General features: G+C 42.4%; 5 protein-coding genes and 1 long non-coding RNA gene across 18 annotated transcripts; 4 read left to right on the top strand and 2 right to left on the bottom strand.

The window, feature by feature from the left end:
- The first annotated feature begins 13,922 nt into the window (after positions 1-13,922).
- Positions 13,923-70,073, top strand: UBL3 (ubiquitin like 3). Of its 2 annotated transcripts, XM_065678443.1 has the most exons (6): positions 13,923-14,913; positions 15,872-15,999; positions 60,536-60,644; positions 64,357-64,443; positions 67,809-67,886; positions 68,293-70,073. In XM_065678443.1, the coding sequence occupies exons 2-6, from the start codon at positions 15,961-15,963 to the stop codon at positions 68,343-68,345; spliced, it is 366 nt and encodes a 121-aa protein (XP_065534515.1). In that variant the 5' UTR covers positions 13,923-14,913; positions 15,872-15,960; the 3' UTR covers positions 68,346-70,073. The 2 variants fall into 2 exon arrangements, with proteins under 2 accessions (XP_065534515.1, XP_065534516.1); XM_065678444.1 differs by lacking the exon at positions 15,872-15,999 and having other exon boundaries at positions 13,924-14,913.
- Positions 70,074-113,179: 43,106 nt separating this feature from the next.
- SLC7A1 (solute carrier family 7 member 1) lies at positions 113,180-170,337 on the top strand. Of its 5 annotated transcripts, XR_010612442.1 has the most exons (15): positions 113,180-113,238; positions 119,518-119,647; positions 130,113-130,496; positions 132,237-132,395; positions 134,670-134,844; positions 136,958-137,082; positions 138,657-138,879; positions 139,691-139,830; positions 141,149-141,251; positions 143,017-143,228; positions 143,595-143,743; positions 146,028-146,136; positions 146,862-146,963; positions 156,908-156,977; positions 158,029-158,045. XR_010612442.1 is itself a non-coding variant. In XM_065678451.1 (14 exons), exons 2-14 carry the CDS (start codon positions 119,566-119,568, stop codon positions 170,335-170,337), a joined length of 2,184 nt encoding a protein of 727 aa, XP_065534523.1. In that variant the 5' UTR covers positions 113,180-113,238; positions 119,518-119,565. The 5 variants fall into 5 exon arrangements, 4 of the variants coding, with proteins under 4 accessions (XP_065534523.1, XP_065534521.1, XP_065534522.1 ...); XM_065678451.1 differs by lacking the exons at positions 156,908-156,977; positions 158,029-158,045 and adding an exon at positions 170,117-170,337; XM_065678449.1 differs by lacking the exon at positions 158,029-158,045 and having other exon boundaries at positions 156,908-156,990.
- Positions 153,925-454,762, bottom strand: MTUS2 (microtubule associated scaffold protein 2). 2 transcript variants are annotated; one of them, XM_065678446.1, is made up of 17 exons: positions 454,571-454,758; positions 446,008-446,081; positions 442,195-442,244; positions 332,195-334,756; positions 325,765-326,005; positions 316,154-316,360; positions 228,075-228,236; positions 214,132-214,230; positions 208,887-209,095; positions 182,173-182,239; positions 175,344-175,558; positions 172,245-172,350; positions 170,329-170,402; positions 168,654-168,752; positions 167,105-167,224; positions 164,081-164,178; positions 153,925-158,128 (listed from the first exon to the last, which is right to left on the bottom strand). In XM_065678446.1, the coding sequence occupies exons 4-17, from the start codon at positions 334,463-334,465 to the stop codon at positions 157,912-157,914; spliced, it is 4,185 nt and encodes a 1,394-aa protein (XP_065534518.1). In that variant the 5' UTR covers positions 334,466-334,756; positions 442,195-442,244; positions 446,008-446,081; positions 454,571-454,758; the 3' UTR covers positions 153,925-157,911. The 2 variants fall into 2 exon arrangements, with proteins under 2 accessions (XP_065534518.1, XP_065534517.1); XM_065678445.1 differs by lacking the exon at positions 442,195-442,244 and having other exon boundaries at positions 454,702-454,762.
- A 42,320-nt stretch (positions 454,763-497,082) lies between these two features.
- SLC46A3 (solute carrier family 46 member 3) lies at positions 497,083-510,674 on the top strand. 7 transcript variants are annotated; one of them, XM_065678456.1, is made up of 6 exons: positions 497,083-497,262; positions 497,876-498,092; positions 502,997-503,870; positions 504,254-504,337; positions 505,750-505,906; positions 507,690-510,674. In XM_065678456.1, the coding sequence occupies exons 2-6, from the start codon at positions 497,901-497,903 to the stop codon at positions 507,775-507,777; spliced, it is 1,395 nt and encodes a 464-aa protein (XP_065534528.1). In that variant the 5' UTR covers positions 497,083-497,262; positions 497,876-497,900; the 3' UTR covers positions 507,778-510,674. The 7 variants fall into 7 exon arrangements, with proteins under 7 accessions (XP_065534528.1, XP_065534526.1, XP_065534525.1 ...); XM_065678454.1 differs by having other exon boundaries at positions 497,880-498,092; XM_065678453.1 differs by lacking the exon at positions 497,083-497,262 and adding an exon at positions 497,288-497,426.
- A 2,205-nt stretch (positions 510,675-512,879) lies between these two features.
- Positions 512,880-521,731, bottom strand: POMP (proteasome maturation protein). The gene is made up of 6 exons (XM_065678469.1): positions 521,632-521,731; positions 520,081-520,178; positions 519,136-519,196; positions 516,877-516,978; positions 515,031-515,124; positions 512,880-513,401 (listed from the first exon to the last, which is right to left on the bottom strand). The coding sequence occupies exons 1-6, from the start codon at positions 521,632-521,634 to the stop codon at positions 513,334-513,336; spliced, it is 426 nt and encodes a 141-aa protein (XP_065534541.1). The 5' UTR covers positions 521,635-521,731; the 3' UTR covers positions 512,880-513,333.
- A 16,290-nt stretch (positions 521,732-538,021) lies between these two features.
- On the top strand, positions 538,022-541,703 carry LOC136012809 (uncharacterized). The gene is made up of 3 exons (XR_010611973.1): positions 538,022-538,172; positions 538,965-539,057; positions 540,622-541,703. It is a non-coding gene; the product is annotated as an uncharacterized LOC136012809 (long non-coding RNA).
- The last annotated feature ends 7,374 nt before the right edge of the window (positions 541,704-549,077 follow it).

The following is a 549,077-nucleotide window of genomic DNA, read 5'->3' on the forward strand; positions in this document are numbered from 1 at the left end:
GCAACCACTTCTAAAATTTATCTGACATAAAGTTCTTGTTTTTTTGGAAAAGGGACAATAGCCTGTGTTGGTGGATCCGGAGCCACTCAGTTTATCTTAAGATTAAAATGTTAAGGTTGGGATTCCTATTACCTAAATTTAGCTTTTCAGGAGTCCAGCATCTAATCTAAGCTAGCCATGTTGGCTGCCTGTCTGGTCAGAGAAGAGGTGGCTTGCCAAAATGGGGTTCATCTATCCAAAGACAGCTGCCAGAGTACATGGAATGACTTGCCCTCTGCTCTTGCCTTTCTTTGTAGTTCATCTGAATTTTAAGGTAAACACCGACCTTTCAGGTGGCTTCTGAGGGGAATCCACTTCTAAGTGTTCAAAGCTGCTGTAGAAGACTTCTCTCTGAATTGGGGAACTGATACTTTTTACATGAGATTATGTTGTTGGGGTAGGTCTTTTCAATCAGCATGCTTGCAACAAATGTGAAACCTGTTAAGAAATTAACAGATGGGGCTTTTTTTCTGGCTTGGTTTATTGGTTTTGTTTTGTTTTGTTTTTAATGTATGTCAGTATTTTCCAAGGGAGGTGTTTGGTCTGCAACAGCCTCATATCTCATAACATGTTTATAAATGACCCCTCAGAAGAATAATTCTGGTTCCCCTTTTGGGGAGAGAGGTTGGTCACAGAGCTGAGAGCAGGAGGGTAAAAGAACACAGCTCTTGGCATCTCATCTCCCATTTGCTAACAAAACAAGTCTACCCAATATTTAATTTGGTAGATTAACAAAAGAAGCTATCCCTGCAGAGTTGGAAGCAAGCTTCATTATGCCATGTCTTTAAAATTGCCAACAAGTCTCTACAGGACCTAATTTAAAACATTCATTTGCTCACAAAAGTGCTTGAACAACAACAAACCCACCCTGTACAAGGACAAAGAAACTATTCTATTCTGAACCAATCATAAAAGCAACTGTATCCTTCTCCATTTTATTTGCACACATATCTGATTCTGTACAGCAAGTTAGAGCACCCATAAGAGTTCTCTGAGGCCCCAAAGTGCTTTGGACTCTTAACTAAAACACCCCAAATGCCCTTCACTACAAGATCCCACCAAACAAGTCAATTACTTCTCCAACAACCTGAACCACACAGAAGGCCAAGCACCAGGCAGGGAAATTGGGGAAAAAGAAACAACTGCCTTTACTCACATACACACACATATGGTTTTATAAATATATATTTTGATATCTATATTTTTTTCTGTTCACCTGTCTGATCAGCCCTTTTCTTTGGCCTCTCCAGGAGATGCTGTTCCCCAGCAAGGAAAAGCGGAAGCCCAGAATCTGTTGTAAGAATAATCTGATCAATATGAGACAAGAGCATCCATCACACATTGCTCCACCTTACACAAACTCTGTGACAATGAGAAAAGGTTACAAGCAGTAAGAGACTGTTCCCATGGGACTTCAGACTTCTGGTCACCTACTGTGTGAGAAAAGCACAAGGAGTAATTCAGAGTCCCTGATCTCCACAGCTTCAAAGCCAGGACTCAGTCTGGAAATGTGAGAGAAACAAATGCTGCCCCAGACTGCCACACTAGGGATCTTACAAGCAGAAGCCATGCTGAAACATCTGGGATGGACTTAAGCCAACCACTTGAGCTTGACATTTATACCAGACCACCTGAATAGCTCACTGATCTCCGGAATTTAGTTGCCAGAGCAGGTGCTTAAGCCTGGTCTCCAAGGTCACGGCATGCACAACCTGAGGGCTGCCTCATGCTCAGAGGGAAAGAACGTCTTCTCCCCATCCTTGGGCAGTGGAATTCATCCCCATGCACAATGTATATGGTATTACTTTCCCAGGAGACAGTGGATCATCTCATCGTTTCAGCACAGGCCAATAAAATACTGCAGGCTGGACTTAGTTTCCACACATAAACAGCCCCAGATTAGTGATGTTCATGGGATTAAGCATGTGAAAAAGTACTTTGCCAGAAGAAGCAAAGAAAGAGTATGAGAATGGATGCTGGTGATGAGGAGACAGATGCACACTCTGCTAGCTGCTTAATGCAAACAATAATGTCCAGGACAGGATTAAACACATGCTGCCCAAACTATTCAGCTACTTGTTTATCAACTTGTAAAACATCACATCAAATCCTATTAAACTAATTGGAAATATTTTTGCAGTGGGAAAAACAGTATCACCTTATTCATTTTTTCGATTAATTTCTGAGTCTATAGAGATCTTGTCTCTGCCATCACTTAAGTGCTTGTTCATATTATCTAGCATGTAAACCCATTTTAAGAAATCACCTGTCTCTAGATTAGAGGGTTGAATGAAAGGCTTAAATGGTGCAGAAATCAGCACATTCGTTTATTTGTTAACATTGCCTGATACAGAGATCCTGTGATGCATCACTCAGATGCTCATTACCGAGAAGGAATGGCACTGCAGTCAGTGAAATGAAACTGAACCTAATGATGCATGCCAGCAGCAAAATTAATTGCTTTGCAAGAATTTATAAGCAAACTGTTTAAGCTGTTTCCCCAAATGAGTACAGTGTTCACCGTAACCCACCTTTCCTTCTTGTTACTCTTGATACAAGTTGCTACAGGCTGTTGTTTAAGGGTTCAGCTGCAGAAAAGGACAAACAAACGTGGAAAGGAAAAAAGTTTACCTCTTTGCATATAAAGATTCAAGTTCTACAAAATATTGCCAATGGCTTAGAAAATACAAAAAATGCAGTGGTTGCTCTCACAGGTTCTTCTGTAATCTCAGGAGGGCACACACTGTTGTCACAGCTCACCAGGCAGGGAAGGGATGGTTCAGTGCTGGTCAGACTACAACGAACACAAGATGCTCAGCTCTGCACTCATCTTTCAACTCTGTACCTGTATTAGTACCTGGACAGTGCAAAAGGACTATGCCAAAACCAGATGTAAGAATGGGCAGGGCAGTGTTGGTAAATGGCTGTGGTTTAACGAGAATCCTGAGTTAGTCCGTGAGTTTACTAATTGCTTAGCTATGTGTTCCTCTTTATTGCTCTTCTCCATCCTACAGGCAGCAAGATACACTAACTTAATAGTCTTGCATTTGCTTGCTCACACTGTTTTTCTCAAGTCTTTTTTAACCTGACTCATATTTGCAGCATTTTAGGCTCATACGTGATTAGCAGTCACTAGATGGTACTACTGGAGATGGTTTTGCTGATCTTATTTAAACTGACTTACTTAAGACCAGTTCCTTCCTGAATAAATGTTTATGGCCAAGCATGATAGATTGCCAGTCTCTGTTGTGGAGAGGCTAATGAGTAAAATCTATTTTTCTAAATGAGGTGTTTTTTCAAGACTGATGTGTGGATTCTGCCTGTAGGTTACATCTATGCAAGCAAGCAGCCAGGAGCCTTGTAAATCCAAAATCAATCTATGGAGAAGTCTGCCTATATTATTAAGTTTGCTGGGATCCTAGAAAGAATTGTAAAGGTCTGATACACCAGGGAGCTGGAAAAGTCAAAGCAGCATGAGAGCTCTGCTGGATCACTGACAGCCTACAGAAATGTGCTGCTTTGAAAATCAGTTCTTCGCCAAAGGTTTGAGAGCATATATTGCCTGCGAAAGCTAAAATGGAAATGCATTTTTTATTTCATCATGCTACACACAGCAATCAGGGATAGAACAATTCAGTCTGATGACAGTTTTCATTCCCTTTCTTTTAGGGGAGAAAAAAAATACTGAATAGCTTTTTGTTTTTCAGTACTTGCCTTGTTCTTTCACTCTAATATGCAGCCTTTGCCTGCTTTTTCAACTGCCACTTATACACTTTCTAATTCACAGGAAAACCAGTTTTTCATACAAAAGGGAAGAGGTGTTTCATAAATAAGGAAAAGCAGGAGTTCACTTTTACTGCAGTCATTTGTCACAGAAAGGGCAGGGAAAGTGAACAAGATCTTTGTTAGGTGGCATTTTTAATATTCTTGAAAATACCCTCTAATATTCTGTGTAACTAGTCTGTTTAAGAACTACTTCTTGCTGCATCTACAGAGAAATCTGCAACAGTAATTTAGAATGAACAGTCATTTTACATGATATATTAAAGCTATGAAGAAAGAGATCTAGATGTGTTTTCTCCAAGCGTCCATGTGCTCTTCTTGTTGTTTCCGTAGAATCACAGAATCGTAGAATGGCTAGGGTTTGAAGGACCTTAAGATCACCTAGTTCCAACCCCCACTGCCGTAGGCAGGGACATCTCATACTAGACCAGATTTCTCAAGTCTCTGTCCAAACTGGTCTTAAACACCTCCAGGGATGGAGCATTTGCCACTTCTTTGGGCAACCCATTCCAGTGCCTCACCACCCTAACAGGAAAGAATTTCCTCCTTATATCCAATCTAAACTTCCACCCTGTTTAAGCTTTAACCCATTACCCCTTGTCCTGTCACTACAGTCCCTGATGAAGAGTCCCTCCCCAGCATCCCTGTAGCCCCCCTTCAGATACTGGAAGGCTGCTATGAAGTCTCCATGCAGCCTTCTCTTCTCCAGGCTGAACAGCCCCAACTTCCTCAGCCTATCTTCATACGGGAGGTGCTCCAGTCCCCTGATCGTCCTCATGGCCCTCCTCTGGACTTGTTCCAACAGCTCTGCATTCTTTTTATGTTCAGGACACCAGAACTGCACACAGTGCTCCAAGTGAGGTCTCAAGAGAGCAGAGTAGAAGGGGGAGAATCAACAAGCAGTTCAACAAGCCTTTAACGATCAGCTCCCTCACGTACCGTTGGTGTCCTATATAAGGATCCTTCTGGAAATATGAAAGGTTTTCAGACCTGATGCAACTCTAAGTCGCATTGTAGGACTCTGCCCATACAGTTTAATAGCAGTCATGCTGCGCTCCAACGACCTGACATTGCAGACTCTGGAGCACATGCTGTGATCACTGAGTAGCCTCATTTAGCAGAACAGCCAGCCCATAACCTTCTCACCTCTCTCAGGAGAGAACTGAGGTGTTTTATGTGATGCCATGATTGTAACACTTCCAAAGTTACTTCATCATTCATCAGTTTGAAAACCGAGTTAATTAAGTGACAATAGCAAGTTTTGTGTTGCAAAGGAAACAAAAGAAGAACATTTTCTTGCCTCGAGGTGATTATTATTTAAGCTTTGATCCTGCCAAAGTTTATGCACCTGCTTAAGTATGTAACTAGTTCTGCTTGCTGTTAAGTAACTCGTTCAGCTTGTGCCCACTGTCTCCAGCCATAGCAGTACTGATTTGATGCTGAAGGTCCTGCAATATTGTTTGCAGAAGTCATCGCATTTGATCTCAGCGCTGTGGTGTGAGATCTGTGCCAAAAAATGCCAGTGTCTAGGTGGGTTGGTGCAGTACAGCCCTGAGCAACAAATCATGGTTAACTTTCCTGCTAAGCAGTGTTTGGAGCTGAAAATCTGCCTTGATGGGGAGAAATAGAAGAAATTAGAGGGAGCTTCACCATGGTTATCTTCAACTGTATAAAAAGGAAGCATCTAGTCTAAACTAATTGTAAAGGCTTTTTCAATACTCAGTAGAGTGAAGTTAAGAGTCTCATCTAAGAGGTCAAGATGGAGGACATAGCTTGCTCCAGTATGTGGAGGGCAGATGGAAGCTGGACATGTAGCTTAGATAGGATGTCAAATATCTTTAGAAGACTAAATTTCGGTCAGTTGAATCCCACCCTTAGAGTCTGATAAAGGGAATCTGAACATGCGGCATGAGTTTTTGCACATGGGACAAACATTAACACTACTGCTTCTCATTCATTTGTTGTGCCCACAGCTGGCACCCAAGACACCAGCCCATTGGCAGTGATGAATGACTGGCAACATAAGTAAGTAGTGAAACAATTGTCTGACAAATTCTCCTTTCATTTACCTTTTAACTCAAGTAATTTTAATAAATCAACAAAACTAAAATTAATAAAAGCTAATAAAGCTCTTTAACAGCAGCTACACATACATAGAACAAACTCAAACATGGTAAAACTTGTCCAGGCTTTCAGACTCTTGCTCTCTTGCTGACAGTAAACCAATTAGATGATTTTTAATGCTGGCTATTTTGGGAGCAGTTGCCTATACTACACAAACACCTATTACTGTCCACATAAGCTTTGGGACTGGATTGAGAAAGGGAGGCTAGAATTAAATCAGGCCCTCTTGGGTTTTGAGGTCACGATGAGTGAAAGTGAAAATAGAGAAAAAAATCAATCCCAACACTGGCAGCATTCAGGACCCAGGTGACTGAGCTTGGAAGTAACATGGAATTCAGGCTCCTATTAATTTGCCCAGGCCCTCTCTCACTGTATTGTAAACCAGGAATTATTCAGATTACGTCAACAGACTCAAACTCATATAAAATTAGTGTAAGATCTCAATGCAGCCCAAAGTCTCTCTGTTAAACAAACTCCTGCATGCAAGACTCCATTCCCCAGAGCTATTTTTTTCTGTATTTTCCCTTTTAAAACTGAAAGAAAGAGGACCATTCAGCAAAACAAAAAGCAGTCATTCAGTGTTTCATATACTGACAACATTCATCCTCAGGAAGTCTTTGTCGATTGTGCCTCACATGTATAGTAATAAAGTAAAAGAAACACAAAACTCTGGTGTCTCCATATCCTATAGATGACATGAGACTATTGTCCTGCTATGTTTAAACAATGCGCCACCGCTCACGGAGAGTCTCCCTAACAACAGCAACCAGCTACCAGAGGTCAAGCAACCTCTTTAGCCAATTAAAAATAGCATTTCTAGACACTGCTTCATTCAGATATTGTTTCTGGTTTGGAGACTAATGAATGATAGAAAAGAGGGCAGATGAAATGGTATATTACATTGACATAATATATGTAAACAACAATTATCTCAGCGCAAATTCTGAGATGGGTTTTTGTTTCAGTTCAAGTGGCATACAATCAGATTTGAGTGTAATCTGTCTGAGTGCTACAGACAATTTAAAAAATGTTCAGAGAATTAATAAGCATGTGGGCATATAGACTTAGAGCTTATATAAACATATATTTATGAATATATACCCATCCATATAAATAACAGCCTTAAATAAGACATATGAACATCCTTAAATATAAAAACCTAAAGAGTTCTAATGTAGTGTAGATAACAGACACAAATATCAAACAAGCAAGAATGATTTCTTACTTCAATTTACTATTTTTAGTACTAATTTTATAAATGGTAAACATGAGCTATAATGGGAGACCACTAATGTTTAGCTGCCCACTGGAGACCTTTACAGTAAAAAAATATAAAAATAAATTAACCTAGCTGCCTGATAACGTAAAAAAGCATCCGGCTGTAGTCAGCAGGACAGAGCAATGATAAACTGCAGTCCATGCTCCAGGGTCCCCGCTGAGTTTGGCTCTGCACAGATAGTAGGCTACACTAAGCCTTGGGCTGCAGCAGCTCCTCTGAAGCATAAATGAAGGCCGGGATCCTGGTGGCACCAACAAGCAATATGAGCTTTAGCTCTCATGTTTAACAGTTTTACAAAGCCATTTTCCTTCTGCATCCTTGGTTGGACTGAGAGTAATTTCTGGTGCTCTTTTTCTGTCCTTCTTAAACATTAACTATGCATTTCTTCTTTAATTATTTTCTAGACAATTTCATTGGCAATGTTGAGTTTTGTAGCAGACATTCCCCAAAGTCACAGATTCTTGTTCCTTTTTCTGCAGAGCTGTCATTTAATTTGATATGGCTCTTTTGGGGGCCTTTGACTTCCCTCTTCTCTGAAAATTTTAGCAATTTGTACCACCACAACCCTTATGACCTTATGACAAATTATAGGAATAATAACCCTTATGCTATATTATAGGAATAATAATGCTTATGATAAATTATAGGCATTTATAATTTCCACATATTTTGATTTCATGATATTAAAGAGCATTTTACTGCTTTGTTTTGTAAATCCTTTGCTAAATCCAAGTTTCAAGTTAAGAGCTTGAGCATTATTTCAATATTTCCTTTTGTTACTCGTTGTCCTCAGGAAGCTGATCCAGGTTGGATGCTTTTGTGCTAAAAGCTCTCCCTCCTGTTTCTCATCTATTACACAATAAAGAACTTCTTCCAGTTGTTTTCAAGGTTATTTTTCAGTACAGATTGGACAGATGTATATGTTAATTTCTAGATGTACAGACAGTTAAGCCACCTCAAGAACAGTGGTGATTTGAGCCCTCTCCAAAAGAGGCCTGAGGACTTACTCAGTAAGGTTCTTACTCATGTTATTCTTTCTTTCTCCTTATTCCACCTTTGTACCCTCCTCTATCAGTTTTCACCCCTGCTCTTAGGAGTTCCCTGACATAATTAATGACATCAGTAACTGTAACACCACTACACCTATCTCTGCTACACCCCTTAGACTGGCAGAATTCCTGCCTGGTTCAGCTTTAACAAGAAGGTCAGGAATAACCTCTGGTACTCAGTAACACCTTGCTGTTTCCTGTTGTCTTCTATTTGTACAAGGGTACTGCAAATGTGAGAGGGGGAAATAAATCCTTAAATCACATTGGGACATTCAGGTGCATGATGTGAGTTGTTTTAAACAGGTTTGCATTTTTATTTTCCAGCTAAATTGGTCTGATGAACAACTTAAAAAGTAAATAAATAAACCATGATTCTGGCCAGCGGTGTGTATTATAAACTTTACAAAACCTCAGAGGTCCTTTTGTTGCCTTCCTGCTGGCTCTGAGGCAGGTGAGAACTGCTAAATGCTGTTCCCAGAAGCCTGCTGGCATCAACAGAGAGGCTGGTAGGACCCACATGCTGGTTTGACTTGACACAGAAGCAACAAACAGGCAAAAATCAATGTTCTTCCAAAAGGAAAGAAATTAGTTTAGTATGAAAAAATATCTGAAAGCACAAAATATGAGATTTCTCCAAAGGCCAGCACAAGAAACCAACAGTGCACAGAAGCAGACTACTGGTGGCAAGCACGCTGCAGGATCCAGCCCCCATTTTTAGTGCAACTTTTTGCCTGAACACTCCCTTGTAAGAGGCCTGAATTCAACAAGACTGAGTCATACCAGGTAAATTGAACACAAAGTTGGCTCTGTAAAACTTTATTAAAAATGCCCATATATTTATACAAAGACATTAAAAGTATCCTGTTAACTAACCTGGTGTGTTCCTTGCTGCCCTGGATATCTTGCTCTGTGGCTGCCAGAGAAGGAAAGAATCCTGATCTGTCCCATGGCCAAACTCCAAAGAATTAAACCCTTTGTCTCAGGAGCCTTCCACCTTCTCAGGCTGCTCTGAAAATCTGGAAAGAAATCAGAAACAATGGATGCTTTTGCCTTAAAAGAAATTTCACAGTGGTGTGTGTTCCTTCTCCTGAAGATGCTCCTGTTCACAGACTGCCTCAAAGGGAAAACACTGGAGCACAGGAGAGGGCTGAAAGTTTTAATTTTGGTCTTGGAGTGTAGGTTTGACATGGTCTCCAACCCCAATAGTAACAACTGTTGGGAGAGAGTGCTGCTCTTTTGAAAAATGGCAATTCCGCCATTAAGGCTATAAAAGACATAGGAGACGAAGTTTTATGCTTCAGGGCTCTCTAGCAGCCTTGGCAGCAGTGGAAACTTAGGAAATAAGAAGATTATAACACGATCGTCCATTGTGGGGGGTTTGTGTGTCTTTCTGTGAAGCATTTGATGCTGGCCACTGCTGGAGACAGGATATCACATGGGCTAGACTACTAATCTGATTTATAATAACAGACCTTTTATTCCTATTAAGCACATCCCAGTACAGAGTCAGGTTTCAACTAGTACATGAAATACTAAAGCTGCAGCCCAATCTGCTCATAGATACCTGGCACAATTCTTCTCAAAAGGAATAGAGCATGGCAAAATTCTACTTACTTACTCATGCCCTGTCATATTTTTCAAATGAGGAGCAAAATAGCAGTTGCATACTTCATCATTTTTTCTCATAAGTTGCCAAAGTAATGATGATGAATGATTCTGTATCTGGACAGCTAAATTCATGTAACAGTTCTGCAAGGAAGACTTAATGGAAATGAGATTTGTATATCTGAGTACAGGATTAGGTCCCAAAAAGCAGAATAGCCTTCTTGGTTTCTATGTTGCTAGCACTCCTCTCAAACAGCACTTCCCTGTTTTGCTTGCTCATTGGATGTGGGAAAGATTTGTTTTCAGATGTGTATGCCTGTAGCACTTGCCTGGGGGTTACCTGCAAGCTGATCCCTGGCTCAGCAGGCAGCTACACTTCTGCAGTTCTTCTTGTTCCTGCTGACTACTGCTGACCATAACTCATTTCCTCTCTGTGCAAATGTGAAATGAATACTGTCTTAACAGCCTTTCTTAATACATCCCAAAGAGAAAAGATCTTTTTCTGTTTGATGTTTGACCATGCTGCATTTCAAATACATGACCTCACCTCTATAAAACTGGTGGGATTTACCATATTGTCACATGTAGTACAATTTCTACCTAGATCACTGTGCAGCACCTCTTTTTATTAATTTGCCAAGCACACAATCAACCTAAAATGATCCCCAGCACATACCAGCTGTGTTGAACCCTTAATTTGTGTTGCGTCTTCATAGCTGACAGACAGGGGAAAAAAATGTCAACTGTTGAGTAAACCCAGCACTATGAACCTTCCAGGACAGAAACTAATGTATGCTTGTACTGTGCAGTACCTAACACAGTGGCATTCTGGCCTGCAGTCATAATGGTAGATTTAAATACGTAATTATAATTAATAAAGATATCAAATACGTAATGATAATTCATAAATATAAAGTTAACTCTTTATGCCATCTCTTGGACAGCACAACTGCACATCGTAGAGAGGAGCTGATCCTCATTTATACAACACTTGTCAGAAAAGTTGACCAACTTGCATGCCAACCAACTCCTGTACCCTACTGCTCCATCAACACAAGATGCATGATCCTTCTTTTTAATGGACTGTTAACTAGAGGCAAAGAAACAAAACCTATACAATCATGCTGGTTTAGGCTCTATGTCTTCTGTATTCTTCCCTATGGTTATGTCGTACGGATGTGCTTATCTCTGTGTGCCACAGATGAGCTCATCCTCCTAAAAAATTTAGAAGAGCCATCTCCAATGCAGCGGATGTGCCCTGCTGCTGCCTGCTTGACTTTTTGGCCCCTCATCCAGTTTGCCTGTGCTTGCTGATATCCTTACTTCTCTGACTTGCTTGGGCACATGGACTTCTTAATGCTCAGTCAAAGGGTATTTCCATACAACCTTTGGCAAGAAACAGTGTGAACTGGAAATAATTACAAAGCCCTGCTGTCTGCCCTGCCTCCTTGTAGCAGAGGTGGTGGGAGGGGCCATGCACCTCAGCAGTCACAGCGCAGCCAAAGACACAATTCCAAATTGCCACCAGTTTCATAGAATCATAGAATGGTTTGGGTTGGAAAGGACCTTAAGGTCATCTAGTTCCAACCCTCCTGCCATGGGCAGGGGCAGCTCACACTAAATCATGTCGCCAAAGGCTCTGTCCAACCTGGCCTAGACCACTGCCAGGGACGGAGCATTCACAACTTCCTTGGGCAACCCATTCCAGTGCCTCACCACCCTTACAGTAAATAACTTCCTCCTTATATCTAATCTAATCTTCCCCTGTTTAAGTTTTAACCCACTACCGCTTGTCCTGCCACTACAGTCCCTAATGAAGAGTCCCACCCCAGCATCCTTACAGGCCCCCTTCAGATCCTGGAAGGCTGCTAGGAGGTCTCCAGGCAGCCTTTCAGTTTACATGAGGAGAGAGCTGTGAGCTGCAGTGCCTGAAAAGCAGTTGTAGTGCTTATTCTCTTGTCCCTGTTGCAAGTGTGCTAGAGGGAAGGGCATGGGTAGGGAAACTCCTAAATTACCCTGAGATCATCTCAAGGTACCTGTACAGGGCTGCTGTCTGCATGGAGTGAAAGGATGGTCTGCGAGGTGGCCATGAGCAGATCTCAAGAGCCTGTTTAAACTTAAGCTGTTGTATGTAAGGGTTTTTAATTTTGGTGTGGTTTTTTTGGTTTGGTTTGTTTTTCTTTTGAAAAAAGTCAGCATTAATAACATTCTAAGTATAAACTCCATTCAGGGAGATCTATTTATAATTCTTCAGTCTGTCACTGATTTAACCAGAAAGTCATATGTGCCTGGCAATGTGTATTATTTGGGATAGAGATATATTCTTCAGGGCTTATCCCTTGGGCCATCATCTATGAGCATTTTTATTTAGATGCTTTATAAAAGTAAAAACCAAAACCAGATAACCAAGAATGGGGAAGCCCTGCGCATGATTTGTCCCTCAGGGACACCCAATTGGAGAAGAACTAAGCAATGTTTCGACATTTTGCTATTACTCCTATGAACACAAGCATTTTTATCCTGTTGGTGGCTAGAAGCCCTGACTGGCATTGGGGATGACGATATGAGGAACCATAAAAACATTTATCAGGGAAAAGTCACGGTTACAGCATCACTGGGCTTGGAAGGGACTGCTGGAGGCCATCTACACCAACCTCTTGCTTGAGTAGGGTCAGCCAGTGCAGGCTGCCCATGTCCAGTTCAGTTTTGAGTATTGCCACAGTTACAGGTTCCACAGCCTCTCTGGGCAACCTATGTCAACGTTCAGTCACCCCCCTAGGGAAACAAGTCTTTTCCCATGTTCAGATCGAATTTATTGGTTTTGATCTTGTCTCCATTGCTTTGCTCTGTCAGTAGGCACCACTGAGGAGAGCCTGGCTTCCTCGCCTTCCTTCCCTGCCACCAGGCACTTACACTGATGAGATCCCTCTGAGACCTCTCTTCCTGGGGTCCAACAGTCCCAGCTCTCATCCACTCCTCCTGTGAGAGATGCCTCAGCAACTGCCTCCCAAAAATGCACTGCCTAAGCACACTAGGCTGACAAGAGGGGGGATGACACAACGTGTGACCCTCACAGAGGCCTGCATGTAGGGTCACTTCTGCTGGCCTCCAGCTCTTCTCCCAGGCACTGAACACCGCTGCCTGTGGTAAATCCGTCTGCCCAGTCAGTTGCTTTGCGTTATTTTGGAGCAAAGTATAAAGAACGGACTTACAGCCTCAGCAAGCGACGGTGTCTTGCCAGAGGCTGCCTTTGCTGCACGAAGTCCCACGGAGGAAAGGCAGTCTGAAACTTTTAGTATTAAAAGGAACAACTCGGTCTTAATTTCCTGTGGTTTTACACGAGATCTGTCCCATAAGGAATGGGGCTGCCTCTGTCACATGCTCCATCTACTCGATTTTCCTGATGCTCACTTTTTCTCTTGGATAGCTTTACAGTCACAGGGAGCAGCCTGGAATGAGGAGTGAAACACCCATTACACACAGCATTTCAGATAATGTGTGGGAATCTCACAGGAGCTTTATATGTTAATAAAACTACGCAGTTTGGGGGAAAAAAGAGAAAATCAAGAGCCTTAATATTTCAAACTCTAAAAATAATGCGAGAAATGAGAAATACAAAAAAATGTAAGGGGCACACCCGCAGATATGGGGTGCAAAAAATTAAACCACTAACATAAACATTGATTTTTGCTTACTGGAAGTCGTACAAGGGCAGAGCTCGGGCCCACACGCTGGGGAGGGGAGCCCTGGGGGAAGGTCTGCAAGGGCAGCCCCAAACACCCCGAGGAGGCCGCAGCCGCCCTCGGTTACAGGCGCGTTGTTGTGGTACGTGCCCGGGTGACGGTGGCGCGGCCCGGTCTCTGCTGCCAGGCCCCGGCCCCGGCGCGCCGGGGCCCCACAGCACCCCAACAGCAGAGCGCGCGGCGCGGGGCCGCGGCCATGCCGACAGCCTACAAGCCCCATGATGCCGCGCGGTGCCGGTGCGTGCTGCGGCGGAGCGCGGGGGGGGAGGTGGAGACGGGGGGTGTCGGTTCGTCTCCGGCTGCCGTGTCCCCTTCCTCCGCTCGGCAGACGCCATGTTGGTTTGAGCCGAAGATGACAGGGGGCGGCTGCGGGCGAGGATCGCGCTGAGGAGCGGCACCTCCAGCTTGCAGCGGGGCCAGCGCGGCTCGCGGGGGACGAGGGGGCAGCCCGGAGCCGCCGGAGGACCGGACACGGGAGAGGGAGGGCGGGCGGGCTGAGGAGGCGGCGGCAGCGGCGGCGATGCGAGCGGAGACCTGAGGCTGCGGGAGGCGGCCGCCGTTGAACGCCCCCCGGCCCCCGCCGAGTGCTGTCGCCGCCGGAGCGCCGCGGGGGAGGGCTTTCCCCTTCGGCCGCCCCTCAGGCAGCCCTCCCCGGCCGACGCCGTTGAATGCCGCACAGCGCCTAGAGGGGGGCCACAGCCCGGCGTCCTCCCCAGCCGCCGCGGGCCCACCCCGGCCCTCCCGCACTCCTGCCCTGCCGAGGGCAGAGCGAGGTCCTGCCAGCCCGCCTGCCTGCGCGCACGGGTGGCTTGCGCCGGCTGAGGAGGTGACTTGGACGCACCATTATCCCGTGAATCATCCCGTCGTCACTTGTCAAGGCTGGGAGAAGGAAGAGGGAGCGAGGGGGGAAAAAGCCCGCACGCAGCTCATGTGGCGGGGTAGTCCTGCCTGGTCTACCTGGCACCGCTGCTGCCTCCGCCGCTGACAGGGATCTGCTGCCATCTCTGGTCTCCCGCTGGCTCCTCCGGTACAGCCCCGCGCCGCTTGCCCCTGGATATTTCTCTTCCTCAGCCGGCCGCATTCCCCGCTGCGCATCGGGCACCTTTGTTTCGTAGGGGACGTGGAAGTTGCTGCCTCGGAAGCTGACCCCCGTTTTGTTTCTTGAAGCTCTCCGGCAGCAGGCCGTTCTTGGTGCCTTTTTTTTTCTTTCCTTTTTTTTTTTTTTTTTTTAAGTTGTTTTTACGCCATTTAGGGTAATATCAAGATGTCCAGCAGCGTTCCAGCTGATATGGTAAGTCTCGCACTCCTTATATAATAATAACATTATGGAATAACGTTTATTTCGGCCTTTTTTTGCAGAGAAAATTGAAAGAAGAGGGGCGTGGGAAGAAAGAAAAAAACCCGTCTCAGTTACATATTTAAGGAACAAAAAGTTCCGAGTTAATAAACCCCCTTCCAGCTCCAGATGCTGGTTCTGCTTTGCTTTTTGGTAGCGGAGTGGGAAATATGCAGCGTTGCCTTCTGTGTGGCAAGGCTAGGGGGGATGTCTGCGTTCTCTTACCTATGGCAGCAAATACCTGACTGCCTGTGCTTATTTCGTGTAGCACTGCTGCTCACCTATGTTGAGCATTTTTTGGCGGAAGATAAATATGAAGTAAGAGTATTCAGAATTATTTACTCGCGCTATTGATTTATTTATTTTTTTTATCCCCTGTCTAAACCATCTGAAATTTAGTCTCAGCCTCCTTCCTTTTCCACTCTCAAACTTGGCTTGTTTCTTACCGACGCTTTGTCTTCCGATGTTGATGGGCAGTTAATCTCTTCACTTGCTGCCGGGTCAAGAGCGAGAGAGAAATGCTCATACACTCATTACATGGCCAGGTTCTTTGTGCACTAGCTGCAATCTGGACATTTTTCAAGGGCACTCCTCGTACTTGTATGGCGGACTGTACTTCAGCCTGGGTTGGACACTCGGTTGATTTAAAGTAGGAAGGTAGAGCAGGGCACGAGGAGGGAGGGTGGATCAGGTCTGATAAGTAATCCTCCGTTCAGTACGACTTTCCCGTTTTGTACGTATTTCCATAAATCACTTAATCGGGAAAAAAAAAGTTGTGGCTGCAGTTTAGTATGTTCGTTATTCTCACGGGACAGTATTTTCACGTATCTCCCCACTACTGTTCCCATTTAAAGGTACTGGTTTTTAACAAAGCAGCAGGCTTGTCCATGCTTTTTTTTTTTTTTTCTTTCAGGATGAAGTTCTGTTTTGCGAGTAAAACCTGCCCTGTAATGATAACAATAACCCCGAGTAGCCCTTGTTTCAGCCGTCGATATACAATTAATGGTGCATATGTATGGCAAACGGGCTGGTGAAACAATGGTATCCTTTAGTTGCTTACTTTCAGTGTTTCCTTCATAGCTTTTGTACTGCGGCCAAAATGAGTGAATTCTGCTAAAAAAGCAAGCAGAAGCAGTAAGAGGTAGAGGATGATCAAACATGGTTTTAAGCTCGCCTTTCCCCCCCCCCTTCTTTTCTTTCTTCCTCCCTTTCTGTCTTTCCCAAATACTATAGATAACTTCCACCCCTTGGATGAAAAGGGTGGTGAGGAGACTATTGCCTCAGATTTTAAACCCTTTCAAACTGTCATTTTAATATATTTCATTTTAGGGTCTGTCTGGCAGTTAAGAGTACTCTGAAGCCTCTTCTTGCTTTCTCGTGTCTGTCTCGCATAATATCACAGAAATCCTCTCCGTAGCTGTGGAGGGTTAGATGCAAATCTCTAGTGCCTCTTTTTACATTGCCTGGAGGAGTCCCTTGCCTGTGACACGAAGCAGTCCTCTTCCCTCTCACCTGGGCTGAACATGCTGCCACCTCCACATTACTTCTAGGTCTTGCCTGCCTGGGAATCATGATGCTGCCACTAGGCTTGTAGTGTTTGACATGTTAGACAAAATAGACACATTTTAAGACAGGTAAAGTACAATTTTGTTACTATGAAAACAATTTCCTTCTGTTGTTATGATGTCGTAAGAATACCACTGACAGAGATAGCTAGGCCTAGCAATGCTCTGTGTCTTCAAATCAGGAAGAGGCTTGTTATATACACAGTGATGTTTAAATACTGAGTCATTACAAAAACATTTGAATGAAGATGTTACCAATGTCGGTAGAAGGAGTTTGTTCAGGAAAGAAAATGGGATTGTTATTTGATTGCACTTTAAAGAAGAGCACTTACCAGGCTGTCACTTTGTTCATATATGTTTTTATTTAGTGCAGGATTTTTGCAGTTTGCATTTCTGTTATCCACCCACTGTGTAATCTGAATATACAAAAAAGATTGTTTCCCATTTCTGTAGGAGTTGGCATCAGTGTGATGGAGTGTCTATGAAGACTCCATCACACTTAGTAAATCTGCTATGAATTACTGGAACATTATAATGGTTATGTTTCAAACTGTTTATGTCAAGTTCACGAACTAACCCTCATAATAATAATAGTAAAGAACTATAACTGCTGATTCTTAAAAATGTGTTTTGTCTTCCTGTCCCACCTCTGAGAAGGATCTGCTACACAGAAATTCATAGTAAATTATCAAATCTTCAGTAAGCTTTCTACTTGTATGTAGGCATAATTTGATCCATCCTCCTTTTGTCTGACATTTAGTTGACTTCTTTGCAAAACTACAGCAGATTTTGCCAGCTAACCATTTCAACATCACTTCTTAAATAATTAATGCAGTACTTTATGATTTGCATTCCACTAATAAATTGGATAGTGACACACCACATTCTGGGTATTATAAGTTTGTGGTGCATTATTCCTTAGCAGCGTGTGCTACTTACAGGTTAAAACTCCACTCCTGGAATGAAATGTGCTAGTATATCTCTATTTGATTCATTAATTTAATTGGGACTAGATGGGGATGGACTCTTCATTAGGGACTGTAGTGACAGGACAAGCGGTAACGGGTTAAAACTTGAACAGGGGAAGTTTAGATTGGTTATAAGGAAGAAGTTCTTTACTGTAAGGGTGGTGAGGCACTGGAATGGGTTGCCCAGGGAGGCTGTGAATGCAATGTTAGAAGTTCACAGTAAGGGGCCAGTGTGTCTGAAAAGCATTATGGTCTCCATTGTTGCCTGTATCGGTGTGTTTTATATAGGCATGAAAAAACTCTTCCTGGGCATGCCCTCTAGGACATCAAATTATTTTTCTGTCGGAGCAGTAACTGAGCATGATGCTTTAGGCTCATGGTGGGTTTTTTTGTTTGTTTTGTTTGTTTTGGGGTTTTTTTGGTACTTGATAAACAGCAGAATGCTGAAATCTATCAAACAGGTTTTTCAATTTTATTATTTACAGCTATTGAATCCATATGCTATACTTAGGAGATATTGGTGGTATGGGAGAGATTATTTCTAGTAAAACAATGTTTGGTGTGAGACATCTGCAGACATGCAAGGGGATGGAGTCTATGGTCTCAAGTCCATACACAGACAATGTTAAAAGGGGGCAGTAGATGGAAGAAGAATAATAAATAGAAACCCTGATCAGTTCACCCTACGTTAGTGTCAGCATCTTTAGTGGAAATATCTGTGTGCATCCTCTTTTAGGAAATTTAGTACAGGATGGTGTTGAATAGCTTGTGGTATATGAGGACTTTCTTTTTAATGCGTATTAATGGCAGCTAGCAGGAAAAGAATGGATGCGTAACTGATGCTACCTCAGTGGGGGAATCCTGGCATCTGGGAATAAGGTTCAAACAGGAAGGATTCAAAAGAGTAGCTGGTTGCGTGGCAGCTGAATTTTGTTGTTCATCATTTAGTCTAAACAATTCTTTCATTTAAGAATAATAAGTGTGGCATCATTATAATAATCTTGGAACATTGAAAGAAAATACTTTGTTCACTCATAGCATTTTAATATATCAGAACAAAACATACTCTGTTTTAACTGCTTTTCCTTTTGCCTCAGTAGATCCTTTTCCCTAGTTTTAAAAATTACTGTATTTCTAGTAGCCTTTCTGCATAGTAGACATGAGTCCTGCAAGTTGTTTTTTGTTTTGTTTTTTTTTTCTAATAAAGGTCTAATTATTTGTCTGTATTTTTGTACCTCCCATGTTGAAAGTTATAATTCTTTACATTCCAAGATAGAAACAGCTTAACAGGTTTTTATGTACAGAAATTTTTTTCCTTTTTTTTTATTTTTTTCACTGTTATTTGCTGATTGTAACGGATACTCCTATCTTATCCTTTGTCATTATCAGTGTTTTGTGATTGTTGCCTCCTTTTTGGGAAGGAATTGGTGACATCTGCATTAGAACAAAGAGCTTGATAAATCTTCTTCCTGACTCCTTGTATATTGAGCCAGCCTTTGTAGCATATTGCAGTGTTTCTTGTAACCAGGTAAAGAGCATCCTCATCTGTTCCCTGCAGCAGTGGCTATGGATAAACTTGTCAAAGCTGATACTGTATGTCTATATTTAGCTGTACTTCAGTATAATTTACTGTTTCCCGTACCCACCCATCTTTTTGTTCCACAGATTAAAAAACATTTTACCTATTTATATAACGACCAAAAAGAAGTATCTTAGTAATGTCTGGCATTTTATGTATGACACTGTAGTGGAAGTTCCACAGCATCCTAACACATTAGACATACTCTGAAATTATGTTTGCATGTCCTTCATTTCATTTTATTTGGGGATGAACTGCTGTAACCTGTGGATGAGATATTAATTGATACTTATGCTGGGCCTTGGTGCAGCACTTCAGAGGGAAGTGTAGGCTGGCAGTGTAAATGGTTCCTTCCTTCCTGCCAACCCACCCTTGTTGTTGTTACCTGAATTGGTTTCTCTCTACTTTTGTTGTCTAACTCGATGAAATACTGGAGGGGATGTGCACTGAGGGACATTTAACTCCTCCCTTGTTGGGAATGCTGGGAAGCCAGTGGCTGACGGGTTCCTGAAGGTCTGAGATAAAACCCCAGTGTTAAGTTTCTAAGTGTAGCAAAATCATCACCTCTACAACAGGAACACTGAATTCTGCATTTTAAAAATTGCCAGATATTACCAGTGGGAACTGGAAAGGTCAGTGGGGATCTGAATAGGGATAAGTTGTACCTCTCGGGTGTGGAATTAGGGACAATTTCGGGTACTGGTAATCTGTATTTGACCTTGGAGCTTGTGAATGCTGTTTGTGTGCATCTTAGCTGAAAGTTTAGATCATTCAAGGCACATAACTCTCTGTTGGCTTGGCTTAAGGCAGTAATAGGAAATTAGGCTGTCTGAGTGTGGTTCTTGCAGCAGACTTTGTAAGCAATACTTTTATGGCACTGTAAACAAAATGACTAAGGGCATGGCATACTTTTCTGTTTTTAACTGAGTTCTTCCTAAGCACAACTTCTGTGAATGTTGAAAGCCATGGTCATGGTATATGATGTACCTGGGATTTACTTGTTTTATATTCCTGGGAAGGCAGCTTTGTTTCTCAGTAAAAGTTAGAATGTAAACTTTTGGTGATGTCTCTATGTCTGCTTATGCAATACTGAGCAGAATGGAGAGCTCAGTTCTGACTCAGCCTGTGAGTGCTACTCTAGCTTGCAGGAATCCAGAAATATCTGGAATGTGACTAATCATTATTGTGGTTTTATGTAAAAGAGATAGTACAGTTTATTTTCAGTCTTTTCCTTGTACAGTATTGGATCCACTAACTTGGTTATTTCTCAGTCTAACTGTGGTGAAAGGCAGAGCTGACCAATACTTTTTTTCCATGCTAAGACTGATTGTGCAGCAACTAATTGAGCCTACTGAAGTAGCAAACCTTCCCTGCCACAAACCTGCATGCGTAAACTTTAGCTCACCATAATTATTAAAGGGATATGCCTGAGCTTTCATTTTAGAAGCTGTTGGAAATAAGCGGAAAGTCAGTGAGAAATTTTAATGTATGAACTCTGAGACTCCAGATCTTCCTCAGTTCTAACATAATTTAGAGGTCTTTCTTTTGAAATTCAGTTTTTGTCAAAATGTAATTCTGTGAATTCTTCTAGAAGGACAGTTTTGAATTTTTGACAGCCTCTGTTATACATATGTTGCAGAACATCTTAAAGCAATGACTGGAACATTTTTTACTTTGTATACCTCCAGACAAAACAGATTCACAGATGTTCTGTTAAGTATTTCAAGCAGTGATAATGGGGAAATGTTGAGGGAAGAAAAGAATGAAAAATCAAAACCTTGCAAGAGTTGTTAAAAAGTTTGCTGAGACATCAGCTGAGGTTCTGCGAATAGCATTATGCACTTCAATACTATGGTTTTCTGTATCTGAAAGAAATGTGAAGGGGGAGAAAACTTGCTCAACAGGCTTTCTGGGAATGTAGGGAGAATTATTTAAGAGGTTTGTTTACATTTGAGAGCAACACATAAAAAGTTCAGGCCTACTTACTGGTAGGTCTGATGGGCCTTAGAAGTACAGTTCTGCAGAAATACTTAAATGTTGTTGCAGGCGAGTACTCTTACAGACTTGTGGAAATCTGGTGTATTTTGCGGTCACAAGCTGGGATTGAGTTTAGCTCCTTGACAGAGGATAAACTTGTTGCTGCTTGTAAATCACCCGCAGTGAAGGCTCTCTCTCAATTTGTAGTAAGACTCTGCAAGTATGTTGAAACCTGATTTAAAAAACTGTAGTGTGTATTTTCCACCAAATAGAAACTTTGCGTAAAAATGCAGATTTGGCAGATCACACGCTGTGCCACTGCCATCAGCATCTTGTATGTTTTTTTCTACTTTGTGTAAAGAAACTTGAAATTATCTTGCCAGTGACAGGATTACATTTGTGGGTTTGTTTTGGTTTGGTTTTCCATTTAAAATTATTTGGCAGATTCAGTTTAGAGTTAAATGGAATGCTTGTGGCAAAGTTTAGCTGGGACTTTATTTCATGGTACTGTTGTTATGGAGATAGAAACAAGCAAGAAATTCCTTGAGTTTTATGTATCCCTTATAAATCAACCAAATAAAACCAGAGGTTTTGCCTAAGAGTTTGGTAGGTTGGTTCCACTACCACAAAGTGAATCTCTGCCTTAGTGGGACATAGGTACCAAAATGGTACCTGGTGTTCAACAGCTCAGGGATGCAACTGGAAAATGTTTGTGTTGGTGTCTACCGACTGTGACGGTTTCTGTCTCTCCTGAGAGCTGGCACAGATTACAGGCTAATCTAATTTATGTCAATAGCTTGGACCACTGCTGAGGAATGAAGGTGGTCTTACCCTGGAGTGCTTTTTAGTGCAGCTGAGGAACTGGATGTTAATCTGAATATTGGCAGTTTTGCCACATTCACAGTATCATGTTGCATAAGAGATTCTCTCAAACATTTGATATAAGTGTAGTACCAATTTCAAAATAAGCACAAAGGAACTAAATATGTTTTTCTTTAAGAGATTGAAAAAAACCAATGTGTTTCATCTCCAAAATTTTAGTACTTCAAAGTCATACTGTAGCACTGGCTGGAAACTCCTCAGTGGAGTTACAATATGGTAATACTTCTTGGTCTGGCAGAGATCCACATCACTGTAATCTGCTTCTGATATTTAACGTGCATTCTAGTTAGCACTACTTAATCTGTCTCTGGAGTCTGACATATGTTTTTAATATAGAGAAATAATGGAATAGTGATAAAGCAGTGAAGTACAGTGTTAGTCAAAAATCTTTTATAGTTGGTGTAAATTTAGGATTCTCTTCTTAAAGGTAGATTAGTGTCAATCTAGATGTGAATATATGTGGCAAATGCTAGTAAGCCTCAGGAAAGGTATTATAAATCATATTACTGTAAAAATAATTCTTCTAAAATAGCAGTCTATTTCAGTATTTCTTTAAAGATTAAATACTGCCTTAACATTTTTCAGACACGCTTACCATTTATATACTGTAAGGAACTAAGTAGAGGCCTTTGTATGCTTTTAAAGCCTGAAATACCTGCTTTTGTACGCTTTTAAAGCCTGAAACACCTAATTGCAGTAATTTATAATTTTTTTTTTTTTTTTTAATTTCTAGAATTAGTATTTGTATGGGCAGTAACATGAACATTGAAATAAATTTAATTTTTGGAATAGTGTTCTGTGGTTGTATTTGATGCAGAACATGCTACTTAGGACATATTAAATCTGAATATGTCATTTTGCTTGTGAATGAATATACTTTTAATCTGTGCAAGCAAGTTGTGCATCATAACAGCTGTGTGGTGTGATTGAAAGTTTAGGTCTCACTTCTTAATCCAGGTTGTTGATCTGTGGTGGAAACAAACTTTATTGGGTTTGCATGTCTTAGTGATTTATACTTTGTACACTTGTGTAGCCATTTTTGGCAATAAAACCCAAACTTGCAGAAAACGTTATTAAAAAGATTTTAAGTGAAGGGAATAAATCCCCATTTACTAACTCCGTAAGATTTGGTAATAATAAAATTGACATGAAATCACATACAAAAGTATAATTTCCAATACCCATATCACAGCATGTAAGTGGTAGTGAGAATGTATTACTATATGCTTATAAGAATGATTAAAAAGGCGTTTTGTTGGTTTTTTTTTTCTTAGAATTGTGTGCTCTCACAAGGACTTACTAAGTTTTTACTTGTGTTAAAATTTCCTGGATTTGAACTGTTTAATTGCAATGCCTTCTATTAAACTGGACTAATAGTGGTGGAGCACTGTGTGCATGCTGTATCTGCCGCCTCCTGCAAGCTACTCAGCATGGGTAGTGTTGCAGGTAAATCCCAGCCTGAGGTCTGGTTAGTGTGGCTGGGACACTGGAATTCATGGTTTAGCTCTTGTGAATACCGAAGTAGCTGCATTGCCTTCCCTCTTACACAAAGGTTTCGGCAGTATTTCTTGGAGTCATTCTAGTTTGACTGTATCTCCAGTCAGGAACTCCAAGTTTGTAACATGGGGTTTCTCCGGCACATTATCTTCAGCCATAAAAAAGTATAGGGATTGATTTGAATAATCAAAGATTTTGTATCAGAATGTGCTGTAACATGTATTCTTCATGCCACGGGTTTCGAAGGAAGATACTTTAAATACCACCTTTATAATTTAAAGATGTGGTAAATATTTTCCATGAGGTCAGCTCTGTTCTAGTTCACTGCAAGCTCAAGTATGAATGAAGGGAAGCTTTTATCTCAAAAAGAAATTTAAAAAATGCTAGTGAGTGTTTCTAGTAATCTAGATGCACGAGCAGGGGTTTAAGGTACACTGTGTCAGATCTGGCAACAAGAGAACGGCTTGTTACTGAGAAATTTCACTTTGTCTTGAGGAACTCGTTTTTATTAACTAATGGCAAGAAGACTAAGAGCTGTTATTGAAAAGAAACTGCAACTGCGTTTTGTTTCTGTGTACTTATTGTCTCTGGCCAGTCTAGTTCCATACAAATCAGGATTTCTGGAAATGGGTAATTTTTTTTTTCTTTTTCCAAATTCCGTATGTTTAGAATCCATTGGAGGTTTAAGATCCCCACTGTTGTGTGTGGAATGCTGAGTAAACTGTAAGCAGGGTTGTGATGAGGGTTCCAGTGAAAGTGGTATTTGCAAAATTGTTTTAGCTTGGAGAGGGTTGCCTTTGAATTGCTTCTTCTCACTAAGAAGGCAATCCTGTAGAGGGTGGCTTGTGGGAAGAATGTAGGTTAGCAGAGGAGCCTAGGGATGGGCTTTAATGCTTCTTCCCTAGCAATGATCTCAAAAATTCAAATTTTTCAAATTTATTGTAAAAAGGAGGGTTGAAGCCTGAGATTTTGTAATGAATAAAATGTCATCACTCACCTCAGCTGGGGTGATGGGACTTAATAACTTCTCCTACATATGACAGTTTATGGGAAAGGCAATGGGCCCTGCATGCCCATTCCTTATACTTCGGGGATAACAAGGGAAATCCCTGTGGAGGGGTAGGGTGCAGTTGCAGAATGCTTCTTGTTCCACCACTCTTGTGCAGACACTTACTTGATGATGTTAGCATATGTGCTGCTTGTGCTTACTGCAGGAAGTAAGGAGGACTTCGAAACATTTTAATGGAGAATCTATAAAGTTTTGGTGGGGACTTGACTATGGAGGGTGGAAAAACTCCGTAAAAAGTGTCTGGTGTTCATAAGCTGAGGTTGTCTTCTTCAATACGGATTTGTGGTTTTTAAGCAAATACAGTTTATCTTGGACTTTTTTGCCACTTTGAGTATGGTGTATGCACCACAGCAGTATTTGTCATACATGGAACTCATGGTAAGAGAGAACTCTTTCTCTTGTAAAATGAAGCACAAACCCAGTCATAAATACCTGACTGTTCAGCAATATTTATTCATCCTGTGAAATGAGTACATAATTGTCTCTTCTTCCAGAACCATGTGCTGAATAAGGAGGAGGAAGAGCACCTCATCATTGTTCAGAGACAGGATGGTGCTTTATCTTCCTGTGCTGCTCAAACTTTTCCAGGAAGATAAGTCTTAATTAATCTTGAGCCTTCCTGTAATAGTAGACTCCTTAACAAGTACTTCATAAAAATCCATTTATCTGTGGAAGATCAGTGAGAGAAGAGGTTATTAATTCTCAACGATTATGGATATTGTGGAATGTAATTTCACTTAAATATAGTCTTATACCGGATAACACTGCACCAGAGTTTCAGGGAATGAAATCTCAGTTTGAACTGCAGTCAGAAACAAAATTCAAAGATGAGCCAAGATTATGGTTTTTGTTTGTTGTTGTTGTTGTTGTTTTTTGGTTGGTTTTTTTTTTTTTTTTTTAATGACATTGTCTATTTTAGCCAAACTTAGTTGAAATGTATCTGGCCAGCTCTGCTCTCGTGCATCATCAGTGCCCATGAGTCTTGGTTGTTCACAGTAGTCATATTGCGTGACTGAACCAACATTTAAGTGAAGCTGGTGTGCTCTTTGCTGATGTGAAGATTTTATTGCAGAGACTTCCTGTAAGACTGACAGTGAGTTAATTAAAATTATGCAAAAGTTAATATAATGTTTATACATGGATAGATGCTTCCAGGAGCATTTGGAGAAATGTTGTAAACTTACTTGTTAGTGGGTTGTAAAAAGCAAGCTTTGAGGCTAATGCTTTAGAGGAAGCTGATTTTCATACCAGTTTTGTTGTAGGTCTATGTTAGTGTTTCCTTCAACTGTTATTATTGATTGAGAATCACAAGATTTTGCTGAAGTGTTGGTCTTTCAAAGAAACTGAAACTTTGAGTACTGTATGATCAAGCATTGCCTTAATAAAACTGTCAATTTTCACGTTGCTTCTTTTCGAATAGCATGCTGTCAGTTGAAATCTGAAGCAATCTGAGGAGAAGGAAGCAAATCCATGTCAGTTTCCAGTATTCAAGGATGTGGGGATTTAGTTTTATTTTCAAATTATCACCCTTAAATTTATTTATGAAATTAAATGTAGGAAAGACAGCTTGCCTTATGGATAGAGCACAGAATGATTAGCAGTCAGTGCCTTTATCCGCAAATGTACTGCTTGGTTAATTTCAAACATGGTTTAATAAAAAAAAAAAAAGGCAAGCACCAAAGTGAACAATTTGGAGTGCTGACTAATGCCAGATAAGGCGGAGTAAAGGTAAACAGTTTCCTGCCTTTTATAGTTGATTCTGCTGCTGCATATCAGCCCTGACTTTGATGCTTAATCCTAGTTTATGAATTTTATTTATAATGGACATGTGGTTAGGAGGTCATTTTGTTCCCCTTTGTTCTCTTCCGAAAAAACAACCAACCAACTGAAAAACTTCTTGCTTTAGCTTGTAGATTTTAACATATAGAAATGATGACCAGAGGGAAACGAAAGTGGTGGTTAGTGCCTCTATTACTAGTTTTGATTTTTATTTTTTTCCCCCTTTTACTAGGTGTTGCTTTGCAGAAGATGGAAGATGGAGAATTATACTTGAATAAACACAGCATTTTCTGTAGTCTTTTGTATTTGATAGTTTTTCTTGTAAAATCAGATAGCAACATGTTCCAAAAGTTGGGATAGAGTATTTAGGAAGAACCATAGACCTTTGTTGTGGGAATTTGAAATTTCCCGTACAAGAATTACTTATTCAGAATCTTAAAATCTAGTAGTCCTGTATTTTTGTTCATTCTCTAACTTTGGGGTCAAGCCAAGAGTCATTTTGTCGTGCTCTGCTGGAAGCTGCATTTGCTAACTCTAGCATGTCTGTGGAGCTATTGGGGTAGGGAAGGGAGATTTTTGGAATTGTTTCAAAATAGTTGTTGCTGAGTTGCTGAAAAAGATGGTATTCACTTTCTGTTGTAGGCATCTTGGACTGCTGTTGCAGTCTGTAGAAGATGGGTGGTGGTAGCAACTGAAAGGAGTACAGGGAGAAGCCAAATCATGGTTGCACAAACATGGGTACAGGCACTGAGTGTAGTAGTGTCAAAGCCTTCAGGCTTGCTTATGGGCAACAATTTGTGGTACAAGCACAATGGGCAGCAAGCAACAATCAAGGAGTTGTCATAATTTTCTCTTACCATGCATAGGTTTTGTACTCTTAGTGATTAAATTCCATTTCATGAAGTTTTTAATATGTCAGATGATTCTGATGAAGGACATCCTCTGCCTGCCAGGTTTAGATGTATCTGAATCCATCCATTTTCAGAATTGGTGTTGAATGGAGATAGAAAAGCAGCGTGTTACTTCACTGGGTGAGAAACTGAGATGTGTCCGTGTAAACATTATCTCACCTTCTGGCTAAAGTAAATGTACATTACCAAATATAGGCTCTAAAGCAGTAAGGCTTCAAAGACTTTATTCAGTTGCCTAAACACATTTAGTACCAATTCCCACGTGCCAGTGTGTTCAGGATGGCCAGAGAGAGCAAGCACTGATGACCCATGAGTTAAATATGGGAGACCCATGCCCTTCAGGAGGAGCAGCTGTGGTGTATAGGGGGGATGCACAATGCCTAAGAATAGCACTAAATTTATATGGTTAAATAGTTCTTTTGAGCTGTTGGGGCTCTGTAAAACCTCATCTGCTACACTTCCATATTGTTAGGTTGCCTTTACCTATCTTAAATACATTAAGTAGTGCTTCAGAATCATTACATGTTGTAATTTGTTGAACATGCTGTAATGTGTTGAACGCCCTGGTGGTGTTCAAGGCCAGGTTGGATGGAGCCTTGTGTGGGATGGTTTAGTGTGAGGTGTCCCTGCCCATGGCAGGGGGGTTGGAACTAGATGATCTTGAGGTCCTTTCCAACCCTAACTATTCTATGATTCTGTGAATTTACTGTAAATCACAGTTCTACCACATTTATTTCCTACAGAAAATGTTCAGGTCTACAGTTGTGAAAGAAAAACACATTTTTTTCCTTTTACTGTAGCAGATCTTCCCCTAATTACAACTATATGGAAGATTGAATAGTTGTAGATGTGCTACTGCTTGTTATGGTGAAGTAGATATAGTGTGATTGCAGATCTTTGCCAAGCGTGATCCAGTATAAGCTGTTGCACACAACCTGTTTAAAAAGAAGAAAATGGAAGTTTATACATGTCCTCACAATAAATTTAAAAGTATTGGAAGTTACCAAACATGAAAATTTCTACACAACTGGGTTGATTTTGAAAATTATCTGAAGTCCTTGAAAGGGCATTACCAATCCTCTAAATTTCTTGTCTAAAGTTGGACTTGAATGGTCTATTCTAAACAGCACAGCAGAAATGTGGTGTGTTTTTGGCCAAGTATTTAATCATGCTTGTGGAGCAGGAGAGAAAAAATATTGTCCATATAAACGCTGTGGTTTTTTTTATGATGCTGAATTTTTTATAATAGAGTCTTGCAAAGTAAGTCTGATATGGGGGCTTTTATGTTAGATAAAAAGAAATAGCTTATTACTTGAAGCTTGACAGGTCTGTCTTGACTTTTGGCCTGAAATCTTTGCAAGATAATTCATATCCTCAGAGCAGAAATGAAAATGAGTGGGTTGAAAATTTATGCTTACATAATTAAATAATGAAGATTCTTTGGAATTACAGAAGATACGAATGCAGGGAAGCTTGTTATCATTACCCTAGCAAGGTTTCTGTTGTATGATGGAGTAAATTTCATATCTGTAATTTGATAAATACATTTTACATCTACATTTTGTAGGATGGCTTTTAATACTTTCGTATTGCCTAAGGTTGAGTTACGGACTGAATAAAACCCTTATGCCATGTTTCATATTAGTGCTTTTATCTTAGTTTAAGTTTTGAAAGGTTAGTGTTGTTTGTGTGGTGGGCTTGGGGTGTTTTTTGTTGTTGGTTTGTTAGGTCTTTTAAGTTTGAAGTACAAATCTAATGATTGTAAATTAAAGCTTTCAAGCATAAATTGTTGTAGTATTTGTAAAGAGGAAATAATATCCAAGCTACATCGTGCCTATGTTGAAAGTAAACATTTTTTGTCTCTGCATACTTTAAGGCTATGTTTTACTTTGCTTAAACACTTCATGTTTTGAGGAATTACATGTAGAGGAATCTGTATATGTTAACTGTGTAAATAGATGTATATCTAAATATAGTCTTCATTCCTTTGACAGGACTAATATTTGCATTGGTGCTTCTAGCAGACCTCTTTTGGATGCCTAGATTGCATTGCTGAGGGATCAGTCAAAACTTTGCAAAGAAGAATTGTTAAGTTGGAAACCCTGGATATAAAATTTGACCTGAAGAGTTAGACTTTTTATTTTTATTGCTTTTTATTTTTAAATATAAAGAAGCAAAAAACCAGCAGCCCACAAGTATGTTTATTCAACTCCAGCCATTTTCTGCTACAGATACATGGGCTTCTATTTGTGGATGAGTGTATCATGATTGTTGAATGCAGGCAGTTTATTCAAAAGACTTTTATTGTTCAAACTAAGCTGAAAATGATCTGCAGGATAAAGCTGTGACCTAGTTCTGGATTTCCATGCTTTGGACATTATTACATTGCCAAATCTGTGCACGTGTATGTCTTTTGTTTAATTCTCTTTCCTTCTTTTTGAAGATTAATGAATAATAAATTACTTTTAATAGTTATGTATCTATGAATAGAATGTGCAAAATATTCAGTGTTATATTTGTGGATTTAATATTTGTGGGAAGAGAATTTTTCACCCATGTATTAGAGTGAAGGTCAGCCTACCTAACTCATGCTGGCTCTGAAGTAAATATTGTGCCCATTTGTAGCATCTGCATGCTGTGGGAGAATTGATTGCCCAATCTGTAATGTTAGGTACTTGAATTTAATAATATTTATGTTTCCTTTTAGGAATTGTCAAGTCTCTGTAAATGAGCAAGTTTATTAAGATATGTACCAATATTATAGATTTTTACAATTAGAATGAAGACTTGCAGTTAAGCAGTTACATTCTGTGTAGCTGCTGTGCTACTTTCAATAATAACTTGACCCTGTACTGAGATTGATTTTTGTGGCATGGACTTCCTGGTTAAGAGTTCACATGGCTGACAAGTTTACTTGCAAGTGTAAGAAAAATCTCTAATATAAACCAGTGTTTTCTGAGAAGACACCTTCACTCTTCCCTATGCCATATGAAAAGGTTAAGCCTTTGATGAATAATGAAATAGAAGGGAATTATACTTGTAATTTAAAACATACAAGTCTTTCCCCCCCAAACCCTGTGATGTAAAACAAAGGTGATGGAATTACTCTTTTCTCTGTGAAGACTGGGTACAGTTGTATGGTATTACATGCCAAAGGAGTATATATAGAAGGCAGCTTTGTGGATATATGAACAAGAGGAAGGTTTTTTTCTTAGCAAGGACTGTAATACTCAGTCATGCCCCCAGCTTTTTTGCTTGGCATGGCTCTAACTTTTTTGCTTGAGGTTATTTTGCAAGAAAATAACCTGAAAACTCCTCAGTTTTCTAAGCATGAAGTCTTTTTCTCAGCAGAAATGTGGAATAGAATAAAATCTGGAAACATTTTTCGTTCTAAACATAAGTGTATGTACTACAATGAATGCTTAGTTTTGTTTCATTTGGGAAATATTTTAAGGCTGTTTAAATATTGTATCTCAGTTATGTTAAAAAATTCTATTTGGAGACTGAAGCACCAATTTCATAACCTGTGCCACCATCTGTTAAATACAGCAGCAGCTTATTTTTTTTTCTGGATGGGTTTAACCAGCTGTCCATTTTGCACTGTTGCCTGAATGGAGGCGTGCATTTAAGAATAACACAGTCGGCTTTCTGTGAGTTGACAAAAAAGCTTTTTTATTTTGGTTTGAGACTCCTTTAGCTTGTCTGATGCTTCCTCATATTTAGGCTCTGGCCGAGGAATGTATTTGAAACCTTTCCCCTGTTGCACTCCCCTAGTCTGTGCTTTCATCTTCTCCCACTTAGGCCTGGAGCTGCTACAGAGCGCAAGACATGGGCCTTCTCAGTGAGCTCTCTGCGGGACATGCGGATGTATTTGCTAGCAGCAACTCAAAGTCCATTCTAATCCTATTGACATCTAACCCAAGTGGCATTTAGTTAATCTGTCTGTCACTCTCCTTTCTTTATCTGACCCTGTGATACGACACAGCTTTTTGTAACTTTATTTTTGAGTGTTTCAGGATGGTAATACAGACCAGTGAAATAGTGTTTCCTTTTAAAATGTTGTCTTCCTGATATAGAAGAGCTATTCAATAATTGTGTCAGAGCAACCTGGCAGATTTTAGTGTTATGTTGTTATTATGCTTAGTTATGATTTATATGAGGGCTGATGAGGCAAGGAAAAAAATGGTATTTACGAAAGTCTGGAAAGAAAAATGTTGCGGGTCGATTCATTTTATTCTGCTGTTCAGTTTGCAGCAAAGCAACCTGTATTTAGAGAAAAATAATAAAATTACAGAAAATGGCTTAGGTTTAGAAACTAGCTCTTTGCTGACTGCAGTTTAGAGCTGTGTTTAACCCCAGAATATAGCTTTAGAAATTCAGTTTCTGACTTGCACAGGACTTTTGCCCAAGTAAAACCTAGCAGAAGTCAGTTGAAGTTACCTGAGGCAATGCGCTGTGTTTCCTAATTTGGATTTGCATGAAATACATTGTGTGCTGAGTCTGATCACTTGCACTTAGAATGGCAAAGCTCCTTTTGTTGGCTCACTCTGTTCTGTGAGGTTGAGACACTTGGGTTGGGAGAGGATTTGGCTTCACTTCATGTGGAAATACTTGTTTGTTTATTCTTCTCAACACCTTAGCTAGAGGTGTTTGCACCACTTAAAAGCATGAAACCCCTGAATGCAGTGTTGTGTATGAATACCCCAGTATATTCTTGTCCTGCCCAGCTTTGTTTTCTGATCTTCTGAGAACAGCAGCGCTCTGTGTTGGTGCAGCTTGATGGATTAGCATTTTGCTATGTCTCTAGAGTCTAGATAAGCATATGAAATGGGAACAAGAATTTGTCGCTATTGTATGGAGGACATCTGTGCTACTAATCAAGCTATGGTATCAAAATATTTGAAATGCTTTCTCTTCTTATATGCATGTGTCAGTTGGATAAACTGAACTGGAGAATTGATTGCATCCAGTCTCTGCTGTTTGTACGTGTTTTGCTTGGTTTAACTTTAGTGGCTCAGCTCATCAGAGGCTTATTTTATGAAGATCAAGGAACTCAAATCTATGCTTTTAAAATCTCCTTTGCCCAGCCCTTGTCTTCAAAGTCTCACTGGAAGCTTTGTAGCTAAAACCAGGGTATATAAGGTGATTGCAAGACAGTCCATTTACCTGTGTTTCTGGTAAGTGGACAGCCAAACCAAGCACTTAATGCCTTCATTCAAATGTTTTGATGAACCAGTTGACAGAATTGTGCTAAACTCTGTCCTGGTAATTCAGTTTCTCTCTCTACTTTGCCATCTAGTCATTATGTCTATACATGGCTAGCCATATAACACTTGCCCTCCCCTGGCCATGTTTTCGCCATGTTCTTACTGTGAGATTGAGTCAGTGGTCATGAAGCTGAAAGAGGAATTGGCCACTGAGTGATTTGATGGGAGGAGTAATGTACCAGAAATTCCCCCAAAGCTTTTCCATGCATCCAGCTTAAAACCATTCATCTGATGGTTCACTAGATCTGACCCCATGAAAGGGCAGAAAGTGGGAGCATCCCTTCCATCGATAGCCTGTTTTGACACAAGTTCAGATAGAACAGAAAATGCACTTTAAGAAAAGACAAGCTAGCTGAATGTTAACAATCCAAATGTGCTTACATTTATGTAACCACCATGAACTGAGACAATGCCAATCTCCAAGTAGGATCATAACAGTGAACATACCTTAAAGGATTAGTTGCTTCTTAGGCAAAGAAGAAACAGTCTTTTAATTGTTCTGTGTTTTTTGTGAATTGAAAAAGGCACATGAATACCTAAATAGCCATCATTAGTTACTACTGTTGTCAGCTTCAGATGGAATTGAATAACCAAGAATTAAGGAAATTACTTTCACTTTAATACCTTTCTGATGCAATCTTTACTCCTTTTTCATGTTGCTGGTGCCATATTTATCAGACATTAATTTCCCTACTGGTGCTGCTTTGTGCATATGTGGAAATAAATCCGAGGAACGATGAGAAATCCATAGCAATAAAAATCCTTTGGCCTGACAGAGGCCAGGATATAATGTGTGTGTGGGAGGTGTGGAAGGTGTTCACCTATTCCTGTAAAATCTGTTTTGTCCTGGTTTTGTGTAGCCCTTCAGCTATCAGTTGTAGTAATGAGATAATGGTATAATGTGTTGAGGTAAAATAGATTTTTTTCTTCTCTTTTTAACTCTTGGAGTCTCAGAAAATGTGCAAGTCAGAGGCAGTTATACAGATATATAGTTTTATACCCATCATAAATTATTCTTCCACAGTTTATTAATTGGGCTTAAACCTGTTGGTGGGGCTTCCAAATGTGGTCTTTGAAGCTATCTTAGTAGGCAGTGTCTTGATGTATGGAGTGTCTTTAATACAAACGAAACATAAAAGTAAGAAAATCCACGTTTATAGGTCATGGAGTCTTAACATTAGAAGAAAAACCTCTGAAGGCTGTGTAGTCCAAAGAAGAGCATGCTGTGATGGTGGCTCAAAGCAGGGCTAACCTCAACTTGAGTCACATTGCTCAAGCCTCGTCTGCTTGAGTTCTGACTGTGTCCCAAGATGCTGATTCCACTGCCTCTCAGGCCCAGAGCTTAAACTACCTTCACTGTGAGGGTTTACCTGCCTGTGCAGTGAGAATTTGCCTTCATGCAGTTTGAGACCATCAGGATGCTACAAAATGCTGTTTGATACTTCAGCTCTTTGAATAAAAACTTGCAATCAAACTACATCAGAATCTCTTGATTTTAAAGTCTGTGACCAACTCATTTGAAATTTGTAGCAAATGAGTTTGCCTTTGCATACGAGTTTGACGAGATCTGTGAGGTTCTTTCAAAATGACCTGTCATTCTGCATTCCTGATGCCCTTTCATCAGGGTATTTACCCTCATCTGTAGTTAGAATGGTTGTGGTTGTGTAGATTTCTGTTGAAAAAATGGGCTCACATAAAATAAATTAAAAAAAAGAAACAATCCATCTCTGTTATTTAGGTGAAAGTAGGAAAGAGAATTTAGTTGGGGGTTTTTGTGATGTTGAGGGACTTGAAAATAGTGAGACACTTCAATTAAAATTAGGTAGCTAAACAGGAATAAAGAAAAGAATTCTTCCTAAATGCAAACCAGGCTCTTGTATGTGTGAATCTTTGGAGAGGAGCAGTTGATAAGAACTTTTTGTAAGGCAAAACCCATAAACAAGGAAAAATTTGCTCTCTTCTTGTTGTTTGTAACAGGAAAAAGTACTTAAATGTATGCACATGTTCCTTGCATGTATAGTAATCTGTGTTTTGTTCACTCAGCCACTCTGTTTAATATGTTGGGTTTTTTTGTGTTTTGTGTAAGTATTCAGGCTATTGAGAGAAACAAGCAAAAAAAGGGGAAAAAGTCACTATCAAATTGTCTTATTTAATCTGAATCTCAGAATCACAGAATGGTTTTGGTTGGAAGGGACCTTGAAGATCATCTAGTTCCAACCCCCTGCCATGGGCAGGGATGCCTCACTCTAGACCATGTCACCCAAGGCTCTGTCCAACCTGGCCTTGAACACTGCCAGGATAGAGCATTTACCACTTCTTTGGGCAACCTGTTCCAGTGCCTCACCACCCTCAGTAAAGAACTTCTTCCTTATGTCTAACCTGAACTTCCTCTGTTCATCAATATCAAGAGATTGTGACTGACTACTTATACCCAGTGACTTTTTTGATCCTTTCAGATTTACAGGAAAAAATTATCCATGCCTGTTGCTCAGAGAAAGAATTTCAACACTGGAAATAAAACTGTGACATAAGAAAACAGCCAAACCACCTTTAAAGTGTGTAGGCTCAGCAAAGGGTTTGGGTAATACTCTAGGGAAATAAAGTTTCAGAAGATCTTTATTTTAATGAAAATGAGACTATGTTTTTTTCCCTCCCTTCAGATATAAGCTGTAAAGAGAAAAGTTCATGCTGTTTTAATGACTGTTAAAAATGACCTTTTTGTAATCTTAGTAGTTACAGGAAGAAATAATAAAAAAGCACAAAAAATACCTTCAAATCCCTAGTGCCCTTCTGAGCAGATATTTATTGCCTGCAATATGTTTGTATTTCTAAACAGATCCAAGAGTTGGTTTATTTAATGTACATTTAATTCTCTGTGCCAAGAGAAGATTACGAGTAAAAGGAAAATAATTTTTAAGTAGGTTTACATACCAACAATTGAAAATGTTCTGATAAGAAATGCATTTCCTCCCTGGACTTTTGCCTGGCTTAGAAGTCCTGAAACACTTGGTCTGGCTGTGGGAAAACCTGTGTTAGTTCAGGTATTATGTAGACAGCCATATGGTAGGAGAAGAAACAGAAGGATTATTTTTTTTTTTAACTATTTTTTTTTTTAATTAGATAATGGTGGAGATACTGGAGACTGCAGCATCCCACAGTGCCAGCTGGAAACTGTGCCGTGCCCCTTGCCAAACTGCTGAAGCATCCCTTTTCTGAGCTTTCTTCATCAGGGCTTTTTACAAGTTCCAGTTCCTCTAAGCACAGGGATAGTCCATGCCAGTAATTGAGAGAACAAGTCAGTGAGGAAGTTGACAGGCTTGGTTAAACAGGGAACTCAAGATTGGATCATTAAGCTCAAGAGGAAGTGCTCAGTGGTTGGTGCCCTACGTGCAGGGTGGTTACAAGCAGACCTGCAGGGGTCTGTTGTAGGACCTAGATTGTTTAATGTCTTTATCGGTGACCTGAAAGAGGTGACAAACTCATTTAGTTTGTGAACACCAAAATGTGGATGCAGTTGACCTGCTTTGGGGTGCTGAGGGACCTAGGCAGGCTAGGGACTGGACCAGCAGGAACTTCATAAGGTTCAGCAAGAACAAATGTCTTGCATCTGGGGTGGACTGACCTGCAGAAGTTACGTAGTCTGTGGAGCACAGTGGGCCAGGCACTCCTGCCGGCATGTCTTGGCAGGAGTGAAGGCAAACAGCATCGCAGGTGATATCAGGAGCATAAACCAGGGAATTAAGAGAAGTGATTTTTTTCCTTTTACTTGGCACTCAGTAGACTGCATCAGGAATAGAGTGTCCAGCTTTGGATGATTTTTCCTGTACCACAGGGGAAGAAGAAATGTATTGATCGGCTGCAGCATGTTCAGCAGAGGCCACTGAGATGGTCTGCGCTGGAGCACTTCCGTAAGGAGAGGCTGAGGGAATGGGACTTCTTCAGCCTGGAGGAGAGCTGGCAAGCACCAGCTTCCTAGTACTTACAGGAGGCTATTTAAAAGACAGAGTCAGGCTCTTCACTGAAGTAAAAAGATGGGAGAATGAAGGGCAGTGATCGTACATAGGAGCAGGAGAGATTTTGAATTAAGGGAGGGGAAATATTGTAAGAATAACAGATGGCAATTATGTTTATTTGCTCTTTCATTCATCTATATAACTTTTTTTTTTGACTCATTCATAAACTTGTTGCACATCTCTACCATGCAGGTTTACTTTCCTTTATCTTATTGCTTGCTGCAGAAGTCTTTTGGTATAACAGTTAGTAAAAGAGCTTTCTTTCTTTTCCTGATCCATGGTGAACCAAACCACCCTGTGCAACTTCTGAGGTTACATATTTTATCTTTATTGGATAGCCAGCAGAATACGCTGGGAGGTGAAGATGCTTGACCAAATCCTTGGGTTGAATAACTGCTTTGTTAATAAATTGCCTTGAAATATTTTTAATTAAATCTAGGTTAAGGTAAAATTAAGAAAGCATACTTTATTTATAATATTTCAAGTAGAAGATGTGAATGGTATAATGAGCACAAATACAGAAATGGAAGAGAAGGTTATAGCTAGTTGATTTACATTACGATTGAATTTGGAAGACCTCCCTCTTGTCTCCAGATGGTTTGCCATATTTTATTTCTGGAAACCCACCTTGACAGGTTGCTCTCTTTTTGTGTCATATTCCATATGTAATTCCTTCTCCTGGAAGCATTTTAATTTTTTATTTGATTTTTTTTTTTTTAAATCCCTGGCTTTTTAAAAATCCTGAAAGGCTGTGAAAATATTTAATCTCTCACTATAAATCATCTTAATTTATACTTCAGAGAATGTCTTCCGCTGTACTCATACAAGTACTGACTTGCTTTCTTAAAGATGGAACTGCAGTTTTGTTTTATCAGGTGTCATTTTCAATTGGTTTTGTCTTGCTAATAATGACTAAAGAAGACTTAAAACTTCTTTTTCTTCCCTCTGTGCCTGCTCCACTGCCTATAAATCTTTATGAGAAATGTAATTTTCAACTACATCATCTCTCTGTGTCCAACATTCATTAAATAACACACTTGTTACTAACATCTAAATGAGATAAATATATCTATCTCACTACTGGTTGTAGATTTGGGATGAGGCATGGCAATAAATGACAGCTTTGGAGTGGTAATGGATTTGAGGTAGTCCTTCAAGGTTGCTATAACATAATTTTATCTTTTTTTCCCTTTTTTTCCTTTTTTTCCTTTTTTTCCTTTTTTCCCCCTTTTTTTCCTTTTTTTTTTTTCCTTTTTTTTTCCCTGTGGTGTTTTTATTGCATCCTCTTCAGATGACTCTGAAAGTCTTACTCCAAGCTTTCCTGTAGAGATTTCACAACACTCTGTCCTTGTTACTTTGCTCAGTTGCATTTGTACATCCATCTCTCCCTGCTGTGGCTTTACCAAACACTCCCGTGTCCACAGACAGAACATCTGCTTCAGGCTTTGTACGAATACCTCTAGTCCAGACTTGTCTTCTGGTCCAGGTAAAATCTTTCTATCCCTCTGACACATCTTTGATTAGCTCAAGCAGAACCGGGCCTAACGCCATCTGCCTTGCCTGTGTTCTGTGTGGGCATTGCAAACTTTCTGATCATCACTTGGGCCTGGAATCTGGGTACCATTTTTGAATGGGTGTGACTGAAAGGCCTTAATGAGATCTTTATCTACATTTTTCAGATTCTTGTTTCATAGCAACTCTAAGTAACTTACATTCTCTTTACTTGTCCCTACAGCTAGAACTCGCTAGGTTCTTCTCATCTCATCTCTTCTTTTTTTTTTCTTTTTTCAGTTATGGCAGCATTCTTTTCTCTGACCCCTTTTATGTGCTTCCAGAATGATCTGCAAAGATATAAATGTAATGTTTGCATTCTGAATACATCCATCCATTATTTCTTCCCTAGTTTATGAAAAACGGATTGTTCATCTTTGTATCATTCTGTTTTCTATTGGGTCATTTGGTTCTCAATGGTAACTGCTCCTGCACGTGCACTTAATGACCCAGTGAGTGCATCTTGACCTTTATCCCATGCAGCTCGTTCTGTCTGGAGGGAATATTGTGTATGTCTACTGCAAAGTTAACATTTTCTATGGGGTTTTTCTCCTGATTTTTTGTGTAAATTTCTGCAAGAATTTTGACAACGTATATGTGATGTTCTAAGATCCCTGACCATAGTGATAGTCACCAGTGCTGTCTTTGTGATGTGTCTGTAGGGGTTTTGTATTTCCTTGCCAACCTTGAGTTACGAGAAACAGCTGCTTTATTCTGCTCACAGTTAACTGTGTTAGACTTTGGTTTCTCAGCTGTACTGTGATACAGATAAGTAGAGAAGAGGTGGATAGTGTCTATGTTAATAAGTGGGGGGAAAATGAGAATATTCAAGGCAGTCTGAAAACTGTAATGTGCAGCTGAATGATAAAAAGTCGTGGTCAGCACCCACTCACAGCAGTCAGAAAAATGGAACAATATTAGTAGGTAGAAGTGGGACAAGACTTGGAGGGTAAAACATAAGCTTACTGAGACTGAGGTACCTGCAGATGAAGTTAATTGTCACATATGCAGGAAACTAAATTGAGGGAAAGCGGTTTAATGTATAATGTCAAATAAATGTGTGAACACAAGTGAGTCACCTTGGGCTGGGTGCTGGTAAGTAAAAGTACTGGTAAGTAATGGTAAGTAAAAAACACTGCTGAAAGGTGGAAAAGTTAGGAAAATAGATAAGAAAATTGATAGGAAGCTGAAGTGTAAGAGGCAGGGAGGGCAAAGAGCACGGGATCACAGCAGTTCACAGGAGGCTAGGGATTAAACGAAGTCATCAGAGTGTTTTATTGCAGTTCTTGTTCACCTTTTGGAAATAAATGGGATTTTGGCTTCCTGACAAGTCACAGTCAAACAGGAAGGGTGATGCAATATGTGTTTTCTAGTGATTTGTGTTGGTTTTGTCCCAGGGAGCAAGAACTTACCCACCTAGAAAAACTCAAGTTAGTTATATAGGATGATTCATGAGGGAAGTGGAATATGATACATAATGCTTATACAAGAATTTCCTTAGTGTTGTATACTTGCCTGTATTGCTGCGGATGGTTGATTTTTTCAGTTGCATTTACTTTTTCATGTATTTGCATCTAATTCATTGTGAATTGAAGTAGGAAACAAACCTTATCTACAGACAATAACATGGGCCAGGGAATTACCAGAAAGCTGTCAGCTGATATGACATCCGCAAAGAATGACCTGTTGTGAAGCTCCCCTTTAAGCTGTTAACTCTTTCAGGAAGGAGTATGTGGTATGTTCTGATACGGTTTCAGAGGTAACTCTAAATAGCGGAATTTTCTTCTCTCAAAGGTAGTTACGTTAACATTAGTTAATGTTGAACATACAGTACATCACTCAAGCCTGGACCTTTACCACTGGACTTTTAAATTTATTTCCGTTTCTCTTGACACAGTTGTTTCAAACTCGTAACAGAGTTGCTTTTTAAAAAATGGGTGGAAGTTCTTCTTCTTTTGCTTGATAATTTCATTCTGGTCCTTGTTTTGTACAACTGAGCAAGCCCTATCTTAAGATTTTCTACCTGTGTAGAAAATTTCAGGCTCACAGTTGAAAATCTTGAAATATTATGTGGGATCAGTGGCAGAAGGCTTCAGTAGAAAACCTTGATCAGTATTAACCATCTCTTTCCTTCTAATACTGTATGTATTACTAATGCAGTGAATGTGAGTCTGTGTCTCAAAATGTTTTTCTGGATAAGTTGAAGGTAGATGTGCAACCTTCAGTTTTATAGCTCAAAAATATAATCTTACTATTTTAAGAGCAATTAAAATAATTGTGACTGTTTAAAACCCAAAACAACTCTACTAACCTTTTATTATACATAAAAAGACCTAATCTGTTAAAAGTTATTATTTATTTATAGTTCATGAACACTTAATGCTTGCTTTTATGGTAAGAGAAGTAACCAGTGTTATTTCAAGAAATTAAATATTTGTTCTGTGTTTTGTACTGCTGTTAGGCTTGAACATGTACAAAGGGAAAAACATTTTCATTAGTAATACAATTTGTATGTTACAGCACACTTCAAATGTTAACAAAATTAAAAGAAGCTAAAATAAAAATACATTAGTATTATTGAATAACTGAAGTTAGTTCTCCTTACTAAGCACTCTTGAGAAGAAGTTGTAAGGTCTTTGGCTGTGCCTGAACACAGAGCGCTTATTATAGTTCTGGTTTGGTTAGTGCTTAACATCAATTAAAGGAAAATCTGTTCATGTTGGAAGCTGATGGTTCAGTACTGTTAACTCTCTGCACAGTGAACCTGCCTGTGGAACATACTGGTGAAAAATACTCATTTTTTTTAATACCTTTTTTCCATTTAAGCTCAAACTAAGAGCATGTATTTAGAGCTGCTTTCCGCAGGTACAGCAAAGTTTCAAAATGGAAATGGGAGGCTTTCTTAGGTTGAGGCTTATGCCTTTAGCCAGTTGTCATGAACTGCTTCCAACTGTTAATCTTGCTGCTTTGTAATCTTGCTGTACGTATTTCTCAGTGTTTTGATCTGCACTGGCTTGTGTGCAGGAGAAAAATCGTATGGCAGCGTGTGTGTGTTTTTGGTGAGCCAAGAGGGGATAGAAGGGGGTCCATTTAGCAGCTTGTCATCATTAATATTTCTCTCTGGTTTTCTTTTTAATGCTTTTCTACAAAGCAGAAACAATTCTTTATGAGACTTTGCTTGGCTTCAGCCTGTAGTTACAAGGCAGCAGAAGCAGCAGCCTGGGAAACCCGCAAGTCAAACCTCCCGATCCCCTCCCAAGCACGTAGAAATGATGCAGAGGTCTCTCTTGTAGTCTGCTGTTGAATTGGTGTTAGTTGGGCACTCAGTATCCATTCAGAGGACTGCTTGGTTGGTTGAGAGAGGAGGGAAAAGAATTTAATTGCTATGACTTAAGTCTCTTCTGTTTTGCAGTGTAGGTTATACTTCCTTCCTAGATGAAATGAACTTGTATAATAACAAGGGAGTATTAATTAGCATTGTGTTTTCCTCTGGAAAGTTTGGAAGCCTGTAACTGAGGAGCATCTGTGAATGTAGCTTGTGAAGCAGAGAAGTAAGGTGAAGTACTCTTGATTCATGTCCCTCTACTCATTTAGCTTACATGTGAGTGCTGTTACCAAGCCACAAAAGAAATAGTAGGCAAGAAACATTTGGGTTTGTGTTGCAATTTGCAGAGTTCTGAAGAAATGTTTTCTGTATGTGTATGTGCATGTGTTTTGTGGTAATAATTAGCAGTATTTAAAGAAAGGCCAAAGTTGTGGGTTTTTTTAAACCTCCCCATGCAACTTAGACTTAGTGCAGTTGTGTTTGACTTCAGCTTTATCAGTACATGGAAATACCACATTGTGAATTACTTTCACTATTAAACATTAACTTAGAAAATTATGTGTTCTGAGTAGTTACGAATTGTTATTAGCCCTTAAATTCAAGGAGAAACATGAAATTCAGGTATACGCAAGGTTAAAAATACTGTTTCAGGGGTAAAAGGACACTTTTCTTGATTAAATAGTCTTTCAAAATACACCAAGCTTGACTGGGCCACATGATCAATTACTTTTTTGGACATGAAAAATACATTTAATCATTTGAGGTAAGAAAAAGGATGGGAAAGCACTGTAGGAGTTTATATGAATTGTCTTTGGACAGTGAGGCAGATGAATTGTAAGATTTGAAGAGCGTAAAGGTTGTGTGAGGTAAGTGTTCAGTAGAATTTACTAGTTTGTTTTAATGAGGCAGAAGATGTGCTTTAATAAGAATCACTGTGAAAATGATTGTTGTGACTTCTGTCAGGCAGAGCTGTTAATTTTCAAAAGCCAAAATCAGTCATTAAATGTAAGAAAACATCCTTCAGATGTGGCACTGTGGAGCTAAGACTCCCCGTAAAGACTTTACTCCTTTCTTTACTCCTTTTTCTGAGATATCCGGAGTAGGTCTGTGTCAGAATACGACTCTGGCCATATTAGATGCTTGGATTGATCTTTGATGGTTTTTTGTTTGGTTGTTTGTTTGGGGTTTGTTTTTTTTTTGGTTGTTTGTTTATTTATTTCTTTGCTTTAATCACAAGACCCAAGAAAAGTTCTAAACAACTTTTTAACCTTGCACACAGTTTTGTTGCTCTGTAACTTCCTCCTGTATTGCAAAGTGAAAGAGTATTCTTTATATCTCATTTCACTTTAACTTCTGCATTAATTGAAAAGTTTGGAAACTTCTCAATTTGGGGTAGGTTTAGTTGGGTTCACTTTGAGATTCTTATGCTGTAATGTAATAACTGATTACCTAGGACAGTTTGGCTGTGTACTGAAGTACACTGTGTGGAGATCCATCTGCAAGTTAGTGTTGGACTAGATGATCTCCAGAGGTCCTTTCCAACCCTAACAGTTTTGTATGTGTGTGTGTGATTCTCTGTAGGTAGTTTTTATACAGAGAAGTAATACTGTAATTAATAATTATGGAAGTGTTTGCTGTTATATGGACTCAATTCTTTTGTTTGTTGAGCAGAGGCTTTAACAGGGAAAGGTGGAGGTGTTGCAATAGGAAGTATCTGAGAATTTTAAGAGAAATTTAAGCTTGTGAGCTGACATGAGTCCTAGAATGTATGGTTGAAACACTCTCTAGGTGTTTTCATCTTTATGAAAGCACAAATTATTGTGTGTAGACTCATACTGCTAATAAAATTTAATTAATATGGGTAATGTATCTTAATTTTTCACAGCGGCGTTGAATGTGAGCTCAGTGCAACCAGGTTGACTCAGTATTCCAGATAAGACTTAAACCACTAATGTTTTTTAACAGCACTAGTCACTTTTTCACTACTTAATCTATTTTCTTCCATGCACTTGTGTTTAATCTGTAGTTTGAAGTGTCAGATAATTTTCCCTTCTCTTACACTGTTTCTTATAAAGCTTCTTTATGGAGGCTTATTTTTGTTTTGATATTTAATGTCTTGAAAATTGTTCTATTGTGTTAATCTGTGATATTATAGTATTAGTGGTGTTATGTACAATACAGTGTACATAAGTGTTCATAATGTAAGTAATACTGTATTTCTTACTATAAAGATTTTAGTTTATTATGGATAAAGTCCACTCTCTTCATATTTAAAGAAAGGAAAATGGATTATGGAGAATGGATGTGTTATCAGTTCCGGAGTTTGGATGGGTGTAAGACTGTGAGGTCCATGCTGCCTAATACGTGAGCACAGATGCAGTCTTTCCTACATTGTTTTAAGTACATGACATGGAGGCTTTTGAGATTTGACTGTTAGCAGGTAATCACAATAATGATTTCTTCTTCAGAGAGCAAACAGTACCCTGATGATTTTACTGACGCACTTGGGGCAGAAGGTGGATGTGATGAGCTAGTTCAGTACTTGCGTGAAAAGCTAATTAAACTTCTTAATCCTACCTTTGAGGCATGTATTGGAAAAGCCCAAAATACCATGGGTTTTGAAGAGCGTTTTGCTTACCGTCTGTTACAGTTCTGTGCTGCAGTTTTTAAAATGGGAAACTAGTTTTTGCCAGGATAGATTGTAATCTTTGCTATTTGATTAACAGAATCAAACACTTTGGCTCAGAGCTGCTTGGGTAAGCTTTTATTTGGGGCATAGCATGTTAGGTGTATCGAACTGGTATTTCTGTGAGTGGTTAGCACTTGGGATGTTCAGACCATTAGTGCTTTGGATTTACTTATTTTCAGCTGCTTGGCCATGAATATTTGTGGCCAGTTTCTTTTCATGACTTAGAGCCTCATAGACTTCACATAGCTTTGCAAAGTTCATAGCTGACAGCCATCAGTCTTATTCTGTCATGTTGATCACCACTGTACTTGATTTTCTTCCTTTTGCTGCTGTTCTGTCCTTGCTGATGTTATTTCTGTGCGCTTTGCAGTCTGGAACTGGGTTGGGTCTGGGTTTTGCCTTTTCTCTGTTGTCCCCCACCCCCACCCCACCATGCCTCTAGGGAGAGAGTTTCCAGGTTTTACAAGTTCTTGTAGCTGGTCACCATGTTGTGCTTCTACCAGTTTCCTTGTCGCTCTTCTCTGTGCTGCCTTGTTCAGTTGCTTTGTAGTGGCTTCAAATTTTTCATAAGGTCATAAATTAAGAAAGAAAAAAAATAATTTTGAGCATCATTTACACTTTTTAGGTCTAAATCAGAACTAAACACTTCCAGGTGGTACTCACATGTCAGTTAGCTGACACACTAACAAATACATTTCCAAGATGACAAGAATGAACTAACCTGTAACATGGTGATATGTAGATCCTAGACAGTATATCTGGCACAGCGTGCACTTACCCAGCTACTCAGTTCCTTGATTTGTAGTGTAAACACCAGGCAGTGTTCATGCAACACTTAGTTTGTGTAATTTGATAGGCTGTTTATTACAAGTAAACAGTCTTGCGTGCTGAAGTAATCAATGAAATAGTTATATGCACATGAGAATTCATTATGTTCTTTGAAAACTAATTTCTGAATGAGAATGTTAATATGAAAAGCAGATGATGCCACAGTTGTGTCTGGCACCGCTAAGCGACAGTATCACTAGCTGTAGGTTGATGCTGATTGACTCTCAGCTGAATAGTCACCCGAGCCATGGGTAGCTTAAGACAATAGTTTTCTTGATAGCTGTTTTGAATGACAAATGCACTTTTCTTTCTAAATGCCAGATCCTCCTTTCAGCTTTGTGTAATGATTTGTCTCTCAAACCATTGGGGAGAATGAAATAGTTCTGATTATGTGGACTTTCATTCTCTTCCTGTAGAGCAGCTGTATTTTCTGTACTGTCTTGTGAGTGTATGCTAGATCCTTTGTAAGAAATAGTTGTAGCTACAGTTCTACTCCTGTGCTGTATTTGTGTTTTTAGGAATTACCTAGAAAATCATTTGGCTGATAACTAAACTTTTGAACTATATCACGGTTAAAATTATGTTGTATACACACAACTGTCATTCAGTTGATTCATACTCATTTCCCCCCCCCCCAAAAAAAATCATAGTAATGGATGTTGTGGCTCCTGACGGAGAGCATGGTATACTTTTCTTTCCAAAAGCCTAGTTGCTTTAACTTTTATCATGTCATGACGCCAAGTGCAAAGATATGGCATATTTCTTTCCTGTCATGAAAGGATATTTTATTTTTTTATACTTACTTTTGTTAAAGATTGGTGATCCTTGCTGACATGGACGTGTGTTGAACATGTTGAATCCCCAGTAAGAAAGACCTGGCTTGTTTGGTTTTGGGAGAGAGTGTTTGCTATTTCTTGTAAAATCAAAGTAATGCTTCAGTTGAGATAATTACAAAAGTTTCATAATTGTCTGGGAAATAATTCTCCATTAACTACAGTTAGTCATAACCAGTGGTACCAGTAAGATTTTTCATAACATGGTCAGTCATTGATGCTATCTCTCAGGAGTATCGTGCCTTTTGCCTTAATGAAAGAGGGGATGAGAGGATTTTTAAACCATTTTAGAATACGTGGAACTATTAATAAAACACTCCTAGTTTTTAAACATCTGCTCTGTAAATGATCTATAGCCTAGAAGTTTGTAAATAAAGGAAACAAATCAACTATCCTAAAAAGCCAACATCTGAGTACATGAGAAATAAAAGGGAAAGAGAGAGCTAGGTCATCTCCTCATCTTAGGGAGCTTGGATGTGCAGAGGTGGTGAGTCGTATGTGATAGCTGTATTGGCCACGTGTGCTAAAAACATGAGGACAGGAAAGTTTAGTATTTCGAATATGACTTAAATCTAAAATGATTTTATTCTAGCAAAAGCCCATGGCATGGGGGGTTGGAACTAGATGATCTTTAAGATCCCTCCAAACCATAACCAGTATGAAAGTCACAATGTGTGAGGAGGGAAGCCTGTTAAAATTGTTTATTCTCCTGAGAATATACAAGAGAGAGATTCAAAAAACATTAGTTCAGGCAAGTAATATTAATTCTTTTCTGTTCTAAAGGCAAGAATTATAGATACTTTGGGGAGCTTTCAATAACATACCTCTGTAGTTATCCATACATAGTGATTTGTAAACCATAATTAAGATGCAAGCTAGAACACATGTTGGCTTCTGTGAATCTGGGGCAAACTTACTCACTATGACACAGAGCAGATGGCTTGTGAAAATGTAGTTGTTGATGCAGTAAGAAGTGAGAGCCATGACTGGTGTTGCCTGTAATCACTACCGACTAAAAGACTGTAATGCCTTCAAGAAGACATCACTATTCTCCCCTCCTGCTAAGTGTTTGGTGAGATCCTAGATCAAGATGGTATTTATACTTAGAAGATGCCTGAATATCGATTGGGTATTAAATTTGTGCTTTTTATATTTGTATGTAGATAGATTTTTCTGGAGGGCTAGGCTGAAACATTTGTATGTAAGTTAATGCTTTTTGTGTAGACCCTGGACATACGAGACAAATGAAGGAAAAAGGTATTAAACGTGGTAAATGTGTGCTCTCTGAAAAGCTTCCCTCCCACCCCTCCAATAAAATCTAATTTTTTTTGCGGAGAACACTTTTTCGTGGATGAAAACAATGAAGGTGCCTTGCCAGGCAGATGCAGTCTGCCTTGGAGCCACTGCTTGACTGCTGTGGTGGCAAGTACTTGACAAAACTGTGTGGTATACATAAGGGGATCAGGAGCTGGATCGTCTGGGGAAGTTGAGCTGTAAGCTAGCAACTGGTAAATTGTATGTTTCTGACTCTGCAGAAGGCTTAACAATACCAGAGAAGCTATTGTTAAGAGGCCAAAATGAAAGGGCAGCTTTAACTGTTTTAGTCACTAGTAGACAGGCGGGACGCACTAGTGCTTTTCATGATGGAAACAGGATGAGAATTACTCTTAGGCTGCCAGCTGGTTGGGAGAACACAAGCACTTGACGAGCATGCAATAACAGAAAGGTGGATAAGCTGTGCCTTTTAGTATTCAATAGTGATTGTAGAGCACAATAAATAACTGGATCAGACCTTACCTGCAATATCACTCCATTAACTTCAGTCAGTTAACTTCATCAGGCTTAGCCTGAGTGTCATAATGTTTAAATAGAACAAAACTATGTAAGCTTTCTATCAACATGTCTTACATTTTTGTTGAACATTAAGGGCAACTCATTGAGGAAAGGAAAAATGGAAGGTAAAGAGTGTTCATTATTCTGTTCTAAGAAGTACAGGCACAGGTCAGGGTCAAGCTGTTTGCTCTTCAAAAGTTGCATTCTGAATAAATTGGCATCCGCATCACAGCCCTTGATCTCATCACATAATTCAGTGTTTTCTCTGGGCTATTTTAGGAGGAAAACAATTAGAAAAGGTTGTGTTCTCATTCATATTCAAGCCGCTTGCTTTTGCTTGAGTAAACGAGATCTGTGGTTATTGAAACATCCATTTTGATTAAAATTTGAACTATCTTTTGCATCAGAGACAAAAATATATAATGCCCCATCTCTTGCCTTTAATTACCACAGCTCAGTGATTTAGATAGTACTTTGAAATGGCAAAATTCTGGCTGCCTGCCATGGTACACAGTAAGTGGAGAGAAGCTAGGAATCAGTAGCTAATGATAAAACATTAATTTTGTGATATTTCCACCCAAGTGAACTGAAATACATCTCTTAAGTCAAGGTGCAGCTCTTTGCCTCCTTCATGTTTTAAAAGATATTTAAGACTTTTTCCATTTTGTTTTTGACACCCTCTCTCAAGGGCTGAAAAATGTAGTGTTTTAGTGCTGACCAAGGTACAGAATCACACAAGGTGAAGGGCCTGTCAGCAGAGTACCCAAATGACTCTAGAGTGAGAAGATGCAAACTTGTGTCCTGTTGCTGAAGTTCCCAGTGGGATGTAGGTCCTGAAAATCTTGAATTTTTTTGTTTAATCTTACTATGTTCTTATTAATAGCTTAAAGCTGATATGAGGGGACATTCAGGGCACCACGTCCCGCTTGGTTTGTCTTTAGGTATAGTTTGAATTTTTCAAGCTGTGTCTAGTTTAAATGGTAAATAGTATTTACATTAGCTATAATCCTCTACTTAGTCACAGTGTGGTTTTTGAACTGCTAAGTAAACTGCATTAAAACAATGTAATGCAGCAGTTATTGCAAGAGAAAATGGAATAGAAGACAAAGGTGTATTCAGAAGGTTGTTTCCTTGTTCTTCCTTTCTTTCTTTTCTGCTCCAAGTCAGGCTATTTTTGTACTTTGTCACTGTCCCTTTCTGAGGACTGAGGAGTAGTAGCACATTTTTTAAATAGGCCTTGTGTTGGAGGTTAATTGTTCCTGAGGAGAAGTATCATCTCATGAATCTTTATGCTCTCATAAGGAACTAAGGGATGGACCTTTCCTTTCCAAGAAGGTGGTGAGGGCTTGCGGTTTGTTTTGGGTTTTTTTTACTTTTAAGATAAATGCATTTTTTCCTTACTTAAAGATTTTCCAAGGAGTTTTCTAAATTGGTTACTTGTGCCATTTTGGCAGGAACTGAAAAATGAATATATACACTAATATATACGCCTGCTTTGAAGTGCTCTTTAATTGCTCTTCTGTCTCGCATCATAGAAGGTTGGAGCAGGGGGAAGAGCAATTGGACTTCTCCAGTAAAGAGTAACTCGGGAATGCAGAGAGGCCAATAAAAGTTTCTTGTGTTTAAACAACTTAAAATGAGAAATCACTTTTTAAAACTCCATTTCCAGTGTTTCACTGCCCTTACAGTAAAGAATTTCTTCCTTACATCTAACCTTAACTTCTGGTGTTTAAAGCCATTACCCCTTGTCCTACTGCTACAGCCCCTGATGAAGAGTCCTTCTTGGCATTCTTGTAGGCCCCCTTCTCTTGGTGCCCAAAGAAGTGGTAAATGCTCCATTCCTGGCTGTGCTCAAGGTCAGGCTGGACAGAGCCTTGGGTGACATGGTCTACTGTCATGTAATCCCTCATGGCAGGGGGATTGGAACTAGTTGATTTTAAGGTCCTTTCCAACTAACCATTCTATGATTTCAAAATGGAAGAAGAATAATTAAAAACCCCAAACAAAACAAACCAAACCAACCAAAACCCAAAACTGACCATGCCATACTCCCCCCCCCCCCGCCCCCAAACCCCTGACTTGTTTCTCTGGAAAACTAGCACGTGGAGCTGGATGATATGCATGACCATGTGCTACTTGCCCCAAGTTAATAGCAGCTCTCTTGAAATGTCATTTTTTTCCTGTATTTTAATGTTTTCTTTGTCTTTATTTTGGTTTGGTTTGGTTTTTCCTCTCTGAATGTTATTTCTGGTCAAGTTGAAGCTGATGTTTGTTTTCATCCAGGCTATAACTGAAAGATCAGTTTCAGCTTTGTCTATGGTCTCACTGACCTGCTGTGGTTATAAAACTGTAATACCTCCCCGTCTTAGGTATAGTGTATGCAGGTTTTGAAATGTCTGTTAATGTAGCAGTAAACTCAGGTTTCTGCCTCTGTTTTCTCGTAGTGCACAAATAGAGTATTCAATATACTTCTCCATGCGTATCATTAGTTTTTCTTTATTCTTTGTAACCATGGAACATCTGCATCTGAAACTTCTAGGAATGTGGGTTAAATCAAATTGAGTCCCCCAAAATTGATTAAAGATAGGAAAAAATTATTGATTGGGGACTAAGAAGGGGTGGAGAGTGTTTGCTCCTTGGACTTACAAAAAGCAGCTATGTGAAACCAGTTCCTTGGAATTGTATTTTCTCTATTAGAAGCAGTAGTATTCATTTTCAAATCTGAGATGTTAGGCAGCTCACAAAATGAGTATTCACAAACCTGCAGGTGTTGCAGCTCCCTCTTTAAAGATTCTATAGAGCTGTCCTAAATAAAATTTTAAAATATTATGTAAATATTCTCTCTATAGAATACATTAGAATAAATGCTGAGTTATATCAGAATTAAATCCGAATTCAAATAAGTGCATAGCATTATCATTATTCATGTTTGTGTAGTGGATTTCTAAGCTTTAACTACCGCCTTGCTGTGACTGTACTCACCAGAGCTAACCTGTTCAGTCCACAAGCATGAGCCTCTCATGTCTACATTGATATTTGATGCAGTTTTATGATTATTTCCACTCTTGTGCTTTGAAATGACTGGTTCAGCATGCTGTACTGATGGCTAAATGATCTACCAAAATTTTGTCTTAACTGCACTGTATCTGTTTCTCTGTTTCATATTTTAGTCACTTTATTTCAAAGTAAAAAATGCACTTACTCCAACGCTGGGTTGAAAGGATCAACTTCAAAAGTAAGAAGCTTGAATGCCATGTGGTTAACTCTTTCTGCCATTTTTGCTACCTGTTTATTTTAAAGCTCAGTTCCAAACAGGGTCTACTGTATGTTGTAGTTTATGCATCGCAGTTATGATGGACTTAGTCAATTCTATCATAATGTAAGAGAAATGTATTTTGCATGTGCAGGGTGAGTAGGTCTTTCTCTGAATTTTCCTGAGTGGATTCACCTGGGGGCTAGTGGTAGACAGGTTAATTCTGTACCCTGTGATTAAAGCAAGCATCTGGGATACAGTAGGCAAAATGCCATTTGAGCTGGGAAGACCAGATACTTGAGTGGTCCCATTATTTCAGGTGATGGAGTGCCTCCATTATCTTGTCCTGCTGGGAGAGAAATGATTCCTGGGTGGGTACTTGTGTCTCTTATTTCATCAAATTATAGAAAAATCTGTTACAGATGGGATCTGTATGTTTCAAGAAAAGGTTTCTTTTATATTAAAATTGAATTTCAGTGAAGATCCTTCACTAGCTCCAGCTGATGCTTTGATGTGTTGTGTTCACCTTACCCCTCTCCCCTTGCAGCCTTGCCTCAGGATAGTAAAGGAAATAGTGTGTAAACTCCACTGAAATCCATCATGGTTTACTTGTACTTTATGATAATGTCTGCATTAATCTATTTTGAAGAACAGTGGGTTCTTCTTAAAAGATAACCTTGGAACTCGTAAGAGGATATTGAAGAATATACTGCCATTATTCCTGTGTTATTTGAACTGGTATGAGGGAATGGATGAAGTGTGACCAAGCAATATTATTTTAAGCTAAAGAATGTCATGGTTTCCACAGAGACAGCAAAGTCTAGTATAGCTGTCGAGTTAAATACTTACAGGAATTTGCTTTTTCTTCCTCTAAATAAAATTTGATAACACTTCCTATTGGTTTTGTCTTCCATCACTTCAAACTTCTCTGAAATTTGGTAACTTATTCTTTAGCAGTACAAAGCATCCTTAGCCATTACTGTTTGAGAAAGCGGATGTGCTGTGTGGTATGGAATACCCCTTTGGTTAGTTTGGGTCAGGTGTTTAGCAACAACTAAAAACATTGGTGTGTTACCAGCACTGTTCTCAGACTGAAGCCAAAACACAGCACTGCACCAGCTACTAAGAAGAAAATCAACTCTATCCGAGCCAAAACCAGGATGGAGGGTGTCATGTGGGATTGCCCTACTTCCACAAGTGGTGTGGCTTTGAATGAATGACACGGGTCTTTTAGCCAGCTAGTAATGAAGCCAGAGCTTTGTTCAGTCATGCTGACAATTTATGTAACTTCATGTTCAATGCCCATTTTTTTTTCCTGATAGGAACTGAATTTATTACAAGTGCAAGGGATTGTAAGGGTAGAACAAAGCCTTTTTTTGCACCTAAAGCTAAATTCAGTGGGTTTGAGTATAGCCAAATGTAAATTTTAGGTGTTCACTTCAGGGAGTGCAGTTACGTTACCTGTATTTGCCATAAAGTATCTGGTGACAGCACATGTCTAGAAGTGTGATTCCTAAGAACTAAGGTTTGTTTTGTTTTACTAGGTGACTCTTGAGCACGAGTCCAGAATCAAGGATCTCTTCTTTCTCATGAGAATGCTTGCATGTTTGAGCTACAGATTCATACTTCTTGCTCACTTCCTTTCTGAACTGCATCTCAGTCCCTCTACCAGCTAGTTTCTTGGCCAAGAAGGTGCTATTATTATTACTCTGGACATGTCTTAAAATCACAGAAAGCTCTGGAAATCTTCAGAAGGCTGCTTGAGAAAATGACATTGAATCCAATAATCACAAGCTGATACAGTTAAAATCAAATGGAAAACCAAACAAAATAGGCATGTATATAAGGACTTTGGATTTCAAGGGGGCAGATGCTGATTAAACTGAGTGTACCAGGTTAGTGTAAGGAGCTTATCTGAAGAATTTGCATCTTGGTGTTTCTTCAGGTCGATGACATTAAAGGTATAAAACGCATGATAGATGAGTGAAAGGTTGTAGAGAGAGACTTTGTATTTGACAAATTAATAAACACCTCAAGAAGGATATTGAGAAGGAGCGGAAGAATAGTGGAATAAAATTCGCAAGTTAGATTATGATAGATTCGCTGCCCAATTTGCTTTGAAAGGAAAGGGTTTTTCAAATGAGGGAAATGCAGAAGAGGCATAATCAGTCTGGACTTCAGTAAGCAGCTGATGTTGAGTAAGACAGCATTGGTTTTGGAAGGCAGGGTTTGATGGTGTGTGACTTGGGTGGGGAGGATGGTGAAATACAGCATTTGATGTGGAAGTGTCAGGACGGCAGTCATGCTTAGCGTAATTTTTTTAAGATTAATTTTGGGACTGTCTATCTTTCTGATGTTTCTGATGTAACACAAGGAAAATCAGTATGTTAATGAAATCTGATGATGAAAATTTGAAGCATAAATACTACAGAAGATCATGGTGTTTTATGGAAAAGATTGGATTATCTCAAAGACTGAATTAACAGGAGCAAAATTTATGGCATTATTATAAAAATATTCTGTACAACATGGTTAAAAGCAGTATTTTGTAACGCAAGCTTGAAGGCTTAAGTCATGGAAATGACTGGACTAAAGAAGAGCATTGCAAGATTACTGCATTATGAGTGTGATACAGTTGTGTTCTTTGTATGGAAAATGGAGAGGCATTTGCAGTCAATTTAAGGAGGCTCTAGTGTAAATTTATAAATCCCTGAAATAATGATTGTAATTCTACTCATGCATACTTACAAAGAATGAATCAAAACTAAAGCCGATGCACATTAAAGTGAATTGTAGGATCATTCACTTCGGAAGGGACCTTGAGAAATTTTCTAGTCCAGTGACCTGCTGGAAGCAGGGTCACCACTGAACTAGGGCTATGAGATGCTCTGAGGGCTGGAGCACCTCTCTCATGAAGACCGTCTGAAGTGAGTTTGGCTTGTTCAGCCTGGAGAAGAGAAGGCTCAGGGGAGATCTTAAAACAGCTTTCCGATACCTAAAGGTAACAAATTTGGAGAGGGACTTTTTACAAGGGCATGGAGTGACAGGACAAGGAGGAATGGCTTTGAACTGACAGAGGATAGATTTAGATTAGCTATAAGGAGAAGTTCTTCACTATGAGGGTGGTGAGACACTGGCACAGGTTGCCCAGACAAGTTGTGGTTGCCCGATCCCTGGCAGTGGTAAAGGCCAGGTTGAATGGGGCTTGGAGCAACCTGGTGTAGTGTGAAGTGTCCCTGCCCATGGCAGGGGGTTGGAACAAGATGATCTTTAAGGTTCCTTTCAACCCAACCATTCTATGAATTCAAACTTTCAATTGGGTCTCAAAAACACCTGAGGACTAAGCTTCTGAAGCGTCTCTGGATGACCTCTTCCACTGCTTTGATGTCATTGAACTGTGGTAAGGAAGAAAATTTTCACCCCCAAAGTATTTTGTTTCTATTTATGACTTGTGTCTCTCCTTCTTCTGTCTTGAATCTCAGCAAGATAATGACCTCTTTACTATTTCAGGCAGAGGAAGGCTGCTAATAGATGCCCACCAGGCTTCTAGGCTATACAAGTCCAATTTCCTTAACCTCTGTTGATGTGCTTCAGAGCTTTGAAGACAGTGATTACACCAAGGGGCAGCCTGTTAATGAGGACAACCTTTGCTTGTGTGTTTTAGCAAAGTGTGTCCTTGTCTGGAGATCTAGAAGAAAACCATCAAAACCCCAAGGGGGGAAAAAGCCTATTACAACTAGAGCCCGATGTAGGTCTGACGTCAGGGAAGGTAACCTGTCCAGTAATGAACTTACGCTAGGAATTAGAAGAAAGCTCCACTTAATGGGACGGTCTTCCAGGGGGTGTCAGAACCAAAGTTCTTTTTATGTTCTGGTGGATACATTTCCAGAATGGATTACATGGGATTATGTATCTACTTTAGGAGTGAACTGGACTCTAGAACCTGCAGGTCCCTGCTGTATTGCCTGTGTAATGTTTCACTTACGTTATTCAGGCTTGGTTCAACCACCCATGTGAATTTGGTGGAATTGAGTTGGTAAAATGTACTGCATGGTGCTGTGGGGTTCTCTTTGGCCTGGAATAGTTAGAAAGCTTTGATGCATCTTTGGAGAACAAACTTAATTCTCACACTTAAGAACTTGAACTAAATGCACTGCATCTTGAGAAGTGAAACTTTAGTCTGTGTTTCTGAATGCTCTTACCACTTTCTCTTCTGGTCCACTGTTAAGTTTTTAATTCAATTTCACATCTGGTAAGAAAAGGGGTGGGGGTGGAAATAGGATTGTATACGTGTTTTAAACAGCTGAAGAAAAGCAGTTAGTTTAAACTTGGGGTAGAATAACATGTGGTGATATGACACTTTCATCCTCTGCATTTTAATTGTAAGATGGAAGCTGCTACTGGAATATAAAATTGATAACAAAGTAACTTGTTTAGCTGAATAGATGGGAAGTCACCTAAACATCAAGAAACATCATGTAGGTTGTAAATGTCTCCTTTCTTGCATTTTTAAGTGACTTCTCACTTATTTAACTTCAGCTGTGAAATTAGAACTACTGTGGCACCAAGACAGTTTGTAGTTACACCTTAAAGAATGAACAAACTCTGTTGTGGATACCTATAGCAAAACACACTTTATTCTACATCTGCATATACGTCATCCAGATTTTTATTCCAAAAGTTGTGGTCACAGTTGTTACAGCAATCTTTGCATAGATATATATTTTTAATTTATGTAGGGTTTTTGTTTTACAGTATTTAATTACACTGACATTCTTTATTGTGTATACAGTGCACTGATGGGGTAGTTAGTGGAGCTTTAATGATGAGATTGGTGTTGGTTGGGGGGGCAAGGGTGAGGTTTGCATGCTTGAGAGCACAAACAGAGCATGCTATTATGCAACTGTGCAGAGGGGATGTGGTCCACACATTGTGTTGAGTCCTGCTGCTGATGCTGGGGCTGTTCTTCACTGCTTTCATCAGTAACCTTGCACTTGCTGTGATAATCCATAAACGTGAGGATGCATTTATTCCTTATCAGTTTGCTGTAGCAAAAGGCTGGAATTCCCTTTGGTAGTTTGAAAAAAAAAAAATCAGGATGGTCGTTGTTATGACCCCTGTGGAAGAACAGACTTGTCAGGGCCATGGGAATCACAACAGTGTCACAGCACCAAGGGTCTTCTGACAAGCATGGATGGAGGGGCCTTAGGCATACAGGGGAAACAGATATGACTGCCTTGCTAACTTTTAACATAAGAAATAGGATACAGGGTAGCTAAGACTACTAGGAATCCTTTCGTAATTTGAGAAAATTTGTGGCTTTTGTGTCAAAACTTCCCCATCTAAAGTTTTTGGGTTTTTTTTTCCCTGCACTTTTCTTTGAGTAAATGTGTATGCACATATGCCCCCCCCCTTTTAGATATGATCTTTCATCAGAGGCATTTTGCCAGAAAGGTTTGTTTCAGATCCCCTGTAGTCTGTTTGAAGTGGTGTTCTCAGGCTTGCAGAATAAGTAGTACAGCAGTTGCAAGCCATTAAATTTCCCAGTGCTCTTGAGGGAATGAGATTAGACCCTAAATTTAAAGGCAAGTTTTAAGATTCTTTGCTTCAAACCCTTTGAAGTAGTGCAACCTGCAACTCAAGACTAAGATTCATTCAGGCCAAAATTAAGAAATACAAAGAGATATATTTTATATATGTATGCACATATATGTGTGCATATATATAGGCAAACATGCAAACGAAATGTCAGTGGCATGCTGTACTATAAATAAGAAAATACTTTAACCTTTCATTAGAGCAGCTGTTTCCTTGCACTTGAAGCAACATCTGCTTGACTGATTTAAGGATTTATTTTGAGCTTCTGCTTGTATTTGGTGATTCAGTTTATTATTTTTAAAATGAAAATACTCTTCCTGCATTTTACACATACTTTGTCATATACTCATAAAATTATTAGTTTATCTTGATGTGCCTTTTATATATCATAGTAGGACTATAAGAAATGCTTCTCAGCAAGAAAAAAACATAGAACTATGAAGCTATCTTGGGGAGTTGGAGAGGGGGAAGAAGGAACTGACGCTTTTAACTTTTTATTTTTGCCTGTTGCTTATACTGTACATTAACTGCAGAAGTACAACTTAATCAAATTTTACAGGAAGCTGAGTTAGTTTTGTTTATTTCTCAGTGATATTCTTCTTTCTGTATTCACTAGTAATCTCAAAAGTCAGTAGTGAGGATAAAAAGGAATGTGTCTCCTTCGTATTATGCTATCTGAAGAATGACTTCAGTTCTATATTAATGCTGTGCCATAATCATATTTTAAGTGCTGAGCAGGACTAATCTTCTGGTTTTTTTTTTTAATCATCTCCTGGTAGGATCCAGATCACACAGTTCTAGGGAGCTGATGGTTTGGTGTTCTGTCTGCTGCCTGGGAAAGTGTTATGATCTTCAAAAGAGGTTATCCCAACCATGATAAGCTACACACAGATGAAGGATAAGAAATCCTTAGGTAGCCTGCATAAAATCAGAGTTGGGGTGACTACTTGGCCAGAGGGAGCAAGGTGAGGGGGCCAGTTAGAGTAGAGGAAGTGGATGCAGGGGGATTGAAGTGAGAGAGGCAGGTTGGCTGCTGGTGGTGAAGCTTCTCACTGCTACTGCCTACAGCAGGCACTGCTGCTGAATATTTGGGGTTGTTTGGTTTGTTTGTTTCTTAAACAGGCGGTCCATTCCCAAGTACAATAACAGTTTGTGGTGCAGTCTGAGCCTCTTGAATTTTTGGCACTGTGCTGGTTTTGTAATGAGATGCATTAATGCTTAAAGGATAATTAAAGATAATGAGGTATAGAGAAAGTGGAATGCAGTGCAGCCTCTGAAAGGCAGAGCTTGGCAAGCTGACTTTAGATGAAAAAACCCTTATTTTCTACATAGACATTTTTGTAGTTTCATCTGAATATGTACACAGTAAGTGATGTGGTGCTGTATTGCAAACTGCTGGCTAAATAGGAGAAATTACGATCTAGTAGAGAAATTGTTTGGAAGGTCCTAAGATAAAGGACCTAGCTGAGGGGAGGGAAACAAGCTCGGAGCTTCTTAGTGGAATCATTATGGATCAGTTGTCAGATCAGTCTTGTGTCTCCTGATTCATCTAATGACAAAGGTATATGTAAAGGGATCTTGCTGCTAGAATTTGATGACATGAAGATGAAAAGGTACTCTTAACATAAAAAAAAAGAAGTGTTACATTGAAATTCTGGAGGATTTCTTAGGGAATGGGCTGAGACATGGGGTGATCTCTGTGGTACAGAATACTTCTTTCCATCTCAGCTCTTTTCCCTGGGAGGGATGGAATAATAGGAGTGGTATGAAATTTGGAGCCTTGTGCTTCAGGGCATTACAGCCAAAATGTCAGTTACAAGAATGCAGGCTGAATTATTGAAAGGATCAAAGTAGAGAAGGGTACGAAGTAACTGAGCAAAAAGCATGGGGCATTTATGAAGGTATATGTGCTCTTGGGATATAGACACAGAAGGTATATCCAGTAGACAGAGGAAATTACTGGTGGTGTTATACAACCATCTGGTGACACATAGAATCGCAAAATCGGCTAGGTTGGAAAAGACCTTTAAGATCATCAAGTCCAACTGTTACCCCAGGACTGCCAAGTCCACCACTAAACCGTATCAGAAATAGTAATCTGTTTTGCGGAGAAAAGAGAAGAAGTTGAAGTATGCAGAGACAGACTCCTGGGATGAATGGGGAAATGGGTATCGCACTGGAGAAAGATTGAAGAGCTTGTCTGGGGCAGTCCAGCTACAGAAACCATATATGTAAGTGCTGTCCACGCATGTACAAGTGAAGACAACTAAAAGGGGGGGGGGAACTACTTAAACTGAAAGACAGTATAAGCAAAACAATAGGTAGACATGGTCTGGCCGTTGCTGAACTTAGGCATAACATTTTGAAGTTGTAATTCAATTACAGCAGCCAGGTTTTTGGAGTAAACAGGAATAGTGGAACTTGGTTTGCTTTTTCTGCTAAATCTTGTTGAGATTTAAAAATAATTCTTTAATCATTCTGGAAATATCAGAGAACAGAACTTTAATGCTTGTAGCCAGGTGTGTTCTGAATTTTATGAATAATTGTCTAAACAGCATTCCTGCAGCTTCTCCCCTTTAAGTTGTTTTATGATTTCATGGTATGCAGTGATTTGGACTTGATTTTAAAGGTATTTTCCAACCTAGTTGATTCTGTGATTCTGTGCAATACAATATTGTGGTGCTGTGGTGCTTTCTCAGAGACAGTTACCTCTTGGCTTTTGAAGGGCATTAATGGGAAACAGGGAGGGGAACCTGGCCTTTTTACATTAACTGTTTGAATCCTTGCTACGCTTTGAAATAGAGACTGAATTGCTTTTTGAAGGGGTCATTTTATTCATTGACCTTAAAGTGTGCAGGATGATAGAGACTGTAATTTGGCTGCCTACCTCCATTAGGTGCTTAAAGATGGGTAGGACGAACGCAAGCTAAAGCATTCAAGAGAGAATAAACAGTCTTTCTGGAGAGCTTTTGAAATAAGTAGTGGCAGGTAAGTGAGGCAAGGCTGTCGTGTTCACTGAACATGATTTGCTGAGATTCTTGAAGAAGTCTTGAAAATTTGGGCATCAGTGTGAATCTTTTTGTATCTGATCTAGAAAAAAAAGTTTACTGAATTCCAACCAGAAAAGTTTTGTTGCAGCTTCAAATGAGAGCCACAGTTTGTGAGTGTGATTTGGAAGAAAGTATCCAAGCAGTTAGGATACTGAAGTCTTGCTAATAGTTGATGCCATTTAGGCTTGTAGGCCAAGCCACAGAAGCAGCTAGACTTCTCCTTGCCATGGGCATTGGTAAGTGCTAGTTACCCAAACACATTTTGTGACCTTGCTAGCAGTTGCTTGAGGAGCCATAGACTCTTTTGCATTGTGAGTCACTATTGTCATAGTGAGCTCTTTGTACAGGTTTTTTTAATGCTATATGGAAAAGGCATTATACTCAGTAACTTGCAAATAAAAGAGGAAAATTATAGCTGAAGATGCTGACGGTTAGATAAAGGAAATCAGTGATAGAAAAACTGTGATACGGTGTTATTACTGTATTGCATATGGGTGTCAACTAATTTGCTTGGAGTGAAAGGCAGTGATGGAACAAAGTTTTGCGTTCAGAAGACTGGCAGAGGGATTCAAGTTCTGTGGCAGCTAGGAGCAAGGAAAGATGCTGTCTGACTCCCTGGTGTTTTGCAGGCAATGCAGTGGGTGAGATCAGGGCTGACAAGTACCATGCTGGAGGGAGGGTGCTAGGGCTTTTACTGTGGCTCACAGCCTACACGAATGCAGGTTTTGATATTTCCAGTGCTCTCTGTTTGGGTTATTTCAGGTTTGTATTTTCCCCCTTAATTCAAGAAGATACCATGTCACTGTGCCTTGGCTGGAATTTTTTTACACTCTGCTGAAAGCTTGTTTTAATGGCACAGCCTATCTGAATCTTCTGGCATTTATCATCAAAAATGCCAGCTGTTAGAATTTAATCTTTCTAGATTCTGTGTAAGCAACAACATTTTATTGACCTCTTTTGACACTATTTTCAACATAATCTTAAACCGTTTTCTTGAATCACTTTGGATCAGTCTTATTCTAAAACCAGTGGCACCTTTTTGTAACTTTAACTACTTTGTCTTCCCTGCATACTTCCCTAATAGTGCGTTTTTATTTATTCTTTTTACAGATAAATTTGCGCCTAATCTTGGTAAGTGGGAAAACAAAAGAGTTCCTATTTTCACCAAATGACTCTGCTGCAGATATTGCAAAACATGTGTATGACAACTGGCCGATGGGTGAGTAGCTCTGTGGCTTTGGCTTTTTAACTTGTGAGCTAGACGCTTCCCTGTATTGTCAGATTAAAGTGCCAGTAAGCTCATCTCTGTTTGCAACATTCAAATTAAGTATGTTTATTGTGTATCGGAGCACAGATTTCTATAGAAATGCAGTTGCTCTTCTTTTTCCCTGATTCTTCTGTTGGGGAGATTTTTAGATGTCAGGACTGTCTCCCACTTGATTTCTAAAATCTGCTTCCCCAAACTGCAGTACTTCTTTCCCTCTGTCTTCAGACACTTTTCTTGCATCGTCTTGTTAGAGGATCTAGTAAGTGTGAGTAAATGCTGGAGATATAAAACCTGTTATGTGAGGACAGCTAATATAAAACATGGCATGTCACAGGAGCGCATTAGTGCAGTTGAGACTGAATTACTTCTTCTGTACTGCCTTATCTTGGAAAAGATCTGTAATAACAGTATTCTTCCAGGAAAACAAAAAACAAACCAAAAACAAATACAAAAGAACATTTTAAGAGACATTAAAAGACCGAGGGAAACTGAGGTTGTCTGTCTGAATATATTTGGTATTAAGAAGGAATACTGGCTTCAGAAAATGGAATTGAAAACTTAAGATGTGTATTCACATATGTGAGTAGTTCCACTGAAAACAGAGTGTTTCTGTTCTCCCCAGCTATGATTTCATGGGAAAATAGCCAAAACACAGACATAGCATTACATATGATGAAAGAAAATGCTTCTTTTGGTACAGGACTTCATCTGGGTTACTGTTTCATGTTAAAAAAGACTACTGTTTACACAAACTAAAACATTGCAATATCTGTTTCTATGGTGCCTTTGTCAAAGATGCATGGTGGATGATAATTCCTGCCAAAAAGTTAGTGGTGATTATCCATATTTTATGCCTTAAATTGGTCTTTGAGGTCAGGAAGAACAGGGTTTCATTGGACTTGTTTGCTGTTTGTTTTGATAGCATTATGTATTTAATAAAATACGCAATGAAGGCGAAGGTTTTTAATCCTCTGAAATATTAGATATACATGTAAAACACTTCTACATTAGGAAATCCAGTTGATGCATCATAAAATCGTAGAATGGTTTGGGTTGGAAGGGACCTTAAAGCTTATCTAGTTCCAACCCCCTGGCATGGGCAGGGACACCTTCCACTAGACCACATTGCTCAAAGACCCATCCAACCTGGCCTTGAAATGCACATGCTTGAGATGAACAAAGATGTAGCATCTGTGTAGCTACTGAACATATTTTAATGTGTGCCTACAGCATAATTGTCATGATCAAGTGCTCTTTGTGTACTTTTATCTGAATTAGTAAAGGCAGAAAGGTTGTTATTCTTACTCAAGTTTATTCCTGAACATGTGGTCTCATGTTCCTAGTCTTGTGAAGAGCTTGAAGGTTGCAGATTCTGAGTTAAGAGGAAACCCAGATTTTAAAATCTCTTTTAAAGAAAAAGTAGAACTGGACATGGAAGCCTCAGTTCAAATAGCTGCTGCCCTGAGGGAGTTCTCTAAATCTTGGTGAATATTCAATTGCCTGTGTAAAGAAGAATAATGTCAATTTAAAAGACAGGAAAAAATCTACTTCAAAATAGTGACTAGGTTTTCACAAACATCAGCTCAGTAGCTGTTTTCAGGCTGAGAGTGCTCTTTGCTACAGGCCTGAGAAATCTTGGTGAGGACCAAATTTTCCTTGAAATAGACATGATATGATTGGTTTTAGCACCGTTTGACTTCTCATGATCTTGTGAGGGAAAGAGATTATGAAATATTCTTGGTTACATGCTGGCAGGATTAAGGCAAACTTCTCTTTTGGCAAGACAGTTGTTAATTAAGACTCTCTTGACTTGTAATGGAAAATACCAGATTTATATTAATGTGTATCATCTGAGTAGATTACCTGTTCTCTTCCTGCCCTCCCCATTTTCTTCTAAATAATACTAACATTTTAATTGCACAGCAATTATCTGCTGAACTCAAAAAAAAGGCCTAGGTAAATAACTTTTCTTTGGTTCATTTAGTCATGAGTGGAAATGGAAACCTGAAATCATGTCAGGAAGAAGTGTTTCAAACTGCCAGCCAAGGAGCAAAAATTAAAAGGATGGGTAAATTGGCAGTGAACCAGTGAGCAAATACCTGTGCCAAAATGTAGTCCATCTTCTGTTGGTTGCTGGTTTCTTTACAGCCATGATGTGGCAGAGTTCAGGCTAAAAAAGTAAAAATAAATAAATAAATGGGTTTTTTTTATATCTTCCAAAAAGTCATTCACCCCAGTAGTGTGATAATTCAGCTCCTTAACATAGCCCACTTGACAGCATAGCAAAAAGGGCATGCGCTTGAACTGCAAGACAGTTGAATCAGACCCTGAGTGGAAATACTTGAAATTCAAATAGCTTTAGTTGCCTAATTTGATCTAATCTTATAAACCAGACACATGGCAGCACTCGGTGATGCTGCAGCCACTGCTGTTGATACCAGCCCTGCTGCCACCATGTTCTGGGGCCACAATGGCTCCTGCTGCCCATCTCTGCCTGCTTGCTTTTTCACAACAGGTGCTTCTCCATACACTCCCTGCAGCCGTGGTTTTTATTTTAAATTCTTCCCCTTGTCCCCTTTTCAGTTTTTCTCCTTTTGTGGTGCCCGTTGCTGCTGCCTGTATGTTAATTGTATGTTCCCAGTGAACAGGTTGGTTTCTGTTGCTTGTCATGATCCCGTGCTGAATATTCATTTTGGCATATAAACGCTACAAAAGCAGAGAGAGAGAACATTTGTGAACAGCTGTTGCCAGAGATCTGGTCAGCTAAGAAACAGAGGACACTGTATTCCCAGAGAACCCGTTTAAATTCAGCGTTTCAAGGTTTTATGATATTTGTTCTGAAAGCAAAGTGCTTCTTTATTTGGTGTTCACATTGTGACAGGGAACATTGAAAGATTAGGAAAAGATCATTTAAGCTTGTAAATTATTTATGGTAGCTTAAGCGTTATAGGAAATGCATTACAGGGAAATGCATGCTCTCTTTCCCGAGTCACTGTTTGCCACAGAAAAACACCCACAGATTATCCTTTGAGAAGTTCTTCACAGTGTCAGTCGGCATCAGCTCTGAGGGAGGCCTCTGTTCAGGCTCTCTGCAGTGACTGCTGGGGGATGCTTAGGTCACTGCCCCCTCTGGACATTTAACTGGTTGGAACTGGCCATTGCGGAACGCTGCTGAGCAGCCTGCTGAGCCAATTCAGGGCTGTCATCTCAGAATCCCGTTTCAAATGACCCATCACATGGGCTTTCAATCTGTGTGGCTGCAGAGCAGCTCCAGTGTTGGCTAGTGAGGAGGCGATGGCTTCTGAATGGGAAGAAATTAAAGGCAATTTTATCCAAGTGGATATTAAACCTCAGGAAGCAACTTGCATTTATGAACTATTTAGTGTAGGACTTGTGTATGCGCTAAGTATCTCATGCAATCTGTAGAGTTAGTAATATTTATACTTGTAGACATAAAATTATGCGTTTCAATGCCCAATGTCGAATAACAGTTTTCAGGAGCACTAGCCTTGAATTATCTTTCTGTATCTTCAGCCTGTGCTCTCTCTTCAGTGTTCCCTGCAGGAGTCCTATTCTTAGTTTTCTTCCTGGGTAAAGGTGAGAGAAATAACAAAAGGTGTTTTTATTACAATGTAACCGTGAAAATTCTCTCTCTCCTTTTCAGATTGGGAAGAAGAACAAGTCAGCAGTCCAAATATCTTGCGGCTTATTTATCAAGGGAGGTTTCTTCATGGCAATGTGACATTAGGAGGTATGAAAATAATTTTCATTATGCATGTTACAGCCAGGCAAAGGTGGTATTTATTTACAGTGCAGTAAATGCCACTTTATTATTCAAGATCACAGTATGGCTTGCTATACAATATTTTTCCTCTGCATAGAGGAACATGTATCTTATTGTGTATTTTTCCATCTTGTTACTGCCAGTTGTTAAACTTCGGGGGGCACCACCTGCTAAGTCAAATTTCCTCTTGCATAAAGAAACAGTAATGCTGCTTTTGTTTCTTCTTTCTAAAATGGAATATTTTGTTCCACCTCTCTTACACTGCACTTGTCGTGTAATGTCTGAAGTATCTAAACACTATGATAATTGGTTAAACAATACTTTAAATCTTAGTGCAGTGAAGGAAGACACTGTATGAATGAGAATGAGGGGAAGCATTCTTGCTGTCCAGTGCTCTCTCAGGGATACAATTGCATAGTTATGTGAAAACAGAAGTAAATGGCTCCACTTCATATGCTAAGGAAATGCAATTCAACTATGCCCCCTTGTGGCAAGCTTTACCCGTAATTATGTATAGTTGATGGGTATTTTTGGTGGAGATATGACATAAAGTTGTAACAATAATCTTTGTAGAGAAAAGTTGCCAGTGTGAATATCAACTATGTCAATGACTAAACAAAATGAGATTCTCTTCTTTGTGGCAGTTGAGAAATAAATTAATACTTCCACTTTGTATGTTGAGGTTTTTCATGCATTTGGTACTTGAGTGCAATACAGAGAGGAGAAAAGAATACAGAATGAAATTTCACCAATTCTGAAGTTAAGATGAACTTGGAAAGAATATTTCTGAACTGCTTATGGTGATCTTTCCATGAAGTGACTGGAATGATATAGTCATTGATTCGCTTTCTATTGTTACTGATGTTAGCTAGTGGTGTACGTTTAGAATAGATTTACTCTCCATATAAACCAGTTTTTAACACTGCTATATAGACAGACAAGATCAATGTCAACTCAGCTGTGAGAACTCTGAAATTTTTATTCACTCTTTAATTTGTATGTTTACCAGGTGCCAGCTAATAGCAGTTGGAGTAGGGCTGAAAGACAAATGTGTTAAGTCTTGGATCATCTCTGCCATTAGAGTTGCTCTTCTTACCCTACCTTTTCCAGGCAAGGAGATAGCTAAACGGGATTTTCTTTGCCATTCATCTCTCTCTAGGTGTTGCTCTTGACCACCAGTGCTTGTTCCCTTTGGTGACATTTGTCTAAATCTGAAAGAACCTTGATCATTTATTTAATATATTTAATACATTGTTTAATGAGTTAGGCTGAAAAATAACAGCTGCATGCTGTTGACTCTTGAGTTAACCCAGGTCTATGAATTCTGAACACTTGGGTTCAGGGCATTTTAGTTCATTGCTAATCATTCATGCATGCAATTTAATCACTATGGTTTTACCCTAAGGACCTTACATGTATATTACTGTTCTTCAAAGATTTTTTCGCTGCTATATTGTTCTAAGGAAAAACACCATCCCTAAAACACTGTCTTACTTCATTGCTAATGAAGTTATCTAGAGCCAGATTATGCATCTGAAAGGGAAAAGCGGCAGTTTATGAAGCAGCCTGAAAAGACTACTACTTCAGGTTGTGGTGTTCATTAGATGTAACCTGAAGTGAACTGGTTATCTTTGAAAGAGAAGGGGGGAGTGAAGGTGGGGCCGGATTTCTTGCTAAATACAATATTTAGTTTCTTTAGCTGTTATAATGCAGTTCATTAAGCTGTTCTAGCTGCAGCTCTCTGTAACTGAGTTAGAGCACTTAGTGTTTTATTTGCTTTAGGTGATTAAAAAATATTGACCTGGATTTTGTACCTGCTGTGTACTGAACGTCAGGTTATCAATCACTGAAACAAAAGTTTCCAAGGAAACAGTTTGGTGTTTTCTTTAACGGGAGTCTGGTTTCGTTCACGTTTAAAAGTGACATTGTAATATTCCAGTTGTAATCTCACACATCTCTATCATCTCCTGAATTTGAGACTCCTAGATACAGAGAAGCCTCAAAAAAAAAAAAAAAAAAAGAAAAATTGATAGGAAAAACTGGCTTTTGAGTGAAAAGTTTTAAGAAACCATCTCTTTTGCCAGCTCCTCTGAATGGGCTGTCACTACAAAAACAGTAGAGCGGATGGCATTGGAAGTGGTAAAGGAAAACAGACCCCCTTTGTAAAACTGCTTGTGCCACTCTTGCCTGCCATTCTTGAGCCACACTATTTCATTGTGTGCTGCCTGTGTGAAGGGCTGGGGAGGTAGCTAGTGAGATAGAGTCTGTTCAGCTTCCAACAGGAAATTTCATCCTTTGGCTAAATATTTGGTCTGTACTTTGCTTTCGAAATAATACTAATTAGGGAGGTTCTCAGTTTCTTGTTAGATAATGGTAATCAGTGACTTCTACTTCCTTATTTATTGGGGAGGGGGGAAGGGAAGCCAACCCACCCTTGTGCCATACGCATACTAAAAGGGGGGAAGGGGGGGAGTAAATTCTGACGATAGAAAATCTGGAATAAAGGTGGAATTAAAGAGATGGGAAAGGAATTAAATAAAAGCTTAGTTTAGGTGAGAGAAAGGAGTGAGAGAATGAAGATAAGCAAGAAAAGGTTAGAGTGCTCAGGTTCTGTCACGGTGCTCTAAGCAAGAAGCTGGAAATTGCTAATAAGAACTTGAGTGAACTATGCGAACTACTGCTGAAATCAGTTAATCACAATATTAGTATACTTGTACTACTTTACTGTAAATAACTAACCTTCACAGCTCACTAATCAAGTCTCTTCATCTGTCGTGATATTGTGAGAGATGTCCCTAATGTGATTAGTTTGTAATATTTTGCTCTTTCTGTAATGGCTTCTTAAGCTGCTGATGTTACAGATCAATATTAAAAGGCAAGATGCAGATATTTTTTATTTTGGAAAATCTTTGCCAGGGATCAAAGTATGTTGTAGGAAAATCTGTTTTGCAGTAGTGGTTCTGTGTTTTGATGTCTCAGGAGTAACAGTTTAGTGGCTGAATTAGATGCTTTTTTGCACCATATCAATAAAGAATGTTTATCACCTGAGTCTTGGTCTGAATGCTCACTTCTGCTTTTACTCACAAGAGGAAGGCTAAGTTTCCTAACAGGGATATAATGTTTCTAAGAACACAGTGTTTTAAGTGATCATTATCAGGTTCCAAGACCTGATCTCTGAAATTTTTGCCAGAATTGCCTTTATATGTTTAGTAAGTAGTTCAAACCTCACAGTATGAACTTTTGAACAGATGCTTATCCAATTACAGCTAGGTTCAGTTGGGTTTTTGAAGAAAAAAGACTGTGTTAATAAATCTCCCTTTCTCCTTCTGCAGCGTTAAAACTCCCTTTTGGCAAAACAACAGTGATGCATTTGGTGGCTAGAGAGACATTGCCAGAGCCAAACTCTCAAGGTAAGCTGTGCACTAGAGATATTGCTTACTCAAGTATATGGCAAAGCAGTCAGATATTTTACAGGTTTTTGGGGTATTTCATAGCAGAGAAAAGTCAAGTCCTTGTGGTCTTTTGTGAAGCAAGTAATGGAATGCTTTTGTACATGTTGTTTATGGAAAGCTGAGAATGTAACTTTCTGGTTTAGCATTATTCTAGAATGCAGAAATTTACTCAGACCTTAACAGCTTTTATTTTTATTATTAAAAACTACTCCTGAGTTATTTTTCACTTATGTATGCATGTCTAGAATAATATATTTTTACTAAAAGTAATCAAAGGCAAACGTGTATCAAGCATCCTGACACACAAACCAACCAAATTGCTGTAGAAATGACATGTAAGCAAAACTTTCTTCTTTCTCCACAGGTCAAAGGAACCGTGAAAAAACTGGAGAAAGCAATTGCTGTGTAATTCTGTAAACCCTGTTAGCTTTATCTGCTAAGTGTGATGTAATATAGTCTTTGTCTTTCATGCTGCTGGAATAGAAGAGGCCCTACCTTGCTTCAGAGACCTGTAGGAAGAGCCTGTCTGTAAATCCATGGAACTGAAATATTACACGAACACTGTCTCATTAGTCGTTTTTGTTTTTTAAGAGAAAGATCTATGAACACTTTCATTGTTTGTTTTCTTTTTTAAATTCCTGCTTTTTGTTTGTTGAATAATCTTACAGTACATCAGTTCTTGAAAGAATTCAATCTTCAGAAAAGTTAAAGTGTTCTTTTCCATAGCAGGAATCATTTTGCTGCCACAAAAATCTCCATTAACTGGATCTAACCAGTCAAGCTTTCTAGATGCAATTTGCACTAAATATGGTTGACAGTATATTTCTCATCAACAATCTCTAACAAACAATATTGGAGACACCTAGTGATAACCCACAATGTATAATGCAACACTGGAAAGTAGTATATCTGTAATTAAAACAAATCTCACTTATGGCCAAATCAAAGGAAAAACTGTTAAGTCAATTCTAGCTAAGTCAACCTTGGTGGCCGAACTGGCACAGAATACTAACTAAAGCAAGTCTAACTCTATATATTTTCACTGCAACAAACAAACAAAACTATGTGCCTGTAATTTAAAAGCACTCTGTAGAGGGCTGATGAAACTGAGTTTTTCGTTACTGCGTGCACTCTGATCTAGTACATCAGTTGAGTGCTTATTCAGACAGCACAAACCAGTGCAGAGAGTGCATTTCCTAGCCTTAATATGGGAGGGGTAATTTCCTGTAGTTCATAGGCTTTTATTATTGTGCATAAATGTTAGAAAACATAATTTACTAATCAATTTTATGTATTTGAATATTGGCAATTGGTGTTTTTTCAGTCATTTTCTCATCTGTACCTTAGTGTCCAGTGTCATGCTTACTCATTAGAGACTTCAAAAGAATTATTAAAGTTTGAAAAAAGCAAAAAGAAAAACCTCTGCCATAGTACTAGTTTTGTTTCTTTAAGTAATCTGCATTTGGTATTGGTGCTTGCAATGGTATTAAAATCAGAAGCTGATTTTTGAAGGCATACATAATTAAAAAGGATGCCATTCTTTTATTTCATATCAATAATTTAAACGTTGATATGCTAAAGAAATTTGCACAGCACTAAAGCATGAGCTAGTTTCATCTTAAACCTGTAAAAACAATAAAAATAAATAAAAATAAAAAATATAAAAGATTTTATATTTTTTTCACTGGGGAGGAATTTCTTCCTGCGTGAAATTACAAATATGTGTAGAATATATTTAATAAAAATCTTATAAAATACATAACTATAGAAGTTAAATATAGATTGGCGTGTAGTATAATAGAACAATATTCCATATAAATAGCTTTAGCCTTTAAAAGAAATGAGTCACAGGTTGACATTGTGTTCTGTACTTAAGTGTCCACAACTCTTACCGATGTTCTGTGTAATTGTTTTTTGAATGATTGGCATCATTCAGATGTAATCAGGTTATTTTATTCATTGTTCCTGCTTTGATGAAATGCTTTATATGCAGTAGATTTACAAAAATATTGTTCATACTGATCAGAATTAAATTTGTATAGAGCAGAGTTTTAAAACAAATTGTAAATAGCACTAAACATTTTCTTTCTGCAACCTGTACTGATAGACTCTTCTGTAAACTAAATAAAAGACTATTGTAGTGCATTTTGGTGGTGTTTTAAGGGTTGTAGTTGGGTCTGTAACGACTTTTAATAATACTGATTAATCTGGAAACTAAGTAAAGACTCCATTTTGTTTATTAAAAAAAAAAAAAGGGGGAGAGGATGCAAAACCTGCTGAAAACTGCTGATGGGACTTATCACTTCAGTTTTGTTTTCCTTTGATGTCAAAAGAAGTACCCAAGAGGGTTTTTTAATGTTGGAGGAGAATGCAGGCATGGGCAGTCACAGCTGCAGATGCAGTGGTGTACCTCACTGCAGTTACATACTCATAGTGTAAGGCTTCGTGGCCTTCATTTGCTTAGGAAGAACATACAGACCTCTTTGGGTGTTGGGAACTAAGGTGACAGCATTATGTGCTCATTGCCTAAATAAATCTTGGGAGAGGGGGATTTCTTTGTACTCCGCAGTGTAGTTACTAAATAAGTACCTATGGGGACACAAATCTTCTCATTTAAGAAAATAAGAAAGTTTGATAAACGTCAGCTTGAGAAAGCTACTAGGAGCATGTTCTCTTCAACTATAAAATGAAGCTAACCTTTTCCAAAAAGCTGATCACATAAGTAACACAGACTCAGATGGGAAATGGCTATGACAGCACAAAAAGAAAGGGGCTGAGGCAGGACATGTTTTATTTGTTAAACAAGTCTTTCAGATGCATTGATTTTGAAAACGTAATGTTTGAAATGTAATCTTGGTTTGAAAAACCAGGAGAGGTACTTCATGCAGTATAAATACATGAAAACCCAGTAGCCTCTGGTTAAAATATTTGGCGACCTCAAATAGCAAAGTATGTGGAGTTCCCTTTTGTTAAGATGAGTAAGATGCATATATGCACATGTCCAAGCACATCCTTGAATGCTGCTTGGCATTTAAAGCATGAGCTTGCCAAAATAAACTCCTGCAGAAAGCAGATAGAACCTTTGCCTTTATTTTCCTGCAAATGCCCATTGCAGAGCATTTCTGTTGTGGTGTGAAGTGGGTGGAAAACTGGGGGAGAATGCCAAAAGGTTTGTGTTCTTTTTTTCCTTGGATGCTTTGTATTGTGAATGGTTTATTTGCCGGAACAAAAGCAGTAGCTGTTCATCCAGGTTCCCCAGCCTTGCTGAAGTCCATGCACATGCTTCTCCTCTAAGTTGATTGCAGTCTAGAGAGTACTTGCAGCCCCAAAAGATTAGAGCTAAGTCTTTGCAGGGTCAGGGTGTTGGACAGTCTGATAGCACATTGAAGGGTTTGGCATTTGATTTTCACTGTTTGGTAGAAATGATGTTTTCCATATGGATGAGTTAATAGATGTCATGAAGAAAGGGAAGGAGAGAATGAATTGGAGCCCTTCATACTATGAAATGTCCTGAAGGGACCGTATCTGTCTCCCATGCCATTGCATGTGTTACCAATCATAAATCAATATTCACATCTGAGTTATAATATCTGATGGCAGTGGATGTACTCTGTAACTTCTGTTTTCTTAAATGATAGCAAAAAATATGACTGTTGAAACAGTCTTAGGGATTAGCTCTGTTGCTGGAGGAAGAAAATGTGGCCAGGGTAGTGTTGAAGGCTTTGCTAAGGTGCTGCCTTGATAGGAATCCAGTGCAGATCTCCGATATCACTGAATACCTTTCCTTAGTACACTGCGCTTACAACAGGAGGAACAGATTTAATTTAGAAGGGAAATATACGGTGCTCTGGAAAAGCTTCCTCCTTCTCATGCAGGCAAGAAGGAAGGTGGCTGATTTTGGGCTGGCCGAAAGCTGGGAGTTTCTGTGGCTATTCTTTGGGAAAAATCATGCCTGTGGTTCCATGTGTGCTCTGACGATTTGTTACACAAATCTTGCCTCAAGAAGCAACTGACAATCTGGTTATACTTCATCTAAACCTCTCACTATATGCTAATTAAACACATAGGCAGAGTTGGAGTTCCATGTCCTGTGCAAATTGGCATTTAGACCATTAACAGCAGTGGCACCATTGAAACTGATTGGAATTCTGTACTTAAATCAGGAAGTATCTGTTCAGATTCTTAAAGGAGAGTTCCCACCCCTTTTATTTCTTCTGAAGCACTTAGATTCTTCCTAGATACTAGAACTTGGCCATAACTTGTCAGGATGAAGATTACTTTCAAAGCAAAATAAAAGGCATTTATTGTTATTTCAAGAGGCTGACAGCATGAAACATGGTTCATGATAGTAAGTTGTTTACAGGCCTCGTAAGGCGGTGGCATGTGTACATTATGCCACATGTACATACCTGTGAGGAGGTTTCCAATGTAATTGCCAAGTTGCTTAACAATTTATTCTACTGGAGTGTAAAATTACAAACCTCTCTCTATGCTCTGGGGTTTTCCAGTAGTTTTGATGGGTTTCTGCTGCTTTTATCTCGTAATTGTTAAGGGTTTGCTTTAATCTGGAAAAGGAATGACCAGTGAAACAGAAAGCGGTGCAGGTTATTAAAGTCAAGCTCACCAGAGATAATGAACATCTGATGGAATCTCATCAAGCTCATGGAACGGATCACAGTGAGAAATGAAGTTCAGTTTTTAATGTGAAGGGACAGCATAGAGAAAGCAAAGTACTTGCACAACTCTTAGTTTTAAAATGGCTTGGGTCCATCCAGGACTGAGTTCTGGGCATCAGGGGCAAACACTTTCTATTGCAAGTTCCTTATGGTTTTGAAAATACCAGTGAGACATCAGGAATGTTATAGAGAGATTGAAGAGAATTAAAAGTTAAATTGTCTACAGTTGCAACTAACTCAGAGAAAATGGATGGAGAACTCCTGGTTTTGGCTTGTAGCTTTATTGGCCCAGTTTTTACATTTGTCTCTAAAGCAAAGGTGACAAATTCAAATCCAATCGAAACATGTTTTTGTGAAATCAATGGCAATCACTTCCACCAGAAGTAATGCGAGGAAAAAGGCTGAGCAGGACGTAAAGGGGAAATCAACCACTGCATCGATGAAATCTGATGGAATTTCCAGAGGTCTTATAATTAGTGATGATGAACGTGTTCTCAACAAACTGAGGAGTAACTGTTGTCCTTCAGACGCCACCTTAGCTTTCAGTGAAGAGTCCAGCTCTTAGGGGAAAAGTACTTCTGACACGTTCCCACCTCCATGATGTACAAGCAGCTGCGTAGCATGAGCCCCAGCCTGTGCAGGACAAGCGTATCGTGTGCTGCATACAGACCTGCTGCATCGGGAGAACAACTTCTGGTCAGACTGAGGGTGATGTCTGTGCTTTCCTGCAGCAGGCTTGAGGGAGTAACTGGCTGTGTTTTAGCTGTGGAGAACATGAACTGCAGTTGCTTAGGGCAGAAGTTAATGCCTCTTGAGCAGTGCCAGGGGAAAGCACCCTGCTTTTATCAGTTCAGAGGATGCTGAATTTACAGGTAGTAAATGTTTTGACTCTTCTAGCAGAAAATACTCCTCAGCTGTTACTGTGTTTGGATAGGGGAAGGTAATGGGATGAAACAATTTTTTGTTCTTTTATCTGTTCTTTGAACTAAAGATCAGGAAAGAATAACAGGAGTAGTTTAAGGCACCTACTATAGGATCAACCGTCAAATGGCTGGTCAAAACTCACTTGCCAGCAGCTATCCATGGCACAAAGAGCAGCAATGGAAAAGAGGCGACCACTGCCCACAGCATGGCAGCTAACTGCCAGGATGAAGTAGCTCAGCGTGTGAATGAGGAGTCGATGGGGGTGATGCTTGGTCACTTCGTGAGGCTTTCAGCTGTTGCCTGACAAAAAGGGTGTTGGGATCTCGCACCAGTTATGAGGGGGCACAGTAACAAAGAACTGCCTGCAGAGGTTAGATCTGAAAACTCACAGTATTTAAAAACATCCATGATACCGAAAGTCAGCTCTTTGCTGGATGGGTGATGTTGGACTTCAGACCACAACAGGGAAGTAAGTAGCGGTGTCTGCGTTACCTGCGTCTGCCCGTTACCTGCACTGGCTAAATGAAGACTGGGCTTCAGCTCTTTAACTGGTGCAGCTCACGCGTGTCCCTCAGTGAGCAGCGTTAATCCCCGGTGCTGCCGAGGTTACAGCTCTGCTGTGGCAGGCAGCGGAGCTGGCAGGGAGCTGGCACCCTGCAGCCTCACCAAGGGAAGTCAGGAGCCTGTGCACACTGGTGTGAGATGAAGAGCACAGGGTCTGAGGTGGGATGGAATGTCAGTGTGGAGAGTCTGCAAGTGCCCGGCCAAGGGGACTCTACCTAGTCCACCCACTGCACAAGCCCTGTCTTCCAGCAAAGTGGATTCGGTGGGTATTCTTCTGGAAAGCAGATACGCAGGAGTCTTCTCTGGCATCCCCTAAGCAGTGTCAGCGAAATCTTTTGGTTCCTGCTCGTGCTGACTGCCAGCATCCCAGGGAGAGGCCTTCTCTCACCCAGCAGATACAAAGGCTGCCCCGGATTGTTTTTCTTGTCCTCTATGGAGTTACTGTCTCTGGCTTCAGCACCAAAGTCTTCAAGTCTTCATGGTTCTGATTCTCAGCTTGGTGCTTCCGGCTGCCGACGGCAGTGATCCCACTGGACATCTGCCTTACTGGACAGAGCCCATGGCAAGGACTGGAAAAAGACACAGCCAATGTGGATGCAGTGCGCTTCTGCGGCTGGCTGCTGAGCTGGGACAGGACTCCTCCATGGCTCTGGTGTTGCTGGGTAGCCTCAACTGCCCGGAGGAGTGGAACGCACTTTGAGCTTCCCAGCAAAGGGCAGACCCACTGTTCATGACATTGTGGCCAGGCCCCAGCTGCGTCTGCCTCTTCCAAGCTGGACAAAACTGAGTCTTGCAGCAAAGAAGCTCACTGGTGACCAAACTGGTAAGAGCTACCGCCCCTTCTGAGCAGGGAGGCCATAACCCCTGGGCGGACATGAGAGCAGACGTGAGTCGGGAGTATCCGTAAGACCAGCACTCGTGCCTGAGCTGGTAGCAGCTCTGGAGCAAGATGCTTCTGTGAGCTTCCCAGAGGTGTTCTCCCACCAGCGGGATGGGGGCACTTGAGCTTCCAGAAGGACTTAATGGGGACCAGGTCTAACCCCATGGCCTTCATTTGCCTCATTGGCTGCTGCCAGCCAGTGAAGGCATCCGCCTCCGCCGGGGTTTATCTGGGTGGGGATGGGAGGGTGGTGGGGGTGACACAGCTTGGTTGGTTGGCTCACTCGTCAAAGATGTCGTTTCCTCTGCCTGGTGCTTTAAAGCTCCGAAGAGGCTTTTGTTCATGTTGAATATCGTGTGTGCACTTCTGTTCCTGGCTGCTTGAATCAACTGAGCACTCATGGTTAAGCCCCAGAGACTGCGGCCAGGCCCTGAGCAGACTCGTTACCTCTGGCGATGAAGGCAGCTGGAAGGGGTGGTGACTTGTTGCCTGTGTAGGTGCCGAACACCCACCCTGCCTCTGAGCAGGGCTGTCTGGTCAGTGACGTCTGGCTGTGCTCCCTGCCGGGGCAGGAGGATGCTGCTGCGGTGAGGCTTGTGTGCGCAAGGTCATGGGCTAAGGAAACGTGGCCTTAAAGATGCTGGGTCGGTGTGGTGGTACCTGAGCCTTTACCTCCCCTCTGATTTAGCAAGGAGCTCCTCCCCTGTTCCTGGAGAGGGGAGCCGGCTTGTGCAGAAGTTACTCAACTCCTTTTTGTCAGACAAGAGCTCTGCCAGAAGCAGTTACCTGCAGGGCAGGTGTAGGCATTCCCCTGTGCTGCAGCAGGAAGAGTTTGCTGGCAGATAGCTTCTTCGCATCCTCCTTAGGGTGCTGCCAGGGAAAACCGGAACGGTTCCTCTGATCCCTGCAGGCTGATCCCAAGTCCCAGAGAGACACCTCTCCTTCCTAGGGTGGAGAAACGGAGACAAAACTCAGGTTGGTGGGTTAGAACTAACACAAGAGCCTGCAGATAAGGAAGCTCCCAAGAGCACTACATAATTGGTGTCCGATGCACAAATCACCTTTTCAACTGCTGAGAGGTGTTTAGATGTGAGCGGTTCAGTCCCTGCAGGTCGGGGATGAACAACCCTCACTTGCCAGACCTTTCTGTGAGGAAAGCCAGTGGGATCTGTGAAATCCCAGACTGAAGCTTATTATCTGCTGGGTGAGAAGATGAGGAAACAGGATAGCCCTCCAGCGCCCTGCTTCATGTTGGGCAGCTCTGGGTAGGGGGGGAGCAGGGGGCTCGGTGGTGGAGCTCTGTGCAGCCACGCTGGCCTGCATGAGGTTTAAATTAGAGGTCTGTAGTTCCCCAGTTGCACTGTGGGGCCCAAGGTGTCAAAAGGGTTTTCAGCCACATTAAAAGGGGGTATTTGTGGAACAATGAAAGGAGCACATGTTCAATGTCGCTGAAGCACTGCTGCCCTCAGGGATGCTGTTTCCAAGGCAAAAGGTAGCACTGTTAGTGGAGGAGGAGGACGAAAAAGGGCTGAGCACAGTTTGGCTGGGGAAGAAAGCAGGGTACCGCAGTGTCTGCATGTCAGCATCAGCAGGGAAGGGCTGGCTGTAAGTAACACTGCTCCTGGCACCTTGGGATTGCGCACGCTGTCATCCTGAGGCTGTATTGATCCCTAGGTGCAGGTGCTGAGTTTCGACATCTGATCGTCCTTTACGACTGCAGCTCTTGAGCCTGTTTCTTTATAGAAATACACTTTCTACTGGGGAAAAGAGCTTTGCGTGAAGCAACGCTCCAAGGGGAAATGGCCACTTTTGTTGGGAAAGGCAGAGTGACTGGTGTGGGCAGCAGAGGCCATGGCTTTTCGTCTGGTGTCTTTTCTGGGTCCTGACAAGGTGCTCACAGCAGAGATCAGGATTTGCCCTTCTGTACCTGCTGCCATTCCTGCACTGGGATATTTGTGCTTCCTGTGATCTTAAATGTGAAAATAAGGTCTCACCAAGCAATAAATGCCAAAGCAGGCACTTCCAGTCAGCTTCACAGTGCTGCAAGAGTAGCTTGGCTTTTCGTCCTAGTTTTGTCATTAGAACAGTATTTTTCTATTGAAAACTGGACAAACCCCCACCCTGTGTGGTACAGTAAAGATGCAGAAGCGTAGATGCTGTTACTCGTTTCTAGACTGAAAATCCAGCCACAATGTTTGACCGTGATTCAGCAAGCATTCACTTTTCCCCAGGTGTTGTCCCTTCTTTGCGCCTCTTCTAAGAACTGAATTCACTTCCTCAACGTGAAAATCACATTTCTGTGTAGCGGAGGCTCTTGGTAATGCTGCACCATCAGTCCTGCCGTGCCTGGAAGAGGAGTTCTATCTCCTCTACGTCTGCTCCCTTTTGGGACTGCTGGCCCAAGCGAGGACAGAGGCTGGTGACCCCTGGCCCCCCCGCCTGGGTCTGGATCAGACCAGGTTTTCAGGCGCTACCAGGTAACTATGAATGAACAGGTCTCTGAACTTCTTTTAGAAGATGCTACTGTAATCTCATCTTGTATCTCCGCGTGGATCCTCTACCACTGCTCTGTGCATTTATGTACTCCTTTTTTTATGCAGGAAATACGGAATTTGGTTAGCCAGGCTGCAGCAGCAGGAATCAATCTCCTCACATGAGAGATGCATCTTTTGGGATGTAGCTGTGTGGGGTAATAGCTGCTAGCTCTAATGCAGTCATTACTAAGCAATCACAGGAAAGGTTGAGAGAGAAGAGCTGAGAACCGCATCCCGTGAGGCACGTGGGGAAGGAGGAAATAAGACTGCTGTTCCCCAAGCCAATCCAGATTACAGCTGGGGAGGGGGGCTGATGTGCAGGTACGTCGTGTGATAGCTGAGTTGGGGCTGGTGTAAATGAGCACCTTCGAACATGGGGGACCCAACCGGAGGGCTGTTGTCTGCTCTCACCAGCAGCCATCTCACAGCCTTGCTCTTAGTTTCCTCTTCCAACGCATCGTCTCTTCTGGTCCTTCTGCTTTTGAGTTATGCCAAGCTGCAGGACAACATTCATACGCAACAATAAGGGGGAAGAGCGATACAAGTCTAAGCTGATATAATGTCCCCGTTAGGAAAAGGGCAGACGGGAAAGGAGGGTTGCACTGATTTTGCCCTATTCAGCTTCACCCCTCAGTACTTTTTCTTACCTCTGTCTTAACAGCTGAGGATCCACCTTGTATGCATCCATGAAGCTCGTGTGCTACACGCTGCTGTTGTGCAAACTGGTTTGTTAAATCTTTCAAACCTCACTGGCCTGAGGAACTGTTCAAGTGCTGTGGTGGCCTGATAGGTTTTGCTAGGTCTTCCCCAGCCCAGCCTACCCTGGGGTTTATCAGCACAGAGGAAATTGCTGTATAATTCCCTTTATTGCCTTTCAAAAGCTGCAGGTTGAGACTGTTGGGAACCATTCGGCAAATTGTGTTGCTCTGAGCAGGCATGTGCAAACACTTCGGAAATCGGAATGGCTGATCCCCGTTTCTGTGAAGCACCGCATGTGCCATGAGGGAGGTTTCAGCCTTAGCAGATGTGACATTTGCATGTGGATGGAGCCTCCCAGTGCCTTTGTGTTGACAGCAATGCAAAGGGCTCCCAGCCCACCGAATGCAGATGACACTTGCCTCATTCATATCCAAGTGATTCCTATTAATGGGTGCGGGATGGAGCATCCTGTCAGTAGCAACTGCAAAAGAACTAATCAAGGACCCAAGACCTTTTGGAGTCTCCTCCAGAAGAAGCTGTACAAAACAGCCTACAGAGTGCTGGAGACCCAGCAGCAATGCAGCTGTTCTTACAGTCTTTAATTAGCTGAAACTTCATTTTATCAAGCTATCCCCGTTGCAATGATAATGCACTAACAGTTGTAGCCAGTGCAAAGCTATTGATTTTTAGGTGCATGCTGATAAATGAGGAGCACAGGAAGCAGACTTGGCTGGTCTCCAGGGGTTGCTGATAGATAGGAGCAGCAGAAAGGAAAAGGTACTGAGAAACGTGGCCGCATCTGATTCCCACAGGAACTCATGGAAAGCTTCCTGTTGACCCCAGTGATGTACCTTTCTTTCCCCTGCACTTTGCCCATACCAGGCATGGTGAGAGCTCTGATGGAAGCTTCCCACTGAAAGCTTTTGTACCTCTTCTGAATTTGGAGAGCCTTTCTGAGGCCAGAGTAGGCACAGACAGACCCAGAGGCACCTCCACACTGGCAGGCAGGGCAAATGGGCCATATAGCTCAGCCCTAGCCCTTCCCCAACCATGGACCAGGTGTATGGACATGGGTTTGTCTTGGCACATCTCTCCTAGGGGTGAATTTCAGCCTTGATGCAGAAGGCTTCTTGAACCGTAGGGAGGCAAACGGTCCTTTTCCCCCCGATGGATGTGCTCTCTGAACTCAGGGCACCAAGGGCTTGTGGGCTTCAAGGGGCAGGAGGATGATGTGGTGCAGTGAGGAAGGGGTTTCCCGTTTGGACATACTATTTTGAATGGCGAATAGTGACTGTTGCCCCGTTTATCTTCTTTTCTGTTTTCTGATCCTTTAAACATATAGGCTTCTTTTTAAAAAAATAAATCTTCATAAGATTTTACCCTGAAATAACTCCAAATTTCATAAATTAAAGCTCACGGTGTATTCTATTTCCAAGCATCATAAGTCCCACGGTAAGGCTGTAGGGGGAAGAACACCTAGGTATTACCAGGGCTTGCTTTACCACATCACTGCTTTTAAGGAGATAACACTGTGCTGCAGACTGGGCTCCAAGAGCCCAGGGGGTAATACCTTTCACTTGCTCTACACTGTTATAATAACCTTTTTAACAGATCCTGGGTGAAAAGTAACCTTCCCCGACTCATAGATGCCATTTTGATGTATCCAAGCATCCAGCCAATATTTAGGTCCTTGCAAGCTATTTTCGTCTGAAGAGAAAACAACCCTGGTATTTCAAGGGTGTCTTCTGATTAATAAATGGTTAAAAGGGTGGCATCATAGTCAGGGTTTTGGGTGTCTTGAACACGGGACCCAAGTTTGTAGGCCAGGTCTACTCGGGGCTGGTGGAGCTGCTCTGGTAAAGAAGGGGAAGAGCAGTTTTGGTAGGAGGCTTGCCAGGCTGGTCAAGGATGCTTTAAACTAGATGTGTTGGGGGAGGGGGGCATCATTCCATCCCAACACACCCAGCCAGTTGCCAACACCTGTAATAAATGCTCAGAACAATGCAGATATATTCCAGCTGCTCCAGCCAACGAGCCGGCTTCATTTGGAGCTCAGCTCAGATGCCTCTATACAAACGCCCGTAGCATGGGGAACAAACAAGAGGAATTAGAGATGTGTACACATCTACGGGAGTATGATATAATAGGCATCACAGAAACATGGTGGGATGGCTCCTATGACTGGAGTGTTGGAATGGAAGGTTACAGGCTCTTTAGAAAAGACAGGCCCGGCATGCGGGGAGGGGGAGGTGCCCTTTATGTTAGGGATAGGCTGGAGAGCATGGAACTCTGTCTGGGGACAGGTGAGCAGTTAAGAGAGAGTTTGCGGGTCAGGGTTAAAGGGAGAACAGCGATGGGAGACATTACTGTGGGGATCTGTTACAGGCCGCCTGATCAAGAGGAATCTGTGGATGAAGCACTCTACAGACAGACAGGAAAAGCCTCACGCTCACAGGCCCTTGTTCTCATGGGGGACTTCAACCACCCTGACATCTGTTGGAACGATGGCACTGCACGGCACAAGCAATCCAGGAGGTTCCTCGATTGTGTGGAAGACAACTTCCTTCTGCAAGTAATAGAAGAGCCGACAAGGAGAGGTGCCATGCTTGACCTTGTGCTCACCAACAGGGAAGGGCTGGTTGAGAATGTGGTACTCCAGGGCAGCCTTGGATGCAGCGATCACAAGATGGTCGAATTTGAGATCCCCAGGACAGTGAGAAGAGCGTGCAGCAAGCTCACTGCCCTGGACTTCAAGAGAGCAGACTCTGGCCTCTTCAGGAGCCTGCTTAGTAAGGTTCCATGGGATATAGCCCTGGAGGGCAGGGGGGGCCCAAGAGTCCTGGTTGATATTCAAGGATCACCTGCTACAAGCTCAGGAGTGCTGCATCCCAACTAGAAGGAAGTGCGGCAGGAGGGCCAGGAGACCTCCTTGGATGGATAAGGAGCTGCTGAGGAAAATTCAAAGGAAAAAAGAGGCTTATAAAAAATGGAAGCAAGGACAGGCGGCCTGGGTAGAGTACAGGGATGTTGTCTGGGAAGCTAGGGACCAGGTTAGGAAGGCTAAGGCCCAGTTAGAATTGAACCTAGCCAGGGATGTTAAGGATAACAGGAAGGGATTCTGCAGGTACGTAGCAAACAAAAAACAGACTAGGGACAACATAGGCCCCCTAAGGAAGCTCTCAGGAGAACTGGCTCCACAGGATTTGGAGAAGGCTGAGGTTCTGAATGACTTCTGTGCCTCGGTCTTCACTGGCAAAGGCTCTGACCACATCACCCAAGTCTTGGAAGGCAGACACGGGGACTGTGAGAATGAAGACCTTGGGCCCACTGTAGGAGAGGATCTGGTTCAAGACCATCTTAAAAACCTGAACGTGCACAAGTCCATGGGACCTGATGGAATCCATCTGCAGGTCCTGAAGGAGCTGGCGAATGAAGTTGCTAAGCCACTGGCCATCATATTTGAAAAATCATGGCAGTCAGGTGAAGTTCCCGATGACTGGAAAAAGGGAAATATAACCCCCATTTTCAAGAAGGGGAAAATGGAAGACCCAGGGAATTACAGACCAGGCAGTCTCACCTCTGTGCCTGGTAAAATCTTGGAGCACATTCTCCTGGAAGGCATGCTAAGGCACATGAAAAACAACAAGGTGCTTGGTGACAGCCAGCATGGCTTCACTAAGGGGAAATCCTGCCTGACCAATCTGGTGGCCTTCTATGATGGGGCTACAGAATTGATGGACAGGGTTAAAGCAGTTGATGTCATCTACCTGGACTTGTGCAAAGCGTTTGACACTGTCCCGCATGACATCCTTCTCTCTAAATTGGAGAGACATCAATTTGATGGATGGACCACTCGGTGGATAAAGAACTGGCTGGATGGCTGCACACAAAGAGTTGTGGTCAATGGCTCAATGTCCGGCTGGAGACCAGTAACAAGTGGTGTCCCTCAGGGATTGGTGTTGGGACCGGTCTTGTTTAACATCTTCATCGCTGACATGGACAGTGGGATTGAGTGCGCCCTCAGCAAGTTTGCTGATGACACCAAGCTGTGATCCTGCCCCTCTACTCTGCTCTTGTGAGACCTCAGCTGCAGTACTGTGTGCAGTTCTGGTGTCCTCAACATAAAAAGAACATGGAACTGCTGGAACAAGTGCAGAGGAGGCCACGAGGATGATCAGGGGACTGGAGCACCTCCCGTATGAAGATAGGCTGAGAAAGCTGGGGCTATTCAGCCTGGGGAAGAGAAGGCTGCGTGGGGACCTAATAGCAGCCTTCCAGTACCTGAAGGGGGCCTATAGGGATGCTGGGGAGGGACTCTTCGTCAAGGACTGTAGTGACAACACAAGGGGTAACGAGTTAAAACTTAAACAGGGGAAGTTTAGATTGGATATAAGGAGGAAATTCTTTCCTGTTAGGGTGGTGAGGCACTGGAATGGGTTGCCCAGGGAGGTTGTGAGTGCTCCATCCCTGGCGGTGTTCAAGGCCAGGTTGGATGAAGCCTTGTGTGGGATGGTTTAGTGTGAGGTGTCCCTGCCCATGGCAGGGGGTTTGGAACTAGATGATCTTGAGGTCCTTTCCAACCCTAACTATTCTATGATTCTGTGATTGTATAAACCTCCTTCATTCTGCAGGGAACCACAGATAGCAACTGCATGGGCACAGGAGCTCCTAATTTGGTGGTCACTGGGCTGGAAAGAAAGGCATAACCTTGGAAGCTGTTCACAACACGTAGCCAAGCTACCACTCACGGTCCCTTGTGTCTATTGGGGTTACACAATTCATGGGTGGACCTGAGTATTTCATTGAAACCCATGCAATAACAGCCTTCAGACCATCTAGGCACCTGCACTCCATTGTAATCCTTGGAGTAGGGGATGGCACTGGAAGAAAACCATCCTTCCTTAGTTTTGTCTTACCACGGAGGAGCCATAGAGCATCTTGGCTGGGAACAGGGATGGTTTAGGAAGCTTTTCCATGGAGCTCTTTGATGGCTTTCTGAAATGCCTCTTTGCTTTGATTTACATTGAAATTTATATGCGCCTCACTCATGTTTTGGAGCTTTGAAGTGTACTTCAGGTAGCAGCAAAGGGGTGGCGGATATGAAATGAATAATTAAATGGGGAGAAGCAGTTAGTAGAGACACAAACCAGAAAGCTAGATGAAAAAATGATCCCATTGCTCTTCTCATAAAGACAAAACAGGTTCTTTATGCAGATCAGGATATCTGGCTTTCGGGAATTCAGATGGGATTGACTTAACTGAAATAACAAATATGGCCAAGAAAGAAGGCAAGAGCTTTGATTTACATTGTTAAGGAAGTGCGCTGTCAGGATGGCTTGTGCTGCAGTAGCCCTTGTGCCCACCAAAACTGGAGGGGGTCCGTGCCTCCGGGCACAGGTACCAGGGAAAACCAGGGTCAGATCAGTGCATCAAGTGAGAACGTGGCTGCCCGAAACTCAATAAATGAAAGCAGTGGTTTGCAAGCAGTGGTGCAGGCTGAGCACCCCATGCTATCAATTGCCTTCAGGGAGATACCCCAAAACCACGACCTTCCTCCCTTCCCATCACTAGTGAGGTGCAACCTGCGGTGTTAGCACTGGGGTTCACAGGATCTGCCCACCACAGGAAGATCGTGATCTATGGAAAACTGACAACTTGGATAAAGCATTTCTGTCTTCTTTTTACTGCTGAAAACCTGTAGCCACAAATGCATGTGCAGAGCTGGCCTGACTCACAGACCCATCGGGGTCTGCTCTTCTCCAGGATATAGCTGTCAGACTGTCAAAGGCAGCTGCTCGGAGGCTGAGCTTTGTTTCTGCTCCCACAGCCATCAAGTTTTCAGTCAGTCCCAGCCTGGATGGCGGCTGGAATCTTTCACCACATCGGATGCACCACCCTCTTTCCTGTTGGTGGGGGCCCTGGGATGGGAGGAGAGCTCAGGTGGGTTCCAGTCCTGCCACTAGGGCTTACCTCCAGCACCTCCTGGCACTGCCGGCACTCAAGAAAACATGGGAGAAAGGAAAAAGTGACTTTTTTATTTCCATAGGGCTGTTTTCAAGCATTCAGGAAGTGCTGGAGGTGCACTTGTGGCTGCAAAAGCAATGAGACTGCTTTGCTTTGCTAGCAGTAGCAAGGCAGCAGAAGGCATCATTTTAAGGGAAACTTTTAAGGGAACAGCTAGAGAAAAAGATTAAATAAAGTCCTAGAAGCAAGGAAGGAAGCATTGGACTGAAGTAATAAAATTACTTTGCCTCAACCCTTCCATGGTGAAATACTTGGCTTATTCTTTTGGGAGGCAATGTGTTGCTCCAAGATCCATTTAATGTAAAAAAAAGCCCTGTCAGTTGTTGAAATGACAACAAACGCTTTGACAGGCATCAAAGGATCTGCTCTTCTTTCTCAAGCTTAGTTTCATAGGAAATTCCAACACTCGCTGGTTTCGATCCAGCAGGGAATAAAAGCCTATTGCAAAACCAGGGAATTCCCCACAAAAATGGAAATTCCAGCTCCCACGCAGTGCTATTTACTCTCATTAGCTTCAGTTTCTTGCTTGCACACTCCCAGGTCTGCTTCCTGGGCCTCCCTAACGTAAACGCACAAAGGTGCAGAGCGCTGCCCTTTGTGCCACATGTGCCGCTCTCCTTCCCTGCTGCAGCCAGGTCCCCCAGGAACGGCACGAGCTCAGAACAGCAAGGAGGGACTGGGAGCTCACCCAGCATGGGAGAAGGTGCCCCATTCCTTTGTGGTTTTCCACCAAAAGCAGAATGGGGTTGGCAGCTTGGTTCAATGTAGTCACGAAGGCTGGGAGTGTGCACATACCATGGGCAGGGGACAGCTTGCTAGGAGGGAAAAGCTCTCCTCCAAACTTGCAGGCAAACAATTGTCTGCGCAAAGGGAAAACCAAAGCTCTGCAGGAGCTGCAGCATGGACCAAGCCTGGCTCCTCCTGGGCTTGTCCCTGCAGGAGTGTGCCCACATGGAACCCCTGCCCAGGCAGGAGGGAATTCTTCTTCCTACTTAGACACCTTTATCTACCAAATGAACAGAATTACCATGACTACAGCTTATATCTCTGCTCTGTAGTTAGATTATGTGTTGAGGGATGGACAGAAGGATGTGGCAGCACTTGTGGGAAAACTGCTTTTCTCTTTCCCCAGCATGACTGTGGCAGCTCATTCCCTTGAAAACCTGGCCAGAAGGGGTTTGAATGTAAAATGATTTAGCACTGGATGAAACAATCATGGGAAACTTTTCCCCACCCCTAGTGTTTTCTTCCTCTTTCTGACTTCCACACTTCAGCGTCACACAGAGAATTGCTTTCCACGGAAAAAAGCATACTCACCACCAGGAAAAACACCTTTCTGCTCTTACAAGCAGCAGAGCTGCTTGCCCAGGCCAGGAGGTTGCCATCCCAGATGCGCATTTGTATGGACTCATCCTGGCTGGACCCGGACTTGCAGCCACAGGGAGGCATGTGGCCGCAGACCCCCAGCAAAGCAGGTCCTGTGTGCACCTCAGTGTGCCTGTGCATTCATACTTGATTCTTTGGCAAATTCTGGGCCTTTTCAGCAAAGCATTTGGCATGAGAAGAGGTTTAGCAAGAGCTCTGACTGGGGCTCCGCACTGCAGTTCTTCAAAACAAGCCTGCATTGTGCATGCAACTTTTTCGTAGTCCTGGCAAACACTGCTGGGCACTGCTGCTGTGTGCACAAGAGCAAAGAGTATCACAGCCTTCAAGGGCATCCTCACTGGTCCCACATGCAGGTCACACCACTGAGTCCCATCACCCAGTGATGAGTGGAACATACTGGCACACAGAGCTGGGGCAGGACGTGCCTCCAGTCAGGGACAAGTAAATGACTATTATAAAGAAGAAAAGAAACGAGTTAGGAGAGGGAAGGGGAAAAGTAATGAACTGAAAGTATAAATTCATTTGATATGACAAAGAAATAGCTCTTTATTGTTAAGGAACAGAGTATGGTCTAGTTTGATTTCTAGTTGAATCTCTGGTGATTCACAGACTGATCATATCAAAGCAGTGCCAGTTATATTAAAAGGATGTATTCTTGAAGTTACGTGGTGGCCTGAAATTTTCATAATGAATAAAACTCAGACTGGGGCCTCTATCATTACATCACCCTGGCAGTGACATACGGTGGAACGAAGCAAGAACAGGCTGAAATAACACAAACCTGTTCTTAAAAGTTAGGATCTCACAAAGTTTGTCTCAGATAAGGGCTCCTCTGCAAGATACACTCAAAGCACTTGGGCACTGGCAGCTAGGTGACTAGTCAGGATTCAGGTGGGTATAAATAAGACTAGGCCTAATAAGCCCTATTTCTGATTCCTAATAGAAATGCCCAGGGAGATTGAGGGCTGTAGGATTGAGGATTCTTCTGGCTCATCAAACAGAATGTTCTTTTGCCCCCAGCACCTCACCACCCAGTCCTGCTTATAAAGTCACTGTGCTTTAGACCCAGGTGGATGTGGGGCTCCATATGTCTGGTCAGAGGCTGCTCTGAACCCACCGTGACCCTTGGTGAATGCCCAGCTCAAGTGCATACATAGCACACTGCTATCAGTTTGCTCTTGTGACAGTGTGGTTTGCAGTTCAAAAAGCTTCTTCAGCCTTCCCATGCTTGCCCTTGAGGGGCTCACAAAGCCCCTCTGAGCTCCTCTCATGAGGCTGGAAATGCCTGCTCCATTAGTGTCCTCTCCAGGCAGTGACAGGAGGAGTCACTCCCCCAGACATCCAGCATCCATCTCTGCTGACTCCAAATGGCTTTGTTTGCCTTGGGCATGGCTGAGCAGAGCAGGAAAGGGTTCATCAGGGCTTCAGTTGAGGTTTTCCATGCCCCATGTCAAACGTGGGGCATGCAGACCTGCCCCATGCTAGCACCACAGCAGAGACACACGGAGCTGTCAGGGCACCCCTTGCACACTGTGCTTTTGCAGTGCATCCCATTTCTTCTTCTGCTGTGGTCCTCAAGGTGAAATGATCAGGGGTTTGGCAGAAGATAACCTTTTGAAGGAGCTACATCAGCAAACTTTGCAAGTTGTTAGTGTTTCACACACAGGAATGGATATTCTCCACTGGTTGTGGACAGCCTAGCTCCAGTCCTGTGAAGCTTGGAAGCAAATGGACCCTCAAAGCCCTCATCCTGAGACATGGGCTTTCTCAGGGGAGATCAGGGCACAAGAAGGACCAAAGGACCTGTGGACTAATGAAACCTTAGTGCTAGACCAATACATCTGATTTGTAACGTCTTATGCTGATGTTACAGCTTGCTGTATGCTTGATGTGGCTTGCTGCTATGATCAGGGTTTCATATTTACGTTAAGTTTTTCATTATAAGAGCAGTTGCTTCATCTGTTTTTTTTTTTTTCATTTCATGCTTCCATTTGCAAGGCACAACTATTGTCAGCACCTGGGGTACTTAAAGCAAGCAATTAGGATAATTATTTTTATTAAGGTAACATCAGAAAGCCCTCAAGGAGGGTGATTTGAGAGTGCTATGATTTCATGTGTTATTCCAAGATAGGGCAGAGGCTGTTTCTGCTCTTCCTTGTAGTCTGTCTCTTGTTTGTTATTTATTAAGGCAAACAGAAGTCAATCTCCTAAATAAGCCCAGAACAGAGACTGAGCAAGAGTTGAGGATTTAGCTGATTGAGCAAGAGTTGAGGATGTTGCTGCAGAGTCTGAGCCAATGCCGTGGCGAGTTGTCCCCAGGAATGCAGCTTCCTTCCAGATGAAAAGCCTAGGGAGAACTGATGGGCTCTGCGGTGTCCCTCAGAGATTGCTGGGGAGCTGCCTTCTCTGGCTGTGGAAGTGTTGTGTCCAGCACCACCATAGTGGGATCCACCATGTGGATTCATATGGACTGAGCAGTGCCAAGTAGGATGCTGAGGTCCAGCAACCTCATGCCAATGCAGAGCTATCTTGGGCACCAACAGAGTGGGTTTTCCTCTGTGGAGAGGGCTGTGGCACTGCACTCCTGCTCTACATAGGCAGTAAAAATGAAACAACCTGCAATAAAAGCAACCTGGCTTGCTACTTATGAATAAACTTGCCCTATAAACGGTGGTATTAGGGGCTAAGCCTTCACATAACAGACAGTTGAGCCTTTTAGTGTCCTGCTCAAATGCCTCCTATGACATTGATATCCAAGAGAGTGGTTTAGACCTCTGATTTCCCAGTGTTGGCTCCATAAAACCTGGCTGAGGAGCAGGGCCTGTATTCAAACCATAATCTATAGGTACCTCCCTAGTGTGTTTGGATGGCTTCTCTTTTTTGACCACATAAGGAGGCGGGGTCTAGGAATGCTGGATAACTGCTGTTTGGGTTGCGCATTACTTTCTCAAACACAGACTCCACAGGAGGCACCAGTCATTGGTGTCACAGAAAATGCCCTGCATATCATCTTGGTTTCTTTCTGAGACGTCTTTCTAACCCAAGACACCATTGATCTGGAGAGAGGTTCTTAAATAATGATTTTCCCCAAATAGAACTCCTAATAAAATTCCACGATGAAAACCTTAATTATTGCCTAAACAACTTCAGCTTAATTGCCAGCTCCAGCTGAACAGACCATCGGGACGTTAGGGAATTGCAGCTAATGCAAAGAGAACTCTGATGCGTTTCTTCACAATACTGCGTTAAGGGCAATTCTTGAATAGTTCCAGTGTTATTTTAAAGAGCTGTATGTGATAAGTCAACTTGGTTACATGCTCTGTGTGAAAAATTGCCAAATATCCCACAGGGAAAACATGAAAAGGCAGCGGAGAAGACATTCTGAAGAAATGAGACTTTATTGATGTTTTTGTCCCACCTTCAAAGGCCATTGATCAAATACTGTTGCAGGCAGTGATTTCACAATTTCGTTGTGATTCCAGAGGGTGGGGAGTAAAGTGAATCTCATGTTGGCGTAGCATTCATCGCATGATTTTTCTTTTTCAAACCAAAAAAGAAACAAGCCAAGAGGGAACAGTGATGGAGAGCAAGGAAACAATGAGTCCTTGATTCAGTCCCTTCTGGTATCAGTGACAGCTGGTCTGGTCTCTCACAAGGATGGGGCTCATACAGAAGAGGAATAAGATGGGAAAGCAACATTCATCTTCAGGGAGATGACATCTGAGCAGACCAAGAAAATATGGATCCTATATTTGGGTTGTTTTGGGGTTTTTTGTAAGCAGAGAAATAATGAGTAGTGACACAGATATCTATTTAGTCTACAGCATATTTTTCTTGATCTTTTCTCTTTTGTGGTTGCCACATACTGCTATTCCAGCAGATCAAAACTGAATGAGGCCTTTTACTCTGTGCCGTATCATGTTTCTGTTTTGCAAGTGGTATGTCTTGAATAGAAACCCCAGCATATGATAAATCTATTAACTCAGGGAGGACCACCTACTGTCACAGCTGAAGTCCAGCAGTGAAGCTCCCAGCCACAAGTCAGTGCACACGAGCACAGCTGTCCTTCATGGGCCCTCACTCATGCAGAGCTGCACCAGCTTTCTCCGTCTACATAACCATGAAGGTTTAAGGTCTGCTCTACTATTGTTTCTGCACTCCTCTCCGAACCTTTCAAAGGCCCAAATCACACACTCTATTACCAGTGACCACCTTTTATTCTCTTTTATTATTCTCTTAGCCATATGTCTCATACTTCAAGGGCCAGAAGTTTTCTTTTTCCTCCTAACAGATTAGACTCCATATAGACTAACAACATCTTTTTGCCTATTTAGATCTATTTTTACCTATGGTGTAGTAGGTATCTCAAAGGTATAGTACCTATCTCAAAGAACTTATACAATACGCTTGAACATAGAGATCCGTATCCTCCAGTGCCTGGAGCTATTAATTTTCAAGGACTCCTGTGAATGACACCAGGTGAGGTTCAGACACTTGCAATTTACAGAAGCAATACATTTTAAATGCATTCTCCTAAGTGAGTTTGTGATGTGAGCAACAACAGAAGAGGAAGAACTGCAGAGAGCTGTGTGCTGAGGAAGCAACAAGGGATGCCGAGGATGAACAAAACTGCATGTGGAAGGGTAAAACTGAGAAGGGGCAGGGCAATGAACAATGAAGTAGCTTGTGCTAAATTATGGCACTCAGCTGTGGGTGAACTGCTTCCATGCAGTGGTGTCACACGTGAACCCAAAATGTGCAGGGGCCTTTAGGAGTTTTCCTGGGATCCTGTTTCCAGATGTTGCGTCTCAGGCTTTGGGTCCAGCTGGAGATGGGACAACACGAATTCAAATGCTGCCAGTCTTTGATGTTTCTTCCTGGAAGGCTGTGAAGAGCTGTTTTTCTTACCACGTCAAATGAAACGCCCTTGGAGTGTCAGTAAGTGTGACAGTGTGATGAAAAGGATTTACAGCAGAGCTTCCTGGCATGCGTATGAAGAGACAATGACAAGCATGTAAAGGGGAAAAAAATCAAGCAAAGCTGTAAATCAGTGAAAATATACCATTTCTTCATTAACACAAAATTTAGCATGCCCGTAACAATCCAGTTGTTCGCTGTTACACCAGAATAGGTGTTATATATCAGTGTCTCCTGCAAGGCTGTTTCTCTTAGCAGTGGGAGCCTTTCTTTCCTGTTAGACTTTGCATCTGATTTCCAGATTATCTTAATTACTTTCCAACTGAGTCAAGATACTGGAATGTTTCTTTTGGAATTGTCCAAAATGAGCTTTCTCTTCTTTTCTTGGAGATCCACTTCTATTCCAGTACAGAGTTCATGAAGTGCCCCGTCTTAAACTCTTCTAGAGCTGACTAGCTTCAGTGGCAGCTTTGCACACAAAAGGCTTTGTCCAAACAGACCCCTGGCACTGCTGCAGATAAAATGCATGAAATATCTATGTGAAACTGCCCATTTAGACCAGTATTTTCCAGTAAACTTAAAGGGAGGAGAGTACCAAAACTCCCTGGAAAACTGTGACCGATTTGGAGCTATTTCTGTGGTGTCAGTGGCTGACAAGAAAGGAAGTGAACGATGGGGTGATGCATTGAGCTGCTTATCTCTGTCATGTCTTGATTGATACAACTGAAAGTCAGAAGCTGTAGCTGAACATGGGGTCTCATACTGAAGTTACTAGCAAACACATGCTTTGATGGGAGGAGAGCAGGCAGGCCAAGCTGCACTTGGTATGCGAATATTGCCAAGTATTACATTCTGTTTACCTAAGTGTTAAGAAGAAAGAAAAGAAAAGAAGAAGAGAAAAGAAAAGAGAAGAAAAGAGAAAAGGAAAGGAAAAGGAAAAGAGAAAAGAAAAGAAAAGAAAAGAAAAGAAAAGAAAAGAAAAGAAAAGAAAAGAAAAGAAAAGAAAAGAAAAGAAAAGAAAAGAAAAGAAAAGAAAAGAAAAGAAAAGAAAAGAAAAGAAAAGAAAAGAAAAGAAAAGAAAGGAAAGGAAAAGAGAAAAGAAAAGAAAAGAAAAGAAAAGAAAAGAAAAGAAAAGAAAAGAAAAGAAAAGAAAAGAAAAGAAAGAAAAGAAAAGAAAAGAAAAAAAAGAAAAGAAAAGAAAAGAAAAGAAAAGAAAAGAAAAGAAAAGAAAAGAAAAGAAAAGAAAAGAAAAGAAAAGAAAAGAAAAGAAAAGAAAAGAAAAGGAGAAAAGAAAAGAAAAAGAGGCTTGTCTCTGGGTTTCAAATATTAATCAGAGGCTAATGATTGTTTCAGAGCTCTGAAAAGCCTGCTTACATGAATCACTGACAAAGTGAAGACATGAACCTTATTGAATGTATCAGGTCCTGGAATGGGACTTCAGGCTTTTTACTATGGAAAAATAATCCCTGAAAGTAACTGCTTTATCAGTGGGATTAATACCACTGAGAGTAACTCCCTACTGGTCACTCATGAGAGGTCCGGGAGAGTACTTGGCTCTTGTAAGTGGTTGTCCTTCCTTTCCTTAAAACAGGGAGAATGTAGCTGGGTGACACAGCTGTAGTTCACGGGACTGGATTTATCTGTATGCTGGGGAATGAGACGATTGCTCTACTTTTGCACAAGCTGATTTATTTTGTGCTCTTATTATGAATGCAGCTCCTTAAGGGGAAAGACTTCCTGACTGCAGTTATATTTGTTCTTATTACAGAGCCATCTCCCATCTCGTTATGCTTAATTTACTTTCCTAATGTTGTCAAGTTGCTCTCAAAATTAGAATCCAAGTTTTGATATACCAAAAATATCAAGCAGGTCTCTCCAAAGTACAAGTAGTCTGAAGCCTGTGTAGAATCACCACCCTGGAGACTAGTACACTGCTGGAGAAAATGTTTTAGAAAAAGATAAGGAATAATAGAGCTAATTTTGGATGTTCTTTTAAAATCAATAGCTGTTTAAGAACGGTAGCTTCCAGCACAGGCTGCACTGTAACTGGAAAATGGATCCATCCTTGGAGCTCAATCATACATCTATTACGCAGGCTGATAACTCACATTCTATTACCTTTAGTGCTGCATTTCTAAGTGATAATTATTTTAATGAGCAATTATTCTAGTTTTGAGCAGTTAAAGGAATTTCTGATATGGGAAAGCAGGTGTAACTGAAAAACCTTTGCTTCATATAAATTTGCCCTATAATTGATCTTGTAAGTCTCTATGATACAATCCCTAGAAAATTATCTGAGTAAGATCTATCATTTTCTCCCTTTTGAGATACTTAGACCCATTAGACAAGGTTCTCCATTCACTCTTTAATTATTTCTTTTCTGGCAATAAAACCTTTGGTGGCTGTTTAAGAAATAAGCTTGGAGTTCAAAAACTCCCAGTAGGAACTGTGGTGAATATAATTTCATTATACATAGCATAGAAAACATATTATTCTATTTGCTGAACCCTTTGTGGTCTACTGGGAGAGTTCTGGAACAGAGAGAGGAAAATGCCTCCTTCTATGAGCTGCAAATTGGATCATATCTAAGTTTTAATTTTGAGCTCAGAGACTCCAGTGCCAAAGGAGTCACTGGCCAAACGAAGAAACACAACAGGCTCCAGTTTTCTCTTCTGCTTGTCGGTCTTGCCCTGGCCCTGTTTTGGATACAGGACAGACAGATGCTTGTATGCGGCTTGTTGGGGCTGTTCAGCCTGGAGAAGAGAAGGCTGCGTGGGGACCTCATAGCAGCCTTCCAGTATCTGAAGGGGGCCTATAGGGATGCTGGGGAGGGACTCTTCGTCAGGGACTGTAGTGACAGGACAAGGGGTAACGGGTTAAAACTGAAACAGGGGAAGTTTAAATTGGATACAAGAAGGAAATTCTTTCCTGTTAGGGTGGTGAGGCACTGGAATGGGTTGCCCAGGGAGGTTGTGAGTGCTCCTTCCCTGGCGGTGTTCAAGGCCAGGTTGGATGAAGCCTTGTGTGGGATGGTTTAGTGTGAGGTGTCTTTGCCCATGGCAGGGGGTTTGGAACTAGATGATCTTGAGGTCCTTTCCAACCCTAACTATTCTATGATTCTGTGATTGTATAAACCTCCTTCATTCTGCAGGGAACCACAGATAGCAACTGCATGGGCACAGGAGCTCCTAATTTGGTGGTCACTGGGCTGGAAAGAAAGGCATAACCTTGGAAGCTGTTCACAACATGTCTGTCAGGAGAAAGACTCTTGTAATGGGAAATGTTCCTGCTAAGCAAACTGCAGCAAGTGGATACCCAAAGAAGGAGAACATCTGCTTTTCAAGAACCACCATTGCATGGGAAGGCTCTGGGGCTACTGATGCCTCTGCTATTCGTGGTGAAGACTGGGGCAGAGGTGGTTATATCTGTGTTGGGTGTTTTCCCACTTACTGTCATTACAAGTAGGGGATTACCCAAGGATTTTCCCTATTCTGAATGGTCACAGAGGCAGGTGTGCTAGTCAGTGATAAGCACACTGAGAAAGGGAAGCTGCTGCAAACCACTGTGTTGCGTCCTTATGGTCATGAAGGAGGGGGGCAGATGAGTCAGGATCTGGTCTTGCCCCATTTCTTACAAGCCAGAGATGGAGGCCAGGAGAAGGCAAGGCCAGGTGCGGCAAGGAGAGGAGTATATGATTTTCAGGTAGAAAATGAGACATGTGGGGTTTTGACATTTTCTTGACTTGTCACTGAATGTACATATCAGTCCCAAAGACTAAATTGTCCTATCTGGTATTCAATAGGCCTGTGTATCCATAATAGCTATATTTTTTTTTCCAATTCTGGTTACTTTCTTTTCCTTGATGAATATATATATATATATTTACCACAAATTTGTGATAAACTGGGACAAATGTATAAGAGAGGACAGCCTTCCCTGTCACAGCAGGACACAATAATTCAAAAATACCCTGTACGTGTTACTAGCTCCTGCTAGACAGACCCTCACAGTCTTCGTTACTGTTTCAACGTGGTCTGCAAACATGGAGGTTTCCAAGTGATGTGGCTAAAGCTGCGGCCTTTGTGAAAAGTCAGCTCTCCTCTGGCATGCTGTGTCTTGCAAAGATTGACATAACGTGATGAAAAACAGTATTAGGAAAAACCCCACCAAGTGTGGGAAGATAAGGGAAGAGCAACTGATGTCATCTATGTAGACAGTGGAAACATGCTTTGCATTTGACACTGTCCCACACAACACCCTTTTCTCTAAACTGGAGAGACATGGTTTTGATAGGTGGACCACTCGGTGGGTAAGGAATTGGCTGGAGGCTTGCATTCAAAGAGTTGTGGGCAAGGGCTCCATGTCCAAGTGGAGACCAGTGACGAGTGGCATTCCTCAGGGGTTAGTATTGGAACTGGTGCTGTTTAACAACTTTGTTGGTGACATGGACAGTGGGATTGATGCACCTTCAGCAAGTTTTCTGACAACAAAAGCTGTATGGTGTGGTTGACATGCTAGAGGGAAGGGATGCCACCCAGAGGGACTTTGACAGGCTCAAGCAGTGGGCTGGTACAAACCTCATCAAGTTCAACAGGCCAAGTGCAAGGTCCTGCACATGGGTTGGGGTAATCCTGACACAAAAATCTGGATACAGCTCAGAGAAAATATCTGGCCCTAACACAGTGTGTGGTTACAGATCAATCACTCTGCGGTGCCTGGACATCCCCCATGCAGCCCTGGGAATGTTTCAGCCTGTGTGGTTCTTGGATGAGCAAGAATTACATTTTTGTCAGCTCTCCAGAAGGATGGGTGATCTTTTGACTGCATTCCTAGATGAGACTCTTTCTGTGTCCTGAAGGGCAGAATTCCTTTGATCATGTTTCATCAGCTTGCTTTGCCAAGCAGATTTCAGCCACCTTGTGATCTGTGGCTGGTAATGCAGTCCTAATTAGCCAGCAGCCAATTCTCCAATCAGCCTCAGGCAATGGGCTTCTTGAGAGGGCACCTGCTGTGGCTGCCAGGACCACAACCTACTGCCTCGTCATACATACCTAGATTCAGTACACAACCAATGTGAGCAAGCTGGGACATCCAGACAGGAAGATCTGCTTGTGGTCAGCTGTGAGAGCTACGCAGAAGCCTGTGGTAAACTCTCAAAAGCAGCTACAACATCCAGTCAAATGCCATAATTGGTTTTCTCACTAGCAGATGTATTTTCTCTCTGTGGAATAGCATTCCCGAGGCACATGCCATCAGCCCAGTCTCATCATGTCCTTTTTTCTCAATAGATCTCCTCTTCCACGTCATGGCAACAGCACATTTGTGCTGGCGGAAAACTAGGGACCTCTAAGTAGAGCTAATGATCATCTTGTAACGTAATACCTCCAATGCCCACTCTCACGTCCATTTCTGCATGCGAGTCAGAGCACAGCAATTCAAAGATTGCAAGGTGTCAACCATTCTGAGACACTTTCTTTTCCCAGTAAGTTGGTCACACACAGATAATTGTTCAGCTCCATGATACTGACAGATCCACCTGCTCTGCAGATGGCTTCAAACGGCTCTTGCCAGGGGAGTACTGGACACAGAAAGGAGTGCCTTCTCTTGTAAGCCCACATCTGCTCATGTTTGGGTGAGTTCAGTTTCTTGAAACAGCCATGGCATTTTGATCTAACGATCACAAAGCATCTAGGCAATAAAGCCATGGACTAGGATGTGGTGAAGGCCACACCTGAAGATTACAGTGGGTGGTTAATTGTCTTTCTAAAGGTCTTGGATGCAAAAGAAATTTCAGAGAATAAATGCCTGAGCCCTGCACCTCTGAAGGCAGCTAGTAAGTATGAACAGCTCAGCCATGAGAGTGACACCCGCAGCCCCATAGAATGACAGAATGGTTGGGTTGGAAGGGACCTTAAAGATCATCCAGTTCCAGCCTCCCACTAGACCACGTTGCTTGAGGCCCTGTCCAACCTGGCCTTGAACACTGCCAGGGATGGGGCAGGGGGCAGCCATAGCTTCTCTCGGCAACCTGTGCCAGTGCCTCAGCACCCTCAAAGTGAAGAATTTCTCCTTCATATTTAATCTAAATCTACCCTCTTTCAGTTTAAAGCCATTCCTCTTGTCCAATCACTACCTGCCTTGCCATTAAGTTTCGCATCTTCTTTAGCATCTTCAGTTTTCCAATATCTGAAGGGGGCCTACAAGGCCAGAAGGAGACTCTTCATTAGGGACTGTAGCAACAGGACAAAGGGTAATGGGTTTAAATGGGGGAAGTTCAGGTTAGATGTAAGGAAGAAATTCTTTACTGTGGGGGTGATGAGGCACCGGAACGGGTTGCCCAAAGAAGTGGTAAATGCTCTATCCCTGACAGTGTTCAAGGCCAGGTTGGACAGAGCCTTGGGTGACATGCTGTAGTGTGAGGTGTCCCTGCCCATTGCAGGGGGGTTGGAACTAGATGAACTTAAGGTCCTTTCCAACCCAAACCATTCTGTGATTCTATGATTCTTGCCACTGAATTTTCCAGGTCAAATGCATGTCTGGCAGCTAGCCTGAGACAGAGGTTGTGTTCCAGCTTTTCCTGGTCTCCGTGTTGTCAGACATATCCAGAGGGCTCTGCCAGTGGGATAAGAGCACCAACCAGCCAAGAGGCACATAGCCAATACACCAGCTGGTATCATGCCATGGACCTGTCTCCTTGGCTGAAATTTATAGTGCAGGGTTCATTTTGAGGAATATCAGATAGGCTTTGGTAGTAAATAGACTACAAAAAAAGAGGATAATTTTCCCAATTGTTACCAAATGTCCTGGGTAGGAAGTGGGGGAAGGTGCAGAGAGGAGAATCTGGGTGTCACTGAGCCTGTCAGGCATGGCCATTTGCATTGGTATCACTGTTTTAAGTCTTGTGACAACACATCATGTTACAGCTCCGAATGGGGCTCTGCTGTAAGGCAGCTCTTCTGCATGAACTGAAGCTGCGTGGGGCCTGCTGGCCAGCCACGGCTTGTTTTTAGCCTCTCAGCTTGAGCTGGGATTCTCATTAAGCCTCTGTCATGCCTAGTTCTTCACTTAAATTATAGTTCAGCAGTGGTATTTAAAAGGTTTTAACCCAACAGATGTCTTCCCATGTAGACAACATCTTGAACCATGCTGGTGCCCTGGATACTGATCCTGGCCGCAGTTTCCTCTTTGATACATGTAATTGCCCCAATAGGGCAGGGCTTGTAGAGAGCCAGAAGAGATTTGTCCATCTTTTCAGGAGTATCTGTCCCTGTTGCAGTCTTGGAACAGACTGTCCTGTCTCAGTATGAAATCCCCCTGTTCCAGTGATTTATCCCCTCTTCTCCTAAGAGGCAGATGTGTGTCTAATGGTCTGTGTGTCCTTTATCACCTGAGCCATTGGATAAGGCAGCTACCACTGCCCTAGATGCACACAGAAGTCATTTGGTTTTGCCTTACCATCAGTGCAGACTGCTTCTGGCTTGTTTAAATAGCTGCTGCAGATGCAGGTTAATGCTGATATTTAACTGTTGGCATCAAGTAATAACATGGTTGATGTTGCCTAGGGGATTAGCTGGACTCTGCAATGTCTCCTGCTGCTTCTTGGTGCTCTTGGCTTGTGCATCTGCTGTAATTGCTTTCCCTGGCATCAAATCAGTGTCAAGCTACAGCCTCTCTGACACCCACATCTCTCTCACTGCAAAAAATACAAATAATTCCTGTAACATTTAATCATGAAACCTGCTGGTGAGCTCTCCAGACCATGCTGGGGTGCACGGGGCTCTGAAATCTTCAGTAGCATCAGCCTTGCACCAGGGAAAACAAATAAAATCCTCTCTCTCATGAAATATTAATTTGAGTTGCCAGCATCAGTATTCTAGGGTTTTGCTTTTTCAAAGTCATCATGTTGAAGGAAAACATATTCTCAGCCCTTGGCCCATCAAACAGAGAACAGAGTTATTCTGAGAGTTATTTGTCAGTCTATCCTTGCCTAAGCTGCTTGAATCTTATTTTCCATTTGGTCTAATCACCCCAGCCTTGAAATGAATTGTTCTGGAGCCAGTATCTGGCAGTGGAAGCACCCAGAACTCACAGCATTGTTAGAGCTGGGTTCCTAAGGAGACCATTCAGAGACCTCTCTCATTCTCTTCCCAACTTTGTTTCCCCACTGTCACCATATGACGTTTTCTCATTCAAACAAAAGCTGCCCATCTGGTCTGGGCTCCTCAGTGTGCTTCTGGTCAGCTTTTAGCAAACCAGCCTGAGGAAAAGAAACATTTTCTGGGAAAAATCCCAGCAACTCCCTCCCTCTCCACTAGCCAATAAATCAAAGCTCACACTCCAGCACCCTCTGGCAGGAGGGTGCAAAAATGGTATTGCTGCAAAGACAGAAGGAATCCCAGGAACACACAGAGAATAACAATAAGAGGAGACACGTGATTAACCATTCCTCAGCAATAACAGTGTTTTAGAAGCTCCTGCCAGAGCTGCTTAGGTCATGCTGCGGTGCTGTGCAGAGGCTCCTGCTACACACTGCTAAAAAGCTAATGATCATCCAACACTGAAGGGAGCAGCCTGTGTCAGCAGTCATAGCTCTGTGTGGTTACCGAGCACCACGTGGTATCACTTATGAGATGAAATGGAAAATACCCCCAGTGAAAGAGGGAAGCCGTTCAAGGAAAAGACACGGCACAAGGAGCTGCAGACTCTGCGGCAGACACCACGAACAGAGGTGACACTCGTCATTTGGAAGGAGATGCGAAACCTGCCGCAGCTCCATCGCTTTGAGGCATTGACAGAGGCTGCCAACAGCTCCAGAGCACACATGGGTGATCAGCCCCAAATAAAACTGGGTATTTGTTTATTTCAAATTGGATAAAACTGCCCAAATCAACATGGTGGCAGAAACATTATTATCAACACTGAAAGAGACACTGAGATAGCACAAAGCATGCCATAAACCCTAGGGACTACATAAACTAATCCTTACCAAGGAAGGGTGTGAAACGCAAGCTCAGATAAGAACCAAGGTGAATGTAAATTTGTTACATTCAGGAATGTATGTGCATGTGCAGGAAACTGAATCTCTATTATTTCAGAAATCTTACCTGCTGGATTTTGACAGAAAGGATGGGCACCAAAGAGAGGAGACTGAAAGAAGTGAGAGATCAGAACTGGGGAACATACAAAAACCTCTGCTGATGGAGAGATCTCAAAAGATCCCTGTGAACCTGTTGGAAGGGAGTGATTTCACTGCATGCAAAGGAAATGTCTTCTTAAGGGTGTACTTGATGCCAGATATTTTTCTACCCTTGACACTCCAGCATCAGCAGGTCTCTGGCAAGGCAGTGAAAAAACAGCATGTTTGTTCCCATTCAGCACTCTGGGAGATATTATTTTCTCCAACCACTGCTGAATTTGCATTCAGCAGCCCAGATGTTTCATTGGGCCAACCATCCATCTTTTGTTTCTCTTACTGCAGGGAAGGATGGGGATTGCCCTCACAGGTCTTTTAAAGAGCACATCAAGCAAACAGCTATCTGGTGCAATATTGGTAAAGCTGATGCAGCATTTGGGCTAAGAACTTGACACAAGGCCCCTTCATTCTGCATCTTTTCCCTATACTAAGACCTGGGAAAACACAGCAGAAGAGATTGTGCCAATACACCGAGCTGCTCTGACACCAGCTGGAGCACTTAGGCTAATGCAAAGTGATGGTAATGGCAGATAGCTGCAATATGCTTGTCCTACCAGCTAGAAAGATTTATGGAAAAATGTGCGTCTCATCTTCCTCAAGCAACACCTGGAGCTGCACAATGCAGAGACTGAAAAAAATGGGAGGTAAGTCTTATTCAGGTGGAGAAACTGAAGGAATCACTGAAGTCCTGCTGTAAAGGCAACAGTAGTGGTTGAGAGGGCTATGAGCAGAGGCAGAGGACAGGTTTGTCCAGGGTGCAGATATTTCAGCCCAAGTGCCAACACATGCACCTCAGAAGCTAACAGGACATTTTAAATCAGTGAGGTTGTTAACTTATACTGGAAGCTATGCATTATGATAATCTCAATTGTTACTTGCTATTCCAGTTGACTTAGGGAAAAAAAAAAGGCTTGGGGAGCTGCCTCTTTAAGGGTGCCTGGCAAGAGCCAGGCAGAAAGAGCTGTGTTTGCAGAGATGTGTCAGGCAGCCCAGAGCAGCTTTGAAAGGAGAGTGTCCCCACCACTGTCCTGTGCCAGGACTGACTGCAGACCATGTTTAGTGTTCTACCATTTAACTGTACAAATGACTGCTCTGTGACACAATTAGCAGCTCCAGTGCTCCTGGCCAGGCTCTCTCCCTTGAAGGGCAAAAGGCACTTCTCTGTGACTATTAACACTCCTGCAATGCTGCAGGCTTCTTCTGGGTTTCATGATGCATCACTCCAGACCCAGAGCTGATGCTGGCCTCCCAGCTGGCTCTCCTGGACCTGCCTACCCACTGTGCTCCCTCTGCCAGGCAGCATGTCATACATCCGCTTCCTCAGGGGCAGATGAAGAGCCAAACTCTTTTCTTTGTTGTGGAGGAAAATTGCTACCATTTATGAGGAAACTGAACCTACTAGGAATCAATTCATTAACTCTGACAAAAGGGGGGCACAGTAGACACCCATGTCCTCTCCAGGCAGTGGGCCCCACTCTTGACTTCTACAAGCAATTCTCTGCCACCCCACACTGAGTGACTTCAGGAACGATGTTTCTGGATGGTGTGTATTTTTTCTGGGGGAGAAGACAGGCATACATCAAATTTCAAACTCCACATGTCCTCTGGTATAATTAAGCAGGTTCAAGTAAAAGATGCAATACTGGCTTCTTTTGCAGGCAATACGTCATTACTTGGGAACCTTTGAATAGGGAGGAGGATGGTCTTCACTCAGAATCCATCCACAGGCCACATCCAGAGAAGTTGCTCTCATGACACCAAGATCCAGCCTTGGTACAGTCTGATTTCAGCAGATGCCCCACTGTGTGGCCCACACGGGAGGAGTGAGGAGGACCTCAGTGCTCAGCATCTGACCTGGCCAAGACCGGGGAGACCATATTAGCCTCCCCGTACCTTTCAAACTGTGTCTTGTTTAAGCCAACCAGAACACCTAGTCTCGCCAGAGCACAGGCTTTGGGTGGGCATGCTTTCCCCCTTACCTGTATAATGCATTGTGCCATGTGTGCAATACGATTTCTGGTTGAGAAATACAGCCACCACCTCCAAAGGATGCAAATGCTCAACACCTATGGGGGTTGGGGTTTTCTCTCTGCTTTATTTTCATGTCAATAAAAAGGAGTCTGTAGAGGCTTTACTGGGGAGTTTCTCCATCAGCCCAGTGGGGAATTCCACCTTGGCTGGAGAATGTGGAAAGAAATTAAGACCTACAAAGACATTTAGGTACCAACATCCCACTGACATCATGGGATTCAGGTGCCCAAATGGCTTTGGGGGTTGGTTCCTCCCTGAGGAGACGAAGATTTGAGGATGGAAAGTCAAGCCATGGAACTGAGGGGCTGCCCTCAATGACAGCAGTCACCCCTGTTAGAGGAGCCCTCCATAACCCCCAGAGGTCCGAGGAGAGCAGACACCTAGGCTCTAGGACAGGCTTTGAGGACGTGAGGCCCCAGCAGCACGATCGGTAGCCAAGGCCTGACCCCCCAGGGCAGCCGCGCATCCCGGGGCCAGGCAGGGGCTGCCTACGTGCGTCCAGTGCCGCCCGGCCAGGCGGGAGGCCGCGGGGGCAAGGCCGCCGCCCGGGCCCGGCCCCGCCGCAGGGAGGCGGCCAGACCCCGGCGGGCCGCACGGGGGCGCCGCAGGCCAGGGCTGTGGCCGCAGGGGCTTCTGCAGGCTCTGCCGGTGCCCGCTGCCCCGTGCGGGGGGCGGCCGCGGCCGGGCTGGGCCCACGGGACCTGCCGCCGGCTGCCGCCTCAGCCGTGCCGGGGGCTCAGGGAGGAAACATGGCCGTGGTCGCGACGTGGGCCAGTCGGGACCCAGTTCAGGGGTTTCTAAGGGCACTGTGCTTGGCACAGCGACGGTGGTCGCAGGCAGTCGCCTTGCCTGGCTTTTCTTCACAGGCCTTGGTCACATACCCAGAAAGTACCGCATAGATCAGTCGCAGAGGGACAGTAGGAATTTGGCTTCTCACAGGCTGCCTGGGTTACCAGGAGAGATGAGGAAATCAAGCAAGGCTGCTAGCTCCTCCCATGCAGAGAATGCACGTAGGGCATCAAAGTGTGACCCTGCTAAAGAAGAGACTGAATTTCATTCAGGTGGGAAGGCAGAAAAATAAAATCTGTGTATTACTGCAAGGACTGAGCGGGGGAAAATAGAGGAGCATCAGAAGAGCATGCGGGGACATGTATGAGCAAGCCAACAGGACCATGGAAACAAGAATATGCCACATAAAAGCATCATGGTGTGCTGGGTGAAGAACTGGCAGGAGGGCAGAGCTCAAAGGATTGTAGTGCTTGAGGCAACATCTGGCTGGCAGCTGGTCAGCGGTTCCATTCCAGGGCCAGTTCTGTTCAATGGATTTATCAACAATCTGGATGCAGGAGTTGAATGTGCCATTAGCAAATTTGCTGATGACACCAAACTGGAAGGCGCTGTTGACCCCCTTGAGTGACAAGAGGCCTTGAGGAAAGGACGTAGATAGATAGGAGCATGGGCAATGACTGGTGGGATGAAATACAGCAAGTCCAAATGTCGGCTCCTGCCCCCAGGACACAGTAACCAGGCACAAGTATGAAATGGGAGAGAAGTGGCTGGAGGGCAGCACAGCAGAAAGGGATCTGGGGGTGCTGGCTGACAGCAGACTCAACAGGAGTTAGCAGTGTGCCCTGGCACCCACAGGGGAAACCCCATCCTGGGATGCATCAAATACAGTATAACCAGCCGGTCAAGAGAGGTGGTTATCCCACTGTATCCAGTGCTGATGCAGCCTCACCTTTGCTCAGTTCTGGGACCCACAAACTGAGAAGGTTGTGAAGACACTCAAATGTGTCCAGAGGAGGGCACCAAAGCTGGTGAAAGGCCTGGAAGGTTCATCTAGCTCGGAGAAAAGGACACTGAGGGGCCCATTCATGTCTCTGTACAGCTTCTTGAGGAGCGGAGGTGGAGAGGGAGGTGCTGAGCTCTTCTCGCTGGCCTCCGGTGGCAGGATACATGGGAATAACTCAAAGCTGCCCCAGGGGAGGTTCAGACTGGACATTAGGAAGCATTTTTTTACCGAAAGGGTGGTCAAGAACTGGAACAGGCTTCCTAGACAGGTGGTTGATGTCCCAAGCCTGTCAGTGTTTAAGAGACATTTGGACAATACCCTTAGCAACATGTTTTAACTTTTAGTCATCCCTGAACTGGACAGACAGTTGGACTAGGTAATTGTTGCAGGTCCCTTCCAACTGAGAATAGTCTATTTTGTTCTGTCCCATTCCATTCCATTCTGTTCTATTCTATTCTAGTCTATTCTATTATGTTCTGGCTCAGACTGAGGATTTGTCTTCTGAAGTACTGTGCTTCCAGCAGCAGCTGTGAGGAGGTGCACAGTGAAAAACAGGAGCAGTGCAAGTGTATACATAAACATTTACTGTACTCTCAGAGCACTCTCCCAATCTCTGTTGCTTTTCAGCTCAGGGGATTTCCCAAGCCCAACATAGTTTTTCTATAGCTTTGATGGGTCCCTCTGCCAAGCACTTGTCCAGTGCCCCTGCACATGTTTTGCATCTCAAACACCATTTACATTTGACATCTCCCGGCTCTTGTTCTGGAAGAGAAGTGAACACCCTCTCTTTTGACTCATGGGATCCACCTTTCCCACCCATTATTTCACAGCTCTGTTAGCATATCTTCTGTCAGTCATCTCTTTTTGAAGCTGAACGATTCAAGCCTACTCAGACACTCCTTAATGTAAATCATTCTATACCTTTAATGTTCATCTGACTCTTCTCTGAATCTTTCAGGTTCTGACACATTCTTTTTGAGATGTGATACAATGACAGGTAATAAAGCTGAGACAAAGCAAGAAAAAAACAAAATTTGTTGAGTCAAAATCTTCTGGGAAAGGATGGTGAAGGGGAAAACCAAGAGGGTGTTAGAGCCCTCTTCTGTAAAACCCTAGATCTTTAATGTCTCTTTACTATGAAGAATAAACATCGCTGTGAATTGTCAATATGCAAGAGTTTAATGCTCCAGCTGCAAACTCAAGAATAAAGTGATGTGATGTTATACCTGTTCATCCCCACAAGCAAAAGGGGATGAATTTTGGATGTTGTTTCAGTACTGAACATATTATAGAAAAACTAGTTAGAGGTGCTTATGAGGAAATGACAAAGCCACCTGTCCAAAACTCTGTCTTGTCTCGTTCCAGATCTGTAACAAAGCTGCTCTGGCTACACCTGCGTTAGTAAATAAAGCATGGTGTGGGGCCAGGATGCTGTACCAGTCCATGACTGCCCATGGTGTTTAACAGTTCCTACTATAGGTATGATCTGTGCAAGACAGCCTTCTCCCGGACAATGCCTGGGCACACTTCACGGGACAACATGGGATTGCTCCTTCCAGTGAGCACTTTGGAGGTGGCCCGCTTGCTATGGACTTGTTTTGGAAAAGAGGGGTTTGCTGTGTGGATGCAAGCTGTGCTATTCAGGCTGCCTTCAAGGTCAGAGAACAGGATGCAGCCCATTTGAGTGATGTAAGTGTAGCCTCTGAGATCAGGGTGACCTAACCGACTGAGATCTTATCAAGAGACCTTGGATAAACTCAGTCATGTAGTGCCAAGAGACATCAACAACTGGATAACTGGTTTTTTTTTACAAACTGGTAGGCATCTCCTGCACAATATATTCCTGCACAATGTTATGTATATAACCTAATCTTACACCCTTCTTAACATGCTGGGAAAGACAGTAGGGTGCATGGCACTTTATATCCATCCATTTAAGCCAAGCCCCTAGGTTCGGAGGCATGCAAGATTCCCCTATGAAAAAGAAGAGCAAGAGAGAGGCAACATGGCACTTGCTCTGTGACAAGGACAGTGAGATTGGCAGAGGGATTCTTGGGGTTCAGTTGCTGCTTTGAAAACCCAGCCAGCACCATCAGAATTCAACACTCACATATTTAGTTCTCTGAGTGCTCCTGGTACTAATGGGAAGGTGGGAGTCACTTGATCAGATGGTGTCTGAGCTAATGAGCCTCCCTTACTATCCTTGTGGCCCTCTTCTGGACTTGTTCCAACAGTTTCATGTCCTTCTTATGTTGAGGATACCAGAACTGCACACAATACTCCAAGTGAGGTCTCACGAGAGCAGAGGAGAGGGGCAAAATCACCTCCTTCGACCTGCTGGTCACGCTCCTTTTGATGCAGCCCAGGATACAGTTGGCTTTCTGGGCTGTGAGCGCACACTGGAGCCGGCTCATGTTAAGTTACTTATCAACCAACACCCCCAAGTCCTTCTCCACAGGGCTGCTCTGAATCTCTTCTCTGCCCAACCTGTAGCTGTGCCTGGGATTGCTCCGACCCAGGTGTAGGACCTTGCACTTGGATTGGTTGAACTTCATGAGGCTGGCACTGACCCATCTCTCAAGCCTGTTAAGGTCCCTCTGGACAGCATCCCTTCCCTCCAGAGTGTTGACCACACCACAGAGCTTGGTGTCATAAGCAAACTGGGAAATAGAGATTTTTGTTACCTTTTTGGGTTTGTTTTTTTTTTTTAAATTAGAGGTGTTACCACACAACTGGATGAGTAGCAGCCATGGGGCTCTGACTGCAGTAGTACACAACATATTAAGAGCCATTTTGAAGTAAAGCTATACAAAGGTATGGATTTAAATGAAAAATGGATCACAAAGGCAGAAAGTGAACAGTTTGGAGTTTCTGATGACAGTTCTATTTATCTGACTGGGATCCTTCAATTCTACTGATTTGATTTCCTCCTATGAAGAAAGGGACTTAGTAGCCAGAATAGTGGTTGTTATTGCTACAGCACCAAGAGACTTAGCCATAGTTTGTGACATTGTGATGGATTTGAGGTGGAAATCAATATGTAAATACTTGTCCTGGGTTCACCAGTAGCTATTTTTCTCCTTCTTAGTAGCTGGTGCAGCACTGTGTTTTGACTTTTGGCCTGGGAACAGTGCTGATAATACTGATGTTTCTAGTTACCACTCAAATGTTTGGTCTGACCAAGGACTTTGTGAGCCTCATGCTCTGCCACGGAGGAGGGAAAGCCGAGAGGAAGCAGGGACAGGACACCTGACCCAAACTGACCAAAGAGGTATTCCATACCACAGCACGTCATGCCCAGGATGTAATGGAGAGTGCCCCGTAAGGGCTAGAGACTGCAGGGTTGGACAAGGTATGTGTTGGTGCTCAGTCAGGTGGGGTGGGGTGAGTTATTGGTCGGCTCGTGTTGAGGTGTGGTATTCTTTCCCCTTGTTATTTCCTTTAACATTATTATTATTGGTGGTAGCAGTACTGATTTGTGTTATACCTTAGTTACTAAACTGTTCTTGTCTCAACCCATGGGAGTTGCATCCTTTTTATTCTCTCCATCCCTCCGGGAGTAGGGGGAGGGAAAGAAGAGGGGGAGTGAGTGGACAAGCCATGTGGTTGGTTTAAACCATGACAATACTAGAAGGGGTATAAGGACCTGCAAAGTCCTGTGCAGTACAGACCAGCAGACACTGTTTGCTACAAGTTACAAAGAGAAGTAGTGAAGAGCTGTAAACAAAGAATTGTGAGGTCAATAGACCAGGCTAGAAGGCAGATGTTTCTGGAGCATTTTTGTTAGGTGTGAACAGGGCATGCCAGAGTTTGTCAAGGCACCAGAAAAGGCGTTACAACAATTGAGGAACCAGATAGGAAACTAAAAGAGTAAGAAATCACGTGTGACCGGCTTCAGTCCCTTCCAGTCACAAGAGCACCCAGCCAACACCTTCTGCCTTCACACACACTCACTGTAAACACTGACGCATACTTTAAACCACAAAGCACCCCTTCCTGCTGCTTCTGGTTTCCCAGATGAGAGTTTTACCTGTGGAGAGGAAGTGGGAAAACTGCAGGACTTGGGTTAGCCTGTGAGCTGAGAGCAAGCAAACTGCACTGTTTCTTCTCCAAATTCAGTTGAAATTTATCAGGTTACCACTGTAGGTGAGGAGGCAAACTGGAGCTTGAGGGACTTTCTGTGATCTGAATAATTTAGTTCATCCTAAACCACAGTTTTGGCCAACTTAAAATGCTTTCCTATGCATAATCCTGGGCTGAAATTGATGTACAGATATACAGAAGCAAACAAACAAACAAACAAATTACAATCTCCTTTTCACATGTAATTTATTCATTAATATATTTTTCTTTTTAGATACAGAAGATCCATAGATACATGTGAGGGTGACTTGAATCTTAAGGTTAGCCCTCACTGGAGAAATGCTTTATCTCTGAGGTTGAAGTCTGGGATGCTTCTTGTCTGGCCCTACTAATATTTACAACAAACAAACAAAACACACCAAAAAACCTCACCAAAAACTGTCAGCTTTTGGCTCCCCTTGAATCCTCACTTTAAAGAAATCATAGGAATTACATCTGCTCTTGTTTCCTTAGGAAACGATACTATAGGATTTAATTCTTCCCCACCCGTGGAGGAAGATGGTTTCCGCTAACAAGGAGCAGGACAAAGGCCTGGCCAAATGGAATGGAGAAATCCCCCAGCATATAATTTAATACTGAAATCCAGGTTGAAAACCACTCAATGGGTACTTTGCATTGAGTTCAGCAGTGTCAGAGGTGTCTCTTCAGGTGGTAAAACAAATGTTTTATTCACTTACCCATAAGTTAGGACTCTGACATGTTCCCAGGAGAGGTCATATGGCCCTTCTCAGTTATCTTTGTCTCCAGAACACAGAAGAAGAGTGTGACAAGGCAAGTACAGCAGCAGGTTGCAATGAGGGTCCTCCTGGGGTGAGGCTCCTTCTCCCATGAGGCATGGCTTGTCAGGAAGCAGCTGTACTTGGGGCAGGGGAAGAAAAACCTAGTCCTGTCCTGCCAATGAGTGAGCTATATACAGGCTCCGATATAGAAGAATGGAGCCCAAGAGGTGATCAGCTGGACCTTCTTGCTGTGTGTATGAAATGTGATTAATCTGCTAAGTGTAATATGATTTATAAGATGTCAACAGTAGGACTCTGATCAATTATGGTAAGACTATATAGGCTGTAGGTCTCAAATACTTTATTTCTGAGGATTTTTTTTTTTTAGGTTTTAAATATGCAATTCAAATTTCACTAAAAAAAAATCACCAAAATTCCCTGAAAATTACAACTAAATCACCTGTTCTGTAGCACATAGAAAGTCTATTTGCATCCAGCCTATTCCTCAATGTTTTAATAAATGTAGAAAGCCAAAAGGACAACATATGTCACAGACACTGTGGTTTTGCCTAGAAAATTGTCTTAGCATTTCTCAGTATTCTGGATGTAGCCTTTTCCGTGCTTCACCTGTGAGTAATATCATTTCACAGCTTGGAAAATGCTAAATGTCTTTGCCAGAAACAATGATCTTTCAAGAGCAGAAAGTACAAAGCGAAAAGTCTTTTTCATCTCTGGCGCTTTCAGAGAGCACAATCCACATGAGTTATACTAATAATTTCCAATAAAATCATGGTCTGCTTCCCTCCAAATAAACACAAGATCCTGAAGGAAGTCCACTACACCCATTAAATCCTAGTGGAAAAAAGGAAAAAAAAAAAAAAAAAGAAAAGGAGGGAGAAGATGAATGAGAAAACTAATACAAGCATATTAGCAGGTGAAAGGACAACTTTCTTAAGAACGGGACTAGCCCAAAGTGGTAACAGGATGTTAGCTCTGGTTATTTTAAGAAAAGATTACAGAGAAAAGGGTGGGATTGAGGGTGGTGGTTTCAGATAAAAATCGTCTGTAAATGAGTACAAAAAGTCTTGCGTTACACCACCACCTCCCACAGCTTTGGCCAAGCGTGTTCCAAGCCATCTCTTTAGATTTATAATAAACTATGAAAATGCACAGAGCACACTTCTCCTTGCCATTTCACTGTTGTAAGTCTGGAGCCACTCCATTCTTGGCAGCCACATCTCTCCTTGTTTTCAGCTTTGCGGGAATAAAATTTAGCTGAGAGGACTTTGAAATCCACCATCCAATTCAAAGGTGACCTCTTTGCCTAGCTCTTGTTGCATCCGTTTTGTCTGATGTACCTGCTTTGATTCCTGGGTCCCTGAACTAGTACTGAATTCCTCAGTGAACAAGCATTGAACATGGAATAAACCAGAAAGAATGAAACATGAGAGCATCAATGTGGCTAAAGTAGGAAAGAAGATCCTTCCACTGAAGTGGAGATCCCTGCTTGTAATTATCCTTCAATAATTTTATTTGCCAGCGGTTGGCATTGTAATGCTGAATAACTTGGAAAGGAGCAAGTCTCTCCCACAACCAAGCAAGAGAAAGAAAAAGAGATAAACAAACCATGAGGGTTCATTCGATTTATTCTTTATATTGCAGTAAGGTACATTTTAAAACTCCGTTAGAGACTTGCCTTCCCTGTCACTAGGATAACATCAGTGACCATCCTGTTAATTACAAAGGTAAGGGTGACTAACTGGGTTGAGAATCACATTTCTCAAACACAGCCTAGGTCCCCAGATGTGACTGCGATGTCCAAGGGTGGAATTCCACCCTCTAGCCCATGGGCTCTCTACTGCAATCAAGCCTGGAGGCTTCAGGACAGACGGTTCTGCCACATGTGGCGAACACTCACCTTACGCTGACTGAGTGGCACCAGGCAGGACTGGTGCCAGAGTCTATTGAGAAAGACATTTATGAGAGAGCATTTGCCAGCTCCCAGTGAGGCTGAAATGCTGCAGGGCACGGGAGGGACCACCTGGCCAGGAACATTCCACCAGCATTCTGGCTCTTTGAAAGGCAATGTCTCTTCGTTCCAATGTTCAACGTTCCTGACAGATTTAGTGCTAATTCGGAAAAAGGAAAATCTAACCTGTCACACTGCTCTTGAGAAGCAGGAGACCTCTGTTTCAGTCCCTAAGCACGGGAAATAGGTGTAGCTTCCAGACCCTCCCCTCCTGCTCAGACGCTTTACCTCTAGGCACACACTGCACACTACTTTGGAGGTTGTGCAGCCTTCTATGGGAGAGCAGAGCCCATTTCTCTTCCGACACCATGCAGAAGGCTGGTTTGCGTGTGCTCGTGGTAGGGAAGGCATTCAGTCATTGCCACCCACATGATTTGCCGATGTGAGTAGCTCCGGAGAGCAGCCAGCAGTCTGGTTCCTGAAGCCCCAGAGCCACCACGGGCGCCCCAGGCCCTCCCCGCGCCCTCCCCACGAACCAGCAGCGCCGCGGACGCCGCAGCGCACCCACGGGGGCGACGCAGCAGGGACGGCCCCGCCCCGAGCGGTAAACGCGGCCGGCAGCGCGGGAGCGGGCGCGGGCAGGCGAGGGGCAGGGCCCCGCACCCGGCAGCCCGCAGCGGGGAGCGCAGCCCGCGCTCACTCGGGCACCGCTGCGGGCCGGCAGCCTCGCGGCAGGGAGCAGCCGCAGTCCTCTCTGCTGGCCGGGGGACGTGGCGACACGCACCGGGGTCCCCCGCACACATGCGGCTGTCCCGGCGTCCGGCCGGGCCAGAGCCCGTCGGGGATGTCAGGTGGTGGCTGTGTAAGGTCTCAGCAGGTTGATGATTTGCTCAGAGCCGCGGGAACGGGTGGAACAGCCAAAGGAATAAGGGAACATGAGCAGGAGGCTGGCTGGTGGATGTGTACTCTACCGTCCCCAAGAGAAGCAAGCCTGTTCATCCCTGGAGAAGCCAGGAAGAAGGTCAGCAAAACCCCCACCATAGACTTCCAGAGGGCTGGCTCGGGCCTGTTTAGGACGCTGGTTGGTAGAATTCCTTGGGAAAACATTACTGAGGGACAAAGGGGTCCAGGAAGGCTGGACACTCTTCAAGAATTAAATCCTTAAGTCGCAGGAACAGGCGGTCCCTACGTGCTGACAGTCAGACCTGCAGGGAAGAGACTGGCCTGGCTGAACAGAGAGAGTGCTGGAACTCAGGGGAAAAGAGAATTTATCACCTGTGGAAGAAGGAGCCATCACCCCATGAAAAATACCAGGGTGTTGTTAGGTTATATAGGGAGGAAGGAAGAATAAAGGCACAGACGGAATGGAATCTGGCCATTGCCGTAAAAGATCATAAGAAATACTTTTACAAATATATTAGCAATAAAAGGAGGGCCAAGAAGAGCCTCCATCTTCTACTGAATGCTAGGGGAAACCTAGTGACTTCGGATGAGGAAAATGCCACCTTTGCCTCAGTCTTTGATACTCCAGTCATTCTCAGCCCACTCAGCTCCCTGAGTTGGATGACAGAGATGGGGAGCTGGTTGAAGTCCCCATAATTCAGGAAGCAATGGTTAGAGATCTCTTGCTCCACTTAGACGTATACAGGTCTATGGGGCCAGATGGGTTCCGCCCAAGAGTGCTGAAGGAGCTGGCAGAGGAGGTCGCTAAGCCACTCTCCATCATCTGTCAGCAGTCCTGCTCTGGTGGGCAGGTCCCAAAGGATTGGAGGTTGGCCAGTGTGGCACCTCTCTACAAAAAGGGCAGGGAGGAATACCCCAGAAATAAAAGTCCATCTTTATCTACTAGAGCTGTTTCATCCTGGCATTGCTTGGCCAGCCATGTTCTGCAGAAGTTCATCAGCTGCCAGAGCACGGTGAGCAGTTTGAATGGGAGGTTCAGTCCAACACAGCCTTTCAGTTCTCATTCCCTTAGGGACTGAGAGGAAATAATAAGCAGGTTTTCAGGCCAAGCTAAACTAATGGCACTCATTGAGAAACTGGCTGCTCATGGCCTGGATAGGTGTGTTTTAAACTGGGGAAAAAAAGCGTCTGGATCACCAAGCCCAAAGAGTGGTGGTAAATGGCATCACATCTACTTGGCGACCAGTCACTAGTGGTGTCCCTCAGGACTCAGTATTAGGTACAGCGTTGTTTAATAACTTCATTGATGACCTGGATAGGGGGTCATGTAACTTTGCAGACAACACCAGTTGGGTGGGAGTGTTGATCTGCTGGAGGGTGGGCAGGCTCTGCATAGGGATCTGGGCAGGCTGGATGGATGGGCTGTGGCCAATGGTATGATGTTCAACGAGGCAAAGTGGCGGGTCCTGCACTGGCTGGAAATCTGCATGGTGGAAAAAGACCTGGGGGTGCTGATTGATGGCCGCTGAACATGAGCCAGCTTGTGCCCAGGCAGCCAAGAAGGGCAACGACATTGTGGCCTGTATCAGCAACAGACTGGCCAGTAGGCCCAGGGAAACGATTGTCCCCTTGTACTGGGCACTGGTGAGGCAGCACCTCAAATCCCGAGTTCAGTACTGGGCCTCTCAGTGCAAGATAGACACCGAGGTGCTGGAGCGGGTTCAAGAAACGGGAAACAAAGGTGGCGGGGGGTCTGCAGGGTGAGCCTTGGGAGGAGCAGCGGCGGGAGCCGGGTTGTGGAGGGTGGGCAGTGCCCTCCTCCCCATCAGCATGGGTGGAGGGCGGAGCGGGCGTTGCGCGCCGGAGATGTAAAAGCGCTGCGCGGCGCTGCTGTGCCCGCGGCGCGCCCTCGCCTGCCCGCTGAGCCCGCGGGCGCCGGGCTCTCCCGTCGGCGCGGTGAGTGAGGGGCTCGGCGGCGGGCGGAGCGGGCCGGTGGCGGCCGGGCGGGCGGTGGCCGCAGCGGCCCCGCGCGGGGCGTCCATTTTGTGATGGAGCCGGGCGGGCGCGGAGGGCTCCCGGGGCCCGGCTGCCTTCTCTCCCGCCACAGCAGCCATCCCTCCATTTTATCTCCTTGGTGGCACGCTTGCTTGCGGCCACGCTCCGCGGCGGGTCCGTCCCCGAGCGCTGCTGGAGCCAGCCCTCGTCCCCCGCCTCTCCACATCCCACGCCGGCGGGGGGCTGTTCAGCTCCTCCGCTGAGGGTGCGATCCGTCAGGATGCTGGGGCTGCCCTGCCGGCGGGGAGGGCCGTAGCCTGGTTCGGGGATGGGACCTGCTGTCTTTGGCGCCCCGGCGCTCCTAGCACGTCCCTTGCGGTGAGCATTGCGGCCTCCAGCCACGCTTTCCCTCTTGCGGAGCAAGCAGTAAACCAGTGAGGCTGGGAGGCGCCTGTGCGTGCACGTTGCTCAGCTAACCCGCTTCTTGCTTAGCTTCGCTTTGCAGTGTGCGCAGTGCCGTGGAGGTGAAGGCCCAGGTGTCAAGGAGAAACCCTGGGCTGTTTCCCTGGCGGGCTTTCCATGTCCCAGATAGCCCGTGGGTGGCTGCCGTGCCGTGCTGTGCGTTGCTGTCCCTTAAACAATGCAACGGGGGTTGAGAATTCACCGAAAATGCAGGTATTGTTTGTGGCGTGGGAGTCAGCCCCGCACGCTGTGAGCTGCTGTGCTCTGCTCTTCTGAACCTGCTCTGTGATGAGGGCTGGGGCTTGTTTCCATGTTCTTTGTCAGCATTTTGCAGGCAGCTGGCCTGACTAACAGATGGATTCTTCCTTTTTGCATATGTACGTGTGAATGTTTGAGGCAGACAGAGTGGGGAACCCACTAAGAAGCCTCAGGTGGTATTTTATATGTAGCTATGGCTGGCAGAAAGATTGGAACTACTTACAGGCTATAAGCATAGCAGTTGCAGCTCTAAAAAGTTCACAGGCTGCAGATGGGGCAGAAAGGCTGAGGTGATCGTGGTGCTGCAGCTGTATGAGTTAAGTGTCTCTTGGCTGAGTGGGTTTGCCACTTGTATGTGGCTCACATGGTCATTCACAACTGTTAATGTTCATGCTTGAGCAACAGCCTCGTGGTGATCCCCAGCGTCAGGTGAACCGGTGGACACTCTGCCTGCTCTGTGGGCTCTGCTGAGCCTTGGGGGCAAGTGGGAAAGATGCGGTCACACACATAGGTGTTGTATGGGAACCTCTGCGGTGGAACAGCTCTGCCTCGTGAAGCTGTTCACTCAGTGTGGCTGCCGTCTGCAAGTCAGAGGGAAATAAAGGGAACACTTGGAGAGAACAGGTAGGAACTTACTTTTCTGGTCAGGTACCCTGTATATTTATGTTGCCATCAGCACTCAACTGAAATGGCTTTTAGACAGGATTTCCGTATAATGCAAAAGAGGACTGCACAGGCTGCATAGCTGCAAGTGTTGATCCTGACACAAAAGAGGAGCAAGCTTGTTGATTGCTGCAGCTCTCAGAAGTTATTTTTCTGTCAGGTATGTTAAGTATTGTGCATTTTGAATGATCTGAAGGAGACAGGCCTTGACTGTGCTCTACCACATGCATGCTCTAAGTAGTCAAATTAGCTTTGAAGTAAACCCATTTCCTGAGCAGAACTAAGTTTTATGCTGGTTTGATGGGATGCTTAAAGTTTGAATCTCACTGCTTGTACGCTTCTGCTTATCACTGAGGAGATGTGTTCAGAAGGCATTCCTCATTTCAGGTGGGCTGTAATGGAATCCTGAGGCTTCTCATTCAAGCAGTGAGACCTTTGCTCTGTCAAGTTCCTCAACAGCTTAATGAGACTTCAGTGGCCTTTTAGAAATGTCATTTCCAGTTACACTGCAGCTTTTGGAGAGTAGAAAACAAAGTTGTGACTTTAGTTCTCTTTGCTCTTAATCTGTGATGCTGTAAACATCAGTGTGGAGTGGGGCAGGGGGAAAAGAGGGTGACTTACTCTCCCTGCAGATGTGCCCAGTGGATACTCGCTTAATCCTGGTGAGGTTTATTAGCTGGGCCACTGTGGTGCTGAAGGGGAGCGAGGGATGTTGCAGAGCCCCTTAGCCTGTAGTGAAGGATGAGCTAAGAAGTCCTGCTGGCTTAACTGAGTATGTGGAGAAGCTAGTGGCACTGGCCAGCAGAACTGGGAGGCTGGGTGGCATGCAGAACTAGTTCAGTGGTTCTGGGTAGAGCTGGTTGGTGTCCAGTCAGTACTGACTTGGAGTTAGTAACCCAGGGTGGATCATTTCTGCTATGTACGTTGGTGTGTTTGGCAGTATCCTAGGATTTTTATTTTTTTTTTTTTCCATTACCTGTTAGATCCTCATCCTAGGATATATCCTATGGCCACGGTCTTTGCGAATCTCTCATTTACTGGATGGTGTTGATTCATCTCGCTAAATGCAGTCATATCCAAGGTAGCCAGCCCCTGCTCCTGTTAAGGTCAATCAGGGGGGAGTGGAGTTCCTGGAGTGTGATTCATCTCAGCCTTTCCACTGACTATAAAAGGAGGATTAGCCCGGATGTGTAAGCCTGTGCTATAAATGTTGTCAGTGTTTGTCTCAATGGACTTGTGAGCTTCTCTGATGCCTCAGTGACTTTGGGAAGCATTGTGGATGTTGGTACTATGTGGGGGTTTGTTCTGGTTTGAGCACTCCCTCCTTAGTGCTGTCATTGCAGTGTCACTAGCTACTTAAATCCACTTAAAAAAACAGAAGTGGGAGAGAAAAAGGTACAACTGAATCTGTTGGCCAAACAAAACATGGGGGCTGTCACCTGCCCTATGCCAGGATTCCTGACAACTGCCAGTGGTTCCTGGGCAGTTTGGGGTGTCAGGGGCTCCCACCCTCCTGCTGCAGTCTGTAGAAACCGAGGCCCTCCACTTGCTCTGGCAACACTGCCTGGAGCTGCCTTCCCTTGATGGTGGGTCAGCACCTGCTGCCCTTGCCGGGGTCCCTGACTCTGCTGGAGACCACCAAGGTGGTGGCTCATAAATCCTGTGAATGGTGCCTGGTACAGAAGTGCCTTATTTCAGAGTTTACAAAATAAAGTACTTTAAGAGTTTGGGTGCCAGGTGCAGTTTTGAGTTCCTGGGTTTCTTTTACTCTAGTGAAAAACAGTTCAGAAAACTTTATTTCACAGAGGTGCAGGTTTTGTCCGTTCAGGAGTTGCAGTGTAACTGCTATAGAAAAAAATGTGCTACTAGCTTCTGTGCCAAGCAGGATCCCTTGTGAAATTTTCCTGTTCATCTTGCCTGTTCCTTAGTGCCTCCCTGTTGTGTCTTGTCCCCTTTTCTGAGAAATACATGACTGCTATATTTACTAAACTACTAAATTTATTACTGTCTACGTAATATTTTGCTTAATATTTTCTTACACCCCTTCCTTCTGCCTTGCTCTGAGGTAAGGAATAACTCTTAGGTTCCTTTTTACCATCTGTCTTTCCCAAGCTGTACAGATTTTGCAATTCACTCTTGCCTCATCCTTGTCATGTCTTTCCTTGTAGATCTCATTGACCCATTTATTTTTCAGACTGCAAGGATGAGGATTTTACTCAGTATCCTGTTTCTGAGGACCTGCAATTAATAACTGCTAGGATTTACTGAGCGAGCTATGCTTGAAATTTAGTGGCTGTTTGACCACTCTATTGAGCCACGTCTGAAAATTTACTATAAGCCACTCTGGAGTTCTAACAACAAAAAAAAAAAAAAAAAAAAAAAAAAAAAAAAAGAAAAAGAAATTGAACAATGAGCTTTTTATTTTAGTGGGTTTGTCCCTGGTACTGATTCAGGCAGGCAGTTAAAACCCTCTGTACCATATAATTTATTTATTCCTGGAACCCATTCTGTCAAATAAGAAGGTGTTCTCAAAATTAACATCTGTGTGTGCTGTGACCCATATTGTTATTCCTGGCTGTGCGTAAGCCTGTCTTATTTTGCCAGGTCTAACCTGAGTTAGCAGCTAGGTTAAGTTGTTGAAGTTTCAGCTGGCAAAGTAAAATAGTATGGTGTGTCTAGCAAATATTCACTAATGAGTTGGCAGTGTTTGAGTGAGGTCATCTGAATGCTGCACAGACAGCTCAGTGCTCTGTGATGAGGTGATGGTGTCTGGGAGGTAGAAGGCAGTGGTGTCCCAAGCATTTGGGAACACCTCTGCAGCCAGTGCAGTTGGAACTGTAAGAAAACCAGTGTCTACACTGGTGCTGCTCTATGTGTCTACAGTGGACCACGTCAGTTCAGTGGTTTGATTAAACCAAAGGTGAATTTGCTTTGGCTGTGGGGTATTTGTGGGATGTAGTTTAGTGCCATGTTCCGTCGCAATAAAAGAAGTACCATGCAAAATCACCTTTTAATTTTATGGGTGAAGCATACTGAGATCAGGGCTTGGGAGGACATGCATCTAAGGGATCTGCTTCCCCAAACTGCTTCTGCAGTGGGGTTGGGAGGTGGTAACTCTGTGGATAGTGGACGAACAAGGCTCTGCTGTGAAATCTGGAGTCAGTAAACAAAATCCATTCTGCAAAATAGGAGGAAAAAAAGCAGAAGCTGTAAACAACAAAATCAGACTACTGGTAGTGCTAGTAGTAGTTTCATTTGGGAATGCCGATGTGGGAAGTTTATTTGGACGTGTATGTGGCAGGAGTAAACCTACTGTACAAAAGATTACTGTGATTTGATTAGGGAACTGTTTCTTTAAGCTGAGGAAAAGCTTGACTTCATCAGGTGAAATATTGTTAAACTAGTTGGAAACACTGTTGTTGAGGTTAGATAACTAGGTTATTTTGCTGAAGTGACTCTCTTATAAAGTAAAGTAGATGTGACATATCTTTAAAAGATATTCCAGAGGGGATTAGTTGGCTTGGGTAACCAGAATAGTCTTTCAGCCTTAGGTTGCTGGTTAAACTTCACTCAGAGTTGCCTACTGCCTGCCAGCTGCTTGATGACCCATATGAGATAATCCCAAGCAAAGGATGCTGCTGCATGCTGTGCTGCTTGTTTTTATCCTTACAAAAAGGTTCACAAAACAGGGTGACCTGTAGCATATGTGTAGTGAAGATACTTATTCTTTGTCTTGCTTTGCAGTGGCAGTCTGTACATCAGACTGGTTTGTGTGCTTAGAGCTTCTGAAAGCTGAGAGCGTGTCATAAAGAAAATCAAAACCAAAATCAACCTCTTCTCTTCCTTATTTCACCTACAGCAGCAACAGTGGTTTCTTTGCAGGCTATTTCCAAGAAGAACCATGTAGTGATTAAGAGATACAGACAATGAATGTAGAGTGGTCACTGTGGAAAAAAGACATGTAAGCGGTGTATTGAATAAAGGCATGTGGATGCTGTATAGAAAGGAAAGTATTCAAAGCAGGTATTTAAAAGTCTGTATTCCAATTACTAGCTGAACTTCGCTGATACAGGTTTGAAGTGAAAAGGTGCTGGTACCATTGCGTATCTGCCCATGCTGAATACAGGTGCATTAGGCAGGACCTTTCTGGCTGTGCAGTCTGCTGGAAGAAAAAAGCAAAATGTTCTGGCACCCTCAGCAAGAAGAAAGTGCAACACCCAGAATTCAAGCAGCTGAATTACGGATTAGGGTGGAAGTAACCCATCTTGGAGGAAAAAAACAGTAGGCATTTGTTGGGATTTTGGAAATGAGAAGCTCTGTGATATTAGAGTGGGAATTTGGCCTCTAGCATCTTTTCATTTCAGGAAAGGTACCAACACAAGCAATAGAATGAAAAACTTAACAGTTAAGCAACAGGAGAAAAGCAGAAGCAAAATGTTCATGATTTGCTCTGAAGGTACTAAGATTGGTGCTTGGGCAGTTTTGAAATCCAAAGCTTTGTCCAGAAAGTGCTCTTATTTTTGAGAAAGACACATGCAAGGGGGCATCATTGCTTTTGTGAGGGAAGTGGGTTTCTGAGTTGCTAAAGTCCCAAAGACCATTTGGAGACTTTCACAGCTTTCTACTAACTGCAGAAAGACAGGTCAGAATTCATTGAGGTGCCTTTCGCTTCTGCTGGCTCAAGGTTCAGTCTGTCTTCTGTCTTGAGGGGTGGTCTGGTGGGGTTTCATAGATGTCTGCTAGAGCCCTGCAGTAGAAAGGGAAGGTGGATGTCTCTGGAGGGTCATTCCTCCCATCTCTCCTCTGAAGGGGTAAATTTTTACGTGGAGGTGCCTGTCTTTGCTCTGTTGGTTACAGAGCGGGATGAGATGATACCCTAAACCCAAATGTCTGCTTTGGACTTGGATGAAGCTGGTCAAGAGCAATCCTACCCCTCATAACCTGATTGGCACAAGAAGAAATACAAGGATATCACCCAAGGAAACATGTAAGTGATGAAGCCACACTGTTCTGCTTTGGCTGCTCCAGATAAACCATCATAGATGTTGGAGTGCTTTTGAACCTCCTTTTTCCTTTGAAGGAAATACCTGGAGAGCAGAACAGCATGATGCAGGACACCATCAAAAGCACAACAGCTGCTCTTTGCTTTTCATGCTGCTGTTCAGACTCTTGGGGAGAAATGTTAATTACAATTTGTTTCAGTTATTTTCCTTTAAAACCACTAGTACTTTTTTCCAAGTCCCAGTACAATGGAGCTAAGCAGAATATTTACAACCAGTCTGTTTACTTCCTGCTGTCGCTTAAAAAGTCTAGTAGCAGCGGAGCTTACTATACTTTGAAGTTTCTTGTTCTAGGTAAATGACATGGGGAGAGAAGGTACTATACGTGCTCAGAGAAGTATGTTGAAATGTATAATGGCAATTGCCTTCAAGTCACTCTTCCCCAAGCGTGTAGCATTGCATGGGGTTGTTGTGACCCAAACGCAGGACCTGGCACTTTGCCTTGTTGAACCTCATACCACTGGCCACAGCCCATCCATCCAGCCTGTCCAGATCTCTCTGTAGAGCCTTCCTATCCTCCAGCAGATAAACACTCCCATCCAACTTGGTGGTGTTCATGAATTTACTGAGGGTGCACTCAATCCCCTCATACAGATCATCAGTGAAGATAATAAACAACACTAGCCCTCACACTGAGGCCTGAGGGACACCACTAGTGACTGGTCGCCAACCATATGTGATGCCATTTACCACCACTCTTTGGGCTCGGCAATCCAGCCAGTTTCCAGCCCAGCAAAGAATGTACCTATCCAGGCAATGAGAAGAAAATTTCCTAAGATAATGCTGTCAAAGACAGTGTCAAATAATTAAGGTCAATGACCACAGCCTTTGCCTCATCAACCAGGCGGGTCACCGTATCATAGGAGATCAGGTTGTTCAAGCAGGACCTGCCCTATATGACCCCATGCTGCCTGGGCCTGATCCTTCCATTTTCCTGCACATGCTTTATGACCTCACTTAGGATCATCTGCTCCACGTCCTTCCCCAGCGCTGAGCTCAGGCTGACAGGCGTGTGGTTTCCAGGGTCTTGTTTCCTGCCCTATTTGTAGAAGGGCATTACATTGGCCAACCTCCAGTCCTCTGGGACCTGCCCACTAGACCAGGATGCTGATAGATAACAGAGAGTGGCTTAGTGACCTCTTCTGCCAGCTCCTTCACCGTGCTTGGGTGGAACCCATCTGGCCCCATAGACTTGTATACATCTAAGTGGAGCAAGAGGTCGCTAACCATTGCTTCCTGAATTATGGGGACTTCAACCGGCTCCCCATCTCTGCCATCCAACTTAGGGAGCTGAGTAGGCCGAGAATGGCTGGCATGACTTAAAAGACTGAGGCAAAGGCAGCATTAAGTACCCCAGCTTTTTTCCTCATCCTCAGTCACTAGGTTTCCCCTGGTATCCAGTAGAGAGTGGAGGTTCTCCTTGGCCCTCCTTTTATTGCTAATATATTTGTAAAAGTATTTCTTATGATCTTTTATCTCTCTGTTCTGTCACAGTTCCATCTGTGCCTTTGTCTTCCTAACTTCCTCCCTATATAACCTAACAACACCCTGGTATTTTTCATGGGGTGATGGCTCCTTCTTCCACAGGTGATAAATTCTCTCTTTTCCCCTGAGTTCCAGCACTATCTCTGTTCAGCCAGGCCAGTCTCTTCCCTGCAGGTCTGACTGTCAGCACGTAGGGACCGCCTGTTCCTGCGACTTAAGGATTTAATTCTTGAAGAGTGTCCAGCCTTCCTGGACCCCTTTGTCCCTCAGTAATGTTTTCCCAAGGAATTCTACCAACCAGCGTCCTAAACAGGCCCGAGCCAGCCCTCTGGAAGTCTATGGTGGGGGTTTTGCTGACCTTCTTCCTGGCTTCTCCAGGGATGAACAGGCTTGCTTCTCTTGGGGATGGTAGAGTACACATCCACCAGCCAGCCTCCTGCTCATGTTCCCTTATTCCTTTGGCTGTTCCACCCGTTCCCGCGGCTCTGAGCAAATCATCAACCTGCTGAGACCTTACACAGCCACCACCTGACATCCCCGACCGGCTCTGGCCCGGCCGGACACCGGGACAGCCGCATGTGTGCGGGGGACCCCGGTGCGTGTCGCCACGTCCCCCCGGCCAGCAGAGAGGACTGCGGCTGCTCCCTGCCGCGAGGCTGCCGGCCCGCAGCGGTGCCCGAGTGAGCGCGGGCTGCGCTCCCCGCTGCGGGCTGCCGGGTGCGGGGCCCTGCCCCTCGCCTGCCCGCGCCCGCTCCCGCGCTGCCGGCCGCGTTTACCGCTCGGGGCGGGGCCGTCCCTGCTGCGTCGCCCCCGTGGGTGCGCTGCGGCGTCCGCGGCGCTGCTGGTTCCTGGGGAGGGCGCGGGGAGGGCCTGGGGCGCCCGTGGTGGCTCTGGGGCTTCAGGAACCAGACTGCTGGGCGTTGCGGTCTCCCCACGCTTCGGTGCTGGATGCGCCTCTCCGGAGATACCTTGGCTAATGCAGGTGTCCATTTGAATGAGAATGGCCATCCCACCTGAGGGATGGAAGTACCAAAATCAGCCCTCTGGAAAGGGCTTCCCAATGATTTTGTTATCGGAGTGGTGATCAAAAAGTTGGCATCACCACTATATGCTTTTTCAGTGAGATGACCCAGTTTTAAACTAAAAATAGGACAAGACCCATTCCGCATTGTTTGCCAACTTGCCAGCGTGGCATAAGTACGAGATTTTTGTTCTGCAAACTAATAGTGGTGATGGTACAGCTGTTTGGACAGTACATTTGTTGAAGACTGAAAGGATGCTGAGGAAAAATAAGACTGTCCAGAGGACATGGCCCTTCTATGAGAAGGGTACTGATGGCAGTAGGGATTTCAAAATGGATATAAGCATATATGGGACTATGTTGAGTGAGGATTTCTGCTCTTGCTTCCTCTGAGGTGGTGCCTGGGAGTTCATGGGGCTTGCAGCAGGGTCAGGCTTGGTTTTTCTCCTGTCCCTGGTAGAAAACTCCTTGTTCTGGCCTTAATTCTGCAAACAGAAGAAGAAAATTCTCAGAAGCAGCAAGGCCTTGAAATAGATAAGGAGTGGTTTTTCAGAAGCTGAAACAAGTTATAATTGTTTAGGAAGTGATAGTACTGCTTGTGTAAAATGGTGCCCTGTCAGCTTATTTTTACACATGGTGTTTTATGTTTAGCAGCACAGATGTTTGTTACAGTTTACATTTTGCTGCTAACCAGATGCAAGATTGCTTATTTTCTTACGGGATTGTTTTGGAGAATGTCCCTTTTTAGAATGTTGTTAATCGGGAAGGAAATCTATCAACCTGATATAATAGGTGTGTTAACCATTAGATAAGAGGAGGAAGAATATCTTATTTTATTTGAAAATACAATGCAGTCAAGGAACAAGAATTTGGACAGGGAACAAAAGTAACAAACATAAAATGCACTTTAAATAAAAGACAAGGACCAGTAGCAGTAGGTGGAATTTGGACCCTATTGAAGTTGGTGGGAGCTTTGCCATTGACTTCAGTGGGACAGGATTTCACCCAAGGATGTGGCCCCTGCTCCAGAGTACACCCTGCTAGGTTATCTAGGTGTGTCATTGCTTCCCGCTGGTCTCAAAGCCCTCAGCTCCTGCTGAAACCTGAAGGTGCCCAAAGTCTTGGGGTGAAGCCATTTCCTACCCAGGGCCTGAGCAGCCAGGGCTTGCAGTGTTTCTCATCAGAGAAACTGGAGCTAAAGCAGGGGTGAGAGCTAGGTGTGTGCAGAGCAAAGCTAATCTATAATTCAGATCAGTGTTTCTAGCATTCAGATCGAGTTTCCTCAGCTTGAAGGTGGTAATGTGCAATCTGGTAATGTTCCTGGAATAATTTATGTTGTTTTATGTGGTTAGGACTGTGTTATACTACAGCAATACTGACTGTACATTGAAAAAAAGGCTCATCATTTCAAGTATGGTTGGGAGTGGGAGTGAGAGGAACCAGCGCGGAACATATTTCCTTACTTCAAAGGCAAGAACGCCTGTTTCAGAAAGTGAGGTCACAGCCGGATCCAACTTCTAAGGAGGGAAAAATAATAATCTCTGTGAAAATCATCGTTTGATACAATTGCAAAGATAACAAATGATATCAGAGGAAAGGTTTTGGGCAGAGGTGTAATGAATGGCCCCTGTACTGCATCGTACTAAACCAAAAGATTGTTTTCCTGGCAAAAAATCCCACCTGTCTTTTATCGAAGGTCTCTTTGCCAAGCTATGGTGAAAATAATTGAAAGTGAAAGGTTGATTTGGTAGCTGCTGTTTCAAAAGCAACAAAAACATGTGAGAGACATTTAGGATGAAGATCAGTCACCTGTGAGATGAAGGACAGCGCTGTGTATAAGCAATGCAGAACATAGCTGCAGTGTGGGTACTGTGCCCTGTCTGTTATCTGCATGTTGTTAGGAGGTATTTTATTCACAACACAGATGCTCAGACTTTCTGAGCATGCTTTTGGGGCAGGACGAATTTGCTATCTAGATCTTGAGTGCAGCTCTCAACTGCGGGGAACCTTGATCCACCTCTACCTGGAGGTGCTTCCTATACAAGGATAATGTCACACTGCACAGCCTGACCTCTGCCTTTTGCTTCTGTTTCCCGCAGAGCATGTCGTCTGTGGTACTTTGTGTATATGGGGCAGTGGGTCACTTACACACTGCAAACAGCTGTATCATTAGTACTATCAGGCTCTTACGGCTAGCCCCATTCCCATTGTGTGGGCATGATAGAAACCCACACATTGATCACAGAACGGTTTGGGTTGGAAACGACATTAAGATCATCTAGTTCCAACCCCCCTGCTACAGGCAGGGACTCCTCACCCTAGACGATGTTGCCCAAGGCTCTGTTGAGCCTGGCCTTGAATACTGCCAGGGATGGAGCATTTACCACATCCTTGGGCAACCTGTTCCAGTTCCTTACCACCCTCACGGTAAAGAACTTCCTTATATCTAACCTGAGCTGCCCCCTTTAATTTTGAACCCATTACCCCTTGTCCTATCACTGCAGTTTCTAATGAAGAGTCCCTCCCCAGCATCCTTGTAGGCCCCCTTCAGATACTGGGAGGCTGCTATGAGGTCTCCACGCAGCCTTCTCTTCCCCAGGCTGAGCAGCCCCACCTTTCTCAGCCTATCTTCATATGGGAGGTGCTCCAGCCCCTTGATCCTCCTTGTGGCCCTCCTCTGGACTTGTTTGAACAGCTCCATGTCTTTATGCTGAGGACACCAGAACTGCACACAGTAGTCTAAGTGGGGTTTCATGAGAGCAGAGTAGAGGAGCAGGATCACCTCCTTTGACCTGCTGGTCATGCTGCTTTTGATGCAGCCCAGGACATGGTTGGTTTCTGGGCCGTGAGCACACACTGAAGCTGGCTCATGTTGAGTTTCTCATCAACCAACTTCTCCAAGTCCTTCTCCACAGCTGCTCTGAATCACTTCTCCCTCACCTGGATTTTCCATGTAAAAAATGCTCAGCACCTCACAGCATGAAACCCAGTATGCTCAGCAACATTGATGTCAGCTCAGAGGTGCAAACCCTGAGGAGCACAAAATAATGCATAAGTCACTGGGGTTTGGGGAGGCCTGGACCTTATGCATGGTGAAATGTCTGAAGAAGATCTCTTCTCTGGTGTTCTGTGGTTGGTCCAGCTCAGCCCCGGTGGTCCGTCTGGGCCTACCCAGGGACTCTGTGCAAAGGGCAGGCGAGCCCTGCCCATTGCACTGCATTCCTGCAGACCTCCCTGGATCTTGCTTCTTTCTGAGCTGGGGCATCTCTGTACCTCCTTTCCATTTTCCGTCTTTATTAATAGCCTCAGCTGGGACATCACTGTATTCTGTGTTGCTTCTAAGTCCTCTGTTCGGGCCATTGAATGTCTAAACCCTGCCATGAATATTGAGTTAGCAAGTAGTAAACTTTTTCACCAGTCTTGTGGCATTTCTTGATGTTTCTGTAGTGCAGAATAAACCCGTGTTTGTCCTGAAATCCAGAGTTTGATCTGAGTTAAACTGGTCTTGACTTTCACACTAACTTTGGAAAATAAATCCATTAACAAATTTCCTGTGGGTATCCTGTTCATAGTTGGCTGCAGTTTATGGCAAGGATTTCTTTGTTTTGTTTTGGAGGGCTTTTTTCTTGTATTTTCTGTAACATTTTTTCTTGCTGCACAGCACTGGGATCCTCCCTGTTTCCTGGAGCTCCAGACTGAATGTAAACCACCACCACTGCCAGGCAGTGGTGGATGAGTTAGCCCAATTACTGTGGTCTTCATAGGACACAGATATTAGTGGAACCTCTGCATCACTCACGTGGGAGTTAAGCAAAGCCTAGGACTTGTACTGTCCTAGAAAGCACTGAAATTCATAAGAGGTGCTCCAGTGCAGTGCTTTCCATGTCACCTTACCCCCAAAGTTCAGGACTACCTTGTCCCTGCTTTGGAGAGGGGGCAGGTGTCCAGTGAAAGCAATCCTGGCTGACAGGATTGGGTAGAGTTGAAGAGACAGGTTTAGGTAGAGTTGGAAGAGACTGCATGAGTGAACCGACATGAATTCACTTGGGTGAAGAGGTCTGTCTGCTTACTGGCGGGAGAAGATAGTTTACCTTCTCTGTGTGCACTGGGAGTTCCCATGGTTCATCAAATGAGATTTTACAAGGCTGGCCTGAAACCTGCCTTTCTTCATTAGTCTAAATCCATGTCTCTCAGGAGAATGTTTGAGAACTGTTGGTGGAGGAGAAAATTCCTTACATGGTGAGACTTGTAAATCCTTAGCCTTGTTTCTGCAGTTGTAATTACTTTCTCATAGTAGAGGAGTTAGCATAAGGCCAAGAGAAAGGGACTTAAGCTAGGGCTTATGATTGGTGTCTAGGAAAAGTGAAGAGGATTTTTTATTTTGTAGTTAATGCTGTTGTGACAAAGTTGAACCATTGGGTTTAAAGAGCTTACTCAATTAAGTTTCTTAGCGTGTATTTTGCCATCTTTACACTGGGTTTCAGCCAGAGCTGATGAAGTACCAGTCTCACTTGACCATACTATAAATTGCATTTAGTAATATTTTTGCCTAAGCATTATTCTCAGCATAGTATTGATGTTAGAGTGTGCTATATACTACTGGCCCGTTATTGGTATACAAGCACTATTCATTGGAAAGTGAAAGCCTCACTCCAACATTGCATCTAAATAAAAGAACCTTTCTCCTCTTCCATAATTAATGAAGAAACATTTTAAGGCCCTGCTGCCAAAGCTGGGCTAAATGCTGCAGTGTGAATATCAGGCTGAGGCTTCTTGGAGCTACAGGATGCAGTCTGAGATGGAAGATGGCATCTAGTCCTACTCAAGTAGTAATTTTGGTGCCTGGAGCCAAATCTGGTTTGTAAACGTATGGTAGGCTGCTGTCAGCACCAGCTCTGTTACTCTGGCTTCGGTTGCCTGTCATCTTTCGTTGGAGTGTGGCTCTGTAGGGACATTCAAAGCTTCTTGGTGCTTGTCACAAGTGTTGGGCTTGCTCCACTGGAGGCCCATTCAAGATGAAGAACATATTTTTCTGTGTATGTGAATTAGGAGTAATCCATCAGGTCCTATGGAAACATCCTACCTGTGGAGAGCATCGTATTATCCAATTGCCCAATTCTGAATGAGGATGATGATGCTGGGATGAAGGTGGGGTGGCAGAGTGTGGGCTGAGGAAAATGGCTGCAGTTAGTGGGAGCAGCACATAGGAGGGTTAGGGACAGGTAATCAGAAAGAACCGGGGCATGATCTGGTGATCCAGCAAAGTGAAACCTCTGTCATAGGAGGTGGTGCCCATTAACTGGAGAAGAGCCAAGAGATAAGTGAGTTTACTTATGAGAGATGGGCAGATTCACTTGACAATTTTATTTGATAAGAGGCACAGGGAAGCTATCAGACTATTGTTTTTTCTACTTTTAGGGTTAAAAGGAAGAGTGATAGCTCTCCTTTATCTTGAGTAAAACTCTTAATGCAGTGCCACACCCCAGGTTGTTTAAGATGAGGACTGGTAGGTGTCGTAGTTTAAGCCCAGCCGTAAATCAGAACCAGGCAGTCTCACTCCCCCCGTACCCCCTGCTCCCTGCTCCGGGAGAAATGGGGAGGAGAGTCGAAAGAATGTAACTCCCACGGGTTGAGATAAGAACAGCCCAGTAACTAAGGTATAACACAAATCACTACTGCTACCACCAATGGTAATAATGATAAGAGAAATAACAAGGGAAGATAATACAACTGCTCACCACCCACCAACCGATACCCAGCCCGACCGAGCAGTGATTTAGCCCTTCCAGGTAACTGCTCCAGTTTATATACTGGGCATGATGTGCTGTGGTATGGAATACCTCTTTGGCTAGTTTGGGTCAGGTGTCCTGTCTCTGCTTCCTCCCGGCTTCCCCTCCTCCCTGGCAGAGCATAAGACTCACAAAGTCCTTGGTCAGACTAAGCATTACTGAGCAGCAACTAAACACATAGGTGTTATCAGCGCTGTTCCCAGGCTGAAAGTCAAAAACACAGCCCTGCACAAGCTACTAGGAAGGAGAAAAATGGCTGCTACTGCTGAACCCAGGACAGCAGGAAACTGCACAGGGCACGAAGGATGGAGAGAGGACTTGGGGAGGAAAAAAGGCACCAATAAAAGACTGGGGCCCTTAGCAGTTGCTCTTGGGATGCTTTTGTTGCTTCTTCTGATGGTTCCTCTTGATGCAACAAGTACAAGGGTGCTGATGGGGTATACTGCTGCTCAGAGGGTGCTTCAGAGAACAGGTGCACACAGGGCAAGGGACTGTCCATGTCTTTGAGGCTTAGATCCCTTTCCTTTGTAATATGAAGGCTGAGGTTATGACTCATCTCTAAAGATACATTGGTGTAATGACCCAAGTGGGGAAAGGCCATTCTTGGCACAGGATCATGTGTGTAAATGCTCCCTAACAAAGCATTTGGCTGGAGAGTAGCAGAGTGTTGGTGGAGCTTTCCAACAGTGGAGTTAAGGCACCTGGAAATTTTGAAGGGAAGGTGTGATGTTACGCCATGGTTGCTGTGACAACTGGGGCTAGACTCGGCAATGTAAAAAGCAAAAAACTCCTCCTGCTGCGCTCATGGATTCAGGTGAGGAGGAGCTCTCTAGATGCTCTCGAAAGGCAAGGACAGTTTTGAAGCACCAAACTTAATTGTTTTCAGAAAGAGTAAGACAAAGCTTCTATACCTGTGCTGTGTGCAAGGACATAAATCTTAAAGGGACAGACTCCCTAACAGCACTGGTTCCACAGTTGTCTCTGAGGAGATGACCCCACTGCTGGCTGCCCTGGTTTGACTGACTGTAGCTTTTAACAGGTGCTGTTACTGTCTGTGTTAGGTGGACACCTGTGCAGATGGTCCAGTTTGTAGGCTTGATGAGTTGTATAGCAAAACCTTCCCTCGGTGTAGCACTGCAAGATATGTGTCTCATGGGAAGAGAGACTCCAGAAGGATTTCTTAAGGGATCCCTCCACACAGAGGGATTTGCTTTCCCTGCTGCTAATCGCATCATAAAGTCCCAAGCAGGTGAGCTGCATATCAACTGCACGTGTGCTGATGCCAGTACACATTGTTGCTTGGCCATGCCAGCAGGTCCATACCCAGGAACAGTGCAGTTCCTGAAGTGGGACCCTGAAACGGTGCTGTCCTGTGTGGGCCAGGGTTGTTCAGGGAGCCCTGCTGTGCTCTCACTTTAGTTGTTGCTTGAGCCTTTGCTTGGTGTAACAGAGTTAAAACTCGATTCTGCGTTTCCATTTTCCTGAATGATACCTGTTACAGCCTGCACAGTTGGAGGCCACAGCAGCCTGTGCTACTGCCTGTGGCTGGAGCTTGAAGAGGGGAAATGTCCTAGCAGGTCTGTTTGACAGCATGTGGCTGTCTTGTGTTCCAGGGACAGTAGTAGCACATATGATGCCTTATTCTGGGATGTAATACTTCGTTCACCTTGAGACTTAAAAAATGTATGTCTCTTTTTAAAAGTACATCTCTCTTTTTCTACTTCTTTACAAGTTCCAGTCCAGGAGAGCTGCTCTGAAATCCAGAAGATGGGATTTGTGTTCTTGGCTTGCCCACTTGTCTGTGGACTGGGTGGTACTGGAGCAGAGTGGGAGCTGGGGTGGAGTGCTGTGTCTCTCCTGGGATCACACAGGCTTTGAAGTGTGACAGGGAGCAGGAAGCAGAAAACACTGGTTTTGTTTTAATTCTCTGTGCAAAGCTTAGGTGAAAAGCCAAAGAAAACATTTTGCCATGTAAAAATGTGGAACTTGGGAAGCTTCATTTGTTGAAACAGAGCAGGGCTGTAGCAGTGTACCTGGGCAGTGATGCTGTTTTACGGTATCCTGGTCCAGGTAATGATGGCAGCATCTTTCTTGCAGGCCCAGACACGAAGATGGAGTGTCAGAAAATCATCAATTTTGGAAACCAGCTTCTTCGCAGGAAAAACGTGGACTGCACTCGAGAAGACAGTCGGCTCTCGCGATGCCTCAACACGTTTGACTTAGTGGCTCTGGGTGTAGGCAGCACTTTGGGTGCAGGTGTCTATGTACTGGCTGGAGCTGTGGCACGGGAAAATGCAGGACCTGCCATTGTTGTCTCCTTCTTGATTGCTGCCTTGGCTTCAGTGCTGGCTGGACTCTGCTACGGAGAATTCGGTGCTCGGGTTCCTAAGACAGGATCAGCTTATCTGTACAGCTACGTGACTGTGGGCGAGCTGTGGGCCTTCGTCACAGGGTGGAATTTAATCCTCTCCTATGTTATTGGTAAGTATAGTGGGTGTGCTGTGAGGCGTTAGCTTTCGTCCAGGATGGCAGCATAGTTTGTAAGATCAGCCTTCTTTGGGTGCCTGTGTTACTCTTATCCTGGTGTCTGCTATGTTGGAAAAATGTCAGATTCCCTTCACGCCCTCAAGGCTGTTGGTTACAGAGTGTTCGGGATAAAGAGCTTACAGTTACATGGAACTGGCATCCAAGGAACTGGCATCTGATATAATATGTGCAGGAGCTCATTGTTCCTGTCCTAGAACATGAAATATTAGAGCCAGGACAAAAAAAAAACAAGCCCGAACAGCACTAAAGAAATAGTCTGTCTACCATAACTTGTGGAGTTTTTCAAGATAAAATTAATGGCTCTGTTGTCCCACCTCTTTGAAAGAATTCACACTGTGCACTTTGTATGAACAGAAGTCTGTTCTGCAGCTTGTTTTCCCACCCTTGCAAAGCTGGATTAGGGTGGAGAGTGTTCCCAGCTTTGCTGCTGGCATTGCCTACCACTGCTGTAGAGGGTGTAGCTGTAGTTGAGCACAGAGACTGTCTGGTGTGATTGCCTGTGCTGGAGTTGAGACCTGAGCACCTGCCCGCAGGTGAGTGTGTCAGGACAAACTGTTCTAGATATAAGGGGGCCCCTGATGGCGTCCTCTGAGGAACTGCTCTGCAAACAAAACCAAACCAACCTCTTTTTTTAACTAGGTAATTACATACAGTAGTAATTATATCCTGCAATTAGATGCTGTTATATATAGTGTACTGTATTAGACATCAGGAGTAATCATAGCTATTTTCACGCAGAAGAGGGAGAAGTTGGCTATTACCCAAACCTACTTATTTTACACAGTGCTGTCACTCTCTGGTGGTAGCTCTTCGTTGTTACTATTTCAGTTCTCTGAAATGACTCTTCTGGCCCAGACAATGTCCCGGTCTTGGTCATCCTGAGACCCCAGGTTCAGTCCTCACCCTTGCAAGCTGTGCGTGGTTTGGTGCTCTCAGGAACCACAGCAAACAGCAGCCCCGGAGGGGTAAGTCTAAGCACTTGCTGCAGGCGGTTGTACCGCTTGCTGGGATCATCACCGCTGTGCTGCAGTGGGCTGACTTACACTCAACTAACCTGTAAATTACATCTTTATCCCGCTTGGATGCTCTAGCTCTGGAGGCTGGAGCAGACCTGCTGGAGTGCAGAGCTTGTAGAGCTTGGTGAGTGTTGTGATCCACACTCTGGTGGTGCTCCAGTGTTGTGCTTCTGGAGGCCAGCTGGCTTCTGCAAGGTCCCTCTGCCTGGACTGCAAGGACAGGCATCTGGGGTCCTGATCCAGAGTGCACAGGGCTGCCAGGGACTTCCGCCAGTGTGACAGCTGGACCTCTCTAGTAGCAGAAATTACCAGGCCTGGGGGAAGTTCAGGGTGCTGGGGGTGTAAGGAAGAGGTCAGTCTAGGCAGTAGCAAAAGCAAAGTTGGGGTTTACTAAGAAGCCAGACTGTAATGATTTTTTTTTTATCTTGTCAGCTGAGCGTGAGACCCATCACCTGTGTGTGTTACCACCAAAGCAGATGCCAGGCCTGAATATAGGCTGTGGGCTGGATCTGCAGAGAAAAGGTTGCTCCCAGCACCCAGGGAGCACATGCAAGGTTGCTTTGGGGCCCCCCATGGCAAAAAGCTTTGCAAGGTGACCCCAGTTTGGAACATGTGCCAACCACAAAGGGTGATCTGCATCCTTTCTGCCCTCTGGCAGGAACCTCGAGCGTGGCCAGAGCTTGGAGTGCGACGTTTGATGAGATCATAGGCCAGCACATTGAAGAGTTTTGCAAAAGATACATGAAGATGGATGCTCCTGGAGTGCTGGCAAAATACCCAGACATCTTTGCCGTGGTGATAATCACCATCCTAACAGGTAAAACCTCACAGGGGTCTGTGAGTCTTTGACCTCCTTCCTCTGTCATTTCATTGTTTGCTTTTGGACTTCACACAGGGTCCTCATTTTATTTTGGACAGAGTCCTCATTTATTTTGGACAACATATTGAAGACTTTTTCTTTGGTACATGCTTTGGATTGACCTATATAGTTGCTGTGAAGTTAACACAAGGCATAGCCTGTTTACAAGGCTTTTAATTAGAGGGGAGCATTCTCAATATTTTTTAAGCCACTTTTAAAACCCTCAGTCAAATTTTATCTAAGGAAGAAAAGAAAAGATGACTTGTTACCCTCAGTCAGGTATGGAAGTTTAATCCTTCCCTCCACAAATCCTATTACACAAGAATTCGTTCAAGGAACCTTATTCCCCATTTGATAATCCGCCAATTCGCAGAGCACTGAGCCAGGAAAGTAGGAGGGGAGGGGATGGGACTCAGTAACCATCTCGTACTGCTCTTTTGGTTCGGGTTCTTTTTTAAATATGTATAGGCTTCAGTTTGCAGCGTTGAATGCAAGATTCCAGTGAAACAAGCGTGTGACAAACACTCAGGTCCTCTTTTTTCCTCTAAAAATGTGCCAAGGCTTTGATCAGAATTAGGAAAAGTTTTGGAAAAAATTAAAATGAAAATCCTTCTGAACTGTTACCTCTGCTCCAACTGGATCTTGAAAAGCCAAATTTAGTCAAAGTTATTAGTTAAAGAAATTATATTTCTTGCGTATACCCGTGGTTTCCAGAGCACAGAAGCAGCGGTGTCACCCACACAAGGTTATCCCAGCATTTGCTACCCTGATCAAGATGAGCATCTCACAGCTGGGCTCGCAGGGACAGGCTTAATAAGCAAGGGACACTTTGGCATCTGGGTTTGCATTTGGATCTAGGACTATATAAAGGACTACTGAAGTCAACAGCAGCCCTCTGTTTTCAGGGCTACATCTGAATTGGAGAGATTTTCCTCTTTGTTCATTTGTATATAATAGGAATTGCTCTGGTTTCAAGTTAGAATCTGATCTTTCACCTCAGATACAATTTACAAAATTTAGGACTCCTTACTTTAGCACTACGTAAGCATAAAATTATACAGATTGCCAGTGGCTTTATTCCTCTGCATTGAGGAAATTCCCTGGATTTTAATAAAAAATGCAAACCATTCTTTTCTACAGAAGCTGCTGAATAAGCTTTAGTCCCAATAATAAGCACTACAAGTTTATTTCTGCTTGCACTGTCCTGAGCTTCAGATTTGTACAAGGTACTTTGAAAGTTTTCCTGGGCAGGTATACAGTTCAGTCGAACTCTTCCCTGATATGCCTGTCTCAGCTTATTTGCTACTTTAAAAGAAGGAAAGGTGAGTGCATAGGATGTTTGCCTCTCCTTGAAGTGCCTACTGGAGTAGCAGTAAGGACACCCTATTGTGCTTCTCTTCTCCCTCAGGCCAGCGTGAACTTTTTTTACCTTCTTCCTCAGCCACCTTCTTAGATTTGGATTAAAAGCTTGGGTTCTCAAAAATCAGATACCTGGAGAGCAAATACAAGTTACCAGAGCTGCTTGTTGTGAGAAGCCAACCTATCCATCAGTGAGTTGCTAGTTATCAAAGCCTGTAAACATGCTTTTCTTCACATGGATGCTCTTAAGATCACAAGCTGAAATCCTGCTCTTGCTGAACTCACTGACAAAGCTCCTGCTGGTTGGAGTGGGAGTAAGATTCCCAAGATGCCACCTTCTGCTGTATCTTCAGCACTAGTAGTAGCTGTCCTCCTGGATTCAGTCACTGCCCATACTTTCCCCTGCTTCTAGGGAAAGTGAACAGTGTTCATAACTTGTGCATTTGGCGAAGACCTTTACGATAATGTTCCTTCACAAAAAAACATCTGGGTTGCTTCCACCGGGTCTCTGGGCGGACTTGAGGCTGTGGCTATCTGGCACAGCATGGTGCCATGAGGTGACTAGCACTGGCATTGAAGGCACTGGAAGCAGCTTAGCTGTGTTTGCAAAGCACTTTACCAAGGGCATGTGCCACATAGGCATGCTGGGTGGGAAGGTGTGTTACATCCCACAGTAGTAATGTCAGGGCTGAAGTCCTTGTTCTGCTTCTGAGTGAATTAATCCCGACCTATCTGAACTACTTGGCTTTGTGGAGAAATGAGGTGTGGTAAGTTGGGCAGGCACAGCAGGAACAGCTCTGAGCTATTCTTCAAGTCCCCAGTGCCTGCTGCTGGTAGTGAAATACCTGACTGCTTATACCATTTTTTCCCCAGGGCTTTTAATTTTTGGCGTGAAGGAATCTGCCCTGGTGAACAAAGTGTTCACCTGCATCAACATCCTTGTTCTTGGCTTCGTCATGGTCTCTGGCTTCGTGAAAGGGTCTATTAAAAACTGGCAGCTGACTGAACAGGACATTTACAACACCAGCCATGGCACTTATGGAGACAAGTAGGTTGGATCTTTTGTTCTCAGCTCTGAAATTGATAGGTTTTCGAATGCCACTTTATAGGGGAGTTTGTGGAGTGATTTAGAAAACAAGTGAACAGGATGCTCCCTCCTTTGCCAAATGTCTTGGAAGCAAAGCTGGCTTCAGTGGGTGTTTGCTGAAAGCAGGCTGTGCTGATGGGCTGAAATTGGTGGGAGATAGGCTGTGTTAATGTGGGCCCTGCTGCAGGACTGACATTTCCAGCTTCATGACAAATACAGCATCCAAATTTGAGAGAAAAAGGTTTTTAGACAACGTCTTACCCAAGGCTACACCAGGCTGTCCTGGTGCCTCAGTGAAGCCGTGACTGGGTGTAGCTCTGTAGTTTCTTTGGACACCTGGGGAGTATCCTTGAGGCATTGTTAGACCTTTTTGAGACCTTGTTCCAGACGCTCCAGTAAAATCGTAAAATCACAGAATCAAAGAATAGTTTGTGTTGGAAGGGATCTTCAAAGATCATCTAGTCCAACCGCCCTGCAGTGAGCAGGGACATCTTCAACTAGATCAGGTTGCCCAGAACCACGTCCACCCTGGCCTTGCATGTCTCCAGGGTTGGTACATCCACCACCTCCCTGTGCAATCTGTGCCAGTGTTTCATCATCCTCCTTGTAAGGTATTTCTTCCTCATGTACAGCCTGAAGGGCAAGTTGCAAATTATTTTAATGCGTTGCAGAAAACGTATCACAAATCCAATTTAATGGTATTTTGCTACTTGGCCAAAATCCTGTCTTCTTATACAAGACCAAAATTAAGGAGCCTGCAGGGGTTGCCAGAGATGTAAGGCTGTTCATTTTTTTCTTGAGACTGTCCAACACAGAATGAGGGCTTTTAAATATCTCCATGTACATCAACTCAGTCTTGGCTCAGTATCTAAACCCTTTATGCTGGCCTGCAAGGAAGCACAGCTTAGCAAAAACTGAAGACATTTATAAATGTTGCATTGGTCAAATTTAGCTTGTGTGCAGGCTGCTTATTGAACCTCTCTGCAAAATTCAGCCTGCTGTGAACAAATTGCTTCTATAGGACAGGTCTCCCCTTCTTCTCTGCTATTCCCATGCAAGGAGCAATTAGTGCAGTAGCTTCAAAGTGTAACTGTAGCTCTTTCACCTGCAGCACTTACTATTTTTGTAAAACCCGTCTGGGGCTTACTTTATGTTATCATTATTTCCGGAGTAATCCACATTTGGGTTGTGCTATTTCTGCAAGCCAGTTTTCATCAAAGTCTCAACAGAGCTTCTATGGGAGAGTTCAGGTGCTTACACCTGATAAGACTTGCAGATTTGGGATTTACGTTAATTGCCTTTATTCATCTTTATGAAAGCTTTTCCCTGAAAAAGTGACCTAAGTACTTGAACTGAAGGGTATGTTATACATGACTCAGGACAGGCACATGGATCTGGGGTCCTGATCCAGAGTGCGCTGAGACCAGTATGTGTTTGCCTTTTGACTTTAGTGAACTTTGAATGAGGCTCAGCAAAGGATCAGGGATTTAGGCTTCTCTCTTCCCTCAGGGTCACCAGCATGGTTTGGGTATGAACTTGGCACAGGGAATTTTGAGGTTGAGAGTGGAGAATTGTGCACATTCTAGACAGTCATGGCACCCTGTGTTGCTCTCTGATATCCACTTACCTACACATTGTCTGGGTCCGTCCTAGGTGAAAAGGGCATGGTTTACATGTTTCTTAGTCTTTAGCTTTCAAAATTACATGTTGTGCTTTGTCAAAAGCTTATGTTTAAATGAGTGTATTACACACATGCAATGATATTAGGAGAGGAATTTTAATTTGCATGCTGTTTTCTCCTTGTTTTAGCTTTTTTTATACAGCCCCCAAACAGGTGGTGGGAACAAACCATGAAGCATTTTTATTCCATGCATCCCCCAGGCTGTTGCAGGCCAGTCCCAAGCTCGGCACTGTGTAGGGCTGTAGCATTTTGCATGGTATTTGTATGCAAGCATATGAAAGGGAGAGTGTATTCTGTTGGAGTCCGGATTTGGATTTTGTTATGAGATATATGAGTAGTTTTGTTACTCCCACCTAGACAGGATAACTTCTAACTCAGTGCCATGCCTTTTAGTCAAACACAGGAGGAAAAGCTCTACGGTGTTGGAGGGTTTATGCCCTATGGATTGAAAGGAGTCCTCTCAGGGGCAGCCACGTGTTTTTATGCTTTTGTGGGATTCGACTGTATTGCTACTACAGGTAAGAGGGAAGGTATCTTCATTCCAGTTTTGAACCTGGTTGGTGGTAGATCGGCTTTCAGTAATGTTGCACAGCACAGGTAATGAGTAATTCAGGGCATTGCTTTCATCATCCCTCTGAACCTCAGCCCAAAATAGACTTTTGGCTCAGCTGTTCCTAATAGTCAAAGAGCTGAGTGTGTCCAAGTCCCTGGGTGTCTGAGTGTTGACTTTCAGCTGCTCTGGCAGGCAGCTAGACCGTATAATCCACAAAATGAGCTTTCTCCCTTCTATGCCTGCAGGCTCCAATCTCGTGGGTGGTCACTGGTGACACTAACCAGAAACAGAAAACATGCCTGGCATTACCAGTTAGGCAAACAGGGAAGGCTCAGGTTCACATGCCTTCTATAACTGGTGGAGTTTGAATCTCTAACTCCAAGTGGTGCTTTAATCGACAGGTTATTCTTGAGTAGGGTTCTTCAGTGCCTTCAGGTGGAGAAGCTCTGCTGGCTTGGAGTATTTAAAGAGCCAGAGAAAGAGGGAGCCTCAGCCTAAAGCTGTGCCTCAAAGTTAGAAGGAGTTTTTATGTCCAAAGGCTCTCTTTCTGAGAGAGAAATCATCAGCATTGTCTTATTTTTCCTGGCTAAGAAGAATCTCAGTTCCCTGGAGAAAGGAAGGATTATCCTTAATTTCCCATTTGGCATGAACTGACTTGCTTTGAAGATGGAGAAGAGAGAGGAAGAGATTATCACAAAGACAGATAAAGCAGTACTGCCTCTTACTGCAAGGAGCTTGAGAAGTGCTGATTCCATTACTCCAGCCAGCCCTAGAGTCTCTCCTTTGAGGAGAAACTTGTTCATTTGTCTTTGACTTCTAGGTGTATGGGTCTCTGCTTAGTGGTTTTTTGTCCCGAAAAGCCAAACCTGAGCAGTTCTTGCTTTCAGAGAAGGGCAGCTCTGTTGAACAGGGAAGACTCAAATCTTAATTAATCAGTGCCTGAATTTTGATATTTTTTAAAAAACATTCATGCCAGCCTTGTTGGCAAAAAAATCTTCCTTAAAAAGTAAAGGAAGTCCTTTTTTAAGAGGGTTTTTCAAGGATCTGTATGATTTCCAGGTGCCGTGCAAAGTCTGCCTCTCTCTCGAACTGGACATCTGTGGTGTTGCGTTCACTGTGTAGCAGTTCTGGTGAAGATGCTGACTGAAATGGTCACCCATAGATTTGCCCTACAGTAATTTCCTGTCCCATCATTTGTGATCGTTGAATACTTGGGACTGCACCATCAGTGGAATAGCAGGAATAATTGGGGGTAAAAATAATCCTTTTGGGGGAAAAGTCTATTTTTAATCCAGATTGTTTCTGTGCCCAAGTTTACAAGGTCTCCACAAATACTTGTCGGAAGAAGTGACAGGAGCAGCAGAAGTAGGAGCAAACAGGCTGGTTTGCCAAGTGGTTGGGGCAGGCCATCAGCAGTGGCACAGTCAAAACAACACCTCGTTGCCTGTGAAGCCTTTGAAAGATGTGGTCAGCATGCCTTAGGCTGGAAAAAAAGTTCTTGCTCATTGTTTAGCTGATGTTTAAATTTCTTTCTTCTAGGTGAGGAGGTAAAAAACCCTCAGAAGGCCATTCCTATTGGCATTGTGGCATCTCTGCTCATCTGCTTTGTGGCTTATTTTGGCGTGTCAGCTGCCCTGACGCTCATGATGCCTTACTACCAGCTGGATACCAATAGCCCTTTACCCAATGCCTTTAAATATGTGGGTTGGGATGGAGCCAATTATGCTGTGGCTGTTGGTTCTTTGTGTGCACTTTCTACGAGGTGAGACTCTGCTCTTCTTTTGTGCATCTCTCAAGGAAAACATGTATCTCCAGCTCCTTTAAAATATGGGGCATGTCAGGGTTTTGCCTTCACTGTGTTCCTCTGCATCAAGAGAGCCATGACCAGGGATGAAATTCAAACCTATTGACTTCAAAAGGACCAGGATTTCACCCTGTGATAGATTTCAGAGTTGCACATGATCAGTGTCACTTCAGAAACTCCCACCTTAGCAGCAGACCCAGCAGGTGCATCTCTGGAATATAAATATGGATAGAGTAACTATATCATGGAGGAAGCTCCACAGTGCAACCACGGTTTGCCTGCAAGACATCCTGGCCTGCTGAGTAGAGAGCAGACTTGTGTCAGGTAGTGAAGGGTGCATCTTCTGGAGCGTATGGAGCTCACCATATCCAGGTTGTCTGTGGGACAGCTATCTGGGTGGGTGGCAGGGCAGGTTGGAGGCAGATACGTCATGTTCTGCACTCTGGAAGCTATTGTTTCAGGTAAATTTAGACATATTCAATTAGGTAAGCAACTCATAGAGGCTCACAGAAGTTACAGCTTTTTTGCTACCTGAAAGCCAGGCTGTTTCCATGCCCCACGGCTTGTTTAGGTATCCAAACTCTTAGAGCTGCGCCTCAGTTGCCAGCTATCAGTAATGGGTGTGCAGGGGGAGCCCTTGAAGAAGAAGCTTAAGTGAAGGAAAGCCACCTGTTCTGTATTTGTACTGCCATAAATTTGCTTTTGTTTGTGTGCCTGTGCTCCCCAGGAGGTGATGTAAGTAGATCATTTCACCTTTCTTTGTCCTTAGTCTCCTTGGCTCCATGTTTCCAATGCCTCGAATAATTTATGCTATGGCAGAAGATGGACTTCTCTTTAAATTTTTGGCTAAAGTCAGCGAGAAAAGAAAAACTCCAATAATTGCAACAGTGACTTCAGGAATCATTGCAGGTAATATCCAAAGACTTGTGCAAATGTGTGGAAAGGACACGTAAGCTCTTCACAGGGGCAGATTAGGTCTGCCTGACTCTAGCCCACTTATTAATCGGATGTATTGCACAGCATGACATCCCAGAGAGTGTCCTGTGTTTCCAGGGCCTGCTCTGGAGGGGCTAGATGAGCATGAATAGCTGTCCATCTTTCTCAGAGCTTATTGCTGCCATCCCATCTCATGCCAAGAATTGTTGTTATCTGCTCCCTGCATGCTTTGCTGGCCTTAAAAATAAACAACTCCCTGCAACATGGCAGCCAGGGATGCCCAGCATCCTTGTGGCTGCTGGCCTGGCATGGTTGAAGACACTGCACTGCCTGTGGGTAGCAGCTCGGCAGAAGATGCCAGAGCAGCCGGAGACAAGCAGATGGTCCCAGTGGCACTGGTATTTGTTAAATCAGTTAGTCTCTGCTGGCAGCCGTTCTGTTCTTCCCTTTCATCTCCCAGCTCCCAGGAATATGGGAATTAAATCTCCCAGATGGCAAGGATGAGCAGCTTACCCTCTTCTTACAGCTTCCTTGTGATGCCTGCAAATGCAGGATTAGACATTGGTATAAGAACTTGCCACCTTTGGAGAGGAATGCTGCTAGACTGCCGTTGTGGGCTCTGAGCTTGTATGACTGGTGGTGTCGCCTGAATGACTGTGGCGTCTGTCCTCCCCTCACTTGTTTCTCCTTCTGAAGGCCTTTGTACAAAGTTCTGTACTACCAGGGGTTGCCTGCTAAAGGTGTGTAAGCGCCTTAAGGTAATCCTCGAGGGATGGTAGCCTATACCTTTGTCTGGAAACTCCATAATAGTCATGGTACCTCAAGATTCCCTCCTTGATGCTTGTTCCCATTGCATGTACAAGCCTAGTTTTGTCCCAGCTGAGCTGAGACACTGGAGTGAGGTGCTGCCCGTCCCCTAGCTACTTCCAGGAGGTAACTGTCGCACTAGGGGTGCTGCAGCTCTGCCAGGGGACTCCAGCAACGAGTCTGTGGCTTAAAACACCTACTTATTGCTGGTAGTTAGGTCAACATATGCATATGAGACAAACAGGCTGGCATTTACTGTAGCAAATGATTCCTCTGGTTCCAGCTAGTGAGGTTTTGCTGCGTCCCTGCAAGGCTCAGGGTATTCATGTGCGAAGTTGTGCCTTTCCTCAGCTCAAGCGCTCCTATCCAAGTGCTGAGCAGGAGTCACATGTGTGCTGTGGTGTCATTAATGCTCCTGTGGTGCACATATTCTGCTGTGTTAACTGATTTTTCTTCCTTCTCTCACTTTCCTCTCCTCTTACAGCTGTAATGGCCTTTCTCTTTGACTTGAAAGATCTTGTGGATCTCATGTCCATCGGGACCCTCCTGGCTTATTCCTTGGTGGCAGCCTGCGTGTTGGTACTAAGGTATGGATGTAGAAATCACCTCTCTTGTACCACACAGACAGAAATCCTCACAGCAATCAGATGCCCTCATGGTTTCCATAGACCCAGTAAAACCAAGAACATTTATAGCTTCAAGCATGTGAAGAACTTGTTTCTTTAAGCTTATGGGAGATTGTGCTATTTGGATCTGCAAGGGGGTCATCTGAATTTGGTTAACGCTCAGTCCATGCTGCTCCTGCTATGGTCAACCCTGAATGCCCGGAGAGATATGCCAGTGGGTGGGGGTGAGATATGTGTGGTCCTGGATGCCTTCATTGTCACCACTCCTTCCCAATGGTGATACAGCTTTAGGTTGTCTTACTTTTAGAAAAAGATTCAAGATAAAGTCTAACAGCAGCAAAAAAACTGAGTATGTGTTTGCAGGATCATTACCCTAGTGAATGGCTTTTAGAAGTGCTGAGCTCCCACAGCTTCCCTAGCCTAAGCTGAAAATTGAGTATCTTCATTGCTTGGCACCTCACAGACAACTACTCTATGTAGTACTGTACCCATGATGACTGTACTTGAAGATCACGTTACTGAAAATGCCTTTATTTGTTCCGTGACTCATTCAGAGTCAGGTGAAGGCTTTTTACAAGCTCATAGCAAATGCATTGAACTAAGAACTGTCTTGCAGCAGGTGAAGGGCCAACACTGTACTGTAATACGGTTGCTGTGTGCTTGTGCTGTCCCCTCTGCCCCTTGAAAATCCTTGCTGAAAATTCCTTGTCCATCTTACTTTTCCTCTGACTTCCCAGCTCCCTCTTCTCCCTAGAGCTGGAAATGGCTTCTTAATTTGCTTTTGCAAGCTGCTGTACCTATCATGTAGCATTTTCCCCATTGCAAATTAGCAGAGCTAACAGCCTGTCCTGTAGTGGCCTGGGCAGCTGATATGGCTGCCCTCTTGGCTGCCTAATGAAGTAGCAGCTGAATTGTTTCCAAAGCTGTAAGGGCCACCACTAACACCCTGCTGTGGCTGGACCCGAGGATTTCACTGGGTTTCCCAATTCACTGTGTTTCACAAATGCCCTTGTTGCAAACACATCTCCACAGGAGCAATTTTAAGATATCTTTCAAAATGGCCTTTTCCTTCAGTCATGCTTGTGCTGGAGAGTCACGGAGAAAACCTATAAAAGAGAGCTGAGGCTGGAAGAGTGTTTTTTTTTTTTTTTCTTTATGGTTCCATGTGGTTTTTTGTCAGGGCCCTGTTGAGTGTGGTGCTGTCCGTTCTTTGTTCACCTCTTCCTTCCCTATGTGGCAGCAGATAAGCTAGCAGAAGAGACTGGGATGGAGAAGGACGGGGCACCAGGAATGTCACCACGATCAGCAGCTGCTGGGTGTGATAATCTGCTGAGCTGTTAGCCATCCCCATGCCAAAACACAAGAGCTGAACGGCCACAGATAACCCAACAGCCTGGTTACAACTGACTGGCTGTCCCTCTGCTGCTTCCTTCTCTAGTCCTGACTATTACTTGATCGTGTTTTGGTTACACAGTCAATAGGGTTTGTGGAAGAGAACACTGTCCAATTTAAAACCCTGACTACAACCAAGCTGTAGGTGCTAATAGCAGACCATATTTGCTTACATTGTGACCACGTTATTCTGAGAATTTCCCCACTGAAACAGAAGGGAGAAGACCTTCTGTAGGCCTGTTCTGGTGTTAGAGTCGTTTGGGGCATAGCCATGACTATCTGTAATACCCTGTGCCAAACCAATATGCTCTTTGTTTCATTTCCCTTTTCCTAGGTATCAGCCAGAGCAGCCTAATTTGGCATACCAGATGGCTAGGACAACAGAGGAGACAGATAACAATGAGTCTGTGAGCACCAGTGAGTCTCAGGCTGGATTTCTGCCAGAGGAAGAGGAGAAGTGTTCCCTCAAAGCCATATTGTGTCCCCCAAATTCGGACCCTTCCAAATTCTCTGGCTCGGTGGTGAATATCTCAACCTTCATCATTGGTAAGCACTGGGCAGTGCAGCTTGGGGGCAGTGAGCCAGCTTTTAGGTCCTTGTACTCACTGTGGGAGGAAAGCTCACCTCGTTGCCCTGGTTTTGATAAGCTCTTGTAACGGCCAAAATAACTGAATATCTACAGATTAAATTTATGACTTGAAATCCAGAGATGAGGGGGGTGGGTATATAGGGAGAAGGGCAGATCTCTTACAGTTAGTCTTTTCATGTGTTGCTGTTTTGTTTGCCGAGCTTTCAGACTCTGCTTTCCTCGCTTGTGGTTTTGGTTTTCTTGGTTTTGGGATTGTTTGTTTGGTTGTTGTTTTTCTGTTTCTAAAAAAAAAAGAATCGGTATGCTCTGATGTCTGTTCACAGGTTTCCTTATTGTGGGTAGCTGTATCTTGACTGCTCTTGAGCCAAGTGTTCTGATAAAGGCTATATGGATTATTGCTGCCGTCCTTGTTCTTGTTGTCAGCTTTGTTATATGGAAACAGCCTGAAAGCAAAACCAAGCTCTCCTTTAAGGTGAGTGTCCCGGGAGGTGTAGCTAGAGGTGGGAGGTGGTTGGAGGAGGAAGTACATATTGACCTGTGTCAGAAGAGAGGTGCTGGCCAAGTGGACATGCAGAGAATATAGGCATGATGTGCAGCGCTGTCCATAGAGCTGATGGTTTGAGCTCTCCAGCTATTGCATCTGTAACCTCTTGTAGTCTACGCTCCTTGCAAAAAGGGATGTCTTACCAGAGCCAAGCTAAGCCTCTGAGTGTGGTTTCCTCTTGGGATCTAACCTCAAGAGGTTAGCGTAGATGCTTTGCTGCAACATGCAAGTGTAGCAGAAGTAGCATTGTGGCAAGCCTACTACCTGGCAGTGCCCTGTGGGCAGAAGCAGATTTGGCACAGAATGACAGACTGAAGGGGTTAGCTGGGAGGTTGGAGGAGGGAATCAGGAGAGGAAGCCTTGGGTCAGATCAGAGGTGACAATAGAGGACTTGAAAAGAAATGTAAAATGGTGCTGAAGTCCAGAACAAGCTGGGAGGACAGAACTTGGTGCAGAGGTGTGTGCAGAAGGGAGGGGCAGGACAGTGCTTTTGAAAGTAGATGATTATAGAATATGGAAGAGACAGAGATCAGAAGAAGAAGGGATGGTTTGAAGGGCCATGTCAGATCGTGGGTACAGAGGGAAAGAGAAACCAAGAAGAAAGTTTTGTGTGAGTATCAAAGGGGTACTTGCTAAAAGGTTGTGAGAAAGTGCACTTTCATATCCTGTTTAGTCCCCAAGGAGATTAAGGGGTGTCCATTCTTTGTTTAACACTCTTAAGTAAGAGGAACTGTCATTTTGCTGCCTTTCCAAGCCCACCATCTTTTCTATATTAAACACTGGGAAGTTTGGGGGCTTTTTTGCCATTATAATCCTGCAAGTTGTATTTTGCCATTGATTTCAGGTTATTTCCTCAGTTTATGAAGTTAGTTTTGGATTCTAATGCCATCCTCCAAACTGCTCTCATTTTGACTGCTTTTCAATTACAGTTTTAATAATTTAATCCAGCCAGCATTGCCCAGGGTAGTGTTTGCAGCTCATTTTGTGGTTATGGTCCCAGAAGTGGGAACAGAAATGTCCAGGAGCAAAAAATTTAGGAACTGTCATCTAGACAGTTTCCTAACTCACTTCTAAGGAGATCTGTTTGCCTTACACTCCAGATATTTTATCTCCTTCTCCTCCCCTCAGCCACTGTCCTCTCAGAGTGGCTTAAAAAATGAGACCTGTCACTTCTAAATCTGTAGTAACTGTTTCTTATCTCCTTGTGGTGCTTTAGACGTTTACAACCTGACTGTCAAGGGACTTTTCTCTAAGGTCTCTCTGGGAATTCAAGGCTGACTGGTTTCCCAGTTGTTTTTCTGTATTTCTTTTTAATAGGTAATTTGTCTCCCTTCTGCACTCTTTAGAGACCTTACGGGTCTACCAAGAGCTCTGAGATGCCTATTAATGGCTCAGAGATCACTTCAGCAGTCTCTGGTTATATCACTCACCCACTGAGGGAAATCTCACTTGTCTCTCCTGACGTGACAAAGCCTGATTTAGAAAAATACTCTTCCTCTGCTTTCTAATTTGTGTGCCCATCCCCTTTCTCTAATGATGTCACCGTAAATGTTTCCTGCTCTTTTGCTGCGGTTTTTTTTGTGATGCTTAAGTCAAGAAAGCTACTGCAACACTTCAACCTGTTTCTTCTTGTAAAGCTCCTTTTTCCTTAGGAGTGAAGTTTACTTTTCTTTTAGCTTCCCCATGTTCACAAAGCTTTCTGTTGTTATAATTTGAATTTATTGTCTTACTCTTCTTTGATTCTCAGATCACTAAAGCGTTCCTAGTATAGCTGCAATATTTGCTGGTTTTCTTCTGCTCTGGGATTATTTGCATTATATTGCTTAATTACTGTGGTACCTGCTGGATGAAGTTCCTCAGACATTCCCCTTACCTTCTTCTGGTCTTCAGTAGGTGCCTGTCGTAATGAAGTCATTGGTTTTCCTCTTCTTTCCTTCTCCCCACAAATATTTAGCATTGCTGCTAAAATTTCCATCTTGCCTCCTTCCAGACCACAAAACAAGTACATTCTTACAACAGGTGAACAACGTAGTTCACATCCCTCTCCCACAGCGGACTGGTGTCCTCTGGTTTTGTCTAACCTTGCCTTTTCTCATATCTGCAGATGAAGAGTTGGTAACAGTCATCACTTCCTGTTTACAATGGATCTGGTATTCTTGCCTGCCTATTAATCATCCCTGTGGATGTAACATATCCCTCTTTTCTTTTTCAGGTACCTCTTTTGCCCCTTCTTCCTGTTGTGAGTATTTTTGTGAATGTTTACCTCATGATGCAGCTAGACCTGGGCACATGGATCCGGTTTGCAGTCTGGATGCTCATAGGTGAGTTAGAGAAAAAATGCTGTGTTCAACATTACTAGATTTTGTTAATCATAAATTCCTTGTAGCATTCTAAGGAGGGATTCTGCACTCTCACCATCCTTGGGCAAACTTGATGACTCAACTGAAGGCATTTAGGCAGCGTGCCTCAAGCTTGTTTTAAATTCAAGTGTCTTGAAGCCTTTATGAGGATAAAACAGCAACCCGTGAACCATCTTATGGGTCTTATTGCCAACAGGAAACCACAGAGAGTTTCTTGTTGGCTGGCCTTGAACTGCAGTCCAGGTGGTGGGCTTTGTGCTTCTGGAGCTGAGGGAACTGAGCTGCATCCCAAGATGCTCTCAATAGACACGTGGAGAAGGCTGAATTGCCTGAAACACCCAGGGAATTTATTATGATAGAAAAATAAGTTTGTAAGATCAGCATCAGTGCTGATGGGGTGGATGCTGTAGGTACCTAAATGGAGAAAGAAAGCTCTGGGCAGAATGGACTCACTGGAAACCACGAGAGATTTTTCTAATTGGGCCCCCTTTTGGGGCTGGGATAGATTGTCTTTAAAAGACTGGTGCCTGTGTTAATGGCTTTTTTCCCAAAGGAAGATAGTGGCTGTCCACTAGAAGCCAGCCATCGGGTTGGCTGAAGTTGCCCCTGGTGCAACCTGTATTGTAGTGAGTGTGGTTCTATTACCCTGCAGAGCTAACGGTGCCCTCTCCCCTTGGCTTCCACAGGTTTTATCATCTACTTTACTTATGGAATATGGCACAGCGTAGAAGCCACCTATGCTGCCTCAGCAGATGCGGAGAGAAACACGGACGCTGGCTCAGAGAGCTGTAAATGACTGCATGTTTGGCTATGGGCAACTGGGGAATGGCTGCAGTGAAGGAAGCTTTGCAGTGGGGGTCCTGAACCAGGTTATGTCTGGTTAATCAGTGATGCAGGAATAAGGAAGCATAATGCAGGACTCCCCAGCCCTGTTGCTGCAGCTTGCAGTCTGCTTAGTAGCCCAGTTAAAAGGGATCACAAGGAAAAAAGCCACACCTCTGGCATACTCCTGGCAGCACTCTCAGCTAATCTGGGGCTATGCGCTCCCCCTCCTTCTTCTGTGTTTTGTTTTTTTCCCAGTGTGTAGAAAGAAAACTGCTTCTGTGTGCCAGTTAACCTTAAATGCTGCTAAGAAACCAGGCCTCACCAAGGTCTTTCTTCCAGTAGCCCCAGGAATTACCTCCCCACAGATACTCTGCCTGGTTTTGCTGTGCTACTGTCAGGTTTAGAGCAGATCCATCCTTCACCTGATGTGAGCTGTACCCCATGTGTACGCACAAGAAAAGGTTCTCTCCAAACACCAGCTTTCACCTGGTTAAGAAAGCACCTGCAAGACTTGCATTCTTTAAAGTATCAGATCTCATAGTTCTTGTTGTATTTAACTTTTTCGTAACTGCATAGTCGTATGCTTTAAGGCACATTGCTGCTGTGAAATGCTGGGAAGGTTTTTGGTTGCTGCTTGTTGGGTGAATGGTCACTTGCAAGCACACAGGTAGTGCCAACAGATGTTTCTGCTTATATGTTCAGCAGAGGGATTGCCAGCTTTCGTTACAAAACTATGTAGTGCAAGAACTTGAATGGCTTGAAAAGAGCGGGTGTCTCCAAAGAGCTGTCCTACCTCTTTGCCTCGGAAGTCACCAGCGCTGTGACTGCAGTGGTGGGGTGGCTAGTAGAAGTGAGCCCAGCTCTGGTAACAAGCGTGACCCTGTTTTCCTCTCCTTGCAGCAGTTTTATGTGCTGGCCAGGTGGCATTAGCAAAGGATTTGGCCTTGAGACTTTGATTTGGCATTGGCAGGTGGAACATGTTTCACTCCTGAGAAGGGGAAGCATGGGAGAATCCTCAGTGGCTTGAACGTCTTCCATGAGCAATGCCTGGTGTCTGTCCCCTGCCCAGGGGAAGGCTGTGGGGGGGTGTGCAGGGGCTCCTTGGTCCTGGTAGAGTATGCAGCCCAGAAAACACTGCTAAGCTCTAGGGTCCAACTTGCTGAGAAGAGCTTTCCCTTTGTGGCTGGAGGTCATCTCCAGAGCTGGGCTGTTGTGAAAGGTGGGAAATGAGAGTTCAGACCAGGGTCTGTGTTTGGTTGACAATGCCTTGGATTTGCTGTAAGATGAAACATTTCCTTAATTTTCTGCATAATGGCTTTCCCAAGCCAGATTCAGTACCAAAAAAAAAAAGGCTTGTTACAAGTAAGATGGGCGTTGCCCCTGTCATGTCACCGATTTAAATTCAGACAAACATGGGAGGGAGATTTAGGTTAGCTATAAGGAAGAAATTCGTTACTGTGAAAGTGATGAGGCACTGGAATAGGCTGCCCAAGAAAGTTGTGGCTGCCCCATCCCTGGCAGTGTTCAAGGCCACGCTGGGCAGGGTGTTCCTGTCCGTGGCAGGGGGGTGGAACTAGATGATCTAAAGGACCTTTCCAGTCCAAACCAGTCTGTGACTCTGAATTCACACTTCAGCTTGTACTGAAAAACAAATCACAGAATGGTTTAGGTTGGAAGGGACCTTTGAAGACGGTCTGTTCCAGCTTCCCGTCTATGGCCAGGATCATTTTGACTAGATCAGGTTGCTCAAAGCCCCATCTAACATGACCTCAAACACTTCCGGTGGTGCATCATCCCAGATCACCTCTCCTGACCTGATTGGATGCCTTCCTAGGTGTCTGTCCTCCACACTACTGCCTCTGAACACTGGACAGTCTTTAAATCTGTTTGTCAGCATGGCTGTCGTTGACAAAGGGACAGGCTGTTGTCCCTGTTGTTCAGTTGGAGAACTAAAGAACCGACTCCTGCATGACTTAACCAGGGTCTCACTGGGCACCTGGTACAGCAGAAAGGGGAAACAGACCATCTCCTGGGTTACACGGCTGGACTGTGGTCTCTCACAGGTTTCTAGGAGACACTTGATACCCTTTCTGCCCACTGAGGAGTTTTAATTTTAGGAACCTCTTATTGCCAGGGTTGGAACTGGGGTGAGTGAAGGCATTGTGTTCATTGCCTTCCAGGATGTGTTTTGAGTGCAGTTCCCTCTACAAAATGAAGTCAGGGTCAGCTCCAGTCCCTGGATCTTGACCATCTGCCAAGCCTTTGCTCCCCCAGCAAATACAAAATCTTACTCAAGCAGGGAGAGAATAATACAGAAATTAAAAGTCGCTAGGTTGAGGTCTGTTTTGTTTAAATACAGGCAAGGTTGATACACTCCATAGCCTTCCAAAAAGCACTGAAGATATGGTGTGAGGGGAAGAAGACGAAAACTTGGAAGGGAGCAATGTTTCCTGTTTTACCAAAAATGTAAGGATATTTTTCCCTACCTTGGGTACCAGCTTCTGAGCGATTAAGACATTCAGAAGTGACCATATAGGGGTGAATTCTGACTGGAAGTGTGTCTCCAAAGAAAATTATTTCAGAATATGCAGATTTCTTGCTGTATGTAAACTTTTTCTTATTATTAATATTAATATTTTGTTATTAATATTAACTTATTTTTGTTATCTGCTTAGGGATCTGGTTTGGTATTTATATTCCATAACTTCATTTCAGCTTTTGTGGCATATAATAGCAGTATGTAGAAGAAGGGGAAGTCCTGATGGGGTCATTTTTCATCAGTTGCCTTTTCTCTGAGAAAATTAAAGGAAAAGCCTTCTGTGTCAGCAGATATGGTATTTAAATGTGCTATTACCTGTATCAGACCCAGAGCTAATGGAGGTGAGGATCCTTAGTCCCATCTCCTGCTGCTCCATCTTGGTGTGTTCAACCCATCAGTTCCCTTGTGGTTGGTGCTGCTGTCTCTCTGGCTCTTTGTTGCTGCTCACCAGATACAAGCACACAGAGGTAGCCTGCAGCCCTGCAGAGTGACAGGGCAGTGTAGGTGTCTCTCTGGCTCTCTTGTCTACCTGCTTCCCCTGTGTCCAGCTGTACCTGGGAACATTCTGGCCTCCTCTTCACATGACTTGACCCAGGAGGTGGACCAGTGAGGAGGCGGGGAATTAGAGCTGCATACCCCTGCCCCATCCCCTCCTCGCTGCATCCGTTTCTTGCTTGTATGTTTCATAAGCTGAAAGGCAAATTTGACTGCCTCCTTCTAGGACATCAAGGACTTTGCTGAATGGGTGGGGTTTTATTATTGTATTTTTTTTTTACCTCCCTGCTGATGTCTGTAACATAGATGAAGCCAGGTGTCTCTTGAAGACACACAACTGCTGCTATAACCTTGCTGTTGTGGGCAATATGCTTTCATTCATTTGAGCTTTTCTTTGTAAATAGTGCAGTTATTTTTTTATGGGAATGTTTTGTGCAGATGCAGAGCATTTTGCTATATGAAGGGGTGGGAATAGAGAAGCAATATGTTTGCTTGCCATGAGAATAGATCTGGTTTTGCCAAAGCTGAGAGACATAGTAAAAATGGCCTGCCTGATCTTTTGGAGACAGCTCTGGCCTGAACAACTGACCTTATTTTGGCATATTTAGTTGCTCCCAGTCTGCTCAGTAGAGAGGAGCCCTCCAGGCAGGCTGTTGGAAGGTCTTGCTGATGGCCAGCTCACGATGGGTTGAGGCGGGCAGCACCAAGGCTGCAGCTTCCAGTCAAACAGCAAATTCGGGTATGTAGACAGCCTTCCTCCATGAAAACTGCTGCCAAAACAGCTTTTCCCCCACCCCTCCCAAATGAATTGTTTGTGCAAAAATTACTAGCTTTTGCTTATTTGCTTACTGCTTTCTTTGATCACTAAAAATCATTACTGTCCGGGTTTCAGCTTCAATTTGCCCTTTTGCTATTCATCAGGGTGGAGTTTGCTCCTGGTCCGTGCAGCGAGCGCCTGTGCTGTGTGTCAGGCAGATATTTGTCAGCAGGAGGGGGTACAGGACTGCCCCCCTGCCCACCAGCCCCATCTGAGCATGGCAGGGACTGGGGTGTGCTGCAGGCGAAGTGCTGTGGTTTGGAGCCATTCGTGCTTGATTGCAGTAGGGTAAGGGGGCTGCAGGGCACCATGTTCCTGAAAGCACTGCCATGTGTTGCTGTTCATTGCCAGGTTTTAGAAGAGTAAAGTTTTAACTGGCAGTGCTTACTGTGGACACTCCCCCTTCGTCTATCCCAGATGAAAACAAATCCTATTCATAGTGTACAGAGGGTGCCTGTCACTGCCTGCTGCCCCCATTCCTACTAACTCAGAGACCAGAAAGCAATATGATAGGATATTATGTTTATATTTGTAAAATATGCTGCTTTGGTGATTGCATTTTATATACTAATGAATTCCAGTGGGATTTCTTAAATTCTCTCTCCCCCCACCCCCAAAAGCCATGTAAACTGAGCTTTGCTGTCATCTGCCCAAATGAATAAAGGATGATGTGCAGGTCGGGCAGGCTTGAGGGCTTGCTTTGGAGAGGAGGAGCAGGAGTGGTGCCAGTTTTCATGCAGCAGGCTCCCCTGCAGTCTCTCCCCCAGCTCAACACCTCCCCCTTTCAAAGGAAGCCTCTTGCCTCTGGGAGAAAAGCATCTCTCTTTAAACCCTTGAACAACCTTATGACATCCACTGGGCCCAACTTTACAGGCAGGTTCTGCTTCTTCCTCACTAAAAAGTTGCACTTCTTTAAGGCTCAATCTCTGTGTACACAGTGCACCATCAGTTACACCTCAGAGCCGCCTCCCCTTTCCACAGGTTCATGAGCCTGATTTGGGATGCCAGTATTCCAGCATCCCAGCATTGAGCTGAAGGCAAAGCTGCCTTGTCGGTGCCGCCGGTTGCTCTGCCTGCTGCTGCTCAGCTTGTGGTTTGTCACCCATTTCCCACTCCAGCAGTAAATCCTCCCCCATAGACTCCCCGGACTGCCTTACACTGTGTTACGGTTGCAGTGGGGTCCTGTGGGGTGTCTGACACCCAGCTGGAAACCAGATGATGCTGGAACGTCTCTGCCAGCAAGAGCCAGACCTCGGTTTCTCTCAGGGTATTTCTCTTGGCTCGCGCTCCAAGACGTGAGGTTCCTCTGAGGCCAGCCAGAGACACCTCTTCCTCTCCATGCCATGCGGGGCTTTGGCTTCAGCAGAGTGACTCATGGGCTTGAGACAACAGTGGGAAGCAAAGGGTTGGTTCCCTTGCAGCACAGTTGTGCCTTCCAGCAGTGCTGGGCACAGGGAGCAGGAGGAGCCGCTGGCAGCCCCGAGGCAATGTGCTGGCAAACCTAGTGTGAGCTTGGGGCACGTATATCAGCAAAGGGGTTGTTACTGACCGAAGCCATGGAAGAGTCTGTATATTTTTATTTTTTAATTATTAAGCAAAATGTAAATACCTTTCTGTTGTCTGATGGTCTATTTTCCTAATGATTTCTCGGAATTTCTTATGGGCATAATAAATAGTTTTAATGCTTGTTCTGCAAACAGGTCTGGTTTTTATCTTTTTCTAATCTTTCTTTGGGTTGGAGTTTTTGGTTTTGTTTTGCTTTTTACCACGTTCATGTAGCGATTAAAGCCTTAAGTTTTACAATGTGAACCTTGCCCCAGGGCACAGCACGGGTGTGCGGCTACTTTTTATCCTGGCGACACTGTAAATAACTTCTCCACGAGTGGTGCTTTTGGAATTTGGAAGTTCACTTGTGATTCTGTGGTACAGCATTAAAACGTATTTCTGAGTATCCAGATAAATGATGCCTATTGTTTGCCCTCCTTTGTAAGCCTGCCTGTTTTCCAGCTAGTTCCCACATCTTGCTGGCTGTCCCAGTCTCTGCAGGAGGGCACTTGCTCTGGGAGCTGCTCGTGTTAACTCTGCCCTGACTCAGATTTGCTGAGGCAGGTGGGACAATACGTGGTGTGGGGGACTTGCTGCAGGCTGGGGTGGATGCTCAGCACTGAGCAGCTTGTTGCTGCTGACACTGAGGAGAGTCTCCCCCTGTCTTATAGTACCAGTTGAGGTATTAGGTGGGACTTCCCAAACCTGCAGAGTTAGCCTAAAATTTACCCAGGTGGTGTGAACTTCATTGACATTGCAAAGGTCAGTTGTCCCGGGAACCTGGGGCTGTGTAATGAATGAAGAGTTCTGCTCTTTTCTGTGGGGTTTTCCAGGATAGGATGTGCAGGACAACACTGACACAACCAGGCAGAAGTCTTGTCTGCTCCCTGCCACCGCCTCCTCCTTTGCATCCTGCTTGTGTGTCCTGCTGTGAGTCAGTGGCCCCAGGAGCCCTGCTTTCCTTCTGCTCTCAGTCTTGGTCCTTCCCGTAGCTTCCTCTGTGCCAAGTGAGCCAGGGGCTGGTGAAAGACTTTCCAGGAGGATGTTACCAGGCACATTCCCGAGGTGGGGTGTGCCCTGGCTCCTCTTTAATCCTTGTGGCAAAGCCTGAGGAGCTCTGTGCTATCAGTGGAAGGGCAGGGCGAGGGGAGGGTGTGTTGAAACAGCAGCAGACAGGCACGTTAAGAGAGTACATGTTTGCTGCTGCGCCTGAGCCATGGGCAGAAATGTTCTCCTTACCACATGCTGAAGCATGGCACCTTAATAAAAACACTGCAGACAACAATACCTGGTCTCCCGGGAGCCCCAACCTCACAGGAAGCACCCTTAGAAAAGGAATTAATGGAATTTTTGATCTAATTTATAGCCTGTTATCCATAGTTGGGTAACTCAGCCAAGCCACCCTGCTGTCAGGAGGCTTATGTGGCTGACTAGCTTCAGTCTTTACTGTACTGGGGTAAACTTCAAAGGGGTTTCACATCTAATCCAGTTTCTGTGTGCACAGACATACAGAAAACACTGCAGTACATGCTGGTTCATATGCATCAGCCCATATATGTGCTGGCACATGTATTTATTATCAGGAATATATTACACTTATCTGTACATCATAACCGAAATAATACAAACTCTTCCTGTCATCATTAGCCACATCGTAAATGGGACCACAAAACTCCTGCTGCATGGGAAACTGTGCAGAGGCTCCTCAGCGTGTCCATGGGACACAACCACCATCAGTGCAGAGACATAAAATACCTGATTTTGCACTTGATAGTTTTTCCTCTCCTCCCCCTCCCTATCACCACCACAAGCCTTTGCTGCTGGGCATCACTGAGTCCTGTCCATGCCCTCAGCTATTTGAGGTGCCATTTGAATGGGACCAAATGGCACATTCCCACAGGAGAACGGAGCTATCCCAAAGCTCTCCATGCCCCCAGCTCAGGCCAGCTCTCCTGCTATCCCACGGCTGTTACCCACTCCCGGTGCCACGCTCTGGAGCTGCTCCAGAGCAGCAGCAGGCTGTTTTATTGCAGCCTTCTGCATCAAATAAAGATTAACCAAAGCAAACATCTTCTAAAGACATAGGGGCAATAAAACCCTTTTCTGCTTAGCGCTGGCTGCGGTCCCTCTCCTGCCAAAGGCCACGCTACCCTGCCAAACAGGAAAGCCCTTGCTGTGGCTACGGCATTCAGGAAGTCTCCAGCCCCCCAAAACTGAAAGCTTCTCCTTGCTTGCCTTTGAGCAGGGATGGCCAGGAAGCAAGGGTAGAGATGTGGCCTGCACACCGCTGGGAATGGCATGGTCACTTGGCATGGTCACAGCTCCCTGGCAAGAGCAGGGGTTCCCGGCTTGGCCATGCACTCTGGGGTTTTCATCCCCTGGGTGCGCCTGCCCCACTCCACAGCTACTCTGGCACACAGAGGCAATGGGGGACAGGACAGAGGGAGAACAGGAAAAAGGAATAACTTTTTCTGGGGAAAAAAGTCCATGTTTCTGAGCTTGCACCAGAAGGAACCACCCTTCACACCCCTGCAGGGATGGGTGGCTGCCTCCCTTCTGGTCAGGCAAAACTTCCTGCAGCTTTACTAGTGTTTGGGCAGGCCCTTGAGGCTGTGCCAAGGAAGAATCTAGTGAGAGGCAGGATTGGGAGGCAAAAGTTAGATGGGAAAAGGATTGGTAATTATACCAAATGAAGGTGGAGCTGGGATTGGTCCCAGTTTTCCCAACGTAAAGGCCCCACTCCCAATTCACTGCTGGAAGCATCTCTTGCATATGAATTTAAGCCAACAAAGGAAAGCACCAGAAATAGAGGGAAATAATGAACAGGCCAATAGTATGTTCTAGTGTGTTTAGCATGGGAAAGCTTAGATTCGCATCATGGTAACAACTCCAGTTGTATCATCTCACCCAACTGCATCCTGGGCTGCATCAAAAGCAGTGTGGGCAGCAGGTTGAGGGAGGTGATTCTACTTCTCTACTCCACTTTACTCCACCTGGAGTGCTGGAGCCCTCAGCACAGGAAAGATATGGACCTGTTGGAGAGGGTCCAGAGGAGAGCCACAGAAATTGTCAGAGGGCTGGAACATCTTCTGTATGAGGAAAGGCTGAGAGTGTTTGGGTCATTCAGCCTGGAGAAGACTCCAGGGGGACCTTATTGTGGCCTTTCAGTACTTAAAGGGGACTTAAAGACTGAAAGATTTTACCAGTGCCTGTAGTGACAGGACAAGGTGCAGCAGTTTTAAATTTAAAGAGTATAGATTTAGATTAGAGAATAGGCAGAAGTTCTTCCCTGTGAGGGTGCTGAGGCACTGGCACAGGTTGCCCAGAGAAGCTGTGGCTGCCCCATCCCTGGCAGTGTTCAAGTCCAGGCTGGACGGGGCTTTGAGCAGCCTGGTCTAGTGGAAGGTGTCCCTGACAGTGGCAAGGGGGTTGGAACTGGATGAGCTTTAATGTCTCTCCTAACCCACATCATCCTATGATCTTATGATCTCATTGTATCAGAATTGTATTGGCAGGATGAAACATGGCAATGCAGTATTGCAGATATCTGTGCATTTAGCAAGTATAAAAGTGATTAAAATTGTACTTAGCAAGAAGGGGCTTTTTGTGCATGTGTGTGCTAGGTATCTATCTTACTTTCATGTTGTACTTTGCTGGACACACTAAAATCTAGTAATGCGTTTCAACAGTGTTAGTGTGGCATGAGCTATTCTAACAGGATGCTCAGTTTACTCAGTATCACAGTATCATGCAAAAGCTGCTACAAAATATAGATTTCTCTAAAAAGGAGAAAAAAAACCCATTTTTTTTTTAACACTGTGGAACAGGCCACAGACACTGACAGTGATTGAAGCTGTCTAATCTGCAGTCTGTGAACCCTGAGCACTCCCCGGGAATGCTGAAGCACAGCTCCTACACCAGCGTATGGCAGCGCTGTGCAATGCACCCTGTGGGCACTCCCGCGCCACAGGGATTTGCTGCAGGGACCATCTCCCGCTTGCTTTGACCCTGGTGCTGGAAGCAGGCTCTTGGCCCCAGGCAGGATAGAAAAGCATCCCACAGGTCCCTTTTGTTTTAATAGCTATGCTCAGGGATGTCTTTTCCTAGCTAGCAGTTGCCCATGGGGGCCTGCAGCCTGTCCCACCCCAGCCTCTCATTGCCCTTGCCACCTCATTGTGTGGGGGTCACCCCAAGCATGGGTGGATGTCTTTACTTCTAGGTAGGAAGTTAAAGGTAGAAGTTAAAGGTAGTTTAGCCACTCTTTGCCATGAATGTTCAAGGTGCTCTGTAACTTTGGGTAAGCTTTAGCAATCTGAAATAACACATATGTGTGGAAGGAAAGTAATTCTGACCTCGTCTGCGCCCATGTATTCCGCTGTGCTGTGTTTGGTGTTTCAGCTGGGAGGAGGCTAGAGCTCTAGCAGGTGCCCATTATCTCATCGCCATACTGGAAACCTCTTGTCCAGCAAAGGTTGAGGATGAACAACCTATTTTCTCCTTCTTGCTTACAGGACTTGAAATAAATCAAAATGGACAGGAGCCTACAGCCAGAGGTTTTGATTGTATCCAAACCAGGACAAGGTAAACCAAGATAAGATCTAACTAGGATTTAAAGACATTAAAATTGAAACACGTTAACCAGTAACCTCTATCAAATTTGCTAAAAGCCTCATGTTTCTCACCTCTAGCCTATCTCCACTAACAATATCAATGCTAAGATTTAAAAGCGGCAAATGGTATGTGTATCTTGTCTGGTGTTCAATGCAAAGGTGATGGTTTCGAAGGCAGTACTGTCTCAGAATTTCAGAGTCGCTGGTGTTCATGTTACATAGAGTACCACTTGGTGGTCGTTTGGAAGGCGCTTCTACTTCTGTGTAACTTTCTTCTAGGTTGGGTATAAATATTCCTGGGAGGCTGAACAGAAATGCATTTCGTTTAGATGCAAGTCTTAGGCACGAGTTAGAAAACTGCTGACTAATGAAAATATATCAGCACTTAGTAGTATCCAATAATATAAAAAATGCAATTCAGAACATCTGCAACTACATATATATGTGTGTGCGTCTATATATAGGTATAAAGGTACAGTACGTACATGTATATAAACACAGACACATATACAGAAATATTCACAACTAGAACTGTATTTGTAACTAACCTGAAATACTGCAGCAAAAGGTCGTTCTGATGAACCATTAATAAAGTATTTTCCAACTCCTGGTCCTAACCATAGTTAAAACGTTAACACCTCAAACTAAACATTTTGCTATCCTAACTTTCTGCTGTCCTAGCTTTTCGCTATCTTTTCTTGCTACCCTAATCAACACAACAGAACCAAGAGCTCCTATATGGGGACTATAAGAGTACCCTGCCTAGTGTAAAGCTATGCAGCTACTGAGCATGCTTGCAGCCATGAGCCCTGGGTGCCTGCTGATGGCGATAGTTCCTTGGATGGTAACATTTAGCAGATCAGAAATGCATAAAAGGCAGGGAACCTCCGGCGCTGAGGGCTCAGTCATCGCCGCAAGGTTCTGACTTTTGCTGGAGAGGAGTTCCCTGATGAGCACCGATAAAAAGAAGTGGGTGATGAGGGGGGGAGCTTCACGGGGCTCACGGCATCTCCCTCCTGCAGCTTCCAGAGGAGCTCTTCATTAGTCCTGCTCAGCTTCTTCTTCTCCTCCACTTCTTTCTCAACGTACTCCTGAAGATTAGCATTCTCCTCTGACAATTGCCTGGAGAGGGAAGCAGGACAGCATGTAAGGCGCACCAGCATGAAGATGGTGGCATTGACGCAGCCAGCACTGCGCAAGAAGCAAGGCCCTGAGCACCTCCTTCCATCCCATCCCATCCCATCCCATCCCATCCCATCCCGTCCCATTCCATCCCATCCAATCCAGTCCCATCTCATCCCATCCATCATCTGCCCCTAGGGCTGCAACTGAGCTGCCCAAGTTAGACAGAGTTGCCCAAGTTAGACAGAGTTGCCCCATGTCTTTTCATTGCTGGGTGAGAAAGGCATCTCCACACGTGACAGCTGCACCCCAGTGTCTGACTCTGCGCCCAGGGGTGCCTGTGTCTTTGCTTTACACCTCTTTGGGGCCCCTCAACTGACAAAGTACATATGGGGTGAGTCCCAACCTCCCTCCATGGCCTCATGCAACTGTCAGCATCATGCAGGGCATGCAAAGGTGCCAAGGGCTTTGTGCATTGACCACATACTCCAGACGCTTTAGAAATGGCCATTTTCCCAGATAAACAACAAAATAAAATTTGGAAATTCCTAAAAGAAAAATTTAGCACATTTGTTTCGTTAATTATATACTTGAAAGTAGCAAAAATGCAGGAACAGGATTCTCCATTCATGGACAGAGGGGGTGGAGAGGGTAACTAGAAATTTAGGTTGACATAAGGCACTCGTGTACGCATCCTCCCTCAGAGCTGGCCTTCCCTGGGAGAGCATGAGTTTGTGAGTAGGGTGGGAGCTGAAGAGAATCCCATCTGCTCCCATAATGGGCAACCAGGACTGCAGAACACACCCGCTCCATGCCAGTCCCATGTGCACATCCAGCTTTGGCCGCTGTCAGCTGTAGAGACTTCAGAGCTGACCTCAGGTACTTAGCCTGGTATGTAGGTAAGCACAGTGGTTTCAGAGGTCCTCTTCCCATCAGTATTTGCTTCTGGCTGAGTTGGTTTTCCTCCTCCAAGAGCTGCCATGCAATGAAGCTGACTGGGGCATTATCTCTCCTTGTTCAGCGCATGGAGGAAGCAGGTGCCCAGCATAGGCTTCTGGCCTCTTTTTGCACAACCTCTTCACTGGCACAGCAGTTTCTATCCAGCAATGTGCCCATAAACCTCTCTGCAGCCAAACCCACACCTGATGGACCCGAGAGCCCTGGGTCAGCAGGCACTTGTGCTCCATGCACACGCACCCCTTGGTCTGGGCTTCTGCTCCTGCACCAAGAAGACCACAGTCTTCAGAGATCAACCCAGCATGGCCTGCCCCAGCCTGCAGATAGATAGCAAAGAAGCAGCACAAAGTGCAGGCGGGCTCCTTAAATACTGCCTTGCCCTGGCTTCAATGCCTGGTTCCAGACACCTTTACCCTGTGGCATTTCACAACCCAGACAGCCCACTGATGCTTGTAATGCTGCCCATTTTTTTCCGGAGCAGCGTAGCAGCTAGAGCAGTCCCCAGAGGGGGATGGTCCAGGGGTTTAGGCCTTCTTCTCTCTGACTGAAGATGAAAATCCAAAGTCCCAACTCTGTGGGACTCTCACCCTTGTTTCTCAACCCTTCCACCAAAGCTGTGCCATGAGCAAGACAGCATCTGTGGAGTGGCAGAGCAAGAGCAAAGAGGTGAGAGACAGCGGTTGCATCCCTGACTCTTAACCAGCTGCTACTGCATGCAAAAGGAAAGAACTCTGCACTCTCCATGTTCCTCATTTTAGACGATGTCCTGATGCAGGATGCAGCTCAGCTTCAAGGCCTTCCCTCCCCTCTGTCAATGGTTGTGAGGCTATGGGTCCTTTAGCAGCTCCTTCCTCCTTGGTCCCAATGAGCCCTCTATTCCTGACTGCCCAGGACAGGGAGGTGTTGTCCCCAGAGTGCCCTAACCCTGGGGAGCTGGGACATGGAGATGTCCTATGGGCACCACAGCCTCAGTGAGTTTGCTCTCACCTAACCAGGTGACTGGTTTTAAAAGAAATGGGGCAGGGCAGGCAGAGTGTGGGACCTGATCCAGATGTGTTCTGGGCATGTGCTGGCGACATCACCATCCCAGAGGATGCGTGTGGCAGCACCTTCCTTCTGCAGCCTATTACACTTGGGCAGGAGCCAGGTCCTGATGTGATCTGCCTGGGGCAGCTCTGGGCATGTACCTAGTGTGATTTACAGGCAGCTTAGGATGCTACAGGAATAAAGTGGGGAGGCACCCAACCTCGCCCCCAGCAGCTGGGTGTGGGTTTTGGATGCACACATGGAATTCTGCCCAGCTCCTTCTCTGGGTATAGCCTGAAGCCTATAGCAGATATCATGGACTGCTGGTCCACTCTCATGGCATCAGCAGTCTCGGGGGGGGGTGGGGGGGGTGGGGTGGGTGCATTTCTGACTTTGTTTAAAAAAGGTTTATGAAGAATTTCTGCTCTTTTAGCCTTGGGTCCTACAGAAATGAAGCTGAGGTGAGCACAAATAAATAGTCTATTCCTTTTCCGCCCCCCTGCCAGTTTTGAACCATGAAGCACTGGCGGGTAGAATCCAGGGATTAAAGGACATAAGTTGGCAGCAGTTTTCAGAAAGCTGCTTGCCTGGTAGAAGAGGAAAATCCTATTCACAGTCCCTTTGGGAACCAGCTGTGGCATGAGCTCATGGTCTAACAGGCACAACAAAGTCCACATGGGAGCTCACCCTGAAGAAACAACTCCATAGGAAACCTCTTGCTACACACGGAATTACTTTTTCTTTTGCAGTGTCTAACAAGACTGTCAATAAGTTATACACAAAGCCCCACTCCATCCTTTTCCAGCCAGCTTTCACGGAGTCATAGAACCTTAGAATCATAGACTGGCTTAGGTTAGAAGGAACCTTAAAGATCATCCCTGCCATGGGCAGAGACACCTTCCACTAGACCATGTTGCTCAAAGCGCCATCCAGCCTGGCTTTGAACACTGCCAGGGATGGGCACCCATCACTGGCACAGGGATGGGGTGCCAATGTCTTGCCACCCTCATACTGAAGAATTTTTTGCTAATGTCCAATCAAAATCTGCCCTCTTTCAGCTTAAAGCCATTTCCCTTGTCCCTATCACTGCAGTCAAGGAGAAAATAAAAGCACATGCCTTACCCGCCTTTGTGCCACTCTTAGTGTGTGACTGGCTGGTAAAGCTCACATGGGTATTGGGAACAGGCTTGTCATGCCAGCACAGACCTCGGAGCACAGTGAAGGGCTCAACTCCGTCTTCAGCTAAAGGCACTGCTTGGACAAAAGGCAAGGGCAATCCACAGCCCATCAGCATGTATCAGCTTTCTTTACAGTGGAGGGCTTCATGCTGCTTGCTAGAGGTTTGGTGGGATGCATGGCATCTGTCCTCTGGAGTGTCTCACACAGTAGACTTTGCAGCACCAATGAACACTGCAATTTGCCGGCAGAGGTAGGCTGCAAGTTATTCACATGATCTGCAGCTGAGTAGGGAGACATCTGAGCAGGAAAGAGCCATGCAGCCAAATGCCAGTGAGCACATCGTGCTGCATGCGGGCACGTCCCCCAGGGAGACCTGCTCTGGCACAGGGATGGAGGAAGTTTGTCACGCTGCTCATTTTAGCCTTGTGCACATTGCACTGGGAATTCACACTGTTTGACCTGACGTGATGTGAGTGGACACAGGCAGAGCCAGGTTCACACCACCCGGAGACACAGCCAGCTTGCACAGCCAGCAGTGCCAGCATCCTCCAGCAAAGCCTCTGCCTCCAGCTCAGCCAACCTGAGTCTGCTGCTGCTGCACCATGGGGAGGGGGACATGAGCAGATGCAGCATCTCTGCTTACATATAGATGTCCATTCAGCACCTCTTCATCATTCAGTGTAAAAGCAAACGTGTTCTCACTGTAAGTTTGTATCTTGAGATACATGTTCCAATTTTAGACCGAATCCATCTAGAGAAACCTTTATCCTGAGGCTTATGATTAGACATGTTCTTCTCCCAGCCTCCCCAAAATCTAAGCAGCTATAACAAATCACAGCCATAAAACCACAGAGGTCTGCAGGGGCACAACAACATGATAGTGATGCTGGAGAAGTGCTTGAGTCGTGTGCTCAACTCACTTTAAAGCCTCTCCCGAAAAGCCCAGAGGTCAGTAGGTGTCTGGGTTATGCTGTCAGAGACCAGACACCATCCTGCTCATCTTCATCTCTAGAGTGCTGGGAAATACCATTCCTCAAACATCCCAGCCCAAAGGACAAAAAAATTCTGGTTGATTTGGGGGGAGAATCTGAGATGTTGGGAAATCCGATGAATTATTCAAGTGCTTGGGGAAGTCCCTGTGGGGACCCTGTGGAGCTCCTGCGTCCAAAGCTGGTGCATGATCTATGTACAAGGTACTTCTCCCTTCCTTTGCACCTGCCCTTAGCTATGATTGGAAATCAGTCAGGGGTGCTTCCCTCAACCCCCCTCATTCCTCTGGGCCCCCACTTCTGTCTGTGCTGCAAACACTGGCTTTGCTCTGGCTCCCATCCCTCCTCCCACTGCTGCCGGGCTGCCTCAGCCACACAGGCACGCAAACTGCAGATCAGCAGAAATTGCTCTAATCCGCACTGTTCCACAGCGAGGGCAGCTCCCTGAGCTCTTCATGCTGCACTACAGGCAGTGCCAGTACAACAGAAATGAGCAGTCACGGTAGCTGCTGCTGCCAGGAAAACGCATGTTTTAATAACTGGCTTTAAAGCCCTGGCCAACGCTGTCCCTGTAGCTGTTCCCCAGAGCTGTACCCAAACTGTTACTGTGGAAAATCACTGTCCTCTGAACTGACTTCCCAGGCTGACCTCAAGAATTTCTCCCCAGGGATGTTCTTCAAAACCAGTATCTACATAGAGGCAAGAAGCAAAGCACTGCAGCCAGGCGCTGGCCATGGAGGGTGCTCTTCACCCAGCCAGACAGGCAGCTGCAATGCAGAGATGCCAAGCACTGACCCAGACACCCTGGCTGCTATCACAGGCGTGGAGAGAGACTGCCACTTCTAGACCACAACTCACTCAGCCCAAATCATCAAACTGGTCTGGGGAACCAGACATTTAAATCGCTGTTTTCCCTCCCCAAGCACAGCAAGGCTGCAGACATCCACCTCAGACAGTGACATGTGTGTTACAGGTATTTAAATCAGGTGAGAGGAAACATAATCCTCACCCAATCCGAATGCTGCTTCAAGCAGTGCTGCCTTTTTAAAACATTTACATGCAAGAGAGAGTTTTTAAAGGCTGAATCATTAATAAAGGAGACACTAGAAAGAAAAAAAAACCTAAAATTAAATCAGAGATGAGATGCTGAGGCTTTAAAATGTCAGCTAAAAATTAAATTGCGTTTGAGGCAAATAGCATTATATCTGGCAACAATGACAGCTACGCAGCTTGTGTGCTAGGACAAGTTCAGCTCCAGCATCAACCCCTGGTTCCCCTTCCTCCTGGCACTTACTGTGGTCTCTTGCCTTACGGCAGACTAAAATCTGTCCAGGACAGTGACTGTCCTACCCTTCTCTTTCTATACCACCTAACACAAGGAGCTTTGTCACCTTTGTCAAGTTGTGACAAGGGTCCAAACAGTGCAGATGAGAAAACCCACCAAAGGATAACTCGGCCTGGGTGACAGCGGCATCATTAGGATGTCTCTTCTGAAACTGTCCCATTTCCCATCCTCATTACTAACGGGTCTCAGGGCACTGATGCTGAGATCAGAAGCCACCGACAACTTTTCTTTCAGCATAATAATCATGGGAATACACAGAAAGATACATGGCCTTCCTTACGTTGAAGTAAGCAAACCCCAGTATGAAAGAGATTTGATAAAACAAGCAGAACAGGACACCGATCCACTTCCGGGAAGAAATAAGTTTTTACCCTTAGGAAATAAGTGTCAGCCTTGGGCAGCTAAGATCTGGAGTCTCCTTCCAAGCTCAGACAGATTGCAAATATCAGCACAAACCTTGTTATGACAGTATTTTGCTCAATCCTGGCTCTGAGTTCTTCATTCTGCTGTTGCAGCATGGTGATTCTTTCCTCCAGTTTTAGGTTTTTTTCTGCCTGCAATGAAGGGAGGTTTGTTCAGTCTGCAGAAAGCCCAACACCTGATCCCAGAGAATCTGTTCTTATCGTTATTTGTCCCTAAAGCAAATTCTAAATTTGAGAATAGTTGGAGGTGGTCATCTTAACTGCAGCTGAGACTTACAGGTCTGACTGGAGAAGTGGGCTCATCAGCAGAACACTGAGCAGGGGCAGAGCTGAACTGGATCTTACTGCTAACTGAGGAGGAGGAAGGTCTTAGTCTTGTCCAGCACAAATGAAACCTCTTCCTCAGTGGTTCCCCCCCCAGTTTTTATCCCTCGGGAGCCAGCGTTACCAGCTGTTGTTCTTGGACAAGGAGCTGGTGGCACTTGGGGATCATGGGATTGGAAATGGCACTGTGGTGCAAGTGGTCATCTAGTGATGAAGGAGGAGTGCACAGTGGTATGATGTGCATCATCCAGCTCAGGTAATCTCATCAGACATAAATGTCTGGCATCCAACCTCTAGGATTATAATTCCCTAGTTCTGGGGAGGAAAGAGTTACCGACTAGTGCAAATTACACCCAGCAGCAGCCTTAGACTGCTACTGCACTCACATGAGGTGGGCTGACCTTTGGAGACACTTCTCTCCACTGCTGACAGTGTCGACTTTAATGACAGGCTTAAACTAGACATTTAACTTTAAGCTACAGTTAAGTGAAATGAATCCTATCCCAAGTGTAGGCAGCTTCTACTCGGGACGTTTCAAGGACAGAGTCTGAGGGTGTCAATAGCAGTGTATTAAGACGTCAGTAAGATGTTTATAGACAGGTACCACAGCCTCAGATGCCCTGTTTTCCCCAAGTTTTGAATTTGACATACTTTATCACCTTAGCTCTTCATTTTCTAGCAGTTTGAATTTTGCTGAATTCAACATTTTTGCAAGAAAACAAGGTAGCACAGGGTAACCTTAGCTCTGTGTGAGCTCTGTTATTGAATTTCACAACCTTTTATAAAGAACCAAAATATGGTGCACTGGAGTTAGCAATAACTCACACATTATGTCACAGGCATCGGTTTTATGCAGTGGTTTCCAGCCTATGTAGGTAACCATGAAGGATGCTCCTGATTCTCAGATAATCTGGCCTATCCCAATACGTTTTGTTAAAGCAGAGCAAATATCTGGGCCCCATTTTGAAATGCTCTGGGAGCTATTTTTGCTCCCTCAATGGTTTTAAGAAGTAGTAGGTATGTCAGCATGAAGCATGGAAGAAGATGTGCATCTCCTACCCTCTCCACTGCAACCCACACCCTATACCATGCCTCTCCTGCCACCTTCATTTCCAGCCTCCCCTTCTACAGACAAGGAGCCAAGCCTGACCCTCTATTTGAAACACCTTCCTGCTCCTCTACAAGGCACCCCATCTTTCACAGCATCTGGAGATGCCCTAGATGTTCTGGCACTTATAAAGGTAGACCTCATAGTAGTCTCATAGACCTTATGGTGGCCTTCCAGTATCTGAAGGGGACCTACAAGGATGCTGGAGAGGGACTCTTCATCAGGGACTGTAGTAATAAGACAAGGGGCAATGGGTTAAAACTTAAACAGGAGAAGTTCAGGTTAGATATAAGGAGGAAATTCTTTCCTGTTAGGGTGGTGAGGCACTGGAATGGGTTGCCCAGGGAGGTTGTGAGTGCTCCATTCCTTGCAGTGTTTATGGCCAGGTTGGACAGAGCCTTGGGTGAGATGGTTTAGTGCGAGGTGTCCCTGCCCATGGCAGGGGGGTTGGAACTGAATGATCTTGAGGTCCTTTCCAACCCAAACCATTCTGTGATTCTGTATACAGAAAGCTTTTGTGCCACAGTAGCCCCAGTGTTACAAAGGGCAGGAGCAGGACTGTGTCTTGTATGTGGTTAATTAGCGAAAGCAGCTCAATGACCGGGAATTATGTAGGCTGTTGTCTGGTTTGTATTTTTTTCAGTAGAACACTACACAGCATGTTTTCAGATGCTGGCTTAGCTCTAGGGGCAGCGTGTTGGAAGGAGCACAGTTGACAAGCCTCAGCTGTAAAAAGGCATTTTTCTGTACATCCACTTCCTCAAGCATTTGTTCAGCAAAATAACCATCAGAGTTCTCAAATTTCCCTGCAAATGGAAACAAATCTTGCTGAATGCTGTGCTGAACCAGCTGCCCTGGCTCCCCAGCTGAGGCATTACCTCACCCTCCCACCACACTGTACACTTACTGTCACTGTAGGTTATGCCTTACAAAATGAACCTGCTCTCCAATGAAAATGGTAATTGATGGTGAACTGGGGAGTTCTGCATTAGGGACCGCCACAAGCAATGGGTGAGAAAACAGTGTAGACTGCAGAAAAGCATTACTTTGGGGATGAAGAGACCTTTCCTAGCATAAGCCTTGCTAGGGACTGCTTGCTGAATATTGCCAATTCATACTCATGGCCTGGAGCTCCCTAAATGCCTGCACAAGCATCAGCAAGACACATGTGGCTCAGTCTTCCTCTACTTGCCCTTTCCAGCCCTAAACAGTTACCTGGCTCCTGTGGTGCAGGTTGGGGTGCAAAATGAAGTCCTGGACTACCACAAAGTTCCACTTCTTGTGTTCTTCCTGCACCACTTCCCTCACTGGCTAATGTAACAGGCTGAGGAAGTGTTGCATGAAAAAGCAATACAGATCAATGGATGTGTGGGAGAAATCTAGAGTGTCATCGGTGGGTGAAGGGATGGGAAAAGGTCTCAATTTCTGAGTGAAAACCTGAGGCATGGTATAGTTATGTAGGTTGACAGTGGAACCACACAATATAGAGCCATTTATGAACCCTTTTGACTGTGTCTTGCCCCAACCTCATGTGTTTCCTCACCTTTTTAAAGTTCATCTGCTGTAAGCAAACTTCTACTTTATTATCTCTCTGATGTCTCCTCCAGAGGAAAAATGGTAACTCACCTGTTTTTCTAGGTCCATAATCATCTTCTCCTGTTGGTGAATCTGGTGGTTCTTCATTTCCAGAACATGTTTTAAGCTCTTCAGATCTTTCTCTAAATGCAGATATGGAGCTCGTACAATCTAGAAATATACCAGACATTCGGATATCTGTCAGCCAAAAACACATCTCCATAAGATAAAGTTTCCTCAATGCACCCAGTGGTTTGGGAGTCTCAGGGATGTGAAAACCACCTAGACCTGGGCCTCTGCAGCCCATCGGGACCTTGATATTCTCTCCTAGAGCACCCCTTTCATTGGATAACCAACACTACCTTTCTTTTGACCACCTTTATGGCTAGAAGGATGGGATGCCAGGTTGTTCAGAAACCTCATTCCTATTCCTAGCTTGGGAACATAGCAGGTCTTGACAACCGTGTTTTATGCTTGTGCAGGGATTTTGGCTTGGAAAAAGCACAAACATGAAACTGAGGAAACGAGACAAGGGGACTGGAGTTGTAAACCCCAGTGTTCTGTCTTGCCTGCCCCACAGCATCGCAGTGCCTGTTAACAAAGATCAGATCTAGTGAGAAAAGGTTCTTCTTTGGCTCAAGAAATTCAGATGCAGGGGATACTAGGGTTAAACCCATGGGGAAAGGATGTACTCTGAGTATACTCATGAAATATTGTCTCTGACTTAAGCTGCTCTGGATTTTTCTCAGTGTAACTCACTCCAGTGAGCTGCTTGGTGGTGCTTGGCATTAACATCACTGTGACACAGCAGAATTTGTCCTTTCATGTAAATTAAGTACTGCAGTGGAGGTGGAAAGGGACTGATGCTGCCTGTTTCCCATGGCCAAGCCTGGTCCAGACATTTTTGCTCCTTTCCTAAGGAGTTATCGAGCCCCTTCCTCACACCACTATTTTCATTCTATCCCTTCTGTTATCTTGATACAGCTGCCCATGGGGTTGTGCTGTGCACACACTGAAATGCCCCAAGGGTTCTTTCAGGGTTATTTCATTTCAGATTAATTGCAGCATTTATTTACACACTGTAAATAAACAGCAGTGCCCCAGCAGACATCAGTTGAATAAATACTTCATATGGCAGGACTGTCCCTTGCAAATCCAGGGAAAAAACAAAAAAAAAAAAAGGAAAAGAGGGAATGCAGAGGATATCAAAGAAGATGGTTCAGAAGGCACACACACACAAACCGCCAAAACCAAACCCCCCAAAATCCTAAGTGTGTGAAGACATTAAAGTAAAGAGAGGAAGAAGGGAAAGAGGACAGGCAGCAGTAAGGATATACTAGATGGAGTTAATGAAATGCTTTGGAAACAGAACTAAAAATGCCGGGTGAAAGAATAAAGAAAAACAAGTAAAATCAGAAAATGATGGACCTAGACTAAGGTTTCTGACTCCTCCTCAGAGCTCAGGATTTGGGGTCTTGTCTGGGGTCTGCTCCCCCAGTGCCTGGGATAAGGATCCCACTGCTATCCACTGAGCCATATAATGTGAGTCGTACTTAGAAACGTCTAACTTGATGACTGTATAGCTGTAGTGGCCATCTACCTTCAGTTGTTCCTCTGTGTTTTTCTTCAGAGCCTCTTCAAATCGGTCTGCTTTGGCCTTAAGAGATTGGTTCTGGAAGGTGAGGGTGTCTATCTGGTCCTGGAGGAGAGACACACCAATGAACACACCAGCCATGTTACCACCCCTCTTACATTCATACAAGTCAATTTGCTCTGTGGAACGACCAGGGCAGCAGGACGAGGCTTAGAAGGCCCTGCAAGGTAGGTTCTTTTACATAAGGCCACTTGAACACAGAGTGGGCTTTGTGATAACCCAGTGCCTCAGGGAATGCTGAAATCCCTGCAATGCCTGAGGCTGGCTGACACTGCCTGGCACTAGTTCATTAAATGTCTTTGATGCTAAATCACCCCATCACTTTGCGCTGGATGAGAACGAGCATGTCCTTCCTTAAGAGAGCTGGCATTTGCATCGCAGGCATGAAGGAGATCATTTGTACAGCCCCTAGAGTCCGAATGAGGTAGTAGATATCTCCTCCCTGCTTCTTTTCTCTTTCTAGCCTTAAAACAAGGTAAAAACCAAGGAGTTAGTGGTGTGGGCTTTAAATGACTGTCATTTCATCTCAGAGACTATAAATAGGAACAACATGCTATTTTATGTCATTTCTCTTAGCATCAAAGGCATTCCTGCTACCTCTCTCTATAAAACACCTGTAAAAGCCACAGTTGCTGTGAAACTGGTGTTCTTATCTTTCGTATATGTAATTGCTTGGCTGTAACATTAAATCAGTGCTTATTGCAAAACTGCTGACATGCCTCGAACTGTCAGAGCAGATGAGGAAGGCAGTGACAGTTGCTGCGTGCAACAGTATGTGCTAGTCAGGGGTTTTAAAAGCTGTAATTCATCTCTGCCTACAAAATCAACCAGAGCCTGCATTATTTGCTGTGGCATCTTTACTTGTTCAGACAGGATTTCCGAACTCAGTGTGAATCTCAGGGGCATGCTTCTGCCCTCCACTCCTTGGGATTTCTTCATCTAGAGAGTGAGAACAGCATAGAAATAGGACGATTGAAAAACCCGAGCTTGAGCGTGGTGTTAAACAGTTGGATGTGGGAGTTGTGCAGGACTGACCCCGGCTGGCCATAGCCTGGCTGTACCAGGGCCAACCCTGGTCCATCCCGCACCAGGAGCCGCATTGCCCTCCAGCAGGAATGAAGATGTGTCAACGCCGTGGGACCAGCTTCTGAGCGTTCAGCCAGGGGGAAAGAGTTTAACGCACAGGCACAGGGCCAGGCAGGGAATGGTCGGCGTTTCTGAGCGTGCCAGAGGGTACCATATAGACAAGGTGATGCTCGCAGCCACCTCAGGTGCTGAAGCCCTCCCCACCATGCAAGGAAGTGCTCAACTTCACAACTCATGCCAGGCCAGCAGGGTCAAAAAGACATTTCTTTGCTTTATCCAGCTGACTTATTGAACCTTCAGGTTTGCCCTCTCTTTTCTTTCAGATAGCGTTGTGTTGAACCAGACAAGAGGGAGGAGAAAACCTGAAGGGGCACCTTTTCTGCTAGATCCCAGTTTGGACAGGTGGAGGACAAGAGGAGCTATAGCTGGTAAGAAGCAACAGCCTGTTGTGCTGGCAGCCAGCAGTGGGGATGGGGCTGCCCTGTCGGCTGCTCCACAGCATCACTGCAGGGGTGGGAATAACAAAACAGCCAACCTGGAGTGAGAGCCGCAGTTTTTCAAAGTTCTCCTCCAGCTGTGCCTTTTCCAGTTTGTGAGCAGCACTGAGTTCTGGGGAGGAAACACAGACATGACATTGCTAAGTGCAGTCCAGCAAGCCAGGCTCTGGAAGCACAGACATCATTAGCCACGTGCAGTTCGGGATGCAGTTTTAGGACATGGATGTTGAGTAGGAAACTAGTAGTAAAACACTCCGAAACCTTAGGTAAATTGGTTTGGGGATCAGAATTTCCTGATCCTTCACTGGATCCTCTATTTCTACATGACCAGATTCTGATTCATCAGAACTGCTCAGAGTTCCCAGCTCCTGGGAGCTCTGATCTGAACAGAGTCAGTCTGACAATGGATCATTTACCATTCAGAGTGAATACCCCCACATCAATGATTTTTAAATTAGATATATTTAAAAGCTGGGGTTGCAATTTATTTGGGAAGATAGAGAGGCGGGTCAGTGACTCAGATGCAAAACTGCAAATGATTGTGATTTTCCAGGAGCTGTGACAGATGACCTGTGAGGTTTATTCCACTAGTGAGACTGACAGAGCCCAAAGACAAATAAGCCCCCTATTTATGCTACATAATTAAAGGTTTCATTACTAGAACAACTCACTCTGGACTTAATAATAACCAAAAGTTTAATAACCAAAGTAGAATAAAATGTAATGTCTATACCAATGGCATGAAACTGTCATTCAGTACAGTTCTTCCTTTTTAAACCTACCTTTTTAGTATATGGACACTCTATTTTTTGTGTCTTTACCCTCAACCCCATGGGGTTCTCCCGTCTGACCTTTGCTCACTAGCCACTATAACAGCAGCAATAATACTGATGCTCTGATGCCCTGTACAGCGCACTAGACTGCAGCTGCTGCAATGCCTTTTCCATGCACAGGAGGGCATTTCGTACCGCACCAAGGGTAGGGAGCACAAACTTGACCACAGCCAAATTTTATCATCAGGAAACACTGACAGAAATGGACAGATAAGAATATTCTTAAGCAAAGAACAGCTTTCTTTTTTATTTTTTATTTTCAAAATTGTATATGTTAATTTGAAAATAGTAGGTTAGATAGATACCATCTCTGCCTAGAGCAGAGGGGAATAGACTCTTCTCACATTATGCTCTAGGCTGTGTCTCTAATCAACACAGTGCAGAGCTAAGCAATATGGGTCTGTCTGGGGAAAGCTGTGGGAAAACCTGCTTAGAGCTATTTAAAAATTAGACTCTCATGCTTCTATGTAAAAAGATCTAAAAAAAAAAAAAAAAAAAGAAGAGGATTGTACAGATACCGTTACATATCAACTAAGGCATATGCAAAGACATGTATTTAGGTACTGAACTGTTAGGGAGGACACAGCTCTGTCAGCAGCATCAAATCGCATGGCAAACCCATAACACAAAATTCTTTATAACAGTGCTGAGGTGCTGATTTGCACCAGCATGTGGCTTTGGTCTGCTCAGCACGGCCACATCTTTTGCTACTGAAAATTGTGAGCATTGTTTTTAGAAGCAGTGTAGGCATTTAAACACCCAAATTCAGAGATGTTCAGTGAGCTCTGGCTTCCCAAGGATTAGGCTCTTGAGAGAACTCTCTGTGTGAAGTGAGGTGGAATTTCACCTCTGTGTTCAGTGACCCATGGAGAAAGCCTTATCTTTGGCCTGAAGACCCCTAAGACAGTCTCAGGTCCAAGTCAGATGCTGCACACATTGCACACAGCTCTCCCTAATGCCTAGCACAAACCTGGTGGTCCCCCCCACCATGAAAGCTCTAGACCCACACAAAGTTTCTGTATCCCCTGTTCTGGAGGAAGAAAATCCGGGCTTATATGTTCTCACTGCATTGCTAATCCTGCTCTGGAATAGCTCTGTAGCCAGAGTTGTCTTTGTCTTACCTTGGATTTTGCAGTCATTCTCATCCTGCAGCACTGTGATGGCAACTATGTGGTTATTTTCCAGCTGTAACATTGCAGCTTCATGTACAGCTGTAATATCTTCCACCTGCTCCAACGACAAGGAATGGAGACATAGAGGCAAGGTTAGACATGTTGTGGCCTGCCAAGAAGCCACTGATAGAGAGCTCCAGTGAGCTGGAAACAGGAGAGGCATCTACTGAGAGTGACACTTCCAGTACCTGAGACAGTTTTATTCATTACAAAACAGGCATGTTGACACCTTGAGTGGTAGTAGTCAATGCTGATAGTGGTTTTGTTCTTTTAACTTAATGGTGATAAAAGAGATACATAAGAAAGAAAAGGCAAAAAAGCTCTTAAGTGAAGAAGCCATTTATGAAATGTTCAGAAATCTCAACATCCATTAATCTAAATTGATGGCCTGACTCCCTCTGATGGTCAGAAATATGAACAGTACTGAGCTATCCTGGCTTTTGTCTTCACAGCACTTTGCTGCAATGATTTTTATTGTAAAGTCTTGAATTAACTTCCCTGGAAAGTGCCCATGAATTATTCACAGTTCTAAAATATTTATTTCTACAGAAACATTGAAATTATTATCAGTGGGCACGAAAAAGGAATTGCAATCTATCACACCTCCTGTTGAAAAAGAGTATCCTACAAAGTCATCGATACCCAAATCCCTATGTCCTCTTGAGTCACGTATTTTGAGTCCACATCAATAAACTGATGGGAGGTATGACAGCACCTTTTTCAGTGCAGACACACAAGTTCTCAGGTCGGTGTGGAAGTAAGCAAGACGTCAGTGAAGCCACAAATCTTCCTGGTGGATAGGAGGATGACCATGAGCCAGCAATGTGCTCTTGTGGCCAAGAAGGCAAATGGCATCTTAGGGTGCATTAGAAAGGGAGTGGTTAGTAGGTCAAGAGAGGTTCTCCTCCCCCTCTACTCAGCCTTGGTGAGGCCGCATCTGGAATATTGCGTCCAGTTCTGGGCCCCTCTGTTCAAGAAGGACAGGGAATTGCTTGAAGGAGTCCAGCGCAGAGCCACAAAGATGATTAAGGGAGTGGAACATCTCCCTTATGAGGAGAGGCTGAGGGAGCTGGGTCTCTTTAGCTTGCAAAAGAGGAGACTGAGGGGTGACCTCATCAATGTTTACAAATATGTGAAGGGTAGGTGTCAGGATGATGGAGCTAGGCTTTTTTCAGTGATATCCAGTGATAGGACAAGGGGCAATGGGTGTAAACTGGAACATAGGAAGTTTCACGTTAACATCAGGAAGAACTTCTTTACTGTAAGAGTGACAGAGCACTGGAACAGGTTGCCCAGGGGGGTTGTGGAGTCTCCTACACTGGAGATATTCAAGGCCCGCCTGGACAAGTTCCTGTGTGATGTACTGTAGGTTACCCTGCTCTTGCAGGGGGGTTGGACTAGATGATCTTTTTAGGTCCCTTCCAACCCTTGGGATTCTGTGATTCTGTGATTCCTTCCCAATCTCATACTGAGGCCAGAAAGAGGTCCCACTGCTTCAAGCTGCCCAACACACTGCACCACACACCACACTGCACCACACACCACACTGCACCACACACCACACTGCACAGAGCCATCACGGGAACAGGGATGCAGCTGGAAGAAAGCTGTGGGCAGCCTGTGTTCCTGTGCACCCACTGGGTTGAGACTCCTTCAGTAAATTGCTAATAGACTTGGGTAAAGGCAAAGTAAGCTCCCTAACGATGGTGTTTTGACATGCATCATTGAAGAAAATATAGTGAGAGCTGGTGATCAAGGTGCCGTCAGTGGTCCAGAGCAGTTTTGCATCAATCTGCTTTTTTTGGGTTTTGTAATCACGGGGATCTTATTCCCTTCATTTAACACATTATGTGTGATAACTAGCAATGCAGAGGATCAAACTAATTTGCTTTTACAATGAAACAGCTGTTCATTGCAAATTAACTTGACTTTAAACAGTTTTTTTGCTCACTGTCATGTGAAATAATGGCAGAAAGTTACTGCAGCTGAGCATGTCTTGAATGGAATAAATGTTATTTCAATGCACTTAACTGTCAAACACATGTGTTAGATTACCCCAAAGAAGCAAAATTTCCACCCATATTGGGAAAAGCGTGCTCTTAGAATGAAAGATAGGCCTTTAACATGGAATTTAAAAGTATCCAAACTAATTTTCATAATAGCGTGGGAGACAACTCGGTGGTGAAGAACTGTTTGCAAAACAATGAGGACTCAGCCTGCCGGAGACATTGCAGGGAGAATAAATAACGAGCAGAGAAAGAGAGGCTAGATGACTCAGTGAACTACTAATGGGATAGGGACTATCACTTCTCTTTTCCCAGATCACGGTGTCCTTGTACATGATGTCTGTGTGCTGAAACCTCGAGAGCATTGCCATGTTCTTTACTTTGCCCTTGCTTAAGTCTTTATTCATACTCTAATTGCTTCTTAGCTGAGCAGCACCCCATAGGAATGATTTGCTCAACTCCAACATCTTCAGAAGGTGAAGGATTCTCCTTTCACTGCCACCATCATTGGCAGGTTATTTATCTAGAAAAACAATTAAATAGGTTCCAGATGGTCTGCAGGGATTTATCTGTCTTCTGTGTGTTTCATATCCACATCCCAAATGACTCTGTTAATCTTGCAGTGTAACCTCCTGTCTGCAATTTTTCATAGCAGAGAGACTACTGGGAAGCAGCTCTTTTGGATGCTAATTCCAGCTTTGCCACTAACTGACTCTATAGGCTTGATTAACTCAGTTAACCCGTGTCATGGTTATTTCTGGCTATAAAAAGAAGCTCATGAGTTAAGTGCCTCTACTGTAATTCTGTCTGGAACCAGTGCCAGCTCAGCAGTGTCAGAGCTGAACGACTCTGGTCCCTCAAGTAGGCTTGCTCATTTTGGCATGCTCTGAGCTGGGTGCTTCTCTTCCTCTGAGCAGTGGAAGGAAGAACAAGTCATCAGTTTGGTACCTGTGTCTTCATGTTGGACTGTTCCATATATTTCATTAGCTGAACTCAGTACTGGCATAGTCTACTCTTCAAAGGGAACAGGCAAGAGACTGACCTGGTCCTGATGCTGCAATTTGACTTGCTCCAGCTGCAGCCTGTGCTGCTCCTGCAGGCTCTCCCTCTTGGTCTTGTACTCCTCCTGCAGCCGCTGCTCCAGCACCTGCAGCTCCTCCTGCTGCTGCTTGTGAAGCTGCTTCACCTCTTCCTCAAAGCGCCTCTCCAGCTCCTCCTTCTTGCTCTGTAGTTTCTTCCATCTTGCTGTGTTGAGAGCTGTAGAGACAAGACCATACAGTCAGGCTCTGAAGTCCATGGGAGCAAACAGTGGCATCAGATCTACTAATACAGCACTGAGCAGAGTTCTGACTCTGAGGTTCCTGTGATCCTCCAATAAGACACCAATAAGCTCTGGCTGTTGCTTCTTTCTCTGTCCCTTTCCCTCACGCACACACAAATACATATGTTTGATTGCAAAACTGATCAGATGAAGCATAATAATAATTAGAGGAAGCAGGGAACTCCATGGACCTGCAGGCTGACTGGATGTCCCCTCCTGGCCAGCACAGTCTTGGATGCACAAATCAAGGCTTTGGGGCTTTTACTTTGCCTTGGATACAAGAAACAGCGTGTGAGACAGTCATTTGACACAAAGCCTATCAACTGGGATACAAGACTTCTCTCAAACTGCGATCATGACTAAGGCCCCGACTCCCAGCCATGTGCCAGGAAGGCGGAAGCTGCCTGGGCTCTGAAGGCACATCCTGTGCACATGTTATGCAGGGGGTGTGATTGACCATTTGACCAGGAGAAGGGGATGTAACTCATATGTCCCATTTTCCAGCTGTTAGAAGCTGCTCACCCCATAAACCTGTCTTTCACACCAGCTCCACCTCTTGAATCCATTAATGCAGTCTTGCTTAACTTTTTTTTACATTCAAACCACTATCATAAGTGCTTTGTGGAATCAGCGCAAGTGAAAGGCTGGTACTGAAGGCAATCAGAAAATGTGACATTTTTCCTCTTGTGACTAACACAGTGACCATGTCTCTGAATTCACAACCATGTCCATAACTAGTTATAGAAGTGCTACTCCAACACTTCCATCAAGCTGAGGATATTCAGTCTATTTCCCATTTGGTTCCCTCCAGTATTGTTCCTTGGGTCCCTAGACAGCCGTGTCATGAACACTGTGTCCTCACCCTTTTGCTTTGCTGAAGAATGGTTGCAATCAATCCAGATATTGAAGACCTGAGACAAGATGGACAAGGTCAGACAGACTACATTTAGAGAGCAAGTTTGCTGATGCAAAGATCTAAAAGGTAGGAAGTGATTAAAATCATCATGACCATAACATTAAGAACAACACTGTCTTCTCAGAGATGCGTTTTTAAAGGCACTTCCAGACTTTTTTACTGATTTAGACCCAGTGCTGGTTTAGAAAAATGATCATGTTTTGAATATATCATCTGTATTAGCCACTCATCCTTCCTTTGGCATGCACGGACCTGCATGGCATTGTAAATCAGCGGACTGGAAGCAGCTGTCTGCCTGCATAGGCAATTTTCGAATGTTTCAAAACCATATGTATCCTATGACTATATATTTGCTCAGTGTGGGGCATGCCACCCCCCACCCCACCCCCTCCGTGTTTTGCTGTCTTTTTCTACTGTGGTATCAGACTGTGCTCATTTTTTTTCAGGATAGCAACAATTAATCAAAGTTACCTACCCCTGTGAGCACAGATCGTGCTAGGTTGCTGTGGTTGAAGCCTTAAGCGACAACATAGGTACACCTGTGCAAGGTGGTTTGGGTACTCAAGCTAGCCATCCCCTTCCCCATATTTTTCACCCTGTTTAGAGCTCTGCTTCCACACTTACTGGACACCAATATCTGGACAGATATCACTACTGGGGTCCTGTTCGGATCCTGATGTTTCCTGGATCACTAAGAAGGACTCTGTCTCTTTCAAGTTCTCTGCTCCTTACAGAGAAAAAGTGAGCATGAGCTAGTGAGCTTAGCACTGCACCAGCAGCACATAGGAAACTTCCCTACCTGCCTCATACCCAGAATGCAACAGCACAATGTATATGGTCATGAAACGTCTTGTCTCCTGGCAGTTTGGATTAGAGCTCTAAACCCTCTCTCTTGCTTTTTGCTTTTTGATTTTCTTTGGCATACAAAGTGATCCCAGAGCTGGGGGGCAAGGGGTAGTGCTTGATGCTCTGCATTCAGTAGAATTCACACTTACTCAAGCTTTTAATTGGAGCTGTAATGGACCCTGTCTCTCTCCAGCCTCTCTAATGAGATTACCAAGCACACAGGGAGGGCTGGCAATGAAATGACATGCTCTAACCGAAAGAAAGTCCATCTGAAAGGCTTTCTGTAACCTGAAACAAAACTATTCACAAATCAACCCTGATGCAGGTGCAAAACGGAGGGAAGGGGAAAGCAATGAAAGAGGGGCTGCAGGGCATGTTCACCAGGCACCCAAAAATGCTAATTGAAGCCATTGCCCAGGAAGCTTGCCCTATACCAGATACATCTGAATATATTGAATATACATCTCCAACATGAAGGAGTGACCCCTACCACAGTCTCCTAGAGACGTATGAGGCCAAGGACAGAAGTGGTGAGGAAAGACTGAATTTTTTCTTAGACAGGAGATGGACCTTTGGGCCTGGAACCACTGGGGCAGGAATAGCAGCAGGCAGCACCCATGCAGCCCTGCAGCCTCTTACCCAGCTGGGGAGCAGGACCCAGCATGGGAAAGCCTGCCTGGCCACAGGCAGTGTTTAAGCAGCTGTGGCTTTAGAGGGTGGTTCTGGTGAACCAGGCTGAGTTGCCTCCAGTTATATAAATGTATTACTGACATGGAAGAAGACAAACTGAGCTCAACTGCTATCAGCTGTTTTCCAGAAGAGTTACACTTGGGTTTTCTTTTTCTTTCTCTGTAGGTATTTCAGTTGCTGCTTAGAGGCTGGAAATGACTGACATAACACGGCATTTCCCAGGATGACAGCATGCTGGGTTAAATGAGAGCTAATGACATTGCTTCCCTGCTGCCTGAGCACCAAGTGGCTTTTACAGTGTTCAATAAATCAGCAAACCCCATTTCAGGGCCATGCTAGGAAGGTGATGGAAAGGGAGATGTAACTACTAGACTGAGTGTACCACACAAACGGGAGCAGGCTTCCCAGGGAAGTGGTGAAATTGCTGTCCCTGGAAGTGCTCAAAAACTGTGCAGTTGAGGCCCTTAGTGACATGGTTTAGTGGTGGACTTGGCAGTGCTGGGGTAATGGTTGGACTTGATGATCTTAAGGGTCTTTTCCAATATAGTCTATGATCCTAAACCCAGTCCGAGGCAGAGCCCAGCATCTTCAGCCCTGGCACTTTGTGTTTCAGGGAGCAGTTCTCATGGGAAGCTGGAGGCTGGTATCATGTACCCTTGCACAGGGACAGTTTGCTTCTGACATGAGGAATGGGCTCTTTGCCATGCAGACGCTACTCTTCCTCCTGACCCCTGGCCACAGAGTCACAGAAAAATCACAGCCACCTCACTCAGGGTAAAGGTCCTGACTGGGAAGCATACACAGGGGGAGGTGGTACGCAGGCTTTGGCTTTCAAACACAGATAACACAAATTTTAGACTTGACATCTGATGGTCTTTCATTCCTCAAGTACTTACACATCTGCATCCCGCCTCTTAACTCACTTCACATGTCATTTTTCTGGCAGCAAAGGAGCAGGTAATTCTGACATTTCATTTCCATCACTTTGAAGGAAAACAGCTGGAGTTCAAAACCTCTTTATTCCAGGAGTCTCAGTGTTGAATGTTGCAGCTGAAAAGTGCTTGTATTTATAATTTATAAAGATGGATGTCTTGAGCATGGAACAATTGCTTGTCATGTTTTCTGAGCCTTGGTATTTCTAGCAAAATACATGAGCAAATCTTATTGCATAAAATAACAAGTCCCTTAGCATTTATAGAGGCCACATTCCTCCTCAGGGCTGGGAAGGGAGAATCACTTTCCTATTTCACTGCACGCTGATTTCAGATGAAGTGCGATACTTCACAGCAGTGCTGGAGGTAAAGGTGGGTAATGTTATCCAAACCTAAATGTTTTGCCTGCCTCCAGAAGGTGCAGGTCTCCCTAGCCTATTTTACACAGGCTCTGTCACTGCTGTTGCTTAAATAGTGGTTTTACTTACCAAAAGAGATTTCATTAAAAATATGTTCTGACTTTGCTGAACAGCGGATTGTATCTTGCAGTTTCATTGCTTTGTATAGCAGAATCCTTCAGTTTCTGCTGAAGTTAATAAAGACTGTGTGCTTTCAAAACTGGTCACATTCAGCGCTTAAATCATAATTCTGAATTAGAGTTATTGCCTAAACAACTAACTGTTGGGCACATGACCTGTATCAACCCTGGCTAGTCCAGCCTTGCTTTACTGATTCATTCGTTAGAATCAGTGAGTCTCACATAGTGAAATTACACATAAGAAATCAGGAATTTCAGACCAACACCCATGATGTTTAACTGGACTGGTGGTTTTGAAATAAATGAAAGACTACTTGTCAAAGTGACTGAGACAAGTCAGAGCTACAACTTGCTTGCAGTCAAAACGTGCTCTGTAGGTTTTCCCTACACTTCCTCGTAGAATCACCTATGGTGGTTGTTGTCAAATAAATGTTTCATTCTTTATTTGCATAAAGCTTGTCAGAAGATGTGCAGTACTGTACAACATACAGATTCATCAGATAGCGAGACCGAAATAACTCTACTGTAGCACAGGTGGGCTGCAAGTCTCCCATAGCACCCACAGCCCCAGCTTACACTGCTTTAGAGACAGCAAAAACTGCACTGATGAAAACTGCTGTTATGCACATGATACTTGTCGTCTCACCTTGTCCACAGGTTTAAAACACTGGCTGTTTCACAAAATCAAATCTTATAGTTTTCATCCAAGGGAAAAGAAAGAGTCCAACAATCTTTGACTTACACTAAACCCCATAAACATTCACCTTCTGTATGTATGGATACTACCAGGATTTGTACTGCTAACTGAAGTTTTCACACCCTGCTGGAGTACAATACCTGCGTGTGTTCATTTTTTTGTCCATCCCTACTGGGCATGTTGCAGCTCAGGGCTGTATTGAGATGTCATCTTCAACAAGCAGGACAGATCACCAGGCACCCCTGTCACTCCTAAACAGCTTCTGCTCAGCATCTCATTGTCTGACAGAGTGGTGGCTTCCTCAGGAAGAGTGGCCTGTGATAGCTCCTCACCAGTGCACATGCCCACAGGACCACTGAGGAAAGGACTATCTCACACCATCTTTCCACTCTCTGAGAAAGAAAGCACATACACATCTACTGCTTATCTCCCTCCTGAAGCAGTACGGCTCAGATGAGACCTCACACTGCTTTTCCGGAGTATTCAGGGTTCTTACCAAAACCATCCCCATGTACTCCATCAGTTTTCAGTTTTGTGCAGAGGAGTTATCAGTTGCTGTATGCACAAGGGCAATGACAAGAGCAGACACTGCATTGATGCCCTGTTACTTTAACTCCGTGACTCCTTAACAGGCAGTCACTTATATACCTGACAAAGTTCTCCAGCAAAACCACTAGTGATATGTATTCACTTCAGCAGTACAAACTGAGAAAACCCAGCTTGCTAGAAAGAGGTAGGGTGTTTAATGGAGAGCCTAAAGAATGCACCCATGACAACAGCTCCACTGTGAGAGCTGTGGAGATGCAGAGGATGGATGAAGGCAGGCATCAGGGAATAACTGAAAATGCTGTTTTGCTGTTGCTGCAGTACCTTTTGGCCATGGGGACAATAAAGCTCTCTATGAAGCTACGATCAGCCAAGAAAATTCAGAGGGGCACAGCAGAGAGCACAATCTGTTGGGCACCAGCTTTTCTGCAGTGGGTTGTCATAGGCAAGGTGAAGATGAAGCACAGGGAGGACTTGCAGTTCTGCCCACCTCACAGGGGTAACTCGGTTGGCCCCCCTTTGCCAACCGAGTTACCCTCCCATAACATGGCCCAGTGTGTGACCCAGCAACTGGGCTCTCACATGCAGGCAAAGCTGAGAGGCCCCCACTGTTCACAGCTCCAGTCATCACTGGTTTCAACACCTTTTGGTACTTAGGGTGCCCCCTGCCCCAGTGGTCCTCCCTCCCTTCAGGTGCCCTTCACCGTCTCCATTTGCCCTGTGGTTGATGAACGTAATGTCACCTGGGGAGATCTAAGCCCAAAACAATTCAGCCTGTTGGCTCAAGCCAGGACAAAAGCACGTATTCTTCTCTCAATGTCTTTACACCCTGCCTGTCTCTCCTGTCTAGATCAGAAACCAAACAGGAAAAGTGGTGCATGCAGATACACGGGGAATATGCAGACTGTATGAGACAGGTTGCTTTTGCTTTCTTCGAACCAGGAAAAGACCTTAGAGATATTAGTAAGAAAGTTCTGAGCTTGGTGTCCTACAGCTTGTAGCTGAACAGCAAAATATAAGTAAACGATGCATTCCCAGTCACTGGGCACCACAATGGTCCTAGGTTCCCACTTCTCATCACAGCATGCTTTCTCCTTGGTGGTGGTGGTATGTAGTTTGAGAACAGAATCTATGGATCTATGAAGAACAGTTTGCTTAGTAAAAGTGATGCACAATGAGCTCCAGTGTGTGCGGTGATGGACCCGTCTCCACAAAAAAGAGGTAAAATCACAGTTCCCTGCAAAGCCACAAACCCCCTTGCCACTGGGCTTCAGAATACACTTTGTCACATGAATGCAGGTTTCCCAGGATCAGGTCACAGGGAATAACTACTTTTGTTTAAAGTGAGAAAATCACTTTGTTGTTATTTTGCTTGTACTACTTACCAACTTCATCCCTGATCTTTTCAAGCTCGACTCCTAACTCCTTTATTTTCACAAGGGCATTTTCATTCTGTTTAAGGAAAAAGAGAGAGAAATATGTAGTCCCCAGGTTTATCCCAGATAAGCACTTTCACATGTTCATGTAGTAAATAAGATTAGATTGATTCCTCAGATTTTATTTTTTTGGGGCGGTGAAGGGATTATAATGCACTCATTCAGTTTTTAAATCAGTCTTAGGAACCACAACTCACTGGCTACAAATACCTTGTATCTCTATGAATATGTGTACACACACCCACGTGCTCAGGACAGCACAGAATACTCCTGCGTTTCTTAAAATACATTTGTTTTCAATGGCTGGACTGCATGTATAAGTGTTTTTATTAGTTCTGTTAAAACACTTTATTTATGCCCACATTTAACTATCTGTAAGTATAGTAATGTGCTCCCACAGTCAAATTTGCAAAGCAGATTACTGTACTTATACCATTCCAGGTGTGGTGGGCATATCCATAGAGATGCTGCCAATAGACTGATGTTCGTGCCTGTTTCCACATTTAAATCTGGTATTTCATTGTCTGTAAAGAGCAAGAGCTTCTTTCCTCAGACTATCTCGAAAGACATCTGAATACTTAAGGAATTAAAACAAAAGAGCTGGCCAAAGGAAAAGTAAAGCATATTTACATTAACAGTGCTAAGGTGTTATTACTAAAATGCATGGACTTTGACAGCAAATATCCCATGAGTGCTGTGCAAACTGACAAGGAAAAGCCTCAGGAAGGTTTACTGGAGTTTGATTTAGTACAATAAACTCCAACATAGCGGTTCAAACTTAAGGGTATTTTAAATTTGAATGTACCTGAATCGCATTAGGAGAAGGCAAAGGAACACATCCTGCTGGGAAGATCACTAATGATTACGAAAACTAGAGCAGGCTACTATAAATATGTCCCAGGTTAGAAAAGGCCAAGAATCTTTAAAGAACACTACAGAAAAAAATATATTCAAGAGAAAAGGCAGAGTAGTAGCAAATGGAGTTTAAAGGAGTCCTAGAAAGTAAGTCTTTCCATAATAAGCAAGCAAGGCTAATAAAAATCTAGGGCACAGAAAGGATTAGCTCAGCAGCAGGATACATAGCAAATAGAATGGCAAATTAGTTCTGTCTTACCAAAATGAAGGTGGAAAAAAAGAGATTTCAGAGCTTAATGTTTCTGTTTATTTTTCCTGCATCTAATTTCTAACTCTGTGAAGAGAAATTGCACAGCAGCTTTATCGGAAGCTGGAATTTAAATCGATGCTTTACACGTTGCCCTTCTGGGATGATTTCTATCAGATCCATGGGGCACACTTTCTGGAAAGTTTTGCTGTAAACAGAGTAACTAACTGATCTGATTAGAGAGCCTTGGGTACCTGAGGACGCCCAGGCGATGTGGGCATCTTTCTTATGCAGTTATGGGAAGAAGCCAGGCACATGAGGCTGGGCACCTTCAAGCAGCCAGCTCCATACACTGCTGAGTAATGCACAGGGAACTGTGTGCCAGGACTGCAGAGTCCCCAGTCCTGACCAGTTGCATTAGGCTCAGAATAAAATGGAGTGTGTTCTTTGTTTGGTTTTTTTTTAATTAGTAAAAAAGCTGTGAAATAACCAAAAAGTCCTGGATAAATATTGCCTGGAATGTTAAAAAAACAGCCCTTCACTCCAACTCCCCAGCCAGCAGTCTTGCAGGGATAAAGTTTCCCCTTTTGGAGAATACTGCTGCATCTGCCCATACCTTCTGCTAACATCACTGGAGTCATTTTAAGAAGTGTTCTTGACAGATTGCCAGGACTGGTGCCCTTGAAGGTGTGTGTGCAGGGCTATACTGGATACAGGACTTGCCAATGGGAAGCACCCACTCAGATTACCAGCTCCCACTATTTGAAACAGAAGTCTTTTAAAGCTCTGTACAGATCATTACCAGCACCTACAGACTGGCAGAACTCAGTGGGATTGTTACTATTTTATTTACATGAACAAAATTAAAAAGCAAGTAAAAAATGACATACTTGTAAAAAAATAGTTAAAATTTTGATTAAACCGTAAAAAAATACTACACGCTCCTTTCTTTTACATTATGCTTATCTAAAGTTTGTCCTATCCTTGAGGACACATACTTGCTGGTGAGACCCTCTCCAAAAGAGCGGAGAATTGCCATGGTGCCAGCTTAAAAACACTATGCCATAACTTAAGCTCCAGTATGGACACCAGCCCACCTGGCCAGCAGACCCTTGGCTGCCTCCCACCAGAGCAGCCTCTGGGGCTATCTTGAGGAGCCCATGTTAACAGAGCTCAGGTACCTTGGCTGTCATTTTCCTCCCTTGCCAATACTCCTTACATTGCGCACTGTTTTGGTTAGACAATTCTGACTGCAATTTGGTCAGATGTGCAAGGGTTACCCTCAGTGCCAGGGTCTCAAGTAGTACATCTTTGTCAGAGGGTTCTTACAGAGAGCAACAGCATGAGTCCTTACCTTCATCTTCTGCAGGAGGCAAGGGGAAGTTTTGACTAATCATTGTTATCAGCCTCATGGTCTCCTAGGTGTGCAGTGAAATTACAAATCCCTGACATCTCCTGTTGCTATAACCTGTGTTGTCAGCATAACATGATAGGTTTGGACTGCACGTGTTCCTGCATCCAATGTAAACATGACATTAACACAAAATGAAAAAGCCCTGCCTTGTTATCACCAGTGTGGCTCTGCAGATAACCAGCACTCCATTGTCAGTGCAGCTGGGAACGGGGAATGCCGGCGCTTAGGAAATCAGATGTTACAGTAGAGCAAAACTGATCTGATGTGAGAATATAAAGCTGTCAGGTCCAGTACTGAGATTCATATAGGTCCAAAGTCAAAACATCAAAGCAATTAGAAAGTTCACAAGCATGTAAGGAAAAATTCCCGAAACAAATGTGTAAGAAACCTAATTAATGGGCTATCCCATTGATAATCAATCTTCATTAGTATTTATCTCAACAAAGTATTTGAGAGAGAAGACAATGTAAGCAGGATCCTTTGCTGCCCTCCCAAGTGTTTTGTGTCTAACAGGCTCAGCATATCAAAGGAGCTTTGTAGGTGTTCTTTACCAGGCTACCAGTTGGAGCTGAGCCATTGAGGGTAACTAAGGGCTAAATCCAGCCTAGGTTTAAAAAAGCTCAACAACCATACTAGTAAAAAACAACCATTTCCAGTGGGTGAAAAAGCCAGAATCACTATAAAGAGATTGTGCAAATATCCAGCATTTTAGTTTGGCAGTTCAGTGGCAAGGGAGAAAAAAAATGCTTCAGTGTTATTTGGGATTAGTTTTTTCTGGCCAGAATGTGAAACCAAAACAGTGGGGTTTGTATAAATTAAAATGTTGCATTTATTTTTCAGGTACTTTTAATGAATGATGGGTTTCATTATTGCTTGGAAAACTGATGAGAAAGGTTTCCATTGGCTGTGTCCCAAGAAATTACTCTAATACTGAAGTAATTTTCATAAAATAGAATTAAGATCATGATGGAGATGAAGGAAATCTTCTTCCTCATAGCTGTACTCCACAACACAATGGTTAAGCCTTGTGTCTGGAATATGTCCCATCTCGTCAGACAGAAAGAAAAATAGAACAGGTAGAATGATATGCTGCCTCCGTGCTTAACCTAATGCTCTGCTGAACAGAAGACACAGTAGCGGCTCTTCTTCCTGTCATCAGCTTTATAACATACAGACCTCCCAATATTTCTCCCTTGAAAGGCGCAATGTCTGACTGCATTTCAGCAAGTGAAACAGATGCAGAAAATGGCATTTATGTATTCTGCATTCAACTGAAAACTCCCTGAGGATAGACTGAGGTATGACTTATATTGGTGCCTCATCCAAGCAGCTCCAGAAAAACTGGTAGGCAGGCAGGCAGGCAGAGAGGTGGGAAGAAAGAAGGAATTCATCCAGTTAAATAACAGTGGTCAAAACTGGGTGGTGTCATTCAGAAAAGATGGGCAGGATTCACATGTAACTGTGTGTGAGGACCTGGAAAAATAATGTGATAAAAGACGCCATGAGGATGGGCAAGATGCTGGTGCTCTCCAAACAGACGGAGAAGGGAAGCAGTGATGAAGACTTGGGGAAAGAGCCTGAACAGGGCTCTGAACAACCTGACCCAGTTGAAGATGTCCTGCTCATTGCAGGGGAAGTGGACTAGATGACCTTTGAAGGTCCCTTCCAACCCAAAGTATTCTATGATTCTGTGCAAGGCTCTGCTTTAGTTGCAGGAAGCTTCAGTCAACAGCTGGATATCCTTGATGAGACATTGACAAGGATACAGGTCAAGATTTTACTTGCCACCAGGAATAATTGTGGGATGGGGAGGCAGAGTTGAGGTTTGCCTTAGAGTATATCTCCTCTGAGAATTGCAAACTACCTGAGAGATACTAATTCATTAGAAATGCTGATTAATTAAACCTCTGGGTACTTTTTAACAATAGGTAGGTAATAGTACATCTACTGCATAAATGGGTCAAACCAGGTGAGGAACATCATAGAACTTCATAGGACCCTCATAGGAATTCAACTGCAGCTAGGAAATAAATATGGGGAGTCTGGAGTTACCTCCCTAAAACAACATGTCTGTTGTCCCTGCCAACTTACATGCTTGTTTATATTCTGAGGCCCAAATATATGTACAGTATCTCCATGAACACTTCCCAGTTCTTTGTAATGTGCCCTGGGCAGAGATACTCTGTGACATTTGCTATTAAAACCTCTCCTTCAGACTAGCTTTTCTGTACCCCGTGCTTTCCTAATATTAAAGAACAAAGACTGACCTGCGAGTGGTGCTTAGTCACTGTTATGCTTTATTCAGAGTTCCCTGGGGCAAGGACTTAATGCTATCATTGGAAAGAGAAACACATACACTGGGAATTCTCCTGTGCCTATAAATATTTCAGACAATACTTGTAGAAGCAATAACTGACTCACGCTGCAGCTGATGGTCAAAATGATCTACAGGGTTCATTTAAGAAAAAGGTGTTTTAAGATTGCTGTTTCAATCGTGCTGGTTATCAGGTAATTCTGCCTTATAGTACTCTTTAGGTTAAAGTTTAGAAGAACCCAGATATCCCCTGTGACTGTAACAAGTTTTATATTAAGCTGTATATTTTTCCCTAACCTGGTTAGCATCATATTTAAAGCTGCATTCTAACGTGTTACTAGGTAAATGGGAGATACAATCAGCTTTTCATTAGACAAAGTATATGAGCATTTTAAAAAGCCAAACTAACAAAATATACTGCACAAGCATGTGTTTCTGCCAAGATATTTCCAATTAGGCAAATTAAATGCATATGTTCATTCACTCCTTCTTCTGTACCTGCTTAAAATCCAGGCAAATTTCCAGAACAGCAAGAAAAGCCGTGTGTTAGACATGTCCCACAACTTCTTCGACACATGCTATTCTCCTGCTACCTGTAGCTATGTACTTACCTCTGCACTGACGTTTGTCACGCGACCCATTCTGACTCCCGGGAATTTGTTTTAGATTCACCCTGACATAAGAAAATATGTAGTTTTGCCCCGTTTCACTTCTAACCTGGAGGATCAATCCTCTGTCAGAAAGGAGGTTCATTATAGAGGTAAAACCTTAGGACACCTAGAGGTTAAGTAATCTCTCTTCAAACTTTAGAACTCTGTGCAAGTTTCCTTTGTAACTTGTACTCCACGTGGTTATTAAAAATGCATGAAAAGCATAGCAAACCAGCAAGCCGACTGTTACTACAGAAGATGCCAGGAGTTCCTTCTCGTTTCACAAAAATCCAGCCCTTTCATTCAGACTGCAGGAGACAATTATGTAAGGCACTGCAGTGCAAGTGATAGCGGCATTAGTCTTGTCCCCGGTGAAGCAGGGTCCAGCACACTGTAAATAAGACGCGCATCGCTCCCCTCTCCACCACCCCGGGATGCGCTCACAGCACCGACGCCAGCGAGAAGCAGCAGCATCTGGGTCTCGGCTCACTAACCCTTTCCCTAGGGGATAGAAAGAGGCAAAAGTACCGTCTCGTCCTTGCACCGAGCGCGGTGAAAACACTTGGAGCAGCATTTGCCCATCCTGGCAGGATCGCCACCAGCCTCGCCCGGAGCCGGAGGATGAGCCCCGGGCAATGCCACTGCCAAAAGGGATGTGTCCCCCCGCCGTCCCCTTGGCTCCCTGTTGCCTCCCGGGGAGCCGGGGTGCCGGGGCAGGGGAAGGGAAAGGGGATCCTCGTATGCTGAAGCAGCTCAGAGAGTACGGAGCAGCAGAGCAAACACCGGTTTCGGCCCCCGCGGCGGGCTGCCCGCTCCGCTCCCTCCCCTCCTCCCTCCCTGCCTGCGCACCGATGCTCCGGCCTCTCCCGAAAAAGGGGGTCCGGTCGCTCTGGCTGGCAAACGCTCTCCGAGCGCAGGGCACGTCCGGCAGCGCCATCGCAGGGACGCGTCGGGGCGAGGGACGGCCGGGAAAAGCTTCGAAACTTCGCAACGAAAGCCCCAAACGCGCTGAAATCCGAGCGGGAGCCTGAGCTCTCCGCGGGAGGCGGCTCTGGCCGATTCTCATCTTCATGCTTCACTCACAGCTATTCACCACTCCAGACCCCGTCTTCCTCAACCGCTTGGGTGGTGCCTTTAACCCGAACGTCTCTTGTCTCGCTGCTCGCCCGTACAGATCCCAGATGCACCCCGGGGCGGGCAATGGACATTGCGGCCCCTGTGCCCCTGGAAGGCGGCTCTGCCACGTCGGAACCCTCCTTGGCTGCCATGCGGGGTCTGCTCTGGACAGAGCCGCTCTGTGGCTCTGTGCGGTTCCGCTGCCGCATCCCGGGGGCGAGCGCACCGTTGCGCGGCCCCGCGGCGGGTAATGGGCGCGGGCGCTGGTCGGGACGCGGGGACGGGACGGGGGTCTGCAGGTTGGGACCCTCCAGCCTGGGACACAGGCTGCCGGTTCGTCTGCAGGCTGTCAGGGGTGGACCCCCGCTCCCGGGTGGCTCCCAGCTCGGCCACTCTCATCTCTCCACAAAGACTTTCCCGAAGTCGCCTATTTAAATCCCAAGGAAGCTCACTGCCCTCTGGACCTCGGTGACTACCGGCGATTACAAAAGCGCAGACCTCTGCAATGTACCTAGAGACTTTAAGACTTGGGGATTTTTTTTGGCCATGTGAATATACCACCATATAACCTAACCCTGATCCTAATCCTAACCCTAACCTTAACCCTAACCATAGCCATAACCCTCATCTTAACCTGCATATACACATACATGCGGTGTGAATGTCTACTCTCTATGAATGTGCTCACTGGGAATACATTTCCTTCCTTGGACCTGGACTATAAAGCTGCGGCAGCCTCACTTCTACTGGGCTGTTGTTTCTGGCATGGTGTATTTCCCCCTAACAACTTACATTAAAGATAATGCTGGAAAAAAAGGCAAGCCAGTTCAATTATTTACAACTAAGGTGGTATTTGTGCTGTGAATGCCTACACTGGTTAAACCTTTAAAGTGTTATTTCCTGAAAGCCAAAACATACAGAAAAACTATATTGCCCTTAATGCTGAGCAGCTCTGCCTTCTGGTAGGAGAGATGTAATGCTCAGATCATTGCTGCTCTGGGTTGGCATTTTTTTATTTAATTGTATTTTCTATGGTAACTGGTGCACAAAGTGCGTTGGAAAATAGTAGGAATCAACAGGAAGCTCCAGCAAAACTTTGTTTTAAATCACATTTAATGCTCGAGTAATTTCCCAGTTTGTGTAAGCTTCTTATTCTCTGCTCTCCCTCAGGCCTTCCAGGACTTTAAATAGAGTTTCAGACTATCACAGACAGGTAACTAAAAAAAAACCCCAAATTCAAACCAACCAACCCACCAAACAGCAAAACAAATCAAAGAACAACCCCAAACTAAACCAAATAGAAAATCTCACTCAGCATACATGTGTTTTAATATGTGTGTTCAAGATCTAACTTTTCTTTACAGTGTGTGACAATTTGGTTGGCTGCTGAACAGCTGCAGAGTGGAATTAAAAAGAGACGTCCATCTATGGTGAAATCATTTCCTTCTCACTGTAGAAATGCCTCTTTTGCCACAGAACCTGAAGTCCATGATTTGAATCTTTTACAATCCAAAACCTGACTTAATTGCGATAGAAAAATAATTATTACTATATTCCTATTTGTAGAAAAAAATTGTCACAGCCATTTCTCTGAGCTGGCCATTAGAACTACAGTTCAACATAGCTGACTATTGTACAAGAAAAACAAAACCCTGTCATTACTCCTTTTGTTATGATGTTAAAGTGAAGCACCATCTTCTTCAGTCACTCTGATAATAATGGTAGATTTGCTGTTTGCATGTGGTGATAAATCTAAGATAGAGATTAGTCTATGCACCACGTTAGTACCACTTGAGCACTGAATTGGAAGATAACTTTTTTAAGTGGAAATTTAAGTAAGCAGAAATCATGTGTTGTCCTTCTGGCAAAGGTGAATTAGGCCCCCAGAAGCTGAGTTTGCTTGGGATGTAGCACTGATAAGGGATAAGGACAGGATGGGGGGAGCTGCTGGGCTCTTTGGTCAGTTAGGTCCTTTTGGAGAAAGTGAGACCAAACTCATTCAGTTTAAATTAGGCCTCTTCTTGCAGGTCAATGTGTGTAGCACTAAGGTGAGGAAAGACCCAAGCTGAGAAAGCAAAAGGAAAATGGAAACTATTTTAAAGAGCAGTTCCTCTGTCAAATACACAAAAAAAGAAGATGAAGAAAGAATTCAGGAGAGTTCTCCGTGATGGGAGCATGCTCCATGTTGGAGGTGGGTTACTATGTGGAGGACTTTTAACACTCACCTGAAGGTATCAATACCTATTGGATTATGAATATAGAAATGGAAATAAGCGTAACTGAGACAGGAGTAAAAAGCTTAGCAAAGCAGGCATGTCATGGGAGAGGACAACCCTTGTACCCAAATTCTGTGAGAACTGGCACCTTAAACAGCAGGTTCAGGTCAGTTTAAATTATCAGCTCGTATTTTAAAATGCTAGAGTCAACTGCCTGATTTCAGTGGCATGTGACACTTGGATCAAATACTGAAAGGAATAGTATATTAAAACAAAGGAAAGTGCCAAACACGACGAAGCACCAAAGGCAGATAGATCCATGCCAGTGTGGACTGCTGCCTTTGTACACCAGAAGTGTTGATATTTTTAGTTAAGGGTAATATGTAACTCCCATTTATTGAGGACCAGCTCCATCGTGCCAACCACAATATGGTTCGTTAGGCTGGGAAAGCCAAAGAGTCATTGAAGTGCTAATCAGGGAGGAATCATTTGGCTGAAGATGGCAAGGTGTTGCAGTAAATGGAACTACTGGGTTCAGTGGAGATAATGAATGGAGCTGTTTGAAGATCAGTCCTTGAGACAAATTATGTTCACTTATGACCCTGGTCAAAAATTAGGGGAATGCTAGAGATGCTGGATGCACTGTCCCTCAAGGGGGGAGTCAAAACACTGTGCTTATCAAGCGAGATATTGAGGGCTATAATAGTGGTCATGAGAAAAAACATAAAATACTGGGAAGTCCAAAGTCATAATCATAGAGACAAATAACAGGAATTTCAAGTAGAAGATGGAGATTCATCAGCTGGAAATAATAGCAAGAGTATTGATTATTCAATCATAGGATAACTAAGAATTATGTCTATGGTACAGCTCTGAATAAAGCAAATACAACCTTAGGCTGTAGGAAAGACTAAAAGGGAAGTGTAAAGCCTTTATGAAAAGCTCCAGAGACTTCACCTGGAAATTCATGGTTCTGGTCGCGTGTGTTTTGGGGACATCAGTTTTGACACAGAGAATATATAGCCTATATCACTGGAGGGATGCCATGTAAGTACATACCTGCTTGTACCTACAGAATCAGTAGAGTTGAAAAATGATAGCATTCTATAAATATATCAGTGAGGAGAGCATACAGAGATGGACAAGTACTTCCAAGTCAGAAGTGGTATTTACAAAACATAAAAGAGTGTGAACTTGGAAATACTTTATTTCAGTCACAAGAGGTTCTGAAACAGTCCTCTGGTAGAAACAGAGGAAAGATAACAACTTTTAAGCTGAATTTTGATCATTTTAGGATTTGGTTGTTGGCAATGGGAAGGAACCAGATTTGGTGACCCAGGATGAACTTTGCTAGCTTTACATTCCTATCCATTCAATACTGCTTGTCCATGCACTGTCACCAATATGTTGCTACACATCTTGTTGATGGTCCACACCAAAATGCGAGTGTGTTTCTGCCAAATTGCTTTGCATGGAGCTCTATCCAGCAGATCTGATTCACATTGCCTTTCAAGGCAGAAAGGAGAGGTCTGGTAAGACAGAAACCAGGGCCTGGGGAAACTTGTGCTGTTAGCTAAAAACCACCTTACATGTAAAGTGTAACTTTGTTTCCTTGGAAACAGAAAATACAGGTAAGCCCCACAAACAGAGGTGTTCCTTGTTATGTACAGGATTAGCAACAGGGATAACAAGAAGAATGGCTGTTAAAATTAGCTTTTTAAACATCAGAATAGTAGTATAGAACAAATGACTTAACAGGGTATGTTTCACAAGGTATTGAATTCTCTGACATTTATTGACTTCAGTGGAAATGCAATGTAGTAAGCATCTCACAGGGTAAAACTTCTGGGTAATTAGAGCCCAAGGAGGACATCTATATTTTCTTAAATGTCCATGGGGAGTTGCTTAGTCTATAAACAACCTATTCTAATGGTAAAAGGCAACATGGGCAGTAAATTTTCCTGCAGTGACAGAATCAATGCCTTCTCCCATGAGAGGCATAATACAATTCCTATTTGCTGTCCAAGAAATTCCAATATTTTGGATCTATCTGAACTAAACTGGGAGAGGTAGGGTTTAATTAACCATTTTTTATCATTTACTAAGTTCCCCCAGTGGAGCTTTTTTCTCTAAATTCCATACTGGTCTTTATGTATCAGTCCATAGACTCTGTTATGTAGAGGGTAAACAATAAATCAGGGCTCTAAACATATATTCTAGTGTACATAAAGCAGCTTTGAATTCTTTACCATTAGTATCTGATGTTTTCCCATTTTATGGAGGTTGGCTACCCTTCCTAGGAGAGACATAGTGTTTTCCTTGGATCAGAGTGCTGGTCTGCAAAGGTCTGGCAAGTGTGAAGACTGAGATCCATAGCTGAAGACAGGAAAATGAAAAACAGAGCCAAAGTCTTCGGAAAGCTCTGTGAGATAACGGTAGTAACAATGTACTATGTGTGTCACTGAGCAGGAGAATCCTTAAGTGAACTGCGTATTATTCATCCTTTATGAAGCTTGCTGAGAGGCATAGCATGCAAAGTATGTCAAACAAATACTTAGCTGGATAGATAACAGTCTGAGGGCAACAGCAGCAAAAGACAGTAAAGGGAACTTCAAGGGACACAAATCTGTTTGCAAGAGGACTGCCAGCTCTGGGAATAAGGTGATAGACAGTATTAGTGGTTATGGTAACAAACATAGGAAACTAGGAGAAAGCTGAAAGAGACAGTCATTAGAAGTGAGGATGAAGAAGATTGAACACCACACCATAGGGATATGGAGAGAGATAATGGGGAGAGAAGTCTGAGGTGGGGCATACCACATGTTGAAATATTACTTCATCTGGTAAGAAACAAAAGCATGGATTCAAAGAAGAGATGAAACAGGGTGAAAGGAAAAATCATTCTGAAGAGGGCATTTCAAAGGACAAAGGGCTATGTGGTGGAGAAGACAAGGAACAGGAGACTGCAGGAATGAGGAGATAAGGAGGGACTTGACGTTCAGATTCAGGTGACCTGGTGCATAACTGAGACATTGCAACTTCTGTGATGTCTGAGCTCTAGAGAGTGACCGACAAGTCAGGCTATCGGCAGCTGCCGCCTCCTGGCATTCTCTGCAGTCAACAGCAAGAGGTGATTGTGACATTGGCTTTAAGCACCTCAAAAGGATGATGTGAGGAGAAGCCTGGTTGGTGGCATTAGCAAGAGCCGGGCCTTTGTCTAAGGCAGTGACGAGGTAGGGTGGAAAAAGCTATTTCAGTAATGCATTTTGAACAGGAGGCTCTGAGTGATAGAGTGGCGTGCCATGAATTATCATTCACGACCAAGATGGGAGAAGAATCACATCCAGCACTGCCTATGTGATTACCACAACCTATTTCTTTGCACGTACTGCTTTCAGACACTGTTAATTGTACTTTGTGTGGCAGAACATGCAAGTGGACTTCCTCAGAATTTTGAAATCTACAAGAGAGGTCGAGTATACCTACAAGATATCTACAAGAGAGGTCAGAATTGCAGACAGCTAGGGAGACTGAATTTCTTTTTCAGTAAGCCAATCATAGGTCTCAAAGTCTGCTACCCATTGATAAAGGTATTATTGGTACTGTTGAGTTTTCAGCTCTGAAAGAAGTGTAACTTGGAAACAGGCTCAACTAGTCCTAAATTCTCTTTCCAAGTTTTGCTTATTGGAAGTGCTACTCATGTGTTTCTGTGAGCACTTAGAATCAATACAAGTGAATGTTGCTGTCAAAGCTGATGTCATCCTCCCTTCTCCTTGTCACTTGTTTTGGCCCTCTTTCCTTCCTTATGGTCATTACGAGTGTTTGAGCAATAAGTTAAAACTAAACCAGGGAGAGAGTGGCAAATCTGGGGAGATATAACCTCCATAGTGCAGGGCCAGCTTTCCTGGGCCAAATGCAATTGTGGAGTTTGCGTGGCAGCCTCCACACTCTGCTGCCAGCTGGGAGGAAAGTCCTGGCATGAGCCCCTGAACCCTTTAATCCTGTCAGACAAAAACCCACAGTGGCCCAAGGAAGTAAGAAAAGTAAATACATTCACTATTACATTTCATCTTCCCTGATGGAGTGCATTACAAATTTTCCCTGATGCAGCTCTATTCTCTGCACTGGTCCTTAGACATACACATGTAATACATTACTTTCCAGGTTGGGTCTTTTAATGTTTTCTTACCTAACATGAAAAAAAAAAAAAAACCCAATCCAGAAAATGTAATATAGTGATTTGGGGGTTTCTGAAGATATGAGCCGTCAGTCATGTGTTTTAGCTCGATGATTCAGCTGGAGCTGAAGGTCAAGCCAGAACGGCAATTTCTCCTAGATTTACAGTAAGCTTTCACATTTTGTGTGCTACTCAGTACCGTGAGGTTTTAATGATCCTCAGGCAACTTCTATGGAAGCAAACCTTTTTTAATATCGTTTGTGAATGATACAGTTACACTATTTTCTATCTGGATGAAGAGAAAGTTTACTCTAGAATTTCACAAATTAACATGGACTACATGCTCTCTGTTTCTCAAGTGAGAAAGCCCAGCCAGCTGACTCCATGTTTAATTCAGTTCTCATATGAAAAGAATGTGAGGATCTAAACAGAATTCCTTCAGACTTTTGTTATTTCTGCTAGTGTAGCCTTACATTTATTTTTATGTCAGTAGCTTGTAAGGCCTTGGATTACAATGCACCAGAGAACAATACTTTATTACCATGTTTTCTAGTTCTTGATGTCTGGAAAGGTACAAAGTAAGCATTTGAAGTGAATTCCAAATTAAGTAGCTCTTGCTGGCAAGGAATTTGCATTTCCCTGTAAGAAACATCATTTATACATCAAGATCAGAAGGAACTAAAACGAATGCATGTTTTCAGTGAACTCCTCACCTGCCCTCTACCCAGGAATACATCCCCTGCAGGGCTATTCCTAAATTCCAAACCTCTGAGTAGCTGGAAGCAGATGGCCATTTTCTTACATCAACTTTGCAGAGAAATGTTTCCTTCTTCCAACAAACAGGGAATCTCCTGTCTTCCACTTCTGAGTTATTCTGGCCCAAAGCCAATGACCACTTGAAGCTGCTGCATTTTGAGGCCAAGCAAAGCGAGGGACAAGTGCTGGTATCCTGCTGCAGCAACGTCAGTGGCAAAAAATTCCAGCAGCTTCACACGGACCGAGGTTTCTCCTATTGGGAAAACTCCTAGTGCTCTGCTGAGAGGAATAGCACATAATCATATTGATGAGAATCCAATCCCTCAGTTGTAGATTTGGGGTGCTTTTATGCAAAGAAAATCTAATGAAGTTGAATTTTAGAACTAATTTTAAAAATTCATCATGTATAGCTGGCTTCAAGAAGAAATCATAATAAACAGTTTTAAATCATTATATTACCTCCCCCCCTTCTGAAATTATTTCTCTAATGTGTGACAAATGATTGTAGGAAGCAGTATTTGAATCAGATCCCAGGGGTGAGAGCAAGGTCAGGGAATTCCAGGAGACTGCAGCTGAAACCTTTTAGAGTTCTTTTCTGGAACCAGAGAGCTCAGATGTGAAGAGGAAGTATGTTGACAGACAAGCTGTGTTTTTGGTATCTGATTCAAAAGCATAGCTACACATATTTGGATGGCTGTGAGGACACAGAAGTGATAGTGAGTGTATATACTTTCCACTTGAAAGGAGAGCAAATATATATTTCAAAGTCATTGGAACACAATAATTACCGTGCGTATGACTTTGAGTCATGGGCCATCTAACCCAGACCCTGCATCTAGCAGTGATTATTGCCTGAAACTTCAGAAGAAGGTGCAAGAAGCCCCATGTTAGAGAGTTTGATGAAAAGCTGTTCAGTGTGGCAACCTCATCTTAATATCTGAAAAAGGCTTCTTACTTTAAAATAGGTGCCTGCCTATTTAAGAACTGTCTTTAATAGCTGTCTAACAGCTACTGCATCACCAAATGTTACACATCCAGATATTCTTGTTGCCAACAGGTCTTTGTAGAACTCCAGGAAAAAGGGATAATTCAATCAAATAGCATGATTTCTGTATCATAGGACATTATACTTCATGCAGTTACTTTTCTGTAACTGTATTTGATGAAAGCATCCTCTTTACAAAAGCACATTTTGGTGAACTGCAGACATCAAGATGTGGAGCTGCTTCCTGTACTCACAGAGGTTTGCTCTAATAACTGATCATCTGTACTGCTGAAAGTCTGTGCTTCCTTCATGTGCTGAAGGTGCAAAGCTTCTATCTTCAGCCAGTGGTTTCTGCTAAAACTTCCCCCACTGGAGGAAAAAACCTTCTGTTACACAGCAGTACCTTCTTATGGTAATTCTTTTGTTCTGGACTCAAGCCACTTTGTCCCTTTTTACAAAGAAAATCAACTGTGCCCTGCAGTCTCTGACAGCAAAGGACCTGTACAGCCCTGACAGTTGCCTTACAGTCACTCTTCTCTTTCCTCCCCACTATTTAATTGTTTCCTGAAGAAGTGTGGGCACCAATGATAAATGTCGTATTCTAGTATCAGTTTCCCCAGTCCTGACCGTGCAGGTGTTATCACCCTCTTACTTCTACTTGCTACTTTTCTGCTTATTCACACACAGATCCTGACAGTTTTTCACAACCCATGTTCACAGTAGGAGTTCACATTGATCTGCTCTGATACCAGGAACTCTAATTACTGCTGGAGTTACTCCTTTTCAGCTGACTCCCAGACCACAGCTCCCGAGGCATGACCTGTATTCTGCATTTACTTTTATTCATTAACATCTAGTTGCATTACAACACATTCAGTTTCATGGGGCCCAGCTCACTTCATGATCCAGATCACTCCATCCTATTGCTAGGTCCAGATACCCTGAGTCAGGCTTCCCATGTGGTTCGTATCAGATAGTTGTGAGATGGTAGGGGTGAAAGGATGAAGTCTTGGGCTTTGCTTTGCACAGAGGCAAATTGGGATTGTACAAAAAGACAGCTCCATACAGACCTGGTTTCAGCCCGACTTTGCTGCATCACCTATTTTTCATCAAAAAATGAATCGGCAGGAATGTGAGCACATTGCTTTTATGTGCTCAAAAGTGTAGGCAGTTTGCAGTCCACAAATCAAATACATGGTTACCTAGCTGCAAAAATCTGTAACCACGGTCCATATGGAATGCAATGGGGATATGAAATTGTACCTGCAAAACAGAAGATCAAACCAGATCTTCCCTAATAAAAAAAGTGTTCCTTTTCTCTCAGCATCTCTCTATGAGAGGTTTTTGCAGACGTAGCACAGAGTCTTGAAAGGCTTACAGGTGGGAATTGTAGTCATGGTCTATCTGTATTTTCAAGCCTTATTTTACACTGGAGCAACCTCGTGAGTGCCAGCAATTTTCATCAACAGGAGAAGTTCCACTATATTTCTGCAAAATCGCTCTTGTATATCAGCTCAGAATACATCTGATGATGGATATACACAGAAGACTTAAGATGTTTACACTCCCACCTCTGGGACTGCAGCAGTAATTTTTGAGAGAGAGAGTTATATCAGCAGAACTTTCTAGCTTAGGAATATGCAGTGGTGAGGGAACACAGTAAATAACCTTCTGAAGTCTTTCTGCAAATGACATTTAAAAATGCCTTTGGGGCAGGAGAGAGAAGACAGAGCAGTTTTTTCATTGTGCCTAAAACTCAGTAACTTCTAGTACTTCATACTAACTAAAGGTAAGTGAAATACTGTTTTATGTGCAACAGAAGATATTCCAAGACTATGGGACAGAAGTTCGAACATTACACTCATTTCTATAGTACCTACACAAATATCTGGCATGTATTCAACTGTTCCATGCTTATTTCTAAATTAATCCTTGTGATGTATTTTGCCATTGCTTTATGTTATGCTCCTCTGTAATGTGTTTGCTTTTAAAAATACCAGTTAGAGAAAGATGAAAACACGATAATTAGGCCAAAGATCTGGAAGCTTGTGCCAAAGCTTATGCCAAAATGGAGATGATCTCTGTTTCTTTACAGTCAGAGCAGAAAGAAACTCTGAAACCTTTTTCTTCAGCAAGATCCAAGAGAAGAGGAAATAGCCTAAGGTTGTACCAAGGAGGGTTTAGACTGAGTATTAGGAAAAATTTCTTCCCAGAAAAGGCTGACAAGCACTGGAACAGGCTGCTCAGGGAAGTGGTGGAGTCACTGTTCCTAGAGGTGTTTGAATGGCATGTAGATGTGGTTCTCAGGGACATTGAGTGGTGGACTTGGCAGTGCTAGGTGGAACAGCTGGACTTGATGTTCCTAAAGGTCTTTTCCAACCTAAGCAATTCTATGATTCTAAGATTCTATGATTCTATTCAGTCTACTGTATATATATTTGTCTATAAACGTATTTGAGCTTTCCTTTACAACACTTAGTGATAGCCTCTTGTTAGCTTAATGGACAAGATGTTGATATTTGTATTTGTGATAAATATATACAATTTCAGTTTTACTTCAGCCTCCTTACTTTAGGGTAGCATTCAATATATATATAATTATACAACATGCAGTTTTTTAATGTCTCTCTGAACAGAATTCTCCACACTATATATACCAAGGTCCCTTTTCTTAGTATACTAAGCAAGAAATAAAAAAAGAAAGAAATATAGCTTGATTTTTCCCCACAGATGAAATCAGAGTGAAATAATAAGCATAGCTGTGCAGCTTGTTTGCCTCAGAGGCAGGCATCAGCCCAGTGGCGCTGCTGAGGACATGTACTGCTGCTCAGTTCTGCAGCAACCCAGAGGCACGTGTTGCACTGCAGGGAGCACTGCCAAAGGCAGGTGGGATGAACTTGTGTGGGATGTGAAATATTTATCGCACTCACTTGGCATAAATGAACATGAACGGGGGAATATCCTTCTCTGCAGAAGGGAAGCTACTCACTGGGCTCTCTTCTACAGCTCATACAGAACTGTGTACGCACACAGCAGCTACGCACCTCCTGATGTGTGTGGTTTTGCTTCTTGCCTGCCCTCACTATTGCTCTCAGTGACATACTGGCAGGACACGGCATTGTCCGGTCCTTATCCAGTGGTGCCTGTCACTGCTACCCTGTCAGTGATCCCAGGCCCTGTGATGCTCCAGCCCTGTCCCACATACATTCACTGGAAATTCCCATGGGATATTTGAGACAGCAGAACAGACTTAGATGTGTGCTTGTGTGCATGCAGGTGTGTGTGTCCGTGTACACAAACACTTGACTATCCAGATAAATCCACAATAAACTAGACATACGGTAATCTCCAAGGCTCAGTCACTTTGACTCCCCAGTTTTAATTGGTCTATTGACTATATGGATGTTAAGCACTCCAAGGCACCACATTTATACCGTCTGCAAAATGTCTAGAACTCTGCTGGGACAACTGTGGAATAACAAAAATGTTAATGTCTGAAATTCTAATGAGATAGTTACATAGAGGTCAAATATTATGTGAAAGGAATATATTAAGTCAGCCAAGTGCTTTCTGTTTTTTACAAACCTAATTCAATACAGACAACATCTTTCTGTTCCTTGTTCTGTGTAATTCAATTAAACACAACAAGCTAATGCTACTTAAACAGATTTTATTGCACTGGCAAATAAGATGATACAAACTGATTTTTCAAGTAAAGATAACCCAGGACAGACTCCCAAAGAAAGGATGGGATCCTTCTTACCCAGACAGGCCAGGCCTCATCCACCCAGCTGCTAACTACAACTAGGATTCTTTTTTGCTCCCTTTTAGTGAAAACTTTTTCCAGCTTCGCCAAATTCCTTGGAAGTTATGTATAAAATTACATATCTTAAATACTTCTGTTCTTTCATGGAAGCAGAATAATTCTTCAGTTTCTGCTGTGTTTAACACTTGCATATATGAACCTTGCACCTATTGTTCTGCAAGGAATTGCAAAGTCTTTGTTCTGCTACATTCTCACTAGAAATCTCTGTACAGAACCTGTGGATAGCAACCAAAGAACCCATCTAAGAAAATAAAGAAAAATAACGATGGCTGATGTGAGGAAATTGTTTTGCTCTGTCCCCTGCACAAGCAAAGGCTGCAATGCCACCGGAGCCTATTACTCATCACTGCTTTTTACACAACTGCCAGCGTGCTGCCAAATCCCTCAAACCCACCAGAAGCCATATACCCCATCTGGAGGCTGCCATCATCAGAAAAGCAATTCCTAACCCTTATTCTGGTTTTTCCATTACTCTTTTATTTTTTCAGTATTTATTCTATTCTTATTTCCATTATTTTTTTATTCTGTGTTTTTCCAAATGCAGTATAAAAGCGAGTCTGTCAAGCCAGTTGCTTACACAGAGATCAGTAATATAAACAAAAAGAGAAAATAAATTCACCTTTACCTGATACTTGGCACACAGCCTAAATATATTTCTCTTCAAGGTCAACATGTAAATAAAGAGATCTTTAATTTTTAATAGACATTTAAAACCTCTTCAAGGGGAACATCAGACTGCCTGGGGCTATTTCTTATTTATCTTGAAATCTGAAATATTTATGTGGAACTAACAAAATTCTTCTGCATCCAAGGGATACAAACCTACTGTCATCGGGGGTTGTTCCAAAACAAGGCCCTGTACCTACCTCAGCACTTCCCAAGGAACCATGCTCTTCCATTCCCCCAAACCAAAATTTGCACTATTTTCATAGCAATGTCTGTTAGAAAGCTAATGAGGAGAGCGGGGCAAGCCAAGAGGTTCCCTGCATTTTCTACTTTGTGTCTTGCAGGGACTGAAGCAGAGCAGACCATGCTGTATGGGACTAGTGTAGGGTATCTGCAGAAAATTAATGTTTGCTGCTGGTTGGGCTGCAAGGCTGGTAGGAGACCCTTCAGGTCTATCTGCACCTCAGGCTGCCCAAGGACACCTGTATTCACTGGTGGAAAGTCCTACCTGCTGGTGGAGTAGCAGCATTTCGTGTCTTACCTAAACAGACCTCGTTGAGTACAAGGTGCCTGAGGGTAGTGCTGTGCATTGGATGGCATCGTGACCTGCAGAGTAAAACACTGAAGGTGCAGCCAGGTGCAGAAATCAAAAGCAGTGGCATGTCTCTAGAGCTGCCTAGCATTAGTTATTGCTCCAAAAGGAGAGGTGAAGAGGTCAGGCAGGACCACTGGGCAGCTTTCCCACCTCTCCTAGCACTACATTTGCCAATGATTCTGTGACACAGCCCCATTTCAGCTACAGTTTGGGGCACTCCCAAGCCTGTGCTGCCTACAGGTTGCCACTCACTTGCCTCCCTGTCCCTCCCTGCTTCCAGAGTCAGGATTATTTCCATCAGGCTTAGCACAGCATAACCATGAACCCGTCTCCAAAGTGCTGGCCGTGATGTGCCACGGCCAGCCATACCAGGCAAAGCCAGGCAACACCTGCACAAATGGGTCCGGACAGGGCATGCACTGCAAAGGAAACAAGCTATGGGGAGAGGATAAAAATTTCTACTGACATCTCAGAAGCAGACTCCCTCAAACACTCCTTTTTATCACTTTTCCACTTTGCAGTCCCCAGTGGCCAGCTGCTGGGTGAAGATATTCTGTATGTATATGTGTGTGTGTGTGTATGTGTATACATATATATGTTTTGGGTGGGGTTTTTTTGCTTGTTCTACTTTAACTCCTACTCAACTGGAAATGTACAATTAGCATGTTTGGGGCATTTCCTCTGGACACAGCAGGAATAAGCATCATTTTTACTAAGCAATTGGTTCTTCACCTGCCATTTTTCTGGCTATGCTCGCACCTGAATTTACTCAAACATCAGCCTTCCGTGTTTCCCCTTAAAACTCTTTTGCAAAGCCTTTGTACCTGCTCTGCAGCCCCAGGATTCCAGGCAGGAAGAGGAGTTTACTGCTGCTCTCTTCCTGCCCCTCCAAATGCCCTTGCTCCTGCTGCTCACTTCCTGCTTCCCCTGCGGGTGGGTTACTCACCCCCCATTCCTTGCGCTGCAGGACAGAAGCTGAGAAAACCATTGTATTAGAGACAGGGTCAGCCCGGCGAGTTCCTGCCTCCTCTTTTTATTGTTTTCCTGATTCTTCTCTCTTTCTCAGGCACACGGCCTTAGGACACAAGCCCAGAGAACAGAAAGCAGGGAGACCAGCCAGACACAGGAGAAGGGGCTGTATCTCAGAGACAGAGGTTATCTAGTTGCCCCATTTGCAGTGAGGAACTCGTGCAAGTGGAAGGAGTTTTCACAGAGGAAATCCTGCTATACGACCTGTGCTGTCCAGGAACACACAGCTAAAATGTACGGAGCGGGAGGAGGCTGCTATCCTCCGCACTGACATCAGTGCTGATTTTCCTCACAGGCTGTTTTGTCCGCTCACCCCGGCAACAGAATTCATCACAAATACCAACTTTCTTCCTCCACGGCGCCCCCAGGTGATGGCAGTTCCCTGGTGTCCCCAACTAACTGCTGGGCACAGAAGCACAGGGAAACACCCCTTAGATCCAGCCCGAGAAGAGAGGTGGGTTTTGCTGACAGACCTCAAGGGTACAGTGCTGCGAGTGTCTGGCTTTGCAGTCACAGCAACGGAGCACTGAACACCAAGAGGTGATGCGTGAGCAGAAACTGAGTGACACGCTCTGGTACAGAGATGGAGAGCTTGGATAAAATGCTCTCCCTATAGGCCCTGTGTAGCATACTCTGGTAACATCCAGTTACCCAGAGGATGAGGATTGGAAAGATATTCAGCTGCTTCAAGATTTCTATTCCTACAGCACCTTACCTTCTCACTGCCTGTCTTGTAGCACCCACAGCAAATAAGCAGAGGGTCTGCAGAAGTGCCTTCTTCCTTCAGTTCACAGACCCTGCTTTGTTCCTTGGGCAGACTGACCATGGTGGGTGTCCTTCAGGTCCCATAGCAGCTGCATGATAGAGCTTGCAAGAAAAGGAGCACTTCCCAATTCTTACTGCTGTTTTATCATAACTAGTAGCCCTCAATTACAAATCTTGTGCATTTCTACTTTAAAAGCAGTTGAGAAAGCCCTAAATGATGGCAAAGCTTCTTTCTATTTTTTTTTTCTTCCAAGTAAACGGAGTGTTTTTTTGTCTGGCAATAAAATGTTTTTGATTCATATTCCTAAACTGCCAGGGCTTGATAAGTCCAAAATGGATTTTTTCCAGGATACAGAATGAAAATATTGAGTTGTTCTGACTGCTCTGGTCTCCAGCAGGAGCCAAGAAGAGACTGAACTTGCTCAATAAAGGGAATCTAGCCAAGTTGTAATAATGAGAGGGAGGGACGAGTGGCATCTTTCTAAAGACTATTCTTGGGCTAAATTCTAACCCATTTTGCAAATGTTGGGAAAGTAGTACCCCCAAAAACCAGAAGGTCAGTCTTTCTGATGTTTGCTGGCTTCTTACCACCAGACACAAACAATAGATATATTTCTCCTACACTCATTCTCTGGCAGTTGTGAAAACAAACCATTTTCATCTCAGCCTGAGATATGCACTCGTATTGTTAGCCCAAATTACTGGTTTGTAGGCAATGGTGAGAAGTGCAAGCAACTATAACTGCTGCAACCAGTTTTGCCTCTAACACAAGAGGTCATTATCATTTGGACAAGGTGGTTACATGACACTGGGTGGCATTTTGTCCATTCCCAGGACAGAAACATTACTCTGACAAACACCCACAAGCACACACATATCTCAGTTATTTGAATGGGGGAAAAGGTTTTCCTTGTCCATCCTGGATTTTGCAGGACATTGCTATGTGCCTTTCCTTGTCTGGAAGATGTGTTTTGTACATCCACCCAAAACTAACCCACACTCAGATATGGAGACAAACAGACAGGTTACTGGTGACATGTCTTTCCTAGTGTTGGTAGACACAAAGTGCTGGGATGCCATCAAGTTCTGCAGTGCTGTCCGAGCTCTCATTCAGGGCATCTCCGTGGTACCCCCATTCCAAGCTGATCTGACTGTGCCCATGTTCTGGGACCTGTCCTGAGGTTTTCGCCCCTGTAGTGAAAACCACAGTGCGAGGTAAGTCTGGAGACCCCTCCATGCCCAAGCAGAGTACAGAACAGACTATGCCAGCACAACCCTTGCTAACGGCAGTCCACTTTTCAGCTGTTTGGGCAGGCTGGACTGGCAGAAAGGCATTAGCCCGGTTTCCAGAGCCTGGCCAGAGTTTGGCCGCATCAGCCCTCAGCACAAACATTTCTGTTCTGAGTGTACTAGAGATACTAAAGAGGATTATTTTTTTATTCCCTTTTTATGCCCGTCAGGATTTACCTTCCAGAATTTGTCACTTTGGGCTGCTATCCTTTAGATGGCACTGTTACCACTTCCAAAAGGGACTGCTGCCCACCACTTTGCTGAACAGGGCTGAAACTGGGTCAGGGCTATCACTGTTACCGGCTAACGAGCCAGTCAGGAACGACCCAAGCCAGAGGGAGCCGTTCGTGATATTTGCTCTACAGAGTCTTCGTGGTATCATCTTCATGGCACCATTCCAGCTCCTACCAGCCTCTTGTTCACTTGGGAGTATCCCTCACAGCACAAGGATTTGTACCGACATGATGAACACCCAACATGAAGGACAAACTCGGTCTGCTCCTCTTCAGAATAAATTTGAAGTGGTTCCCAAATCCAACAGAAATAATGAGTGTGTATCTGAGAGTCTTAACTAATCCATCCGTTAATTAAATAATAATTAAAAGCCACACTGTCCACAGGCACTGCAATTGTTACTTTTAATAATTAGCTAAATGCTTATGTCAGAACCAGTGCTTTAATGCTATTTTGTCCATTGCCTCAGTAATCACCTGCTTTGACTGTATAGGCTTTTCCCCCAAGACAGTGAATTGGTTTAGCTGGCACTTAATGGGTCTGTAGTAAGTACTGCTTCATGTTCTGCACTCCTTGCTGCCTATTACATGAATCTCACTATTAAGAGCATTTTTAAGTGAGAGAGATGATTCCAGGATACCATTCCACAGTGGTCTGGAACAGCCTGAAAACAAATCCAGCAAAACTCAAAAAATGGTCATGTAACCTTAAGGTTGCTACAGCAAGTGCTTAAATTTGGAAAGAACTCAAACTGCTGGTGAGGGCCAACACTCTTTACCACATATCGACCATCTACTTCTTCAGCTAAGCATGTCTACTGGACCGCTTGCATTGGTGCTTTCCTCAACTTTGGAGAGAAAACATAAACAGTGTGAGCAAGACAAGAGAGCTGTGGGCATGGGGAGACTCCTACCTCTGTGTAAAACACTGGTCCTTGGACTGATTTTAACACAGTCCAAGCCTCACTGTCTGGGAATGCATTTTCCAACAGAATTAAGCTCTAATTCAGAGAAAAATCTATGTTTTGGACATTATTTTGGTGTGGTGTAAGGAGAGAGAGGTGTATATACCAAATCAGGCTATGGATGACTGTCAGCCCAAAGAGGCTCCCTAACACCATAGTAGGATTAGGCCCTCTGCTAAGCAGAGTATAACAGCCAGTTGGACAAGTCAACCCCAAACTTGTCTGGAATAAAGCCCTACCTTTTTCCTGAACAAGTATTATTGCCTCGCCAAACTGCAGCACTACTCAGACCTCAACCATTTTGCCCTCAGGCTTTTCAGGAACAAAGACACACAATTAGTATTATTTTTATAATGGGAAAAGATTCTTTTTCCATGCTGCCCTAACTCAGGGCCAGCCAATGCAATTCTGCTCAAGCTTTCAAACAACAATGCCATCTCAGAGAATGTCTACAGAATGTGTTTGTGAATGACACTCAAAACCTCAGAAGCTTGTGTTTATGTTGCAAGAAAAAAGACTGTCCAATTACTCAAGCAATTGAGTAGTCCCAGATCATCCCACTACATGCAGGTTCTCAAGTTAAGCATTGAATTTGAAAGTGTAGCAGCTTTAGGCCTCCCAGGAGGCCTCAGTCAAAACAGGCAAATACCTCAAGAGGGAACTCAGATCTTTGGTACTGTAAATAGGGTGATGGAAGCACTCACCTGCCTCTATTCACTAAAAATGGAGCCTACAGCAACCATACTCCTCATGTAGGTACCACATCCTCAGTTCCCAGTGGGTAACTTTTGGGCTGTCACTGATTGTGCAGCTCATCACCCAGGGAAGCCAGAAGTGTCTTTACCTGGCAGAGGCCCATGTTACACAAGTGTCTCGCACTGCACTGAATGGTCATATGCACATATATACACTTCAGGGCAACCAGGCCAGCCCAGAAGAGACTGACACTCAGGCTGAGCACAGGTAAGCAAGTCCAGCAGTGGGTCTGTTCCACTGGCATATTATTTTTTACCTCCAGGCACTCAAGAGGAGTATTACTGCTGGCCTGGTAGTAGATAGGAGCTGGGAACGTGAGGCACAGCTATGCCCAACCAGAACTTGGAGAGGATGCTATTAAATAAAGTCCCCTGAGGTGTTCAGCTTAGGAGGCATTCTCAGGTCAGATCTAACACGCACCAACAGGATGAGAGTCTCGTCTGCAGCAGCTGTTCTCATTTAAAACATACCCAGAGGAGACAGAAGAGATATGCCCAAGCTTCCAGAATTCCTCCAGCAAATTGTAACGAGGCATGAGATGAAAAATCTCTCCCCAGTGGACAATGCATAGGCAGAGCTGAGCAGACACTGCTTTGCCCTTTTTTGTTTTCCTCTGCTTTAATCAAGGACACTCCACAGTCAGCTCAAAAAAAAACCCAAACAAAACAACAAAAAACAAAAGAAAAATGCCCATCAAGCCCAAAAATGTCAAAAGTGAAGAAAAACAGAGGGGAAAATCCCCTGGGAATGTATTTAAAATACTTAGTATGTTTTAAAAATTTCCTGTTTTTTCAGCTCAGTGAAGCTCCCCTTGGCAAGATCAGCTCCTACACAGGGAAAAGTGTGAGCTACGGTCATTTGCTCAAAGTAACCTTTGTCACTAATATAAAAAAAGCCCTAAAAGATGAATAAAGTATTTCAAAATTTGTAAAGACTGTTTGAATCTGTGTTTTGGTTTTTGTTTTTCTTTCTCCCACTTAATACTGAAAGCTTACACTTCTGTCTTCCAAAAGTAGACCAACAGGCAACCAAAAATATCCAAACCTTGGGTCCTTCTGCTGGTGATTGCCTGTTCTAAAAAGTAGTTGGGACACCAGCTTAACCTGGGATGGTACAAAAAGTATGGGCATCAGGTCTTGTCCTCAGAGCCCTGCTAGATCACTGAACAGCTTTTGAAACAAGCAATGCCTACAGATCCTTCATTTTATCTCTGGTTTAGCAAATAAATAAGCTTCTGCAATTATTAACCACATTTTATTTATGTTTTCTGTACCTGCTGAATGGAATCTCCTAAATGCTGAGATAATGTTATTCTAACCCTTCAGGACTGGCACCTCAGAAAAAGGGACACTGCCTGATCCATGGTGAACAGGAAGAGCAAGTAAGTACTGTGAGAAAGCAAATCTTTTCTTTCATCCAACACCTTTAGTTGACTAAATGCATAGATTGTTTTTGCATTTGTTCACAAGTACCAATGTCTCAGTTACACTTTCCATTCCAACTGTAGCAGCCAGGGAGTGGGACTTCCAAGTTTTTGCATCTGCTTCATTCCTGTAAACATCCTGAAACCCCTCTGTGCTTGTGACAAATATTTCAGTCACTGTTCTTCCTCTTCCAAGTTCCTGACCTTTGATTTTCAAATATATGGCACCAAATTAGAATATGGTCCTCATAACACCTGTTGCAAAGAAGTTACATTTTCTTTGTTCCAATAACAAATTTTCAACGACTGTGGAATAAATATGGGCAACTGACTGATATAAACGCAAGGAACCTTTGTAAAGCAGGTAAATGTCCCCAGCACTTACCTGCCTGTAAAAGTGCTGTGTTGTTATAGCAAAGACGTCAAAGCCACAGGTGGCCCTTCTAAGTTCATCTCGAATAATGGTTAATTGTCGGGACTGCTCATCACACTTTTCCTTCAATCTCTGAATGAACTGCTTTTCAGCATCTCGACTCTCTCCTGGTTTGGGGGAGAATCCATTCTTTGGGGTCGTTGGCCTTTGCTTGGGATGTCCTAGAGAGTAAAAAGAAAAGACCATCAGAGTCACTTACTTCGTATGTATAGACATGACCTTTATGTGTTTCTGGGGCCTTTGGGCTCAATCTTATAAAAGAGAAAAGAGGTCTGTAACATTCACACAGATATGTAATGACTTTCCAAAAAAGCAAGAGCACAGTGAAATATATTACCCTAGGGGCAAAAGCTCAAAGCTTTGTAACAGTCATCTTGCCCCAGGATCTGAGCCTGAAGGTCTGCTAGGAGTTGAGAAGAGCTCTCCTAAGTGTCTTACTGACAGCTGAGACTGTTAGAGGAAGGCTTCATCTCACCTGTGTTAGAAATCTACAAGAATAGAGGTCTGCATCTCAATGCGTGACGCTGCTCTTGAACAACAGTGAGAGAAATGGGCACTTCCAGGTTGAGATTCACTTTATCCTATGGTAGATATGGAAAACAATTGGATGACATTTACACTCGATATATGATTTCTTTGGCCACCTGAACACCAAGCTTGGTGACTTGACAGAGGTGCCAGATTTTATTTGCCTTTGCAGATTTCTTTTTGCCTCCAAATGCGACAATGTGGGGCTGGAGCTGTCCTCTGCATGCAAACACAGCATGGATCTCTTGCTATTAGGATATCACTATTTTTTTTTAATCAACAATAATGCAGTCTACCCTGCCAGTTCCCCTTTCTCTCCCCTATACAACACTTCTGAAGTTGCAGTGTGAAACAGATACATACAGAAATGCCGCCAGGTACCGCATAAGGCTGACTGGTTACCCCACTGGCTCTGTGTGGCTGCTCTCTCTGCACCATAGGTCACACAAGAATTGCTATATAGTTTGCCCGCAGAAATGGGTCCAGAAAGACTTTGGCTCCTCTGACATGCTCCAAGTTGGCTTGGAGCAACTCTGATCCTGTGTGAAGATGTGAAACCACTAGTGTAGCTTGTGTTTAGGATATCAGCTCAAATACAATGCCATTATTCACATGGATGGCACAATAACTAAAATTTACTCATGGTAAGCCACCTCAGGAAAGTGAGGTTTTTATTCTATGTTAAGCTCATATCCTGCTTCATTTCTCTGGATAAACTCAGTTATGAAGATGAAGCAAGAAGGGGTAATGTTCCGGTAGCGTGTGGTTGCTCAAGCCACTGCTTGGACAATCTGTTTTGTCTGTATCTTAGCTTTCTGTGAACTCTCTCTGCAAACATGGTCAGCTGGGCAACACCTTTGCAGAGCTTACTTATTCTTTTTGTTACCCTCAGTTCTCCTCAGCTCATGCTGTTTAGCTCATTTCCAAGTGTGGGCCAAGAATCTCTGGTTCTTTTCCTCAGCTCCTCCCACTAGTCTCAGGCTTTTAGCTTAGGAACTGGAAGAAGGATAAAATAGACACTTGTCCCCATGTGTTAGTAGAGATGGTGGACATTGGTCTGAATACAGATGAAAAATGAATGCTTCTGTGTTAGCAAAAAGTGTTGGATATGCAAAAATCTGAAAAAAAAAAAAAGAAAAAGGCTATCTTGTTTTTTGTGTTATAATATACATTTCCTGAAAAACAGTGCAGAAACAATGTCTTCAACCAGTTCTCAACAATGAATGTAACAGGGGACAGTCTTCTGCCATGGATACTACTTATCCCTTTCCTAAAAAAGACAGAAGAATCCTTCCACAGAGATGGATATGATGGTATGAGTGAAGGAGAGCATTGTTCCAGGGGTAATTTTGTCAGATGGACTTTTGATACTTTAGATCTTTATGACTATGGCATGGATGTGCAAATGGATCCTTAGGACAATTTTACTAGTTCAGGCAGGGAAAGCAGTATGGCTTTGCCAGAGCAATACCCCAGGAGCATATTCCTGCTTGTTCAGATCCCAAGCTCGCGTGAAGCCACTGGGAGCATATCTTCCAATTTGTTCGACTATGTTCTGGCTCCAGGTTAAGGTCCAGCAGAGATGCTCCCTCATGTTTCCAGGAATCTCATATTGCAACTGCAAATAGCCACAAGTGGAAAACAGCCTCTGAAAGTCTTTGTGAACATGACTTGGGTTTACAAAGAGGAATACCAGCTTTTGCAAAACTAACTTCATGATGTTGCAAGACCTGAATAATACAATATGGGATATTAGAGAGGACTTTCTTGTTAAGAAAGTTCAACCAGCGCAGCTATTGCCTCTATCCATTTTCAGGTCACTTAAAGCCAGTTACACCTTTTCGTGAAGGAACAACGGTTTCTTACAGATTTTTTCTTTCATGTAAAGGGGCTCTTAATGGGACAGTAGGTATTACCACAAAATAAGAAATCCAGTAAAGCAAGAGACATGAATGTGCGTCTTCCTAGTCAGACATTTGGGTTCAAGTCTTGGGTTGTTAAGAAAGCATGGTGAGGTTACAAGAGAAAGCATATCAAGAAGGGGGTGTAGGCTCTTGAAATACAGTTTTAATTAAAATAGAAACCTTTCAGGTTTCTTTTTCTTATGTCTTTCTACCTTTCCTGTTCACTGGAACATTTGAAGTGTACATCTCTATGTTGTCCTTGGTAGTATTATAAGCTGTCCTTGTAAATTAAACTGTTCTATTCTCCTCGGGGATAAATCTGAATTTCTCGGTTCATTTGTGTCTGAAAAGCAGCTTACTAAGCTTATTCTGCCATTGATGTCTCTCTTCTGTTGCTCTGCACAAACCAGGGTATATATTAATGATGCTGGCCCTGATCCTGAATGTCCTTTTTGCTGATGGTGGAACCAGAGGGGCAAACCTAGCACACATTGAAATCACTAAACACCTTTGATCCTATTCAAAACTCCCAGGTCTTTTTCATCTATTAGTGTTTGAACTAAAGAGACATAACAAGTGTATACTCCTAATTAACACTGTCCGTGAGGATTTGTGTGGGAATGCAATTTATTTGCCTTTTAGCTGTCCAGTTTCTGAGATTTTGGTGGGGAAAGTGAAACTGCTTTGAAAGGGTTGGTAACAAGCAATCTGTAGAGTGACAGATGTCACCATCCTAAGATGGAGTGGAAGGAGAGCACCCGCTTCTAGGTATTCCTGCTCCTATACAAAGATTTCAAGAATGGTATTGAATCAATAGATACAATTAAGACCCTTACAAGACTCTGCATCTGTTGCAAGTCTTCAGAAGGACTGATCCAAATTCTAAAGATCAGATTCAAGGTTAATAAATATTTGCATGACAGTCAAAACCCAGCACTGATTAAAAGAAGCTGTATGTGAGGAGGCCAGTAACAGAGGGAAAACAACCTGGAAACAGCACTCGGAAATTTTAGAACCACATCTCGCTGTGGTGGAGTTACCTGTGGACACATGCTCTTCTATCACAAAGTGTAAATGCTGCATGAGTTTGTGGTGATCCTGATGGAGGAAACCCTATGCTACTGCTCCCTGGTCCCTGCTGCACCCACTCCTTGTCTGTTTAATGACTGCTTTGATTATTTTTTGAAATATTAAATGGGTGAAAAATTGTCTGTCTTTATCACCTCGTTATTGCTGTTGTTATTTCAAAGAATGCTAAAGGCTACTCTAAAAAAATAAATGAAGATGAGATTTATTTTCCTATTTGATCTTTACAGAGACAAACAGTTTTAGGCTGCCAGAATTTCAGACAACCAAGCTTAAGTAATCCTAAATCAATCTGACGGAGAGAGGGTGGGTACTCAACCTCTTATGAGAAAGAGGAAACCTTTGAGGCCTCATAAATTGGATATGCCAAAAATTTAAGCCTTGAAAATCATGAAGTCACCCGTGGAAATGCTTGCCTCCTTAAGACAACACAAATACATGGTACAAATATGCCTGTTCCATTTTGCTTTCTAATTCTAGTGGAAGTATATCAGCTGTGCTGTTACATGCTGCTACAGCCAGTCAGTGGTGATGCTTAAACCAGACTCCCACCATCATAAACCCTGATGAGCTGCTGGTCTGGCACTCTCCACAACAAATTTTAATTTGTATCTTTCTTGGTGATCTCACCACATGCAAAATAGATTGAACACAATAAAATTCAGAGGACAGTATTAAGTTCATCTTTTTAACCTCCTATCTGTAAAAGGAGAAGAATTTTAAGTCCTGTTGGTCCTTGGAAAGATTGAATTTAACCTTCCATTTTCTTGATTTTGCTGTTTGTGAAGGAGAAGAATAGGGATTGGAATTAGCAAGCACGAAGAGACTCTTGATGCAAGCCATAGGATCTAAAGAGCTGCTCTGCATGTTTTATACTTCACCATCAAATGAAGAAATATGAGCTTTTACCCACCATGACCAAACACCTTAGAGCTGTAGAGATGACAGTTGAAGTATTTGAGTCTGAAAAACTAGGTAACAGAACAGAAGAAAACTGCAAGCACAATGAAATCAATGGGACCATGCCCACTCATTTGAAAAATGTTTAGGTCAGCCAAAAGACAGCCTTACAGAAGCCTTTAGGTACCTTATACATTTGTTAATGTACACTTTGCAGACATAAATAGAAATAAGTTCTCTTCATTTGAGTAACTAAACAAAGGAAATGTGTTTGTGCTCAGTATTGAGGAGTAAGTTGACAATGCCCCAATAGCATTCTGAAGGTTATTTCCATAGATAATACTTTTTCCAGTTATACATATAAATAGCCCAGGGAATTTAGTGCCTCTGCCCAATAGTAAAAGATGATTCTGAGTAATATACTATCACTCCAGGTAATTGTCTGAGGTTTCTTTTATTTCACTGTATCTATCTGTTCTCTTTTTCTATAAGAAATTTGTAAAGATGAAAAAAATGTTCCTGTGCCCTTAAACATGTAATAGCAACAAATCTTTGTTTTGAAGGGGAGATGATTGCACAGTTGTTACAAAGAAAACAGAAGTCTATTCAGCTCATGCATTGGTATGATAAAGCCTGCTGTACTCACAGCTTAATGAACCTTGGACACAATCAACCTTCACTTGACAATAGTAGGTCTCAGAATTTAGTATGTTAACAAGAGCTGCAAAGTCAACAAGTTTAAATCTTGCCTGAAACAGTGCTTTTAGGTTCATAAATACCTGGTGAATGGAGCTTGGTGGCTGTTACTGCTGATTTCTTAGGGGATGAAACAGCTGGTCTGTTAGCATCCTGATCTTTTTGTACTTCTTTCTTCAGACCTGTTTTAGAAAAAACGAAGGTAGAAAGAAATCAGTTTTATAATTCTGTTTGCAATTGTACAGAACTATGTCACTAACATACACACCAGAATGGCAAAATATAATTATTTCACCTATACACACCCTGGGCTTCGTGCAGAATGATTCTACACAGTACTATGTTGAATGACAACCTGCCATTTCCGCAAGCATGACTGCATGCATGTGGCTGAGCTGACATACACAGCACAAAAGAAGGTCAGAAGAAGGCCTTAACACTCACTTGGTTCTCCAGCCATCAGCATAGTGACAAATGCCGTTAAAGCACAAAGAGTTACACAGCAGTCCATCCTATCTGTTCTGAACTCTGTGTTCCCTTCACCTTGCTGTGCATCCTCATCCTGGGCTGGAGGAGAAGCTGAGTAGGACTGCAAAAAGATGACTTATATGGGGATCAAAATCTTCAGGGACGCTTGCTGGATGACTGGCTTTCTGCTCTCTCCAAAGCCTCAGCTAGTCACAGTTGCAGTATTAGGCTTACTTTTGATGCATCATTCACCTTCACCTTGTCTGCATGAGGACTTGCAACCAGTGAGCTGTGGACACAGCACTCGCCACATGCCAGAAGCCAAGCTTCATATTCTCTAGCACTGTTTCTCAGCACTCAGAATGCCTTCTAGCTTGAAGAGTGCCTCTGTGAGGAGCACATGCACACACACAAGCTCTGAGGCCAACTATTTGAGGGGGGATGGCACAGGAGACCGTCTAAGAACCTCTTTGACTCCCTTCCACTGTTCTTAGGCAAATTGCACCATCAGTCATCAGGGGCTGATAAAGACTGCATTCTTGATACTTTTCCTTTGGTCCATCTCAATTTTCTCTGCTGTTTATAAATTTGACATGTTGAGGATACAGTTCTTATTTGTGATTAATCCTTTTCACAGTGACATGACTGGGGATATAAATTTCCTGTGTCTGCCATCTACTACACTGTATTTTACTGAAAAGTAGGACATAAAATAAGTTTGTGGTGCCATTTCATTACTAAGGAGCAAGTGAAAGCAACCTGAGATGGGAGCTCTGAGACAAAACCAGAGCTTGTTTAAGAAGCTATAATTTATAGAGTTACAAATTCAAGCATCACTTTTTCATGGCAATGAGGCCTTATTTTTAATGTGGTTTTCAAAATAAAAATATGATGTGCAAATGTGCCACATACCAAGCTCCTCCATGAATTTTGCTGTGCAAATGTTGAAGAGACAATGGTAGGGAAAGCGAGTTTTCCTTATCCTTTCAGTGGTAACAAGAGGCATATAAATACTTTTGTTTTCAGACATTTTCAGTGAGGAATACCTGGGGAATTAGTTCAGACTCTTAGCCTTAAGCACAAAATGAGGAACAATTCCCCAGTTAGAACTCAGTTAAAGAAAACAAAGCAAAGAAGCAAAGAAGCCAGCAATCACCACCATTCTGCAGCGGGCAAGGTGAGGTCTGCAGAGAGCAGTGAGACTTGCATGTGGGTGCAGATGGTGCCGCCTGGGAGAGGTGGCTGCATGGAGACATCAGCCCTGGGAAGTCGGACATCAGCAGAGCAAAGGTGCAAATAGATACTTTGGCAAGGACAGAAGAGTAGGATTAATAACAAGGGCAGAAAATGAGGATAGCTGCCCTTCTTCAGTTTACAAGACTAGGAGAGCTCCTGAGGCCTGGTAGGGGCAGCACTGCAGCAGCTGGGGAAATGAGGAAGGGTTGCATAGCAAGAGAAAAGCCAATGCACAGTACATCCCTCCCGGGAAGGGGCTGGAGAGAATTGCATGTGGAACTAGTGGTTATTCAGCTTCTCCTTCATGTGTAGAAAGGTCCTGGTGGCCTCTTTGTGGCCTTCCTTAGCAGAGAGGGATTTAGGAAGCATGCAGCAGGCAAAAGACAGTCCACAGGAGCAAACCATTATTGTTCTGCTAAGCTCATCACCCACAGGGATGTCTTAAGGGAAGAGCCATCCCTGGCATCAGACCTCAAATAAGGCTTGTTCCGAATGTTTTTTCTAAAAGGTGGGTTTATTCTTTCCCTTCTCTTTTGAAACAACTGTTGGTTGGTTAAAAGAGAAACATTCAGAGAACATGCTGATTTCAAGAGAAGTTCCTGTAGGGAAAATTAATTTTTAAATGAGAGGAGTTTGGGCTCCAAATTTGTCATTTCACAGAATTCTAGAATTTTAGGTTTAAAAAGATCTGTAAGGGAGCACTGGCATGGCGATCAGCATAATGCTGTACCACAGGGTATGCACAGCAGGAGATTATGTAGTTCAATCTTTTCTACCTTGAGGTTGTACTAGGAGTAACTCAAAGGTTATAGTGTACATACAAAGTTTGATGCTCCACTGTAACTCAGGAAACAAGACAGACATTTCAGCTGTTATTACAACTGAATGTGTCAAATAATACTTTGACTGTCATATGTATTTTGCAATATTAAAAGGTGTTGTGCATGCCATCATAAAACCATAAAAAATATAAAATGAGATTATGGAAAGAAATCAGGCAAAACAGGTGTATATTTCTTGAACCTGCAAACTGTTTTAATTTTGTTTTAGATTTGTCTTTTAAAAGGTACATTAACTCTAACCTGGAAAATAATTTACTTGGAACTCTTAGTGTTATTGCCCAAAGGCTGGAAATGTGGAATTCCAGTTAGCTCTGTGCTAAATACCCATATATCAGTTTTATACCTGCTGGCTGTGTAATCAATGCTCTTAGCACTGAGCCTCTCCACAAAAGGCTCCTGGCAGAGCAGGAAGAACTACTAACTTCCAGGCTTTCAGAAACAGCTTCCAAGATCCTGCCAATGCCTTCCACTACTGGAGCTCATGGAGCAAGGAGAAATCTTTCTAGTAGCCAAGAATAAAAGCCACAAACTACTAACTTTCATATGAATTTGCATTCCATCTAAGGTTACAAATCTCCCAAAGTTTCCTCTTTTAAAAGCTGTACTTGTATATAGTAATGGATATTTCAGGCCATAAGATAGCTGCGAGCATCAATAATTGCTCTCATTTCTACTAGAGTGGTTACAGCAATTGCTTTAGAAAATACATCCAAATGCACAGTTCTGTAAAGGCATTTACATTTCCTAACCAACACGCATAGCCTGCTTCAAACCAAATAGAAGGAGCAAAGTCAAAATCAGTAGAAATACAGGCAAAACACTCCAGGCGTGTTAAATTCGTCACTTGGAGGAACAGCGGACAAACAAAACCACTTCTTCATTCCCCCACTGTTGCTGAATGGTAGCCTAAGGACCAGAGCTAAAGATGCCTTATCTGAAACATCTTCTCAAGAGCTGCTGCAGAATGAGCAGTATTTGCCTTCACCTCTCTTTAAAAGCCTTTAAAAGGCAGGACAGTGGGGTAGACTTCAATTTGGTTTCACACTTCAGACTGAAAACATGCTAACAAATTACATGTTGAGTATTTACTCCAAAACAAATCCCAATATGTCGTAGACATCATTAACAATTCAGTGGGACTGGCTGCATTCAGCTGGATTCCAGCTGTTCTCAAGCGTATTTTCGAAGTTAACTAATGCAGTCTGCAAGTTTAAATAAACCCAAGGAAGTGTTTTCAGTCACTCACAGATACAAAGAACCAATTCGGGCTTTCTTCTGCCTTTCTCCTTGATACCCACAACTAGTCCGTTCTTGGTGAGTAATGACACATTCATGCACACATTGTTTGAGACAAGATGAGCAAAGCTGACAATACGGATTCTGTAGAGTAAGAGCAGTCCAATTCTCTCTAGAGACTCTCCACTGCCTGTGATCTGTAAGACACTGAAAGACTTTGAATAAATACGTAGATGTAGAAGAAAGACCACGTATTTGTTGAAGTAGAAACTGCTAACTCTTGTGCTTTCCCCTTTGTGCTTGTTGTAAATTCAAAATCAATTTGATAAGAAAAAAAGAAGGACAAGGACTATTCGATTGACTCTTCTGAAAGTGATTGCTTTCTTTCTGTGTTAGAAAGGAAAGTCTCTTTATCTGGTTTAAAAAAAAAAAAGCAAAGGCAAAAATAAACCTGACAAAACATTCTTTGGACTGAATAAAAAATCTCAGGGCAATTCAGAACATCCAACATTAGATGCAGACTTAAAACAACCTCTTCATGCCATTTCACATGTATCCAATGGCATTTTATTGTTGCTTCCTCACACAGGTGTGCTACAGCATGTTTTAGACTGGTTCCCAGGACAGAGTAGTACTACACATCCCTATGTTCAGTACAGGAACAACCTGTGTGTAACCCACTGCATAGTCACTATTCTTTTGATGAAAAACTTTTACAAAGGGTAATAAAGTGGCTGGAGGATCTTCTCCCTTCATCCCTGCAAGAGCACTGGTGCTCGCTTTTCCTCTCTCAGCTGACCTTAGCTCATCCCTCTGCCTCTGAGGTTGTGTTGTCTGGATTTTGCAGAAGCTGATTAAAAGAAATACATTTTACATTGTAAACTTGCTAGCGAGAACTGTAATAACACCGACTTCATTTTTCAGCTTGACTGATTGCATTTAACAGCCTTCCTTGTTACTTATGATCTACTGGTACATGTAAAAGCACAAGAATTGACTGGGTTAGTTTTTTTGAACAATGCTTTTGATTGTCTTTAATTTAATGGGCCAAGTAAAATTAAGCTGAGCAAATGAATTCATTATTGCTATTGTCATTGCGCTCAAATTAGGAGATTTCTAACAGGGAAAAACAGTCACATGTATATGAGGTAAATATCGAATAAGAGTAACAACCAAGCTGAGATAAGTATGCTGTAACACACACCCCTCAAACCCCACAACAAAACAGAAAATCCTTTCTTTAGCTCTCTAATTTCATAGACCATTGGGTGACCAATCCAGCCTGGTGAACAGAGCTGAGGTCTGAAACAAGCAACAACCTGATGCTCAGGAATTTGGATGAGGACTGCAGGCACAAACGAGGGAGTGTACAGGAGCCTCTAGTATGCTGACAGTGAGCCAAAGTTTCAAGACAGGAGGGTTTAGAGATACCAGGCTGCATTTTCAGTGGGTTTCTATGTTGTGAGAGAAGGATGTGGCTGAACAAAACCAGAGATGAGACCATAGAGGAAGGTGTATTACTTGAACAGAATAAAATCATACAGAGCTGGTCAGATGTAAACCACTTCTCAAATATTTAAATACAGTGATTGAACCATACTTTATTTTCTCTTCCTGAGCTGCATGTAAGTTCTGTTGACTTTGTGGGAGCATTGCACTCAGCTCCCCAGCACAGACCTATCTTTTAGCTAGACATTTTTGCTCATGAGTCACTCCTCGTGAATGTGCAAGAGAGTCCACAGCACTAGAAAACAACACACTGGTTGCTGTGCCTTTGGTGGCACATTTATTCACCTGTGGGCCTAAGATGCTTGTAGCACACTGAATTACACAGTCACCAGCTTTGTCAGAAGGACTTCTGAAATCCTGTGATCCAGCCTCCTGCTCAAAGCAGGTTGTACTAGAGCAGGTTGGGAAGGGCTTTGTCCAGCTAAGTTATAGGTATCTGTAGCAATGGAGGATTCACCTCCATTCTAAGCAATCAGCTGTAGTGTTGACTGCTTTCAGAGGTGATCAGATGATGACCTTCCTCACAGGTGGTTAAACACTGAGAATTTCCTGTTTTCCAACTTGCGCTTGATGTCACTTGCCATGTCACTGTGCACCTCTGAGAAGTGTCTCATTTTTTTCTCTCGCTACCTTCCAGTTAGATAACTGAACACTGCAATAAGATCTCTCTTTGCCTCCTCTGAACAAACCCAGATCTCCCAATCTCCTCTCCTGACCTGTCCTGTTGTGTGCCCCAGTTCCTTGACCATCTTGGTGGCCCTCTACTACTCTAATTCCAGTATGTTACACTGTTCTTGTCCTAGTATTCCCCAAAATGAACAGAGTTGTGAGTAGCCACATGTGAATAAGGGTAGGACCACTGTTGCTGCAGGCCACACTTTCTCTAGTGCAGCCCAGTATGCAGCTAGTCTTTCTTCTACAAGGGCACATTGTAGACTTAGGTTCAACTTGCTGTCTAGGAAGTTGTCTTTTCAGAAGTGGATCTTAACTGCAAAGTTCCCAGTGGAAAGCTGTGTTCACCTTTAAATAAAACGTAAAAAAATAATAGATATGGTAGATATTACTTACGTTATTACTGTATTTCTCAGGGCAAGTAATATGATTAAGTGAAATTAAAGGACCTGACTCACTTTTTCTAGTCAAGTATGCTATTTTTTTTTATTTTTTATATGTTGACAGGTATGTAAACATGAAAGGGGTCTAATAACAAACTAAAAAGGGCTGTGCAACACACTGAAACCTGATCAAGTGCATTCTTTTCGTAGACTAGTTGAAAGGCAACCAGTTCATGTCTTCAAAACAATCTGCATGACAACGTTCTTCCACTGCTATTGTCCCATGCCAGAATTTTTTTAATCATCAGAATCACTGCACAGCAGCAGCTGTAGGAGTCCATTTTCATTAATCAAACATGTTCTATTCCCTGTAGTCCAATCCATTTGTCAAGTACTTTCCTGTGAAACGTCAGGAGTATAATCTCTCTTGAGCAGTCTTCTCTTTTTTTTATAATGAGAATTTACAGCATAAGTGATCTTCTCAGGTAACATCTAGCACATGAAAGATTTAATGTGATTTTTGTTGGTTATTTTCCACTCATTAATAGAGGTAGATATGCTCCTTTGTGAATTAATTTACTGTTCATGCATGGTTAAAGTTATGTGCATATCTGGAATGCAAATGTAATTCTTACATCACCTGATAATCCACTCTTTCACAAATATTATTAAGATTGAAATCACTGCCATTCTTTTTGTAAGATACTTTTTCCTTCTTTACTGCTGTAAAATATGCTGTATAGAACACAGAGTGTCCGCGCATTTTAGCTGTAACTGTGGAGTACACTAAGCACTTTAGTAACTGCAATGTCTCTCACAGGAGCTTGGGCAGATGCAGTATGTGTTTATATGCACATATGAAACCTCAAGCCCTATAGCAATTACCACTAGGTGATTGCTAGGAGTATTGTACATAGAATATCTATCATATCTTTCTACAAATACACAGAACATACAGAAAGAATCATTGTGGTTCCCCTACTTTTCAAAAGCTTTATTACGTGGCTGATTTAAGCTCTGCCATTGGGGCAGCCTGGCCTTCTGACTTTGACTGAATGAGACTGATGACTTCTTCAAATGCGGAATTCATCCCTAAGTTATAGAATCATAGAATAGTTAGGGTTGGAAAGGACCTAAAGATCATCTAGTTCCAACCCCCCTTCCATGGGCAGGGATACCTCACACTAAAATGTTCATGTTATTGATCCACTTTTTCTTACGGGAAAATGTATCCCACTTTCAAGGTAGTGTTGGTTTGTGTTGTAAGTCCTTTCTGCACAGGGTCTTACCCCCATCCACAAGGAGGGGTATGTAGTACGAAGATACATAGTTAAAAGCTTCCATCCATTGTGGAAACCACCTGTGTCTCCTTGGTCACAGCCTTTGTGCAGTCTCCTGCCCTGAGGCAAAAAAGGAACAGGAAATTGTGGTGGTTTAGCTCCTTCCAACCATGACTCCATGGTGAGACTGGGCCTCTGCCAGTTCAGCCGTGGAGAAACTGGGCTGAGACGGAAGATAAACGTGGCACACTAACCACCCCTTTGCAAATGTTTTCCTCATGATCCAGCTGCAAATTAGAGGTAAGCAACAAGCAGCCTTACCAGGCTGAAGCCATCCTTTCCAGGAAGGGGCTGTAAGATGAGCCACTTCTTCCCAGGCTACCCTGGCAACCTGGAGCTGGATATCTTAATACACATTAAAAAACTGGTGATGCTGCTAACCAGGAACATGATGAAACATGGCAAGGATAAATCCAAGTCCACTTAAGACTTTCTGAGATGTATTGTTGACACTCTGAGTCTTCCCTTAAACATTCCTTTATCCAGCACATAAACTCAAGCACTGGGAAGATTGCTCTCTACATCCATGCAAGAAAAACTTGCATCTGGATATCTTTTAACTGCATTCCCTTTGAGAACAAAGACTACCTTCAATACAAGGGCATCCAAAATGGTCACTGGATATAAAATAATTCCTATGATTCATGCAAGAGCATTTTAAGTGATTTGTCTTTTCTATTGTTCTGTTTTCCTACATCATGGTTGTTCTTCTCTTGTTCGGATTCTCTGTGCAAGCAATTACCATTATGGGATAGTTTGGAAGAATATTGGGGTTTTATTCATTCCACTGTTTTCAAGACATTTCATCTCTTCAGTCCACAGCACTGGTGAAGGTGCTGCTGTTGCAGTGATGAGGTTGGCTGCCTTACTAAGCATGATATTCATCATCTTTATTACGTGTTAGTGTCAGTGACCCAAGGGGGGGGGGGTGTGGTGGGTTAATTTTTAGCATATCTTCACACATATTTGAAACATTGATTTTACCTCTCTCCTGCCCTATGATGTCCAGCAATGATGACAGAGTTGCCCAGTATGGACTTGTAGCCTGTGCCAGTGATTGTTCTTTCCATTTTACAATGGCACTAAAGAGTCCTTTTACAGTGTACTGTACACACAGACTTTTAACCTTTACATCCTCTATCTGCTGCAGGACATTCTTTTGGCGACTGGCCTTTGCAGCACACCCATGAACTTTTCCTGCCATGTTTAAAATATGGCATCTGACACAATTGTAAAGAGATTTTGTTAGATGCTTTTGTTTGCCTGTGATCAGAAAGCCCAAAGCAATATGAACACTTTGCTGCCCTTTCTCCACTTGCTTCATTTGATCTGTAGCATCTTCCTCCCAATTTAATAGAGTTCAATTTTTAAGAAGATGGGTTTGTGCTTCATCATTTAAAAGATGTGCAAAACTGTCCAAAAGTTACCAAACCAGAAGATTTTATATTCTATATGGCTCTCTATCATATTAGGATATACAGACAGCATTCAAATATTATTGCAAGTGAGGCAGTATCAGACTTGCTAAAACCCCTTGTCTTTATCACTGCTTTGATTTATTATGGCTTTTGCTTCCAACAGATACTGAGCATTATGAGGAACCATAGTTTTAAAAAAGTCATGATTTGACCACAGATACATCTGCTGCTACCTTGGTTCATATAAAAATTAAATCAGAGCACTGGACTAACATAGTTTCTTTTGCTTTTGTTGGTTGTATATAACAGCAACTTCCTAAACCTGCATGCTCTGGATCTGCTTCTGACTGTATAACAGAGCCAGGTACCCCTACTTTACATGTTTAGATTCCTTCCAGAATAAAGCAAGCAAGTTTTAATTCACCTGACTGAGTCTCCCTATCAAGACTAGACTATAAGTTCAATGAGGTGGTGGAAATGGGCTTCATACACTGTTACATCCAGTCTTTGCCAGTACAAAGAGGTGCCTTGCTGGGAGGAGGCTGGGCAGGTGACTGGTGCCCCTCAGAGTGGTAGAGAGTAATTTCAACTCTTTTCCAGTTCTGATGGATCTAACATGCTCTAGCAGCATCCCTCCTGTCTCTCTGCTACTCTGGCTTGCATAAAAGCAAGCATGTGTAGTAAATCACATGGTGTGGAAAGTCCATGGTGGGCTGCTGAATTGAAACCTGTCTCCTGTTTTGCACTTGGCTGTAACAAAGATAAGGAAACATGAGCAGAGTCAGACTAACAGCCTTCCAATGAGAAGAACAAATCTGACTGCTCTCCAGTGTGAGCCTGAACACAGCACTTCCTGCATCAGGCATACCTATGTGTACTCATGCACCCACAGAGACAAGGACTGAACACCACACTCTACACCGCCTAGCAGGAAGTAAATCCAATTCAGAAGCCATACTGCTTTGTCTCTAACAGGCCTATAAACTCAGACACAGCATGATATTAACTGCACTTTACAGTTCCTCACCTACAAGCTCACTTTTGGCCAACTTGAGTCATGGGCAAAGAGTTTTCCTTTGTGTGCGCCCACAGAAGCAGACATGGTTACTGGAGGGTCATACAAAGACAATAACAAATGCTCTGAAGTAAACTACACTGAGACTAAGTGATGAAACAGAAAACATCTATTGGCAACCTCAGGACAATGAGAAATTAAGGTTATTTAACAGGAAGTAAGTTGGAGAACTTCTCACAATTCTTTATGGCCTTTTATTGTTCAGCTTTGTCCCCAGAGGTAGTAAAATCCAGCAAAAACTAGTCTTTTATTTAAAAAAATAAACAATTTTGTAGATTAAAATTCCAAATTAGAAGTTAACTTTAGCTTTCTGCCAGCCTCAGTAATTATTTTTCCCTTCAGTATTTATGCCCTGATGTAATGACAAACACTCTTTCTCGATACCTACTGCCTGATCAGTATTGTTCTGCATTAAGTTGTGATTTCTGCTCTTCCGTGTGTGTCTGAGATTTGGAGCATGTGGAAAATCAGAGGTGACAGCCTGAACCATTTGATTAGTCTTGCCTATGATGGATCTTGTGCTACACATTATCATGATTGCATATCAAACACCATGGTTCCAGCTCATTTGAGTGCTCCAAAATGGAAACCTCCATGGCATAGGACTCGCTCCTGTGAGGCTGCACAAGTAGTAAAAGACCCAGATCTTCTTGCCTGTGACAAAAGAAGCCCAGAGGCCAGAACTGCTCCTCTGCAGAAACTTAAAATAGACCTTTGAAGCTTATCATGCCAGTGCTAGTAGCTGGGGAAAAAAAAAGGCTTTTGCTGGAGATGTCTAGGGGCAAATTTGATACTAATCAAATAGTGCTGTAGCCTGAAATGGCATAACTTAGCTAGGGACCAGAAGAGAAAAAAGGAAGCTCAAAAGGAAAGGAAAAAAAATTGAAAAAGAAAGAAACAAACAAAAACTTATCACCTTTTATCAATATTTTCTCTTCATAGATAGGGTCTGTTTCACCAAGTGAGTACAGATGATAGAAGTAAACAGTTTTCTGACAGTAAGAGACACTCACTCCTGACTGTGTTGGACAAAAAAACACATCCTCCTCCTCCCTTGTCTTTCACTTAGTTGGACCACATAAGAAGAACAGTGCCAGGTTCATCTTCCCTGCCAGATTCTCTAAGGCACTGATTATAGCAGTAACTGGTTTTCTGCATATGGTAAGTTAACCAGGTGTGTTTGGTTTGTGTGGCAAGATTTGAGTAGCAGGGGGCTACTGTGGTGGCTTGTGTGAGAAGCTGCTGAAAGCTTCCCCCATGTCTGAGAGAGCCAATGCTAGCCAGCCCCAAAGACAGCTGGCCAAGGTTGAGCCCATCAGTGATGCTGGTAGGGCCTCTGGGATAACATACTTAAGAAGGGAGAAAACTGCTGTGCAGGAGCAGCTGGGAGAGAGTGAGAATGTGAGACAAACAACACTGTACTTATAGCAACCAGCCAGCCTTGCATTGTATTGTTCTCCCCCTGTCCAGCTAGGGAGTGATAGAGAAGCTTGGAGGGCACCTGGTGTCCAGCCAAGGTCATCCCACCACACCAGGTTAAACTGTCTTGAAACTGGGTGTCCAGAATTAATAATGCATAAAGTCTTTGTCTCTTATTTTGTACTGTTTTTTTCCTTCCCTGATTCATTTTCAGTGTGTCATCAAAGCCAGCTGAAACACTCTGATGAATTAGAGCCAGACTGGATAAGAATGGTGACTTATGCAAAATTCTTTATTTTGAAATCTAAATGTTAGATCTAATCTGATGGAATTTCTGTACTCTTACTGAAGCACTCTCTTTTTTAAATCCTTACTATTCTGTACAGACATACACAACTCTTTACTGAAGACCATGAAGAGGCCTATCCGAACTGTCTTTATAAACAAAAACGCTGAATCAAAAAGTCTGATTTGTCTTTCTGGATAATGTTCCCTCTAAAAAGGCAGACATGAAGCTACAGTATTTTAGGGACAGAAGTAGAAAAGCATTTAAAAATCCTAAAGGAGAATCTTAGGAGAGAGGGGACAATAGAAATGGGAAACAATAAGGCCGTGGAAAAGCAAGGAAAGATTCATGAAAGTGGAACTAGAAGTTGTTTCTAAGAGAAAATATGTAGAGCCATGAAAACCACAGGAGTGAAGAAAGATTCAGGCCCATTCATGCCCTCACAGCTCCAAGGTTCCTGCTTACTAGGAGCAATAAAAAAGCTCTCTGAAAAACATGCTGGCTTTGAAGAATCACTTTGTGTCAGATCACTTGTGGAACAAATCCCGGTACTGTTCACATTTCAGCACTGTTACACAAACACAGTGGAGTGTGTTCCACTCACTGAAATATGTTACACCTCATGCACCCCATTTTCTTAGTGATCTATGAAGTGCTTTCTAGGAATATACATTTTGAAACCGCATTATTCCTTCCCCTCCACATGGAAAGATGCAATACTGACTTCGGCAGCCACATGCAAGAGTTCAATGACCAGTTCAGGCATAGGCTTCTCTCCAGTAAGCTCCTCCAATTATGTTTTTAAAAATTACTGTTGTTTTTATATTATTGATAATGTTCCTTTCCCTTGAGGGCCTTGAAGAATCTCTTGAGGCATGGGGAAGCAAGAATGAGCACAGAGATACATAGAGACTGTAGTGTGCGAGAGCTTGCTGTGGGTACAGCATACCTCTTGGGCCCTGAAGAACTTCCATGCCTTTCATGAGGGCCCTCAGGGAACTCTGAGATCTTGGCTGATGGACATCCAGGGGCCATGCAGCCCAGAAAGATAAGCCTGGGTCCATATTAGACAGAAAGGCGACGGGACAAACAGGAGCTAGAGCAGGGTAGGGGAACACTGTCCACTAGTTGTAAGGAAAGTGCTTGAAGCCATGTGAGGTGAGGACATGACATCTGCTACCAGGTGAGAGAGTATCTACAGCCATGCTTTTAAACTTCTCATTATGACCACTAATCTTATTGACCCTGCTTGCAAGTCACAATGATTGAACCGCCTCAGCTCGTTCATTACACCCAAACTAGTCTCCACATTGCCAGTGCTGAGTGTGTAATAGATGTTCACTGTCACAGGCACCCTCATCCCACTGAATGGGCAGGCAGATGGGCCAGTGTTAGCAGCCCTCAAGGACAGGTAACATGAACTGCTCTTTACTCTCTCTAAAGTGGTGAGTCCTACCCAAGAAGATACACCCCTACATCATTGACGAGGGGAACCTTGAGTTCATACACTATGTCCAAGTGCCAGACTATGCAAGGGGCAGCTTTAAACAAGTGTGAGCAGGAGATGGTGGAGAGATACACAGGTATTTCAACAAAAAATCCTGCCTTTGGCCGAAAAATGTAAACTTTCTTGTGTGAGATGCTATGAATTACTGCTGGCTGATTTGAGACATAGCTGGATTGAGCTGAAGGAGGGCTTTGGCAAGGAAACAATTTTGAAACAAGACCTGGAGTATTTTTTCTTCATTTATTTGTCTCCTTTTCCCTCTCTGAGTGGAAACACCACAAATTGCTTAAATTTAGGGCACAGTATTCCAATCCTTGCAAGCATACCTAGCAATGAATTGTCTGCTCAATGGAATGCTTTGGTCTCTAGAGCAGTGCAATGTTTTCGAAAGCTGTTTGGTGAGAACCAATAATATATACACTAAATCTCTGACACTAAATGCCTTCACCTCCAAACAGTTCACAAAATGAGGTTATAGCTGTGTTGTTGAATGTGTTTGAAAGACAATACAGCAAAGAGAGCCTAAACCAGCACATGGGCAATGTGCCCAAGAATAAAATTTAAGCAGTAAAATGGCATCATAATGAGTTTTCTGCATTTCTTGGCAGGTGGTGTTTCAAGTTTGGAGCACTTACCAGCAGGTGCTGTGGCAGTTTTTGGTGCTGGAAGTAAGCTCCTGCGTGGAGTGGCTGTGTTGCTCGATACCTGTGTCATGCTCTTGCTGCTTCCCTTGGGGACATCTTTAGAAGGTGCAGGTGCCTTAGGAGTGGTTTGCTCTTCATTTCCAAAGCTGGAACCTGCAGGAAACCAAAATTGCTCTAATTATAAGTTCATAAAAAATGTATGTGAACTGTGGCACACAACTGAGCTTGTATCAGCAATTATAATCTACAAAGCCAGATTCTCATTGCAGCTTGGGCTGAGTTACATGAACTTTCTCCAGTACAGATGATTATGTACAAATAATGAGTTCCTAGCAACTTAAACATTGAGTCTTGGCAGCTGTAGGAGTCTGTCTCTAGCAGGAGCTTAATACCTGCTTTTGTTCTAGCTCCATAAAAGTATCTGGCTGCAAGGCTCATAAGGAAACCAAGACATTTCAAGTACCTGAGTGGACAAGTTGTTTTTGGCTTTGCAGCTGCTACAGGAGTCACCCTGCACAGTTACCCTAACACTTGAGAGTTGCCGGTTGTTAAGTAATGGGCAACAGACGGGCTCAGTGGTGCAAGGCACCAAATTCTCCTACCCAGAAGGGATTTCCCGCAAACAGCCCTCAGACAACACTCGGACACTGGAACAGTAAAATGCAAAATGAACAAACAACACATCTGCCTTAACTCTCACATACACTTTAATCATATTCTCATAATGAACCTCAGGTTGCCAAGGTTTCCAGTTCATAATGACCTCTTTCAAAACCTCTAATGGGTTTGGTTTCCTCCTGCATTTGCTATGGGGGAATAATGACATGTAGGCTACTTGTAGATATAAAGAAACCAATCTTTTTTTAGCATTGGGAAAAAGCAAAGATGGACTGTCTTCTTTATCTATCGAGTAGGAAGCCTAAGAGGAGCAAAAGATTATAGTGTCTGGACTTGAACATTTGCAGAAGGATGAACATTTTTTTTTTTTTTAAAAAGTGAGTGGAGATAGTGGCAAGAAATACATAGGATTTTATTTTAAAGGGCTATAATTTATATAAAATTTATAATTTATATAAAAAGATACAATCCAATACTATTTAGGTATTGCCTGCAGGAAAATGATAACCTTATTTTAACAATTGGGTTGTCCAAGTCTTCAGTATTTTTAAGATGTAGGCTTCTTAAATGTGTGCAAGTAAAGCAGAGATTTTGTTTTGCCTTTCTTACCCAAAAGCCATTAGAAAAAAAGTGTAAGCTGGAAAAGAAAATCCTCTTTTCTGATAAAAGAAGAATATACCTTTTGGCTCTGACAAAACAGCTTCAAGTTTTGCTGTGTATTTAAGGCTGCTTGCATATAAGTTTCAATTTAAAGAACGTATCTGCAGTACACATGGACTTCTACAAATACATTTGACCTTTATCAAGTGACATTAAAAATTCAAACTTCAGAGTGCACTATACTCTACACAGGAACAGAAAAACCTGAAGCATTCGTCATGTTTACACTGCTCTGCACACAGCTCCCCATTGTTTTATATCTGAAGTACACATTTTTTTTCACCCATATATCAAGCATTCAAGATTATGCTCTGAATTATCTACTAACAAAACTCTGCTGACTTCAGTAAAGTCACATCAGCAGAAAATACAGCCCCGCCTGACCCAGTCTCCTCTGCAGTGGTACAGGAGGACACCTCTACTAGGTGCCAGGGAGAAGTTACAGCATGTGTATTCACCTCAGCCTGTCTGCGTTGTACTCCTGAAGTTACTCCTGAAGTGGTCTCAAATATGTGCCTACCCAGTTGGTTTGGGTAGCACTGCTTGTAGAAAACTCTTTTCTTTCCTCAGCTTAGAAGTTTAAATTGCAGGCACTAACCTTGATGAGCAAATTATTCCTATTTTTCACAGATAAATGTCATTCGAGCGCTCTTTAAAGGAAACCCTTTATTCTCTATTGTGAAATCTATTATTTAGAGAACGTTTCAACTTACAAATCTGACTAAATGGAAGCAGTTTCTGTGTTGAAGAACAAGGTGTCCAGGGGAGTTATATAACCTCTTATTAAAAAAAGAAGATAAAAAGCTTTTCTAGGTATTGAAGATGAAGTGCTGCCAGCTACGAACACTTTTGCTGTCTGAAACACAAGGATAAGAGGTCTGCTAATAGAGAAATGAGTGTGTGTGGAGGGAAAGCTGACAAACATGGCCTCATCAAATTTCCTGAATCAGAAGTGCCTGGAAAGCTGGTCATGCACCTCATGCTGTGGCTGGACAAACCCCTTCAAAAATGAAGAAAAAAAGGTGATTCAGCTTTTGATCTTTCAGTATAAAATGGACTTGAGGGGACAAGGTGTATAGCTGTATGGGTGTGTATGGCAAGGTGTTGGGGGCTGCAGGGGAGTCCTGCATCAGGAGAAAATGCTGCCTCAGGGCAAAACTGCCCTGCAGTGAGGAGTGAGCAAAACAGTGTGAGAAACACCCCTGCAAGCACCAGGGTCAAAGAAGAAGGAGGGGAAGGAGGTGCTCCTGCAGTCCCCAGGGAAGACCATGATAAAGCAGGCATTTCCCTGCAGCTTGTGGAGAGGACAATGGTGGAGCAGATATTCACACTGCAGCCCATGGGGGACCCCACATGAGAGCAAGTGGACATGTCCTGAAGGAAGCTGCAGCCTGTGGAAAGCTCTCTCAGGAGCAGGCTCCTGGCAGAAGCTATGTCCTCTGGAGAGGATCCCATGAGGGACTGCAGCCTGTGGTAAAGACCCGTGCTGGAGCAGGGAATAGTGTGAGAATGAAGAAAAGTGGCGAAGAGGAACTATTATGAACTGACTGTGACTGCACTTCCCCATGTCCCCTGCACTGCTCAGTGGGGGGGGTGTGGAGGAACTGGGAAAGAAGAAGTGAAGTTGAACCTGGGAAAAACGGGTGGATGGGAAGCTGGTTTAGTTGTTCAGGTTTGCTTTTTTTTTTTTTCTCTGTTTCTCACCATTCAACTCTATTTTAATTTGAAATAAATATTTTTCACCAAAGTGAGTCTGTTCTGCCTGTGACAGCAGCCGGTGAAGGATTTCCTTGTTTTTCTCTCTAGCCAAGAGCTTTTTTACCTCATTTTCTTCCCCATCCTGCTGAGGAAGGGTAGTAAGAGCTGCTGGGTCGGTGTTTGGCAGCTATCCATAGCAATATCAGTATCTCCAGGATTTGCTGAGATAAGTCAATATTTAACATACAAGTCAGTATCTCCCGCTTTCTTCTTCACTCAGAGATGCAGTTTAGAAAGAGACAGTGGGGTACAACACATGCATATATAACATACCCAAAACCCCATATGTTTGCTGCTTCCATGGATATCACTAGGACAACATCTAGTTCCCCAGAAGCAGGGCAAGGTGATCTTCACCTTGCTATGCGTAGTGCTGTATTGCACTTTTCTTTACAAATAGCATTCAAAGAAGAAAGTAAATTAAAGATCCAGGAAAATGCATATTCCTCATGATTGAAGAGGAAAATAAAGGTTTTCATTTACTTGGAGGAATTAATTTAGATTATTCATTAAATAAGATTATTCGTCAGATGGTACTTGTTATCCGTTATGAGATAATGCCTTCCACTCTTATCTGCAGCAGGTGAATCAGTATCATCTGCCCTCCCAGAATACCTGTTCTCATTTTTCAGTAAAAGCTTGTACCAAAACACCAGATGGGCAGTGTGTGAACAGTTTCCATCTCTGTACGACAGACATCCTCTGTCGTACTGTACCTCCTCCCTCCTACTCCTCTACTTTTGCATTCTATCTAGGGGAGAGTCCTTGCTTGCCTTTGAAACACCTGGCAAGTCATTTGGGTGCTCCTACATAAAACACCCTGTATCTTTGCAGACTGTGCTCTACGAGCAGCAGCACTGCTGACTTTGCAGTGGAGTTTTTAACAGACTATTAACAATCCACTGGAGCTAAAGGCTTTCAGCCTCACTTTTATCATCTTCTCACTATGAGCCCCAAGGAATCCTACTCTTCTACTTGCGAAAAAAAATACAAGGAAGAAGAAAGCTGTTTGAAGACTTGCAATTACCTTGAAGAGTCCCAGCTGCACACACTCATCCCCTATGCTGTTCTGCCAGTGAAGACATGCAGTAGTCAGGGCTGGCAATGTATGGTAGGCTATGTTTCCAAAGAAAACCATGACCAAAATCCCACTAGTTCCCAAATGGCTCAAGCCATCTTCTCTCCGTATCTTCTACCATCTTCTTTACCCTCTGTCCCTGCCCTGCAGCAGCTGACTTCATGGGCTCCTTGCTCTCAGAAAAGGAAGGCTCTCTTCTATGTGTCATTAGGAGTTTGTGTCTTTTGTATGTGTCCCTTTTCTGGAATTATTTACGTGATTTATAAAAAGGCATGGAAATATGGTCAGACATTACATATTACTGTAAAACCAGCAGGAGTATGGGTAGGGCAATTCTGCATTTAACAAGAAATTAATTAAGCCATGTTGTATGTCAGGTCTTGATCTGGGGGGAGGCAGCAGTAGGAAGGGCTGCCTTCTGGAGCCTCACAGCCACAGATTTCCCTGCCTGCACCCAAGGGCAACAAAATCTCCTTCTGTTGGAGAACTTGCTTCTAGAAAAAACAGCATGTCTGACAATGCCAGGGGTCTCTGTTCTGCTGAGAAACAGGCCCCAAAAGAATATTAAAGCACAAGTGCAACTGCTTCTGCAGCTCTGTGTCTCGTGGGCTGCTCCATGAAGCCTATTGAAACGAAGTGTTTCCAGCTCTTCAGAGCAGGTCAAGCATTCACTGTGCTGGCAGCAGGCTTGGAGCAGGCAGCTCCCTGCCTCAGCTGTAATCACACCCGACACACTGGAAACATGCTGGTATCATGAATGATCACTGAAGCATAAACATTAACCCAGGGTAATAGCAAGCCCTTTCCATCTTAAGGATCCTTAGACACTACTTGACACCAAGTTTAATGGCAATGAAGGTACGTCTAGTTGTTGCAGCAGAGATCCCACTTCACACTTCTAAAGCACTTTCAAGTCACAAAACTCAACAAGCTGTAGAAATAACGAAGGAGTTGAGCCGCTTTCCAAACTCATGCAGCAAAGGAATAGCAGAGACAGAGAGAGAAAGCAAGCAGGAAAGTCTGATGATGAATGACACTGGAAGGACTCTTTTTCACCTGCAAAACATTGGGACGTATTATTCCTCTGAGTTTGATGAGGCTGTGCTTCTGTGCCTCAGTTTTCAAGCACAAATACAAACACAAAATGAAACTTAAAATCACTGCCATGGGTAATGATCTGATAAAGAAAACATCTAAACTCTTGTGAATAACTAGGTGATGCTCAAAACAAAAAACACAAGACACACTTTTCACTAAATTGGAGCATTTGCCCATCCTTCAGTTAATGTCCACTCTTTATTTCTGATTTTTACTTACAAAGTGGTAATTTTTCTAGATTGATTACAAGATATGCAACTGTCAGCTGAGTTTTTTTATTTCACAATTTTAAGGGTTACTGTTTTAAAGTTCAACACTATATATTTCAGTGTAACATCTCACAGTGTAATTATCAAGAGACACAACTGAATGTACAGCTCTGTAGCTCTAGCTGACCATGTGGCACAACATGATCATTAGAACTGAGGGGTTACTATGCTATTACGATGTTATGATGGTAGACAAGATTACTAGCCAGCTAATTTGTTGGGAGTTTTTTTGGTTTTGCTGAGAGCAAGTACCTGGTATTTCCTGATACAACAAGCTAAATATGGAACATATCAAGGACAAACTGATGGCAGGTTTCTGTCCAAAACAAAATGAGGTTTAAGGATTGATGTTCATACAATTCTTAAACCTAGCTTAATTACCCTATAGTATTTTTTCCTATTGCATTTTTTTGGCTCAGACAGAAGTGTTTGAGCAATAGTGCCCTGTATGATATCTATTTTAAAGGAGTTTTGGGCATGCCCACATGCTTTTATAGAAGCTGATTTTTTGTAAGTCTTAGCATCTTAAACTGGAACCTGAATTTTGAATTTTGAGCTTAGTAACTTCTGCCAAATCAGGAGCCAATCTGAAGCATCTTTTAGCACAGTAGCCAGCTCGCTGAGTTTAGAAGGCTTTGGGTCACTGCACTGTAGATAATTACCTCTGAAACAGCCCTTTCATTGCTAGGGGGGAGTTTGGTGCCGTCAGTGATGATTAATGACAGTTATGTGATCAGTCATGGCTTTCGTACACTACCATGTGTACCTCCTTCCTGTGCCCTCCAATTGTAAAGCCAAGAATCCTTCTCCTGTAACACCTGCTGTCAGATGGTTTTGGCCCCTCAGATCTGGCCATGAAGACAGTTGTTAGAGCACTGGAAGGATGGGAACCATGCAAAATCCACCACCACTATAAGAGCTGCAAAAGCACCACTGCTCAGTGGTGCTAGCAGGCTCCTTCTTCACCTCCAGCTGCCCATGACTGCTTCTGCAGCCATAGGATGGGTCCTGCACTTCTAGGTAATCCAGGCAAGCAAAACACAGAGGTAGAGGGAGGCATCACCTGTTCAGGCTGTGCTTTCCTAAGTCAGCTGGCAGGTGCACTTCCAGCATTGGCAGCAGTAGGGCATTCCAGTAAGGCAGCATTGGAAACCCTGTTCAAGGCAGGATGCCCTTGCAGACACAGCTTTTGGCTTAGGCTTGGTCTATCAGGCTGTGCCTACATTGCTAAATAAAAGCTGGACAAGTGATGTAGGCTGGTTCATCCTGGCACCGCTCAGGCTAGCTGTAGCAGTTTTTCTTGAGAGAGTGACAACAGTAAACCACAGCCATGGTGTGAAGAGCAGGGTGAGGCATCAGGAGACTGGGCTTAGTCTGGCTTCCAGGCTCTCCCCAGCTCATCAGCACAACTGGTACCCCCAGCCCATGGCAAAGGAGGCCATTCAGCTTAGCTTCACCTGCAACAAAGTGGATGTAAAAGAGGTGGAGATGTTTTGCCTCTGCCAAGCAGAATTGAAACTCCTTCCTTTACATGTTTTGGGATTTTTGAAGTGTGAATTAATTTTTGTGGCACAGACCCATGTTCATTGTCCTTCATACATAATAGGTACTAGAAATAAACCCTTCTGCTGATGCACCTCTTTGTATCAACGCTAACTTACTAATTTCACCTCACCAGTTAGAATACACATTTTAGGATGCATCTAAATGGTTTTCTTACTTGAGTGGAGTTACATGTTGCTCCTTACTGAGGTGTTACAACCCTCATTGGTCAAGATGAAAATTTAACACAAAAGTAAAATATCTGTATGTGTTAGTGGGAGTTGCAGACAACTTGCTGACAATGCCACACTTTGGAATGATGCAACACATTGCATTTGAGCTCTTGTGAAAGTTTACATCTCTACCATGCAAGGTGAGCATGTTATTATGTAGTAAAATCCCACCATATGTTGGTGGTGGCTTTGCCTACCACTGGTGGATTGCACAGCTGCTTGGCTAGCTGAGCTTGTTTGTATAGCTGGCTAATTAAAGCCCCATAGGGTATAGGGTGAAGACAGAGTAGTATTTTGCTGATCAATCATAATGTTGTCAGGAAGGATAACATATGGTTATTGAAGTCTTGCCAAAGATATCCGAACTATGCAGACATTTTGAAATGGGCCTGAGACATCACTGTGTATCTGCCTTCTGAAAGGGCCACCTCCTGACACCACTTGGAGCTGTATTGTCCAAAGATCATTCATGACCAAATCTGCACAGTTTTACTTTAGGTATTCAGCAGTCATACACTCTCTCATGGAGGAGATAGATAAATGCAAGTCCAAGAGCCAGTTCTTCCTCTTGTTGCCCAGCATAGTAGTTATCTGTACTGCAATTCCCAGGCACTGTAGAGCTGTCAAAGTGACACCGAGCATTGATGGCATTTTTGAAAAGGACACATCTACATTCCAGTGAACTCAGCTGCCAGAACGGCCCCTGGAATCACCAGTGGTTGCCTGACAACCAGAAGGAAGATACAGATAACATCCATTTTCTAACACCACTAAAGCATTAATGACAAGTATCAAGATAGTTGGGCGGAATTTTCCTCATTAGGAAGATTTAGATGTTCCTGGGTAGTAGTACTTCAGTTCCAGCATCCACATTTCTAGAAACACCAGTGTTGTAACATGGTGTGTGCTCATGACCATCTGCTCTGATGGCACCATGCCTGCTTCTGAAGTGGCATGCCAGTTTTAACAGGGCACAGGCACCCATGAAAGATAGGATCTGAAGTGGCATCTGCTCTGCAAGAAGTTCCTCCTGATGGCAAGAAGTGCCAAATTAGAGCTACATGCCTTATTATAAGAAATGACATCTGTTGACACTTTTAGCTTTATATCATCCACAAATGCCTCTTTCCTGGAATTGCTACTTCTAATTTGCTTGAGCACTGGCTTGGAGTGCTGTATTGGGACACTTAAAGGGAAGTAATCCTTAGTAAATGTGTTAATGACATTCCAATAGTGTTAATGAATTTCCATCAGCCTTAGCAATCCATACTGGTTGCCACAGCTCACCAGACTAGGAGAGATTAAGCAGTGCCCTAACAATTTTCAGCACTTAAGTTCTGGTAGCATTCAGTCCTGCTCCTCCCTTCCAAGACACAGTAAGGTGTGTGCTACAGTTTACGTGGAATTATGCTACATCAAAGAGCTGGTAAATACGTCTGCTTCCCTCCTTGGCATAATGATGACTTCAGAGCATGCGGTATGGGCTAAGGGGATGTCATACTGAAACCTCAAGGATGGAAGAGCCCTAGAGAATCTCCAGTTAGTCACTAATTAATTGCATTTTATGAGCTCAGGCACAGATCCTCAAAGCTGTTTAGAAATTTAACTCCTATTCATTTCACATTCAAATTCAACTCACACTACTTATTCTTAACCACCATCCCAGCCCTGAAGGAGTTTTAAACCAACAGATGTCTCCATTTCAGAGTATGAAGGATGGAAGAAGCTGAGCAGAACATGCCATGAATGCTGAGCAGTGCTTTGCTTGGAGGAGAAAGGTGGTGAGAGGCACCAAAGCTGCACTGTGCTTCAGAGATGGGCAAGGAGGCATCTAAGCAGTTCGGAGCACCCATTTGGTGTGCTCAGCTCATGTCCAGAAAAGCATTTGCCCACCTTCTATAGAACAGCTGAGGTCAGCATGGCTGACTGGGAGATATCTGAGCTTCTTTCTCCCACACCCCTGGAGTACATCCCACGCAGCAGGTCCAACCATCTGTCCTGCTGGAGCTGAGACACTGTGCAGTAGTGGACAAGGAAAGAGGCAGGAGTGCCCTCGTTACTCATGTCCAGACACAGAGTCACTCCTGCATCTTTTAGAAAATGAAACGTAACACGTTTGCCAACCCCAGTGCCTAGAATAGCAAGAATTTCCACAGTGGGAACGTATTCCTGCCTCTTCCCCCCGGAGTGTATCTCCTACAATGAGGATAAGTGCAAATGAGAGTTTCAGGGCCATTAAAGCTTTCCAACCTTTTTGATCTGTTTGAATTTTCCAACTGGAAATTTTCCTAGTGGTGATATAGACCTTCTGAGAAATGTCACATGTATTTCTGTATGAGAACCTGCTCTTCCCAGCTAACTTTCACAAACCCCTTTGTAAGTAATGCACAGCATGCTCTGTGCTGTTCTGTGCTGGATCCTGTCTAGATTTGTCTTTTGTGGCTATTTTAGACATCCTACAGAAAAATAAATAAAATCTATATCAAAATAAAACTCTGATAAAAATTGATGCGTAGTCCAGAGTTTCAACAGTCAGAAAATGTGGAAAGCTTTGTATTTTCATATGCATTGCGTATACTGTCTTTTAAGGCTCCAAAACCAAGCTTGACTTGTGGAATTCTGCTGATTAAATGAGGTTTTCCTCACAAAACATCCAAACAATTTGATCAAACCAGGTTTTGTTTTAGTAAATACTGTTAGTTATGAGGAGCCTGGAAATAAAACTGCAATTCAAAAACACCTGGAGAGAGAAACCCACAGGCAAAACAGGTGTCTTATAAATGGCATTATCCATGGAGAGTAAGCATAAATTTTCAATTATGCAACCTGTTAAAAATTTTCCTCACCTCTTGCTTTCTATAAACATGGCCTTCAGCGGATGATTTTGATCAAAATTCAGTTATTTTACACTAAGCTGATTTTACAATTAGTAATACTAACGCTGTGACCCAGTGATCCAGTTAAATAAGTTTTACAAAGTGTTTTAGCTATGGTGGTATTCCTATGAACAGAAATAATCGAAACCAGTTGGCCTATGGTATTTTGCAGGGAACAGATGTTTAATTGCATTTATTTCACATAATGACAGCTCTTAAATGTATATAAAACCAACATCCTGTTGAAACCCACAGAGCTTAAATAGAGGAGGTAGGTTCTTAAAAAGTGACAGTGCCTTTGTAGAACAAAGATCCTCAGGACTCTATTGTAGATGTTTATTATAAATGTCTATTATAAATGGCATATGCCACAGAGAGAAAGCATAAATCTTCAGAAGCCGTTTGGCTTACTCAGTGAATCATGCTTTGAACTAATGCACTTGGAGGGTAGGGACCACAACTGCAACACCTATATATCCATAAGTAACAGGGTGACTGAGTGCTGAACCCAGGACATAGACATAGAGAGGGATTATTTTTTTTATAGTGAAAACAATCAATCACTGGAAGAACATCCCCAGAGACATGCCAGAGTCCCCATTGCTTGAGATTTTCAAGCTGTGATTGCGCAGGGTGCTAGATAACCTCATCTAGGCTCCCTTCCCACAGAAGGTTGGACCAGATGATCTTTCAAGTCTCCTTCCAACCTGGGCTATTCTATGATTCTATGAAAGGTGAATAATAAACAAAGAACCCCAATTTTCAGTGCCAGGCTTAAAATAAAGCCCATACACCACTACTTGCTCAGACAGTTGTAATATAAATGGTAATATTATAATAGCATTTACAGTCTAGATATATACTTCTTGCTGGGGCTGTAAATGTGAAAGATGCCAGCCTTCTTACTGAGAAGATAGAAATCTTCACTTCAGAGAACAAACACAACATGCACAGCCAAGCATGAAATTCTTCATCCAATTTCAGCACCCCAATGCTCTTGCCACATGCCCTAGCACTTGCCACACGCCCTGGCATCAGGGATTCTTCTCTGAGCAAGTGGCTTTCATGGGCAGGAGCCATCTTACACCATGTCAGCATGTTGCATCTGCTACTTTTATGCAGATGCTACAGTTATCTGTCACAGTTTGATTGGACTGAACCCATGTTCCTCTAAAACTGTTCCAGCTTCATCAAGAGGACATGCAATGCCCCTTGGAGCTGGCTGTTTTAATGTAACTTACACATATCTCTGTTTAAACGTATCTGAATCCAGAAAGCATTGAAGCTTTGCCATGATCAATACCCCCAACCAATGTTTTTTAAGCCAACTGGGAAGTCCTCCTGTGCTTTTAAGCAACCCACAGGAGAGCTGGAAACCCTGAGGGTCCCTGCCTACAGAACCCATGGCCTGTATGTGAAGGACCCAGGTAATTTCAGATTAGGCAATAAAACAGAAAGTATCATGGTTGTTAATTGTGACTCTTCACATCTTCCGTCACAGCCAAATCCATGAGGGCCTCCTGGGACCATTCAGTGCTTCCAGGCCAAGGTCTTTTAAGATTTTGTGTATTTGGTTGGATTTTGGACTTAGATTGAGGAAGAAAGAGGTTATTTTGTTTCACAAAAGTCTCTGTTTACAAGAGCATGTTTCTAAATACATAACTTCTGAAAAGCAAGGTCCTGATGTTACAAAGAGGCATAATCACCTGCACCCTTGCCATTGCTCTAGTTTTAGTTAGGACCTTTGACGATAAATTCACTTGCCCATCTCTGACATGTGAAAACTGAAGTGCAGGATTAACCAGAAATATACGATTAATTTCACCACTGTATGAATCATCCCGTAGTTAAGACTTGTAAGGGACTACTTAAACGAAAGCTTTTTAATCATACATTTAGTATATGAGTTACTGAAATAGGAGAGCTTCTCATTTTGTACTATTTTAAATCCTAGAACATTAAGACACCTGAAATTATTAACAGGATGAAGAAGGGGGATGTGTATGTGGGGAGCGGAGTGGAGGGTGAATGAATGTGAAAGGGTTGTATTATTTTAAGGAGGCATAAAGTACATCTATAAGTATGATCTGTAATGTTTTATACTGAGGAAAATTCAAAGAAAAAAAGAGGCTTATAAAAAATGGAAGCAAGGACAGGCGGCCTGGGTAGAGTACAGGGATGTTGTCCGGGAAGCTAGGGACCAGGTTAGGAAAGCTAAGGCCCAGTTAGAATTAAACATAGCCAGGGATGTTAAGGATAATAGGAAGGGATTCTACAGGTACATAGCAAACAAAAAACAGACTAGGGACAAAATAGGCCCCCTGAGGAAGCTTTCAGGAGAACTGGCTACACAGGATTTGGAGAAGGCTGAGGTTCTGAATGACTTCTTTGCCTCGGTCTTCACTGGCAAAGGCTCTGACAGCACCATCCAGGTCTTAGAAAGCAGATGCAGGGACTGTGAGAATGAAGTCCTTGGGCCCACTGTAGGAGAGGATCTGGTTCGAGACCATCTTTAAAATCTGAACGCGCACAAGTCCGTGGGACCTGATGGAATCCATCCGTGGGTCCTGAAGGAGCTGGCGAATGAAGTTGCTAAGCCACTGGCCATGGTATTTGAAAAATCATGGCAGTCAGGTGAAGTTCCCCTCAACTGGAAAAAGGGAAATATAACCCCCATTTTCAAGAAGGGGAAAATGGAAGACCCGGGGAATTACAGAGCAGTCAGTCTCACCTCTGTGCCTGGTAAAATCTTGGAGCACATTCTCCTGGAAGGCATGCTAAGGCACATGAAAAACAACAAGGTGCTTGGTGACAGCCAGCATGGCTTCACTAAGGGGAAATCCTGCCTGACCAATCTGGTGGCCTTCTATGATGGGGCTACGGAACTGATGGACAGGGGTAGAGCAGTTGATGTCATCTACCTGGACTTGTGCAAAGCGTTTGACACAGAATCACAGAATCACAGAATCCCAAGGGTTGGAAGGGACCTCAAAAGATCATCTAGTCCAACCCCCCTGCAAGAGCAGGGTAACCTACAGTACATCACACAGGAACTTGTCCAGGCGGGCCTTGAATATCTCCAGTGTAGGAGACTCCACAACCCCCCTGGGCAACCTGTTCCAGTGCTCTGTCACTCTTACAGTAAAGAAGTTCTTCCTGATGTTAACGTGGAACTTCCTATGCTCCAGTTTACACCCATTGCCCCTTGTCCTATCACTGGACATCACTGAAAAAAGCCTAGCTCCATCATCCTGACACCTACCCTTCACATATTTGTAAACATTGATGAGGTCACCCCTCAGTCTCCTCTTTTGCAAGCTAAAGAGACCCAGCTCCCTCAGCCTCTCCTCATAAGGGAGATGTTCCACTCCCCTAATCATCTTTGTGGCTCTGCGCTGGACTCCTTCAAGCAATTCCCTGTCCTTCTTGAACAGAGGGGCCCAGAACTGGATGCAATATTCCAGATGCGGCCTCACCAAGGCTGAGTAGAGGGGGAGGAGAACCTCTCTTGACCTACTAACCACTCCCTTTCTAATGCACCCTAAGATGCCATTTGCCTTCTTGGCCACAAGAGCACATTGCTGGCTCATGGTCATCCTCCTATCCACCAGGACCCCCAGGTCCCTTTCCCCTTCACTACTTTCCAGCAGGTCAACCCCCAGCCTGTACTGGTACATGGGGTTGTTCTTCCCCAGATGCAAGACTCTACACTTGCCCTTGTTAAATTTCATCAAGTTTCTCCCCGCCCAACTCTCCAGCCTGTCCAGGTCTCGCTGAATGGCAGCACAGTCCTCTGGTGTGTCAGCCACTCCTCCCAGTTTTGTGTCATCAGCGAACTTGCTGAGGGTGCACTCAGTTCCCTCATCCAGGTCATTGATGAAAATACTAAACAGCACCGGTCCCAGCACCGACCCCTGAGGAACTCCACTAGTCACAGACCTCCAGCTAGATTCTGCGCCATTGACCACAACTCTCTGCCTTCTTCCTTTCAACCAGTTCTCGATCCACCTCACTACTTGATCGTCTGTCCCACACCACATCCTTGTCTCTAAATTGGAGCAACATCAATTTGATGGATGGACCACTCGGTGGATAAAGAACTGACTGGATGGCCGCACACAAAGAGTTGTGGTCAATGGCTCGATGTCCGGCTGGAGACCGGTAACGAGTGGTGTCCCTCAGGGATCAGTGTTGGGACCGGTCTTGTTTAACATCTTTGTTGCTGACATGGACAGTGGGATTGAGTGCACCCTCAGCGAGTTTGCCGATGACACCAAGCTGTGTGGTCCGGTTGATACGCTGGAGGGAAGGGATGCCATCCAGAGGGACCTTGACATGCTTGTGAGGTGGGCTGATGCCAGACTTATGGAGTTCAACCACAACAAGTGCAAGGTCCTACACCTGGGTCAGAGCAATCCCAGGCATGGCTACAGACTGGGCAAAGAAGAGATTCAGAGCGGCCCTGCAGAGAAGGACTTGGGGGTGTTGGTCAATGAGAAAATGAACATGAGCCGGCTTCAGTGTGCGCTCGCAGCCCAGAAAGCCAACCATATCCTGGGCTGCATCAAAAGGAGCGTGACCAGCAGGTCGAAGGAGGTGATCCTGCCCCTCTACTCTGCTCTTGTGAGACCTCACCTGGAGTATTGTGTGCAGTTCTGGTGTCCTCAACATAAAAAGGACATGGAACTGCTGGAACAAGTCCAGAGGAGGGCCACGAGGATGATCAGGGGACTGGAGCACCTCCTGTATGAAGACAGGCTGAGAAAGTTGGGGCTGTTCAGCCTGGAGAAGAGAAGGCTGCTTGGAGACCTCATAGCAGCCTTCCAGTACCTGAAAGGGGCCTATAAGGATGCTGGGGAGGGACTCTTCGTCAGGGACTGTAGTGAAAGGACAAGGGGTAACAGGTTAAAACTTAAACAGGGGAAGTTTCGATTGGATGTAAGGAAGAAATTCTTTCCTGTTAGGGTGGTGAGGCACTGGAATGAGTTGCCCAGGGAGGTTGTGAGTGCTCCATCCCTGGCAGTGTTCAAGGCCAGGTTGGATGGAGCCTTGTGTGGGATGATTTAGTGTGAGGTGTCCCTGCCCATGGCAGGGGGGTTGGAACTGGATGATCTTGAGGTCCTTTCCAACCCTAAATATTCTATGATTCTATGATTCTATACCAACACAAATAATGTGCTGCAGGTACATTTAATTAACTGCGTGGGTATTGTATAAGTGCAAAAATATTAAACCAGAGTTGTTGTCTACTGGAAAACTGTAACTCAAGTGATTTCTACAGTACTTCAGTTGCAGGAAAATTACTCAGAGCTCCTGTGGTCTTGAAGAGCAGTTGAATAGCTCTTAGCACTGCTAACAATGTCAGAGGCCTCAGGAGAGTTGAAGTGGCATATCTGCCTTGGAGAGTCTCCTGTACTGCTTCACTGGCTCTGCAGTTTTATTCTCCTCCACTGTGGCACAATCTGACGGAGCCACCACATGCCCTTGGTGTTTCTCTTACATTCCTGGGCCCTGAAGGCAGGTGGTTATGTGAAATTCACAACTGCTATAACTGTAAAAGAAACTTCTACTCCTTTTTTTCCCCTCCTTCTTCAGCACAGAATGATGCCTGAGATGCATCTCCATGATCTTCCCTTTAAAGAAATATCCTGGGGCTTTTTGCAAGTTCATGAGCACTGATACCGCATTACATTACTGTGATAACATGCAAGTTAAAGGTGCATTTGCTCTGAGGAGCACTTAAAAAGCTCCTCCTTCTCTCAGTTAAACATGATAAACATGATAAACAAAGATCTCAGGCCATTTGAGTCCTAGTCTCTGACATTTAAACATGTGGGTAGTAGAACAGCTCTGGAGCACTGATATTGAAGGTAAAGAAGGGGGCTTTTAGAGGAGACAGAGCAGGTTTCCTACTGCAGAAAGGTCAATATTGATTAAAACTCCACGTATTTTCTTTGTAAACTCCTTAGGATCATGGAGACAAGAATATCCACCAAACCTGTCTGTGTCTTTATACAAAATTCCTAAGTGCCATGGTTGCAGGAGGAAGATATTGCTGAGGCTGTTTACAGAAAAGGTATTACTCCTTTCTACACTGAGATTAGAAAATGTATATATGAGAACTGATTCCACTAGGACCTAGACAGAATACAGGCTTTTATTTTTTTACCTTTTACTTTACCTGTTGAAATCTTGGTTGTCAGTAGAGAGTCACACAAGTGAGCACAAATGTTATACAAGCTGGTGGAGAAAAACGGGAGCGAGTTGCTGTTCTCTACCTGAATTCTCCAAAGAGCCTTCAAGGAAGAATAGCCCAGACTGTCCCAGATATACACTCCATATCCCCAACTCTGCTTGCAAGTGAGGGAAGGATGCAGGCTCACAACAAGGAAGTGTAGTTGGAAGAGTGAACTATAACTATTGACCAAAAATTAGACAGATCCTCTCCTCATCTTTTGTCGCCTTCGTCGTCTTTTCTTTGTGACCTAAATGACAGCAGATCACGAATTTGACATACCTGATGATGCTGCAAGTTTCAGCTGCTGTCTTCTATTCAGATTCTTTCCCTACAAAGGAAGCAGAGAGCCTGCAGTATGACCCTGTAGTCAGTGTCCTGTGGTCACCATTACAAGATATCTTCCGCAGAGATTCAGACCTCATTCTATTTGCTGTCAAGATTTTTCTTCACACCAAAATATGGAATTAAGTATGTGATGTATGAGAAAGACAGTATTTTGTCTGTGTTAGAGACAAATCCTGGGCAGTCAGCCTAGCTTCTCCAGTACCATTTTGACAACGCTGTTATATTAGCAAGACAGCTATGAAGATGGATTAATTGTAAATTGCTTGAAATTAAAGTATTAGGCAAGTATGAGATACAGTTATAAAGAAAAAAGCTGATCTGCAGATGAGGTGAGGTTTATCTGCTTTCATTTGTGCCCATGCAGTCCTGGTAAATGTGACAAATCTTTGTTAAAAGCCACCCCTAACCAAGCTTCCAGTGCCTGCAGTGCAACATCACAGCAGTCATTCATTAATGAACCCCACGTTTATCTTGACAGCTTCCATTTTAAAACTGTGGCAACCACTGCTGTTTGCCTACAGAAGGAAAGATGTGCTAAGTAATGAGTGATTCAAGGGTGTAAATAGGAAGAGAATAAATTGTGCTTTAAAATATTTATAAAATGCCACTAGGGGTCTTATGAATTTTCAGGGCAAAACAACTAGCAAGTTATATTAACACTAAAAGTGGTTTCAAAATAAATTCTATTACATAAACACACACACACATATATAGATATAAACCATACACACACTCCTTACACACTCCTTTATTTAAAAGAATGGGAAATTTTGAAAATTAAAATTATTTGCATAAGGGATTTAAGAAAAAATATATGACACAAACCAGGAGTTTGGTCTGGATCTGGTAGCAATACCTCTCCATATATTTAACCCTTTAATAAACAATCCTGAGCTTATTCCAGTATTATTTTAGCAGGAAGACAGGAAGAGAGATAATCTGGGAGCCCCCACAGTAGGCTTTCTGGTGGAGTTTGAAACCTGAGACACCTGGCAGAGCACCAATGGGAGCTGTATTTGAATAATCCATCTAGAACCCAAACTATGAAATCCCTGTTTCCTGACCTGTATTTCCTGTATAGCCACATGCTGTTTCCCTTAAAGTGAAGCTATTAATGGACATCTGGCAAGTGTGTGTGTTAACATTTACACTACACATAGGATATATTTCACATTACAAAAAGCAGATGCTCAAACACTTGATATTTGATATGGTAAGCATGAACATTCACATGTTACAGGTCCTTGCAAAGGGCTGGGTGTGAAAGTAACCAAGAATGACCTCCTTCTGCCAAGACTGGGTTGACTTTGGGCTAATGGGTCTGCTAGTGCTGCTAATTGGAGAGTTCACTTTCTTCCTTCTTTAAAAGCAAGAAGTAATTTGGGGTTATATTCTCTTGGAAACCTTGTAGTCCCATAGTGTGAGAAACTATTCTTGTCTAGATATGAGGTGGGCTCACATTATTCACTATCAGCTGTTCAGGCTGCTGTAAAAGGGCAGATTTTGTTGGTGCTGGTTTCAAACTGGATTGTGCCTGAATACTTGTGTCTCACAGCATGCACTGAGAAGCCACTGTAACTGACATCCTTCCCTACATACAGCCTTACAGTCTGCTGGAGTTAATGAACAATGAAAAAATAGTGGAATAGGGAGGAAAAGAAGACACACCCTTTGGGAATACTTCTGATACTCCGCGTGATGGACAGTACTGCTTTATCTGCTCACTGCTTAGTGTGCACTTCATGCACAATAATTAGCTATAGTTAGGCAGCAAAGAAGATGGCTGCTGTTGACCTGGGAGAGGGAGAAGTGATCTTCATGTGAAAGAAGGGTCATGTCTATGGAGAGGCAGGAAAGGAAGAGTGACAATGTGTCCTTGGAGACACTGGGAGACTCCTGAGGAAACAAACCAGCGGGGAGCAAGACTGCCAGGGCTTGCAGATGGCAATGTCCCCAGGCTGCCAGGGGCTGGCACAGCACAGGGAGTCACCAAAACCATGTGGACCAACTATGTGGAGGCAAGGGCCCGTCTGCAAGGAAGTGAACAAGGTGATGTACTGAAACTAGATGATCTTCAGGTCTTTTCCAGCCCTAACTGTTCTATGGTTCTATGTATCTATTCATGCTCTGTATAAACCTCTCTCAAATGGTTTTATTCCTAGTTGTGTTCTGACAAGCCTAGTTTAAGGATCCAACACCCTTCAAATGGCTCATTCTGAAAAAGTTTGGGGCAACACACTGTCAAACCAATGGCCTTGTTGGGCACTGCCAGGTCCATCAGTGTGACCTGAATTCACCAAGCACTTGCCAAACCCAAGATGAAGAGTGAGCTAGTATAATACAATGCATGGATCACCATACCAATCTGAGATATTCTGCATATAATCTAATACTGTGAGCAAGCATTTAGAGACGTTCAATACCCTGTGGTCAGCCACACAACTTTAGATATTTTTAATTTTTCATGATTAGGAATTATAAAGAATTTTGTGTGAGAACAAGAAACAATACTAGCCCTGCAGGACACACATAGAGATATTTTATATTTTAGAACATACATCTACTAAGTGAAGTGTAGCCAAGATTAGAAATCAAGATCCATTCCACCAGAATCCTGCCTTCAAAATTAGTCAGCGTGGCTTGTCAGTAGCTGGGAAAAAAACCCAAACAGCTTCAACTTTTGTAAGTGGTAACAAATTTTTCTTCTGGATTTACATGACACAGTTTTGTGAACTTCCTTTGGAGTTTGTTTTGGGTCTTGTTTTCTTATTTATACAGTGAAAAGACAATGGGAAGCTCAAAAACCATACTGACTTTTCCAGATCAGACAACACACCAGATGTTGCTGGTTTCTCTGGAAGATTTGTGATTTTGTTCAAATTCATAATGAAATTTTAATTGCTACACCCCAGACAGCGTTTTTATCCACTTTGTATTCTTCAGAATTGAGGAAAAAAAAGTTTTAGCAAAGGGTTCCTTTAAGCTTGGAAGTGTAACAGATCTGCTGAAAAACCTCTAAATGGAATTCATTTTGGGGGAGAGGGTTGTTCTTTATGAGTATTTCACCTGGTTCTTGTTACCAAATGCAGGGAATTGTAACAAATCCTAGAAGTTTTGCTTTTTCGGTGATCTGGAATATCATTTCCATTAACAATGCCAGTATCACCGCCAAATTCTACCCATCTATTTATTTTTTCAGCAAGCTGTTTCATGAATGGGACTAATGAAATCTGGTCTCCTTTGAATTTGTGTGCTGTGTGCGTTTATACATCTCCACTGCAGTGATGATGACAGAACACCCAAGTTATTCCCACCACAATGCTTCCAGCTCCCCATCAGATACAGCATAGGCCCCTCCTACAGTACCCTTAGATACTCCTCGTGTTTGCAGCTCCAGTGTTCCACTCCTGAAAAGGCTTCAGAAATAACACAGAGGATCTTCACTGCTCCTCCGCAACCTCTAACTACTTAAACAGGCTCTGGTGCTGTGGTAGGCTTTGTTACAGCAAGTCAAACAGGAACTGCACCACTGAGATCACAAGATAGGATTTTTTTAGTGGAAAGCTCTACTTTGAATCTTCAATCTTTAGCAATCTGCCAATTCTTATGAAACTTGAAGGTTTAGGATATCGAGAGGCTCCTGCCCTCAGAACAGTTCAAAATGCAGCAGAGATGGAGAAACTGCAATTTATTAATACAGGACTAATCCCACTGGAATATATACATTTTGTTTCCTCAGGAAATAATGGTTTTTTTTTTTTAAAGAGAGAGAACACTTAATCCATTCTAATAACATTTTAAAGTGGAACATCTCCTGGAACCGCAAGGACAGCTTTTGGGACCCAGGGGAAGGTGGAAAAGTCCTTCGCAGTCTCTGTCAAAATGACCGCAGTTACACTGGGAAGAAAGCCTGGGTCTGGGCTTTCCAGGTGGTGAGCTGTGGGAAGCTGTCCTGGGTCAGCAGTAGCAGTCATTTTTCTCCTTAGTAGCTAGTGCAGTGCTATGTTTTGATATTTTGGCCTGTGAACAGTGGTGATAACGCCGATGTTTTCAGTTGCTGCTCAAATGTTCGGTCTGGCCAAGGACTTTCTGAGCCTCTTGCTCTGCCAGGGAGGAGGGGAGGCTGGGAGGAAGCAGACACAGGACACCTGACCCAAACTGACCAAAGAGGTATTCCATACCACAGCACGTCATGCCCAGGATGTAACAGGAGTGACCCCGGAAGGGTGGGGACTGCAGGGTTGGAGGAGGTATCGGTCGGTGCTTGGCTGTTGGGAATGGGGCAAGTTATTGGTCGGCTGGCATTGAGGTGTTGTATTCTCTTCCCTTGTTATTTCCTTTATCATTATTATCGTTGGTGGTAGCAGTAGTGATTTGTGTTATACCTTAGTTACTAAACTGTTCTTATCTCAACCTGTGGGAGTTGCACTCTTTTCAATTCTCCTCTCCGTCCCTCCAGGAGCAGGGGGAGGGCAAGAAGTGGGGGGAGTGAGTGGACGAGGTTTGTGGTTGGGTTTAAACCACGACAGAAGCCTCTCTAATGTTACACAGCCACTCCAATTCAAGCAGGAGTACAGTCTTAAATTAGGTTTGACAATAAATTCAGCTGTCATACGTTCTCTACTAAAAAAACTATTTTTAAGAAATACCTTATTAACTCAAACACTACATGTATCCCTCAAGAGCTGAAACTCTGACTGGATTACCAAAGCATGAGTGCTTTCAGGCTATTCTTTATACATGTCTTATTAATTTAAACCTCATGATTACCTTCAATGTGATTATGACTCCAAATCAACCTCCATTGTATTTGTCAAAGTTGTTGTTAGACTCCTTATGCCATGGAACAATCACTCTGGAAAGCCTGACTGTTTTTCTGAAGGTAAATAAAAGTCTCCTACTTGGGTTACTTAAGCCTGAAGGCCTGGACTCCCCAGGGGCTCACTCCACAAAACCAGGACCACCCAGCATCCCACATTACATATAAACAAACACACTCTTCCATACAAAGAACTTGTACAGTCATGTTTTTCATTTGTTACCCAGAAGCAGAAAGCATTCAATTAAGGGATGGGAAGATCCGCTGACAGGTTCTCCTTCCTGGGTCTTTCCAAAGTGCCAGTGGATGAAGAGCATTTGGGTCCCCTAGTATTGGGTAAATCACCACTGGGTTTACAGCATGGGAAGCTAACATCCCAGCTGTCAGCAGCCCGGATAGCAGTGGATGGTTATCTGCAGCACAAAGCATTACTGGGCTGCCCAAGGGGTAGATAACCCCATAAGAACTGCTCTCAGCTAGCAAGGGTTAGAGCCACAAGCTGGGTACTGTGGAGTGCTGCTTGGCCTTGGCTTAGCTAAGCAATCACAGCAGCAGACTGGTTCGTGAACGCTTTCCTTCCCACAGACCAGATCAGATAAGATAGTATGTCACCTATTAATTATATGAACAAGTACTATCAGACTACATTTAACACCAAGTCAGCATCTGACAACTGCTACTAGCCTTCAAGATAAAAATCACCTGTATTTATTGCTTTCTTTCTGTAAGCATTTAATTGTTTGCACAGCAAGCACCTTTGAAAATATAGCAGTCTATATAAGTCTTTAAAGTATTTATAAAAGGTTTCTTCTGGCAGGGCTTATGTACAATTCAGGATGCCTTGAAATAATTTGGAGTCACAATATGAAACAGAGATAGAAAATAATCATAATTAGAAAGATACCTGATATCTAGCACCAACTATGACAATAACAACTCTTAGAAAAATGTGTGTAGGTGTATCTATGTCATAGTTTTAAATGGGAAAACTCAAAGGCAAACCCCTCACTAGGAAACAAAGAACTGTGAGAGCTCTTGAGTTTCTACAGCCAGGCACAATGAAGCCTGAAACTGATAGTGTTCCTTTTTCACCGCTCCAGTATGGGTGCAGGGCAGTAACAGATAACTGAATCTCTTTAGACCGTCAAGCCCCAGCTTTGGGGAGGTCACTTAAGAACAAAACACCAGCTCTATTGTCAGACAACACCTCCAGCTAACGCGGTTTTCTGTTTTCACTCATGATCAGCAGTAGAGACTGAGGAAAAAGCACAGAAATAAGGAAGAACAGAGTGAAACCTCCAGTCCTCCCATGGCTTTTCCGACCTTGACAGTGCAGTGGTTTGGGGGCTTCTGGGTTCAAGGTGCTTTTTGTTTGAAAAGTAGCTCTTGGTGGTTTTCTCATGTATGGACTTCTTTGGTCCTTGCTTGTGCCTGTGTAAGGTTTGGGTGGCAGCAGTGCCACACTTAAGCCTCTAGTTGTTTTTTGGTTTTGCTCCATACCCATATTTTTGCATTTCTGAAGATCTTGCCATTTCAATGTACCATCAGCATGACTCTGAGGAGGCATGTGAGCGGGTTCAACAGAACATTGCTGCAAGTGGGGGCAGTCTGGCAGCCACTGTGCAAGCCCACCCAGGCAGTTCTGCTGCTGGAGCCACCACGCTCTGCCCTGACTGTCAGCTGCACAAGCTTGGTGCTGCTTCGCCTGCTACCCCTTCTGCTGCTGCCCAGTCCCACAGCTTGCCCTTCCCAGGCCTTGCTGCCTCGCCACCTTCCTGCTCCCCACCTTTCAGCAATGGGTGTATTTTACTGACACTGAAGTTGGTCCAAATGCTTCAGTTTGGAGCATGGGATGCAGCTGGTTCCTCAGAAGGTAATCAGCTACTTTTGGAAAACAAATAATGGAACAATACCCCAAACAAATAGCTAAACTGCATGTAGACATTTCCAAAGATCTCCGCCAAAGTCAAGTGCACACATGATGCAGAAGTATTTGGTTTATACAGTCAACTTCTACTCACACGTTAGTCCTCTTGCACTGTTTCTTCTCCAAGAAAAAGATGCTTGGCTCCCAGTCATTTGGAGCAAGTCTGATATAAAGACTAAACCTTAATGACCAGGAAGCACTTTGGATAGAAGGTGGGTGGTCTCCCCCAACTTCCTTTTTTCCTTTCTCTTCTCCATCTTTCTTGGTGTGAAAGCATATGTATGTCTTGGAGGGGTGCTGAGTGCAAGGTATGAGTAATGTTCTCTCTACACTGAGCACTGTTCTGTGCTTTCAGTCACAGAGAAGAAAAACAGACCTTTGCATTGGAAATAGCCTGGGAACAAACCAGCCTGAGCAGAACCACACGAATCATCTGGATACATGGAGCCCATTGCAGAGAAATTTATTTCTTGCATGTCACAAGTTCCTTATTGCTTTGACACACATCAATGTTCATCAGCAATTGACATCAAAAGTTCTATTGCAAGCCTCTGCCTCCAAGAAAATCTGTTTGCAAAGGTAATTAAATTCAGGCTTGGCCGTATATTCCTTTTTAATACATTTTCCATAGCATTAATTGATTTTAATTTTTCAATAATGACGCATATTTTGCGTTTGCAAATCGCTCGGTTCCCCGGAGAACCCGACGCGGTCCCTTAGCAAGTTACGCCTATTGCCACTAGAGGTCAGCCACTATCCTGACAACGTAGCGTGAAGGGTTGTAAAACCCGCGGTTACATCCTTCGAGATTACATCTTCCCATAAACCAAATCAAGCCTAAAAAACAGCTTGAGATCTCAGTTTACCTGAGCTGGAGCTCAGCCTAGGAACAAACACAGGATTGTTTGTTTTCCTGCAGGGCAGTCAAATCCTGCTTTCTTTTACTGCTTTCATCTGTCTGTGTATCTGCAGTTCTGTGAAATTAATTATTGATAACATTGGGAAAACATTTAGATGAAAATTCAGTCTATCCAGTCTGCTTGCCTAGATAATGGGATAAGAAAAGAATAAACATGGCAAAAACGCTAAGGGTAAACTTCTCAGTGAAGTTTTGAAGTTCTCAGTGAAGTGCTGAATTCAGCATGTGATGAAGTAGGAGAGTCCTGCAAGTATGATGAAAATTGTTTAGTTACAAGGTACAATGTAAATTCATAATTTTGTGGAGAAAACAGGAGTCATTTAATGAATTATATCAGCTGTCTGATATGAACAATAGGGTTAAAAGAAAAACCTTTCTGTAGATAAAAACTCAAAACATTCATCTTCTCAGTCTCTCTGATCCACTGATCTGGGAAATTATCAGCCTGACTGTGATAGTTCTGGCTGGGGTAGCTACTTTTCTTGACAGTAGCTGGTGTGGGGCTGTGTTTTGTATTTGTGCTGGAAACAGTGCTGATAATTCAGGGATGTTTTAGGTACTGCTGAGCAGTGCTTACACAGAGCCAAGGCCTTTTCTGCTTCTCACCCCTCCAGTGAGTGCACTGGAGGTGCTCAAGGAATTGGGAGAGGACACAGCCAGGACACATGATCCCAACTGATCAAAGGGATAGCCCAGACCATACGATGTCATGATCAGCGTGTAAACCTGGCAGAAGAAGAAGGAAGTGAAGGAGGACTGAACATGTTCAGGGTGATGCCATTTGTATTCCCAAGCAACCGTTACGTGTGATGGAGCCTTGCTGTCCTGGGGATGAATGAACACCTGCCTGATAATGAGTAAATGCATTCCTTGCTTTGCTTTGCTTTGCTTTGCTTGTGTGAGCAGCTTCTGCTTTACCTATTAAACTGTCTCAGGATTTTCTCACTTTTACTCTTCCAAGTCTGTCTCCCATCCCAGGAGAGGGAAGTGAGGGAGCAGCTCTGTGAGGTTCAGTTGCCAGGTGGAGTTAAACCATGACACTGACCCAGCTTTGTGGATTTCTGCAGGGCTCCTTCTTTGTGTTCCAGCATGAAACGCTCCTGTGAGAGCTGACACCACAGCCCAGTGCAACACAATGCAGTGAAGGAAAAAGTGTGTTGCCATGGATCAGTGACTGGCTTTTATTTTTGGAAATCAATACTGTCAAGAAGCTACATGCTTTGTTTTGTTGCTAGACAGTGATCAAAGCCTTAGACTAGAACAACAACATGTGTAGCAACACCATAAAATACAAATGTGACCTATTATGTAGTTGGTGGGAAGTGCAGCAATGCCTGGAGTGAGGTTGTGATGAGCACACTGACTCTTTTCTTGCTTCATAGATCTGTAACAGCTTCATTGCTGCCCTTGTCCATGCACAGGCCAGTAGCCAGTCAACATTTCCTGTCTCTTGTCTCACATCTCAGGAGAATCTGAGCAAAATACACAGAGACCTTCTTCACTTGTTACTCCTAGCATCATGTTATAACTAAAAAGAGCATTTCCCTATGACCCTGGAAGCAGGAAAGAAAAGAAGAAAAGGAGAAAAACTAAGTGACATCCACTGATTTCTCTCTCTTCAGCCGCTACTTGAATAAGGAAGAAGTGATGATACAAAAAATCAGCCATGACAGGAGGCAAGAGTCAGGAGACACAGTAATGATGTTGCCTCTATAATGACGTGATGGGACTCGGTATTAGGGCACTGAAACAGCTTTTCCAGAGAAGTTGTGGATGCTCTATCCCTGGAAGTTTTCAAGGCCAGGTTTGATGGGGTTAGTGGAATGTACCGCAACCCAAACCATTCTGTGATTCTGTGATAAATGAACAGCCCTAAAGAGAAGCCAACTATTAGGGTGAACTGCCTTAAGCATCGAAAGTCTATGTCATGATATAAAGCGGCTTCTGGGGACAGCAGTTGTCATACAGTCGTGTAGGAGAAATCCATAACCACAAACTCAGTCTCTTCACCATCATTTTGTCATGTGGGAAAACCCATTTTGGCAGCTCCACTAGATACATCAGTGTCTCCAGTGGGGAAGAGACCACTGAAGGGTGATGTTTAGTTTTTTTTCTGGTTCTGCTCATCAGAAAAAATAAGTTTAATAGAGATGAAACACAGAAATGAGAACAAAACAAAGCACCAGAGCAGCAAACACCATGGAATCATAGAATCAACTAGGTTGGAAAATCATCACTTCCTTTACCCCAGCACTCCCAAGTCCACCACTAAACCATGTCACTACATGGCCTCATCTACATGGTTTTGGACACTTCCAGGGACAGTGATTCCACCAGTTCCCTGGGAAGCCTGTTTCAATGCCTGATCACTTGTGTTCATTTTTCACACTTGCCACTGACACTTTTTTGATCACAATTAACTCCCAAATTAATGGGATTCATTTGCTCTAAAAATATGAATTTGAACCAGTGACTCTACAATGTCCTTATAATCAGCAGAAAAGAAGGGACATCTGAAGAGTCTCTCTTCTAGAAAAACCTGAACAGCTTTCAGGAGGTGACTATTTGTCTTTGCTCATCAGAAAAGAAGCCTATGGTGAGTACTGCAGGCTGAGGAAGTCTAACTTTGGGATATCTAATTAGGGTAGATAAATCCCAAATCTAATCTGTTTGGGCCTTGAATTTCCCATTTGCAAAATAATGCAATAGGCCATAATAATAGAAACAATGATGATGCTATTCATGCAGAGATGACAAAACTTAGCGCTCTATTCAATTGTAAAATGCCATATGATCCTGCAGTGCATGAAGTATGATATTTGATTTCGTAGTTTTGCTAAGCAACAAAGAAACTAAAAGGTAGTCAAGTGCCACTGAAAAAGAATAAACGCTTGCTGCTGATACAGCTGTTTGAACCTGAGTTGACTAAGTACCATTTACCACCAGAAGGCCCTCTTCCAATAGAAGACAATCTTAACTTTCTAGCATATGCACAGATACAAATGCCCCCACAAGTTATTGATTTAAATGGGACTTCTCAGGTACTGATTCTTACAATAAGTGTTGCCTTATGTGCTCTGCTGCATTGCAGCCTGAGAATAGGCATTCAAATTACTACACTTCCATGAGAATATAGGATATGTCACAGTGGGCCATATCGGTACTCCAGGTGGATTTATGTGCAACTATAATAATGCACAATTTCAGGGTAAGAAAAATTAGGATAACCCATTTATTCTGGACATTTTCTGACAATTTTATCATTGTAGATCTATTTACTTCTATTTGTGCATGTGTACTATGGATTCAGAGAAAATGTCACATCTCCAGAAGATATTGGCCTAACATAACTGGATAGGAGAAATTTAGAGGAACTTACTGTCCGTAAAAATAAAAATCTTTCATCTGTAATTGCCTGACCAAAGTCTGCTTGTTCCATGCAAGAAAGCTTCTGAAGCAGAAGTTTTAGCAAGCTTTCTAAGTCCCTGATGTTATCAAACATAATTCGCAAGAGTTGAGCTTTACCCTAAAGAGAAAATCTTCCCTAAATCTGGAATATTTCATGGGTTAATTCTTTTAAAGCATGGAGACATTAGATGAAATCGCAGCATGCAGTTTCATTTAACAAGTCTGTTCTTCTAACAATAAAACATTAAATAAGCAACCTGAAGCTATAAAAGTCTCAAAATTGAAGATTATGAAAGTAAGCGCAGTGTACAGAACAGGCCACTGGTGGCCGACCAGTTTTACTGGTATGTTAATTGGGAGATATACAGTTGTTGATCAAAAGCACTATTTTGGGGGGGTGGGGGGTGGGCTAGAAAGGTTAGAATGTAATGACCAACCAATTATTTCAATATTTTTATAAAGCATAATTTACTTTCCACTCATGAGGAAGATACATTGCATGATTAGATATAAGAGATTAAACTAAATTAATTGGATATTATGGGATTAAGAAATAGAAAAAAAAACTATGCTTTTGCAATATCTGATTGATCAAGGGCATCTAATTTTTGAAGGATGAAATAAGCAACTTCTCTTCTTACCTTCCTGTAGTAGTCTCACTGTAATGAGTATGTATTATCTGCTCCCAAACTGAGAAATGAGTAAATATTAATAAAACACAAAGCTTCTAGCTTGTCAGAAGAAATATTCTATATGCAAGATGAAACTACAGTTATCACAACTGTGATTACAGTTACAATATTTGCTACTTTTGTGAGCAAAGGAGAGGATGACTTTTTCCTCTGGATCTCAATTTCTACAAAATAATGGACGAAATTACAAAGGTTTCTCACAGCTGGGATATTTATTAAAAACCCTACTCCATGCAGTTCCTTTGGTGCCTAACAGTATGTGAGCTCATGCTTTTGTCTTTCTCTCTGTCCAAGCACTTAAAAGGGTAGCTCTTCCTCTACACAGATGTTTACTTTCAGGAAATTCCTCGGGATATAATAGCTCTGAACTCCCTGTCAAATTCATTACTCAAAGGAACTAGGAAAAGTGCAGATAAAGACAACTGCCTGAGCTACAGTATCCATAGGAAGCCAGGCCAACAAGAATGTATGTGACCTCAGGTATTCTTTCCGTCCTCAGCACCTCTACCATCTCAGGTGCATGTCCTCTTTCCATCCACAGAAACAGCAAGTGTCTCTCCTCTCTAGTGGCATGGAGGACTCATAAAAATGAGAAAAAAATCATTAAATGAACTATGATACAAACTAACATAATGTTAGCCACACATAAAAATGAGCCAAAAATTAAGTATTTTGCTTTATATTTCAGTGAGGTTGTTATACTCTATTTTTTTTTTAAATAGAAGCAGTTCATAATTTCAAAGTTATACGTGTTTATGATTAAGCACCAATTAAAACTATGATATTAGAAATACAAATTGCTGGAAGGGCCAGGACATTTAGAATGACCCTTTGGGTTTGTATGAGTGCATAGACATGCTTACATTTACTAAATGCTACATAAACAGCTAATGTTGCAGCATGGATGTGACATAGGAAAGAAAATGTCAGGTCACTGTAAGCTGAATTCATTAATTGCATCATATCTTCTGAAACACAGGAACCTAAACAAATCTTTAAAAACTTACAGTGAAAGGCACTAATTTTGTGGAAAGGAAAAAAGTTGAATTTAATAAATTGGGCCATTGAATAAGCAAATGAATGCTTCCAAAAAGGGGGCATTTTTTGCAAAGTGATGAAATTAATGATGGTATTCTGACTAGCATGAATATCAGGCAGTATGTATTCAATTTAATAAAAAAATTTAGCAACTTTCCTATCTTGAGGAATAAAGACTTCACTGTTAGAAAACTGTAACAGAAGTGAGTGTGAATTATTTTAAAATAAGTAATATTTCAGAAGCGGCATTTAAGGCAGACAACATGTAAACCATGCTCAGTGAAAAAAACACTATATTAGGAAACCCAAGATGATTTAAAAGGTTAGTTGAGGCAATCACTCTTCATGCAATCAGAAATACATTGTTCTGAAAAAATTGCCATCAAATGCATTTGTTGTGAACTAGAGCTAAAGAAAGTTGGGGCCGCTCGGCCTGAAGAAGAAAAGGCTGCATGGAGAGCTCATAGCAGCCTTCCAGTATCTGAAAGGGGCCTATAAGGATGCTGGGGAGGGACTTTTCATTAGGAACTGTAGTGATAGGACAAGGGCTAATGGGTTCAAACTTAAACAGGGGAAGTTCTGGTTGGATATAAGGAAGAAGTTATCTACTGTGAGGTTGGTGAGGCACTGGAATGGGTTGCCCAAGGAAGTTGTGAATGCTTTATCCCTGGCAGTGTTCAAGGCCAAGATGGACAGAGCATTGAGTGAGACGGTTTAGTGTGAGGTGTCCCTGCCCATGGCAGAGGGATTGTAACTAGATGATCTTAATGTCCTTTCCAACCCTAACAGAATGACAGAAATAAAATGAAAGGAGATGCTGTTTTACAGTTCAGTTCAGTTCTTACTACAGGGCCTCTAGCATACCATATTACTTGAACCCAGTTTGCAGAAAAAATCCTATGATGGAAAATTCAACACCAAATTCTGCAGGACCAGGGATTCACCCTGCCACAGCCTTTAGGTCCTTATAGACTTAATTACATATTTTTTACTTGTTTATATTAGCTTAGTTTGATAGCTGTGAAGTCAGCACTATTCTCTGCCTGTCTTTTTAAAAAATGCCTTAGCAAAAATGACTCTCCATTCCAAAGAACTGTATTTTCAAATGGTTTTACAGGTGACCTTGAAGAGTCCTCTTTGGCATTGCAAGTTTTCCTCCCCAAACCCAAGAACAATGCAGGTCATACATTTCATAGTCACTATTTTCTCTTTACTGCATATTTTACTCCCTTTCTTTTCCTCCATTGCCCCAAAGAAATCTCACAGCTAAGACTTTTGACATTACCTGTTTCCCACTTCTGGCATCTACAGTATCTAATTTGTTTGTTGGTTTGAATAATTTACACATCTGCACAGCCAGGATCTAGGAGCGAGGTGTTTATGTAAGGTTGCAGGAGGAAAGAAGAAGATGAGACATCCTCTTTGATCCAGTGGCTCATTGCCATGACTCTTTTGCTCTTGTTTGATTTCTTAAATTGCATGCATGGTTCAAAGCAGTGACAATCTTTCCAGAGCACGAAGTCAGGAGCTCAGCGGCTTCCAAACTCTGCAAATATCTGTGCAGACATCATCAATATTTAGCAACCTAAAACCTCAGAACAAGCAGATTTCAGACAAAAGCTAATGTTGTGACAATGGAGAAACAAAGGAAACAAATCTTCTCTGGAGTTACTGCCAGTGAACCTAGCACTCCTTCCCTGCCACAGCACTGCAGCTTCACTCAAGCAGCAGAAGGAGAGCATAAAACTATCACCCATTTAGTTTTCAAGGAGTCTGGAAAGCTCAGAGCAAAGACAAGGCGAAAGCAGGACTTCCAAAATGTTCTAAGGCTATAACTCATTCAAGTCACCATCTGACAGTGTGCTCTTGTGCTGACTTGGCCCTGTGATTCCCACAGCTGTGGGCTATGGGGCTCTATGTGCACATGAACAGGCAAAACCAACACATTCCTGCAAAAAAGATGCTGCTTAGACAACCCCAGAAAATCCCATTCTGACCGCTGGGGCTGAAGTGCAAGGTTGCAGATTGAATGCACCCGCCTGTTCCCATCGTCTGGTATGTCTTGCTGAGCAGTGGGTGCTGGGGGCAGGAGGGTGGCTGAGGGCCCTGCTGTGATGTGCCTGTGTCGTGGTGACTGGAGAACACCGGCACTGCTGCAAGTGCCACCACAGACTGCCCTAAGCACATCAAACACATGCAATCTGCTTCTTGCAGGGATATTTGTGTTCCCCAGGTACTTGCAGGGAATGAGAAGAGTGGCTATGGCAGGATCCATGCCTCCTCTGCAGGGTAGCATGCTGCTGTGTACTCCAAATGGACTTCCTGCGTTTTCCTACCTGTGCTTTCCTCCTTGTCCTCTTGAGTACACCCCAGGCAGCCATCTCTGTGGCAGCACTGACTGTCTCACTGCTGCTGCCCATGACTCTAGCAGTTCAATTCCCTTGGCCCTGGTAAGTACCCCTGCATTTTCCCTTTTGCCCAAGAGAAGAGCTCAGCTGTGACACCTTTGCTTGCACTGAGCAGCCATGGTGAACTCAAGGAGTGAAGAAGTGTGGGAAGCAGTGCAGTGAGAGCACCAGGAACAAATTCATTATTTGCTGCAGGCTCTGGTCAGCTAAGGTTGCTGCCTTGAACTTATCAATAGGCTAATAGGTTGGTTCAATCTTCACCGTGCAATAACATTCCAGAATGTCACTAAAACCTTCAGATACTGCATTTGATTCATACTGGCACTGTACTCCTCAGTATGCCTGCTGTACATTTTTGTAATTAAAGCATGGGTGTTATTAGGAAGGCAATCTGTCTATGAAAAAACATTTAAAAAAATACCAGTAAAAAATACACAGCCAAAAAAGTGTATTTATCTATGAGCAAAGTCTTTGGAATTAAAATGAGGATCAAGTCATAATCCTTCATTTAACCAAGAACCTGTCCAACACACACATGTAAGGTGTGTGTTTCCAAAGTGAGGTGTATTCCTCTTGAGGATACAACATAAAATATTTGACTGCACTCTACTCCTGAAATTAGAAGACAATGGTTCATCTTCTACTGAGGAAAGTTAGTCTAAGGCTTAGAAAATGTGCATTTTGTTTGATTAGTCCAGAATGGACTACAAAGTCATTGCTCTGAAGAGTGAGTGAACCAGAGCTGACTCCAGGCTGACAGATGTCCACACCTCAAAGGTAACACTCCTCCCTTCAGCAGGTTCATTTCAAACAACATTTAAGATGAAGGCACATGCAATGCAAAACTTCTCTGTGACAGTAGAGTACTGAGGAAAATAAACAGCCGCCAGGCTTGCACCGTGACTTGGGGGAGGACCCAAGCTGGCCAGGGCAATGCTGAGCAGGGAGGAAAGGGCTCCTTGTCCCTTCTGCTCTCTCAAGTCCAACAAGGCTCCTCCCTGCTCTCCACATACCCTCACCCACTTCCACTGCCTGTCTCTTCCCTGCAGCATTTAACTGACTTGATTTTAACCCCTTTTAACTCTGGAAGGCCTCAGAAATTTTATTTAAATTCACACATTTAAGGAAAAAAGATCAAAATCCTTGCAGAGGTGGAAAGCAAAATCAAACAGAAGTTCACAACATATTCATTGTACCCATACGAACCAGTTGGGTTTGTACACTTTAAAATGTATTTGTGAATATAGTAGATAAATAGTGAACACTGCATTGACACAAACATAGAATGATCTGGGTATAAAGAAGATGAAGCATTTTACAGAGTAAAATAAATTATTTGCAAAAGATTTTTTTTTTAAATAGAGGACTTTTGGTGATGCTGCTGCTGTTGGATGCTCTCATATATACCATACCAGTAACACAGCTTTGGCTAGCACCCCTAGCCAAGGGTGTGAGTGACTTCTGCATTTGTATTGCTCTTGTCATAATTTAAAGTAAATCTGTAGGACTGGGAAAGGTAAATTTAAAGAAAGGTGAGAATACAGCGTATTACTGAAGTGGAACACTGACACTGAATTTAAATTGCATCCAAAATGTCTCATCAAGTAACAGGAAATTCATCATATCAAAATTTCCTCAACTAAAAATCTTCGTAATTAGGCAAAGGCTGTTAGCACACTATAAGAGAAAGTGTATTGCTTTTGTAAATACCATCTTTGCTTATGCTAACAATAATGCCAGTAGCTATATTTAGTACTGCTTCTGACATGTATTTAAATTTCAGGACATGATATACAGCGAGAAGTTGGCTCATTTCAGTTAGAGGCAATCCCCAACAATAGCTCTTTCCCAATTATGAGGCATTCAAGCCATCCCCAAATGGTGTATCTCAGGTCTACTGAGATTCCATTAGTTGATAACTTAAGGTAATAGAATATCTTGGTTTTCAGCTATTACCTCTTTAAGCTTAAATGAATCATGGAAGAAATTTTGGTTAGGACGCCACTAGCTTTGGGTAATCTTCATCTAGAAGCAGGATCTGCGTCAGCTTCTCCTGAGCTGCCACAGGCTCACACAGCAGAAGACAGTGAGTGGCTGGAGGAAGCAAGAGGCAAAGGTATTCCAGAAAAAAATTACAGTGGAATTGCTTCTTTCTGAGACAGCAGAGGCTGTGCCACATATAAGGGATAGGCAGACAGCTGAGTGGTAGGTCACTGTGGCTTTGATGGGACAGCACCAATTGAAGGTCTGGCCCCATATCACTGCAGAGGAGATGCTGCAGAAATCCAGGACACACTTTTTCTCCGGTGATTATCCTTAAATGTGACCCTGCCAAAACAGATCCCTCTATTTCACCTTGAAACATATTTAGCTTACATTTCTTACGTCTTTGTGCAATCTTACAGGCAGAGCTGAATGCTGTAATCTTAAGTGACAACTATACTCTTCACAATTGTATTCAATCCACTTCTGGTCTTCAGTTCATGAAGAAACCCGCAGAAAACACAGCCCTCATGAGAATAAAGCTGTCCTGAAAAGTGACTGAACTGTAAGAATGGGCTAAAAACCAAACATAGCCTTTTATAAAGGAGGCAAAGAAACAGATGACTTAAATCTTCAGGTATGATTTGACCAATACTGCACTCCCAAACCTCAACATAACTTCATTTGTTGTTTTTTTTGTCTCCACTAATATAGAGTAGAACAAGGCTCTTTTCCAGTTATTTCTTAGGCTTTCTTATGTTGTTATTTGCAAGTACTGTAGGTGAGGCTGCTCTTCTGAATTTACTTTCTGCTCCTTTCTAATCCAGCTATGGAAACAGTTTTGCATCTGTGTCAGTTTTACCACGGTGTCAAATGTCTGAACATGTTCAACCACCACGGAGCACCAATCCACTCCCCACAAATCCAAGTGGCATTGGAAACATACAAAAAAGGTTATGGTTATATCATCCTTGATGTGCCCTGGGGACACCGACAACACCTACATCAACCTAAATTTGCCAAAGAGAGCTGCCTCTACCCACAACAAGGACTTGCGTTCAGGGGCCTGAACAGTGCATACACTTAACAGATTACAAAATGAAAACCCCAATGGTTATGTACTTCTGTTCATCACAAACCATACTATATGGAAATGGGGGGGGGGGGAAATCCACAAACAATTTGGATCATCATTATTTAAAGTAACTTTCCCTACTACTTTCTTGGTGATCAGCCAACTTGGACAACTTGTTACTGTTAATGTCAGAAGCAAAAGTCTGGCAGACCAAAATGCAGTGACCCCTAAATCCAAAATCTGGTCAGCCCCATTCAGTAACTGCTTCCCACATCACACACATCACAGTCTGGGCATCCTACAGCCCTGGACTTGCTACTTTCTACCTGATGCTCTGGATACCATTCAAAACATGAACTGCTTTACACTGGGATGAGGACGCCTCTGATAATCAACAGAGGAGAGAAATACCCAGTTGTCATTGGGAAGTCTGTTTTCACAGAGCAGCTGCACCACCCCTGACTTCTCAGCCCTTGGCCCAACAAGTCTTAAAAATATCTTCAAATGCTGAGTCTGCGAACTGATTTTGTAACTCATGTGGACACTCAAAATTATGGACTCGGAGGGGAAGGTGGCTTTACGGCACATGACAATTTTTCTCACTCTTAGCTAGACACTTGCTGTTTCACAGCTGGTTATTACTTGTCTTTCCTTGCCCTAGAAGAACTAGTGCCTTTTTTACCTCTCCATTTCCTAAAATCTACCTTGAGTCTTGAAGAGCCAAGAACGTTTTCTTTTACATCATCTAACTATTAACATGATCAATTTAAGTTCAAAGTAGTTTATACCAGACGCAAGAAATACCTCATATGTCTGAAACCTTACTTATTTTTTTCCAATTCTGTTAGTCTAATAAAATTACCTTTGCCTGTATTTTTCCTTTTTACATCCTCATAACAGCCCAGCTACAAAAACACAGCTACGAAGATATTTCAGCTTGCAAAAACACCAAATAATTTGTTTCTAAAACAATATTCACTTAAATTTTCAGAAACACTGATGTTTTTTAACATCTACATTTACAAAACATAGAATCATGCAAGTGAGAATGATTCTACATCCACTCATATCTGGCAAAGCTTAGGGAATACATGTTTAAATTTGAGAAATTATAAAACCTCCATGCAGGCAGTGCTAACCTTTCAAGGCTGGATTTGTTTTACAGTAGTCTGCTTATCTGAAGCAGAATATGCAACTCCTGGGTGAAGTTAAACATAAGAGCACTTTGCTTCCGTGCAAGCAGTAGGAAAGTCTTACAGGTGACTGGACTACAAGGTCTGAGACCATGAAAGCTTTTCTTGCCTCCTCAGTGCAAGCTGTGACCTGCTAACTCTCACTCCCCTTTCAGTTTCGTTCTTGGGGGCATTTCATACTCTTAACATGGGACCTGCACTGTAGCCACTGGCTTGGTGACCAGCATTCTTTATGGGTCCTGGCACCATCCTCCCATCCAGGAGTTATTTTTCCTTTTTATACTGATCTCACCATTGTCAGGGATCCTGCACAGGCATAGCTGGATAAACAGGTATCACCCAGGGGGTCTTTCAAAACACTTGTGTTCTTTTGTGATTTAACTGGGAAGGCTTAGCCACAGGATATTTCCAGGGTTTTCCTTTCTGCCTTTAAATTGCACTTCTTCCCTCAGCCTGCCAGATCTCTCACTGAACAGCATTTTATAGCTTTCAGGACACAGTGTGAGAACTTGTCATTTTCCAAGTTTTGAGACCAGAGAAGAGGAGGGATCCCTGCAGAGCCCAAAGAATGCTGAGGATGGTGTTCTGGAAGTTGACACCACATAGGAACATTGGTGTAAAGCTAAACAATGCTGCTTGGGCAGCAAATAAATTACTAATGTAATTTTTCTTTCTGGGTTGGATCAGATTCTTACTCCATCATTTTTCATGCTGCATCTATATCATTTTGCACAACAAGTGAAAATAGATAATGGAGAATGGAGATGGTTTTACAAAATGATGTTAGCAGGGGCATTGCAACCTATAAGCACAATAATTAACTTACTGTCATTTTGTCAAAGATAATGTTATTTTCTGTCTTGGCTTTGAGAGTTATTTTTTTCTCACTGCTGCACAATTCTTTCTATTTACTGTCTTTACAGCCTTGTGTGAGAAGACTCCATTTACATTGGCTTTCTGTACAGCTAAATACTGTAGTCATTCTGTGGGAAGATATTAAACCTCCCTTCATGAACCGCAGTGATTGAACAGATCTGTCTGCTCTTCCCAGGGCACAATGGATGTGTTCAGGGGAGGTCCCCATTAGTGACTGCCTTGGGATTCTCTCAAGAACGTATACTTCTTTAAAAACATTCTTCCTATATAAGCAATGCAATTAGAAAAAAAATACACGTTTAATTCTGATATTGGTGCATTGCTGAGAAAGCCACATTTAGTTTTCTGAATTTAATATAACAGAAGAAGATACCACTGTTTAACCACAGCAATTCCCTAGTGACGACCCTTTAATATTTAAAGAACAATTTCAGTCTTAGTCTTTACCAGGCTCTGAAAACCTTCCAGGATTAGCTGCGTTATGTGGGCACAGGTCTGGCATGCCACAGTATTATTCAGCAATCTTTTCACGTCACGTAGACACTCTCATACTCTGTATAGGTAGGACTTTTAGGGAGTGTCTGTTACATTGCCACAATTCTTCCGTGCCTCCTTTCAATGTTTCTGCAGTTTTGCTAAAAAACGCCACAAAACAACACTGTAGCATTCTGCAGATGCATGCTGTGAGGTTACTTAAGCTCACCTGCAGCATGATGAGAATCAGTTTCATGGAGGTTTTGAAACCTGGGAAGCACAAGTCTTACTCAAGCCTCACATACTGCAATGCTTACTGACATAAGTACCAGTTGTTAGAGCAGCACAAGGTCTGCCCCACCAGACGGATCTTCTCTAAGATTTCAAAGCATTTACTTAATTATCAGTTCCAAATGAACTGCTTCTTGTAACTAAGCATACGTGGACTAGTGAATCCAAAGCCATGAACAAGAGAGGGAATAATTGCCTAGCTCAGATTGCCATTGATTCAGCAATTAACTTGTTTTTCAGTCAAATGCGATGCTTGCAAAGTGGATGAATAACACAGCACACTAGATTGAATAAAATTCTCTGAAATTTAAATATGCTTCAGTCCATCAGAAAAGAGTATTTCATTTTTTTCAGGCTTTTGATCACTTACAGCGAAATACAATGTAGGACCCATTATATCATTATGCTTTTAAAAATATTACCTGCTTAACTAAACCAAAACAGCACGATCATTCTGAGTCTATTTCACCAGGGCTTCCAGAAAATAAAGACAATTTATTTTTTATATAAATAAATCCTATCAGCTATGTCCATGGCTTGGCTAAACTATTCAAGATGCTTCTTTCGTAATAATCTTTTCTGAAGTAATCTTGCAGCTGGTGGCTCATGATATGATTCAGGGGACGAATGTCAGGAGTAATTTCGTAAACATGTGATGACAGAGCAAAAGGTAAGACTGAAAGATTACACTGTCGCGCAGCACTGCTGTTACTCAGAAGTTAATAAAGCACATCTGTGACTTCACTTAATATCAGCAACAGTCAGTGGATATTACTAGAGATTTTGAGCCACTTACTGCTCAATAAATTTCATATAACCACTCTGATTTTCACAGCACAATCTATAGTTCAGATAGAATTTGAAGATTATACGTTGTCCTATGGTTTTTTGAAAGTCAAGTCACTGGTTTTATGTTGACACACAGTGTTTGCCTTAAATTAGGTTAACGTGAGAAGCAGTCAGGGAGCATTAGAAACACAGCAAACACAGATCAGGCACTCAGGCACTCCCCAAGGATGTACACAGCCGGGTTGCAAGCTGGGAGCATGCACGGAAAGCCAGTGAGGGCACGCAAACAAGACAAGATGCCAGATGGATGGATCACAGAAATATCCCCCACTGAAGGATATGCCCAACCAGAAAAAAAGTGTCAAGTGGTGTCGATGAGAATGTACACTCCTCAGCTCTGAAAGAAATAAACTGTTGCTGCTGTGATGAAAGGGAGATGTCAGGAGTCATCATGAAGCTGGCATGCCACAATATTGCTCAGAAATCTTTCCACCTCACATAGCCACTCTTGTGCACTTTATATGTAGGACTTAAGAGGCTGTTTGTTACATTGCCATTATTGTTCCAGTTATCCTTTCATTAGTCGCACAGTACTAGGGAATACTGGGTTATTATGGGCAGAATTCCCTAATTATCAACTTGATATGTTGCAGGAGGAGTTCATTTTTTGCATATTTTCAGCGAATGTATTTCTAATGCTGACACAACCTTCCAGACCAGCGTTTAATCAAAGCCACACGTCTTAGCTGTGTTCTTTTTTTCCTTGCACCCATGACTTTTTCCCTCCATGATTTTTTCTATTTCCCATTTTTTCTGTTTGTAAGGAAGGTGCATATTGCTAGATGGTGAATATTACACAGATGGGTGATATGGGATGTATGCATGAAACCTCTTATAAATTACAAATGGCTGATATTTAAGAAGTCAGTCTTATCTTTGGTGGATTATGAGTTTTTCTTCCTTTCCTCTCTCAAGCTGAAGAGATTAAACTCATTTTTTCATAAAACCTCACAGAATCTAAAATAATTACAATTTTTACTCATCATCCTTTAAATTTAAACCAGAACTTTGTGTCTTTTCAGGTCTGATCCTTGCATGTCCAAAATGCCACAGTCATTTTGTTACTGTGACTCCCAGTGACTTGTAGATGGGTCATGCTGCTAACATGCAAATTATTACATTGAGAAATTACCAAAAGTCACATTTCTGCATCTCTGGAGACTGTGAAGAATAGTCTATTTGGAGCTTGTGGTTGAAAAACTATAAACCTGCTTGATTTCCAAAAGAGTTGCTGAAAACTCTAACAAATACAATATAGATCACGGGTTAAATTCTTCAGATTTTTATTGTTCACTCCACGACAAGCTACGAGTCATAATTTCCAAAGACAATATGCACATCCCTGTGGGATGACATTAATTCTTATGAAGGAAAATCCATGAGTGTCCACTGAGTTATGAAAGTATATTGAGTAACCAAGATATATCCCTGCAAATTACCAAGGGTAAGAGGCATAGAGGTCACTTCTGTAGTTTCTGCTTAATCATTACTCCCAGCTGCACGAAACCCTTACTCTAAATTAGATTCCCACAGTGTCCATTAGAAACTGTTCAAACACTGCAAAAGAAATGTGTTTATATAAATAATTGCACTTTGAAAAATTAATGCAACTTGAAAGATGGGAATTTTAACCAGCAAACAAGGCACTGAAGTCAAAATTAAGGTTTCTATAGCAACCTGAACTACCTTTTTCATTCTGAGCCACTGAGGGAGAGGAGTCCTTCTGGAAGAAGGATGCAGCAATGAAAGACTAAAGCCAAGACACAGGGGAGATGGGAGCTGTGCCCCATGCTTGAACCTCCAGCACACTGGCATAGATTACAAGCTCCATGACATATAGACATGTAAAAATTAGAAGCTTCACATAAATATTATGGCATACTAAATAATTAAAGATGAGAGATTTAGTTTATCACTGCGGTTTTGTCTGTTCCCTTCAATTCTTTCAGTTCAGAGCAATAATTCTTCCGGTTAGAAGATGAACTGCTTTAGTAGTTTAACTAAAGTAATGACAGGTTTATAGTTTTAGCATTACGTGAAGTCCGATAGTGGACATCTCCATGTATTATACCACTGGGTTCGCTTTGCTCTCTCTGTTTAAAACAGAAAAACATTTCTATTTTTTTAAAAAAGACCACAGTTATTATTTTGTTTTAATGCAACAAATTTCTGCTTCCTTCCCTTACAGTTTCTTTAAAAGGCTATCATCAATAAACTCTCATTCCCTCTGTTGTTACCAGTAAGACATGTGGAGCATTCCCTGAAAAACACCAGCAAGCGTAAGTCTCACAGGCAGCAATAACAAAACCAAACTCAAACATCCAGGGGAAAACAAGCCTGAAAGAACAGAAGAGTAACACAAGAGGCCTGTGGGCAGTGTATATATCATCCCTAGTCTTTGGGAAGGAGTACTGGGTTTTGTTGCCTTTGACTTTTTCTTCTGAAATGCCTTACAGGAGACTGGTCACTATGGGAGTATAACGCTCTGCTGCTTTGAGAACAGTGAAAATACAGTTCACAAAAATGTGATATTCATTCTCGCTTTAGCAGTAGGTTAAAAGAATTGCTGTCTTTTCAAGTGTTTATTCTCTGTGCTCCAAAACACAGCTAGATGAAATATACGGTATCAGGGACTAATCAATTATTTACTACATAATCTTGAGCAAATCCCATCAAAATTTTCTGAGCACAGAAATAACTCATGTGTGATAAAATCAAACTGGGGTCCCTAAGATGTACAGGAAAAGAAAGTATAACAAGAGAAATGACATTTCCCAAGCAGGGATTTCAAACTCATCAGGTTTTACAGTACTCACAGACCAGGGACTGCTAGGAAAAGACGTTCTTTTAATAGCTGTGTTTTTTCAGCTCTCAGATGTTTCATTATGCTCTGAAATCTCTTTTCTGTCTTTTATGGAGAGAAAAACATCCCAGTTCAACACATGGGACTCCTTGTAGTGTCTGTATTGTTCTTGCATGGCAACAGCCTGGGTTTGAAATCATACTTGTCCCACATGCCACATGTAAACTATACCCAGAAACTGAACCAGGTCCCCTGTGGGCTGTCCTTCTGAGCTTAAAACCAGGGAGAAAAACACAGAAAAGCAATCTGTGTCAAACCACAAAGCAAGGCTAGTGCAATATGTGTTAGAGGTGGTCTGTGTTTCAAGGCAGCAGATACAGTGGGTTACAAGGCAGGCAGGCCCCCTTCAATCTGCGAAATGAGAGAAGCTGTCCTGCTCAAAGGCCAGCACAATCTGGGGAGGAAAACACATTTTCTCAACAACTATTTTCTTCTTACCACTGTAGCCGTTTGAAGCTCTCCAGAGGATCTGGATGCTAGCGTGTAAGTCTCATGTATCTGGGATTGATGGGCACGAGGTTATGAGACACCACTGTAGCCTAATTGTGTGTGTCTAGGCATGGTTATATCCATACCAGGGGCAATCCATCAGAGGGACAGCCACCTCCCCCTGCAACCACCCCTCAACTAGAAAAGTGCATACATAAGTCAAGATGGCAGCGCTACTGAGGATGAAATCCCTGTTTTCAAAAATCTATCACTTACATCAGCTTTAATAACTTGGAATATGTTTTTCCACCACTTTATTAGGTTTCTTTGTCTATTTCAAGTGTTCAGTGTTTCTCTTTACTGCAGCAGTGGTGTCTTCCTTAGCCCACAGGCTGGATTACGCACAGGGAATAAATCCAGGCTGAGCACTGAGAAACAGCTCTTTGCAGCCTGCTGTTCTGTGCAGAACCCTAAGGTTTTGCTGCAGATGCTGGGAAACACATTTCTACTGGTACTCAGCAGGATGAGAAGGTTGGCCAACGCTACTGGGAGTCAATATGTCAGGGCATTAAAGAAAGAGAAAGAACAGCACTTATATGGCTGAGGCAACTCACTGCCACACTGTAGAGTGACCTAGCCTTCAGGACCACATCCCTACAGGAGAGCAGTACATCACCCAAACCAAAATGTTTCACAGGCAGTTGCAACTTGCATGTTCCCCCTCCTCTGAGCATCTGACCCAAGACCTTCTCATGTGATTTCTGGAAGGGCTGTCAGTCTCTATGAAGAAGTCAGTGAGGAATGTCCTTCCAGCAAGTAATGAGAAGATGAGTCATAAAATGAAGTTCTCCTGCATTTGTATTTGGAGCTGACTACAGCTATTCGTTATGTACCCGTAACAGGGTTGGAGAGCAGACAGTGAATAAGGACTGAGGCCACACTTTACACAAGGAAACTGCCATTAAATTGTGAAGAACTCTTTTGTCTTTGATTAAAGTTTTTTTACTGATGGGGGGTGCTGGTGTTGTGCACAGCTATAAGTATCCTTTATCTGTAATTTGTGCGCTGATACACAGTCACACGACTGGAGAAGCAAGCATGTAGTCTGCATAAAAAATGAAGAAAGATATGCATCTTTTAAAAATTGCCTCTACTTCAAACTGTTCTCATCTCTTGAAATGAGATTTTCATTAAGAGATGGCAGCTGGATTAAATGTTGCGTTCTCAGTTTTTCTTCTGGAGTACCAAATATGAAGCATATTTAATGTGACAAAAATTTCACATCTTTATCAATATTTTATTAGTAGTGGAATGTGTCTTCCTCAATGCCTTTTGGCAATATTAATTTACTGTACCCTTCGTAGTTAAAGGAAATCACCTGCTGTTTCATTTCAATGCAAAGAGGAAAACAGAAGTCTTCAAATATTCATTATCAGATTCACTTCATAAAGGACATCTTGTTTGTTTGATTCTCTTATTAGATTGCACTTTTCTTTGTTAGACAGGAAAAAGCAGCCAGCAAGAACAGTAAGTCTAGTTAATTGTGAGAAAGGCTTTCAAGTACTTTTTGTATGTACAGGAACAGAAAGGTCTTGTTCCTTTCAGTGTTTTTCTCATTTAAGTACATTAATATTTTCAAAGGCAATAAGTAAAACCTTGATTTAATTGATTTGAAAGCCTCATGGTTGAAATACTAGTTTAATTTGAAAGATTAAAAAAGAAGATTGAGAGGGAGCTGCAGAACTAAAGAAGCAGTTTACTAAATATGTCTGATGTTGGAGATCCTGTTAGTGCACAGCAGGATCTACACATATTTTGTGATCTTGCCTTGTGACTAGTTTGGTAACTATTTGGTAGAGGATATCACTGTAGTAATTACATATGGGTTTCCTGCTGCCATAGTTATCCATGGTGGTGTGCGGCTCAGAGGAGCAGTGCTTCAGTGTGATGGATTGCTATGGAAAATTGCCCGTGCTAGAAAGCAAGCAGTCTGATAAAAAGAGGCAATCATACAATTGCTTCCTTGAGCACAACCGCAGCTTAGGGATGAGGTTCACTATTACAAAGCACATTTAGTAACTGGAAAATAATCTTTCACACAAAACTGTTTCACCCTCATTCTCATCAGCCACTTTGTTTTGTTCGAATGACAAGTTGCTCAGAACTGAGGGATTAAGATATAAATAAATAATGCTATTTTACAAAACCAGTGCGTCTTTCTCTTTTGAGAATATCAGACAACCCCGGAGGTCAGCCAGTCTTTGGTACCTGCAGCAGAAATGGGGTGCTAAACACGATCAGCCTTCTACAGTCACCCCAGAACTGACTGCTTCCCATGCATGGCAAGAAAGGCTTCCTAACGATGAGGAAACAGGTAATTCCCTTTTATTTTCAGCTCATTACAGACATGCAGCTAAACCACCATAGTAAGTGCATTTTAATTTTCTAACACCACTTTCCTTAGAAAGACAATGATTATTCTTTCACAACAGACTGCATGTAGTGAGCAATATCTTTTTTTCTTAGTACTTAGTTTTTATTGTGAGCTCAGCTTCTTTCTACTTTACAAAGGGACAGTCAATTTACAGTCAAGTTGCTGAATATCAACATGAACCTATTTTTCATCAGAAATATTTTGTTGAAAACAAACAATTATTTGTTTTCCTGTTCCAGTAGCTTACAAATGCCATGTAAGTATTGTGGTTTAGTTCAAAATCCCATGTGGATCAAGATATATTAAAGAAAGCTTAATTCTAAATTAAAATGTTTACGTATTTTTTAAGTACAAAAAAACAAGACTTTGGAAAAACGAATGCATTTGCAGAAAGTAACTGCAACACCAAGGGAATATCAACTCTATACTCCTGTGCAAACGCATTATGACATAATCTTTAATTACACAGCCACATCCCGGTTTTCCCCTGGTCCTTTCAGATCCCAGTTTCAGCAGCATGCCAGAAACAATCCTGGAGGGGTGGTGACTGAGCAGTGAGGACCCAGTAATAATTCATCTCCTGCCTTAATTGACTGTCGTAATGCAGGCTGCCCACCAAATGACAACAACTGTAAATTGTTAAAGAGATATCCTTTTAGATGCTGCTCACCTAAAAATATTGTGCCTTGCTATACCTGGGTTCTTCCTGTTCATAGAACCACCTGGAGGCCACCAGCCAAAGGACTAGGAGTGTCTGTAGAGATTTCTGGAACAGCCAGCCTATTAGCTCATGCTGGCAGGCATGGTTTAATGTTTCAGCCCTTAAAGTTGAGCCTGAAGGACATATCCACAGCCAGTAGAGCAAGAAAACTGGAATGTCCAAAGTTTATGGAGAAGTCTCAAGTTTTCCTTCAGATTTTTCTTAGCTGGATTTATCAGAAATGGGCTATATGGAATACTGTGCAGAAAGACTGCTGCACAAATGCCTGGAGTTGGAAACCCTTAATCCAGCAATTCAGAGTTAAGAAAATATACATATGGATAATGCAGATTGTGAATTTATAGGAGTGTTTGCACAAGAAGAAGGCAATATCTCATTAGGGACTGGGAATCTTCACAAGAAACACAAGGAATAGCTGGAAGGAACAAGTTTAATATGAAAGTAATTTCTTTGGGAAGTAACTAGAGTCAGTTCAACAGAAATAATTAAAATGAAGATTAATGGCAAGAATAAACAAGGAAGTACCCTAAGCAGAAACCAGATAATTTATTTGTGATATGAATTAAGCCAGTCAGAGCTTTCTCTAAGAGCTATACAAACACAGCCAATGCTTGTCCAGCATGTAAGCATGCATTTAGGAAAGTCATTAGCAGGAAAGTAACAGGAAGATTTGCTAAAACTCTCAGCCAAAAAGGTAAATTAATAACTGAGGGACAGTTTGGTATATTTATTTGTGTGTGCATGTGAGTTGTGTCTGTATGTATGTACCCGATATACAGCAGATTAGACATATATGCATATAAATAAGCACCACAATTTGAATGTTACTAGAAAACAAGTTAGAACTAAAAGCCAATATGGAAAATTACTTTGAAAAGAAGTAGTAGAGAAAAACGAACAAATTCTTCAGCAAATAGAGATTCACATGAAAACTGCTGAAACCAAGGAAATTTGTAAAACAATACATCATGGCCAATTAGACGTAACATGAAAATCTTCAGCCAGTACAAGTATTCATGTGTAATGCTTTTTTGTTGAATGGATTTTATTCCTTTGTGTATTTACTTCTTTCCTATAGTCAATGAAAATTATGCCCAGGAGAAATTAGACACTAGTATTGCTACATTAAGATGGTACAGATCAAAATATCTTCTCCATAAATCAGGATTATGCCTACTCAAAAGAGGTACAGCAAGAGTTTCCTAACAATTCTAGAGATTTTTTTGCCCTATAAACCTACCTGCTTTACTAAAAAGTCATATAAACCAGCTTGGGGCAGCTCAAAGCATTGTCATATGGATGTAATTTCTTTTTTTTTGTTCCTTTGAGCCATTTAAGATGTCCTGGGATATCATTTCATTTGTCCATGACTCCATACAGACACACACGTGTCTTAGCAAAATCAATGTGCACATAACAGTATATAATTTAGGTTCTTTATAGCTCTTAATCAGATTCATATTTGTGATCCAAATGATGTGCCACACATTTTCAGTATTTCTTATTGCAGATAAGCCACAACTCCTCTGAGCAACCTCTGCCAGTGCCTCACCACCCTCAGAGTAAATTATTTCTTCCTAATATCTAATCTAAATTTCCCCGCTTTCAGTTTAAAGCCATTCTCACTTGTCCTGTCACTACATGCCCTTGTAAAAAGTCCCTCTCCATATTTCTTGTAGGCCCTCTTTAGGCACTGAAAGCTGCTCTAAGGTCTACCTGGAGCCTTCTCTTCTCCAGGCTGAACAAGCCCAACTTTCTCATTGTCTTCACAGGAGAGGTGCTCCAGTCCCCTGATCATCTTTGAGGCCTCCCCTGGGCTCCAATAGGTCCACATCCTTCTTAATACTGGGGATTCCAGAGCTGAATTCAGTATTGCAGGTAAGATCTCACAAGAGCTGCCATAATGGTTGAGAACAGCTAAAGGAGCCTTCTGATAAGACTGTCTAGAAGACCATCTATTCACACTGAACTGACAAAAAGAAACATTAGGACTTCTGAAAGAAATCATGCTTGGAGTAAAACCACTTGGGAAGCATTAGGAAGTACAAACCTGCTTTCTCTGTTTTATGCAGTGTCTTTAGTAATCAAACGGTGATGGATATGACTGGTGTGGCCAGTTACCATAATTACCGTAACTATGCAAGAGAAAGAAAGAGGAGAATGAGGAAATGCATGCTGAGGTCGTTGGAAAGATCTCCATCTATGTAGTTTTAAAATGTACCAGAGCACAGTGAGATCTCTGGTTGCGTGCTTCATGAAGGCTTCTTGGTGTGTGCAGACAACCCATTTAAGCACAAAAAATGCCAGGGAATGCTGGCCTTGAAGGAATAGCTCACCACTCCAATATTATACATGTGTAAATTATTTAGCTCGCCCTTTACACATATTTTCAGTTAAGGATAAAGCAATGAAAAATCATCAGCAACTGGTTGGTCACCATTACATTATTTATAGGTAATCCTAAAACCTGAATGTAATTGAAGAAGACGTAAGGAATATTCTTTGCTTTGCCTAATACTCTGTGTGTGTTGTGTTACTAGTACTGATATCATTGTGTGTCTCTAAATATTTCCATAGTAAATTTGAGAAACGTAGATACAGCTCAGGTCTCAAATGATCTCCTTAGGCCACATCCAGGTACATAACCTTATTCTAGGAAGAAACACCAACCTTTTGACCCACATATGTACTGGAAAAAGCCAGTATAAAGCAGAGTTTCCATACACTGCCTAATGATCCTTTACCTTAAATGCAGTTGTGTTATGAACACAATTTTTCTTTATCTCAATGACTCATGGTGTGGGCTGAGGTGGGTGGAGGGGGAGCCTGGAGGCCCACCACCGTCCTATCTTATCCTGCTGCCCAGGGTGAAGAAGGGTAAGAAGTGAGTACAGCCTGCGTTAGAGACCAGGGCAAGGGCTGCCATCAGCGTAATGGTATGTTGAGACAAATACACAGAGGAGGTCTCCAGTGGCACTGGCAGAAGAAGAGCACAAGCCACAGGGAGGAAAATGGACAGATGTGAATTATGATGATTATCCAGATTAGCAGGGTTTTTTTTTTGCTGGCCTATCTATGGTAGATCCTGTAGTAGTTCAAAAATGTCTATCAGAGGAATTGTAGCTATTTAGTAACATAAATTCTCTAAGTCTTTGTATATACCATATATATAGATATTTATATAAAAAATTCCAAGGCTAGAAACCAAATCCCCCCATTAGTACTCTGGCTTCGTATATAAAATGTTGGCTCAAACCCTACTCTTTTTTCTCTTTTTTTGTAATCTGGGAAGATTTAACATAGTGTAACAATCTCTTTTGACTAATAATTTAATTGCCTATAGAAAGTCACTGCTAATAAAGATTCCTAATGCCTTTTCAGTTCAGCCCACTCCCTGTGTGACCAGTTTTGTTGATCTTAACTATTAGTGCTCAACCAGTTTCAGGTTCCAATTACATTGACTTGTGTCTTTGACTCAGAAGATGCAGATGTGTTGAACTTTGTCAGTCTCCCTCCTTAAATTGTTCCCTGTCAACCCTTTTGTGTTTGCACTTGCACTGCTTTGAATTCTACTACATTTACTTTTCAAGAGAGAGAGAGGGGAGGACAAGAACAGCAATTACTACCAAAAAGGAGCTCAGAATTGCACAATCTGCTTTGCATGTTGCTTGAAAGATATTGTTTTAAAAAGGGATAGCTGTTGCGCTTATTGAACTCTGTAGTGATAACTTGTTCTTCAGTTGTAGAGAAGAGCAGTCCTTTCTTTTTCAAAGCCATAACATTATCAGTTTATGCATTTTTGACATTTCTGACCTTTACTCTCTTCTCTTAGCTCCCATAGCCATGAAGCTTCCCCCAGGTCAGTCCTGCCCTTCTTGGGGAGATGAAAGGCACTGGAGTATTTAGGTTCATTAAGGGTCATCCAGCCTTGCCCCCGCTGGAGAAGACAGTGAGAACAGGTCAGCTGTGGGTTCAGAGGGCAGGTCTCTAGTCTGAGGATGCTGAGTTCCACAGGCTTTCGGTGGGAACCTGAGGAGAGATGTTTCAGCAGCGGACAGTGCTGACCCCTTCTTCCAGCTGCCCTGGGAGTCAGCAGGATCCTCAGGAAATGCACAGTGATCCAGTGCAGCCTGGTGGTGCAGGTGGTTTATGTGCCATGGGATGAACCTGAGTTACAAGATAAGACTGAAAAACTGAAATGCTTGGAGGAAGACATTTCCTCCTCTGCCAGGAGAATTGCCTAAACAGATTTTCTTCTGTCCTTACTTGAGCTTCCTTCTTTTATTCCTTGAGAATTTTTCTGAATGTTATGTCATTTTTCTCTCCTTATTTTCCCAGCTTTCCACTTTTTATCTTCAGGTCAACCTCTTGGCTTTCAGTCACACAGAGTTGATCTGTTTTGCCACCGTCATGCGTGTATTTCTCCAGCTTGGTAACTAATCATCTCAGCATGCTCTGTTCTTGCTGCTGTGACCCACATTTTGAGGTTCACAGCTAAGGTCTCATCACTAGAAGCAGGCGACTAATCAGGTTGCTCAAAACCACATCCAGCCTGGACTTGAATGTCTCCAGGGATGGCGCATCTACCACCTCTTTGGGCAACCTGTGCCAGTGTTCCATCACCCTCATTGTAAATAATGTCTTCCTTATATGAAGTCTGAAAGTACCCTGTTTTAGCTTAAAACCATTACCCCTTGTCCTATCACAACAGGCCCTGCTGTAAAGCTTGTCCCCATCTTTCTTGTAGGTCCCTTTGTGGTAAGCATTCAGTGGCTCTAGTGGCAAAGTCAGGGTTTACACGTAAGAATCGCAAAGCCATTACATGCCATGAAAGGTGACTTTACAAGGCTGGGAAAACTGAGGTATTTGTTTAATTTTTCTATTAGGATTACTCCTGCTGGCAGCAAAGTAAAACATAGGTTAATGTCTGAAGGATCACAGCTGATCTTCCTTATACACTTTGATTCCCTGCGGTTAGGTGCAGATTATTAAATTCAAAGACAAGTTAAAATCCTTTTAAAATACCTTTATGTTTGCAAATAGAATAAATGAAAAATGGAAATGGGAAGGACTTGGTGAGGTCATGTGGTCCATTTCCCCATGGAAAGACAGAATCAGCTGCATCTGCGTCACTCCTCAAGACCTGCCTTGGATGGCAACGCTTCCCCAACCTCCAGCATGACCTTCCCTGCTTACAACACCCCATATTAAAAAAGAGGTTTTGTAATGTCTCGGGTGATCTGCAATTTTCACCTATTACTACTCGTTTTATCAACTCTGAGCACTGAGAACAGAATATTACTTTTTTCAACACCTTTTTATGATTTGAAGACTTACTGTATCTGACCAGACTTTTCCTCCTTAAGCTGAAGAACCCTGTTCTTGTCAAACTGACAGGAGTATTTCACTACAAGTAACATTTTTTTTTCCTGCCTTTCTGTCGTAGTTTAAGCCCAGCTGGTAACTCAGAACCATGCAGCCATTTGCTTACCCCACCTTTCTCCCCTCCTCTCCATCTGGGTGGCATGGGAAGGAGAGTTGAAAGAATGTAAACCCCACAGGTTGACATAAGAACAGTCCAATAACTAAAGTATAATATAAAACTACTACTACTACTACTGGTAAGGAAAATAACAAGGAGAGGGAATACAAAACTAAAATGGGAAAGGGAAAATAACAATAAACACAAGTGATGCACAATACAATTGCTCACCACCCACTGACCAATATCCAGCCTGACCTGAGCAGTGATCGGTCCCTTTCAGGTGACTCCCCACAGTTTATATATGGGGCATGATGTGCTGTGGTATGGAACACCCCTTTGGCTACTTTGGGTCAGGTGTCCTGGCTCTGCTTTCTTGTGGCTTCTTGTGCCTCTCCTCACTGGCAGAGCATGAGACTGTAAAGTCCTTCATCAGGATAAGCGCTATTGAGCAACAACTGAAACATCAGTGTGTTATCAGCATTGTTCTCAGAATAAAGCCCAAACACAGCACTGCACCAGCTACTGGGAAGGAGAAAAATCACTGTTACAGCCAAACCCAGGACGCTCCTCCACATTTTTCTGCAGAACACAACTTCTGCTATTCAAGCCATTACACTAACCTTGTTGGGTTTTTTCCTCCTTCTGCCTACTTCCTATTTTCCTTTTACCTTCTCTTTCAGTGAAAATAATACTGATGAAATAAAAACACAAGGAGTCAGAAAGTCAAAAGCCTAGAAGGAAAAGGCTGAAAATTTCTGTCAAAATGAAGTCTTTCTTTTTTTTTTTTTTTTTGAAAATGTGACACTAGAACTATGTTCAGATAACAGCAGCAATATTCTGCCATCTTAACACTCAAGTTGGACATATGCAACAGCATCTCTAAAAAATGCTTATGAATGTGCTACTATTTCTACTCAATACAAAAATATGACAGGGAATACAGCTACAATTATGATGACACATTTGTAATTCTGAAAAGAATATTGTGTAAGTGTAGGCAGCTTCCCTTATACTTGAGAAAGTTGAGATGAATGAAAGCACTGATGAAATAATCTTGGCTATTATAATATGTGCAAAAATCAAAGCAGGAGAATCTCTGTTCTCTCACTGCTGCTGAGATGTTCCTATGATGCTTAAAAATATTCCAGCCTATGTGTCTTGTACCTTAATACAACAATACAGCAGAATACAGTGACTGACTGGAGAATCTGTGTACTGAAATCCACTGTCCTGATACAGCAGCACATAGTTCTGTTCACAGGCTGAACAACCCCCATGTTGTGGGGCTTTTTTAGCTGCTTCTACATAGAAATTCTTCCTGAGCCTCTTTCCTCCTCTAATACGTTTAGAAATCAGAAGGTCATGTTATCGATGACCTTCTGATTTCTAAATGTATTAAAACTTTAGGTCTAAATTTCTTCATAGCCATATGTACCCAGATGTTTTCATGCCAACACGGTCCTTTCTTTTAAGGTATTCTTTTTCCTCACTTGTATTCCCCTATGACAATATTTACACACAAGACTCTGTAATGCTAAACAAGCCAAATCTTTGAAGTATCATCTTATATGTCAGGTTTTTCATTACCCTGATCACTTTAGTAGCCCTTTTTCTGCATCTCAAGGGTGAAGCACACATTCATGCTTGAAGCCAGGGAAAAGAAAAACAAGCCCAGAGAGGACTGGTGGACACTTCTGTCCAGCCACCAGCTCACATGCTCAGCTGTAACTGCGATGCTCTCTTACACTGTTTGCTAACAGTTCTCACACAGATGATGGTGAGATTAAGTAGACAGATTATAATGAATAAACCATCACTGATCACTAAGTGGGCACCTGTATGTATTTATAGGCTACATCTCCTCTGGGCTTTCACTTTGCCAAACTAAATATGACTAAGAAATTTCACCTTACTTACTGCAACAGACTGTATTTACTGGGATTATTTCTGATATATTCAGAGCCATGTGCCTTTGATTATATTAGTGGTGACAGAGCAGCAAATACAACCAGATCTTCCTGTGGAGTGTTTTTCAGCTGATGACCTTTTAGCTTGTAGTAAAAATTCCTCTAATTTGTTTCTGAGTGCGGGAACTTGTACTTTTGTACTATTGAATTTCACCTCTCTTCTATAACTAGAGATTTCAAGGTCATCTGATTCTCTTTGCATAATAACCAAATCTCTACTTCATTGATGCAGGTTTCACACTTGAGATTGCCAGCAAATTTCATTAGCATAGTCCTACCAGGGTCAGAAATTAAAATACTAAATAAGATTAGCCCCCAAATCAGTTTTGGAGTGACTCTATTTATATCTTCACCTTAGCCTGACACTTCTCTTTTCAGTAGCACCTGATCTTGTCTTTCCTCTGGCCGGTTCCTCACCAATAATGCAATTCCTATAATAATCCCACTTTCTCCAGATAAAGGATTACTTTCCTCAGTGACACTGTATCAGAGATGTACTGCAGTTCAGGGACTTGGCGTCTCCCGTGCCTATAGACCCTGTTGTCTTACTAAAGAGCCAACTGACTCCCTTGAAACGAAGGGCCAGGAACTAGAACTTGACCCTCCTGGACATCCAACTGCATTCCTGTCAAGCGAACCACATAGTAAAATATCACCCCATCTTAGTCAATGTGGAAGCAAGAGAAGCAGCTTCTCACAGATGTCAATTAGCGCAGTGCCCATAGCAGATGGCTGCGCCTCATCCTGCTCCCATCGCAAGTCTGTGTGCAGGGACAAAGGTTGCTCTTCGCTTGGGAGACAGAGCCTTGAACAGGAGATGGGAATATAAATCCTACCCTTGCTTGCTGTACCTAAACGACTCCCTCAGGGATGTTTCTCTACCTACCCTTGCAAGTGACCCTGATCCCTTGATTCCTCTTTTTCTTCTTGGCAGTAAGACAGAACACTCTGCCACCACACACATGCTCACTCACCCTGGCTCTTTCATCTTTAATTCATTATTTTCTTTTTTCCTTTTTTTTTTTTTTTCTTTTCCTGACAGAGAAGATTGATTCAAACAAGAATCATTTGGGTACCAGCTGATAACTTTCTTTAAACAAGGAGCCAGACTAGAGGATCACAACTGTCCCTACAAGCTAATCTAAGTTATCTTAACCTAAATGAGGCTTGCTCAGGAAGCCTGGAGTGCCTTCACCTCCTATATTATGCAATAAAGACCATACGGAAACTCACTTAAAAGGAAGGAAGTGCACTAACCTTCTGTTGTATTGCAATGCTTACAAAGATCATCAAAAACCAGTACAAAGCTGTCATGAGAGATATATGGAGCACTGTTTTCCCTTTATTGTTACCAACTGAAAGCAATTTTTATCAATTACGCACACATCAAGCACAGATTACACATTGGCTACAAGTTATTGCTGTGCTTATTAGTATTATTGCCAGTATTTTGCTGTGTTGGAGCTGACAATATATTTGAGCAGAAATAAAAATTTAAGCATAGAGGGATAACAACTGCAGTTAGTGCATACAAGCAATTAAGTGAATTAAGCCTGCATTATGCTTATTGACATAATTTATTTAAATTTTATTTCTTTCAGTGTGAAAGATGTGGACAGACTCCAACCCTGACGACACTGCAGAGTGACTGCAGTGTGTGCCAGAAGTACAGCATGAAGGCATGAACAGTTTCCACTGTGATGGCTAATAACCAAAGAAAAACACAGATGATTATAAACATCAATAAAACCCCAACCTTATTGGACATTTTTGTGAGCCACAGAAAGATATTGTACAGCCTCCAAGACATTTCAATTTTTTAATAAATGCTTTTAAGGTGTCAACTTAGTTTCACAAGATGTTCAATAGTTGATTTACTTGAAAACAAAAAATACTCTCAAATACATGTAACATTTTACTGATGAGGTATGGGGGAAGAGAGAATGGGAGCAGGTCTGTGAGTGTCTTGGATCATGCACTGGAAATTTTAGCATATTTTGGGTTCTATGCTTGAAGCAGCTATTACATTATTTCCTCAAGGCTGAGTTAATGTAATGGCAAAAGAGTCTAAAACAATGTCAAATTAAGCATTTTTAAACAACCCTGGGTATTCATGATGCATCACACAAATTTGATTTATCTTTTGCTGGTACAGTCAAGATTTAGCATCAAGACCAGAATTCATCCTTTACTTCTTCAGTTTAAAATATTTAATGTTTCCTAAACCAACACGGAGATTTGGGAGACAAAAATAAATGGAGCGCACTACTTGCTGCTCTATTTTTGATAGCTCGCTGATTTGGGTTTTTTCTGACACTACTGTTTAAAGCGTGTGAAGGATTCCTCAATGATAGAAATATGCAAACTACAACTGGGGCCTTCTTTTGTTATCACTAAATTGGTCTCCAATAATCTCAGAGGTAAAGAAAATGCAAAAGAAGCATACACACCAACATGCTGCATGAGAAAAATAAAACACGTTATGCAAAGTAAATTGTGCATGCCTCTTGTGATTAAAAGGATGCAGGAAAACGTGGACCCAGTGAAGCTCGTCTTACAAAAATGGAGACAATGAAGTGACTACAGGGGAACAAAACAAAGAAAAGATAGACATGTGTGCACAGATTTCCCTCAAAATTAACGAATTCTACTATGATAGCAATTGCAGTGACAGCAGCAGTGGCTGCCAGCTCCCCAGTGCAGGCAGACCTTCGCCAGCAGACCAGCACCTGAGAACAAAAGCTGTAACACTAAGCATGACATTGGCTTGATGGAGGAGAGCTCATTTCAATAATACTCCAGTTAATCTTGCGTTTTCAAGAGAGATTTAATCTAGTATTGCTGCAGACATGATGGTATCTAGCCACCTTGAGCATATCAATGTGTGACAACCACACAACCAATGGTACTATTGCTGGAATCACAAGCAAGAAATATGCCCTCCTTAAAAGAAAATCCCAGTATGCTTGACCAGCAATTGGAAGTGAATGCAAAAATAGACATGACCTGATCTATTCCACAAGAGAGAGAAGCATTGGATTTAGCTCCAGATAAGACATCTACACATAGGTACAGCAATACAGGTGTCTGTGTGAGCTGGCTATGCTTCCAATATGTCATTGACAGCCTAGACAACATAGGTGGAGGTGTTTAGTGGGCTATCCATCTGAGTCTCAGAGATATCTACAGATGATCAGCTAAGCAGATTTCTAGACTGTCCCCAGTTGTGGTCTGTATGATCTATTTTAACTGGTTAGAGGACATGTTTTCAGATGACAGTGTACCCTGATATAGAAAGCATTTACTTTTTCTCTGATCCTCTGAGTGTTGTTGTCTTGCACCAGGATTTGAGAGCAATATCTGGAGATGGAGCTCCCTCATGCTGCGCTGAGACGTTACATGGAGAGGCCATTCTGCATAAATCAGAACTAAATCACCCTCTTGACTGTGTGAGAGGCATCCCAAACTATCTGGGTGGATGACATCTCTCTCCAAAGAAGCAAGAACGAGAGTTCTAGGAGTAGTCCAAATAGAGAAGGTAGTGGTGTTTTCTTAAAAGATCTTTCACTTCACCATTGGATAGACCTGGCCTACGCACTATACCTGGGTCCTAGGCAGTGTCTTTATACAATAAAATGAAAGAGTACCAAGGACCAAACTCAAGCACTGGGTCCCTGATTGCCCTTAATGATTAGCTGAATTTACTCTATTTTTTGCTCTTCTAATGAGTTTTCTCCAACACAGACCTGCTATGGAGGGAGCTAGTCCCCAGTAGCAAATTGCCAGTTCGCACTACTTGACTTCTGAGACAGGAATCAGTGCCTACCTCCATTTTACTTACAATTGTGTCAAACTCCCAGACCCCTACAGCTGACTAAATCTACAGCTGGAGATGATGGCTGCCCAGTGATGAAACACCAGGGCCTTGGCCACAAAAATCACATCTGAGCAGCACTTGAGCCATGAGCATTTAAGAACTAGCTGCAAACCATGGTGGTGTTGAATCTGTGAAAGATGAAGTAATCGTTGCTTAAGCATGTTCAAATGCTGCATCATCTTTTAATTCACTGTAGTATATTATCAGCATTTTCTTTCTCCACTGAAAAAACACATGGTGTGTCACACTGAATTGTAAATTCTCCCATGAAAAGGGAAAGAAATGCATTACATACACTGTGATATATCACCCAGCCTGCATGTATTTCTCGATTACAGAGCAGTTCTAAAGAATTGCTAAGACAAAGTAAGAATGATATATCTGTGACATTCTGAGTTAAATCATCAAGAGCATGGAGAATAATTAAGGCTGAATAAGCATTTAAAGCTTTCAAAAGCTTTTCAAAGCTTTTAAAATTTTCCTATCTCACTATAGATGCACATGCACACAACCATAAAGTCTCAGAAGGAGAATTTATGAAGGGATATGGAAGTTTTCCTAGTTCTGCTTTTATTAGGAATACCTACTGCTTAGCTTATTCATTTGCACAGAATATAACAGGTGCAGAGGCAAAATACACAGCAGGGGCAAAGTGGCAAGACAGATGCCCAAAGTAATTAATAGAAAAGCTCTGCAAGTATGAGGGCATAGTCACCTTATGTCATCTCCAGTAGCATCTCTGAAAAGAAAGAACCTCACAGAACAATCTGCACATTTTCACTGGAGTGTACAGTTGTGTTAGTAAAATATTCTGGATCAACAGCATCAGCTGTGTCAGGCAGATGCAAAATGGTCATTATCACAGACACTTGAACTTCATTTTTTGCCAGAAAGACATCATCAGCTAACATAATCAGTACAGTTGTATTTCTTTGATTTGACTGAACTACGTAGCTCTAAAACTTGGTTTTTTTTGCTTCACACAGAAGCTAGAGCTCATGATGGGAAAACTCAGTATTTAGAATAGCATTTGTCTCCACCACAGCAGAAAGATCACTCAGATGTGAAAGATTTTTGTCCCCAAAGGAACACAGCAATTATTCACAGGCAGAAGGTAGTGTAAGCAGTGAGAACAACCCCCCAACCCCCCCCACCCCGCTGGCAATATTGTGAGAATAAGTGAAGAATCCTTCCACTTCTTTCTGTCTAGTCACAGTTTGAGACCTTCTTATGAAAACGCTCATGCTTTTGTATTAAAAACATTCTTGATAATGAAAAGCTACACCACTGATTTCACTTTACAGATAACAAACTGGAACACAGAAAGTTTATTTTTATAAAAGGAGCCACCAGGTGCCTTGACTTTCAATGCATTGCAACCCAATGCACCTCAGTGTTCCTACTTTACCACAGGAAGTTCATCAGGTAATAAAGAGTCCTTCTGCGTCAGCAGGAGGAAGGTCAGGTAAATAGGTACGTATCTGATTGCTGGTCAGATGCAAATGGGAAGTTTAAATTAGTCAATGACGATAATAATAGATGTTGACAGTGAATAAGCAGAAAAATGGAAGGCTGAACTGAAAACATAATATCTGTCCTACTCAGACATTGCCACCAGACTACATTAGATATTAGGAAGAAATTCTGTACTGTGAGGGTGGTGAGGCTCTGCCACAGGTTGCCCAAAAAAGCTGTGGCAGCCCCATCCCTGGTAGTGTTCAAGGCCAGGTTGGACTGGGCTTTGAGGAACCTGGTCTAGTGGAAGGTGCCCCACCCGTGATGGGGGTATTGGAACTAGATGGGCTTTATGGTCTCTTCCAACCCAAGCCAGTCTATGATTCTATGATACACCTTTTATTAACACAGAGTTATACAGGACTATGGTATTTCTTAAACATGAACCAATTATTGTCTTTGAGACTTGAGAGTAAAAAAAAATAAAATAATAAAAAAAGTAATAATAATAATATAATAATGATAATAAAACCAGGTGTTAATTAGTCTCACCCAATGACTCTTGTACACAGGTTTCAAGTTGGACTCACTTGCACCTTATGCTAATCTGAAAATTATGAAGAGCCCTCTTCCATACATCTGTCGGCTCATTAACTAAGTAAGACTTTCTATTGTCACTGTCTTATCTTTGGAATACATGGCTGTACATTGAACAAAATACAAGAAATGATGTTACTAATTTTAATGTAACTGGGAGAAGAAGAGATAAAAATATCTCTTCACAGATGTTCTCAAATAGCAGACATAAGAATGATTCCTTCTTTCAGTTAGCTTCCATTAGCTACTGACTCTGGAAACTAATAGGAGGCTGTACACAGCGGAAACATTTTTCAAGCCCCAGCAGTATTTCATAAGGATCCTTCTCATAGTTCTTCAATGCTAAAAAAAGTTTTGAACTGTCTGGCAGAAAATCAGAAATTATTGTCCAGAGTTCTAGCAAAGGAGCAAATGGCGAGAGGATACAGTCAGTTGTGGACTTCTTAGGAGAGGAGGTAGAAGGCTTCAGTGAGGCCACTTGAAAATGTCCTGAACCACAGACTTTCACTACCTCCTTCATAAATAGCTACGTCTCAGTCTTGGATATTTTAACTGTTCTGAATGACACCTTTATTTTTTTCTATAATGAATGACACCTTTATTTTTTTCTATAATGTTGCTTACATCCCTTAGAGAAGTTATGTCTTTGTGCTGTCCTGACACAGTACTTGTTCTTTTTTCTCATACTTGTGAACTGTGACTATTGCCCTTATGTGCTTTGATTTTGTTTTCACATCATCCAGCTACAAACATTTAGTTTAATTCTCTGATGTACAGCAAATCCACCTTCTCAGTCCTATTTTTTCTGTCTGTTCCTCTGGACTCACAACTGATGAGGGTTGCTCTGAGAAATGGCTGGAGGAAGCCTGTGCAAGGGCTTCCCTCCTCTTGTGAACTGTCTTCAAGCTGGGGCTATCACCCTCCATCCCTATATGAGCTACATGGCAGTGGCATCAGAACTATACCCATCCCTGTGCACGGATACAGCTGGTTCAGACCAGGACACTGATCAACAGGCTAACTTAAGGCTTGACCCAGACCTGCCTCATCACTATGGGCTTTGTCTCATGATCACTGAGCTGGGCCTCTGCGTGGTTGTGTTTTCCGAAGCTGATCCTGACCCTGACTCACTCATGTGAGCTCCTGCCTTGAGCTCTGGTCTGCCTCATCACCATGGACTTGTCTTTAGACCTTCCTAATTATATTCACTGCACAGTAATAAGGAATGGTTGGAAAGATAGATAAGGATTATATGTCAAAATTTTATGAATTTCTACTTAATATTTTGACCTATATGCAGGCCGAGTACACTTTAAATGTAAACTATCAGCATAATTTCTGCGTAACTAAGCTGCTCAATTTTCTCAGCTCTGAAATTAAACTAATAGTTATAGCACTCCTGTGGTTTCCTACAATCACTACAGGAAGTCTAGAAAAACTGCAACATTTGGGGGGAAATTAATCTCTTCAGAAAAAGAAGATAAATGAAAATCATTGCAGTAAGCATGGCAGCTTTTAAAAAACAATGCTTTACTTACTAATCAACTTAAATACACATGCAGAGTTCTTTAGTGGGTGCAAACTATATCTAGGAGGAGGTGGGAAAAAAGGGTACAGCTTGGACTTAATTTTGTTTCATGGAACAGCATTATGCTTCTATTATTTCTGTATGCCAGTATACAGGAGGAGTTATTGGGAAGCTATTTCATGATAATAGTTGCTTGGAAGCTGAGAGATGCTCTGATGAAGCTGCTGAGAGGAAAGCAACAGTAGAGCTCCTCTTAGATTAACATCCGAGCAATTCAAAACCAAGATGTGCCTCAGTCTTATGATTAGAAATCCTAACATAAAGCAGTACTTTCAAAGTCCAAATTTCTCAGGTACTGTGAAATTCTATCATGGACATCCATACATGTTTCCTATTCATTTTTCAACAGCTTGATCTTACTGGCATTACAAGCATGGCTTGCTAATTGTTTAAATGTTTTCAGTTATTGTGATTCAGTTCCTGGTATGGGAACAGGTAGAAATGTTTCAGAATTAATCTAAACAAATCATAACAGCACTAACAAACCATTCCAAAGAATACCATAATTTATCATAAACAGTTAGACCATTAGAACTTCCTCCGTCAGAAATGAAAAATTACTTTCAATCTATTAAGACATCAGGAAAACTTTGAAACCTTGCTGCAATCTACCCCACAAAACACTGCACAAAGAAGGCTGGGACACCAGTACCAACTCAAAAGAATTTTATAGCTTTTTTTTTCTTTCAAAAAAGAGGCTTTCCACATTCAAGTATTACAAGCAAGCATTGATCGCTAATCCCCCTTTATTTGTTATTACAGAGAGGCTATCACAGATCCATTTGCTGGGTACTCTGTCTTTGGCAGGTGCAGAATGCTTAGCCTACAAGCAAAGCAGGTAGCAATATTTCAGACTGTGATTCTTTTTTCATGATTGTCAAGACAGTTTTTGCTGTTAGATCTCAATGGTAGCTGTTTGAGCAGCTGTGAGTATGAACTGTGCTGAAGTGGCATATTCCAAAGCCAGCAAGGAATAATTTGTGGTTAAATCTCAAAAATGGTCCAGTAAACAAATTTCAAGAGGTAATTTCCTCAGAGATGAATATAGAGAGGAAAATGTATTACAGTGCTCCCTTGAACATGTAACAGCAAAAAAGAACCTACTAAAGAAGTGGTTGTAACCATCTTAAGTATTGGTATCTTTATGGCTTTTGAGGAAGACTAAGCAGCGGTTGGCAGTCAGCACTTTCTCCAAATTAATCTTTCTGAGCTGTGATGTTTAAAAGAATGCCAGGGACAGGATGATTTTTTCTGGCTGAAGAGCTCACTCATGAACACCACACACCCTAGGCAGTGGGGTGATTCAGTTCACTAGCCATTTATTTCTACCAGCTGAGAGAGAATTAGGAAAATACAAAAATTTATCATGAAACAGGTTTTTGAATTCTCTCAAATTTGGATTAGAAGTTTTCCTTCTGCTGTGGAACACTTGGGGAACTACTGCTCTGACAGCTCCATCTTTAGGATACCAAGATTATCTCCTTTTTCATTTTGGAAATCCAAAAAGTGCCTTTGATGCCTTTCATGAAACATTGCAAATTCACCACAGCAGAACAGGTCACACCAACAGCTTTGAAAGCCAGCACAGAGCAAAAGCACCTGTATTAATCTGCCTTTCATACAGCTGGCAATTAGCCCATCCGTGTTTCTACAGTTCTTCCACCTAAAATGGTTATTTACCATTTGATTTTCTAATTCTGAAGTACAGCTTCTAAAATAACCACATATGCAGAGAGAAAATCTTATCTAACCATTGTTGGGTATCCCCAGACAGGCATGGCCAGTTTCCTTTAATAGCACGTAAGCTGAATATGCACCCTCTTAATACTCATTAATCATGTCACGAAAGAAACAACTAAATGCTAGGTGACAAATTACAGATAGATAGTCTTCAAAAAGAGCAAAGACACAAAGACAGTATTGTTAGTGAGAGTATCTGGGATTTTTATTAATTGGATTTGCAGCAATGCATGGATACGCCACATTCATTTACAGAAATAATTGTGAGGATCACAAACACTGTGGTTTTGTCTTTTTAATATTTCTATTGTGAGGTACATATAGGAATCTCTTTGTTTTGCAATACACTTTTTCTCACTCTGCACTGTAAAATACAAGCACTCACCTATGATCATAAACAGAAATAGCAGCACAATTTCTGTCAGACTACATAGTCTGCAATACACCTCTAAAGCAACATGAAGCTGTAAAGCTACTAAGCCGCACGTTTACTAAGTTTTACCCAAGTCTATTGGGAAAGTCATCAGTGGAGGAATATCAATGGAAGTTTGCAATCCTATGAGAAAATGCAAGATTTTTGAAAAGGAGAAAAGAGTAGATAAGGAAGAGTAAATAGTTACTTTGCCAAGTTGAACATGTACGAGTTCTCAGTATCTCTTCAACTTGACAACTTTAGGTATAATCTTGAGAAGGAAGCAGTATGCAAGGTAGTGAATTTGTTGAGGACACAGAATTATTTAAGTTAAACAAAATGACTGAGAATGAAGAGGAATTACAGAAGGATGTAATCAAAGTAGGTGATTGGGCAACATGACAGTAGATAAATTTTAATGAAAGTAGGCATGAGGCAATGCTTAGTAGGCAAAACTTTCACTTCAACTTTATATTTACTGATCCGCCAGCACATCGTGGGGATATACACGCTCACTGATGATTATATTGTCTACCTTCTCAGTGTGATTAGAAAAAGTCATTGAAGAAACAGTTTTTCTGTGTGAGTATAGTTTATTTTTCTCTCCTCGCAATGTCTGCTGTCAATTTGTTCAGTGTCTATGGCTCATGTGAAGCAGTAGTTCAGCATTTCGTGGAGGAGAGCAAGAAAGAATGAAACTCCTAACAATGCAAAAAGTGTAAGAGACATCCCTTTTTTATTCAGTTTTCTAAAATGTGTGGAAAGAACAAGATTGTGGAGAATAAAGCCCTAGCTGGTGGCAGTTAGTTGATTCCAAACTCATGTGAAAGAGAAAACGACATATCAGCAAGGGAACTCATGCAACCTAGTGCCTTGTGTCTTCTGGCTGGACACTCTGGCATCTAAGAGGGCTAGTGTTTTTAATGAGGTTTCTGCTGACTGAGGGATTTTTCCTGACATTCTCCCATGAGGATTTCCCGCTATTAAAGTTTATAAGTACATTTTGCCTTCTTTCCTTCAATAAGAGCACCAGTAAAATCTTGCCTTCCAGATGCAGTAAATTCCTCAAAACTCGTAGCATTTTCTGTTTGACAGTTCTGTGGCTCTGATAAATTTGGTTGGATCAGGCCAACAGCGGTGCCACTGGTTTTGGCAATGGGACACACAGAGGCAAGAATAAACATACTGCATGATCAGAGTAGACCCTTCCCAGGCCTAAACAATGCTTGTTCCTCAAAACTAGAATATGTTACCCATCAAAACGTGGGTCAGACCAGCCAGCAATAACAGCCATTTTCTATGGGGAAACTGGCTACAGGTGTATCCCCCGGGCTACCTGTAATGGCAAGATTGACCAATTTACTTGAAGAATGATATGCAATAATGTCACCCTTTCTGGGGCCAGACACGGGCTGCTGTATGTAAGGGCATGCATGACTGCAGTAGAGTAGGCAGTTCCATAGATAGTCCTGCTGACAAAGGTAATAGATACCAGAAAACCTACTAAGGCTCATCCTGCTTTCACTCTCCAAACCCAACAATTTAGTCACTGGTATATTGATTTCAGCTGTACAAAGTCCATGCCCTACTTCAGCTGGATATGCTGCAGTTCAGGTACAAATGAGAAATCCTCCCTTTAGGAAATTGGAAGTGGCCTTTGGGTGTGCACTGTTAACTGTACCACCTCTGAAGCATCAGGAGCCATGCTCTGCTGCTCCCAAACTGCAGAGAACAAGCAGCTACAGGAAGCAACAGCACCTGAGTGTGCATTTTGTGTAGAGGAAAGTGGAGGGTATATGATAAGACCATCAGTTCCTCTACTGAGAAGTGGAAAAAAGCTGCCCACCAGGAACACCCCAAGAGGTATTGTCAACCGAAAAGAAGCAAGGAGGAAATTATGCTGTGGCTCTGCCTGCCCCACAAGTGCCCTTTTGCTGGACTGATTTGTGGAGCAGGATGAGGTGCGGATCTGAATTCAGCACATCCGGTCTCCTTTCCTGCAGTTTCCCCTCCAAGGACAACCAAGCTATTATCAGCCCTATCAAAAAAGGGCCTTGCAAGGGTCCAGTGTGTTCAGTGAGAAGCTCCTAATTTTTAGAAACACAACAAAAAAATGTGTGTTTACTCCAAACTTCCGTGGTGATTGGAGCACATTCTCCTGGACAGCATGCTAAGGCACATGAATAACAACAAGGTGCTTGGTGACAGCCAGCATGGCTTCACTAAGGGGAAATCCTGCCTGACCAATTTGGTGGCTTTCTATGATGGGGCTACAGAACTGATGGACAAGGGTAAAGCAGTTATCTACCTGGACTTGTGCAAAGCGTTTGACACTGTCCCACACCACATCCTTGTCTCTAAATTGGAGAGATATCAATTTGATGGATGGACCACTTGGTGGATAAAGAACTGGCTGGATGGCTGCACACAAAGAGTTGTGGTCAATGGCTCGATGTCCGGCTGGAGACCAGTAATGAGTGGTGTCCCTCAGAGATCGGTGTTGGGACCGGTCTTGTTTAACATCTTCATCGCTGACATGGATAGGGGGATTGAGTGCACCCTCAGCAAGTTTATTGATGCCACCAAGCTGTGTGGCCCGGTTGTTATGCTGGAGGGAAGGGATGCCATCCAGAGGGACCTTGACACGCTTGTAAGGTGGGCTGATGCCAACCTTATGAAGTTCAACCATGACAAGTGCAAGGTCCTACACCTGGGTCGGAGCAATCCCAGGCACAGCTACAGGTTGGGCAAAGAAGAGATTCAGAGCGGCCCTGCAGAGAAGGACTTGGGGGTGTTGGTCGATGAGAAAATGAACATGAGCCAGCTTCAGTGTGTGCTCGCAGCCCAGAAAGCCAACTGTATCCTGGGCTGCATCAAAAGGAGCGTGACCAGCAGGTCGAAAGAGGTGATCCTGCCCCTCTACTCTGCTCTTGTGACACCTCATCTGGAGTATTGTGTGCAGTTCTGGTGTCCTCATAAAAAGGACATGGAACTGCTGGAACAAGTCCAGAGGAGGCCACGAGGATGATCAGGGGACTGGAGCACCTCCTGTATGAAGACAGGCTGAGGAAGTTGGGGCTGTTCAGCCTGGAGAAGAGAAGGCTGCGTGGAGACCTCATAGCAGCCTTCCAGTATCTGAAGGGGGCCTATAGGGATGCTGGGGAGGGACTCTTCATCAGGGACTGTAGTGACAGGACAAGGGGTAATGGGTTAAAACTTAAACAGGGGAAGTTTCGATTGGATATAAGCAGGAAGTTCTTTCCTGTTAGGGTGGTGAGACACTGGAATCGGTTGCCCAGGGGGGTTGTGAGTGCTCCATCCCCGGCAGTGTTCAAGACCAGGTTGGATGAAGCCTTGTGTGGGATGGCTTAGTGTGAGGTGTCCCTGCCTATGGCAGGGGGGTTGGAACTAGATGATCTTGAGGTCCTTTCCAACCCTAACTATTCTATGATTCTATGATTTGTACGGCTCTGTGGGTGTTAGTTAGGCTGAAGCTCCTGGTGTGCTGGAAAAAGTATGTCTTCTAGCATAAAAGGGGTATTATCTGTTATTAACTATTTTCAACCAGAGCCCAACTGCGTGTTAAAAAAAAGGGGGGGGGGGGGGGGAGGGGTGAAGAAAGAAACCAACAAAATATTCAGCACTCAAACTATGTGGCCTTGATGTAAAGTCCTGCAGTTTTTTTCTCAGGTAGAGCCTCAAACCAGCTTCAAGCAGTGAGATTAGCCTAAGAATACTGTTTACCTGATTTCCTCTTGCCCCAGGATATACATCTTATAGAAGCTCTGTAGACTAGGAAGCTGTAATCAGTATAATCATGTTATTATACTGAATGGTACAAATGGGAAATGATATGATCAGGATTCATTTTGCTTAGAGAACATGATAATTCCTCAGTAGAGTAGCCTATACACCTGAAGGCATTTGTAAAGAAAGGGTTACACAAAGAGGGTAAACACAACCACACAGGAGCCAATAGGATTTTGACAAAAAGGTATTGGAGAGAAATAGTAAAGCTTTCAAAACCCATTTCATAACAGTTCTTACATTACTTACATTTTCTCAGCTGAAATTTCTTGCTGCCTGTGCAAACTTTTCCAGCCATTAACGGAAGCAAAGACACCACATGAAATACAGCAAATATCAGAATCTCAAGGATCTCATGCATAAAGAATCCATCCCAAGGAGCAGCAGAAATCATCGTTCTAGTCCCTTATTTACTGTTTCCTAACTCAAAAATACTACGCTGCTATCCAGAAACTCCAAACACTGCTACCATTTTCATTCTTATTAAACATGCAGCTAGGAAATAAACTGCTTAGCAACCAGCACAAACACTGCACCCAGAGAAAAGGAAGGTTACCTGACATGCAAATTTGGCTAGAAGCCAGCTAAAATACCCTAAGGCACCTCAGTCAAATGTCTGCGTTTTCTGAATAAACCATAAATTAATAAAAAGAACAGCAGGGACAGACTAAGTCAACAGTGATGCGGGGGACATGCAGGTAAGCAATTGCCCATGCATGGTGTTATTATGGCTTATAGACAGAATAAATGAGAAATAATTGGTTCCTCATGCAAATTTTCCACTGTGTAATTTATGTAGCTGAAACATAGCTTGGCCTCCTGGCTCCCCCAAGCCACCAGAGCACTGTCACCACAGCAGCAGTGCTAGCTGCTGAGTGCCCTTACCTAGAAGGTACCAGGTTAGCCTGGCATTGCCGGGTACAAGTGGCATGTGCTAAATGAGATTAATCATTTCTGGCTTTCCCACTCCCATGGGTGTGTGAATAAACAAATGCCATTTCTCTTGGGGCATTCTGAATAAAAACAATGCAACAGAAGTGAAGTACTAGGTTTAGGCATCTTTTTACAGAGCCAGATAGAGGAAAAGGAGAAGAGACTGATGGTACTGATGAAGCTTCTTGTTCCTTCGAACCGAACTATGTGCTACCTCAGCATACTCTCACGATGAGCTTGTAGCCTGTGCACAGGAGGAACATGGCAAGACACCCTAAAATATCTCCCCATCAAACAGCTGTTCTAACCAAGCATGTCCCTCCATCCCACCAGATGATGTTGTTAAGCTCAGAGAGAAATCATGGCATTGTGAATGTTTTCATAGAATCACAGAATGGTTTGGGTTAGAAAGGACCTTAAGATCATCTAGTTCCAAACTCCCCCTTGTCATCGGCAGGGATGACTCACCCTAGACCATGTTGCCCAAGGCTCTGTCCAACCTAGCCTTGAACAGTGTCAGGGATGGAGCATTTACTACTTCTATGGGCAACCCATTCCAGTGCCTTACCACCCTCACAGTAAAGAATTTCTTCCTCATATCTAACCTAAACTTCCCCTGTCTAAGTTTAAACCCATTACCCCGTTTTCTATCACTATAGTGCCTGATGAAAATTCACTCTCTGGTATCACTGTAGGCCTGCTTGAGATAAAGGTTGCTATGAGGACTCCATGCAGCCTTCAGGCTGCATGTTCAGCCTCCAGGCTGAACAGCCCAAACTTTCTCAGCCTGTCTTCACACGGGAGGTGTTCCAGTCCCCTGATCATCCTCGTGGCCCTGCTCTGGACTTGCTCCAACAGCTCCATGTCCGTCGTATGTTGAGGACGCCAGAACTGTACACAATACTCCAAGTGAGGTCTCACAAGAGCATAGCAGGAGGATCACCTCCCTCGACCTGCTGGTCACACTCCTTTTGATGCAGCCCTGGACACCATTGGTTTCTAGGCTGCGAGCATACACTGAAGCCGGCTCATGTTCATTTTCTCATTGACCAAGACCCCCAAGTCCTTCTCCACATGGGTGCTCTGAATCTCTTCTCTGTTCAGCCTGTAGCTGTGCCCGGGATTGACCTGACCTATGTGCGGGATCTTGCACTTGGTTTGGTTGAAGTTCATGAGGTTGGCATTGGCCCACCTCAGAAACATGTCAAGGTCCCACTGGATGGCATCCCTTCCCTCCAGTTTGTTGACTACAGAGCGTAACTCAGTGTCATCAGCAAATTGCTGAGGGCTCACTCCATCCCACTGTAAATGTTGCAACAAAGATGTTGAACAGGATCAGTCCAACACTGACCCCTCCGGGACACCACTCATTACTGGTCTCCGACTGGACATTGAGCAGTTGACCACAACTCTTTGCGTGAAGCCATCCAGTCAACTGTTTATCCACCATCCACCAAATGGATGTCTCTCCAGTTTAGAGACAAGGATCAGTGTCAAATGTTTTGCACAAGTCCAGGTAGGCAACTTCAACTGCTTTGCTCCTATCCATGGCCCCATCACAGAAGGCCACCAAATTGGTCAGGAATGATTTCCCACCAGATCCATGTCCAGGACTAATGAGGACTTGGTCATTTTCTGTTGCCTGTCTTCTAGGGGAGGAGGCAACAGAAGAAAACATGTAGGAACCCTTCACTGCAGCAGGGAGGGCTGTGAGGAGATCTGCCAGCTACTTCTCAGGCCAGGCAGCAATAACGTACTCTCAGGCTTTTCATCACTATATGTTGGAAGACCTAAGGGATTATGTAGCACCAATTTGGGACATAAATGCATGAAAACTCCCCTGAGAAATGACAACATTCACACTCACACTGCAAAAAAAGGCTAAAACTTTAGGAGTCTGGGATACCCCTGTTTTGGAGGTAATTGGCAGTAATGCAGCATACTCAGAATGAAGAAAATCTTTTCTATTTCATTCTGAGGGAAGTCCAAGACAATAATGACTCTAATGAGGCAGAAAAATCTAAGAATTCACTGAGACAGGCTCTGATGGATCAATAGCATGTGAGGCAGATCATATACCCTGTATGAATAAAATCTTGCTGTAAAGGACAAATGACTCATGAAGAATTGGTTAATCAGGATACATTGTGTGCAGGTACAGAATTGGGGGATGCTGATACTACAAGCAAATGTCTGGGGAAAGATCACAGCCCAGTATCATCATCTGTACATGGGGAAAAAAAGAGAACAAAAAATAGCAGAGTTGAGGGTGGCAGAACTGTGATCCAGTTTCTGAATATGTTAAAATAGAAAATGCTGTATTCCAGGAGCAATTTGTATTCACAGAAATAATCTTTCCATTAATCTGCACTTAACTACAGTGACTGTTTTCATAACATGAATAGCTGCATCTGTGATGTGACAGGTAGCACAAGAAATGAAAGATTCAGCCTTTAAGCACACCCAGTTAATAAGGACAACTTTTGGAGAGAACTACACTTCATCCATGATTACAAACAGAAAGTTAACAGTGACAGAGTGGGAAGCAGCCAGATCAAAAGCAACCAATGTCCGTAGCTCGTGTTCAAAGATAAGAGGTGGCATCAGAATTTAAGATGTGAATGGATCACAGCTGACTCAATACGGAGTAATAGTTCAGTAAATATATCTGTACTAGTCACTTTCTTTGTACAAGATAAAAGAAAAAAGGAATCAAACCCCTCCAATTATAGAGACATCTTACTGGGCAAAAATGTTTTTTTCTGTTCAAAGCCAGCCAGAGACCAGCACCAGGAAGTCTTTCACACTCTCCTACTAGAAAGAAGGCACACAAGTTATTTCGAATACATTTAATTTTTCAAATGATTCTGGCAAAGATTTCATAGTCATTGCTTAAAGCAGACACGCAAACATGGATGTGAAGTAACAGTAAATCCTACCTATTATATCACAGAGGTGGAAGACAGCACTGGGGCAGACTGACATGGCTTTCCTGGGTTTGGCGTATATGGACCCATGGCAGATGTAACATGACTGTGTAGGCTGCCACACTGCCAATTCTTTGGGAGTAAATACACCTCTGTTGTTTCAGGCGAGTTAATTGCTAGGCATTATATTGTTTCATACATAATAATTTCTTCCTCCCCTCCTGGAAGAGAAATAATTCATAGGTAAGAGTATTATGAGCTCATACCAGGGCGTCCTAGCTAGTGCTACATAATAAAGCATTCAGAGACTGCAAGTACCCTGAAATGTAGTTTAAATCATGTTAAGACCACCTCATTGTACCTCAAAGGAAGGAAAAGCATTTAATTTCTCCTGTATTATAGAGATTTACATTTAAAGAAACTATTGTTTGAGTTCTAAACTTCCAGGCACTCTGCAGTCTGTTTCTTCACCACAGTAGCTGAAATCGCTGAAAGTTTCAGCACACACATTTCCCAGTAACTATGATAGATTTAAAAGATGTTTTAAGGAAAGAGCTCACCACTGCAGTGTGCAATATGCAAGGCTGTGTACTCGCCTCAGAGTTTGTGGCTGGAGAACACCGTTTGATTAGGTCACAGTCATTGCTTATTAGCACTTGCAAAGTCCTGGGTAAGTTTATAGAGTTCAAAAATTATTTGGATTAATAAAACCCAAATCAACTCCGTCACATAGGAGAGGCAGAGCAGAGCACAACTGGGTCACTAGATCTCTAGCATGTGGATTCTTAAGTCATTATAAGAGGATGTTTAAGAGATTAAGTAGCACTATCTAAGGATCTTTAAGGATTTTAAATGCTGAAGTATTTATCAGGTTAAAAATATATACACATATGTATATATATGTGTATATATATGTGTGTGTGTCAATTGTTTTCAGTGATTAAGCACATACAAAAGCCTTCCCTAATGTAGCTTCAGTTAATGTTCAAAATGAGATAGTCTAACAAATGTATTTAGGGCAATGAAAGAAAAAAAAACCATGTGTGGAAATGGGACCAAAGGCTTTATTCAGAATCCTTTGAAGAAATGCCTCCAGTGTTTTTTAATCAGCAGTGTGCTGGTACAAGTGCTGCATGTTCATAAAGCTATATTAGTACGGCCTTTCTTGCAATAGGGTCCCTCTGGCATTGGATAGGTTAAGCAATTGCTAGTATTAAATTAGCACACTGATTTCCACTGGTAAGAAAGTTCCTGAATCTGAAATTACAGATAAACTATTCCAATAGAGTCAAGGGGAAAATGAACAGACATACTCTTACAAAAAAAAGAAAAAAAAGACCCAAACCAACAAAAAGTAAACATGTCTGAACAATTGCAAGGATAAGATGTATAGATCAGCTGAATAATGATGGGAATATTTTTAAACTGGAGAGATAGGTGTGTGTTTACTCAACCTAGCTGTGCTGACTCTTTCAGCAAACAGCATACAGCTAAGGAGAAGGCTGAACATTTTAATGTACTTACTACTGCACAATAATTGAGGAGAAATACATTTGCTGCAATTGCAGTTCATGCTGGGCAACTTATCCCACAACCTCATTTTAGAACTACTTGTATTTTTACTTTATTGGGTTGGTAAAGTCAGCCTGCCTGGAGCAAGCAGAATATGCCAGCTCTTCTTTATTAAAATGTTCTGTTTTTCTTCACTAATCCATCAGTAAAAGGCAACAAGCAAACTTACTCTGAATACAGCTTAAAGAGAACTTGGATGCACATGTCCATTTATGGGAAGTTTTGAAGGTGACAGGGAAGAAGATAAAGCACACTTTAAAGTTCCATGCCCTCATCCTGCGAGAGACTGGAGCCTGTCAGAGTTCAGATGGGTTAAAGCCATACCAAGAGGAGCCAGCACATAAATACAAGAGGCATAACTACCCCTCACCCTTAGCAATAAAAAAGGATCACTTCCTGGGGTAGTATAGACTTTTTTAGTGATGCTACGAGGTAGATTTCATTAATGACAGGCTTGCTTATAGTGCATTTGCCAAGGGAGACCAGAGTTCACAGGAACGCAGGAACTGGCCAGGGAGATGTGGTCTTGGGTCCTCTTCCTGGCTCTGCTGTGTCCCTCATGAGTATCCTTGGACAAGTCATGTATGCTCTGAGAGGTTTAATTTCACTGTCCTTGCAGAGGACTGGTGATTGACTACCTTATGAGAAGTTCTACAAAGTGGGGTTTATATCAGCTCTCTATAACTAGTCCAAGTATGGGAAACACAGGCAAAGTAGAAGTCCAAAGATGAGGAATATAAAATATCAGAGGTCTTCGAAAGTATGGCCTGGGAAAAAAGCTGAAACACTTGGATTGATTAATTTCTACAGAAGGGAAATGAGATGAGACATGACAACAATCTTCAAATATGTATCAGGCAGAAACAGTTCTCCGCATGTGTATTGGGCAGAAAAAATTCTCCCCGTCCTTTGCCCATAGAGTAAGAGAAAGGTATAAACTCCTGTGAGAGAAATATAGGTTAGACATTATGAATTATTTTCAAGAAGTAAAAAAGGAATAAGCTTCCTAGGCAAGGTCAATATCTTAAACAATTTATAAGCAACAGCAGAGAAAATTCTGTCCCATATCATGCAAGTATAGCTGATCGTGCTTCAGGACAAGCACACCTCATGGTGCTACCCTGTTTTCAATGACCCCATATCTCTGATCCCCCTGACAAAACTTTGGGAAATGTCTTTTATATATTCATTATAATTTCTTAGTTGTAAAAGTATCTGTTATCAAATACAGTATTTTCTGGCTGCTTTCTGACTGTATAGACTTTTACTTGGGCACCAGAATATAATACATATTAGGGCCACATTTCTAATTCTATTTTTTGTGGTCCATATGAAAGTTCCTTTAATGTCTGTCTTTCCTCTTCACTGTTCCTTGATTAGCTCTTTCTAATTTCCATGCAGTTCACAGGACGCAGTTCTCTCTTTTCCCTACCCAGTGCTAACAGTGAGGCAGCTCAGCTTCTGGCTCTGTAAAAGAATCACCCATGGGATTAACTGAGCTCCAAGAAACTGCTTCATAAATTTGAATACTTTGATATGATAAATGCCAAAGCCAACTTTACAGAGATGAAGGACTGTAAGTACTTCACTGCTGAGGCACTTCCGTGCAAGTTCTCCCTCAGCTCAGGAAGTATGGAGGGGACAAAGCTGCATCACATGGAGGCACAAATGTTCCTAAAACTTTCCCCAAGGAAGCAGAGCTTTCTTCCACTGGAAATAAGAACAAGTGGTTAAATGTTGAAGTGTTTTGACACCACAGTCCTGAAGCATTACTGTGCTCCCCCCATCATGGTCTAGGGAAACTATCTCTTCCAGCACATTGTTCCCAGCGCTGGTGGTCATTTTCCCTATTGTACTTCCAGGAAGCTCATCTTTGGGTCTCTCAGACCAACTATCCTGGCACAGAGCAGGCCCAGTGGGCTGGAAGCACCTGTGCTTCAAATACCCCACATAAGCCTTCCAGTATGCACGTGTGAAATGTGTCACATTCACACATTTCTCAGTTCTCCTGTCCACAAGGCAGTGATAGCAACACTTGCATGACTCCCAACTGAGCTTGCTTTCTTCCAAAAGAAAACCAACTGATTCACACAATATTCACCAATACCTTTCAATAAAAACTTATTTAGAAGTATTAATATATCAATCTGTACTCACAGCCAATAGTTCACTGAACAGGATTTCCCACTGATGATTAAGGTTTCTACGTCTAGCTATGTTATGTGACACAGGAAAGATGAAATCTCTCACCACACTCCATCACCTCAGCAAACCATAAGGTACAGGGCAATTTCTACAGAATCATCAGAGCTGGCACTAATGACACCTTGCCAAGAAACTTTCCACATTTCAGACAACTGGAGTTCTTTAGGCAGCTGTAAATACATTACCCTTCAAGTGGCTACTATTCTATGGGGAAAGCGGAACAAAAGTGAGATACTGGCAAATGTAGGTTGTTTATTATCTGCTATTGCTGGAACTCCCACTTGCAATCATAGTGGAAACACCTTGTTCCCAAGCCCCCTGAATGATACGGATTCCCAGCTGGTGCTGCAGCACAGACTGCTAAAGACCTCTCCTTCTAAGGTATATGGCACTGAGCAGTCCCCATGAAGCCAATTAAGGAAATTATTCATGCTAATATGAGTACAAGTGATCCTTAAATCCTTAATTACTCCCTATACGTTTACTGTTTAACTCCTATGCACCACTCTGAGATCTTGCAGAGTTTGCCGTGACACCCTGTCCTAACAACCACCATGCCTGATGATTAGCTTAGGACTCCTGATGCGGCGTGAGTGCCAGTGCCATCCCCAGCTAAGCCATCTTTCAGCACCTGCAGGTTGCTCTGAAACTTTGGATACCCTTTTATCCATTTCCTTTAAATTAGTACCAGAAAACCTGCTTAATCACCAGCGCAATACTGCAGAGATAGAATGAAAGTGTAAAACCTAAAGCCCTCCAGCCCTTAGCAGATGAACAGCAATTTATATAAGGTGATTTGTTGCTGTATCTTTGCTAAAATCTTGCCAGACTTGAATAGTTTGAAAACTGCTAAGCAGAATTTATATTGTTAAGCAATAAAAGTCCAGTGTCAACTGTGGCTTATTTATCTCCAGGTCTGCGAGCTAATGATAAAGAGAAGTTAAATTAAAAAAAAAATATCCTAAGTCTAACCAGAAAGCTGTAAATAACAAATCATTTAAAATGCAGGAATATTCATTGCATAACATGGAACATAAAACACACTAAGTGCTGTACCAGCCTAGCTTTCAGGGGGTTATTTTACTGCATTATGTATCCGCATCTCAGCTCTCACTCTCGAGGCATATTTGTATTAATATCATCAGGTCCCATACCAAGCCAAAGACAGGGATAGAGAAAGTTGAAAGCATTCATTTCAGAGCTGTGCTCCTGCTTGCAGTGGAGCCCCCCAGTTTCCAAGGACCGCAGCTGCACAAGATGAAAGGTCAGAAGGTACCAGAAGTCAGTGAACATGGCTTCTCGCCCCCCATTCCACCCCCAATCACAGGCAGAGGAAGGGCATTAGTAGCATCAGCAGCTTGTTAGTCACGGACAGAATTTATTCACACTCAGAGACCATGGGGTTAATTTGATTGAGCAAGTTATCTGCAGCAATGAGTTCATTCAGCCCTAGCTGCCAATGTGAGATGCCAGCACACCTAGCCTGGCTCCAAGGTGAACCAGGGCATTATTTCAAGCAGTGGGAGGACCTTCTGATGGAGATGGAATCTGCAAAAAGTTCAGAAAGCCAAGTCTGGAGAAAGCTCTGACTTCAAAATCCACACAGTGGAAAGCATTTAAAAGCTTCAAGGAGCTTCCTTTGCCACAAAACCTCCCTCTGATATACCTGTACAATGAGGTAAACTTTCATGCAAGCATGCAGTTGTTTTCCAGAAGCATTATCAAAGCTGATTACATATGCATTTCAGTAGTTAATTACAAACTGTAAATGAGCAGGATGGAGCTTTGTAGTGGAAGCACATGGTATCACAGTTCTTATTTAGTGTCCTTCTTCCAAACCACATGCATCACCAGGAGCGTACATGGTGCTGTACGAGTGGTGAATAGCACCAATAAGACAAGGAGTCCCTTGTCTAAAGGCATAAGACAAAACAGATGTCAGCAAAACAGAAATAGTTTCAGGCATTTTGGAATGAAACACTGATTGAATGACCATGTTTTTAAAACTGTTTTTAAGATAGGGAACATGGTGCATTTTAACAGAGTGATTACTCCAAATATATTGTCATATAGGAAGGGAAGAAGACATAATGGATGACTGCAGAGATCAGAGGAGCACTGTTGATGATCACAGAGAAAAAGTGGATGGAGAGGCTCTCTGCAGACAAGTATCAGAATATGAGAAGCATTAAGAAGTGAAACTAGTGCCTAAATGGTTCTTCTGATATAAAAATATTTCTCACATGAAAACAATAATAGTAGTTAGGAAGCCAACTATTGTGTATTGCCCAAATCAGAAGCATGTAAATACAAACAAGAGGTGTTTACCCTCTATTACCACATGGCTTCTGTCCTATCAAGCTGCCAGAGACAATTGTCCTTCCACGGGCCAAGGACCTGCCGTGTTTTGTCCTCACCCGTACCAGGGCTGGGCATAATCTTGCTGCTTTGCTTCACTCTGCCCAGATAGCAGCGGAGTGCCCCCAGCTACGGGCAGAAACCAGCTTACAATAGCTTGTGAGATACCACTTGGGGAAAGGTTTGCCATCTATTCAAACCAATTAAAAGGAAAAGAAAACCAAAACGACATGGTTACCAAGCTGTGGGCTCCATGAAAAAACCAGTCTGCTTTAAAATGTACCAATCTTTGATGTTTTAGACTACTTTTACTGTTTGTTTTTTTTTTTAACACAGTAGCTGGCATACCCTGGAGTGTGGAATACCGAATTAATCCTAGCTGCAAATTGTTCAGCCCAACAGTCCATAGTTTGATCTTCCAGCCACTACTGATGGCAAGCTGGTATCATTCAGCAAGCTGCTCTGGGGCTTAGTTCAATTAATCTGGATTTTTTTATCTGCGGATACTTTTGATTAGCACAACAGATGCATGGCAGTTCAGGAGTGTGCGCATTCCCCAAAGCCATCACAACTGAGCTCCAGTGCAGGATTACTGGTAAGCGATGCACACCTCAGTACATCTTTTAGAGCAGCTATCACTTTGTTGAAGAAGTGGGATTGACTTGTGCACAGAAGAGAGAGTTTCGTCACATCAGCTTCTTTCTTCTGCATTTTCATGCATCTTACTTTCAGGTTTCAGCTTTTTTAAACTACATCTTCTCCATTTTTATAACATACTATTAATGTGTTTGGAAGGCATACAGAGACCATGACGCTACCTCTTATTCCTCTTGCTTTCCCACACAGCTTGACAGTGTACAGGCCTGTTCTGTATCTAAATTTACGAGCTGTGACAAGTGATAAATATCCTAATTCTAAAAAGCTATTGTGTACCTCTGAGACAATTAAAATTCCTTAGATACCTAGATGCAGTACATAATACATTTAGTCAACATTAGAACATGTCAGAGAAGGAAAGTTTTATCCCAGGACACATCCAAGCATCTAAAAATAGGCCTTCAGCTTAAATAAAAGTATTGTAATAATGTTCATTGGGAAATCCCCTTTCTTCAGATTACAAAAATAATATTAATTCCTAGCTCATGTCACGCTGGGCAGCAAGAACTGAGCAGAAGGGTTTATAAAAAGTGCTAAATGAATTATAGATCCTTTTTGGTTTAGGAGAAAAGCATTGGTGAACAGTGATGCATTTTTAGTTCTTTCATCTAGCCCAAGAGAGTCATGCCACACACTTCAGGCCATAAACCGAGTTCTGGCCTGCCCTAATCCATACAGCCTTGTAGCAGGAGAAGATAATACAAGGCTTTCCCAAGTCTGATCGTATGATGTTTTGATCAAGACACACCATTTTATTCAAAACATATAATTCCTCACTCAATTGTATTTAGTTTTGTATGGAAGATATATATACCTTTCCAGGAATGGCTGGCAAGAAGGCAGAATAACTGCAATGTGTGATAGAAAGGAAGTTAACAACTGAAGAAATACAAACACTAAGCTATCGCGGCACCTGAAATGAACACTATTTTTCAGATGAAAGCAGTGGTACAACTCATACAACTCATTCCTTTTTTTACTATATTCCTTTTCTACTTTTAGGGGTGAAGTAGAAGGGTGTCTCCCAATTCTTTGTCAATTAAAAGCTGTTTTCTTTCTTTCCTTGTGGTAGTTTAATTAAGGAACATCATGGAATTTTTCTTCTTTGAGAAGGTTGCTTTAAAGAAGAAAACTGAAAGAGAAGACTGATATCATATTCAGCTACAGAAAGGTTCATGACATGCAAGAACTAGCTGATCTAGGTTAGCATTATGTTACCAAGGCCCACTGTGAAGAGTTAGTGTTGCTGATGGTTGTTGCTGGCATCAGTCCATCAGCTGGCCAGCGTAGGCACCCTCTCCATTGTATTCTGGTTAGCAGTATCTACCCATTGCATTCTGGTTAGCAATGTCTACCACTTTACACAGAAAGACACACCATGCAACCCTAACAGCCCAATTCAGACAGTGTATACTAAAATAACACAGTAACCCTACGACTGCTTGATGAATCCGCACACAGTGAGAGATGTGCCCCATTCTGAGACAGACCTCATCAATGCAGTCAGATGTAGAGGTTTGTATGGGAATGCTGCCATCTATCCTGGCAAGGTCAAGCTCCCATTTGTGAACCAGAGCACTTTATTTTCTTATCCTAAATGCTCTTATATCTGCATAAGTATTTCTGACTGCGTAGCCTGCTATGGACACAGCGATGGGAACTTATACTGTGTGAAAACATATCAGCAGTTCCTGAAGCAAGAAATGGCAGAAACTGAATATTTACACTATGTAGCCCAGCTTAATTGACTCTTTACCACAAGGAACAGAGAGTCAAGGCATGTTTGCAAATCACAACCTGAACAGCAGCAACTTTCTCCTCCAGCCACACAAACACTGCAGGTGAACCCTTAGAGCTGCCACATGGGAGGCATGCTACCACTTCTTAAGCTCATGGCTAAGGGACTGAATGTTTGCTAGTTGCTGATGGTGCAGTCGCTGAGGTCTAGTGTTCCAACAGCCTATGGTTTGTGATAACTCCCATCTGGGAGGAAATAGTGTGCAATTGTTTCCATTTTATTCAGCTTAGTGTTCTTGGTTGGAGGGTCTCAGTTTGTCATTTTTCTGCCATTGCTGATTTTACTTATTCCAGAGCTCAGATAGCTTTCTTTTAGTATTTAAATTAACTTTGGAAATCCCAAATAGAAAGCCTGCGGTCTCGCACCTGTCACAAGACAAAGAACCACAATATTCTGGGCTGTTTACAGCTTCATGTAATCTTGCCCAGGCCTCTAGAGACTGTCAAGCAACAAGCTGGAAGGAAAGGCTGTTTAAGCTGCAATTTTCAAGTTCTTCGATCACAGCTAACAGACTTGTGCCAACACTGAAAGCCGCAAAAGACGCGGTTTTTTTCTTTTTATTACAGATACTTTCAAGAACACCCAGAAGACTTACATAAATGACCTCAATTTTAACCTGATTGGACTGGATTAGTGTGATGGAAAAAATGTCATGGGTGAGATTCCATCCCAACCTCTACATGGGAGAAGTTTTCCCACTATAAATAGTGTCATGCCCTACAGGCTGTAACACTTCTCTCACTATGAAATTAGAATTCACAACTCTTCTGCAGGATTCATAATAGGATCAAAGATTAACAACTTCTTTGAAGTTTGTCTTCCTTTGCTCCACTGTTAATACATACCTGCACTAATCCACCATGGTTCTCCTAAACTAATCAGTCACTCTCCCTCCCCAAAAGGGACAAGTATACAGGCTTTTTTCAAATCCCTATTTATTTGTGTTCATTATCCACACTTCATTTTGCAAGCGCATAACATTTTGTTAATTGATTTTTCATGTACTGTAAATAGGCCAGCTCTGTTTTCTGAAACCTTTCTGTCTAAATGCGATTTGCTGGTAATATTTACAGTACTTATAGCTTTGGCCTTGTTTATTGCTGGTAAGGCCACAGTGGATTGAACTGTGTGCATGACAGATTCATAATATTTCACCTTTAACAACAGCTATTAATAATATGATTGCAATGAGATCATCTCACTCTCACTTTTTTAATTTGGTTGTTCTTGAAAAAGATCAAAGAAACACAACCTCAAGGTTATTTGCCTCTTGCTTAGGAAAACAAGCCAACAGCCTCACCGACCTTAAGCAGAAGTTACACAAGGGAAAACATAATTTCAAAAATACTCTCAAAATTTACACAATTCAAAACTGTGCCATTGGTATTTCTTTGTCTCTCTGTGACTCAGATTTGGCTCATAACTACCATAGTAAACTTCTGATAAGTTGAAATTAATGCTTATTTTTGGAAAAAGGCCTGTGATCACAGAGTTTGTGATGATTTTTGTCACTGACAGTAACTGGCTCAATTGCACACCTGCTTTTTCAAGCCGGAGTCCCTCACTGTGCTGACCAGCTCCAACCTCACAGACAATACAAAATGCAGAATTGAGCCAGAAGCAGTATGCAGTGCTTTTAGGAGATAGACCTTTATGGATTTGAATACATCGTGATTTCCACAAGCCTGAATTTCAGAAAGCACAAAAACTGCTGATGAATTCAACGAAATACCCCAGTGATGAACCCCATAGCTGGACATCCAGAATTAACACTTTCTAAATATTGATTTGCAAACTGTAATGAAATGATAAGAGGGACGTGCTGAAGAGGAGATTTTCTCAAAAGTCCTGCTGGTTGTACTTAATTAGTGGAGACAACGAAGGTCGAAACTGCGGTTTCTTTAGAAGGCAAATTAGTCCAGAAGGGAGAAAATGGGATGAAGAAAAAAAAAAAAAACGAAAAAGAAAAAGAAGAAAGAGAGAGAGAAATGGAGGAGTTCTCACTTCTTCAAAGCTTTATTTCTTAATTTTTCTTTGGGCTAAATTAAGAGATTAATCCATTCTGATGAATGCCCATAGGGTTCACTTTTAAAAGAGTCCTTCCCCCTTCATCAGGTAGAATAGGCAGATTAGAGTATGAAAAGCAGCCAATTTATAGTGAATTTTCTGTTCTTCAGATGATAGGTTTTAATTCAGATGTGACAGATGATAGGTTCCAGCTGCTGCTTGCCTTTTTATTTTCAATAGGAAATTTTAAGTGCTACTGTTCTGAGTGTTGCGTGTCCCTAGAAAGACACATGCTGTGCTCTGGACTGACCATGGCTTTATCCCAGACTTTAGAAGTTTTACTCCAACAGCAGCAATCTTCTAACTCTGCCTACAGAGGGGACCAGCCTTCTGTTCTCCTCACATCCGTATCCACTAGACTAGGTTGCTCCAAGCCCCATCCAACTTAGCCTTGAACACTTCCAGGGATGGGGCATCCACAGCTTCTCTGGGCAACCTGCACCAGCACCTCACCACCCTCGCAGTGAAGAATTTCTTCATAATATCTAACCTAAATCTCCATTTCATCAGTTTAAAGCCATTCCCTTTGTCCTATCACTACACGCCTTTGCGAAAAATCCCTTTCCAGCTTTCTTGTAGGCCCCCTTTAGATACTGGAAGGCTGCTCTAAGGTCTCCCCAGAGCCTTCTCCAGGCTGAACAATCCTAACTCCCAGCCTGTCTCCATAGGAGAAATGCTCCAGCACCCTGAACATTTTTGTGGCCCTCCTCCAGACTCACTCAAGCAGGTCCATGTCCCTTTTGCACTGGGGGCCCTAGAACTGAACACAGGGGCTGATAATATAGCCCAATATAGGGATACCTAAGCAGGCTGCCGCAGTACCTACATTATGAGACTAGCCACTGAACCAACATCTGCCCAGAGAGTCAAAGGAGAGACATAGTTTAGGTGCCTGTGATGAGATTAATATAATCTCGGGGTGATGCGCTACCTTCTCCAGTGAAACTGGTGTCTGGCAGCCTGGTGTGTGAGTTGTTTGAACTGCTTTTTATCCTCTGCAGATTAAGCAGTAAGAGTCACAATGACTAAATTAGGCACTCGTAATCAGTCAAATAATCCTTTGTGGAAATAGTCCAGGAAAGAGGATTTGTTACTATCTGTTTCTTCCTTATTGCATCATTACGCAGTACCTGTGCAAACATTTGTACTCTCCCACCCCATTTTTGCTGATGGGAAAATGAGGTGGATAATTTAAATCACTTTTTAAAAGCCAGACAGAAATAAGTGCCAAAAACTGGAAGTGGGGCTGCCAGGTCTGTGCCAGGACAATTTTAGCACAGACACAGCATCTCCCAGACTGGCCTTCTTACACCTAAACTCACAAATTTTATATGGCAGTTTACAACAATAACAAATATGATGATTAAGTACTCTGTTGAAGTTAAGCTGGCACAAAAGCTTGGCAAAACTCTTTCAACTGTTCTTTGCTCAGAAAAAGCAGGCTTTGCAGAATTGAGAGTTTCATGAGTGTTTTCAGTTTCGACAAACTTCAGCCTAATAAATTTACAACCCCTCCAAATGTTTCAGTTTGGCGTTTTCATATAAAAGTAGTTCTGCATTTGCAAACCTGCTTAATCTTCTTACCTCTACTTGCTCATTGCAGGGAGTTATACAGACCCTCCCACTGTGGTACTGCTTCCCTCTTCTGTGTGCTCTGGTTGGCAGAAGAAGTTGTAACAGTGTAGACCATAAAAACATTATCTAAGCTATTAAAATACTATCACATTTAAAATACTACCACAAACATCGTATCTAAACTTAATGAAAGTAATGGACAACTTCTGCTTCAGCCCTGTTGTTTCAATCTCAGCAAACAGAGAGACACCACTGTGCCCACAGCTCCAAGTCATTCTTTGAATGGTGCTTTTTTCCCAGCTGTAACAACTAGACTATGAAAAGAAAATGGCAAGATTCTGGAAAGCAGCTAAACTCTCTTTTCAACCCTTGCTTTTCCTGGCAGACAGCTTTGCCCCACAAAGCTGAAAATCCTAACTCAATAATTCTATTTTAGTCCTATTCAGAGTGAAGTGATGGCATAAAGTGATTCTTCCATCAAGATACTAATATCAGAACAAGACCAGAAGGGGAAAAAATTGGATATGCCATGTAGAAAAATGAACAGAAAATCAGTCATAGAAATAGGACTGGAATGTATTTTCATATAGGAAAATCTTTGTATTTAAGAACTATTGGTATTTCTGTCCACCATGTGGCAGTTTTGAATGTTCTACCTATTTTGAAGGCAATTAGCCATCTATTTAAGGTTTCTGGGCTCACTTTAGTTTTCCTATTTCTTCACCCACCTGAATCTGAAACTTTGGCATCTTTGTTTATTGGAGTGGAAATTCAGCATTTAGCAAAGCCAGGCAATGCAAGGTCAATAAACAGGATGAAATAGATACATTGAAGAAGGAATTGTGGAAGTTTGCATAAAACATGCAATTTCATATTTTTATAATTTTAAACAAAACAATAGTTGTCATGAGATATACTAAAAAAAGTTTTGTAATATTCATTGTCATTTTCTTGCTTAGTCTGAAAAGTAATTTCTTCACCACTCAGAGCTGTAGGAAGATACTGAATAGCATTGTCTTTTAGTCTTGCCAGAGAAGAATTGCCTCTAACACTATGCTATTATTCTATTTTAAGAATCTTAAGCAACAGGGATTTCATCACTTGAGATGGAACATTATTTAACAGACTAGTAGACCTTATGACTACAAAGTATTTCCTGATATTTTATCTACATTCTTCCATTCCCTAAACTCATAGCAGTTATTACACCTCAACTCATCCTATACAATCCATCCTTCTTCCAATCCTCCACACATCAAACTGTTTCATGGTGTTTAATAAATTATTTCCCATGTGATACTTGCAGCATATTAAACTCTTATTCTGAAGTACACAGAACTCCATGAGGAGGACATTCAGCTGATCACTGGAAATGCAGGTACAAGCAAGTGAGAGAACTCTAAGGTCCTTAAACTAGCAAACTACTAAACCAGAAACTACAGTATGGACATCATGTTACTGCACTGCAGAATCACAAGATAATCTTGAGAACCACATCCCACAAGCGTGGGCCTTTGTTGTATGACATGAACCTCTTAGGCAAATTTTACTGGGGCAAACACAGGAGCAGCTTCAATATAATGTATTTTAAAATCCAAAGGAAAATACGCAGTTGGGTATTTAGTTATAAGTTAGCAATTTAGGAGTTTTGCTTGATGTTTGCACAACTGTTTCACTCCACTCCTGATTGCACTGGTTTCAACCTTAACATGATTTTGCTAGTTGTTTGCTTTTTCTCATATTTAGCAGAGAATCCAAGTATCTGCATTTTTCGGTTCTAGTCAATTTAGAGTGTGAACAAATTCAGCAAGTTTTTTGACATACAAACCTCCTTCTGTCTAAATAAAGAAAAATGGTTTAGAATATTATTAATTTTAAACCTCAAAGCAGTAGGCCAGAGAGGGGGGCACGTAATCTTGAACGAAATTGTTACTGGAAAAAAACTATCTGTGACATGGAATAAATCTGGGGAGGGCTGATAACAGGACCTAGACCTGAGCCTCAGCCTGGGGTTGCCCAGGTGTCAGGCCATGTGTCTTTGCTCCAGCAGGAGGCCTCACGTGGGCCTTGGTGCACTGTGGTATAGAGCTGCTCTGATGTGGGAAACTGTGAGTGAGAGGTGTGAAAGTGTCAGGGAGAGTTGCACACTCCCCACTGAATGGAGATGAACATTAGCAGCAACAAAGGATGGACCCCGTCTGCTGGGACACTGAGCTCTCACTGCTTCCACTTCTCGGACTTGTTTCATTCAACCACAACTGCCCTTGTTCTCCCTATGGAAAAAAGAGCTCACCCTGAACCATTTTAACCACTTTATTTTGAGCACGGCAGGACAGGCAGTGGTGAGCTGTGGTGAGCTCTCCTGACCCTTCTTTCAACAAGGTGAGAAGCTGCCACCGTCATGAAAGAGCTTCACAGACCTTTGCTCCCCTGTGTGCAAACCACAGGTTACACATGAGCATCAAAAAGTGGATTTTAAATGGCCAAAACAGACTGGTGACCTGGCTTGTGGGTCAGTTCTCTGGCACAGAAGCTGGTGAGATGCTGAGCAGTTTGGTTGCCAGCCTCATCAGGCAGGACCCCATAGGAGCAGACCCCCTTACGACTGATCCTGATTAGCAGCTGGTGGAACGGCTGCCCCAGATGGTGTGTTATCAATGAACAACAGCCTGGCTTATACCCACACTCAAGGGACAGGATTCCAGGAAAGACCAGAGGACAAGCAGGCAAGTGCTGCACAGCCTGCCCTGTCCCTACCGTGGGAAAAGAGTATAGTCCCACCGCTGAAAATCTATTTAATTGAGTCAATCAGAATATGTAAAGCTATTGCCAGAAAGACAACTGAGGAGCATAGCACAGGCTCCATGCACATCCAAGCTTACTGCTTTCAGAGAGGTCACAGGAAGGGGAGAAATCTGATGAAGAAAAAAGCTGCCACGTCACAGCTCCATTAACAAATTTCTCCACAACACGAACAACATGTCTCCTTACTCTAAACAAGTGCAGTTGTACTCCCTAGACAGTATTCAATCAGTATTAGTGTGCCAAAATGAGACAGCAGTCGGGATTTTTGAAAAGAAATGTAACCATCAGGAGTTTGGGAAGAGCTAGCACAACACCACATCTGGCAGGGGAGAGAAAAACAGTAACAGGATCTCACTAGGACCCCATCAAGAATCACTGTTTTCTTTAAAACACTCTATCTCTAAAATAAATCTGTGTTTTTCCTTCTCACATCCATAGTCACCTGCTTTTTATGGAAGATACAAGATCTTGAGGTGAGCCCCTCTATTTACAATAGTAGCAGCCCCTCTATTTATAACATATGCACATTTCTAAGATGTTTTCAATTAAGTCTGCCTCCCTGACATGCAGAGATGCTGCTTAAATCGGAAATTGTGTTATCATATGTGTTTGAAGATTCCTAAAGCTTTTTTTTTTTTTTTTTTTTTTTCATTTTCTACCCTACTGAGCGACAAAATTAACGGTAAATTTTCACGCTGCCCTCTAGGAAGTCTGATTTAGTCAAAGATACAGTCTCAGGTGGTAACTACAGAATCAGCTATTTATTTAATTTAAATAAAACTACTCTTCCAGCAGAAGTGAAAGATATAATATGTCATGCTAAGATGGCTGAGCCAATGCGTCTCCTCTACATCCACTCTTGGCGTTACTCTGTGCACGTTGAAGTGCACTGCTGATCTGTGTTAAATAAACTGTGGTTGAAAAAAGCAATTTGTGTTTCTTGGGTGTTGGGCAACTAATTTAACACTTGCTGGCACATAGACTAGAAATAGAAAAAGATGATACAGTTTTACACTAATAACATTTCTATGACAGTTAATACAACAATAAGGAAACATCTGCCTTATCAAGAGTGATGAAGAGGAGCTGTGTTGCCTTTAATCCAAAGAAAGCGGGTGATGTTAGGTGTCTTCCTGCGCAATGACTTACCCGAGGGCTGATGCCCTAAACACAGGGTGTGCTCTCACCCACTTGGCAGCACACCTTTGTCTCTCACCCACTTACAGGAGGAAGCATTATCCATTCGTAATGAAAGACAAACAAGAGATTTCTGGGCTGGACATCTGTGTGTGTCACAGGAATCATCTCAGAGAGATGATCCTTGGAAAGTGCTCATTCTGTTGCTTTCCCATGGAATTGGAGGGAAACTGCTTAGATGAGCTATCTAACTTGTCCACAAAAGCAGAAATGATAGGTCCTACAGACTGAGCTTGTGTCTACACGAATTTGTACAAGCAGAACTCTTCCCCTGGGTAATTTTTGTATCTGTCAGAAACATGCACATGCTGGTCACAACATTCTAATCGCAACATTAAAGATGGTTACTATGATCAACAAAGTCAGCTGGAACAAAATGTGTGCACTAAATAGTTCCACATCCATGGATTCTACAACTAAAGAATATGGTTTCAGATTTTATAGGCTTAATATGCAAATATAATATAAAAAACCCCAGAATATATAAATGAAATCAACTTCTTTTAAGACAAATGAAGAGTTAGATGTAACTTTCTGGATCTGAGGTTACTAATGCTTCTCCAAACAGTTTTTTGAATGGATATCAATTGATTCAAATTCCACAGTCTGAGGCAATTTCCTGTTAAAGAATTCTCAATTGTATGAACTTGGATATTTCCACTGTGTTCAAGGATAGTGCTGTACCTACAGATGGAATTTTTTTCAGATTCACCCTTGAAATTGGTAGACAACAACACTTCTTACGAAGAAGTAAGCTGAGGTCTAAGCAGAAATCAGGTAATTCTGTCCCTATCAAAGGTTATAAGTAACCAAACACACAAAAAAATACAAGGATAAAAGGAAAAGTTGTGTGTAAAAAGCACAAAGCAAAATAGGTTGACTATCCTCAAAGTAAACTTTATTAGGAAATAAACAGAAATGAGTGGTCAGTCCAACCTTAAACCAAAATGCAAGTGCATGTTTGGGATGACTGGCAAAGTCCTGGGAAATATTAGTCTGTCATTTCACTTACGCAATCTAAAATGGGACAGAGAAAACCCTTAGATTTTTTAACTATTTTCACTTTATTTTAATTCATTTCAAATGAATACAAACACTGAAAGGTTTAGGGGTCCGCAGCACCTTGGCTTCTCTGTTGTTTCATATCACCTGGTTCCACTGTCTGCACCCCTCCTGGCCTGATCCCACTTGCTCTAATACTGGAAGAGTTTGGGCTGAACTCAGTCTTCACAGAAAAATGGTGATGAAAAGCCCTCAATCCCCATTCCTGTTCTGGGCCCAGGACATGCACACACTTTCCAAGAACTGCACAAACCATCAGGTGTTATTTTGTACTTGATAAAATTAGCAGTCTTGATAGAAAATAGGATTTGAAATTACATTCCAGCCATGGAATTCTTCCAAGTGTGTAGAAGATACAACAGCTACAGTACCAGTTCTGATACTTTTCACATCTCTGACATTATTTGATTAACTTTTCTAAACTGACTTTATTACAGTCAGTTAAGTGGAAGACTATGTTGCTCATTTTAGATTATCTTTGTCCTAAACTGTTCTTCATGGCTGCAGTATACCTACCAAACACAGTTTACTGTAACTATTTCCTTCAGCTTGTAAAAAGGGATATTCTGAATAAAAATAAAATAAAAAAATGCCTCAGATTCACTCTTAATGCGGTTTTCTCTAGAGCAGGGAAACCAGCCCCTTCTACATGCAATGTACATTCAGCACCTATTCATCTATTATTAATAATATTTTTAAAAATCACACTAGGAAGTCAAGATACCAAACCTACACCTCAGTGGCACAGAAAAGATTAGTGAGAGCTGCACAGATTACATTAGTCCTAAATTATACACAAACTCCGGCCTGGGCCATCCTGGAATACATCTATTTAGTATCCCTCCAGAAAGAAGGACTCTTTTTGAACTTACGGTTGGTTGTTCTGCTTTGATCACTCTGAGCACTGTCGTTTGACTGGTTGCTGGAGACAGAGGATACGCTTGAGCTCCTGACAAAACCAAATGTGGCCAGTTTAGCTGCTGGTAACCGTGAATAACCTGGAGGACGAAGTCCAGGCTGGCAGGGCTTGGGGAGATTTGATTTTGCAGCACTTGGACATGAGCCTTTCTTAAGATCAACTGAAAGAAGGAAAAAGAAAGAAATTTTTATTAAATAAACTGAACTGGGATACACTGATCATTACCTGTACCACCCAACTACATAAAGTCAGTAAAAAGACTGAATTCAAGTTTCAACAGCTGCTCAAACTCAAGTGATGTCTTATTCTCACTCCACTAAGGAGTTCTGGGGAACAATTACAAGTCATAATAATTCTTGAAACATGAAATGCAGCAAGGACCCATGAGGAATAACTCAGACTTCCAGCAAAGTAACATAGTTCAAGTCTGCTAAGATTTTTTTTTTCTATGTTATATTCTTTGATGCTGTATCACTTTCTAATTTTACATTTGTTCTATGACAGTTAAAAGAAATTCATACACACCCTACTCATAGCCTCCAATTTTGGAAACTATTGTAGAATGCCTACAATCCACTTCAAGGACACAGGACTTCTTTGTATTCCATCAAAGAAAACACTTCTTTGAAGTTTTTCTTTTACATTTCCCTAAAAGAAAATGCCTTTTTCTTGCACCAAGCCTGGAAACAAGGACATGACTGGCAAAATTGTACTTTTTTAATATACCAGTAGCCATTTCCACTGATGGACTTCTCACTACAAACCACCAGCCTATGTGAATGACATCTAACAAGTCCCAGACAACTGCCAATAGCAGGCTTATAACAGATGAAGTTAGACAACAGTAGTAGTTCAGCTACTATGTCTCTGTGGTAACTGCTAACTAGTCATTTGTCTCCAGTTTGTGTCCTAACTCGCATTCTGCTGCTCTTGGCTAGTTGAAATTTTCTAGGCAAATCCAAACACAAGCCCATAAATGTTCCAAATTGTCTTCATGGATCAAAGGTCCATGAACACAGCAGGATCATCTTCAAGCACCAAAGATTAGAGTTTCCTTCTAATTGGAATGTCTGGATACCAAATGAATCTGAACCTCAGGTGTACATAAAATTTGGGCCGAGATTTTCTGTCTAGGTTTGACAATGTCAGATTCCTCTTCCTTTTGGAATACCAAGCCGCAAAATCATATATTCAAAACAAGCAAACAAAGCTCTCCAAAAGCTGGTGCCAAAGTGTTTAATCAGTCATCAGTTTTGGTGGGTTAGGAAGCAAGGCTGCACTAAAACAATCAACATATTCTACCAGAAAAAGCCACAAAGTCACCCTTTTTCCATTCTTTTTCAGTGAGCACTATTTGTGCATTAGCCTGACATATACTTCAAAGGAAGAAGTGAACATTCATAATACAAAGCGAAACTGGAAATTAACTGCACAGTAAGAATGCAATCTTCATATTACAGTATTTAATTCTTTTGTAAACTATGTAGGTCACAGCCTTATTAATTTTAATGAAGCATTACACTTTGAGGAGACTTTATAGAAAACAAGACTAACTCCTTTAAACAGAAAAATGTTACATTGATTTTGAAAGACAGATGTGTACCTCATCGCAGTAATAATACTAAGTTTTGTTCAACAAAACTAAGGCTTTTTTCTTGAAATAGAAATACATGCAACATCAAACTAAGAAGAATTTTGTTACCCTGTAAAACACATTCCTTTAAAAGACTCTGATCCTGAATCTGCCTTCATTTAGATGATGTGAAGATGAGCTCAGAAATGCCTGTAGGGTCCAAGTGCAGGTGAAGAGCAGTGCAGGCACATTAGCATGGAGAACAGGTAAGCAGTGATGTTTATCGTCAGTCTACTGCTAGGCTTGTGCAGCACTGCTTTGACAGTGGTCTGTTACAGCTATTTATTTCAAGGCTATCTGCAAAGTACCACCAAACCAGACTTATCTCCTCACTGCTGGTGACCTTCACACCACAACTAGATGATCTTATGGCAAGGCACTAAGGAGCCTGATCTCAATTCTACCAGCAGAGCTTGCAATTAGCGTGAATCATGTAAATTGATTTTCATGCAGGAACAATAAAAAGTGTCCAGTGAAAGGATTTAAGAGTCCCAAATGTTAAAAATGACATGTTAATCATCTTCTAGACAGAATCTCTCTGTTCGAGAGGACTATTTCTGCATTGACAACTGCTGCATAGCAGGACTCAGACTGGCTATGCCACTTCAACAGTATTTTGGGTATCTTGCTTACCCAGCTGACTGTGCATTCACACACTTGTTTGTGGCTGGGAATGGCCAAACATCATCTTTGCCAGCTAACTATTGGGTACATAAGGGCAACTGCATGTGATAAAAGGCACACAACTCAGTCACAGTGTGCAAAATATTACAGGTGTTGTTTCAGTGACAGGACCAAGACCAGGGAGCATCCAGATTTGAAGCACAGAAGAGTATCTGTGCAAAGTGGCTGCAGGAGCAAGGAACCTGCCCAAGTCAGTGGCAACAGGAAGAAGGTATGGGATGGTCAGTTGCAGGTTTTATAGTTCCCAAAAAATGTACCAACAGGCCTGTGCTATGCAAGCTGAGAGCTGAGATTGCTTTTTCCTAATCGTCTCTGAAAACTGAGGTGGAAAGAGAAATTTTTCCATTTTACAGCAAAAAGCTATAAATATGACTGATTTCCTGCAGCAGAATAGGGGAAATTCCACAGGGTCAGGGGGGAGGTGAGGGGAGGAAGTGGTTAGAAATGGTTTTATTTAAAAAGGGTTTTATTTAAAAAGCACTTGAGTTGTGCTTGCCATAGGGCAGGGAGGTTCACCTGGGACTCCCATGTCCCCAGCTCAAGCATAGGGGTGCCCACACCTAGTCCCCAGGCTTCCAGTTCTCTGCACTGCCATACAGCCAAGCACTACAGCTGTCACTGAAGAAGAATAATTTCCCTAAAACCAGAAGGGTTCAGGTGACAAATTGCCCAGCCATCTCTACCTTTTCTTCAAGATCATTCTCCCATACTGGGGCAGAGGATTCAGTGTTTTTTCTCACACTTCTGTGTCTGTTTCAGTTTATGATTTCAATTCAATTTCTCCCTGAACTAACAATATTTGGTATTTTGAACTCATCATCATCCTTAAATTATTTTTCATTTCTATTCTTTTTAATCCAGCTCTTCTGTACCATGAATGTCCTGGGGGCAGGACATTATCCTCATTAAGGATGCATTCAAATCCTTAAAACTAAGTAATTTTGTGTCTTCTTTCTCATTAAAATACATGAGACATCAGCTTATTGTATATATATTCTGTTCTAAGTATCATCGAGTTTTATGATGCATGTTCTTTCTTTGTTTCTGTTTCTTAGAAGTATAGAAGCACTCCTGCAAACAAGGTCTGGGTGTTCAAACCTAAAGTTATTTTAATGAGCACTTTTCATTTTAATAAAAATCTGCCAAAATAAGCTTTAAAAATTGGCAAAAATTCATTCCAGTTGTCTCACTGCCTGAAGCTAATTATAGAATTAAGTATTGTTGTCTGCATGGCACACAAGTAATTTTCTATGACACTTCAAGCTGTTTCCATCTAGAAACATGAAAACATTTTGAGGTAGGGACTGATTGACACAAACCAGATGTGCCTGGGGAGCCTTAAGAAAAGACTGAGCTAGACTTCTTATGCATCCTCACCACACATGAATCACATCTCCATGCACAAGTATTAGGAACTTTCATGTGACTTCTTTGTGAAATCTGAAATTGAAAGAAGAGATTTACACAGGTATGTTCTTTTGAAAAGAACAGTAGTGGCTCAAGACTTCACTTGAGACTCAGGGATCCTTGTCAAGCCTTTGTGTTCTTGTGGTGGGTTGGTTTGTTCTTTTTTGACAAGCATGTCTTTTAAAACTTTAATCATTAGGTGTCATTTCCTCTCAGAAATCTCACTTTGTTTTATAGGATGCTCTGAACATCATTATTCTCATTTCATATTCAGGAATCTGAGTCAAAGAAGTTACCTGCAAGGTCACTGAATTAATCAGAGATAATAGAAGCAGAGTTAACTTCCCGCACAGTTAATCCACCTCAGAGTTAACCCAGTCATTGATATCTTTGCAGATTAAAAACAAATAGCACAAATAAGCAACCTATACTGTTGCTGCTGTCTTTGTGGTTTCTCTGTCATAGGCATGATGACTTCTCTCTGAACAAGAACTGAGGAAAGGGGCTTTAAAACAGAGGCTTTAATGATTTACACTCCAAGAGCAGTGAGTGGGTTGTGCCCAGCTCCCCTGAGGATCTCTTACCCAAATGTCAAGCCTGGGACAGTTCAGTTACAAAGGAAAAACAGTTGTCACTGCTGAACATCAATTAATTTCTGACCAGCCAGTAAACCATCTACAGTAGGCAGTGCTCATCTCCTCCTGATTCAGATTAAAAAACCCCAAAAAGCCGCTCTGTGCCTTCCTAACTCCCAGGTAATGAAAGGTTGTTCAGCAGGTTCTCACCACCCTAAGAATTTGTCAGCTTCCTTTTGTCCATGTTTGCTCAGAATGTGTCCTTGCTCATTTTGCCATGCAGAGCAGCAGCATTCCACAGAAACTTCTAGCACAGGAACTGTCAGTGCCTGACCCACACTTACTGCATTTTCCAGTGAAAGCCCAGAGCAGCAAGAACTCTTCTCTGCGCACCAAAGCCATGGCTCATCTGCTCAGCTGCTGCTACTCAGCTGCTCAGGAGGGCTGTAGGTGCCCAGCCAGCAGTGATGCTTGGGTTTTGCAGGGAGGAGGCAGGGTATGAAGCACTTGCTGCTGTTTCATCCAGCATTGTCATGACTGGCAATTTGGCACAACGTTTATATAGATAACCCTTCTCATATGATGCATTTTGGTTCTCTGAAGACACAGTAATTGGGGCGAGCAGAGAGGTGGTATATGGCTAAGTCCTTATATAATGGCAATGTCCTTAGCAAAACTCATAAAAAAGTGCTTCTCTTCCTTTGAGCACTTAATTTTTCTTTACAAAATACAGATTGCTGTCCTAAGGAAAGCAGAGAATGCCAACTGAAAACACTGCAGTTCAGTAGAGGACACAGAATATTTTCCTCTCTGAATTCTCCCCTTGTCACCTATTTCCTTAAACAATTAAGAAGTTTGTCAGCTCAAATCCAAGTAACTGAAAACCTATAAAATGAGCACACAGCTGGAGTAGCAGTAAGGCAATATTTCAGGAGGTAACCTCAAAATCCCTTTTCTATTATCAAATCTCATTTACTTGTTCAAGTATTAGGTATTCTTGAGAATAAATGTGAAAGCAAAGCTTTCCTACCAAGAGAAAGCTGTAAACATATTGTAGTATTCATGATGAAATACATTATACGTATACAAAGGTACAAATAAATGCATATATCTGTGTGTGCCTGAGTAATCAGGAACATTGCTGTCCTGATTTATATATAAATTGTACCTTTAATAAGAGCTGGCTTGCTTAGAAATGAGATGAACTGCTAGACCCTCTGGACTGGCAAATTTAATACACAAAGAGGTGATAAGGAAACATCATTTCATTAACTCACTCTTTGAGAAAAAAATACCATAAATACTACTGAAAAATGGAGAATTAAGTGAAGTTTTAATTATGAAAGCTCTGTAATACTTTTCAAAATCAGACATTAATTCCATCACAATAATCAGCTAATTAATGCAAATCCTAATACGCTTGCTCCAAGAAGTCTTTATAACCAAGAAAACACATTCATAATTTATGTGTTATAGGCACAGTATCCTTCAATGCTTGTTTTGAATTACAAATTTCCCATAGAAGGAGCAGAGTCAATTTACATAAAATAATCAAACTTTTGCAGACACTATTGCACCTTTAAACACATCGTGATTCAATTACTTTCTATCTTACATACAGTATAGAATGCTGTTTCGTACAGGCAGACTGCTTGCCTGACCCATATGAGGCAAAGCATCACCTAAGAAGCAGCACTGCTGAACAAGGAACTCACAGCAAATGCCAACACATTTGTACTTTGTCCTACAGATGAAGAAGGATCACTGCTCTGGTCATATTTTAGGCATCACACTCGGACATAAGACTTGTGGGATCATTCGTTATTATTTTACTTTCTACTTGTGTCTTGAAACTAATGAAACCCTTAATGTACTTGTAGTACTTGGAGTCCATCAGGGCAGTTCAGGGATTTAATTATCAATTACTTTAGAGTCAGTTTTATGAGTATTAGTATTATACACAGACCAAACCACTCAGCTTATCAGTGCTGCTTAAACAGACCGCTACATTATGAATGGAATGGCAAAGGGGAATAAAATCCTCATTATGAGGCACTGCTTCTGTCCTCAATACTGTGCCATGGCGATTTCAGTTTAAAAGCCTTCCTGCGATACCTCACACTTTGTCATGGGATGGCAACTGGCTAGATCCTTCTGCTTCCATTACCCCAGGGCAGGACTGAAATCACTAGGATTAGAAACTGGATTAAAAGCTCAGAAATGAGCTTCAAGAGTTGCTGATTGCAGTCTTGAAGGCAGAACTGGCATTCTTGAGAGAAAAATACCCTCTAGACTTGAGCTGCTTTTGCTGCGGTCAGCCAAGATCTCACACCCCACAAGACCCCTGGGCAAAGGTCTTACCAGCTCCCCTGCCAGTAAGCATATATTTATGCATTTCATTTGCTTATATTTATAAATATGACTATTAATCAAAACTGTGCTTAATCCTGTTTCTCAAATATTGCATCAAAACCAATAATGCAGTTTTAAGTTTAATACCACTGCTAACTGCAAGTTAAGGAAAAGTGGTTGAAAATGGTGTTGGGAACCTTAAAACTATTGGCTGATGGTGCCTGCCCTATTCTGAGCCCCTCCAGTAAGCCTCACACCAGCTCTGGCATGCCAGGGGCTGCTGTCCCATCCAGCCCGCCCAGCAGCCAGGGACCCATGTCTGGTCTGTATTTGTGCATCAGCCTGGACACGGCCATAGGAACCAGTTCTCTGTTGCCTTTCCACTCCTATATCAATCTTCTCCTGTCTGCTGTCACTCCAGTCTCTTTCATGAGCAATTTATTCTACTCAGATGGAATTATGAAAGATGAAAAGACTGGTGGGCTGACCTATGAAGTTATATGTTGCTAAGAGAAAGATTAAGTCACTTGAGGTATACGAGGAAAAAGGCTTTGGACAGCCGATCTTGAATGGATAATTGGAAAATCAAATGCCGAAATTAAGAGAATGCAAAAAGTCTAATATAAGGTAACAGAAATGCATGAAAGGTAATAAAAGAAATCAACAAAGAGCAATGGGAAGTACTTTGCAAGAGAATAAGATGTTGCAGAAAAAATAAGCATATTCTTCATCTCACAAGGGAATTGGAAGGTAAGATGCCGGAAGTGAAAACTATGTATCCTGGGCTGGACAGTGAAAAACCAGAGACATTAACAACCTCTCCAGAACAAGTCTTGGGTAATCTAACATCAATAAATCAGTCAGAGCCCAAAGACCAGATGAGACACACTTTGGGATCCTGAAAGAGATGGTAGACAGATTATTGGACTACCATGAGTTATCTTGAATAGCATCACTGAAACAGTGATGTATTAATAGAGAGTAAAGAAACAAACAAAATAACAGTTGTAAGAAGGAAATTATGGAGACCTGTGAATTAAATTTTACCTTATTTGTGGAATAGGAATTGCTCTAACAGCTACTGCAATTTCCTCATGTATACTTCTCATGCACTGACATTTTTAAAGGAAGTATTACTGGCAATAAATAGGCGGATACTGCTTAGATTTTAGAATGTCACATAATATAGGAAGACTGTAAATTGATACAAGACGTTCCAATTTGGATTGAAAATTGTTACAAAAAAGTCACATGTGCAGTCATCAGTGATGCAGGATAATATAAAGAATGGGTGGATGGATTATGAATAAATAAAAATCAAGGCAACATTCATTTCCAAGGATGAGAAAAGATGGTGGATTTGATAATAGGTCCTGTTCATATATTTCTCTCATATCTATCTGCCAGACTGGTTCCTGTTACAGAATGGCTTACTCTACCTAATGGCTTATCCTGAACTTGCAGCCTCTTGCAGTTTCACTTCAATGGAAAATATGATCCAATTGCTCTCTGCACCTGCATTCCTGTGTTCAATGCTGACTGAACTCAATTCACCGAGCTGAATTGGTATTTACTACCCAGTGTGCAATCTTGGAGTGTCTCAGAAGTCACATACAACTGAGCTTGGTCAGCATCAATATAGATAAACTCCAGATGCAGGGTCAAATAGCAAAGGATAGTGTCAAGAGACACTGTGTTATGGACAAGCTTGATTTTCTAACAAACCCCAAATCTTGGCAACCTGTATGACTGTCTGATGCTGACCTCTCGGGTAAGATGCTCTGGCCCAATACCATCCTGATTTAATTTTCCTCTAAATTTCTTCTGATGCTTAGTATGGGGAAATGGACACTGGGGAAAAAGAGTAATGGTTTTCAAATACCTACAAAGGGGAGAAGGCCCCATGTCCACTCCAGATAGAAGAGGAAGTAAATTGCAGCAATGGGGATTAAGCAAAACAGTACAGAAAACTTTTAAATTGAAAGCAGGTAATGCATTGGAGCAGCCTGCTTTCAAAGGCTGCAGGATCTCATATTGACAATTTTTATAAATAGATTTTCATGAGCAGGTTAAATAGACATCAATCAGAAGGAATCCTGTCCTGGGCAAGAGGAGGGACCATACAATCCTAAGTCATTACTTAACTTTATTCCTTATGACTTTAAAAAAATCTCTGCACACTTATAGCCCACAGCTGCTGTGCTCACTTTGGCAGTGACTGATTTTCAGTTGCCTCTGAACGTGCTGCTGTTTAAATATACACTGTTAAAACCTCCAAGCTTTTCCAGGCTAACAAGGCCTTTTACAACAGGCCTTGTAGAATTAATATTTATCGCGGTCTTGTGGCACCATACACTTCTCCTTCTGATTCTTCTCTTGCTTTTCCCCCCCACCCCAGTAATTCTGCCCAGGGTCATGCTGAGCTGGGGAGTACGAAAAAGGTACTGGATATGTCTCCAAAGAGGTGTATACCAGGGCTTCAGAGAATCAAGATCTCTGCTGGCAATTCTGGACACTGCCCAGGCTTTCAGAGCACAACACTGGGGGGAATGCCATATTCGGATGGAATGATGGGGTGTTCATGATGGCAGAAAATGTCCCACTAACTTCCGCAGGGCAAAACAAAGATTTTTCAGGCATTGCAAAGAGGAGGAAGATAAAAAAAGAGCACAATGAAAATTATTACTGAAGTTGATTCTTCGTTGGAAATGACCTGTTAAGCAACCTTTCTGCAAGTCCCAGACTCCCTAGTCAGCCTTGCTGCAGGATAAAAAGACACACCTCAAAGAGTGCTGTTGGAGCTTTGTAGTATCAGGTCAAGATGTCACTTATTTTGTGATATTTCTGTCTGAAAAAAACCTGTATCTTATTGGTGGCTACAATTAGAGGAAGGAAAGAAAGTTCATACTTTACCTGAAGCATCAGGATGATAGAGGCTGGGAGCACTCGTTATTTCTCCTTGCTGATGGAGACAGCTACCTGAGGATCTTTGACTTGCAATGAGAATCCTGCTCTTTGCAGATGGTAACCTGGACACTGCACCCAGTCCTAACTGTGGCTTGAGTATCATGGCAGATCGATAAAAACTTGGTGGGACCTCATAGTGTGTATATGGTGGAGAACAAAATTCATCTTTTGCAGGCCTGTCCCCAACCTACAGAAAAATCATTAACACAGATATTTATGCAAGAAATCAATAAATCCAGAAAATATGGAGCTCTAAGTTGCTTATAAAGGCTAGTTCCCCCTCCTTGTGAATCTGGGCTTCAGAGCACTGCAGACTGATCATCACTTTCAAAAGGTGATGGTGTTACCATATGAATCACTCTCCAAAAATACGTACACAAACACATTAGTCTCAATACAGAACTAAACCCAAATAAAGAATTGATGACTTCCCCAAAAGGAAATAGACAAATAGAAGATCTTAAATTAGTGAAAATAAAGTTACTGTTAAGTCCTGAAAGGTGATTGATAGTATTTATAGAGGTAGCTACACCAAGAGAGTGTGTAAGTGAAATTTTTGTTAGAAGTTATTTAAAGCACTGTGAAATACAATTTTGTGAGAAGTCTCTTTTAACTTAGTTAAAAATGAAGCTGAAGGTATTTTGAGTTCATTTAATGAAAGAAATGGTATTGTCAACTCATTTGTGTGAGAAAAAAGCCCCCTGTACATGTTCTTAATGCAAAATGTTCACTGTAATCTGTGCTCCTGAAGTTCCTGAAAAAAGACCTGGCTGTGGAGGTGGGCATGTTTTACAGTTGAATATTCCAAACCAGAGCTATAAAAGCCAGCTGTCCATTTGAATTGGAGAAAAAAAGAAAATTTGCAGATGTGAAATATTTAGTGTTTATCACAAATAGATGCTGCCTTGCTAAAATCAGAGACAAATCTCTCAGTATTCTAATGGGTGTATACTGTGAGGACCGAAGTTAAGTACCAAGCTGAAAATATCTCCATCAAACTGGCTGTTACGAGGGAATTTGTAGTCATGGAATGACATGGCTTCTTGATTCAGGCCTTGCATCTTTCTATACTCAAGCTGGGCTCTGATGCCCACCTCACTGTTTTGCTTCCTGATTCAGGACAAGGGTGCAGAGCAATGTCAGTAGTTTTCATCTTTCTCACCTGCAAAGAGCCATTTATATTTCTGGGTAGAGCCCAGCTTCTTCATCATTATCTAATAAAATGCAATATCAACATAGTGCAGACAGGACCCATGGATATTTTTTTCAGTGCATCAGATTTAGACCACAGGAAAAAAAAGAAAACAAACCCGAAACAGCTTAGGAAATAGGAAATCTGAAATAAATTTGTTTTAAAGTCAATCAAAAAGTGCCATAGGCTATCTAAGAAGAAATGTAACTGAAAATTAATTAATTGTGCTGTAAGTTATGAAGCATATAATATGCCAGATCAATTTCTATTTAGCAATTATAAGCATTTAGAACATGTGCTTCAATATTAGCTATAAAAGCTTTGATCCTTGTTGCTTCAAGAGCTTTAAGACTAATTTAGCAATCTTCAATATGCTAAAAGAAACAGGATTGATCTTAAACTATTAAATATAGAATCTTTGAGGTCTTTATACAGACATTAAGAGGGCAGATTGAACGAACACTGATCATTGTATTTTCACTCTATATTTTCCCTTTGCTTGCAGTTTTATTTCCTGCCATTAAATCTTCCTGTTTCCTTTTTTGTTGTACTTCTTTTGTTGTACTTCTATGACATATTTCTACAAGTTAGGATGCATTTTTTTTACTGTATAGATGATTCTCTTGGCTTGGACCGCAGGACATATCTAGCTTTTTATTTTCAACTTCTAGATATGAGACTGGATAAGATTCAGTTATCTTTTTATTTATTTTATCTTTTTCTAAAGTTATCTTTTCTATTTATCTATTTTTTTTCTATATTTCAGCCAGATTCCCCTATACATTTCCTATCATTTCATATTTAACTGGCAGTGAACGCAACAATGCCAAGTATAAGTAACAGAGAAAATCTTTAATACAGAAACCATGCCTCTTTGATAAGCTGGGTCAGCTTATCCAAACCTTTAGTCACCTCATTTTTTCCGTTATTGACAGTATGCTAGGAGTAACACAGAAGGTCAACAAACATGCACACAAAAAGAATCACTCAATCACAAGCATAAAACGTATTCTCAAGCTGAGAGAACCAAGAAGGATTTAGAATAGAATCATTCAGGTTGGAAGACCATCAAGTCCAACTGTAATTTACCCAAATATCTCTCAAGAAATAGATGCTTTTTTAGAAAAAAATCCCATTTTTTGAGGGACACAAACATGTTACAAAGACAATATGTTTTCTTTTCTATTTAACAGTGAATTTATGAAGTGTAAAATTCAACTGGTCTCAATAGAATTGTATGCATTTGTTGATTATAAGACCATTTTAAGGCTTTTTAGAAAGATATGGATTAATATGAGAGCTGTTAACATGCTGTACTAGATTTTTTTGTGAGGGAATTTAAATAAAAGGTCTATTGAATCCTGTCAACTAAAAAGAAGCTCAGCTCAGAGTTTTATTGTGTGTCACTGTCTGTTCATTCCCTGCTTTCTCCATTTAATGAATTTGTTAGACTGGAAAGTCTGCAGCAAGCGCTTGGAGCATACAGGAATTTCCACAGGCTGGTTAATCCCTAGCAGAGCTGGCAGCACAGCCAGCAGGTAAGGATACCCAACACTTTACTTCATGTTACTTTGTTTAAACATTGTCAAACATTAATGCCTTAAGCAAGAATCATCTTGTCAAGCACCTGCTTCAGGCAACTATCTGGGAAAAGTGTTGGCAACATTGGTTCAGGCCCTTCAGACAATGAGATTTGGCGAGGAATTGCTGGTTTGACTATAAAACAATTCCGTTTACCCCCTTTTACCCTACAGGTGTTTTGTTTCAACAGGCTTTAGTCCATGCTTTCCAGTGCAGAGAGATGGGCAGCAGATGCAAAGAGGTGGTTGAACAGGGCAGGCACAGGCCTGGGGAGGCAGCTGGTGATCAGCAGACATCCTGATAGACCTCCTACCAGAAGCAGGGCTCTTGGCAGTGGCCCTAAAGTAGTGACTAAAGTGAGCCAATGACTACCCTCTGACAAGGCATGAGCCATATCCTTAAGGGTAAACTCTCACCTTGCAGCCTAGGCTATGTTTCTGTCATTTAGCTATCTGAGGGGTCTGACTGATAGCAGCTATTTACACTCCCTATCATAGTTATGTAAAGAGCTATAAAATAATACTCAAAGATCTCCAAAGCCCAAACTGGATGCGTGAAATAGGGCAATTTTTTTCTCTTATGAAGGCAGTAGCCATCCTTCCCCAGCATCTCCCTGTTTCGAAAGCTTCTGAGTCTTCTACTCTGCCCCTTCAAAAGGGTTATTTTGATCTATCTCAAAACATCCTAATTGATTTCTTTTTGATTACACATCAGTCACCTGCCATGAAGCTGAACTGTGCACAGCTGCTTTTCTAAACATCTGACCACTTCCATAGATCAATCATTTTCTTTTCTTTTGATCCATATGGGAGCCATATCAGTTCCCTTTGCATTTCTCTAACTAGCAGGAGGGTAGGTAATTGTTTTTAGGGTAGCAGCCCAAAGGAGAAAATATCACCTTATTCTGTCAGCTCCTGACTCCTGCGCTAATGCAAACTCACAGCACAAACTGCATTTTGATTGAGTTTTCCTTCCCAGCCTTTTCTCCAGGCAATACAGGTTCTCTGAAGTAGCAGCTTGCTTGGTTTCAAACTTTCCCTTGTTGAAATACCCACCCAAAGCCATATTTCTTAGAGGACTGGGGGAAAAAGGAGGATCATTGAGCAGATTCTCCTGGAAACCATGCTGGGGCACATGAAAAACAACAAGGTGGCTGGTGACAGCCAGCATGGCTTCACTAAGGGGAAATCCTGCCTGACGAATTTGGTGGCCTTCTATGATGGGGCTACGGAACTGACGGATGGGGTAGAGCAGTTGACATCATCTACCTGGACTTGTGCAAAGCGTTCGACACTCTCCCACATGACATCCTTCTCTCTAAATTGGAGAGACATCAATTTGATGGATGGACCACTCAGTGGATAAAGAACTGGCTGGACGGCTGCACACAAAGAGTTGTGGTCAGTGGCTCTAAGTCCAGCTTGAGACTAGTAGCGAGTGGTGTCCCTCAGGGATCGATGTTGGGACTGGTCTTGTTCAACATCTTTGTCGGTGATATGGACAGTGGGATTGAGTGCACCCTCAGCAAGTTTGCTGATGACACCAAGCTGTGTGGTTCGATTGATGTGCTGGAGGGAAGGGATGCCATCCAGAGGGACCTTGACACGCTTGTGAGGTGGGCTGATGCCAGCCTCATGAAGTTTAACCATGACAAGTGCAAGGTCCTGCACCTGGGTAGGAGCAATCCCAGGCATGGCTACAGGCTGGGCAAAGAAGAGATTCAGGGCAGCCCTGTGGAGAAGGACTTGGGGGTGTTGGTCGATGAGAAAATGAACATGAGCTGGCTTCAGTGTGCACTCATAGCCCAGAAACCAATCATGTCCTGGGCCACAGCAGAAGGGGCTCAACAAGCAGGTAGAAGGAGGTGATCCTGCCCCTCTGCTCTTATGAGAACTCACTTGGAGCGTTGTGTTCAGGTCTGGTGTCCTCTATATGAAAAGGACATGGAACTATTGGAACAAGTCCAGAGGAGGCCACGAGGTTGATCAGGGAACCAGAGCACCTCCCGTATGAAGACAGGCTGAGAAAGCTGGGGCTGTTCAGCCTGGAGAAGAGAAGGCTGCGTGGAGACCTCATAGCAGCCTTCCAGTACCTGAAGGGGGCCTACAAGGATGCAGGAGAGGAACTCTTCATCAGGGACTGTAGTGATAGAACAAGGGGTAATGGGTTCAAAATTAAATAGTAGAAGTTCAGGACAGATATAAGGGTAGATATACTGTGGTGGTGGTGAGGCACTGGAATGGGTTGCCCAGGGAAGCTGTGAATGCTCCATCCCTGGCAGTGTTCAAGGCCAGGTTGGACGAAGCCTTGGGTGACATGGCTTAGTGTGAGGTGTCCCTGCCCATGGCAGGGGGGTTGGAACTGGATGATCTTAAGGTCCTTTCCAACCCAAACTATACTGTGATTCTGTGATTCTATGATTCTATGAAAACATTTTTGGACCTTCTCCAGCCTATAAGTGCCCTCCTTCTAACCTTAGTCTAGAGTAAATCATGCTGCAGACTTGTTACAACCTGTCTCCTTATTATCTGAACCTGAACTGTATGAGCCATAGATACCTATGGTCTTTAGAGGATCACGTCAAACATGGCGAAACAGCTGCACATTCTGGATTATTTTTGCCTTAATTTCCATTGCCATATATGAAAGAGTAATAACCTATTAATTTTCCCTCAACTTACAAGGCAACGGTAAATATATACTACTAATGGCGGGCATAGACAAGCTTACAATAACTTGCATAATTCTAACTCCAGACACAAAATATCAGGGTTACAGCTGGAAACTGAAGGTATAGGGGGAAGGACAGCGAGGACTGTGCTTTCTGTGTTTGCAGGGAGATGCTGCTGTATGAAACCGTATAATCCACGACCACTTCAGTAGGTTTCCTGTCAACGTAAGGGCCAACCTACACACACAATATTTTAATTTGGGTGTTTGCCAACTTTTAATTGTTGACTGTCACCAAATTTGTTATTTCAATGCTGTTTCTTGGATAAATACTGTATGTAGAATGAGGCAGGCATTAAAATACCCTCAAATAACACCATGAGACACACAGCAAAAAAAACCGAGTAATTCTTTCTTTAAGACTTTTAAATCTTTCCCTGTATGAACTATATAATCTAACAAGAGCTCTGATAGTCCCTGGGTTTCAATGCAGGAGAGAATTAGTTTATACCTCTAGTGCTCTGTCTGCAAAAACCTGCCAACTTTCCCATTAAGGAGGAAAAGTCTCTGTGGGCAAATTACATTAATTTCCCAAAGCTATTTTATGAGGGGAGGAGGGGAAGAATCCATTTATGCATAAATTCAAGCAGCATGTCTTTTCTTTTCTAAACATCCTTATTTATACTACTAGCAGGTGACCAGTCTGCTGGAAAATACTGGAGAAATGCAATGACACCTTCCAGTCACAGATCAGACATCGCAACAGCGTCAGTGCCAGAAATGGCTAAGTAAGTTTATTTCTAATGATCACATGTTGCATTGATTTAGAATTTCTTTCTTATTTGAGATATGAGATCTAACTTCTGGCAGCAACAAGTAAGCGAATTACCACCACCTGGCATACAGAAGAGTCTCTCAAAGCTGCTTCCTTACCTCCTGCAGAAACTTCTCGCTCATCGGACCAAAGTGATGGCCTGGGGGTCTAATTCCTGACACCACCAATCCAGAACTGAAGAGTCTTGGTTTCTGGAGGTCAGGTTTAAATTTATCATACAGGATGCTGGCAGACTTTGTCTCCCCTCCATTGCATGCCTTCTGCTCTGTAGAGATGGGCATGCCGCATGCAGGGCTACCGAAGGGCAGCCCTGCTGGTGCAAACAAAGGGTCAAGCTGCTCTATTGAACGAGGGTTTCTCCTAATGTATGTGATGATTTTAGGTCTCACAGGTTTGGGCCTGGGTATGGCAGGTTTTATCTCAATGCTTTCTTCCAGCTTTTCACTGCAGTCACTGTCCGCATCTGTCTTATCTGCAAGAGAGCCCTTGGAGTGGACCAGGATAGGTTTTGGGATGGCGCTGCTGCAAGCAGTCTTGATAGGCACTTTAGGGGATATGCTTAACAACTGTGTACTGTCAGTGGGAGGTAGGACTGAGGAGGGTGACAGTTTGTCAACATGAAGTGAATAAAGGTCCTTCAAATTACTGTTTGATGGGATGGGCTGACTATTAACATCCAGCGCTGCCACTCTGTGCACAGGAGTTGGGACACATAAAAAGGCATCCTCCTTTCCTGAAACATTACAGCTCTCTGGTGCTTCCTCTGGAGGATGCTTCTGTGTATTAGCTGTCTTTTTACTTGGAACTGGAAAGTTCAAGGTTTCCACGTCACTGTCGTGGTTGTCAGGTTGTTGGTGTGACACTGTCTCTGCACTGTGTGCTCTGCGCTGATATGAGAAATCAGAAGCAGGCAGAGCAGCATCCTCAGTGCTTTCTTTGACTAGTGTCAGTTTGTTCTCATCAACTTCCAAGAGTTTGCTGTCAGGTAGATTAGTATTATGTGTAAAAGATATTTGCTCACCAACTGTTTCAGTGCAACCTGCATCAGCTTCATGTAAATTTTCACTTTTTCTAGGTGTCACTTTGCCACTGGATTTACTACTGCAGGTGAGTGAGAGTATTGTTTCCACTTCTTTGTCAGGATTTTCCTCACCATCCTGACTAGTTGCCCTGTTGTCACCATCGTTGCTTCCTCTCCCTTCCCCACCAATGCTGACATCACTTAACAACTTGTCATCGGGACTTGACAATGCATCCTCTACTTTATTACAGGTGTCTTGAAAATGGGATGCTTGAAATTTCGAAGCGTAAGACCCAGAGCATTTCTCTTCCTCCACTGATATATTTCCATCTTTTTGACATCCCAGGAACTCTACCAGCATAATTCTCTCAATCTTTTGTTGACATGTATTTTTATATTGTAGAGATGTTGCAGTCTTAAGCTCCATTTTTTTACTTTTATCACCCTGACCTAATTGTGCTTCTGATTTACTAACAATTTCATTGGGCTTCACAGCTGAATGTTGAGAATGAGAAGTATGCAGTGTGCTTTCAACGTTAACATTTGGTGCATTTTCCGGTTTACTTATTTTCTTGTTCCCTGAGGTAGATGGTTTGGAATAAAATACAATATTTTCCTCTGAGGTATTGTCAAGCGGATGAAACACCATCCCAACAAAATGATCTGTGGATGTTTTTTGTGATTTCTCTGTATTTCCTGTCAAATGGTGCGACGTGTCAATAGAGTCCAGTGATGCAGAAAGCAGGCGTTTACTCGACACACGGCCAACACAGTCTTTTGCAAGTGCTTCAGACTGAGGAGAGAATTTACTTGGTCTTCCTAAAGAAAGCCTTTTTATTCTCTCCACCTCCACAGTCCTAGACATTTTACCCTTAGAAAAGTTCTGGGTGAAGTCAACATCACCTTTGGAAATAACTTCTAGGTTGGCATCATTTGTGTTACTTTTTAAATTGGACAAACTTTGTCCTCGGCTAATCCTGGTATGCCTTGCTATGTCCTTAGCTTCTCTGGTCCTAAAGTCTTTCCCCATTTCCTTGCTTGTGGTGGAGGGCACCCTACTTTCCTGTACAGCAGTGTGACAGGTCCGAGAGTCTTTGAAGGTCAGAAGTTTATTCTGCTCTATATTCAGATGAGTAACTTTCTCTGACCCTCCAGAGTGTATATTCCCACTCTCATCCGTCAAATCACATTTCGTAACAGCTCCTTCAGGGGTTCTAACTTTTGTCACAATTTGATTGGCATTGGCATCCCCCACACTTTCTGTGCTTTCATTATTATTTTTCATTTCACTGTGGTTGTCCTGAAGCTGAGCATAACATGACTTGTTTGGGATTAACGGAGCACTCATTTTGAAGCTTCAGGTGACTGCTTCTTTAGCAGTCCTAATCAATAAGGAAGCTTTTTTTTCCCCTATCAGGTTAACTGTAACTCATGCTTCGGTTATACATTTAAATTATAAACTGATCAGTAGAAAACTCCTTGGCAGAAAGTTCGGAGTCTCTGTCAGAGTCACATTTTTGTGCTGCTCAGTTGTCTTTGATGCAGCCTCTGGACCTATGGTGTGCAGTAGAGAAGTTCAACGAAAGCGAAATAGATCTGTCAAGTTCCCTCTGAATGAGAGCCAGTTAATCCAGCCAACCTATGAGAAAAAAAAAACAAAACAACCCAGACAATGTTACACTGATGTCAGGAATCATGCTAGCTAAAACACAGTTAAAATCAACAGCACTGCCAAGTACATCCCCAGGATAGAGCATTTTCAAATACTTTAGATGTTGTTTCAATCACAGCTTTGCTCCCAGCAAAAATTCTTCATGTAGCACAGATCTCTGACTTGAGAAGTCACACGGTTAAAACTGGTAACTGGTTGCTGCTTAGAAGAGTGGTTGATACTGCTTTTAAGCCACATTGTTTTACAATTGGGAACAGGCATAAGTAGCTAGGGTAGGGTGGGATGCAACATTGAGGGTCTACTACACCAAGAGTGGTGTAACTGAAGTACCACTGTACAGACAAGTCACAAGCAATAAAATTCCAGCTCCATTAGGGGATTTTTGAGGGTTTCTCTCCTTGCCTTGTACAAACCACAGCCATACTTGTGCTGACACCCCATCACCTTTGACATTTCTTTGCCAGACCTATAGATGCCAAGAAAGCACAAACTATGGCTGGAGGCCTGCAAAGGAAAACTCTTTTTCTGAGACAGCTGCACATGTTCAAATATAGAGGATTACACACTAGACCTAATACAGTACAGCTCCTTTTGGCTCCTTCCCACCTGTGGCTTTGAAAGACCAGATTTTGTCCTCTCTTGCTTCCAACAAGGGGAATTGTCCATCTGTGCCATGCCTAAATTCACTCTCTGAGATATTTCTTGTACAATGCTCCCACCTGTGCTGGGTCTCTAATCAGGGGCTCACAGGGGCACTAATTTTAAGTCCTGATTGAGTCCACTGCTCAGTCTACAGCATCTGGGTGCAAGTTCTGGGTCCATGTTTCTAACACCCCTTATGAACAGGTCCTCCCATCCGTTGCATTCAGTTCAGCTCTGCTCACACCTGGCTCCCAGCTCAAAGCAGTTTCTTTATATGGCACACACACATGTTGGTTGAGTCTGGATTCAGACTCCTGGCATGGTTTTCAGCTCTTCAGCAAACAATAACTAATTAAATAAATTTATGAAACAGAACAATGTATTTAGAATTTCACTTCAACACCACAGAATTGTGCCGTTATAGAGTTTGCAAAGCATTATAGAACAAGACTTCTTAACTATTTCTCTGTTCTGTCCTTTGCCAGAGAAAAACAGAACTGAATACTTATTAAATATATGCATTACAGAGGGTTTTGGTTCATTTCTTATTGCTCCTTTCCCTTTTCTCTCCCCCCACAAAAAAAACCATATTACGAGATTTTACATATTCAACCTGAGAGCTGAACTCTACTTTTTGCTGAACCTCTGAGTTCTATGGCAGTATATATAAATAAATTGATAAATGACAATGGTCATGCACATTAGACCATAAATGCCATATCAGGCTGATGTATTTCAAATGTACAAGTAGAGCAATACATTAATTTGCCACTTATTTTCTTCTCTACATCTCTCACCTGGGTCTAGAGCAAAGTTAATTGAGGCATTTAAGGTTATGAACATGATGCTAAGAGGTTGCTGGTTTCTCTTCTTTACACTGCCCCTAATATGATTATTAGTAATGCAAATGAGGATAGTTTTGAATAAAAAAAAAAAAAAAACACCAAAAAAAAAACGTTGTGGAAAGAAGATGTAAGCATCTTCACACACACACTGCGTTGAGACAGACCATGCTTGTATGCTTCAGTGACCAGACCAAACAATTTGGTTTAATTTTGCTGGTACGAGCTGATCAACATGAGAGTCAAGAAAGATCTGTCCCCTTTCAAGTACAGGGCACTGCACAACCTCAGTACACTGTCAGTTGAGATTATCCTCTTAAAGCAGCCAATGCTGGCCAGAGACATGGACTTCAAATGTATGTGTGATTATAAATAAATATAATAAAATAAAATACTATCTAGGTAGATATAAAACACTATCTAGGCAGAGATTATTCTCACACAGTGTTGGCATTGCTCCTGTGCTTTCTCCAGAGTCAGTGAGAAGGGATGGTCGCTTTTGAGAGGTGGTTCATCTTGTGCTAAGATCTTTCAGGATGGATCCTATGCACCTGACCTTCCAAATTCATCTCTTCCAGTGACATTCAGTCTCAGATTAAGGATCTCATGGACTTGAACAATTGGTTACATCCTTACAAATAGCATCCATACAATTACCAAAAAATATTCTCTTTTTCCACAGTGTTTAGCTCTGTAATTTGTTTTACAATTGTCGTTACAATAAGCACACAGAATAATGATTCCATGTTTGAAATAATACAAGACTCCATTCTGCCATAAAACTAACTGACAGCACAGGACTCCTGTTAAATTAATATAAAAATAAAATCAAACAGATTAACCTGTTTATTAACCCTCTTTTCCCTGTTAAGGAATACAAGCTTTTGGTTTTGGTTCAATCAATATGATAAACACATACTGTAATAGGCACATTTGGGAGTAAGATGCATGGCTTTGTGTTACATTTGGGGCCTTAGAAGATTTGATCAGTCTTCTATTTAAACAGCTTCTATTTAAGAAGCTTTGGCTTGGATTTTCTGCAGGATAGTTTATTTTATGTGGCACTGTCCACACTCAACTTCACTATGCTCTTTGGAGTCAGTGAGATGAAAAGACTCAGCTGTGCTTGGGTTCTGCTAGCTTTTCTCTATTTTTTTATTACTCATCTCACTTGAGTGATGTTGGCTGACATACGCACATCTAAAGTCACTCCCTGATGTGCAGGAATGCTCTGAGATGAGAGAGATGTGAACCTCCCTAACTCTCCAGATGCCCTCTTCAGTGCAGGAGCTGGGGGTACGAGAAGACTTGATCGCAGCCGTTGCAACACCTCATCACTTAGCAGCGTCCCACTGGAGACCCTGCAGAAGAAATACGACTGCAAGTCTTAATGACTGAACTTGGTGTATGTACCAAGTTACCTTGATATGGGTAAATATTTCTTGATACTTTGTAGTGTAAAAGTGCTCCCTCTGAATTGCTGAGAGTGGAAAATGAGGTCATAGCTCTCCATGTCCCAGCATCTTCGCAGGATGCAATAACTATATTTGTGAAAAAAAAACATTATAAAGTGACATGAACATCCTAGACTGTAGAATAAAATTATATCTGCCAAGCTGTGGTTAGCTATGATCCCACAGGGAGAAGAAAAGTTCAAGGAGCCAGAAAAATAACTAAATACTTCTAACTTTAGTAGTATCAGTTTCTTTCTAAGTCTGTCTCCTAAGAGCCTTTCTTCTTAACCTGAACGCATTTAATGATGATCTAGGAAAGCAGTCTACAAGAGTTTCCTCCCATCTGCTATTACAGTTCCTCCACTACACTCTGGTCCATCCTAAGATGCATTTGGCCAGCAGATGCTCACCTGGAGACACCAGGGAAAAGGAAGCTGAGCTGGACGATTTCTGCTGCAAGGCACACAGCATAGACTGCATCAGCAGAGCTCAAGTTTGTAAAATGTAGCTGGCTGGGAAAAGAAAGCAGCAGCCTGCTTCTAAATAGTAACAGCAGCTTTTCTTGGTTAAACAAGCAGCGTAAAATACTGTTATCTTCAGTCGACACTGAATAAAAGAAAAATGGTAAAGCATTACCATGTTATTGGCTGACCCATTTGCTTTCAATTTCCTACAAAAATAGAACAGTAATAATTACGAGAAATGCAAGGGAATTATCAAAGCACATGGAGAAATAAAACTGGAAATAAAGAAATAAAATCTGAAACGTGTTGAGAAGTTTGGCTCCTTAAATATTTCCGAATGCAGGCTGTCACAGCTGCTTACCCATCCTGGTCCTGAAAGTCTAAAACCGGAATATTTACAGAAAGATATGCTAAAACTATCTGATTATACTGGTAATGCTGTGCACAGCTTAGGCTGATTGTTCTTTCAGTACAGGGGCAAATGCTCTCAACCCAGTGGGGTAGTGGGTTGTCCTGCCCAGGGATGAGGATCACACAGACATTCAGCTCCCTGTGGGGACTTGCAGACCAGCCACTTAGTCATGACTCAGAGAGGAGTCATGGGGTGTGATGGGGTGTTCATTCTCCCAGAAGGTAGCTACAACTGCTTGATCACAACTCAGCTGAAAACATGACGTGAGAAGCTTCCAGTCATTTCCTTTGAAGGCTATCCTGGTCATGAGCTCCAAGTTCACAAATCCCTGCAGCATCCAGGACAACAGCTGAGCACAGGCTCCAGATCTGCTGCCCTCCACACTAGCAGCACAGATTTGAACAGGACGAGCATCTTTGACTGCGTTACAGCACCCACAGATAAACTCCTGCAAAAAACAGACCCCAAGAAAGAAATCTTGCTCCACAGGAAAGACACTCCTAGTCTGACAAACGAAGTGATGGAGGGAGATGGATGAGCACACACGAGGAATATACTTGTATGAGGTGGGAAACAGATGCTGTTTTTACAGTTACTACAGAAAACTGGCATGAACAGCAGCCTCCTGAGATGCACAGTTGTCCTGAAAAATGCCGCTGGGGAGAACTGGCAAACCTGACACAGCCTTACTGAGGCCTTCTCTGGGAGACAAGATACCACTGCTTCTAATGCCAGGGCTACACGCTGCCAAGAACTGAGCCTCACTGCTGAAACACTTACAGAACTGGAAGGGAAGGAGGTGGGAATATTTTCTTGAGAAACCCAAATCATCACAAAGAACTACCTCTAACAGTGATGGAAGTGGAAAGACGATACTAGGGTGTTAAAAAAAGCCAATAAACCTCTTGGAGTGTGTAACATACAATTGGAATTAATTAAAACTGGTGGAGAAGCGCTCACTCAGGCATGTGATAATTTTGTTAATGTGATTTGGAAGGCTGAGAACTAAGATTTGGACACACTCCCCGATGGCTTCTATTCATAACGAAGCAGACCCAGCTGTTTGGGGAAATTACAGCATAATCTCATCATTGGCAGATCCTATGGAAACGTTGCTGTATGGCATGAAGAGAACAGTACTTAAGATAGACAGCTTTCTGCCTGATGAGCAATTGAAACATAGGCAGAGAAAAGAAATGGTGCAGAAAATGCTAAATTTTTACACACTGGAAAATGATAGGAAGGAGTTTCTTATTTGTAAAATTGAAAAAAATCTGAAAACATTAGAGGCTTTTGTACAGTTTGGTTCAGTAGCATTTCCAGAATCTTAGAGTTTTAGTGGGTTTAACACCTTTACAGTCAATAAATTTCATTATTTCTATATTTCTCTCTATATTTCTCTCTATATTATATATTATATATTATATATTATATATTATATATTATATATTATATATTATATATTATATATTATATATTATATATTATATATTATATATTATATATTATATATTATATATTATATATTATATATTATATATTATATATTATATATTATATATTATATATATTTATATATATTTCTAGTTATAGCTTTCATTATTTCTATACTTTCATTTTACCTATTTTATATCTATATAAATATAGTTATAAAAACTGGATAGAAAATAGCTAATGTTTTATTATGCCAAAACATTTTTTCAGTTATTTAATTTTTATTCAAAACCAACAAAGGTTTTAGTTTAGCCAAATAATTAATGAAATTATTTATTAATCAAACTTATTTTAGCAAAATGATTATAAACAAAACAGATTTTAAACATTTGCCATATTTAGCTTCAAAATTTTCTCAAACTTTTTCATTTTAAAGTTCCAAATAATATTTCAGATGAAACATACTTCATGTTGCCATTTAAAGCTTTTTAAATGGCAAGTCAGGTGACACAGAAAGGTTGCTGCTTCTACTCCACTGAGCATTTGATTTTCCTAAATAACAGAGAGATAAGAAGCTCAGTCAAGGACCCTGGTTCTTGCTTTGGTTAGGCCTATAAGGAGACATTTCTTTTTCACTTTTTTCTTTGGGACTAATTTACTTTCAGTTGCTATGTCACATGAAGGACATTGCACATGCCAAATGTGCCAGGTAAGGCCATATGCACACATGCCCGCTCACCATGCTCCTGAGCTCATGAAAACCAAGCCTCTGATGAAAGAGGTAGGAATGTAGCTGCAGGAGGATTGATGAGGATTCAGCCCAGGTCCTTCCCATCACCAGAATTGACCAGAAAGCACCCGAATCAGAGTACAGCCTCATCCCCTAGGTCCTGCGTGCTTGCTCTCTTCACTTTGTTTTCCCAGGGATTTTGGGGTGAAGGCTGCAGTAATTTCCTTATATGACATCCCTGAGAGATCCCTGGGAAGCATCACAATTCCCTGTTTGATGGAAATCACAGCCTCATACATCACTCCCAAAAGCACAGCCAAAACTGAAGGTGCTAAAGCAAGGTTGTCCACTGATTTTCCCAAAGAATGAGAAGTGGCAGCATCTCTCTATGACCTGAAGCAATAGGACTGGATAATCAGGTACCAGCATGAGACCCTAGCACTGGAATTTGCTGTAGCTCCTGGCAGTATCATGATGTGCAACTGGCTTAAAAGTGCAATTTTCCTTGCTGAATAAATGAAAAAAACCTGAAAAGATGATCCATATTAGAAGCATTTATATAAATCCTTAATTGCTACATATGGCAACTGGAGGACATCAACACAGCAGGGAGAACAAAGGGGTTGCACTGTTTTTCCTTTGGCTAAATAACACTTTCCAGCACCAGTGTTTTATCTCACTGTGCTGCATCTCACAGTAGGGTTTGTGGATGAGAAACATGGCATAGGAAACAGCTATGACCATGTGGAACTGCTGTTGTCCAAAGAAACCTGTGGCCACTTGGTTTCCCTGGGGAACAGAGCCACAACTTTTCCTGTGATGGCAGTGGTGATGGTAATGTAAAGAGCAGAAATCTTTGTACACCTCCTTAATTTACCTCCAGTTACACTGTGGGGATTAGTACATCTCCATGCAAAGAGATGAAAATCCTTCCTAGATAATGTGTATAAATGATTTCCTTTTCATAAGAAGCTTTTAAATGTCTGGGGTTTGGGGTTGTTTGGTTTTTTTTGGTGAAAACTGCAGTTTGTAACACAAATCTGCAGAGCTACCCTAATAATTTATTACCTGTTGAGGGCTGAATTCCCAAAGCACATTATGTAGAAAGGATCCTGCTGACTGCCATTTCAAAGAAGTACAGGATTTGGGATTAAAGATTCTCATTATCAAAACTGACAAATTATTTTAATTATTAACATCAATCAAGTCTCTACAAAGCACAAGCCTTAATAGTTTTTTCTCAAGACTTCTTTTTTAACATTTCTATTTGCTTTCAAATGTTCACTGTTGGATAAGACAACATACTTTGATATAAGCAATCCTATTAATCGGATCCCCCCTCAGAAGGCAGAAGTCTGAGATTGTCTTAGCAATGGCAACAAGGAAGCTGATTTGATAAACATGGCAAATTATCTTGAACAAATGCCTGGTTTTATTTGAATTCCAGGTAAATGCACCTGGCTAAACATATAGGAACAGCTCATACTTTCTGAGGCATGGTGCTATTTAATTCAGGACTTCAAAGTAAAACAACAGCAGAACCTCAGAGAAAGCCACTGTGAAGAGAAATGGTGTTAGAAGAGAGCATCCTGGCTGTTTAAGTAGTAAGAGCTAGTAAACCAAGCAAGGCAAGACCTCAGCCCAGGGTTCAGTCCACAGCTGCAAGCAAAACACAGGCAGTATGAGAAAACCTTCACTCAAAAGCCCAAAAGAGGGAAATTTATCACTGATAAGCTCAAGGCACCATAAAGCAAATGGAAATGGCAAGAAAGCAAGCAGTAAAGAAGTCTTCTCAGAGGAAAGTATAGTAAAGGCAAAAACTGATTCCTCCCAAACAAATGGAAACAAACAGAAGGAAAACAATGCCTCGAACCAAGTCCATGCTGCCACAACTCAGCCCACCTGTTCTGTATGGACACATGCTCCAGGGCTGACCCCAAACACAGAGAATGGGGACAGCCCTCCTCACTCTTCCTTTTGCCCCTGGATGCTAGCAGGGACACCACGAATGAATCACTTCACCACTTGGCACTCTTGGGCACAGTGCCGTTGATGGCTTGCCTTCATGAGTGAAGATTTGGGAAAGGCTTTACCCATGCTTACTACAAGCACGATGACTAAGGGCAATGTGGGATAGGCAAATCTGGCTGGAAAAGGCTGCTTAGGCATTCAGGATGTTTCTGAACAGGACTGTCATCTCCTGGGACAATCTCGAGCAACCCATGTCCTGAACCGCCCTCATGCAAGGTTGGATCTGCAGCATCCAGTGCACCTTGCACCCTACAGTGCCATTTATGTAAATAGGACATACTAGTGAAGGTGAGAGAGGACAATTAGCTCCTATTCTACTCGGTCAGATCAGAGACAGCAGCAAAGAGATCCTGCCCATCCTTTCTGAGCACCTTCATCCTGCAGAGCCCAGCCAGCATCTTACTATGTCCCTCTCTATCCAGAAACCTTTATCCAACTGCAATTTATCATAAAACCTACAACAGCTGGACAGTGAACGTGCTGGGCCCCAAAACACTACTTAATTTATTTCTGTACAGCACAAAGTCCTGATTGTGAAATGTTTCCAAAAAGATCATTGTCTTGATGGGTTTTTTTTCTGCCAAGACTGCTGAATCTTTCCTTCCTTCCAAAAAACATCTGGGAGACAGAAAAACAAATATATTTAGTTCTAACACTCAAACATGAAAAAGTTCATAAATTTGCTTCCTATTGAGAAAAACCCGGAAACTCAGAAGCTTTGTCTACTCCAGCAAATTTAACCACTGCTGATAAAGCAGTTACAAGTGGTGCTGAACTCAGTTTAACTTCAAGTGTAGCCAAGGGTAAACTGTCTTTCTACATCATTTTCTGAATTCTACTAAATTCAACAGCAGGTAAATGTGTCAGTTCTTAACTGGATACCTAAATATGAGTGCAAGACCCTAATTTTAGATTGCTAGGTTTGCTCCTTTCAGTTTGAACTACCATCAGCTCTGTAACGCTGTCAAAATTTAAAAAACATTACTGCAGTCAAACATTTAGAAACTTTACTGCACATTCTGATGGGGAAACCCATCAGAAAAACCAAAGCAAATATAAAGCATTTTCAGGAATTCTGCCCATTTGCCTTAACTCCAGTAAAAACCATCTTCCGCAACGTAGTCTACGTTCCTGAAATATTTTTTCTTCCAATTTGAGACCTAAGAGAGGGGGAAGACACTGTCAGTTTGCTTTAAAAAACAGTGGCAGGATGAAAACTGTGGCAAAACCTAGACTAGGCTCTGGACTAAATGACCCTGGTTACACCAGTTACAATGACCGACTGAAGGGCATAAATCTCAGTGTGATTTTATTCACAGCTGTACTTTCCTACCAGGCTCTGTACTGTACATGAAGCAGGACCCCAGGTGTAATTCTGGCTGTTAGGAAGGCAGCAGAACATGTACAATTATTCCACTCAAGCCACTTTGAGAATGCAGAAGTTCAGATGCCATGCTGACTGCCATTCACCACATGTCTGTGGTGGCTGGGGACTCACCAAGGACAAACTGACAAGGAAGCTCTCATTTAAAAGCACAGAAGGCAGAATGCAAAATCTTATTATACAGAAAGGTCAAGCACAACGACTAATACATTACTTGCCTGTGGCTACTGATTCTGAAAATGTACTACAAGTACCCCACAGCAACCGCTGCTCTGTACACAGTTACATTCGTTCTGCTTAAAAAATATTTGGATATAGTGCTCAAAACATTTGCAGCAACTGCCTGTTGAAGATTGCATCCCTATTTTCATAAATTAACAGAAATCTGATTCAGTTTTATCACTCTATCACCTTTCTGTTTACCATGCATTTTATCACTACACATTCCTTACAGGTATAAAGTAAAAAATACTTTTAATGTGAACTTCAGGAGGTTTTTCCCTATTGTATTTTGCAACAGCAAATTTACATACAATTAAAAAAAAAGGATTTAAGAGCTTTATGAGCATATCTTTTTACATATATTCTTTATTAGCACCCACAATTGTGCATCAGGCATCTTCTGTATGTATCAGATACAGATCAACTGGATGAAAACTATCAAGCACTCACCCCTTCAGCCCAAGGAGAAAGGGATGTTTCTTTCAAGTTGCATGTCCCAAATTAGAGTAGTCCCACTCACTGCTTAGCCCAGCTGTACAGTTGTCTTCCTTCCTTCTGAAGTTGGAAAGAGGTTCAGGTTTCACAGCATGGCCTGAAGACCAGTTGGGCTTTCAGGCAAAACACAGAAAGTAACTCCAAAGAATGGGGCACTGCAAGGGAAGCACCTGCACATTCCCTTCCTTCTTTCTCCAGTTTGACGGTGTCTTTAAAATGAAGGGAAAAGGATGTAGTCTCCTATGGGCCTCAAGACTTTCCAGCTTTGCTGGTGGAGCTGGTTGGAGGACAAACCCTAGTGGAGGACAAACTGAACATGAGTCAGCAGTGTGTCCTTGGAGCAGTGAAGGCTAACCATGTACTGGGCTGCATCAGCAGGAGAGTAGCCAGCAGGTTCAGGAAGTGACGCATTCCTCTGCTTGGCATGAATGAAGCATTTGAAATTGTCTCCAGGTGTGGGGTCTTATTATTCTGACACTGGAGAGGACCCCGAGAAGGGCCACCAACATGACTACAGATCTGGAGAACACGATGTACAAATGATAGCTGAGGGATCTGGCTTAGTCCAGCCTGGAGGAGAGAAGCATGGCGGAGATCTAGTAGCTGTTCTCAACTACCTATAAAGGTGATAGAGAAGATGGAGGCAGACTCATCTCATAGGTACCCAGCCAAACGAAAAGAAAAAGAGTAAGTTTTGAACATAAGGCAAAAAAAAAAAAAAAAAAAAAAAAGAAGTCAATGAAAGGTCTGAAGCAGTGGTACAGGTCACACAGAGGGATTATATGATTCCCCACCCCAGACATGTTCAAAATTTGGCTCAAAAAGACCCTGAGCAACCTGACCTAATGGGGAAATAGGTCCATCTGTGAGCAGGTCTTGGACTAGGTGTCCTCCAGAAAGCATTTCTCACCAAACTATTCATCAGCTTAGTATGACTGTAGTAACAACAGCTTCACAGGAAGAGAAACCAAGGACAACTTAATGACACACTGCCGGAAATGCCACTGAACAAGACAGAGTGCAGGCCTGAGAGCCTGAAATGACTATTTGTATCTCCAACACAGTGCATTTTACCTAAATTAGTACCCAGAAACCAAAGTAGTCATCATTTGCTCAGTGCTCCAAGAATGAAGTAAGAACCACCCATAATATCAAATTACTTTGTTAAGAGCTCTGCTCTTGGGTTAGGAGCAGGGATAATGCTGGAGCTGCCGTGGACATGGCAGAGACATGGTAGCTGAAATTTACCAGTGAGTTATGGTAGTTCAGGTTAAAAGTGGCAGGCACATGCCCTCAGCAAAGAGAAGGATTCAATTCATGCGACAATACTTATTTTTAGCTCTATTGAGGTGTAGGCTGTCTCCGTCTGTCCTGGCCAGGGCATATAACAGTGTGACCATAGTTAGATGACATAAAGAAACGATACAAAAGAAATGGGAACTGTCTAGAAATCTATTCAGTGCAGGTAAATTTGTGCCACACTGTTAGATAGCCAAAACTCAGAAGATCACTCAAACGCACATCTGCTGTATCTATATATTAACCTAACTATTTATTGTAAAAGCACTTAGGAATGGCTATCAGTCCCAGAATTCTGCTAACACCTCTGGGAAGAGAACTGGAGGTAAAAATGTCTCCTTACTCTAAATGTCAGCCTTCCAGAACCTGGTATGTGAATGCTACGCTAAGATCTTTCTTCATTAAGAAGTGTCAGAGAAGCAGGATAAGAAATTCCTTCCATTTCACATCTGTGACATTTTTGTCAGTGTATTATTCCTGATAGAAAATTATGGTGCCCATTTCCTTCAGTATGTTAAATAAATCATTCTCCTAGTGACCTACAGACAAGAGTAGACTCAATTGCCCACATTAACCTGTGCACAGCAAGTAAAACTTTAGACAAAATTATGTAAAATCTTCTTTTATTTTACCTGATTCAACAGCATATTGCTTTAACTAAACCCTAAATTCTAATTCTATTAGAATCACAAATTCCATATTATAAGGGAAATTACATGTTGCTGGAAGGGAAGTCATTTCTAGGAGCAAAACAAGCAGAAAATTAAAAAGAACTGAAGAAATAAATCAGACCATTTCAATCTGTAAGAAGGAGAAAAATTAATACTCCAACCATATCTACCACTTGCAACATGCATTTCTTAATCTGAATAAATATGTCATAATACAGTGAATAGTAGAACAATTACTAATACAGCAAGAGTACATAGCTGGAGATGGCCAGACTTTGTTGTAACCAGCAGCAGGACCATTTACACCGTATCTGCCCTTTTCCCCTTCACTTATTGTAATACCATTGAAACAACAGGACTGATCTTCATGACAAAGAACTTCCCAATAATGGCAATATAAAATCTATTTTCAGGAGGTCAATGAGACTGCTCCTTTTGTTTTCCCAAAAATAAAGTCGTCTCAATGATTCAGAGTTGCAGTTTGGTTCTTTGAGCCTCATGATCCATGGTGCACCAGGAGCCAAGTAGTAATATCCACTCATCATGACCAATTGGAAAGATACTGTAGACATTTGGAAGCAGTCATAAAAGGATTTGGCACTGGAAAACAATGGACACTAATTTATCTACGTGTTCTCAGACAGCTACAGAAGGAACATATAATCTATCCTATATGTTGTATTAACTGTATCTTTAAATACATTTTGAGTACTATTAATATGCATAAAAGCTGGTTTGAGTGTTAGCAGATTGTAATACAACTCCTGGAAATGGAAATGTTACACTAACAGGAAAAACAAAGGTTAGTTTTGTTAGAAACTGGAAAGATCTGCACCTCACATACAGCTCTGAGCATGCCAATGTTTGGAAGCTCAGTAAGAAATAAGAAAACATCAAGAAAAAAGCAAGATTAATGCTTAACAGGATAGCAGTGTCCCATAATTAACTGCTGCATACCAGTAAGGTACTTAATCAAACAATGAACTTAGATTTCATGAGGAGACATGGAACTATCATTGGATGTTTTAAAGAACATTTTAGACAACCTCCTCTTCAAAATGATGTGAGTCTAGACTATCTTGACTTGAAGAAGAGGAATGGATAATGTGACCTCCACCCCAGTCTTATTTTCAAAGTCATCTATGAAACTTTGCGAAAAAAACCAATAAAAGTAAGTAATATACACAACACAGATAAATAATGACTATGGGAGCTATAAACTCCTGTCCAGCAAACACTTCCATGCGTGCTGAACTTTATTATCTTCAGTCATCTTACAGATGTCAAAGGGATGACTCAGAACAGTAAAATTATGCACATGCCAAAGTGTTTGCACTATGAATGCAGTAACTCTCACTTCTGTTCAGCATGAGGAAAGACAACTGTTCACACTTTTATATTGCCTGCATGAGAGCTTCCAAAGCAAAATAATTGATGTCCAGAAACATCTGGCTAGTGAAGAACTTTGTTAGTTTTTACAAGAAACTCTTGTAGGCTTTTGGACATAGAAAAGGTGATTGGGCAATGAATCAGCAAGCTTTGTAATGCTTTTGTACATTCACTTGGAGTGTATGGAGATGAAATAATAAGGATGATTTAGTATCAGAAGCTCCCACTGGTGAAGTCAGGATGTCTTGACACCAAATGTTTTAGAATACTGGCACATTCTTACCATGGGCATCACCAGCAGAGATAGATGTTGTTATCGTGCTCTGTTCAGCTCTTGTCAGGCCACACCTGGAAGACTGTGTTCTTTTTTTGTCTCCACTATATAAAAAATATGCGGGCAGACTGCAGATGGCACAGAGAAGGGCCACAGAAATTATCAAAGGGCTGGGAAGCTTGCTGTATGAGGAAAGACTGAAAGAACTGGGTTTGATTAGCTTTGAGAAAAGAAGGTTCAGGGAAAACCTTATCACCAGTATTTAACGGGTGGCTAAAAAGAAGATGGAGACTCCCTTTTTACAAGGAGTCACAGGGAAAAGATAAAGGGTAATGCATCTAAGTTACTCCAGGGGAGATTCCAGCTGGGCACAAGAGGATAATTTTTCACAGTGAGAGCGGTCAGCCATTGGAATGATTGTCCCGGGGAAGTGGTGGATTCTCCAACACTGGACACTTCAAAGATTCAGCTGGACATGCTGCTAAGCCATCATTTCTAGACCATTCTTTCACCAGGAAAGGCTGATGATGATGAACCTTGAGGTCCCTTCCAACCTGGTATTCTATGATCTCTAAAGAGACAATGTTGTCAGTCTTGAAGTGTCCTTGTGCAGTATTACAGAATACATTTACATAGTTAACAAATGGATGGGTCAATGTGATGATTTGGGGCTATAAATCCAACTGTTTCCACATTTTTTTCTGGGGTTGTTTTCCAGGACGGGATCTCTGAGAGCTGTTCTCTCTTTTGCCAAAGCAAAGACAGTACATGTGCTGACAGAGTGATAGGAATCTTGTTGGAATGCTTACACAAAAGGAGAGATAAAGACTGTTATGTCACACCTGGTTTGTCTCTACCAGACTAATATGCATTATGTCAAATAACCATTTTAATAACCTTTATGTAATTGCTTAGAGGATTGAATGTGAAAAAAGAAATAGGAGTTAAATTGGCCTGTCTAACATACAGTACTCCTAAAGTAACATTATTAGTGGTAACAGAATGAAAATGAGAAAGGGAAAATTAAAGTTAAATGAACACTTCTCCTGCTGTGACTCAGTTCTGCACCATGAGGATTACTAGGGGCATTTTTAGTGCCTCAAAAGACAACAGAACCAAGCCTGGTGCTTTCATCATTAAAAATTGATTAAAATAGAGCACTGAAAAATAAACATTTGGAAACCATTGCCTTCACACTACAGAAAGGATTAGATACAGAAAAATTAGTGGCTTGTTCATTTAGTCTCATTGTTTACTTACAGTAACTCATATGAGGCAATAAGCAAACAAAAATATCCAAAAGCACAGTGAAAGAAAGAAAATATCCACTTGCCAGGAGTAACACTGAAGAAGCAGGGTGCCTCTTGGGTATTCTACCCTTCTGAAAATGAGTTATCTTTTGAGAAAGCTTCCAGTGGTTAACTGACAATGATGGCAGTAAATACCAAACAAAAACTGCAAGAGTGCATTTTAATAACTCTGTGGTTTGTCTTCTTTTACTTGGCAAACTATCTAAATACCATTGTGGCATTATATTAAACTATCTCACAAGGACTTAATCTGTTAATGTATTATTGCTGGCCTTGAAAAAAACACAAAGAAGACCTATTTATAAATAGCTTCTCTGTGTTCAGTTTATTACTATTTTATTCTTCCAAGGAAGGCTGTTGCCAAAAACCATATGCCAGTATCATTTGGTAAACTTTCTGTAGTGTTATCTGATCTGCAGAGACATTAAATCTGCACTGCAAATACATATTCAACAACTTATTAGAAGGTGGAATCTGTTACCTATTACACAAATACATATACAGCTGATAAGACATATTATGATAGTTGTTGAGGAGCTATTTTCCCATAATTCACTCAATGCAAGCAACATAAATGCAGCTGACATATTCCTAGTGAAAAATCTTGTAAAACCTGCTAACAGAAGTCACTGCACACAATCATGAGCCATGCTGTTATATTGAAATACATTTTCCCCCCTTTACCTTCATCACACCAAATCTGCATCGTACACTATGGGCTGCATTTTAAAAAGGGACTGCTTATGTAAGAATTTTAGCACGCGAATTGCTATACACCTGGTAATTTCAGAAGCAAGGAATAGTCACGTCAAAGGTTTTATTCCCGTGTTTGTACAAAATGTTAAGTTTAAGCGGCTAAAATGCATTTTCAGGAATGACGCCCTATATGGTAAATTTCAACCAGAGTTATTTTTTTTTAATGAAAAGATAGAGATAGACCCTTCACTGGGCAATGGCTGTGGGCATTGTCATAATGCAAAAGCAGGATATTACAAGCTGTGGGAACACTTCTGGAGATCTTAAATCCTTGCAAAACCTATCCAAGGCCTTCATTGCTTCCTCTGTAATACGTGCATACCTAATCGTGTTTCAACTTTCATCTCGTTTCCTTCCTCTCCCATAGTCTTGACATCTAACATTCTGTTAAAAGCACAAGCAAGCAGAAAAAGTGCAAAGCATCATCCAGAGGTAACAAGCCCCTTCAACATCTGTCCTCTTTTACACTGAGAAATACCATTCAGTTTCCATTTTTTGCAGGAGTGGGTAAAAATCCAGTGGTGTGAGTGCATAAGAATCAGATGGTGTCTCCGATCCAATCCATGCTACCTGATGTGAAGCTCACACCCTTATCATAGACATGAAAGCAAAGATCATACAACTGCTGGCAGCAATTGAAATGTAATTGAAGTTTTCTGCACTGTGGTCTTACTGTACATACTTACATTTTTAGGATGTTCTTTATGGTTATATGCTTTATCAAGAACTTTTTCTATTAAAACACAAGGCTCACTTTAAACCAGCTTGCAAAAACAATGACAAACCTCAGCATACAGATTTCAGAATTGACAGGTTATATGTGTTAGGGTGTATGTGATTTAGATTCTGTGAATTGATTTTAAGGATAAAGGGAATACTAGATCACAGAGTCCATAGCATTTGATCATACAGTTGAATCTCATCTATACAAAAACATTATGTGTTGATGCCAAGAATGTGGATAACTTACAGCATTTCAGTCTCTGGGAAACCAGGCAGAGACATGTGAAATGAAAGTATAAGAATGCCTGAGGTCCATGCAAAGCAGGGAGTTGATGTGCTGCCTGCACAGGCAATGCTCCTGGCAGGCGATGGTGCTCCCTGACACAGTGAAAAATGATGAATTCTCTTGTCTTTGCTAATCTGACTTTGCTAATTTCTTCCTAGTCCAAAATCTGGTCAGGATTTGGAAGCTGAGCATCTGAACGAAGACTCACCAGCCAAGTAATTAAGAAATATGACTGTTTGTACCTCCTGTCTATTACTTGTGTCCCATCTCCACCAGCATTTCACCTGTTTCGAGAATACAAAAAGCCTGTAAGCCAAAGCAAGCCTGCATTCCTCCTTCCCCACTCCCCGTCAAATACAAACAAATTCAGAAGTCATTTGCTAAATTGCGGGTTACAGCAAAAATACCACCAGATCAATGACGTATATTAGCAGAAGTCCTACATCGTAATCACATCAAGGGATTTTAAATTCTAAGATATTATACTCCTCTACTTGTGTACTGCTACTTGGGAATAACTAAATATCTCTGTGCTCAGAGATCACTTGGAAATTACCTAATTTTATCTTGCTTAGACTTTAAATATTGCTGTGAGGATGGTAGAAGAAGCTACATGTGAGCAGTTTTGACTTAGAAACACAACAGCTATAAGCCCTGGGTAAGGAAGACAGGGCTCACTTGAAGTGCAAACCCTCCTTGTTCAGACCCTGTGCACTGGAGAAAATTTAATGAGTAGTCTACTAAGGATCTGTAGACAGAAATGCATCCAAATCAAGCACTGAAATAATTTCAAGTGACGGATGAATACATACAAAGCAGAGTCTCTTAAGTTCTCTGGGGAGAAAATGCTACATTTATTAACCAGATAGCTTGCTAAACATAAACTGTCCTGCTTTATCTGAAAGACTACACTGCGTTCCTGCTGGAAGTGTACATGAGATCTCTGCGACAGCTCTCACAAAAAAATGGTATCTTTGGATCAGGTTTGCATATAAAAAGAAATTATCTGTGAAAATTATCCTACGTGAACTGTGTTCCTTTGTTTACACAGAATGTCCTATTTAATTTTTTTATAACTAATGGTATTTCAAATTCATCATGTCAGACAAAGATACAACAATTATAACTTTGTGTTGCAATTACTGCTATTTATGCAAATGTTTTCCACCCCTTTATTTTAGCTTTATTGTTTTATATGTTACATTGGCAAGAATTTTTCCAAACAACAAAAATGCACTTGACAACTAACTTTTGATGAAATACAACTATTGGTGTTCTCACAGCACATCTCTCATGGTGAAATTACATACTTCTAATAAAAAAGAATAGTAAGCCTTAAAAAATAAAGGAAGAAGAAAGTGGTATGGTAGTATTTCGAGCCCACACCTAGACTAACAAAGTAAACATGGTTGGCAATGTTCCTGGGCAGTAGGGCCAGCTGGCCTGGAATGGCCCATTGACCCATTTTTTACCTTCCATGCATTTTCATCCTCCAAAAGAAGATAGATAATTGTAACTGCATCCCTGAAAGTTCAAATTTTGGAGGTACTCTAAAGAGTTTGGGAGACTATTAACCCTTGCTGACCAAAGATGCACCAGCTGCCACTCTGTTTAACCAGGTGGAGATCAAGTCTGAGTGCTCAGGAAAGCTCCCCATTTAGTTTACCTGCATAGATGTGGCTGGAAAAAATATATGAAAATATAGTCAATAAAACTGTAACTTCATGGAATCCTGTGAAAAACCTCACTGTATTCCTGGGCTCCTAAACCAAATTAAATAAGCCCAAAATGCTGGAATCAACCATGAATAGTAACGGCCTGATCCTGCAATCTGAAATTATTTCTCTTTTCCAGCCTCTTCACCCTGGAAAACAGTTTATGTAAGAAACACTCCAGTATATACATATACACGGCATTTGTGGTTTCAGCTTTTAAAAACCAGATACTGCTAGTGGAATCCCCCAAGCGCAGCTGTGAGTCTTCTGCCCCATTTCTTGTATTGTACTAAAGCCAGAGCCAAGCTCTGTAGGGAGGTGCCTGGAGCACCCCATTACCTTCTGCATCAAAATGTCTTTTCCTTCCCAAATGCCTAGAGCACTACGCAGCACAGGCTTTCATCCTCCAGATGCACCTAAGCCTTGCAGAAGTACCTGGCAAGAAATGTTCACAGCAAAACATCTGCTGCCTGTAAAAAAAAACAGGTTTTCACTCCTGGGGGGTTACTAAAGCAGGTTAATTTTTTGGTCAGAACAATCATATCATCCTATTAATATTCTATAGAGTATTTGTGGGAAAGTTTCTGGCTTTGAGTTTTCTGATTAGTGAAGAGAAGAAGGCAACAACGACGATAATTAGTCTGTTTTAAAAAGATTAATTCTGAAAAAGCATTTAAGAATCATAGAATAGTTAGGGTCGGAAAGGACCTCAAGATCATCTAGTTCCAACCCCCCTGCCATGGGCAGGGACACCTCACACTAAACCATCTCACACAAGGCTTCATCCAACCTGGCCTTGAACACCGCCAGGGATGGAGCACTCACAGCCTCCCTGGGCAACCAGTTCCAGTGCCTAACCACCTTAACAGGAAAGAATTTCCTCCTTACATCCAATCTAAACTTCCCCTGTTTAAGTTTTAACCCATTACCCCTTGCCCTGTCACTACAGTCCCTGACAGAGTCCCTCCCCAGCATCCCTATAGGCCCCCTTCAGATACCAGAAGGCTGCTATGAGGTCGCCACGCAGCCTTCCCTTCTCCAGGCTGAACAGCCCCAACTTTCTCAGCCTGTCTTCATACGGGAGGTGCTCCAGTCCCCTGATCAACCTCGTGGCCCTCCTCTGGACTTGTTCCAACAGTTCCATGTCCTTTTCATATAGAGGACACCAGACCTGAACACAGCTCTCCAAGTGAGTTCTCATAAGAGCAGAGGGGCAGGATCACCTCCTTCGACCTGCAGGTCACGCTCCTTTTGATGCAGCCCACGATACGGTTGGCTTTCTGGGCTGTGAGCGCACAATGAAGCTGGCTCATGTTCATTTTCTCATCGACCAACACCCCCAAGTCCTTCTCCACAGGGCTGCTCTGAATCTCTTCTTTGCCCAATCTGTAGCTGTGCCTGGGATTGCTCTGACCCAGGTGTAGGACCTTGCGCTTATGGTTAAACTTCATGAGGTTGTCATCAGCCCACCTCACAAGCATGTCAAGGTCCCTCTGGATGGCACCCCTTCCCTCCAGCGTATCAACCAAACCACACAGCTTGGTGTCATCTGCAAACTTACTGAGGGCGCACTCAATCCCACTGTCCATGTCAGCGATGAAGATGTTAAACAAGACCGGTCCCAACATCGATCCCTGAGGGACACCACTCGTTACCGATCTCCAGCCGGACATCGAGCCGTTGACCACAACTCTTTGTGTGCGGCCATCCAGCCAGTTCTTTATCCACCGAGTGGTCCATCCATCAAACCGATGTCTCTCCAATTTAGAGAGAAGGATGCCGTGTGGGACAGTGTCGAACGCTTTGCACAAGTCCAGCTAGATGACATCAACTGCTCTACCCCTGTCCATCAGTTCCTTAGCCCCATCATAGAAGGGGCATCATTTTCATGGACAGATTAAAAATTCTCAAGACCTTTTTTGTAAGTTTTTACCTAATATAGTGAATAGTTTTTGACCAGCTGTTTTTTATTTTACATTTAGGACAAGAGGGTCTGAGTCAGCTGGCATGAAGCCACACCATGACCTACAAAGAAAGTGCAAAGCCTGTATTAATTAGCCACAATGGACATGAGGACAATATCAGAGTGCTGAAGAGTATTTGCACAGACAGCAGAAGGAAAGCTAAGGGAAAGCAGGAAGGCAGGAAACAGTTTATCAGTCTTAATGGATAACAAGATTATTTGTAAAAAAAAAAAAAGAAAAAAAAAGAAAATGTTGAGAAATCAGTTATTTGAAAGGAAAAGGAAAATAAAATCAGTAGTGGAAGAAATTGGAATAGGCTGAAAACCAGAAAGACAGCAGAGAAGTGTAATCATAAAAGAGGAGGAAATTGCACCCACTTGCAAATAACAGCTATAACAGCTCTGGCCTTTCTGAGGCAGGACTGTTACTCACAGGAAACCCTTCAGATTTTGGAAAAGTTGAAAGATAATGAGAGATAAGCACAAGGTAAGCAATCAAGACTGAAGAAGTAAGTATGGAGTCAGGCTAAATAACTCCCTGTTACATCTTGTTTCCTGGTGCTTTGCAAAAAAAAGAACACTCAGGTCTAACTATATATCCCTTTCTCCTCTGAACAAGATCCTGAGAAATTCCTTCTTCTCTTTGTTCTCTTGCAGGCTTCTCTTGCTTTAATTTATTTCCTTTGCAGTGAGGCCCAGACTGTGCCCCTTGCATGTACCAGGAAACCTAAGAAAAGAGCTGCTCAGCTCAGGGAGCTCCTCCAGCTGGCTGAGGAACCTCTGCCTGCACTTCCACATAAATAAACAACCTTGGTGGTTTGCTCCACCAGCTCCCTCCAGCCTGGCCTAGCCCTGACCTCCTTGGCAAGGGGAATATTACGGTCAGCCAAGTCCTGGTTTAGCCCAATCCCTGTTTGATCAGCAGAAGATTATGCTAAGAGCTTTCCTATCTGAAAACGGCACATGAGCATTCAGGCTGGCTTCTGCCTTCCTGTTGTAATTACTTGATAGTCATCAGCAGCACACACACCTTCCACAGGCACCTTCTAAGCAAAGGGTCCAAAGCTCTCCTGTCAGCAGCTTTTTCCATGTGCCTGGAAAAGGGATTGCTGGGTGAGAAATTGTGGCATGAAGCCATTATCCTTATCGTATACTGTGGGGTATTTTTTGAGAAACACAAATGCAAGCAAAGTGATTAGCCATGGCTGTGCCCTACAGAAATAATACTGCTTCCTTCTGATAAGCAAAGTAACTGTTTTGAATGTGACTTCATCTTATTCTGTGCAGTTACACAAACCAGGGATGTTATCTTGGAGACAAGGACAATAATAAAAATAATGTATTCCCATGACTTTCATGGTATCAATGTTATCTTGCTCAAAACCAGAAAGTTTTCCAAAAAAAGTCTGATGTCACATCTGGCACTAGTGGGATCAGGCCATGTCCAGGTCTGTCTTCATTCCAGCACTTGCTTTCTGTGGAAGTCAGTAAGCTCGTATAATTTCTGTCTTGCCCTTATGGATTAACAACAGAAGTAGCAGCTAAAACCTGAATGCTCATCAGATGGAAATGAATCTCCTTCAGCTAAATTATCATAAAGCAACTGTGAGTTTGGGATGTGATGCAGCCAAATGGAAGGCACTTGCAATCTTACAGAAATATTTTCAACACAGATTCACAAATACAGGTGTCTCTGTATAAAACATTGGTGAGATATCAAGCAACCCAGCTGGCAAGCCACATTCAATGTAATATGCAGGTAATGGCATTTAAGGTGACTGAGGGAGATGAAAACCAGTTTTGGGAAAGGAGAAAAGAGAATTTGGCTTGTTTAGTCTAGTCAAACAAAAGCTGAGACAGACTGATCTCTCTCTCCAGGGGAGCATAAGGGGGCTAATCTAAAAATATACACTATGGGAATGGTACCTGAGAAAAGCTATGTAAATTTAGGTCACAAAAGCAAGTACAACCTAACAGCCAATATAGTATAAATATATATAGTATAAAGTAGAATATGATTCCCAGCCTTTACAAGAGAGCTTTTGCAAGCCCTGTTCTTCTAAAGTGGGAGATGGGAAAATTCTGAAAGGATTATAGGATGTGAAGCATCTGGCAAGTGAGGCAGGACTCATGGACTAGAAAATGCGCTCCAGGTAAGAGAATAAGTGTCATAGGGAAGCTCCATTAAGAAAAGGAATAGACAATTTGACCCTCCTATCAGGGGTCTTTGCTCCTCAACCATCAGCCTGCACATACAGCTCCTTATGGAAGCAGGGATCTTGGCATGGACGCATCCATTTGGGACCCCACCATCTTGCACAGCTCCCTTGAACAGTTAAATAAGGCTCAGATTTGGGTTTCATATCCACACAGAATCAATCTACAGCTAAGCAAACACAGTGTTATGATCCTTCCCTGCTTTCAGAAACAATTATTTGTTGCAAGACGTTACCACATTTTGTTTTCTGTCCTGTTTAGACACATATTTATGCACACACACACCAAATGGAATCAAAGCAACATGTTTAAACATGGCACATTTGGGAAAATCTCCTTACTTTTGTAAGGGGTTAGACCACAAAGCCACATGGTGAAGCACCTTGTACAAATGGGACTGCTCACGAAATAAGTATGGCTCAGTGTAAACCTTTCAGTATGTAACGTGCAGAGTTTTTAGTAAAAAGGGAGACAACACCATAGTGTGTATGGACTGTGGAACGCAACTGAATAGCATGCTTGGAAATATCCAGCATTAAAAAACGTCTAACCCCATTAATCTGAAGAGATCTTGGAGATCAGCTATGACACCAACCAACCTGGAACAGAAGAATACCCTATAATACATTACAGATATTTCATTGAGAAGTATAGCCTAGTGAGAAGGTATTATTTGAAATGGTGCAACGCAAAGCTAGGGTTTGGAGACACAAGAAGAGTTTGCTTAATTTGCTTAATTTGCTTAATTTTTAATTATACTGGCCTTGCTCACTTCTTGGCTCCACCTCAGCTTTTTTAAAAGGGGTAATTTGAAGGTGTGCTAAGTAATTTATAAGAACAGATCCATTATTGCTGCTGCACCTTTTAATTCATTGTCAGGATTTGACTCACACAATAGAGGTGTCTTTCACCTGCTTGACTAGCATAGGCCACTAAAGTCACCCAAAAAAAAGCTGATTGAAGCATTAAATCAAATTAATAAAAACAGTATAGATGACTACTCCACCTCTTTTCAATTCATGGTGGGTCCCCCACAGACTTTTCTCTCCCTATTGCTCCTTGTTTGACCTGTGTGTTTAGTTTGCATGCTTTTCTTTAGTTTGTTCAAGACTCACTAAAAGGCTTTGGTCAAAGATTTTATAAAGCTTATTTTATACTCCTTGTACTTAACATAGCAAGGAACTCTTCTCAGTTGGATGCTCTATGAGGTAATGTAGTAAAAATAGCAGCTGGAAAGTTAAGACAGGGCACTCAGACCTCACATCCAGCTTACTCCTCTTGTACATACATAGCTCCAGCACACAGAGCACTTCCACACTGTGAGAGAGCAGCAGATTTAAATCATCTCTGATGCTCAGGTTTATCCTGTCTAATGCTCTGTCATTCAGCTTTTCAGTAGGAATACATTTCAAATTATGCAACTCAGTTTTATTTCAATTTTTTCTACCCTTTCATATTGCTTAAACCAACCCAAGCTGCTGTGACAACAGGCTGGTCCTGTATTGATAAGAAAAAAGGGCATCAGGAGCAAGGGATATATGGGAGAAGGAGCCCTAGTACTGTAATACAGAGAAGAGGCAGCAGGTAGATGTTCATGTGAGAAAAGGGGTCTCCAGAGCACTGAGCAAGATGTGAGATGATAAAAGGAACTGTTGAAAATAGGGAGAATAGGGACCTTAAGTTTAAACAACCATTGCTACTAATGCTGTTTCTTACTACTTCATGCCCTAGCTGCAATAACAGGTGACAACCTATCATTTGCTTTTTTATTGGTGAAAGCAACTAGAATCAAGATTTAGAATTTTATTCACTAGTGATTCATCACTTACAACACACAGCAGCAGACTGGTATCAAGACTGAACTATCAATTCACAATCTTCCAACTAGCCCAGTCTGTTCCCTATACCAGTGCACAGATCCAACAGAAGCTGCAGTTTGCTGCAATTTGCTGTTTTTGTTAAAAGCTGCATTTGTAATGTAAGGGTTACAGTGAGAGGCTGGACTCACCTTTCTGCAAGTATCTACAGCTGAACTAATGTCCCAAAGTTCTTTTTACAAACAATAGAGAAAATAAGGTATTTTCAGGTCACAATTCATCTGACTCATTCTGTGGGAGAATGAAGAACTGAATGCTTCAGGAGATGATCAGATTCAAAAACATTTAAGGAACCTGGAGGTGGGACCTGATGAGATGCTTCCTCAGGTCCTGAGGGAACTGGCAGATGAAGTGGCTAAGCCACTATTTATCATGTTCAAGAAGTCATGGCAGTCTGGTGAAGTACTCACTAACTGTAAAGGGGAAACATAATCCCCATTTTTAGAAAGAGAAAAAAGGAAGAACTTGTGAACTACAAGCATGTCAGTCTCACTTCAATGCTTGGCAAGATCATGGAGCAGATCCTCCTGGAAACTATGCCAAGGCACATGGACAATGAGGAGATGGACATGGCTTTGCTAAGGGCAAAACATGACTGACAAATTTGATGGCCTTCCATGATGGGGTTATGGCATTGCTGGATAAGGGAAGAGAAACTGAGACCATCTACCTGGAATTGTGCAAAACATCTGACACTATCCTACATGACATCCTTGTCTCTAAACTGGAGAGGCATGGATTTGATGTATGGACCACTCAGTGGATAAGGAATTGGCTGGATGATTGCACTCAAAGAGTTGTGGCCACCAGCTCAATGTCCAGGTGAAGACAAGTGATTGGTAGTGTTCCTCAGGGATCAGTATTGGGACTGGCACTGTTTAACACCTGATCAACATGCTGGAGGGAAAGGATGCCATCCAAAGGGACCTTGACACTCTTGAGAGGTGGACCCATGTGAATTTCATGACGTTCAACAAGGCCAAGTTCAAGCTCTTGCACCTGGGTCAAGGGCAAGCCCCTGTATCAGTACAGACTGAGAAATTAAGGGGTTGAGAGCAGCCCTGAGGAGAAAGACTTGAGGATATTGGTTGACAAGAAGCTCAATATGACTCAGAAGTGTGAATTCACAGCCCAAAAAAGCCAACTGTATGCTTGGCTGAATCAAAAGAAGCATGACCAGCAAGTTGAGGGAGGTGACTCTCCCACTATACACTGTCCTTGTGAGACCCCACCTTAAGTACTGAATGTCGACCTGTTGGAGAGAGTTCAGAAGAGGGCCATGAAGATGGTCAGAAGGCTAGAACACCTTGGCTATGAAGACAGGCTGAGAGAGCTGGGCTTGTTCAGCCTGAAGAAGAGAAGGCTCAAGGGAGACCTTATAATAGCCTTCCTGTACCTGAAGGGAGCTTACAAGAAATCTGAAGAGGGACTTTCTACAAGGGCAGGTATGGATAGAACAAGGGGGAATGGCTTTAAACTGAAAAAACAAAGATTTAGATTAAATATTTAGAAGACATTCTTTACTGTGAGGGTGGTGAGAAACTGGAACAGGTTGCCTGGTGGCTGCCCCATCCCTGGAAGTGTTCAAGGCCAAGTTGGACGGGGCTTTGAGCAACCTGGTCTAGCCCCTGCCAATGGAATGGATGGGTGGAACAAGATGATATTAAAGTTCCCTTCCAACCCAAACCCTTCTATGATTCTAACTAGCTCAGACTGAGATGAGATGATTTTCTCTGCTGACCTGAATATGCCTAAGGGGTGGTTCAGACATAGACACCTACAATGTAATCTCTACATTTGACCAGAGCCTCTGCCTTGAAGGTCTGAACTCTGGTCTCTGGACTTTAGCCAATTCTAGTGGTGGTCAAATCACTTTATCTCTGCAGAGCAGGGTTTCTTTCCAACAAGAAAACTGTCTAAGAGGCAAGCACTGAATTTCGACAAGTCATGCAGATGTACTCAACCTGCTGAAAGAAAAAGGCACTTCTTAATGGAAATTCATGCTAGACTTGTGGCCTGAATCATCCTGACTCTTTTACGTAGTTAAAGTCAGGTAAATCTTGACTCGGTACTTTGCAATAGTATTTCATATAGAGTGGTGAATCCCATGGGCAGGGCTCTGGAAAAGCCTTTGAAAAACAGGTCTAACTCCTTCAAGAAAAACCACCACCTGGGCTTCTGGCAACTGAAAGTACAGTGCAGTCATACAACCTGTTTTGTAAAAACACTTGTCTTCATGCTCTTCAAGAGTTTGTCTTGTGCTGTCTTCTGACTCAGCTTCCTTATGTTACCTGCTCCAGAGTTAAAACCACAGAGAGGAACACAGACTTACTGCAAAACACTACTGGGAGCAGGGAGTTACTGCAAAAGGAGCAGAGCTACTTCTTTGGGTCATTACTAACAGTGATGTCAGTGGCACTCTGTCTTTAAGACACAGGTCCCCTTACTGGAGTATAAAGCACCTCTTCAGCTAGAGTCAGCATTAGGCAGACACTGCATTAAGAGCAAATTCTTGAGTTATGCTGTGCTAGATCTCTAAGAGGTTCATGCAAGTAAAGAAAATGCTTGTCAAATGCAAAGGTAACAAAACAGAGAGGATATTGGATTTATTTGGGCGTTCATAAGAAGTTTCTAGGTTGACTGCAGTAGTCCTTGTGACAAGAAACAGAAAGTGTATCCCTGAAGCAGTTTAATAATCTAAGCCACTGAGTTGTGTCTTCTCATCCTACCTGTTCCATTTTCAATGATCAGGGATTATTTTTTCCCCTTGAAAAGTTCATGTACTAGCTTTGGGATTTGGGTTGGGTGATATTTCTGAACACGGTTTGCAAAGCACAGAGGTTTCTCCCAAGCAAGAACACCCTTCTCCCTAAAGTCCGCATCCCTGCTTCATTAACAAGGTGCATCTTACTTCCACATCATAAATCTTACCTTTTCCATTTTATCTCCATTTTATCTCCCAACTGCCCTTGCACAAATTCCACCACGATCCTCTTTCCAGTCTAAAATGCCTTTTATTGTTCCACACAGTTATCCACCCTGAAAACACTTTTTTTTTTTTTTAATATATAAACTCCCCCGTGCTCTATAAAGTCTTTGATTTCTTCCATTTCTCTCTGAAGGGATAACATGATGCTTCTTCCCTCCACAAGGTTTCTCCAAAGATTTGCATTTTACCAATGAATATAGGTCAGTGAATTTAGAACATATGTGTTGCTCCACTGGGTGATTGTTCCACTTTATTGTAAATAAGGCAGGACATCTATTTTAACAACAGAAAAACCTAGAGAAGTTTGTCAGATCAGACTGGGTTTATACACCTTAAATGTTAAAAGACCTTAAAGCCACAGAAAGTAACACAGAAGGTCAAAGAGAAGCTATGGGCACTTTAATTTGAAATTAGTAAGAACTCTATAGATAAATCAATGAAAGCAACAGTTCTTTGCCAGATGTGAAACTGCATCTGATTTCTGTGTTGGGAAGAAAATTATCATGAATCAGAATCCAGTAAAGCCATGAAAGCAAAATTGGTTTAAACTTGTTAAAAATGTTTCTATTATTTTGAAACCATACAGAAATATGTCTCATTATTTCAATATTTCTGATGGTTACATTGACTATGTTACTATCTTTGACCAAATTATTGACATGCCTCCATGTGTAGCATAAATATTTTTAATATGTATAGCAAATACTGTATTTTTCATTTTTACAACATAATAAATATTGTAACTTAGTTACAATGTAGAAAATGTCACTATGTCACAGTCACTTAAAAAAAAACCAACAAACAAAACCAAACATGGAGAAGTCAAACAATGCATACTACTGTTAAATGCAGTTTAAACTGCAGTGCCTGGAGCAGTTAGACTGAGAGTACATCCCACTGAGCACACTGAGCATACTATTAGTAAGCAGATTTTGACAAGTTTTGAGAGGAAAATTGTGTTAAGAAGTTAGATTGTTTTAATGTCTGATATTAAAAATTACTTAATCCAGGCTCCTAAATCTGAAAATGGAAATATCTGCAGAAAGGTTTGAAATAAATACTATGGTATAGCCTGTGATACACACAGATGGCAATGTTGGGGCAGAACGCCAGCATACAGAAGTGAGTGTTTGGTGAATCACAGGCAAAATAATTAATGGCATTTCTAGTAGCATAACACCCTGCAAACATACACACTATCTCATGGAGTACTTGTCAGCAATATTAATCTAGGAAATAATTAGTCCTTGTAAAGTTCTTTCACACTCTTTCACCAGATGGCCAGGCAAGATTGTCAGCTAAAATCCTGCTGTTTCAGCACTGAAGAAAATGCCAAGGAGTTATGCTTTATGCTACCCTGTGCAACGTCTGGGCATGCTACACTGTGCTCATGGTTTCATTCTCTCAGGTATTGCATATGAGTACAGTATGTTTCACAAATCATATCAGATCATTTCCCAAGCATCACCGCCAAACACTTCACAGCCCAACATTTGCAAGCCACTCTGCAGAAAGTTTTGCCTTCTGCCAAAACATGGTACTTCAGCAAATGGAATGAGATCAGAATTCATATATTTAGAAGCAAAATAAACAATAAAAGAGACAGTATACTTGCTTAAAAAAATAAGAATATGTTAATAATATCTCACAATTAGAGTGGCCATCCAGTTGTGCAGCAGCTCCAGTTTCTCTTTCATCTAACTTTCACTTCACCTCACTTCACTTCATTATTAAGCAAACATTTAAGGAACTTTCCAGTCTTACATTGGCTGTTCCCACAAATAGCCAATACTGGTTTACAAATGCTGTATGATCTGATTTTTATGATCTGATTTTAATAAAGCCTGGTAAGACAGAAGCATACAGCTGGGGTAGGTTTATCCAGCAAAAATGCACACACTGGCCTAGAAATAACATGCAAACATTGGAATATGAAAACATACCTTCAGTTTTGTTTGTGTTTCCTGTATCCTAGATCTAGCTCAAAGGCTCTGGAATTCAGAGAAGAATAGCCTTTTCTTAGAAACTCAAGACCTGCTCAAAGACATAGAATACTGGATACAGCATTTGACATTTGACAGCGTCTGTAAGGCTCGCATGCAGCAGCACAGGGAATTCTGGAAAGTTAACACTTCTTCTTTGAACAAGGAGCAGTGAGCCTCATTTGGCTGACGATGGGAAAAAGGAAACAAAATAGGGCTCTGAACAGCACTGGTATGGCTGTAGCTGAGGCAAAATTTCCATTTCAAAGCCTGGTTTTCCATGGCCTACTTCTCTCTTATACATACAAGCTGCAAGTTAAAACTTGGCCCAAAGAAGTCACCTGTCACGTTTAGGAATTAAAGGCTGAATTGAGTTGGTAAAACAAATGGGAAAGGAAAAAAAAAATACTATTGTTAGTACAAAAATATTTATGAAAAAAAAAGCTTTTATTTTGAGAGGCTGTTGCGAAAGAGAAAGCCTTGTCTGCCTGGCTTCCATTGGATGTCAATAGCATGCCACGGCTGCAAACTCCTGCAGAGGCGGTGATTATAGAGCCCTAGATGGATCTTTAGACGTATATATCTTCAGTAGAAAATCATCCTGGGCCTGAACGTGGGAAAAGAACTTAGACTTTGCACGTTCAGTGTTGACAGACACTGAGTGCCTGGTACAAGAAAAAGATAGTTTTCAGCTGCGCACTGCTCCAGTCTCAGCCAGACTTAGTCTCAGTGGGTTGATGCGTTCCCAGTTTGACCTGAAGGATACAGTCTGGTCAGTCACTGACTGACTGACTGATACATCCAACCCTGCTTTGGGTAACAACCAAAGGCTTTCTAGGGAAAAGTAAGTCTTCAGAGAGGATTCAGCTATCTAGCCCTCAGTACAAATACAGAAGGTATTGATTTGCCAGGGTGTTCTCTCAGAATCCTACACTGTCCAACACAGTACTTTGATCACTTAGGATTAGTCTGAACTCAATGCTCCACCAGGAGCTGAGAACAAAGCAGCTGGGATTTTCTGTACTACTGCCTTCAGTCTGTTTGCAGGTCAGAAGTGCAGAAGCCTTCAAGACCAACATAACCGTGCTATTTATCTGTGAAAATAGGGAAGAAAACAAAAAGGCACATGGTGTGGGAAGAAAGCCAAGTGTTTTCCCTCCTATGCAGCTCCTTGTATTGGCTTACCCATAATAACACCCAAGCACCTTCCAATAGTCCACTAAGTGATGTGGCTAACATCTGTTATGTATGGTTCATTCACTCCTCCGTAATGTTTGATTAATCTATCAATATGTGGCAACTTTCCCACTTTTTATGTGTCTATGACCTTAGTTCTCTTTTGCACATTAATCAGTATGCAGCTTGCATTTTTCAATGGTACAAAGCTTTTTTCGTGAATAAAAACTGGCAAAGAGCACTCCCCACCACTTCACAGTCACTACTAAAACGTAACATAGTAATCACTAGTGAGCTTTGGGGAGCACTGAGACTGGGTCATGGGAGTGATCCTTTGAAGAGTCCGCACACTACAGCTGATATGAACAGTAACCATTAGGGAAATTCAGGGGTTTATTTTCTCCGCAAGAGCAATGAACAATTCAGGCAACAAAGCAGTCAAAGAGGAGATAATTAAAGAAGACTTACTGCATAATTTATTTTGTGAAAATGAAGCTTAGGGTTTGGAGTTTCTTATTTAAGGAAAATGTCAGCACTTCAGTGAAAGAAGTTGTTTTCTGAAGATACAGAGATGTGAAAAACACTAAAATATTAAGATGTGCATTAGAAAACAGTGATTACATATTAGGATTGGTAAAAAAGTCATGACAGCTCTGCTGTATTTTACACACATTCTGCCCAAGCCAAAATGTGTTTGTACATTAGCCTGGCTTGCACTGTTTTCTACAACATGCACAAACTTTAACAGCCTAATTTTAAAATCAGAATTGATTTGTCTAGAAAGCTGTAATTCAGACACTGTTGTTGTTTTCCTTCCATACGCTCAGCATTGCTCTCCGCAAAGATTTAGATTGTATATGACCATGGCTAAACTGTCAGACAACATCAGATTTTCCAATGATTAGTCACTAAGAAAGAAAAAGTAATACCCTGATGTTATTCTGCAATACTGTTATAAAGTTGCACTGATACTGTTATAAAGCTGTACTGCACATCAGAAACATGCACGGGAGTCAGCACACTAAGCAATTATCTGGCAGAAAGTAGGGCTATGATTTCCAAAGATCCCTTCAGTGCTGGCCCTGCTGTTCCAACTGAAATATGTATGTTGCAAGGGCCTTGGGCAAAGATACAGGAAGAACATTGTTAAAAACATTCCGCACCAGTTCTCTTCTGGAAATAGTTTCAATTGTAAAAAATAACTTAAATAATTCTACTAGGTTCTATTGCTCATGTTAAGACACGAGGATGGCCACTGGAATGAGAATCTGCCTACAGTCCACCTGTGGCCATGAGGCAGTATGAGGCACCAATGGGTGTGAGGGTCTGGAAGAGATAGCAGTCCCCAGAAAAGTGTTTCTCCTCACAGTTCAGTTCCATTGCTAGAGACAGTGGCTGCTGGAGCAGCTGACATTTAACCACTTTGCCTAAAGAAAGGATATGATTGTAAAATACATCAGCAGAGAGATCAATCTGACCTAAATTTCCATGCTTATACTGTAGACACTACACCTAAACTTTTGGCTTTTAGGCATTTAAGATTTGCATTTACATTTTCGTCACAAGCTATGGGCAGAAATAATCACTGCAAAAGTCTAAAATAAGTCTCATGAATTACACTTTAGAAATACCAATGTCTCTGCACCAACTGAATGGAAATATAAGCAACTGCTTCCATATGTGCCTGCAATTAAGTATGACAAATGTCAGCCAGGATGTGATGGGCTTTATTAGCTAGTCTCACTAGTAACAGATTTAATGCTTACTGGAGCTGAAGCCCAGAAGAATAGAAGGGGACTATACACATACATCACCCCTCAATGCCTAGTCATCAAGAACTGACATTTGTGTCAGTGTCAGATCTTGCTTATCTCCCTCAGCCCGGCAGAAGACCTGCAAAGTCTGACCAAGCAATTAACAGAATACCAAGCTGGTAACGACAAGCCACTGGCTGAAATGGAGCTGTTTTGGAGATGGAAGATAGGATAAGAAATTATTAGGGTAACATCAAAATAGTCTCAGTTCCAACCCAACAGGTAGCAAAAAGTCAGCAAAAAAAGGCGGCAGGGAGAGAAGCAAAGAGAGAGGGAAAAAGAAAGCTTCAGCTCCACCAGGCACTTTTTCTCTGATTAAAGGCAGCCTTCCCAGGCCACCAGGCAAAACAGTCTTTTGGCTACGTGAGCTCTTAACATTCCCCATGACACTGGGTAGGCAGAAACACTACTGTCAGTATGGTGAGATCAGGACCACAGGATATTTTCGGTCCTTCACTACTCCTTAGTCCTTCACTATCCTTTGTTGCTTGACCAGAGGACCGAGAGAGACTAAAGCTATATATCAGTTTTCAAAATGAGATACCACACCTCTGTGGTGAAGGGAGAGAACCTTTTATAGCAGCACAACAGCTGCAGATATGGCCTTGCACTGAATGATACTTTCAATGAAATGAGAGAAAAACAGGCCAGTTCAGGCTTATAAGCAGAAGATAAATACACTTTGTCCAATTAGAAACCGATTTTTCTCCTTTATATTCATAAATATCATGTTAATAGGGAAAGAAATGTGAGGTCATGGAATAAGGCGTTTTCCCATCATGTTTAATTATGCATCTCTAAAATAAGGCTCCTTAGTTTTGTTAGCTGGGAGAATTATCACACGAATTATCATTGCTTTTCACTCTGAAAATAGCAACTTACTAATTTCAACTGCAACTGACTATTAAAATGAAAATATGATAAAACCTGTAGTTCTTCTAAGATACACAGATTCCTTCAGCTGAAGAGACTTTTTTTTGTCTGGAACATCTAGCAGCAGTATCTGCAATAATTGTGGAATAAATTCAGAAGTGAATGGCATAAAATGAATGGAAGAGGCTAGTCGCAAAACATTCAGTCACACGGTTTACTCATTTATACAGTGTTTATCTTCTAGTATATGTCACAAGAAGTAATCATTTAAATAAACAACTTCTCTAGTAGGTAATAAAATGCTGTTGAGTTTCCAGACTCACAACATATGCTATGGCTATAAATCAGACTTATTCTAAACTTATACTAATTTGCAGCAGTGGGAGGCATCTTAGAAATGCCACATTTGAAAGGAAGGCACTGGAGTTTTGTTTCTCTATAGTCTCTGTCTCTGCAGCAATCCTAAGAAGGGCATGGGTGTTTGGAAATGTGCCCATGCCTTTTCAGCTACATCAGCTGTTACAGTATGCGATATTATCTCCCCTGATAACCTTGCCTTTTAAGTTGCCCAAGCTTTTAAATAAGTAAAATCCACTTTTAGATGTCAGTTATGGTTACTGCTAGAAGTGTTTTGCTGTAAATTACCAACCACAGTGCAGTGCGAAAATCTGCCAAGAGATGATACAAAAATGATTTTGATCAATATTGGCATCCCAAACACAAAAGAACAAAGTAATAAAAGAAGCATCTCTCATTGTCCTAACTTCCACAGTTCTGAGGTGCATTTGGCTTCCCAGCAACCTTCTAACTAGAGATGGTAGCCTAAAATTGGTTCTTGCACTCTCTGCTTATGAGCTCCCTGAGAAAGAAAACCTAGAATCCAACCATCCCTTTTTACTAGTCTTTTTTACTTGGATATTCTCTTCTGACAAAGATGATGGCATCTGTGAGGAAGGTAGGGATGCTCATGTTCCTGAATGATTAAGCTGCCCAGTAACTCCCTTTGGAAAATCTCTGTATCTGCTGCTCACATCCTTCACCCCACAGAGTGACTGCTGTCCCAGGAATTTGTGGGGGACTGGATGCCCTGAGGAAGGGATTTCACAGTGCTCTAGGATGCATGAAACCTATATGACAGCTCAGTGGATGCAGCAGGATGATTAACATTGCATACTGTCACCTGAGAACATCTGCAGGAAGCCAGGCAGATGCATGTTCTATCCCTCCCAGACAAGTATCATTTAGGCAAGAAGGAGGTTAGCATGCTTTGGAGGACTCCTTATGTCTTGGTGGTCTCACATGGGTCCTATAAAGACGTCTCTAGTAAAAGCTTTGCATTAAAAAAGTATATTAACTTCTCACTGACTCCAGCTCATAGCATGTCTGAGAATCTTATGTACCAGCAAGTGACGCAAGCAAGGAGGCCATAGCTACCATAGCTATGTACCAGTTCAAAGTAAAGTTGGACAAAGCAGTTTTGCAAAAAAAATAAATTCTCAGATCTGTACTGGGTAATGGATGATGAAAATCCTTTTCATTTCCTTGGGTTTTTTGGGGGGTTGGGGGTTTTGGGGGTTTGGGGGTGGGAGATACTTGAAATAAAGCATAACTACACAGTATTTTATGAAGTCCGAATTCTTTCTACACAAAAAAAACTTTTAAAACTCGGTTTCAAAACCTGACATGCACCTGTACATGCTCCCGTACATGCCCCTGTTTATGAAGATTTCTAATTTGGGGATGGAACTGTATAATCTTCTTCTAGTCCCACTTAAAACAAATAAGAAGTGCTACTTGGAAGCTCTTAGGACACAGTACTAAACTTGCTAAGAACTGGGCATCTCTGACCAGTGGCTGCTGCCCCGCAAGCTTATGGCTCTACCAGAGGGCTTGGGAAGGCATGGTTTGGAGGTATCTGTGCTGAACTGTCAAATTCAAACAAATTCAGCCCAGTGCACCTGGGGTATATATTCTCTTAAAGGTTGTTGGTAGAGATTTCTCCATGAATTTCTCAAGGTAAGGCTTCGTGTCGTACAGTTTAGTTTTAGGTAGTTCTGCGAGGAGCAGAGAGTTGGACTTGATGATCCTTATGGGTCCCTTCCAACTTGAGATATTCTATGATTCTATGTGGAATTGTCAAGGTTTAACACACTACTTATTATTGAACCCAACCTGATGCACCAGCTTGACACTGCATGGGGAAACACTCAGTCCAGGTCAGTATCTGCCAGAGGGATCTGAACAATGTGCTGTAGAACAGTTACAACTTCTGTTTCAATTTAAGAAAGAAATTAAGTGCTCAAAGTGATTAAGAGCCAAAAATGTTCTGCTTTCTACGTACTGGCCCTTGGCTGAGTTCAGCAAAGACTGGATCATAGGCCTCTTTGTGTAAAATCAGGGTTGCTCTGGGAACACAAACAGAAATCATGGAGCAGGAGTAAGACACACGATTTCAGAAAGAAAGACAAATAAGTACCAGTCAAATAAGACAAATGATTGAATGACATGTGGCAGATGTTGTCAGGTAGACTGATGGCGCCTGTAAAAGGTCAAGAGCAAAAAATTCTAACGCTAGCTCCATTAATCCAGCCGAATCACGGAAGACCCTCCCGTAAGGCCACCAGTCTTTGGAAAGTGCACATACATAGCTGGAAAGAGAAGAAAATAGACAGATAGGATTCACTGTCTTGAAGACTGTAAGTACTGGTTTGAGCACCTGCAAAAGCTTTATCATAATCTGTGGGGAAATCCCTGTCTTCTTCAACACAATTTAGATTAAAGCTTTAGCACCTGAGAAATTGCTTCTCCCTCTCAGACCAAGAATTTTTAGTAATGCCTTTTTTGTTGCTGTGCTGATGACACAGAAACTCTGCTTTTTTTAATTCCCATTTCATGTTATAATCCTTCTTTACTATTGTATTATCTTATTACTACTTATCTATGTCATTATTATTATAGTAGAAAGTGAAAAATTGCACGAAGAAAATTACAGTAATTAAACTTGTATATGAAATAGAAGACATTTAACAATTCACTGCACTTCCATACAGAATCTGTTGCCACAGTATGTATGGGCATCTAATTTTTCTGGAAATACTAGCCGTAAACTGCAAGCTACTCAAAATTTTCAGAGACCAGAAAGGGGAAGCCTGTCTTTTGTTGCACCTTAAGTACATTCAGCTCTTTCAGGGACACACTGTAACTCCTTTTTTTTTTTCTTTTTTCCAGTCTGAGCAGAGTCTCATATTTCAAGCATTTATTTCATTACATTTATTTATGGAGTAATGTACTGCTGAATGCACTGTTGGCAAGATCTGGCTCTGCGCAGATAAACAAGTTGCCCCATACAGCTTCAAATGTCATCATCATACAAAGGAAAATGTTAGATAGATGTATTATGACCAACACCTTCACAATTTTCACTCTCTTTCTACTGATTGACTGAAGAATTATATCCATTAATATGATTTATAGAATTGTGTTGCTCTTGGCTGGAATAAGCTTTTGCCAGCCAGATGCTCCTGAAGAATGGCTGCTTGCAGCATAAATCCAATGTAATTTGATACACAGCATGGCACACAATCAAGATGAAATGATCCTTAGATGAATCTTCCATGTGCAAATCATTTCAGGAAGACAATTTTAATAATGGTATTTTCTTTTTTAAGTTCTTCACACTATTTTCTTCAGATAAAGAGCAACTGCATCCCGGAGAAGTAACTGTTGTCAGGTTAATATTTTATCAATCCTTTACCTGGGGCCAATAACCTAAGAAACCAGAGGACCTAGCTGTCACTGAAATACTCAATATTGGGTCTTTTCCAGACTTGACCTCCACAATGCCTCCCTGTTATCATAAATATTTATCTCCCACTTTCAGCAATCCCAGCATGGTTATGCCAGGTTTTATTTGTTTGTTTCTCTGTTTTTCTTTCTCAGCCATGCCATTAGATTTTTGTTTATCTCTCAGACAACAACAGTAAAGGGAAAGTTTAGGATTTACGAGTATGATTATTAACAGATAGCACTGCGCTTGCCCAGCATTAGGGGTAACCACTGTGCAGGACTGAACTGAAGAGCTATCAGTGGGACCTATTCCACCCAGAGCAACCACCGCCTTCAGATTCCCCAGTAGTGATTAGGATGAAACAGTGCTGAGAAAATGCCTAGTCCTTTTGTTGTCAATGTACCAGGCTTCAAATGAGCTTGGCTTTTTGCTTCATGTCTAGGCTTTTCATCTGAAGGAAAGGCAAGTCCACACCAGTGTTGCCAAGAGTAAAAGCTTCCGTGTAACATTCAGAAACTAGTCCCCAAAAAATTTAATTTCATCTATTATGGCATGCTTCTGCCTAAAAGCTCTTCATGGAAGTGAGATTAGCGATTAAGAGACGTGGAGGGTGGAACACATATGACTGTGAAAACTGGAATTAATGTGATTATGCTAAGTAGAACATATTCTGGGCATCAGTGGTCTGCAAAGATTTAATGAAGTGTACCCAAGGCATGGAATTATCTCTCTGGAAAATAAAGTATGATATTAGGAGAAGTTTGGGATGAAAGGGTATTTTACGGGCAAGTAGAGGAAAATCAACTGTCACTTTATCTGAAACACCTTCCTGCTATTTTGCTCTTTCAATTTCTACCATAATCAAGCAATTATAATAAATAACCCTTTTCCTCATGAGCAATAAAAGAAAACAAAGTAAAATATACCACACAAGCAGATAATAAACTGATCAACTAATGAAAAAGATACTGGGAACAAATGTTTGTAGTTACTACTCCTTCTCATACTCCACTATCAGGTCTAGTTCTGTGAAGCGATTGTGCCTTGGAGGATATAGAAATCCTAAAATATTAACCCAAGCCCATGAAATGCCATTGTTTTCATGATACATTTTGACAAATTTCATGAAGCATGAACTTAACCAGAAGATCAAACAGCCCGTGATGCCAATAATTCTGATTGCTTTGGAAAACATATATATCTAGATCTGCGTGTAACAAATCTGGTCTTTTTTATTACACACAAGACCACAAAAGACTTTTAGGGTTTGCTTATGTTTGTTGCTCACCTTGTTCTCAACCACACCACGTCCTGCCACCACACCTTACATCCATACACACAGCACAGCTGATACAAGTTACAGTAGTTTAGTATCGCAGGATGACAGTACATTGTGACACATCAGCAGAGTAAAAAGCATGACAGGTTATTTGCAATGTAACGTGGCTTTCTAGAATCCAGGCTGTTGCTACTTTCTCACTTCATAGTGCCTCTAAATGCCACAGCCACCTTTCATGGCTTACGCAAATCCACTCACAGTGCTTCGAGGCATTTCTGCTCAGCGGAGAGTACTCCAAGCACAAAGCAAATGTTCAGTGATTCGTATTGGTATTTCTCTGGAAAACAAAACTATATCTGTTCACCTTGGTCACAGTATGACGAAGCAAAGACCTGGGTGAACTGAATCTATTGATTTGGTTTTAGAGCCATAGTCAAAGTAACTACAAGATACTCCCAAATGACAGAAATTTACATCTAGGTAACTAACAGCAAAGAGACGCCTGTTGAGTATGTATGTGGATAGGATTATTTTTGTTGTTTTCTGCCAGTATAGAATTTATAATATTCAAAACTGTGTTCCAGATGCATTTCTTTCTGAGAAGTGCATATACACCATTTCTGTCCATAGCAGAACTTACGGAACTGTTGCTCAGTTACACATAACTTCTCCAGGCTGAGTCAGACATGTAACGCAGCAATAACCTGCACTCTCTGCACTGCCAAGAGGTTACCTTCAGAAAAGTTACCCATGACCAAGCATTGTGCATAAGTATAGCAGACAGGAAAACAGAACTTCTTCCAAGTTATCATTGTACTCATAGGACAGTAAAACTAGACTGTGTAAATACTTATATGTGAAAAGATTAAAAACTTCAATTTCTGCTCTTTTCAACTGATTATGCTCCAAGTATCCTTATTCAGGGATATAGTGGGATCTTATTTACAGGCATTTGAAGTTCATAAACTGAGTAATAGCATATTTTTTTGAACAGCTCTTCTCATGAACTGAATTATTTCAAGGTACTGAACTCCTGAGCTTGGTTCTGCCCTCTAGGAACAGCTTGATAGGAGAACGTAAAAGTATTTCTGAATTCTTAACTTACTTTGTTATTTTTAATAAACTTCTGAAAAAATCCATTCCAGACTTTAGTAATTGCTTGGAGTCGTACTGAAGAACAAAATTAAAGGCAAAAGTGAAACATTACCTTCAATAGCCAAAACTCTGAAAATTTTTCCCAGAATATTCAGGCCTGTCTAAGTATGGAATACTCCTCTTAAGCAATCAAACCTGATAGAAAGATAGATAGATAAATAGATAGATAGAATTTACTAACATAGCAAATACCTTAACCATTCCTTAAAAATTTTTATATAACTTTCAAGAATGGGAAATGCAACTTGCCTGTATCGAGTATAAGAACAACTGCTTGTAATGTACTTACTATTTTTATTTTCCTATATCCCAAAAGACCCATAACAGTGCTCACAAAAGCTGGAGTACCAACTTAAAGCAATGAGTGAAATACAAATACAATGGCAAGGGACTGCAGTATAATAAATTAAGGTATAGTTTTTACATGAACTGTATAAATTCTTTGTAATTTCACCCATTTTTTTCACTTCTGTCCCTATATAATGCTATATAGGTGTTTGCAATCAAAACACCATGGTAATTTAATTTAATTACAAGGTTCTTGTTACAACAATGTACTTACTAGCTACTAGTTATTGTGTTGCATATTTAGAACTCTTCCTTGACCAAAAAATATCTGTGTTTTTTACATCAAGAATTACAAATATTGATATCCACTGGAGTTGTGGTACAATAGAGAACTCAATATTTTCTTTATTTAGAAGGTAAATTTAGACAATTAGACCAGTCTACACTAGCACAACTGAAAAGCTGAGTAATTTTCATAACACAATTGATTTCTTACCACATGGAACTATTTAAGGGATTATAACAACTTGCCATGGTTACATTATGCAATAACATCAAACTTGATTTGAAGCCAGGGGCCTGATTGTTATCTTCATTAAGCCAGCAAAAATCCCAACAAAATGTAATTGACACCAACAACTCTCAATTTGCAGCAGCATAACTAAAAGGAAAGTCAAGCATAGTATCTTTGATTAAGAAGCGGCTTTTCTTTTTTGCTTGGGTAAGTTATGTTCATATCTTTGAGTGATTAACTGTGATTATTTCAAAATCCCTTTGAAGATATCAAAGGGAGCATATTTGGTGTTTTCACTGCTACGTACACTGATACTACATGGGAAATGTCTTCATCTAAAGAAAATTTCACACGGCAAATGGAAGTAATTTCTTAGAATCATAGAATAGTTAGGGTTGGAAAGGACCTCAACATCATCTAGTTCCAACCCCCCTGCCATGGGCAGGGACACCTCACACTAAACCATCCCACACAAGGCTTAGTACAACCTGGCCTTGAACACCGCCAGGGATGGAGCACTCACAACTTCCCTGGGCAACCCATTCCAGTGCCTCACCACCCTAACAGGAAAGAATTTCCTCCTTATATCCAATCTAAACTTTCCCTGTTTAAGTTTTAACCCATTACCCCTTGTCCTGTCACTACAGTCCCTGATGAAGAGTCCCTCCCCAGCATTTCTATAGGCCCCCTTCAGGTACTGGAAGGCTGCTATGAGGTCTCCACGCAGCCTTCCCTTCTCCAGGCTGAACAGCCCCAACTTTCTCAGCCTATCTTCATACGGGAGGTGCTCCAGTCCCCTGATCAACCTCGTGGCCCTCCTCTGGACTTGTTCCAGCAGTTCCATGTCCTTTTTATGTTGAGGACACCAGAACTGCACACAATACTCCAGGTGAGGTCTCACAAGAGCAGAGCAGAGGGGCAGGATCACCTCCTTCAACCTGCAGGTCACGCTCCTTTTGATGCAACCCAGGATACGGTTGGCTTTCTGAGCTGCGAGCGCACACTGAAGCCAGCTCATTTTCATTTTCTCATTGACCAGCACCCCAAGTCCTTCTCTGCAGGGCTGCTCTGAATCTCTTCTTTGCCCAACCTGTAGCTGTACCTGAGATTGCTCTGACCCTCGTGTAGAACCTTGCACTTGCATGGTTAAACTTCGTAAGATTGGCATCAGCCCACCTCACAAGCATGTCAAGGTCCCTCTGGATGGCATCCCTTCCCTCCAGCACATCAACAGAACCACACAGCTTGGTGTCATCTGCAAACTTACTGAAGGCGCACTCAATCCCGCTGTCCATGTCAGCAACAAAGATGTTAAACAAGACCGGTCCCAACACCGATCCCTGAGGGGCACCACTCATTACCGGTCTCCAGCCGGACACTGAGCCACTGACCACAACTCTTCGCATGCGGCCATCCAGCCAGTTCTTTATCCACCGAGCGGTCTATCCATCAAATTGGTGTCTCTCCAATTTAGAGACAAGGATGTCGTGCGGGACAGTGTCGAACGCTTTGCACAAGTCCAGGTAGATGACATCAACTGCTCTACCCCTGTCCATCACTTCTGTAGCCCCATCATAGAAGGCCACCAAATTGGTCAGGCAGGATTTCCCCTTAGTGAAGCCATGCTGGCTGTCACCAAGCACCTTGTTGTTTTTCACGTGCCTTAGCATGCCTTCCAGGAGAATGTGCTCCAAGATTTTGCCAGGCACAGAGGTGAGACTGACTGCTCTGTAATTCCCCTGGTCATCCATTTTCCCCTTCTTGAAAATGGGGGTTATATTTCCCTTTTTCCAGTAGTCGGGATCTTCACCTGACTGCCATGATTTTTCAAATATGATGGCCTGTGGCTTAGCAACTTCATTCGCCAGCTCCTTCAGGACCCGTGAATGGATTTCATCAGGATTTCATCTTATGTTACCTTCTCTGATAGCAAGAAAACCTTTAACATGCTCAGCATGCCAAGCCCTGTGCCCCTCCACGAGTAAGCATCTGAGGATAACGGGCGGATTTTTCCACAGACATTGAGGTATATAAGGGTGAAATTAACATGTGGGAAGTTTTCAGAAACTCGCAAGCTAGGTGTCACAAAACACAACAAATATTTCAGGGCTGGATTCATCTGAACTCAGATGTTTACAGTGCAAGTAAATGTGCACAAGGTAGTCGGCTAAACTTTCTGTCCACAATGAGTTAAAACAGCAACTTCAATAACACTAGGATTCATATCATCCTAAATAAAATAGACCATACATGAATGTAGTCCCAAAATTGCTTGTTTCTCCTTATTGACCATAGAGTATGGGGACCACAGTTCAAGGTGACTAGCTCTGATACATATGTATTACACTTATTACCCATATACACATATATACAGATATTACATATATATACACATATATACACACATATTGCACTTATTACACATACATATTACACTTATTTTTAGTTCATAGAAATAAATCCCATGTTTTGTACCATTTGCTTCCATTTTGGCCCACTCCAACAGTGACTCTTTCTCACTGGCTCACTGCAGGGAGCACCAGTGCTGGGGATGAGGAAACATCGACTCCTGAGACTTTGGTCAAAGGGAATGGCCCCACGAGCTCTTTTATGCCATCCTACAGGTAACCCACTGAGGTTACATCTACACAGTTGTAAGTCACGTCATTTTTTATAAATTAAACATGCATGTGACCATTCTCTGGCATTGAAGCCAGCTGCCCTGGAATAGCCCCTGTCCATCTTACTAAACTCTAAGCATTCAAAAGGGAAGAAGTTAGTGTTAAGTGATGCCATTCATAAGTGTTAGAAGTGATCTTTAATAAGTTTATCTTCCTCATATACATGTGCTGTGTTAATTACATCTGGGTACAGTTTAGCTCCTAACATCATCCTTCTGTTATGAACAAAAACTGCTGCACTGCCTGGCTGAACACCCTACATGAGGCCAAGCGTGCACACCAAACAGATTCCAGTGTCTCGGCCTCTTCAGGCCCAAGCATCCCCTTGGCCTTATGGAACACCTATCTACAGAGCAGAGGGGACTCCCACCAGCAATGCCAGAACGATATTTAAGTTTGAAAACAAAAGACAGAATCAATTTAAATGTTGATGAGGTATATAAGCTGCGTTGAACATGAGGCAATCTAAGTTTTTTCACCTTTTATGGTGAGCTGCTGCAAAGGATCCTTGCAGCACAGATGCTCCCTGCAGAAAAAATGATTGTCCAGAGAAAAGCAAACAGCATGTCCTCACTTGTCAGCCTGTCTTCCAACTTTCTCTGCTCACCAGTAATATACCTGCCATCCTACCTTCTCCATTTTCCATCATTTTTTTTCTCTTTATTCTAGTTTATTTTTATGATCATTAGTGACAGGTGGATAACACATTCATCTACCTATATGAACATGCTTTTATAACTTCAAACACTGACAGATGCTTTGGTTAGAAGACACCCTCTTGTGGAAAACTTTGTCTAAATTTAGACTCCATAAGAGCAATACAAATGTTCATATGATTTTAATTGTATTTGAGTCAGAGCTTTCTCTAAACAAATAAACACAGTCCCTCAGTATTTACAATTCACACCTTGGAGAGGTTTGATACCACTTGAGAGACAGTAACTGACTGTAAACAAAAGCAAAACTGATTAGCCAATTTTCCTTCCCTGTGATGAGTTCCCAAAAGGAAAACCACCTGAACAGCAAATTCCAAATTACTCAGTTCTTGCAATGGGGAGTCCTGTGGGAAACAGCTCTTCTGTGCCAGTTAGGTTAAAGCCAGAAGCACTCAAGGGCTCAGCTGAGCCCAGGGCCTCCCTTGGAAGCAGGGGGGTTGGCAGGCTGGACTCCCTTCCCAAAGAGCAGACAAGCACAACCCCAGCTCTGGTCCTCCCCTGAATACATAGCAGGACCCTTTGACTGCTGAAGCTGAATTTCTCTGCAGCAGGTGCCTCCTTCAGGCAGAATCTTTACAGGAAATATTAACTGAAATGGGTTAAGCATTTCTAGGCTTCAACCTGGGAAAAACACACACTGAGACACTTTCTATTACAAGTTTTAGTGTCCTTGTAGTGTCCAAGTTTTAGTGTCTGCAGCTTACAGTTTGACAGAGGGTGGCTTGTGTCTTGCATGTAATTTTTGTCCTTCTAGGGTCAAATACAGCCAATTTATAAGCATCGATAAAAAAAGAAAAAACAAACAAAAAAACCAACCCACAATAAAAATCACGGCTCAGTCAAGATATTAGCAGCTAAAAAAGCTATTATAGCAGCTGGAAACCATGAAGATTTAATCTTCTCTGACCATAGCTCTGTCTCTCCACAACTCCTGCTGCTGATTAGACATCACAGGCACCATCTTCACAGAAAAACAGAAGAATTAATCCCTCAGGAAGACATACTGTTTCTCTTGTAAGAACAGGGAGAAATTTTCTCCAGACCCATGGCTTCCCACTGGCTAATTGCATCTGACTAGCAAGGTGCAATAGCCGTACTTTTAACTTGGTTTATGGCTCTGTCCTGGCTAGGCTGGCTCTGTACCAGGCTCTGAGGGCTGGCAGTGCTGGGAATCAGGAAGCGCAGACACTGTGGTGATCCTGGACCGAATGAGCCATCCCTGCCAAACTTCCAACACGTGCTATGACACCAAGAAGGTAATCTCCATGCTGGCACGACCAGGAGCAAAGCTCCTCGTTTTCTTAGCTGGTTTTCATTTCTGATGCCACACTGATGACTATGTTTAGTTCAAGCAGTGGTGCTTATGTCATGCACTGCTGTTGTTAGCATAGCACCTCACAGTTACTGTGAGGTTAGAAAAAACTACCGAACTGCACATTTCAACAAAACAGCAAGTGCTTTGAACACCATCTATAACCTTAAGTGAACAATTTCAGTAATGGTTTTGTCAGTCCTTCCTAGAAGCAGACCTAATGGGGAACAAATAACAAACTGAGGTTCAGCTGGCGAAAGAAAAGCAGGATGATACATTGAAAGAAGGGAAATGATTATCATAAAACATTTATATAGCCATGTGAATTCTGCACTACACTGTACAGGGATCACATCTCACTCCTGCTCTAAACTTCTTGCCATTGCTAAAGTGACAACATCAATTTAAGAGAAGCAATGCAGAGTCCAGTGGTGAGACCTCCTAGGGAAATAAATTGGCTACCAGGCTTTGCTAGAAGACAGAAAGGGCAGGATGGCTGCTCTGCCTGTGGAAGACTGCCTGACAGAGACACTCAACCAAGTGCAGAGGTGATGGGAATATAGTGGGAATATCCCGACATATAGGAAGGGCTCCTTGTTCCCAGAAATGTCACTGTTTTCTTAGCTGAGTCAGACTCTAGGGAACATCCCTGGGAGCTCCCAGGGCCACCATCAGGAGGTCCAGCAACACATCTCTTTAAGCCAACTACTCTTTCTCACTTCCGCCTGGCTTATTACAGGAGTAATATATATCTGCCTAACCTGGAGTTACTGAGCCTTTAGGGAAAGCTTTTCCTTCCAGAACTGGGCTGGAGGCCTTATCCCATGATAAGATGAAAACAATATGTATCAAGCATATATGGATAAAGGACATCACAAAGTACATTATATTATCAGCTTATGAAGTCTATGTAGGAAACACTTAGCAGAAGCAAACTCCTATGCTATTAAAGTACCTACATCACAGCTTCCCCTATCAGTTTATTCTAGACGTTTCAGACCATGTTTGTTTCTGTTCCAGAGATCTCTGTTGATGAACCTCTGTGGGAAAAGAAATCCAGCAGCAAATATAACTTCTAGCTGCTGCTACTGGTCTGTCACAATCAGAGTCACTCTCATTGAGATGACTGGTAGGTAGCTGGTGTGCTTGTCTGCATTATAACATCTCCTTGACAATGCCAACTTGCCCCTCCCTGAATTTCCTCATATTTTACTACAGCTCCTCTAATACAGCATCAAAAACACTTGCCCTAATACCAGGATTGGCCCATGACAGACACGTCCAGTTCATGTGTTCTGGGGTTTAAGAATTTTTATTCCACTCCCAGCTTACATATTTCGCACGACTCGAGTTCATTGAAACGCAGAATAGGATACTGCCAACTGCTTATTTCTCACTGAAACAGAGATAGCTATTTAAAGAATGTTGTTACACTAGCCAAATTTCATCACAAAGAGCGAATACCTATAATTATCCTTGATTATATAATGTCAAACATAGGAAAAATAAGCAGCCCCACATTTTGAGGAATAAATTGTAATCTGTATTATACACATTCAGGCTAAAAATGCTGGATCTTGTCCCAACCTCAGAAATAAAATATACCCAGCAGTAACTGAAAAACAAATCAATCTGATTATAATCTTACTATCCTCTAGCTTTTGCATTCCTCAGCTATGTAACAAACATGGAAAAATCACATTACATGCACCAGGAGACAAATTTTTAAGGTATCTCTGCAAACATCTGTTATCTTTACACTTATATATTTCTGACCTTGCAACTTGGGTCTTACCATGTTACATCTGTGAAATAGTTGGCTATGGGTTTATAACATATTTTGACACTGTCGGCAGACCCACTGTTCAAAACCACTACCGGGTTTGTGGATGTGCCTTTGCATTCAGACTGTGGGCAGCAAAGAACATGAAGACAATTAGAAGATACCAGGTTACTTTGTAGCTTCTGAATGTAGTGTCATTAAAGATAAATTTCAAATGCTAGGCCTCCGACGTTACCGGAAAAACTTGTTCAGAATGGCAAGGATTTTATTTTCACATCAATAAGGTGAAATTTATGGAGTTATTGCAGTGGGTGCATTCAGGGACAGGCAGAAGAGGAATGTCCCAGGCACTGACCAGGAGTTTTGCAGCAGGACTCAGCCTCTGCTGCAGGGATCTCTCAGGGCCACCTCCTGGACTACATCAGTGACAGCCCCAGTGTGTCATTTGTGAGGGTTCAGAAGCTCCTTCAAGAGGAGCAGAACAACCTCTAATGAACACTGTGAGGACCCACACCCAGAGTGAGCCAGAGCCTGGCTGGAGGCTAGTATATGATGCTGAAATTCTCTCTGACTCCTGCTCCTCAGAGCAGATGCCCTGAGGGATGACAGGCAAGAGGGGAGACACAAAAACACAGGACAGGGAGCACATGTTCGTGTCACCCATCCTATGACATTCCTGGTGCGAACACACTATGGCAGGACATGGGACACTTCAGCCATGACTGCACATGCCAATGGGAGGAGAGGGACCACAAGGCCGTGGCTGCTCAACCTCTCAGGCTGGGCTGTCCTACTTCCTCAGGCTGCCTCCCCTGCCCCAATACAGCCCTGTGACAGCAGTCAGGGGCAAGGGGTGGACATGGAGCTTCGTGGCATGGGGAAGCTCCTCATCAGCCAGTCTCTGTGCCCCAGGCACACTTATTTCATTAGCAGCACCATAGTCTGAGCTCACAAGCTAAATGGGTGTTTCACAGATGTTAGCCAGCACCCAGAAACCAGAAGGGCTTGTGTTGCCAGACACAAGGTTTTGAAAGTATAGGGGTGAACCTCAACTGATTTTTTTCTTGAGACTGGGGCATTCCCCATGCCCTCTCTGCTTTGATGCTGCTTGCAGTTCTACTGCTGATGCTCCCTCCTCAGGGCTCAGGGGCCTCATTATCACAGGCACCTCTATTTATCACAGCATTTGCAATCTCTAACACACAACCCTCACAATGCATAGAGCCTTTCTCTGGATACCTGCCATTCTAAATGCAGTGTCTATAATGCCTATATATGCATCTATAAGGTAATCTCACCTCAGCCTCCACGGGATTCCCTCCTGTGGCTAACAATCTGCAACCACACAGGAACAAAAGATGTTGCGACTCATTTCTCTGTGATATATCTTTAAGACTGCTTTAAAAAACTATAAAAACAAGTGTGCAAAGTATGGGCAAGAAGCAATATACAAAAACATAGCTGCGGTTCCATTACACACTTTGAAAAACATTTCCTTTTCCTAATTGCCTTTGGCTGATAACATCTTCAAAATAGGTAGAAAGTAAATATCCCTTCAATTTCAGTCCCGAAGTATCATCTTCCTCTTCCTCAACAACCTGAACAGTTAAACAGATATTTCGTGTTAAGCAGCTTTAGTGGATGACATCCAAAATAAGCACTAAATAAACTTGCTATAAAACAAACTTCTGCTCGTCTATCACAGAAAACTGTACCTGAAATACATCCTCGAATTGACGAATTTTCATACGGAAAAATGACACTGACATATATTTGATATTCTGCCAATATAATTCTTCTAGATGAGACTCAAAAATTAGTGTCTGTTACACAAACCAAATGAAATATTAACATGTCTTTCCCTCCTGCAAGGAGAGGGACCTTATACAAAAATCAGCCTCCACTGAAAACGCCTTCAAATTTCTACTGATTCAACAGAAGTTCACACTTGTGTTCATATAAAAAGACTGATCCTGCATATTCACTGTGGCCTGAAAAATATTAAGGCCAACAACTTACAAGTGACAGTCCCGTATTTTCTCCAGAGCTTGCTCTTTCTTCCTGCAGCTTGTTGGACTATGGCTATCCTCGATGAGCAGGTGTGCAATGCAGGGCACCAGAGAATCACACTACCATTTGCCCTCAACTAGAAACCAGAGGTTTTGCTTTCACTGAATGACATTCAACTCTGTCAATCAGCTCCTCATAAATAAGTTAGCAAGATGCCTTTATATTATTGTTTCTGCTTTGTATATAAGCCTTATAGATTTTTTCAGTACTTAAATGCTTTAAGAAAATCAATGTTTCAGCAAATAGAGTGGAGTAGAAGCATCATGGAATCCCTTTTGCTGTTCCAGTACCAGAGATCATGGTTAAATTAAAGTTACAGGTGGGACAATGAACTTAGAGAAAGATTAAAAAAGACATAGAAAATAGGTGAGTGGAGAGAAATGCTATTTAAAACAAAATAGCAAAAGAGAAAATTGAGATAAATGTAGTAGCTGTGGGTAAGACTTAGCTAATTTTAACAATGTGAAACTTAGGTGTCTAGTCCAAGCTAATCACCTTAATTCTCTCCACATAGTGAACAGAGAGCAGGAGCCACCTCCACAGGGGATTAAACCAGTCCTAAGATTTTCTAAGTCCTAAGGTTTTCTAAGACAGAACAATGCATCACACTTTCCCTTGACTATCCCAAAGTCTATATGATGGTCTCAGATGAAATGCGTAACTTCTGTGTTTTAACAGCAATGAAGTTGATACAGGATCGTACATCAATTTGAGTGTTTTACCTATTTAATAGATGGCCTTTCAATTCAACATTTTTAGCTTTGAAGATCAGATTCATTCGGCTTTCTTGGCAATAGCTGACATTTCTTGTGTCAGAGGAAAGATTTTCTTATAATTGCTCATCAGCAAGTCCTTGTCTGAACATTTAAATAATTTACAAGCACAAAACCTATTTATTGTGTTTTATTAAAAATGGGCCAGACTTGCCACTAGCACAATTGCATGTAGCGCCATTCACTTCAAAGCAGCTACATATGCTTACACAGCAGGGAATTAGCCCAGATACTGTCGAAATGCTTCATTACTAGTCAGGTCAGACAATAAATCTGGTCTTCTGTTTGTGAAGTACTGTGATTTATGTCTAATGAATAGAAGAATTGGTATATAAAGTAATTATCAAAACTGGAAAGCAATCATCTCCTAAATGTGGAAATCCTCATCTGTAATATGGATTTTACAAACAAAAAAAAAGTAATATGATGGCAGGCATAAAAAAAAAATCCTGCTTTCTTGCATATATAAGCAAGCACTTCCTCCTTTCCTTTTCTGCAAGGATTCTGCGTCTTTTAGCTCATTTAAAGTCCCATTGTCCTAGAATTATTGATCTTTTTCAGGCTGGAAGGCACAGGGACCTCTGGAAGTCTCTAGTCTAGAGTTAACACTGAATTCAAGACTGGCTTCTTCAGAGTTTTGTCCTGAAAACCTTCAAGGAAAGAGACTGCACAAGTTTCACTGTCCTCATGAGACAGTCCTGTTTTCCTTATGTCCAGTCTATACCTCTCTTTTTTCATCTTATGACCTCTTACTCTTGTCCACTTGTAGTAGACCACCATGAAGAGCCCAGTTCTGTTTCCTAAATGACCCTGAGACACTGGAGGCTGCTGTCAGGTCCTCCTGCACAGCTGTCTCTGCTCCAAGCTGAACAAACTCAGTTCTGTCAATCTGCTCTCGCATGATGAGGAGAGACCGCTATCTAAGGGGCCTCTGATGAACTCCCTCAAACATCAAAAATCTGTTAATGTCTTTACTGCATTTGAAGGACTAGGACTGGGTGCAGTTTAACTAGATACAGTGTAACAGGTGTAGAGTAGAAGGGATAATCCCTTCCCTCAATCTACTGGTTTTACTTTTCATAATAGAGCCCAAGATTCCATTGCTCAGTTTTCCTGCCAGTGCGCACTGCCATCTCATACCCAATTCACTGCCCCACAGACCTGATGCAGAGGTCTGTAGCACTGCAGTTTACATTTGTCCCTGTTTAATTTTATGAAGTTCCTGTTGAGCTGTTGCTCCAGCCTGTCCAGGTCCCTGTGGATGACAGCCCTGCGCTTCAGCACATCCTCTGGTTCCCCCAGTTTTGTGTCATCCACTGAGTTGTTGAGGGACACAATGACTCCTATTAGGTCACTGATAAAAGTAAAGAGGATATGTCCGCACACATAATTCAACTCATAACTGGCCTTCAGATAAGAGCGTGAACTGTTAATTATCAGTCTGTGGGCTCAACAAAACAGGCAGTTTTTCAAGTTTGTAGTTGGGATGCACTCTAGATTGGTAGACAAGTGGGATACTAGGATTAGGATTATGCTGCATCAAGCTATACTAAACAGCTTTCCTGTTATAACCCACCCTCAAACTGACCTACAGGAAGATGACAGACACTCCCTGTTGTTGTTGATGTGCCAGGCATCATCTCTTTCCCTCTCTCCTTATTGGGTCATGGCTGAAAACCAGCAGCCAAGCTGAAAAATTGAGAAGACAAGATGCACCTCAGTAAACTACAACCCTTACTCCTATTTAGGGAATAGGTTTCATGCCTAGCATGTTCTCACCCGTAGCAAGAGCTTTGGCATATTTTATCATTGAGGACATTGCTTTCACATAAGAACCTGAACACTTCCAACATCTACTGACAACTCTGAAATTCCCCAGTGACCTTGCTAACATTTCATACACAGCCAATTTGCCAAGTTATCACCCTTTTCACATTGCTCAGAACAGGTATTGTCAATAAGACAACGAATATGATAATATATACATCTTCTAATTAATACACAAGTATTCTAAATAATTTGCATAAAATGTCAGTCACAAAGTAGGACAAACCTTTACAGTTAAGTTTCAAAAAAATCTAATTAATCATTTCCCTTCTGCATTTTGGGTGACAAGTCTATTGTACTTCTCTGCAAGTGACCTATTTCCTACAAAGCATTCACAGCCCAAAGGAAGTCCCCAAAGACAGGCGAAGCAAAGCTCAAGTGGAATGCCTAGTCAGGCTCTTTCAGAGTAGAACAAAGACCCCAAACTGAGACTATGAAATTAGGTGAACTTTCACAAATTTACCTAAGTCTCTTTCACTAACATTCCTAGAAAACCCTTATTCACCAAGATTCAGCATGTGAACTTCCAGAAAGAATAGACTTCTGTGGTGGGAGATTTGGGATGGGATTAGAAATTGCTTTATAACAGGCACCTAGTTTCAGCTTCAATATGGCTGCTTGTTTCTCACAAGATAACTAAAATGAAACATCTAAAACCAGGCTGACTGTAAGGGTATAAGAACACTTAAGTTTGTACATCTGACAAAGACCAGATGACACAGAAAGCTAGCTGTGAAATATGGATTACTGGCCCACCAATGAAAGTCAAGAAGCTGTACATAAAAGCAGTTATCACATGCTACCTTCCAGTTACAAGTGAGTGTAATTTCTCGAGGCGTCTATTAGACTATGAGGAATCGAGCAGCTGTCTGCAATGTCTACCTTGCATGCCTAATGTATCACTGTTTACTGCTCAAGGTGTTCCTTGGGGAAGGCTCTTGCTCTCTGCTCATCAGAAACTTTGAAAAGATATCAAAATGAAAAAAAAAAAAAACCCCACTCTAATAGGGAAGTTCTTTGAATTATAGAATATTTATTAAAGTACCCAGTTCAGTTTTTTCACAAAAGCACCAGTCTTGATTGCATTTTGACTACCTTATCAAAGATTTTCTGTTCATTTCATTGCCTGAGCTTCAAGCTTTGGTCCTGAGCAGTGCTACGAAAACTGAACACACTGTGAGTGATCTTCAAATGTGAATGCAGCACTTTTTGTAGCAGGATGAAGACCTGGGTCTTAGAATTCAAAGACAGTAAAGTTTGCAGCTCCGAGGGTTAGTGACTCCAAAATGCTAAAGGATGCTGTCGTGGTTTAAGCCCAGCCGGCAACCCAGAATCTTTTGGGTAGTCACCTATCACCAGCTGAAGTGTGCTGGAAAGTGTAAGTAATACTTTCCTGTCAGAATTACTTTAATAAGATATTTGTACATACTTGAGAAATTCTAGTGGCCATGGAAATTATTGTATAAACTCTCCTAGGATAGTACTAAGAAAAAAACCTCAATGTTGGATTAATTACTAATAAAATATTCTGAGTACAGAAAAAAACCAACTTTTACTATATATTGAGTACACTCTTCTTTATTGTATGAGAAGTAAATTGACCACTTCTTCAAGAGCATCTTCTGCAAACTTAACAAATAGAAATGTTACAGAGAGGCTGCCTGCTCTAGTAAGTCCCACTGACTCTTACCCACTCCTAGTGATCCATATGGGTGCTAGGGATATAGATAGGAGTAGACTGGGGAACATAAGGAAAGACTACAGAGCCCTGGGAAAGGTGGTTAGTGGCTGTGGAGCTCAGATAGTCTTTTCATCAATTCTCCAGGATAAAGAGGAGAACCTAAAAAAAGCTAGGAGGATTAGCCAGGTTAATAAATGGTTAAAAGGGTGGTGTCATAGTCAGGGGTTTGGGTGTCTTGAACACAGGACAGAAGTTTGTAGGCCAGGTCTACCGCTGGCTGGTGGAGCTGGTCTGATAAAGAAGGGAAGAAGCAGTTTTGGTAGGAGGTTTGCTAGACTGGTCAAGGAGGCTTTAAACTAGATGTGTTGGGGGAGGGGGGCATCATTCCATCCCAACACACCCAGCCAGTTGACAACACCTATAATAAATGATCGGAGTGATGTATATATATTCCAGCCACTCCGGCCAATGAGCTGGCTTCATTTGGAGCTCGGCTCAGATGCCTCTATACAAATGCCCATAGCATGGGGAACGAACAAGAGGAACTAGAGGTGTGTGCATGTCTACAGGGGTGTGATATAATAGGCATCACAGAAACATGGTGGGATGGCTCCTATGACTGGAGTGTTGGAATGGAAGGTTACAGGCGCTCTAGAAAAGACAGGCCCGGCATGCGGGGAGAGGGAGTTGCTATTTATGCTAGGAATAGGCTGGAGAGTATGGAACTCTGTCTGGGGACAGGCAAGCAGTCAACAGAGAGTTTGTGGGTCAGGGTTAAAGGGAAAAGAGCGATGGGAGACACTGCTGTGGAGATCTGTTACAGATCACCTGATCAAGGAGAACCTGTGGATGAAGCACTCTACAGACAGGAAAAGCCTCACGCTCGCAGGCGCTTGTTCTCATGGGGAACTTCAACCACCCTGACATCTGTTGGAACGACGGCACTGCCCGGCACAAGCAATCCAGGAGGTTCCTCAATTGTGTGGAAGACAATTTCCTTCTGCAAGTAATAGAGGAGCTGACAAGGAGAGGTGCCATGCTTGACCTTGTGCTCACCAACAGGGAAGGGCTCGTTGAGAATGTGGTACTCCAGGGCAGCCTTGGATGCAGCGATCACGAGATGGTCGAATTTGAGATCCCCAGGACAGTGAGAAGAGCGTGCAGCAAGCTCACTGCCCTGGACTTCAAAAGAGCAGACTTTGGCCTCTTCAGGAGCCTGCTTAGAAAGGTTCAATGGGATATAGCCCTAGAGGGAAGGGGGGCCCAAGACTGTTGGTTGATATTCAAGGATCACCTGCTCCACGCTCAGGAGTGCTGCATCCCAACTAGAAGGAAGTGAGGCAGGAGGGCCAGGAGACCTCCTTGGATGGATAAGGAGCTGCTGAGGAAAATTCAAAGTTAAAAAGAGGCTTATAAAAAGTGGAAACAAGAACAGGAGGCCTGGGAAGAGTACATGGATGTTGTCCAGGAAGCTAGGGACCAGGTTAGGAAGGCTAAGGCCCAGTTAGAATTAAACTTGGCCAGGGATGTTAAGGATAACAGGAAAGGATTCTACAGGTACGTAGCAAATAAAAGACAGACTTGGGACAACATAGGCCCCCTGGGGAAGCTCTCGGGAGAAATGGCTACACAGGACTTAGAGAAGGCTGAGGTTCTGAATGAATTCTTCGCCTTAGTCTTCACTGGCAAAGGCTCTGACCATATCACCCAAGTCTTAGAAGGTAGACACAGGGACTGTGAGACTGAAGACCTTGGGCCCACTGTAGGAGAGGATCTGGTTCGAGGCCATCTTAAAAATCTGAACGTGCACAAGTGTGGGACCTGATGGAATCCATCCGCGGGTCCTGAAGGAGCTGGCGAATGAAGTTGCTAAGCCACTGGCCATCATATTTGAAAAATCATGGCAGTCAGGTGAAGATCCCGACTACTGGAAAAAGGGAAATATAACCCCCATTTTCAAGAAGGGGAAAATGGAAGACCTGGGGAATTACAGACCAGTCAGTCTCACCTCTGTGCCTGGCAAAATCTTGGAGCACATTCTCCTGGAAGGCATGCTAAGGCACATGAAAAACAACAAGGTGCTTGGTGACAGCCAGCATGGCTTCACTAAAGGGAAATCCTGCCTGACCAGTTTGGTGGCCTTCTATGATGGGCTACAGAAGTGATGGACAGGGGTAGAGCAGTTGATGTCATCTACCTGGACTTGTGCAAAGCGTTTGACACTGTCCCACACAACATCCTTGTCTCTAAATTGGAGAGATATCAATTTGATGGATGGACCGTTCGTGGATAAAGAACTGCCTGGATGGCTGCACACAAAGAGTTGTGGTCAATGGCTCAGTGTTCGGCTGGAGACCAGTAACGAGTGGTGTCCCTCAGGGGTCGGTGTTGGGACCGGTCTTGTTTAACATCTTCATCGCTGACATGGACAGTGGGATTGAGTGCGCCCTCAGCAAGTTTGCTGATGACACCAAGCTGTGTGGTTCTGTTGATGTGCTGGAGGGAAGGGATGCCATCCAGAGGGACCTTGACATGCTTGTGAGGTGGGCTGATGCCAACCTTATGAAGTTCAACCACGACAAGTGCAAGGTCCTACACCTGGGTCGGAGCAATCCCAGGCACGGCTACAGATTGGGCAAAGAAGAGATTCAGAGCGGCCCTGCAGAGAAGGACTTGGGGGTGCTGGTCGATGAGAAAATGAACATGAGCCGGCAGTGTGCGCTCGCAGCCCAGAAAGCCAACCATATCCTGGGCTGCCTGAAAAGGAGCGTGACCAGCAGGTCGAAGGAGGTGATCCTGCCCCTCTGCTCTGCTCTTGTGAGACCTCACCTGGAGTATTGTGTGCAGTTGTGTCCTCAACATAAAAAGGACATGGAACTGCTGGAACAAGTGCAGATGAGGCCACGAGGATGATCAGGGGACTGGAGCACCTCCCGTATGAAGACAGGCTGAGAAAGCTGGGGCTGTTCAGCCTGGGGAAGAGAAGGCTGCGTGGAGACCTAATAGCAGCCTTCCAGTACCTGAAGGGGGCCTATAGGGATGCTGGGGAGGGACTCTTCATCAGGGACTGTAGTGACAGGACAAGGGGTAATGGGCTAAAACTTAAACAGGGGAAGTTTCGATTGGATATAAGGAAGAAGTTCTTTACTGTTAGGGTGGTGAGACACTGGAATGTGTTGCCCAGGGAAGTTGTGAGTGCTCCATCCCTGGCAGTGTTCAAGGCCAGGCTGGATGAAGCCTTGTGTGGGATGGTTTAGTGTGAGGTGTCCCTGCCTATGGCAGGAGGGTTGGAACTAGATGATCTTGAGGCCCTTTCCAACCCTAACTATTCTATGATTTCATTATACAGGTAATTTTTTTTCTCTTTTCACTTTATCTTATTATTTGCAGTTGGATTCCTTTGCTACATAGTATTCCTGAATCTTTCTAGATAAGTATTCACACTTCAGACATGGGTGAGAAGATGCAAGTTGCTGACTCATGTCCCAGAAGAATGAGATTTTGGCTGTGAAAATAAGAAATGTGTAATGTGATTAGACTGATCTCTCTCCATCCAGAAAAAAAAATGCATTTATAAATCAAAGTTACTATATAATTTGGTTACAGGTATCCAATATACAAATGATCCTCTTTTCAGTTATATATTTCCATTTATATTTAAAAAAAATATTGATTCTGCAGAATAAGGAGGTTGTTTCATTATTCCAAGTGACACATGATAAATTAGGATTTTCTATGGACTTTCATATAGTCTCCTTCAGAGAAGACTCCTTTCTTTTCCTCGAGTGCTCAGCTATTAATCCATTCTTTTACTGGAAGAGATACTATGGCAGAAGATGAAAAATGTGCCTGTGAGCATGTTAATCATAGAGAGATTGATGCTGCAGTTACAAGGAAAGGCTAGACAATATGCTCAGCAGTTTTTACTGGTATTTACAACATGGTTCCAGTCATCCAAACTGATCAGTGTACAGACTTCAGATTAATTCAGTATGAGTCCTCTGATCCTAATGGCAGATCTGATAACATTCATCTATTTTCATCTCTCCTCCCTCTTTCAGCACATGGTTGAAGTCTGAAAAACATCTGAAATTCATGAGACTTTGACTGTCTGAATGCCAAAGCCAACTTGTTGCTTTGGGTCTCTGTGTACATCCTTTCTCATACCAGAATCAGCCCTTCCGAAACTCACCTAACTAACAAAGCAGAAAAGAGGTATTAGAGAAAATAGCAAACTGGAATAAAAAAAAATAAAAATTATCACTTCTATAATTCCTTGTGTGCAATAGAGTTTCACAGAATACTTGTGCCCTGCATTGCCAACATGACTTCATGTATTTGTATTGGAGAAGTTGTGACTTCTGGAATGTGGGTGCACTATTAATCCAAATACCATGATGTGAGTGTGAAAAGGCCAACTTTTTAAAACTTCAGTAAATGCACTTGTCTTCATAAAGTATTTGAAAATAAATATAATCATTGAATTAAAGAGCAAGCTTCTATCAGCAGGGATAAGTTCCAGCTGTGCAATTAATGCAAGCAGAGAGAAAAGCCAGCCTAGAAAACCCATGACCAGCTCCTTATGAAAGATAAGATAGATTACTTCTCTACAGTGTACTTTCTTCCATACATTTTCATTTCTATGTACCTTTCTTACTGCCAGTTGAAAAAAAAATAATCACACCTGTATATTCAGAAAGAGCCCAAACCAAAAAGTTGTCATTCTAATAAAATAACCTTCAGTTGTAAATCCAGGAATGCATCATTTATTTCCTTTATGCTCATTTATTCAGTAACTAGAAGGATCAGTATTAACTTGTCACTACTTTAATTCCTCTGAATGATTTCACTTATTTTACTAAGCACTGCTGCATTTCATGAAAGTATAGCAAAACTATTTCACAGCAGCGTAGATCTTAAGTATACCTGTGCAGTAGATGTTCCTTTCCATCTCCATTACTGATTTAATAAATACCAGTGTAATTTCTCTACAGTAATAGCCACGGCTACAAGTGTGAGTTGCCCCCAGTTTTGGGGCCTCCTGGGCAGCTTCTCTCTCTAGGTGATAATGTCCCTAACACATCCTGCTCTCCACTTTCAACTCTGTTCCAGGGGTTCCTCATTCTGTTCCTGGCACCAGAAGGTAACGCCAATCACTAGTCTTCCATTACATCACCAAAGAAATTCCATTCACAGTTCCCAGTAGTTCCTTAAGTGAATGTATCTGGCATGAAACACCTGTAATGCTTCACCTTTCCCATCTAACAGGTGAACTTAACTCCTTAGTCCATTGAATCACAGTGCAGAGAGAATGGAAAAGGTATCTCCTTAACATATTCAGCAAAAGTAATTTCCGCATTCTCCACCAGTTAACAGGAAGCTTTCTGGGGGAGACCTAGCTTGATTTTGCACAATAGATTGTGATGTTCTACATATAAAGTTTAAATGAAAAATGTTTAAAGGGAGACTAAGATAAAGACACCATACACTGCTGTCTCTTCCTTTTCATATTTACTACTACACATTATCCATTAAGTTAGAAACATTACTCCACTTGTCCTATCTTTTGCAGCAGAAGGCTGTACAAATCCTTTTATCAGACAAAATATGATAGGGTACTTCTTTAGCTTTCCAATTCTCAGTGCTCCTGCAATAAATCCCACAACATACTGCAGCCTTCCGTGCATGAGGTATAAGTATCACACAAAGAGAAACCGAAAACATAGCTGCGTGTTAGGGCCTCCTCATCTATATGCAGCAGATCAAGTTCCCACAAGTTTGTACCTAAATGTCAGTCTTAATCCATAGTTGCCACAGTCAGGTAGCCAAGATGATTTATCTTATACCATGAAGGCAAAAAAGTACTATGTTTCATTTGGAATACAACACATTTTGACCCACTTCTTCGTATTAGCTGAAATTATATATGTATATATATATATATATATATACGTGCGTGTGTGTATATTCAGCTGTTCTTTCATTTCAACAAGTTATGTATTGCTGCTAGGGCCACCAGGGCTCGTAAAAAAGGTTCTTTGGATATAGTCTCCTGGGAAAGCAGAACTTTTAAAACAGCAATTATTTTTTTGCTGTGAATGAGGAAATGCTTATAAATGGTTCATAAAATCTTTTTAAAAAATGAGGGCTGCAAATATTGTTTACGGGCAGTGGTGGACACCTAGATCTCAAGGTTTCAATGAAAAAAGGACCAAACAAATCCACAGGATTAGTTTGATAATTCTACCACACCCCCATAAATAATGGCCTTATCAAAATGTGAAGTCAATGGAAAGAAATGTCTTTACCCTTTGTACTGACTCCCTTCCTGTGGCCAAGGGACATTAAGTCACACCTCACAAAAATGTACCTCCAAGTATTAACTCAACCAGTATCTTCAAAACCCAAATGATTATAATAAAAACCCAAAGGAATAAAAAAAATCAAAAGGCTTTTCTATTGCTGTCCTGGGTTCAGCAGTTGCAGTCCTTTCTCTCCTTGTTAGTAGCTGGTGCAGCACTGTGCTTTTGACTTTCAGCATGGGAACAGCACTGATAACTTCGATGTTTTTAGTTGCTGCTCAGTAATGTTTACTCTGACCAAAGACTTTGTGAGTCTCATGCTCTGCCAGGGAGGAGGGAAAGCCGAGAGGAAGCAGAGACAGGACACCTGACCCAAACTAGCCAAAAGGGTATTCCATACCACAGCACATCATGCCCAGTATATAAACTGGCAGCAGTTACCCGAAAGGGCTAGATCAGTGCTCGGTAGGGCTGGGTATCGGTCGGTGGGTGGTGAGCGGTTGTATTCTCTTCCCTTGTTATTTCCCTTATCGTTATTATTATTGGTGGTAGCAGTGGTGGTTTGTGTTACACCTTAGTTACTGGACTGTCCTTATCTCAACCTGTGGCACTTACATTCTTTTGATTCTCCTTCCCATCCCTCCGGGAGCAGGGGGGGAGAAAGGGGGGGAGTGAGAGAGTGGCTGGGTGGTTCTGATTTACAGCTGGGCTTAAACCATAACAATTGCCTACTGAAACTGAGAACAATAATGAGAAAAAGTAAGGAAAAAAACTGAAGTTCTCTTGCAATTAAAGCGTTTTAGTAACATTCTCCAGTTTCACAGGAGCTGTACATAAACGCAGTATTCAGCAATATGCAGCCCCAAAATGTGTGTCCCAAAGCCCAAAATAAGCTTTCAAGAGAGGGATCATAACTTGACTGTTAGCAAGGGGCTTTAAACCCTCCATCTCATTCAAGAGAATGGCTCCCAGCAGGCAGGAAAACTTCCCCAAGTGAAGACAGTTTGGTTAACTTGACTGGAGGGAAAGACACAGTGTCATCACACAAGCTTTCTAATGATGGGAAAGGTAACCAGCACTGCTCACAGCCATGACCTCCCTCTGTTCACTTCCCTTCCTAGAGCTAAAATTGTCAGGTCTAAGCCAAAGCAAAGGGACGAAGATTCCAGTAATTCTATTTTTGTGGAGCATAAGCAGTGGCACTTCATTGTAACTAGAAAGGCTGTGGTCACTACCTAGACTTTGGAATAGGTCTTGGTTATAGCACTGCATCACTCACACCTTTATTTTACCTTTATAAATGCAGCTTAACTAGAAACAAAGTCAGCTCCTCTGGATCCAGTCTACAAGCTGTCCTGCTTGCCTATTGCTAATCAGCCATTGTGCTTTTTACATGCAAACTTACTAAAACCTATTTTCACAGAATTGGTCATACCTAAACAGTAGTTCAGCCTTTTAAACCCATGGTAAAAGAAATCAGTGTTTCAGACTCCAAAAGGCCACCATGATTCACGCGCAAAGTGTGCCTGTCTATTTCACTAGTCGTTTCCTAAGAATGGTTAATCAGCCAATTTACGCACAAATCCATCACCAACAGTGTAGTTCTCCACTATCTTTAGCTTAGATTTATAATAGAATTTTTGCAGATAAACACAGGTTAGCAAAACATTGGTCATAATGAAAAGAGTTTCATTTTCCTTAGGGGGAAGTGGATGCCAAATTGTGATAGAAGTCCAGGAGGCCACAAAGACTGAATTATAAGTCCCCAGATATTGTGTGGTAAGTGTACTAAATTTTTTTCCCTGTCAGGGGGATTACAGCTGAGTTGCTGCATCTGCAAAATCTGAAGTCCTTTGCTACGGAATTATTTTCTATTTGGGTCTAAGCTTTATGGTCGTTGGCTTCCCACTCATGGAATGCCATAAATTGCTTACAAATCTTTGAGTACAAGTCTGTTATGAATACATTAACTGCTCTCTTACCTTCAGAACTCATTAGCAACAGGAACAAGTATTCTAATGTTATTTTCTACTATATATCCACTGCATAGGCTGAACCTGCTTCTTTATGAACTCTGCCGAGACACAGGGATTTATTGTCAAAACATTGCAGGCTTGCTTCTAAAGAGATCGAGGCTTACACAATCATATTGTATATACATTTGTCAGTCCTTCCTTAGTGATATTTGAACCTGTTGGCCAGTTTTAAGCAAATCTGGCAGCTGAAGATAGGGAAGATAGACTATCTTCAAATAGGGTCTCAGAGACGGAAATCCTGACAGGTTTTGTGAAAATTAGAGGCCAGGTACAGAGAGCAGTGTTTTGCTCAGCCTGGGAGGCAACAACCTGCTGTCTGTCCCTGCACACTTAACTCCAATCAGTCCCAGAATGGGATGACATTTGCCCACCAGGCTGGAAATGCAGATCAAACCCAGTGATGCTGCAGGAGCTGAGGATTAGGGGGTGGAAGACACAAATCCACACAAACCTAAATTCTCCTACTGTGGCTGCTGAGTTTTTCCTATCACATTTCACAGACAGAATCAGTGAGGATAAAATGCAGTGTTTTAAATTGGAACGCAAACATGTATATATTTATGAAATATGTATACTGGTAGGCTGGTTACAAGAAATAGGCAGAGTCTGGTCATATGTGGCTAAATGATATAAACCAAGGTCATTGCATTGAGTTCACTGGAAAGATGGCAGTCTTGTGCCACAGCTTTCCTGTACTCCTTCTGCTTTGTTATTAAAAGGGTGGCTGTTGGTGTGCTCTGGAAAAGATAACTCTCCTCAGCCCTACAGAAATGGCAGTGGGAAGATAAGGGGCAGGTACACTTCTCCCCAAACCCTGAGTGCTACCTGCCAGTGTCTGGGGACTTATGCACAGCTCACAAACGTTCCTGTGTGTGCTGCCGAAACTCTCTCTATTTGCTGTGCATCCCATCAAATGTGTATTCATGGGGAAGCTCAGAAAAATGACTCCTACAAAGGGTACCTTGGCCTCTGCAGAGATTAATGGGAAGTCCCAGGGAACCAAAGAAGCACAGGTGGGAAGTGGGACCAAGCTGGGATGGAGGACTCCTTTTCCTGCAGATCCCAACCACATAACCCCTTGGCTTGCTTGCAAGCAAGCTGGATACCCTCCCTTTCCAGGCTCAGCAGTAACATATGCAAATCCCTCATCAGAGAGACCATCACTGGATTAAACTAGAGCAATTTAGATGAGGCCTGTATGGGTATTCTGAATGCTGTACTTTATCTCTGCCTTTCTGTTTTGTCAAGGATTGCACAGATAAGCAAACTTTTGTATTTAAGTAAATTATATATGTATATATATGCTTCTGTCTCCCAAATGGTAAATCCAGTCCTATGTACCACAAAAGCAGACTGCAGTGATTTGTTTTTGGCTAGTTAAGCAGTCTGAAGTGATCCAAGAAAGAGAACTCAAGGAAAATAGAACATTATTTCACACCCCAACCAGTGTGCTTAGTTACAAGACTCTCACCAAATACACACATACTATCTCTACTAAAATTAGGCTATTAGTTCTAATTACTGGGCACACAAAAGTCTCACAGTTCTGGAGCTGAACTGATAATGTTGCTATGGAAATAAGCTTAATTACTACAGACCAGCTAACAAACTTAATGTTGCTATCTTTACTAGCTACCTCTGCCCCCAAAAGTTTCTTCTTTTACTTTCTCAAATGGGATTAAACATCTCTAGTGTTAACAGAAATTAAATTCAGATGTTCAAAAGTCCAAGGCTGCTCTAAGAACAGCTTGACAGAGGATAATGCGAGGGAAGGAGCAGTGCTTCAGTGTAACCATTCCAAACAATTAAAACCACATTTTTATCAATATACCACTTCAAACACGAGGCAATGCAAATTCCCGTGTTCTTCCCACACTTTTTCTCCACCTCACACAGCAGGAAAATTTATGAGGAGAGCCATGCAGCAGAGGTTTTTCCTTCCCTCCCCAGACTTTGGTTACTGATTACTCCTCATGAATATATATGTGTGCATATGAGTACATACATGTACATGTGAATATGCGCATATATGCACACACAAATGAATATATGTATACAAAAAAGGACCATTCGTGAGGAGACTCTCTTGTTTTGCCTTGCCACAGTAGCAACCCCCATGCATGAACATGGGCACTGAGGAGCAGGAAAGTCACAGGGCAGAGGACAGGCATCAGGGCTCATTCTCCAGCATGACCATGGCTCCACATGCTGGATACTGTGGGGTAAGAGGTTCAGAGGGAATAAGCTGTTTTTTCTGGGGACAAAGGGGACAGAGGACAGGCAGGAGGCCCTGGTCCACTCCAGGAACCATCTGACTGCAAGGGATGAGACAGAGCTGGTGCTATGCATCTTGCATGCATTGGCATGGAGGATCCTTCTCCCCATCACTTCCTGAAGGGACTTCCCTTCACTGTATATGTATAACCATCCTCTTTAAACGATGTCAGTGCCTCAGCCAAGCTCGAATAATAACGCATGATCAACATGACCCACTGGCTACCAGCCCACAGGTAGCAAAATGCAGATAGTCCAGCGAACTCCACACCCAGTGACTGCAAATACTTCATTTCCAGCATTCAGAGGCAGTCTGGAAATTTTCACTGACAGAAAGATATTCAACTTTATCAGATGATTTATATCCCATGAATAATTCAGGCAGTCCTAATAAACAGCTGAAACCAGAAACCCCACAAGGAGCACATTTTACGAGGTTCTTTGTTGGGGGACTGCGCTACAAACTTGCTTACATCCAATCTGACAAATGTCACTCTGTTGACTTCAATTTAATTACTCCTAATTCATACCAGTCTGAAAGCAAAATCATTTAATTTCCCAAAGGATAAAAATACTGTTCAGTTCAGAAACATTCGTTTTTTAATGGATTCTTCAACCAATTATTTTCCAAATATTTCCTTAAATCTATTTAAAATCACTCACACTTGCCAAATTGCGCACAGGAATAATTCAGAGCTAATTGATCTCAGAACAAATTTGCCAAAACAAAACAGAGTGAAGAAAAAAATTCCTCTGAACTTCTAACACTCTGAAACTGCATTCGAGATTGTAGAAAACATTTTCGAGCTGGTTCAGACTTGCTGTTAGTTAATACATGTTTTTTGCCTTGATGAAACTGCAGAAGGTACACCAGTTCTTGGATTCATAGAACTGAAGCCCAGAGGAAAGAACCAATTATCTGTTTTGACCTCTGTCTATCGTGAATTATTATATTCCATTCATTAGTCCCTTTACTGAGAGACAGAACGGGTGACTTACTTCCAGCTGGAATTTCAATGGGATCAGCTTTCGGCTATTATTCCCTGGCAATCCTTTCTTCGCTACTCCTTTACTGTTAATGTCCCTTTACGGCCAAGTTTATATATGACATCAAGTCACCTCTCTGGCTTTGAGGTGTTCAGTGCCTGTCACTGTATTTTCTTCCTTTATTTCCATGGTTCCTTCCTGCACCTTCTTCAGTTTTTGTTGTTATTTTTAAAACCAAAATATAAATTTTTCAGAAAAAGGCAAAAAGCATCTATTTTTTGCTACCCTGTAGCTCATAGACCTAGAGACTGCAATCAGCTTTCGGCTATAGCCTCACTAGAGGCTTCAGGTTCACACCAGATCTTTGGAGGAAGCAAAAGTAGTGTTCACACAGAACTTTTTTCTGCAGCCAGGTGGATTGCTTCAAGCTAACTGGCTTCATTAAAAGTAAACAATGCCTCTTCCTCTAGCTAGGGCTTCCTAAAGGAAACTCAGTGTCTGTCTGATGCAGAAGATAAGTTCCACTGGAGCCAGTACTGAGTATCCTATACAGGTATGGGATCTGTATGATATAAACCAGCCTCTAAGTTTAACTTCCTATCACTTTTAACAGTAAAATTGTTGGCATCAATACAAACTGCGGGCACTGATTAAGGAGTTCAATAGCGTCAGCCCTCACCTGCACCGAGGTGCTTCCCTGTAGCAAATTCCGTCACGCAGCCCAGAAAGGCAGCATGTACACCACACAAAGGGAAGAGACAAAGCAAATGTGACCTGCATTACTTTACCTACTGCTCCTGGAGCAAGTCCTTGGGGTGTACACAGCTCCCTGCAGCTTGCTGCCTTGTGATAAATGGTCAGGGAGAAGACAGCTGGTGAACCAGCGCACCAAGTGTCATAAAAGACAGAAGGCAGATTTAACACACACCAAGTGTGATGCAGAGATCCTCAGGTTAACTGGTCTTAAGCTACTTCTGGAATTTCCTGAGGGATTTAGTAGCTTACTACTTACTAGCTTAGTACATATTAGTATGGTGCCCTGCTAATGCAGGTCTACTACCTGCGGGACTTGCTGTGGTGGGGATGTGCCAACATACCTGCAGCAGCAGCTAAGAAAAGGCGCAGCCCTCTCATAGGTCTCGCGGAAAACAAGTGCCCAAGTAGGCACGTGGCAGGAAAACCTGTCCCTGAAGGAAGGATCCTTCAGTTTCATTTCTAGTAATGCCGCCAGCCCTTGACTGCCAGGCAGACCTCCTGATGGCCTCTGCTCCCACAAGAGCAGCAGCTGCCCAGGGTCTGCTCTCACTCTGCCAGTCCTCACCATCACTGGGAGGCACAGCAGCTCCACCTGCTCCCTTCTCCTTAAAAACAACCAGGAGTGCCCAGCTCCCCACCATGCTACTCAATAAGCAATGGCACTACTCCAGGTCCATCCCAGGGTCGTCCCTGGGAACAGCACAAGAATGAACACTACTCACACTAGCTGCAGCTCTGCTTCCCCTGGGCACTCTCTTTTTCCAACCTAACTGTGCTTTCCCTGGAAAAAAAAACCAAAAAAACAACCAACACTGCAGTGAGGCAACTGCGAAGTTGTATGAATACAGGGTGGGAAGGAAATTGGGGAGGAGGGAGTAATGCTGTGTATTTAACCTTATTCTTGACATGTACTTGGCTTTGAGTGCTCCACTATGCAACTTTAATAGAGATTCCCTGCAGTGGGGTTACACGGATCCGTGCAAGCACCTGCACTGTCAGCAGGCTCCAGGTGGATGGAGCACGCCTGCTTGGAGACTTTTCCACAAAAAGTATCTGGGACTCTGGCATCCTCACTGAGATTACGGATGCCAGTCTTCAAAGGCTCCTCTGAACTCCCCGTCTGTAGCTGAGTTTATTTACTTTGAGGACATCAGTCCCCTCCAGCTAAGAGGGCACAGAAGGGCTCGTGCTGCTACAAGAAGGTCTGTCTGCCATGACCTTGCATTCCCTGAAATGCTTGGAAATCTTTCTGAGACAGCTCGGAGCAGTGCACTGGATCATGCGGCTAATTATAAAACTGTCTTTGCAAGCATACCTGATTCATATGGAGATGGACAGCAGTGCTCATGGGGTTTGTGCTGTGTACAAATATCAGCTGGTTTGCAAACGATCATTAATATAAGAGCTCCTCAAAATCTGTAGCACACTGAAAGCCCTGCTGCACAAGTACAGTCAGTCCATCAGGTTTAATGTTTCATATGACCCCCACCTTCCTAAGGTAACTTCAAAAATTACTTTAAATGCAAACATTTCCTATTGCATTTCCCCATTTCTCAAAAGTATTGTTAAGTGGATCTGTAAAACTTTTAATATCAAGCTGTCATCTTTGGACATAAGCCATGTTTGGGATATCTCCCTCAAAAAGGCAGATATTTCAGTAAGTTCTGGCCATCCAAATCCAGGAAACTGTAATGAAAAATATTTTGCAATCTTATCTATGGTTCTTGCCTCCTACATCCATTATAATAGACATATTTGTAATACACATGAATGTATAATATAGTAACCTAGATAGTAGTCAGACAAGAAAAAGAAGAACCAGAATGGCATAAATCCACAGTAGATTTTACCTTCTGCCTTTTCCAGAGAATAGCTGGCTGGCTGACTTTGCAAGTGATGCATTACGCACGCACGCACACCAAACACAGACACCTGAGTAAAATGAGTGGTTTGATTCTCTAAGAAAATGTGGGCATCACCTCAGGCTAATTTTTCCATCTGTCTGATTACTAAAGTCAGTACTAAGCAAAATATGCAGTACTGGAAACTATTGCATTTTGAATGACTGGTGTGGATGCATTTGAATCTTACCACAGCAACTGCGCATCCCCAAACCCAAGGTAAATTTCACTTAATGTGCAGTGAGTCCATTTCCCTGCAAAGATGGTTCCCAGATGTATTTGCACAGGGCCTTTAACACTAACATCATTCAGAGATTCCCTGGTTGCTGCCCAGTTCAGACTCATTACAGCACTTCTATTTCTGTTCAGTCGAAAAGGAGATAGTGTCTGCAAATGTTAATGGTACTATGACACCCTATCTGAAGAATAACCAAATATAATATGTCATAATTCATCCAACCCTGACAAATACCAACAAAACTTAAATGTCATCTATGTGCAAAGTACTTTCTAAGATTTCTTTTTATGTTGAGGTATACAGTGCAGTGGTTCAGAGTTGCAATCAGTGCTAGGATCCTTACCAGCTCAAGCAGCTCTGTGATTCTGGTAAGTGGACAGGTAAGGACTTGCCTGAGGAACCTGCAGTAACAGCACAGAGCACTGCTGCAGAAATGGAGGGGCTGATGTGGAAAGGGAAGAGACAGAGCTGAGATGGAAGCACGCCTTTCCTGGCCGGGGCTCATAACCCATGGCAGCAGAGGAGATGGAGCAGGGAGAATGGGTGTTTGATCCATTTTGACTAAAGGTGATACTCACAAAATCTGAACTGGTGGTTACTGGATGAAATTAAGATCTCCTCACAGACACCCAAAATCCCCAGGATGGATGTATGGGCACCTGCGCAACCCCTCCTGAGACCTTGGGTGGCAACAGCTTTTTGCAAACTGAGGCCGTATGAGACCATCTGTGAGCATTCGGTGTACCCTGAATGCCAAAGGACAAGAGGACATTCCTGGGCAAATCAAGACACATAGTGTACCAGATGAAATACAGTACTTGGATCTGTCTGGCTCTTTATAACGTACAAGGAGGGTCTCAAAGAGTAGGTTGCCACATTTCCTCTAAGTTCAGCCCTAGTCTGCCTTGTTTGCTTGGAAGACTCCTCTTGATGAGTGGGGAACAAGGAGAATTATGGCAACCATAACAGTGACCTATTATTTGAGGAAAATAAATCATTTTGATCAAAGGGGTTAAAACTCTTTTTCGGCAATGCTAACAACTATTTTGTATGGATACAATATAAATAGCTGGAAGAAAAGATAGGCTTATTAAAGATCAAAACTATCCACGCTTCCAATTAAGGGACAAAAAATCCCCAACCCTAGCTAGTCACATCTAAGTCCTCTGAAAAATTACAAAGAGGAGAGAAAAGATTTCCAATACTTTTTGGATGAAGGAATTCAGCAGAAAAAAAAAATCAAAATCTTTCAAGTGATCCTGAATAATCATGATGAACCAAAAAACAAGTTAATCTGTTGTCCTTCAGTTCCCCTAGTGACCACCTTGCTGTGCAAGCCAGCATTTACAGGAGCATGATGAGGACACAGAGCTTCCAGCTATTCCTAAGTTTGTCCCACATAGGGTAAGGAACATATCCTGTCTTCATACAGGAGGAAGCCTGTGCGTGCTTCCTCCTACTCTCCTCTATTGCTTCCCTGCTCTCTCGTGCAGCAAAGGAGGATACACTTGACCAAAAGGTCTGACTTTCACCGATGCCTGAGGTGGCCCCTCCGGTAGAGTAGCTGCTGTGTCAAGGCCCTTCAGATCAAAGCACAGCTCCTGCAGGAGGCCATTGCCACCACTCCATGGTCACCTCAGCCAAGCAGCATATCCAGACTGACTCTTTCCACTGCTTCCCTGTCCAAGAGCAGCCATGGTGCTCCTGGAAAGCAAAAGTATTTTCCTTATAGTTGCAATTGAAGAAGTCACCTGGCTTACCCAAGTAAAGCTAGAAGGATTTCTATGTATGCACCTTACATATTTTATTTTGCTGCTAGAGTTGCCTCAAAGAGTTTATTTTCTATGCAGAGATCAGAAATGCAAATAAAGGGAGAAATTAAGAGGAAATCTAGAAAATGTTGTAGCAAGTCTTGTCAAAACCAGATCACAAACCGCATCACTGGATCACTGCTTTCATTACAAATTCTTCATTCCAGGAGCTCACAACCTTCAATTATTCAGTGATAAGCTGCTAGAAGAGGACTGATGCCAAAGTACATTTTATTATCTCCACAAAGTCTTTTTCAAGAAGCTGCTCCGATACACCAGCACTGCAAGAGCAGAGATGTGCCTCCCTTCCCCCTCTCTTTCTTCCAGGTCTCCTGAGGCAGGGGCACTTGACTCTTCTGCTTTGCTCAGACCCTCCTTCAGGATGTCTAGCTACCACCACGACACATAAGCAGAACAGCCTCTGACACCTGTTTCGTTACTCAGGATGAGATCTTTCACCCTTCCAGAATGCAAATTACCAACTGTCAGTAGTGCATAATGACACCCAGCTCTACATTAAGAAAAAGCACTATAGAAATGGTAATCAATTCTAATCAATATCAGGTGCTATGTCTGAATCAAGCCACTGGTGGCAAAATGGCAGCAGCAGAGCCAAGATTCTCCAGCAGACACTGAGGGTACAATAGGAAAATCACTAGCCCCAAAATAACCTGCGCATTTATAAGTGGGCTAGCAGGACTGATGCTGGGGAGCTCTGGCATCAGGGGGTACCAATCTGAACCAGCTGGTGAAGAGAAAGGGTTTTGTTATCCAATACTACCCACACAATCATTTTCATTAAACTGGATCCTGTGTCAAGTTTTCCAACCTGTACCCACAAAACTGCTCACAACCACCATCAGCGCAGGTCTGCATGTGCTCTTCCTGTACCACCAGGACCCCACACACTGTATCCCAGGACAGTATCTCCTCATGCTCGTCACACTGCCAAAAACATGGAAAAAGCAGTACCTAGGTGGGTTTGAACCCTTGAAAAGCATTCATGGTTGTTTCATTTCAAGAAGGGAATAAAAAGGTTGTGAATAAAACTTAAAATTGAATTACAGAAGTGCATAGCCAATAAGATATGTATTTTAAAAAATTAGCTATTGCTAGCTGACAAAGTCCAAGAATTATTCAGGGAGGGAACATGCAGCAACCAGACACTTGTGATATGCTCCAAGCGGTACATTGAGGGACAATAAACCTGTCTTAACCAATACAACAAATTGGATATGGCTCCCTGCATCTTTCAGGGACCACCAGCTGCCATCTGTATGTTTCCATATTCATCTACCATTATCACATACTTACTATAACTGTCATAAGCTTCAGGGGGCCACTCCTCACAGTGGTCCCAGTCTGTCTTCCACATGAAAATCAATGGTAAAACTGGACTCCCAAAGGACTGAGGCTTTATTATTTCTAATTCTGGGGACAGAACTCTTTTTTTTCCCCAGGAGGTTAAGCAGCAAATGAACCTGATCCTAAAATGTTCAGAAAAGGATGGTAATATCTGCAGTACCTGGAACAATAAAATATTATTAATAGGACCAAAATATTGCTGGATTTCGCCATTTGTACTTATTTTGTGCATAACAATGACCTTACTTTAACACCCCCCCCCCAAATTTATAAATAAAACCAGATTATTTTGTTTTGAAAATGCAGGGACAGCTCATTCCAGTTTCAAAATATTTCTGACCGTTTCATAAAATGAAAAGTTCATTTCAACTTAACAGGTTTGAGCTTCATCCATCAGCATTTTCTGAGAAAAGAAAAGAAAAAAAAAAGAAAAAAGAAAAAAAAAAGCTATGCCAAAAAAATCTTGGTCAGCTCTCTTAAGATGTGCTTTTAAAGATTCCCAACTGAGCTGGCAGGAGCATGAAATATTAAATGTTTTTAAAAGGAAATAAGCTTAACTACTTTTCTGTGCATTCGCATAGAGAGACCCTCAATTTTTTGCCTTTCTTACCTCAAAAACCAGAGATATATAGACTGACAAATTACAGTTACTTACAAATTAACATGGAAATCCCACTAGGCAATCCAGTAGGATGCTTTAAAATCACAAATCTTTAACAAGTCAGTATTAGCTGCAAAGCACTATGAAACCTAAATTCCTGGTGATTTATAGCTTCAAACTATTAGATGAGATTAGATGTGGGGTTGTCTTGGGGTTTTTTGTTGGTTTTTTGGTTTGGCTTTGTGGGGGTTTGTTGGTTTGGGTTAGGGGGGTGGAGTTGTTGGTGGGTTGGGTTTTTTTTCTGTCTGCTCTTCTTGTGCATTTATGAAAGCAAATTTCTAGATCTCTAAAGGGTCCCATGTAAAATAATGTAGAAATTGAACACACAAAATATTACAGTAAAAAAAATACCAAAGCAAAAAAAGACAGAGCAGAGTCAGAGGTACACGTCTTCTGATAAACAGCATTTTTACTTGATTGTGCATCACAAACATGAATGAATGCAAATCAGTTTTCTTCTGTAAGATAGAATTTCACCCACTCCAGTGACCTGAACCACAGAATTGATTGTCAATATTTTACCCTGACACCCAGACATCAGTTACAGGATCCCACCCTGACACTCTTCTCCCAGGCAAGGAGCTCAGTTCTCCTGAATCAATTAATCTGTGTTTACTTACGTGCTTCCCTACCTATAATAGCACTGCACTGATTTAGTAAATCTCTTTGGAAATTAAATCTTGATATTAAAACCTGAACTTCAACATGTGAGCTGGCACAATTATCTGTGACACACGGATATTCCCCAGCTACTGGAAAGGGGAATTTATTCTGCTCAGGATTACTACTGGAAGTGTTTCCCTAGCACACAGGCAGCTCAGCTCTGCTGAAGTGTGTGGTGTGCACAGTACATATCAATAATAAAATGTACTCCTACAAACCAAAGTGTGTCAGTTCCTGGCTCTGGCAAGGAGTTACACACCTCACAGCTCGGTGGGGCTGGTCTGCTGTCTTCTGAAAGAAATATTTGCAACTGAGTGGAGCAAAAAGCTTAAGACATGCTCATTCAAAATCAACCTTCCCACCCCGTGGTTTGACTACAGAGAATACTGAACTAATGAGAAGTGGTCTAGCACAGAAATGAAAGTATTTTTATTGCCCCTATAAATGGGCTAAGGTAGGTATAGCACAAAGTAAGGACTCAGCACTCTGCTGCCTTGAAGTAGGAGCTGGGAGCTCAGCAAATCCCACTGATCTGCTGAAACAAGTGCAGCTCACTAATTTTGACTGAACAAAAAGGGGATGGGCAAGACCAATTCTGCCAAAAAAAAAAAACCATCCCTGAGGAGCACCAACAAATTGCTGAATTTCTTGTTAATGTTTCTCCTAAAGACTTGGCTCCAGGAGGCATGAGATTAACTAAAAATGAAAGCTTTCACTTAAAAGAAATAAGTTTCTGTCCTACATGTTGCAGAGAAAAGCTTCCCAGAGATTTGAAACCCTCTTGTTTCAGCATGTCACCATCCTATCAATAAAAACTGCTGATATCTCAGCCTAGTTTAAAAATTAGATGTTACTAATTTTCAATACTACACTTTGGGTCAGGATTTTTTTTTTAAACTACTTGTCAGGTGTCTGTGAATCATATTATAGATGTCTTTGCCACAAGGGCTAGACTTTTGGTTTCCGCTGTCTGTGAAAGTTGGGACTTTGGCTGCAAATGGGACCACACTAAACCCTGCAGGACTTGCAAAAAACTGCAAGATCTGCTTGAGTTACAACTGCCCAGGTAGAAGAAGATGGCAGGTCTTAACTATTCGTTGATTCAAGTGAGCTCTCAGCTGGCTTTTCTCATTTATTTGTGTTAAGAAAGTGTATTATGTCAAAATCTGAGAAGGACAAGAAATTATGGACTATTTCTTTAGCTCACTCAATGTATAGATCCTTCCAGAATCCAAAAGCAAATGCTAAAATCTCACTACAAGTAGAGCCAAGTTTCCCTTTAGCTGGAATTTCATAGAATCATAGAATAGTCAGGGTTGGAAAGGACCTCAAGATCATCCAATTCCAACCCCCCTGCCATTGGCAGGGACACTACACACTAGACCATGTCACCCAAGGGTCTGTCCAACCTGGCCTTGAACACTGCCAGGGATGGAGCATTTACCACTTGCTTGGGTAGCCTGTTCCAGTGCCTCCCCACCCTCACAGTAAAGAACTTCTTCCTTATATCCAACCTAAATCTCCCGTTTAAGTTTGAACCCATTGCCCCTGTTGAGACATAAGCATTAGTGGAGCAAACCTGTGACTGAAAACCACCACTTCCTTTAGAGGCAGCTTTAACAAGTTGGCAAAATCACCAAAAGAGCCATCAATGACAAAAAAAATGCATCTGGAGAGGTGGGAGAGGAGTAGGACACACTGAGGCACATCACCACCATTGCTGCCACCGCTGGTGGCAATAAAAATGTGGCAAAAAGGTTTAAAGACAGCATTAAACACATTACAGAGATTCTGGTAGCTGCTTCTGAGTATGTGACCTAGGTGGAAAATCTAAAAGCACAGTTTGAAAATGCATATGCAGATTAATGTCATTCTCTAGAATTTGGTTCGTGCTATCATCTTATTCAAATACACACACAGCACCTTAATTTGACACTATCCCATGACAAACCCCAACTTCACACTGAAATAACTTATCAGTAGCACTTGAGAAAGTAAAATATATTGAGCCACTCCAATTATTTTTAATAAAGTCTTTATGGTTTATTTTGGCAAATATTCCACTCTGTTTTCCATTCTGGCTAACAAATCTGAAATATTGCAAGACATTAACAAGCTCCTTGTAATTCTGTGGCAAAAGAAAAGACAATTTAAAAGCAGTTCATTTTGTTTAGAAACCCACTGTATGACCTGGAGGAGCATGTAGAGACACCCAAGTACTGTGTTAAGTGGAATTTACACCACTATTCAAGAGGACAGTGAACCAAGAAGCCCTGACAAACCCTGGTACAGGCAACAGCACACCATGCAACACTCAGGTTTGTGCTAACCATAACCCTGCCCTTTTGAGCACTGAGGATCTGCAACATGTATATACCTAACTCCCTCATAAGGCCAGTGGGACACAAACCTGACAGCTTCATAAGTCCTTCAGGGCCTCATTTAAGTCCCAAGGGCTTGATTTTCTATATTTGTGCAGCCCCTAACATCCCTATCTGTGTTTAAGGTTCAGCTTCAGAATTTGCTATGAGTTTAAGAATCTCTGCTGTGAGCCATCCCAGCCCTTGACTCAAGCCCTGAGATTAAACTTCTGTTTTCCAAACTAAAAATCTCCTAAACTTCAAGACAGCAGCTCTGAAAAACTTAGAAGCTCTATAGAAAGGCATGTACACCCTAATGTTTTCATGGGATCTGCTCTGCAGTGTGCTGTGAAGCACATGGAGGAAAGGAGCCCTGCATGCTGCCCCTCACCAAAGCATCATCATGAGGCCCATCAATGCCAGCCAGGTTGCTGCTGAAGATCTCCTACTTGCTCCCCTGTGAGGTGGGACATGCCAACAGGCCCCTGGAAAGTCAGACCTACACCCCATGGACACCAAGGCCACAGGGAGTCTCTGTGGGAGTAGGACCCAACCCTGCTGTGGCTGGGAAATAAGGATATGGGAGCAACCAACTGCACACCCTGGAAAGCAAGTTCTGCACACAGCTTCTGCCAGAGCTGCTTCTGTTTGCTGACACCCCTCCTCCAAAACAGGTTTTTCTTACAGAAGAAATCACAGGAGCAGCCTGGGCAGTTTCAAGCTCTGCAGCAGCCTCTTCTGTCTATGGTGTTAAATAGAAACACATAACATTTAACTTTTCTTCCTGCTTTATCACAGGGAAGGTCTCTGTGTTAACGCATTTCAGCCACCTCTCCTCAGCACAGTCACAAAAAAAAACCCATGTGATTGGATATTTCTAATTCCTCTACTTATACCTCTTTATTAATGTTCTACTTTGTGTGCAATAGACTAAAAACATACCTACTGAAAATCCTCCTGGCAAGCAATACAGGATCAAAGAGCAGAATAGAACTCTGAGTGACTTCTTGTTCCAAAATGAATGGTGAGGCTAAACAGCAAAGAGTAAGTATATATTCAAAACAACCCCCTATAAGCAGTACCCGTAATACTCCATCTAACAGCCTATAAGTGGGATGTAATAATCACTGTGATATCCAATTGCCCTGACATAAGCTCACCAAAAAAAAAAAAATAAAATAAATAAATCTTACCACTCTTTTGAGCCCAACACAGTCATGGAAAATAAATTTTAAGTAGCAATCATTTTAAGCTATTTATATTATAATATGTATATATATATATATATATATATAAAGGTCTACAGGCAATTGCCAAATAATATATGTATATTAGGACCAAACTCCTCATCACTAAGAAATACACACAAGAACCAGACCCTTCCTGCCCTTTGTTCACACAACCACAGCACTCCACTCTGGGATGTGATGCTTACCAGCTTCCAAGCAGGACTACGTATCTCCTTCAACAGCCTCCACATAAAAGAAGACTTTCTTTGGCAGCTGTGCAGGCTGGGAGAGAAAACTGAGCCATGTTTTCTTCAAGCAGCAATAGTAGTAAAAGGGTGCTAGGTGCCGCCAGCAGTAACTGCCACCAATCCCACTCTGCTCAGCTGTCTAACAGAACCGAAATGCAGAGTGCACATGTGTCCTGTGAAGGCAGAAATCTTTTCCTTCCTCATTAGCATCAGAGCCTCCTACCTGGGGAGGCACTAAACTGCACTGATCATGAAAAATTAAACATCTCCAGCTGAAACAGAAGCTCTCAGTGTCAAGCTTTGGTACCATAACAGATAAGAGACTCAGCATCAAAGAGTGAGTGCAAGAAACAATGAAGGCAAACTAGTCGCAAACCCCAGCTTAGCATGCAGAGTATTACACTGGTGACAAGTCAAGGATTTTGTTCTCAGATCTATTTGTTAGAAGCAGTTTTGTGCATTCAGCAAAGAAATTGGAAGGGAATAGCAATTGCAGAGAGCTGCTGCAGCTGAGCTTTTCAGACCATCACACCAGTGCAGCCCATTTCCCAGCAGGATGCTCCTACTGGGAAAACCTGATATCTGCTTGATATTACTGTTTTTCCCAGGGCAGTTCAAGCAGTAGGATGCTTCTGAGCAAAACTGTAATGATTCAATAGAGAAACGTTCTACCCACAGAGGGACAAGACGTTACCTCACCAGAGCCAGCAGCTTCAGTGGATTTATTGCATATTCTCCCACAGTGCTTATTTTTCCTCCCAGTTTTAATTTTGTAGTACATAGTGGTTCCTTGCTACAAGAATAATTTGCATAACCAAGCAGAGACTCATTTCGAAGCACACTTACAATAGCATCCAAATGCCATGCTGTAAAGTTCAATAGGGCTGGGAATGGCACATCAGGTTTCTGTCTTGCTATTAAATCTTATTACTTCCTGAGGGCTATGTAGTCTTAATTTTACTCAGTGTTTTTGCCACAGCACTGCTCCTACCGTCATTTTGGTTCAAATCAGATGAAAACCTGCACTGAGTCTCCTGATCTGTTCCTCCATTAAAGTTTCTGAATCCCGTTTTGCCCTGAAAACCTAGGTAAAGAAGAAAAGGCAAAATACAGAGAAGCAAAAGATTAAAACACATTGCTGTGGGTTTGCATTGTTACAAAAAGTGAAACAGCAGGGAAGAAAATAGTATAAAATGCTTGCTGTTCTCCCAAAGACACTGAATGATGGCTCTTGGCAACTAACACACAAATTTCAGTTTGCTTCCTCACAGCACCTCAAAATGCACTGCCTTTGTTTCCTTTTCCTTTGTTATTATTTAATTTCCCTAGGGAAATATGGTAGGACACTCCTGCATGCTTTATCTGTACAGATGGCATTTAAAAAAATCATTGTAAGAGGACATGCTGTCCCACATTTATCCCATTTTCTAGTGAAATGCAGGTTAATGATGCTGCTTTGCTATGTCAGCCTGTAACTCCACAACAAGTTCTGTAGTCAGAAGTACCAAAAAGCACTGGATGAGAGTATTGCAGTACTCATTTAAAAACACTGCATAACTAGGGATACAGATTCTGCATTATGTTGGCTTCTATGGTGCTTTTCATTTATCTTTGCAATCCACCCTATGGTCTGCATGCTTTCTTGTAAATATAGCTTCTGCGACTGTGATTTTCCTTGAGCTTCTTTTTTTTATTGGATTATTCAGTGTTGGAATTAATAAACGGCTTAGAAAATGAAAATGTCACAGCTTTGTGCAGAATGCATCAATTAATGAAGCAGGATGCAGGACAATTTAAAGGTACATTTCCCAGCGGCAGCAAAGCTGATCCTCTTCTAGCTGTAATCCAAAGCAAAAATATCCCATTGACTGCAACGAGAGCCAGCAGGCTTAAAAGATTCTTACGATTTTACAAATGAAGACAAGCTATTTTTCATTAACAGCAACAGAACTTGGAGTTTAAGCGTCGTTTAAAAGATATAAAGTGCTAAATGTGCTCAAAGGGATTAAATTTACTTTTAAAAAAAGCAATTTGCAGATCTCAAAAACATGTTATAACAGTCTGATGCAAATATGCGTGCCATCAAAATTACAAAAACTTCTATCTCTTCCCTGCGCTCAACCTGCCCTATAATGAAATATCCTAGGGAAAGAAACAGGCCAGAGGAATTAATTCATAGATTTTTTTAACTCTTTGAAGTACTTGGTCTAGACATAATCAGAAAGGTGGAAGGGTGCTTTGGAGATTTAAGGGTAGTTTGGGCTTTGCTTTATCAGCTGGATTGAGGAAATCACTGACACCTGATTGAAGCAAGATGCTCTTAGCAATGGGCCTCTACCATAGTTTTTTCCCATGCCCAAGAATGCAGTAATAATGCTTACAGAAGCATCCACAGGGTTCTGAAAAAACTACCACAATCTCACAAATCCTGATAGGACCTTTCCATAGGTAGAGAGAAGCAAAAGAAGGTAAAAATTGCCATCATGGTCTGTCAAAGCCTCTCCAGACTGGGTGCATAGGAGGCCCTTGTAGTTCTCAGATCTCTTTTCACTGTAGCTGCTTTCAGCCACCCAGCAGAGAAGAGGGATGGAGAAAGATTTCCAGAAGAGGTGCCCTGGTCCCACTTTGGGTCCAAAATGCATTTCCTTCCCAGGAACATCTGAAGCAACATACACTAACTGTACATATTAGAAAACCACTCTGGACTATGTCTAAAGTACTCCTGCTATTAGAAAAGAAAGTTGCCTTCAAGAAATAGACCAGACATTTTAGGCCCAACTGAACAAACATATTATTTTCCCATCTCAACTGCTATGTTTAACACCATGAGACACACATCTACTTTTTTTGTCATCCCCAAATATGCCTTCATTTTCAGCTGCTCACAGGCAGAGAGTCAAGTGCTGTAGGCTTTGTACAAACGCAGTAAGAAATAGAGACCACCTCAAAACCTTTACAATAAAATGAGATAAAACAAAGTAAGGGAAAAATCCAAAGTTGTGTGGAAGAAAGAGCAGTGAAATGTTTCATCCCAGGTCACCAGACAGATAAATAGTGTAATGAGGGAAGAGCAAATGACCTCCTGATGCTCAGTTTACTAGAAATTCTTCTTTTTCTTTTAAGCACACCATACTCCTACTATAAAAAAAAAACCCTCCAAACAAACCAAAAAGTATCTTATGTAGCTGAAGAGGAACTAGGCTGTAAGTTCACTTTAAAATATCTGGAATTTCAAACACAATGATTCACTAAATGCAGTTCCCCGGGGCATTTGTGGAAACCAATGCTCTTTGTGGCTGGGAAAGGAGGGGGAGAATGCATAAAAATACATGTGTTAGGTATGCACAAATTTTCCGAGAACACAAAATGTACGTCATGTTTTGACTGAGAAAGCTCAGAATCAAAGTGGAAATTACCATAAGGTACCCCTCACTCCAATCCTAATCAAGGACAGATAAATTAAATACAGAAATGTTAATCCTTGAAGGCATATAGATATTTGATTAGGCAAAGTGTATTGATTGGTAAAAATTAATTCCAGCGTCAAAACCTATATTGACTGTTTTCACTCTGCTTGCACAGTTTAACTAATGTGACCTCAGAGACACGTGTTTCTGTGAGGGTGGCTCTCTGTAGAGGGCTCTTTCCCTTTCCTTTTCTGCTGTTTGCTCCCCATCTATTGTAATGAGATTCCATGTTGGTACCCTTCTGCTCACAATCTCTGCTATGCACTGGGTTTTCTTTACACTGCAGCATCATGAAAAAAAAAAAAAAAAAAAAGAAGATTGTTAAAAAAAAACAACAAAACAAACCAGAAAATAAGCAAACAAACAAAAAGGTCTAAGCACTCTGGAAAACAAGGAGTCTGTTGTGCGCATCTTAAAACATGCCAGAAATAAGTTCCACTTAGTGTGCTATTTTGAACAAAATTTAGACCTTGTGAATGGCCATCACACCCCCCCCCAGGAGTGCCAGGCAACGAGGCAAATTTGGCATTTTTTTTCCCCCTTCCCTATGGCACATACCTATTAGTCATCTAAGAGTTAAACACTCCTTTTTATCGAGTGATTTTAATTCTATAACTGTCTCAGGTCTACAATCAGTGGAGAACTGCAGACACGTGCAGAGAACAATTCAACCCTTTGCTGCAGATACCCAACATGAAACAGGCTAGGACCTGTTTTGCAGAGGTGTATGCCTCTCTTCAGCTTCAGCCCCCACACACCATAGTTGTCCCACCCACTTTGCTTATATTTAATTCCCTTTTTATCCCTGTTGACCACCAGCAGGAGCTAAGACTAAACGCAGGGATGGGTATGAGGTGCAGAATGAGGTGAGGTGCTGCAGATAGAGGTAAATATGTCAGCTTGCTGTGGTGACAGGCCAGTCACTGCCCTTCACTGATATCTCAGTACCACCAGGGTTCTTGGGGCCTTCGTGCCAGGATGGAGGCAAGATTTTGACTGCTCCCTTCACAAGTGTCTTGAATGAGCAGAGCCATTTGTCGATGTCTGACTCAGTCCAGCACAGTCAAGGAGTTAATCCTTTCCAGTATTAAAAGACACTGCACTACAGGCTGACAACTTGAAATTCTTCTCTTTCCTAGCACTACCATTTACATATTTTCAGATCATTTTCCACAGATTCTTCTGTTTCCATTTGTCTTATTTGAGCCTTACAGATAGGCAATTTAGTATTTCTACTTCCCCACCTAATAACTCCTTCCTGTCCTCAGCAGAGCTTGCAATACCTCCCAGTCCAGTAGTACCTTCAAATTCAATCAGTTTTTGTCTTCACAGATCATTAGTTACGACCAGACTTAATGTGAATTTCTGTGGGAACCCAATGAACACTATGTCTCAATTTGAAGTAACACCATCTATCATTACTGTTCACGCCACATTCAGTATGTCTGACATCACTGGGTCCCAAGAAAATTTATTTAGTGTAGTAAGCAAGACTAGGAGGTTTTGTATATACATATATATATATATATATATATATGTATACATATATTTGACCCTCATATTTGCAGGTATATGCATCTCCAGCTGCTCCTTACTCTTGTCAGTGTAGCTGTTTATTTAGCATTTCACTTATCAGTTATCTGTGCATATTAGGGGATATCTTGTTTGGGTTTTTCCAGCATAAAAAGCATAGATGAACAAGGAGGAGTGGGAGAATGAAATCTACTACAGCGAAAAGGTTGAAAGGCAACACATTTTGAAGTCTTACTGCATTCATATCCTGCTACTCAGGATAAACGTAAATGACCTACATACCAAGCATATACACAAACTTATCAGTTGGGTTAGGGAGGTTACACCTACAGTGGCCCAGCTTCAAAGCAGTTCAAGAAGAGCCCTTGCAATCAAAATTCCAGCCTTTCAATTCCATGGTAAAACAGAGCAATTTTTCTTTATAATCCACTAGTGCTCCAGAGTTCACAATTCTCATATCTCTTGGTATTCGCTTCAGTACTGGAGCCAATGCTTGTTATACAAGGAAGGAAGGATCTCCACAGATATGGAATGCAAATGCAAGACTTCATAATACTTTTTGACTAGCATTTACATTTGAATGCTTTGTTAATGAGTGGTTTAATTCCAGTATGATAGCAACCCTGAAATCAGACTGCAAAGCTTTCTTCTGTCCGTAAGATTAGACTCATATTTCTCCTACTGGTCTTTCGTGTTACATAAAAATAAAACAGATCTGATGCTGCCACTACGCTTACCACAAGCACATAGAACATCATGCAAAGGCTAGACGTGCAGCAATGTAAAGCAAGGTGCATAATTACACAACAAGCCTGTGTAAACCTGTGAGCAGAATTTGGCCTGATGACTTGGAATAGGATTCAAACAGATGCCCACATTTCTCAAAAGGCTTAGACATGGCTTAATGTTAAAGGATAACATCACCTACATCCATACCACCATGACTCTGTAATATATTTTGTCTAGGATGTGCAGTTATAAAAAATACTGCTCCAGTGTCAACTCCCTTTTATTTCAAACCTGCTTTTGTTGTTACCTCCATTCCTGGGATCTGGCAGGACCATACTGAAAGAGCAGGTGTGTGGGTTCCCAAACCAGAAGACACTTGGGGAATGCAGATAATAAGGAAAAAGTGTACCCAGCACATAAAGGGTGTCATGTCTTTTGGGATTGCCCAAAAATTCCTGAATTGATTTTCAGGATTTAAATGTCTGCTTCCCACTCAAATACCAAAGATACATCTCCAGCTTTTCTCCTGGTACCGAGCAGAGTTCTGAGGTACTGAAAGAGGCCAAAAACCCAAGAATTAACAAAAATAAGCACCTAGCTTTAAATGAGGCTTTAAAAAGCCCTTTACTGGATTTAGCACAGCTCCCCTAAAGCTCTTCCACCAAAAGTGGCTTTGAAAATGGGACATGGCTACTTTGAAAATCTTAGACACTACTGAGGGCAGGAAGACTGCTCTAAGGGACACAGTAGCTCTACAAGGAAACCACAGAAGCACCGCGGAAAAGCACTTTAAAGGCACAGGCCAGGTTTTAGTCACCAGTGTGAGCATTCTTTTAGGGAGAACAAATAGTTTTCTTTGCAAGAGCTGTCCCAAACAGCCCGTTGCCTGCTCCAGCACTGACCTTCTCATGGGGCTAAGGGCACCTGCAGGATGTCTCCATCTGGCTCACAACCATCTCCTGCACTGCCAATGAAGAAGGCTCAGCTTTGGTGATCAACTGGACTAGGTAAACTCCAGCACTCCCTCCAGGCCAATGTTATGCCATGATCCTAGAAGGAGCTGGGAAAAAGCTTGTGCCTTCACCTGTGTGGCAAATGACACTGTCTTATTCACTACATAGGGAAGAAAAGGAGCTGGAGACAAGCCTCTGCAGTATGTGTACACAAACACACATATATTTATATATGTTCAACACTTACACCCACAACCTGCCCCACATTGAGAGGGCAGGATGGAGAAAGGGAACACTGATCTTCATATCAGATCCTGGGATCCATCAGATTCAAGGATGCAGAAACCTGGGCATGCTGGGTACCACACTGTTACCAAATAATAACAATGACCTTTTTAATGTGTTAAAACTTCAGCCAGAAAGGTGATAAAGGAGGTTGGGGTGGGGGAGGGAGGAAAGATCAAAATAATAATAGTTTCAAAGCACTGTACTTTTTTTAGACATTTTTACAGCATGTTTCCATAGGAACTGGAATGCAAGGGAGCACACTGCAGCAGCATTCACAAATGTTTTGTGGTTTAGTGACTTGTAAAGGACTGGTTAAGGCCACCATGACCACTCTGACAGTGCCAGGCACCTGCTGCCTTTGCTGCACAACAGGATCATAGCTATGACATTTTGCAAAATCTAGGAAAAGAACCATTTTTCCCTTGCTTTTTCCTCTCATCTAGTCCAGCTCAACAATTAGACAGTTCCCTGACCAAGAGAGGTTACCCTGCCAAAGGCACCCACCCCATAGACAGGTCTCTTGCCCCTAAAGCACCCATACAGCCACTTCTGTCTATACCCACCTAGTCGCATTCATACATTGAGCTCCTCAAAGTGCCATGTGGCAATTGACTGTTTGCTTATCTCAAAATCATCTGATGTAATGTGAGACCTAGGTTGCAGTTCATCAGAGCAGCATTTAACTGCATCAAGGGCGCATTGCCTGCCTTTGAGCAAGGCATAGGCATGTGTGTGCTTTTGGTAACCCTCCTGCTGGGACAGAACAGGAGGACTGTATATAACATGTAAAGCCAGGCTTTTTGTCATATCACCCTTAACTCCTCCAGAGTCAGCCCCTCAGTGAGCAGTCCTCAAAAGTAACATGGGTTTTGTCTCACAGGGAAATAATTTGTAGTTTTCAAAAGACAAGTATTTGAAGCAAAGAAACCCATCCCATCTGATCAAAGGAACCACGACCTGGATTGGAGCAGGAGAATTAAGCTATTTAACTGCATAAACATCACACCCTCAAAGAGAACAAAGGTCATCCAGAGTATGATGAACTGTGCACTTCTCCTTTTGAGGTGGTGTGAGCCTGAATGACTAGTTCAACTTTTGGATGGTAAAAGGGAGACAAAATTACTCCCATCTCCTGCGCTGTCATTCCTGAGTACGTGCAATGATGCAATGGCAACAATCCCATTTCTAAAGGATTTTCTCACCAACTTGTGGCAAGGGCTGCATAAAAAATAATTACCTGTACTTATGGACTGATAGAAAAATAGCACTCTCTTACTTAAAGATTTATAAAACCCTTAATATGCATCTATACTGAAATCTGCTGGACTCACTCCAAGGTTTCCAACAGCACGATAAAATACACTCTTCCTTGGACCTGCCAGTTCTGAATTTATAACCCAGTAGGAAACTAAGCCAAAAAGCTGGTAAAATGCCTCTGGACAGAAGCATCATGCAACCTAGAACCAGCAAGGTAAAGCAACCTCATCCCATGCTAGATCTGGACAGGAGCCAATTACAGATGTCTTCATACTATTGTGGAAGTGCTAAAAGCTTTGTTGGGTTTGTTTTCTTTTTTAAACAAAAGTGGGTTTTTTAAACAAAAGTATTTTGTAATTCAATGGACTCCTACACCATCTACTACTCTACAGAGGGATTTTACAAACTCTTATAGAAACTCTAAAGGAAACATATTAATTTGGATATTTAGATCCTCCACATACAGCAATGTTTCTTGCCCATCCAAACAACTTCTACTTTGCACAAAAATCCATATGTAAATTACAGAGTCAATAAAGAAATATTGATATAGGGTGCCTGAATCCAAATCTTACATCAAAAGTTACAATGGCAGTTTCAGTCAGTTGAAAGATAAATGAAGATATCTGTGGAGCCCTGAAAGCCTCATATTGAAACGCAGTTTGGTTATTAAAATCCCACCCAATCAAATCCTGTCTTTAGAACCTGATTATTTAAAAGAAAAATATTCTGATTATTCCATCTCTTTTCCTACCTCTCCAACAAAGTAACTGTGGTGAAGATGCTTTGAAACTGTATCCCACTGCGTCTACAACTTGTATTTCAAGGATCAGAAGCAGTATGTTACACATATACCTATTATCTATGCTTCAGTGCCTCTGAAGTCATACACTGAAGTGGCAGAAGACATGCTTTAATGCCAGTTTTCCAATCCAAGTGAAACTTACTGGCCCAAGCCAGTGCCATAACAGAGACTCAAAAGCAGGATGTAAATTTTGCGCGTCTGAATGTGTTTGTACAACTCCAGATGCAAACACTGAGCTTCCCAGCTGAGAACAAAGTCACAAATGACAGAGAGATGTGCTAAATGCAGAGATGTGCTAAACACAGAAAGCAGTCTGCTTCACAGCCCAAACTAAACAAAACAACACATATAGCAAAGAGGCAGCGTGTAGTATATAGATAGTACAAAGATGTTAGAATTTTTAATAGAAAATTCAGTGACAAGCTGGCTGCTGTGAACTCACCCAAGCACTCAGCTTTCTGTTGTAGGTCCCCTTGCAAGGAAGTCAGATCCAGGTCTTCTCTCTCGCATCCAGACTTCGGCTGTGCTTACCAGAGAGCACATCCCACTCCACAAAACCATCACTTTCAAAGAGAGCACCAATGCACAGGGCAGCAAGTGAGCCCAGCAAGGGCCAAGCAGCAGGACCTCCCTAGGGGCTAAGGACAAGTGGGAATCTGCTGAACTGGCCACCTGCTCCTGAAAGCATTTCTTCAGCTTAGCTTTCCCACCATAAATTCTTGATGCAAAGAAACAATTAAAAAAGAGCAATCCAGTCATTTATTCTCCAGGCTGGAGAGAAAGAAGGAGGCTGCCACAGCAGTGCCTGTTTTGAATGCTTGGCAGGTACACAGGCATAAGGGGGATGATGCTATAGATATACACAGACAGAAATAGCTAGAAGGATGAGCTGGCTCAGGGTGGTGGTGGTGAAAGGCAGCAATCTCCCTTCTCCTGTGATTGCACCAAACCCAGCAGCTGACCCGCAGACTCACCAAGCACGCTGGCAAGAGAAGGTGCCCCCAAGCTCAGAACCTCATGCTGGAAATATCCTTCTCACACAGACCTCCTTCCTCATCTCGGGTAGGTTCTTCGACAACTGCGTCTTCTCAGCCTACTTCTGACTCAGAGCACAAAACCTGCTCACTGCTTGTCGTGGGTTTTGGTACTATTCCCAGAATCCTGCCAGGAAAACACTGCTTGCAGATCCTCCTGTGCCAGCAGGGAAATCCAGCAATTATGGCTCAGGAAATACTGCCGAAGCACTGACCTGAAGTATCTGGGCAGCCACCTCACCCTTCCCCATGAGCAGCCACAAGCAGTTCTCCCTGCTGCTCTTACCAGCCTGCAAGGAGACAGGCACAGAGCTGTCACCTGTCACTTATGCAACATAGCTGCAAAAACACAGAACAGCTAAATGCGAGAGTTTTGCCCAGCTACCACCAGTCAACAATTCTTTGTTTCCCCCTCCTTCTCTGTGTGCAAAAATTCTACTTCTAAAATTAGAAAAGTCTCACCTGAATGTACCTGCGCTGGGAAGCAAGGAGGATTAAAAATCCTGCTTTTTAAAGCTGCTTGAGCAGGAATGATTAGCCAGCACCTCCTCTACTCTGTGCAGTATCAGTCTGCAGAAGCCAAGGTCCATGGCTGCCTGTACAATGGGACAACCCTGAGAATACCCACAGCTTGGACAGAGCTGAGACAGGCGAAGATGCTCTAAGCTCAGCTAGAGTTGGCAGTACGGGGAGGGAGGCAATCCTGCACACATCTGAGGAAAAAACAACAAACAGGAAGGGGGAGGAAGAGAGTGGTGGAGGGAAGCAAAGAGAGGAGAGAAGCATCAGCAGCACTGCTGTGGTTTCACTGATGGGGGAAGCAAACGTGCTGAGGGAATGTCCTGGGTTCAGCAGCAGCAGTCATTTTTTCTCGTTCTCAGTAGCTGGTGCAGTGCTGTGGTTTTGACTTTCAGCCTGGGAACAGAGCTGATAACACCGATGCTTTTAGCTACTGCTCAGATGTTTGGTCTGACCAAGGACTTTGTGAGTCTCATGCTTTGCCAGGGAGGAGGGGAAGCTGGGAGGAAGCAGAGACAGGACACCTGACCCAAACTGACCAAAGAGGTATTCCATACCACAGCACGTCATGCCCAGGATGTAACTGGGAGTTACCTGGAAGGGCACTCTCTCTGCTCAGTCAAGTTCGTTTCAGCGGGTGGCAATGTATTCTCTTCCCTATTTATTTCCCTTATCATTATTATCGTTGGTGGTAGCAGTAGTGATTTGTGTTATACCTTAGTTACTGGACTGTTCTTATCTCAACCTGTGGGAATTGCATTCTCTTGATTCTCCTCCCCATCCCTCCAGCATGGCGGGGGGGGGGGGGGGGAGGCAAGAAAGAGGAGGGGGTAGTAGGAACTGCTTGGCTGACTTGCTGACAGGGTTTAAACCACGACAGGGAATCATAGAATGATAGAATAGTTAGGGTTGGAAAGGACCTCAAGATCATCTAGTTCCAACCCCCCTGCCATAGGCAGGGACACCTCACACTAAACCATCCCACACAAGGCTTCATCCAACCTGGCCTTGAGCACTACCAGGGATGGAGCACTCACAACCTCCCTGGGCAACCGATTCCAGTGTCTCACCACCCTAACAGGAAAGAATTTCCTCCTTACATCCAATCTAAACTTCCCCTGTTTAAGCTTGAACCCGTTACCCCTTGTCCTGTCACTACACTCCCTGATGTAGAGACCCTCCACAGCATCCCTATAGGCCCCCTTCAGATACTGGGAAGCTGCTATTAGGTCCCCACGCAGCCTTCTCTTCTCCAGGCTGAACAGCCCCAACTTCCTCAGCCTGTCTTCATACGGGAGGTGCTCCAGTCCCCTGATCATCCTTGTGGCCCTCCTCTGGACTTGTTCCAGCAGTTCCATGTCCTTTTTATGTTGAGGACACCAGAACTGCACACAATACTCCAGGTGAGGTCTCACAAGAGCAGAGTAGAGGGGCAGGATCACCTCCTTCGACCTGCTGGTCACGCTCCTTTTGATGCAGCCCAGGATACGGTTGGCTTTCTGGGCTGCGAGCGCACACTGAAGCTGGCTCATGTTCATTTTCTCATCGACCAACACCCCCAAGTCCTTTTCCACAGGTCCGCTCTGAATCTCGTCTTTGCCCAATCTGTAGCTGTGCCTGGGATTGCTCCCACCCAGGTGTAGGACCTTGCACTTGTCATGGTTGAACTTCATAAGGTTGGCATCAGCCCACCTCACAAGCGTGTCAAGGTCCCTCTGGATGGCATCCCTTCCCTCCAGTGTATCAACCGAACCACACAGGTTGGTGTCATCAGCAAACTTGCTGAGGGCACACTCAATCCCACTGTCCATGTCAGCGATGAAGATGTTAAACAAGACTGGTCCCAACACCGATCCCTGAGGGGCACCACTCGTTACCGGTCTCCAGCCGGACATCGAGCCGTTGACCACAACTCTTTGTGTGCAGCCATCCAGCCAGTTCTTTATCCACCGAGTGGTCCATCCATCAAATTGATATCTCTCCAATTTAGAGAGAAGGATGTCGTGTGGGACAGTGTCAAATGCTTTGCACAAGTCCAGGTAGATGACATCAACTGCTTTACCCTTGTCCATCAATTCTGTAGCCCCATCATAGAAGGCCACCAAATTGGTCAGGCAGGATTTCCCCTTAGTGAAGCCATGCTGGCTGTCACCAAGCACCTCATTGTTTTTCATGTGCCTTAGCATGTTGTCCAGGAGAATGTGCTCCAAGATTTTGCCAGGTACAGAGGTGAGACTGACTGCTCTGTAGTCCCCTAGGTGATCCATTTTCCCCTTCTTGAAAATGGGGGTTATATTTCCCTTCTTCCAGAATGACAAAGCATGCACCAGAGAAGAGACAGACCACAGAAGACCAGGACTGGGGCACATACAAGTGAAATTAAACAGTAAAAGAATTCATGAGAGGGGCAGGCAGGCAGGGATATGGGAACACAACAGAAGGAAGGAACAGGCATGGGAAGAAAGAACCATAGGAAAAGGAAGGGGAATGATCTGAGTTAAAAATTCAGTGCTCAGAAAAACACTGCAAAAAAAATTAGGAAAAGTAAATCACAAATGAACCTCACCTCCATATTAAATCATTTCATTAATCTTCTGAGCCTTAAAATGTCACGTTCTGATATATGCTCTAACTACCTCACTGTTTGATCCCTTGCAACCACTGCAGAGCTGCTTGTGTGGAACACCACTTCCTCCACTGAGCCCTGCTTACATGCCCAGCATGGGGTGAGAGATACTCCTGAGAACAAGGGGACAGTGGGCCAAGAACACAGAGTCAGTGGCAGGGCAGAGAGGAGCCATGACCTGGGGGAAGAGGCACCTGCAGACTTAGGATCAAATACTGGTATTACAGGGGAGCTGCTGTCTTGACCACCAGCTGCCAGCAGTAGTTGTTACCTCAGGTTGCTCAGAGAAACCTCACGGGCTACATCCATAACACTAAATTAAACATGCCCAGCTGCTTCCCAGGGACGAGGCCACCTTCTAAGACAGGACTGAAATAGAAGACTGCATGCAGACTGCCTAATGGAGACACCTCCTGACACTCTAACTCCCAAAACAGGCCTGGGAAGCCACCAAAAAAAGGTTGGCTGGCAGGGGACAAATTCAGGCCATGGACTGTTTCAGCATTTCCCCCATGTAGAGAGACAACCTCTCCCTGGGGCCAGACAGTGCTCTTTGCTAACAGAGACAAACCCGCAGCATACCATTATACTGTAATTGTTCAGACAAAACCTGATTCTTTTATCCACTTTCATTTGTCTGTGCTACTCTGCAACATCAGTAAAAACAAAAAATAGTATGTTTGTCATGGCATGAAAGCTCAAGAACCTAAAATAAATGGGGTTTGAGATAGAGCTGAAAAAAACCTTCGGTTCAGAGAGATGAAACGCACAGAGTGACAGCAGAGATATAAAGGGAAACTTATACTTGATGCAAACAACTGCAACAGCAACGGCTAGCATTAAAAAATTGTGCTCCAAAACAGTGTTCAGGCACATTCAGCTGCTGTTCTCCAGGAAGGAAAAAATTACTTTTATAAAAATTACAACACGTTTTTCTGATTGTTGTCCTGTTAGACAGGAACCAATGTGCCGTGCCAGTGCTCGGGTGGTAGCATTGCAGCAACCAATTGTAGTTTAAACTAAAGCTTTTCAAACTCATTTAAAAAGTAGGCATGGACTACTAAAATTGAAAGGGCTTGAAAAATTTACTGTCTCTTTTTTAAACATTCATATCAGCTAGGGCAACCTCCTTTCATATCAATAGAGAAGTAAGGTTGAAAAGCAGGTAAATGTTACCAGAAGCCAGGTGGGAAATTTTCTAGAAGCTCATTGAAACAATTTTGTATAGAGCAGCCAACGTTTTCAGACCTGGATCTGTGTGTGGTTTATACCTTTTTCACAATAAGATGAAGAGTTACCACATTCTCTTTGTTAAAGGGGAGAACACAGTTGAAGTATTTTTATGATTTGATGTTTACCATTTAAACGACGGGTAAGAAAACAAGAACAGTAACAGATGGGCTTCTTTTAATTTAATTTATTATGAGCTATTTACAGTTAAAAAAACACCAAAAAGCAAACACAGTATGCCTCCCTGCTACATAATACTTCATGTGATATTTAACATCTAAATTCAGTGAAATAAAAGTGAACTGAGTCCAATTTTTAAGGTAGATGTTTAATACAACTTACTGAATGAGCTCTTAAGTGTAAGGTTTTGCTTTATAACTCCATGAGTATGTCCTAAACAGCTACAGCTTATATGTGTGACTATCGTTTGAAGTTCCTGACCAGTTTCAAGCTACTTCAATGGAAGAGTTGAGTTGCCACAAGTCTTGTAAAAGTCATGACCAGGGAGAAGAGCAAGAGTCCCTTAAAGAAAGGCTGAGAAAAGGGCGCAAAGTGACCTGCAACTTCATCTGACAACAGAAAGTCTTCATGGACAAGAGACTTTTCTTAATGATGGGAAACTGCAGCTGAAGTAAGTGTTTTATGGACACCAAGGAATTCATCTCTTTATCAAGGTTTGTTTCCCATGGTGACTGCCTGTTGCCTAATAGTGTGCAGCTGTCACTGATGTTTCCCCAGCAATTACATTATCACTGAGGACTCTCCTGACTGTGGCTGCTTTGAAACATACGGATTTAGTATAACTCAGTTAAAAAATTAACTAATCATGAGAGACAAACTCAATAGAAACCAAGCTTCCTTAGTTCTTCTGCTAGTTTTGTGATCACTAGCATAATTCTGAAGTCTTAAAACCCATAAAGTTGCCATTTTCTTTACTCATTTTTGCTGTACATTGCTTCATGTACACGTTACAGTTGATGAATGCTACAGTTCTAACTGTTATATGAGAGGAATATACTTCTCGCTTGAATTAATTTGGATTTGCCAACTTTGGATTTTAGAGGATGTCCCATTGCTTTTGTGCTAGAAAGTGGGGGGAAGTGGAGTTCCCAGTGCTCATAAACAAGTTCTCTAAAATTAACTGAACACAGTGGAGGCGTTCCCAGTCAGCTCAGAAACAGCTCATTTTTTCCAGCCCTTGTTTCTGCTGATACTCTTATTTGGACATGATAGCACATGCTGTGTATGAGAAAAGCTTTATAAATACTGGTAACTATGCATAAGAGCTCTCATATTTGCAGTCATCAGACTTCTTATTCTAGTTTCAGCTTTAAGAACCAATAACTCAAACATGGGGCAAGTAGGGAAAGAGAAGCACAGACATGTTCATCAACTTGTCAAAAGGTCCTGAATCACACCAGTAACAGATCTCTCATGAGAACAAAAACTTCTGAACACCAAGAGAGAGGATTTAATTACTAATGTTCTCCTCCAGCTACATTCCATTGCCTATTCTGCAGATGCTAAAAACCAAATTGTCCTTAAACAAAACCAACTTCAGTTCCTTTATATTGCTCTTGAAGATTAAATTATTCCCAGCAGCACAGATTTTTCTCTTGAGGGACTGGTCTTCCCATTCTAATACTGGTATTCGATGTACATACATGACTACTTACCAAGTTACTTGTAGGGAGGGGACTATTCCAGTACCTGGATTCAACCTCCGGTCATGCTTGGCATCAATTAAATATTTCCAGCTGCCTGAGCAGTGCCAGTCTAAGAGAGTACCCACACAATTAATGAGTGCCATGCATTCTCTTCAGTGCTCATGAAAGTAGGTCAGCAATATTTTAAAGTGTGCACATGATTCTGCCCTGGGGAAGAGAAGTATAAATGATGATGCCTCAAGATGCCTTCCAGCATTCGAACATACACCATTGGGATAAACTCTGTGTTGAGCAGTATGTGTTTCTAATGTACTATAGGCCATTTCAACTTCCTCTTTGAAAACTTTTGTTGGGTTCCTGGATTTCATTTTCTCCTCATCCCTCCCAGTTTTATTTCTGCCTATCCATCCTTTAGTCTCCTTCCAATTTTCTCACCCAATTGTTCTACTTAGTTTGTTTTTCTTGACCTCATTTTCATGCCTTCCTTCTACATTTTCACTCAATTTTAAACCATGCCTGCAGTCATACTGTTCCAACTGTTTCATTAAGTGACATACGAAAATTAGTGGTAAGTACCATCCTAAGAAACAGCTGAAGCTGACAAGGATTCTCTTGCACAGTTACGTAAATGAACTATGATAGACTTGCAACTTTGCTAGTAGATGTAATTTTACTCACTACACCTACTGTGCCTTGACATCATGCCCAAAGACACTTTGACACTAGTAGTTACCATAAAGAGGTTCAGTTCTCTATTTTTCAGCTTTATTGAGCCAGACACTTTTATTGTTATTTCTACACAATTCACAGCAGGCAGAGCCTGCTAATGATGTGTGTCACTGAGAGCATCCTCCTGCAATCTGCAGAGCCCAGGCACACCATCAGCTGGTCTGCTAAATGATAAGTTGGAAATGAGAATAAAGAGTTGAAGCTGTGTAAATAAGAAGCATTTATGTCATTGGGAAGGGAGACATTAGTCACTGTGCTAACAGAATATTCTGACTACAAAAAAGCCACAGTAAACACAGACCAAGGCTTGACTTTTCACTGATATCAAATAGAAGAATTACATATAGCATGTAACCAGAAACATTTTCTTGTCCACTCTTCTCCACGGCACAAGCAATCTCTCCAATTTAGAGACAAGGATGTTGTGTGGGACAGTGTCAAACGCTTTGCACAAGTCCAGGTAGATGACATCAACTGCTTTACCCCTGTCCATCAGTTCCGTAGCCCCATCATAGAAGGCCACCAAATTGGTCAGGCAGGATTTCCCCTTAGTGAAGCCATGCTGGCTGTCACCAAGCACCTTGTTGTTTTTCATGTGCCTTAGCATGCCTTCCAGGAGAATGTGCTCCAAGATTTTACCAGGCACAGAGGTGAGACTGACTGCTCTGCAGTCCCCTAGGTCATCCATTTTCCCCTTCTTGAAAATGGGGGTTACATTTCCCTTTTTCCAGTCGTCAGGAACTTCACCTGACTGCCATGATTTTTCAAATACCATGGCCAGTGGCTTAGCAACTTCATTCGCCAGCTCCTTCAGGACCCACGGATGGATTTCATCAGGTCCCACGGACTTGTGCACGTTCAGATTTTTAAGATGGTCTCGAACCAGATCCTCTCCTACAGTGGGCCCAAGGACTTCATTCTCACAGTCCCTGTGTCTACCTTCTAAGACTTGGGTGGTGTGGTCAGAGCCTTTGCCAGTGAAGACTGAGGCAAAGAAGTCATTCAGAACCTCAGCCTTCTCCAAATCCTGTGTAGCCATTTCTCCCGAGAGCTTCCTCAGGGGGCCTATGTTGTCCCAAGTCTGTCTTTTATTTGCTACGTACCTGTAGAATCCTTTCCTGTTATCCTTAACATCCCTAGCCAAGTTTAATTCTAACTGGGCCTTAGCCTTCCTAACCTGGTCCCTAGCTTCTCGGACAACATCCCTGTATTCTTCCCAGGCCTCCTGTCCTTGCTTCCATTTTTTATAAGCCTCTTTTTTCCTTTGAATTTTCCTCAGCAGCTCCTTATCCATCCAAGGAGGTCTCCTGGCCCTCCTGCTGCACTTCCTTCTAGTTGGGATGCAGCACTCCTGAGCTTGTAGCAGGTGATCCTTGAATATCAACCAACAGTCTTGGGCCCCCCTTCCCTCCAGGGCTATATCCCATTGAACCTTTCTAAGCAGGCTCCTGAAGAGGCCAAAGTCTGCTCTTTTGAAGTCCAGGGCAGTGAGCTTGCTGCATGCTCTTCTCACTGTCCTGGGGATCTCAAATTCGACCATCTCGTGATCGCTGCATCCAAGGCTGCCCTGGAGTACCACATTCTCAACAAGCCATTCCCTGTTGGTGAGCACGAGGTCAAGCATGGCACCTCTCCTTGTCGGCTCCGCTATTACTTGCAGAAGGAAGTTGTCTTCCACACAATCGAGGAACCTCCTGGACCGCTTGTGCCGTGCAGTGCCATCGTTCCAACAGATGTCAGGGTGGTTGAAGTTCCCCATGAGAACAACGGCCTGCGAGTGTGAGGCTTTTCCTGTCTGTCTATAGAGTGCTTCATCCACAGGTTCTCCTTGATCAGGCTAAGTGCATACACTTAATTTCTCTCACAAAAGAAAGATGGGCTTTTCCATTATTAATTGTGGGGCTGGATAAAGGAAATGGTGTCTGGAAAAAGGCTTGCAAATCCAAACTAGGAATGGAGAGCAATCACCTTCTCCAGTGAAGAGCAACTAATCCATTTCAGGCAATTAAAAGCAAAGAGGAACCTTTGCCTTGCTCTGTCCTTTTATATAAGTGTAGTCACTCTCCTGCAGTAAAGGTGACATGTTATCTCAGAAGGATGACTTCAGTGCACTTTAGGAGGTGCTCAGAAGTGGATCCTCCTTCTAATGTCATCAGATCATGTGTAAATGATCACACATTGTGCAGAGGGCAGCTCCAAATCCAACAGATCTTTCCACCTAATAGTCTAGATTCCAGGAATATAAATTGCACTATGTTCAGCAGAAATTTCTTCAGGATATTTTCCTATCAATGAAATACAGGTGCATTTTTTCCAGAATCATTGCAATTAATTCTTCTCTTAGATCAAGTGGTGATGGCAGTTTTTGTAATTCCAGCAGCTAAAACCCCTCTACTTCAAAACCATGGCATAAATCAGCTGGATTTTTACAGTAGCAGCACGTTTATTTCAGTGCAGTTTGCAGTACTATAAGCTAGAAACTTACGGCAAAATCCAAACTCCTTCAACAACATTTACAAAAATGAAATAAGATTTGGTGTATTATGAAATACTTCCTTGAGGTTGTTATAGTCAGGAGGCCACAGATTGTATTCTCAATACGACAAACCAGAGAAGACCCAATAGTCTCAACCCACTGAACTGAAATTTTAGTGGAACTTGTAAATACATGAAACCTGGATTCCTAAGGAATTCACACGGACTTTTGAAGCCAGTAAAAAAATGAAAAAGAGAAGTAAAAGCAATGTTTCTGAAGCAGTGACTGTAAGACCCAAGAATCATTTCTGTTCTCAGTGATGAAGACAGGACAACACCCATTACAACACCTTGCAGAGGATTTAAAAAGGCTAGCTGTTGCAGGATGTTCAACAGCCAGCTCTAAACATGCAAAATACATAACAAGTGCCAGAAAACCCTGTCAGATCCAGAAGCGTGGTCAGATTCTGCCGAACTATTAATGAAGCCTCTCAATAAGCCCCACTTCTCAGATGAATGTTATTATGTATCATTATTTTGCATTTTAAAGCCCCTCTGCTGCCAGCACACATTAAATCATACCATTTTAAAATGCCAAATAAAAAAAAAAACCCTGGTCTAATAAGTCAGATGTCCATAACTGCATACCTATAGTACGTCTTTATAAGACATTCAAGTCCCAAGTCACTTTCTTACTTATACGTGACCAAAATTGTTGTGATATGCTTAACTGTGAAAGTCCAAAACACTGAAGTTGGTCTATATAGTTCACTTAAATTGTTCATCTTTGAGAAGAGAATAGTTATTACCAGGAAAGACTTGTGTCAATGGGTAGAAAACTGAAATTTTAAACTTTCTTCCTAGTGATTTTCTGCAGAATTAGAAAAAATAAGGTTAGAACTGACCCAAAACTAGTGGTCAAGCACAAAACTTATTACACAGCAAAACTGGTTTTGCCAGTGTCCCCAGCCAGCTTCACAGCTGGCAATCTCTAAAGATAAAAGCAGTGAAATTCAACACAAACATAATCATTGAGATTGTTTGTATTTATCACTGAGAGGCACAGAGGAGTGATTTATAAGGAAGGGCAAAACTGGATAAGCATCAGGTGAAGATGTGAACAGCATTCAGGGCTCAGGATAAGCGCTTTCTACTGTCAGCAGAGAAAACCAGTGCAGAAGATGGATCAGACAGTGGTGCACACAGCTGTGATGGGAAAGCATTGGCATTAGAAGTGTGACACTGAATATTTAAGAGAAGTTATGGGAAAAGTGATGAGGAAGTCATGTATGACCAACCTTATAGCCTTCTATGAGGAAGTGACTAGGTGGAGGGATGATGGTAGAGCGGTAGATGTAGCTTTTCTTGATCTCAGTAAGGCATTTGATACTGTCTCCCACAGCATCCTCATAGATAAGCTAAGGAAGTGTGGGCTTGACGATCAAGTAGTGAGGTGGATCGAGAACTGGTTGAGAGGAAGAAGGCAGAGAGTTGTGGTCAATGGCGCAGATTCTAGCTGGAGGTCTGTGACTAGTGGAGTTCCTCAGGGGTCGGTGCTGGGACCGGTGCTGTTTAATATTTTCATCAATGACCTGGATGAGGGAACTGAGTGCACCCTCAGCAAGTTTGCTGATGACACAAAACTGGGAGGAGTGGCTGACACACCAGAGGACTGTGCTGCCATTCAGCGAGACCTGGACAGGCTGGAGAGTTGGGCGGGGAGAAACTTGATGAAATTTAACAAGGGCAAGTGTAGAGTCTTGCATCTGGGGAAGAACAACCCCATGTACCAGTACAGGTTGGGGGTTGACCTGCTGGAAAGTAGTGAACGAGAAAGGGACCTGGGGGTCCTGGTGGATAGGAGGATGACCATGAGCCAGCAATGTGCTCTTGTGGCCAAGAAGGCAAATGGCATCTTAGGGTGCATTAGAAAGGGAGTGGTCAGTAGGTCAAGAGAGGTTCTCCTCCCCCTCTACTCAGCCTTGGTGAGGCCGCATCTGGAATATTGTGTCCAGTTCTGGGCCCCTCAATTCAAGAAGGACAGGGAATTGCTTGAAGGAGTCCAGCGCAGAGCCACAAAGATGATTAAGGGAGTGGAGCATCTCCCTTATGAGGAGAGGCTGAGGGAGCTGGGTCTCTTTAGCTTGGAGGAGACTGAGGGGTGACCTCATCAATGTTTACAAATATGTAAAGGGTAGGTGTCAGGATGATGGAGCTAGGCTTTTTTCAGTGATATCCAGTGATAGGACAAGGGGCAATGGGTGTAAACTGGAGCATAGGAAGTTCCACATTAACATCAGGAAGAACTTCTTTACTGTAAGAGTGACAGAGCACTGGAACAGGTTGCCCAGGGGGGTTGTGGAGTCTCCTACACTGGAGATATTCAAGGCCCGCCTGGACAAGTTCCTGTGTGATGTACTGTAGGTTACCCTGCTCTTGCAGGGGGGTTGGACTAGATGATCTTTTTAGGTCCCTTCCAACCCTTGGGATTCTGTGATTCTGTGATTCTGTGATTCTGTGATAGGTAACTTCCTGCAGTGGGGCTGGGTAGCAAATATTCAGCTGTGCCCTCTGCACAAAAAAGTGTGCAGAGAAAAGGAAAATATCTGTTTTAACTATATACCTGAAATACTGATGGGCCATTCACAGAGTAGAACCAGAGATGGCCTGAGGTGTAGTATATCATAGCAGGAGACCAGGCAGGTAGTCTTGGAAAGAGCTGACCTAGCAGTGGTAACTGCAACCACAAAAGGCAGTGTTTTACTGGGTCAGTCCCAGTCAGGAACTGAAAACAAAACCAGGACCAACAGATGGGGAAGAGGGGACGAATTTATAAGCTGTGGCTGGGCAAAAACATCAGCACATTTCCAAATGAAATGTTTTTCATGTGAAGTGCAGTGTTTACAACAGAATCTGAAATCCAAGAATATTTAATTTTACCAAGCAAAAAAGCTGAAAAAGTTGAGGAAAAATGCGGCAGGTATGGCAAAGTTTGAAGAGACCCATCAACAATGGTAAAGAACATCCAGCAGAGGCATTTTCATGAAAGCCGTTCCCTTCTTCCTTTCTTCTTCCTTTATCAATAGATAAGCTTTACCTTCTCCCTCCTGCCTACATGCAGACTTTCATGGATATGATACCACTTGACACAATTTCAGGTCAATTGAGCAACACCAAAATTTTCTCTTAACTGAACCGAAGCATGTCCATCATAGAAGGGAACAAGGACAGAAGCTAACTAGAATATATCTAATTGCAGTATACTTCTTAACCCTCATTATAGTCTTTCCTTTTGCCCAGGTGAAGGAAGTTCCGGAATCAAAAAAACCCTAACAGATCCAGGAGATTTTTACTGATAGTAAAATAATTGAGAAGAAGGTTAAGGGAGTCAGGCCAGGTATTTATAGGAGAAGGTGAGGGAATAGGTAGATTAAGGGAGACCTGGAGGGAGACTTGCGAAGGAAAAACCTGACTTGTGTTGCAGGTGGTGGTGACAATCAACACCTATTTTCACTCATCACAGCAAGTTTATTCTCATTTATATGATCGAGGGAAAACATTTTTTGCAAAGAAATTCACATTTAGGGTCAACTTTGGTACAGGAAGAGAGCTCAAGCTCCTTCATCTGCTCCCACAAAAACTTTCTTCTACATCTCCATCACCACTTGCAGCGTAAGCAAAGCAATCCCTTTCATATCCTTCAAAGTTTCATCTTCACTGAACACTATCAGCTATCCCCAGAGTCCTAATTTATATCCTATTACAGTGTTACATGGGAATTAACTTAACAGATGCCAAGCCAAATGCCCTGGGAATTTTAGCAAAGTAGTCTTTGAAACTTAGTAAGAGTGGAACATGTATTCACAGCAAAAATAGAATAAAGCAGGTTTCTTTAAAAACTGTGGCAGGCTCAAAATTTCCTCTTCTCTAATCTAGAAGTAACATAGACCCTTAAATACATGAAATATTTATATTACACTTCTCAGTGAAAACTTAGAAGAACATACGCTCTAAAGCCAGCTACACACCTATACTCAGGCTGCCTCTGTTCAAAAAACCCTCAAGTGACAAATACCTAACAAATACATTCTTCAGGAGGATTTAGGAGAAAATTGCAATTTTTTTTTAAAGGAAGGCTTTTCATATATTCTTGATCTTTTCTTATATGCACAAGTGGAACAACTATTTACTTTTCTTCTACTTTGTATGGAACCAGCATGCAGAGCATACTTTTGACTCCATAGAAACAGCATTTTAATGCAAGTCAAATTAATAAACCCTTTAAATTTACAGGAACCAATTTTTAAGCAGCATCAGCAACAGAAAAATGGTTTTACAAGTCAGAAAATGGAGGACAGGCTCCAAGCTTCCTACATTTATTTTTTAAAAGGTTCATTATGCCAAAGACCTCCTCTTCCTTCAGAGTTAAATTCACTTCAGCAAGAAGCAACCTGAATCTCTCCTTCAGAGGCACCTTTATACGTAATAAATGGTTCATACCCAAAGTAATATTTGGGTGGACAAAAGGCTTAGAATAAAGTTCTGGGAATTATTATACTTTTTTCAGAGATTCAAAATTCATATGAAGGCTGTTTCCCAGTATTCAGTGATGTAATAAGAATGAAGATCTTGCAGAACATAATTAAAACCCTTCCCCCAGGAAAGGAAAAGGGGGATTATTGCCGATGTTTCTGGGAAACTTCCCGGCTACTATAGCAATAGGTCCCAGCAGTGGAACACACACAAATCTGTAACTGCAGCTCAAATTTAAACAGGTGGGATCTAAAAGAAATTATGTGAAGGCTAGCAAAATGTAAATGCCAGGCTACAACCCTATTTCCTTCCAGGAGAAAAAAATAAATGAGTCTATACTTATTTACCTGTAAGAGTCATTAAAGCAAACAAGAGAAGAATAAATACAATACTGGAAAAGCCTACAATTAAAAAAAAATGAGTCATGCCTCCAAAATCTCATCATTAAATATAAATTGCAATACATTTATTTGTCAATCGTTAGTTCAGCCTCTGAGAGCAGTTGCATTGCTTCTGGCTTTTTTTCCCTGTAGCCTGTAGGGATTAGAAAAAGCTTATACACACATGTATAAATAACATGTATGCTAATCAGGCACTTAAAAAATCAGGAAATATCAGGAGACCTTCAAGAAAAATTAGCAGGACTGAGATGAATATCGTTAAAATCTACTAGAAAAAACAAAGTGAGGAAGATTATTTCAGACTTGATCCTTACAGCACGCACAAACCATAGCAAACTCTCAATGAACACAAACTAGATGAAAATGTGCAGTTTTGAGAAGAACTGAGTCCCCAGGCCTGGAAGCTCACTCCCACTACTACTTCCCAACCCCAGCAGAGGAACAGATCTCCATGCTGTCCTACCCCTATCTTTCTCATCTGATAAAGAAACCCAGATGCAATGCAAGCAAAGAACCGCTGTAGATCCCAAAGTCCTTGAGCTGACTGAGGAAGGGTCATCCCTCCATTCTCTACTACTTGCCCAATTAAGCAGTCACAGCCACAGCAAGCAGAGAACAAGGATGGATGCAGAGAAAACCCCAAGAACATCTGGAGAGCCCTACAGACTTAGATGCAGGAGTTTTGAATATCTGGAGTGCTACCAGCTTCCAGACCAGCAGATAGTAAGGATGCTTTTGTGTTAACAAATCTCTTGTGCAACTCCAATTCTGAATGAGACACAGCGTTGCCTCAAAAATGCACATGCTAGCACATATCACTGAAGTTATTCATTCTCCAGAACTATCATACATATATTTTCACATCAGGCTTTGAACTTTTATCAGCAAGATCAATAATGCTGCCTTATACATCACAACTCTCCAGCTTCACAGTTACTACTTCAGCATATATGAAATATTAGCAGGATGTAAAGGGATCAGGTTCATCTCAATGCGTTAGGACACTAGAAAAATCAAACAGGCACATCTTTGACTCCAAAATACTTAACATCATCTGATCAGTATTGATACTTTAAAGCATTAAATCATCCACCTTGTTTCTTAACAGTCAATGGCAAATGCAAACCCAGCCTGCAACAGAGTTAGCACTATCACGGGTAGCAGTCACCAGCAGAGGACTGGAAGATCTTGTGACTTTCTGGAGCATCTTGTCAAGTTATTTGTCAGCTGAAAAGTTTTCATTGCCTAACATTAAATTGGAATTTGTACCTATCAAAATATGTAAGTTTCAAAGGGGCAGGATACTGCTTTGGTAGAGACTGCCTATTTCAGCCTACCTCTTGGCTCTCTTGCTACCACAGCCTCTTCACAAAGCAGTGGCTACCAGCTCTCTATCTGAAAAGAAGCTTTATGATTTCAGAAGAGGAGGCTTGTTTCCAGCTACAGAAATCTGACATCAGTTTGCAGACAGCCTATGGGCTGCAAGTGGAATAATTCAGAAGTCCATTCCCACCGAGAAATCATTTCCACTTTTAAAAAAAAACAGTTCCTCCTCAATACACTTGACCTTATTAAAAGTGTAATTCCCACTCCAGTCTTCCAGAGATGCACACTCTAGCACTCCCAAAGAAAGGGCTGTCATTTAAGTAAAGTAAGCCATTTTAAAATGGTCTAGCAATACCCCAGTGTGGCCTGGGGGACTACTCACACCAGGGACCACTCTCAGTAACAGCATAGACAAGCCCAAATCAAGTCTGGCACCCACACACCCACCAGCATAGTTTCCCATCACTAGCCTAGCAAGTTTTAGCACTCTCGACAGGCCTTCTTGCTGACCCCATGTGCCCACAGCACATACCCTATTCCACAACTTTTGGATCAAAAAAAAATGCTCAGAATAATAATTTTTTTGTACAGGGCACTGTGTGGGTTCCAGAAGAGGCCCTAAGCTGAGTGCTGGGTAGCGCAGAACAACTCTTAAGATAGAGCAGGCCGCACCAAACAGCACAAGTCACTTTCTGTGACATGCCCAGCTCTTCTTCAGCACTGCAAGAGGTCTAATGGTCTTGCCCAAATTTGCAGGCGGCAACATAATTCTGAGACTTCACAAGAAATTTGTTCAGTCAAAAATCCTTTGGAAGCCTGCAGGTATGACAGTAAGAACAGAACTAGAATTAGATTTAAAGTGAAACAGAGAAACTGCACCATTGCAGCTTACACTGGACAAGAACAGATCATAGATAAGCCATTTAGGCAGTGTGAATGGCACCTATTTCTCCATGCCACTTCTTGGTTTCATGAAATTGTGGAAAGACTCTTTCCCTTAGCAAGAATTCAGAATTCTTCCCAAAAACTAAATTCAATGGGACTCTCAAATACATTTCTCTGGCTCAACAAGTGATCTTAAGAAGCTCAGAGTGGTTACCTTCCAGATAGAGCCAAGGATCAACAGAAAATGAGTGTTTAACTTTTTTTGTGACAATAGCTTTTGGACTCCTTTAGGGCCCACGTATGGCCCCAGTTTGGAATATCTGCTCAAATGTGTAATTTGGCCAGGTAGGCATCCAGCTTCAAAAGACCTGAAGTACTGTGGGTGCTACAGTACCCACGCAGGTGCAACAGACATTGCATGGATAGCGTCCTGAGTGCATAACTAGTTTTTTTGTGTATTTTTTCTCTTTGAGACAGTAAGTTACATAAGCAGCAGTTCTGATGATACAGGCAGGCAGCTAGAAAGAACAGTCCTCAATTGCTTGCTTTTTAAAATGTGCACTTGTAAATTAAGAAGCATTTCAAGATTAGGCATCTGTCCAATTCTTTTTATCATTTAGTGTATTATGCTAATGAGGATGCTGTTTCTTTAATTATCATTTGAAATAAAAATTGCATTCAGTCCCTTGATCTTCCTTAAAACCATTCCCATGCTCGATTCCCCCATAGGCTTTTAATCACACTGCTTCAATGCGAAGCTCCGGTTTCAAGAAAAACTCTTCACAAAACTGGTTCACTAAGAAAGTTTAAATTGTTTTCCCTCATCTGAGCTGTATCCTCTACCACTTAGCAGCTTAGGAGGAAGGGCTATAAGGCTCAAACTAATAATAGATTATGCACTGAATGCAGCCTAATGCCAAAACCTATTATACTGCATATATAACAAATAGCAAATGCCAGGACTTAGAATAGATGAAAGTAGAGAGACAGCTGAAGTGAGCTATAAAATAATACTGTCCTGTGACACTTCACAGCAGAATTCAGTAAATCCTATTTAAAAAGCACTTAATACACACATTGTGAGCTGTTAAATTCATTACACAAAATTACCCATCTATGATGTTCATGGGTATCTGTTACTAGTCAAAATAGTTCTCCATTCTGTTTCAGTGTGGCTTACCGATTGTCCTGACAGAGGTTCCTGTAACAAAAGCCCTGGCTGGGTGGGAGCCTGAGTCTTACTGGATGCACAAAGTCACCTCCACTGCCTGTGACTCTTCTGCATCTCTGAGCTCACCCCACAGCATCTCCACATGCTTGTGTTGCGGGCACAGGCACAGCAAAGCTTGTCTGCTTGGCCCCCTGTCTCCATCCACACATCCTGGAAATAGGCCCATGGTGGAGGGACTTGCCATGGCACCCCACAAACACTTCCCCCTAGGATGAGGGTGGGAGGCTGCACTGCCCAAGCCTAACCTACCTCACCCCACATGTCAAACAAGAGTCATCATCAACGCATTTACTCTTCTTTGGAGATGCAAACATAGCTGTATAAGCTTGTCTTCTGAAGGGAGGAAAAGACCATCTCATGAGTTACCTCTGGGCTTCAGCCTCCAAGGCAGGCTCAGGCCACCCCCAGCATTCAGGGAGAAGTTACTGGCATTTCTTGGCTTGAGCAGCAGCCACCTTTGAACAAGCCTTTTGATGCTTGCCTCACTGCAGCCCTGAAACTCTTGATGCTTGCCAAGTTACTGTCTCATACAATCTGAGTTGCACACATATGATTGATAGAGATCCTGGAGACAAGTAGCACTCTCCTAGGCCACTACAAAAGATTTTTTCTTTTATGTTTTAGGGCACACACTACAGTAACCAAAGTTAAACTTCAGTTATGGTAAATCTATTTAGAGCTTAACTGCAGTATGTATTGCATGTTGTGCTTTCAATCCTTCAGTGAAACTGAAAGAAATACTTGATTTTTTAAAGCTAAGACCTAAACTGCACCAACATCTTGAAGCAAAGTATTTACAGGCAAATATTCTGACATCTCATTTATCTATTTTGCCATAAAATTGGCTTATACATGATTAATTATGAAAAATAAGAACAGCATGCTTTCATGCACTTCTACTTTGAAATCAAGGTCACACTTTGTTTTGCAATTCAGAAAAAAACAGTATGAATAATATAATTAACATATCAGAAGATTTTTTGCAAGTAACTATATTTAAGCAGGCTAAACCAGCAGCTTATGAAGTTGTTACTATTCTGTCATTACAGATGGATCATTTCTTAGCCCTTGTTTATAGCCTTTATTTTATTTGACTAATCCTTTATATTGAAAGGATGCTTGAAGAAGCATCCCTCATACTAAGCCATACAACATTGAATGAAAACAGTATTCTGACACAGAAATATTTACAAGCCAGTTCCTGCTCTGTGGACTCAATTTCAGCTGGAATACTGCTCCTTAGAAACAATTCAGTAATGGTGTGGTTATACATATGAAACCAGTAACTTAAAGTCATAGAATCATGCAATCATTTAGGTTGGAAAAGACTCTGAAGATCAAGTCCAACCATTAACCGTGATAACCATGTCCCTAAGTGACACATGTACACATCTTTTAAAGACCTTCAGGAATGGTAACTGCACCACTTCTATGGGCAGCCTGTTCCAATGATTGACCAACATTTTCAGTGTGAATGTAAGCCTCCTCTGGTGCAACTTGAGGCCATTTCCTCTTGACCTATCACTTGTTACTTGGAAGAACAGACTGACAGTCCCTCACTACAATCTCTTTTCAGTTAGTTGTAGAAAGTGATAAGGTCTCCCCTTTGGCCTCCTTTTCTCCAGACTAAACAACCCCAGTTCCCTCAGCTGCACTTCCCAGGATTTGTGCCCTAGACCCTTCATGAGCCTTGTTGCCCTTCTTTGGACATGCTTGAGCACCTCGATGTCTGTCTTGTCATGAAGGGTCCAAAACTGAACACAGTATTTGAGGTGCAACCCCACCAGTGCCAATACAGACTTCCATCACCCATCTGAATACATCCAGTAAGCCACTCTGCAAATTCTCTACTCAACATATTTAGCTGCCAAAATACTTCTGCGCTAAGCGCAGTATAGTAGGAGAAGATGTGGGTCTCAGGCATTTGGATGTAACCGCTTCATGTGAACTATCATCTGCCCATACAGCTCCTTACAAACCCTCACCGATCCTATATATGCAAGTCAGTTCTGGTGACAGAGCAAAAACACATGTTGACAAGTCCTTTGCTTCAAGTAGTGTGAAGTTCATTTCTAGATGCATGCTGTTTTCACTACTAAACATTTACCTAGTTATCTCAGTAGCTATCATCCATTTCTTAATACTGTACTTAATGCCTTCTCAAAGCATGAGAGAAGAGAAAAATATATCACCTTTTGACCTCAGCTACTGTTCTTTCCATGTGTCTCAGCTGCTGTGCAGAGCCAGCCCCAAAGCCAGCTGCGGGCTTGCAAAAGGACATGTGCATTGGGAGCTGCCTACTGTAAAGGTCTGACCAACAAATAAGAGTCTCTCTATGTCAACACAAATTGCCGAGAAACTTGTTATTCATGTGTCACAGAGCTGGACATAGAAAGCACCACTTTTACCGTATCGCTGATATTTTAATAACTTCTTTTTTAAAAAGGGCAATTTGTTCCCCTGAAATCTGGCTTTACAATGGCAATGACAGGGCTCAATTTCAATAGAAATTAGAATTGCCTTTTTCAAAAAGGAAGTTCAATTCTATTAAAGGTTAAGAAGGTAAGAGACAAACACAAGATAAAAATCAACACTCAAAAGCACTATACTTATTGAAGCCATGGACACTGCATGTGCAAAGAGAAATGCAAAATCTGGAATAATGGCAAATGACAAGCTGAGACAGAAGCTAAGGTCTGCTAGAAATGAGGTAAGGGAACAGAACGAAGCACTCCTCAAGCATATATCCTTGAAGTTATAAAAAAATGCGGTCATATTGAATTTTAATGTAGCAGAGAATCTGTGGGTTCTGTGTAAGAACACTGAAGCCTTACTAGTAAGGCTTTAGGAAAGCCTGAAAGTTCTAATTCACTACACAGATTAGTGAAGTCAGCACTAGCTGATGTTGTATTAGATATCTACTGGATACAGGTGAACTATTTAACTAGAAAGTAATGATTGATTACGGGCAAAGGGAAATGCTCAAGTTTCTTTTGCAATTTGAGAAGGATATGTAGTCTTAAACAATACCTAATTTACTTGTTTGGATATTTTAGAGCAACAGTTTCTCAAACCCAAAAAACAATCATGAGCAAAACTGAGCAGGGGGTAATAATGACACACAAAAACACAAAAAGGGTTTTCATCCCACCTGCTACAGAATGCTTTATTGCATGCCAAAAAGAAATAATCACTGTGATACAGCCATGAAAGAAAGCTTTTTTGGTTGAAGATTCCTGGCTAAGGAGAGTGACAGCAGCAGCAGAGAAACCTGTAAAACAAACTCACAGTACATAACAGATGGGGAAAAAAAGACACTGAATACAAATTAACATTGCAGAAACACTAGCAAATGATGGAAGAAAAAACCCCAACACATCAAAAAGCTATGGCAAGACTTACAACAGTACGAGCTCCTCCTTAACTAAAACAAGAATAACAGAATGCCAAGCAATGACTTCAATAACTGGTCATTCCAGACAAAAATTATCAAACAATTTAGAAAAAAAAGAAAGATGTATTTAAAAACAACTACTACTCTGCATTCAGAAAGAAGCTAGATGCTGCATTCACATCTTGTAATGATAATGACTTACCATGCCATCAGTAACCGGACAGAGTTTCAAATATCCACTCAGTTAATACCCTGCATTCAAGGGTAGAGGACAGATGAACCTGTAAGTTTTGATTCAGTGACTACTTTTAAGAAACATGGGAACCATAGAAGTTCCTGGTGACTGGAAAGAGTTAACCTCAAAGCAGTATTTAAAAAGGTGAAGTAGGATAACCTACGCACCTATTGAACAGTTAGGCTGGCATCAGTAGCAAGCAACAACAGGGAAAGATTATCATGGGACACAATCAATAAGTCATTGAAAGACAGTAGCATAATTAATACCAATCAGCACAGCTGTACAGAAAATAAGCCTGGTCATGTAAATCTGATCATTTGTATGCAGTTACATCATCATCTGGTAGTGTGCTGACAGGACATTTCTAGTACTAATTTCACACTACACAGCAATTTAAAGTCATGCTATACATAAAATCCTGAATTAAAAGATTCACCATACTACATCAGCATCACTCATAGTAAATGAATATCCAAAGTGGCTAACTAAATGGATATCTAAATGGAGAATCAGCATCCAGATAACAGATTCCTTGTCAGTCCAGCAAGGAAAAAAATGAGGTACAACACTTGGAAGCTAAAAAGAGCTACACTTTCTCTAAAGGTAAGGCTTATTATTCGCTGAAACAATTTACCTGTGACACAGCAGATTCATTACGACTGGTGTTCTCTAAATCAAGACCATGGTCTTTCAGGAAGATACACTAAATAAAGAAAAATTAAAGGACTACTGCTGATATATCCTGCATTTCTCTGACCTGCACTGAGCAGGCAGTAAGAATAGATATTCATATGATCCCCTCTGGTCTTTAAGTTTATAAGCCTAGGAAACAATGACCCAGCCATTATTAATCTTTCTGGAATTTAATGCAATAACTGAATCATGCTTAATCCATCTGATACAGCATAAAGTCTCTTGAGTATTTCTGTGGGATTTCAACTGTAATCCAGTGTTAAATTACTGAATAACTGTTAAAATATTACCAAGGCACTTCCTTGAATTTGATTTTTAGCTGAAAGCAGGAAAAACCTATCCCTTTTTGAAGCATCTCACTAGCCGCTTGCAAAAATACCATGGCATAGCATCGAACTCTTGATCCATAGCTTTCTATATAGACCAACTTGAAAAAGCATTTCCAAAGGAAAGTCAAAGTAATGCTATCAGAACAGTATTTGCATGGTGTGCCAGAAAGCCTCTCATCAGGTAGATCTGCAACTAACACTAACTTCACACAAATCTCTCTTAAATGGGGTTATGCTCTCATATATCCATCATCTTCCCAAGCAGTGCTCCAAGATCGGTACAAGAGGTGAAAGTCACATTATCTCTGCCAAACACAGTTATTTGGTCCTGTCTATTTGAAACAAAACACAAGGGCTTGAAAATGCCATTCTTGTAGACAGCTCTGGAATGGGCCAGGAATCTTCATTTTCCCAGGTCTGCAGCCAGTACTCAAATTGCAAAATAGGCTCCTATGTTTCTTGTTCTATTCAAGATCTACTTCTGGCACAATTTTCCCCTTCAAAAGCTGAACACCTCTAACAGTCATCACACAGCAGACTCATTTCAAAGATTCCCAGAGCTTTTGTCCAGCTGATGGTCTTTAATTTCCAGTCCTTCTAGCATAAGGAATCAACAACTTTTTAAGCTACTTTTCACAGGTCTTTCTTTGAACACCACCAACAACAGCTCAGATAGGAAGAAGATATGTTAGTGAAAAAAGTACTCAATACCTGTTTATAGTGAAACAAAGCATCTATGGAAGGGAATGCTTTAATATGACCTTCTGGAAAAAACTACCAAGAAATTACCTCCTCTGCTATTCTTTTGGTCGGGTTTTTTTTTTGTTTTTTTTTTTTTTTAATCTTCTCATTTAGATGCAATTACAGAATATTGAAACATTGTACAACTCCATTTTTGGGGGTATTGACATAGTTCTTTTTATGGCCATCATTCAAGCACTAAGGAGTCCTCCAGCAAGCTGGGAAATCCACACACAGTTATATATTGAAAATTAAGAATACTCAGAAGGATTCATCTGTATTTCTCACTTCAGCTTGTGCTCTTCTGGGGTCCAGCCTTTGACTTTGTCCAGTTAATGGTAGTGGGACAGCTGTACACAAGAACACTCTGTGAAGGGCCAAACAGCAACTCTTCCCACCTACTGAACTCATACAGCTTTAGCCTCACTGAGTTACAAGACTTAGAACCCCAGTAATGAGAAGGAAGAAACAGTTATAACTGGTTTTATACCAGAATTCATATTCATTTCGGTATATATATATATATATATATATATATTATAAAAGGCATTTTTTATATCTTTGCTTCACTCAGCACTACACTCTCCTGCAAATGTTCTCAAACAGATGATATGCATTGCACTATGCCTTCCCTTCTTTCATGTGAGGCAACAGAGTGCTGGAGCATTACATGCCACCTGTAAGACCACAAACATGGGATTTCCCCCATCTGGGGTTTAGCTGCCTGGCTGCTGCAGGATTATAACCAGGATGCATGTGCCACCCAGGAGACAGTGACACACCAGTCCACTCACCCATTTCCCAGCCAAAACCACATTATCTGTGACTGAGCATGACTGTTACCAGAGAAACAGCTTTTGGCTTGGGCAAAGGATGGGGTATTCCTCCCCAGGCACCTAGGAGCATACAGTTCCTGTCACACAGCACTGTCCCCAGAGGCATCTGCATATATGAAGAGTCACTTGAAAGCCAGGTATCATGACATGATGTCTGCTTTAGCTTTCTGGGCCTGCCAGTCCCTACTGGCTCTAAAGCTGGGGCTGGAGAGGGAAACAGACATGCTAAAGGATTTCCTACATTGAGGATTGACGTGGTGGGGATGTCCTTGACAATGGCCTGGGTTTGTTTACTCTTTGGTCCAGTCTGCTTTCTGCCCTCAGTCTGATTACCACAGAGACATCACCCCTTGGGTGCCTCCTCATCAGGTACAGTGCTGTGTGCTAGCCTCAGAACTCTGTTTTTATTTGGTCCATTTGAGATTAACCCTGGCTGGGCAAAAGCTAGAGATGCACCTAGCCAGCCTTCTCGGTGGTGGGCTGGGAAGAGGCAGCCTGTGGCCTCCCTCACCCCCTCCAGGGTTTGGCAGTAACCCCATAGTCAGCCTCCATCCAGATCCTACACCATCCTATCTCCATTTTCTTGAGTTATTTGAGGCTTTGGGAGCACTGCCAGCCTGTTACCGGTGGGCAGTCAGAGAGTCAACAATATCTTCAGCAGGTGCAAATATTGCCTCACAGTTTACCAGCATAGTTGTCATTTGGTTCCAGATAAAACATTGCTGACCTCCCAGAGACCTCAAGCATTGTTTTGTTGGGGACAACGTCATGTCACTTCAATACAACATGACTAGGATCCACGTTACAGCCATCTCCCAGTTATGCCTTCCCAAAAATTAAAGACTGTCTTCAAATACTCTTATCTTATCTCATGTTTCCTATATATACTGCCCATATCAGACAAATGAAAAAAGAAACCAAACAAACTAACAAACAAACCCCTTCACACTAGGAAAGCAAAGGTCTATTTTTGTTTGATAATTCTCCCAGTAAAAAACTCATTGTCTGCTTTGAAGTCACCTGTATCTCTGCTCATGCAATTGTTGGAGGGAGTTTTCTATTCATAAGATAGACTAGGAGTAATATCAATATCAAAAACGACTTGCAAAAGAGTTATTTGATGGCAAATACATTAAAAAGATCAAATCAGACATTAATAATACGGAAGACAAGCTTACCCAGAATACTAGAAAAACAAATGTTACTTCCATTAGTTATAGTTTGCCCTAGAAGATAGTCCCAGGGTGGAAACCTTTAAAGAAACAAATAAAAGACTCATTATAATTAGGGTAGTTAACAAGGGCAGACACCATCAAATCTTTTGTAACGCAGTGCTCAAGATTAAACATCCTGCTCTTCCGATTGTGATCCTGTCCAAGTTTCCTGGCATTAGCTCACAGATAAGCTGATCTGTGTTAGGAGTTAAATGAAGCAAGGCACCTACTTTCAGAAAGGGAAGAGGAAACAAAAGCTTCGTGAAACATAACCTACATATTTTCTGTTCCTCTTCCTCTGCAGTATCTTTAAAGTCAACACTCTCAAGTCAAATTTAGGTACACAAGCTGAAAAGGAAGCATACATTAAACCTAATCAGGTTTTAATGTATTTACAGAGATCATTGTTTTTAAAGGACTTGGTGCTATTTGACATCTTATTCCTATGCCACATTTTGATGGGATAACAGTGATGTATTGCTGTTCGGGGAGATATATCTGAATTTGCTTATAATGAGGTTACTTAGAAAAAGTACAGAAGGAATGAAGAAAATCATTCATCAGAGATGAGACTGACTGCTCTGTAATTGCCCAGGTCTTCCATTTTCCCCTTCTTGAAAATGGGGGTTATATTTCCCTTTTTCCAGTCGTCGGGAACTTCACCTGACTGCCATGATTTTTCAAATATGATGGCCAGTGGCTTAGCAACTTCATTCGCCAGCTCCTTCAGGACCCGCGGATGGATTCCATCAGGTCCCACGGACTTGTGCGCGTTCAGATTTTGAAGATGGTCTCGAACCAGATCCTCTCCTACAGTGGGCCCAAGGTCTTCATTCTCACAGTCCCTGTGTCTACTTTCTAAGACCTGGGTGATGCGGTCAGAGCCTTTGCCAGTGAAGACCGAGGCAAAGAAGTCATTCAGAACCTCAGCCTTCTCCAAATCCTGTGTAGCCAGTAAAGTCATAAGATGACAAAAAGCTGGAAAAGGTTTTGGGGTTTGGTTGCTGGGTTGTTTAGGGGTTTGGGGAGAGTGGGGGGAAAGTCGGGTTTTATTTGGTTGGTTTGGGGTTGTTTTTTTCTATATTACATCACTGATATGTATTGATTGTATTATGATGGGAAAGAGGCAGAAGACAGAGTGAACAGTTAAGAGGTACAAGTGCAAGGAAGAGCAAGAAGATTTATGTTACTGTGGGACAAGCAGAGCAGGTGGAGATCAGAAGAGACCTGAGGGTGTGACAAGGAAAAGGCAGAGTCAGACAAAGAATGGGGAAGAACAGCTGAGGGAAAAGGGAGAAGCCATATGACACTTTTTTCCTTGTGGTAAAGATAAAGTGGAGAAAAGTTAGATAAAAAGATTAGAAAATATTAGAAGATGGGAGAGCTCAGTGGGGTTTCAGGTAAGAGATTTAATTAAATGGGGGTTTAAAGCGTTTTATTCACATGCAGCTGTGGCCATTGTCAAACTTTCATCGTTGTTTATGATAAATTTCAAATTATCCCAAATCCAAATAACTGGTAGCAAAACATGCACTAATTACAATTAAATTTCTATTTTAATAAGAAAATCCAGGTATGTTCTGTTTCTGCCTTCCCCCTCCTCCTCCCCCCCACTTTCCGTTCCCCAGCAAGGCAGGTTGCTTCTTTTCAAACAACTCAGTTAAATGAAGTTGTGTGTTCAGCCTCATTAGCCACCATCCCCATTCCCCTGTGGCTTTAATTAGACAGATCTCTTTGTGTGATTGTTTAGGGGGAAGGTTTGAGGTAGCTGTGCACAAGGTGGGTTTTTTTATGTTATCATTCTTCAAATGCTCCTAATTACACTGGAGGCAGCCGAGGCAATAGGGGCAGATTGCTGCTCTCCCATGGAGAGGGCAAGGCAGCAGCTGCAGCCAGCAAGGCACACACACCCCTCTGGCATGGCTAAGATGCTCTTCCACAATGTTCTTCCCCCACTTTACTCAAGACAACCCATCATTAGGACAAGCTCAAGTGAACGGTCAGATTTTCTGCATAGACACTGAGCCCCAACCACATGGAGCTGACTTCTCCCAACAGCCTCCCTCCTGCTCCACAAGCACCCATGTTGGTTCACCACCTCCATACGCAGCACAGAAAATCACTAGGCAGGAACAAGGCCCCAACATACCACCAAATCTGGGGGATATAGGAAGCCCCCAAATGAAGGGCAGTACCTGGCTGCTGCTTTTCCCGTGAAACATCTACTCTACAAACCCAGCACATCCACTTGACATGAGGCCATGGCAGTGTCCCACGGGGCAGAAGAAAGGCTCAGGAAGACCTGCTCCAAAAGTCTGACCGAGCATTTAGTCAATTTTCTAAGTGAGCAGAAGTACCAAGATCATGAGATGACCTGTTTTCAGCTGGAAATGGGGTAAAGACTGATGTTTCAGGAAAAAAGAAAGTGGGGAAGGATCAGCTCTGCCCGTAAGGGGCTAGACAGGACTTCTTAAAGGCAGAATTTCTTCTTCAGACCCCATTTGCACTCTATTGGCAACAAGACTGCAGATCTGGCAAGCATGATTGGCAGAAAACCCCTAAAAGAAAAGGGCCTCTATTCCACAGCTACCCTGCCCCAGGGGAGAGCCTGGGGAGCACAGCACCACTCCTAGGCTATTCCTGGCTGCCAGGGTCAGCAGCAGTGCAGCAGGGATTAGAACAAGTTGGATTTGTTACATAAGGGGCATGTTGCTCATGGCTTCTCTCAAATCCCAACGACATTGCTGTTATGCAATAGGAACAATCAAACAGGGCAGCTTTCCCTTGATTTGATTTTTTGAAAGTGCTGAGCAGCTAAAAATGAACACCGTGGATCTGTCAGACTCACTGTTATGTTTTCCACTCTAATCAGTTTAACCTTAAAGCTGCTGTAGCTTATAGGGACAGTGACTCAGCTTTTACTTTGCATGAGGCCTTGGGATACAAAAAACTGAAATAAAACAACCTTTGCCCACCTCCCCACCTGGTTCTCAGTGCAAGGGAAAAACTTGTATCTTCTGAACCAAGCCTGCGGCCTTTCATTCCTTCAGCATCAGTATCTTGCTGGCTCTACTAACATTAACAGATTAGTCATCAATAAAGGCAGTGAATCTGGCCCTGAACTTTACTGCATGGGTGGGATGATGGCTGTGAGACACTGACACTTTCATCAGTGAAAAATGCGAATTCACCTGGTAGAGTCTCCAGAGATCCTTGCCTTCTCAAGTTATGACTGTAAATACTTCTGATGGCAATGCGCACAATTTTAAATGATATACCTATGCATACACATTATTTATAAGTGTACTAACAAAAATACATTGTTTCTGTAAGCCATTATATCTGGGCATGCTCCGGCAGTATCAAGGATAGGTAGGTGCAGATGTTTCAGGAAGTCCTAGCTGGAGTTTGATCAGGTTGCTGTCATATTAAGATTAGCACTTTGCCCAGTCTGGTTTTTAAAACCTTACTAATTTCTTTCCAGCTTAAAAACTATGCTTAAAGTTTTCCATTTGAGTCAAGCGGAATATAAAGTTTCCTTAGTTTAACATCTGATTACCCATTTCATGTAGATCACCAATTTCTTACCTATTCTCCTAGCCTTTCAAGACATTGAAAAAAAGAGCCCAGTTTTAGTGCTCATGATAAATATTTGGCTTTATATCATAGCATTAAACCCCAAACAGCACAGATAGTTACCATGGTCCAGCAACCCCATCTTACACACTTGCTCCTATCTGTAGTCTTGTGCATGCAGCCATTTGATTCAATCAAGGCTCATATAACTGGCCTCCAGAGATTGTTTTACTGTTTTTCTCATTTTAAAACCTCACTACTATATTGCACCAATAGCTAAACAACCTTTCGTCACAACAGCAAGAGAGGAATCTAAAAATCCCAGTGGCCTGGTAGACCAGAATAAATGCATTCATCCTGTGAGCATGGCTCTGCCCAGCACACTGAAGTGCTATTTACTTCTGAAAGTCTTATCTGTGCGCAGCATCTTGCCAACTTTCCCTGTGCATAGCACATCGTGATTCCTCTCAGCTTTCTGGCATGAACAAATTGCATCAAACTTGAACACTTAATACAAAGCTTTATTTTCCCCCCATCACAGTCCAATTCTGGTTCAGTAACACTAACATACCCTGTAGCATTGAAATATATTACTTGGGATTCATCTGGTGCCTCTGAATTTTTCTGGCAGTATAAAATTGAGAATTGCTATGAGGACTGCCTTGGACTGAAAAGCTCTCAGGAGGATTAAAGGGCTTTGTTTCATATGCCCCATGCAAAACCTGGCAGAGACAACACATGCCAGAGGGCAAAAGCACTACTGGAGCATCTCTGTTCTTCAGGTTACCCTTGCCTGCCAGACTGGCTGTTCGGCAGCCTTAGCATTTTGCTGTAACTTCTGAGCAGCCTGTGAGGATAATAAAGACAGAAGCCAAATCAATTAGGGTAAGCTATCCAATAGTTAAAATTCAAAAGTAAGACTTAATAGAGAAACTAATTAGCCCAGCATGTGTTTAGATGCTTGTTTACTTCTTAACTATGATTTTCAAGGGAAGTCGTTCTCTGTAAGTGTTGGTGATTATGCCCACGAAGTGAAAGTCACAGCTGTGCAAAGAGCAAGTTATGCTTTTCTTCCAGCCCCACATCCTATACAATAGCTGTTTCAAAGAAGTTTCTATCTGGGCAGAACAGTCCTCATGCTCATATAAGGAGCAGCAACCTGTGTTACACCATCATCTAAATTAAGAGTCATGATTGCAGGCTAGGAGGGGAATCCAAGGAATTTTTTCAGCTGACGCTTTTTCTAGTTTTGAGGATTGCATAAAAATCACTGATCTGCAAGTGATATCAGTAAAGCAAAAGCCTGGGAACTGCTGCTACACCAGATGCTTCTGAGGATTAAGTCACTTGCAGAGACTTTTAATGTGGATGCCCCTGCTGGAACAAAATGGGCTTCTCCTTCCACAGTCCCCAAATGCCCTGCAAGAGTGGGCCAGCCTACTCCTCTGACATTTTAGAGAGGAAGCTAAGGCACAGTCTTAAAACAACTTTACTGCAATTACGTGGGAGCACTACTTGGATCTCCTTCCTCTCCAGCCAGTGCACCCCTTGCCACCACTTTCTGTGCAGCACTACATGCTGTGCCTCACCACACCACAAAAGCAGCAATAACTTTTCCTTGAGCAGAAAACAGTTCCTGCCCTGCAATGTGAAGGTTCACTCTGGGGCTTGGAACCCATCTGCCAGCTTTGTAGTTGCTTAATTGAAAAAGAAAGTAGAATTCTTTAAAGAAGTTACCACAGTGGCTGCTTAAATAAAGTCTTTTAAACAGCCTGTCCTTGTCCTGGAGACCTGTTTTTCCGATGTTTTGAATCGTAGAATAGTTAGGTTTGGAATGGATCTTAAGATCATCTAGTTCCAACCCCCCTGCCATGGGCAGGGATGCCTCACCATAGACCATGTTGCTTTGTCTTCAAAATACAAATCTGTATCATAACAGGGTAGCATGGGACACTACAGATCACTTGGTTGTGAAGTTACAGCGATTTATAACAGCTAATCATCTCCCCTCTTGCTTCTCACCCTACAAGTACTCACTAAGTGGGACTTTCTCATGAAACCAATGACAGGGGAGAGACAGGTGGCTGCAGTGCTTGGCTGTACCCTGAAGATCTTTCTGGTGACTGTGGGTGAAGCGCTGGACCATATCCTCTTCCTAGTTTCCCCACTGTAAAATCCGGAATAGCAATAACATATAATGGCAGTGGACACGATAAACAAGGTTTTCGGAGAGCAAAGCATCAACTGCATATGCAGCAACAGAAAGTGACAGTGTTCCCAGGCTCATGAGGATGCTATTTATATTACAATAGTGCCAGAACAAGTTACATAAAAAAATCCATCACAATTATTTTCATGAAGAAAGACTGTTTCAATGGGTTTGAGTTTGCAACAACAAGCCCAGGTACAAATCAAAGTGTCCTGCACTGAAGTTTTGCTGCTCTTTGCTACTTTCTTTCCACTTTCTGCTACTTATCACTTCTGTAGCAAAACTGATTGCAGAGTGTTCCGCAAAAGTTGCATTTAAACAAGCCCAGTATAATTATAAATAACTTATGATAAATGCAATACTTGTGTAGGGAAAGTATTCGCTAAATCAGCTGTACCTCAGTAGTCTTTTTAGCAAACCTCAGCACCCAGCTTGGGGTGGAGGGGAGGAGATCCTCTTGCACTGCTTGTTGCTGGTGTTTCATCATCTATCTTAACCAATGTTGCCCATTATTATGCCTAGATCTTTTCTCCTCCAGAGCACTGAATCAAATATTAAACCATGCACTGTGTATGAGTCCCTGCTGTATCGTGCTTCATTTCATCTTCATTGTATGACTCTTCAGAGAGCACACTTCACTGGAGCCTACAATTCTGGCTGCAGTTCCCTGTCATACACTCGTTTCTGGTGCTTCCTGCATGAACTTAGGGATAAAGAATGCACACTGAAAGCTGAAAGTCTTGTTTCTCTTAACTTACTGTGAGGGAGGACTCTTTCATTGTTTGAGTTCCCTGCACAGCCTCTGATGGGCTGTTGTTCTTTACAGATGTGGAGAACTGTATTTCTGCAGTAGATGCGCTTCTAACACTCTTACCCCAACTGTTTTCCTAAATATTTAGCATTGCTTACTATATTCTAAAGGTATTTTGCATAGAAATGCACACTCCAAAAAATAAGACAGTTTTAAGCTGCTTTCTTGCTTATTACAGTCACTATCACTAACCCAACAGACAACAGCCTAGGAAACTTTACTATAGTAGCTTTGCTGTAAAGAAAAATAACTACTTATCTGACCCAAACCTACACCTTTGTAATATCAGTAGCCTTATACCTACCTCTGTCCTTAAAGAGATAAACATGGGAAAGATATGGTACCATATCAAAAGCTACTTCAAACTAACCTCATTGACTTAGCCTTGCAAGGTTCTTCTCAGTTCCTCCCCTCCCCCCACCCCATCTCAGGTAGTGATTTCCAAACTCACAGTGCTCAAAGGATCACTTAAAGAATCCCCATTTTGCACCTTAAAATGAGACTTTGCTGTGCAGAAATCAAGGTGATGATAAAAAAGCAGAATGGGAAGTTAAGCCTCCCTGCTTACTGCTGCCTCTCTCCTGCAGCACAGGCTGTACCACTTTCCACAACAGATTGCAGCAATAGGAGACAAGTAGCCGGGTATATTTAATTGCATTGGAAAAAGGCAGACTGGTAAAGAGTTTATGTAGCAGGGGATATAGAAAAGCCCACATCCCTGCCTGAAAATGAGGATGAGAAACAATAAGACCCATGAATATTACACTGAATGTAGAGCATAAAACAGTTCCTGCATGAAATTACACAAACCAAAACAAGGCATTTATGCATCACATTATAACCAGCTCAATTCCTGCCAAGTGCCTCCTTAATGCAGTCATCCATTGCAAAGTTAACCTGTACGCAAACACTTGACATTTAATTATTTTGTTACCCATGCTTTAATATAAGTAAATATTTCTGATGCTTGACCTGCTGAGAAATATTTACTCATTTTTTAATCCTTGCTGGTTTTAATCGTAGAAAAAAATGAATAAACTAGGTTAGAAAAAGACCTTTAAGATCAACAGTGCAATAATAAATGTCAAGGCTCCCACCAGCTTCTCTTTCGTATTTAGAGCTATCAGGGGTCATTGGTTCCTAGGGAGCACAGGCTGATGCAAAGGCAGAGTCCCTTCTCCACTGTTACCTTCTTGAGGCAGAGAGAGTGACCACGGGGGAAAGAACCAGGGGCAAAGGCAGCAAGGGAGGTGAAGCCAGAAAGAGGAAAAAGGTACCCAGACTCACTCAGAGTTGGAAACAACTGACCTAGATGAACAGCTCTTCAAGCAGAGACGTTTCATCTAAGAAGGGACACATGGACCCACTGCCCTACCTTCACGGATTTATCCCCCCCTCACTAGCAAAACACGACCTTATAACTCACGGTAGCTGCTTTACCTTTCCATCATTCATCGAAATAATGAGATGCTGTTTAATTCCGAAGAAGGGTCAGAGAGCAATCGCAGGTTTAGGTCTGCGAGCCGGTGCGCTGCTGTAACTCGGCACTTGCCCTGAGCCCTGCGCCGAGCGCAAGGTCCCGGCCGGAGGCACCCAGCTCGCCCCGGGACCCTGCTCCTCCTGCACCGTCCGGTCACGCCACTCTCACACCACCGGTATAAAGCGAGAAATTCCAGTTTTTGCCAGGTGCTGCACAGGGAGCAATGCCCACTTGATCCATACCATCTATTAGCATCCTCAAAACTTTCGGCTAAATAGATTTGGCAGCATATATTGTCCATATCAATAAGCTGGGCTCTCTCCCTTACCTCACCACCCACACCTGTCCCCGCAGGTAGTGAAGAGGAGCAGCCCACGAACCCCGCCACCCGCCTTTCCCCCGCGCAGGAGCCGTTCCCTGGCTCACACCGATTTTTGCCCACGTCCCGTACCGCAGTCACGGCTCTCCGGAGGGGCGGCGATGGGGCAGGGAGGGGACAGCCCCACGGAGCCCCACCGCGCGGAGGGGAGGGGAGCGGAGCCCGCGCTGCTCAGGCCGGGGCAGAGGATGCGCGTCGCTCACCTGCCCCTGTCCCGGCGCGCCGGTGGCGGTGCTGCCCCTCCTGCCGCCGGCAGGACGGAGCTGCGGCAGCGGCCGCGGCCCGCGGGCCGTGTTTATATAGCGGCGGGGCGCAGCCGCCCAGCAGCGCCCGCCGCGCCGAGCCCCGCCGCGCCGAGCCGCAGCGCCCCCTGCGGGATCGCGCCGCGCCCTGCGCCGCCGCCCCGGGAGGGGCACCCCGCCCCCCTCGGGACAGAGTCCCCCCCAGGAACCCACCGGGCAAGTACAGGTATCGCGATAGAGGTGGCAATGCAAGAGGAGACTTTTCCACAGTAGCCATTGGGATAATCCCCCCAGAAGTGGTGGATTCCCCGACACGGACACTCCTAAGATTCAGTTGAACAGAGTGCCGGGGTATCTTGCATACAACAGGCTTTTGCCAAGACAGGTTGGAACAGATGATCCCCGATGTCCCTTCCAACCTGGTGTTCTATAGGTGATTCTGCCCCTCTACTCTGCTATGGTGAGACCCCACTTGGAGTACTGTGTTGGAGATGGTCCAGAGAAGGGCCACAGAAAAGACTGGCGGGATGAAGTACCTCTCCTACGAGGAAAGGCTGAGAGAGTTGAGGTTTTTCAGCCTGGAGAAGAGTTTGAGAAGATCTTATTGTGGCCTTTCAGTACTTAAAAGGGGCCTATAGAAAGATGGGGAGAGACTTTAGCAGGGCCTGTTGTGCTAGGATGAGGGGTGCTGGTTTTGAACTAAAAGAGGAGAGATTCAGGTTGGACGTGAGGAAAAAGTTATTTTTTTCTTTACATGCTCCTTTACAATGAGGGTGGTGAAACACTGATATGGTTGCCCAGAGAGGTGGTGGATGCACCATCCCTGAAGACATTCAAGGCCAGGCTGGATGTAGTTTTGGATAACCTGATTTAGTTGAAGATGTCCCTTCTCATGTGAAGGGGGCTTGGACTAGATGACCTTTGAAGGTCCCTTCCAACCCAAACTATTCAGTGATACTATGGCTTTATGGTTCTATGATACAGATAACACAGAAAGTTTCTGTGCCTGCATTTGTGGGATGCTTCTGGCTCTGCCTGGTGGTCCTGGGAATTGCTGTGTGCAAATGAACACCCTGTAAGAAAACAGGTGGATTAATGAATGGAGATTTGCCTGGGAATATAGATACAGCTCAGTGTGTGCCAGGAAAGGCAGAATGGTGCCACAAGTGACATCAGACTGAAAGGGCCTTGATCACGGCAAGGCTTTCTGTTCCTTGCCCAGCTACTTCCCAGCTCTTCCTTGCTCCAAACTGATTTCATATTCACTTAAAAACGAGCAAGAAAATGAAGAAATAAATAAGCAGGCACACAGACCTGCTACCCAGCAAAACGTGTAGCTCAAACAATCGCCTCCATCACTTGCTATGCTTGAACTCTTGGCCAGGGATTCAGGAAGCAAGCTTCGTGATACAGGCGGAGACTCTGTATTATCTACACCCACCCGCCTGTATTGCAGCTCTCTCTGTGTGTATTGTTATATTCCTGACAAGCTAGCGCTCATTGTTCCAATCAGCTGTTAAAACCAGCAGCAGGCATGAGATCAGATGGGAGTTTTATGACCTGTGTCTAATGCTGGGCAACTCAATTAATTTTTATGAAGTCCTCCAGGCGAAAGCATAAAGGCCTATTCAGGAGGGAGTGGTGAAGGGGTTCTCAGTTTGTGAGGCCAGCCAGATGCTGCGCAGCATCCTCCTGCCAGGGAAACCCCACAACACCAGGAGAGGAGCCAGGAGCTCAGGACTAACACTTAGAGGCACAAGATGACAAGCGACTGGGAAGTGGGGTGACGAATGCAGAAATGTCCATGGTCTGCACCCCAGCTCCAGACTGGCACTTTGGCTGTGGGGATCTAGTATAGCATTGTGGAAAGACTTCACTCACCCAGTGCCTGTCTGATCAGGCTGATGTTAGAGCCTCTTGTGGCAGGACAGTCACAATTACAGGATATATCTGTATTTTCTAGGCATACATAACTTCCTTCTTTCTGCCTGTGCTCAAACACACTGTGCTTGCATCTGTCTGCAGTTTGAAGTGCCAAGTACCATCCCTGCAGCACCACAAGTGAGTCTCTTATCCTTAAAGGACCTTCCTGTAAGGTTTGGCTTCCCTGCTGAAAAATAAACTATGTTCCACACCCCCAGCCCTACCAGGCTGACTAAATGTTATGCTTGAATTACAAAGACAATGAACATAAAGCATCTAAGCTGGAGAAGTCAATGAGAACATCCCTTCATCTGACACAAAGGAGAAGGACCTGCATGAGCCAGGCACCGGCCAGTTTAGCTGTGGTTGTTTATGACATGAACCTGCCTGCCAGAGCTTTCCATCCGCCAGCAGAGCAGGCAGGACAGAAGATGTGTTGTTACCTCAGTTCACAATTCTGAATGTTATTTATGTTCAAACCCTGAGCTTTTCTATGGTTTAAATAAGAAACCATGGTTAAAATAAGGTTTTAACCATATTTTAAAATGGTTAAAATAAGGAGGAAGTGAACAAAACCATCCAGCACCTCAGACATTCATTTTCAGAAAGTAGCAATGACATTTGTCTTGTCCAAAGGTAACACTATGAAACCACTCCTGATGGGGACTTACAGGTTTCCACTGCCCCCCCTTTTTTTTTCACAATAGTACTTGAAAGGAGCTACTGGCTGTATTAAAACAGGGACAATAAAAGCCCAAATTCACACAAAATATTAATTGACCTGCCAAGATTTATTATATTTAAGAAACCAAAACCCAAACATGCCAGCATTGAGTTTCTTCCCTCAGTAGAACATTTTTGCTAACAATTATCACTCCCAGCACTTGACTTCTGATCACAGAGCTATTGCACTCTAACTCATGCTATTATCACACCTAATTAAAAGCTACTTAGCTGTAGAATGTGGGCTGTGCTTTATTTTTAGATTCTGTGCAGAAGTGAAATTATCTGCTGTAGATAATTCACATAAACTTGCTTTTCTTCACCATTTGGAAGAGAGATCTGTAGCCCATACAAGTGTACAGTGGAAGATTTCTTATGCGACTCCAACAGAAAGGATAACAAGAAAATGTTACTTATGCTGTAAAGAGTAAAAGAAAATTATGAGAAACTGAAGCAGTGGGTGGCTTTTATAAATGTAGGCAGAGCAGTTCCTAGCACAGTTTTAAGCCGACAAAACCACTTTGTTGATGTATTTAGAACAAGCTGCTGTAGCTACAGAGAGGTGGCAGAATAGCCTCACACATGGACCTGGAAATAGAAAGCAGTGAGGAACCCACGGCCCAGAGAAAGGGCAGCCTGCCTGTGAGCACACAGGGCTGGATATGACCCTGAATGGAACTGGAGAACAGAGCAAGCACATGCCTTGGTCATGGTTGACCCAGCGAGCCCCACAAAGCTTCCCACCCTGTCGTAAGGGCATGGATGGCTGGCACAGTGGAGGCACCTTTTACTGTGCATCCAGGCTTCCTCCCCCGTGTTTAAACCTGCACACAGTCTTGGCCAATGCCACATAGCCCAGCATAGCAAGACAATGCCAGGGCACAGCCTGGGAAGTAGCATACGGGAGGGACTGTTCCCAGCAGGCAGCAGAAATGGGACTGCCCTGCTTCCTAACTCCTTCAACCTACACAGTCTTACAGCTCTGTCTCAGGAGGTTTTGTACCTGCAGACTTCCCTCCTGCCCCATCCCAACTCATGCAATGCAAACCCCATTTCATGCAATAAGACGCCATTGCTGAGGGCTGCAGCACAGCTGTTGCATTAGTTCAGACAACGTAAGTTTAAAAAAAAAAAAAAAAAGAAGAAAGCAGAAGATAAATATCTCTTAGGCTACACCGGCACCAGATGGGAGACCAGGATTAAGCACTATGCAGCATGGATATAGCCAGTCTGTGTCGCTCGGCCTTGGGATCAAAAAGCAGCTCCCGACTCTGTTTGTCTTAGTGGTAAACACAAAGCTGGTGATCCTAGAAGGCTGTACAAGGCTTATTTCTTTGCAGAAATGAGAGGCAGAGGCACAGAAGCACAATCCCTATTCGGCTTGGCAGATTAGCTGGGAACAATGAAAGTCAGAGGAAAAGAAGATAGCCCCCCTCCTGCTTGTATAAAGCTGCATCATATTAAGACTATTAGCTGCAGAAGACTTTTAGAAGGGTTTTGTACCAGGGAGGATGGAGGGTCCACAGAGCAGCTCCTGGCCTGCATTCCGTGAGCACGAGCACTGCTGAGGGCACCCAGAAAGGAAAGCTGAGAGCTACCTGGCTGCCCCGCAGTAAGTCAGCAGGAAGGTGACAGCCAGAGCCTGCTGCAGGCAGGGAGAAGGGCTTGGGGCTGCTGCTGGGGCACAGACACACAGAGGCCCAGAGCTGGCAGCCTGCCTGCAGTCCAGTGCCTAGTTCTGGCTGGGAAAGATACTTAAGCTACTGTCTTCAAAGGAAAATTTTCCTTAGCCTTCCAGGTCTGGCCCACACACATTTTACCAGCAAAATAATTGCAGTTGAAAATATGTTGTGGGTTTTGTTTGTTTGTTTGTTTGTTTGTTAGGTTTTGTTTGAGGGTTTTGTTGTTTCTTGTTAGTTTGATTTTAATTTAGGTAATTACTGTAGTCTTACCAGCTATTTTTATTTAAGCACCATCTTAAACTTCAGTTACGTCAGCTAAAACTCAAGTGCTGGGACAAACTTGTCCCAGAATGAAGCTGTCTGATACTGACTTAAGCATCTTCTGGTCTTGAATAGCTGTAACAACATAAGCCTATTGTGTTAACAAGAGAGGTGACTGTCACTTAGACTGTTATCAGTGTAACTAAAGTGGGACAACTCTTGTGTCTCGATAAACACCGAGGAGCTGGATTTGACTCTGCTGCTCTTCTCATCAGGGGAGAAACTGGCTTATCACAAGCCCCCCCAAATAAACCTGAGGTGTAAAGATGCAGTGGAGCTCTATTTAAGTTACAGTTAAACGAATTTATTTTCTCATCTGCAAATCTTGGCTGGTTAATTTAATGAGCAATAAAAGGTTGTAGCCAGACAAATTTATCATTAAAACAAACAGTCTTGCCAGAATAATATCGACTTCATTTAGGAAATCGATTGCTCTTTCATTCAAAGTATGAGGACTATCTTGCACACTCAAATTACTAGTGACTGAAAATCCTGCAAAAACATATTGCATTAGGCATGCTAACAGCAATAACCAGCTCATTTTTGAGTAGAGTACAACCAAGTGGTGAGGATGACTTCAAATACTCTTTTCAAATGGCTTGGATTATTTTAAGCCATAAATTCAAAGCCTTCTGGGATCACAATGGTTGCATCTCTGAGCTGTGTTACTGCTAGATAACAGCAGTGAAACACTGCAGACAGATGATAAAGCAGTCTGATGTGAGCTCTTGTGAATGACACCATGGAAGAAATCTGTCCCATGAGACCCAAGGAATCCCAACCATGAAGAAGAGTAATTGTGGTCAGATAAAAATGGCAGCTTGCTCAACACATCGACTTCCTATCTGAATAAGTATAATGGAGCACATTTGCTTGGATGATAGGGACTTTTTGTGTGCATAATTTCTAATCATCATGAGAAAGGATTGCACAATATAAGTAATGTACAGACAGTTCTTTCATTTTTTTCCAATTTGTATTGAGGGAACATTACAGTTGAGGAAAATTCAGCTGTTGTGATAGCCTGAGCAGTGTGAGTCTGCATTTTATGAGTTCTCATGGATTTATGGAGTTACATACATGTATGTGTACACAACCATATATGCAAACGCATATATGTAGCCACCAATCTGTTTGCAGGCCTGCATCTAGTGTCTTTTGATCCACAGAAAGTGAAGAGTCCTTAGATTCAGATGATTCCTATTCTAATAGCAGTGTCTAAGACAACAGGATGGTCACATCCCAGGAGAACCATCAAGCGGTCTACCTTCTCCTGAGTTAGGGTATTGAGTTGCATTAGCAACAGGGCTGCAGCATACCACTGGGGATGGAGGGCAGAAGGCCAGACCCTCAGAGCCAGCAGTTGAGTGGGCTGAGGGCTGTCTCAACATCACAGCCAGCCTTTGGAAGGGGGAGCTTATTTTTTGACAGGTCAATAAATTGAACTACCCCATGAAGGGGCTCAGTGAGTGCCAGCATTGACACACGGGGTGGGGAGAGCAGGAATGGGAAAGAAGGACATGGAGTGAAGAGAAGGGCTTTGGCTTTTGGCAGAGACGTGTAGATTCACTCAGCTGTATCAAGCAGCCCTGCTTGCTAAAAGGCAGCTGGTTGCTCAGAAAACCTTCCCTACCCAATGTCCAGACCAACCCCTCTCCCTCCCTGTGTGCACAGCCAGAGGGCTACACAAGGAATGCCGGGGGAAGGGGCAGGCAGGGGGAAGGACGGCCAGTGGTAGCTCCTGCTCCATGCAGCATCAGTTGTGAAACCACAGCCTGAGTGTTAGAACTCACAGCCCACACTGCAGGCTGGCACAGAGAACAGAGATGTAATTCCTAATTTCAAATAAATGATTTTAGAACAAACGAATAAGGAAGCAGAAGCAGCAGAAGAGGCTGCAGACTCAGCCCCTGTGTAAGGTAACATTGCCAGCCATGTTGCCATTCTAGCTGTCTAGGAACACACAGAAACTAAAGGCAGAGAGAAAGGACGTGTAGTGGAGCTGTCCTGTATGATCAGCAAAGAGATAAGGGAACTACCTGTACAGAAAGCAGATATACCCCTGTTCAGAAACCATGGGTACGAAGAAGGACCTGGACCTAAATTTAACCATACGTTAAGTTAGAGATATGCATGCACCCAGCTCTCCTCCAGCAGCCCAGCAGCACCCCGTTGTCACATCCTTATTCATCACTTTGGAGATAGATAACACCACTCACTGATCGTTCAAGCTCCTGCTCTACCAAGTATCCTCACTACTGTGTTCCCCATCCTTCATGCTGATTGACTCTTGATTCATCTGAGGAGGAGGGAGAGAAGGAGGAAGATGTGACTATTAAAAAGCAGTAACAAGAATGATCTTATAAAATTTACATCAAGCATTTAGTCTCACTGCAGAACTGACTGAATTCACTGGGTGGTAAAGCAGTTTTCCCCTTAGAATTAATGAAACAGAGGAGGATGTGTCAGGGACTTAAGAAATACAGCTTGCATACACAAGAGCACTGTAAAATGATGTAAAAGATAAAGAGGCAGAAGCAGGATTATCATCACATGGGAGGGACACAGGCAGTCCACTGTCTTGGCTGTTTTATCCATGAGAATGAAGGCATCAGCTTCCTCAGATAAATTTAGGTCAGTCAAGTCGATTCAGTGTGAAGGACAGAAATGGAGGATAATGTTTGGGAGCTCAGTCTCTCAGACAAAGCAGCCAAGATCTTCTCAAACAATGATCTGCTCATTGATTCTGATGGGAAAAGATGCTTCATTATCCATTGCATGGCTAACATTCATGCTCTTCAGGAGCATGTTATTAGTGGGAAGGGGGAATATGATTGCATATGTTTTACTCACACTAGCCAAAATAAGGGCTGAAGATGCTACACAGCGCTGAATGTTCCTGTGTGGTGAAGAGGAAAACCCAAATGCATTCAAAACTGGAGTTTTGTATTTGAAAATGTTTATGCTGTTGGGCAGCCAGGACTGTTCTGGGGACTCAGGCAGGTCAGCTATGAGATGGTGTTGCTGTGAGGTGTTTTCAATGTTATAGACATTACCAGACCTGCTCGACTTTCACATTATATAGAATCATAGAATCATAGAATGGTTAGGGTTGGAAAGGACCTCAAGATCATCCAGTTCCAACCCCCCTGCCATGGACAGGGACACCTCTCACTAAACTATCCAACACAAGGCTTCATCCAGCCTGGCCTTGAACACTGCCAGGGATGGAGCACTCACAACCTCCCTGGGCAACCGATTCCAGTGTCTCACCACCCTAACGGGAAAGAATTTCCTCCTTATATCCAATCTAAACTTCCCCTGTTTAAGTTTTAACCCATTACCCCTTGTCCTGTCACTCCAGTCCCTGACAAAGAGTCCCTCGCCAGCATCCCTATAGGCCCCCTTCAGGTACTGGAAGGCTGCTATGAGGTCTCCACGCAGCCTTCTCTTCTCCAGGCGGAAAAGCCCCAACTTCCTCAGCCTGTCTTCATACGGGAGGTGCTCCAGTCCCCTTATCATCCTCGTGGCCCTCCTCTGGACTTGTTCCAGCAGTTCCATGTCCTTTTTGTGTTGAGGACACCAGAACTGCACACAATACTCCAGGTGAGGTCTCACAAGAGCAGAGTAGAGGGGCAGGATCACCTCCTTCGACCTGCTGGTCACGATCCTTTTGATGCAGCCCAGGATACGGTTGGCTTTCTGGGCTGCGAGCGCACACTGAAGCCGGCTCATGTTCATTTTCTCATCGACCAGCACCCCCAAGTCCTTCTCTGCAGGGCCGCTCTGAATCTCTTCTCTGCCCAACCTGTAGCTGTGCCTGGGATTGCTCCGACCCAGGTGTAGGACCTTGTACTTGTCGTGGTTGAACTTCATAAGGTTGGCATCAGCCCACCTCACAAGCGTGTCAAGGTCCCTCTGGATGGCATCCCTTCCCTCCAGCATATCAACCGGACCACACAGCTTGGTGTCATCAGCAAACTTGCTGAGGGCGCACTCAATCCCACTGTCCATGTCAGCGACGAAGATGTTAAACAAGACCGGTCCCAACACCGATCCCTGAGGGACACCACTCGTTACCGGTCTCCAGCCAGACATCGAGCCATTGACCACAACTCTTTGTGTGCGGCCGTCCAGCCAGTTCTTTATCCACCGAGTGGTCCATCCATCAAATAGATGTCTCTCCAATTTAGAGACAAGGATGTTGTGTGGGACAGTGTCAAACGCTTTGCACAAGTCCAGGTAGATGACGTCAACGGCTTTACCCTTATCCATCAATTCTGTAGCCTCATCATAGAAGGCCACCAAATTGGTCGGGCAGGATTTCCCCTTAGTGAAGCCATGCTGGCTGTCACCAAGCACCTTGTTGTTCTTCATGTGCCTTAGCATGTTGTCCAGGAGAATGTGCTCCAGGATTTTGCCAGGCACAGAGGTGAGACTGACTGGTCTGTATTTCCCTGGGTCTTCCATTTTCCCCTTCTTGAAAATGGGGGTTATATTTCCCTTTTTCCAGTTGTCAGGAACTTCACCTGACTGCCATGATTTTTCAAATATGATGGCCAGTGGCTTAGCAACTTCATTCGCCAGCTCCTTCAGGGCCCGCGGATGGATTCCATCAGGTCCCACGGACTTGTGTGCGTTCAGATTTTGAAGATGGTCACGAACCAGGTTGCTATCAACACGATGGTCAGAGTAGGTTGTAAAATCACACCCAAGGACAGCTGTTTCAGCTCCCACTTGCCTGATCTTCACCAGGGCTTTGCAAATCAGCAGTAAGAAACTACATCCCATCCTTTCCAGCTGCCACTTTAGACCTGGGATAAATCAGACAGAGGAGAAGAACAGAGTATTTTTTTAACAGAAAGTTGGTTTCTGCTATAATCACTTCTTTTGAGGTCTTACAGCCCAGGATGCACCGTAAATGGCAGCCAGGGAATACAGAGCATGGTCAAATCCTGGCTGAGTCAAGCCCGCATTGCTGGAGCAACTACAGGTATGCAAATGTTTTCCTCTGCATCTTCTCCTGGGAGAGCTGGGAACTGTCAAAATAGAATAAAAAGTATAAACAGAAAGCAGGCCCAGCTCAGCCTGGGTATCACCTAGCTTTCCTTGGAGTGCATATAGATAATAGCACTGACGAAATAGCAGTTGGTTTGCAGTAGAGCTGCTGCTGTTACCTGTGGCATTCAACTGCTGCAACAGCTGCAATGAGTAGTTTTCAGAGAAAACTCATTGCATATAAGTATGTGAGGGTGGAAAACTTAACCACAGATGATGACCAGCAGGAAAACAACAGCTGTGTGGTCACAGCCAGGAAAGTAAAGGGAACTGACACTCATGCAGATGCAGAATAATGAGGTTCATAGAGATATGATTGACAGTGGAGCTTATCAGCAGCCCTAAATGTCAGGTACTGTCCTCTAGAAAATGATATTGCAAATGAAGTGGAAGGAGGAAAAATTGTAACAGTGACTCTGACAAGCTCCAAGGCAGAATAATGTTTCAGCAAGTGCTTCAGCAGGCAAGTGAGCAGCAGCAACACAAGGGATGCAACTTCTTTCCCGAGGGAAACAGTCCAGCAGCCACAGAGAGAAGGAGCACTGAGAACAGGGCTCAGCCCTGACAGAGCTTTCTGCATATGGAGATGACTCAAAATCTGAGAAAAAGTACCACTATTTACATAGCACTTAAATTAATACCTGTGGCATCTTATGTGCCATCTTCTTGTCTTATCTACCAAGCTTCTCTAGCTTTGTGGTACCATCCAGAAACATCCCAGTGTTTAACTGTCACACTTTTGATTCTTACACTTTCCTGTACAAAGAGGTGCAGTGAGTGGGACCAGAGTCTGGGGCTGACTTCCCCATGGGGTTTCTGCCTTCCAAGAGCCAAGGGAAAAGGCTGCTCTAGGCTCCCTGCAAGCATCTGTTATAAAGCCTCTCCCAGGGCAGGCCAGCTAGCACCCTCCTTTGCCATTGACATTTCCCTTCAGATACTGCCTTTTGTGCTTGGCTTTGCTTTGTAAGGAGGCTACATGGGCTTCGAAGCAATTGAAAACAATCCCCATTTAAAAAGGTAGGATGCATTTGCTCTACTGTGAAAAGCACATTCACAGTTACGTCTCACAGGCAGGGTTGGAGGTCTGAAAAGGGATTTTATCCCTCTCTTGTTTCTTTACCCTCTTTCCTCTGCAGCACATATTTGTTTCACAAACTTTGCCACACTGACCAGAGACAGGGACACATTTTCTTTTGGGCACTTGACCTGTTGTCCTGGTTATTGTATTTAACCAAATTCAATTCTAAACCCCTCAGAATAAGGGGATTGCTCTCTCTCTATGAATTTTGTTAAAATGCTACAGGAAATGCCAGTTTCACAGTTTCCACAGTTTGTATTTAAGGAAAAAGGATTACTGTGCCAGGAAGGGAATTACCAGCTCCTGACCCCTGCAAAGGCTGAGACAGATGCAGATCTTATCCAATATCTGAGAAAAACTGGGACCAAATCTGTACCACTGCTGTCCAAGCACTGCCCTGTTTGCTCTGATGTCCTCTGCTCCCCTGTCCCAGTGGAGGCTACGCCCACAGTTACCCTTGGGCAGGACTTGCCCTGGGGGCACCCAGGGATGCTCCCCACACTGGAGGTGCCCTGCCTCAAAGAGACATCAGGACATGACTGATATCCTGCTGGAATACCTTGCAGCCTGCGGTACAGGGAAAACCCCTCATTCTTCTTCCAGTACACCCTGGTAAGACTGTTTTCCCCAGGCTTGGCGCTGCCTGCTTGGATTACCTGTGATAGGGTGAGGTGGCAGCTCTAAGAGCAGCTCCCATGAGAGACCACCTGTGTGGCTTCTCTGATGTCTAATAATACAAGTCGGCTCACTTACCTGTGCTTCTGGGGGAGGCACACAGGGTACTTGGCTGCTGCCTTTGTGAAACAAGTAGGTGCTACAGATGTATGAGATTTCCATTTCCTTGTCAAACTTGGATGAAAATGGCCAAAAGAAATTATGAATCCAAGAGATTCAAAACACAAATAATGTCTTATTAGCTTCCATCTGAAAATCATAGAATCATAGAATAGTTAGGGTTGGAAAGGACCTCAAGATCATCTAGTTCCAACCCCCCTGCCATGGGCAGGGACACCTCACACTAAACCATCCAACACAAGGCTTCATCCAACCTGGCCTTGAACACCGCCAGGGACGGAGCACTCACAACCTCCCTGGGCAACCCATTCCAGTGCCTCACCACCCTAACAGGAAAGAATTTCCTCCTTACATCCAATCTAAACTTCCCCTGTTTAAGTTTTAACCCGTTACCCCTTGTCCTGTCACTACAGTCCCTGACAAAGAGTCCCTCCCCACCATCCCTATAGGCCCCCTTCAGGTACTGGAAGGCTGCTATTAGGTCTCCACGCAGCCTTCTCTTCTCCAGGCTGAACAGCCCCAATTTCCTCAGCCTGTCTTCATACGGGAGGTGCTCCAGTCCCCTGATCAACCTTGTGGCCCTCCTCTGGACTTGTTCCAGCAGTTCCATGTCCTTTTTATGTTGAGGACACCAGAACTGCACACAATACTCCAGGTGAGGTCTCACAAGAGCAGAGTAGAGGGGCAGGATCACCTCCTTCGACCTGCTGGTCACGCTCCTTTTGATGCAGCCCAGGACACGGTTGGCTTTCTGGGCTGCGAGTGCACACTGCCGGCTCATGTTCATTTTCTCATCGACCAGCACCCCCAAGTCCTTCTCTGCAGGGCTGCTCTGAATCTCTTCTTTGCCCGATCTGTAGCCGTGCCTGGGATTGCTCCGACCCAGGTGTAGGACCTTGCACTTGTCGTGGTTGAACTTCCTAAGGTTGGCATCAGCCCACCTCACGAGCGTGTCAAGGTCCCTCTGGATGGCATCCCTTCCCTCCAGCGTATCAACCGAAACACACAGCTTGGTGTCATCGGCAAACTTGCTGAGGGAGCACTCAATCCCACTGTCCATGTCAGTTAAGATGTTAAACAAGACCGGTCCCAACACCGATCCCTGAGGGACACCACTCGTTACCGGTCTCCAGCCAGACATCGAGCCATTGACCACAACTCTTTGTGTGCGGCCATAAGCCACACACAAAGCCTCAACCAAAATTTTCCATGTTTCCTACGTTTCTCCTTAGCCAGTGCACCTAATTCTTCGCCACACTGAGTTCTGCCAAATTATTACTGAGCTCTGCCTCATCATTTACATCCAAAAGTGTGGAAGAAGTGTTATCACAGCTCTTCACAGGTGTTCTCCAGACTAGCTATATCTCCATTTGTCCTGGGTTTAGCAGTAGCAGTCAATTTTTCTCGTTCTCAGTAGCTGGTGCAGTGCTGTGGTTTTGACTTTCGGCCTGGGAACAATGCTGATAACACCGATGCTTTTGGTTACTGCTCAAATGTTTGGTCTGGCCAAGGACTTTCTGAGCCTCATGCTCTGCCAGGGAGGAGGGGAGGCCGGAAGGAAGCAGAGACAGGACACCTGACCCAAACTGACCAAAGAGGTATTCCATACCACAGCACGGCATGCCCAGGGAGGTAACTGGGGGTTACCCAGAAGGGCACAGGCTCTCTTTGGGGGTTGGGCTCGTTTCGGCGAGTGGTATTGTATTCTCTTCCCTTGTTATTTCCCTTATCATTATTACCATTGGTGGTAGCAGTAGTGATTTGTGTTATACCTTAGTTACTGGGCTGTTCTTATCTCAGCCCGTGGGAGTTACATTCTTTCAATTCTCCTCCCCATCCCTCAGGGAGGGGGAAGGGGGTGGGGGAGGAGAGGAAAGAAAGAGGGAGGAAGGTGGGGAGTGAGTGAATGAACTGTGTGGCTGGGTTTAAATCACAACAGCATTTCAGGCTGCTACCCACTCCTCTTACTATGCCCAGGTGCCTGGAAAGGGTGAGGGTGGTAGTATCTGGTGGAGCTTATGGCAGGTCTTCCTGGGGAGAAAGAAGGTGGAGGAGAACCAGACTAGGAGAGTGTGCTAACATAGGAGCATTATAGGACAATATAGTATGTATGGCAAAGAAAGAGGGGGCAAAAAAAAGAGAGGATCTCGGAAGAAAAGTCATGGAACAATCCAGAAACTATGAGGAAAACACAAGATCATAGAATCAGAGAATCATAGAATAGTTAGGTTTGGAAAGGACCTTAAGATCATCCAGTTCCAACCCCCCTGCCATGGACAGGGACACCTTTCACTAAACCATGTCACCCATGACATACAATAAATTCAGTATTAACCTGATGCTACTTTACTTGCAACCTCCTTGCATCATTTACTTAGAGACCACATACAGTAAAAAAGCTATATGTAGTGCTTGGAAATTCCTTCTCAAGTATTAATCACTTTCTGAGAGGAATACTGCTCATTTCCAGTAAGGTGTGTATTTATATTTATAAGAAAAAATCCCAAGGGCAGGACACGAGCGGACACCTGGTGGTGGCTCTTATCCTGTAAGTGTCCTTCAAGCTAGAAAACACATTCAAAGTAAACAAACAAACCTGAGCATGCTCATCTTGCTGCTCTTAAAAATGACCAGTACGTATAGCTGCTAATTACAGTGACAAATGCTTTGTCCTTAAGGAGTGACAATTGATAATGTCTCTTCCCTAAAACAACACTGACATTATCAACATTATCAGAAGTCATTCCAATAAGACATCCTGCATGTGGGGCAGGGCAAGCCCAAGCACAAATGCAGGCTGGGGGAAGAAGGGGCTGAGAGCAGTCCTGTGGAGGACTTGGGAGTGTTGGTTGATGAGAAACTGAACATGAGCTGGCTTCAGTGTGCTCTCAAAGCCCAGAAAGCCAACCGTATCCTTGTCTGCATCAAAAGGAGCGTGACCAGCAGGTCGAAGGAGGTGATCCTGCCCCTCTACTCTGTTCTCATGAGACCTCACTTGGAGTATTGCGTGCAGTTCTGGTGTCCTCAACATAAAAAGTCCACAGGAAGCCACAAAGATGATCAGAGGGCTGGACACCTCCCATATGAAGACAGGCTGAAAGAGTTGGTCTTGTTCAGCCTGGAGAAGACCTTAGAGCAGCTTCCAGTGCCTAAAGAAATCTGGAGAGGGGCTTTTGACAAGGATATGTAGTGGCAGGACAAGAGGAAAAACTGAAAGAGGGTAGGTTTAGATTAGGTATTAGGAAGAAATTCTTTACTGTGAGGGTGGTAAGGCACCGGAACAGGTTGCCCAGAGAAGCTCCGGCTGCCCTATCCATGTCAGTGCTCAAGGCCAGGTTGGACAGGGCTCTGAGCAACCTGGTCCGGTAGGAGGTGTCACTGTCCTGGCAATGGGTTGGAACTAGATGGTCTTTAAGGTCCCTTCCAACCCCAGCCTTTCAATGGTTCTATGACATGTGCAGGCAATTAGTGATAACCACATTTCAAATAAGAAGTATATCTGCCACAAGAGTCAGTATTCATCTAGCGAATATGAATCTTTGTGTCATATTTAGACAGGTTTCTTTAATTAAACTGACATGGAAATTTGTTCATATTTATGAAAGTACATCTCTTCCTCAGCCATCACAGGTTAAAGCAGTTCTCTGAAGCTCTCCTCTCTTCATTAAAAGCTTGTAGAATTGAACCAAGTCTGGTTTTTTTGCAGGCTTGCAGGTATCATTATATGTGGGCTCACCCACATTTTGGATGATAGACAGAGAAAGAACTCATGCTTTAGTAAGCTGTAGCACTGCTGAGCCTGATGTGAGCATGGAGAGATGGCAGCCTTGCCCTGCATTGGCTGGCTGTTTCCTGTCAGAGTATGATGTGACATTCAGCATTGCATGCGACAGTACAAATCTACCTTTAGATTTGTTTCTCCATTTGAAAATCAGATATAAAATTACATACGAAAATATAAAATCATGTATGAAGAGACAATACTGCTGTTAAGATGGGTTTCTATAGCATAGAATAGAACCATAGAGTCATAGAATAGTTAGGGTTGGAAAGGACCTTAAGATCATCTAGCTCCAGCCCCCCTGCCATAGGCAGGGACACCTCACACTAAAGCATGCCACCCAAGGCTCTGTCCAACCTGGCCTTGAACACCACCAGGGATGGAGCATTCACAACTTTTCTTGGCAACCCATTCCAGTGCCTCACCACCCTTATAGTAAAGAACTTCTTCCTTATATCCAATCTTAACTTCCCCTGTTTAAGTTTTAACCCGTTACCCCTTGTCCTATCACTACAGTGCCTAATGAAGGATCCCTCCCCGGCATCCTTGTATGCCCCCTTCAGATACTGGAAGGCTGCTATGAGGTCTCCACGCAGCCTTCTCTTCTCCAGGCTGAACAGCCCAAACTTTCTCAGCCTGTCTTTGTACAGGAGGTGCTCCAGTCCCCTGATCACCCTTGTGGCCCTCCTCTGGACTTGTTCCAACAGTTCCATGTCTTTTTTGTGTTGAGGAAACCAGAACTGCACACAATACTCCAAGCAAGGTCTCACAAAAGCAAAGTAGAGGGGTAGGATATAAAAATGAGCAACTTTTTATACAGTATATATAGAAAAGAGCAACTGAAAGTGCTCTGCAGCTGCACTTGCCTTTAGTTTCCATACTACAGTGCTTGTCATCAAGAACTATCCCATAACCAAATGAGAACGCAAATCCAACTGCCTAAACCTGAAAATGCAGGACTTTTCTGTACAACTTCATTAAATTGGAAGAGTGAATAGCACTGTATGAGGTAATAGTTTTTTCTGCAGGGATTTGACTTTCCTTTTAGTGTGTCTGAGATGTAGTGGTCCAGCTGAACTGATCTTACAGACTCAGCTCAGCCTGTCCTGAGCCTGGATGATTTAAAAAGGACTATAATCCAGGGTGAAATTGTGAGTCAGATCTAGGGCATCTGTGCCTGCAGATTGTTTCTGACTGTTGCATTGTCTACCAGCATTGTTCAATCTCACTTTTCTTCCTGCATTCAGTCCTTGCAGATAGATAGAGTCCTTGCATGGCCTCCAGCTTAGGCTCTACTTTTTAAATTGCAGGTCTCAAAGCTGACAACAAAAAGGAGGTAAGCGTTATTAACAAGAGTTTGCCGAAAGCTTGGTAGAGCTGTTCAAGGCAATTTTCATGTGAGAGATGTGCTTAAGATAAGAAACTGCCATGTCAAAGAGCAAGCTCGTCTTTCTGCATCTGACACAAATCTCTCCATTAACATTTTAATAAATGTCACTCCTCAGTCACCTCCTGGGAAAGGATCAGAGTCCAGCACAACTGCTCTTTTAGGGAGTGCAGGAGAGAGCACATTTTTACCAAGTAATAGGGTTTTCTTTCAGTTCTGAAGATGAGTCTGGAGTGGTTCATGCCCTGAGTACATAATCATCTCTGGCTTCAAATTTCCTGCTGGATTTCTCTCTCTGCACAGACTTGCATCTGTTTTCAAATAATTGCCATTTCCTTTTCCTGTCCTTAAAAACTAGCTCTTGTGTGAACCAATGTCAAATTCCATCCACCCTCCATACCAAGTGTCATGTCTCGCTTTTCTTAACCCAGCTGAAGAAAGGCATTCGACACTGTTCACAGGTGACAGAGCCTCTTTTAAAGCTTCTTCAGTTTAATTTTACTTGCTCTTTGGAATTAAAACTTCAATAAAACGTTAGCTAAGCTGAAAACATTAATGTAGGGGGATATTGTTCTCTTTGCTGAATTACTGGGGAGATCGTAACTGACTGCACAGCTATCCATAGAGAGAAGAGAAGCACTGTTGGCATCCCAGATCAAAAATATGTCCCTGAGCTGCTCTGCAGGGACCTTCGGGATCTTCCAAACTGTCACCAGTCAGCAGAGGGCAACACAAGCACAAAAACACGGAGAAGCTTCGCAGGCTCTTCACAGATGTGTAAACCCAAACCTACACGTGGCTCTGCTAATCTGAGCAGGATCAGGCTCCAATTTACTGCAGCCAAGGATGATGAAACATTTTGCATAATTAAATCTGCCTTTCTCCAAATACAGCTGATAAGCAGATGGAAAAAGAAAAGAAAAGAAAAAAAACAACACCCTTCTCCCCCTGCTCCCCTCTCCGGCATAAGCAAACCAAACACAGTTGTCAAGGTCCCAGTGGAATAATTCAGAATTTCCACATAATAAACCTGTAGCAACTGACTTCGACAAACCTGTAAGCTGGCTACATACATTTTAAATGTGAGTTCAGTACAGGAAAATGGGGTAGACTTTAAACCAGAGAACTAAACAAATGGTAATTCTGGTGTGGCCTGGAAAAGAAAGTTGTAAGAAAGCAATTTTCACTCTTGATGGCTATGGTACAAATACTGCACCAGACCCTGCGGGTGCATAATTCAGTGCAATATGCCTTACACCTGCATTTTACCCCAGCATCCGAGGGGCAGGTGGTATGGAGGGCCTTACTCCCACTCTACATCTTTCTTTCCCACAGAGGGTAGACTTTGTGTCAGATTGGGGTTCAGGTGAGAGCAGACACATCACAATGAGGATGCTCAGCAGAGCCACAGCCAAGGCAGAAACAATAAATAGGGAACATGGCAGGACAAGGCATCCACTGGGAATTTCTGGCCTTTTTAAAAAGATACTCACTGCTTGTTTGCCAAGTCTCTGAGAATATGAAAGCCACACCAGCTTGGATCAAATGCTATTTCTGCTCTTCTGATGATGACACAGAAGTAGATACCTAGAGAAACATTTAAGGCAGGAAAATTCCTTAAATGATGAAGATACTTAGAGATACTCCTGGGCTTAGAGATACTGCCCAGGACATCCTGCCAGCCATAACAATCTGCAGGGCAGGGACTGCCAGTATCACACAGGCTGTGTTTGTGTGCACCAGCACTTCACCAATTTCTCTGATGACTCTTTAAACTCATTGAGACCTTTATCACCCTGCACCTCCTTGAAGAAGGTGTTCCACAGAGCCCATAGCATTTGAAGAGCCACCTTTGGTTTTGCCATGAAACTTCTTACCCACTGGTTTCTTTCATGTGCTTGCACTGGAAGAGATGGTGAAAACCATCCCCTGTTCTCCATTAGCCTGGCACTCACAGTCTGCCTTCCTTTCTCCCCTGTCACCTCTTCTCCACCTAGAACTGTACTTTTTATTTCCTGTAGAGAAGCAATTCCATTCCTTTGACCACCTTTGAAATCCCTGACCACTTCTGAAATCCTGCTCTGAACCCTTTCCAGTCCTAATCTAGCTCTTTTGAGAGGGAGCTGAAATTTCCACTTGTGTATTGCAGGGAACAACTGTGAACTGTACTAAAATAAATTGAAGATCACCAAGTTACAACACTACTGCAGCTGCCTGTCTTGGAACAGTGCATCAGAGATGTACAATAATTATTATACTCCTATAACTTAAACTTCAGTGGTCAAATGAAACTAATGACAATCACAGGATGACAAAAAAATATTCCTCTTCTTCATTCCGCACCCTAGGAGGAAAAGCCTCATAAATGATTATCTCATCATCTCCTTCCCAACTCTGTTACACAGCAACCTGCATCTTACTCTGATAGCATTTGTTCTGATCTCATTCCCATAGTCAGAGTGGCAGTCTCAGGTTTCCAAACCATGCACAGCTTTCTTTCCTCATGAATTCTGTCTTTTCAGCATATCAGATATAATATGGTTGCTATGGAACTGAGTTTGCCTTTTGCTATTAAGATGACAGGCTTTCAAATTTAGCAGCATGCTGCTCCATGGCCAGGGCCTCGAAGTGCCTGTAGCATCTGGCAGACCAAAGGTACCTGCTGTTCCCCCTTCAGGTTTTTAAGACCCAATTTACATTTTCCATATGGGTTCTGACCAAACAACCACTTGCTGCTTTTATTTTTTCTTGTCTTTACTCAGCACAATCAGCCACTGAGCAACAGACTTTTCAATTTTTGGAATGGGAAGAAGCACACATGTGAAATCTGCAGCTTTGGTCGTTACTTGTCTGCCCACTCTGGCTGCAAGCACTTATGCAAAACCTGTGGCAGGGTCGTGATGTCCCCCTGCACACTGAGGCACAGCAGTCTGTTTCAAACAATGCCAATTTTTTGCACCAGCGTAGGAGGGATACATGCTGTTGCAGGTGGGTAAGTATTCCACAGGTTGCTTTCTTAGATCGGTATTACCAACTAGTATTATTTTGCACCCAGGAATGTGTGTGAATGTATTGCCAACACATGTAGCACGGAGACATGCAGGGGCTCACACAGTTTGCCAGAGCAAGTGCCGTGCTGTGAAACACACACGGGTCCAGCCCCTGAGTGCCGGGAGGAAATGAAAGCCTCTCCTCCACACGCGGAAGATGCCTATTCTTGCAGATAAGGAGCAGCCTGCACAGGACCTCTAGCACAGCGGGGATGCCCTGCGGAGCAGCGGCCGTGTCTGCGGACAGGCACGCTGCGCTTGCCGCGGCGCTCCCGGCACGCCGGCTGGACCCTGACTGCGCGCTGCTCCACACGTACGAGGGGACCGGAGGAAGGATTTCCTCTGCTTTGCTTCCCTGCAGCACTTGCACGCAGCCCAAGGACAAATCACGAGCCTACAATTGCAAGATAACAGAGGAGCGCTTTAGCTTCCTGGATGAAACCTACCTCAGCCCCAAAAGAAAGCACTGACTTACAGCTGTGCACTTTAAAGCTCTATAAAAAGTATAAATTGGCTGCATATTTTCTTTTGCTGTCTCTATATGGTGGGAGAAGTGAAGGCAGAAACAGGCAGAAATTCTATAAATATGATATGAAAAAGCTGGGAAAAAAATAGTACAAGTCAGAAATCTATTTTTTTCCAGCTGTTTGGTCATTGAACCCTGTCTCTGAGATCACACTGGATAGTTTCAAAAGTAATTCACCAGTTGACTGCTAGGAAAAAACATAGCATCCCACTGGATCAAAGGAACAGGCAGCATCATCAAAGAAAGACCAGACATAAAGGATTAACTTGTGCATGTCACTGGAAACCCAGCTATGAATTCAAATGAAAAACGGAGGTTGTCAGGGGCATATGCTCAAATTTTACCATCTTCCAGGATTGAAATATCAGACTCCAACCTAAACAGTGTGAAAGCACTACATTTTTCAGCTAGAAAAAGCTGCCAGCTGCTTTGCAGCCACTTGACAAGAGTACACTGATTTTTTGCCCTAGGACAAGTAGGAAACAGTTAAAGTAACTCTAGGTGCTTCTTCTTAAAAACTTAAATAATCTTTATCTTACAAAACAAGTTAAACTTGTTTGAGTGGTTAACAAGTAGGGAATCCAGGGTCAGGTGTTGTAATGCCTGCTCTCCTGATGCCCAGGGACTGGGTGGATTTGGGAGAGCGGAGCAGAAGCGTGTCCCCTGCTGCAGCAGAACCCTGAGCTCACAACACTGGAGGAGCCTGATACCTGGTGTAACACAGACTCTGAAAGGCAATTTTACATTAATACTCATGAATCAGCAATCTTAAATCCAGGATCTCCTTAGATATCAAAAACTGTTCAAGAAACTCAGCAGAACATTTTGGGATTTGCTTGTTGCAGCCTAAGTAGGTCAGATGTACTGAGTAGGTCAGTCATTTCTGCCTCTGTGAAATGTCAGAATAAGATACCTCTCAATCCATTCCATCAAACCCATACTGAAGAACAGAAATCCCTGTTCAGATGGACTCTGGCAAATGCTGGAGTCAAAAGTATATTCAGCATCTTCCCATCTCTGGGAAGATCTGTGGGGGAGGAAAAGGCTGTCCTAGGAAGGAGAGGCAAGCAGTTACACATCTGTAGTTGCCACAACAAATTAGGCAGCCTGCCAGGGAGCCAGGAAACCCCCCAGTTCAGAAAAACAAGTAACCCATAGTGAAACACTGTGTGGCTACAGGGCATGGCAAGCCTTTCTAGAAACCTGCTGGTACAGGAGGGTCCTTCCTCTCAACCTTTAGTTCGCTGTCAGCCTCAGGCTTTGGTGAATGAAATGCTGACAAAGGCACATTTTAAAATGTATGCATGCATTCTTATGCTTGGAAGTATCCAAAATACTGGCTAATTCAGGTGAAAAACAAACATCCCATGCATAGTCTAACAGTTTTTTGTTTGTATGTGAAAACTGTTGTCAGCAGTGTGGTGGATGGTCCGTGCCTGTGCTCTCCCAGGAGAAAGAGTGGTCTTTGATTAGAAAAAAACTAATGAACGCCCTCCTGTTGTGTCCCTGGGAGATTTTTAATTGGGTTGTCATCTCTCCCTGAAATCCCCACTCCACAAGGGTAGGTGGCATTTAAAGTGAGTGCTCTGAACATCACCAGCAGTGTTTAGAGTTTTGCTCAGCATAAGGACCTAGATATACCTGTGTGAACATGTAATCAACAGGGTGGGAAAAATATGTGAGAGGTCCCAGCATTCACTTATTGTGTCCTGTTCCCTTCCCACTTAAGCACCAGTGGGCTTATGCTGGCTGAAGTGTGGCCGAGGTATCAGCTTAGCAGGATACAGCAGTGGGAGGCAGTGTTGCATCACCTGTATCGAAGCCGCTCTCAATTTTCCCTTCATAAATCAAGGGAAAGCATCACTCTTAGAAGCAATTCAGAGCAAGAGACTATATTCAGTCGTCTTTATTTTACCACTGGGAGCTTTCAATTATCCTACCCTACTTGAAACGTGTGCCTTAATGCTTTAAAGTCATTTGAAAAGGAGAATGTGTGTATCAAGCTTTGTAACCTGAAGAATAAAGAGAGCCTGGGAATTGGTTTTTTGCATAGAGATGATGTTATTCAGCTCACGGGGAACTGTTACTGCCAGGCATCTTCAGGGATGGAAATGCCTTTGCTCTGGATTAGACAAATCTTATTGTTCCTGCTCCTAATCACATCAGCGTTGATGAACGGAAGGTTTGTTTTACAGTTGGGAAACCAATTAATCTAACTCCAGCCCTCTAGAAAGGACTCTGCTGTAAATCAGTTGTCAGCACTCCCTTGGTGATCAGTGGTGAGCACCATGCGCTGTCAGATGCGGTTTCGCTCACCGTGGTAGCAGACCCTGCCCTGAGACATCCACACAGCTGCTGTCATAGCAGCACTCAAAATCTGGCATTACTCAGCTGGGGAGTCTGCAGCCAAAGGAGCTGAGCTTGGCGAGCTCTCTGGAACCACTTCCTGAAAGTTTGACTAATTCCACTGATTTTTCAGTTATAGCTGGTGATCCTAAATGCTGCTTGAAGGACATTAGGGTCAAGCAGCTCACTGTGACACATCAGCTATATTTTGTTTTCCTGGAATTATTCAGCCTTTGTTTCTCTTGCAGTATCTGTCCTGTGTATCAGGACTGACATGTCAGACAGAGGAACCCCAGAGCCAAAGTCAGGCATGTTTGCTTTTTGTGTTCTTCTTTGGGGTTTCAGAGCAGAGAAAGGAGCTACCAAGATAAGAATCAGGCCTTTGGCTCATTAAATATGAATAATTCACAACTTACTGGAGTTTTTCTACAGTTTGGTTAATTTGTACTCATCAGATTAAAAATCACATTTTGCAAAAACAAATCACTTTAGGAACTTAGTGCCAGACCATGAAATAGGATGTGTAATAATCCATCTACTCCTTTATTCAGCTGGAGGATAAAAATAGTACAACAAAAAATGAAAGCACTGCAAAATGCATTGGGTTTATGCTTCATCTGTAGCACTGTTTGCTGGGGCTTGTTTACCTGCAGGCTCTAGAACTACAGTTTCAACTTTCTTGCTTAAATAAGCTTAAGTTTTGCCTGGGAGCAGGCAAACACTGCTCTTCTGACCCGTGAGTGCTCCACAGCAATTGTGAGCTGGGCTCTGCTCAGCAATGCTGACACAGTTATTGGGTCTTCAAAACACCTCCTTCCAGGCTCTGGCTGCCCATGTGCACTCCTCAGTGCTGTTAGGCTACAGCTGCCTGTGACAGCTGAAGTGACTTCCTTAAGTCAATGCTCCAGAGCCCCAAACCAGTCAGAAGGCAGAAGCTAAGGCAGCAAACGCAGACCATGAACTCCTGGATGTGCCTGCTGACAACCATTTTTGCATGTCCAGCTCTGTCACGGCTGCGTAGTCAGGGTGGTGTTGACTCTAGGATCGACAGAGAAGAGATGACAGTAGTGTAGCCTATAACAAGGTGTAGTATACCTTATAAAAGGATCAGCTCTGTTTGAACCTACAGTCAGATTATTTCTCCAGCTTTTCAAAGAATTATTTTGCACAGACATGAAATCCCTGACTCCTAAATACATCCCTTTCCCCTGTCACATGACCACAGTTGCTTTGTAATGTGGAAGCCCATCTGAATTTCATAACCAGTAATTTTGTCACTTATTATCATAATGGTTCACATAAATAGACTGCTTGAATATAAATGCAATCGTTGCTACCACCCTTCACCTTAAGTAGGCTCGATGAGCACCATGGTCTGCAGCAATCATCCACCATTTTCTCTCAGCCTTTACAAACCCTTTTTTCTCTGAGATAGGATCCTGCTGTAAGTAGCAGCATACTGTCCCAAAGAAGTTGCCATGCTAAAAAGATCTGACCCCTGCTTTTAGACAACAGTTTAGGATAAATCAACAGCCAGGTACTTTCCAAGTACAGGTGACTGAAAATGAATGTCTGACAAGTATAACAAAAGCGACTTATACCGTTCACCTTCACAACTTTATGTAAGGTCACTAGTAATGCACAGCATGAAAATTGGGATTCTTACATATTAATTCCCCTTCTGCTCCTGAGCATGTATTATTCCAGCTCCAGCCTTCAAATGCGCATCTTCACAGATTTGTTGTATCAAATGTGCCTCTGTACCATTAAATTACCAGCTGCAGGACTGAAACGCGTGCTCTGTCTGCCACTGGTCTCACATCCTTTCAATATGTATATGAAGGAGGCAACAAGAATAGTGCCAGATGGCAATGGCAATGGAAATGGCATGACGTACATATGTGATGCAATTTTCTTTTTTTTTTCCTTGTGAATAAAGCATTTTGTGAAAAGAGGAATTAGATGCAGTATTTATAACAGTCCTTCATAAACATCCCCAAATTCAAAGCAGAAGACAAAAGGCATGAATCACATCACAGCAGGCGCTATAGCTGGGGAAGTGGCCTTTATGAAGATTGCTTCCGTAATTTGGACTCCAGAATGAAAGAGAGCTGCTCTTAGGAGATCTGTAGGAAGTTGATAATGACTTATTTAATTGTAGTACCACTAATAAAATCTGGTTTTTCATCAAGAACATTTCCTTAACTAAAAATGCCATGATTCTTCAAGATGTAGTTTGATCCTGTTCATTTTGTCTTTATATGACATAAAGCCAAAAAAGCAGATTGGGACATTATAGTTTCCTTTAAAAGGAAACTCTTAGATTGTGGCTGCAATCCAAACTGTACAAGAAAATAAAACTCAGAGTCAGGGCACAAAAATAAAATATTTACTCATAAAACAGGGAAAATTATTCTCTATCCACTGTAGAGGAAATTAGACTATACTTCACTCTTCATGATTTGACAGCTTGTCAATTGAGAAGAATTAAAGGCATTCTCCTCTTGAATGATTCTACATCAGTTTTGGTAGCTGTTTTGTATTCTTAACCTAGAACAGCATTTGGCCCCATTGAACTTGCATTATATTCCTTGTACCAGAAAAATATTACTGCATTTGTATCATTCATGGAGAAAGCGTGAAAGAGGAAGGATGTCATCTAAAGCAGCCTCTCATATCTATGCTAAAAAGTATAAGACCCTTTAGATTCACAGCACTGATGAACACCAACACTTCAAATCAAATGGATCTATACATACCAGTCACTTACAGATGTATATGACTTCAGACATCCACAACCCAACATGGTAGATACAAATAAAGCTTATTACTAAAATTCAAATATAAAGTATTAACCTACCTGTTTTCCCCACTACTAAACAGCAAAAGTTTGGCAAAGATGACAGCAGATTTCAGATGATCCAGTAATGCCGGCTCTGATTTTTGCCTACATTTTTCCTTCTGAAAGCAGACAGGGATTTTGGGGAAACAAATACTTAGAAGCATTAATGAGTAGTACCTATTGCTGTACCCAGACAGCTGATGAATACGTTTCCTAGTACACCTACAACAGAAGAACAAAGGCTCCTGTAAATCATATATAGATGCTGGGCTGTGGTGGCAAGCTAATACCCAATTATTCAGTGCTGACAGCACCATGATTATCACTGTACCTGTGACTCTGGCATTGTGCCCTGTTTTGTGTGCCCTGCATGGCATAGTTTGGAGTTTCCTTACCTTTGTATCATCCATCCCCACCCATAGGCTGCAGCTAGATCCAGGAGATGCACAGAGAAAATGTGTGGATCAGAAGGTAAAGAAACTCTTCTTCCTGCACACAGACTTTTTGGCACAACCCACCTCACCTTGCTTAAGGTGTTCAGCAGCTGGGCATCACTTCATAGCATTTACCACAGGAGAAGTGCTGAAGGTCACAGACAGGCAAAATTAGTGAGGAATCCTGCACAGTAACACAGCCTTAGTGGCTAAGCATCAGGAAAACCAGGAGGAAGAGGATACAATGAGATGCTAATGGGAATATATGGCTTCCAGCTTGCTAAGGCTGCAGTCAAGCACTGGGAAGATAAGGCTGGAGCATTCGTTTGCACTTTCCCATCAATCCAAAGAACCACAAAAATGATGGCTGACAACAGCTTGAAGGAAAATACAGATAAAAGCAGAGCTTTCTCAACCAAAGGTTCAAAACATGAAAAGGCAGAAAATTCTCAGAGCTGTCAACTTGCAAGCAGCATCAGGCTGCCTGCAGATGACTCCAGACAATAAAAGCCACAAGGGGACAGGCAAGATAGGGTATTATGATATCTGTAAAATCAAATACTGCTAGCTACCACCATCCCCGTCCACTAATCATGCCATGGCTGAAACAATACCCAGCGCTGCCTAACAGCCATTTTATGGGTTGTATGAAGTGGCATGGCATTCAGGTAAGTTCATCAGCATGAAAATGACGGTAGGAGGGAGGAAGATTTACTGTGCAATCATGGCTGAAAGCTAAGTGCTGTTATTGCTTCTACACAAATTGGAGCAAATTTGATCACATTCAACATTGTATGCATTTTCATCAGCAGGGGAAAACGAGGAAGTCAAAGTACATCATAAAATAAAGACTGTCTGATAGTTTTTGCTACCTGAAGAAATTGTCAGTGTTCAGGAAAAAAAAAATGGCTTTGGGGAGTAATTATTACCTTGATTTCAGTTTTGTTGTAGCTGGTGGGACTCAGCAACTGAGACAGGCTTGCTCTGATAATGCTGGCAGTGTCACAGCACTCTGAGGATGACAGCTTATTTTCTCATGACTTCTTAAAATACAGAGGACTGACTAACTGATGATACCATCTCACAAGAGTCAGCAATGAGGGAGCTGAAGCCATTAATATGACAACGCTGCAGCTGCATCCATCAGATGTGTTCCCGAGGGATGGTAAAGCATCCGTTACTTTTCACCTTTCTGAAGTAACTGCAATTATTTTCTACCTGCAACCTCATTATCCTGCCGAGGTATTTCTACATCATGACCATTATTGAAGGGGAACGCATAACATACCATCAAGAAGCAAACTGCCACTCATTTTGTCTTCCTAAAATCCTTTATCACTACGGAGCACATTAATGTATTAGAACAGCTATACACTGTTACATGTTATGTTTATATGTATATATGCACATTTGTATATATGTATATATGTATATATGTATATACATATAACATATGCTATGTGTTACATGTGTATATATGTCCTAATCTACATCCATTTCATTTCTTCGATTATGTGCAGCAATGATACGGTTGTTGGACAGGCGGTATTGCTAACAGCCCTAAAACATCACAAAGTCTCTTTTTTTGGCATAAGATCAATAGAACTACAATTCCCACCTCGCTTGCTTTTTTTTTTTTCTATTGTAAATTCATCTTTGAAGAGAATGTTCAATGCATTTTAACAATTTTTTCCCATCTGCTGCTCAAAAATGATATTGCTGTTCAACAGCCTGGAGATTTTCCACCATTCAGTGAAGAATGGTGTGGATTTTTCTGTTGCTGCCTGGAGATGGTAAGGGATAGCTGGGGTGTAGCCACTGCAGTGGCAGGAGTGGTACCCGCTCAGTACCTGATGCCCTATGCCTGCATTAACAAGGTGAGTGGGGCTGTGGTAGAAATGTTCTGATTTCTATATGGTTTTCTTTGCTTTACTGTTATTGTATCTGCTTTAAGTGGGGAGAGAAAAATTTGACTTTCACACCAAGTTGAATACTCTTGCTCCTCTAAACTGTTAGTAAGTGGCATGTATGTGCTTTAAACTCCTAATTACAAATATTAAGTGGTACTCAAGTATTAAGCAAAATTTGTCTTCCGGAATCTCTCTTCTTTTTTTATTTCTGAAAGAAATCTTCACATAATATTTAGGTAAATGAGGTATTTATAGACAGTTGTTTTCAGCAGAGTGAATCTTTCACGTCCCATAGAAAGGGGGAACAAATAAAATTTAAGAATAATTTCATAGCATTGCTATAAGATTTAATAAAAAGACATCATTCAAGGAGAGGAGAGAGAGGAGAGGAAAGAGAGGAGGGGAAGGAAGAGAGGAAAGAGAAGAGAGGAGAGGCTCTGGGTCATGCTTTACTGATGAGCAGCTGCTTAATAAAATTGGATTTCCTTTGCTAGATCCCTTCCAGGCAGGACTCTTACACAAGCAAATAAGACCCATGCTTACCATGCCACTGTGTGGAGATGCAGGAGGCAGGTCTGCCTGGGAAAATGGGGTTTTGCCCACCTGCATGGGGTTCCACTAGTTTAGCCCCTGAAGGTGGCAAGTGGTGACACTTGGGGCTGTGCCTTCCTTCTGTTATTCCCAAGGAAGAACAGCTTTTCACTGTGGTTAGAGCCCACTGCAACCTTTTAGCCTTTCACAAGAATCAACGAAATGCATGTGGGCTTTTTTTTTGTGTCCCTTGGTACACCCCACCATCCCCTGGTATACAGCACTATCCCCTGGATACTGCACCAGTAACTTGAACTATTGAGTTTGAAAGAAACACCAGCAGAGGAACCTCTATCTCCACGGTTTCCTCTTCAGTTTGCTGGAATTGTCTTCAGTGTTCTGACCTTCCCTGCACCCTCTTAAAACCTGCTTCTTTCAACAGATCTGGTCACTGGAATTGATACAATCAATCAAGACATTTTGCAACTTTGCTCTCCTCTGTGTGAGAATGTGATTCTTTAATTTTCATTATAAATTTCTATCATAGGATTTCACACTTCTTGTTTCTGAAATTGGACTGAATTTGCTACTAGCATTGGAAAAAAATCTACTCTTCAGATGTTGAGAATAATATTATTCTCTCTTCATACAGTGTTCCCTGAACCCTGGACCCATTTCCTCAGTTGTGAAGTTAGTATAATGGGTTTCTAAGAGTCTGATGTGATTTCAGTTTTATGCTGAGGTCAGCATGAATGAACTGGACTTAGGCTGAAAAATTGCCCTAGGATGGAAAATTAAATCAGTCTTTAACCAGCAATTTCAGGATGATTACTTAGTTAAAAAAATGCATTTTGCTTCTCTAAATTGAAGTATGCTTGAGGCTATTTTGGTAGTTTTTCAAAGACAGGTGAATGACACCAGTCTTACTAAGAATGAAAACTCAAATGTAGTGCAAATTAGTTAAAATACTGGTAACAAATTTTCTTCAGAAAATGCAGAAAATGAATAAAGATAAGAAATAAAAGATGTCAGGGAAGCTGAGAGGAAGTAGGACTGCTTGCTCCAGGCCCAAACTGTGCAGGGGCCTCAAGCATCCACTGTAGCTCATGGAGGGAATAAGGAGGCCATTAACCCAGGAAGCTGGGAAACAGTAACACAAAATAAAAACAACAAAGAAAGAAGGAAAAGGACAATTAAAAGTAAGGGGCTTCCTCCTAAATCTGTTGTCCCCACCCAGTACCACTTTGCTGTCTTGCAAGGGACTAATGAGGAAACACACTCGCACCATGAACAACCAGTTGGTGCACTGGTAAAGAAGATCACTACTGGTGCTGCCAGGAAAAAGCAGTGGGTCGTAATAGTAGGGGTCTCTACTTTGAAAGGAGCAGAGGCACCCATCTGTTGGCCTGACCCACCCTCAAGGGAGGTGTGTTGCCTACCAGGGGCATGGATCAGGGATGCTGCAGAGAAGCTGCCTCCTCTAGTAAGCCCCACTGACTATTACCCACTTCTAGTGATCCACACGGGTGCTAGGGATATAGATAGCAGTAGCCCAGAGAACATAAAGAAGGACTACAGAGCCCTGGGAGAGGTGGTCAGGGGCTCTGGTGCTCAGATAGTCTTTTCATCAATTCTCCAGGATAAAGGGGAGGACCTTAAAAAGGCTAGCTGGATTTGGTGGGTTAATAAATGATTAGAACAGTGATGCCGTAGTCAGGGGTTTGGGTATCTAGAATATGGGATTCAGTTTGGGAGGCCAGGTGTACTGGAGGCTGGTGGAGCTGGTGTTACAGCAAAGGGGAAGAGAGGTTTTGGTAGGAGGCTTGCCAGGCTGGTCAAGAAAGCTTTATTGGGGGAGGAGGGCATCATTCCATCCCAACACACCCAGTCAGCTGCCAGCACCTATAATAAATGCTCGGAGCAATGTAGAGATATTCCAGCTGCTCCAGCCAATGAGCTGGCTTCATTTGGAGCTTGGCTCAGATGCCTCTATAAAAACGCCTGTAGCATGGGGAACAAACAAGAGGAATTAGAGGTGTGTCTATGGGGGTATGATACAATAGGCATCACAGAAACATGGTGGGATGGCTCCTACGACTGAAGTGTTGGAATGGAAGGTTACAGGCTCTTTAGAAAAGACAGGCCTGGCAGGCGGGGAGGGGGAGTTTCTATTTATGCTAGGGATAGGCTGGAGAGTATGGAACTCTGTCTGGGGACAGGTGAGCAGTTAACAGAGAGTTTGTGGGTCAGGGTTAAAGGGAGAACAGCGATGGGAGACACTGCTGTGGGGATCTGTTACAGGCCGCCTGATCAAGGAGAACCTGTGGATGAAGCACTCTACAGACAGATAGGAAAAGCCTCACGCTCGCAGGCCCTTGTTCTCATGGGGGTCTCCAACCACCCTGACATCTGTTGGAGGGACAGTACGGCCCAGCACAAGCAACCCAGGAGGTTCCTCGATTGTGTGGAAGACAACTTCCTTCTGCAAGTAATAGAGGAGCCGACAAGGAGAGGTGCCATGCTTGACCTTGTGCTCACCAACAGGGAAGGGCTCATTGGAAATGGGATGCTCCAGGGCAGCCTTGGAAGCAGCGATCACAAGATTGTAGAATTCAAGGTCCTCAGGACAATGAGAAGAGCGTGCAGCAAGCTCACTGCCCTGGACTTCAAAAGAGCAGACTTTGGCCTCTTCAGGAACCTGCTTAGTAAGGTTCCATGGGATATAGCCCTGGAGGTCAGGGGGGCCCAAGACTGTTGGTTGATATTCAAGGATCACCTGCTCCAAGCTCAGGAGTGCTGCATCCCAACTAGAAGGAAGTGCAGCAGGAGGGCCAGGAGACCTCCTTGGATGGATAAGGAGCTGCTGAGGAAAATTCAAAGTTAAAAAGAGGCTTATAAAAAGTGGAAGCAACGACAGGTGGCCTGGGAAGAATACAGGGATGTTGTCCGAGAAACTAGGGACCAGGTTAGGAAGGCTAAGGCCCAGTTAGAATTAAACTTGGCTAGGGATATGAAAGATAACAGGAAGGGATTCTATAGGTACGTAGTGAATAAAAGACAGACTCGGAACAACGTAGGCCCCCTCCGGAAGCTATCAAGAGAACTGGCTACATAGGATTTGGAGAAGGCTGAGGTTCTTAATGACTTTTTTGCCTCAGTCTTCACTGGCAAATGCTCTGACCACACCACACAAGTCTCAGAAGGCAGACACAGGGACTGTGAGAATGAAGACCTTGGGCCCACTGTAGGAGAGGATCTGGTTCGAGACCATCTTAGGAACCTGAACTTACACAAGTCCATGGGACCTGATGAAATCCATCCGTGGGTCCTGAACGAGCTGGCAAATGAAGTTGCAAAGCCACTGGCCATCATATTTGAAAAATCATGGCAGTCAGGTGAAGTTCCTGACAACTGGAAAAAGGGAAATATAACCCCCATTTTCAAGAAGGGGAAAATGGAAGACCCAGGGAATTACAGACCAGTCAGTCTCACCTCTGTGCCTGGTAAAATCTTGGAGCACATTCTCCTGGAAGGCATGCTAAGGCACATGGAAAACAACAAGGTGCTTGGTGACAGCCAGCATGGCTTCACTAAGGGGAAATCCTGCCTGACCAATTTGGTGGCCTTCTATGATGGGGCTACAGAACTGATGGACAGGGGTAGAGCAGTTGATGTCGTCTACCTGGACTTGTGCAAAGTGTTCCACACTGTCCCGCACAACATCCTTGTCTCTAAATTGGAGAGACATCAATTTGATGGATGGACCACTCGGTGGATAAAGAACTGGCTGGATGGCTGCACACAAAGAGTTGTGGTCAGTGGCTCAATGTCCAGCTGGAGACCAGTAACGAGTGGTGTCCATCAGGGGTGGGTGTTGGGACCGGTCTTGTTTAACATCTTTGTTGCTGACATAGACAGTGGGATTGAGTGCATCCTCAGCAAGTTTGCCGATGACACCAAGCTGTGTGGTCCGGTTGATATGCAGCAGGGAAGGGATGCCATCCAGAGGGACCTTGACATGCTTGCGAGGTGGGCTGATGCCAACCTTACGAATTTTAACCATGCCAAGTGCAAGGTCCTACACCTGGGTCAGAGCAATCCCAGGCACAGCTACAGGTTGGGCAGAGAAGAGATTCAGAGCGGCCCTGCGGAGAAGGACTTGGGGGTGTTGGTTGATGAGAAAATGAACATGAGCCAGCTTCAGTGTGCGCTCACAGCCCAGAAAGCCAACCGTATCCTGGGCTGCATCAAAAGGAGCGTGACCAGCAGGTCAAAGGAGATGATCCTGCCCCTCTACTCTGCTCTCGTGTGACATCACTTGGAGTATTGTGTGCAGTTCTGGTGTCCTCAACATGAAAAGGACATGGAACTGTTGGAACAAGTCCAGAGAAGGGCCACAAGGATGATCAGGGGACTGAAGCACCTCCTATATGAAGACAGGCTGAGAAAGCTGGGGCTGTTCAGCCTGGAGAAGAGAAGGCTGCGTGGAGACCTCATAGCAGCCTTCCAGTATCTGAAGGGGGCCTATAAGGATGTTGGGGAGGGACTCTTCGTCAGATACTGTAGTGATAGGACAAGGAGTAATGGGTAAAACCTAAACAGGGGAAGTTTAGATTGGATATAAGGAAGAAGTTCTTTACTGTAAGGGTGGTGAGGCACTGGAATGGGTTTCCTAGGGAAGCTGTGAATGCTCCATCCCTGGCAGTGTTTAAGGCCATGTTGAACAGAACCTTGTGTTGGATGGTTTAGTGTGAGGTGTCCCTGCCCATGGCAGCGGGGTTGGAACTAGATGATCTTAAGGTCCTTTCCAACCCTAACTATTCTACTATACTAAAATTGATGTTCTAATTACAGCTGCAAGTAATACAATCCAATGGACATGCACTGATAAATATGACTTATACCTATCAGGTTCAAATGCCCCATTTTCCTTGCTGTGCATTTGTCTGCCTACTATGGACTGACCAATATTTGTCAGCTGTTTCTTCTGACCAGTCTTTGTGTCCCCATTAGCTATGGGAGGTTGTGATTTGGCAGCAGAATATTCTATTTCTCATGGTAAATAGAAATATTTCAAAGACTTCAGGTTGGACCTTTATTGCAATCATTATAATCAAGTCTGTACTGTTTCATCCCCACAGCCTTTCTGGTTATGAACCTCACTTGCAGACCACATATGAGGATGAGTTCAATGCCATGTCACCACAACCATCCTGAAGTATAGGGAAAATTGAGACCTGGCTCAGCTTAGTACAACCACCAAAAAGTTGTGGGTTTAATTCACATGGGAAAGTAGTAGAGGTGCCTCTCATTTTTTGTTCCTCACAAGCAGTGAAGAGAGAATTGTGATGGCAACAACTCACTGATATGGGCTGCACCCCTGCTCCAGGTGTCCAAATGTGGGGAGGCAGCACATTTGGGCTGGGTCGCCTTGAGCTCAGCTTCATGGCTCTGTCACTGTGTCTGTGAGACATGGACTGCCAGATCATGTCACAGGACAAACTTGATCAAGATTAGCTGTAAGCATTATAGTCACATTTAAATGAAATTAAATCAAAATAGGGTTTCCTTAGGTTCACCTTTTCATACTGGTTTTACATGGTAAAGGAAGGTAGGCTCTGGCTGTCATGCAGGCAAAACATTGGAGTGGTTTTGTCAGACACTATCTGACCTGTGGTAAATCTTACCAGTGTAAAGTAGCATTAATAGTTTGGATCGAGGATAACGGATGCTAAAATTGGATTTCCTGTTTTACTAACTCAAGGCTTCAGGACAATAACACCACTAATCGGAAGTGCTACTCCTGATCACAGATTAAAAAGACATAGCTGAATGTGAAGATGAAAGATCATAAATTAATCTCTCCTTGATTGACACAGTAAATCAGTAATGATCTTTTAAAGAATTTTATTCATTGTTGATAACTTCTGAACACACCAGTAAGTCAGGCCAAAGAAACACAAGGCCCTGTCACCCTCACACTAACCCAAGTTTATATGTGGGTTGTAGACCTTCCAAGGTTTGTGCCTCCTGCACAGGCAAAGCTTTCCTGAAGCCTAAGAGAAGTGTCAGGCCCTCAAGAAACACAGAACTGGGCACAAAGTGGGGGGCCTTCTCTCAGTCCTTATACAATCACTTGAAGACTAAACAAAAGCTGTAGTCAGGAAATACACAACAGAAAAGACAAACTTCAAGCTGTGATACTTTTGAATGAGTGTGTCTCCATTTTCCTCTTAAAGCATTTTCATTTTTTTCTGTAAAATGGTAGTACTGTATCTAGTAATGTCGTAGCCCAATCCTCAGAGAGTTTTAAACATAAGAAGACTGGGAAAAAGAGGATATTTCAAGTACTCACTGTCTCATATGGCTGACTTTTCCTGATGTGAACATTATTCATGCTTCAATACAGTATGTGAGATTGCAAATAGATTTCATGATTCTCTTCAAATTATTGAAGACATTTAGCAATGTCTTTACTAATGTCTTCCTGTTTTAAAAATAACAGAAATGCTGAGTTTTTAAGGAGGAACTTTTCCTGTGTTGTCCTGGAGAATGAATACAAGTTCGTGTTCAAAATGTCATTCTTGTAAAAGAATTTTTCTCAACGTAGAACAAAGAGTTTATTTGATTTTAAAAAGAAAAAAAAAAAAGTATTATAAGGTATAACCACTTCAACACAGAGACTGGAGTGCCAACCTTGAAACATGAAGATGCAGTAGTACAGGCAAGAAAGCGAAACCTGTGAAAAGCGAAAGCAAAGGTAAAAGGCACTGGCTGGTTTCATGCAGAACAGCCATTCCTGCTGGTGACAGCTCATCTTCTTGGTTTCCAGCTCCTTTTCATGCTTCCAGGCTTCATATGCCTGATACGTCCACAAACAGCTGGAAACGATTATGGAAGGCAGCCCAGCTGCTTCTCTGAGGTGTCAGTGCTGAGGAATAATATATGGAAAAAACAGTGGGTATTCCCAGGCTGCAGGCATGCTGGGAGACTGGAGCTACCTGGGGCCAGCACAAGGCTTCAGCCAAAGAGAAGTGTCAGAGTAGAAGGGATGTAGGAAACTGGGCAGAAAATGTACCAAAGGAGGGCACAGGGTAGCAAGGAGCTTGGAGTAGCGAGGAAGAAAAGCATCATGACCTAGTCAACAAGAATGAGAATCAGCAGCAGACAACAGCCAACTGTGAAGTAAAGAAGAAAAAAAGACCTTCAAGTGCCAGACAATATTTTTTTTTCTGTTTACCAAATAAAATTTGCAATCAAGGCCCTAATTGCTTTATTAGAAAAGTCTTTTCCACATTAAGCAGTTTTAACAGCCATGGGCATGTCACACAAACACAGGCAGGAAGAGCAGACAGCATAGTTATGAACAAGAGGTTTCGCTGTCTGTAAGGCATGCTGTCACCATCAACTGCATTTTGCAAAAACACTTGATAAATGGTTTTCAGTTTCCCCACCACAAACCTCGTGTTAAAAACAGCTAGAAGGCAAAATTTGCTGCCCACAGAGAGGCAAGCTTGATGCTCAGCAACTTCTGATCAGGTTCAGAAAGTCACTAACAGAACTATCTGGAAAATACTTGTACCTTCTCATAGAAAGATACAATACACCCAGGCCCATGCAGAGAACTGAAAGTTTCTCCAGGATTTTATGGAACGTCCTGCATGTATACAGCTGAACAATTCAGGACAAGGCGGTTTGTAAGTAACTGTACATGTTATAACCCAAAGTGTGCATCTTCATGCAACCATATTTGAGTGTCTTCATTAATTTGTATATCCCATGTTATGCTCCCAGTTTTTTTGAAACCTTCTCAAGATGCTACCCCTATTCTTCTATCAGCACCAAAATCCTACTAAAATAAGCATGGCCCTATTGAGTAGACAAAAGCCCATCTGGTTCAAATTCCCCTCTGAGAGTGGCAAATAACAGATGCTCAGGAAACAGGATGAAGAACAAGCAAACATGATGACTGTTCTCAGTGTACCTTCCCTGCTTCCAGGAATCAGCAGTCCGGGAACTTTTTGAACCAGGAACTTCATCTGTCACGGTAAGGTTGTTGGGTGTAATAGGTCACTGAAGGACTTGTTTAAGGTGCTTAAACTGAGGCTTCATGCTCCTAATTAAATTGGATAAACTGTATACTTCCCCCTTAAATGTGGCCCAGTTTCCAAAGGAATGGAGCTGCTTAATTATTTACTTTCCCTGTAGGAGCAGTAAATAACATTCAGTACTATTCTAGAAGAGATTCATATATTGTGAGTCCTAAAGCTGTATCCAAGAGCCATACTTTTCTCAACAATATTAACCCATCTTTTTGTATAAGAAATCCTGCAAGGAACTTGTCTGAAAACAGTACATGGAAAAACAGCTTCAAGCATTATGATAATCTGAAGAACCCAGGGAATTTGCTGTGGCTGTTCAATGATACCTAGGAGACCATCAGCAAGTGCACTGTCTCCACAACTATTTTAAACAAAATGATAACTGTAACTGGCACAAATACCCAGTGATGTTTATGTGTACAAATACACTGTAGAATCATGCTGAGGAAGGAGATATTTCAGTTAAGGAAGTAGCAAGGCACAGTAAACATTACTTTGCAGATCTTTCTGAACAGATCTGGAGAGATGTCTGGAAAATGAGGAAAATGTTGTATTTTGGTATTTTCTGATGGATCAGAATAAGGGCTGATGATTGTGTCTGCTGCTTTGAATGTAAACAGCAATTTTGGTGGTCTATTGGTGAGGAAAAATGGCATTAGCACCTAAACCAAACTAGGGCAGGGTGGAATCCTGCTTCCACTGAAACCTTTCACAGGTTCTCCCTGTGATACCAGTTGGGTTTTTTCACTTAAAAAATCTAGAACTGGAAAGAACACATGAGATCAGCTATGCCCGTCTGGAGTACAGGCACAGTCCCACTCACCTTAATTCAACCTCCTTCAAGTGATGGAGCCATTGTCACCTGGCTCAGAGCTCATGTTGTGCTGCTCACCATCAGTCTGTGCATCTGCCTGATGCACAGTCCCCTGAAAGAACTGCAGCAAATCTCCCACTGGCTTTTGAAGATGAGAACAATTCATCTTCTCTCACCACCAGGATGTCTTCCGGATGGTACTCACTTACATACTTGTACCCTAAATACACTGCATTCTTCTTACTGGTCTTGGTAAAGCTCCCCAAAACACAGCTGCTTTTCTGAGTGTGATGGTAGATGATAAGGCCTTACCTCCAAAAAAGGAATGTAGGTGGCCAGTCCACCAACTTACTAGGAGTGAAAAGCACTTTTCTTTAGCAAACTGGAAAAGCACTTTTCTTCAGCAAAATTTTAAGAGCATGTAAAACTTAACAGCCTCCTGCAATAGAACAACATGTGACTCACACAGCCACCCCAGCCCTGCCTCAGCTGCTTACTTTCAGTTCCTCATTTTAAGGAGTTGTTTACATAAAATAAAAACATTAAAAAAAGGAAATGGTCCTAAAGTTTCAGATTAAAATATTCTTCTGTGCAGAAGGCTGCCTTTGTCCACTTCTGCAAATGGGTGAAGTGTAATACAAACCAGAAAGACAAGCACTTTGCTGACTCATGGCAACCAGGGATATCTCCAGCCTGCTGCTGATCATCCCCACCCAATAAGCAGCTTTGCAGGGAGAGGACAGAGAGCAACAGGCAGGACAGCATTACCAGTAGTTATTTTTCAAAGCAGTTTTGCAAAGTGAGACTAAGGTGCTAAACTGGAGTTGTAAAACAGCTCAGTAGAAATTCTGTCTTAAAGCAATGCAGTCAGAGTCATCATGTATCTACAGTGAGAAACTATCATCACGTCTAGTACATAAATGTAAATGAAAGCAAAACAGGAAGAAAAAACAAGAACTAAACAGCCGATAAAATAAATTTCAAGTCCTCAAGAACCCTGAAAGCCAGCCGCAGCAGGTCTAACATCTCCTGGTTGCTTTATTTTGAACTGGACAAAACTGCAACAAGCTGCCTGCATAAGCTGCACCTGAACCCAGCTCGGAGGGAGCTGCAAAATTCTCCTCCACTGAATCATCAAAGCAGAAAATCCACAGGATGAAGGGCTTTCGACAAAAACGTCTGAATCTGAGATACAAAACAATTAGAGATGAGCAATGCAGACTTGCAAATACATGAGTATGAAATAACTGAAAAGAAAAAATACAGAATAAATCACACCATTTGGAAATGGCTGCTGTCATGTGGCATGCAAGAGAGGCCAGTGAGAACATCGATTCTGTTAAGATTATCTAATTCAGAGAAAATAAATATATCCTGATGCCTTAACATGTCTGAGGTCTCATACAAGCATAGATTTTCAACACAGCACTTAACAGTAATAAGTACCATATGGCATGGAGACTACAGTCAGCATTTCTGCTCATGCTGAGAGGGAGTGGTTCAAAACAACACTCCATGTTCAGCTACACCGGACTGATGAATGCCCTTGCCCATACCTTTCAAACACCTTCTTCCATACGAGCTGAACTCAGTCACATTGTTTTAAATACTCTGGACTGCAAAACCAAAAAAAGTTAGTATTTATGATTATCTGTGTCTTTCAGTTACCCTGTGGGGCTAGAGACCAAATGCTATGCAGCTTGGGGGGGGGCCAGCAGGAGGGCACGGTGGTGAAGGTGGGAGCTGAGACAAGGAGGCCTCTCTGAGTTACTTGGGCTGCAGGTCAGCCACCACCCGCTGAGGCAGGTGCCTTTAGCTGTGTAAATAGTCAAAGATGAGAGATGCCATTTTAGGCCCTGAAAATCAGTGATTATCTGCAGTGAACGGAAATCAGCGATATTAACCCTGCACAGATTTCCTCTGGGTTGGATGATGGTTAACAGTCTCTCCTTGCCTCTTTTACAAAAGAGAGGCATTTAAAACTGTGTGGTGGGATTTGTTGCACAAATTTTCCTTAATCACTTTTTCTTTCAGTCTCATATTTAATCTTCATTACTACTGTCTGTTGTCAGGGTTTGCATCCAAGCTTCAGCAATCAACTCAGTTATAACAAAAACAAACCAAACAGTTGCATCTAAACCCTGGCATGCCCCTGAGGAATTACACAGTTTGTCCCTTTTTCCCTTCCCCCACAGTACCATTTGGAGAACTTCCTTCATGTATCTCCATTGGTTATGCTCATGGGCAAGACTCTGGGTACACAAGATTTCTGCAGAACTGCATTTTGTACAAAATCAGCTCTCTGCAGAAAGTGTGCTTCTCTCTTCTCTCTTCAGGTTTCTTTTTTTTTGTGTTAACCACTGTTATCAAGATAGCCCTCTACAAATTATTTGTGGATTACAACATAACATCAGGAAATGCTGTATCTACTGATATTCAACTCATATTTTCAAGGCTAAGTATTTCCATGATCTCAGTAGATTACTAATGTGGAAAATTAAAGTCACGCCAATTTTAAAAAATACTTGACTTCTTAGAAGGCAATTAAAATTGTGGTTTACATGACAATACTATTTATTAAAGTGCTACTCTTTCAGCAAAGAAATATGACTATCCAGATCTCCAAAATGTCTCCAACTTCATCTTCATCAAAATAATTTGCTAGAAAAGATGTTTTTAGTATTAATGATGTCCAAGAGTAGTGTTTGTATTTATATACATATATATAAAATTTAAAATTGATTTTTTTTTTCAACAACAAAGTTGTCTGAGAATGCAATAAGCAATCATTGAATGCCAGTATCTTGCCACATTCCTGGAATTGAAGGAGGTTTTGTCTGAAGATTTCTATCATTGAAGGTAATGTCTTTGCCTTTTGACCAGGGCTGGTGGGATCTCTCAAAAGCCTTCTAATGTTCTGGACTTCAAACTTCATTCTATGTCTCCTTTTTCCCATGTCCTGACACATAAGCATCATACCACCTTCAAAGACCAGTAATCTGTTTGGGTTTTAAGACTTTTTTGATTGGAAGTTTAGCAAGTGCTCACCAGAAGCTTGACCTCTACAGTGAATACATTCACTCCTTCAATTCTTCACACACTAAGGATGCTAATAAATATGGCAAACTGCAAAGCTGAAGACACCACATGCTTGTGACCTTTGTGAAGTCTGTTCACCAGCATGTAACTCAAATTTGGGACATGAATGTCGGTGATAGGGATAGCTAGTTTGCCATGTATTCTGTAACTTGGAAATGCACTTCTTCAAATGATAAGCATCACCCAGCTAAGTCTGATCTCAAAAGTTCAGTCACATCTATTGCTTTTAGTTCCTCTTGTAGGGGCAGACTGAAAAAGAGGGCCAAGTCTGTTCCAGTGCATCTGCATGGGGGGTGCATATCAGCACTAGAAGATACTCGTAAGCAGGCTCCAAGCTGTTGGACAAAGATGATCAGGTGCTTAGAGGGGCCAGCTCGTGCTGCAGTCTTGCCTTCAGCATTGATAAGGCCACAACTTCGCTGGAGCAACTTGGGTCTGCAAAGCCAAGCATAAAGTTAAACACAGTTACTGGAGGTAGGAAGGACAGAACCAGAGGACCCCTCCAAAGAGCACAGAGCCAGAGCTACGTTAGCACTGTGAAGGCTGTTCTGAAGTGACTATCAGCTAAAACAAGTTTTGCTCAGCAACCTAGGCTGTACTCAGAGGCTTGTGTTCACAAGCAATGTGCTCTTCAGAACAGCTGGATATAGCAGGAAACCTAATGGGGTTCTGAACAATATCCCTCTGTGGAACAACAGAAAGTTCTCACAGGCTTTAAGTCCTTTCTTCACCACATCCAAATAGACGTTAACAGCTGGCTGAGTGACCTGAACTGCCCTGCTTGTCTAGCAGCCCGTTTGTGTGTGCAATCCTCACATGACCACTTTTGCTTTACCTTGTGACAGACAAAATATTGTCACAGGGTGAATCAGACTTTGGACCTGGATAGGTCGAGGAGGACAATACTCTACAGTTGATCTCAGGGCAGAGTGGAGCTTTTTTTTGAATCACTCTCTGTGTGTCTCTGTGAGCAGGCCTACATGCCGGACCAAACCAGCTCACCATCTGGAATAAATTATCAAGCCCATTGAGCTTGTACGTTGGGTCAATCCTATGCTAAAAGACACACGACAGGCCAGTGTTGTCTCTAAGTTTGGGGCTGAATGTCATGTCACATGACAGTGAAACAAATTAAAGCTTTACTCAAGATCATACGATTCATGTTACAGTTAATCTGGCTTCAAATCAGTTTATGAAGGAAATGAATATCCATGAAGTTATTAAACTTCACTTCTTGTTTTAAGAGAAAAATAAGTATCAGGGAACCTCTAAGTTTTGATGTCCTTCTAGCAAAGACAATTTTTTGCAAGATTTAGAATTGAAAAACAGTATTTAAGACTGCGAGGTCCTTTGGGACTCTCCAACTATGTCACCTCTCATTGTATCACACATGTGAGGAGGCCAGAATCATTACTCAGTGTCTTAAGATGACAGTGCACCAAAGAGAACAAGGAGTATTGTGAGCACCCCACCCCGAAGCAGGGAGAAACCAGTATCTGTAACCCAACAAGCAGCCACCATCAGTGAGCTGACAAGGCTTCTGTAGTTTGCACAACAAAATACATCCTGAAGCTTTACAGCTCCAGTGCCAAGGTGTGCTCTCTCCCTTGGGTACATAAAGGCGGACAGAGGTCACACTTAAACAGTATGACTGTGGATCTGCGCCAGCATGACCTTTCCTGTAGAGCCAAAGCATGTGCCACAACAGCTGTTCCCACACAGAAACACACATCACACTTCTCCCGACACACAACAATGTCAGGCTCAGAGAGAATGAGATGTAGTAACCAGAGTCCAGTTGGAGGCTAACAAATGTTGGTTATATACACAGCCCGAAAAGAGGCGAGCATACGGAATGGGAGTATGTACAATAAACCCTCTAAACCACGTCAGGCAGCACGGAGCTGATACAGCCCACAGCTTCCTACTTGGCCAGAAGAGGGCCGCGCTGGCCCCCGGGCACGCTGCTCGCATCCCTCGGGCTGACCGTTCCCGTGCTGCGGGCGGCTGACCGCACCGGGCCAGGCCGAGCAGCGGGCAGCGGCCGAGGCAGCACGGGGCTCGCCAGCGCGGTGTGAAATGAGGGCACAGCCGCTGCTGACAGGAAAGAGCCTCGTTGCGTAAGTGGCTAAAACAAGCTCTGTGGCGCGGTGAACACTGCGCGGCGGCAGTGCCTGGCACTCCGCTGCTCGGGGCTGACATCACCGGACTGCTGAGCCGGCGCGACTTCCGCAGCAACCCCGCTCCTCCAGCACGGGTACAAACACCCTCCTCCGCCCGCCGGGTGAGCGCTGCCCCGGGGCCGCCACCGGGCCGGGGCTTCCCTCCGCGGCCCAGCCAGGCCCGCCCGCAGCAGCGCCCGGCCCGCAGGCCGCACGGGGCTAAAGGGCACCGCGGCGAGACGGTGACGGCCGGCTCCGTCCTGTCGGCTGCCGCGGGGGGCGGTGACAGGGCGCGGGGGACACTGGGGACACTCCTCCGCTGAGGGACGCGGCTGCCGTCCTCGTCCCGCCTCTCGGTGTCACGCACCGCCGGCACTGCGTGGCCTCCGCCCGGCGCCACTGTGGTGCGGGGCGGCGGAGAGCGGGGGGCAGGAGGGCAGTGCCGGTCAGGTACGCTGCGGAGGGGGCTCGTTGATGCGGTCTGCGGTCGGGTAGAGGCTGTCAGCGCAGCGTGCCGGCGGGTGCGTGGCCTTCCCCGTCCTGAGAGTAATTGCGTTTTGTTTTCTGATAGACAGGATTAAACACCAGGCCCAGAAATGAGGAAGGTTTTGTTTGTGGAGCCCGTCATTTTCATCTATGTGTTTGCCTCTTCCCTGACGAGCCCGCTGGTGCAGCAGTTCATCTACCGGCAGCTCTGGGAGGAAGAGTACAATTCCACTTTTGTAAGCAATAACAGCATCAGCCACTGCGAGCAGAATAAAAGTAGCCCGGGTTATATCAAGCAGAAGGTAAGAGGGGAAAAATAAGTAACAAACTTATGAATAAAATAAATAAACTTACAGCCAGGACATGCTCTCTCACTCACCTCCTTTTATATTACCTTACTTAACCTTTTATATACAGAAAAGCAGTGGTTTTGTAACCCGCTGTCACAGTGTCTCATTGTTCTTGTATTGCAGTGTAGGTAGTTGTGTGCTTTTAAGGCAATAATATGTCTCCAGACAGATACTGAGATAAATTTGTAGGAGTTGAAAATCATCTTAGAGGTCTGGGCCCAAACTGGCATTGGACTGACATTACAGTGGGTACAGCTGAGGCGTCCTCCTTCCGGATAACACTTGTGCATGTGTTCATGAGCCATCAGTCTGCCTTTTGTGACTTCTTCGTTCTTTGTAACTACGTAAAGTTTAGCAAATGCCCTGTAATTTTCAGGAATGAGGTCTAGTTTAGAATATATTTATTTCAGATGATTTTAAAGGATAAGGAAAGGGAGAGATTCAAATTAAAAAAAAATGTAATTTTAAAATGTGGAAAAAGATTTTAGCTGATCTTTGGACAACCAAATACAATTGGTGGTTTACCATTCAGAACCCTAGCCTGCGAAGACATCAAGGTGACAGCACTGCATGGTCAATTGCATTTTTAGCACTTTTTCATAGGATTCTGCATGTTGGATAGCTAACTGTTGGTTGGGATCTCCTCCGTTGCACTTCAGTGCAGTTTTAATGCTATATTTAAGCAGAGCTAACTATGGACAGCCAGAAGAAGAGATGATCATATGTGATTTTTCCTTTCCCCTTTTCCCCCGTTATTCCCCCCATGTGCTGTATATTGCAGTTCTGCAGTTACTGGTTATGATTTGGATTTAACTGGGGCGCTGACCCAACAGAAAGCTCATCTGGTTTTGTTTTTTTGTTGGGTTTTTTTTTAGTTCATTGCTTCTGGGGTGTTGCTTTTTTTCTGAAGCAGCCACTGCTCTGACACACTGTGTGGCCACATGGTTGCTGTTTCTAACAGGCAGATGGCAGAGGAAACACAAGTGGTGTTCAAAGAAATAATTCAGGATTTTTAACATGGAGTAGGTTCTTCCTTATGTGACAGAAGCCAGCCTTAGTGAAAGAATGTGCAAGGGAAAAGGTCGATAGAACTATAGTCCAGCATGCTTTCCTCAGCTGACCAATCAGCCATATGCCACCCACTGTAACTGATTTGGAGATAATAACCATTATTGTCTGAGAAATGCTTGCACATTACTTCTGAAAAGTGTTTGCTCTAGTAATGGCTCCACTTTTAGTGACGTCTGTGGGCATTTTGTCATGCAGAAGGAGCAGCTCTAAGAAAACCGCACGTGGTGCATACAGTTCTAATCACAGAGCCCATCAAGAAACCTACAGACATTTCTGCACTTTGCACTTGCCAGAAACCTCCCAAATTCAACATGATTTTCAAATTGTTACCACTTATGGTTCAGAATATAAGACTTTCATATTTCTTTTTGCAAAACACTCAAGCAGAGTACTTAATTTCAGCTGAAGTTTAGGTAGCTTCTCTGTGTAATATAGTAGTGAATTCACACATTGCAGGTTTTTTGAGATAAAGGTTACAAAGTATAATTAGCTTGGTATTTAACACAACTCTTTCAAGACAGCAGTTGAATAATGGCCAATAGAACCTCTTTGTTTCCCTTTTCTGCCAAATTTTGATTCCCTCTATTTCAATGATTGCCAGCAGTGCATAAGCCTTCCAACAAGTATGCTCTTGTCTGGATGTCTTGCCTGCATTTTGATACCACACTAGTTGCATAGTATAAGAATACAAACCAGTCAAAATCCCCATTAATTTCAGTGGAACCTCATCTCTGTGCTGGATAATTACTCCTGTGTAAAAGACTCTTTGACTCTTGAGTCAAAGTGTAGATTCAAGTAACTCGACCCCAATCCCTTTCCTGAGAATATATGAAGTATGTGTTCTGGATTTTCCAAGACCATGCTAACTAACTTATGTTTATGGATGTTGTAAATTTTGCTGCCAGGAGTGTTCCCAACAGGCTCTGTTTGGCATTAACATTTTGAAAAGCACCTCCCTCAGTAGCTGATTTAGTATAAATCCTTTCATTCTGAGAATGGAGAAGCTTTATATGAATTTCACCTATTTCAAAGTAAAATGTAAAAGGAAAATGAAGACAAAAATCACTTGGAGCCCACAAGAAAGTAGAATATAGTTCAAAATGGATAGTCTTTGCAGCATTTAGATTAATAATTTCCTACAATATGAAGGAAATTAGTCATTTTACAATAAAATGAGTTCAAAGGTAATTTGAATACAAGCTGAAGCAGTTTAATCACTGGCTTGGATAATTATTAATTTTTTTATTAGCTCAGAAAGAGCTATGTCATTAAACATTATATATCATCCATCTTATTTATGATCCAATCGATGCATTTTTAATTTTATGAGCCTGTTAATTTATCGTGTCCTGTACATTGTTCAGCCTTAGGCGCTACACTTCTCTCTTAATATAATCTTTAATAAGCAAATTGCTTATTCATTTTCATACTTCACATTTTGAAATCTGTGATTTTAAGAACTATTTCTGTTTACCATGAGTAGAACTTTTTCTCAAAGAAGAGTGCATTTGTAGATTTAAAATCCCTAGACATTTCTCTTCAAATTTATGTATTTCCACTGATTATTAAGTTACATGATTTTAAAGAAGCTGAAGTTTTGACCTATCATTTTCTATATTTCTTTCCATTGACTTCATAAAAAAACAAAGTAGACAGTTGAGTGCCTTACACTCTAAATGGAGTTTTCCTGTACTTCTGTCTTTCAGTCTGCTTGTCAGTAGACAAATTTATGTCAGCAACTTTATGGTCATTTGCGGTATCTGGGTGTGTAGCCATATTCCTTATGCTGCACAACTACTTCCAAAATAATGAAACCCAAGTCTTTGCTGCTTTATTCCTTCAGTTTTGCACTTCATTATGGTTTGGCAGTAATATTTGTATTGTATGGTTGAGATGTTACATAAGATTTAGTTTTATTTCTAATATATTAGCATTTGTTTGACACTCATGTCTTTGAACATGATGATCCTAGTAAAGAAGCAATGCCTGTAACTACATCGAGTGATCTTGTCAGCAGGGGAGCAGTTAAAGATCAGGATAGCATTTTCCATCTTGGTTTGTTCAGTCTTTATGGTTTTGACACTTTCAGGGTGACAACAGTGCTGGCCAGTAGACGAATCCATCACAAGTCCTAAGGTAGTCAGATAACATGAAGAGAGTAAAAGACTCCAGAGCGCTGGGGATCTTGAGTGCTTTCCTTGAGGGCCCTGGTATCAATTGAATTTTCATCTTGCAATAAAACTTGGTATCCTGTCAACAAAGGAAGAGATTTAACCAGAAACTCATGGTCTTTGCCCTTAAATTATGAATATGAATATATAAAGCATTCATCAGCTTTTAAAATTGCCCAAAGTACATTCCTGGCAATTCTACGTTTTTTTCATCTTTTAAATGCTACTCAGTGAGGATTATGTTTGCTGCAGAGGAAACACCTGAAATGTGGCATGTAGATGGCTTGAATACAGGCTGAGAATGACTTGAGAAGACTTACATGGCTGTACCTGCTGTGGACTGATGGGTGCAACCCCTGCCCAAGTCAGTGGGATACCTCAGAAAACTGCAGGAAAACTTCCAGAGTGACTTTACTCTCTGCATCTAAAAGTTTATCTTACAGAGAGTAAAGGGTTTGTGTGAATGAAGTTACTACCTTTTCCCCTGCTACTCTTCTGTCTGATCAGGTGGTTGTCTTTGAGAAGGCTGTCATGGCTCTGTCTGTCTAACCTGCATTCATGTGTTGAAAGCAAGATCTGAATTGGCCCGCTGAGCTGGCTTCATAACAAGATAGTGGGGTTTTTTATTATTATAATCTTTTCTTTAGTTCTTTTTTCTGCAGCCATTCCTGTTCCATTAACTGATTCTTTTTCAGCTACATTTGATTTTTATACTTCTGTTAAAAATAGATTTTTCCCATAATGGATGTTTACAGTTTATTTGAATACCAACTGTAACATATCTATAGAGACAACATTGATCTGGACAGTTTCTGAACCCAGAGCTTTCCAGTGTTTTAAAGAATACTTAATTTACATATCTGTGAGTCAGTACAATTTTTAATGCTGTGTTTCACATTTGTGGGTGTTGTTATTAATGTTGTACACTGGGATGTCAGAGCAATTGCTGATCTGTTTACTTGCACGATGTGCTAGTCAGTGGATTGTTTCTTGTAACCTCTCTCAGTACAATTATTTTGGAGGAAAAATGATCTCCTGTGAGTAGGGAGCATGGGGTGTGTTCCCTAATCAAAATCTGTTTTACAACCAATTTCCAAGGAATTAAAATAGACACATTGTCCTTTTGCCATACCTTGTACTGAAGGAGATACTTACCGTGTAAGCACCAGCACTGTTAGCGCTCTTGTAAATGCACGTTCAAAAGAATTGTTATCTTGCATCCATTGAAACTTCTCTGTCAAACTTCTCTGTCAAGTGTATTAGTAAGTCTGTATCTTAAGAAGCAAGTTCTGGCTTAAAATGTAACAGGGGAATATTGAAGGTAAAATTACAAAAGTAGGAGTCTTGAATATGCAATTCCCTTGTTTTAACAATTACTGTAATATGCATTCTCATAATGTACTGTATTTTATAACAGCATAATATGTCACATAATCTTATAAAATTATATTGTCTGTATTCTGTTTTATAATAATTTATAATCTATAAACAGGTACTGTGTTATTCATTGTATTGCATGCTAATCATTATGCAAGTCTAATATTATTATAGATTATATGATTTTTTTTCCAATGCATTATAGTATTTACAATGATTTTTGTTTTCTCTTTTCAGGTAGTTCAAGAAAAAGCCTCTGTTTTTAATATGCAGTTAGACTTAACTGGGGCAGTTCCAAGCCTTATAGTTGCCTTTGTCATTGTAGCTAATGGGGATCGCCAGGGACGCAAAAGGTCTTTAGTTTTACCATCAGTGGGAACTTTGGTTGCTAATATTTGTCTCGCTGTAATATCATATTTTTCCTTGTCACTCTCTATCCTGTTTGCGGTTGCGTTTATTAGTGGGCTGTTTGGGAGTATAGCAACTTTCCTTGGAGGAGGCTTTGCTTATATAGCAGATGTGTGTCAGGATGAGAAGCAGAAAACAACACAAATAGCTGTGGTGGATTTGATTTTTGGAATTGTGTCTGGATTGGCAGGACTGTCATCTGGCTATATTCTAAGAGGAATAGGCTTTACATGGACATTTGTGACAGCATCTCTGCTTCATGTTGTTAATATTATCTATATTATATTTTTTCTGGAAGAAACAGTAGATGTATCTGAATTCCAGCGTGAGGCACCAGGATCCTGTAAAGAACTTCTAAAAGAGACATTTTCTGGAGTGTACATGCTTTTTAAAACTGCCCCTTATAAGAAGAGAATTTTAATAATTGTGTTGCTTTTTACATTTATGATGTACTTGTTTACCGCAACCGGTGGGAGTTCACTTTTTACACTGTATGAACTAGATGAGCCACTCTGCTGGGATGAAGTATACATTGGATATGGAGCAGCTGCCTCCACTTCTATCTCTCTGACCAGTTTTTTTGGTGTTTACTTATTTTCTAAATGTCTCAAAGACATTTATATTGTCTTTATCGGGATATTTTCTTACATTGGAGGAATGGTCATGGCTGCCTTTGCCAGAACTACCCTGCTCATGTTTTTAGGTGAGTTTGGAATCAGTTCTTTCATGGTCAACAACATACATGAAAATACTGCTATGTTATCTGTAGTGAGTGCAACTGGTAGTCATAGAGAGATAAAATATACAAGGTTGGTCAGACTGATTTGGGATATAATTAAAATAATAAATGTGTAGAGAGAGAATGGAATTATTTGCTTATGATTTGGTTTAAGTCTATATGGATATATTAGATTTACTGATTTCTCTGCACTTGGATAATTGTGTCTCAGTGCACTTTGACTTTTCTATTGCCTTTTACTGTATGGGGAACTGAGCATTCAGAAGTATATGACATTCATTTGCAGTGTACTGGTAAAATACCATAGGTTTTTTTACTTCAATATCTTATGACTGACTGTCTTACAGTAAGAGTACCATCTTTGCTCTGCTTTATGCCTATTCCTGTTCTCCGAGCCATGCTGTCAAAAGTGGTTCTCACTGGTGAACAGGGTGAGTAGAATTTGGTTTTAAACAATATAATAATGTGCTATTTCAGAACAGAGATGCACCAAGATTATCTTTAAACAAACAGATATATATTGTTATTTTAAGACTGCTTTTCTTTCAAGTTGCATATACTATAACCCTGTGTCATGATATTCATAGATTTTGATTCTGGTTTTAATATAAACATGTTTTTAAACTACTGCAAGTTTCAACCTTTAAAGGAGATCTTGCTTTAAAAATAAAGACTATGAGGAACTTGAAGCAGAGGAGTGCTCAGGATTTATACCGCTGTGATTTTACAAGTGCTTTTACATTCACAAGATTTGGCATGCAGGGACAGAGATATTTCTGTTATTTGGTCAATGTCACACTTAACAATTTAGAAAGGTAAGCAGTAGGTGGTCAACCTTCAAAGCACTTGAAAACAATTAGATTTGGATCCTGAGCTATGTACCTGGCTTCACTGGTGCCTTCACATGACCTAAAAGATATAACATATTACTTATCAAAGTCCTTTCCTTATGAAACACAGAAAAAAAGCATGTTAGGGCTCAAAGTGTGGCTCTAGTATCCTGTATTTCACTTTTGAGGAGCATAAACTTTATAGAAGCATTCTCCTAATTTGTTTCATTTTATCTTTTAAAAGACATATCTTTACACACTAAAACAAAGATCTCTTTTGTATTTGACTATGCTAACATACACTTCTGGTTTTGCAGTTTCTTGGCACTCTTCAGGGTAGCTAGTTTGAGTAGTTTGATGCAGGAATCAGATTGCCTCTGGCCATCCTTTTCTGCTTAGCTATTGTGATTTTGCTTATGGTCCCATGAATATGAATGCATCTTGGGAAAATGTGTTTTTGAGAAGACACTGATGGGATAGGCTGCCACTCCAATGGTTAGTTCAGTGCAAAAAAATGTTGTTTCTTTCTTTTCAAAACTGTGGAGATGGTTATGTGCTGAGCCAGCAGTCTTTGTTGCATCAGAGCCTTTTCCACATATAAGAGTAAAGATTAGAGAAGGAAGAAACAGGAAAGAGTGAAAATTGAGGGGAGAATGGGAAAAGGTAAGGGATTAGATGTGTAGAACATGGTTAGCTGAGGTGAGCAGAGAGAGTGCGTAAGGTGATATAACAGTGGCGAAGAAAATTTGTTTTGATCAGGGAAATTGTTTTTTTTGGGTTTTGGAGTCTTTTTGTTTGCTTGGTTGGGGTTTTTATTATTCAAAAAAACAAGTCTTTGATAGGAGTCCCCACAGAAGATAGCCAAGACATATGATACTTGGGTGCTTGATACTTGCATACCAGCTAAAATACTGTGGCTAGATCTTTCAAAATAAGTTTTGAAACTTCAGTACTTTGAAGGGGGGTTGGCTTTATATTGTTTTGTTTGTAATTCATCCATTTGTTTTTGGCAGGTGCTGTGTTTGCTTGCATTGCCTGTTTAGAAGTTGTGGTCGGCACTATTTCACTTTCAGTTTTTAATATTCTCTATGCAGCTACTGTTGCATGGTTTTCAGGCTTTAGCTTTCTCCTGTCAGCAGGCCTTTGTCTAATTCCACTGGTTGCCCTATGGTAAGTATGGATTAAGAGGGTGCTTCTGACTGCTTTTGACAGTAATTTCTGTTTTAACATGTGTTGAAGCTCAATGATTTAGTGCAGCAGTTCTCAAACTTCAGTATTTGCTAGTGGGCTCTAGTTTCACTCTTTTTCTTTCAACACCTACACTTCTGCTGGAGATTTCCCACCACCAGTTCCATTCTGGCCCTGATCCAGAACTTGCAACCTAATTCCCCCAAACTGAAATCTACCCTGAATGTACTATGCTGTGCACTTGACTACATGTTGTATGTGTCCCTTGGTTTGAGATCTTTACATGGTCTTTCTTACAGGAAAGCCTTTCATGGAGAACAAAGATAACAGATCACTTGAAAGGCATGAGTTTAATTTTGCAATCTGAGCTATTCTAGGTGTTAATGAGAGTTATAAACATCACCAGTAATGCAGTGAATTTAACGGAAAGCTATCTGTCCTGATCCTTGGTTATGGGTACCTTGTGACCCAGTGCTATTAAAATCTATAAAAGATCTGCATTAATGTAAGGGCTCATACGAATAAACCTCTAGACAAGTTTAGAAAACATGCCTCTAGTTTTTGCATCTAGTCACACCTAATGACCATCTAGTAATACTGACAGTGAAATATCATTATTCATGAGTATTCACAATAGTGAAGTTCACTTTAAATTATATGCAATATAAATTGTCTTTTCAGGATGCTAAAACATAGATCTAAATGACAGGAGGATCACTTTTCATTAGATAGTTTTATACTCAGGAAAGGAAAGCTGTTTTTCTCAAGAGGGTAATACCCTTGCTTTCATCTTTTTTCCTAATGTTTAAGGTTTACCTCAATCACCTTTATCTTTACATCAGCTGCATTTTGAGTTTTAAATAGGCAATGATAATGCTGTAGATTTAGAACATTTCACATAATTTCAAGTCTGTGCCTATCTCACTACATTGTTTTGCACAGTCTATTCAGAGAAGCTGTCAGTGTACCCATGGTGGCCAGGAAGGCCAGGAGTGCCCTAGCTTGTATCAGAAATAGTGTGGCCAGCAGGCCCAGGGAAGTGGCTGTACCCTGTACTCAGCACTGGTGAGGCTGTACCTCGAATCCAGTGTTCAGTTTTGGGCCACTCCATTTAAAGGTCTTTTCCAACCTAAACCATTCTATGATTCTAAGTTGTACTAATGGTAACTTAAGACTGAGGTAGTGATGGGTCTGAGACCCAAGGGATTCTTGTGCGTGTGAATAATTTTCAGTAGAGTAAAAAAAAATGAGGACTTCAGTTATATTAACAAAGGTTTAGTTGAGTGCTGTATGGTAGAGCAAATTAAGAAAGCACTCTCTTCTGTGCAGAATGTAACAGGTATTTACCATCAGTTAGTCCATCCTGCAATCAGGACTGCATCCATCATCACTATGAATTCTTTAAAGTTATTTTTCATTTCTTTCTGCCATTAGTGTTTCAGATATTCTACGCTTTCAGTAACCTTTCTCTAAAATCTTTCTTTTGACACTGTAGTGCAATGTTACTGTCTAAGACCAGAAAGAGCAGTTGTTCCAGTCTAATAAATCAGTCATTTAGTGCTCATCAAAGATAGCAGTAATGATATTGTCTAACTGGTGTAATAGGGGCAAGCACTGTCATTGCTTTTGCTTACTAGGATACCTCAAAAGCTTTGTGCCACAGAAGATGGCCATAACAGAGCTATCAAGCATGTTTGTTGGTGCTGAATCAGCATGCTACCTTTCACTATCTCAGCTAAAGATATGTCTTATCTGTGTCTTACAGCTGGCTTCTGTGCACAAGCTGGAATGAGGAGGACTTGGCTCTGCTTGTATCTGAAGAAGTATCCAGCATAGAAAGCATTGATAGTTGAACAAAGGATTCATCTACTTGGGTTTTCTAATCTGACATGCAGTGGCAGAGACCATTATGTTGTACAGAGACCACAGAGAGAACACAACAGTTGCAGATGCAATCTCAAAGTGGCCCTGCAGCAATAAGCACTAAATAGGTAGCACTCTATATCCAGTCTCTTTTTAGCACTTTAATAAAGCTAGCTCTTATTCTTAACTAGGCAAATAGGCTGGCAATGGAGATTTTAATGCTGCTTTCAACTTGAATTAAAAAAAATAAGGTAGGATGATACTCTTTGCACTTACTTACACTTTCTCAAGTTTGAGGGTGTCACCTGTGGATTGTGATACATCTTGTATCATTTTAAGTGGGGTGACAGAGATAAGCTTATGGAGAGAGGAGGTGGGTGATCTCTTTTCCCAGGCAACAAGTGATAGGACAAGAGGTAACAGCCTCAAGCTGCACCAGGGGAAGTTTAGATTGGATATTAGGAAAAATTTCTTCACCAAGAAAGTGATCAGGTATGGAACAGGCTGCCCCAAAAAAATGGTGGAATCACTGTCCCTGGAAGTGTTCAAAAAACAGGTAGATGAAGCCCCTAGTGATATGGCAGTCCTGGGGTAAAGGTCGGACTTGATGATTTTAAAGGTCTTTTCCAACCCGGTTGATTCTATGGAAAACTAACACGGCGATGGCAATTCTGCTGCAGCCAGCACAGCTAATGCCAGCTGAGGATGCAGTCCACTGTGTACATCTTAATAGGCCTGTTTTAATGGTGAAGCCCCCAAACCTATCTGAAATGACTCAACTGAACGGCAGTTTTTTCAGAAAGCAACCCAGCTGGAGGCAGTACTTGCACCTGCTGTAAGTAGACTTACTGCTCTGCACTTAGCAGAGTGTCTGTGCAAGTTTAATGTATGATGTGTGGACCTTTCCTGTGACTTGACTTAGCTCTTAAAATGGATTTTCACAGAGAGATGTCCTACTTATTTCCAGCTTGCAAAGTGTGAAGTTAGGCCCATGCCTACAATTTGCAGAGGCCATATTACACATTTATTTTTATAGTTTTCTATTTATTAGGGTTTGGATACAGAGACCTATTTTTTTGTCCCATAGATTCTTCTTGTTTTCTAGTTAATTGGCTGTACTTGGCTTAAATGTTTCTTCTAGAGAAAAGTTGTAATAGCATTTCTTTGCAGTGGGTCTTTGATTATTTTTTTAACAACCCTGAAATGAGGTGACCAAATCTGAATCATGCATCTAATCATCTTGCAATGAATGCAGCATAATTTATGAGCACTTCAGCAACATTTCATCTTCGATGCATTTTATAAATGCTATTAAGAATCTCCTTCCACAATAGCTATTATCCTCACGGTTACAGGGAAAGAGAAATTAAGAGAGGACAAGTGACTTGCCCAGGGCCACACTGCAAACTGGTGAGGCTGCCAAACCTAGGAATTGGTTTCTGCATTGACTCTTCATGTTTTTGCTTGAGATCTTTAAGTAGAAATTATCCAGAGTATTAGCTTCTGGAACATACAGCAGAAGTGCAAATAAAACACCATGTTAAGGATCACTGCTATGTGGCTTTTTCTGTGACAGTTTGACAGCCAATACTGCTCCGATCCCTGAAAGCACAGGTGGGTTGTGTAAGCCTCTCATCCCCCAAAACAGATTAGGTAGAGAAGTTAAAATGATGTAAAGTGGTTGACATTCACATAAGGAAAACTCTAGGAAAGCAACTATGACGTGTGAACTGACTACACATGCACAGAGTGTAGCATAAAAATGAAGACAGACATAGCATATGCTGAATAATCAACGATCTGCTTACAGCCATTAATATCCATCATACGAACAGAGTACTTCTGCAGAACTTCTCAGTGGTACTCCACCAAAAATACCAGTACCACCTCATGATGATACTATTGTACATCCTTTTTGTTTAAATGATAGCATTTTTTTCTGAGCTATGTATTGTGATCATGGAGAAGCTCGATAAGGTAAAGAGGATTTAAATGGGCAGGGGGGTTGGAACTAGATGATCTTAAGGTCCTTTCTAACCCTAACTATTCTACGATTCCAAATTATGCAGGAGACCACTGCCTCCCTGTCACTGATGAAAACAGTGCTGTTTATCCAGGGCAGGGGAATGAATATTTACACAGCTAACAGCTATAGCCAACTCTTACAGTTTTTGAACTACCAAGGCTGATGTTGGCAATTAAAGTTTAGACACTAGCCAGTAAATAAAACTGCTTAATTCTCCTCCCTTGAGCTGCCCAAGTTGCTGCCAACTTGTTGGAGAAGCTAGTTGAGTTTTACAATAATCAGTGGGTCCAAAATATAATGAGTACTTGTTGAGAGATTAAGAGAACACTAGTATAGGATTTCAGGACAAAGATTACATTGTCTTCCTTGCCTCTTCATTATGCAGTTCTGTAAGGCTTTATGAAATTAACTATTTCACACAAAACTGCCTGAAAAAGTAAAGCTAACGAAGTAGGGGCGTGTGCCTTCATTTCCTCTGCTGCAGTGCACACCTCTGATAACATTCAGAAGGTTGGCAACAAAGCACACCAGCTCTGCAGTGGTGTTGTATTGGTGCAAATGAGAGCAAGCACGTATACTTCAGGAATGGCTTTACTGTGGTTTGATTTTTGGTGTACAAAGTACTTCCTATTTGCAAAGCATTTCTGGTAGGTGCAGTATTAAGAACTAGCTGTAAGTTTAGATCAAAACACATGAAGGACATGAACTGTGTTGTTAAAGCACCTAGCATGGTGCAAGCTGAAGAAACCAGGTACTAATGCATTTCAGATTATTAAAGTCTTTCAAGTTTATAATAGTTGCTCTATTTGTATATAAATGCAAATTATTTTGACATTAATAATTAAATTTGTTTTTCTAACACTTCTGTTGTATTTGTAGTTCTTGCTTAGTTTTTGGCAAATGGCCAATGGGATGGCTGGTGGAGGAATGTTTACATAAACAGAAGTATCAGCACCATGCTGATTTTTTGCACCATGGAAAATTTTCCACAGTGAGAGCACTCAGCCATTGGAATAACCTCCCTGGGGAAGTGTTGGATTCCCAGCATCGGATGCTTTTACAATTCAGCTGGGCAGGATGCTGAGCCATTTAGTCTATGTCATGCTTTGCCTAGAAAGGTTGGAGCAGATGATCCTTGAGGTCCTTTCCAACCTGGCATTCTAGGATCGTAACAGCAGTGCAGGAAAATGTGCTTCTGCCTTCCTCCTGCACTTTGAGGGAAGGATGCCTTCCAAAACACCAGCACCAAAGAGGTGGGGATTTGCAGAGCAGGGAGAGTACTGCTTGTGCAAGAAGTCAGCATGGAGGCTTGTGTTGCATCTGCATGGCCAGTGGATCTGCAAGTGCTGCCCTCACATGTCCTTTGCTCTTGGATGTCTCTTACACATATCATTTGCTTTCCAGCCTGGCTTACCCCTAAAATCAGCTTCCTTGCAGATATAATGGACAACGTAACCTCCTTGCTCTGAATTTGGCTTGATCTCACCCAAGATTATAATGAACAAAACTACCTAGAAATGACATCCAACCTCGTAATCTGTGAGAAACTCTATAGTTAAATCACTTGTCTTAATGTAGTTTTGCTCAGATACTATAGTATTCATCTTTTAACCAACACCAGGAAAGGCCAGTTAGCTGGACACTCTGAAGCAGGGAGCTACAAGGTACCAGTAACCGTACAACTTTGGGATGGCTCCTGGTCTTCTGTATCAGCTGTAACAGTGCTGACAGCAAGGCAGACCTAAAAATCCTCCTAAAATCCATGCCTGTACCTTAATTTATCCCAAAGGTGCCAAGGCAATCTCTCAGCCTTTCTGTGAGCCTACAGCAACACAAAGCCCACAGAACCTCAAGCTTGCTTTGTAAGAGTTTACTTTTGCTTTACAAAACTGCCAAGAAACTTGTCAATTATAAAATATCATAGGTAGTTCCATGCTTGCACATTCAATTTATTGGCCCTATATTTAACCTCAATAGGGCAAAAAATACAAATGAAATAACTTGTATTTCATAGCACAAAGCCTCTAATTCCTGCAACTCTCAAGTGAAGTAATTTTAGAAGCTTCACTTCTTACATGAAACAAGTCTAAACATAAAACCACTGGTAATGTGTCTCATACTGTGTCATCTCAGTGTTTTTAATTTGCTGCAGTGTTTGGCAACAGATGAACATAAAAGCATTGTAAAATTTACAGGACAAAAACTAGAGGTTTTGGCCCACAAGGATAGGGAATTTGTGGCAGCTTTAAGCACATGAGATGTTTGGGATTGTGAAAAGAGTTTTATAGCAACATTTCTGCTAAAATTACCTGCAACAGAACACTAAGTGCACTTGGCAGTTTAACCAATTCATTAAAGCCTGCTGAATAGACAGTTCCTGTCTTAAAAATATTGTTTAAAGCTCCCCACATGTGACAAGAGATGACATCTTTTGAACCAGACTTTTTTCTCCTCCTAACATGCATCACATTAGCTGCCTCACAGGATTTATGACATATACACATGTATGACATCAGGAAAGTGGTTACAATCCCAAATATAATTGCACATGACCCCCTCAACTAAAGCACACAAACCCTTTTCGGTGGCCTGCTCCTCTAAAAGCTGTATTTAAGTACGGGTCTCATTGGCTCTTACTTAAGATCAGATTTCGGTAAACCCAGAAAAAAAGGTTGTTTCTGTATCTGTAATCTACTACCACTGGATCTTCATTTTCCTCACTGTAGCAGCTTTATTAGGTACTGTCATAATTAGGCACTGTGCTCTTCCTTAACCTCCAAATACTAAAATACCATGTCTAAGAGTGCTCTTTGGTATTACATTCCCAAATGGATTTTAAAGCACCTTCTTTAAACTCCAAGCAGAGCTTGCTTCTGCTTTGAGAAACCAGGACATCCTCTCAGGGACATAGATAAAAAAAATCCAGACCTTTAGCTCCCTTTTTACAGTGGTAATTTCCAGTTCCACACAAAAGCTTAATGGCTCAGTCACACAGAACTGTCAACAGGGAAGGGATAAAGTGTACGTAGCAGGACTTATGATGAAATATATTTTTGAACACAAAAGTATTTATAGCAAACTTTTATTCAATAGTTTAAAAAGTGTACGGAAATTGCCATGAACAAAGAGTTACTCAATGGAAAACACCTTCTTCTCCCCCTTACAAAGTTCTTCTGCAAGAAGATCTGTTAAATGCATTTACCTATGGTAATCAGTTTTAAAATGCATGGGTATTTTTGGATTTCTTGTATGCATATACAGCATTTCCATAGTTAAGAAGCTATTGTCCTGAGCAGTGTATGAAAACAGATTATTTAAACTACCTAATTACAGGACACCTATATAAGTGACAACAAGCACAGAACAGTTTGTAGACTTTAAACATTTAATGTGCCTTTTCATCAAGGCAAATAATAACTGTAGGACTACTTAACACTGTGAGCGTCAGTGTGTTTAGGGTATCATGTATTTAGATTTGCAGTATAGAGACACATAAAACATTTTTGTGGAGTACATTTTGTTACAATAAACCAAGCTTATATTCCATCATCATGTGTGGCTCTCCCATAACCTCACTCTGTGAAGGATCTGGAAAAAAAAAAAGTTGAAAGAATGAGGCTTTTACAAAGTTACGAAGACCAGCAGTAACTATTAACATGACCTTTTTTCCCTCCACTTTAAAGTTTAGTGCAAGTTACTGATTAAGTGTTGCACAACAGGCCTGTAACTCACAGGTCTGTATCGAAAGCAATGATCAGACAACAATTACATCTGTAGTGGAACAGTGTTTCCTTAAGACCCACACACACACTTCAAGTAAAACCAACCAGCTCTACACCAGCACAGTCTCCCATAGCCTGAATCTCAAAGCTGAGTTTTGTGTGTAAGAAAATTCAAGTCTGAGTGAAGCTTTTCCCCACAGGTGTCCACATCTTTTTCCAGTGCAACTTCTCTGCACAACAGGAGATCCCACTCCTCCCTTCTATTAGTTGGGACATACTCATGGTTTCTCTTCTCCATCTAACTGCCTAGTTTCACAGAAATTCTGTCCTTAAATATCTCCAAGATTTCCTTCATTCTGTTAAGTACGGTTGACATTAGCCACTGTACAAGGTTATCAAGAAGTATGCAGAGGACACGAAAGATACTGACAGTATGAACTACGTTACCATACAGAAATTTAAGATAATACTACTGATAATAAACCAACCCACAAACGAAACACACACAACCCCCCCCCCCAAACAAGAGAAACCCACAATAAAAAGGTTGTGACTGCACTTTGGAAGAAATATACCTCTCCTTATGGGTGTATTGGTTTGTTTTCCTTCCATACATAAAGCATATTAATGCCTCAGATTACTCCAGACACACCAAAATTATCTAATCCAGCCCCAGATGATAAATAGAACCTTATCAATACCACTTTTAACTCACTCGCTCCTTAGAACTCTATAAATATGTGAGAGCTTGTTGCGAGCAATGAATGGTAAATAACCAAATTCCTATAAATTACGCCTGACATTGCTCTACCACAATAACCCACGATTCTTTCCTTGGCCTCTGTAAATCCATTTCAGAAAATACTCCCAGGTTTACCTCATGCCTCCAGATTCTCATTTATCACTCCATTATTTCCAGTTTCCTATCTCCCTGGCTTTTTCAGCTCCCTAATCCCACCTCAGTACACCCTCTGCCTCCTTCCAGCCATAAAGAAATGGCTGTTTTAAACCGTTTTTCCAGGTTTATTCTATTCCACACATACCAACCGCCAGTCAACAGCAGTCCACCATACAACTGCCAACTGCTCAGTTCATTTCAGGGAGAATACCCCTGCCACATCTCTGGGTCATTAGTTCAGGATCTCTCGTCTAGCTTTTCTTTAATTATAGAACTTATAAAAACTTTGTATCTTTTCAACCTCCACCTGTCAAAGTCTGCACAAGTAGTTCAAAAGTTTAAGGGGAAACAGGTATATAACATTAGTGCTTAATCTTCTACTCCTTTAGAAACCTAGCCTACAAGCAGATCCTGGCTTACTCACTATTTCAGAGACATTTCCCCACAACTAGCAGCTGAATAACATTTATTTCTCGTTAGGAACTCAATTTTTTTCTATTTTGTGTTTAATTCTCTTTTTCCATAGAGGCAAAGAACTTTAAAGGTAAAATTTGGGAACTGTGAATGTTTCTGTAACATTCAAAACAATATATTTACCATTAAGGATATCTTCAAAACTGATGGATCCATCATTTCCCCTCAGAGTATCCAGTGCTAAGTTTGAGCTGTGAAGAAATGGGAGGCGCTGGACCTGTAAAAATAAAAGAGTTCACATTTTCGCAAGTTTGAAATTCAGGGAAGTTTATATTTGGATTTATCAGACTGAAGAGACTGAGGAAATCAACAGACAAAGTCACTTCTTCCTTCAAAAGCAACAATGAAGTAAGAGAACTACTGACACACACAGATAGCAAAACCTAGAACACCACCAACTATCATTTTGAGAAGATCAACCTTTCACTAGATTTGTGGCTTTCACTGCAGTGTAGCTACTACAGCAAATAGCATAAAGATAAAAAAAGAGGGGTTTTGTCCTCCTCTGTTACCACGCAAAGCTGGGGAGGATCATTGCAACAAACACATCTACACCTTGAGGTCAGTATTGGGCAACTGACATATACTGCAGTGTTTGAAAACCACATTCCAAGTTTCCTACATCTCTGACACAAGTCAGGAATGTCAGTGGAAAAGCTGTATTTATTTTCACATCTAAACATAATCCTCCTTGCAGTTAATCTAAACCATAAAAGTTGGTGAGGATTGGGCAAATAATTAAGCTTCCAATCCACTCCCAGTTTCTTTAAACACTCTTCTATGTCCTTCAGTCACAGTATTACAAAAAGTTTAGTGGTACACATAGCATTCAGATCCTAAATATTCTGAGAATGATGTATCTACACTTACAATTTCATTTACTACTAATAGCGAATACTTCAGTTATATCATGTACATGTACTGTTACCATAAAACTATCATGTAGCTATCTCTTAACACAGAAAATAGGTGGAAGATTTCCATAGCATTACTGGTACAATTGTTAGAAGTTCAAACACACTATTCCAGTAAATATTTTATGAAAGTGAAATTAAAGCACAAGAGAACATGTTTCCTCCATTTATCCCCCAAGAATACCTGAAACAAATTAGCAGGCTACCCTCGCCTGCCTCATTTTCTGCCATGTGCTAACCTAAGTCACGAGACAGCTGAAATCAAAGAATGTCTCCATACATCCTGTCTGACTTTCACATCTTCAGGACCAGTAACTCTGCCAAGTTTAATGTAGCTCACTGTGGTTAAGTAGCACCTGATCCACTGGAAGGGAGCACAGAATTGCTCTAACTCATTTGGAAAAACAACCCCTAATAGTTTGACAACCTTCAAAAAGCCAGTAAAGCTAGGACTAGTGAGCTTTCTATGCTTCCTAAGAGACAAAGTCGGCCTCCCTCTGGTTACTCCCCATCCCAGGAGATAGGAAGGAAAAGGAGACAGACACAACTTCCCAGTTAAGAGTTAAAACCTTTGAACTTAATTTCCTTAGGCTTTCCCTGATTTACAAAAAGGCTGCAGAACAAAATAAGCACTGCTTCAGTTTTCATGTTACCTCTATACCTACTCCCAGACCACTGCTTGTTTCAGACTTCTAAATCTCTTTTCCCTACAGATGCAGAGATTCCCCCTTCCATGGAGGACAGTATTAAGTTTAGGAATTAATACTCAATTATTCCTACTTTTCTCTGAAGCCTTACAGAAAGCTAGTCAACAGAAAAGCTAGAGCACTTCACCAAGTAAATAATAAAAACAGCAGCTGAAAATCTGTAGCATATTGGCTGTTCTAGGGACTATTAATTGCAGAGTTTGCTTAGCTCATTTTAGTAAAGTGGTCCAATGAAAGTAATTTCATTCCGAAACATAAGGTTTTTCAACAAAGAAAGATGTCCCTCTGAAAGCATGTTCTGAGATAAACAAGGGGCTTAAGTTACACAAGTTGGACAAAATTGCCTACCTGTTTCACTGCTCTGAATTCCATCTGCAGCTTTAAAGGTGCATGGAGTCCTTGAATATTTCTCAGCGTGGCAAAGTTTGTTTTATCTTGATTTAACTGGAACTATCACAAACAACACTGATTTTAGAAAAAGTTACTTTCAAGTACAGCCATAGAAGAGATTTGTGACATCCTACTTATATTCATGTGCTCATTAAGGCTAAAATTCCATCATAAATTCCATCATAATGTTATGTGTGTCTCAAAGGTACACAAAAGATAGTGATACGATAGTATTTGTTTTATGAAGCAAAAATGAATTTTTACTGGATTTTATTACAAATCAATAGCAGCATTTTTATTTTATTTTAGACAAGCAGGACATATAACACCACCAAGTGGTGTAGTTTTGCACTGCTTTACTACAATATTGCCAGCACGAATTGCAAGCTGTCTGGTTAAAAGAACACAAACTTGAAAACCACAATTGACGTTATTGCTAGCTATAGAAGATTCTACTTGAAAACACTTGAAATACTTCTTTTCTGATCAAGTAGGGAAACAGAGCACCACATATACTCATGTGACTCTGAAAAGCTGAAGCAAGCTCATAATTTTAACAACTGCTCTAAAATGGATCGGTAAAACAAAGAAGATCTATTTAGCAGAGGGTTCTTTTAACCAAAAAGTGCTGGCTCATGAATCCAGAAAGACACAAAAGGAACTTATACTTAAGGTTAAACTTAAGACCGAGTAATCCAGTCCCAAATTTGGCTTTTACAGTAGCAACTACATGGCTGAGATGCTGACAAAATAAAATACTGTAAAGTAAAACAAACCCCACAAGCTTCTTATTTTAAAGCCTGCACTCAAACATCATGACAAAAGCCTACTAGAACATCACCTAGTTTACGCAATGGTATCTTAAAAACAGGAAAAGAGAAGTCACAGGCATAATACACGTTCTTCACAACATATTGAATGCCCTTCAAAAGTTACCAGAAAATACTATTTCTATACCTCATCCTAAACTTACAATTCTGGTCACATTATTTTTCCATTTCTTTTATTTTATAAAAGTAGGGGTCTTTATCTGGGTAACAAATATTTGGTTTCTGCTACTGCTATAAGAATAACCTACTATTCATGGCAGTAAGAATAACCGTTTACTACCTCAAGTCTTTTCTCATTCAAATGTACAAAAAAAATAATTTTTGGATAAACTTGCCTTACAGATAAACAAACCAAACAATATGTGGGAAAAGCAATTTGAGTTTCACATACTTCCTGCGTGTTTTAATTATTTTTCGTTGTTTTAACTATTTCTGTCCTTTTTTCTTCTCTAGCATGTAATCTTTTAGTTATGCAGGTTTTCATATGGCAAGAACAGAGTTAAAAACTAAGTTATAGCAGACAGCTATAAAAAGCAGTTAACAAATAGCTCTGAAACATTTATAGGCTTCATAAATAAGCCTGTGAAGTTGGTGTCACATTAACATCACCCTTTAACTCCAGATAACACTAGCACTGGTGAGAATTACAATGTATTAGACACTACACTGGACCTCACCATGTTGATGAACTTAGCAACTTGCAACATTCTATCCAAATACTGCCTTTACTTCAGGACAGTTTATTTCATCAACTCCTCTGTGCTGACAAAACAGGCACAAAACAGATTCAGTTCGATCAGATTTAGACAAGACAGTCAGTCTAGTCTGCCCTTACCTTCAACCTATGGCTCACAGTCCGCTCTTAAGCAGTCCACAAGTGATGACTAAGCCACCCAAGATAGTGTGTATACTTAGGACAAACTGTGTGTGTAAAATTTCTACATGGAATCAAGTAACTTAATGAAAATATTTTTGTGTTCACAGACTGAAAGTCTGAAAATGAAGATAAATGGTAAATCTAGACAAAATGGGAGGATTAGCCTTCCAGAAATGACAGATACGCCCACCACCTAACTACAGAGGCTGCACACAAAACTAGCTTAGTGACGTTTAGTCATCTACAAGTTATTACGTAAATCCCTACTTGGAAGCTCATTTACATACCTGAAGTGGAGAAAGTCACAAGCGGGAGGTTGACGTTAAACACATTTGCCAGCGATGTTATTTGTATAAATAAACTACTGTTCAACATCTTTACTTGACTTTAGTCAAGCAAGACCCTGCTCATGATTTGTTACCACACAGAGCAGTCCAGGTAATCACACTGCTAATTTAAACTTCATAATAAGCTCAGAGTAAAGATGGCTGTATTTGATATTATACTTACATTTTTTTCTATCAGTTCCAGTGGGTGGCTGGGCAGCAATTCACTTTTCACACTTGTAAAACTAGAAATACAAGTAGAAAAAAAAAAAAAAAAAAGACACTGAACTTCAAATTAACTGGGATATAGTTTTAAGTTACACTCCAAAACTAATTGCAGATACAAACATCAACCTAGAGACACACAATTAGCACAGTCTGAACTATTAAAAAACCCCAAAAAGCTTAGTAGTGAAACAGCAAATAAGACCTCAAACTACAGCACTACCAGAAGGAAAACCATTTACGTTTTACATTTCAGGCATCTTTTTTCCTTTATGTTTGACAAAAACAAGTTACAGGCTTTTTCCTTGACCCCCTTCAGAAATATAGAAGAGCATTAATAAATGAAAACTTCATACATTTGTTTTTGGTATCTAACTTCGGAAGTCCAAGCTTTTACAGCTGAATACTGCACATACCCACACACACACTCACAGCTATATTGTCCACATTTTAAACTCCATGAACTTATTTTATATTCATTATCCAAGACATGCAGTTTTGTACTCATGTAAAACTACAAAACCCAAGACCACTGTTTTTACTATATTTACTTTTTATACAGTGCTGAAATTAAGCATTTCCTACAGTGCTACAGCACTCATATACATGTATATTAAACTAGCATATATTTCATAATTATTAATACATTGACATCTCTCTCCTGAAGAGCAGTATCACACAGGTAAAAGTTCAATAAAGTTATCCACTTCTTGAAGTGATGTTTCATGGAAAATTCATGCTTGAAAGACAATCTGATTAAATACATGCACTTCAGGCTATCTCTCTTCTGACATGCCTTCCAAGAGCCTTCTTTAAAAAGCCAACATTTAACATATGCTTTTTCCACATATCTAAAGCTCAGCATCAGCTATGCCATGATTCAACAACAAAAAGCAAAGCATACCCTCTACGCAGAAGATCATAACCTTCAAATGATCCTGAAGCCGAAAAATCAATAATTGGGATAGTATCCTTCAACAGAGAAGCAGCGCCTCTGGAATCCTGGAACAAAAGAAAAAGTGAGGATTATTTTAACAGAACCAGATCCCTTTTGTTTGGGCCATCAGGCCAGGCAAATGAAACAAAGTGCTCAAACTCCTTAAACTACCTACATACTTTAGCCTCTTTAAAAAAAGAAAACACAAACCCCACCTAACAATTCTTTCTGATAACAGTTAAATATATTGATAACATAATTAAGGATCCGGCTGAAACAGTTAAGCTCAAAATTCCCCCTTGTTCATTCCTACCCTGCGCTGCACAGATGGAATGGGAAAAGGGAGGTTATGCTCAGCTGACAAAACAGAAAATTCTGAGAATTCACCCATTCACTTCACACAGACACAATCAAGAAGGATCAAATTGATTTTATCCATAGTTTAAGGCTGCTATAAAGAGGACAAGGCATATTCAAGCAGTCCAGTATGCCACTTAACTGAAAGGGCAAAGGAAAAACAGTGACTTGTAGCAGACCAGAAAAAAAAAACCACCACCTTCACAGAGTAAGCAAAGCCATCTTAACTAAGATAGATAAGTTCATACTAATCTACCCAATTTTACTGAAGGGATTTTAGGACTGTTCGCACAAATCGCTCCACCAATAGACCACTGTGTAATGAATTCTGGAAGGTGATAGCAATAACCTCTGGAAAGTGACAGTGATGAGCTGTTCAACACAGAAGTTCCCTCTAGCAGCACTGGCAGATCCAGCAGAAAAATCATGCTTAACGTCTTTTGTACTAACATCTTAACTGTTGATAACCTAACAGCTACTAGAAAAACATAAGATACCTGTTATTACATGCACATAAAGCATCAGCAAACTAATATACTCCACCCTAACCAGGCCTTTCCAAGATTGCTGCGAGAGCGTTACAGAGATACAGTACCTGGAAGATGTGAAAGCCAAACTTCGGGAGAAAACTATTAAATACTCCCTAAAAGTAACGCTCTCCAGTCTCGTCAGTGCCCAGTCCGTGTCAGGCGGCCACACCACTGTCGTGCACTACAGGGGATCGAGGCACAACCTCCCCGGCCGCAAGCGCTGCCGCGCTGGCTGCGGCACTAAAGCCCTGACACCTAAAGGCTGGGGATCACCAGGGCTCTCTGCCTCCCCGGTCCACCCCGCTCCCACATAAAGAGCTTTAACCGCCGCCACGCACCCTTCGCGCCTTCCCGGCCTCATGAGCTGCCCAGCGGAGACCGGGCGGCGCGGGCAGAGTCACCTCTTCCCAGTGAGAGCCGCGGCCCGGCCGGCAGCAGGAGCACACGCCCCGGCCGCGCCGGACCCCTATGACTCAGCACGGCCCCAGCGCCCCTCGACCGACAGCCACCGTCTCCGGGGACCCCGACGGCCGAGCAGCGAAGCAGGGACAGACAGACGCGCACCGATCCGCCCCAGCCCACAGCCATCCCCCGCTCAACAAACACCAACACCACCCCTACCAGCACTCACCATCTTAGCACCGCACACTCAACCACTTCCGCCCCTCAGTCGCTCACTTCCGTCCCGCCCCCACGCTCGACGTCAGACGCAAGGAGGGAGTGGCGGGGCCATGCAGGGGTGGGGCTTCGCTGGGTCGAGGTGGGTGGTGTGGGCCCTCTTCGCTGCTTTATGCCCGCCTTGGCCATGGCGTGCCCGCTTCCAACGCTGCGCCTCGCAGGCTGACCGCGCTGTTCCCACATGCCGGCAAAACCCAGCTGTTCTGGGGCAACCTTGGCTGGAGCTGAGCTGGACAGTGACTTCCCACAGTGGGCTGGGGCCATGTTGCGATGTTGGGTGAAGGGTGTGCGTCGGGGTCAAACCTGTCCCTGCCAGTGGGCTAAGGCAGCGAAAGCAGAGAGCTTGGATGGCCCCAGGAGTGTCACAGTGCTGACAGCCTGGGGCAGCAAAACAAGGCAGCAGTGCTTCCGGAGGTAAACGTGGGCTCAGTCGCTGGGTCAGCCATGGAGCCTCTCTGGGCAGCACTGTGTGAAGAGGAGGTGTAAGGGTGCACTGCGCTACCAGGGACCTTGGGCAGCCTTCAGGGCCCTGATCCTTTATCAGTGACTGACAAGGATGTGCCTGCTGCGGCTTAATCTTTGGAAATGAGTTTTGAGAATGGTGGATTAAAGCTGCTGTGTTAGTGGCAGGTATTGATAGCCACAGTATGATAATGGAATTCATATTAGCTTGCACTTAAATAACTCTGATTTCTCAACAGTCATGACAAAGTTTCCCACATATTTTTATGCATAGCTCCAGATACGTGTCTGGTGTATCTATCTGAGATATTTCTACTGAGACGTATACCTCTTTCTACCCTTTAAGATTTTGCTCTAAATTGCCCTGCTTCTACAAATTTCATATGTGGCAATTAAAAACCACATCTTGCACAAAAAGCAATATTTAAGTGGGAATTTTATATATGTTGTAATGGCACACTCAGCTTTGGAAAACATTATTGAAAAATCAACACACTTTATACTTGGATCTCCTCTTTCTTGGGCAAAATCAGTTCACCACTTAAAAAAACCCACATTCTCAACCAAAGTTCTGGCCCTTTGTGTTCAGATCTTAGGCTTAAAGCAAAGACTTCAAAAGAAAGAGAATGGGGGACTGGGGTTTTTAAATAATTTTTAGGAAAACGGGTGCCACAAAGGTTTCTCTGATCCTATAATGGGTACGCAGGTATTGTGGTGCTGAATTCATTATTATAGAATAGATGTGAATACAAAAAAACAAATCAAGTTCCTGTTTAACTGCAGCTTACAGAAAAAAAATAGGTTTGTCACTAAATGTATTTATTTACTGACTGACTTTGTTGATCAGGATATGACTGTAGAGATGAAACATCTAACTTTCAAAGTCACTCCTGTAGGACACAGACAGGATGCAATCACTCCGTGTACATTTTTGACATCACTGCAATCCACAGTCTAGGCTGCATAACATAAAAGAACATACATTGCAAAAAAGATCTGGTGTTCCTTTAAAGGCTTTCACGCTAGGGAAAGCTTCCAGACATAAACATAAATCACACATATTTTCTCATCAAATTACCAAGTATTTTGAATTGGAGCAAGGGTTGATTTCTTTCACAACCAGCTTTGGTTTAGCGATCTTACAGTTAGCATCTCAATGGTGGATGATTGGGGTAGTATCTCATTCCTCTCTGCAGCCCCACTGCAAGGTAATAGGAGTTACATGAGTAACTGTCAGACTGACCAAACCTTTGATCAGAAATGAGAGCATGAGGTGAGCAATGCCTTCTTCCACTGCCCAGAAGCAGTAGGTAATGTCTGCCTTCTTTACTGCAGATGATTTGAAGGCTACTTCCTCCAGCACTGGGCTCACCCAAGTGCAGACAGGAGCCTGCAGACACTGCACCAGGCACAGCAGCCTGAGCACACAGGGCCCTGTGCCTCCCAGGGAATGTTGCTGGTGTGTGGGTCTGGATAGTCTGAAGTCATCTTCCAAGCTGATGTATGGTAACAGGGTATAAAGTGAGATGCAGTGACTGTGATTGCTAAAGAGGTGATTCCTGTATGTGGACTCTCTTAAAAAAGTATGTGGACATACTCCAGATTATGCTAAGTTTAGTGTGAAAATAACTACCGCTCCTCTAAAATAATTACTTCCGTAAAGTTGGGCTGATGAATTTCACATGTTGCTTTCAAAGATAACCTGCAAATTATTACTTTCGTAAGAATGACTTTTTCATCATTTTGTGTAGAGAAGGTCTGAAATGTAAGAATGTTTTAAATATTTTCTGGATATTTCTTACCTCAGCATTTTTGGAATGTCATGTCTGGTCTTTTTGGTTTAGCTGGGAGACTTCCCTGAGGTTTCAAGTGATCTTTAGATCGTAGATTCTTTTATCTTTCAGAAATGAGGAAAGTGTTTAATCTTGAAAAACAACCCAACAAAAAAACCCAACATACTGTTTTAAGTGCTCTTTTAGCATTTAAACTGGTATTAACAAACCTCATAAAACAAAGTTTTAGACAGGCTGACTTAAAGAAAATGCCAATTTCATTTACTTAGCCATTTTTTTTAATTTTTTTTTTTTTTTTTTTTTTTTTCTCCTGGATGCCAGCCTGGTATCATTTCATAGAGGTCTGTGCATTTCCCATTGAATCCTTGGGGAGAGGATACAGTGAACTCAAAACTTGCCATGACAGAGGGACCACATGGCTGGTGGGGCAAAAGCTGCCACATACCAGTTTCCTCTGCTCATAGAAGAGGAGCTCTACAGAAGCCAGCTCTCTTCTGGGAACTCTACTGCTATGTTAAAGCAGTTTGTGAACTAATATATCTTACCTTTCCACTAACTTAAACTGTACTTTTCACCTTTCCTATTCCCAGACCTTTTCTGTATATCAAGGAGGAAGGATATGAAATACCCATTGCTTTACACCATCAGCCCTACTTAATAGTAGCAGAAGGAGTATGCTGTCAAAGGAAACTTGCCTTTGTAACCACATTTTATATTATCAATGCAACTTTGCTGCTTTTCAACATATAATTCCTTTGACATATCAGTGGGCAATCTGTTCTGAGTACGTGAATCTCTACCAGAAGAAAACCTTTATCCTGTGGGACTGGGAAGCTTTTTCGCTGGTTTCTGTCAACAGCCAGTTATAACCTGTTAAAGTGAAAGTACTTTTTGTTTTTAAGCTAATCAAATAAACACATTTTCTTTGATCTTTAAGAAGCCCTTTCTTGTTAACTTGCTTTATACTTTCATGTTTTGGCATTCATTGTAAATCTAATTATTTAAAAAGTTATTTTGTTTTACATTATTAAACCTTTTCTGAATTTAAGATAAACAGGGCATGTTTTGTTAAAGATTAAAAATAAATTTCACACAAAACTGCAAAACGTAGCAGAGATAATAATGTGTAGGCGTCAGAGTGTTCCAAAACAAGACTCTCTAGGGGCTCTTCTGAACACACGGCTACGTTAAAACCATGTTCTGAAAAGGCTCAGGAAACCCCTGACTCTAACCCACCCTTTCCTGAAGCTGGTGAAAGTATTTAGAAAAAAAGTTACTGCTGCAGGGAGGAAAAAAAAAAAAAAGAAGAATCCCACATATTGCCGAAGCAGATGATTTTTTCCTGTTTGTTTACCAGCAAACTCTGCAGCTCGCAGGGTTTTCTTGAGTCAAAGCTTGCCCATCCTCGTCATTCAAATGCAGCAAGGAGTCACATAGACAATCAAACCAAGTACATTTTTATCTCTCTATGAAATGTCAAATTTTTTAACATGCTGTGGCATCCAGTGGGGAACTATACAAACAATCCCTTGTTTCATTATTTATCATTAGTTTATTTTAAATGGAAAGATATTTTATCTGTAAAAGTGTCTTCGGTTCCTATTTTGGTAGGTCGAACAGGGGATGCCAGTTGTTTTTTAATCCAAAATACGTACTTGAATTAAAAAGAGGTCCTTGTTCTCTTGAAGCGGTGACTTATTTTGTAGCTTGTCAGTGCTCTCGTAAATCTTGTAGTAATCCGTTGTTCGCGTTCTGAGAAACTGGGCTTCTCTTCCCTGTGCTCCTTTCGCGGACTCGGAAAAGCGGGAGGCTGTAATGGGTAGAGCCAGTCACTAGGGGATGCTCAGTAGCCGAACACTCGAAGGATCCCTGCCTTCCTCAGCGTTTGCCAGCCGCATGTGTCCAGTTTAGCTGGGAGCTGGATGCTTGTGGCTTGTTTTGAGTACTTTTTCTCTTCACTCACAATGCTGTGAGAATTATGAAAAAACAAAAGATAAAAAGTGATGTGTATGCAGCAGCTGAAGCTACATGGGCAGGACCTGTGGGAATGCTCGTAAGTGTATTTCCCTATTAATGGCCAAGTAACTAATTTCAGTAAGCTCTATTACCTCCCTGTGACAATATTAATCTTCAGCCTGAGTCCAGTGTTTAACCTAGCCAGTGTTCACGTAGTCAGGACCTCATGGCTCTTTTTTTTTTTGGCACTGAAACAAAGTCCCTCATGGAAATTCACAGAAAAAATATTTTTGCTTTTCCCCGTAGGCTGGAGCGATTTGCCTCCCAGAAACACAACCACCCTGCACATATAGGTGAGACTAAGAGCACGTTTCCTGTGAGAGTGTCTTCCTAAGGGAAACCTTGAAAATAATTAATAGTAGTCACAGCTGAAAGAATTGAATGGAACCTTACTTCCCATTCCTGCTACTATGCAGGGAAAACAAAAGTCAGCCAAGAGTTTGCCAAAGTTCCTAGCAGCAAAAGGGGAGTCTGAGAGTTCTCTGACTCATAACCATAGCCATTAAGCAGCAAGATAATCTGAAGCCACCTTAATTTCCTCTTACAGCTGAAGACAATAAATGAGCCCATAATCACCAAACTGAAAAGTTGGCATTTTGCAGAAAACAGACGTTTTCAGCAACAACATATGTTTCTTTTCCCTGTGAGAAACCATCAACAGAAAAATTTCTCTGTGTGTTTTTCTGTCATTTTGAAAACAAAAGCGGGTCAGTGTTTCTGATCCAACCACAATGTGCTACTTAAGAATGCTGTCATCAGTCACATGCATGGCATGGTGGTGGCTGGTTTAGAGAGTTAAGGCTCAAATCTTTAAAGGCGATTTTGAACCCCTCAGGATATGAGCCAGCCCAGGTTTATCCAACGAAATCAAAAATGGGTTTAGAGTCTCCTGAGTTTTGGCAAAGCTTGGTCTTAGGTTTGGATCTGATGACTCATTTCTGATAGAAAACTGCAGTTTGCTCGCTTGTAAGTAAAGAGAAGTCATAGCTTACGGTAAGCAGCTCCTACGCAAACACTGACACTTGCAGAGATCTTGCTTGAATTTCAGAGAGTTCCACATGGATGAAATGATCCCACTGGATGGACTTCACTGAGCCAAGGCTGGAGCAAATCAGCAACTTCGGTTTTGTACAGTGTTTGTACAGTACATTGTTACAGTGCTTTTTCAGGAAAAGCTTTTATGAAGTTCAATGCTATTATATTGTTAAAAGTGTTGGCGACTAATTAATTGTTTCTATGGAGAAAGTAATGCATTACGAATTTTATTTTTGTTTGTTTTCTGGAAACTATGATTACACAGTTTCCATGGATGATTTTATTCATACTTCCTTACTGCAGGTTTTCCACACAATGGAATTAAGTTTTTTGCTCTTTGTATTGCATTTCTTAATTCTGAGCCTCTACTGCTACCTGTTTCATGACATTAATTACTTTTTTGTTATATGTGTCATACTAACAGCTTAAATCATGCTTCTGTGCCCAGTTTACTGTTGAAAGATGCTGAAGGTGTGTTGCTGGGACTATGTTTTACAATGAGATTTTTTATTCAGTTTATGTAGAAGCATTAGGAAATGCTTGTGACAGAAACTGTCAATGAACTCAAGGAGTGGCAGCTTTATACTTACTAAGTAAGGAATGTTGTGGCAGATAGCCAGCACAAGTTTATTTGCACAGTTATTGAAGCAGGTACCATTACAATGTTGTAGAGGATTTTTTATTTAGTATATTTAATTAAATCTAAAGGAAAAAAAAAAAACCTTAATGTAATACCATCAGGAAAATTCTCTATTTTTAGTTTCTGAAAAACTTAGGAATTCAATTTTTGTAAAGGAAGATTGGGAATTGGATTCAGAGTGATCTTCCAGGTTAAAAAAAGAAAAAGGGAAAAGAAATGCAAATGTTTTAAATAATTATATTTAGGCTGGAACAAAGAAGATGCAAATTAAGTGCAAAAACTTGTGTGGTTTCTTCTTCATAAGGACTTTTTTTTTTTTTTGAAATTGTAAAATTACCGGAAAAGAAAACCCCAAGCCATTTATTCAGAGGAGCAAACAGTCGTGAAAGGGTTTGGGAAATATATACAGTGGACATTTCAAGAGAGACTGTCATATCCTCCTTTGAGAGTCAATTTGTGAGAATACCTTTGTGATGAAGGATCAGAGTGGGCAGATCAAAGTACTATATGGGCTCAAGGGACACGAAGAGGGGGCAGGGAGGTCAGCATGGGATCACATTTGAATTCAAGGGCTCCTCTTGGCTTACTTCAGTCCTGTCCACTGCTGTCACAGTTGTGCTGTGTAATTGTTTTCATAACAGCTTGATAAACTTGCATATTAAGTTAACTTGATAGCATTCCTCTTCCTTCTTCTTTGACTGTTCTTATTCTGGAAGATTGTGCTGGAACCTCAATGATATGGTCATGAAAACTTCATCTCTGGGCAGAAATCATTCAAAGGTGGTTTATACCTGTTTGTTCTGGTGGCTTTTGGCTCACGTGGTTCTTCCTCCATGAAGAGGACATAAAGTCTTCAGGCCATCTCTTCCTCTGATAATCCCAGTAACCTTTCCCAGAACATGCTTCAGTTTTACATTTCTTGAATATGAGTATTCAGACTTATGTGGAGTGCTTCAGATGAGGTCACATCAGTGCCTAGACAGATATAATAATACAATTCTCCACATTCAGTTTAGGATCACATTTGGTTTTTTTTATAGTGGCATCACATTGGTGTTTCGTAGGCTACTCTCAGACTTCCTCTCCACCACAGATGTTTAACTGGCAAGCTCTTAGTATGCTGCAGAAAGTCTTGGTCTTAATCTCTAGTCAATGATCTTGGTTTATTCTGTCACATTTCTGTTATTCTAATGTAATCCATGTGTGATTAGTCTGATGTTCCTCTGGTTTGAGACCTCCTGGCTTCCTGGGCTACCATTAACTTTAATTAGCATGTTTATACTTCTTGTGGGACTGTCAGTTGTGGAAATATTACATAAGACTGATCTGTAAAACAGTCCCTGAATCATCCCATTTCAAGACACTTCATTATAGTCTCCTCTTTGAGTAATATTTTATTCAAAGTTCAATTCTACCATTAACATGCTTCTCCATCTTAAACAATATTTTTCCTTGTGACATTGTGTCAAGTACTAAACTAAAGTTATGCTAGACGAGAGCTGTACTTTATTATTTTCAAAACCTCCTTTGTGCAGTCAAGGAATGGCATTATATTGCTTTGATAGAGTCTCCTCTTAGAAAATTGATTTTTCAGTCTGTTGTTTGCCGATTACTCAATGCTTAATTATCCTCTCCTTCAAAGTTTACTGTAAAACTATGCATACTTTTATCATCAGGTTATTGACTCTACTGCTACCTGGCATACCCTTTCCTTCTTAAATATAACTCCTAGATGTACCACTAGCCAACAGAAAAAATACGAATTTGTAAGACTTATTGAAAATCCTTATTGTAAGATCTGTGATGGCTGTGCTGATTCTCTGAGTACTGAAAGGTGAAAGTTACCCAGATGATTAAATTTAGGCCATTCAGCTTTGAAAAATTTGTTGCCGCCTTGGAAGCAGACATTCTACAGATTTCTTTAAAATTACCATTCAAGCTTACTACCATGTTGAACCTGCTCATTCTGCTTGAAAACTGAGGCAGAGTAATCATTTTCAGAGGCTAGAAATGACATCTGCACAAAATTGCATGAATATTAAAAGTATGATAATTATTTTTTCCAAATTTGATTATCCCTCTAGATTCCTACTAAATCTGACTGTAGTAAAAGCCATACATTTTGGCTTCTGTTTGAGAATAGCATTCTGACCATCCTGAAATAATGAAAAAAGTCCTTTGAAAAAGAAGAGGAAGGAAGAGTGTCTGGAGCCTTCTCCACTGGGATATTTCTGTCTAAAGAGTGTAAATAAGGATCACGCTCTAAAAGGTGTGCTGTACTGTAGCTCCTCGGTGCACAAGATTTGGCTAAGGGATTCCAGAAATTTCTTTTTACAGTCAGGAAGTGATGAGTGGATCTGCTCTGTGCCCAAGAGAAACAACTGAATTTTCATTGTGTGTTGAGAAATAGCGTTGGGATTGGGTGGTAAGATGTTTCAACTATTCTCTCCCTCAGAATGGGTGATATTTCTGAATACGCTTATATTCTTTTTTATTTCAAACCCGTTTTTATGAACACAAGACTAAAGCACCTGACATGCAGCTACCATACAGAGGCAATAACTATGCAGTACCGGTGTTGGTCACAAAGTTCTTAAACCAAAATATATCCAGTGTGTTTCCAAAGCTCTATAGAACAGTATTTTCCACTCTTTAAATAAGGAAAATATCATAGATATAATGTGTACTTTATCATTCTACACTACCCATATTTAGCTATTCCTTCCAACATGTTTTGTTTATCATTTGAAGCAGCCCTCAGATCCAGCCTAAAACATGTGCTTCTCCACTTTTCCTGGGTGATTCAAAGACAGGCTATAAATCACATTCTGTCTTTGAGATATGTTCCTGGAAGTCTAGTAAGTGGAGACCATGAATTCATTCATTAGTGATCTCAGCCAGCTTCTTACTAGTCTGATAGTGAGAGGCAAATGCACTAACCTACTATTCTGTTTCAGTGCCACATTTCCCCATGCTTTTTCTGGCAGTTTTCCTTAAACCCTGTGAAGTTGTTCATCCTTTGTGTTGTACCCAATGTGCCGTGAGCTCATCGTTTCTTTAGTTGAATGACACATATTACAGAAAATATCTGCTGTTAGTTGATATCTTCATCTGCTCTGCTTCCAGCCACAACTCACACATGTTGTAAGGACTGATAACTTACTGAGTTTGCTATCGCAGTGGTTTCCAGAAGAGTTACCCCAGATTTCAGAAGAAGAAGAGAATTCCTCTGAATGAAGATTAGAGAGATAAGGAGCATGAAATGGTGTGTTTGGCCTTCATTCTAGATACACTTATCTATTATTAACCACTGTCTGGCATATTTGAGCATAATAAGAGGTGACTGGTTTAGGCGGTATGAAAGAGAAGAGTAGATTTTAGGATTATTTCTCTGTTCAAAGGATTTTACATCTGTCCTTCCCCCCACTTCCTTTTCTAGTGTTTTAAAACCACAAGCTACCAAGTTATGATAATACTCATAAGTATTCATAATATTGTTAAAATAATTCCATCTTTTGGAAAATGATGGAGAAAGCAGCTCAACTCAATGAATTTATTGAGAAGTTAAAAACCACAACAGGAATCATGGAAAATAATTCCTTAAACCTATATATGTGCTTATGCACAATAAAATATTTGAGAATATAGTCGTCTTATAGCAAAGGAAGGAAGTTACATGTTTACTTAGTAAAAAAAAAAAAAAACCAACCAGTTTTCCCTTGTCTTCCTCTCACGTATTTTTCTTGCTTTTTCTGAATTTTCCTGTAGCAAAATGTAACTTGCTGACTTTACAAAAGTAAGTTATTCGGAATTTGGAAAACATTTCTTATTTTCTATATAAATTCTGTAAAGATAACAGTGCCAGCTTTTCCTTGAAGTTTTGAGAGTCCAGGGAATTGGTGTCTAAGCCGGAGTCATGGCACCTCACTGGGAAATTCCACTGCACTATCAGGTTATCTCTATAGTCTCTTACTTTCGTTTTCTTTTCCTGACTGCAGAGCCTTCTCTTGCTATGCATATTCTGCCTTGACTTTCTTCCTTACTAACAGTGAAATCCATACTGCAGGTATACTTTACAAGGTTTTGGTTTGGTTTTTATTTTCATGCAAGAAAGAAGCAGAAGAGGAAAACAATAAAGACATAAAATAAAGAATTTGCTTCTTGTCATCTAGGTGAAAATTGTACAAGGACTCATTTATAACAGGCTATGGAACCTTAATTACAAAGTATATGGGCAAGTAATGTTTAGACCTCACACTGCAGCCTCTTCCTTCCTTTCTAGATCGCTGTTCCTTGGAGCTCACAATGTGTCTGCATTTTCTTAAAAAATCAGTGCATCTTCCTCTCCAGGAAGTGGCTTGTTCTTTTATAGCAAAGCCAAACTTTGTCCTTGTTAAAGGCCATATATCCTCTGCTGTCTAGGGACAACACCCCTGAACACATCTGTCTAGACATATTAGAGCCTGCCTTCCCTTTTTCTATACCTGAATAAATGACATTTGCTTAAAACAGACTTTACAGCAAACTTCATGTGTCCATGCAGATGAAGAACTGTGATTTTGGAGGATATTTGTCTTTACACAGAGTTGTTTTCATAAACATGACTGTAATATGAACCATAATTTTTCATAAGTAATTTTTCATGTTTGGATCACTTCTCATTCATCCTTTCCCATGCTATAAAACAAAACAAAATACACCATAGTATTTTTTGAGTGAGCTGGATCCTAACATTTCAAAAACAAAGGATTGCATGTTAGTTCCCTGTTGATTCTTTGTGGTCCACTGGTAAGGAATGTGGGGTGCCCTATAGATGTTATTTGATAAAAGCTGAGGCTAGGCACCCCGTTGTTTTTAAGGATCACACTGAGACAAACTGCTGGTAGGATATGCAAGACAGCAGATTTGTTTATGCTTATTTCTCTGCTCACATCCCTGAGCACACATGGTTGCTGGTTTTGTTTTGACTATTTTTATATTATTTTTTTTTAATGTGAGAAAAGTGGTTAAAATGATGTAATCCCCGTCTGAAGCGGGGACGCGTGTGAAAGAGTGGAAATGCTGACAGGCTGCTGGCTGGAGCAGCGTGAATAGCTGTCCTTCAGGGCTGGATGCTCCCCCGCCCTCCAAGTCCATTTCACTGCATTATACTCAGCAAGGAGGAAGTCAGGCAGTGGAGTAAGGAAGCACACACGCTTCATACTCACACTGGTTCAGTGGGATTGCCTAAGACCTTGTAGCAGCTCAGAATCTGATGAAAAGCTAGAATGATGTATTTGCTGTTCTTACCTTCTTGAATCTAAATGATGATTTTCCAGGGATCCAATTGGGGTAAAATGAAAGTATGGGTTTTAAGCATTTTAAATTACATCTGGTCATTAAGAACTGCCAGCCAGCAGTGAATGACAATGAATTTTGATCATTTTGTCTCCTGGATTTTACTTATGCTTGAATGCATAGGTTTTGATGGTTTCTGTAAACCAGAAGTCATTTACTTCCCATGAAGGTTTTCTCTGTCACATTTAAAAAAAAATAAAAAAAAAAAAATTCTCATTGATGTTAGTTATTTCAAAGCGTTTGACACTGTCCCACACGACATCCTTCTCTCTAAATTGGAGAGATATCAATTTGATGGATGGACCACTCGGTGGATAAAGAACTGGCTGGATGGCCGCACACAAAGAGTTGTGGTCAATGGCTCGATGTCCAGCTGGAGACCAGTAACGAGTGGTGTCCATCAGGGGTCGGTGTTGGGATCGGTCTTGTTTAACATCTTCATTGCTGACATGGACAGTGGGATTGAGTGCGCCCTCAGCAAGTTTGCTGATGACACCAAGCTGTGTGGTCTGGTTGATACGCTGGAGGGAAGGGATGCCATCCAGAGGGACCTTGACATGCTTGTGAGGTGGGCTGATGCCAACCTTATGAAGTTCAACCATGACAAGTGCAAGGTCCTACACCTGGGTCAGAGCAATCCCAGGCACAGCTACAGAATGGGCAGAGAAGAGATTCAGAGCAGCCCTGCAGAGAAGGAGTTGGGGGTGTTGGTCAATGAGAAAATGAACATGAGCCAGCAGTGTGCGCTCGCAGCCCAGAAAGCCAACCGTATCCTGGGCTGCATCAAAAGGAGCGTGACCAGCAGGTCGAAAGAAGTGATCCTGCCCCTCTGTTCTGCTCTTGTGAGACCTCACTTGGAGTATTGTGTGCAGTTCTGGTGTCCTCAACATGAAAAGGACATGGAACTGCTGGAACAAGTCCAGAGGAGGGCCACGAAGATGATCAGGGGACTGGAGCACCTCCGATATGAAGACAGGCTGAGGAAGCTGGGGCTGTTCAGCCTGGAGAAGAGAAGGCTGCGTGGGGACCTAATAGCAGCCTTCCAGTATCTGAAGGGGGCCTATAGGGATGCTGGGGAGGGACTCTTCGTCAGGGACTGTAGTGACAGGACAAGGGGTAACGGATTAAAACTTAAACAGGGGAAGTTTAGATTGGATATAAGGAAGAAATTCTTTCCTGTTAGGGTGGTGAGGCACTGGAATGGGTTGCCCAGGGAGGTTGTGAATGCTCCATCCCTGGCAGTGTTCAAGGCCAGGTTGGATGAAGCCTTGTGTGGGATGGTTTAGTGTGAGGTGTCCCTGCCCATGGCAGGGGGGTTGGAACTAGATGATCTTGAGGTCCTTTCCAACCCTAACTATTCTATGATTCTATGATTCTGTTAGTGTAAAATATGAAGGCATCCCAATACTGGACAAGGGTCGCATTCTGCTAGGTGATGTACATAAGGGGAATGAAAAGATCATTTTTACTGTAACAAGTTTACTGGCCTAGAAAAGTCAAGAGATTAAGTTTGCAGACCAGTCCTACAGCCTTTAATCTTTTTGTGTCATAGCTGAGTGATGTGAGTTTAAAATGCCCTGGACCTATACTGAGATGCCCTTGAGGATATAGACTCCTACTTATAAGAATGCAAGTAATACTGTGGTAGAACATGTGTACATCATGGGTAGGAGTGTTGATCTGCTGGAGGGCAGGAAGGCTCTACAAACGTATCTGAACAGGATGGACTGATGATCCTTACACTTATATCAATGATGAAGTAGTTGGGAGAAGTGCTCCACTCTAAGATGGACTATTTTTTCTTTTACTGAACTCAGGCTTGTCACAGAACTTCACTTTTGCTTCTTATATATTGCTTTACCTACTGCCTCACACCTAGAGAAGTAATACTTGTGTCAGGATGCATGGAAAGCACAGGCAGGCAGACCACCACTTGTCAACACAGGATGTAGTATCTACTAAACATCATGGAAGAAGTCATGTCTCATATTTGTGGTGATTTTGGCCTTCAAAGAACACAGTGGACATTGAAAATACAATGGTTTTGTGCTGGTAAAAGAGCTAGCAAAGATCTCTGTGTGTGTAAGTAGTCAATGTACTTGTCATAGGACAGTTCCGAAGATATTTTTCTCAACCATCATTCATATTTAACCTAAATTTAATTTGAAGCACCTGTTTCTCATCCAGAAGTTTTATTTCTTGGAAGTCACTGGGGAAGCTTTATGGTTGTAGTAATCTATTTTTTAAGCACATAGATTATTATGTGCTTTTATCAATGTACTACTGGCAACAGTACCAAAAAATAAAAAAGCCTAACCAAGGGCAATTATTGAGAGACTAAATAAAAGAAGCACACTATTTATTCCATTCTGATTAACACTACAGCTGAATGCTTCTGGCATGAGGAAGCAGTTTTGTGTCATAGCTTTCTGGGTGAGATTCTTCTAACCAAATGCAGATGTCTACAGGATAGATGTCTACCCTGGAGCTAAACCTCCTAGCTTTGCTGTCAATGATACTCTTACGGCAGGGTTTGTCTTACACTAAGACAGATGACTTGGAACATAAGGAGATGCATCCTTTCCATGCCATGATTTTTCAGATATGATGAACAGTGGCTTATCAACTTCATTCGCCAGCTCCTTCAGGACCCACGGATGGATTTCATCAGGTCCCATAGACTCGCGCACATGTCCTAGTAAGTTGTACTATGCTCCAAACTCTTACTGAATTCCTGTCTAAAATGTAAAAAGTTTTCCTAAATCAACCTGTGATGAAGTGTCGTGGAGCCCTACTGTACTCCAGTAAATTTCAACCACTGTTGTTTTCATCACTTGAGTGAAGTTCCTTCTCATCCAGATGATTTGGCAAATGTTTAAGGCTCTTTTAGGTGTGCAATATTTGATTTGTCTTTAAACACATTTGTCTTTAATTATTTGGTGGTGGGTTTAGTTATTGTTCATAGTCTTTTGTGGCCCCTGACTGACATTTCCTATTATTTGACCAGCTAATTAGTCTTGTTTTATTAGGTGTGAATGTGTTTCCATGCTTTGACTGGCAAACACTAATCTCTAAATTTCAGTAGCATGTAGGAATTTATTGCCTGTTAATTGTGCCCTAGGGTACAGTGACTTTTAAAAGTGAAATAGTGTCGTCATTCCTCCATAAATATATATATTACTGCAGTGCCTGTATTGTTGTTACATATGTCTAGTTGGCATTATCAGTCATTCAGAGGGCAGCCATTCAAAACTACACTGATTTTTCAAGCAAGGTGGAGTTTCATGTATTTATACTAATATAAAATACAAACCTATCTGGTTATTATGCTTCAGTCCACAAGTGATTGCTTTTAAATGGTTTTACTGGGGGGGTTTTTCTGTCAGTCCTGATGACAGCATGAGTGTCAGATTGGTTGGATGTTACCTTTTTTACTCTTTACATATAAAGATTTTAAAGCCTTTTACATTCTGCTGCTTCCGTAAGGGCTTGCTTGGCATTGTACTATGTTATTTTGATATTTTATGCATTCTGTGTCAACAGATGTGCTTCTCAGTGCGTGACTCAGTGATAACACACTGAGTTTTCCTTTCGCATGTCAATGCATTTGCCTTTATGTCATAAATGCTGAATGTTTTTCAGGATCTTATTCAGCCACCCACTCTTCCTTCTACAGGCCTTTTCTCAGAAACAATAAAATTAGTCAAGATTCCTTTTATTTGTTTTGAAATATATGCCTTAATGTGACAATGAAGTCATGCAAGGATTCATTATCACTTTAGGGTCAATATAATATCTATTCCCTTTATTTTCTGAGCTAGTAGGCATCCTTGAAAAATGTACGAGGTGGAGAACTGTGAAGGGACTGGAAGAACGATACTGTACTTGTAGTGCTGAATGTTTTGGTCAAGGACTTCCGATGCAGGTTTCTATAGTATCAAATTTATGCATTGCTTACACATTTTGGAATCCAAACGTGATTCCCTTAGAACTCCTAAGGAAATGACTCCATAACTGTGAGTGATTAGATACAATATAGAGAGTGTGTGTGTGATTGGAAGGGGAAGCAGTGTCCTTGATTGCATGGTTTTATTCTTTTTGGGCCCCATTCCCAAGCATCTAAAAATATGCTGTGCTGATGCTTTTTATTCTGAGGTTATATCCTACCTCTTACTTCAGCCGCCACTTCCTTTTGGCTTACCTTTTTTACATTCTGACCCTGCAAGATACACTGTTTAAAATTGCTTCAACCGTAGATATCTAAAACCAGACCACCAAGTGGGTAACTGTGTCCTGTTATTCCAAAGGAGGCTAGAACATTTGTACCTTCCATTAACTTCATTTAACTATGTCAATTCTTAGCACATTTAGAGTTAAGGAAATGTGTTTGCATGCTAAGACAAGAATCTCAGTATCAACTTTTTAACCTGTGTCACTCTTATAACACTTTGTCACAAGATCTACAGAGTGCGCAGGCAGAAAAAAAACCCTCTATATTAATCTCTCAATCAGACTACAAAGTAGATTGTGCTTTACTTTTTATTCAGAATTAAAAAGAAACAAACAAACAAACAACATAACCCAACAAAACATTTCAACGGTAAACTTGTGTTCCAAATAACAGTATACTGATACCTACCTATCGCACTGCTGCTCTGGAAGGCTTTTGATGGATGGATTTCAATTGAAAAATGAATGCAAAGAGAGATTTGCTAAAAGGTTCCCAAATTGTTCACAGAGGTGCCACACAATTTTATATATATTGCAAAGCAGACAGAAAGTCAGAATCGTCATAGGCAGATAGACTTTGAACAGTAAGTTACGTTACCTAGAGCAAAGGGGACTACGGAGTGAAGTCATACAGTACAGTAAATAATACAGTAAATCTGACAGCAAAAATGGTCAGGAGATACTGCAACTCTTCAAAAATATTTCCCCAATTTCGTTTCACAAGCGTGCTTTTGCATGTAATGGAAATGTTTCTGCTCTCCTTTTAGATCATCAGTAGAGAAGAAGAAAATATCAAAATGAATAAAGGTTTCAGGAGGGTTATAATAGTGTTGTGCTTTTGCAGCCATATTACAGGAAAGAAGACCACATCTTGCCTGTCCTGAAGGATAACTGCAGATGGAGCTTGGTGCAAGGAGCTTCTGCACTCAGTGGCCTGGAGCGTATCTCACACTGACACCAGACAAGGCTGACAAATGTGGGGTCAGTGGCTGAGTGTGGTGAGGCAACATACAATGTACCAAACAGTTAGTTAGGAAAACAAAACCCTCTAAGATCCCTTGATAAAGTGTGCACTCCATTTTCATTCTTAATTCTTATATTATTTTGTTTTGATTTATTCTCTTAATGGTCTGAAAGTCAAAGATCAAGAATGTACTGCTTTTAGTATCACGAATGGGAAGAGCAATTCTGCAGTTACTGCATGGGCTGGGATAGAGCAGTTTTTACACTTCTTCTCAAGTTTCTTCCTCATTAGCTTAACGGTTTCCCTGCTGTCACCAGTGCCTCTCTGGTTTACAGTCTTTCCCACTATTACAGTCTTTCCCACTATTGCAGTCTTATGTCCTGACATTACGGTCATCTCTGGCTTCCTGACACTGCTCCTGAAGGAGTGACGAAGTAACTACTCCATTTACTGATTGTGAGAGATTTTTTTGTTGCCTAATTTTGTGGGCAGCTTGCATGATCCATAAATCTTGGATTTCAGACCCTGTCGCGTTCTGAAAATCAGATCCACCTAATATAATTCTAGTTGGGCACTTCCAATTAGGAGTGTCCAACACCACTTCTTCACTGGTGGAAATTCTGGCTGCAGTGCACATATCCATTTCCTTCCCACATTGATGCTGTGCAGCAAAATGACACTTTTCTCTGCATCCTCACAGTGTTCTGACTGAGGTTTGGATTTGGGATCTCACCTTTCTCATGGTCCAAGTATGATTATGATACTGACCGTTATCACTGCATTAGTGACGTTTTCTCTCTTGTGCACAGGCACCCCATGATAATTTGAATCCCGCCTGCTTCCTGTCTTCTTGATGTTTGAAGCATATGAAGCCTAATAATAGCATTGATCTCCCCGAGAAGGTGGGTTTGGATCCATTGCTCTAACATTACTTATAATTGACAGCAAGTTTTACTGTACTTGTTTCTTTCCTGAATAAGCATTTGACATAGAGCAGCTTGGCCATTGCCAAGATCCTGCAAGGATAACGACTGATTTCTTCTCTATATAGCCACTTTTTGTGCTCTGTGGAGATTCTCCCAGCTCTTCCACTGAAGTCTGTGAACCCAGAGGAAAATCCACTGGTGATCCACTACTTAAACAAACTTTTGATTTATTACAATAGTGGGAGATAACTTGAATCAAGAAAAAAATCCAAGAAGCTAATACAAACATCAGTCAGACAGGTAATAAGATCCTATATGTGCCTTTCAGTTGAGATATGCTGGTAGCAGAGCAGGAGGGGTGAGTGAGTTCATACTTGTTTGTTATGAGTTTCTGTATTTACTGAAATCTGGATTTGACATAACTTGTTTTAGTTACAAAGCACAGGAGTTGTGTTTTGTCTTTCAAGAAAGGCTGTAGTTCTGGCCAGTTGAATAAAACCATGTTGAATAAGAAGGCCAGGTTAGGTTAGGAAAGATGATTCAACAGCAACATGAGTCTTTGGGTGTCTCCGGTCTTTTTTATTGGAAAGGGGTAAATAGCTTTTGTTCTTGACCTTTTTCTTAATATATATATATTAAAGATAAATTATTGCAGGTAAGCAGATATTTAAATAAACCATGTTTGTATACATTTTGGTAATATTTTTAAATTTTCTCTTGTCCTTTGCTGGCAATACATGTGCTGCAAGGTGTGCTCACAGTGTTCAGGGGTGCATTATTGACTGCTGTGGGCTAAATGAAATTCTGTGTTTTGGAGTAGGAAAATATGACTTCTTGCTTAGTTGTCTTTAGCAACTTCTCGTTGTCTGAGCAGAAGAGTGATTTGAATGTATATGTTCCAGATTTCTTCTTAAAAAAAAATAAACTGACAAATAGTTGTTTCGTCTGCCTGCTATTAACCATCAAATCACCAAACAGTTGATTTTTTGTGTGACTATTTTTCAAATCTCTCCTGTTTCTACAGCATTAGTTTCTCTTGTGTTCTTTGATTCTAGTGCTGGTCTTATCTGTCTTTCCCTATGACTAGTTAATGACTACTTCCACTTCTATAGCAACCATGTTACTATTGTTTTTATGTCTTTGAGCCCAGGGCCACTGCTGTCTGTCAACATACTTCATGTTTTCTTTTTTAATTAGTAGCTGGAAACACCTAGTAGAAAAGCATAAAATGGTGTATTGCTGAATTTTGGAGCAGTGACTGTGGCACAGCTTTGAGGAACTACACTATAAAGCTATTAAAAACATTTTAAAAGGCTTAAATATTTTAAACATTACCATTTAAAAGAGTGAAATGATTTATGACTTGGACATTTTTCTTCTGTAATTGCAGCAACTAAAAAGAGAGATTGAAGAAAAGATAAATGTGTTGTTATGATACTTTAGCCAGATGGTATGGGCGCTACTTTCTGTTCTATGACAGACGGTTTTTTTAATTGTATGGACAAATAATTAAATTTTCTTATTCTGCTACTTCTTTCAGAAAAAGATGGCAAGATGACAGATCCCTTTCAGCTGACACTCATAGCTTTGAACCTTCAATAACAATTCTTGATTTCCCAGCAAGTATAACTTCAGTCTAGATAAATCAGAACAGTACAAAAGGAGAACAGATGAAAGGAAGCAATGCCCCTTCTAGATAAAGAAAGAGTTGAAAGTCTACATTAAATGAAAAACAAAGCACTAACAAGAAGAGAGAAGAATAAATATATGGAAAATGTCACCAAAGATGTTGTGGTCAATTGTAAAGGACAGAAAAGTGAAATGGTCTTTGGTCTTTCAGATCAGCAGCCCTCTGAATTACAAATTCAGACCAAACAAGATGAGTCCTTGGAAATAGTGAAAAAAAACCACAACCCAACAAACAACCAAATAAAAAAACCCTAACAAAGCAAAACCAAACAAATACCCACAAACAAACAAACAAAACCTCACAAAAAAACAACCACAGAGATACTATAGGTAAAACACACTGTAAGAGTGCCAGCTGAAAATGAAACACTGTACTAGACCCTGTCACATTTCACAGCACAATAGGAGTGAAAGACACCAAAAAAAAAAAAAGCCCAAAGCAAACTGCAAACAAGAAAGGTGCAGGTGAGGATTAACTTATGGGGGAACACTTAAAGGTCCTGATGGTTGTGATGAGGAAATATCATTAAGCCTCTGTTCTCTGAAATAAAAGGAAGTTGTAAACACAATGACAAAGAAGGTGACCAAAGTGACTGTGGCATCTGAGTGTGTGCTATACTCTGTTCAGAGGTGGACAAGCCTTCTGCAATATTATCCAAAGCAGAATAAAGGAAACAACTGCTGACAAATAAGGGAAGCACAGACTCTATTTCAAAAAGGAAGATCGGTACTTCAACCACAGTTCCTCAAGCTACTGCCTGTGGGTTAATTCTCATTCTGGAAACAGTAAACCACAGAATAATTTTAATTTCTGTATCTCAGCCAGAAGAACACACACACACACATTCTTCACTCAAGCAGGCAAGCCAAATGAATCAGGGGGAAATAAATATAAAACCAGTTTAGCCAACTTTCCACTGAATTTAATAAAAAGCTCTGTAACAACCTTACTAGTGACTGTCTTTAGATTTTCTTTTCTCCTAAAAGGCTGAGTATTCATTGCATTAACAAAAGATTGACAAACCCTGGAACAGAGTGTTAAATGGGAAAAAAAAATCAGAAGCTGTACCTCATTCAGCTTATAGGTGTAAAGACAGCATTTAGGCAACCACCATCCCAATACATTTGGGAATATCTTAGGTGTTATGGTATGCCATTGTAACAAGGTACCTCATTAAGAGTTTATATAAGATTTTATGTAAAGAAATAGAAGTCATGTCCAATTTAGATTTCAGCAAGAGTAGAAATCAATATCAGTTACTTACCAGTTCTGGTTTGAATTGTTGCTGACTTCACTGAGACAAAAAGCATAGTTGAGTACAGACCAGACGTTGCTATAAAATCTTGATTGTGCTGGCAACACAGCATAATAAATTGACACAAGAAGGTTTTCAGCTCTGAAAAAAAGATAGGAGAACCAGTACCATAACAATTAAACTCATTTTCTCAGAAAGGAAAAAGGATCAGGAAGAATTTTGGTTTTCATGCCTTCCAGGTGGTACGTTCCTAGTTGAAAATGAAGCAACTGCATCCACCAACAAGGCTTGGTTGCTGAAACAGGCAACCCAAAGGCCTTCCACTGTAACTGATTCCACCTTTGCTTAGGAGAAAATACAAGGGGGAAAAAAAAGTTGTATCTCAAAAGAGATATAAAAAAGCCTGGAAGTTTGTCTTGTGGACACCAGGCAAAGTCTGTGGAATGGTTTGCAGTAGGGTGTCTTAGCTCAGAAATAGCTTCAACCAAACATGACGCTACTGTTTCCAGACTGGCTCTACTTAGTCAACTCATTCAACTCCTCAGTATTTCCAGTTCAAAGGTTAATGATACTGCCAGTATGAGTTGAGGTCTGTCTGCATCCACTTGTGTGGTTGTGGTTGTGTACCCACTTTGGTCCCTGTGGCTTCCGTTTCCTATTGGCTTGCTCTAGGCCTTCAAAGGTGTGCTGACAGTAGAAAACATCAATTACAAGGTCTTAGTCTAAATCTAGAGGACTAAATGCCTTTGAAAGTAAATTCCTTAGAAAATACCAGGTATTAAATTACAACACATTTCAAAAAAATTCAGCAGTGTCTTAGCTACAAGAGAAACTGGAAATTTCTGAGACATGTTAAGAAGGAAGCCTGAGGGACAATTCAGTTGTCCAGACATTGGCACCCACTCATCATACAGGCCAGGTGGAATCCCTCCTGGAGAATGGCCATTGCTCCTGAGAGGCCTGGGCATGTTGGACCTATGCCATCCCTCGGTGGATGACTTAGGTGCCCCAGATTACTGGAGGTGACATTAGACACCTGTGTTTGGCAACCAAATTGAGTCCTGTGTGTGGGCCAAAATGAGGGGCTGCTAAAGGAACATGAAGAAGTATCTGACTAAATGATTCCTCTCTTCAGCAGGGATCGAGGGAGAAATCATAGAATCACAGAATGATTTGAGTTGGAAAGGACCTTAAGTTCCAACCCACTGCCACAGGCAGGAACATCTTCCACTAGACCAGGTTTCTTAAGGCCCTATCCAACCTGGCCTTGAACACTGCAAAGGATGTAGCATCCACAACTTCCTTGGGCAACCTGTTCCTGTGCCTCACTACTCTCACAGTAAAGAACTTCTTCCTTATGTCTAACCTAAATCTCCTCTGTTAAATTTCAAACTCATTACCCCTCTTCCTATTGCTACAGTCCCTGAGGAAGAGTCACTCTCTGACATCCTTATAGGCCCATGTCCTACAGGATGTCATACAGTTCCGTGTCCTATCTATGTTGAGGACACCAGAACTGCACACAATACTCCAAGTGAGGTCTCACGAGAGCAGAGTAGAGGGGCAGGATCACCTCTTTCGACCTGCTGGTCATGCTCCTTTTGATGCAGCCCAGGATATGGTTGGCTTTCTGGGCTGCAGGTGCACACTGAAGCTGCCTCATGTTCAGTTTCTCTTTGACCAACACCCCCAAGTCCTTCTCCACAGGACTGCTCTCATATCATAGGTCTTCAAAGAGCACTCCGTCCTGGACAGGCAGGGCTGGTGAAGCCCTTCCATGCCCTCAGTGGCATGTGGTCACTGAGGAGTAGACTGGTTCAGAAAGGAAAATGTTTCTTATTTCCAAAATGTTCATCTCTTCATCTGCTGATTTTTTGAAAGAGCTTCAGGATTCTTACCTGAAGGAGAGGCAGAAATGCAAACAGGTACATTTCCTGTGAAGAACAGCAGCTAAGCATTCACTTTGCAGATTCATGCATTTGTTTTTCAATAGACTGGATTTTTGCAAGCACCTTTCTTTTTGTTTCAATTGTGCAGCTGTCTTCAGAAAAGGTATGCAGTTTTGGTGGTTGAAAACTCTTTCAGCTACATTTTTAGAGGCTTATCTCCTAGGATAGAAGTGTGTTTTCATTTGGTTGATCTTGCAGTATCCTGTTCTTTTCTGCAGACAGCATTCATCTCTTGTCAAGGGAAACTAGCTCTCACTCCTTATAGTTGCAAGTCTCACACTACAAGTTTCGGTGTACGTACCTATGAGAGAGCATAAAATCCCTATTTCAGATCGGAATTTTCTTACATGATGTTTAAAACAACTTGCCAAAATCTGTGAGTCAAGCTGTGCTCACAGCTTCATGAAACTAGGAAGGAAAATGGTTCAGTGAGCTCTGTTCTGAGTAAATTCCTTGAAAATATGTTCAAGAAAAATGAGCTAAAACTGGAATAGGTGTAGGGAATATCTACTAGAGCATTCGAGTCCTACGAGAGGGGGCAATTATAGTAAACATTAATTTGATTCTGTGTCTGACGTAAGTATTTATCAAGCAATAAATACATGTAAATAGAGATTACTTAAGCTAGAAAAGCAAAGTCACGGGGAAAATGTAGAGTCAGTCTGGAAATTCGAAGAGATTCTCTAAAGTCAGGAATAGGTTCTGCTGCAGCTTTTCTTTACAAAGAACTGGGACAGCAAAAAATCTAAGCAAATAGAATTGTTTTCTGATGAAGTTACAGTTTTAAGACCAAGCTGCATGTACCTACGTGTTTCCTAGCTCACCAAAAAGATTCCTCCTCTGTTTGGAATCTGTTGGCCAGTTTTAATTAAAGTTGATAGAAAATAATAGCTTTTAAAGGAAATTATATTCTTACAGTTTTCATGGGGCTAGGTAGGGTAGAGAGAATCTGTAGGCGAACCAATTGAGGGGAAGGCTTTAGTGTGAACTCTTACCTTATTAGTCACTAGCATGTCGCTGGGCTCATTAAGACATTTAAATGTCTTATGGATGCTCACTTATGGGAAAGGCATCAAGCAGAACTCACACTTTCTCAAACACAAAAACCTGACACTATGTAAGAAAACAGGTTTCCATAGCTCCTGGGGTCACAGCACTACATTTCTAGCACTGGAGCTTGATACCTAGTGAAAGGTATTGAACAAGGTGTCTGCCTGCAGGACTGGTTTTGATGACTTGACTGAGAGAATGTATTTTCTGACCCTACCACTTGTGCTGTGTGAAGTTGGGCACATCATTTCATCCTTGCACGACCTAAGATTGCAACATTTGTGCATATTTACCCCTCATAAAGCTTATAGACTGACACCTTCAGGTGGATCATATTTTGAAGTGTTTGAATTAGATCTGTTACTAACAGTGTTTGGGATTTTTTAAGTCATATTAATGATGAACAGTTATGAATTTGCCCCCATCTGGATGGATTATTTCAAACACACTGACATTTTTTCAAAGTTTGAACTGTTCTAAGAAATTACAGGTACAGGAGAGATTACCTCTTGGGTGTTTTTCTGTTTCACAATTATGAAATATTTCTGTAACAACCTCAACAATAGTTTTCATGGAACAGGAAAAACAAAGAGTTTATTTTTAGGCACTCATTTGGTATATCCTATCCCTTAGGGCTGTGCCTATTTCCTCTCTTAATAAGCCTCATCCATCTCACCAAAATGATGGACATCTTAACTTTGTTGCTGGCTGAATCCAGTGCAAAGCCTAAATTTACAAGTGTGATTTGTATTTTGCCACGAGGATGCTGGGCACATACAGACATAGGTGGCAAGGAAGGGATCCGTCGTATTTCCAACCCATTCCCAACAGAGGTCCAAGAAGCTTGGCTAACTTGTTTTTCCATGGCTTGGTGACAAATGTCTCAGTAAGCATTGTCTGATACCCAGTGACCAGCTGTCATCAGAAAGCCAGGAGAAACATACTTGTAACCTTACAAATTGACTTATGGTGTCAAGCCTGAAAACTCTTTGAAAGGTGGCTGGTGTGTTGAGTGCACTCTTGTGCTTGGACAGCTTGTGACAGCCTTGCCTCTGTTACCACCTTGTTTCAGACATACTTGCTGTTTCTCAGTGTACTCTATAGCTGTGATGTCTCATAAGCAGAACCTTTTCTCTTTGTGGTCCTCTCCCAGTGGACTACTAACTCCCAACCTGGACTTGTGAGTACACCCTGGCAGGGATGTTGAATAACAGCAGTAACAACGGCAGTAGTAATAATAAAGGAAACTACTTAGCACTTTGCCTGTGTTAGACTGTAGGCAGGTACTTACGTGATCTCTGTTATACAAATCGTGAGCAACTTTGTAGATTATCAGCGGTATTTAGACAACTACATCCCTCATTCTGATGGGAGTTAGGCACTTCAATGCCTTTAAGGATTTGTGCCTCTGGGGCTTATTCCAGATAACAGGAGTCTGTGGCAGAGTCTCTGGGAGATAAACTTGAATTGTCCGCATCTAAGGGCTGGGGGAAGGGCAGGCAGTACCACAGGGAGAAAGAGTGCAGCTTTTCCTGCCTGCAGTATGCCTGGCCTCCATAGAAAGCCTGTAAAGAGCCTAAAAAACTGGCATGCTGACAGCGTTCCAAGCGACTGTATCTGAGGTTAGATGGGAGCTGAGGACCATGGACCAGAGTTGGGCACGGTGTTAAAAACTGCAGACCCAAACCTGTACCTCTGTGGAAGGAAGCAAGGATGCGGGGGCAGAGCTGTAGGATTGGAAGGCCACCAGTGAAACTCACCATCGTTCACAACCAGCTGTAGTCAGGAGGGAGCACCTTGCAAGCTACTGGAAGCCCGGGTGACCTGGTTTACTTTGGGGGTTCCCTTTTGTTTTCACAGACAGAAAAGAAGACACAAAAATTGGGCAAGATTTAGGACTTTTAAAAAGAATCCTGCTCTTGAACATGGAAAATCCTGCCCTGTTTTATATGGAAAAGATTCATAAACATTCTTGAAGGTTCCCCATATCCTCTTTCCTTAAAATGCCTTTAAATCAGCCTATCTACACATCTGAAGAGGAATATTAGGTTGCCTTTTTGATGGCAAGTAGGCACATTGAAAGAAAATGGTTTGCATTTTCTCATAATGAGCCACTTTCAGTCATTAGTCGGCCAAAGTGATTCCAACCTGCAGCCAAGACAGCTGCCAGAAAAAACAGTCAAAGCAAGAGCCTGACCCTTGCAGCTCCTGTTGGACAGAGACTTCCCTTGAAAATGGGGTTTGTATCCCACTAAGAAAGGCAGGAACTCGCCTTTAATATGACCTAATAAGAAAGTTTATAAGAACTATTTTGAGAATAAGAATTGTTCTTTTAAAACCTCTTTTTGAGGAGAGATTAAATCTTTAAGAACTATTTAACAAAGGATAGCATCAGCAATATTGAATGAACCTATGTTCAAGGATCCAAACACCCTCTTTTGGACTGACATCCGTCTAGAGTAGGAATAAAGTGTTTTCAGACTTTATTACTGATTTCAGGGAAAGAAAGCCATTATATTTTTAAAACTCCAGACAGGAAAGCATGTCTCCCAAACTGCTTTTGGAAACACCGCTCCTCTTCTTCAGATGTTACTTATCTTTTCCTGCTAAGAAACTGCTGGGACGTGCAGCTCGCCCTAGCACCCTGTGCTCTGGGCCGCTTCCCATCAGGGAGCACTGGTACCGCCGTGCAGCCGTCTCCCAGGGGCTGGGGTCGGGGCCGGCGGCGGGGAGCCGGGGCAGCCTCAGCGCCGACGGGGGACGTATTAGCTCCCGGTGACCGAGCCTTTCTAAGTCATCTGCATCAAACCGGGGGTGAGGGGGCAGGAAGAGGCTCTTAATCCCTGGTGTCTTTGTTCCGCCTTGCACACATCGGAAGCGGGGCTGAAGCTGTGTGATCGCTTTTTATGGAAGAGGAAAGACATTTGCAGGCACTTGGGCGCATCCTGGACTCCTGAGCTGGGCTGAAGGGACGGTGAGGGGCACCCCTGTACCGGCTGGGGCCGGCCGCTCCCCTGCCCCTCCCGGTGCATCCCTCCCACCCCCAGCGCACACCCGCTTCTTTTCCCCCCACCCCCAAGATCAAAAGCTCCTTGGTTTTGCAAAAGGACTATTTTCTCAGGCGTCCTTCCCCACCACGGCTTTGTGTAAAGGACAATAGACTCCTGTGTCAGTGCTGTTGGCACCAGCCTTGCATAATACAGGAAGCAGCATTTCCTTTCGGGGGTGGAAAATTAACTTGGATCGTGCGTTTCTCTTTTTATTGCTGACCGTACACACCCCGGGAAATTCGGCTCGGCGGTTCTCGGGAAGGGAAGCGGCAGCAGCCTCCTCTCCGCATCCTCCGCGGGGCAGGGGAAGACCCGAGCGCGCCTCCGCTGCCCGCGGGCAGGATCGCCGCCGCGCAAGGACCGCGGCCCGATCCGTTCTGGCCGACGCGGGGAGAGGCGGCCGGGGGGGCTCCCCGCGCCGCCCCGGTGCCCCCCGTGTGCTGCCCATCCCTGCCGGTGCCCCCGGGGGCTCAGGAGGGTGGCTTCGCGGCTCCTGCTCTGCCTGCCGTGGGCTGGCCCCGCTCTCCCTCCGTCTGCCTTGGAGTGACGGCGGCACCGGCGGCAGCAGCGGCAACAGCGTCTCCGGGATCTTTGGGAAAATAAACGTCAAAAAGGGTCTGTTTCTAGCTGGGAGAGTTAAAAAACAGCCAACAAACGGAGAGCCCTGTGCTTTGGCAGCTCTGTGCTACCTGTGAAGCCCAGCTACATGAAATAACTTTCAACCAATTTCTTCTAACGATATTAGCCCTGCTCAATGCTTGCATTAGAAGGGGTTGGACCGGATGATGTCCAGAGGTCCTTTCAAACCCTAACAATTCTGTGTGTAGACATAGACCTTTGGGGCAAGTTTGACCTCAGAAAGACTGTGTGTGTATAAAGTAGGATACACATTCCACAGTCATTCTTCAAATCATTTTGTGCTCTTCATTTCCTGGTGGTGCTCAGGCAAATGGGGTTTAGATTCAGTGACTGCAGCCCAGTCCTGGCTTCTCCATCCTCCCT

Source organism: Lathamus discolor, chromosome 4 (genome assembly GCF_037157495.1).
Source record: "Lathamus discolor isolate bLatDis1 chromosome 4, bLatDis1.hap1, whole genome shotgun sequence".
NCBI classification, from domain to species: Eukaryota; Metazoa; Chordata; class Aves; order Psittaciformes; family Psittacidae; genus Lathamus; species Lathamus discolor.

What these genes read in the sequence shown, in the direction of transcription:
- UBL3 (XM_065678443.1), top strand. Translation starts at nt 15,961, where the DNA reads ATGGTGCATATGTATGGCAAACGGGCTGGTGAAACAATG. An exon ending in AACGGGCTGGTGAAACAATG is followed by an intron (nt 16,000 to 60,535) that starts GTATCCTTTAGT and finishes TTCTTTTTACAG; the next exon opens with ATAAATTTGCGCCTAATCTT. An exon ending in GCCAGAGCCAAACTCTCAAG is followed by an intron (nt 67,887 to 68,292) that starts GTAAGCTGTGCA and finishes CTTTCTCCACAG; the next exon opens with GTCAAAGGAACCGTGAAAAA.
- SLC7A1 (XM_065678451.1), top strand. Translation starts at nt 119,566, where the DNA reads ATGAAGCTGGTCAAGAGCAATCCTACCCCTCATAACCTGATTGGCACA. An exon ending in AATCCTCTCCTATGTTATTG is followed by an intron (nt 130,497 to 132,236) that starts GTAAGTATAGTG and finishes GCCCTCTGGCAG; the next exon opens with GAACCTCGAGCGTGGCCAGA. An exon ending in GATAATCACCATCCTAACAG is followed by an intron (nt 132,396 to 134,669) that starts GTAAAACCTCAC and finishes TTTTTTCCCCAG; the next exon opens with GGCTTTTAATTTTTGGCGTG.
- MTUS2 (XM_065678445.1), bottom strand. Translation starts at nt 334,465, where the DNA reads ATGAGTGCTCCGTTAATCCCAAACAAGTCATGTTATGCTCAGCTTCAG. An exon ending in AATTGCAGCATCAGGACCAG is followed by an intron (nt 172,351 to 175,343) that starts GTCAGTCTCTTG and finishes TCGTTGGAGCAG; the next exon opens with GTGGAAGATATTACAGCTGT. An exon ending in CAAAATACTGTCATAACAAG is followed by an intron (nt 158,129 to 164,080) that starts GTTTGTGCTGAT and finishes TTCCCTCTCCAG; the next exon opens with GCAATTGTCAGAGGAGAATG.
- SLC46A3 (XM_065678456.1), top strand. Translation starts at nt 497,901, where the DNA reads ATGAGGAAGGTTTTGTTTGTGGAGCCCGTCATTTTCATCTATGTGTTT. An exon ending in CGGGTTATATCAAGCAGAAG is followed by an intron (nt 498,093 to 502,996) that starts GTAAGAGGGGAA and finishes TTCTCTTTTCAG; the next exon opens with GTAGTTCAAGAAAAAGCCTC. An exon ending in ATTCCACTGGTTGCCCTATG is followed by an intron (nt 505,907 to 507,689) that starts GTAAGTATGGAT and finishes TGTGTCTTACAG; the next exon opens with CTGGCTTCTGTGCACAAGCT.
- POMP (XM_065678469.1), bottom strand. An exon ending in TGGAACTGATAGAAAAAAAT is followed by an intron (nt 516,979 to 519,135) that starts GTAAGTATAATA and finishes TGTTTGTGATAG; the next exon opens with TTCCAGTTAAATCAAGATAA. An exon ending in TTTTGAAGATATCCTTAATG is followed by an intron (nt 513,402 to 515,030) that starts GTAAATATATTG and finishes TTTTTTTTCCAG; the next exon opens with ATCCTTCACAGAGTGAGGTT.